Source organism: Neodiprion pinetum, chromosome 4 (assembly GCF_021155775.2).
Source record: "Neodiprion pinetum isolate iyNeoPine1 chromosome 4, iyNeoPine1.2, whole genome shotgun sequence".
Lineage (NCBI taxonomy): Eukaryota > Metazoa > Arthropoda > Insecta > Hymenoptera > Diprionidae > Neodiprion > Neodiprion pinetum.
In genome coordinates, this window is record NC_060235.2 from 4,838,543 (window position 1) to 5,406,687 (window position 568,145).

The 568,145-nt window shown below is 38.4% G+C and overlaps 42 protein-coding genes, 6 long non-coding RNA genes and 2 other non-coding genes across 117 annotated transcripts in view; 28 read left to right on the forward strand and 22 right to left on the reverse strand.

Annotated features, from left to right (window-relative positions):
- Positions 1-22,651: 22,651 nt before the first annotated feature.
- Ask1 (apoptotic signal-regulating kinase 1) lies at positions 22,652-36,937 on the reverse strand. 5 transcript variants are annotated; one of them, XM_046620823.1, is made up of 24 exons: positions 36,783-36,937; positions 36,158-36,274; positions 33,720-33,943; positions 33,397-33,591; positions 32,555-32,724; positions 31,732-31,900; positions 31,328-31,627; positions 30,923-31,176; positions 30,675-30,834; positions 30,205-30,558; positions 29,834-30,095; positions 29,619-29,756; positions 29,335-29,501; positions 28,865-28,960; positions 28,646-28,785; positions 28,313-28,468; positions 27,047-27,139; positions 26,210-26,322; positions 25,812-25,981; positions 25,458-25,722; positions 24,556-24,883; positions 24,278-24,431; positions 23,945-24,021; positions 22,652-23,883 (listed from the first exon to the last, which is right to left on the reverse strand). In XM_046620823.1, exons 2-24 carry the CDS (start codon positions 36,192-36,194, stop codon positions 23,820-23,822), a joined length of 4,086 nt encoding a protein of 1,361 aa, XP_046476779.1. In that variant the 5' UTR covers positions 36,195-36,274; positions 36,783-36,937; the 3' UTR covers positions 22,652-23,819. The 5 variants fall into 5 exon arrangements, with proteins under 5 accessions (XP_046476779.1, XP_046476780.1, XP_046476781.1 ...); XM_046620824.2 differs by having other exon boundaries at positions 36,634-36,915; XM_046620825.1 differs by lacking the exon at positions 36,783-36,937 and adding an exon at positions 36,601-36,619.
- A 4,325-nt stretch (positions 36,938-41,262) lies between these two features.
- Positions 41,263-73,008, reverse strand: LOC124216648 (muscle-specific protein 20). Of its 2 annotated transcripts, none has more exons than XM_046621431.2 (5): positions 72,847-73,008; positions 56,427-56,508; positions 44,729-44,858; positions 41,666-41,786; positions 41,263-41,583 (listed from the first exon to the last, which is right to left on the reverse strand). In XM_046621431.2, the coding sequence occupies exons 1-5, from the start codon at positions 72,868-72,870 to the stop codon at positions 41,392-41,394; spliced, it is 549 nt and encodes a 182-aa protein (XP_046477387.1). In that variant the 5' UTR covers positions 72,871-73,008; the 3' UTR covers positions 41,263-41,391. The 2 variants fall into 2 exon arrangements, with proteins under 2 accessions (XP_046477387.1, XP_046477386.1); XM_046621430.1 differs by lacking the exon at positions 72,847-73,008 and adding an exon at positions 71,881-72,012.
- On the forward strand, positions 48,790-51,086 carry LOC138190756 (uncharacterized). The gene is made up of 3 exons (XR_011176840.1): positions 48,790-49,032; positions 49,388-49,927; positions 50,162-51,086. It is a non-coding gene; the product is annotated as an uncharacterized lncRNA (long non-coding RNA).
- LOC138190757 (uncharacterized) lies at positions 51,100-52,115 on the forward strand. Its single transcript, XR_011176841.1, has 2 exons — positions 51,100-51,264; positions 51,490-52,115. It is a non-coding gene; the product is annotated as an uncharacterized lncRNA (long non-coding RNA).
- LOC124218334 (U4 spliceosomal RNA) lies at positions 56,959-57,099 on the reverse strand. The gene has a single exon (XR_006883035.1). It is a non-coding gene; the product is annotated as a U4 spliceosomal RNA (small nuclear RNA).
- On the forward strand, positions 60,461-67,413 carry LOC124216650 (myophilin). Its single transcript, XM_046621435.2, has 4 exons — positions 60,461-60,617; positions 64,541-64,740; positions 65,269-65,389; positions 66,557-67,413. The coding sequence occupies exons 1-4, from the start codon at positions 60,612-60,614 to the stop codon at positions 66,737-66,739; spliced, it is 510 nt and encodes a 169-aa protein (XP_046477391.1). The 5' UTR covers positions 60,461-60,611; the 3' UTR covers positions 66,740-67,413.
- LOC138190754 (uncharacterized) lies at positions 67,252-71,870 on the reverse strand. The gene is made up of 2 exons (XR_011176838.1): positions 67,443-71,870; positions 67,252-67,346 (listed from the first exon to the last, which is right to left on the reverse strand). It is a non-coding gene; the product is annotated as an uncharacterized lncRNA (long non-coding RNA).
- Positions 72,113-72,930, forward strand: LOC138190755 (uncharacterized). The gene is made up of 2 exons (XR_011176839.1): positions 72,113-72,229; positions 72,291-72,930. It is a non-coding gene; the product is annotated as an uncharacterized lncRNA (long non-coding RNA).
- A 904-nt stretch (positions 73,009-73,912) lies between the features above and the next one.
- Positions 73,913-73,994, forward strand: TRNAL-AAG (transfer RNA leucine (anticodon AAG)). Its single transcript has one exon. It is a non-coding gene; the product is annotated as a tRNA-Leu (tRNA).
- A 7-nt stretch (positions 73,995-74,001) lies between these two features.
- Positions 74,002-78,591, forward strand: SdhD (succinate dehydrogenase, subunit D). 2 transcript variants are annotated; one of them, XM_046621432.2, is made up of 4 exons: positions 74,002-74,235; positions 77,411-77,565; positions 77,880-78,070; positions 78,202-78,591. In XM_046621432.2, the coding sequence occupies exons 1-4, from the start codon at positions 74,151-74,153 to the stop codon at positions 78,398-78,400; spliced, it is 630 nt and encodes a 209-aa protein (XP_046477388.1). In that variant the 5' UTR covers positions 74,002-74,150; the 3' UTR covers positions 78,401-78,591. The 2 variants fall into 2 exon arrangements, with proteins under 2 accessions (XP_046477388.1, XP_046477389.1); XM_046621433.2 differs by lacking the exon at positions 74,002-74,235 and adding an exon at positions 76,854-77,018.
- On the reverse strand, positions 78,303-95,412 carry LOC124216645 (kinectin). Of its 6 annotated transcripts, none has more exons than XM_046621415.2 (17): positions 95,324-95,412; positions 92,529-92,698; positions 92,137-92,297; positions 90,967-91,155; positions 90,042-90,357; positions 89,147-89,958; positions 88,385-89,035; positions 88,063-88,232; positions 87,789-87,963; positions 87,183-87,269; positions 86,740-86,973; positions 86,510-86,653; positions 86,144-86,305; positions 85,797-85,961; positions 85,451-85,531; positions 83,311-83,350; positions 78,303-80,798 (listed from the first exon to the last, which is right to left on the reverse strand). In XM_046621415.2, exons 2-17 carry the CDS (start codon positions 92,674-92,676, stop codon positions 80,752-80,754), a joined length of 3,582 nt encoding a protein of 1,193 aa, XP_046477371.1. In that variant the 5' UTR covers positions 92,677-92,698; positions 95,324-95,412; the 3' UTR covers positions 78,303-80,751. The 6 variants fall into 6 exon arrangements, 5 of the variants coding, with proteins under 5 accessions (XP_046477371.1, XP_046477368.1, XP_068991113.1 ...); XM_046621412.2 differs by lacking the exon at positions 83,311-83,350 and adding an exon at positions 84,630-84,875; XM_069135012.1 differs by lacking the exon at positions 83,311-83,350 and adding an exon at positions 84,630-84,875 and having other exon boundaries at positions 95,236-95,339.
- Positions 94,455-101,301, forward strand: LOC124216651 (annexin B9-like). 3 transcript variants are annotated; one of them, XM_069135016.1, is made up of 10 exons: positions 94,455-95,189; positions 95,342-95,594; positions 95,849-96,302; positions 96,572-96,636; positions 98,651-98,781; positions 98,883-99,087; positions 99,279-99,618; positions 99,702-99,883; positions 100,024-100,114; positions 100,268-101,301. In XM_069135016.1, exons 4-6 carry the CDS (start codon positions 96,615-96,617, stop codon positions 99,078-99,080), a joined length of 351 nt encoding a protein of 116 aa, XP_068991117.1. In that variant the 5' UTR covers positions 94,455-95,189; positions 95,342-95,594; positions 95,849-96,302; positions 96,572-96,614; the 3' UTR covers positions 99,081-99,087; positions 99,279-99,618; positions 99,702-99,883; positions 100,024-100,114; positions 100,268-101,301. The 3 variants fall into 3 exon arrangements, with proteins under 3 accessions (XP_068991117.1, XP_068991116.1, XP_068991115.1); XM_069135015.1 differs by adding an exon at positions 98,275-98,434 and having other exon boundaries at positions 94,566-95,189; positions 95,849-96,636; positions 98,605-98,781; positions 98,941-99,087; positions 99,265-99,618; XM_069135014.1 differs by adding an exon at positions 98,275-98,434 and having other exon boundaries at positions 94,568-95,189; positions 95,849-96,636; positions 98,605-98,781; positions 98,941-99,087.
- Positions 101,302-101,790: 489 nt separating this feature from the next.
- Positions 101,791-107,107, forward strand: LOC124216646 (annexin B11). Of its 11 annotated transcripts, XR_006882656.2 has the most exons (10): positions 101,791-101,929; positions 102,886-102,928; positions 103,654-104,259; positions 104,540-104,716; positions 104,804-105,008; positions 105,134-105,286; positions 105,366-105,539; positions 105,661-105,842; positions 105,983-106,100; positions 106,913-107,107. XR_006882656.2 is itself a non-coding variant. In XM_046621419.2 (9 exons), the coding sequence occupies exons 2-9, from the start codon at positions 102,911-102,913 to the stop codon at positions 106,031-106,033; spliced, it is 1,566 nt and encodes a 521-aa protein (XP_046477375.1). In that variant the 5' UTR covers positions 101,792-101,929; positions 102,886-102,910; the 3' UTR covers positions 106,034-107,107. The 11 variants fall into 11 exon arrangements, 10 of the variants coding, with proteins under 10 accessions (XP_046477381.1, XP_046477375.1, XP_046477376.1 ...); XM_046621419.2 differs by having other exon boundaries at positions 101,792-101,929; positions 105,983-107,107; XM_046621420.2 differs by having other exon boundaries at positions 101,794-101,925; positions 105,983-107,107.
- A 2,237-nt stretch (positions 107,108-109,344) lies between these two features.
- LOC124217219 (rab GTPase-binding effector protein 1-like) lies at positions 109,345-119,279 on the forward strand. The gene is made up of 15 exons (XM_069135020.1): positions 109,345-109,547; positions 110,088-110,195; positions 110,290-110,732; positions 110,974-111,476; positions 111,721-112,002; positions 112,108-112,327; positions 112,432-112,542; positions 112,629-112,793; positions 116,989-117,191; positions 117,436-117,717; positions 117,823-118,042; positions 118,147-118,257; positions 118,344-118,569; positions 118,743-118,815; positions 118,913-119,279. The coding sequence occupies exons 1-13, from the start codon at positions 109,472-109,474 to the stop codon at positions 118,509-118,511; spliced, it is 2,892 nt and encodes a 963-aa protein (XP_068991121.1). The 5' UTR covers positions 109,345-109,471; the 3' UTR covers positions 118,512-118,569; positions 118,743-118,815; positions 118,913-119,279.
- LOC124216615 (uncharacterized) lies at positions 113,283-116,725 on the reverse strand. 4 transcript variants are annotated; one of them, XM_046621301.1, is made up of 7 exons: positions 116,571-116,725; positions 116,247-116,307; positions 116,077-116,112; positions 115,114-115,316; positions 114,879-115,008; positions 114,366-114,518; positions 113,283-114,263 (listed from the first exon to the last, which is right to left on the reverse strand). In XM_046621301.1, the coding sequence occupies exons 2-7, from the start codon at positions 116,278-116,280 to the stop codon at positions 113,983-113,985; spliced, it is 837 nt and encodes a 278-aa protein (XP_046477257.1). In that variant the 5' UTR covers positions 116,281-116,307; positions 116,571-116,725; the 3' UTR covers positions 113,283-113,982. The 4 variants fall into 4 exon arrangements, with proteins under 4 accessions (XP_046477257.1, XP_046477259.1, XP_046477258.1 ...); XM_046621303.2 differs by having other exon boundaries at positions 116,598-116,650; XM_046621302.2 differs by having other exon boundaries at positions 116,476-116,619.
- LOC124216623 (uncharacterized) lies at positions 118,998-122,797 on the reverse strand. Its single transcript, XM_046621329.2, has 7 exons — positions 122,775-122,797; positions 121,962-122,022; positions 121,792-121,827; positions 120,829-121,031; positions 120,594-120,723; positions 120,081-120,233; positions 118,998-119,978 (listed from the first exon to the last, which is right to left on the reverse strand). Exons 2-7 carry the CDS (start codon positions 121,993-121,995, stop codon positions 119,698-119,700), a joined length of 837 nt encoding a protein of 278 aa, XP_046477285.1. The 5' UTR covers positions 121,996-122,022; positions 122,775-122,797; the 3' UTR covers positions 118,998-119,697.
- LOC124216612 (rab GTPase-binding effector protein 1-like) lies at positions 122,497-124,994 on the forward strand. Of its 3 annotated transcripts, XM_069135706.1 has the most exons (7): positions 122,497-122,906; positions 123,151-123,432; positions 123,538-123,757; positions 123,862-123,972; positions 124,059-124,284; positions 124,458-124,530; positions 124,628-124,994. In XM_069135706.1, the coding sequence occupies exons 1-5, from the start codon at positions 122,716-122,718 to the stop codon at positions 124,224-124,226; spliced, it is 972 nt and encodes a 323-aa protein (XP_068991807.1). In that variant the 5' UTR covers positions 122,497-122,715; the 3' UTR covers positions 124,227-124,284; positions 124,458-124,530; positions 124,628-124,994. The 3 variants fall into 3 exon arrangements, with proteins under 3 accessions (XP_068991807.1, XP_046477242.1, XP_046477244.1); XM_046621286.2 differs by having other exon boundaries at positions 124,458-124,716; XM_046621288.2 differs by having other exon boundaries at positions 122,740-122,906; positions 123,126-123,432; positions 124,458-124,716.
- On the reverse strand, positions 124,713-128,512 carry LOC124216614 (uncharacterized). Its single transcript, XM_046621300.2, has 7 exons — positions 128,490-128,512; positions 127,677-127,737; positions 127,507-127,542; positions 126,544-126,746; positions 126,309-126,438; positions 125,796-125,948; positions 124,713-125,693 (listed from the first exon to the last, which is right to left on the reverse strand). Exons 2-7 carry the CDS (start codon positions 127,708-127,710, stop codon positions 125,413-125,415), a joined length of 837 nt encoding a protein of 278 aa, XP_046477256.1. The 5' UTR covers positions 127,711-127,737; positions 128,490-128,512; the 3' UTR covers positions 124,713-125,412.
- On the forward strand, positions 128,206-130,709 carry LOC124216611 (rab GTPase-binding effector protein 1-like). Of its 3 annotated transcripts, XM_046621282.2 has the most exons (7): positions 128,206-128,621; positions 128,866-129,147; positions 129,253-129,472; positions 129,577-129,687; positions 129,774-129,999; positions 130,173-130,245; positions 130,343-130,709. In XM_046621282.2, the coding sequence occupies exons 1-5, from the start codon at positions 128,431-128,433 to the stop codon at positions 129,939-129,941; spliced, it is 972 nt and encodes a 323-aa protein (XP_046477238.1). In that variant the 5' UTR covers positions 128,206-128,430; the 3' UTR covers positions 129,942-129,999; positions 130,173-130,245; positions 130,343-130,709. The 3 variants fall into 3 exon arrangements, with proteins under 3 accessions (XP_046477238.1, XP_046477237.1, XP_046477240.1); XM_046621281.2 differs by having other exon boundaries at positions 128,207-128,621; positions 130,173-130,431; XM_046621284.2 differs by having other exon boundaries at positions 128,455-128,621; positions 128,841-129,147; positions 130,173-130,431.
- LOC124216616 (uncharacterized) lies at positions 130,428-133,776 on the reverse strand. Of its 3 annotated transcripts, none has more exons than XM_046621306.2 (7): positions 133,709-133,776; positions 133,386-133,446; positions 133,216-133,251; positions 132,259-132,461; positions 132,024-132,153; positions 131,511-131,663; positions 130,428-131,408 (listed from the first exon to the last, which is right to left on the reverse strand). In XM_046621306.2, the coding sequence occupies exons 2-7, from the start codon at positions 133,417-133,419 to the stop codon at positions 131,128-131,130; spliced, it is 837 nt and encodes a 278-aa protein (XP_046477262.1). In that variant the 5' UTR covers positions 133,420-133,446; positions 133,709-133,776; the 3' UTR covers positions 130,428-131,127. The 3 variants fall into 3 exon arrangements, with proteins under 3 accessions (XP_046477262.1, XP_068991810.1, XP_046477263.1); XM_069135709.1 differs by having other exon boundaries at positions 133,614-133,742; XM_046621307.2 differs by lacking the exon at positions 133,216-133,251.
- A 2,046-nt stretch (positions 133,777-135,822) lies between these two features.
- Positions 135,823-136,893, reverse strand: LOC124217218 (uncharacterized). The gene is made up of 5 exons (XM_069135710.1): positions 136,687-136,893; positions 136,523-136,558; positions 136,210-136,412; positions 135,975-136,104; positions 135,823-135,863 (listed from the first exon to the last, which is right to left on the reverse strand). Exons 1-5 carry the CDS (start codon positions 136,718-136,720, stop codon positions 135,823-135,825), a joined length of 444 nt encoding a protein of 147 aa, XP_068991811.1. The 5' UTR covers positions 136,721-136,893.
- A 1,161-nt stretch (positions 136,894-138,054) lies between these two features.
- LOC138190917 (uncharacterized) lies at positions 138,055-140,180 on the forward strand. The gene is made up of 2 exons (XR_011177018.1): positions 138,055-139,508; positions 139,615-140,180. It is a non-coding gene; the product is annotated as an uncharacterized lncRNA (long non-coding RNA).
- Positions 139,895-148,058, reverse strand: LOC124216613 (uncharacterized). Of its 8 annotated transcripts, XM_046621291.2 has the most exons (9): positions 142,989-143,063; positions 142,642-142,697; positions 142,220-142,404; positions 141,811-141,871; positions 141,567-141,602; positions 141,264-141,463; positions 141,007-141,136; positions 140,487-140,639; positions 139,895-140,239 (listed from the first exon to the last, which is right to left on the reverse strand). In XM_046621291.2, exons 4-9 carry the CDS (start codon positions 141,842-141,844, stop codon positions 139,962-139,964), a joined length of 831 nt encoding a protein of 276 aa, XP_046477247.1. In that variant the 5' UTR covers positions 141,845-141,871; positions 142,220-142,404; positions 142,642-142,697; positions 142,989-143,063; the 3' UTR covers positions 139,895-139,961. The 8 variants fall into 8 exon arrangements, with proteins under 8 accessions (XP_046477247.1, XP_068991808.1, XP_068991809.1 ...); XM_069135707.1 differs by lacking the exons at positions 142,220-142,404; positions 142,642-142,697; positions 142,989-143,063 and adding exons at positions 147,193-147,377; positions 147,962-148,058; XM_069135708.1 differs by lacking the exons at positions 141,811-141,871; positions 142,220-142,404; positions 142,642-142,697; positions 142,989-143,063 and adding exons at positions 146,784-146,844; positions 147,193-147,377; positions 147,962-148,058.
- Positions 148,059-149,547: 1,489 nt separating this feature from the next.
- Positions 149,548-151,333, reverse strand: LOC124216617 (uncharacterized). The gene is made up of 6 exons (XM_046621308.2): positions 151,088-151,333; positions 150,924-150,959; positions 150,611-150,813; positions 150,376-150,505; positions 149,991-150,143; positions 149,548-149,886 (listed from the first exon to the last, which is right to left on the reverse strand). The coding sequence occupies exons 1-6, from the start codon at positions 151,119-151,121 to the stop codon at positions 149,609-149,611; spliced, it is 834 nt and encodes a 277-aa protein (XP_046477264.1). The 5' UTR covers positions 151,122-151,333; the 3' UTR covers positions 149,548-149,608.
- Positions 151,334-153,120: 1,787 nt separating this feature from the next.
- On the forward strand, positions 153,121-154,429 carry LOC138190936 (uncharacterized). Its single transcript, XR_011177061.1, has 2 exons — positions 153,121-153,909; positions 154,016-154,429. It is a non-coding gene; the product is annotated as an uncharacterized lncRNA (long non-coding RNA).
- Positions 154,296-156,307, reverse strand: LOC124216619 (uncharacterized). Its single transcript, XM_046621318.1, has 6 exons — positions 156,212-156,307; positions 155,968-156,003; positions 155,665-155,864; positions 155,408-155,537; positions 154,888-155,040; positions 154,296-154,640 (listed from the first exon to the last, which is right to left on the reverse strand). The coding sequence occupies exons 1-6, from the start codon at positions 156,243-156,245 to the stop codon at positions 154,363-154,365; spliced, it is 831 nt and encodes a 276-aa protein (XP_046477274.1). The 5' UTR covers positions 156,246-156,307; the 3' UTR covers positions 154,296-154,362.
- A 3,223-nt stretch (positions 156,308-159,530) lies between these two features.
- On the forward strand, positions 159,531-165,967 carry Pat1 (Protein interacting with APP tail-1). 2 transcript variants are annotated; one of them, XM_069135837.1, is made up of 9 exons: positions 159,531-159,980; positions 160,563-160,676; positions 160,761-161,011; positions 161,221-161,400; positions 161,511-161,766; positions 161,891-162,015; positions 162,081-162,402; positions 162,526-162,691; positions 162,873-165,967. In XM_069135837.1, the coding sequence occupies exons 1-9, from the start codon at positions 159,837-159,839 to the stop codon at positions 163,100-163,102; spliced, it is 1,788 nt and encodes a 595-aa protein (XP_068991938.1). In that variant the 5' UTR covers positions 159,531-159,836; the 3' UTR covers positions 163,103-165,967. The 2 variants fall into 2 exon arrangements, with proteins under 2 accessions (XP_068991938.1, XP_046477226.1); XM_046621270.2 differs by having other exon boundaries at positions 162,123-162,402.
- On the reverse strand, positions 165,055-169,921 carry LOC124216607 (uncharacterized). 2 transcript variants are annotated; one of them, XM_069135839.1, is made up of 5 exons: positions 169,781-169,921; positions 167,745-168,121; positions 167,455-167,613; positions 167,022-167,379; positions 165,055-166,908 (listed from the first exon to the last, which is right to left on the reverse strand). In XM_069135839.1, the coding sequence occupies exons 2-5, from the start codon at positions 168,090-168,092 to the stop codon at positions 166,745-166,747; spliced, it is 1,029 nt and encodes a 342-aa protein (XP_068991940.1). In that variant the 5' UTR covers positions 168,093-168,121; positions 169,781-169,921; the 3' UTR covers positions 165,055-166,744. The 2 variants fall into 2 exon arrangements, with proteins under 2 accessions (XP_068991940.1, XP_046477233.1); XM_046621277.2 differs by lacking the exon at positions 169,781-169,921 and adding an exon at positions 169,329-169,687.
- Positions 167,990-176,118, forward strand: LOC124216620 (phospholipase A2 phaiodactylipin). Of its 9 annotated transcripts, XR_011177060.1 has the most exons (8): positions 169,637-170,051; positions 171,521-171,758; positions 173,142-173,356; positions 173,565-173,637; positions 173,786-173,872; positions 173,965-174,189; positions 175,682-175,898; positions 175,988-176,118. XR_011177060.1 is itself a non-coding variant. In XM_046621323.2 (7 exons), the coding sequence occupies exons 2-6, from the start codon at positions 171,535-171,537 to the stop codon at positions 174,140-174,142; spliced, it is 777 nt and encodes a 258-aa protein (XP_046477279.1). In that variant the 5' UTR covers positions 169,637-170,051; positions 171,521-171,534; the 3' UTR covers positions 174,143-174,189; positions 175,072-175,210. The 9 variants fall into 9 exon arrangements, 8 of the variants coding, with proteins under 8 accessions (XP_046477278.1, XP_046477277.1, XP_046477279.1 ...); XM_046621323.2 differs by lacking the exons at positions 175,682-175,898; positions 175,988-176,118 and adding an exon at positions 175,072-175,210; XM_046621322.2 differs by lacking the exons at positions 169,637-170,051; positions 175,682-175,898; positions 175,988-176,118 and adding an exon at positions 167,990-168,123 and having other exon boundaries at positions 173,965-175,051.
- LOC124216608 (transmembrane and coiled-coil domain-containing protein 6) lies at positions 174,648-176,823 on the reverse strand. The gene is made up of 6 exons (XM_046621278.2): positions 176,314-176,823; positions 175,982-176,194; positions 175,703-175,884; positions 175,329-175,521; positions 175,038-175,209; positions 174,648-174,909 (listed from the first exon to the last, which is right to left on the reverse strand). Exons 1-6 carry the CDS (start codon positions 176,551-176,553, stop codon positions 174,800-174,802), a joined length of 1,110 nt encoding a protein of 369 aa, XP_046477234.1. The 5' UTR covers positions 176,554-176,823; the 3' UTR covers positions 174,648-174,799.
- On the forward strand, positions 176,791-179,748 carry LOC124216604 (ribosomal L1 domain-containing protein 1). The gene is made up of 8 exons (XM_046621269.2): positions 176,791-177,221; positions 177,317-178,172; positions 178,286-178,446; positions 178,739-178,774; positions 178,912-178,956; positions 179,150-179,194; positions 179,397-179,429; positions 179,500-179,748. Exons 1-8 carry the CDS (start codon positions 176,805-176,807, stop codon positions 179,686-179,688), a joined length of 1,782 nt encoding a protein of 593 aa, XP_046477225.1. The 5' UTR covers positions 176,791-176,804; the 3' UTR covers positions 179,689-179,748.
- A 250-nt stretch (positions 179,749-179,998) lies between these two features.
- Positions 179,999-181,894, forward strand: Pcd (pterin-4a-carbinolamine dehydratase). Its single transcript, XM_046621327.2, has 3 exons — positions 179,999-180,323; positions 181,250-181,369; positions 181,478-181,894. Exons 1-3 carry the CDS (start codon positions 180,204-180,206, stop codon positions 181,658-181,660), a joined length of 423 nt encoding a protein of 140 aa, XP_046477283.1. The 5' UTR covers positions 179,999-180,203; the 3' UTR covers positions 181,661-181,894.
- Positions 181,895-182,480: 586 nt separating this feature from the next.
- On the forward strand, positions 182,481-190,894 carry PKD (serine/threonine-protein kinase D3). 2 transcript variants are annotated; one of them, XM_046621266.2, is made up of 14 exons: positions 182,481-182,868; positions 182,987-183,373; positions 183,725-184,009; positions 184,097-184,228; positions 184,331-184,542; positions 185,076-185,355; positions 185,501-185,652; positions 185,722-185,783; positions 185,922-186,045; positions 186,137-186,269; positions 186,357-186,542; positions 186,643-187,392; positions 187,636-187,721; positions 187,809-190,894. In XM_046621266.2, exons 2-14 carry the CDS (start codon positions 183,319-183,321, stop codon positions 187,920-187,922), a joined length of 2,571 nt encoding a protein of 856 aa, XP_046477222.1. In that variant the 5' UTR covers positions 182,481-182,868; positions 182,987-183,318; the 3' UTR covers positions 187,923-190,894. The 2 variants fall into 2 exon arrangements, with proteins under 2 accessions (XP_046477222.1, XP_046477224.1); XM_046621268.2 differs by having other exon boundaries at positions 186,360-186,542.
- Position 190,895: 1 nt separating this feature from the next.
- On the forward strand, positions 190,896-193,842 carry LOC124216610 (uncharacterized). Its single transcript, XM_046621280.2, has 3 exons — positions 190,896-193,093; positions 193,229-193,386; positions 193,500-193,842. The coding sequence occupies exons 1-3, from the start codon at positions 192,379-192,381 to the stop codon at positions 193,635-193,637; spliced, it is 1,011 nt and encodes a 336-aa protein (XP_046477236.1). The 5' UTR covers positions 190,896-192,378; the 3' UTR covers positions 193,638-193,842.
- Positions 193,843-194,114: 272 nt separating this feature from the next.
- On the forward strand, positions 194,115-196,806 carry nst (phosphoglucomutase 3-like protein nst). The gene is made up of 8 exons (XM_046621279.2): positions 194,115-194,169; positions 194,264-194,367; positions 194,521-194,591; positions 194,677-195,254; positions 195,392-195,673; positions 195,841-195,998; positions 196,091-196,399; positions 196,489-196,806. Exons 2-8 carry the CDS (start codon positions 194,276-194,278, stop codon positions 196,628-196,630), a joined length of 1,632 nt encoding a protein of 543 aa, XP_046477235.1. The 5' UTR covers positions 194,115-194,169; positions 194,264-194,275; the 3' UTR covers positions 196,631-196,806.
- Positions 196,807-197,319: 513 nt separating this feature from the next.
- Cox10 (Cytochrome c oxidase assembly factor 10) lies at positions 197,320-200,109 on the forward strand. 5 transcript variants are annotated; one of them, XM_046621273.2, is made up of 7 exons: positions 197,320-197,406; positions 197,645-197,767; positions 197,890-198,196; positions 198,290-198,485; positions 198,772-198,947; positions 199,183-199,500; positions 199,745-200,109. In XM_046621273.2, exons 2-7 carry the CDS (start codon positions 197,690-197,692, stop codon positions 199,966-199,968), a joined length of 1,299 nt encoding a protein of 432 aa, XP_046477229.1. In that variant the 5' UTR covers positions 197,320-197,406; positions 197,645-197,689; the 3' UTR covers positions 199,969-200,109. The 5 variants fall into 5 exon arrangements, with proteins under 5 accessions (XP_046477229.1, XP_046477228.1, XP_046477231.1 ...); XM_046621272.2 differs by having other exon boundaries at positions 197,337-197,563; XM_046621275.2 differs by having other exon boundaries at positions 197,337-197,563; positions 197,716-197,767.
- Positions 200,110-242,552: 42,443 nt separating this feature from the next.
- On the forward strand, positions 242,553-245,127 carry BI-1 (Bax Inhibitor-1). The gene is made up of 4 exons (XM_046623713.2): positions 242,553-242,815; positions 243,528-243,829; positions 243,918-244,243; positions 244,424-245,127. Exons 1-4 carry the CDS (start codon positions 242,769-242,771, stop codon positions 244,451-244,453), a joined length of 705 nt encoding a protein of 234 aa, XP_046479669.1. The 5' UTR covers positions 242,553-242,768; the 3' UTR covers positions 244,454-245,127.
- LOC124217721 (alpha-amylase A-like) lies at positions 243,688-248,675 on the reverse strand. Of its 2 annotated transcripts, XR_006882893.2 has the most exons (6): positions 248,472-248,675; positions 247,975-248,408; positions 247,492-247,858; positions 246,875-247,366; positions 246,708-246,771; positions 243,688-246,554 (listed from the first exon to the last, which is right to left on the reverse strand). XR_006882893.2 is itself a non-coding variant. In XM_046623709.2 (5 exons), exons 1-5 carry the CDS (start codon positions 248,658-248,660, stop codon positions 246,760-246,762), a joined length of 1,494 nt encoding a protein of 497 aa, XP_046479665.1. In that variant the 5' UTR covers positions 248,661-248,675; the 3' UTR covers positions 243,688-246,759. The 2 variants fall into 2 exon arrangements, 1 of the variants encoding a protein (XP_046479665.1); XM_046623709.2 differs by having other exon boundaries at positions 243,688-246,771.
- Positions 248,676-250,827: 2,152 nt separating this feature from the next.
- On the reverse strand, positions 250,828-254,247 carry LOC124217720 (alpha-amylase 2-like). Its single transcript, XM_046623708.2, has 6 exons — positions 254,153-254,247; positions 252,633-252,822; positions 252,136-252,569; positions 251,671-252,034; positions 251,061-251,549; positions 250,828-250,959 (listed from the first exon to the last, which is right to left on the reverse strand). The coding sequence occupies exons 1-6, from the start codon at positions 254,230-254,232 to the stop codon at positions 250,948-250,950; spliced, it is 1,569 nt and encodes a 522-aa protein (XP_046479664.1). The 5' UTR covers positions 254,233-254,247; the 3' UTR covers positions 250,828-250,947.
- A 6-nt stretch (positions 254,248-254,253) lies between these two features.
- LOC124217217 (alpha-amylase 2-like) lies at positions 254,254-255,998 on the forward strand. Its single transcript, XM_046622613.1, has 5 exons — positions 254,254-254,340; positions 254,411-254,844; positions 254,966-255,329; positions 255,435-255,923; positions 255,987-255,998. The coding sequence occupies exons 1-5, from the start codon at positions 254,254-254,256 to the stop codon at positions 255,996-255,998; spliced, it is 1,386 nt and encodes a 461-aa protein (XP_046478569.1).
- Positions 255,999-258,489: 2,491 nt separating this feature from the next.
- On the reverse strand, positions 258,490-260,466 carry LOC124217723 (alpha-amylase-like). Its single transcript, XM_046623710.2, has 5 exons — positions 260,271-260,466; positions 259,762-260,195; positions 259,296-259,671; positions 258,733-259,221; positions 258,490-258,638 (listed from the first exon to the last, which is right to left on the reverse strand). The coding sequence occupies exons 1-5, from the start codon at positions 260,439-260,441 to the stop codon at positions 258,627-258,629; spliced, it is 1,482 nt and encodes a 493-aa protein (XP_046479666.1). The 5' UTR covers positions 260,442-260,466; the 3' UTR covers positions 258,490-258,626.
- A 734-nt stretch (positions 260,467-261,200) lies between these two features.
- Positions 261,201-264,426, reverse strand: LOC124217724 (alpha-amylase-like). Its single transcript, XM_046623711.2, has 6 exons — positions 264,215-264,426; positions 263,497-263,811; positions 263,001-263,434; positions 262,491-262,866; positions 261,895-262,383; positions 261,201-261,795 (listed from the first exon to the last, which is right to left on the reverse strand). The coding sequence occupies exons 2-5, from the start codon at positions 263,677-263,679 to the stop codon at positions 262,147-262,149; spliced, it is 1,230 nt and encodes a 409-aa protein (XP_046479667.1). The 5' UTR covers positions 263,680-263,811; positions 264,215-264,426; the 3' UTR covers positions 261,201-261,795; positions 261,895-262,146.
- A 3,991-nt stretch (positions 264,427-268,417) lies between these two features.
- Positions 268,418-275,792, reverse strand: LOC124216889 (serine-enriched protein). 4 transcript variants are annotated; one of them, XM_046621962.2, is made up of 10 exons: positions 275,487-275,792; positions 274,928-275,104; positions 274,608-274,855; positions 274,395-274,530; positions 273,623-273,661; positions 272,719-272,836; positions 272,487-272,644; positions 272,252-272,383; positions 272,005-272,187; positions 268,418-271,899 (listed from the first exon to the last, which is right to left on the reverse strand). In XM_046621962.2, the coding sequence occupies exons 3-10, from the start codon at positions 274,838-274,840 to the stop codon at positions 271,729-271,731; spliced, it is 1,170 nt and encodes a 389-aa protein (XP_046477918.1). In that variant the 5' UTR covers positions 274,841-274,855; positions 274,928-275,104; positions 275,487-275,792; the 3' UTR covers positions 268,418-271,728. The 4 variants fall into 4 exon arrangements, with proteins under 4 accessions (XP_046477918.1, XP_046477917.1, XP_046477919.1 ...); XM_046621961.2 differs by having other exon boundaries at positions 274,928-275,108; XM_046621964.1 differs by having other exon boundaries at positions 271,733-271,895; positions 274,928-275,108.
- Positions 275,793-280,087: 4,295 nt separating this feature from the next.
- On the reverse strand, positions 280,088-473,701 carry Pgant9 (polypeptide N-acetylgalactosaminyltransferase 9). Of its 3 annotated transcripts, none has more exons than XM_046620484.2 (14): positions 473,227-473,701; positions 457,792-457,825; positions 421,082-421,169; positions 382,292-382,369; positions 343,011-344,059; positions 339,300-339,498; positions 302,383-302,552; positions 295,265-295,578; positions 294,367-294,565; positions 293,759-293,928; positions 292,960-293,088; positions 287,893-287,997; positions 282,737-282,865; positions 280,088-282,606 (listed from the first exon to the last, which is right to left on the reverse strand). In XM_046620484.2, the coding sequence occupies exons 5-14, from the start codon at positions 343,246-343,248 to the stop codon at positions 282,466-282,468; spliced, it is 1,794 nt and encodes a 597-aa protein (XP_046476440.1). In that variant the 5' UTR covers positions 343,249-344,059; positions 382,292-382,369; positions 421,082-421,169; positions 457,792-457,825; positions 473,227-473,701; the 3' UTR covers positions 280,088-282,465. The 3 variants fall into 3 exon arrangements, with proteins under 3 accessions (XP_046476440.1, XP_046476437.1, XP_046476438.1); XM_046620481.2 differs by lacking the exon at positions 287,893-287,997 and adding an exon at positions 290,143-290,253; XM_046620482.2 differs by lacking the exons at positions 287,893-287,997; positions 421,082-421,169; positions 457,792-457,825; positions 473,227-473,701 and adding exons at positions 290,143-290,253; positions 405,282-405,658.
- A 10,131-nt stretch (positions 473,702-483,832) lies between these two features.
- LOC124216223 (uncharacterized) lies at positions 483,833-488,897 on the forward strand. The gene is made up of 3 exons (XM_046620487.2): positions 483,833-483,966; positions 486,725-486,942; positions 488,026-488,897. The coding sequence occupies exons 1-3, from the start codon at positions 483,929-483,931 to the stop codon at positions 488,364-488,366; spliced, it is 597 nt and encodes a 198-aa protein (XP_046476443.1). The 5' UTR covers positions 483,833-483,928; the 3' UTR covers positions 488,367-488,897.
- A 15,808-nt stretch (positions 488,898-504,705) lies between these two features.
- On the forward strand, positions 504,706-512,885 carry LOC124216222 (arrestin domain-containing protein 17). Its single transcript, XM_046620486.2, has 7 exons — positions 504,706-505,117; positions 506,431-506,550; positions 507,840-508,057; positions 508,665-508,838; positions 509,688-510,063; positions 510,825-511,108; positions 512,105-512,885. The coding sequence occupies exons 1-6, from the start codon at positions 504,982-504,984 to the stop codon at positions 510,998-511,000; spliced, it is 1,200 nt and encodes a 399-aa protein (XP_046476442.1). The 5' UTR covers positions 504,706-504,981; the 3' UTR covers positions 511,001-511,108; positions 512,105-512,885.
- A 13,657-nt stretch (positions 512,886-526,542) lies between these two features.
- On the forward strand, positions 526,543-531,091 carry tum (Rac GTPase activating protein tumbleweed). Of its 2 annotated transcripts, XM_046620368.2 has the most exons (12): positions 526,543-526,723; positions 526,850-526,983; positions 527,319-527,521; positions 527,629-527,783; positions 527,873-528,287; positions 528,407-528,576; positions 528,668-528,794; positions 528,876-529,108; positions 529,218-529,515; positions 529,588-529,763; positions 529,852-529,919; positions 530,019-531,091. In XM_046620368.2, the coding sequence occupies exons 2-11, from the start codon at positions 526,899-526,901 to the stop codon at positions 529,913-529,915; spliced, it is 1,926 nt and encodes a 641-aa protein (XP_046476324.1). In that variant the 5' UTR covers positions 526,543-526,723; positions 526,850-526,898; the 3' UTR covers positions 529,916-529,919; positions 530,019-531,091. The 2 variants fall into 2 exon arrangements, with proteins under 2 accessions (XP_046476324.1, XP_046476322.1); XM_046620366.2 differs by having other exon boundaries at positions 529,852-531,091.
- Iml1 (GATOR complex protein Iml1) lies at positions 530,459-545,082 on the reverse strand. Of its 6 annotated transcripts, none has more exons than XM_069135056.1 (25): positions 544,434-545,082; positions 544,208-544,333; positions 543,765-544,048; positions 543,509-543,696; positions 543,170-543,366; positions 542,790-543,073; positions 542,454-542,683; positions 542,178-542,393; positions 541,922-542,107; positions 541,673-541,822; positions 540,493-540,501; positions 537,557-537,774; positions 537,270-537,475; positions 536,972-537,146; positions 536,663-536,863; positions 535,334-535,444; positions 534,492-534,565; positions 532,873-532,986; positions 532,601-532,808; positions 532,421-532,529; positions 532,108-532,341; positions 531,822-531,988; positions 531,567-531,735; positions 531,164-531,480; positions 530,459-531,092 (listed from the first exon to the last, which is right to left on the reverse strand). In XM_069135056.1, exons 1-25 carry the CDS (start codon positions 544,782-544,784, stop codon positions 530,892-530,894), a joined length of 4,725 nt encoding a protein of 1,574 aa, XP_068991157.1. In that variant the 5' UTR covers positions 544,785-545,082; the 3' UTR covers positions 530,459-530,891. The 6 variants fall into 6 exon arrangements, with proteins under 6 accessions (XP_068991157.1, XP_068991159.1, XP_068991158.1 ...); XM_069135058.1 differs by having other exon boundaries at positions 535,334-535,429; positions 544,434-545,081; XM_069135057.1 differs by lacking the exon at positions 540,493-540,501 and having other exon boundaries at positions 544,434-545,081.
- A 30-nt stretch (positions 545,083-545,112) lies between these two features.
- LOC124216172 (rRNA methyltransferase 3, mitochondrial) lies at positions 545,113-547,233 on the forward strand. Its single transcript, XM_046620369.2, has 4 exons — positions 545,113-545,872; positions 545,970-546,211; positions 546,284-546,439; positions 546,535-547,233. The coding sequence occupies exons 1-4, from the start codon at positions 545,511-545,513 to the stop codon at positions 547,161-547,163; spliced, it is 1,389 nt and encodes a 462-aa protein (XP_046476325.1). The 5' UTR covers positions 545,113-545,510; the 3' UTR covers positions 547,164-547,233.
- Positions 547,234-561,809: 14,576 nt separating this feature from the next.
- The window catches only part of dtn (transmembrane protein 132C dtn), a 138,361-nt gene continuing 132,025 nt past the window's right edge, over positions 561,810-568,145 (forward strand). For both annotated transcript variants that reach the window (XM_046620628.2, XM_046620629.2), the window contains exon 1: positions 561,810-562,476. In XM_046620628.2, the coding sequence (XP_046476584.1) occupies positions 562,395-562,476 (82 nt within the window). In that variant the 5' untranslated portion in view covers positions 561,810-562,394. The remainder of the gene's footprint in view (positions 562,477-568,145) is intronic.

Below are 568,145 nucleotides of genomic sequence, written 5' to 3' on the forward strand. Positions count from 1 at the left end.
AACTTTCGATGCGTTGATCGCAGCGTATTGGGACTGCGCCCTATCGATTTCTCTCGCAAAATTACGTCGGAATAGTGCCACAATTAATTTATTCCAGCACTTTTGAAAATCGCCAAAATTTTCGCCAAAAATACAAAGGGGTTAACCTTCCTTTTTTTTTGACCAAAAAATTTTTCGTCTCAGAATTGATTCGTATGACTCTTCCCCGACCAATTGGACCCCAAGGAATTCAGAAAACGCAGCAAAAGGAGCGTGGGATCAATTGGAGAGAAGATACGAGGAAAAAAGCACCTGCTGAAAAATGTCGAAAATTCAGGTTTTCGTTTTTTGGCTGTAACTTTCGATGCGTTGATCGCAGCGTATTGGGACTGCGCCCAATCGATTTCTCTCGCAAAATTACGTCGGAATAGTGCCACAATTAATTTATTCCAGCACTTTTGAAAATCGCCAAAATTTTCGCCAAAAATTCAAAGGGGTTAACCTTCCTTTTTTTTTGACCAAAAAATGTTTCGTCTCAGAATTGATACGTATGACTCTTCCCCGACCAATTGGACCCCAAGGAATTCAGAAAACGCAGCAAAAGGAGCGTGGGATCAACGGGAGAGAAGATACGAGGAAAAAAGCACCTGCTGAAAAATGTCGAAAATTCAGGTTTTCGTTTTTTGGCTGTAACTTTCGATGCGTTGCTCGCAGCGCCTCGGGACTGCGCCCAATCGATTTCTCCCGCAAAATTACGTCGGTATAGTGCCCCAATTAATTTATTCCGGCACTTTTGGAAATCGCGAAAATTTTCGCCAAAAATACAAAGGGGTTAACCTTCCTTTGTTTTTACCAAAAAATTTTTCCTCTTAAAATTGATTCGTGTGACTCTTCCCCGACCAATTGGACCCCAAGGAACTCAGAAAACGCTGCAAAAGGAGCGTGGGATCAACGGGAGAGAAGATACGACGAAAAAAGCACCTGCTGAAAAATGTCGAAAATTCAGGTTTTCGTTTTTTGGCAGTAACTTTCGATGCGTTGATCGCAGCGTATTGGGACTGCGCCCAATCGATTTCTCTCGCAAAATTACGTCGGAATAGTGCCACAATTAATTTATTCCGGCACTTTTGGAAATCGCGAAAATTTTCGCCAAAAATACAAAGGGGTTAACCTTCCTTTTTTTTTTACCGAAAAGGTTTTCGTCTCAGAATTGATTCGTGTGACTCTTCCTTGACCAATTCGACCCCAAGGAACTCAGAAAACGCAGCAAAAGGAGCGTGAAATCAACGGGAAAGAAGATACGAGGAAAAAAACATCTGCTGAAAAATGTCGAAAATTCAGGTTTTCGTTTTTTGGCAGTAACTTTCGATGCGTTGATCGCAGCGTATTGGGACTGCGCCCAATCGATTTCTCTCGCAAAATTACGTCGGAATAGTGCCACAATTAATTTATTCCAGCACTTTTGAAAATCGCCAAAATTTTCGCCGAAAATACAAAGGGGTTAACCTTCCTTGTTTTTTGACCAAAAAATGTTTCGTCTCAGAATTGATACGTATGACTCTTCCCCGACCAATTGGACCCCAAGGAATTCAGAAAACGCAGCAAAAGGAGCGTGGGATCAACGGGAGAGAAGATACGAGGAAAAAAGCACCTGCTGAAAAATGTCGAAAATTCAGGTTTTCGTTTTTTGGCTGTAACTTTCGATGCGTTGCTCGCAGCGCCTCGGGACTGCGCCCAATCGATTTCTCCCGCGAAATTACGTCGGTATAGTGCCCCAATTAATTTATTCCAGAACTTTTGAAAATCGCGAAAATTTTCGCCAAAAATACAAAGGGGTTTTTTTTTTGACCAAAAAATTTTTCGTCTCAGAATTGATTCGTATGACTCTTTCCCGACCAATTGGACCCCAAGGAACTCAGAAAACGCAGCAAAAGGAGCGTGGGATCAACGGGAAAGAAGATACGAGGAAAAAAGCACCTGCTGAAAAATGTCGAAAATTCAGGTTTTCGTTTTTTGGCTGTAACTTTCGATGCGTTGATCGCAGCGTATTGGGACTGCGCCCAATCGATTTCTCTCGCAAAATTACGTCGGAATAGTGCCCCAATTAATTTATTCCAGCACTTTTGAAAATCGCGAAAATTTTCGCCAAAAATACAAAGGGGTTAGCCTTCCTTTTTTTTTGACCAAAAAATTCATCGTCTCAGAATTGATTCGTATGACTCTTTCCCGACCATTTGGACCCCAAGGAACTCAGAAAACGCAGCAAAAGGAGCGTGGGATCAACGGGAGAGAAGATACGAGGAAAAAAGCACCTGCTGAAAAATGTCGAAAATTCAGGTTTTCGTTTTTTGGCTGTAACTTTCGATGCGTTGATCGCAGCGTATTGGGACTGCGCCCAATCGATTTCTCTCGCAAAATTACGTCGGAATAGTGCCACAATTAATTTATTACAGCACTTTTGAAAATCGCCAAAATTTTCGCCAAAAATACAAAGCAATAAAATACAATACCTTCCTTTTTTTTTGACCAAACAATTTTTCGTCTCAGAATTGATTCGTATGACTCTTTCCCGACCATTTGGACCCCAAGGAACTCAGAAAACGCAGCAAAAGGAGCGTGGGATCAACGGGAGAGAAGATACGAGGAAAAAAGCACCTGCTGAAAAATGTCGAAAATTCAGGTTTTCGTTTTTTGGCTGTAACTTTCGATGCGTTGATTGCAGCGTATTGGGACTGCGCCCAATCGATTTCTCTCGCAAAATTACGTCGGAATAGTGCCACAATTAATTTATTCCAGCACTTTTGAAAATCGCCAAAATTTCCGCCAAAAATACAAAGGGGTTAACCTTCCTTTTTTTTTGACCAAAAAATTTTTCGTCTCAGAATTGATTCGTATGACTCTTCCCCGACCAATTGGACCCCAAGGAATACAGAAAACGCAGCAAAAGGAGCGTGGGATCAACGGGAGAGAAGATACGAGGAAAAAAGCACCTGCTGAAAAATGTCGAAAATTCAGGTTTTCGTTTTTTGGCTGTAACTTTCGATGCGTTGATCGCAGCGTATTGGGACTGCGCCCAATCGATTTCTCTCGCAGAATTACGTCGGAATAGTGCCACAATTAATTTATTCCAGCACTTTTGAAAATCGCCGAAATTTTCGCCAAAAATACAAAGGGGTTAACCTTCCTTTTTTTTTGACCAAAAAATTTTTCGTCTCAGAATTGATTCGTATGACTCTTTCCCGACCAATTGGACCCCAAGGAACTCAGAAAACGCAGCAAAAGGAGCGTGGGATCAACGGGAGAGAAGATACGAGGAAAAAAGCACCTGCCGAAAAATGTCGAACATTCAGGTTTTCGTTTTTTGGCTGTGACTTTCGATGCGCCGATCGCAGCGTATTGAGACTGCGCCCAATCGATTTCTCTCGCAAAATTACGTCGGAATAGTGCCACAATTAATTTATTCCAGCACTTTTGATAATCGCCAAAATTTTCGCCAAAAATACAAAGGGGTTAACCTTCCTTTTTTTTTGACCAAAAAATTTTTCGTTTCAGAATTGATTCGTATGACTCTTCCCCGACCAATTGGACCCCAAGGAATACAGAAAACGCAGCAAAAGGAGCGTGGGATCAATTGGAGAGAAGATACGAGGAAAAAAGCACCTGCTGAAAAGTGTCGAAAATTCAGGTTTTCGTTTTTTGGCTGTAACTTTCGATGCGTTGATCGCAGCGTTTTGGGACTGCGCCCAATCGATTTCTCTCGCAAAATTACGTCGGAATAGTGCCACAATTAATTTATTCCAGCACTTTTGAAAATCGCCAAAATTTTCGCCAAAAATACAAAGGGGTTAACCTTCCTTTTTTTTTGACCAAAAAATTTTTCGTCTCAGAATTGATTCGTATGACTCTTTCCCGACCAATTGGACCCCAAGGAACTCAGAAAACGCAGCAAAAGGAGCGTGGGATCAACGGGAGAGAAGATACGAGGAAAAAAGCACCTGCTGAAAAATGTCGAAAATTCAGGTTTTCGTTTTTTGGCTGTAACTTTCGATGCGTTGCTTGCAGCGCCTCGGGACTGCGCCCAATCGATTTCTCCCGCAAAATTACGTCGGCATAGTGCCCCAATTAATTTATTCCAGCACTTTTGAAAATCGCGAAAATTTTCGCCAAAAATACGAAGGGGTTAGCCTTCCTTTTTTTTTGACCAAAAAATTCATCGTCTCCGAATTGATTTGTATGACTCTTTCCCGACCATTTGGACCCCAAGGAACTCAGAAAACGCAGCAAAAGGAGCGTGGGATCAACGGGAGAGAAGATACGAGGAAAAAAGCACCTGCTGAAAAATGTCGAAGATTCAGGTTTTCGTTTTTTGGCTGTTACTTTCGATGCGTTGCTCGCAGCGCCTCGGGACTGCGCCCAATCGATTTCTCCCGCAAAATTACGTCGGAATAGTGCCCCAATTAATTTATTCCCGCACTTTTGAAAATCGCGGAAATTTTCGCTAAAAATACAAAGGAGTTAACCGAGCTTTTTTTTTGACCAAAAAATTTTTCGTCTCAGAATTGATTCGTATGACTCTTCCCCGACCAATTGGACCCCAAGGAATTCAGAAAACGCAGCAAACGGAGCGTGGGATCAACGGGAGAAAAGATACGAGGAAAAAAGCACCTGCTGAAAAATGTCGAAAATTCAGGTTTTCGTTTTTTGGCTGTAACTTTCGATGCGTTGCTCGCAGCGCCTCGGGACTGCGCCCAATCGATTTCTCCCGCAAAATTACGTCGGAATAGTGCCCCAGTTAATTTATTCCAGAACTTTTGAAAATCGCGAAAATTTTCGCCAAAAATACAAAGGGGTTAACCTTCCTTTTTTTTTGACCAAAAAATTTTTCGTCTCAGAATTGATTCGTATGACTCTTTCCCGACCAATTGGACCACAAGGAACTCAGAAAACGCAGCAAAAGGAGCGTGGGATCAACGGGAGAGAAGATACGAGGAAAAAAGCACCTGCTGAAAAATGTCGAAAATTCAGGTTTTCGTTTTTTGGCTGTAACTTTCGATGCGTTGATCGCAGCGTATTGGGACTGCGCCCAATCGATTTCTCTCGCAAAATTACGTCGGAATAGTGCCACAATTAATTTATTCCAGCACTTTTGAAAATCGCCAAAATTTTCGCCAAAAATACAAAGGGGTTAACCTTCCTTTTTTCTTGACCAAAAAATTTTTCGTCTCAGAATTGATTCGTATGACTCTTTTCCGACCAATTAGACCCCAAGGAACTCAGAAAACGCAGCAAAAGGAGCGTGGGATCAACGGGAGAGAAGATACGAGGAAAAAAGCACCTGCTGAAAAATGTCGAAAATTCAGGTTTTCGTTTTTTGGCTGTAACTTTCGATGCGTTGATCGCAGCGTATTGGGACTGCGCCCAATCGATTTCTCTCGCAAAATTACGTCGGAATAGTGCCCCAATTAATTTATTCCAGCACTTTTGAAAATCGCGAAAATTTTCGCCAAAAATACAAAGGGGTTAGCCTTCCTTTTTTTTTGACCAAAAAATTCATCGTCTCAGAATTGATTCGTATGACTCTTTCCCGACCATTTGGACCCCAAGGAACTCAGAAAACGCAGCAAAAGGAGCGTGGGATCAACGGGAGAGAAGATACGAGGAAAAAAGCACCTGCTGAAAAATGTCGAAAATTCAGGTTTTCGTTTTTTGGCTGTAACTTTCGATGCGTTGATCGCAGCGTATTGGGACTGCGCCCAATCGATTTCTCTCGCAAAATTACGTCGGAATAGTGCCACAATTAATTTATTACAGCACTTTTGAAAATCGCCAAAATTTTCGCCAAAAATACAAAGGGGTTAACCTTCCTTTTTTTTTGACCAAAAAATTTTTCGTCTCAGAATTGATTCGTATGACTCTTTCCCGACCATTTGGACCCCAAGGAACTCAGAAAACGCAGCAAAAGGAGCGTGGGATCAACGGGAGAGAAGATACGAGGAAAAAAGCACCTGCTGAAAAATGTCGAAAATTCAGGTTTTCGTTTTTTGGCTGTAACTTTCGATGCGTTGATCGCAGCGTATTGGGACTGCGCCCAATCGATTTCTCTCGCAAAATTACGTCGGAATAGTGCCACAATTAATTTATTACAGCACTTTTGAAAATCACCAAAATTTTCGCCAAAAATACAAAGGGGTTAACCTTCCTTTTTTTTTTACCGAAAAGGTTTTCGTCTCAGAATTGATTCGTGTGACTCTTCCTTGACCAATTCGACCCCAAGGAACTCAGAAAACGCAGCAAAAGGAGCGTGGAATCAACGGGAAAGAAGATACGAGGAAAAAAACATCTGCTGAAAAATGTCGAAAATTCAGGTTTTCGTTTTTTGGCAGTAACTTTCGATGCGTTGATCGCAGCGTATTGGGACTGCGCCCTATCGATTTCTCTCGCAAAATTACGTCGGAATAGTGCCACAATTAATTTATTCCAGCACTTTTGAAAATCGCCAAAATTTTCGCCGAAAATACAAAGGGGTTAACCTTCCTTGTTTTTTGACCAAAAAATGTTTCGTCTCAGAATTGATACGTATGACTCTTCCCCGACCAATTGGACCCCAAGGAATTCAGAAAACGCAGCAAAAGGAGCGTGGGATCAACGGGAGAGAAGATACGAGGAAAAAAGCACCTGCTGAAAAATGTCGAAAATTCAGGTTTTCGTTTTTTGGCTGTAACTTTCGATGCGTTGCTCGCAGCGCCTCGGGACTGCGCCCAATCGATTTCTCCCGCGAAATTACGTCGGTATAGTGCCCCAATTAATTTATTCCAGAACTTTTGAAAATCGCGAAAATTTTCGCCAAAAATACAAAGGGGTTTTTTTTTTGACCAAAAAATTTTTCGTCTCAGAATTGATTCGTATGACTCTTTCCCGACCAATTGGACCCCAAGGAACTCAGAAAACGCAGCGAAAGGAGCGTGGGATCAACGGGAAAGAAGATACGAGGAAAAAAGCACCTGCTGAAAAATGTCGAAAATTCAGGTTTTCGTTTTTTGGCTGTAACTTTCGATGCGTTGATCGCAGCGTATTGGGACTGCGCCCAATCGATTTCTCTCGCAAAATTACGTCGGAATAGTGCCACAATTCATTTATTCCAGCACTTTTGAAAATCGCCAAAATTTTCGCCAAAAATACGAAGGGGTTAACCTTCCTTTTTTTTTGACCAAAAAATTTTTCGTCTCAGAATTGATTCGTATGACTCTTCCCCGACCAATTGGACCCCAAGGAATTCAGAAAACGCAGCAAAAGGAGCGTGGGATCAACTGGAGAGAAGATACGAGGAAAAAAGCACCTGCTGAAAAATGTCGAAAATTCAGGTTTTCGTTTTTTGGCTGTAACTTTCGATGCGTTGATTGCAGCGTATTGGGACTGCGCCCAATCGATTTCTCTCGCAAAATTACGTCGGAATAGTGCCACAATTAATTTATTCCAGCACTTTTGAAAATCGCCAAAATTTCCGCCAAAAATACAAAGGGGTTAACCTTCCTTTTTTTTTGACCAAAAAATTTTTCGTCTCAGAATTGATTCGTATGACTCTTCCCCGACCAATTGGACCCCAAGGAATACAGAAAACGCAGCAAAAGGAGCGTGGGATCAACGGGAGAGAAGATACGAGGAAAAAAGCACCTGCTGAAAAATGTCGAAAATTCAGGTTTTCGTTTTTTGGCTGTAACTTTCGATGCGTTGATCGCAGCGTATTGGGACTGCGCCCAATCGATTTCTCTCGCAAAATTACGTCGGAATAGTGCCACAATTAATTTATTCCAGCACTTTTGAAAATCGCCGAAATTTTCGCCAGAAATACAAAGGGGTTGACCTTCCTTTTTTTTTGACCAAAAAATTTTTCGTCTCAGAATTGATTCGTATGACTCTTTCCCGACCAATTGGACCCCAAGGAACTCAGAAAACGCAGCAAAAGGAGCGTGGGATCAACGGGAGAGAAGATACGAGGAAAAAAGCACCTGCTGAAAAATGTCGAACATTCAGGTTTTCGTTTTTTGGCTGTGACTTTCGATGCGCCGATCGCAGCGTATTGAGACTGCGCCCAATCGATTTCTCTCGCAAAATTACGTCGGAATAGTGCCACAATTAATTTATTCCAGCACTTTTGATAATCGCCAAAATTTTCGCCAAAAATACAAAGGGGTTAACCTTCCTTTTTTTTTGACCAAAAAATTTTTCGTCTCAGAATTGATTCGTATGACTCTTCCCCGACCAATTGGACCCCAAGGAATACAGAAAACGCAGCAAAAGGAGCGTGGGATCAATTGGAGAGAAGATACGAGGAAAAAAGCACCTGCTGAAAAATGTCGAAAATTCAGGTTTTCGTTTTTTGGCTGTAACTTTCGATGCGTTGATCGCAGCGTTTTGGGACTGCGCCCAATCGATTTCTCTCGCAAAATTACGTCGGAATAGTGCCACAATTAATTTATTCCAGCACTTTTGAAAATCGCCAAAATTTTCGCCAAAAATACAAAGGGGTTAACCTTCCTTTTTTTTTGACCAAAAAATTTTTCGTCTCAGAATTGATTCGTATGACTCTTTCCCGACCAATTGGACCCCAAGGAACTCAGAAAACGCAGCAAAAGGAGCGTGGGATCAACGGGAGAGAAGATACGAGGAAAAAAGCACCTGCTGAAAAATGTCGAAAATTCAGGTTTTCGTTTTTTGGCTGTAACTTTCGATGCGTTGCTTGCAGCGCCTCGGGACTGCGCCCAATCGATTTCTCCCGCAAAATTACGTCGGCATAGTGCCCCAATTAATTTATTCCAGCACTTTTGAAAATCGCGAAAATTTTCGCCAAAAATACGAAGGGGTTAGCCTTCCTTTTTTTTTGACCAAAAAATTCATCGTCTCCGAATTGATTTGTATGACTCTTTCCCGACCATTTGGACCCCAAGGAACTCAGAAAACGCAGCAAAAGGAGCGTGGGATCAACGGGAGAGAAGATACGAGGAAAAAAGCACCTGCTGAAAAATGTCGAAAATTCAGGTTTTCGTTTTTTGGCTGTAACTTTCGATGCGTTGCTCGCAGCGCCTCGGGACTGCGCCCAATCGATTTCTCCCGCAAAATTACGTCGGAATAGTGCCCCAATTAATTTATTCCCGCACTTTTGAAAATCGCGGAAATTTTCGCTAAAAATACAAAGGAGTTAACCGAGCTTTTTTTTTGACCACAAAATTTTTCGTCTCAGAATTGATTCGTATGACTCTTCCCCGACCAATTGGACCCCAAGGAATTCAGAAAACGCAGCAAACGGAGCGTGGGATCAACGGGAGAAAAGATACGAGGAAAAAAGCACCTGCTGAAAAATGTCGAAAATTCAGGTTTTCGTTTTTTGGCTGTAACTTTCGATGCGTTGCTCGCAGCGCCTCGGGACTGCGCCCAATCGATTTCTCCCGCAAAATTACGTCGGAATAGTGCCCCAGTTAATTTATTCCAGAACTTTTGAAAATCGCGAAAATTTTCGCCAAAAATACAAAGGGGTTAACCTTCCTTTTTTTTTGACCAAAAAATTTTTCGTCTCAGAATTGATTCGTATGACTCTTTCCCGACCAATTGGACCACAAGGAACTCAGAAAACGCAGCAAAAGGAGCGTGGGATCAACGGGAGAGAAGATACGAGGAAAAAAGCACCTGCTGAAAAATGTCGAAAATTCAGGTTTTCGTTTTTTGGCTGTATCTTTCGATGCGTTGATCGCAGCGTATTGGGACTGCGCCCAATCGATTTCTCTCGCAAAATGACGTCGAAATAGTGCCACAATTAATTTATTCCAGCACTTTTGAAAATCGCCAAAATTTTCGCCAAAAATACAAAGGGGTTAACCTTCCTTTTTTCTTGACCAAAAAATTTTTCGTCTCAGAATTGATTCGTATGACTCTTTTCCGACCAATTAGACCCCAAGGAACTCAGAAAACGCAGCAAAAGGAGCGTGGGATCAACGGGAGAGAAGATACGAGGAAAAAAGCACCTGCTGAAAAATGTCGAAAATTCAGGTTTTCGTTTTTTGGCTGTAACTTTCGATGCGTTGATCGCAGCGTATTGGGACTGCGCCCAATCGATTTCTCTCGCAAAATTACGTCGGAATAGTGCCCCAATTAATTTATTCCAGCACTTTTGAAAATCGCGAAAATTTTCGCCAAAAATACAAAGGGGTTAGCCTTCCTTTTTTTTTGACCAAAAAATTCATCGTCTCAGAATTGATTCGTATGACTCTTTCCCGACCATTTGGACCCCAAGGAACTCAGAAAACGCAGCAAAAGGAGCGTGGGATCAACGGGAGAGAAGATACGAGGAAAAAAGCACCTGCTGAAAAATGTCGAAAATTCAGGTTTTCGTTTTTTGGCTGTAACTTTCGATGCGTTGATCGCAGCGTATTGGGACTGCGCCCAATCGATTTCTCTCGCAAAATTACGTCGGAATAGTGCCACAATTAATTTATTACAGCACTTTTGAAAATCGCCAAAATTTTCGCCAAAAATACAAAGGGGTTAACCTTCCTTTTTTTTTGACCAAAAAATTTTTCGTCTCAGAATTGATTCGTATGACTCTTCCCCGACCAATTGGACCCCAAGGAATTCAGAAAACGCAGCAAACGGAGCGTGGGATCAACGAGAGAGAAGATACGAGGAAAAAAGCACCTGCTGAAAAATGTCGAAAATTCAGGTTTTTGTTTTTTGGCTGTAACTTTCGATGCGTTGCTCGCAGCGCCTCGGGACTGCGCCCAATCGATTTCTCCCGCAAAATTACGTCGGAATAGTGCCCCAATTAATTGATTCCAGCACTTTTGAAAATCGCGAAAATTTTCGCCAAAAATACAAAGGGGTTAGCCTTCCTTTTTTTTTGACCAAAAAATTCATCGTCTCAGAATTGATTCGTATGACTCTTTCCCGACCATTTGTACCCCAAGGAACTCAGAAAACGCAGCAAAAGGAGCGTGGGATCAACGGGAGAGAAGATACGAGGAAAAAAGCACCTGCTGAAAAATGTCGAAAATTCAGGTTTTCGTTTTTTGGCTGTAACTTTCGATGCGTTGATCGCAGCGTATTGGGACTGCGCCCAATCAATTTCTCTCGCGAAATTACGTCGGAATAGTGCCACAATTAATTTATTCCAGCACTTTTGAAAATCGCCAAAATTTTCGCCAAAAATACAAAGGGGTTAACCTTCCTTTTTTCTTGACCAAAAAATTTTTCGTCTCAGAATTGATTCGTATGACTCTTTTCCGACCAATTAGACCCCAAGGAACTCAGAAAACGCAGCAAAAGGAGCGTGGGATCAACGGGAGAGAAGATACGAGGAAAAAAGCACCTGCTGAAAAATGTCGAAAATTCAGGTTTTCGTTTTTTGGCTGTTACTTTCGATGCGTTGATCGCAGCGTATTGGGACTGCGCCCAATCGATTTCTCTCGCAAAATCACGTCGGAATAGTGCCCCAATTAATTTATTCCAGCACTTTTGAAAATCGCGAAAATTTTCGCCAAAAATACAATGGGGTTAGCCTTCCTTTTTTTTTGACCAAAAAATTCATCGTCTCAGAATTGATTCGTATGACTCTTTCCCGACCATTTGGACCCCAAGGAACTCAGAAAACGCAGCAAAAGGAGCGTGGGATCAACGGGAGAGAAGATACGAGGAAAAAAGCACCTGCTGAAAAATGTCGAAAATTCAGGTTTTCGTTTTTTGGCTGTAACTTTCGATGCGTTGATCGCAGCGTATTGGGACTGCGCCCAATCGATTTCTCTCGCAAAATTACGTCGGAATAGTGCCACAATTAATTTATTACAGCACTTTTGAAAATCGCCAAAATTTTCGCCAAAAATACAAAGGGGTTAACCTTCCTTTTTTTTTGACCAAAAAATTTTTCGTCTCAGAATTGATTCGTATGACTCTTCCCCGACCAATTGGACCCCAAGGAATTCAGAAAACGCAGCAAAAGGAGCGTGGGATCAACGGGAGAGAAGATACGAGGAAAAAAGCACCCGCTGAAAAATGTCGAAAATTCAGGTTTTCGTTTTTTGGCTGCAACTTCCGATGCGTTGCTCGCAGCGCCTCGGGACTGCGCCCAATCGATTTCTCTCGCAAAATTACGTCGGAATAGTGCTAAAATTAATTTATTCCCGCACTTTTGAAAATCGCGGAAATTTTCGCTAAAAATACAAAGGGGTTAACCGAGCTTTTTTTTTGACCAAAAAATTTTTCGTCTCAGAATTGATTCGTATGACTCTTCCCCGACCAATTGGACCCCAAGGAATTCAGAAAACGCAGCAAACGGAGCGTGGGATCAACGAGAGAGAAGATACGAGGAAAAAAGCACCTGCTGAAAAATGTCGAAAATTCAGGTTTTCGTTTTTTGGCTGTAACTTTCGATGCGTTGCTCGCAGCGCCTCGGGACTGCGCCCAATCGATTTCTCCCGCGAAATTACGTCGGTATAGTGCCCCAATTAATTTATTCCAGAACTTTTTAAAATCGCGAAAATTTTCGCCAAAAATACAAAGGGGTTTTTTTTTTGACCAAAAAATTTTTCATCTCAGAATTGATTCGTATGACTCTTTCCCGACCAATTGGACCCCAAGGAACTCAGAAAACGCAGCAAAAGGAGCGTGGGATCAACGGGAAAGAAGATACGAGGAAAAAAGCACCTGCTGAAAAATGTCGAAAATTCAGGTTTTCGTTTTTTGGCTGTAACTTTCGATGCGTTGATCGCAGCGTATTGGGACTGCGCCCAATCGATTTCTCTCGCAAAATTACGTCGGAATAGTGCCACAATTTATTTATTCCAGCACTTTTGAAAATCGCCAAAATTTTCGCCAAAAATACGAAGGGGTTAACCTTCCTTTTTTTTTGACCAAAAAATTTTTCGTCTCAGAATTGATTCGTATGACTCTTCCCCGACCAATTGGACCCCAAGGAATTCAGAAAACGCAGCAAAAGGAGCGTGGGATCAACTGGAGAGAAGATACGAGGAAAAAAGCACCTGCTGAAAAATGTCGAAAATTCAGGTTTTCGTTTTTTGGCTGTAACTTTCGATGCGTTGATTGCAGCGTATTGGGACTGCGCCCAATCGATTTCTCTCGCAAAATTACGTCGGAATAGTGCCACAATTAATTTATTCCAGCACTTTTGAAAATCGCCAAAATTTCCGCCAAAAATACAAAGGGGTTAACCTTCCTTTTTTTTTGACCAAAAAATTTTTCGTCTCAGAATTGATTCGTATGACTCTTCCCCGACCAATTGGACCCCAAGGAATACAGAAAACGCAGCAAAAGGAGCGTGGGATCAACGGGAGAGAAGATACGAGGAAAAGAGCACCTGCTGAAAAATGTCGAAAATTCGGGTTTTCGTTTTTTGGCTGTAACTTTCGATGCGTTGATCGCAGCGTATTGGGACTGGGCCCAATCGATTTCTCTCGCAAAATTACGTCGGAATAGTGCCACAATTAATTTATTCCAGCACTTTTGAAAATCGCCGAAATTTTCGCCAAAAATACAAAGGGGTTAACCTTCCTTTTTTTTTGACCAAAAAATTTTTCGTCTCAGAATTGATTCGTATGACTCTTCCCCGACCAATTGGACCCCAAGGAATACAGAAAACGCAGCAAAAGGAGCGTGGGATCAATTGGAGAGAAGATACGAGGAAAAAAGCACCTGCTGAAAAATGTCGAAAATTCAGGTTTTCGTTTTTTGGCTGTAACTTTCGATGCGTTGATCGCAGCGTTTTGGGACTGCGCCCAATCGATTTCTCTCGCAAAATTACGTCGGAATAGTGCCACAATTAATTTATTCCAGCACTTTTGAAAATCGCCAAAATTTTCGCCAAAAATACAAAGGGGTTAACCTTCCTTTTTTTTTGACCAAAAAATTTTTCGTCTCAGAATTGATTCGTATGACTCTTTCCCGACCAATTGGACCCCAAGGAACTCAGAAAACGCAGCAAAAGGAGCGTGGGATCAACGGGAGAGAAGATACGAGGAAAAAAGCACCTGCTGAAAAATGTCGAAAATTCAGGTTTTCGTTTTTTGGCTGTAACTTTCGATGCGTTGCTTGCAGCGCCTCGGGACTGCGCCCAATCGATTTCTCCCGCAAAATTACGTCGGCATAGTGCCCCAATTAATTTATTCCAGCACTTTTGAAAATCGCCAAAATTTTCGCAAAAAATACAAAGGGGTTAACCTTTCTTTTTTTTTGACCAAAAAATTTTTCGTCTCAGAATTGATTCGTATGACTCTTTTCCGACCAATTGGACCCCAAGGAATTCAGAAAACGCAGCAAAAGGAGCGTGGGATCAATTGGAGAGAAGATACGAGGAAAAAAGCACCTGCTGAAAAATGTCGAAAATTCAGGTTTTCGTTTTTTGGCTGTAACTTTCGATGCGTTGCTCGCAGCGTATTGGGACTGCGCCCAATCGATTTCTCCCGCAAAATTACGTCGGAATAGTGCCCCAATTAATTGATTCCAGAACTTTCGAAAATCGCGAAAATTTTCGCCAAAAATACAAAGGGGTTAACCTTCCTTTTTTTTTGACCAAAAAATTTTTCGTCTAAGAATTGATTCGTATGACTCTTTCCCGACCAATTGGACCACAAGGAACTCAGAAAACGCAGCAAAAGGAGCGTGGGATCAACGGGAGAGAAGATACGAGGAAAAAAGCACCTGCTGAAAAATGTCGAAAATTCAGGTTTTCGTTTTTTGGCTGTAACTTTCGATGCGTTGATCGCAGCGTATTGGGACTGCGCCCAATCGATTTCTCTCGCAAAATTACGTCGGAATAGTGCCCCAATTAATTTATTCCAGCACTTTTGAAAATCGCGAAAATTTTCGCCAAAAATACAAAGGGGTTAGCCTTCCTTTTTTTTTGACCAAAAAATTCATCGTCTCAGAATTGATTCGTATGACTCTTCCCCGACCAATTGGACCCCAAGGAATTCAGAAAACGCAGCAAACGGAGCGTGGGATCAACGAGAGAGAAGATACGAGGAAAAAAGCACCTGCTGAAAAATGTCGAAAATTCAGGTTTTTGTTTTTTGGCTGTAACTTTCGATGCGTTGCTCGCAGCGCCTCGGGACTGCGCCCAATCGATTTCTCCCGCAAAATTACGTCGGAATAGTGCCCCAATTAATTGATTCCAGAACTTTCGAAAATCGCGAAAATTTTCGCCAAAAATACAAAGGGGTTAACCTTCCTTTTTTTTTGACCAAAAAATTTTTCGTCTAAGAATTGATTCGTATGACTCTTTCCCGACCAATTGGACCACAAGGAACTCAGAAAACGCAGCAAAAGGAGCGTGGGATCAACGGGAGAGAAGATACGAGGAAAAAAACATCTGCTGAAAAATGTCGAAAATTCAGGTTTTCGTTTTTTGGCAGTAACTTTCGATGCGTTGATCGCAGCGTATTGGGACTGCGCCCAATCGATTTCTCTCGCAAAATTACGTCGGAATAGTGCCACAATTAATTTATTCCAGCACTTTTGAAAATCGCCAAAATTTTCGCCGAAAATACAAAGGGGTTAACCTTCCTTGTTTTTTGACCAAAAAATGTTTCGTCTCAGAATTGATACGTATGACTCTTCCCCGACCAATTGGACCCCAAGGAATTCAGAAAACGCAGCAAAAGGAGCGTGGGATCAACGGGAGAGAAGATACGAGGAAAAAAGCACCTGCTGAAAAATGTCGAAAATTCAGGTTTTCGTTTTTTGGCTGTAACTTTCGATGCGTTGCTCGCAGCGCCTCGGGACTGCGCCCAATCGATTTCTCCCGCGAAATTACGTCGGTATAGTGCCCCAATTAATTTATTCCAGAACTTTTGAAAATCGCGAAAATTTTCGCCAAAAATACAAAGGGGTTTTTTTTTTGACCAAAAAATTTTTCGTCTCAGAATTGATTCGTATGACTCTTTCCCGACCAATTGGACCCCAAGGAACTCAGAAAACGCAGCGAAAGGAGCGTGGGATCAACGGGAGAGAAGATACGAGGAAAAAAGCACCTGCTGAAAAATGTCGAAAATTCAGGTTTTCGTTTTTTGGCTGTAACTTTCGATGCGTTGATCGCAGCGTATTGGGACTGCGCCCAATCGATTTCTCTCGCTAAATTACGTCGGAATAGTGCCACAATTAATTTATTCCAGCACTTTTGATAATCGCCAAAATTTTCGCAAAAAATACAAAGGGGTTAACCTTTCTTTTTTTTTGACCAAAAAATTTTTCGTCTCAGAATTGATTCGTATGACTCTTTTCCGACCAATTGGACCCCAAGGAATTCAGAAAACGCAGCAAAAGGAGCGTGGGATCAATTGGAGAGAAGATACGAGGAAAAAAGCACCTGCTGAAAAATGTCGAAAATTCAGGTTTTCGTTTTTTGGCTGTAACTTTCGATGCGTTGCTCGCAGCGTATTGGGACTGCGCCCAATCGATTTCTCTCGCTAAATTACGTCGGAATAGTGCCACAATTAATTTATTCCAGCACTTTTGATAATCGCCAAAATTTTCGCAAAAAATACAAAGGGGTTAACCTTTCTTTTTTTTTGACCAAAAAATTTTTCGTCTCAGAATTGATTCGTATGACTCTTTCCCGACCAATTGGACCCCAAGGAACTCAGAAAACGCAGCGAAAGGAGCGTGGGATCAACGGGAGAGAAGATACGAGGAAAAAAGCACCTGCTGAAAAATGTCGAAAATTCAGGTTTTCGTTTTTTGGCTGCAACTTCCGATGCGTTGCTCGCAGCGCCTCGGGACTGCGCCCAATCGATTTCTCTCGCAAAATTACGTCGGAATAGTGCTACAATCAATTTATTCCCGCACTTTTGGAAATCGCGGAAATTTTCGCTAAAAATACAAAGGGGTTAACCGAGCTTTTTTTTTGACCAAAAAATTTTTCGTCTCAGAATTGATTCGTATGACTCTTCCCCGACCAATTGGACCCCAAGGAATTCAGAAAACGCAGCAAACGGAGCGTGGGATCAACGAGAGAGAAGATACGAGGAAAAAAGCACCTGCTGAAAAATGTCGAAAATTCAGGTTTTCGTTTTTTGGCTGTAACTTTCGATGCGTTGCTCGCAGCGCCTCGGGACTGCGCCCAATCGATTTCTCCCGCAAAATTACGTCGGAATAGTGCCCCAATTAATTGATTCCAGAACTTTTGAAAATCGCGAAAATTTTCGCCAAAAATACAAAGGGGTTAACCTTCCTTTTTTTTTTGACCAAAAAATTTTTCGTCTCAGAATTGATTCGTATGACTCTTTCCCGACCAATTGGACCCCAAGGAACTCAGAAAACGCAGCAAAAGGAGCGTGGGATCAACGGGAGAGAAGATACGAGGAAAAAAGCACCTGCTGAAAAATGTCGAAAATTCAGGTTTTCGTTTTTTGGCTGTAACTTTCGATGCGTTGCTCGCAGCGCCTCGGGACTGCGCCCAATCGATTTCTCCCGCAAAATTACGTCGGAATAGTGCCCCAATTAATTGATTCCAGAACTTTTGAAAATCGCGAAAATTTTCGCCAAAAATACAAAGGGGTTAACCTTCCTTTTTTTTTGACCAAAAAATTTTTCGTCTCAGAATTGATTCGTATGACTCTTTCCCGACCAATTGGACCCCAAGGAACTCAGAAAACGCAGCAAAAGGAGCGTGGGATCAACGGGAGAGAAGATACGAGGAAAAAAGCACCTGCTGAAAAATGTCGAACATTCAGGTTTTCGTTTTTTGGCTGTGACTTTCGATGCGCCGATCGCAGCGTATTGAGACTGCGCCCAATCGATTTCTCTCGCAAAATTACGTCGGAATAGTGCCCCAATTAATTTATTCCAGAACTTTTGAAAATCGCGAAAATTTTCGCCAAAAATACAAAGGGGTTTTTTTTTTGACCAAAAAATTTTTCGTCTCAGAATTGATTCGTATGACTCTTTTCCGACCAATTGGACCCCAAGGAACTCAGAAAACGCAGCAAAAGGAGCGTGGGATCAACGGGAAAGAAGATACGAGGAAAAAAGCACCTGCTGAAAAATGTCGAAAATTCAGGTTTTCGTTTTTTGGCTGTAACTTTCGATGCGTTGATCGCAGCGTATTGGGACTGCGCCCAATCGATTTCTCTCGCAAAATTACGTCGGAATAGTGCCACAATTTATTTATTCCAGCACTTTTGAAAATCGCCAAAATTTTCGCCAAAAATACAAAGGGGTTAACCTTCCTTTTTTTTTGACCAAAAAATTTTTCGTCTCAGAATTGATTCGTATGACTCTTCCCCGATCAATTGGACCCCAAGGAATTCAGAAAACGCAGCAGAAGGAGCGTGGGATCAACTGGAGAGAAGATACGAGGAAAAAAGCACCTGCTGAAAAATGTCGAAAATTCAGGTTTTCGTTTTTTGGCTGTAACTTTCGATGCGTTGATCGCAGCGTATTGGGACTGCGCTTAATCGATTTCTCTCGCAAAATTACGTCGGAATAGTGCCACAATTAATTTATTCCAGCACTTTTGAAAATCGCCGAAATTTTCGCCAAAAATACAAAGGGGTCAACCTTCCTTTTTTTTTGACCAAAAAATTTTTCGTCTCAGAATTGATTCGTATGACTCTTCCCCGACCAATTGGACCCCAAGGAATACAGAAAACGCAGCAAAAGGAGCGTGGGATCAATTGGAGAGAAGATACGAGGAAAAAAGCACCTGCTGAAAAATGTCGAAAATTCAGGTTTTCGTTTTTTGGCTGTAACTTTCGATGCGTTGATCGCAGCGTATTGGGACTGCGCCCAATCGATTTCTCTCGCAAAATTACGTCGGAATAGTGCCACAATTAATTTATTCCAGCACTTTTGAAAATCGCCAAAATTTTCGCCAAAAATACAAAGGGGTTAACCTTCCTTTTTTTTTGACCAAAAAATTTTTCGTCTCAGAATTGATTCGTATGACTCTTTCCCGACCAATTGGACCCCAAGGAACTCAGAAAACGCAGCAAAAGGAGCGTGGGATCAACGGGAGAGAAGATACGAGGAAAAAAGCACCTGCTGAAAAATGTCGAAAATTCAGGTTTTCGTGTTTTGGCTGTAACTTTCGATGCGTTGCTCGCAGCGCCTCGGGACTGCGCCCAATCGATTTCTCCCGCAAAATTACGTCGGTATAGTGCCCCAATTAATTTATTACAGCACTTTTGAAAATCGCGAAAATTTTCGCCAAAAATACAAAGCCTTCCTTTTTTTTGACCAAAAAATTCATCGTCTCAGAATTGATTCGTATGACTCTTTCCCGACCATTTGGACCCCAAGGAACTCAGAAAACGCAGCAAAAGGAGCGTGGGATCAACGGGAGAGAAGATACGAGGAAAAAAGCACCTGCTGAAAAATGTCGAAAATTCAGGTTTTCGTTTTTTGGCTGCAACTTCCGATGCGTTGCTCGCAGCGCCTCGGGACTGCGCCCAATCGATTTCTCTCGCAAAATTACGTCGGAATAGTGCTACAATTAATTTATTCCCGCACTTTTGAAAATCGCGGAAATTTTCGCTAAAAATACAAAGGGGTTAACCGAGCTTTTTTTTTGACCAAAAAATTTTTCGTCTCAGAATTGATTCGTATGACTCTTCCCCGACCAATTGGACCCCAAGGAATTCAGAAAACGCAGCAAACGGAGCGTGGGATTAACGAGAGAGAAGATACGAGGAAAAAAGCACCTGCTGAAAAATGTCGAAAATTCAGGTTTTCGTTTTTTGGCTGTAACTTTCGATGCGTTGCTCGCAGCGCCTCGGGACTGCGCCCAATCGATTTCTCCCGCAAAATTACGTCGGAATAGTGCCCCAATTAATTGATTCCAGAACTTTTGAAAATCGCGAAAATTTTCGCCAAAAATACAAAGGGGTTAACCTTCCTTTTTTTTTGACCAAAAAATTTTTCGTCTCAGAATTGATTCGTATGACTCTTTCCCGACCAATTGGACCACAAGGAACTCAGAAAACGCAGCAAAAGGAGCGTGGGATCAACGGGAGAGAAGATACGAGGAAAAAAGCACCTGCTGAAAAATGTCGAAAATTCAGGTTTTCGTTTTTTGGCTGTAACTTTCGATGCGTTGATCGCAGCGTATTGGGACTGCGCCCAATCGACTTCTCTCGCAGAATTACGTCGGAATAGTGCCACAATTAATTCATTCCAGCACTTTTGAAAATCGCCAAAATTTTCGCTAAAAATACAAAGGGGTTAACCTTCCTTTTTTTTTGACCAAAAAATTTTTCGTCTCAGAATTGATTCGTATGACTCTTTCCCGACCAATTGGACCCCAAGGAACTCAGAAAACGCAGCAAAAGGAGCGTGGGATCGACGGGAGAGAAGATACGAGGAAAAAAGCACCTGCTGAAAAATGTCGAAAATTCAGGTTTTCGTTTGTCGGCTGTAACTTTCGATGCGTTGATCGCAGCGTATTGGGACTGCGCCCAATCGATTTCTCTCGCAAAATTACGTCGGAATAGTGCCACAATTAATTTATTCCAGCACTTTTGAAAATCGCCAAAATTTTCGCTAAAAATACAAAGGGGTTAACCTTCCTTTTTTTTTGACCAAAAAATTTTTCGTCTCAGAATTGATTCGTATGACTCTTTCCCGACCAATTGGACCCCAAGGAACTCAGAAAACGCAGCAAAAGGAGCGTGGGATCAACGGGAGAGAAGATACGAGGAAAAAAGCACCTGCTGAAAAATGTCGAAAATTCGGGTTTTCGTTTTTTGGCTGTAATTTTCGATGCGTTGATCGCAGCGTATTGGGACTGCGCCCAATCGATTTCTCTCGCAAAATTACGTCGGAATAGTGCCACAATTAATCTATTCCAGCACTTTTGAAAATCGCCAAAATTTTCGCCAATAATACAAAGGGGTTAACCTTCCTTTTTTTTTGACCAAAAAATTTTTCGTCTCAGAATTGATTCGTATGACTCTTCCCCGACCAATTGGACCCCAAGGAATTCAGAAAACGCAGCAAAAGGAGCGTGGGATCAACTGGAGAGAAGATACGAGGAAAAAAGCACCTGCTGAAAAATGTCGAAAATTCAGGTTTTCGGTTTTTGGCTGTAACTTTCGATGCGTTGATCGCAGCGTATTGGGACTGCGCCCAATCGATTTCTCTCGCAAAATTACGTCGGAATAGTGCCACAAATAATTTATTCCAGCACTTTTGAAAATCGCCAAAATTTTCGCCAAAAATACAAAGGGGTTAACCTTCCTTTTTTTTTGACCAAAAAATTTTTCGTCTCAGAATTGATTCGTATGACTCTTTCCCGACCAATTGGACCCCAAGGAACTCAGAAAACGCAGCAAAAGGAGCGTGGGATCAACGGGAGAGAAGATACGAGGAAAAAAGCACCTGCTGATAAATGTCGAAAATTCAGGTTCTCGTTTTTCGGCTGTAACTATTTATACGTTGCTCGCAGCGCCTCGGGACTGCGCCCAATCGATTTCTCTCGCAAAATTACGTCGGAATATTGCATGCAATAATTTCTTTCCGCACTATTCGAAATCGCGAAGTTGTTCTTCAAAAATACAAAGCCTTACATTTTCTTTGGGCGAAACAACTTTCGTCGCAGTATCAATTTGTATTACCCTATCCCTATTAATTGGACATCCAGGAATGTAGAAAACGCACCAAAAAGAGGCTACCAAAAGGGTGAGTCAGGCTGTTTCCACGAATCTTAGCGCTCAGATACTTTTTGTCTCAAAATTATTTTTAGCACTTTTTTACCACTAACACACACACTTGTGAATGCTAAAAGGATATCACAAAGAGCGTGGGACCAACGATAAAGAAACCGCGAAAAATCATGAGAAAATTGAGTTCTTCATTCACTTCAATCCAGGTTTTATAACATAGAAATAATACAGTATCTTTCATAATACATCGTATCCTGCAACGGTGTTTCGCACGTGTACGCGAGGCAGAACTTGAATTATGCCTACTAACTACAACAATAACTATTCGATATAATATTATTGTTATTCTGCTCAAGATAATGTATATTTTAACTCCGTGTTCTGTTAGAAAAATCAGAATTCTTAAGTCACGTTTAATCATACTTCTGCATATCTTTTTCCATGTCACTTCTATCCTACATATTTGGTACTTTGTTACATTACTACACACTGAAACCCAAGCACTTTTACTAGAATTAAGGCATATTGAATACACAGCTGAAACTTGGTAACTCCAAATTTGTGATTTTTCTTCTCCACCTTTTCGAAAACTCTGTGCAAACATCATGTATTTTGGCCGCTCCTTCAACTAATTGGTCCCTTACAAATGGGAAGAAGACATCTATAATAACTTTCGACCAACAGTCGGAAAAAGACACAGAAATTTTTGATTGCGCTGTCAGAAAGAAATCAAAAAGAGCGCAAAACCAACAGCAGGGGAATTACGTAGAAAATCTTTCGTTTTTCGGCTGTAATTCTTGATACGTAGCGTATTCGGAAAGCGCGCAATTAAATTCTCAGTCAACAATATATGTATATCCACTTCTAATATGTATCACTTCTAGCATTTTTTTATATCAAACGAAGCGTTTAGTTCCCTAAATTAATAGGAATATTCTTGAATTGGAAACGAAAAAATCCATGAGCCTACAGTGTTACTAAATTACGTTATCGATATTTTTATACGAATAAAGAGATCAATTTCATATTTTCATTTTATTCTTTACAAGCTTTCATTATTTCGGAAAACAAATATTTACAGAAGAAGTTTGTGCAGGCAGCAGAATATTAAAAATACGAGTATACAATACACTTTTATAGTAAACACCAACGTATTAATCCTGAACAATCTTAACTCCGTGTTTTGAATAACGATTATTTAGCTACCTATGGAAGACAAAGCCTATTTTAGTTGTTTGCTAGGCAGTTGGTATAAACTAGTTATTTATTGATTCTCAAAACACGAAATCAGGAACAGTTTCCAATAATCACATTTGCTCCAGGAACGAATGGAATAGGAATATACCATAGATTGATTTAAAAATGGCACGATGCCGATTCAACTTTTCGAACATACGAAAATACAGATACAATTAATTCAGAACTGATTTGTACAATATAAAGTGTGATTGTTTAATTTCAGTGACTGGATGAATAATGACTAATGGTAGACGTGAGATGGATTTAAAAGTCAAACACAGCTGGGCATGAAGCTTGTCAACAATAAATTAAAGTGAACAAGAACATATACTAAGTTAAGCTACTTCGAATACAGCGAAAACTTAAATGTTGTTGTAAAATCTTGAATATAATGATCGTACACAGTTCTTATAATCACTGTGATTCGGGCAAACAGAAGATATACACGCGCTTGTATATTTACGTATGTAACAACCACGACTTCTTACGAATGATATCTCAGTTAGTGGCAATGAGTTAATATTCACAAAAACTTTGTTAATTGATACATAGCCTATGATATTTATTGAATTTAATTCTTCACTAGATCATAATGTGCCTGCTCTATGTATCGCATGCATATAAAGGTTCCGTTTCGTTAGGATACTTTTTGCAATAGGTAAACGGACATTTGTAGATGCCTTAATTTGATGAAATATTATTTAAACATATAATATCACGTAGACTAATTAATAAATCAGTGCGTAACATTCCTGCTCAATTAACAATGTCCTATTGTAGATATCTCAACATTTTACAAATTAGTAATCTCTATATAACAACAGTCTGTTTAATTATATGTTAAGTTAGTTCGTACGGTTTAAAAGTAATAAACCATTATCCACAGTTGTGCAGCTCGTCCACAAAAATTTTTAGCATATATTTTATACTTTGATATGGTTGATTTCAAATTTCGTTGTCCTTTCGATGCTGCAATACGGCCTTCCATATCCTCAACTCGATACCTCCCCTGTTCGAACAGTAATATTAACAACACAGTCAAATAAAGATTACAGCGTTTTTTAACTTACCTCAAGTTCAGCCTGCGAAGATCTTCTCGACTAACGTGGAAAAGAATATCTTCCAACGTGTATTCTTCATATAGAAACTGTAAAACCATTCATTTTTACCAATGACATTAAGCGTAAAGAAAATTGGATTGACAACGCTTGAACAAATCAATTAACACATCAATCAATTGCCAATGAACAATGGAATCATCTTTCTCAACTACGTAACTAAATGAAATTATCAGTTTATTCTACATGTTTCACACGATGCTGAGAATAATAAAACTATTATCCAGTTATCTAACGTATATTCAACAAAACTTCATCCCAATTATGCAGTACTTTTGAACATACCCTGTCTATAGAAGACGCATCTACACCTAGACCTTGTAACCATTCCGTAAGCCTGGTATCAGCTGGAGTAGCATTATGGTCAGTGACACTGATTTGGGGTAAAAATCCTGAAATAGGAGACACAGGATCTCCACCAGAAATCGTCGAATTGTATCTGTGAAATGGATAATAATTTTTGTATTTGTTACCTATATAGATTATAGACTGCCAAAGTTTGCAAACAAATAAATTTTTATGTGCCTGTCGAAATCATGCCTCAAAAATCCAGTAACACTCACCCCGATTCTTGCCTTACAGTTCTCCTATTAATCGATTCGCACAGTTGTGATAGAGCTCCCATCTGAATTTTTTGATCTCCTATTACCTGCTGCAACATAGCTTGATAAACTTTCTGACTTTCCAAGAGTTCTTGAAGAAGTTTCATGTTTTCAGTCTTTAAAGCTCCCATTTGATCCTGATATTCTCGCCAATATTTATTGTCCACAGAATCACTAGATTTGTGTGATTTCACAGAGTTGACTGTTGACACACCAGACGTCGATCCTTCTTCCGGACCGTCAGTACCTGATTGGCCTCGATCATGGCCAAGCAGATTGGCGCCAAGCTCTAAAGGCGGTGGAATAAAACAAAGTTAAAAATTTTATCACGTGTTAAAAATAATTGTAACTATAATTAGAATAACTACCACGTATCGATTAATACCTGATTTACATTTTTCTTTCATAGCAATTTATTTTCTACGTCTGTATTTCATTAGATTATAGTATAAGACAAACTTAATACAGTATCGTAAGGCTGCTGCCTGAAGAGTGAGATTATGTGGAGATCAATCTGGTAATTACGATGAATTTCACAACCGATATTTTTAGAGTTGACATGTTAATATACCAGTACGCAGCACACGTTATACTTATGTATAGTCACATATAGGTATACTCTTGTAGATGCTTTCAGCTAATCTACGCTCAACTACACTTGCTAAATATTATGACGTTTACAAAAAATGTGATAAAAATAAAGCGGTGTGTGATCTCGACTGTATCAAAGTAATAAATTATAAATACTTCGAATCTTTTTATCAATCAACTATTGATCGTATTACATGATTCGAAGAATAGGGTTAAACCAACTTTTCTTGTCATGAGGTGTATACCTGAATTAAAGTACAAATGAAATTTACCTGGAGACAATACAGTAATAGCAGCTTGAACAGCATTCCTGACTAGATTATCCAAAGCAAACATCCAATGTGGCTTTATGCTGTGCAGCCTCAAAACCTCGTTTACAGCTGTTTGAAATAGGTATATTGCCGAATACAGTTGATTTATCGCAGTTGAATCAAAGTCTAATTCTTCCTTTAGTGTGCGAATTGTGGTCATGAGCACATCTTGGTTCGGTTCAGAGATATAATCTTTCAGACCACGCATCAGGAGTTCCAAATGATTCTGGAACAAAGTTGCCCGAATCATCTCAGCGTTCCGATTTTCTGTCTTTCGCCACTATAATTCATTTCAATTAAATAAATCTAACTTACCATGTGCAGAACAGCTTGGCCAACATCTTGATGTATACTCCTCAGCCATACTTGACATATTTTAGCTTCATCCTGACTCAATACTCTAGTGAGTGTCATTCGACGTTGACTATCTTTCTTCAATAAATAAAAGCCCTCCTGTTCCTCGCCAACTTTATTACCTGGCTGACCTGAAGAATGAACAAATTATACGAATTTAATAAACGTTCTAAATGGCAGACATTGTATTTGCCTAATAACATATATATATATATATATATATATATATATATATATATATATATATATATGGAATTGACATATGTATATTATTGTGTATATATATATATATATATATATATACAATAATATACATATGTCAATTCCAGATCACGATTCATTCAAATGCTTACACTTACCAGACAATTCTACTTCGGGTGACAATAAACCACCAGAAGAACTTCTCCTAGTCATTGTAGGTCCTGATGTGTCTGATTCGCTAGCCTCTATTGATGGTGTGCTTCCGATCGTACTGAGGTTTGAACATAAAAAAAGTCATTTTTAATTTCGCAACTATGTATATGGATATGTGGTCAGTTTATTTATTTTTATTTATGATAACAAATAACTGTAAACCTTTTTCCAAAACTTTGAGCAGACTTGACACATTTATGTTTAATATTGCATTATGAGTAATAAATGATAGGATGAAAGCAATATATTTATTGAATTAATAAAAGCACATATAGCTACATATAATGCAAAAGAATTATTATGTAGCTTATATAATTTTTTTCTTAATTGCAAAAACAAATTATTACATGTTAATTGTTATTTGTAATTGCAAATATCCTAATTACATCGTAATTGTGTTACACTTTAATTTCACAGTGTATATAAAAACCAGAAAATATAACTGATAAACATGAAAAGTTAGTAATTGATCTGTTTACATTCAGAAATTGATTTTTCTTTCGATACACCATATTAGGATTAATTTTCTTGTAGATGTTTCATTGACATCAATCGATATCGAAACATGTATATATTTCTGCAGTAAACTGGTTCGGAATAAATTGTTTGCTAATTTTAACATATCAACTAAAAATAAAAGTTCGATATAACAACGAAATTTCTATTGTCTTGAAAAAGAATTTAACGATTAGGATAATGGTTAATGATGCTGAAAGTTTTTTCTTTGCCTCGTGTTCTGTTTTTACATAAATTTATCAGTCATTTTGATCTGAATACCGTACCTGTTGAAACAAAGGGCAGTAGGCATGCTGATGGGAGAGAGAAGATGAGCCGGACTGCGTTCCCTCAATGGGCTTGATTTTGTCAGCCCTCCGCTACAGATCATACTTAAGATTGTTATAAATTCTAATACAAACGCAATAACTTTTTTTCAGTATGATAAACTCTGTTACTTGAAATAATATAATAACTAATAAAACAATAAAATTAAATTTGATAGAATAAAAGTAACTCGTCAAGATATCCTCTATGATATCAGTTTCTATAATAAAATTAACATTACGGTAGGTTTTAATTATTCAAGATACGGTATTTTATTCAGCAAAAATTTTTTTGTTAAGATCTTATAACAGACATGGTTGTGATGCAAATGTTATAAAATTCAAATAAAATAAGTACCATCTGTATCTAAACCTCCAATTTTCGTTATCCACGGTGGGATAAAATCTCATAATCATCTTCATTTTTATTTGATTCGTGTTCATTTCACAATAACACATATTTGGACTCAAATGCGTTAATTTGCAAGTGACACAGCAATAATACTAATAACGTACTATCCTCAAGTAAATGAAAAGATACCGAGAGACGTTATTTGCACGATTGTGATAGTTTCGACGCCTGGCAACGGACTACTACGGGTCCAGTATGTCAAGGAGTGCAGATCTAATCTACATGCTGACTCTCTTCCTGCCACACACATCCTGATATAGATTACAGATATGTATGTATATACTTATATATATATATACATATATGTATATATCAGTTAAAGATTTTTTTATCACTAACCGTAAAAGGAGACTGTTCATTTACAAAAGAATATATTCTTGGCTTCATAATATTTATCACACAAAGGCTGACCACCATGTAGTTACCACAATTTTACCTTATAGAGGTTTGAAGATTCTCGATTTGTAAATATTGTACGTGCATTTTCTTTAAATTTCTTTTATCTTCTTCAGATCAACGCTGCATCGAATTTCAATCACAAATTTTTTTTTTTTTCTTTTTATACGAATTAAATGAATTTATATTAGGAGGAAAAAAAATTGTTAGCTAGTATCGCATTGATTTTATGTCTATTAATGTGGTCAACGCACACAAAACTGGACATAAGTTTCTTGCAAGCCTTAAGCACCATTCGAAGACAAAACAACACAATTAAGACAAAACGATAAAAATATATTCATAAGATAATGAATAGCGATTAGCTGTTAGCAGCTGTGAACAGTCTAATAATTATAGAAAAATTCAAAAAAACTTACGTATCATCAGAATGAGAAGACTGGATTGGCGGTGTTGTAACGATGTGGTTATTGTTTGTCTTGTCAAATTTAGCCAGTCGCTCAAGCCTTTCCGCTGGCACTGATATACTTCTGCTGAAATCTGGTGGTGCAGGTAATCTCGTACTCTTCTTTTTTCTAAAATGAGAAGATGAGACCATGTTGAATTGGCTAAATAACACCTCTTTTACTGTAGAATCAATTTTTAGTTTCAGATTATGATTACACATGCTCCATTACAGTTCTCATCTTCACAGGTGGAGAGGTCTGCTAATTGGGATTGCCAAAACTCCTAGTTTACAATAACAAACTTACTCTGTAAGAAAAGGATCGTCTAATAGTTTAGCAGCTGTCGCCCTGGTGTCGGGATTTGGCTCGAAACACCGTAAAATGAAGCTCTTTGCTCTTTCCGATAATTCCGAGGGTATTTCAGGGTGTATTTTATAAAATCCCACCTTTGAAGAAAATTCCATACAAAAAAATATAATGTTATGCTGTTTACTGTTCAAGGATTAAAACAGAGTTCACATTTACCTTGAAAACAGCAGCCTGTGGTGAACCCAACTCTATAAAAGGAGGTTTTCCTGTAGCCATTTCAACAATTGTACAACCCAATGACCAAATATCAGCCTACAAATGAACACAATCATTATATAATTAATAACCAAAATTACTTTTTAACTAAGCATGTAGAAACGGAAGGACTAGTTCTGAATATGAAAATTACAATTTCTTGATGTAAAGCTATTAAGCGAATAAAATTATTCAGAATACAGTAAAAATGATGCGTTTCTTTAGCAACTCTTCCACAGCACTGTGTAAACTGTTCTCACAACTGGTTATCTACAGAATGCAATGCTTTGTAATAAGACCATTTTGAATGAGTCAGCTAGAAAATATTTGCAACGTGACAAGAATATTACAGTCTGTGAAGTAACGCGATACGCTATTAAGAACGATGCAAAATGCTATTTATTATAATAAAAACTTTAGAGAAAACTTACAGGAGCTCCGTAACCACGTTGCCCTTTATCTATGACTTCTGGTGCCATGTATTGTAATGTTCCAGTGAATGTTTCGGTACTTGGACAAAGACCAGCGAGTCGCTTCGATGTACCAAAGTCAGAAATTTTAACCACTCCACTATACGTGTTAACCAATACATTATCACCTGTATTATTAAATAGTGTGAGTGTCAAGATATTCGTTTTTTTCGACTTAACAGAATACCATAAAACATTGCAGTACGTAATTAATTTGTACATACATAGTGTCAATACTTAAATACCTTTAATATCACGATGAACAATTTTCTGATCGTGCAGGTATTTAAGTCCTTCTAAAATCTGTTTTGTATAAAAAGATATGGTTGATTCATTTTCCTTTAACGGGCCCCATTTTGATCGAAGCAGCGCCGATAAGCTACCTGGAATCCAAGAAATCTAAAATGAGGAAAAATAAATTTCGAAAAAACTAATGGAGCAATCATTTGTCAAAGCTTACCTCCAGGAACTTGCTCCATGAAAATTTTGAAGAAACCATCCTCACTCACAGATCCCAAGTACTGAACGATGTTTCGGTGTCTGAGTTGACTGTGCAATTTGATTTCTTCGTGCAAAGGTTGTACGTCGCCAAGGTTTCTTTCTGGTATCTCTTTCACCGCTATTCTCACTTGTGTGTTTAAATCACGAGCTGCGTACACAACACCATATGTACCTTTCCCAAGGATCGTACGTTTGTTTTGATCATCTAATTCGTATTCAAACTGAAAATTTGGTAAACCGAAATTGTGTTTTATTTCTTGAAAATACCAAATCAATCATAATTTAAGTGAAATTCCAAGTGTGGAATTATATAACATAAACAAAACAAACCTTCATCTGGTCATTAGTTAAGTATGCATCCAGATCTGTGACCATGCCTTCCTGGTCTCTCGTCATTTCCAAGATTAAATCGTAAAATCGTTGTCTACATTGGATGGATGGTAGATACATTTGAAAGTCATCAGAATTCTGATGTACATATAAGAATAGACAGCGTTCGTCTCGTTTATACAAACTGACACTGCGAATCATGTTTGCGGTGAATAGCCACTCATGTACTTGTTTACAGTTGTCTTTCAATTTATCTAAGCACAAGTTCCATATTTGTATCGATTTTTCTTCTGCGCCAAGATTTATATTCACGTAACTTGGCATTAGAATTTTTGTCGGTTCCAGCACCAGTAACTGTCCAAAAATATTTCATTAGATGCATGTTCATTCGTTTGTAATACAACGATTGGTTCCTAAAATATTACGGTAAGAAATGTATAAAATATATTCCGAACTGTTAGTGAACTCACCGGGAAACGTATACTGTCCCCAACTTCAGATTTTGTCGCTTCGTCGAAGTATTCAATCCAGAATCCAAAAACTTGCTCTTCAGGCGAAGCCTCAACTTCCAAGTTCTTTTTTCGAAACCTGTCTATAAGCGATATGTTGCCTATGGTTGACTTCAAGTACCTAATATCGAAAATAAGTATATTTATACAACGCCGAATTGGTGCTATATTATATGACTTGTAAACGGAAAATCACAATGCAAACATACCAATTGGGTGGTTTTAATTTGAACATACATTCAGCTGCTTGTATAGCCTTGGAATAATCCTCAGCAAGTACACTGATTTCGAAAAACGTTGCAACATCCCAGTAGTCTTTCAGGCTGGACAAGCTCCCCTTTTTACCAATCAAGTTATTCAACACCATTCCAATGTGCTGTAACTCTTCACTTTTGGAAAATTCATTTCCAGCTATTACCAAAAGAGTAGCCAGATTAATACCAGCGTATTCATTCGGTTGTACCTTGAACGTAATTCAAAATATTTCAAAATTAATATTATGCATGCTAGGAATATGTGTGTATCACTATTACTGTGCAATGAATTTTACAATCAATTACCACTATAATAATGAATTGTTTTTACAAAGAAATAATAAAATTATTGATCCTTACCTCGAACCCTTTTCTATACCAGCGGATTGCATTTTTCAGACTTTCTTCATCCATGTGTCTGCTTTCGACAAATTTGTCTTTGTAAATTCTTCCACAAAGGCACACCATGTCTGGTACATGATTCTCTTTTTTTTCTAATGCTTTTTCGATAACTTTCAATGCTTTTTCCCTATCCCCTTCCTTATTTCTTCTATTAAGAGCAAAGGCGTATAAAAAACGTATGGTTGGAGTATTTATAGAATTTTTATGGGTGGGTACTGTCCGCAAATCATCAACAAGCTGCACCATTGCGTCATAATCCTGAAACAATGAGTAATCGTAAAGTATGATAAATGTTGCTAAATTACTACGGTTTGGTGATATACAGATCAAAGAAATAATGAACAATTTTGAAAACGGCATACCTGTATTTCTCTGTAAGAAATTAAGACATTGAGCACGACTTCTCCCGATAAAACATTCGGATCATCCAGACGTTTTCTCATGTTATTTAAAACCCTGGAAAGCTCAGCTCCCGAATACGTTTCACGCGCATTGCGCAAATCTGCCAAAAACTTTTCCTTCATATGGGCTCTGGAAATATTGAATGGTTGATACAAGATAGTAGTTGAGAGTTTTGATACAATTATCATTGTCTATAGGTATAACATGCTATTGTTCAATCAATAAGTTGTTTTTTAACCGAATTAAGTTTATAAAACTCAATAGCTACTGTAATGCAAGTATCATCGAAATGAGGTGACAAAAAATGAAAAAACGAAACAGTAAGAAACCAACACTACAGATTCAAATTAAAACAGTGTATTGTGGAATTTCTTCATACTCAACTGTCTCCAATAAACGATGAACACCTACTGCAATAGATAGTTGCAGAAATTCATTGCATTGGTATAGATAAGATAAAGGAAAGTAGGATCATTTCGTTTGCTTTGCTACGATATCATGTTATAAACATTAAAACTAACAGGGTCAAGCAGACAATACAAAACTTTTCCTGGTTACTTGATACATAGAGAGAAAAAAAATGTACTTCTTAACATTACAACTAACAGTAAAATATCTACAATTTTACCTGTTAACTGCTCATTACAGTCGACCTGCGTCGCAGTGGAACGAACATCAGAAAAGAATTGTGAAATTTACAAGATTTGCAACTGATTGAAAGCTCTATTTATACGAAATGATTTGAAATTAAGTCAAGGGTTTTTCTTCTCAGCTCATACTCACTTTGATTGTACTTCAACATCCTGAAAGAGTCTCTTCAGTTTAAGCATTAAATGTTGTTTTGGGTCTATCACCTCTTCGCCGGTCACCCTGCTTGCTGCTGGGCTAGTAGCCACACAGGAACCACATTCCACTACCCGATAAGTTACAAAGGTATAGCTGCCACAGGACAACTGAAAATAGAAAATAGTGTCATGCATGAAAAATCATTATACAAAAGTGAGAATAATTCAGGTCTATAGGATTAATTAGTCGTTCAATTTTGTAGCTGTTGTTAATTTATCGCGTCTTATCATTAGGCTTATCAACAGTCATTACAATTATTGATCAAATTTAGTTACTTGTATCCTCTACGATTGTAAATAAGAATTGAATAATTGAAAAGGAAATCAAAGCTTGTGAATAGCTAGACACAGTAAGCCAGTTGCATCGCTGAGGTGACTGTTAATAACACCCTTTAATTGAGACCATTACTCGTGAGTCTATATCAGTCATAATGAGTAGCCAAGGTCTGTGTATACATTATTTCTAACACCACTTCCTACGCACGACATATAAAAAGAAAATAAGAACAACGTATTCCGTTTATTATCACAATTATTACTTTTATTCCACAAGAATTGTACAGTTAATGGCTGCATTTACTACATCATATAAAATTCCAGAAAATGGTAACAGCAAGAGATAAATACTACGAATTAATATGCCAAGATTATTATTGCCACAAAGCTTGGGTTTCTGGAATTTTTTGAACCGATTGAGAACTCACGTTTGAACATTGCGGAAAGTACCTAATCCTATGCGTTTCAAAAAGTACATTTAACGAATTAGTAGTAATTACCTACCTTTAACCTGATTGTGGCTTCGGTATCCATGTCGTTGTGCAACAGAATGTTTTCTTTCATCCCAAAACTTTCTCTCACACCTAAGTGATAAAATAACGCCGATTGTTGCAGCTGAATGCTTAGGTCCACAACAACCACATCTGCGTTGTAGAAGGTATCCAAAACATTGGCTTCGCCAAAATCAAGTTTTTCGAACTGTCAAAGAGGAAAATTGTAAACATTAATTAGCATCAGAAATTTTTCCTTTCGTTTGCCATACTTATTGGAAAAAAAACACCTATCATTTTAAAAATGAAAAGTTGAATCTATCCATACTCGATTACCTGTATGTGATGCATGTTGGCGTTGACTAAACTACACGCTTGTCTAACTTCTTCTAAGGCTTTTTTGCGGTGTGAGAGGTACTGCGGTTGTTGTAAATCTAAAACACAAGCTACGTCCATTCTGGGTCTTCCAGGTATTGTTGTGTGGCCAGATACGTCACTGTGTGTGCCGACACTGTCTGTGCTCAACATAGCATCAACAACGCCGTATTGCCCCACCATACCTACAAAGGTGAAAAAAAAAATGTCACAAAAATTAATGATCAGCAGCTCCCTTGCATAAGCGAATCCAAAACAAAAATGGGATAGAAAAAATATAATATTAATTATGCGAGTACAGCGATATTATCGATAAATAATAATTGTTTTCTTACTAAATTGCAAGCTCCCTGTAAATATAGAATAAGTTGTGTGAGTAACACGAATTGTATGTGCTGGGTTACTTAGAAGCGTACTAACACTGAAACTGATATAAATCACGAGGCTGGAGTTAGTAACGTTAATGTATCGAAACGTTGAAACAGAAAATTAATATTTTGCTGCATTAACAGTTTACTAAATATCAAATGATCCTAAAGCTGGAAAATAAGGACTTTTACCAAAGTTGCATCATTACAATAACGTTACAAACTGCAGCCTGATATAATTCATCCTGAGAATTATTCATCATTGATGTAATAAGTCTATTCATGCGGTTTATTACTTTCTTTCATGTAATCGTTTCCTTAGGTTGTTCGTGGTATGAGGCTTGTGGTATCGCACAATTTACAAGTTTAGATTCTTTTTTCTGCTACCCACACCCACAATACAACGTTCCTCATTATTATTATTACCAGCTTAAGCTTAATCATTAACATTTATCTCGACACGAAAACACTTTCCGTGTAGAATATAATTATGCTGGATGGGTGATACGAATATCTTAGTTAAAATTACGCTATGTGCCCCTCGCGACATTAGGATAATGTGAAAACAGAAAAGATAAGGTCTGGCGAACCCTATCTGCCTACGATGTTGAACTTAGAACACTACTGTGATGATTCACATTTCGGAAAAAAAGCATTATTTCGCAATTTTAGATATGACTGACACTGTATGCAATAAATTAGAATAAAGAAAAAGATATTTCTCGTTTTTTTTTCCCAAATTAAATAAAATCTCAATTTACCTAAGAATATACATAAACTGTTACTAAATTACATAATTTCGATAATGAATAATAGAAAAGCTGGAAAGACAATTAAGAATAAGTGAATATTCTTTTTATGAACACATGATTGTTAACTAGCAAATTCAGTATATCTTAGGAAAAAAATATGAAATAAAGTTCCAGTCTTTCTGAAGCTAATTTTATCAATTTATTCATCATAAGGAAGTGATGAAATTTTGTGAAAACGAGTAAAATACAATATTACAGCTAAATCGCTCGATTAGTTTTAGTTTTCAAGTTAATCGTCGGTTTGACAGCAATGATTAGTTATCTATATTGTACAATAGAGCCTATTTTTTACGTAGGACAAACAATTAACTTAAAACCTATTAATATCCATCCATTTTCGGGGAAATGATAATACGTCAATTTCTGTGTAAAACTATTATCGTTGGCTGATAAAAAGTGAAGTAAATTGAGCTTCAGAAGATCACAATCTATATTTAAATAACTGATATTATTTATTACTCCAAGAATGTCAGGTTTACCAAAGAAACTGGCTGTGGCGTGAACTGAATCTGTATTTTATGCAACTGACAGTAAATTCTCTTGACAGACAAAAGAAACAATTGCGTTGTACAGGGAAAAGAAATTAATGATCGCGTTGTAGATAATATAATATAATTTTGTGAGTGATATTGATCGTATTACTTAATTCTGACTTTTATGAGAAAAAATGTGTTTCTATAAAGCGTGGGCAAAGACGTTTTCCGATAGAATTGTTTTTTCAATAATTATACACCGCTATGTAACCCACTGTATAGTAGACGGTGACGGATGCATAATTGGTTAGTAACAAATGCATACGCGTTAATGTCAATTTAGTCTGCAACGAAACATAACTGTAGAATAATAGGTATGTGATAAAAAAAATTTGGAGAATTTTTCGCCTCCTTGTATCGCCGATACAATTTTTAGTCTGACGCTACTTAGGATGTATAGGTTCCTAAATACTGTATGTATACACACACGTGTCGATGAATGTAAAACAGAATATGAGAATCCTCGGTTTATGTTAAAAAATAAAATTGCACGGAAGTAAGTATATGATGCAAATGAGAGAAATTGATATCAATTCCACGTTATTGGTCAACGATTGCTACATGTGGAAATAATATAAGATATGTATATGTGTGTGTGTGTATATATATATATATATATATATATATAGGTATATGTATATAAAAATACAACGTAACAATGAGGGTATAAATATCGTCGGACTTACCAGGAATTTCAATAACGTCTCCACAGGTTGATAGCATTTTACACAGTGTCAGTTTTCCTCAATAAAGATTATTGGCACACTTCGCGTACTCGTGGTGTGACAATTCCGTTAACAAAACTGTAACACGGAACGACATGAAAGAATAATGAGATACGGTAGTACAGTGACCATTATGTAAAACTTTGATCAAACATATTATCGCCGTCCCTCTTCGAAACAGACTGTTTAAACAACTGCTGTACGAGGCGTCGATTAGGGTAGAATGAAGAATGTAACTAAATTGGTAGCAATTATAAAGTTGTTATCGTCTAACAGTTGACAGAGATAAATAATATCCCCGACGAGGAACACGTAGCAACTAATACTGGCAATAATTTTATCACGGTTCGTAGAATAACTGAAGGAGGGTTAAGATATTTTAGAAACACAATTTTTTGATCAACCAATTTTTTGTGCTGGGTATGTATGTTACATACAATATTTTCTTTCACTTCACTTCGTCTCATTCTAGCCTCGTACTACGCGTTTTAAACATCGGCCACACGCGCCTTTATACACAAAAGTTAGTCGCACCACGTTTAATAACGTAAAACGATACGATGATCAATTGAATTCAATTAAATACCATTTACGGTGCACGGGACAGAAATCACCGACCATTTCTCCCAGAAGCAGGCTCGACTGCTGTTGTGCTGCTGCTCGAGAGCGGCTCTCCGTGAGTCCGGATCACGCACTATCTTCGGGTTGTTGGTGTCGGTGCGGTCAACTACGTAGTGCGCTTCGATACTTATCGCTAGCGCTATGTTCAGACTTACCCAGCTCCGTCGGTAAGGCAGGTACCTCTCAAACTGAGCACGCGCAGGAAAACCCCAGGAGACGACATCTCGTCGCTAAAATAGATGCATTCGACTCGTTGGCTGGATCGTCTTCTCCAGACAACGTTCAACTCCGGTAGAATAGTTGTAATAGATTTTTATTACTTATTGAATTGTAACTTTTATCTATTCGAAACATACATGTATTTCTGTAGATTTCAATACATGCACTTATTGTCAGGTATATTATTATTATAGATTGTACTCTACGTTTGTATTTTCAGTGAAATCTTGATTTCAAAAGATATTAAATAAAAATCCAATTGGGAAAACATTGAATCACTCCTTACAGTAATTATTGGTGCAAGTACGATGTAAATTAGAAATTTGACAGCGAATGGGATAATATTTGCAATGAAAACGAAAAAGAGATTACATTGCGTGTTAGAAAAAAAATTATCATTCTACATAATATTATCATTAATTAATTGCTATGTAAATTTGTAAATAGTGTGTACAGTAATGTTCATTAATAAGTAAGTTCCGAGTGACTCACTATTTTTATGGAGTCAAAACTGAAACGATTTTTCCTTGTATAGAAATTTTATGAATCTCTATTATCAATGTACGAATCATTTGTTTCTCCCATGGAGATTACACAAAGAGATTACACAAAACTAGTGGAGGGCGTATAAGGTGGCAGTGAAAACTTTCTAAGAATCACATTTGAAGATCATTAATTAGTCGATCTTGATCATCCCTGCAACCAATGACGCATCAGTACAAGAAAATAAACCTAATGTGAACAATTACTGTGACAAGTTTTGTCAATACCCCGATTTGAGTTGGCGCTCCTTGTGTAGTCTCCATGGTTTCTCCTGTCACTTGCATATCGCTACTCGTTGGCAGATAAAATTTGATTAGAAATGAAACTCGTTCCAGATTTGATTCCAAAAAAATAGTATGCCACTGGGAACTTATTAATGAACATTACTGTAAATACCTACATGCAATATATCTCCTCTGCACAATTAGGAAAGGTACAGTGGGTAAGTTTGATGAGCTCGCGCATAGTAGAATAAAATTAGCAGAGAACATAGCGCAATGCAATTTTCTTATTATGTATAGTTTTTTTTATTTTTTCCATCCAACAAACGCATAGTTTTACCTAATGCAAATTGAAACATGTTCAAGTGAATTGCAGTAAGCTATTAGCTTATTATTCGCTCCTGGTACAATTTTCTCACCTTCCGAAGCGACAAACGTTGCACTCGACACGTAAGACGCGAGACGAGACGATTATGAAATTTTTTGAAAGTGCAGTAGTACAAGCTAAATGAAAAAAGAGACATTAACAGAATGACCCAACGAAAATCATTGGTAAAAATGAGTTAGGTGAAGATTTTTGTCGTGCATTTTATCAGGGAATTATAATCTACATGTATAGTCGTAATTAATTAAACAACGCATGAATTTTATTCATAATAGGATATACCCGATATTATTTATATTCCCCTGATATCTGATAAACTTTATCCATCCCAAAGAAAGTTTACATGCAATTATAAAACGAAAAAGAAAAGAAAACCACCTGAACCTTGCCCAACAAAGAGTAGCAATACTCCTAAAATCATAATCGGTTTCGATACATTATTTCATTAGTACGGAATAGGACTTCATGATTCGGAACGAGCTGGGTCCATACGCAAAACTGTTTAGTTTCTGATATCCTATTAATTCCTTCGCGTCTATTCGCCTGAAGAATGTTGAACTGGTCGATATTCGCCGGAACAGGAAGACTTTTGTCCAGTCAAAGACTAGGAATTTATGAAACGAGGTAAAAGACTCTCCAACGGTGTCGATTACGTCAGTGGGCTCCGAGATTCTTTCATTGTTGGATTTTAATATGCTCCTAGTGATGCTCATAGCGAGGTTCCTAGCGTTGCTATCATTAAGACATTCCTAACAGGTTCGCGCTCTCAATTTATCATTCTCAGGCCTAATCACATTCCTAATTGTACTAGACGTCAAACGCGTGTGCCCATCAACAACGGTAATTTCCCATTTATTATAATTTTTCCGCCTCGCCCACTTGCGAGTCATCTCAACTTATAGTTATGTATGTATGTACATTTGAAAGTCAGCTAAAATAGACGGTATGTTATACAGAATGTACATATTTCGCAGCTATTCCCGATCCGTTTCGTTCTAATATTTATTTAACTTACGTAATGATGAATCGTAGAAATTTAATGAAAAACTTTCCCAGGACAAGATACGAAAGCAAAACGTTATGGAATCGCGTTTTCGCTAAACTTGTACATTGTATGCAATTTATTGGGCGCAAGTTGTATTTTTGGGACAGAGAATACGAGACTGCAAGCACAGTTGAAACAAAATTATTCTGACGTAATGGTTTGTTTATAATATACCTAGGTATACATCATCGTCCGATCGTCGGATCTAGACAGTAATTTACGAATAAAGATTTACAAATAATTAAATTGTAACAGATGTTATGTATGATACATGATATGAAGGTAATGGATGTTAAAAAATTGGAAAGCACGTGAAACAGTATGCAGGCAAAGGCAGCTGTTCGTTCTTCATGATACCCTACTAGCATGCCCGGTTTAAAAGTGCGACAAAAGTGTTTTCACAACATTTGACAGCACTTACATTAGCCGGTGTTAATTAGTATTGAAACACCGCTGTCTAAATTACCGTAAACGTTACGCATAAGACGTTTGTCTCTTAACCGAATAGGAATTTATGAATAATAAAGAGAATCCAAAGCGTGTATGAGCCGATTTCACCCATCCCAGAATAAAAAAGACTTGCTCACAAATATTGCGTAATGTTTCTGTGTTCATATATGCTCCTGATTCAGTATCAGCACAGAAAGAGGTACTTTGATTGACAATGCCGACTTAACATCTTTCGGCTACTCCTGACACGGGTAAGTACTCGATATTTAAATAAGCCAGGAAACATTAATTCTGCGCCGAGTTTACGTAAGGATAACGGGGAAAGCGAAAGAGGGAAAGATGAGGAGTGTTTATTGAAACATTTATTCAAGTAGGGAGCGAGAGCCAGGATCAGGAGTCCATGACGCCAAACCACGTAACATAATTAAAATAAACAAGCCCTCATAAAATCCTACTATTTGTCAAGACGAAAATCTTCGACGGGCTTCTAAACATTTGTCACAAAACACTTTTGTCGATCAAGTAAGGTCCGCGATTCATCAGGCGAACAGGCCGTCGACGATGGTCGCTGATCCAATCCACGACCGAGTTTTACCCCGCCAAAGAGAAACTGGCACGGAGGAATGGATCCGCAAATTGTTCGGATCATTTCTGGGTCAACGAGATCAGGTTGAGCGAGTGCTGCAGCACGAAGCACCGTGGAAACGTACCAATGAACTCCCCGCTACCAGGAGACCATGAACATGAGAAAGATTCGGTACAAGTCTTCGACGGGTTTCGACAAACATGCGTGGAACAACAGATGACGCCAAAAAAGACTCCATCGCCTTACGCGCAGTTGCGTGAGAAATTACTCGGGATCGGAGTGTAGGTATAAATTTGCAGAGTACGGTAGCTTTGATTCTGGTTCTCACTTAATATTTTCTTTTCTTTCATCAACCACGTCTCGGTAGTGAATTGGACAAGTGCTACTAGCTCAGCAGAGGTTCAGAAATGTTTTTACCGGTGATGATGGTTCTGGAATTCTTGAGTAACATCAGTTGACATCCCCATCGTACGTACATGTGGCGAAGTTCGCCGTAAGAAATCTGCTCAGTAATTTCGTCTCAATTTATTTGGCAGAAACACGAGACGGTCCGATTGTAAGTTAGCGAGGATTCAAACGTCGTCTCGTTGATGATTATTGGCTTGCCGCGGACCCGCGGTTAAATTCGTATAACCGCGGCTCCTTGCGCCGCGAATAGAGTGGGGCGCGTTATGCGCGGCGCGGCCACTCCGCGGCGCTCCCCTGATACGAGGACAGCATAACGACATTGGAGTGTGGGATTGGAACAGACACGCAACTCTCGCGACTACACATCGCGGTCTGATATCAAGTCCCTGCTGTTATCCTAGTCGAGGGGGTCCCCGAGAACTGGCCTGCCCCACGGTTGGCTGACATCGCATCGCGTTCGTAAGTCGGCTGTTCCAATACCCGCTGGTTCGCAATCGCTGGAATCCTGAGCTTTCCAACATTCACCTTAGAATTGTACAATTATATTCTGAAATTGATTTATAGGTATGTTATATAACAGCGTGTATGTAACTACAATGGAAACATTTGTTTTTTTTTTAAATAATTGCAACGTTCAGTATAGAGATGAAAATATAACATGGTTATGGATTATGCACGATGATTATACATGCATTACACGTGAAAAGTATTCATTCGTTATTTTCCGAGCAAAATTTTTCTCGTCGCTCCGAACGACTGTCCTGCTTGAGTTGCTCCTCTGTTGCTACCGGCTTGAAGACCGATAACGCTTTCACCGGCCCTCAGCTGCTGTTCGCTGAAGACCCGCTTGTTCTCTTCGGATGGTTTCGGGCCCAGCCAAGGACCGCGCCATTCAGGGTGCTTGTACGTCTGTAAACAAATTTTAAATAGTTACGTATCGCAGGTTCAATCTGCAACACCGCAAACTTGTAAATATATGCGGAATTCTCACCGTACGACCAATGGCGAAAATCGTGTTTGTCACTTGGGCAATGTTTTTGCGCTCCATCAAATCGACGGCTTGGAACAAGTCGACGTCTGGTACACCGTACTTGACGCAGGCCTTCTGAAATCTGTATAAGAATATAAGGAAGTGGATTAGAATAAAGAAGAGACCAAAAAGTTATAATTCTAAAACGTGCCCGTTATTCAACGTTCCCGCACACAATTGTACGTCTATAGTTATGATCAACTTTCTACACTATTGTCAAAAAAAAAAAACAATCATTCTAGTTTTAGAAACTGTCGAACAAACGATGAGTCGAATACTTCGACAAAATAATTTCGTATTAGTTACAGGATATTAGAAATATATGCAAAAGACATGGGTAATTTATGTGAATAAAATATAGAATATCCGAATTCAGAACTATTCAGCTACACCTGGATAAACAACAAATTTCATTTCCTGTAAACAAATTCGAGTTAAAAGATAGGAAGTGAACATCGTACAGGGGGATTGTTAAGAACGGTAAAAGCTCGTCAAAGACAAAGGGAGGAAACAAAGCGTGGATATCGAGCAGTAAGCTCTTTCGAACAGATGTTCGCCGGTGCAGAAATTCGAGTTAGTGAAGCGCCTCTATTGTTTTGCCGTTAATTATCCGGCAAGAGATTTCGTTAATTAACGTACGCGACGAGTTAAGCGTCAAAATGTCGGTCGAGAAGGCGAGCTGGCGCGATCAGTGCGAACGTACCAGGGACGATTAGCTTTGGTTTGTCCGAGAAAACCAAGTTCTTCCAAATCTCTGAGGATCAGGCAATCAGGACATTCGCGACAAACGAGAAGCTCGCGCAAATACCCGCGTTTTTGTGTACGAACGCATCTACGCTACGGATGTGAGACGGTACCAGGAATGCGGATGGCTTCATCCGGAACATGTTTTCCTGGTTGCCGGCGCGTCTACCGCATATGAGCACGGAACAACATTGCAAACCGCAGAGGCCTGTGTTGTACTACATAGGTATGTAGGTATGTATGTACAGCCTGTCAGGATGTTCCTCATCAGCATAACCGCCCCCGACCCTGACCTCGGGTCATTTTATTTGATTAAACATTTTTCAGGAGCTACTGTTTACGCGCAATTCAAAACGATGGTATCAAATCCGTTCGATCATCAACAATCCGCTCCACAATATCTTGCATCGGGCATGTTTACGTGATCCATTTGCGATCCCATCTCGTGCGATATCGTGCCAATTTCAGGATCTGCCCGTCATAGGTCTAACTTTGAGCTCAGTTACTTACAACGTGAAATTAATTGTCACTTTCTTCTTGGTCAACTTTCTCCAATCGAAGACTACTAGAGTACCATGAACCGGAGGTGCATGAAACCGCGGTTTCCACGCAGCGGGAAATATCCCGCAGATATAATATAGGTATAAACAATCAGGCGGAGGATTCATGGCCGACGTTTGCGCAGTTTTATCACTTCGCGAAAACTTACTACTCCCGCGCTGCGGCCTGAGAATTTTCACAGAGGGGCTTCCTCGGTGGACATGTTTTTCGAGTAGAAAGGGAGTAATGTGGAGTGGCCGCGCCGCGCATCGCGGCTTCTCACTTTAACCGTAGAAAATAGACGGAGAAAACGCCGCGAATTTCGTAATCCGAAAAATACCGACATAACGTTGTTCGAAAGACGCGCGGCGATTGAAGTAAAAACGGCAGGCTTCCAACGACGAGTCGATCCGTTATTATAATCTTTGAATTGCTGCTTCGGGGAAATCTAAATGCCGAAATAATCGGGAATTATTGTCATTCGAACGGATCGGAGCAATCGACCTCCTCATACGCAATTGGCTAATCAGGATCGTATAATCGTTCGGGTAAAAGCGAGATGAACCTATCTCTGAGTGGATGAGAGACGGAGTTGCGAATGGACAAAACTGAGCATTCATCTCCCGATCACGTGTTCGCTATTATTATACGTACGTGACTTATTATAGGCCATCTGCAGGCACCAACACATCCGCATAGTTTACACGATTGCCGTTATCCCGTGGCTACTTATGATACCCTGTTCGCAAACCGGGAAAGAAAGCGGCATGCGGCATTCGAAATGTCCGAACAAAAAATAACCGACCAGCCCCGTGCCATGGGTAAAATTCCGTAGGGATAAACATGCTGTAATGTTTATGATCGTTACTGTTATTTATTTTTTTTGCACATTTTTTTTCGTCAAGCTCACTCGATCAATCAACTGTAACAGTCAAATCTTACCGCATGGGCGTGATTCGGTGATAAGATAAGGGCACGATTTTTCGTTTCGTGTACTTTGTTTCCGGGCATGAATTTAGTATAGCAAGTATTGCACGATCTGTATACCAAAGCTACTCGGCATGCCAATCAGCCGTGGTTCCGACCTAGGACTTTACTGGTGCTTGTTGATCAAGGCAGCATAGGAGCAAAGAGCTCGATTAGAGTTTAAACCAGCTCGGGATCTCTGTATCGAGTTGATATTAGACGTACAGTTTATCGCCTCTCGAAATCATTTTCGATGTAAATGATTCGTTGATCCCTTGATTCAAAACACCGTTATCAACTCCGAATTCACAAATGAGGGTCAATAATCGCAGGTGCGTTGTTGCCAAGTAGATATAGGTGCAGCGTATTATATTCATCTGTGGCGCAGGGTTCCTTCGACCAAGAGAACGATTGATTGCCTCTCGAACGAGTCTGTCGTGGCCGTTCTCGATATTTCTCTCCTGCAAGCGAGCGGCTCACGGTCGAGAAACGGCCGTGTCGCAAAACACTTTGTCGATTGCGTAAAGTCGAATTGATATCAGGGAGCCAGGAACCATTTGGAGCCGTGATTCACGCATGGACAATACAGCTTGCAGGTGAGTAGAGTAAGCTGGTATGTCGGTATGCAGGATTAGTGGAAACGTACCGAAATGCCCTCAACGAATAGGAAACCAGAAAGACTAGGTGTGAATAGGAAATTTCGGTCGACCGAGGCCAGCAACTAGCTAACTATGCACTTTAATATGTACTAATAGAAAAACAAGAACCGCTCACTGATTCAGATTGTCCATGAACTTGTAGTCACCGCCTGAAGCGTTGATCTTAGTTATCAATCCAGGCTGCAGCTTGTTCATCAGACGGCACAGAAGCACACCGTCCCTCAAAGCGTCCTCGTAACTGATCCCTGCAACCAAACGGACGAATGCATTGATTATTTGACAGTATAACTAGCGATTTTTATTCATTTACATATTATAATGACGCACAAATATCTAATGGAAATTCGGGAGCTTATTGAGAACAACTAGGAAAATCCTTAAAACGAGGTTTTGCTTTATCTTAACGATCTTTTGGAGCCTCAAGATTTGATCTGCAATTCGAAATCAATCGAGACAAAACAGAAGTTATCCTTCTTTACCCCTCACATCATATTGATGCGATAATTTCTGCGAGAACCATCACCAGCGAGTAACATTTAAAAGAAAAAAAGGAAAAAAACTTTCAGCAGCAAAGAATTACACCAGGAATACAGTTGAAAAACAGTATGACTCGAATATCGTTCGGGAACGAGTCAAACGTTCGAAGAATGCAAGAGAAGAATCCAGTAGCCAGGGTTTGAATTCAAATTTGTTAGAAACCACGGGCGATAAATGGAACCTGCGCAAGGACGTCGTGCGCAGCGCTAAATCGGCGGGAAGCGCTATCCGAGGTACGTAGATGGCCTCGGATATCGGATATTTACCCGCAGGATTACAGCACGGAAGAGCGACTAGCAGCCCGCAGCGGGTGGCGGGAAAGCAGACGACGGACGACCCGCTTCGAGTTCTGGAATCCGGGTGCGTCAAGAGGCTCGCCAAGGGGGCATCAAATTTTTTCCCATTCGTCTTACGAAACGGAAAGCAAACGATTCGCGTACACCGAGGCGGCGACTTTAATTTTTTAGGTTATAAAGCGGCGCCGGTTCGCCGGTTCGCCGGCGGGGCGACCGTGGCTCTTGTTTTCATTTTCATCCGCGCATCTTACGCTGGATAATTCTTTTCCCCAAGGATTGGCGACATTTTTTACGCTCTAGTTCTACCTAGACGACGAGCCTCGTCTCTGAAGGCCAGGAACTCAGCCTGATCCAAGAGCTCGACGCCGTTGTAGTGCCGGCTCGAGTTTACACCACCTTGTAGAACTACAGCAGAGCCGCGTTCAATTCCTGCTCGCCGTTCCATATCTCCGGGCGTGTACGTTCCAACCTGATGTGTATCAATATATCGATTCCCACCCCCTGCCAACCGACCAATAGATCAGCGCTGGTCGCGTTCGGTGGATATATGATTCTCGCACATCAGGCGCTCATGCCGGACTCCGAGTTCCGCCGCCACTTTCAAGGCGATTCCATCCCCCCTCCGCGCAACCGCCGCTCAAGATCTCGGTCTTGAACAGGTCTCAACCTGCGTGGAATGCGCGCAGTTTTCGCGCCGGTTTTAAAGTTCGAACGGTGAATTCATCACGCGTTGCGCCTCGTGCTAGACGACGACGCAGCTTTGAATACTTGGCCGGCTGATACTCAGCTGGGTACGCCTTGTAATCAGTTTGTAAATATATGCACCGTCTATGAATATGAAAATTGAGAGTCTACTAAGAGAGCATACGCGTGCCGGGTGTAAAGAGCAGCTCGGTTGTGGCCTGGTTCAACACCTATAACAATCTCCAGCTACGTATGTGCCTTTATCTTTGGTAGCAAACGGAATAAAATCGAGTTGTTCAAGCCAAGTTAAAAAAAAACCTTGATACGTGTTTTCTTTGCTTTGCTTTCACCGGCGCCTCAACATTTTGTTGCCAATATTTCGGGCTGTATGTGAATAATCTGAACTTTTTTTAATTCGTACCAGTTTTCAAACTCTTCGACCATCTAGATTTTAAGAATTAATCAATTTGCACGGTAGTAATCTGCGCCGGATTGTAGGTATTATATTAATTTTCTGATTTTCAATGTATATTTATGTTCTACTACAGAATAAACCGGTGTAAAGTCGGTTAAATGATCATATGATTGAATAGTCATCCACCGGTTTCCATATTTCACATATTATTATATATTATTAAAAAATTTAAGGAATCGCAAAATATGAAATCGATTAACACCCCTGAATTATCAAAGCTATCGAATTTGGTAAGAAAAATGTTCTCGGCTTACTTTCCATCTCTGTTCCCGCGCCCGTTACAGATTTGCGAATTAGATTCCCACCGTTCCATACGAGCCTAGTCCTGCAAGGACGTTGAATCACGTGGTTTTGAACCACAGTGGAATTCCGAGAGACTCGATCCGCACGGCACGAAACCTACCCGAAAAACCTGTTACCCTGATAGAGAACTGGTCGAAACCCTGCGTTCTGCTATGACACACCATCGACAGTCGATCGGAACCGAGAATTAAGAGGTGGCCCACTCGCCTCCGTCTCTTCGAGATATCGATTATGTTAATTATGATTTATACTGCGCAATTCTCCGTTGTCGCGACTCGAATTCAAGCGTCGAAAACGTTCAAGATAAAACTCGATCTAACGATGACACGACAATCTCCATTCGAATTTTTTTCTTTTTCACGCGTTTAAGTACGGATAAAACTGTTGACGGGCAATTTTATCTTTCTCTTCTCCTACTTCTCTCCTACGCTGACAGTGTGGTGTGTCAATTATTATCTGGGGAAGAGCGACTTGTTCGCCCGAGGTACCAGGAGAGCATTAAAGTAGTGGCCACGTGTCGAGTTCGATATTCACAATGCAATATACCCAAGATCGGTCCACTATCCCTCAAAGGGGACGTACCGTTGTCCCTGGGGACGTACCGTTGTCCCTGGGGACGCCCCCAGCCTTCGTAATTATCAGGAACGCATATCGGCGCTGAAGGGAAGCTGCGAAGACGATCAGTCTGGTGAAAATTCATTGAAATATCTGGGAAATTGTTTGGACCTATTACCAGGCGAATATAAAATGATCTTTTTTGCTTATCTTTGGCATGTATGGTAAATTTCCAGTCTATGTACGCGGGACATGAAATCAGATCGTGATGTTCTAGCAGCGTGCCTAACGTATACATTTGTGGTTCCGCCGGCGAAAATTGAGAACCATAATCCGTGTCCGATATCAATTTTTCAAAACGAATGGAAAAAGAGTCATTCGCCTAGATTGATCAGGTCCGATAACCTCGGCTACATTTCGAAACTCTCGAGACCCATACTTATTTCCCTCTCTCGACTTGTCCGCATTTAAATTAGTTGTTTGTCGTCCGATACCTCATTTTCAGAACGCTTTCCAGGAATAGAGAAACATACCCATACTTCCAAGTCCCTTTGAACTGTACAAGGCACCAAATTTAGAGTTGTGTAAGAACCGAGTCCGCAATGACACCCGGTTCCTTGGTCAGGCTACCAATCGTTCCTGATAGATTCCTGGTACGGCCAAAACAGGGTGAGATGTCGTAAAGACAAGGAGGTGACGGAAAATCGATGAGACGTGTTCACCTGACGGCTGGACCAGTTGGTGCAAGACGCATGATCGGTGACTAAAGATTGTTGGACTGGCTGGTGGCCTGTTACATCCGAGACGACGCCCTGACACGGAAAAGTTCACGACGTGCTCGAGGTCGACGCACCTTCCGGATTTCAGCCGTGCACACACCGTTGATATTCATACCATCCCTGGGAGGACGCATTGTTTCTGCAGCCGATGCTATCCTGCTACGTTGACATGTCATCCTCGTCACGTTTCGACAATTTGACACGAAATCAATACTCGTTACTCGCACTTTTGATGCGATTCGTTAGGTTTTTACTTTTTAGCAAGAATAAAAATAAGTACCAAGCAACGCGCGAGTCTCTGTTTCTGTAATTTCACGATTGACCATAAATGATTATACATACCCATTGTAGGAATTACCCAGAACCCGATGTCGTCTCTGTCAATGTGTAGAAAATTAATAACACCGCAGTAGTAATGACGTGCAATTGTGCTTTCAGACTCAAATTTTTTATATCCGCGTAAAGATTATTTGAAGTATAGAATTTCGATACGATAATAAAATTGTTATTATTTTTTTTTTTTTTTGCCCAGTTACTGCAAGATTGCATTTTTCTTGGGCGAAAGGCGTACCAGTAGCTCCGAAAGCGAGGTGGTATCACGGTGGAAAGGCAGGAGCTGGGCGGTATTGATTAAACGTCAGTGAGTCGTCATAAAGACGTCAAAGCCACGAATATCACCAGGACAACATCCTGTGACCGAATTTACGACTTCCGAGCAACAGGTGACTTCCCGTCTTATTCGGCGGCTGCGCAGGGCGACCGTGCCGCTCATTGTCAAAGTGGTTTTCAGGTGGGGGTTCAAAACTTGGAAGGATCAATATTTGGAATGGCAGATACATCGAAATTTCAAACATGCGAAATTAGAATGAGAAAAGATGAATTGTTCGAAATGTTGATTTTTGAAAGTTTCACTGATTAGTAGTCATTCTAGTCAGTGACACATTTGAGAATCAAGATTTCTAACAATTCATCTTTCGTGTTATATTTTATTTTCGCATACAGTTTGAAATTTTTATGTATCAACCATTCCAAATATTGATCCTACCATGGAAAGTTTTGGCGCACATGCATCAGAAATTTTCATAGCTCGCAATTATTTCCAGTATCGTCGAATCTATCCTTACCGGAATTATAAATTCTTTCAGAATTAACAAAGATACAGAAACACTAGACAGAAAGTTGAGTCTGAGCATTGACGAATGAAAAACTATCAGACCGAATATACAATAACTTATATTACATCCATCAGCGAATTTCTTTTTGGCCTCCATCGCAGTCTATACGCGGCATTCCCAGCACATGTACGTACAGCTGAATTCCACCTGTTGCTTCGAGGGTCGTAAATCTGCCTGGTAGATGCAACCCTGATAGGTTTGTCTCAGAATGACGTCAGTGACAAATTTCTGACGGACGTCTGACAACCCGAGACAGCGAGAGGTTGACGAATTCAACGTCGACTCGGAGAAGATCATGGGAAAGGTCAAAGAGGTCAGGAGAATTACACTGAATCGTATCAAAGTGTTATAAACACTGCAGAACAGGTACGCACTTGCGCTATCTGCACATCCTGCATTCATCCACCTCACCAGTATTGCTATCCTAGTATAAAACCGAGTCCCAGTGACGTCACGCACGGCTGAAGAGTCGTGCCGATCATTGATCTGCCTGCACGCGGTTGAACACTGGTGAGAGAAATTTTTAGTTCCAGTTACCGCTCAGTCCGTAACTATTTTCATTTTTTACCGCAATCCAAAAATATAGTTCTAGGTACAAAATGAAAATTAGTTTTCTAGCTGTTACCGAAAAGTCTTGTATCCGTTACTATTCTTTCTCACTACAATCACTGGTGCTATATTTTCTCGTAACTGTTTTTTTTACCCAATTTTTCTCGCAACTGTAACAAATAAAATTTTTCTCAGTGAATACACTGGATATGTCCCTTGCTGCCGGGAAAAAGGATGAATGCGCCTGATCAAGGAATAATGTTTAATTGAGAGTTTTTTGCTCACTGATGTGATTAACCAAGCGGAAGTTTTGACAGCCGGAAAGACAATATAGTACATGAGATCGATCATGAAACGTCCGTTACGCGATTGTAACTTTTATCACTTTGAAACTGCAAGTATACCTGATACATCGTCCAACTGTCAGCCGAAAATATTACACTGGTCAAGAAAATTTTGTAATAAGGAAGGTGCTTACTAATTTTGAAATACTTATCTACTCTTATTATAAAACAATATTCATTTTTATTCGATCAGATCTAATTTTTGCATTACAGGTACTATCAGTAAAGTTGAATGTTTAGCGTTTTGCCTAATCTTTCTTTGATCCAGGGTGTTTTGTTACTTACTATAAATACCAGTTAATCAGTTACAATAAATAACAAAACACCCTGACTAAACAAGGATAAGACAAAAAGATAAACATTCAATTTTACTCTTAGTAGCTGTAACACAAAAACTAGACCCGATCGAATCAAAATAAATATGGTTTCATAATAAGGGCAGATAGGTATTTCAAAATTAGTAAGCACCTTCCTCGTTACAAAATTTTCTTGACCAGTGTACTGTTACACTATACATAACCTAACTTTTGTTCATAAAAACTGCATTATCGTCAAAACTAAAAATATCATAATACAATAAAACTATTCGTATCTAAAATATTTTAATATCAATTCTGTTATAACTAAACCTTGTTCCTAACGTAATCAGTTAAAAGTTTTCATGTTACGCACAAAAATTGAATTTTTGTTGACCAGTGTTACTTCAGTGAATGTAATTTCTTCAAATGTGTGTATAATACATAAAGAAAGGAAGTTTCAATTCGTCAAATCTCAGTATAAACGCATGTTTGTTCTTCGTTGTACCTATTCAGTGAGCCAACGAGAACGGATATCCGGGGAATTATAAACGACAGTTTGCGCAATCAGTCTGATTGCTTGTAGCGGTCCTTCGCCCACGCTCCATGCTGTACCAGTACTCACTACACGTGACCATAATCTGCAATTGGACTGCACGTATACTCGAGCGTCCTTCCAGGTCCCAATTTTCCATTTGGCTTGCTTATCGCACGGTTAAAATATCGTATACAAGTATGTACGTAAAGTACGGTCATCTAAACTAATATCGGAACTTGGATATCCAATTACACGATAACGAGTGTAGCCAATTTGGCGGTAAGGGAAATAAATTCAAATCTCATCCCCCGAAAATTCACCAAAAACGACGAATAAAATTTTCAGAATCGCTGAAACTTTAGCGGAAAACCCTGAACCCCGGATAGTGAGGTTAGATTGGACTCCTTGTCCGAATGAAAGAAAACTGTGATCTAGAATTGTATGAGAGGGAAGTAGGCAGGCATGGAAAACGGATACGGCCGAGTCTCGAGACGCGGCAAGTCATAAATCCCTCAACTGTCTGCTGATGCCCTGGTGCGTCTGGGCGCCATGCGCTGCTGTGACGGACAGATGACTGACATTTCCCACCAGAGGTTTGGGTGGGCGGACATGAGGAGTCGGATTCTAGATCCAGATACGTTTTTCCAACCCTCGGAATTATTTTGACCGAAGGTTTCTCCTGCCGTTGAAAGGATCGCGTCTCACCCGTTGGGCACGACATTTGTCGTTGTGAAACCAGCGCGCACTATGCAAGCGCGGTAATCCTCCGCATAGGGTATAGTATGCATTCTCGGATACCCTTAGGCATGCGTTCCTGATAGGGTTGCGTCCCTGTGACGGTAAGTGACGAACTTCTGACGGTAAATCGATAGTCCCTTCGAACCTTGAACCGTCGAAAACCGGCGAATAACCTTGATTACGTCCATGGAATATTCATGGGTCTCGAATTTATGGTACCGAGGAACTTGGCAGTGATTTAAAAAAAATTTCAGACGAGGACAACAGAGCACTCGACTTGATTCCGATTGCTCGCGTTCTTCTTCCAAAGGTGAATGTTTATCGTACGTCAAAGATGTCAAATTTTCGATTAAAAAAAAATAAATAAAATAAGAAGATATCCTCAAATAGGTATAAAGATCTGTCATTCGTTTTGTCGATTTCTTACATAGCTACTCTGAAAAACAATAAGTATAATAACTGACAATAAAGATAACTACCGATCTGCTTTGACCGACAGAATCGAGAATAGAATTTTCCGTCGAATATCGCAACCAGTCCAGTCTTATAAATGGTTCGTTAAAGCTGTCCATCGCATTTCCGATACAACTAGGTGCAGACGACCAACTCAGCAGCGACGGCGATTCCGGGGTTGCCATTCTGGATCGTGCCCGGCATGCCGTACGAGCTTTCAGGATCAGGCACACATCGGCTCCAGGAATCCCTCCTCGTGAACACACGACGGTATATGACGAGTCCAGAGGGACTGGTGGAGTGGTTGAAAACCTCAGCTCAGTGGCGTGGCTGTTCGGATTGGAGGGAGGCTGGAATGCACCCTGGAAACTATTTCCCACCATGCAGCACCCAGCAGGCATGCGGCTGCCGAGGGTAATTCGATCAAAGTAGTGTGAAATTTTCTACGACCGAGTAACATCAAAAGGAGCCTCAACCCGGCGCCCATCTCCGCGCAGAGAGCGTCCCGGACTCAATCGCGCCTAGACCTAGAGCAACCCGCCACTAAAACGGATCTAGGCGGCGCGTTCAACTCCATCCTAGACAAGACGATCAGGCCAACAGGAACTGCTCGGAAGAACGCTTAGTTAGCGCTTATTCTATTCCTAGAAGGTGAAACGTAAACCTCGGATAGAATCTTACCTAGGACGTTGTTGTATGCAGATTTTCGAGTCTAGTTCTAGTCTCATTTTGACAACCGTTTCGAGTTGTTAGAGAAGAGAAGTGTTTTTTTTTTTTGTTTTTTGTTTTTTATCGATGTCCATAAAAGCCCTAGATTTTCAGAAATGAAAAAACTGTTCCGCAAACTAACCTTGTGTTTAAAAATTGTTCCGCATAACTCGACGAAAAAATTATCTAGAGTTTTGCTGCACTTGTTCTGGTGCAGGGTTTCTCAACTTATTTATTAATTTCCAGGGTACTTACTTTCTGAGAACATAATATTTCTCTAAAACTTTTGATATTGTTATTCGGAAATTCTCTTATAATAGATAATTTACGGTATTGTTGCTTTAGCCCAAGAATCAGTTTAAACGAGTCGGAATTGGTAAATGAGAATCACCCTGTAATACCTGATTACTATCAATAAAGTCGAGAATCCAGATCGAGGTCTTGCATTAACGGAATTATAACAAATTACCTCGAATGTTCTGATTAAGGGGAAACGTCGCGATGCTCGAAACAGGTGCGCCTTGGTCCATAGAGGACCAGGCTGTCACCGTTGAGAGAGAGCTTTTCCGGTGCTTCGAAGAGTTCGATGTGCCTGCAGCATTGCACGGGAGTAAGGTGGGGGGGTGTTAAAAGAGAACGAGTGGGGGTGGTTTGTACGTTTGGCCACCTCCATCCCGTCGACCAAAGCATCAGGACTTCAGTCAAACGGTAGAGGTTAGTCGCGTTTACGTGAGTTCCGCTGATAAGACGTCGATCAAAGGCTTCTATGTGCCTCCCACCGCATCTTCGACACATCCGTACAACGTGTCAACATCTTTCAGCTTGTAAAGTTTCACCCCGCGGTTTACCGTATTTGAATATCCATCCAAGACGGAAGAATCACGCATGCGTAACTCCGCACGTTATCCCAACTTCTTTGACGTTACGCATTTCGAGTAATAGGGGGAAGCTCTTAACGGCACCCCCACCCTGGTCAATTTCTATGTGACTTGATATATCTCTAAATTCAGATTTCGTAGAAAATTTATTGGAGTATTTTTGTTCAGAATTGCGTATAGAATGGGTTCAAACGACGACGTGAGTTTTTATGAAAATCCGTTCCGATCTTGAAACGAAGGTCTTGACGATACAGTTTGCACGAAACCAGAGAAATAAACATGGGTAGAAATTGTCTTAAACACTCCAATTACAACACAATTTTCATAACGTAATCGGGATTAAATACATCGGTTTACTGCATCAGTCACTGACATCTATCTGTACAGTGAATGAACAATAAGATCGAAAGCACGCACCTCAAAGGGTTTGATTTTACCTATGCATATTATTATACCTGTTAATAATGTTGTAAGATTCTTCCCATCGATGTCCATTCCATTATTTACCTCCATCGATTGCAATTTGAAATTTTTCGTATTTTCATCCCGAGAATTCAACAAATAATACCGTTAACAAATGAAGTAACTTTACCTATTACATTGTAATTACGGTAGGTTGAATCACGGCGGGAAATGTTCAATGTGTTGTAACAAGTGACAGTACCGAGGAGCTCCATCGCTGGTGTGTTTCCCTGTCCCTCAAAGTTTACCGCGACGTGGTAAAATTATCGTTTTGACATGAAGGGAATAATAATTGTGCGGCACCATTCGTTCGTAGAGTGGTGTTGTGTATAAATACTGTGTAAGTACCGACGCGTATACGGGGTGTAAAAAATATATACCTAGATAAACAAACGCACGCGCGTATTGTCATTCAATTCGTTGCATGTGGGTACGTACATGCCATGCATGTACAGTTTTACACAAATACGTCTCGCGCGTTACGTTACGTCAGTCGCACCGAAGGATCCGCCAGCGTTGCTTGCTACATCGACGGATGACGCGCCTCTGCGATCAGGATCTCATGCCGTGAAAGGAGCCGCTTGTCTCGCGTACCGCCGCTCGTTAAATTTTAACAGCCATGCGGCTGCGGGAAGCCGCTCGGTAACGACCGATGACGTAAGAAAGAGCGGGTAATACCAGGATCGCAGAAACGCGCGGGGGTGACATCACCCCTCTTAACGGGGCGGTGAAGATCAATGATGCCCTTGTATTACGATTTGTACGCGTCTGTGGTTTGCCTCTCTCACTCTCTCTCTTTGTCTCGCAGATACGTGTTATTATATTCAAACTCTTGAAATCCGGTGTGTACGTCACGCGTGAAATTTTGCCAAATAATTTGATTATTTTTTTTTTTTTTGAATTCTATAAAATCTTTTGTATTCATTTGAAGTCTCGCAAATATTTTAAATCACATGCGGTGTTTTTTTTTTCGTCCGATTTTAAACTGAATCGATTTAGATATAGCGTGTCTGTAAGTGATTTGGAAGAATCGTTTGAACTCTTTAAACTGCAATCTACTTTGCCGAGTTAATTTGATCTGCGTAACCTAAATGTTTCCCGCTGTTAACAAGCCTCTACAAATAAAAATCATATGCAGCGGAACGGATTACAGCTATGTTCAAACGTTTTTTAAAAACTTTTATAGATTGCGTTTAACTAAATATTTGGACAATGAATTATCCCACGAAAGAATGGTTGTCGTTTTCCTAACGCGTTACGTGGTCAACGTCACAACTCTTCCAGTAATCTCCCTCAGGTAGAAAACAAAAGATATTATCAATTCAAGTCTGATGCTATTTTTCGTGCGCGATAAATTTCCGAAATTTAAAAATTATTTACAACCGTAAGCCAATTTATATCGAGCTATTTTCGAAATGAATTGAACTGAAAACGTATAATATTCGTGAAACGAATGTTTGTATAATAATGTATTACATACACGAGAAATTTTATCGTCATTTAATTATTTCGAGAGATCGTAAATCATCCTTTCCGTGTAAACGATTTATAAAGATAATAACAAGAAGACTACACGAGGCTCAATTCTTATCACGATTCGATTCATCACCGAGTTAACGCCAATCTTGTAAGCGGGTAGCGCTTAAACTCTGTTAAAATATCCAATGATCGACTGTCGTTAATTAAAAACATGCTAAAAATAATATTCAAAGATTAAATTAATTATTTCAGGAATTTATTCGCTATGACTATCAGCCTCTGATTAATTAACACATTAAATATTCTACGCATTTTTAAATGTCCAAAGCAAAAACACGCCGGCGTGATGACGTGGATAAATTACAAGTTCCTTGCCAGTTCTGTTACCCTGTTCTTCTCCTGTCTATTACGGTCACTTCCGCTCGTTATTATACGGTATAATTAATTGCCGCGTAAGGTTACGTGACTGTAATGGAATGGTTCGATCGTTGAACTGTTGTATGAAAAAAAACGATGCATGGTTTGTACCAATTATTGAGAATATTCGTAACGTGCATAACGTACCAGCGGGAAATCTTTCACCGACAACTCTCTCAATCCATTGCTGAGCCTCGGCTTCTTGGTCAGCCTCTCGCTTTCCAGCTACCTGAAAGAAAATCGTCAATTAATATTACGTACGTTATTTATAACCAGTAATATATGTATATGTCGGAATTCTTAGATCAATACAAATATAGTTTTGATTAAAGTGCAGTGTGACATCGATCGCGCAACATGCTTCAGGTTTTCGCGGCATTAACTTCACATAGGTATGTGTACCTAACTCCTGTGTCTACAGTAAAGTTGGATAATTTGTTATTTTTAACTTTGTTTCCACGAAAAAAGCCGCTAACTTCGTCGCTTACATCACTGCCGCTACGCAACGGCGATACGCCTGTCCGCTTTTCTCAACATTCTTGCCCGAGCACCACCCGTCATCGACGTAATAAAACTCTAGCGTATATCTTCGAAGACCTTAAGTGACGTTGATCGTGGTTTCTCCGTTATCAGGGAATTCATTGCAAACGACTTATTATTTTTTGAGTGATATTATCAGTTTCCGCAGAAACTTTCAAAAATTGCCTTAGCCGATGGTATTTCACATCGTCATGGCGGGGTATTGGTAAAAGTTTTCAACTAGCAATAATCGCACCTCGGTAGAACCTCATTGGTTACGATATCGCCACTGCGCAAAGCTAGGGACAATTTCGATGAGGCGGGTAGCGTTGAAGTCGAAGAAGAACTTTCATCGCGGGAAACTCGCGAGCCGTATCGCCTCTAGCGGCGCTGCAGCGAATCACGCCAACAAATGCCGAGCGCCGATAAGTCTGCGTTTATGTATACCTATACACAGTATATGCCTATTTATGTGTGCAAGCTTTCCCGGCCTGAGAACGATCAATAGCTGCGCTCAGCTGGCTTGCGGCACTCTTCTTCATTCACCGCATGATCAATCGGTAACACGAGGTGCCGAATGATTGTCGCCATTTTACATTTTTATTAGCGTGAAAAAATAAATGGTACTTTTAATACTGCGAAACGGCTGATGTAGCAGATGAAAAGGGGCTTCTCCCGATTCATTTCTCCGCGCTCAATCTCGAATTATTGGATTGAAATCAATGCGTGCCGGAGTTAAAATGACTACCAGATCATTGTTGAACATTAGCGAAGTAATCGATAAAATCTTCGGTTCGATTTTGATCAATTTTCGGGAAATCATGGAGTACAATAACATTGAAATAACTTTTCAACAATAGCAGTTGCAATTTTCTATATACGCGCTTACTGCGCTCGTTTTGAAAAGCTTTGCAGAGCGCAATGAAAACAGTGGCTGGGATCGATTTCGTGTCAAAAATACAAGTGACGCTGACTTGCAAAATACGATTTGTTGAACTTCCAAATTTTTTTACGAAGCGTTACATAAAAATAATTCATCGCGTGCAATAACGCAATTTTCAGTTTGCCAATAAAGTCACACACATGCCGCGACCGTCCAACTCGCGAAAAGTCTAGCATCGATTATGTTATACGTGTGTGAATTATTTTGCGCTAGGTTTTGCGCTCGTATAACGTCAATCGTAGGCGGCCGAATTTTGGCAGCTCACAGTGGCAAGCCGATTCGGTTTTTCTACAAAACTACGAAATCAAGTGCCGTGTGCATAGAGCCGCATAAAATTTGCATCTTATGCAGATCACCGGTGCATTAAAAAATGATAATTCAACGTGAACAGGTGATATTTTATCGTTGCCAAACTCTTCCGCTCAATTTTCCGATCTGTAAAATCTGCACGATTGGTCCAACTTTGACTAAACGACGTCTGCGAATGATTTGAATGAATTTGCTTCAGCTGTTCGGTTAATAAAAAAAAAAAATTAACAAATCATCCTCAATGAACTGATATTGGCGGCTGTGCTATTTATCAAAATTGAACAGACTACACGCTCGATCTATAAAAGAGTTTTAAACAAAACCGTTCGTCAATTCAATCCCTTCATAAAAAACAAAAATATTCGACAATTTGGCTTTACATCAATTAAAACTTGTATAATTCGTAAATTTTTAATGCATCGATAATGTGTTGTTTAATGGAATTGAATCCGATTACACTTCATTCGCATCTTTTTGTTTTTACTTAACCACGCGACGTTGTAATTAATTACATGTTGGATCCCGAAGAAAAGCTCGTGGTGTGAAATTTTGCGAAGATGCGAAGGTGGTTAATTAGAGACCGCGTGAGATGCAATGGGATAGTTTCTGATTGACAAAATCTATAATAGTCGGTGGCCTCATCTTTCCGAATGGCCACCGTCCAGAACCAACCGACGTAAACTTATCGGTGCTTGCATCTGGCCTCTTGTCGTCCGACTCCTTGGCGTCTCAGAAGTCTCTCTCCCTTCCTCTCTCTCTCTCACTCTCTCTCGATATACGCACCCAAATTACAAGTTACACTTATAACGCTTTCCGACACGAAGCGAGCAGCCTTATTTCTCTCCTAAACTTAAATCCCGAGTCTGCAACTCTTTCAAAATACTCCCACTTGTTGTTTGCGGGCATCTCGTATATACAAGCCGAACTTCGAAAGCCGATACCGACTTCGCCGGCATTGACAGAAGCCATTAGTTATGTGCAGAGGTGTGCTGGAAATCCGTGAAAGCTCGAAAACGAATGAAACCAAAGCAGAGAAACGACTTCCGAGAGTTCGAAAAGGATTGCTATATTTATACCAGAAAAATATTGCAGCTTTGGTTTTTCCGGTAAAAATCTACTTCCAAGATTTTCGTTAAACACTGTATTTATGAAATTCATCATAACTTTTCCGCATAAATTTCATGAAAATCAAGAAAGTTCATGAAAATACGATAATTTTCAAATTCGTCAAACAAGAATGTCGTTGATTAATACAAGTGACTTACTCTCTCTTTGTATGCATCACACTTCCTTCTCAGTCTTTGCACGTAACGATGCGAACGTTGTTTCATAAAGTCTACCGTACGCTATTTTAAGCCCTCTTACAAACATCGCTCTGTAGCTAATTTTGCTATAGGTTTAAACTTTTAACAAAAGTCAGCGCAGACTGAATGGCTCTATTTTTGAACCGTCTATTTTAAACAAAAAATAATGAATTGTTGTATATCGTACACGTATACAACAATTATCTTCTACCTCTTCATTTTATCTCTCGTTTCTTTTTCTTACACAAAATTAATTACCGCAGTTCAATATTCAGATTCAATTCTCGCAATCGCGTATCTGGTTATAGTTATCGCCAAACGACCAGAACCCAACATCCATACCTTACAGATAATTGCATAACGTTACAAACACCGAACGAGAATAGAAACGTAGGTAATTGGACGACTGAAAACCGCTTGTATACCTAACACTGTCTACAGTTCATACAATGTGGGCAAAGACGAGAGCAATGTACTCCAAGTATTCGTGCAGACAGGTTATAGACACATTGCACGTGAATACCGAAAGACTTTATGGTTATAATTCTTTTTACGCGGGATCAATTTAAATTACACCTAGGATTAAAATTTGGCATTAAAAATAATTACAAAAAAAAAAGTAACAAATCATAATTCAATTTTTCTAGAGTAGAATTGTTCGTTTGCAACATTTCCATTCCGTTTTTACACTTTTCGTTAAGACCTATGTGAATGCCGAATACATTTTTCAACCGAACCGTGTACGGTTTAAAAAAATAGTTCAATCGATTTTCAAAACCGCTCGACAGAACTTTGACGAATTTATGTGACTAAAGTTTCGTTTTGCGAAATTCGGAAATTGATTCGAAAGTTTCGTGCTAAATCGCGACCTATTGTTTATAATAATAATTCGCGGTACGCAGCAATGTGGCAAGAAAAAAAAAGAAAAAAAAAAGAAACGGAGAACGGATCGTGGCGACAACATGGAAGTAAAAAATGAATCGCTGTTGAAATAATAAAAAAAGCTGGGATGTCAAGGTGGTAGGACGCCGTCCGTGGACCAGGTGGGAGTATGGGAATACCCAACGGGCGCTGGGCCAAAATCTGGCCGCTTTCCCATCGCCGAATATCTGTGAGAGATGGATCCAGCGGAGGGGATGACGGCATATAGCGTCGCGACGCCCGGCGTCAAATTTAGTCTCTACTCTACCCGGCAACACCGTTCAAAAACTCACTTCTTCAATACATTTCCAACACCAGACACAAGACATCAGCAACATGCCGGTACGTTGATACAATTTTTTTGAGTGCAATTTTTCACCCGATTTACAATCGATATTTAAATTAGAAATTCAAATTTTAGAGCCTTTCGGTGGAAAAAACAAGCTGCTTCGATAATTGCGAGTCTCAGTCGATAATTGAAATTTTTTCCATTAAGCATCAAGTGGTTTATATTTTATTTTGAATTCCAGATTGATGATTTATAATCATTAGCATCTCCTTTTCTCTCATTCAATTCAAGCTCCGCATTGAAGAAATCAAACTTTCAAGTTTTTCGGTGAAAAAACAATCTGCTTTGATATATGCGAGTTTCAATCGTTCACTAAAATTTTTTTCACGAAGCACGAAGTACTTTTTTTTATGACCTTGAAGGTACGAATATCGATCGTCCGATAAATTATCGAACAGTTACATATTCTACGATACCGTAATAACGTTTTTGACATTTTTTTTTTTTTTTTCAAAATCTCATTTAACGTGTTTGTTTTTTTGTTTTTCTTCTATTTTACGTTTTCTGAATAGCCATACCGCTTTTACGCAAACATTTGAGAGTCCGTTCAACGGCCCGATGTCATTCTAAACGCAAAGATCACACACTCGTATAACTTTGACTTAAACTTTGAATCGTAATATCTGGAGAAGGATAAAAACAAAATCGCATTTATTAAGGAGCAGATTATCGTCCGTCAGATACGTGTAATTTTTATTCATCCAGCGTGAAAAGTTCTTACCGCAATGATATAAAATATTCAAGGAGTGGTTTTTATTTTTTCAGCGCAAGTTTTTAAACTGACAGTATTTTCAGTAAATTTTTTATTTATACCATACGGCTGTAATCTCGGTATTTTGAGAGCGGTTGAAAGCGATAAATTTCCGATACACGAATACTTTCTAATACAAGATACGTATCATGTACGATTCATGCGAAAACGCAAGTCGTGTGCAAAATTACACCTCATTGACTTTGATGTAAGCTTAGAAATTGTATAATCGTCTTTTATACACATAATTGTATGTGAATGCATTAATGTAAAACACCGATAATTCCGAATCGCTGTAACGTAAAATTTTGGGGAAAATCAAGTAAAAGAGAAAAAAAATCATCGGGGCGGTAAATAAATTGACAAACCAATTGATAGATGTTACGTAAAAAATGATAAAGATCAAGAATAAGTTTATACGATCTGTTCTATTCATTTCGAAATTTTGCTCATCTCCCGCTGTTATTCTGGCACGGCTTATGGAAACGGATTATCCCTACGAAAATAGAACTTAGTATACGAGAGTGATAAGATCTTTCAGGCAAATTTATCTACCGGTCCTTAAGTCTCTGAACAGCTGGCGAAATTGATCTCGTAGAAATTTCTTGCGGTAACAAATTTATCAAGTAAATCTTTATCACTGTTTTTTATAATTTTCGATCATCGATATGTTGTCCGCGGCGCGCGCATCGATCGCAAAAAAAAAAAAAAAAAGCAAATTTTCTCGTTTACATAGAGCGAAGGAAAAAGAAAATGATCGACAAATGTTTATAAAGAGACACGCGTGAATAATGGAACGTAAATTTTTGAGGATCCTTCTTTTGAACTCTTACCGATTATCGTATTATGTTATACGATCTGCAGAAGCTTGGCAGCGCGGAAAACGAGGCGTGCAATAAAAATCTCTGTTACAACATCGTTGGAGTAGAACGCGAGTTGTTGCAGGTGTTGGACTTGACTCGGGGCCAAATTTTCCACTGGAACAACACAAGCTTGCACTGTTACCGCGGATCGTCGCGTCGTTGATAACGTTGATCCGAAGTTCTGCAAATTATTATACAGTATGCGGTAATTTCATGCTAGATGTAAATTCTCAATTACAGGTGATAACGATTTTTAAAAATGCGTACAACGAGTGTGGAGTTTCAAAATTCGGTGGAAATTTTTATTCATCAAGTACGCATTAACTTGACAGTTATTTACCGAAGTTAAAAATGAATTTTCTTCATCGCGAAAAATCGCAAATTACCTATTGTCAGTACAAAGAATTGAAAAACGGATTTGCTTAGATTTGTTATTTAATTCAATTGAAACCATACGGTCAATGAATTTGAATAATCAATTGTTTCTTCTTTGTAATCGAATGTTGGAAAGGATCGTTTTTCTCGCGCGAAAGTTACGCAAATTTATAACTAATATAACGTAATAACTACGCCAGAGTTCTCCTCAAGAGTTTTATTTTAATGCAGACCTGCAGCCGTAGACTTGCGTATAAAAGCCCAGCATCAGTATCCGTGGTGCATCTTTTTTTCTTTTTTTTCTTTCTTTTTTTTTTTTTTTTTTATTCACTCTCTTAATACCGGATCCAAAAATAATACCCGGAGATAAATGAACGGCATGCTTACAATGTTACAGCTGCAACGAATGGCGTCGCGACGTTTGTCAAACTAGATCTGTAATACTGCACTATTTATGTAGGATTTTACTCGAGCCGCTTGTATTTTTAACTGCACGCGTGTAAACCGGATGCGGGAGGATTCGAGAATGTCTTTCCTCGAATTAGAATAGCGGATAAAACTTGTTACGACTTCCTCGGTAATTTTTTTTTTTCTTCTCTTTTATAAACTTCTAGTCATTCCTCCCATCTTTTATCCACGAGATCTATTAATCAAAGAACGACCTGTATACCCGTGCACGTATACACGTTTTGAAAATGGCCGAAAGTCGTGACGTTGGTAAATCCTGCCTGTGATCCAGAGTTGTAAATAAGCTAAAAGAGATCGAAACCTCGCCTGTATTCGCTATAAGTTTAATGCAAATCTCCGATGTTCGAGGACTGACGTCTTTTATACACGTACATAGGCTAAGAAAAACATAGATGTATAAATGTACATATGTGCCGAATGTATGTAGAACGCGTGCGAGAAATCGAACGGATAAATTATAGATTTATACACCGTACCGCGGGCTATAAATAAGAATTTATCGCTGCGCGAAGCTCAAGGTGGCCTCGACGATTCGCGTGTGCAAAATAGGGTATGTAACGGTACTAGATTTTGCAATAGTCATAGAGAACATCAGACTTGGCTGACAATTCTGGCAGAATTTTCATACCGCGTAAACGCAGCGTGATTAACGATTTGGACACGGACGATATTTGATATCGTCTCCTTTTTCGTGCCGGTTGCAGTTGGCCAAAAATCGATACTTTTTATTTGTTTTACAATTACGAGGCACGGAAGTCGGATATGGAAAATAATGGAACTGCGAAGAAAGATCGCTTTGAAATTATTAAATATTTAATTACCGAAACGGGTTTTCTTTTCTTTCGGTACTCAATTAGACATTGCGATTTCTGCATCGTAATCAACAGCGTTGCGATGTTGTAAAATTCAATGTTTCAAGATTCCGAAATTTGGGAATTATTTCGTTAAATTTGTAGAAAATAGTCTTCAGAACGAACGAGCGAGTCATCGTAGAATAAAATCGAACCAATCTACCATATGTTTGATCATTTTTAAGCGATTTGAAATAAAGCAAACAAAGCACGTATTTAAACTTTCGTTTATAACTCGAGTAATTTCATTTTGTATTTATTTTTTACGAGACTATATTTTCTCATATAATTTGATAAATACTCCGATAACATTAACGTAAAGCATCGGTATTCGGCCAAGCAAGATCCTCGTAATACTGGAGTGCATGGTAACCCAACACCCTCGGCTGTGTGTATATTAAAAGCTGCGTGTTTCCTGCGATCTATTCCGGGGGCGGACACTTTTAAACCAGAAGTTGATGGTGTATTACAAACACGCTGCAGGCGGGGTGAAAATGCTTCGCCCGGGAAGATAGATTTACGATTATTTCAGTGCAAGCTGCAAGCTGCGGTAGAATATAATCATTCACACGGGAGTATTAATTATTCGATATTTGTTTTATCTTTAGCCCCGCAACAAGGAACAGGAAGCCGAGATTCTAGCGTGGATCGAAGCTGTGATCGGAGAAAAACTTCCGCCGGGAAATTACGAGGACATCCTTAAGGACGGCGTTATTCTTTGCAATTTAATAAACAAACTCGCTCCTGGTTCGGTGAAGAAAATTCAGACCAAGGGAACAAACTTCCAGCTTATGGAGAACGTCCAGAGGTTCGTATCAAGGAAATCGGGCAGCGACCGCTTTTCTCAGGCAGAAATTTAAACGAACAAGTTACGACCACGAGAAAAAAGAAAAAAACCTAATAAAATAAAATATTGCAAAACGGTAGTTAAAAACTGAATTCAATCAAGTTTAATTTCAACTCACGATGAATGAAAAAAACGATTGATTGATTAATCGCACAGCGCTAATTTCATCTCACGTTGATTGATCGTCAATTGAAATTCTATTCCAGAGATATCGCTCTGAGTAAATTAAACTTGATTGACTTCAGTTATGCACGAGTAAATTTAATTTTCAACTTCGTTTTCGCAATGTATTTTTGTTTTTTTTTGGACTTGGTACTTCTTCGTTTAAACTTGTGCACGAAAATGCGAAACGCAATTAATCGATTAACCGCACAGCACTAATTGCATCGCGTACATCGTTAAATGGTGATAGCATAATCTTTCATCACTCAAACTTAAAGTTTTCACGTAAATTATTATAGTTCGATGCAAATTTTTATCAACCGACAGGTTCCAAGCCGCAATCAAAGCCTACGGCGTACCGCAGGAGGAAATTTTCCAAACCGCCGATTTATTCGAGAGGCGTAACATCGCTCAGGTTACGTTGTGCCTTTACGCTCTCGGCAGAATCGTGAGTATCCGTTGTAAAATAATTACAGTAATGTGTTAAAAAAAGAGCTCAACGATAATGGGTGTAATTACATGACACAGACACTGAGAGAAATTTTTACAGTCGCGATTCACGCGATACATTCCTTAACTATTTTCATTTCTTAACATAATCGAAAACTGTTATATAGTTCTGGATAAATAATGTGTCTAGTAGCTGTAAATAGATAGTCTTACGGTATGTGTTACTATTATTTCCGATTACGCTCACTTTTACGGACATTTTCTTTCGGCTATTGCAATAATTTGATCGATTGTTGCAACAATAAATTAATTTTACCCTCCAAATTTCACTATTTTAGATTGAAAACCGAGCAAATCCGACGGGGATGAGATTTTATTCTAAAAGATCTGTAAAGAGCTTGCTTATTTTTTGTAATATTATATTTCTATATATTTTCTGTACACTGAGAAAAATTTCATTTGTCATAGTAACTAGAAAAATTCAGTAAAACAGATATCGTTAAAAAAAAACTGTTTGAATATTGTTAGAATAACTAAAAACGAGGTACACCTAACCATTTTGCGCTATCGTCGATCGTCTTTTGGTTATTGCAACGCAAAATCAGTTTGTTTGGTTTACTCTACTTTTTTAGTCAAACGTCAATTTATCGTTGTACGCGCATTAAATTTTCGCAACAGTTGTAAGAAAATATAGCAACAGCGATCGTAATGAGAAAGAATAGTAACGGATACTAGACTTTTTGGTAACAGCTGGAAAGCTGATTTTAATTTTCTATCTAGAACAATATTTTTCGATTGTGGTAAAAAATGAAAATATTTAAGGACTGAGCTGTAACCGGAACTAATAATTTCTGTCAGTGTACGGTATCCTAGTTTTTTACTTAAAAAAAATTCGAGAGTTCCCTAGGGCGCATATTCGTCTGAAGAAAATTTAGTTTACCGAAGAATCGGATTTAATATTGCCATGATCATAAAACGTCCTGTCGACAATCATAATCGTACTATAAATTACAGTCTGTAAACACCACGTTTCTTTGTAATTTCAAAAATCTCAATTTAACTCACAAAAATTTCTATCACTTATTGATAACTAAATGAATTTTTTTTTTTTTTTTCTTCTCATGTCAATGAAAAATTGATATAAACTTCGTGTTTACATCGTCAGACGCAAAAGCATCCCGAATACAATGGCCCAAGACTTGGACCAAAAATGGCAGAGAAGAACGAGAGAGAATTTACGGAAGCTCAGCTTCGCGCCAGCGAAGGACAAGTCAATTTACAGATGGGTTACAACAAGGGAGCGAGTCAGAGCGGACACGGCGGTTTCGGCAACACCAGGCACATGTAAATTAAACCTACACACACACACACACATACACGCAAACAGAAACACACACGCACACACACGCGCGTGCGCGCGCATGGATAAAATTTATAGATAAATATGTAATATGTAAATGTGTCTGCGCGTATAATGCGGATGTGATTGTAATATCGTTATGTACAGTCGTTGAAAAATTTCATCATCAAGATTGATTGTAACGGCATTATTTACGAATAGACAATAATAATGGGTATAACATTGGGGGATCGGTAACAGTTTGAAAATTCCGTTATACAGTAATTACAATTACTACATTGTATTGTTTTAAAAAATGATATTGAAACTATTGTTTGATATCACGTACATGTTGAATTTCTTGATATACATAATTGAATTCATAAATTGCTTTTGACTTTCAGTGAAAAAAAAAATATATATATATTTATACATGTATAATATAGTTTGTTGAAAAATTAGGAAAAAGATCGTTTTACTCTGTTGAAAAGATTAAATTAATAAATAAACCAAACGGACAAACAAATGTTATATATACGTACACACATGTATACGTTACATACATCACACTTCACACTTGAATGATATTCATACACCAAAGAGACTCACACATATCCTAGTCACACACACACACACACACACACACACACACACACACACACACACACACACACACACACACACACACACACACACACACACACACACACACACACACACACACACACACACACACACACACACACACACACACACGCACGCACGCACATTTATGCACAAGAAAAAATAAAGAAAAAGAAGAAGAAGAAGCAGCAAACAATCTGCAGGTTTTCCAATTTTCATCGTATCCCGTTTACCGAATATCATAGAATTTCACTCACGATCAGCGACGTTGTGAATTGCATTTCGCTAATTTGCAATTTTTCGGAATCATCCGTTCTACTGTGAATAATTTGCAAAACACCGTAATTCAAATGTTTCACAGTATAATTCGCATTATACCTTTACAAGTAATAATATATATATATATATATTATATATACATATACACATAAGCATATTAACACTTATATATTATGAAACACTTATTTTCCTCAACTGACGAAATTACGCTATACATGCATGCATACAGACACACATACATATATGCATACATACACACATACATACACACATAATCGTAGGTAAACTAAAACTCACGTTATACTGTTTTTATTTATTATACATGAAAAATTCACTTCATTATTACATATAGTATATATATATATTTATTTGTTCATTTGTGGAAAGATAATAATAATAATAATAATACTATTTAATTATATATTCTACAGTAAATTTCTCTACATCCACACCATACACTGTTTATATACTTTTCTTTTTTATTATTTCCTTGCGCAAAACTATATGCGAGATACATTTTAAACACTGAAAACACGCAAACACTCCGTATATACGTATAATAACCGAATAATATGAATAATAATTCGGAAACATTAAAATCGTGATTTTGAACGAAAAAAAAAATTTCACGCCAAGTGCGAAAAACTTGCACATTGTAAACACTCGACAATACATCAATTTACACAACAAACACGTACGCGTTGAACTTTATACGTATCATACGTACAACGTATCGGAACTACACTCGCTAAACACTTGACATCAATTTACTAGGTGAATATAATTGTAGTTTAAGCGAACAATTTATACCTAACAACGTGCAAGAAAAATTTAACAATTTTTTCTTTTACACGTAATTACTGCACTTACTCGTACATATTACACGTAACACAGAGTTACTTAACAACAAAAACACAGACACAAACGCACACAACACTTGTTCACTTTTACAGGTTTAGCCTGTTACGAAAAAAAAAAAAAAAAAAAAAAATGGTTTGAATCGCTTTCTATTATTCAACTGCAGTGCTTTATTTGCCTGACCATTTTTGAATTGGCGGAATTTTTTTTTTTGTTTTTAATTTACTTTAAAATATAATGCTGAATTACAAGAACAAATAACAAACTTGGCGGGCTAAAACCTTCTCAATTACGCACATGACACGTAAACACTTTTACACATTTCCACACACACATACACACAATACACGCATACACGAAAACACTAATTACACTGCAATATTGTAATTCAATGTAAAACGTAACGGACAACAAAGTTTGCAAAATCGAGCCAACGCATGAAAAATTCAGTACCTACTTGATTTGAATATGTAAAGTTAAAAAGTCGCGTTTTTTATGCGTGGCTAGAATTCGCGCGAGAAATATTTTTTTCAAACCCTGCAGATTCACGGAAAGTTTGGAAGTTACCATTGTAATATGAAATTGTGAAATAATAAACCGATGTTTGAAAATTACAAATACAAGCTAATGATTTCCAGCGCTTCGATGATGCATGAATTAAATTTGCATATAATTTCGCGTACATATTTAAAATTGTAACCACGATCCGAATCTCACACATATAACAGGTACAGCGATATCTGAATCGAAATTGCTTAATCATTTTTACGATATTTTAATAATCAAGAGAATTACGTGGACTATAATAATAAATTGTTATTTGCTTTGTATCGCAAATTTATTATACTCGTTAATAAAAAAAAATACAGCACTGCTATTTTCTACTATACATATCGTATACACGTATACCGTTTTTACTCATACCTTCAAAATATATTCGTCATACGATTAAGAAGATGGAAATATTAAAGGTAAGTGAAAATAGTTGAAAAAAATTATTTTCCTCTATACACCGAGGTGAGAAATTTTTAGTTCCGGTTACCGCTCAGTCCTTAACTATTTTCATTTCTTGAATGACTGAAAATTACGTGGATATAGAGCGAGAGAAAGAATTCGAGGAATTTCAAGGAAGATTGATTCAAATCGTATCTCTAATACCACGAAAACTTTCCACAACCACACGGAAATTATAGAGTTGTTGATAATTAATTCACTCAGTTTTGGTGGCGTTTGGCCAAAAATTTTGAAGAAGACGCATCTAGTCTTGGCAATTCGTGGAAGAGAATGTTGCAATGTGAAAGCATCTTGTGACTCAATTCTCACCCGGCTGTATTACAGGTATAAATTTAACAATAATTTGCAAAGAATAATACATTTTCACTCCTTTTCTTAAAAATCCAACGTCTAATAATTTTTTTACTCTGATTGCTTGTCGCTGTCGGGGGAATTTAAAAATGGAAAAATCACCGATTGTTTACATAGAATAAACGAATACTTTGTAATCGATTCGTTTTTTTTTTTTTTTTTCATTTCTTTTCCTCGATTTCCGGCAAATGTCCTGAACGGTTTGCGTCTATACAACGATTAATTTCTAATACCTATAATGTATCAAAGCTTCGTCGGTTTGAAATAAGCGCAGTAATAACTTTTCGCCTCGATTTTTTCTATTATATAATATAAGGGAATAAAAAGCGACAAATGGGAATAAAAATTCACTTTAGAAAATTTTCATTTTTCATCTCTTACATACCTACACTAAATGATGAAATTATAAAAAAATAAAACTCGCTGTTCTTTTCAAAGTGTTACGTATAATTAAACCAAGAGTAAAATGTGTACACACGGCTTATACCTGGATTCATATTGCTTGGAGGGATTTTCTGGCGCGTATTTTTACCTTTTAATTGGAATTTCATATTTATCTTGGCACAATACGTTACGTTGTACACGAATAGCGTTTCGTTATTTCTGGATGCGAATAACTCCTCATGACTCCTCATCGCGCATACTTTATTGACTTTTCGCAAATCTAAATGGAATTTGAAAGTAAATTAGTCCGAGTAAACGCGTTCATCCGACGGAAGCGAAAAAAGAACTGCTATTCAAATTTTTCAAAGAGAAGACATTTTTGTTACTTAATATGTACCTAATTTCACCCATATTACAGTTTTTCGTGTCAATTTCCCATATATATATATATATATATATCATTTCTTCATTTATATATGTATATATATGTATTACAACAGGGGAAAATGAGAAATTACTCACACGCGTTAGAATATGCCGTTCTAAAATTAGCAACTCGAGGAAAGAAAAGCCGCGAAAATAATTTAGACTCGTTTAACTGAGTCACTCCCTGAAATAGAACCACCCATTGCGTTCCGCCAGCTATATATTACCAATATATGTATACCTTTGCTAACGTATGTAAGAAAAGTAAACGTCAAAATAACCACAATACGTCACAAGGAATTCTTTTTACACTTATATTCCGTTAAAAATGAGATAGGCACGTATCGTCGCAACCGTTATGAAATTCTATTTTTTTTTTTCACCTATGTACCGAGTGTTTTTTGTTTTCCACAAATTTTTAAATAAACTCATTTTCGTTATCAGTAAATGTATGAAATTTTTTTTTTTTTTTTCATCATATAATTGGCAAAACGCGTGGATTCTGTTTACTCTACATTCGTATCTGTACAGGATCACTGCAGAATCTTAGATATACGTATGATATTTTGGTTAGCACGTATTGTGAAAACATCGAGACAGTTCTGGGTCAGATGCGGTATACTTAGAATCACGAACGTGACCTGAATCTGGGCTTCACGTTGTACAAAAAATGAAAGAATAAAATCACGAATTGCAGTCGAGGTTCCCAGAGGAAACAATAATTGAGTATATGTCAGGCTGTTCACTCTACACGCGTCAAAACCCAACGGAAGCTGAAAATCATCAGACACGAGTTGATCGATTAAATTCAACATCGAAGGAAAATTTAGCAGGTAAAGAGAGTACAAAACAACTCTGAACTTGCTTACTGACGGTTACAACCAACTTCAATGTGTATTTTATCCCACTTCAACGAATTTAGGATCATTTCGTAACCCGTCGAAATTCACATTGCTTCATTTTCCTGTTGCATAAGTGTTTGAACTAGACTGAATCAGTCAATCAGTTGGACAATTGAGTAAGTTTACGAGTTACTGATCCTGTTTTTTGGTCGTATATGTTTGATTCTTGGTTCTAAAATTACCAAAAAATAAATCTCTAGTGTATAACGATCTAGCAATTGGTTCTAGTCCTCGAGAAATTTGAAATTTTTTACGTAAATTAATAATTACGGATAATAAAATGGTCAGTAACTGTTAGACTTTGTACCTTACCAGAGAGAGTCGTGGACGTTTATAAATTACAACCCGAGTACGTATAGAACAGCGAGAAGCTGCCGCTGTTGAGTCGCCTTCTCTTGAATGGATCTTTGCACACGGTTTTGTTTTCATTTCTCTCGACGTGCGTATAGTATGGTACACACAAACATTGCACACTGCCCTAACAGAGTGTTATACGTACGTATATACATCAGGCGGTCGAACGAAATGGTTTAGTTTCAGGCACCGTTCGTGATCGAACTGTCAAGCGGCCAGCTGATCCCACGATTTTTACAACCCTCCTGAAGTTAGCTTAGAAGTACGATCTCTACGCGTATACGAAACTCAACGTCTCTCTCTGTCGGTAAATTCGCTTGTAAGTCCAGAACTACCGAACCGATCTTCACTCCGTTTTTTTTTTCTAGATCGCTGCGACGTTTGGCCAGATTTTAGAATATGTTTCGTTACAACCAGATCAATAGTTTCGGAGATATAACGATATTTGTAAGCCAAGTCGGAACGGGATACACACACTTCCCTAGTGAGAAATTTCTATTTCGTACAATATTGTAAATATGCATAGTATTTCGCAGAGAATTGTTAATTTTAGTTGAAAATCATAGTATCTTGTAGATTTTTTACTGAAAATCTACAAGTTTTAATGAATATACGAAATATCCCAATTTCCCTAAAAGTTACTAGAAAATCGTAGAAATGATTTTCACCAGATTTATACGTACGCCGAGAAAATTTTTACCGATGGAGGAAAGTTGCGTTGAAGAGTTTTCAAAGTCTCGACGAGTTGTACAAAAAAAGTTTAGCCTTCACAAGAATAGTAACGTTACTACGGTACGAGCGTAATGGCGAAGTGAATAAAGCGGTTATACGTCGACTCTTGAAACGTCGTATCGGCGTATAACGTGACCTGCAGATGGGGTTAAATTTTCCCGTGAGTGTAAAGAAGAGACAACGCTTGCTTACCTGCCACAACGGACGACCAGGCATTATCGGGGATGTCTTGATGCGGAACAGAGTCTCTTGGGAGGATAAAACGCGGCTGGGTCTGTGTGCTCAGACACCGGAGTAAAGCGGCACAAAAAGTGTCGGCCGGTCCCCCGGTCCAGCGTATATAACCGTGACAAGGGTGCGGTGGTGTTGGTTGAGGCTGGGGGCGCTTCTATATATGGACCACTTACTCATTTATACAGCGTATATCGCGTACTAGCTGCGAGCTGATCCGCGATTTTAAGCTAACTTGCTTAAAAACAACTAGAAACCGCCGCTGCTGACGCTGCGGGGAAAGATTTGACGGTAACTAGAGATGATAGCAGTTATACCGTTCGATTTCAGTGCTGCATTCTGGGAATTACATGTATTGCCCAAAATTCACACAGTTTTATATGGAGGCTATTTTCAACGCGGGTTGCCAGGCGCTTTCACGCCTAGCTCGCCGATCTTTGAGCATCATGGTACGCACGTACTCAAATCACGCACTCACGGATCGCTTTCGACCATGGTGTTGGAGCTTTGCCAAACTGATCTTTGACGCGTCACAAGGTCGCTGTACAGACGGAATTCACCGAGTGACGAAATGCTTTCACGACGTAACTTCGTTGTCAAGTGTCATTCAATACCGAAGACAAGTCCTGAGACAAGTTTGTCAAGAGATTATGAATGGAGTTAATGGTACATCGCTTCTGTCATTAAAATGATCGATAATTTCTACAGAGATGAACGATTGCCATGTGCAGCTGATTTTTTATATTTATTAAATTTAACTTCACAGGCAATTCAGCCGTGAATCAGTTACCAAATATTTTTATTCAGACCGCATAACGGCTGATTATAACATCCTTAGAACAAATCAGATCAGGTGAAAAGTATTATCAAAGACGCTATGTCGATTCGATTGGCACAATAACAACGCCGACGCGATCGTTTGTCTTATTTAAGCACGACTACAGTCCGCGATGCCAAAGTACAGAGATGATCTAATCTGGGCGTCATGGTCCGATTTTGTAAAAGCTTAGCCATGTCATAACTACAAGGTAGCGTGGCCGAGCGGTCTAAGGCGCTGGTTTAAGGCACCAGTCTCTTCGGAGGCGTGGGTTCGAATCCCACCGCTGCCACTTTCTTTTTACTTCTCGGTTTTTTTGCACCGTCTACCAACTTTTACCCTACCTGACCGTGAAACTGAGCTGGCATAAGTTCACCTTTTATTTTCCGCAAATAGTGGCGAACAGACTGCCTGCTCCAAGCCCACGATCCACTACTTGAAGGGCCCAATGGGTTACGTCGGATCGAGGCACTGTGGTTCACTTATATCAGGAGTACACGTTAGCGTTGAAGCTGGCACGATCGAAACTACGGGTGTGGATAGCTATTGTCGCACTATACGCCGAGAGGAATTTCTAGTCGTTGTTACTGTACACTCCTCAATTTTTATCGTTTCTACGATTACCGGATTATGTAGTTCGGGGTAAAAGATGAAACCAAATTTTGGAACTGTAAACAGAAAATCTAGTATAATTTTGATTATGGTCACTTTTACTGTACTAAAACGATTAGACTAGATTTTGTGCTTACAAGTATACTGCTAATTTTTATTCCGTAACCAGCACTGTATTGTGATTTCGGCTGTGGTAAAAAATTAAAATAGTTCACGATTGTGTGGTAACCGTGTCTAAAAATTTCTCTCGGCATTTACTATAAATATATGACTTATACGTGCCCGTGCAATTTGCCAGGAGCAACGAGGCGAATCCTTTAATGGCAAAGATCCCACCCGATGAGGAAAGGCAGCATGCATCATTCAAAATAATATAGAAAAGCGGGTTTCGGTTAAATTTCCTATTTTTGAAACCACTGATTTCCGTCTAAATACGAATGTTGAAATCCATGAGGCGATTGCGTAACGTTCTTATCGTCTTTGTGTCGGATTCTATATATAATCATGGTTTTTCTACGGACGGTAAATCAAGATTGATAATGTTAATCGGCATCAGAAATTCTAACGATAAATTGATTATACCTGATTTTTGTCTTCCGTCTCCGTAATCAGTTTTCAATCATAAATCAGCTTTCCGAATGTTATACGTGTATACATATGCATTCAATAAACTCGCGGTATTCTAATTAAGTGAAAATGAAATCCACCACGAAACAAAAGATCTACTCCTAATTCATAGCCTTTTTCTACGACAATGAAATAGCAACAATTACATCAGGCTGAATCGTAATCGCCATAACGAGGTTAAATCAAGTTACAGAAAATATTCCCGCAAAGCATCCCTGCAATAGAGGGTGCAGCTCTGTTTATCTTATAAACTCTTCCAAGTGGATGGTCGCCTGTTGAAGTTGTTGTTAGGAAAGACTAGCCGCGACTTCGGTTGCATAAAGTACAACATCCCGTAGCTGATAACGATACGCACACAGTGCAGAATTCGTTTGAACGTAAAAAAGGTACGCTGTCATCTGAAAGGAGAAAGCTGGATCCCGCATGTTATCTACGCATATAAAAGCTCGCACATACACGGCGTCGCTATAAGGCGGGAACTTTATACAATACATACATACTCAGGGCACCAACAGTATCCCGACGAGCTGGAAAGATTCTGGACTAAGTCGCATGCTGCTACCCTGGTAGCGGGTTCGCGAGGGAGATGCCACCCTGGACCACGCCCTTACTCCCTGGGTCGCCGACATGCCGGGTCATCTCCGGTGGATACAAACGCTTCCTTCCATTCCGGGCAGACATCTCTAAAACAGTTATAAACCTGTTTTAGATCCGGTGTGCCTATCCTAGGTGACATGGTATGCATAAGTGTACCCATAGTATACAGATTTGGCCTCCTGCAAGTCATGTAATTGAACAGTTACGTAATGACATTAATATATAGATATATATGTAGAATAATGAATAGAGATTATTTAACGCCAATCAGGACGAGTACAGAATTTAGTACTCTGTTCCGATTTCTCGCATTCATACTTTCCTGCAAGATATAAAATAATTAGATTGTACTTATTCAAGGTCGATCCAGTATCGAAGTAATTATAAATCGTTAATTTATTATACTGTCTATTTTGGGCTGATGAAGCTCTATCTACAATCTCTGGAATGTCAGTGGCACATTCTGTGATCTCTTTCATACAATGTTTAAATAATCTATAAATATATACATACACATACATATATGTGTCAACGACGAGTGGCCAATCGGTAATCAATCGGATCAATGTCAAGCCGATAAACGCCAGGTTCGATGTGATTAGTAATCCAGTAGGATAGCATGGTGCAAAAGAGCTGGGCTTAAAACGGTCGAGCTACTGCTTGAATGCACGGCCCTCGGAATGAGAAGAGCTACGATATTAACTAGGAGACCATAGCTGATTGCACTAGCTTATAAGCTAACCAAAAATATATTCGAGCTTAGGGTTTTTGCGAGAGGTTAATCACTCGTTAAATCTGGTGTACACTTTTCCATAAATCTTGTGAAATGTCTTGAAATCTTTTGAAATAATTTGAAACCCTCTGAAATCTTAAAATCATTGAAAGCTCTTGAAATCGCTTAAAATTTTTGAAAATACTGCGAAATCTTTTGAAATCCCTGAAATCTTTGTGATCTTGAAATCAAGTAAACAACGAATCGATGAGTGATTAACATCTCGGGTTTTTCTTTCTCAATTCAGGTACTTGCTACCAAAAGTAAAACAATCACTTGTGAGAACATTACGGAATTCTTCGATTGACGATTACTGTGATTTCGGCATATAAAAAGCGTACCTCGTAATTGCTTAACTTATCGCGTAGAATCCACCGTGAACAGTGATATGCGTGCATTGTTTCTTAGAACGATTCAATTTTAATGAGACAGAAATGAAACAAACGAAGTTAGGATACCGCGCTTATTTCAATTACTGGGGGAAAATATAAACAACCAACGCAACATCTAGAAACTTTAACGCCGTTTGGTTGCCGATAGTTGTCACCAGTTGTCACGGGGAATGAGGTATTCTCAACGAGAATTCAGGAGTTCCTTGGCTGAGTTGGTCGTTTAAGAAATAACTATTTATATTTAACAAATAACCGTGCCCAGCGTCTGAAACGATGGCCAGATGTCATCTCTCACGACAGCTCAGCCTACTGACTGGTAATTAAAATTACACGTATATCTTTTAAAGATATTCACGCGATTACTTAGGTTATGTCTAAGCCAAGTTACATAATTCATAGTTGCTTAATTCATCAATTTTCAAATATAAACGTTCTCTGTGACACTTATTATCTCAGCAATACAGAGCTCGTCAATTTTATATCGTTACTTCGTCCCTGCAGTTCTGGAAGAATAACGAGTCATTCTACTCTAACAGATTGTTTATTCGATTAGTTAACATAGCAATTCGTATCATCATGAATTTGAATCATCTCAGAGCTTATATTGACTGTCAAACTGCAACAATTGCATCAGAAATAAATCCTGGAGTCACTATTCTCGCACTTTGATATTTTACTATTCTCATAATGAACACTGGTACCTTTCAGGCAAGCTTGGTAACTATGGACAACTTCCACTGGTCAGAAACTGCGCCGTATCTCAGGGCATTATTCATCCACAATTTGCAAGCTTCATTGCCCAAAAATACACAACTGCACCAAAACTAACGGCCACAAGCCTCATGCTAACCTCTGTACCACAGGTCAGGATTTCTTATTATTTCTCAATTGAGATATCGAATAGGTTGGCAATGTAAAATTCCACACCTACTCAATCAAAGTTTCCGTTTTCCTTAAATGATGAACAATTTTTTTTGATCTGTACTCAATTGTAGCTTTGCAATGCAAACTATCTATGACATATTTGAATACGAGATATCTATACTTGTCAATAGTTAAAAATGTCAAAAAATATGGAAATCATTTCGAAAATACGATATTCTTAGCTGTTGTTATACAATTCTTATCAATAATATTACTCACTGAACAAACTCATGACTATTTTTTATGTGAGCAGCTGAACCTGGTGCGATCAATAGCCACGAGTCAACGTCATTGTGCTCCAATAACTGGTGATCACGTGCGTCTATGGCAAGCCGAGCGAGTAACTTCTGCTATCCTAATAGGACTTCTGCCTGCTTGCATTTTGCTTGAGAATCCATTTGTCGACGTAACGTTATCTGTCTTCATGGTCATGCACAGTCACTGGTAATTCAATCTTATTGTTACTGATATTTTTTGTTATTGAAATTTCACTTTTATCAGTCGATTTTTATCAATGAGCTCAGCAAGAGTAATTGCAATATGTCAATATAATACTACCTTTGAATTCATTGCAGGGGTTTGGAAGCAATAGTAATCGACTATGCTCGACCGATAGTTGTGGGTAATATCGTCCCAAAAATAGCTCATTTTGCACTGAATCTTTTTTCTGCCGCTACACTAGCTGGTCTGCTTTTGCTAATTTATAATGGTCCGGGTTTGGGGAAAACTGTGAAGAATCTGTGGACTGTTGGCAAAAGTGAAGCTGCAAAATAGAAAAGAGAAAAAATAACAATTACGCGTGTTCACGTTTTGTGTAAAAGAAGAAAACGACAATATACGACTATTGTTTTAAGTTATTAGAAATTATATAGTTGGTAAAAAAAAAAAAATTTACCATTGAATAAATTATTGTTTGCCATGATAAATGAATGTAGCTCATTATTTCGTACATGAAGAAAAGATTCGGCATATGTACTTGTAAGATATTGAAAACGTTGTTATAAGTTAAGTGAATAATTTGTTGTACAAATTTCGTTTCATGAAATATTGAAGAAAAACACTGATGTAATTAGCTTCAAATAGCGATAAAGTATTTCGGTAGTAATCATTGATTTAAACTCAAAATGATGAAAGCAATAAAACATTAAATCATTATGTATACACCTGTGTAACAATTCTTTCTTCTTTTTCCTAGTGGCTACAATTAGCTAATTTTTTTTGAAACAAAGTGACTATGCCACTAGGTCCGCTGAAATTTATTTATTTACCTATTTTTAAAACCCTGTGGTAATAACTCAATTTCACTGAGTATTATGGTGGCTATTTTTATTAAAACAATTCTAAAAAAGGATTCACAATGTATGTAATTCATCATAAAGTAGCACTACTTAAATCTAGATTTAGTACGATGCAAATACACTGCTCAAATCTGTACAGCGAACGAGGACAGGTGAATCTGAGCCCTTACTCAGATGAGACTTGAAAAAATGCTATATCAATCCATTCCGAGCTTTGTCTTGCAGAAATTCATCGTTCAATTTTTTTCAACATCAAATAATTCGTAAATGCTACTTTTTGCACTCAGCTATGCTGACAATATTTTGGCACTTTTTACATTATATATTTCTGGAATGTATACACGCTGATTAAATTGATATTTCCCCAAATGAATTTTCAAAATAATTCTAATGAAAAAAAAAAAAATTAATAAATAACTCGATTGAAATAATGTCAAAGAATTTCTACAAGCGGTAGCTGAAATTCTTGCGATTATAGTATTTATGGTTTTTACCCAATGCTAGACTGGCCTTCCTTCGTTATATAAATTGTAGTAGGTACTAGACGTTTTTCTTTTTTTAAATATTTTTTTGTTGCTTTCTTTACATACTCTTACAAATTCTTTGTATCCTTTCTTATTGCACAATATGATTACCTAGAAACATTTGATGGTTGCATACAACCGTCGTTGTCACTGTCGTCAACATCATCACCATCATCATCATTAACAACATCATCGTCGTCGTCTATCTTTATAGCGTTTTTATTACACAATAATCATCAAAAGTTACGAGCTCAGCAACTCTAATTAATGTACAATTATAGATAAATCGTTACCCACATGAAGCATGACAGCCACAAGATATTCAGTTCAGTAATACACAGATGATTATAATAAATATAACCAAAAGTTATTGCTAAATTCAAGTTTATTCTGCACTCATGATTTTTAGTGATTCGACAGTATTACTTTTCTCTTTCTTTTTTCACAGCCAGAAAAATTCTCAATCTCACTATTTGCCTTGATTTGATAACTAGTGATAGTAAATTTATGCAATTTCGTTTGTACAAATTCATCTTAAAACTGAAACTTAATAATGTACAAATAATCAAATCTCTAAAATTAGTCAAGATATTTGAGAACACCCACAATAAATATCTAACAGATGCCAGTGCCCCATGTGAGTGATTTTTATCTTTTACATTCCTATTGATTTCAGATATGGATCAACTCAAGCCAAGTTCGTAACAATTAGTTGAAATTCGAATATTATTCTGAGATACAACTCATGCACATCATTTGAAGTAACTTGGCATAAATGTGCCCATATGTGAGCACTGACCATTGCATTTTGATGTTTGTGTGATTATAGCTTTGCAACAGTGTAATAAAACTATTTGTGAGTAGTGCGGAGCTGTCTACTTTTTTTTTCGTTCTTTTTTTTTTTAAGAAGCATGTATTTCTACATGAAATTAAGTATCTTAAAATAATATTTGAAAGTCGAAAACACAAGATCTGTTTGTCAACACAAGATGTGAGAGGCATTATTGAAATTATATTTCTACAACTAGTTATATATGTATAATAGTCACACACACCGTTTTTCAATAATCTGTGTTATCTATCTACTTGTTAATTTGTTGCATACTTCTTTTACATATTAAAATATGATATTTCTTAAAATAAAGATTATCAGCAATATTTTTAATCGTCATTATCATTATATTAGTCTTCTTTATAGCAAAATTTCGACTGCTCGCATCAATGGCACATGTGCGCACAGTGTTCGTTCTATTTATCAAATCTTTATTATCGCCGCCTTTTTACCCCTGATGCTGTTTTTTCTTCAACGTAATTTATTCTTTGAGGTTGTTACTTTTTTCCTGAACCACCCTGTAAGTTGTAATAAAAAGTTCATCAATTACAATACATAAAAAACAGCGCGAAAGGCTGTTTGACAACCTATGAATGAAGAGTATTGTTGCAGAAAATAAGATTACATCGATATTGAAATAACACACAAATTTATGTAATTCCAACTACTTCTACTTTACTACTTCAGCTGCTACATCGTAGAAATTAATAAAATTGGATTAACTATATTATTGCTTTATCAATATAGATCTATTAGAGTCCACTGATGACTTTTAGTGAAACACATGCAGCTGAAGTTTAACATTTAGTCGAAATATTAATTTATATTTTATTCGTAAATACAGAAAACATTCACTATGACATGAAAAAAATTATAATCTAGAAACGATTTGTTGAAACAGACAAAAGTTGTAATCGCGAGACGAGTAATTAAATACTCAACAGATAAATCATACGTCTTGCCAACGGAAGGTTGAAAAAAAAATAAGCCATTGATATTGTTTGCTGCAGTATACATATCTGTTCATTCTACTGTCTAGAAGTAAAGAAAATTGATATTCTTATTCATAGATTATCCACTTCCGACAATACCACAATGATTATCAACCAAAAATAATAATGAAATTTGGTTGTGGGTCAAAAATAACCTTAGAGGACTCTCTACCCATCACCAATCGATAAATAAAAGTTGCTGGACATATTTTTTTACAATACCGAATATGCATAGTGCCGTGCAATCGATTGCAAGCAATACTTAAAATATATCACAGTAACCAAATATTGTTGCGATACTTTACACGCCATAATTGATTACAACAAAATTAAACGAGTGTAAAACGAATGCATGAAAGTACATGGAAATAGAATGGGTATTTTGACAGGCAAGAAACAGATACATGTATACCGTGAATATCTCTTGAAGCAGGCAACTCAAATTTATGTTTGCGACAAAGTTACAGTGGAGTCACTTGAAATTGGTCAACTGGCCTGTTTCCAAAAATATTTACAAATGGTACAAAAAACTACATCAAACCAGAGTTTAACAATGAGATCTGATTGCAATTGATCAGATCTATACCTGCGCTAAGTCATAGAGTATATAGTGCATCGAATTTATCTGAAATTGTTATCAATATACACCGAGCAATATTAAAATTGTTAACTCTGACACTTAAAGAACATACAAAGTTTTCAGTGTCAATTCGCAAAGGCAAACCCTGCAATATATTTTTTAAGTATTCATTAAGGATGTACAAACGGCAATACAAACATCAAGGCTCACTCAATGCCTGTAACTTTTAGCTCATGTACCGATTGACACGAATTATTACTAATTAAGGCACAATTGAGGCCTGCGTGGATTAAAATGAGACACAGCAAATGAATTTTAAACAGGCACCCCAATTCTATAGCGTTGAATGTTATGTGTATTGATCATGTGATGTCAATGATGTTCATGAAAACTGAAACATACTTTAAAGAATAAAGCATTCTTAACGACGGTGAATCAGAAATATTTAATATATATTTATATAGTGTGGAAATCTGAAATGAAAATGAATATTAATGTAAGGTATCAATGACAGCTGTGTTACGTAAGAGGAATAAATAATATCGTGAATAATAAATCTTGCAGCTAAAGTGTCGTATCCTTTACCTCAGTGTTTGTGCTGGCGTCACTTATTGTTACTACTAATATTATTTCGTTTCTTCTAATTTTTACATAAGTATTCTCTACAAACATGTCATGAATTATTTTTTATATAAATAAAATTCATGATTATGTGTCTGTATAATTACAGCAGTACGGGTTCAACATCATCATGCTCGAATATGAATTCAAACAATTAGCATAACTTTTCTCATTGGAATGTTTCAAGTATTGTTTCCATGTTTGCTGATTTTATGGAAACAGACATTTACAATCGTATTCGTAAATATCAATACAAATTATACAACACTACATTTGAATAAAAAATTTTTCTTTCTTCACGAAAATAACTGGTGCACTTGCAAAGTAAAATATGAGAATTAATCATTGTGTAATTCTTAGGTATGATTGATGATGGCGTGGGACAATCACGATGCAAAGAACATTCACTAGGGGAAGCATAAGTAATTATTAGGTAGGAATTGAAACCTGAGGTGAGAATTAATTTCAAATAAAAGAAATCACCTAAAAACCATATTTTGCCTCGATACAAATAAAGTTGAATAATTGACGCTAAGTATATGAGAGGGCGCAATGTGTCTAGAAAAAAAGAGGTATCATTACAAGCCATGTGAGAAATGTATGGTCGTGTGTGGTCGTTGGAAGAAAAAAAGAAATGCACCTGCAGTAATTAAGGATATTGCGTCACGTGGAAACAAAAGTGAAGACAATGTTTGAACAAATTAAAAATAAGCTGAAACAGCGAGTGGACGGTTAAGCCAGCGAACGGGAGGCTACCCTTTTTTAGACGCTCTTTCGAAAACCGAAAAAAAACAATCAATCATTTGAGAAGAATGTCACCTTCCAATTATTCCATACCTGCGAATCGGCGCCGCTTTGTCACGGGTTTCATAGTGGACTGTTAGAACAACCAAAATACAACATATTTGTTACTTTGATGTTGTTATTGATTAGGCTATTAACGATGATAGTACATGGTGGTCAACGAGCGATCTGCGTTGGGGAATTTCTATTACAGCTTAATCAGCATGTAACACATTACGTGTCGTTGTATGTACATTTAATAAAATGCAAGGGCATTGACCATCAGGACAAACACTGAGGAGAGAGGATTTAAAGACAGTAGCTCATAAAGCATTGGCCCCTATGACAACGTCGTGAAATATAGTTTTTTTGTTCACCTTGCTAAACTTTGGAGCTTTACAAGCAGTCAAAATTGAGATATTACTTCAAGTTTTTTTCTTTTTCTTTTTGCAGTAATTTTGCTGACGAATACATAGCTTAAAAGTACGTATAAAAATGTCGGTTATTGCGGACCCGTGTAACTGAGAATTATATTCGTTTTCCAACTTATGACTACAATTATCTGAGTAAAAATTCTTGTGCAGAGTATATTTATACTGTTGATTGTATCTGTTTCTTACAACATAAATTCAATAACTTTTCACAGATTTTCAATATAAACTAAATAGTATCTGTCACATTCTGCTACTAAGAACTACTAAAAAAAAAAAAAGAATATAAACTAACCATGCCACCTGAATGTGAGACCTACCACCAAGGATAAGTTTTTTTACTAATAAAGCTGTCTACTTAGACACTGTACCCTTTCTAGAAATTATTTATGAGAAAACCATCGACTGTTTTTAAAAATATAATCTAAAGACAAATTATATGCGTGTGTGTGTGTGTGTATATATATTACTCAAAGAGGAAAGAATATGTGGACAATTACAGAATGCAATATGTTACTTTTGCACAAATATGAAACTCAATAGTCGAATAGATTTTTGTGTTTCTCTGTTACAGATGTATTCAAACAAGACTGCTGATGAGACAAATGGGATAAAAAAAACATGTACCGGGAAGAGAATGAATTTATAAGTACAAATTACTTATCTATAGATCGACTTTAAAATCTTCCTCAAAGATAGTCTTTGGAAGAAAATTAATTCATTCCATGCTGATGTAATCTTTGATCATTATCTATACTTCGTTCATGTTTAAACAAAAGTAATCTCACATCCCAAATGACTCATCGCGCAAATACCTGTGATTGAGTACTATGATACAGTAAGACTGTCAACTCTCAATTATTGCCAATGTGTGTGCAGTACAAAAATACGTAAACGAGCCAGAAAGAAAAAGTGCTTCCCATAAACTATTATGGGTTTTACCTTCCTCTTTTTCTTGTGCTTTTTATGTTGCTGGCTGTTCAACGGATTCCAGCTAGCCTGTGTGTTGTGGTCTATCATGTGACACGTTTGTGGGGAGGAGGTTTTTGATATTAGAAAGCTGGTATCGGATTCTTGTCGACACTCAACCAAATCTGTAGCGGGCTCGGTTATGGAACATTTTGCAAGCTCTGTATTCTTCAGCGATTTTTCAAGCGCAGCTAACAATGAATGCGCCACCACTGTTGGCTGCATTTAATTGGGAGAGAAATGGTTAGGGATGATGTGTAAGTTAAAGCAAAGGCATAGTTGCTTCTCTTTTCAATTGAATAATCGCATAGGTTCAAAAACTTTTTCATATAGAATCAAATTCAAAATTGTTTTAACGTATAAAAAATGTAACTAATCTTTATATCAAATATAAATAGCCTAAATAAAGTTGATCACACTTCGATGACACTTAGTTTGAAAAACTTAGAAACATAATAGAAATAATTATATACCTATTATTCTCGCGTTGGATAATTTTCTGGAGTTAATTTTACCCATTTACCTCAGTACTAAACAGGTGAATTTCTAAACATGAGTTCCATATAGTTTGCCGATACAAACAGAATTGAAAAGCTTTTGCTGAAACTTTGGGTACTGAACGAATTTGTCTACGGACTATGATACAAGTTAAATTAAATGCAACTCTTCATGGAATACGTATGTCCATATGTACATTGATGGCTTGTCGTTTTTTTTATTATCACTAGCAAGTAAAATAATGTAGAACATTTCCTGTAATACCGTTAAGATAATAGTTTGCTTTTCACACTAACCTCAGACTTGGACGAATCTGATATTGGTGGCCCGTTTACGGTGGATTGATCTAAATTCCTGAAACCGGGGGATACTTCATTCTGAAATTAAGAAACATATTTTTTAGGCTGAAATTTAGAGAACAAAGTATGAAACTTTAGGGAAACTAACATTTTACAGCAGACATGATAAATATCCAGGATACCGTTTAACATCCAGGAAATTTTCGCTAATGTTGCTAAATACTGTGAATTTTAGGATATATGCTCATCAACTTGTCAGATATTAAAATAAATATCAATATTGTTGTAAAAGTTTACAAGGTAATTTTGGAAAACTGCTAGCAACTAACCAAAAGTTGCTAACCTTTAGTCGGCCAACTTCGTTCTGCAATTGTAAGACAAGATTTTTCTCCTCTGCCAGACCAGACTCGGATTTTTCTAGTAGGGAGCGAAGCCTTGCTACCTCTGCATCAACAGCAGCCTTGTTGCTAATTTCTTGTTGCAACGATTGCAGTAATCGAGATTTTTCCTGAAATTTGATCAATCCATTGAAATTTCAAGACTGATTTATTATTAACTCCAATCCTAAGTTAAGCTCCAGTTCAAAATTTGAATAAATATTATTCGTATGAATGTTTGTACTAGATTAAAAAAAACTTCCTTCAAAATGGATGAATTTGTGCTCAAATAATATACATACTGTATACTGACCTCTCCAAGTTTTTCTACTGCGTTGAGACTAAGATTTTTCTCTCCTTTCACTGGAGATGATTCGGATTGAATTTTAAAAGATGATAATTGGGTTTGGGCTTGGTGTCTGAAGGTTTCTGCTTCAGCTAATCTCGTTTCCAATTCAGATATTTTTTTATCGAGCTATGAAAGTAAAATAATTAGTTTATATTTCAATTTGATAGTTTTAGAACGGAAGTTTCAATGTCAACTTAAAAAGAGTTTAGTTCGAATATTACTTGAGTTTGAAAATTTTTAAAAATTTACTGAGCAGTATTAAATATTTTTGGTTGAAAAATGAAAAATAATATTACCCTCCACCGATCAGTATGTAATCTTTAATTTTACCTGTTCTGTGAGGCCAGATTTGCTTCGAAGACTGTCAAGTTCAGTTTTAAGACTAGTTAAAATTTCTTCTTTTTGTTTTATCTGTGCCTGCCACCTCGCTTCTTCCGATTCTAGGTGATTTTGAAGTTCATTAAGTGTTCCTTCCTGTAAAATCATCGAACAATACGTATGAAAAAACCTATCACGTTGTAAAAAACACGAAATATTCAATTAAATCAATTATAACATACTGTATCGTGAAATATTTCTTCATAATGCGACACCATCCCCCGTAGGCTCTGATTCTCCTTTTCCATGTCTTCTTGTTTACGTTTGGAGTCCTTGACAAGTGAAGAAACTTTGCCTTCAATGGCAGTCAACCACTTCTCATGAGAAGATTCAGCAATACTAACATCGGGGAATATTCTCTGCAGTAACATGTCAGTGGATTTCTGTTCATCTCTTCCAACTTTTTGCGATAACTCCTGAGAAAAAACACAAAGAAAGCATCCCCAATTACATTGAATAGTAAAAAAGAAACTGTAATAGTCATTGACTCCTTAAAAAGAATCAAGCCTATCATTTGTCTGAGAAACAATAATGCATGTATTGTGAGAAGCTGATAACACGGGATCACTGCTGAACTTTCAGCATGTGATATAATAATTTCTGAAAAAATAACAGAAAAACTTACATCAATTGCTCTTCTGGAATTAGAACTTGTGCGAGACTCTGCTGCTGAAAGAGCTTCCATCACTTTCCAGTTCTTAGTTCGTAATTCCTATAGTAGCCGAAGAAAAAAAATTTCCACCAAAACAAAAAAAAGAAAGAAGAAAAGAACCAATCAACAGTCAGTTTACCATTCTTTGAATCGAAACGTTAAAAAATTAATATAAACGCAGTTTGTCATTCAAGCAGAATGCTAGATAACCTGAAGCGATACGAAACTTTGTATGTAGTGGAAGCAATTGATGATAGTTTTTCACTATCTTTGTAAACAGTCAGGTAAAATGTGATTAGACATGGTTAAGAAAGACATAATATCAAGTGGCACATGGCAGTGCAACACTTCATATACCTTCTTAATGTAGGCTAATCAGAAAGAGGGATCAGCTTTGGTGCTGAAAGTTCAGGGAAAAAGTCTTATGCCAATCAGTTGCTGGAGATTGCATTGTTAAGTGCAAGAAGAGTTACTTAACAAGTTTTGGATAAGCTTAAATAAAAAACCTATTCACTGCAACGTTTTTTCAAAACTTTCAATAACTTCGAAATTAAAAGGATGAAGAGAAGCTTTGCTTACATTGTTCTTCTGTTTCTGGACCTCAAGTTCGTCCTGAAGATTTGTTCTTTGACAACGTTCGTTGTTCATATCGCTTTTCAGTGTCTCCAACTGGACAGTAAGCTTACTCAGCTCTGTGTCTTTCTGATTTACTTCCACTCTCAGCTTCTCCAGCAGAGTTTCCTTCTGTTCTAGTCTGCGGGAACAACGTTAACGAAAATAGTGTTAATGCTCCAAACAAGTGTGTTAAATATTAATACCTAGATATACATATAGCGATTAAAGATTGACTTACAAATTGTTGTGTTCAATATGTTGAATGTTCTTAACAGCCTTTGTTTCAACGCCATTTTCACGGCCTTCGGCATCTGGACGTTCCTTATTAGCTACTAACTGAGAGGCTAAGAACTCATTTTCCTCGCGAAGTTTTCTGATCTCCTTTTGCAGCTCAGCAAGAGTCCCAGACTAAAATCAAAGCTTTGGTTAAACAAATAAGTGGTTCACATTAGCGATAACGAGGGTGTACAAATATATATTCGACAATTCCACTTGTCTGTGAATCACTAATATTCTTTCAGATTTTCTAAAATTAAAATTATTGATATTTAAAGATTTACCTGTGACGAGAGTCTGTTATTTTCTTCTTGCAATCTTGCAACCTCAATTTGTGATTCAGAAGAATTTCTCGCACCCTGCTGTAGCCTTTCAACCTCAACAGACAACATTTTCAGTTCAGACACAGTTTTGTGGGCGTTTCTAAGTTCCTCCTGGGTCTTGGCTAATTCTGTTTGAACCTTATTCAAGTCGCTCTGTGCCTTAGAGAGTTCAGTTTTTGCATTTTTACTTTCACTTTGAGCCTTAACCAGTTCACCCGCTGATTTCCTAAGATCTGCTTGAATGATATCGAAATCTTTTTGAAGTTTGTTACAGTTGGATTGCGAGTTCTTTAGTTCAGTCTGGGCGACAATTAAGTTTGACTGCGATTGTTTCAGTTCGTTTTGCGTCGTGCTCAACTCAGTCCTGAGTGAAGTAATTTCGACTGCCTCAGTCTTTGCTTCGTTTTGAGAGACTGAAAGGTCAGACTTTAATTTGTTCAACTCGGCTTGTACCTTGTTAAGTTCAGCTTTAAGATTGTTGGCCTCGTTAGCTTCGCTTTTCACAGCGTTCAACTCTGATTTAACGGAGTTCAATTGTTTTTGAAGGTCTTGTTCGTGGCGAAGCGTATTCTGCAGTCTATGTTCTAAATCATCAATTGTACGATGAGATTCCTATTTGAAAACGGAAATAAAAAATTATTTTCCACCAAGTACACGTTGAATAGTTTTTTCAATGTAGGATATAAGAAAGCTTTCGTTGGGGGTGTGGAAAAGTTAACAAACCTCGAGCTGTCTAACCATCTCCTGAAGTCTTTCTCCTGCTTCCTTATAGTGCTGCAGCTGTCCCTGGGAATGCATTAACTGCTCTTGCGTCATCGCTAGCTGTTGCCTGTGCCGCTCAACCTCAGCAGCGCTATTTTCACATGTAGATCGCAGCATCTGGATCTCTTGGTTAACGGTCATATTAATATTCTGCAGTTCTTGAATTTCCACATGTTTTTGGGCAAGTTGCGCTTTCAAGGCGTTCTCGTTTTCCCTCATCTGCGAATATTGTACCTCCAGTTGCTTTCTCTGTGTGACAAGTTCTTGCTGAAGATGTCCTTGAGTTTGTCCCTGATCCTCTTGCATTTGATGAATAATAGTCATCTTTTCGTTAACCTGGCTTTGCAATTGTTCTATTTGTCTGGCAAATCCTTGTTTCTCTGCAGCATGACTCTCCAATATGTGTTGCACACGAGTATGCAGAGTCTGAGCCTCGGTAGCTTTGGCACTCAAAGTTTCTTCGAGCTGCCTCACGTTCGCAGAGAGCCTAGACTTTTCAGCATTCAATTCCGAGCGCAATTCTTTTAGCTTATTCTGAACAGCAACACTTGCCTCTTGTTCATCAGCCAATGCTTTTTCCTTCTCTGCCAACTGTTTTTTAAGTTTAATCACAGGATCTGTGCGACCTTCGGTCCACTCAGAATGCTCTAAAGGATTATCTAATTGTTTGTTCAACAACTGATCAGTAAGAATTTGAATTTCAGACCGGCTAAGTTCCGCCTTCTGAATAAGAGGCATAAGCAAAGATATGTTGACGCCATCCTTGTCGCCCCCTAAAAAAAGTAACATGAAAAATTGCCACTAAACATTACAGGTAATTAGTTTAATTCAGTTATTTTCGTCAATGATCATTTACCAATTTGTGCTAAAATGTCATTCCTCTTCTTCTTATTCTTAGATTCTTTAACCGATGACTGGACAGGAACTGAGATTTCTTTTACAATTTCTTTGGCTGTTTTAACAGGAGTTTCTTTTTGTTGCTCTTTAATTTCCTTGGGAGTTTCTTTGAGTGCTTGTTGCTGTGGAGCGTTTCCAACATCTTTTTTTTCCTCCTTTGCATCCCCACCTTTCTTAGGTTGTTCTTTTGCGTTCTTCTTAGTTTTCGTAGGAGTGTCTACGAGAGATTTGTTGACAATTGGTTCGGACTGTGTCATTTGATGTAAATTGTCCTTCTGCGAGGGAAGAAAAATAAAAAAAAATAAAAAAAAAAAAAAAATAAATAAATGAGTATATGAATAAATATAATATTGAATTGATAGTGTCGGAGAGAAAAATCTATTTCAATGAATTTCTGATTGCTTCTTTTTGGCGTGGGAGATGAATGGTTCGTAGATACTATTATCTATGCCTCATAGTGATATATACAGTTTACTATTCTTGTTATCTTCTCTCGCGATATGGGTTACCAACCAACATATATAATAAAAAGAAGTGACAAACTCCCCTGCATATTAGCATTAGTATCATGAAAAATACTGAGATGTCGATAAAAAAAATATTTGTGTTACGAATATAGAATTGCTCCAGCTGTTCAAACCCAGAATGACCGCAATATGTCCTACAGCTTTCCAAAATGCAGATTTGGCACTGCGTGACTTTTTTTTTTTATTCCATATTAAAAATTGCCAATGAAAAAACTTACAAACTCAAGTTTAACCCAATCGGATAAGCTCTATAGACATATTTATTTCAAGGGAGAATCACCCTATATTTTTACGTTTTGTAACTACTAAAGAGGTTGCAACACGAGCAATAAGTCTTTCTAACAAAAATATACTCACGCTGTGACTACGAATAAGTTCAAGATCATCTTTGGGTTGAGTCAAATCAAAATGATTAATGTCTTCTGACTGGGGTTGTGAAAGACTGGGTTCTGGTACCAAAACCACCGGCTCATCTTTGTTGAGAAGAATCGGTTTCACTTTGTCAATTTTTCCCTTCTTCTTGTTCCCCTTGATATTTTTTTCCTCCTATTTCAATAAACCGAGTTATTGATTTACTTTGTAGAAATTTATACATTTTGAAGTGTTGGTAACTTCCTTGGAAGTAATTTATAGTTGATGAATATACTCTTATTGGTCCTAGTTTATGTTTATTAGTGATATTTTGTTCGATTTGAGGAAAAAGCAAACACAAACAACGTTTACTACGACTTCATAATTATTTACCAGTGGAAATTTCGTCATAGGATCTCCATTATTCTGACTTCTCGATAAAAGCTTAAACCTAAAATGGTGGAAGTTTACTTTTACTCGCTCTCATCTTTGGTAAAAGACTTGACAAAGTTCCAAATATAGTCCTATGAAAAGGCGAAAGAAGATCGTTTCACTCTAGAGATTGCAATTGGGAGAAACAATACTGTTCAAACTTACCAAGGCATGTTTATTAAATATTAGTGCAACATGACGTGTGCCAAAATTTATTTATGGATTGAAATTGAATAGGATCAGAGTTCGACATAGAGAAACATAAAAAGTGAATAAACTATCTGTATTAATTTACTGTACAGCTGGACAAGATGTGGTAATTTTTTTGTTACTACAACTTCTGTCATTAGTCATTTTTTTAAACAAATGAATTTCATGCTGTGAATTAGGTAGCAATTAGATTATAAAATCTGGTAAATCGAATCGAAATGTTATTGTACCTAAAATTATGTTAAAAAATGTTGACACATCCACAAATGATTAGATATACAAATGATACATTCTTAGAACGCCATAGTTTTGAAAAGTTATCTTAAAAATAAAATCCACAACAATTCAGAAATCTGAAATTATACAAAAATAAAAAGTTTTGTCGCGTATAACAGTCTCTTGAGGAGAATTTCATTTACCGGTTCCTACATAAGATTTCTTTACTCTTGAGCGTTTTTAACAAGAATTCAGAATAATGTTGAATGAAAAAAAAATTAATAAGAAATGAAGAATGGATAACTAAGCGTTTTCTACCTGAATGGGTGCTTCGTCAATGAGTATTTGAGGATTTTCCTCGAATTGAACGTGCTCGGTTTTTTCATCTTCCCTGTCTTCCTTTTCTTCCTTCTTCTCTTTTACCTTTTTCCCCCCAGCTTTATTTTTATGCTTCTTCTCTTTACCTTTTTCTCTTTTACCTAATGAGAAACAGATGAATTCGTAAATCGCTAACATTCGGAGGTAAATACAGCTTTCCATATTAGCTGATCAATAAATAACCATGACTCATTCCTTATTTAAAATTATAATTTGAATGAATTCATTGCTTCTAAATATACGACAACAACGTATTCCACGTACACATTATTCTCTTTCAGGTCCAGACACAATATTTGTTAAATTTCAGCATAAAAAGTTATCGAACTTACCTATTAGCAAGTCATCAGGTAGCTTGCGTTGTTCAGCTATTGCTTCGTCGTAGGTTTTTTCTTTCATGCCAAACATTAACACAAAAAGAATAACAGCAGCCGATACGACTACCAAACTTACGCAAATCAGCCCTGTCTGGACATCCATTTTTTTTTTGGTGGATTTTCTTCTATAAATACACGAAAGTTTATTTAAAAAATTTTTCAGAATTCATAATTTATCAGGTATCACTTGTTTTACGTAATTGGCGTTACGTGACTCGGATGGCACACAAATTAAGGTGATTAGACTTTACGATAATACGTGGTTAGTGAAGAAAAAAGGAAACGGAGAAATTAAATACAGTGAGGAAGGAGAATTGAAAAGTGGGGCCCCCAAAGATAAGAAGTTCGGTAAATAAGGAAAAAGAATTCACAATTGAAAGAGGAACAAAGAATACGACTGATATGAGTCAAAAAAACATGATCAGACAGCTGAGAAAACTGATGGTTTGAATATCATCAGACATCGTGATGTTATCTGCCAAAATAGATGTAATACTGTCCTCGTGTTACTTTACGAATGCAAAATATGCTATAATGTATATACGCATTACAGCCAGACATATGAATCATAAGGCATACAGTTTCCAGTACTGTAGGGTTTCGAATTATTATTTTATCGTAGAGCTATTCCATACACAATATAATTTGGCAAGAAATCTGTTGAAGCGACTGAAGCCAACTCAACAAAGCGTTAGCTCATATATGTCTTCTTTTTCTAATTACAGTTATACATTCCACTTCTTTGCCATAGTTTGAATAACATCATCTAGGCAACAGTTATAAAGAGGGGGTTAATTATTCGTAGTTTCATAAATGAGTGTATTCTACGTCAATAGCCTGCGCCATATTCTCACTTTCATGTTTCTTTTCTTCTTCAAGTTGAACTTTTTTCTAAAAATCTCAAATACTTTGCTTTATTAAGCTCAAAGATTGAAAATGATATGAAATTGCACGAGTGGAATTTCCAAAAAATATATTGAAATCGAAATGTTTAACATTTGAAGAAAATCACTATTTCGCGATTTTAGCACTACTTTGAAAGAGTCGAGTTTGCAAAATAGAATATCTCATTCTATTCCAGTGCAGCAAATTCCATATAATGCCAGTGTTGGAAAATGACAACTTTTTCCTTAAAATGTGCATTGTTGCATTAAACTTTTCTAACGTCAGCATCATGAATGCTGTTCAAAGTTCATCTCCTGATCAAATATAGAGCAATGAGTTAAAGAATGGTGTTGTTATAATCTAAATGATTATGGGGAAAAAAAGAGGACAAAGTCTTTAACAACGGTTTGCCACAATGTAAATCACAACAGACGCATCTCCGAGAGATATAAACTGGAAACCGTTATCTGTTTGACCATTCCACAGCCATCCGACAGATTTGCGAATGCATAAGCGATCCGGGCAATATGTTATTTGTCGTAAGTGTCCAAACACAATTTGATGCAATGCTTTGCTTCAAAAACACGGATTTGGCTTTGGAAAATGAATAATTGACAAAAGACACAAATAGTATTTACCTTCAAGATGTAAAGTCTGATCAAAAATATGTTAAAGAAATCAGAAAGGTGAGAATGTAAAATTTTTTTCTGCACCAACAGCACTATTGCTCGATCAATAGCGATGAATGTTTTGCACAAAGAACAAGACGATTGTTTATAACCTATAATAATTTTAGCAAAAACATTTTTCGAATAAGTCTAGAGAAGAATAAAAACTAGCTCGATTTCTGCTGGCTCAACCTCGGTGACATTGTCAAAATCAATTGTTGTGACTTGACGCATTTTTGAACAGTTTTTGCGCCGAATTGAATGTAAACAGAGTGGAAGAGGAGCCACATTTTCGCCATTTGCGAGTGTTGATCTGTGCGCAATCGGAAAATGAGAATAGACTAGCGAAAGGGTGATTCGATTTTTCGGAGTATATGTATACAGGCAGCGGCGACTTGTGTGACGAAACAACTGTACCGTGACGGTGAATCGGAAGATTCGTATTTGAAACTCGTACTGACCGACAGGTATTTACAAATAGGTATGTTTTGCCTCGTGAATTTGGAATTCGGGAAACCGGGTCCCGTGAGATCAGAGTGAATCACGTAGCCAGAGTCGCCGAGAAGTACCAGGAAAATCGTGCGAGCTTCGGTGCACGCTATATTTGGATTTTGTAGACATGGGCCATCGGTGTGTTAATTGGAAAGTTAAATTGGTCGGCGTTAAAATGTAAATACGTAGGTACAACGTACGTGCAGAGATGAACCTAATTTACGAAAGTTCAAACAGTGTTGGACCTCACGTTGCGCCGCACGCTTCGACAATTAGAACGAAATTACTACTATACTACACAATCGCGAGATATCAGAGATAAGCAGACGCTCGATTATTGTCCGGGGCAAATACCGAACTGCGATTTAACGACTGGGCGGCGAATTAACATTAATAGACGGTGCGTGGCGAAAAAAATAAATGACATATGGATGGGATGACAGAAGCAGAATAAGCGGCGGGTGGTAGCGGTCAAACGGCACGTCATCAGTATACCAATGCCGCCGACTTGGTAGCATTCCGCACGTCCGAGGATCGAGTAGTATACGTACGGCTTCGACAATAAAAACCGGTTCGTACTTTTCATCAGAAGGACGGAATTATTGCAGAATATTTACCGTTTGGGGGCCCACTAAACTTAACCACGTCACGTAATAATTGTCAGGCGAATCTATTTCGCCCTATATCTCACTAAAATAAGCTTACTTTTCTCCTCGACTTCAGACAAGAACTCCACGCACACGACACAAGAACTCTTCTGAGCTGTTATGGCCGCTCCGAAAGATTTTAGCTGAAAACCACGCCCATCGGATATTCCGAAACTCTGGATTGGTCAGCTCGCCTTGCCACGTAAGCAGCGCAGCGTGTACTTTTCACTTTCATTTACCATCGCGGTATTTACCGACTGTGCACGAACTCTTCGCGCGACTTGACGGCATGTTTGAAAAAGTACGCCGTGAAGTGAGCAGTTTTTCATGTATGTATGTTTTATTGTGCGTTAAATTGCACGAATGGCTTATCTTTCGGTTAGCTTATTTCCGGTCCGAAACAACATGCGAGTTTAATTTATCCTACTCGAACTATTTGCCATTGACTAGCGATGTGGCTAACGTGAGAAAATGAGTTGTATTGTCACATAATCGAACTCGTATTTTGTTTCAGACCGAAAATAAGTTAGCCGTAACGTTGAGGCATTTATGCATTTTACTGTACAGTAAGGTTCATTAATAGGTTTCCAGTTTGGAGCATATACTACTGGAGGTAGCGGACGCATGCCGTTAACCTCGCGAAAACTATGGCCGTAGTAATGAGGGAGCGTGATATACATCCTGGGGTTACCCAGGATACTCCGTCTCTTTCACTCTACATTTTATTGTCCAAGAGGAAACGTATCAGCCAACCGGGATGTAGAGCGAGAGAGACAGATTGAGGATAGAAGAAGCCGGTGTTTCTGTTCTAGGGTAGCTGCAGGTAGCTGGAAGCATAGGAGCCATCGGATTCAGTTATCCAGTTATTAATAGTCACTTGTTGATTCTCTTGAATAGTTCGACTGAGTTTACATACGTACGTGGTTTTTATTTGACTGTTTACAGCAAGCAGTGGCTGTCGGTTTTTAGTTGAGTAACTGTTAAGTCTTGCATTGAAAAAGACGCTGCATTTCGGTAAGAGTTACGTTTGAAGTACAGTACGTATAAATACCAATACTTCGATTGTTCTGAATAACGAAAGATTAGCTATCCTAATGTGCGAGTATTTCTTGGAACAGTGAGAGAGCTGTTTTTGGCTCTACTACGGAACGTCAATTATGAATTTGAGAAACGACGCCATGAATGCGTCCTTTCATTGCACATTAGTGCAATTTCGAATGCGTTCAGTGTCGGGCTATCGAAACTAACTATACATACAGTTTCATACAATAGATTTATTCAATTGAAACAGATCTTTTTTTTTCAGGGTGGCTTTCCTGATTGTGAGTGATTCTGCATCCTAAGCAACAATGAAATACATAGGTATATCGAGTAAGTGTTATTGTTAACTTTCGATTCACATCCATGCGTGGATGATTCGTGAGTGTACTGCGTGACCAATATTCATAATTTTTCGGCATATGAATATATTTGAATACGAACATGTTAGAAGAGTACATGCTCTATTAAACTATACATCCCCATCCTTGCTGTAAGCTTCGAATTGCACTATTCGTAAGCCTTTGAAAATTCTTCAAGACGCCTAATAGCAATCAGTAATTTGTAGAGTCAAATCATATACCTGATAGACCTACTGAACTTGAGGAAAAATCCCAGTAATCTTTATTTACTAATATTACAAATTTTGAAATACGTGTTAGATTAAAATACTAAACAGATTTTCATTTTTATATTTGATCGAACATTCCGTACAAGTGGAATAACTTTAGCCTAAGTATTTATTGGAATAAATAGAAACCAATACTTTCATTGGTCATGTATCAATTACCTCAATATTTTCAATAGATTTTACTGAATAATTATATATTCTGTAATAAATTTTCATAAGCAATCCAACGTGAGAAGGAAAATAAAATTCAGACATTCATTTACAACTGGTTTCAAAAACTAACGAGGTTCATTTTGGACGGTCACAAAAAATCAAGTTCACCACCGCCTTATAACTAATACGCATGTACGTTGAACTTAGTTTTAATGTATCCCGTTTTTTTTTCTACCACTTTATGTCCAAATTACACAAAAGTCATCAATTGATATACACAACCACATCACTCAACAACTACTTTTTGCAATCCATACATGTGCATGTATAACTAATTTTGCAAACTTTCACTTCAAAAGTGTTTTGGAGATAGTCAAGCTCCAGCTGTTTTCATTATAGTTTATCCGCAGTTAGAGGAAGGAAATAATTTTCTGTTTTCAGAATTTCATATAAACCATTAGTTAGTGGATGTCGAAGGTAATACAGTGAAAAAAAAAAGTACAGAATACCTGTACATACCTTAGTTTTGAGGAAATAATTCCCCATCAGTTCAATTCGTGGTATATAAATTCGGAAGGTAAAATATCGGATTGATACTGTTTATTCTGCTTTAGCCTCTGCTTATTAGAGCTTGTGAAATTTTTAGACTGCATAAAAAATGCCTGACATTGTCTTGTATTTGTATAATATCAAGGGACTTCCAGTGATGCCCTTACCAGGCCAAAAGCCCCGAAATTCGTTCAGAGATTTGACAGGTACCCCAAGTGCCCCTGGGGCTTCACCCTACCCGACAAATAATCATATATCGTCGTTTGGAATGCTTACTCTCCTCATGCCCCTGCTCCAAATCCTTCCAGTTAACCTCCTTGCGGTGCTCAGCAGCAGACAAACTCCTGGCCTCAGTCATACAATCAAATGCCGCAAAATGCTTCTTCCGCCTCCTATTCTCAATTGACAAATTCTGGTGCCTATCCAAGTCTTCAGAATCAGAATGCTTATCCGGCTAGCAATCCTTTTTTCGGCTCCACTATTCCTTACCCATTACATCCAAACCGCTCTGCTCCGTCTTCACAAAATCTAAGTCCTTATCCGCGCCATTCCAGTCCTTATAATCGGACATCAGCCATTGCTTCATATCCTGGTAGTGCAGGTCCTTATCCTCAAAGCACGAATTCTTGGCCAAATAGCGCCAACCCATATCTTTGACATACAAGTTCGAGTCCCAGTGTGTGTAATCCTGGGGGACAAGGTACGGGGGCCGTCTATAATCAATACGCTAATGTAACTACTTCTTTGCCGCCGTGGCATGCAACCTTGGCTCCCCGCAGAGCACAGTGGAATGTCAAGGTGAGATAATCAGTTGGTAGATTTTGCAAAACTTACAGGGTAAAACAGGAGTTTAACTCACAACTAGGCTGATGAAAGTATATTTTACTTATCTGTGTCTTCTGTGATTTTGTTATTCTGTAACTGAAAGTTGTACAATGTTTGTTAGAAATTCTATCTCTTTTTTACAGCCCTCCCCAACAGTCGTTGCTTACTTTCTATTTATCGCAAACACAGATGCAAGGAAGTTGAGAGAGGCGATGACAAGATTGGGATCCAGCGAAATAATCGTGATGGATATATTAGCAAATCGTACTAATCTACAGCGACAAAAAATTGCTGAAGAGTATAAAACTCTCTATGGAATGGTAAGCGATGTATCAGGATATGGTCAAAAATTTTTAATCTGTATACCAAATCAACAAATTTATTGTATGCATAATACATGTGAAAACAATTTGGGTTTCAGGACCTTAGCATAGATTTGACCTTCAAGCTAATTAGTAACTTTAAGTACCTTATTACAGCTATGATGATGCCACTACCGCAATATTATGCTAAGGAACTGCATGATTCTATGCGTGGCTCCGCTATTGACGACCGTCTTATCATTGAGGTTCTCTGCACGCTGTCCAACGATGAAATTAAGATGATTAAACAGGCTTAAAACTCCAGTAAGCATCATTGCAACATATGCAGTGAATTTCTAAATACCGAGTCTAAATCCTCCCATCAAACGTGTATTTTTAGTCATATATTTTTATACTCAGAAAAATATTCATTGAAAATTAATACACTATTTCATTACATTTCACTTCATGTTTTAGATCGATTTATCAATTTTTTCAAAGTATCTTTCCCATAGAGTATTCAAGAAGCTTAGAATACGATATCAGCGGAGATACTACAGGTAGTTTTAAGGACCTGATATTCCCCCTGTTCATTGCTGATCGTGATGAATCGTTTGATCTGGATCCAGCGGAAGCTCAAGAAGATGCTCGCGCACTTATCGGGATTGGTGGGTGCCCATTTTAAATTAAGTTTTGGAAGTGAGAAATCTACGTTCCTTAAAATTTTGGACGAAAGAAGCTTTACCCAGCTGCAGCAAATATTCATAGATTACGAGAGTATGGCTGGACATGGAATTGAAAAGGCCATTGAAAATCAATACTCTGGAGATATCAAGGACGGCTTTCTTTCTGTCAGTGAGTTTTCATTTGCTGTTCCTATTTATTGTCCTGCCTCAATGTTGGTATATCGATTATTATTGTTCTTTCCATTACTACAGTAAAATGTCTGAGAAATTCACCTGTATTCTTTGCTGAGCAATTTTACAAGACTGTGCAGGGACCTGAAATTGATGATAAAGAACTTATTCGACTAATCGTAACTCGCTCTGAAATTGACATGCGCGAGATCAAGGAAGCGTTTGTTGCACTGTATAACGAATCTCTGGAAAATTATATATCGGTTAGTAAAAAAAAGTTCACTTGCAACACAATGACATATCTTAATTTTTGGCAGAAATTTCAATAATCCCACTACAATTGTAGTACAGATTTTTGTTTTTGGAATATAATTCGTCATTGTGTGTACATTTTTTTTTCCAGGAAGACTGTTATGGCTGCTACAAGGAATGTCTCATTACTCTTATTTCTTAAAACCTTGAATTGGCTTTCCCAAAAAATCTGTCCGTCACACGTAAGTACATTATTCTAGCATCTCATCTGCTCATTAATATCATGCATTTAGAGCGAAGAAGTGCAGCTTCTAGCTCTTAATAATATCGTAGCTGCGTAATATTTTTCTTTTAAATTGACTGCTTTGTGTTACAAATGTCTTAAATTTCACTAGGTACTCATGTAATTCACACATCGTGAGAGCTTACAGTGAATGCCGTCGCTTATGAGAATCTGAATCTGTCATAAACTACAAAATGGAACTTTAAAATATCTCAAGTTTACTATATATATTCATATGCTAAGAATATTAGTTTATAGTTGCATTTCCATGTTATTAATTTCTTTACTAACTTGATTTTAATTCATTCTTAGTTGAATTGAACAAAGTTGAAAGTATTTTTATGATTCGTATTCCTAAGGTGTAAGTGAGACATAACTGTGTCAGTCCATTTCTTTACTGAGTCTACAATCAATACATGTGGTATTGATCAACCATTTTCTTGCAATCATAGATCATCCTGTGTACTTTGTCAAATTCCATGGGTTGAACTAAGTGCCATTTCACAATAATTATCAAAGTAATGTTGAGGATTTTCATAATTTGAATTCATAAATCAGATTTTAATTCTGCATTGAAGTATTAGCTATATTAATTAGTACAGAAATATATCTTTTGTGTTAAACAACGTTATCCGAAAACTACGAACAAATTATATATTCCTTTGAACAATTTAAATTATAAAAACAATTATGTTGAATATTAGATTATGTACTTTGATATTAAGAATAGGTGTAAAATGGTTGGAAAAATATAGCAGTTCAATTTTACATTGACGGTTTTGTGGTATTACACAAAACACTACAGAATATTTTTAATCTGTTATAGACTTCGCTGTGCTCAGCTGTTTCCTCAAACATGAGACACTTGAATGAGTATGCTTTTGTACAGTGTAAATTATTTACGAATTATTATTATATTTTTATAAACTGGACTTTCCAGCTTGGTAAATAAATCCGAAACTCGGCAGTATAAAATTTATTTTAATACCCTTCGTCTTGTGTAGCAATTTTACATCACCCTACGAGTTGTATACTGTGTAGTGTCGCCCTAAATCATTTAATATGAAGACAATTTGACCAGAATAATCACGTTTTTTGCTCGTGTTATCTGGTACTATCCTTGTGAAAACGCTATGTATGTACCGTTACGTAGAATGTGGAAGTTTAACCAAACTTTTGGCTGCTTGGTAGCTCTGCAATTGCGTTGTCTGGTTTAGATGTGAAATTTGAATGGTGTATTGGATAAGGACTCATTTTGAAAGAAGATAAAAATAAATATAAAGCTTAGAAAATGAACGATCTAAGGGGAGAGTAAAAACGTGGTGGAAAATTTTCAGATCATGTTTCTTTATTTGCACTATAGGGTGATCTGAAACTCATATGGGTGCGAAAGAGATAGGGCTAATGACGCTTCACGGCGAAGCGAGGAACGGATGAAAAATTTGAGGTTATGTCAGCAACGATTGACAAGGTATACCGAAGAGTAGCACGACCCTACGGCGGCTAAACTTCCCCCAATTAGTTCAAAGGTCATTCATACCATGGTCGAATTTTCCACCACGATTCAGACCAATGGCAGCGACCTCTACCAGGAAAACGTTGATACCTACTAAATTTCGTTTGAAGCTCAGTGCATCCAAAACCAATATATTCAGATTCAGACTGAATCATTCAGTCCAGACGTGTTAGAACCCAAGCTAGAACCGTGTCAACGGAACCGCGAGCAAAGAGCCGCATTTTCCTTCGTACTTCTACCAGAGAGCTTCTACAGTAGGTAAATAGATGTGACAATAATCAGTATTTTACTTACATTTACGTATCAACTAAGTACTAGTTTCAACGTTAATATTCTTTCTATTATCGATTGCAACGGTCAGATCAGCTGGAAATGAATTTGAAACATTAGGTTTCCTACGCGAAAGATTTTTCAGTGCGTGTTTGAAAATCGTTGACTCGGTGGTTGAATTAGACTAATTATAAAAAGTAAACACGTCCGGTGGGATCGACCGCAAACATCCGGGAAAAACTTATATATTGTACGTTACAAGCCAGTATTATCAGCAGTTGACATCTTGAATTGTCGGACGTTCGTCGCTGTTACTATATACCGTTATATGCACGTATGTATGTAGTACATAAATACGGTATATGCATGCGTATAGTCGACTTTGCTTTAACCTTAGTCACAAAACTGGGAACGTCCGAAGCGTACTTTTCGGAGAAATAAATTCCCGGTTTCCCGATTTCGTTATCAAATTACGTAAATCGTCAACAGTTCTGTGGGCGGCGACAGCTTGCTTTCCAGAAGAAATACATTTGCCTCAGTTGCGCATTGCGTGTAATGAAACAAGACTTAATTAAGCTCGTAGAATTGAGTATATTTTGGTGCTGCGTCCGTACTGACACACAAACTTATCCCAGTATAGGTTCGCAAGATTCTTTTATTACCTGCATAAGCGATTAACACGTGACACTGTTTTGTATTTCGAAAAATGTCAAGCATAGCAAAGTAGCTTTTTCTTCTTTTGCCATTGTAGTCGAATATCAAATCTTGAACCGTTTCTTATTTTTGGAAAAAATTTAGTCGTTTGGTAACAGATGTTCTAAAGATATTCTGAGCTACCGAAATTATTTTTTAACAAAATTTAATCCAACAGTGATCCAAAAGCAATAAATTACAATAGCCTAGAATTGATAACAAATAAAAAATACAGTTGTTTGTATTTTCAGATCGATTTTTAATTCCTCCGAAACAATGAGCTACGGATATCAAGTACGTATTTTGAAATCTTCTTCATCGTTTCTAATGCATATCTTTCATTATGTCGATTATCAGAAGTTGAAGTTTCTATCTATCTTTTTATTCGGCATGAATATACTTTAATTTGTCTTGCAAGTAATTTGTACTTAACATAGCTGGCAGCAATATTTTCTAAAAATTCCCATTCACATTTTCTTCTTGATTTACTTTTTTTTATCATCCAACAGGCTAAAACTGATAAGGAAATTTGATTATTAATTCCACTCAATCATCCGATCACCTGACTCAAGTTACATCCAATCAAGTCCCCTGCATCTTTGTAAAAATTTATCCTGTCTTTCACATTTCCGTAATTACCTTCATCGATTGGTCAATCCTTCCTAATTACTTATTCTAAGAAACCCTAAGATATATCAATACCAAAAAATTCGTAGAATAATTGTAGCCTTCTAATGGCTTTAAGGAAAATTAGGAAAACTCGTAGAATTTTCAATACGTACTCAAGCCACAGTCAACTATCGTACGATGCCAATTTCACCAGACAGTAAATGCGTAGGATTTACTTTGTTTGAAAATTATTCGAGACATTTATTTCAAAAAACAAATATATTTCCCTTTCAAGTTCTATGAACATAAGTCAATTTCAAGGTCCGATAGTTCGGTGAAAGTTATCAGTGTTATCTCATGCCTTTGCACAACTTTTGCCTGAACTTATCTTATATTTATCTGTTATCAAGGGACCGCAGTACCCGGGCCAAATGCCCCCAAACGCCATGGGGGGTCCGCCAGGTGCCCCAGGGACCTCACCTTATCCCATGAATCCCGGTGCAGGCTATCCTCCTCCAACTGGGCAGCAGACTTACCCTGGAATGCCACAGCCATTTTCGGCCTATCCTTCTACTCCTTATCCACCTAATCAACAGCATTCCTCGATGCCTTATTCTCAGCACGCCGGACATGAGCAGCAAGTTCCGCAACCCCAGCATTACCAGATGCAGCAGAACGCTCCACCTGGCACTTATGCTCCACCCGCCAACAATCCTTACCCAGGAAATTCGGTTCCGTATCCCAGCCATCCGGCTCAGCCGGTAAATGCTGCCCAGTATCCTGGTCGCTTTGTTCCTTTTGATACAAACAATTCCACTCCTCCTTTTCCTCAGAATACTGCAACTACGTTCCCAAGTAATGCTAGCCCTCACGCACAAGGTTCGGGTCCCTATCCAGGTGCCTATAATCCTGGCGGCCAGGGAATTGCGCCTGCGTACGCACAGCATGCTAGTGCGACCTCATTTCCTCCTCAGCATGGAGCTCCAGTCCCACATCAGGGGCAGGCTCAGTCTAAAGTAAGATAAATATTTTTTGGTGCTTTAAAACATGTATTTTTCTGTCAGCAGTGTGCAGTTTAGATATACATGCAATTGAAAGCTTGAATTAGTCTAAAAAAGTGAATGTTTGCTGTGTATGTATAGATTTGATTGAATAGGATGCATCTTTATGGCTATATTTCATTCTCAACTATACCTTTGTCGCCTTCTAAATATAAAATTCCAACTCTTTATTATCCAACTATTCTAACCCCACGAATGAATCAATACAATTTTGATCCGTAATATTCTTTCTCAGCTATCCCCGACTGTAGTGACTTATCCCGGCTTCGATGCAAGTGCTGATGCAGGAGCGTTGAGAAAGGCAATGAAAGGATGGGGAACTGACGAGAAAACCATCATTAATATCCTTGCGAATCGGACAAACCGCCAGCGTCAAGAAATTGCCATACAGTTTAAAACACTCTACGGCAAGGTGAAAATTATGATATCTTCAACCCTAATATCATGTCAACCAAATTGTGTAATATTAGAGTATTCTGATAAGTAATTAATGTTTCAGGATCTGATTAAGGACTTGAAGTCTGAATTATCTGGCAATTTTGAAAATCTGGTTGTTGCTATGATGACGCCTATTGCAGAATTTTATGCTAAGGAGCTACATAATGCCATGTCCGGTATGGGTACAGATGAGTGTGTTTTGATCGAGGTTCTGTGCACTATGACCAATCAAGAATTACGTGTCATCAAGCAAACGTATCAATCCTGTAAGTTCGTTTTTTCCAAAGGACTGCCGCTTTGCTAACTATAAAATCAATTGAGTAAAGCCATTTATATTTGAAGAGAAATTCCTATACTAATAGTCAGTTTATGCAACCATTGTTTCATGCAGTATATGGGCAATCTTTGGAAGACCGTCTGAGGTCAGAAACTTCAGGATGTTTCAAACGCCTTATGACATCCCTTTGCTGTGCCAATCGAGATGAGTCAAATTTCGTAGACCCGGCTGGAGCACAACGCGACGCTCAAGCACTGTTTAATGCTGGTTTGTAACGATTTGCATTGAATTTTCCAGTAAACCTAAGTTCAAAATCTATTTAATAACTCTGATTACGTGTTCGCAGGAGTTGCACAATTCGGAACTGATGAATCAGTCTTCAACCAAATTCTGGTGTCAAGGAGTATCCCACAATTGCAGCAAATATTTGCGGAGTACGAACGTATAGCATCTCATGGAATTGAAAATGCCATAAAAAGCGAATTCTCTGGAGACATTGAAGATGGTCTCCTTACAATCGGTAATATGTTATTCTCTCTTTCTACTTTGACAGACTTGCTGTTTTTATTTTGCGGCGTTGCCTGGCTGTTACTAGTATATGCGTACGTCAGCATATAACAAGATTTTCTTCATCGTTACAGTCAGATGCGTTAAAAATCGCCCTGCTTTCTTTGCGAAACAATTGTACAAGAGCATGAGAGGAGCTGGAACTGAAGACGATCGACTGATTCGACTGGTCGTCACTCGCTCTGAAATTGATATGGGGGATATCAAGAGAGAATTCTCTCGGGAGTATAATCAAACTCTTGAACAATTTATATCGGTTAGTTGAAAAATCAGTTAAAAAATATCCTAATCTAAGCTGTTCCCAAACTTTCTGATCCGAACGTTTAATTGATAAACTACGTGATAACACTGTGTCAATTTAAATATCATTTAAATAATCGTTGTTACTTATTTTAGGATGACTGTTCAGGGGACTACAAGAAATGTCTTCTCGCTCTGATTTCTTAGAGCTTAGAGAGGGCCGACCAAATTTTTTTCCTTATAAAATCACGTGTCACCTTGCTTCACGTTTTAAGTGAGTACATGCAGTAATGCAGATATTTGTCTTCAAAAGGTAATACGATTGTCATTTTGTGAATTTCTTCATTCACATCCGAAATCTAAATTACTAATCTTTCGGTTACTAAACAACAAGCCGAATAAACTGTTTTTTCGTGATACTTTACATCAACATGAAATGAGAAGAGTCAGTCGGTCTGTGCGACAAATTTTCGTGATGATCTCGAAGACAGCCAAGTGAAAAATCTGAAACAAATAGGACTTGGCAACCAAATGAAAAAGTGTGAAAGAAAATTTTCCAAAAAACAAAATATTTAAAAATTAAAAAAAAAATAAATAAATATATAAACTGGAAAAAACATGTAATAAGAAGGAAACAGCATATGGTAGACGGTAAGTCATAAAATATTTTTCATGCCCATCATTTCGTCGTAAAATCCTGTAAGTTTCAAATTTTTTCATCCAGCCGTCGCCGAGATTATCGCGGAAGTTGGTCGGACTGACCGACAGACCGGCATCCAGACCGACATTTTTCGAAAAACTTGTTTTTCGGATTCTAGCGGTTCGAAAACGTAAAGATTCGTTGAAATTAGTATAAATGATTTCTTACCGAAACCAATACTTTCTTCACATCACCAAAGGTAATGAAAAGTAATATTGAATCTACTACAAGTACTGTACTGGAGTTCTTTTTATCTTACATTGTTCCTTTTCTCTAATAAAACTATTCTACGATGTATTTTTACTGAACATAAGCATAATTTTTCAGCTATTGGGAATGTATTGTATGTCGAATCTAATGTTGATATAACACTTTTGTTATTCTAGATCAGAACAAAATGCTTGTCATGTAATCTAAAAGTGTTGCTGTGCCAAAATTGAAAATAATATACAGTGTCGAATTGTGACAGACGATCGAAATACTTGCAAAAGAAAAAACAAATAATCAAAAAAAAAAAAAAAGACATAGATCTGATTATGCTTGTTATATTTATATAAACATTTACAAATATTTGTGTAAAACTATTTTACTCGTGTTCGACGTATTGCCTTGGAAATAGAAATTTTATTGATATATCCGTTCAAATGTTGCTATTATTGGGATGATGTTATACATTATAACATAAATATCTATATCTGTATAAATGTTAAAATATAACTGTGTAGTTAACTGTATACTACACTATGAATATCCAAGCAGGCATATATATTGCACAATATGTTTTAGAAAGATTGCTACCTGTTACACGATTCGTGAATACACCAATTTTTCTAATTTTACCACATCACTCTGCCGACGAATAATATATACGTTAATTGAGAGTTTGCGCTTCCAGTGCCTATAAAGCTATATATTTTTATAAAGCCGTTTTCCCTTTTTGCTAAATTCCTTGCTGTTGCCCAGAGAAACTGTTAGTTGTACCATGCGATTATACTCATCTTGTATCATGTATTGTTCTTCTATTGTTGATAATAAATTGAAATCGAAATGTAAAAATGTCTTGATTATCAGTGTACTTGACGTACGAAATAATGTGTCAAGTATTACTCGCTGTTTGTTTGATCATTGACCAATTCAAAAATCTCAAAATCAAGAGTAAACTGCAGTAATTTAAATGCCATGTACTTACTCATGCTGCAGCGTGACAATTAGCCCACCATCGACGTCTCGTGTAAATCTGAAGTAATGTTAACGCAACGAAGTGTCACAAAAAAAATTATTACTGTGCAATTTTTTAACGATTTTCAAGGAAATGACATTAAAAATATATGAGTATGTTTTGTTTATCATGGTTTACGAAATTTCAGATAATCTTCAATGTACGATGTAACGCGATTATTCGTATACATGTATCGTTACTGCAACGTTACTAACTTTATTTATTTATTTATCAATTTTACGGACACAAAGTCCCATTACACATGAATTCAAAAACAATAGAATTCTCGTGTTTTTTTTACAAATCTATTAAAAAAATTAAATGTTTAATTCATTTTGAATTACTGAGTAAATTTTATATTCTTGTGGAAATCGTAGAATAACATTATATTCCATTAAAAATTACTCGAGGAATCACCGACATTTAGATGTAATTTGTAATAAGTTCATTTGATCGCGAAGCAAGGTGTTTACAAAATTTGTGACGAACGTGCGTCAGCGCGTTTCTGGAAAATTTACCTAGAAATCTCGTATAGACGTCTCATGAAAGTCATGTACCGCGAATTTGTACGCCTAAATGAGTTCTTATGTCGAAATGACGTATTTTCTGACTTCGGACGTCTCGTAGACGTGAAAAGTCGCGTCATAAGACTTCTTCCCTCAAACGTCTGATAGTCAAACTTCAGTTTTGTGTTAGATGGGCTATTGTTTAACCGACTTGCACCTACCGAATTAATGATTAACGATTTACACTCACAATCACCTTGGTAGTGACGGAGAATGTTTCTTTATTCGGAATGACGGCATTATTTTGTGTAAATTTTTCGAACTGTCATTGCAAAAAATATTTACTACTCGTCGTTGCATTTAAAATTACAGGAACAGACAACTTCTGTACATTTTTCCTTCCTCTAACGAAATAAATTTAACCGATTCGAAGTTTCGAATTATACGTTTCGAATGTCGAATTTCTAAGCTGATGGAATTGGAACGAAGACGATGAACGCGGGACAAGGAACGGCGGACTTTTTGGGACTGCCAGTGCGCTGTGTATGCAGTATTACATATATGTGTGTATGTAAGCTGGATTATAGGTTTAGTATTAGCGTGTAATTGTGTGTAATCGTGTCTACAGCTGGACGATGCGGACTAATGTGTACAATTTGGGCGGTGTACAAGTAATCCGTGATTTATCCTTTACCAATAATAATTACGAGCTGCGTGAACGTGAGCCTGCAGTTTGATTAATCACAGCGATTGACAAATATCGGAAACATCGTGCGTCAATTAGTTGTCTGCGGAGTGATTTATGAAAAATGTTCGACACGATCACTTGACGACTGATGAATGAATGCCTGCTACTTTGTGCTATCTGCGTGCTTGTTGTACGCACTTGTCAAATTAGTTTGAAAAAAAGTTAAAGGCCCGGCAGGGTAGAAATATTTGAGCATTTTTAGTCGATATAATAAAGTGACAGCTGATATCGTTAATAATGGAAAACGAGACGAAGGACGGTTGTGCTGTAAAGGAGGATCGAGGTATGTTATTTCAGATTTTCCTCTGAATCTAGGTTATGCTACTGCAACCCTACTAATGACGAGAAATTCTTGGTAAAAAATGACAATGAGCTAGTAACTCCCTCCAACTTCAATGCGACCCCCTGGAATTGGAATGTATAACACGAAACTTAAAGAAAAAATATCTCTTTGATAAAGCAAAAGTAATTAATGAAATGTATGAATAAACTCACAGAGCTTGGTTATAATAACAACTTGAAAGACTTAACGTCGCTAAAAGCAGAAGGTTTGTAAAATTTTAATGAATCATAGCTCAGTTTTTTTTGTGAACGTATTCTCCAAATGTTGGCCAACGCAGAGTTTTCAACTAGCTTGTTGATTAACCCTAGTCACTAGCAGAACAGACTTTTAACGTATAATTTTAAAGTCAGCGTGCTTGAATCAGGAATGTTTGTGCAAGCAAAATGAAGAATGATTGAAAAAATTTTGGTTTTTCAGAGACTCCATGGATGTATTGCATATTGTTTTACTTTGCTGACATAACATATGAATATCAACAGAAATACGCACAAACTTTCTGCAATTGTGAATAGCTGAATTGTTTTGATTTGTGAATTATGGATTGTCGATCATGTTTATTTATTAAAGTGATGTCGTTTTACTTGAATTTAGTTTGGCCAACTCCATTTGCAACCTCTGTGCTGTTTTCAATCATGTTTTGGGTGCTCAATTTTTTTTGGCTATACTTTGACGGATATTATAATAAAAAATCAAATCTGGTTGGTAGATTGTAAATGTTAATAAGCGAGTGGCTTTGTTCGTTTAGATGATCTACTGATTAAATTAAAGAAGTTTGAGACTGAGAATGCAACGATACTAAAGGAGTTTGATAGTCAAAGAGCAAAAATGAAGGAACTTTTTCTCCAGAAAGAAGGTAATGTGCCAAAGGTTGTTCGGTGTTTTCACTTAATTTTTTTCTAACTGCAACAAAATAACTCACCATTCAATCATCTGCTACTCATTCACAGAAGAACTCAAAAGGCAGCTCGAAGAAAAGATCTCCTTGCAAGAAGAGATACATAGATTACAGACTGATCTTGATGAAGCTAAGAGTCAGCTGACGGTGGCTGACCTTAAGGTGGAAAATGACATTCTTGTTGAAAAGCGCAAGGCGCAAGAAGAAATAGCCACTTTGGAGCAACTGATTCAAGAGACAGTAGAAGAGTCCTCGTGTTCACGTAATCAACTTGGAGACGAGTTGCGAAAGTTGCAATCTGCGTTTCGTAAACTTGAAGCAGAAAATGCGCTGCTCCGATCGCAGACAACTCGCGAATCTGCGGACGGACCTCAAATATCTTTGTCAACTGTGACTAAAACTTTAGCTAGAAAAGTTGTCTCTCAATTAGGAGCTGATTCATTGTCTTTGGGCCCTGATAATATCGAAGAGAGCTTGAGGAAGGTAAACAAATATGTACGTAAGCTTTTAGACCCTATTAGTGTGATTGTGAGATTTTATAACAATATCTTGATGTGTATTAAGTAACCATTAATGATATTATTCTTTCATTTTCTTCGAACTCAATCGTCCCTTTATATTTTTGAATTCTTGTCCAAGGAGGTGTTCGTGATTTGAGATTTCTTATTTTATTACTTTAACAATGCACAATACGCAGTTTGATTGTAAAGAAAAAACTTGTCCTACGGTTCTACAGGCCCAAGAAGATGCAGAAGTTTTGCGTTCGCTGGTAGGATCTTTGGAAGAGGAGATTAAAGCATTGAAGGAAAAACTAAGATCGACAGATGACGAGCTGCAAAAACATATAGAAATTAATTCGCAAAAAAAATTTCAAACGGAATCAGGATCTGCTGCGGAAGCCAGTTGTGATATGTGCGCTAATTATGAGGCACAATTGGTGAAAATGCAGGCAGCAGAAAAAGAATTTGAAAAACGATTGGCAGATGCTGATCACTTGTTAGAAGTCCAAAAGGAAGATTTAGTCAAGGAGGTAGAATTTCGTAAAGAAATGGAGGAAAAGTGGAATGAAAAAAAAGAAGAACACAAAATTAAAGTTGCAGAACTCACCTCCGTTTCACAATCCTCCCAGCAAGCCTTGGCCGACTTGAAGCAAACGTTAGCACAGATGCATCAAGGCGTTACCGATGAACTAAGTAGATTGATTCATGGAAGAGAAGAACTACAAAGGCATCTCAATGCGTAAGTTGAACTGCACAAATTTCGCTTCATTCATCTAGATTCAGGTTTTGAGAAACTTGAAAAACTGTCACAATACGTGAAATATCGCATTTTTGGAAACAATGATTTTTAATAACGGTTGTAGAATAAATAAATTTATTTTCACGGACATTTCTCAACGTTCCACATTGTTCAAACTCTTACAAGTTCAAACAAATTGGTATTTTTTCCTGTACTTAGAAGAAAAAAAAAAAAAAATTTTCAGGCTGCAGAAAGAAAATGAAAATTTGGTTGGTAAGCATAGTAAGAATTCTATGCAGCTCCAAAGTGAGACAATTAATATGCCAAATAACGTTGAAGAGTTACACGTCACACTTTTAAAAATGCACGAAGACTTGATAGCAGCAAAAGTCGCGCAAGAAGTTGCGCAGGAAAAAGAGGAAACCTTACGTTACGAGGTGACCCTCCTTCAAGACCAATTAGATCACGATAATCGTGCGCGTCAACAATCGGAATCTACTTTGGTTGAGGAAATTAGGCAGCTTAAGTAAGTGTTTTATTGTCGTTTGAAAAAAATTGTTGGATTTCATAATTATCCGCTTCAGTGGCTTGAAATATCTTTCCAGTGCTAATTTATAAACTATTTTTACAGAGTCCAAGTAGAGAATTACAAACATGATCATCAAGCTTTGAATGAAAAAGAAGAGAAGTTGAATAGACTTCAACAGCAGTTGGAAAATACAACAACGGAAAAACAAAAGATAGAATTAGCTGTTGCTGAACTTCGTCAAAGGCTAACCAGTCTTCAACAGGAATTAGATACTAGCGAAGAAGTACAGAAAGACTTTGTTAGATTATCACAATCTTTACAGGTGCAAAATTGGATAAATCAAATCAAAAAAATATAATATCAATTTATCTTCGGACTCAATCATTTGATTATTTTACATTTGTGTGAAATTGTTCGAAATCACAGGTTCAACTGGAAAAGATCAGAGAGGCAGGAAGTGAAGTGAGATGGCAGCACGACGAGGATGTTGACGAGTGTCCTAATTGTCGAACGGGGTTCACAGTTACAAAAAGAAAGGTGAGTGCGAATTTGTTTCCGTTAGCATTACAACGTTAACAGTGTTTGTATTTCTCGTCTACATACAATTACTTTTCTTTGAATAGATGCATTGCCGTCATTGCGGTCATATATTTTGTTCAACTTGTCTGTCGCACGTTGTAAACAGTGGACCCAAGCAGCGACCTTCGAGAGTTTGCGATGTGTGCCATACATTACTAGTTAGAGATACGGCTCCCTACTTTAGCCAAGAAGCACCGCATTTACCAGAATGAATATGTCGGCAAATATATATCTGGGAAAACTTGGCGAGATGTGCAATATCTGATTTAGGTATGTGTATCGATACTAGACAAATTTCTTACATTCATTATGACCGTAAAACTGTGTCTACGAAAAATAGAATACAATTAATACATTTTCTTCAATAATTTTTTGGTCCTTATATCTGATTGAAAGCTGTTCGTGTATCTACAGCGATGCTTACTTACTCATTTATTTTTCAGAGATCATTAGAGCCATGGGACAAACGTTAGGTAAAAGTGAATTCTATGATTATCGACGAAGCGGATGAATTATGTAAATATCGATAGATTATTATTTTTAACTTATTCGAATTTTATCCTTCAATGCTGTCACGTAAATGTTGATAAAATAAATCATTTGTTTGATGCAGCATTCGTATACAGTTTTGGTTTTGAAAAGCTGAGATGATTTCGTACAAGTCTAATGGAAGGTAATTAAAAGTTGAGACACAAATATCTATTTCATCAAGAATTAAGTATTTTATTTACGAAGAATCCTTACACGTCATACGATGTTGCTATCACAGGCTACACGGTCGGTCTCGAATTTCCCTATTCTTTTTCGTTTCCTTATAAGCATTTTAAAACTGAATATCTCCCCTAAATGTACCCTAAAGCATTCAATTTCCCCGTAAAATCCCCCTAATTTTTGCCAGTCAGTTACTTTTCCTCACGAATGAGAATGGACAGAAAAAATCAACTTGATGTTTAAGAACAATGTTTATACTTCCAACTTAACATAGGAACGAAAAAAATTCATCGAATCCCAACATTCTCTTATATTTCGCAAGCCAACATTTTTACTGTTTAATTGAGTAGCCTTATTTACAGAATACTTGCACTCAGCCCAAATTATTTTGTTCCTACATTTAGCTGGAAATATAAACATTGTTCTTAAGCATTAGTCGACTTTTCCAGTCCAGTTTACTTGATGATAAAAAAAAAAAAAAAAATTTCCACAATATGAACAATATTTTCCATGTGTAATCGAAAAAATTCCAAAACGACCAAAATATCGGACACTCCTGTGTTTATCTAATCTTGCTCTATTTGGTCAGTACTATAAAAAAATGTCCTAATACCCACTTCCCTCTTATTTTCACAAAGCTTTCCTGTATTTCCCCTCAAATTTCTAGCTCCAGCACTGTGAAGCCTGCTATGGACAAACGTATGTCCATGGCGTAGAAGTCAACAATACATGCATACAAATAAAACCGTAATCTTCACCCCAATCGATGATGCACTGTGGAAGTGTTGGAGCTACGTCTCTGATGAAACGCGGTATAATTGTCTCGTACCAGTTACGATTTTTGTAAGTCGTCTTACCGAATCCCTGGAATCCGAAACCACTTAACTCGCCTCCTTGTTCCATTAAAAACCAAGGATGCAAGTTTGTACATTCCATGGATCTGTTCAAAGCGTACACATAGTGTATACCTGGGATATGCACGAAAATTTTAGTTAATTACTATTGTTTGACGAAAACTGTCAGTAGCCAGAAGGAACAAAATCACAATAGTGAGATCAATGGAAAATTACCCTGCTCAGATACACAGGCTTCTTTCGTCCATGCAGAATCCCATTCCGATACATTTCTGGGAATTTCTATAAATCCATCGGTTGTCCTGATCCAGATTCCTTCAGTCCCGGTAAGACCGTTCATCTCGCTGCGACCACCAGCTGCGATAGTCTCTGAAAAAGTAGTGATAATTGACATCTGAGGTTCCGTCGGCAACGCACAAAACTATTAGCTGAAGAAATTATCGTCCCGATCACCTGGTTCAGAAATTTTTTTTCATATTGAATCCAATCACTACCTGGTATTTAAAAATAGCAGAACATGATAAAAAAATTGCTCCTACGTTTGGGGTCACGAAGTAAAAACATCTTTGTATGTTTTCCAAATGTTCACACTAAATTTCTTTCCACATTGTTATCCAGAAAATGGAGAAACTGTTGTTTACGAAGCTTTTCGAAGGAAGAAATTTTTCACTGGCAATAATTCTACAAGAATATCGTAATTGTATGGTAAAAGATAATTTAGCTACCAACCAGGGGATATGAAATAGATTGTACTGGTCCAATATTCTTCGTCAAATATCGTTTTGATCTGAAACTGGTTTAAATTCGACCGGTTGTAAATACTTTGTACATTTTCGACGTCACTGCAGAGTACGGCAGCCTGAAAAATCAAATGGTGCCTTCCCTGTATATGTTCAATTTTATCAAGTACCAAATATCTGTACGACTTCGATGATACGACGCGATAAACGTAAACAATAATCACCTGTATACCAGCAATGTTCCCGTAAGAATCGTATTCAAGACATACGCGACCGTCGCCTTCTTCGTAGCAATACACAGTCAAATTCAAGGGAGTCAAACCTGTTACTTCGACCCAACTATCGCTAATAGCATCAGATTTTGTACGAGGCATCTGGAAGAAGCTATTTGCGTGTGAAGGGTCCTCCCCCGAGCGGCTCCATTTCACTGAAATTTAGTTGTGTAAGTATTGAAAAGTTGATTGCACGCAACATCAAGAAGTAGACAAGAAAAAAATAAGTGTCATTTGCATGCTGATTGTAGGTGATTTGTAATTGTGGGCTAAAAAATTTTTGCCACAAAATGTTAATTTAACTAGTTGTTGTATCTTCGACGTATTTTGGTGCGCTGAATTCGATGTCGCCAGTTTTTTCTATCGCAAAAATGGCAATTTCAATGGCACTTTCTGACCCGTATTATCTTCCAAGCCGCCCCATGATGCTAAGGTTGAAAATTTGGGTTCCTCTCGTCAAAATATACCACTTGAGCTGTGATTTGAGTCGGATGGAAATGCTCTTGACACATTGAAATTATTTTGAATAAAACTTTCAAGACAGGAAAGAATATGCACATCTTGACAAACGTGAAAAATGTAAAATTCACGGGTTAAAAATATATTTTTACGGCTGTACGCAAGCGTCATGAGATTTGTTCAAAAAATGGTTTATCATATTATCGGTCACAGCACGAATCATAAATTTTCCTCAACGTACTTGATGAATCGGTTTGAAAGATAGTACGAGTTCAAAAGTGCGATTTCCAATCAAAAGCCCATTTTTGGAAGGAATTATCTCAATATTCTGACGTCACGGAAAAAACAGGCAACGCCATTGGATTCAGTTCACCAATATACGAGTACGTCGGAAACACGCCAACTTATTCATTTAGCATTTTATCGCGAAAATTTTCAACTCCAGTGTAATTATACCGAGAAGATCGGCCCACTCGATAGCAGATGCCGTAGCTGAAACAAGCAATAAGAAACAAATTGTTAATTTTTTCTAGAAGATTTCATCTATCCGTAAGAATATGTCATGTCTGCAGGGATGTATTTGACGAACTGATGTACGGTATAATTATTTAGGGACGAGAACTTACCGGCGATAAGTAACAGTACCGCAACAACCTTCATGCTGACAAACTGAATAATCAAGCAACTCTGAAAAAGAATTAGCTTTATCAACGCGGTAAGAAAATTAGATTTGAATAACAATACTGCCAGAAAGTATTCGATAAATTGTTTAAATCAAATGTCGCTTAAGAAATTTTTGGGTATGTGTTTTTTTTTTGTAAAATGAAATGAATTCGCTGAATTTTTGGAACACACATGAATTTTACTAGAATTCTCTCATTATTTCGAAATTTCCGTTTTCAAAAATTTGTGCAGGCTGTATTTACGAAACTTTTCGTTCTGTCGCCTACCGATAATCTAGCAATTTGTTTACGTGCCAAAGTTGTTCCGTTTCACTGTCGCATCGTCATAAGTCTGAGAATTATATATTGCATGCTTCCACCTTTTGCTCGTTATCTTTTCAAGATACTGTTTTCACGCTTCGAAACACATTTACCACCTTCGAAGTTTTATTAATAATTCGTGCATCGCCGCGTCGTTTATTGGAAAATATATAATTTCCAGGGTAATATATTTGTCGCCTTTCAAGGTTTATGCGGAATTCGTTGATCATTTCGTCGTTTATGTAAACGCCGTGCGCCGTTGCAAATATTGTCGTCACGCTTCCACGTCGAAACATTCACAATTCCGACTAATAAATAACTACTTTCCAGGTGTTTTCCTCTAAACTTAGAATCAAAATTATGTTCATATGCATTCGTTCGCTAATTTCGTAAAGAAATGAAGGAAAAGTGGAATGAAAAAAAAGAAGAACACAAAATTAAAGTTGCAGAACTCACCTCCGTTTCACAATCCTCCCAGCAAGCCTTGGCCGACTTGAAGCAAACGTTAGCACAGATGCATCAAGGCGTTACCGATGAACTAAGTAGATTGATTCATGGAAGAGAAGAACTACAAAGGCATCTCAATGCGTAAGTTGAACTGCACAAATTTCGCTTCATTCATCTAGATTCAGGTTTTGAGAAACTTGAAAAACTGTCACAATACGTGAAATATCGCATTTTTGGAAACAATGATTTTTAATAACGGTTGTAGAATAAATAAATTTATTTTCACGGACATTTCTCAACGTTCCACATTGTTCAAACTCTTACAAGTTCAAACAAATTGGTATTTTTTCCTGTACTTAGAAGAAAAAAAAAAAAAAATTTTCAGGCTGCAGAAAGAAAATGAAAATTTGGTTGGTAAGCATAGTAAGAATTCTATGCAGCTCCAAAGTGAGACAATTAATATGCCAAATAACGTTGAAGAGTTACACGTCACACTTTTAAAAATGCACGAAGACTTGATAGCAGCAAAAGTCGCGCAAGAAGTTGCGCAGGAAAAAGAGGAAACCTTACGTTACGAGGTGACCCTCCTTCAAGACCAATTAGATCACGATAATCGTGCGCGTCAACAATCGGAATCTACTTTGGTTGAGGAAATTAGGCAGCTTAAGTAAGTGTTTTATTGTCGTTTGAAAAAAATTGTTGGATTTCATAATTATCCGCTTCAGTGGCTTGAAATATCTTTCCAGTGCTAATTTATAAACTATTTTTACAGAGTCCAAGTAGAGAATTACAAACATGATCATCAAGCTTTGAATGAAAAAGAAGAGAAGTTGAATAGACTTCAACAGCAGTTGGAAAATACAACAACGGAAAAACAAAAGATAGAATTAGCTGTTGCTGAACTTCGTCAAAGGCTAACCAGTCTTCAACAGGAATTAGATACTAGCGAAGAAGTACAGAAAGACTTTGTTAGATTATCACAATCTTTACAGGTGCAAAATTGGATAAATCAAATCAAAAAAATATAATATCAATTTATCTTCGGACTCAATCATTTGATTATTTTACATTTGTGTGAAATTGTTCGAAATCACAGGTTCAACTGGAAAAGATCAGAGAGGCAGGAAGTGAAGTGAGATGGCAGCACGACGAGGATGTTGACGAGTGTCCTAATTGTCGAACGGGGTTCACAGTTACAAAAAGAAAGGTGAGTGCGAATTTGTTTCCGTTAGCATTACAACGTTAACAGTGTTTGTATTTCTCGTCTACATACAATTACTTTTCTTTGAATAGATGCATTGCCGTCATTGCGGTCATATATTTTGTTCAACTTGTCTGTCGCACGTTGTAAACAGTGGACCCAAGCAGCGACCTTCGAGAGTTTGCGATGTGTGCCATACATTACTAGTTAGAGATACGGCTCCCTACTTTAGCCAAGAAGCACCGCATTTACCAGAATGAATATGTCGGCAAATATATATCTGGGAAAACTTGGCGAGATGTGCAATATCTGATTTAGGTATGTGTATCGATACTAGACAAATTTCTTACATTCATTATGACCGTAAAACTGTGTCTACGAAAAATAGAATACAATTAATACATTTTCTTCAATAATTTTTTGGTCCTTATATCTGATTGAAAGCTGTTCGTGTATCTACAGCGATGCTTACTTACTCATTTATTTTTCAGAGATCATTAGAGCCATGGGACAAACGTTAGGTAAAAGTGAATTCTATGATTATCGACGAAGCGGATGAATTATGTAAATATCGATAGATTATTATTTTTAACTTATTCGAATTTTATCCTTCAATGCTGTCACGTAAATGTTGATAAAATAAATCATTTGTTTGATGCAGCATTCGTATACAGTTTTGGTTTTGAAAAGCTGAGATGATTTCGTACAAGTCTAATGGAAGGTAATTAAAAGTTGAGACACAAATATCTATTTCATCAAGAATTAAGTATTTTATTTACGAAGAATCCTTACACGTCATACGATGTTGCTATCACAGGCTACACGGTCGGTCTCGAATTTCCCTATTCTTTTTCGTTTCCTTATAAGCATTTTAAAACTGAATATCTCCCCTAAATGTACCCTAAAGCATTCAATTTCCCCGTAAAATCCCCCTAATTTTTGCCAGTCAGTTACTTTTCCTCACGAATGAGAATGGACAGAAAAAATCAACTTGATGTTTAAGAACAATGTTTATACTTCCAACTTAACATAGGAACGAAAAAAATTCATCGAATCCCAACATTCTCTTATATTTCGCAAGCCAACATTTTTACTGTTTAATTGAGTAGCCTTATTTACAGAATACTTGCACTCAGCCCAAATTATTTTGTTCCTACATTTAGCTGGAAATATAAACATTGTTCTTAAGCATTAGTCGACTTTTCCAGTCCAGTTTACTTGATGATAAAAAAAAAAAAAAAAATTTCCACAATATGAACAATATTTTCCATGTGTAATCGAAAAAATTCCAAAACGACCAAAATATCGGACACTCCTGTGTTTATCTAATCTTGCTCTATTTGGTCAGTACTATAAAAAAATGTCCTAATACCCACTTCCCTCTTATTTTCACAAAGCTTTCCTGTATTTCCCCTCAAATTTCTAGCTCCAGCACTGTGAAGCCTGCTATGGACAAACGTATGTCCATGGCGTAGAAGTCAACAATACATGCATACAAATAAAACCGTAATCTTCACCCCAATCGATGATGCACTGTGGAAGTGTTGGAGCTACGTCTCTGATGAAACGCGGTATAATTGTCTCGTACCAGTTACGATTTTTGTAAGTCGTCTTACCGAATCCCTGGAATCCGAAACCACTTAACTCGCCTCCTTGTTCCATTAAAAACCAAGGATGCAAGTTTGTACATTCCATGGATCTGTTCAAAGCGTACACATAGTGTATACCTGGGATATGCACGAAAATTTTAGTTAATTACTATTGTTTGACGAAAACTGTCAGTAGCCAGAAGGAACAAAATCACAATAGTGAGATCAATGGAAAATTACCCTGCTCAGATACACAGGCTTCTTTCGTCCATGCAGAATCCCATTCCGATACATTTCTGGGAATTTCTATAAATCCATCGGTTGTCCTGATCCAGATTCCTTCAGTCCCGGTAAGACCGTTCATCTCGCTGCGACCACCAGCTGCGATAGTCTCTGAAAAAGTAGTGATAATTGACATCTGAGGTTCCGTCGGCAACGCACAAAACTATTAGCTGAAGAAATTATCGTCCCGATCACCTGGTTCAGAAATTTTTTTTCATATTGAATCCAATCACTACCTGGTATTTAAAAATAGCAGAACATGATAAAAAAATTGCTCCTACGTTTGGGGTCACGAAGTAAAAACATCTTTGTATGTTTTCCAAATGTTCACACTAAATTTCTTTCCACATTGTTATCCAGAAAATGGAGAAACTGTTGTTTACGAAGCTTTTCGAAGGAAGAAATTTTTCACTGGCAATAATTCTACAAGAATATCGTAATTGTATGGTAAAAGATAATTTAGCTACCAACCAGGGGATATGAAATAGATTGTACTGGTCCAATATTCTTCGTCAAATATCGTTTTGATCTGAAACTGGTTTAAATTCGACCGGTTGTAAATACTTTGTACATTTTCGACGTCACTGCAGAGTACGGCAGCCTGAAAAATCAAATGGTGCCTTCCCTGTATATGTTCAATTTTATCAAGTACCAAATATCTGTACGACTTCGATGATACGACGCGATAAACGTAAACAATAATCACCTGTATACCAGCAATGTTCCCGTAAGAATCGTATTCAAGACATACGCGACCGTCGCCTTCTTCGTAGCAATACACAGTCAAATTCAAGGGAGTCAAACCTGTTACTTCGACCCAACTATCGCTAATAGCATCAGATTTTGTACGAGGCATCTGGAAGAAGCTATTTGCGTGTGAAGGGTCCTCCCCCGAGCGGCTCCATTTCACTGAAATTTAGTTGTGTAAGTATTGAAAAGTTGATTGCACGCAACATCAAGAAGTAGACAAGAAAAAAATAAGTGTCATTTGCATGCTGATTGTAGGTGATTTGTAATTGTGGGCTAAAAAATTTTTGCCACAAAATGTTAATTTAACTAGTTGTTGTATCTTCGACGTATTTTGGTGCGCTGAATTCGATGTCGCCAGTTTTTTCTATCGCAAAAATGGCAATTTCAATGGCACTTTCTGACCCGTATTATCTTCCAAGCCGCCCCATGATGCTAAGGTTGAAAATTTGGGTTCCTCTCGTCAAAATATACCACTTGAGCTGTGATTTGAGTCGGATGGAAATGCTCTTGACACATTGAAATTATTTTGAATAAAACTTTCAAGACAGGAAAGAATATGCACATCTTGACAAACGTGAAAAATGTAAAATTCACGGGTTAAAAATATATTTTTACGGCTGTACGCAAGCGTCATGAGATTTGTTCAAAAAATGGTTTATCATATTATCGGTCACAGCACGAATCATAAATTTTCCTCAACGTACTTGATGAATCGGTTTGAAAGATAGTACGAGTTCAAAAGTGCGATTTCCAATCAAAAGCCCATTTTTGGAAGGAATTATCTCAATATTCTGACGTCACGGAAAAAACAGGCAACGCCATTGGATTCAGTTCACCAATATACGAGTACGTCGGAAACACGCCAACTTATTCATTTAGCATTTTATCGCGAAAATTTTCAACTCCAGTGTAATTATACCGAGAAGATCGGCCCACTCGATAGCAGATGCCGTAGCTGAAACAAGCAATAAGAAACAAATTGTTAATTTTTTCTAGAAGATTTCATCTATCCGTAAGAATATGTCATGTCTGCAGGGATGTATTTGACGAACTGATGTACGGTATAATTATTTAGGGACGAGAACTTACCGGCGATAAGTAACAGTACCGCAACAACCTTCATGCTGACAAACTGAATAATCAAGCAACTCTGAAAAAGAATTAGCTTTATCAACGCGGTAAGAAAATTAGATTTGAATAACAATACTGCCAGAAAGTATTCGATAAATTGTTTAAATCAAATGTCGCTTAAGAAATTTTTGGGTATGTGTTTTTTTTTTGTAAAATGAAATGAATTCGCTGAATTTTTGGAACACACATGAATTTTACTAGAATTCTCTCATTATTTCGAAATTTCCGTTTTCAAAAATTTGTGCAGGCTGTATTTACGAAACTTTTCGTTCTGTCGCCTACCGATAATCTAGCAATTTGTTTACGTGCCAAAGTTGTTCCGTTTCACTGTCGCATCGTCATAAGTCTGAGAATTATATATTGCATGCTTCCACCTTTTGCTCGTTATCTTTTCAAGATACTGTTTTCACGCTTCGAAACACATTTACCACCTTCGAAGTTTTATTAATAATTCGTGCATCGCCGCGTCGTTTATTGGAAAATATATAATTTCCAGGGTAATATATTTGTCGCCTTTCAAGGTTTATGCGGAATTCGTTGATCATTTCGTCGTTTATGTAAACGCCGTGCGCCGTTGCAAATATTGTCGTCACGCTTCCACGTCGAAACATTCACAATTCCGACTAATAAATAACTACTTTCCAGGTGTTTTCCTCTAAACTTAGAATCAAAATTATGTTCATATGCATTCGTTCGCTAATTTCGTAAAGAAATGAAGGAAAAGTGGAATGAAAAAAAAGAAGAACACAAAATTAAAGTTGCAGAACTCACCTCCGTTTCACAATCCTCCCAGCAAGCCTTGGCCGACTTGAAGCAAACGTTAGCACAGATGCATCAAGGCGTTACCGATGAACTAAGTAGATTGATTCATGGAAGAGAAGAACTACAAAGGCATCTCAATGCGTAAGTTGAACTGCACAAATTTCGCTTCATTCATCTAGATTCAGGTTTTGAGAAACTTGAAAAACTGTCACAATACGTGAAATATCGCATTTTTGGAAACAATGATTTTTAATAACGGTTGTAGAATAAATAAATTTATTTTCACGGACATTTCTCAACGTTCCACATTGTTCAAACTCTTACAAGTTCAAACAAATTGGTATTTTTTCCTGTACTTAGAAGAAAAAAAAAAAAAAACTTTCAGGCTGCAGAAAGAAAATGAAAATTTGGTTGGTAAGCATAGTAAGAATTCTATGCAGCTCCAAAGTGAGACAATTAATATGCCAAATAACGTTGAAGAGTTACACGTCACACTTTTAAAAATGCACGAAGACTTGATAGCAGCAAAAGTCGCGCAAGAAGTTGCGCAGGAGAAAGAGGAAACTTTACGTTACGAGGTGACCCTCCTTCAAGACCAATTAGATCACGATAATCGTGCGCGTCAACAATCGGAATCTATTTTGGTTGAGGAAATTAGGCAGCTTAAGTAAGTGTTTTATTGTCGTTTGAAAAAAATTGTTGGATTTCATAATTATCCGCTTCAGTGGCTTGAAATATCTTTCAAGTGCTAATTGATAAACTATTTTTACAGAGTCCAAGTAGAGAATTACAAACATGATCATCAAGCTTTGAATGAAAAAGAAGAGAAGTTGAATAGACTTCAACAGCAGTTGGAAAATACAACAACGGAAAAACAAAAGATAGAATTAGCTGTTGCTGAACTTCGTCAAAGGCTAACCAGTCTTCAACAGGAATTAGATACTAGCGAAGAAGTACAGAAAGACTTTGTTAGATTATCACAATCTTTACAGGTGCAAAATTGGATAAATCAAATCAAAAAAATATAATATCAATTTATCTTCGGACTCAATCATTTGATTATTTTACATTTGTGTGAAATTGTTCGAAATCACAGGTTCAACTGGAAAAGATCAGAGAGGCAGGAAGTGAAGTGAGATGGCAGCACGACGAGGATGTTGACGAGTGTCCTAATTGTCGAACGGGGTTCACAGTTACAAAAAGAAAGGTGAGTGCGAATTTGTTTCCGTTAGCATTACAACGTTAACAGTGTTTGTATTTCTCGTCTACATACAATTACTTTTCTTTGAATAGATGCATTGCCGTCATTGCGGTCATATATTTTGTTCAACTTGTCTGTCGCACGTTGTAAACAGTGGACCCAAGCAGCGACCTTCGAGAGTTTGCGATGTGTGCCATACATTACTAGTTAGAGATACGGCTCCCTACTTTAGCCAAGAAGCACCGCATTTACCAGAATGAATATGTCGGCAAATATATATCTGGGAAAACTTGGCGAGATGTGCAATATCTGATTTAGGTATGTGTATCGATACTAGACAAATTTCTTACATTCATTATGACCGTAAAACTGTGTCTACGAAAAATAGAATACAATTAATACATTTTCTTCAATAATTTTTTGGTCCTTATATCTGATTGAAAGCTGTTCGTGTATCTACAGCGATGCTTACTTACTCATTTATTTTTCAGAGATCATTAGAGCCATGGGACAAACGTTAGGTAAAAGTGAATTCTATGATTATCGACGAAGCGGATGAATTATGTAAATATCGATAGATTATTATTTTTAACTTATTCGAATTTTATCCTTCAATGCTGTCACGTAAATGTTGATAAAATAAATCATTTGTTTGATGCAGCATTCGTATACAGTTTTGGTTTTGAAAAGCTGAGATGATTTCGTACAAGTCTAATGGAAGGTAATTAAAAGTTGAGACACAAATATCTATTTCATCAAGAATTAAGTATTTTATTTACGAAGAATCCTTACACGTCATACGATGTTGCTATCACAGGCTACACGGTCGGTCTCGAATTTCCCTATTCTTTTTCGTTTCCTTATAAGCATTTTAAAACTGAATATCTCCCCTAAATGTACCCTAAAGCATTCAATTTCCCCGTAAAATCCCCCTAATTTTTGCCAGTCAGTTACTTTTCCTCACGAATGAGAATGGACAGAAAAAATCAACTTGATGTTTAAGAACAATGTTTATACTTCCAACTTAACATAGGAACGAAAAAAATTCATCGAATCCCAACATTCTCTTATATTTCGCAAGCCAACATTTTTACTGTTTAATTGAGTAGCCTTATTTACAGAATACTTGCACTCAGCCCAAATTATTTTGTTCCTACATTTAGCTGGAAATATAAACATTGTTCTTAAGCATTAGTCGACTTTTCCAGTCCAGTTTACTTGATGATAAAAAAAAAAAAAAAAATTTCCACAATATGAACAATATTTTCCATGTGTAATCGAAAAAATTCCAAAACGACCAAAATATCGGACACTCCTGTGTTTATCTAATCTTGCTCTATTTGGTCAGTACTATAAAAAAATGTCCTAATACCCACTTCCCTCTTATTTTCACAAAGCTTTCCTGTATTTCCCCTCAAATTTCTAGCTCCAGCACTGTGAAGCCTGCTATGGACAAACGTATGTCCATGGCGTAGAAGTCAACAATACATGCATACAAATAAAACCGTAATCTTCACCCCAATCGATGATGCACTGTGGAAGTGTTGGAGCTACGTCTCTGATGAAACGCGGTATAATTGTCTCGTACCAGTTACGATTTTTGTAAGTCGTCTTACCGAATCCCTGGAATCCGAAACCACTTAACTCGCCTCCTTGTTCCATTAAAAACCAAGGATGCAAGTTTGTACATTCCATGGATCTGTTCAAAGCGTACACATAGTGTATACCTGGGATATGCACGAAAATTTTAGTTAATTACTATTGTTTGACGAAAACTGTCAGTAGCCAGAAGGAACAAAATCACAATAGTGAGATCAATGGAAAATTACCCTGCTCAGATACACAGGCTTCTTTCGTCCATGCAGAATCCCATTCCGATACATTTCTGGGAATTTCTATAAATCCATCGGTTGTCCTGATCCAGATTCCTTCAGTCCCGGTAAGACCGTTCATCTCGCTGCGACCACCAGCTGCGATAGTCTCTGAAAAAGTAGTGATAATTGACATCTGAGGTTCCGTCGGCAACGCACAAAACTATTAGCTGAAGAAATTATCGTCCCGATCACCTGGTTCAGAAATTTTTTTTCATATTGAATCCAATCACTACCTGGTATTTAAAAATAGCAGAACATGATAAAAAAATTGCTCCTACGTTTGGGGTCACGAAGTAAAAACATCTTTGTATGTTTTCCAAATGTTCACACTAAATTTCTTTCCACATTGTTATCCAGAAAATGGAGAAACTGTTGTTTACGAAGCTTTTCGAAGGAAGAAATTTTTCACTGGCAATAATTCTACAAGAATATCGTAATTGTATGGTAAAAGATAATTTAGCTACCAACCAGGGGATATGAAATAGATTGTACTGGTCCAATATTCTTCGTCAAATATCGTTTTGATCTGAAACTGGTTTAAATTCGACCGGTTGTAAATACTTTGTACATTTTCGACGTCACTGCAGAGTACGGCAGCCTGAAAAATCAAATGGTGCCTTCCCTGTATATGTTCAATTTTATCAAGTACCAAATATCTGTACGACTTCGATGATACGACGCGATAAACGTAAACAATAATCACCTGTATACCAGCAATGTTCCCGTAAGAATCGTATTCAAGACATACGCGACCGTCGCCTTCTTCGTAGCAATACACAGTCAAATTCAAGGGAGTCAAACCTGTTACTTCGACCCAACTATCGCTAATAGCATCAGATTTTGTACGAGGCATCTGGAAGAAGCTATTTGCGTGTGAAGGGTCCTCCCCCGAGCGGCTCCATTTCACTGAAATTTAGTTGTGTAAGTATTGAAAAGTTGATTGCACGCAACATCAAGAAGTAGACAAGAAAAAAATAAGTGTCATTTGCATGCTGATTGTAGGTGATTTGTAATTGTGGGCTAAAAAATTTTTGCCACAAAATGTTAATTTAACTAGTTGTTGTATCTTCGACGTATTTTGGTGCGCTGAATTCGATGTCGCCAGTTTTTTCTATCGCAAAAATGGCAATTTCAATGGCACTTTCTGACCCGTATTATCTTCCAAGCCGCCCCATGATGCTAAGGTTGAAAATTTGGGTTCCTCTCGTCAAAATATACCACTTGAGCTGTGATTTGAGTCGGATGGAAATGCTCTTGACACATTGAAATTATTTTGAATAAAACTTTCAAGACAGGAAAGAATATGCACATCTTGACAAACGTGAAAAATGTAAAATTCACGGGTTAAAAATATATTTTTACGGCTGTACGCAAGCGTCATGAGATTTGTTCAAAAAATGGTTTATCATATTATCGGTCACAGCACGAATCATAAATTTTCCTCAACGTACTTGATGAATCGGTTTGAAAGATAGTACGAGTTCAAAAGTGCGATTTCCAATCAAAAGCCCATTTTTGGAAGGAATTATCTCAATATTCTGACGTCACGGAAAAAACAGGCAACGCCATTGGATTCAGTTCACCAATATACGAGTACGTCGGAAACACGCCAACTTATTCATTTAGCATTTTATCGCGAAAATTTTCAACTCCAGTGTAATTATACCGAGAAGATCGGCCCACTCGATAGCAGATGCCGTAGCTGAAACAAGCAATAAGAAACAAATTGTTAATTTTTTCTAGAAGATTTCATCTATCCGTAAGAATATGTCATGTCTGCAGGGATGTATTTGACGAACTGATGTACGGTATAATTATTTAGGGACGAGAACTTACCGGCGATAAGTAACAGTACCGCAACAACCTTCATGCTGACAAACTGAATAATCAAGCAACTCTGAAAAAGAATTAGCTTTATCAACGCGGTAAGAAAATTAGATTTGAATAACAATACTGCCAGAAAGTATTCGATAAATTGTTTAAATCAAATGTCGCTTAAGAAATTTTTGGGTATGTGTTTTTTTTTTGTAAAATGAAATGAATTCGCTGAATTTTTGGAACACACATGAATTTTACTAGAATTCTCTCATTATTTCGAAATTTCCGTTTTCAAAAATTTGTGCAGGCTGTATTTACGAAACTTTTCGTTCTGTCGCCTACCGATAATCTAGCAATTTGTTTACGTGCCAAAGTTGTTCCGTTTCACTGTCGCATCGTCATAAGTCTGAGAATTATATATTGCATGCTTCCACCTTTTGCTCGTTATCTTTTCAAGATACTGTTTTCACGCTTCGAAACACATTTACCACCTTCGAAGTTTTATTAATAATTCGTGCATCGCCGCGTCGTTTATTGGAAAATATATAATTTCCAGGGTAATATATTTGTCGCCTTTCAAGGTTTATGCGGAATTCGTTGATCATTTCGTCGTTTATGTAAACGCCGTGCGCCGTTGCAAATATTGTCGTCACGCTTCCACGTCGAAACATTCACAATTCCGACTAATAAATAACTACTTTCCAGGTGTTTTCCTCTAAACTTAGAATCAAAATTATGTTCATATGCATTCGTTCGCTAATTTCGTAAAGAAATGAAGGAAAAGTGGAATGAAAAAAAAGAAGAACACAAAATTAAAGTTGCAGAACTCACCTCCGTTTCACAATCCTCCCAGCAAGCCTTGGCCGACTTGAAGCAAACGTTAGCACAGATGCATCAAGGCGTTACCGATGAACTAAGTAGATTGATTCATGGAAGAGAAGAACTACAAAGGCATCTCAATGCGTAAGTTGAACTGCACAAATTTCGCTTCATTCATCTAGATTCAGGTTTTGAGAAACTTGAAAAACTGTCACAATACGTGAAATATCGCATTTTTGGAAACAATGATTTTTAATAACGGTTGTAGAATAAATAAATTTATTTTCACGGACATTTCTCAACGTTCCACATTGTTCAAACTCTTACAAGTTCAAACAAATTGGTATTTTTTCCTGTACTTAGAAGAAAAAAAAAAAAAAACTTTCAGGCTGCAGAAAGAAAATGAAAATTTGGTTGGTAAGCATAGTAAGAATTCTATGCAGCTCCAAAGTGAGACAATTAATATGCCAAATAACGTTGAAGAGTTACACGTCACACTTTTAAAAATGCACGAAGACTTGATAGCAGCAAAAGTCGCGCAAGAAGTTGCGCAGGAGAAAGAGGAAACTTTACGTTACGAGGTGACCCTCCTTCAAGACCAATTAGATCACGATAATCGTGCGCGTCAACAATCGGAATCTATTTTGGTTGAGGAAATTAGGCAGCTTAAGTAAGTGTTTTATTGTCGTTTGAAAAAAATTGTTGGATTTCATAATTATCCGCTTCAGTGGCTTGAAATATCTTTCAAGTGCTAATTGATAAACTATTTTTACAGAGTCCAAGTAGAGAATTACAAACATGATCATCAAGCTTTGAATGAAAAAGAAGAGAAGTTGAATAGACTTCAACAGCAGTTGGAAAATACAACAACGGAAAAACAAAAGATAGAATTAGCTGTTGCTGAACTTCGTCAAAGGCTAACCAGTCTTCAACAGGAATTAGATACTAGCGAAGAAGTACAGAAAGACTTTGTTAGATTATCACAATCTTTACAGGTGCAAAATTGGATAAATCAAATCAAAAAAATATAATATCAATTTATCTTCGGACTCAATCATTTGATTATTTTACATTTGTGTGAAATTGTTCGAAATCACAGGTTCAACTGGAAAAGATCAGAGAGGCAGGAAGTGAAGTGAGATGGCAGCACGACGAGGATGTTGACGAGTGTCCTAATTGTCGAACGGGGTTCACAGTTACAAAAAGAAAGGTGAGTGCGAATTTGTTTCCGTTAGCATTACAACGTTAACAGTGTTTGTATTTCTCGTCTACATACAATTACTTTTCTTTGAATAGATGCATTGCCGTCATTGCGGTCATATATTTTGTTCAACTTGTCTGTCGCACGTTGTAAACAGTGGACCCAAGCAGCGACCTTCGAGAGTTTGCGATGTGTGCCATACATTACTAGTTAGAGATACGGCTCCCTACTTTAGCCAAGAAGCACCGCATTTACCAGAATGAATATGTCGGCAAATATATATCTGGGAAAACTTGGCGAGATGTGCAATATCTGATTTAGGTATGTGTATCGATACTAGACAAATTTCTTACATTCATTATGACCGTAAAACTGTGTCTACGAAAAATAGAATACAATTAATACATTTTCTTCAATAATTTTTTGGTCCTTATATCTGATTGAAAGCTGTTCGTGTATCTACAGCGATGCTTACTTACTCATTTATTTTTCAGAGATCATTAGAGCCATGGGACAAACGTTAGGTAAAAGTGAATTCTATGATTATCGACGAAGCGGATGAATTATGTAAATATCGATAGATTATTATTTTTAACTTATTCGAATTTTATCCTTCAATGCTGTCACGTAAATGTTGATAAAATAAATCATTTGTTTGATGCAGCATTCGTATACAGTTTTGGTTTTGAAAAGCTGAGATGATTTCGTACAAGTCTAATGGAAGGTAATTAAAAGTTGAGACACAAATATCTATTTCATCAAGAATTAAGTATTTTATTTACGAAGAATCCTTACACGTCATACGATGTTGCTATCACAGGCTACACGGTCGGTCTCGAATTTCCCTATTCTTTTTCGTTTCCTTATAAGCATTTTAAAACTGAATATCTCCCCTAAATGTACCCTAAAGCATTCAATTTCCCCGTAAAATCCCCCTAATTTTTGCCAGTCAGTTACTTTTCCTCACGAATGAGAATGGACAGAAAAAATCAACTTGATGTTTAAGAACAATGTTTATACTTCCAACTTAACATAGGAACGAAAAAAATTCATCGAATCCCAACATTCTCTTATATTTCGCAAGCCAACATTTTTACGGTTTAATTGAGTAGCGTTATCTACAGAATACTTGCACTCATCCCAAATTATTTTGTTCCTACATTTAGCTGGAAATATAAACATTGTTCTTAAGCACAGGTCGACTTTTCCACACCAGTTTACTTGATGATAAAAAAAAAAAAAAAAAATTCTACAATATGAACAATATTTTCCATGTGTAATCGAAAAAATTCCAAAACGACCAAAATATCGGACACTCCTGTGTTTATCTAATCTTGCTCTATTTGGTCAGTACTACAAAAAAATGTCCTAATACCCCCCTCCCTCTTATTTTCACAAAGCTTTCCTGTATTTCCCCTCAAATTTCTAGCTTCAGCACCGTGAAGCCTGCTATGGACAAACGTATGTCCATGGCGTAGAAGTCAACAATACATGCGTACAAATAAAACCGTAATCTTCACCCCAATCGATGACGCACTGTGGAAGTGTTGGATTTGTGTCTCTGAGAAAACGCGGTATAATTGTCTCGTACCAGTTACGATTTTTGTAAGTCGTATTACCAAATCCCTCCAATCCAAAACCGCTTAACTCTCCTTCTTGTTCTAACAAAAACCAAGGCTGCAAGTTTGTACATTCCATGGATCTGTTCATAGCGTACTGATAGTGTGTACCTGAGGTATGCACGAAAATCTTAGTTAATTACTATTGTTTGAAGAAAACTGTCAGTAGCCAGAAGGAACAAAATCACAATAGTGAGGTCAATGGAAAATTACCCTGCTCAGACATACAGGCTTCTTTCGTCCATGCAGAATCCCATTCCGATACATTTCTGGGAATTTCTATAAATCCATCCGTTGTCCCGATCCAGATTCCTTCAGTCCCGGTAAGACCGTTCATCTCGCTGCGACCACCAGCTGCGATAGTCTCTGAAAAAGTGGTGATAATTAACATCTGAGGTTCCGTCGGCAACGTACAAAACTTTTAGCTGAAGAAATTATCGCCCCGATCACCTGGTTCAGAAATTTTTTTTCATATTGAATCCAATCACTACCTGGTATTTGAAAATAGCAGAACATGATAAAAAAATTGCTCCTACGTTTGGGGTCACGAAGTAAAAACATCTTTGTATATTTTCCAAATGTTCACACTAAATTTCTTTCCACATTGTTATCCAGAAAATGGAGAAACTGTTGTTTACGAAGCTTTTCGAAGGAAGAAATTTTTCACTGGCAATATTTCTACAAGAATATCGTAATTGTATGGTGAAAGATAATTTAACCACTAACCCGGGGATATGAAGTAGACTGTACTGGTCCAATACTGTTCATCAAATATCGTTTTGATCTGATACTGGTTTAAATTCGACCGGTTGTAAATACTTTGTACATTTTCGACGTCACTGCAGAGTACGGCAGCCTGAAAAATCAAATGGTGCCTTCCCTGTATATGTTCAATTTTATCAAGTACCAAATATCTGTACGACTTCGATGATACGTCGCGATAAACGTAAACACTAATCACCTGTATAGCAGCAATGTTCCCGTAAGAATCGTATTCAAGGCATACGCGACTGTCGCCTTCTTCGAAGCAATACACAGTCAAATTCAAGGAAGTCAGACCTGTTACTTCGACCCAACTCTCGTTAATAGCATCAGATTTTGTACGAGGCATCTGGAAGAAGCTATTTGCGTGTGAAGGGTCCTTCCCCGAGCGGCTCCATTTCACTGAAATTTAGTTGTGTAAGTATTGAGAAGTTGATTGCACGCAACATCAAGAAGTAGACAAGAAATAATAAGTGTCATTCGCATGCTGATTGTAGGTGATTTGTAATTGTGGGATAAAAAATTTTTGCCACAAAATGTTAATTTAACTAGTTGTTGTATCTTCGACGTATTTTGGTGCGCTGAATTCGATGTTGGTCCGTTTTTTCTATCGCAAAAATGGCAATTTCAATGGCACTTTCTGACCCGTATTATCTTCCAAGCCGCCCCATGATGCTAGGGTTGAAAATTTGGGTTCCTCTCGTCAAAATATACCACTTGAGCTGTGATTCGAGTCGGATGGAAATGCTCTTGACACATTGAAATCATTTTGAATAAAACTTTCAAGACAGGAAAGAATATGCACATCTTGACAAACGTGAAAAATGTAAAATTCACGGGTTAAAAATATATTTTTACGGCTGTACGCAAGCGTCATGAGATTTCTTCAAAAAATGGTTCATCATATTATCGGTCACAGCACGAATCATAAATTTTCCTCAACGTACTTGATGAATCGGTTTGAAAGATAGTACGAGTTAAAAAGTGCGATTTCCAATCAAAAGCCCATTTTTGGAAGGAAATATCTCAATATTCTGACGTCACGGAAAAAACAGGCAACGCCATTGGATTCAGTTCACCAATATACGTCGGAAACACGCCAACTTATTCATTTAGCATTTTATCGCGACAATTTTCAACTCCAGTGTAATTATACCGAGAAGATCGGCCCACTCGATAGCAGATCCCGTAGCTGAAACAAGCAATGAGAAACAAATTGTTAGTTTTTTCTTGAAGATTTCATCTATCCGTAAGAATATGTCATGTCTGCAGGTATGTATTTGACGAACTGATGTACAGTATAATTATTTAGGGACGAGAACTTACCGGCGATAAGTAACAGTACCGCAACAACCTTCATGCTGACAACCGGAAAATTAATGCAACTCTGAAAGAGAATTAGCTTTATCAACGCGGTAAGAAAATTAGATTTGAATAACAATACTGCCAGAAAGTATTCGATAAATTGTTTGAATCAACGTTGCTTAAGAAATTTTTAGGTATGTGTTTTTATTTTGTAAAATTAAATGAATTCGTTGAATTTTTTGAACACACATGAATTTTACTAGAATTCTCTCATTATTTCGAAATTTCCGTTTTCGAAAATTTTTGCAGGCTGTATTTACGAAACTTTTCGTTCTGTCACCTACCGATAATCTAGCAATTTGTTTACGTGCCAAAGTTGTTCCGTTTCAGTCTCGCATCGTCATAAGTCTGAGAATTATATATTGCGTGCTTCCACCTTTTGCTCGTTATCTTTTCAAGATACTGTTTTCACGCTTCGAAACACATTTATCACCTTCGAAGTTTTATTAATAATTCGTGCATCGCCGCGTCGTTTATTGGAAAATATATAATTTTCAGGGTAATATATTTGTCGCCTTTCAAGGTTTATGCGGAATTCGTCGATCATTTCGTCGTTTATGTAAACGCCGTGCGCCGTTGCAAATATTGTGGTCACGCTTCCAAGTCGAAACATTCATAATTCCGACTAATAAATAACTACTTTCCAGGTATTTTCCTCTAAACTTAGAATCAACATTATGTTCATATGCATTCGTTCGCTATCGGGGAATTCGATAGAATGTCTTATGAAAGATCCTTCATTGGAGGAAAATAATCGTGGAAGAACTAAAAACCCAAACACTCACAATCGCTGAGAATTTCTTTTATTTCAAAAAGCACAGTTTGTATGGATATTTTAACAAAAATCAAAATTATCGCGTGGCGCACAGCAATAATTTCTGGGGTAAACGGATAGAGTTGGGTTCATTATCGTTCACCAGATAAATTGTCTCTACCAATAATTTCGGAGAGCAACTCAGAAAATTGTCAACGCGACGTCGTTTCGACCACAACACACTGATTAACACTAAAATTCGATTATTCCCGTGTGCTTCGTGGAACGTGCAAGAATGCGAAGTATATCGATTCATCTCTAGAATATTACGGAGCGTATATCTTGCCTACATCTATTTTACCACTTCTAATTCTCATTCGAATTAGTTTCATTAATTTTCTGTGTTAATTTCCTTTGTTTCCTGTTCTCTGTTCCATTTTGGAACTGTATATTCTAATCGTTACAGATTAATCTTATCACGTAAAATATGCAAACGTAAGTGATGAATTATTTTCATTTCTAGGAATCAATAAAATAGTTTTTCGAGTGCAAGTTAAATGTGAAGAAACGGTGACCTTATGTCTGGTGAATGCACAAGTCAATTGCTAGATAATAATTGCCGATTTCATCGAAACTGTTCATTTGGCACCAAATTTTCCATAGTCGCGCTTACTCGTGTCAGGCGGATTCACGGATACCTTCGAATTCTATTCGAGTAGAAAGTGATGTAGGCATGCGTTTAATGCTGCGTACAACGCGAAGAGTATTGTATTTCTTTGATTCATTTTTTCTTTCTTACATTCGACTCAAGGCTGTTTGTGTATTTGTCAGAGACGTTTTCGAATTTCATCCTTCAACGCTGTCAGGCAAGTGCTGATAAAATAAATAACTTGTTCGATGCAGAATTTGTGTGTAGTTTTGGTTTCTGGTAGAAGGTATAATTGAGTTTAAACAAAAAATCTCATTTCATAAAGCTTGAGGTATTTTATTCACGGAAAATCACCGCACGTCGTTCACCGTTGCTGTTAGCAAACGTATGTCCATGGCTCTGAAGTCAAAAATACATGCATGCAGATGCAACCGTAATCGGTAGACCAATCGATGACGCACTGCGGAGTTGTCGGTATTGTGTCTCTGATGAAACGCGCTGCAAAATATTCGTACCATTCTCGACTCTTGTAAGTCGTTTCACCGAATCCCTGTAATCCAAAACCGCTCAACTCGCCACCTTGTTCCATTAAAAACCAAGGCTGGAAGTCCGTACTGTTCCGTACCGAAACTGTTCATAGCGTACTCATAGTGGATGCCTGCAGAGGTACATGGAAAATTGTAATTAAAAACCACTGTCGCATAAAAACTCTCAACAAACACAACGAACACGGTCACAATGTTGAGATCAATTGAAGATTACCCTCTGCAGAATAACAGGCTTCCTTCGTCCATGCAGAATCCCATTCCGATACATTTCTGGGAATTTCTATAAATCCATCGGTTGTCCCGATCCAGATTCCTTCAGTCCCGGTAAGACCGTTCATCTCGCTGCGACCACCAGCTGCGATAGTCTCTGAGCAGAGGATCATAATTAGATACCGAAGTTTAATTGGCAACATATGGAACGATAGATTAGACAAACTATTACCTCGATCAGCTCGACCGGAATATTTTTTTTAAGTCAAATCCAATCGCTACCGAATATTTAAAAATATCGAAGAACGACCAAAAAATTGCTGAGATATTTCGCAACAATTCTACAACAATATCGTACTTGTACGGTGAAAGATAATTTAGCCACTAACCCGGGGATATGAAATAGACTGTACTGGTCCAATACTGTTCATCAAATATCGTTTTGATCTGGTACTGGTTTAAATTCGACCGGTTGTAAATACTTTTTACATTTTCGACGTCACTGCAGAGTACGGCAGCCTAAAAAATCAAATGGTGCCTTTCCTGTATATGTGCAATTTTATCAAGTACCAAATATCTGTACGACTTCGATGATACGTCGCGATAAACGTAAACACTAATCACCTGTATAGCAGCAATGTTCCCGTAGAAATCGTATTCAAGACATACGCGACCGTCGCCTTCTTCGAAGCAATACACAGTCAAATTTAGGGAAGTCAAACCTGTTACTTCGACCCAACTCTCGTTAATAGCATCAGATTTTGTACGAGGCATCTGGAAGTAGCTCTTTTTGTGTAAAGGGTCCGACCCTAAGTATGTCGATGTCACTGAAATTTAGTTATGATATCGAAGAATTGGGTACATTCAAGATCAAAAAGTAGACTAGAAAAGAGTAATTGTCATTTGCATTCTGACTGTAGATGATTGATAATTATACCACGAAGATCGGCCCATTCGATAGCAGATGCTACAGCTGAAACAACCAATGAGAAAGAAATTAGTTTGTTCTTCAAATTTATATTCATTCGCACGAAAACGTTACATCTGCAGTGATGTATGAGCCGAATTGAAATACAGTATTATTTAGGGATGAGAAATTACCGGTGATCAGTAACAGAAGAGCGAAAGTCTTCATTCTGGCAAACTGCTTCAATGATTTTGAATGTGGAGTAAATTATTCTTTACGAGTGCTTATACATACCGAAGTTTTAATCTTAATCTTTTCCGAACTTCCTGCTCAAAATCGGTGGCAGGAGGTTGTATGGTGGTTGACTGAAGCTGCTCAAATGATTAATCGTGGGAATAGCTGCTGATTCTGCATAGTGATTAGGATATTTAGATATTCCAGTGGGAGACGATTGGTTAAAAACGTTATCCCCTATTCTGAAAATAAGGACTTGTATGTTTGTAATCTGTTCGTGTTTCCTGTTTGCACGTTTGCTGTATTTGTTCAACAGAATTATCTTTATTGCAGTTTGAATTTGAAATTTCTTGCAGGTGTATATTTCTTTCGGCCTCTGTACGTGACATCGTGAAATGAGGGTTTTATGTTAAGGCCAACGTTGAGATATATAATGTTTAAATGTGAAAATTGTATACAATACGCTGCTCTACATTTTTTAAATACGAGCTTGGCTTAGGAAATAATAGATAATAATATTTATAAGTGTTGTCAACTGTATTGTGATTCGACCCGTGGGACAAGATTATTCATTTTTTAAATCTTATCACCTTCGATCTAACATTGCCACAACCGTTCGGTCGAGTCACTTTGCAATCCGCCATCTGGTGGAAGAAAATCTAACTAGTGCAACCAGGTTAACAGCTAACTGTTGACCATGTTTTTTCACGTGTTAATGGTAAAATAGGTATATTATTGATTATGTCTCATTAATTTATGTGACATGAGTAATTTGAAATCCCAAGAATTACAATTTGCCTCCATTAAGCATAAAAAATTTAGGTTATCTGGCGATAAAATGGCGCCGACAACCAGGTTCTGATGTTATGAGGACATTTCCCAACTGCGACTGTTGTTGACACCACGGTACGAGAACGGTCCTGAAAACGAGTTAATTATCGATCGAAGTAACCTGGGAAATGGAAAGAATTCACTTCCGAGACGGCAGGGGTCGCGCCCCTGAGGGAGGTGAATGAATACTTGCTTGGTTCAAGTAAAAAAGCTCGGAGGCAAGGAGTGAACGCAAGGTGCAACAGGCGGATCTGAAAGACAGAACGCAAAGAAGCCCGTGTCACTCAAGTACTCGCATTCAAAGCGTGGGGTTACCTCGATGGATATGCCGGAAGAATAAACTTGCGTACGTACACTATCAAAATGTGGAAAATGCGCAATGAATGTGTTTCGCGTGCAGAGGGCGCCACCAGCAATCGAAGCGATCAAGATGAAAACTGAAGCGTGAGAGATCAGTTCACCCTTAGAGTGACGAGTCGCCGCACATGAGTGCAAATTTCTGACGAATATCCGTAAACCGTTACTTTTTGCGGAAATTAGATTAGCTCTGAATAGGAACAGAATCTTCCTTTGGTTTACCTTTTCACCTGCCATGGAAAATCTGATATTTCCAATCATTTGTCTCTATTTCAACTACAACACAAAAAGTCTTTTTCTTCTTATTTTATTTGCCATAATCAGAATAATCGACGACTAGCACCACCCGCAACAAAAAGAATTATCGATACAATGAGTATTAGTCGGAGAGGAGCCTGCGATAGTTCACGATCGCGTTTTTATTTCCCTGAAGTAATAGCGCCTTCTGACGCGAAATAAGTTTCTGGAACCAATTTTTGAGGTGCTTTACAATTGATATTACCGCAGTATAATGAAATAATTGACAAAATTTGTAAGCTCCAAATTACTCAAAACTTACAGCGATTCATTGTCTATCGTCTACTAATATGTACATCTCCATCTGCAATTCGAATCCAGCTAAATTTGGGCTTATGCTAAGTATTGAACAATCAAAACAGTATTGATTTATCGGTCACGTCTGATTACATATAGATTAATTATGGGCATCGGACGTGCATTTTGCGTGTCGATTCTATAAACCGTACATAAAAAGATAAAGCACCCTTCATCTGCTGATCATGTAGCTTTTCAGTTAATTTTTTTTTTTTTTACGAACTATCAAGTTTTTAAATCTGACCGCGTCTTTTGCACGGTGACTTGATACTTTTTGATCCTGAGAGCAAGCGCAGCGGTTCCGAGCTGGCGCTCAACGTTCTGGGATAAATATTCCAGAGTGCGTAAGTATTCGTGAAATATATCTGCAATCTACGTAGGTATAGTTTCTATTGATCGTATTATTTTCTGTTTCAAGACAACGGAGCAATTTTTTTTCCGTAGTAAATTATTCTGTACTACAATTCTCCTGTGAAATAATTCATGCAGAATTATTTCTGATGTGAATCTCGAATTCCTTCCTGTATGAAAACAATATTCCGTAAAAAAGATTTGTGTACAAACGAGTCGGTAGAACATATTCTGTAAAAAATTTGCAATGCAGAAGTGATTTCTGTAGAATCGAGCCGCATTCATTATCTCATATTCCTCACACTACGATTACCGTAATTCAACTGTTGGATAATAAACTGCAGGTTTCATCCATGATATTCGATTGGCACATAATTCTCGAAACGTATACGTTTTCTCAATGTTAGCTTTCAAAGTAGTTGAATAACCACCGAGGCGTCCAATCAGCACTTATACCCATCTCACAAATCAAACCTTGTGAATACCTCAACAGAAGCGAAACAAGTATGATTTTCAGGAAATTGGTACACAAAATTGGGTAACTAAAAATAATTAAACGAACTTCGCAAAATGGTCAGTTGAAATCATTATAGCGGTATAGCAACCACGGATAATGAACAACCTAAAAATCGGTGCTGATGTAGAATAGGTACAGTAATAGTTTGAAATTATGTAAATGACTGAGAGTATAGTCGAAATTAATAAGAGAAAAGTAAAATAATGGAAACGTTAGCGCGTCGTTTTCAATTTGTCAGCTTCTGTAACTCCAATTATACGGTGAACGAAGTAATGGATTAAAAAAATACGGTGAATAAATAAATATACGGAATGAAGTAAGTGCATGTTGCCATTATGATGACAATTAATGTATAAGTTGCAGGTTATACGTACTTCGATAGATATAAAATATGGTATTTTTTGATCAGCGTCGTGTACCATTTATCATACCCAAATACCGTCTGAAAAAGTGTCGACACATGGAGGAAGTCGAATTTTTGCAAGTTTAACGAAAGATATAAATTAAAAGATGAAATGTAATTGTTTCACAATAATCATAGAATTTTATTCAGCCATAAACATTTTTGCATCTGGATTTCTGCAATTAGCACCAGTATTCCCATGGTTTGGAAGTGAAGTAAATGTGCATTGAAATTAGACCGTATTCGGCAGCCCATTCTACGACACAATCTGAGGTCGTCGGGATTGTGGGCCTGATAGCGGCGGCTGGAACCTCCTCATACCAGTTTCGGCTTTTGTAAGTCGTTGATCCGAATGCCTGTAGTCCGACACCGCTCAGCTCGCCATCTTGTTCCAACAAGAACCAAGGCTGGAAGGCTGTACACTCGGTTGATGTATTCATCGCGTAGTAATAGTGAGTGCCTGAAATACGTATAAAATAACGTATCAATTGATGTTTACAGTCGCGAATACTCGTGTCAGATTGGAACAATATCCGTCCATGTCGCACAGATTCATTGGTGTCTTTGAATTCCATTTGAGTATGATTAATATAACCTTGTACTTGTTGGATCATTCATCACTAGGTACCAATAGTTATACATAAATTGTTATCGGTATTTGACACTCATTAATATTTAAAAATATTCGTGGACCAATTATGCATTACCCATTTCAGGAATGCAGTTTTCTTTCGTCCATGCAGAATCCCAATCTGATACATTCCTGGGAATTGTTATATATCCGTCCGTGGTTACGAACCATATTCCTTCAGTGCCGGTGAGATTATTCGTTTCGTCGCGACCACCAGCTGCAATATCGTCTGAAAAGATAATGACAATTAGATACGAATGGGCTTTATTGAATGCATCGAAAATGACCAATCAAAGAAACTATTTGCCGCATTGATCATCCAGTCTCGGTAAATTTTTCGCATCGAATTTCACTGCTGCGACAAATTTTTACGAATGAAACGAAAACTATGAAATATTGCAAATAATTAAACCGTCAATTGATAAAAAAAAAGTTGATTGATTTCATCAAGGTATTTCGTCCCCATTTTATAAACCAACATTCTCTTACAACAAGTAGAATCTGACTGGTACGATAAATTCGTAACGGAAAAAAATTTATAGTTCAATTGTATGTATATGTCTATACTTGCACTAAATAAAAATATAACCACTAACCAGGGGATATGAACAAAAGAGTACTAGTCCAGTACTCTTCTTCGAATATCGTTTTTATCTCATATTGGTTGAACACCGATATGTTGTATATACTTTGCATATCTGCAACATCGCTGACGAGCATACCGGCCTAAAAAAATAAATAGTACACATCTACATTTCTCCGATTGCATCAACCGTATGGTCCTACGTAATTTCTGTACAGCATTCAGCCATTCGGCTAATTTTAAATATGATAGCACGCAATTAATGATTACATGAATAGCGGCAATGTTCCCGTAGGAATCATAATAAAGACAAACGCGACCGTCACCATCCAGGCAATACCCAGTCACATCCAAGGAACTGAGACCAGACACTTCAACCCAGTCATTGGAAATGGCATCAGCTTTTGTGCGTGGCATCTGATAATAACTCGACCAGTGGAATGGGTCGAGCAACCAAAATTTCCATTTCACTGAAATTTTGTAATAACGAAGAGTCGGTTAAATCTTAAGAAGAAATAGGCAGAAAAAACAAAAACTATGTCATTCCCATCCTGATTGTAGATGATTAATTACCACGAAGATCGGTCCACTCGATAGCTGATGCCGTGGCTGAAACAATTATTGATGAGGAACAAATTAGTTTCTTCAACGATAAATACGTTGTCTACCCGCATGCATAGAGATATATTTGAGTAATTGTAATTTGGAATTCTTTTGTGAAATATCATAAATTGCGATGAAAAAGGCTTGCTCACTTATCCGTATTTCATACTCGATAATGTGCTATTAATAATAAACTTTAAGGCTGAGAACTTACCGGCGATAAGTAACAGTACCGCAACAACCTTCATGCTGACAAACGGAAAATTAATGCAACTCTGAAAAAGAACTAGCTTTATCAACGCGATAACAAAATTAGATTTGAATAACAACACTGCCAGAAAGTATTCGATAAATTGTTTAAACCAAACATTGCTTAAGAAATTTGTGAAATGAAATGAATTCGTTGAATTTTTTGAACACACATAAATGTTATTAGAATTCTCTCATTATCTTGAAATTTACGTCTTCGAAAATTTGTGCAGGCTGTATTTACGAAACTATTCGTTCTGTCGCCTCAAAAAGAAATGCCCTAACGATTTGTTCAACAATGTTTTGTTGAAACAATTTATTGATAACCTTTGAGTATTGGTATTATTTAGATTTAATTATCTTATCGTCTTTACTGTGGTTAATTTCTGCCGATTTTTATCGTATCATAAAGTATTCAATGTTGTTGACGAGATTCACTTTTGGTTGAGAATACACAGCTTGAACGAAAACAGCAATAAATGTATCATTCGTATTGTATTTGAATGAGACGATTCGTTAGCACGAAAATCGGTTCACTCGATAGCAGATGCAGTGGCCGCTGAAACAAACGATTCTTTGATTGAAAATGATATCGTCCTCAACTCTCGTGTGCAGAGATGTATTTCAATAATCGAAATCATGTATTGTCCTATGATTTGATCTCAACATTTTTTATTCAGCTTTACGAAAATCATGCCTTGGGCCGCACCAAAAAAAGTTTATTCACTTATGAATACATTCGAGATTAGTTCAAATACAATTGGTACTGCATGGTTCAGGAATGAGAATTATTTACCGGCGGCTAGTAGCAGAAAAGAGGAAGTTTTCGTACCGCAGGTGAGCCTCAAATTTCTGTAAATTTGTCATGACAAAAAATTTGAAACATTCTTAATAGAAATGAAAACATTTGAACCTACCTACGGATCTCTGATTTTTGAAAAAAATTATATCACTGTTTTCATAATCAGGACCAAAGCCAATGTCGAGAAGCGGGTTTTGTTCACATTCGCTTCTAAATTAAAAACATTTATCCTGTCCCTGGAATTTTCCTCTACGTGACGCAAGATTCGTGTTACAATTTCTTACACCCTCCAATAATTGATAATAGGTACAATCGGCGGTCGAAAGATGTTCTATACTTACGTAACCAATTGAATTACAGAAAATTCGGCACATGCAAAAATCGACTGTTCAGACAAAGTTGTTCCATTTCAGTCTCGCATCGTCATAAGTCTGAGAATTATATATTGCGTGCTTCCACCTTTTGCTCGTTATCTTTTCAAGATACTGTTTTCACGCTTCGAAACACATTTATCACCTTCGAAGTTTTATTAATAATTCGTGCATCGCCGCGTCGTTTATTGGAAAATATATAATTTCCAGGGTAATATATTTGTCGCCTTTCAAGGTTTATGCGGAATTCGTCGATCATTTCGTCGTTTATGTAAACGCCGTGCGCCGTTGCAAATATTGTGGTCACGCTTCCAAGTCGGAACATTCATAATTCCGACTAATAAATAACTACTTTCCAGGTATTTTCCTCTAAACTTAGAATCAACATTATGTTCATATGCATTCGTTCGCTATTGGGGAATTCGATAGAATGTCTTATGAAAGATCCTTCATTGGAGGAAAATAATCGTGGAAGAACTAAAAACCCAAACACTCACAATCGCTGAGAATTTCTTTTATTTCAAAAAGCACAGTTTGTATGGATATTTTAACAAAAATCAAAATTATCGCGTGGCGCACAGCAATAATTTCTGGGGTAAACGGATAGAGTTGGGTTCATTATCGTTCACCAGATAAATTGTCTCTACCAATAATTTCGGAGAGCAACTCAGAAAATTGTCAACGCGACGTCGTTTCGACCACAACACACTGATTAACACTAAAATTCGATTATTCCCGTGTGCTTCGTGGAACGTGCAAAAATGCGAAGTATATCGATTCATCTCTAGAATATTACGGAGCGTATATCTTGCCTACATCTATTTTACCACTTCTAATTCTCATTCGAATTAGTTTCATTAATTTTCTGTGTTAATTTCCTTTGTTTCCTGTTCTCTGTTCCATTTTGGAACTGTATATTCTAATCGTTACAGATTAATCTTATCACGTAAAATATGCAAACGTAAGTGATGAATTATTTTCATTTCTAGGAATCAATAAAATAGTTTTTCGAGTGCAAGTTAAATGTGAAGAAACGGTGACCTTATGTCTGGTGAATGCACACGTCAATTGCTAGATAATAATTGCCGATTTCATCGAAACTGTTCATTTGGCACCAAATTTTCCATAGTCGCGCTTACTCGTGTCAGGCGGATTCACGGATACCTTCGAATTCTATTCGAGTAGAAAGTGATGTAGGCATGCGTTTAATGCTGCGTACAACGCGAAGAGTATTGTATTTCTTTGATTCATTTTTTCTTTCTTACATTCGACTCAAGGCTGTTTGTGTATTTGTCAGAGACGTTTTCGAATTTCATCCTTCAACGCTGTCAGGCAAGTGCTGATAAAATAAATAACTTGTTCGATGCAGAATTTGTGTGTAGTTTTGGTTTCTGGTAGAAGGTATAATTGAGTTTAAACAAAAAATCTCATTTCATAAAGCTTGAGGTATTTTATTCACGGAGAATCACCGCACGTCGTTCACCGTTGCTGTTAGCAAACGTATGTCCATGGCTCTGAAGTCAAAAATACATGCATGCAGATGCAACCGTAATCGGTAGACCAATCGATGACGCACTGCGGAGTTGTCGGTATTGTGTCTCTGATGAAACGCGCTGCAAAATATTCGTACCATTCTCGACTCTTGTAAGTCGTTTCACCGAATCCCTGTAATCCAAAACCGCTCAACTCGCCACCTTGTTCCATTAAAAACCAAGGCTGGAAGTCCGTACATTCCATGGATCTGTTCATACCGTAGTAATAGTGAGTACCTGGAACACGCCCGAAAATCGTAATCAATTACTGTTGTTGCACGAAGACTCTCAATAGACACAATGAACAAGGTAACAATATGGCGGGATCAATCCAAGATTACCCATCTCAGAAAGACAGGCTTCTTTCGTCCATGCAGAATCCCATTCCGATACATTTCTGGGAATTTCTATAAATCCATCGGTTGTCCCGATCCAGATTCCTTCAGTCCCGGTAAGACCGTTCATCTCGCTGCGACCACCAGCTGCGATAGTCTTTGAAAAAGTAGCGATAATTGACTTTTGAGGTTGCATTGGCAACGTACAAAATAATAAGCTGAAGAAATTATCGCCTCGATCAGCTGGTTCAGAAATCTTTTTTCAAATCGAATCCAATCACTTCCTGGAATTTGAAAATAGCAGAACACGATAAAAAATTGCCAACACTTTTGGTTTCAGGAAGTAGAAAACATGTTGGTATATTTTCAAAGTGTTTCCGCTAAATTTCTTTCCGCATTATTATCCGGAAGATGGAGAAACTGTAGTTTACGAATCTTTTCGAAGGGAGAAATTTTTCACTGGCAATAATTCTACAAGAATACCGTAATTTTATGGTAAAAGATAATTTAGCTACCAACCAGGGGATACGAAATGGATTGTACTGGTCCAATATTCTTCGTCAAATATCGTTTTGATCTGATACTGGTTTAAACTCGACATGTTGTAAATACTTTGAATATTTTCAACGTCGCTGCAGAGCACGGCACCCTAAAAATTAAATGGTGCCCACGTTACAGTCATTCAAATATCCAATATCTCTGCGATTTCGGTGACATGACACGATAAACCTGAACAATAATCACCTGTATAGCAGCAATGTTTCCGTAGAAATCGTATTCAAGACATACGCGACCGTCGCCTTCTTCGAAGCAATACACAGTCAAATTCAAGGAAGTCAGACCTGTTACTTCGACCCAACTCTCGTTAATAGCATCAGATTTTGTACGAGGCATCTGGAAGAAGCTATTTGCGTGTGAAGGGTCCTTCCCCGAGCGGCTCCATTTCACTGAAATTTAGTTGTGTAAGTATTGAAAAGTTGATTGCACGCAACATCAAGAAGTAGACAAGAAATAATAAGTGTCATTCGCATGCTGATTGTAGGTGATTTGTAAAACTGGGATAAAAAATTTTTGCTAGAAAATGTTAAATTAACGAGTCTTTATATCTTCGTCTCATTTTGGTGCGCTGAATTCGATGTTGTTGCCCGTTTTTTCTATCGCGTCAGGATTTCGAGATATTTTGATCCAAACATGGCAATTGCAATTGCACTTTTTGACCCGTATTATCTGCCAAGCCGCTCAATGATGCCAGGGTTTGAAATTTTGGTTTCTTTTGTCAAAATATACCACTCGAGCTGTGATTCGAGTCGGATGGAAATGCTCTTGACACATTAAAATTATTTTGGATAAAACGTTCAAGACAGGAAGAATATCCATATCTTGACGAATGTGAAGAATGTAAAATTCACGGGTTAAAAATATGTTTTTACGGCTGTACAAAAGCGTCGTGAAATCTGTCCAAAAAATGTCACGTCATTTTATCTGCCACAATACAGATTATAAGTTTTCTTCAACGTACTTGATGAATCGGTTTGAAAGATAATACGAGTCGAAAAGTGTGATTTCAAATGAAAAGGCCATTTTTGAAAGAAAATATCTAAAAATTCTGAAGTCATGAAAAAAACAGGCAACGTCATTGGATTCAGTTCACCAATATACGTCGGAAACACGCCAACTTATTCATTTAGCATTTTATCGCGAAAATTTCTAACTTCAATGTAATTATACCACGGAGATCGGCCCACTCGATAGCAGATCCCGTAGCTGAAACAAGCAATGAGAAACAAATTGTTAGTTTTTTCTTGAAGATTTCATCTATCCGTAAGAATATGTCATGTCTGCAGGTATGTATTTGACGAACTGATGTACAGTATAATTATTTAGGGACGAGAACTTACCGGCGATAAGTAACAGTACCGCAACAACCTTCATGCTGACAACCGGAAATTTAATGCAACTCTGAAATAGAATTAGCTTTATCAACGCGGTAAGAAAATTAGATTTGAATAACAATACTGCCAGAAAGTATTCGATAAATTTTTTAAACCAAACGTTGCTTAAGAAATTTGTGAAATGAAATGAATTCGTTGAATTTTTTGAACACACATAAATTTTATTAGAATTCTCTCATTATTTTGAAATTCACGTCTTCGAAAATTTGTGCATGCTGTATTTACGAAACTATTCGTACTGTCGCCTAAAAAAGAAATGCCCTAAAGATTTGTTCAACAATGTTTTGTTGAAACAATTTATTGATAACCTTTGAGTATTGGTATTATTTAGATTTAATTATCTTATCGTCTTTACTGTGGTTAATTTCTGCCGATTTTTATCGTATCATAAAGTATTCAATGTTGTTGACGAGATTCACTTTTGGTTGAGAATACACAGCTTGAACGAAAACAGCAATAAATGTATCATTCGTATTGTATTTGAATGAGACGATTCGTTAGCACGAAAATCGGTTCACTCGATAGCAGATGCAGTGGCCGCTGAAACAAACGATTCTTTGATTGAAAATGATATCGTCCTCAACTCTCGTGTGCAGAGATGTATTTCAATAATCGAAATCATGTATTGTCCTATGATTTGATCTCAACATTTTTTATTCAGCTTTACGAAAATCATGCCTTGGGCCGCACCAAAAAAAGTTTATTCACTTATGAATACATTCGAGATTAGTTCAAATACAATTGGTACTGCCGGGTTCAGGAATGAGAATTATATACTGGCGACCAGTGGCAGAAAAGAGGAAGTTTTCGTACCGCAGGTGAGCCTCAAATTTCTGTAAATTTGTCATGACAAAAAATTTGAAACATTCTTAATAGAAATGAAAACATTTGAACCTACCTACGGATCTCTGATTTTTGAAAAAAATTATATCACTGTTTTTATAATCAGGACCAAAGTCAATGTCGAGAAGCGGGTTTAGTTCACACCCGCTTCTAAAACAAAAACATTTATCCTGTCCCTGGAATTTTCCTCTACGTGACGCAAGATTCGTGTTACAATTTCTTACACCCTCAAATAATTGATAATAGGTACAATCGGCGGTCGAAAGATGTTCTATACTTACGTAATTAATTGAATTACAGGAAATTCAGCACATGCAAAAATCGACTGTTCAGACAAAGTTGTTCCGTTTCAGTTTCGCATCATCCAAAGTTTGAGAATTATACATTGCGTGCTTCCACCTTTTGCTCGTTATCTTTTCAAGATACTGTTTTCACGCTTCGACACACATTTACCACCTTCGAAGTTTCATTATTAATTCGTGCATCGCCGCGTCGTTTATTGGAAAATATGTAATTTTCAGGGTAATATATTTGTCGCCTTTCAAGGTTTATGCGGAATTCGTCGATCATTTCGTCGTTTATGTAAACGCCGTGCGCCGTTGCAAATATTGTCGTCACGCTTCCACGTCGAAACCTTCATAATTCCGACTAATAAATAACTACTTTCCAGGTGTTTTCCTCTAAACTTAGAATCAAAATTATGTTCTTTTGCATTCGTTCGCTATCGGGGAATTCGATAGAATGTCTTATGAAAGATCCTTCATTGGAGGAAAATAATCGTCGAAAAACTAAAAACCCAAACACTCACAATCGCTGAGAATATTTTCACAAAATTCAAAATTATCGCGTGGCACGCCGCATACGGCGCGATACACAGCAATAATTTCTAGGGTGAAAGGATCGAATTGGGTTCATTATCGTTTATACACATAAGCTGTCTATTCCAATCATTTCACACAGCAATTTAGAAAATTGCCAACGCACCGTCGTTTCGATCACAACAGTCTGATGAACACTAAAATTCAATCATTCACGTGTGCTTCGTGGAATGTACAAAAACGCGAAGTATTGTGACGGAATGCCCTTCTTCTGTTACAATACCAATAAACAAATTAAAATAATAAATAATTTTGTACATTACATTCACCATATCTCCGTCTCGATGTTTAATAAAAGAACAAGAAAAATGAAAACAGAATGTATAACCAGCTGATAAAATCGTTTGAACTATTATTTCCTATCGTGTATATGGTAAAATCGTGATTATTTGTATAAAATGCATATATCATGTGTAAAAGTAAGATATATATATATAAATATATAATGTAAACTTATCGCTAGCGATCCGAGTATGATTTAGCCTCGTACGTGTTTGTTCAGTTTCGTTCGTTAATTTATATGATTGCCCTTATTGCCGTTTCAGAGTTTTCTTTATTATATGCACGTGTATATATGTATATATTTTTTTTTGTGTAATTTAGATTAATAAATCATAAAACATATATATATTTCAAAATGGAGTGAGCTCTTCGAAAAAACTACGTGCTTGTTGAATATTCAATGAATTATTGTACGTGTAATGAAACGGTGACTTTGTTTCTAATGAATATACAATTCAATTGCTGAATGATAATTGCATACTTCATCGAAACTATTCAATCGGCACAGAATTTTCTATAGATGTGAGATTTTGACGGATAAGTTATGTAAATATCGAAAGATTATTATCCTCAATTTATTCGAATTTTTTTCTTCAACGCTGTCGGGCAAGTGTTGATAACACGAATCATTTGTTCGATGCAGAATTTGTGTGTAGTTTTGGTTTCTGGTAGAGGGTACGATAAAAATTTTAAACACAAATATCCGATTCATAAAATTTGAGGTATTTTATTCACGGTATAATCAGCGCACGTCCTACACTCTAGCTGTTAGCAAACGTATGTCCATGATTTTAAAGTCAAGAATACATGCATACTGTTGAAACCATAATCGTTACCCCAATCGATGACGCACTGCGGAGTTGTCGGTATCACCTCTCTAAAATAATTTGGTGCAAAGTGTTCGTACCAGTCACGATTTTTGTAAGTCGTATTACCGAATCCCTGTAATCCGAAACCACTTAACTCGCCTCCTTGTTCCATTAAAAACCAAGGCTGCAAGTTTGTACATTCCATGGAACTGTTCGTAGCGTACTCATAGTGGATGCCTGCAGAGGTACATGGAAAATTGTAATTAAATACCATTGTTGCATAAAAACTCTCAACAAACACAACGAACACGGTCACAATGTTGAGATCAATTGAAGATTACCCTCTGCAGAATAACAGGCTTCCTTCGTCCATGCAGAATCCCATTCCGATACATTTCTGGGAATTTCTATAAATCCATCGGTTGTCCCGATCCAGATTCCTTCAGTCCCGGTAAGACCGTTCATTTCGCTGCGACCACCAGCTGCGATAGTCTCTGAGCAGAGAATCATAATTAGATACCGAAGTTTAATTGGCAACATATGGAACGATAGATTAGACAAACTATTACCTCGATCAGCTCGACCGGAATATTTTTTTAAAGTCGAATCCAATCGCTACCGAATATTGAAAAATATCGAAGAACGACCAAAAAATTGCTGAGATATTTCGCAACAATTCTACAACAATATCGTACTTGTACGGTGAAAGATAATTTAGCCACTAACCCGGGGATATGAAATAGACTGTACTGGTCCAATACTGTTCATCAAATATCGTTTTGATCTGGTACTGGTTTAAATTCGACCGGTTGTAAATACTTTTTACATTTTCAACGTCACTGCAGAGTACGGCAGCCTAAAAAATCAAATGGTGCCTTTCCTGTATATGTGCAATTTTATCAAGTACCAAATATCTGTACGACTTCGATGATACGTCGCGATAAACGTAAACACTAATCACCTGTATAGCAGCAATGTTCCCGTAGAAATCGTATTCAAGACATACGCGACCGTCGCCTTCTTCGAAGCAATACACAGTCAAATTCAGGGAAGTCAAACCTGTTACTTCGACCCAACTCTCGTTAATAGCATCAGATTTTGTACGAGGCATCTGGAAGTAGCTCTTTTTGTGTAAAGGGTCCGACCCTAAGTATGTCGATGTCACTGAAATTTAGTTATGATATCGAAGAATTGGGTACATTCAAGATCAAAAAGTAGACTAGAAAAGAGTAATTGTCATTTGCATTCTGACTGTAGATGATTGATAATTATACCACGAAGATCGGCCCATTCGATAGCAGATGCTACAGCTGAAACAACCAATGAGAAAGAAATTAGTTTGTTCTTCAAATTTATATTTATTCGCACGAAAACGTTACATCTGCAGTGATGTATGAGCCGAATTGAAATACAGTATTATTTAGGGATGAGAAATTACCGGTGATCAGTAACAGAAGAGCGAAAGTCTTCATTCTGGCAAACTGCTTCAATGATTTTGAATGTGGAGTAAATTATTCTTTACGAGTGCTTATACATACCGAAGTTTTAATCTTGATCTTTTCCGAACTTCCTGCTCAAAATCGGTGGCAGGAGGTTGTATGGTGGTTGACTGAAGCTGCTCAAATGATTAATCGTGGGAATAGCCGCTGATTCTGCATAGTGATTAGGATATTTAGATATTCCAGTGGGAGACGATTGGTTAAAAACGTTATCCCCTATTCTGAAAATAAGGACTTGTATGTTTGTAATCTGTTCGTGTTTCCTGTTTGCACGTTTGCTGTATTTGTTCAACAGAATTATCTTTATTGCAGTTTGAATTTGAAATTTCTTGCAGGTGTATATTTCTTTCGGCCTCTGTACGTGACATCGTGAAATGAGGGTTTTATGTTAAGGCCAACGTTGAGATATATAATGTTTAAATGTGAAAATTGTATACAATACGCTGCTCTACATTTTTTAAATACGAGCTTGGCTTAGGAAATAATAGATAATAATATTTATAAGTGTTGTCAACTGTATTGTGATTCGACCCGTGGGACAAGATTATTCATTTTTTAAATCTTATCACCTTCGATCTAACATTGCCACAACCGTTCGGTCGAGTCACTTTGCAATCCGCCATCTGGTGGAAGAAAATCTAACTAGTGCAACCAGGTTAACAGCTAACTGTTGACCATGTTTTTTCACGTGTTAATGGTAAAATAGGTATATTATTGATTATGTCTCATTAATTTATGTGACATGAGTAATTTGAAATCCCAAGAATTACAATTTGCCTCCATTAAGCATAAAAAATTTAGGTAATCTGGCGATAAAATGGCGCCGACAACCAGGCTCTGATGTTATGAGGACATTTTCCAACTGCGACTGTTGTTGACACCACGGTACGAGAACGGTCCTGAAAACGAGTTAATTATCGATCGAAGTAACCTGGGAAATGGAAAGAATTCACTTCCGAGACGGCAGGGGTCGCGCCCCTGAGGGAGGTGAATGAATACTTGCTTGGTTCAAGTAAAAAAGCTCGGAGGCAAGGAGTGAACGCAAGGTGCAACAGGCGGATCTGAAAGACAGAACGCAAAGAAGCCCGTGTCACTCAAGTACTCGCATTCAAAGCGTGGGGTTACCTCGATGGATATGCCGGAAGAATAAACTTGCGTACGTACACTATCAAAATGTGGAAAATGCGCAATGAATGTGTTTCGCGTGCAGGGGGCGCCACCAGCAATCGAAGCGATCAAGATGAAAACTGAAGCGTGAGAGATCAGTTCACCCTCAGAGTGACGAGTCGCCGCACATGAGTGCAAATTTCTGACGAATATCCGTAAACCGTTACTTTTTGCGGAAATTAGATTAGCTGTGAATAGGAGCAGAATCTTCCTTTGGTTTACCTTTTCACCTGCCATGGAAAATCCGATATTTCCAATCATTTGTCTCTATTTCAACTATGACACAAAAAGTCTTTTTCTTCTTATTTTATTTACCATAATCAGAATAATCGACGACTAGCACCACCCGCAACAAAAAGAATTATCGATACAATGAGTATTAGTCGGAGAGGAGCCTGCGATAGTTCACGATCGCGTTTTTATTTCCCTGAAGTAATAGCGCCTTCTGACGCGAAATAAGTTTCTGGAACCAATTTTTGAGGTGCTTTACAATTGATATTACCGCAGTATAATGAAATAATTGACAAAATTTGTAAGCTCCAAATTACTCAAAACTTACAGCGATTCATTGTCTATCGTCTACTAATATGTACATCTCCATCTGCAATTCGAATCCAGCTAAATTTGGGCTTATGCTAAGTATTGAACAATCAAAACAGTATTGATTTATCGGTCACGTCTGATTACATATAGATTAATTATGGGCATCGGACGTGCATTTTGCGTGTCGATTCTATAAACCGTACATAAAAAGATAAAGCACCCTTCATCTGCTGATCATGTAGCTTTTCAGTGAATTTTTTTTTTTTTTACGAACTATCAAGTTTTTAAATCTGACCGCGTCTTTTGCACGGTGACTTGATACTTTTTGATCCTGAGAGCAAGCGCAGCGGTTCCGAGCTGGCGCTCAACGTTCTGGGATAAATATTCCAGAGTGCGTAAGTATTCGTGAAATATATCTGCAATCTACGTAAGTATAGTTTCTATTGATCGTATTATTTTCTGTTTCAAGACAACGGAGCAATTTTTTTTCCGTAGTAAATTATTCTGTACTACAATTCTCCTGTGAAATAATTCATGCAGAATTATTTCTGATGTGAATCTCGAATTTCTTCCTGTATGAAAACAATATTCCGTAAAAAAGATTTGTGTACAAACGAGTCGGTAGAACATATTCTGTAAAAAATTTGCAATGTAGAAGTGATTTCTGTAGAATCGAGCCGCATTCATTATCTCATATTCCTCACACTACGATTACCGTAATTCAACTGTTGGATAATAAACTGCAGGTTTCATCCATGATATTCGATTGGCACATAATTCTCGAAACGTATACGTTTTCTCAATGTTAGCTTTCATAGTAGTTGAATAACCACCGAGGCGTCCAATCAGCACTTATACCCATCTCACAAATCAAACCTTGTGAATACCTCAACAGAAGCGAAACAAGTATGATTTTCAGGAAATTGGTACACAAAATTGGGTAACTAAAAATAATTAAACGAACTTCGCAAAATGGTCAGTTGAAATCATTATAGCGGTATAGCAACCACGGATAATGAACAACCTAAAAATCGGTGCTGATGTAGAATAGGTACAGTAATAGTTTGAAATTATGTAAATGACTGAGAGTATAGTCGAAATTAATAAGAGAAAAGTAAAATAATGGAAACGTTAGCGCGTCGTTTTCAATTTGTCAGCTTCTGTAACTCCAATTATACGGTGAACGAAGTAATGGATTAAAAAAATACGGTGAATAAATAAATATACGGAATGAAGTAAGTGCATGTTGCCATTATGATGACAATTAATGTATAAGTTGCAGGTTATACGTACTTCGATAGATATAAAATATGGTATTTTTTGATCAGCGTCGTGTACCATTTATCATACCCAAATACCGTCTGAAAAAGTGTCGACACATGGAGGAAGTCGAATTTTTGCAAGTTTAACGAAAGATATAAATTAAAAGATGAAATGTAATTGTTTCACAATAATCATAGAATTTTATTCAGCCATAAACATTTTTGCATCTGGATTTCTGCAATTAGCACCAGTATTCCCATGGTTTGGAAGTGAAGTAAATGTGCATTGAAATTACACCGTATTCGGCAGCCCATTCTACGACACAATCTGAGGTCGTCGGGATTGTGGGCCTGATAGCGGCGGCTGGAACCTCCTCATACCAGTTTCGGCTTTTGTAAGTCGTTGATCCGAATCCCTGTAGTCCGACACCGCTCAGCTCGCCATCTTGTTCCAACAAGAACCAAGGCTGGAAGGCTGTACACTCGGTTGATGTATTCATCGCGTAGTAATAGTGAGTGCCTGAAATACGTATAAAATAACGTATCAATTGATGTTTACAGTCGCGAATACTCGTGTCAGATTGGAACAATATCCGTCCATGTCGCACAGATTCATTGGTGTCTTTGAATTCCATTTGAGTATGATTAATATAACCTTGTACTTGTTGAATCATTCATCACAAGGTACCAATAGTTATACATAAATTGTTATCGGTATTTGACACTTATTAATATTTAAAAATATTCGTGGACCAATTATGCATTACCCATTTCAGGAATGCAGTTTTCTTTCGTCCATGCAGAATCCCAATCTGATACATTCCTGGGAATTGTTATATATCCGTCCGTGGTTACGAACCATATTCCTTCAGTGCCGGTGAGATCATTCGTTTCGTCGCGACCACCAGCTGCAATATCGTCTGAAAAGATAATGACAATTAGATACAAATGGGCTTTATCGAATGCATCGAAAATGACAAATCAAAGAAACTATTTGCCGCATTGATCATCCAGTCTCGGTGAATTTTTCGCATCGAATTTCATTGCTGCGACAAATTTTTACGAATGAAACGAAAACTACCAAATATTGCAAATAATTAAACCGTCAATTGATAAAAAGAAAGTTGATTGATTTCATCAAGGTATTTCGTCCCCATTTTATAAACCAACATTCTCTTACAAAAAGTAGAATCTGACTGATACGATAAATTCGTAACGGAAAAAAATTTATAATTCAATTGTGTGTATATATTTATACTTGCACTCAATGAAAATATAACCACTAACCAGGGGATATGAATAAAACAGTACTAGTCCAGTACTCTTCTTCGAATATCGTTTTTATCTCATATTGGTTGAACACCGACATGTTGTATATACTTTGCATATCTGCAACATCGCTCACGAGCATACCAGCCTAAAAAAATAAACAGTACACATCTACATTTCTCCGATTTCATCAACCGTATGGTCCTACGTAATTTCTGTACAGCATTCAGCCATTCGGCTAATTTTAAGTATGACAACACGCAATTAATGATTACATGAATAGCGGCAATGTTCCCGTAGGAATCATAATAAAGACAAACGCGACCGTCACCATCCAGGCAATACCCAGTCAAATCCAAGGAACTGAGACCAGACACTTCAACCCAGTCATTGGAAATGGCATCAGCTTTTGTGCGTGGCATCTGATAATAACTCGACCAGTGGAATGGGTCGAGCAACCAAAATTTCCATTTCACTGAAATTTTGTAATAACGAAGCGTCGGTTAAATCTTAAGAAGAAATAGGCAGAAAAAACGAAAACTATGTCATTCGCATCCTGATTGTAGATGATTAATTACCACGAAGATCGGTCCACTCGATAGCTGATGCCGTGGCTGAAACAATTAATGATAAGAAACAAATTAGTTCCTTCAACGACAAATACGTTGTCTACCCACATGCATAGAGATATATTTGAGTAATTGTTATTTTAAATTCTCTTATGAAATCTCATAAATTGCGATAAAAAAGGCTTGCTCACTTATCCGTATTTCATATTCGATAATGTGCTATTAATAATAAACTTTAAGGCTGAGAACTTACCGGCGATCAGTAACAGAGCCGCAATAGTCTTCATGCTGATAAAAGTGAATATTAGTACAACGTTGAATTAAATATTTTTACCAGCGCTTATATATATATCCGCTGAGCAGATTCATAAACACGGATATTTCGTTCCGTGTGCAAAAAAGTAAACACTTGGATTAAGTATCTGTTTGTTTAATTCGCTAGTGACCGAATAAAAATTGTCATTTCGAATACTGAATAAACGAGAGCCTCCACAAGTTGAGTCTAGTGGAATGGTAATCTGTGCAAGTTGAAAAATCTTATCGTTGAATTACAATATAGTTCAACCAGCAGTGCAGTTGCACGTAAACGTCAATGCAATTCACGTCTTGTGCATTATCTGCAATTGGGACAAAATTTTTCAAACGTCTTGTTTCCCTCGTTCCATTGCATTCGTCAAAACACTTGAATAAATACTTAAATTTAGGCAATAACGTGATTCTTCTATATTCTGTTTTTAATCCATCGCTAAGCTTTGCAATGAAGCAAGTCGTCACGTATGTCGCACTCACGGTTTGTTCAATTCGTTATTTTAACAGGTGATTTGAATTACCCTCTGAACATGAAAACAGCCACTGTTGCGTAAATTTTTCTTCGAAATTACATTCGCAATGTGTAATGAGTTTGATTCATTCTCGTCTCATAATTTTATCCACATGTAAAAAAATAAATGGATTTTCAGTCACATTTTTTCTGTACAACTTCTGTCATAATTAAAGAAATTTAAGATTTTTGATTATTCTTTTATCACCACCGTGCGGTAATGTTAAAAATATAGCGAAAGCGCTAGGAAATATGAAGACCGAAAATTGTAGTTGAGATTTCGAAAATTGAATCACATAATACGTATATTAATTGGTACAGACTACCTCAAAATTCTGTACATACAGGCATTAAGTTGGTACGGTGTTCCTGCGACTTTTTTATTGTTAAGCTTATGAAAATTCCTGCGTGTCAATCGTTGCGTAATTGACTCCGAAAATGATTGAATGTATTACTCATTTCAGGATTGCAAGCTTGTTTCGTTCAAACAGTATTTCCATGTTATACATTTCCGTGCATTTAAATTTATCCGTCCGTTGTTCCAATCCATATTCTATCAATACTGGTACGATTATTCATTTTGTTGCACTCACTGGCTGCAATCTCGTCTGAAACAGGATAATAACCGTAAAGTAGAGTCAATTAACCGCGGATTTAAAACCACAACCAAAATTACGTGACCAATCACCGAGTATCATAAAATATTAAATGCAATGAATTTCATTCCCACCGAATTTGTAATACTTGAAGATATATCACAAACAGATTGAATTTAATGTTTGCCTCGCGGGTGCTTTCGAACCGTCATTACAATAACACGGTCTTTTATCAGTTCACAGACATTTTTTAAATCTCTGTGTTGGAAAACTAATAGACCTATATTCATCCTTCATTATATTGTCATTCGAGAATAAAAGAATGTTATTTGAAACCATTTTGTAATCGTTGAAATTACACTGAAATCGGTAATATTAAAATAAAATTCTGCATCAGTAATCATCAAAGTAATCATTCGCAGTTATCAGAAATCATTTACAATTACAAGAATTATATGAAATCTTAGGAATCATGAGAAATCACGTGATCATAGTAAAATTTATTTCAAAACTAATCTCTCGTAATCACTTTATAAAATGTAACTGGTCACGAAATACGTAATCATGATGTCATTTTTTGCTCCGGCGAAAAACCTCTTGTTAGAATCTGTGCCGCCATGAAAAGATAAAATTGAACCACTAACCTGGGGATATGACATAGATTATACCGCACCAATACAGTTCGTTAAATATTGTTTTGATCTGGTATTGGTTTAAACACGACACGTTGTTTTTGTTCGCATTTATCTTTGAAAACCAAAAATAATGTGGTAAAGCGTTTTTCGATTAGATCTTCCATTTTTTAATTATATATTCTCGTAAATTTGCTTTTTCCACATGTGTGACAACTTTAAAATTCTTCTTCTCCGCGACACAAATGCACACACATTAAATTTCTATTTGGAATACATTATACCAAGAATATTATTTTTATTCATATAATTCTGCTTGTATCCGAAAAGTCTATTACATATATCATTTGGAGGGACAATAATTATAAGTAATAATTACTAGCGACTTAAGAGAGAGACGTAAGCGATAGCCTTCTCACATTTGCACACGTATTTCGTGTAGAAAAATTTAACAATTTCACACATTTTTACTTGCAGAATGGCGCATTCAGCCATCCAGGTTCTGTTCAAACATCAATGCAGCACGTGGAGTCTTCTGGAAACTATTAAATTGGAACAAAATCTTTAAAACCTATTTTTCTCGATCACAGAGTTCTAAGTGCTGCAGTTGTGATAAATGATCATCAAATTTTCTCGCACGTGTCGAGTGGGCAATAGGTATTTTTTGAACCAATACAATACGCTGCTGCCATATGGTAATATGTTACATCATCCTAAGATTTTTTAATTCGTTCCTCTCACTATCGTGATCACACTCGCTGTTAAAGCCCGAAAATTAATCCGGCTGCTGAAATTTTTCTGCTCATTACTTTGGCATGCTTGCATACACATGATTTCTTATCGTTAAAAATTAGAACGTAATTCATTATGAGTGTACAAAAACTTCTTATTTCCAGAATTAACATTATTTCAGAGCTATAAGTCGATATTGTCTTGTTCACCTGCGTGGTAATAATACTAATTTCCTATACTGTGAATTTCTGTTGTATACTGAGAAAGGCAACCGGAATTACTATCCGTCATATTTAGGTCGAGTACCGCGGTAGGTGCTTTGAATTTGACAATAAGTGACGTTTTGAATACGGTGCTCAGCCTGAATATAATGAATAGTAATGCCGGTTGCCTTTTTCGGCGCGCCAGGCGCACGAACTGTTCCACATACCTTAACAGAAACTCTCGGAATAATACACTGTACCTTGAAACCCATGTGACTCAGATAAATATTTCCCTCAAATAATTGGTGATAGGTTATACAGTGATATTCAATAATGCCTTCTTCCCTTTCCGGCTAACTTGTTTGCGATCCGAAACAAAATGCATTTGGAGGACGAAAAATCTAACAACAAAAATCTTGAATTTGTTGGCAATTTGAAAGTGTGAATGATGCATATTTGGTGACGAGCGTTATCTATACGCGATTAGACGAACCCTCGCATCACTCGACGTCAAGTTCTTACCGTCATACGATAATAAATAAGTGGAAAAAAAACACAATCAGCTATCTACTGTTATTAGATTGGTCATTGCTGCAATAGTGGTGTACGCATGTATTGTGTGTACTATGTGCTTTCCTCAGTTTCTCGTTGTGACGTCGTTGATCCAATCTTCAATATTTTAGCTCGGTCGATGTGATATAAGTTGACACTGAGCCTAGTGAACGGTGATATTCGTCAATTGGTCCGTGATGAGAAAAAAATTGGTGTACTTTATGATTGGAAAAAGATAGCCAGTGCGCAATCCGTACGACGAACATGGTTGGGAACGATATTTAATTAAGTGTACATACATATAACCATTGATAAACGTCAGTTACGAAGGCCGTGTGGTAAAATGGCTGAAGGACAAAATTCACGACTGCACAGTACCGACACTTTATACAAATTGAGTGTTTCTGTGGTAGCTGAAAAATTTACAATCTGCAAAGAATATGTCCCCTATCTTCCGGAGAACGTATTGTTTGACCTCTATTATCAGGTAAATGTCAAACGCAAGCAGACCATATTCTTTTTTTTCACCTCCATTTCATACGCTACCATTCAATTTATAGAATATAATAAAACAACAAAAAGAAAAATAGAATATATCGTTTTTATTCGGACTCATATGCCACCGATATGCTTTTAACATGTGAATTATTTATTTTCCCTTATCAAGCTGTCTGTTAACCAGAATCCAATATTCCATTATTAATCTTATTGTCAGCTGTTTGTCAGTGCAATTCTCTTAATGCACACAATACGTTCGATGTCTTTTCCACTATGAACCAGTATATTAACTCGTATCGCTAGAAAACCAGCGGTAATCTTAGCGTATTCTAAGTTTTTGTGGTATATCAAATTCGCGAAACCTTCCAAGCCGCAGTCTTATCTCATTTCTTAAAGTTCGCACTTCGAGATCGATCTACATTTCCATAACTTGATTCGATTGATTGTCAGTTATCATCGATGAAGCATTCAGGTGTCACAGACACTGATTTTGCCAATAATAAATTCTTATCCATATAAGCCTGATAAATACGCTCAATGTCACTTAATTTTATACGACTTATCATTACAGTTATGGAAAGAAAAACGGCTATGCTTACTTGGCACAGAACTCTGCCACCTAAAAACTTTTGCCAGAATACTCAAGGTCACAAATCGCCGAATTCATCTACTACAGATTTTTCAGGTTTGATTACATATGCATACATTCATATCAATAAATAATCATGATGGCTTGAAAATTTTAAACTGTTTATAAATTTTATTACAGACCCTCATGGATCATGATACAGGGATCAATAAGGAGCTGGTAATGAAGTACGAGTTATATTGCTTGTGTGGTAAAGACGATCCAACACTATGCAGCAAAATAATCAACTTAGGACTTACTTTGGGAGGTTTTCTAAGCGACGCTGGTTGGTATTTGGAAAGTCAAAAAGTTTTGTTGGCTTGTAAGAAGCTATGTATTAATTCTCGGCAAAATCCAAAAAATTGGTGCCTTACCTTGGATTGCTGTTACAAGTAAGTGACTACCTTAGAATACATTATCTAATTTTATGAATTCAATACGCAAAAAGATTTGCATTTGAATAACATATTTCTCAAAATAAATACAGGTGAACTGCAAAATCTTGTACATTTTTTTTTCAAGCACTTGAGTTTTTATTGAATTTTTAATAACAAAGTATGAATCAAAAGACGTTGGTCAATCGTTTTGTAAAAAAATGTAGATTGTTACATGCACAAGCAACCTACTGTGAATTTCGTGGGGCAGCGGAAACACGTGAATTAGCCGTTGAGGTAGTCGCCAAGTTGAAGGAAGCAGGGTACGATGGAGTAAATCATGCCGCCCTTTACGCAGAGTTTAGCGTCCTGTTTTTTAATCGAAGTGAATACGATCAGGCATACAGGTAAATAAAAAGTGTTAATGATCAGAGTACATATTCATGTTCAAATGAAATTATTTTGGACTTTATTGTTGAAAACGATATTTCTTCAGAAATTTAATAATTTATTATAGGTGGAGTATGGAGGCTTTGAAAGAATTAACCCCAACTCTTCCGGCACGTTTCACTATCGATGTTTTGAGGCAAGCTGCCAAATCCTGTGTTGTAAAACGCGAGTTTCAGAAAGCTGGTATTTTGATCAAACAAGCTGTATACCTTGCCAGAGAACTTTTCGATGTCGATCATCCAAAGTACAGCGATGTTCTAACAGATTACGGATTTTACTTATTGAATTATGATAACGTTATTAACAGCGTATCTGTCCAAAAGGTGAGAAATATATTCGTAGAATTTACGGGAGGACATAGAAAATCTTTGTCCAATTTTTAAAACGAAATTCAACTCGAATTCCTGTTGATGTTAAATTAGTTACAATATTATAGTTCTTTTTCAGACTGCTCTCGAGATTAAAAAACTTATATTTGGAAAAACAAATCTACTTGTCGCAATTGCATATGAAGATCTGGCTTACGCACTTTACGTTCATGAATACAGTTCAGGGAAATTTCAACAAGCATGGTGAGTAGAATAAAACTGATTGAATGAACTTATGTTTTCTAAAAAGTTATTGAATGCATTTTTAGCAGTCCATACAATATTGAGGAGAGGATTTTTTCTTGTTATAGTGATCACGCTGTTAATGCAATTAACATTATGGAAAAACTATTACCTACTGAACACTTGATGTTGGCAAGTGCGAAAAGAGTAAAAGCGTTAATTTTAGAAGAGATAGCACTAGATAACAGACCAAGCGTCATTTCTGATCAAGAACTTCTACTGCAATCAGAGTCTTTGCATTTGTCTGCCCTCCAATTGGCAAAAACTGCGTTTGGAGAGAGAAATGTACAAACAGCTAAACACTATGGCAACTTGGGAAGATTATATCAAAGTATGAGAAAATTTAAGGTGAGACTGGAATCAATATTTTGGCAAAAAATTACCGAGCACGATTCATCGTCAAAGAACCGTTTCTTTAAATAGTTGTTCAGAACACTGCATATACTTGACGGACAATATTTACTCGTTTAGGAAGCGGAAGCAATGCATCTCAAAGCAATTAGCATCAAAGAAGAGCTGTTGGGTTCCGATGACTATGAAGTTGGGCTGAGCATAGGACATTTAGCCTCACTGTATAACTTCCATATGAACCGATACGAGGATGCTGAGAAACTATATCAACGTAGCATAGCTATTAGTAAGTTGCCTCAAAGAATAATCCATGTAGTCCACTTGTTTGGCCAAGCTTCTTATTGGAAATGAGGAAGAACTGAGTCATACAAAATTACTCGCTACTATTTGATCAACTATACACTTACTGCCCTCTAGAAATAGTTTTGTTATTAAAAATAATTCGATGTGAACCAACTTATTCTCAGGTTTAAAACTGTTCGGGAAAAGCTATAGTGGACTTGAGTATGATTATCGCGGACTGCTGCACGTATATACGAAGTTGAATGAATACCAAAAGGAATTAGAATATGAACACATCTTTAATAATTGGAAGGATTTGAGGGATCATCACGCTCGGTGTGAAGACCCGCCTATTGACCTGCAAAAAAGACCTCAACCAATTAGGGAAGTAATCCAGGCAGTCTTCTCGCTGTGATCCCAATACTCTGTGTCCAGACTCAATAATTATTTGCCCGATTACCCATAGTCTGGAGCAGGGTATGATTCAGGCCAAAGCAGAATTTGTGAAATGTTGCACTACGAACAGGTTTTGAACAATTATTGTTGAAAAAAGCGCATTTCATTATACAAGAGTTAGACCACTTCTTTTCAAAAATTTAATATAATTATTTATTTATTCAATTCTCATTTTAACAGATTGTGTTTAGTGTAAAATTATTTTTTTCTGTTTTTTTTCATTGCAAGCGAACGTAAATGAAATTGATAGATGAAAAATTTTCGAAATAATACTGGAATGACTCTTGTATTTCTCACAAATATAGAATAATGAATATTTTATTTCTGAATTATGATTACAAATAGCTAATTAGCAAATTTTTATTATGCTGGATTATTAGAATGTTTTACATTTTAGCTTTGTTTTCAAGACGTTCGCAAGCAGCGTGCTCAATGTTTTATTTAAAATCATTTACCTGTATATAGCAAACAATAGATACATGTATTCACTAGCTCGAGCATCAAAACCGAATTGGTAGGTAAATTGAAATTACTTGACTTTAATGTTAAATATAGGTATGGTACATGAACAACTCACTTTTATGTTATGTTTGAATACATTCCGTTACAAGCATCATGGAACAGTTCTATGCAATTCACAAAATGTACAAGTTCCTACTTCACATTTTTTTTTTCGCTGAACATCTTATTTTTTACAATGAAAAACGAGTTTATTTTGGAATTCGTATTTAGTTCATAACGTTTTTTATTCATTCGGTGGAAACTTGTTTCACATTACTATGAAAAATATCTATTTACTCTTAATGTTTCAATGAATAGATGTTTATTTCACGAAGTTGAAGATGAAGAAAAGCTTTTTAATTTTATCATGTATAGTTTTTCAAACCTCCGACATGCGGTATAACATGTTTCGATCGTTATATTTATACTTTTAACAAGTTTATAACTATGTTTATCATTTGTTAAAATTTTATGCAGAACCTAACTATGTACTATGATCCTGTTGGTTTTGCTGTGCAACATTTAAATAATCGATGAATATGCTTCTCTGAAACCCATAAATCAATTAACAAATCGTAGGTTTCAAGACTCGATTAAAAAACACCTTAGTCAATTTTACATTTTATTTCCTTTTTTTTTTTCTTTTGCGCGAATGTAGGTGTTTTTAAAATGCCTTCAACAAAATAACTTTTATCATTGAAACATATTAAATTCATATCTTCTGTATAGTGCATTTTGATATGATTCTCTAATGTTGTTCCATCTTCTAGAATATTTTGAAAGGTATCGAATTAGTATAAGTATGGACTTTTGTTTATAGTTTATTCTCTATTTACTTACTCTTCCTCTTTCACAGATTTAATTCTGTATCTGCGCAGCTTTATACATATTATTTATGAAGAAAAACAAACGATTCACAAAGCATCTAATAATTATATCTCTAAATATACAAACTAAAGGAGCGGCTATAATTTTATAACAGAGACAAAATCGTAGCAGTTTGAATGTAACTTTACGTACATGCCTCTGGCCTCATACCAATAATGAAAGCACGATTTAATAGTAAGTAAAAGTGAAATAAATGTCGAAAGATAATTGTATTATTTAGTTTTGATTGCGGATGTTTAATCTATAAGTTCTATCTGCGTTTAAAAAGAAAAAAAAAAAAAAAACAAAGAAAGAAAATAGCATGCTGTGTGCCATCACAAATATGTATACATATATACAATATTTTATTTTTTTGTACATCTGTAGAGTATATCTATGATACTTACAGCGAAAAACTTCCTGTTTTATAATACGTACATATCTCGCACTAATTGTTTTCGTATTTTTTAACAATCCCAGCTTGCGAACGATCTTGAATTGGAAAATTTATTAATACTTGTATGAGCATTTTTTCCATATGTATGTAAATTTTCGACTGCCTTCTTTTGTGTGTATTATATGTATGTATATCAGCTATGTAACGTTGCACAAGTTGGGATTTGATGCAATACGTTTAATTTGTTCATAGTTTCTCTATTTGTAACGTCCACATGACAGATTAAAAAAGCAAGAGAGAAAAAAGGGAGAGATCGCAGCTAATTACTTCTAATTGTAAATGCCATTGCTCTGAGAAGTTAGATCATCTGATGATTTGGTTTCTTACCTACTCTTCTGTTGTAAATTATCGAGATCCTTTCGGACACTTAAATAGTCATTAATCACCAAGCGTAGAAATATATCTATATTTGTGATAACTTTGAATTAGTAGGACGCAAATTTTTTATTACTCTGATAACTTCAGTGACTTTTTTTTACTTATTGAACGACTTCATTTTTTTTTTCTTTATTTACGTGACTTCTCAAAAATGTTGTTTGAATTTTTTTTTTCTGGTTTCGATCTTGTGTTTAGAGAGAAAAAAATTCATCATTACATACCTTATGAATTCAAGATTCCTGTAGACAAATGATAGAAAATAAGTAAAGATAACACAAATTTCAAACTACTTCCAACCGTAAGTCATTCATACAAAGTTGTAAATGTTGGAAATATATTATGATAATAATTACCATTGTTGTCTTGCAGCACTCTTTGGAATTAATATAAGTGACTATTTGACTCAAATTTGAATTATAATATTAGATGTTATGATATTACAATTTAACAGGATGTTCTTTCATATATTCTCTTTTCTCTCTGTTATCAATGTTCAAAAGTTATGTTACACAATGACTTGTCTTAGTTACTCATAGCATTTCTATGCTTCTACTGTATTGGACGATCTGAGAAATCGTAAATTAATAACGAACGATATTAAAATTACAAATTATGTACATACGTGCGTATACGTTTTTTTGTATATGATAGCAAAAAGTTAAATTTACACAGGCAGAGAACTTCCGATAATGTATTACGAGGCAAGTTTAGTAATTGCTTATGCTTTTGTAAATCGCTTTTTCAGGCCCAGTTATTTTCAAATTGACAAATGCGCCCTGTGAGAATTTTGAGCATGTCAAATTACTCAATATAGAATTACCAACAGCAAGACGGATTGTTTGAATGTTGAAAATACGAACATCTTGGTTATATTCAATATATATATATTTGCATGTATTTGAACGACATCGCACATAAACATTTAAAAAAATATACAGTCCGTTTTATCTTGTTCGTTGAAAATTGATAAGGCTGCCTAAGTTTTTGATAAAATAGTGTTAGGCAACCTCTTTGTTACTGCTAATTTCTATATCTGTGGTTAACAAAGGCACAAGCAACCCTTGTGTAAAAACAAGCTATCATTGAATTTCAGACTTATAACAGCATAGAGAGTCATGCTAAACGTAAAAAGATCTCGAAACAATAGGTGGATTTGTATTATTAACTGTCATGTTAAGAATTCTCTGAGAATTTCTAATTTGTTATATCCTTCGTGGCATATCTATTTTTGGGCTAGTACTTATTGAGGAGGACATTGCTTTGTTAATGTTGATCATCTATTATTATTGGTTTACCATTACTATTATTATTTGAATATATTTATGTACCTAGATTACAATGATTTGATAGGATATGAGGTGTATAGGATAACTCAAATTTACCATTCGTTATCAGATTTTAAGGACTAGGCGCAACCTGGGACTGCGACTGCTGCTCTTGGGGAAGGCCAGCTTTGCTTACAGCTTGAAGACCGTATTGCCCTCCTGCCCGTGTTGTACTTAACGTGATACTGATCGGGGTCGCATTCAAAAGTTGCAGCCTGACTGGACACTGACGGAATCCTATAAGTTGGACATGAGTGGCAGACATGTAGGTAGATTGACTTCTATCTGTATTTGAAAAAAGATAAACAGAGGAAAGACACGCTCACGAAATATGTCAGATAGTCTCTGACCTGCGTGGTGAGGGCCTGCACAATGACAACAGACAGGATTGCTTCGTGGACGTGGGCAAAATTCAACACTGTGCGGTTCACCACAGCGTACGCATCTTGGCAAATGCCTGCAGTTGGCGGCTACATGCCAGAAACCCTGGCATCTGTAGCACTGCAATACTCCGTCACCCTGCTGCGCAGGTGGCAATTCGCCTCCGTTGCAACCAGCTGCGGTTCCTCCAATGACTGCCTGTGAGGGTCCCCCTCCAACGGAACCACCATTTCGCCACCACCGTTCTGGTACCGCGCTGAATCGAGCAGCTCCAAAAAAATCAAGACCTTGACGTAAGAGCAGCTCGTAATGACCTGCATTGAGAACCTATCCGAACGGTGAGATTTCACTAATATTTTTCTGTTGGAGAATTTTCAACAGCTATTCGACGTTCAATTTTACCTCAACTCTGATGTATTGACGAGATCGCTCAACGCTCCCTGCAGCAATGCCTTGCTTTGATAACGCAGAACTCAGATCTTGGAGTGGAATCGCCCATGGCACGTCTCGTAACAAAACTGCCTGATGATACCGAGAATCCCTTGCTGAAAAGCGAGCTACCTGCGGGTCAATGTTCAAGTCAGTATAAAACAAATATCTAGTGTAATAACTCATAGTGCGCAAGAAAGCATGTTTGATTATCAACCCTGTACAAATTGAAATTCTTATAGTAAATTAATTTTCTTGAAAACCTGAACAGGGCCTTCAAATATCCGTGCAAGATCTCCTCTCTGTAGCAGCTTGTCCGCATCGGTTTCTCGTGCAAAGGCAGCGATGAGACCGCACGAAGTCTCGGATACTTGCCATCCAGCGGATGGGTCAGCCATGCGTATTGCATCTTCCAGGACCACTTTTGCCAGCTCGCTACCACTCTGGGAATTTTGACTATTCGGGCTATTGCCAGCCCGTGAAATGTAAAGCGAGCATGTCAGCTCTTCGGCCTGCAAGGTGGTGGGAACTTCATCTTCTTGGTGCCCTTGGGATACTTCAGTATCGACGAGTGCTGCTTCTATTTGTTGCTGGGCCGATGCTCCCTCCATCCTACACACGACGAACGCCCTTCTGCCGCCTGTGAATGATACAAATTGATTAAACATACATATTTGCGCAGAGAATCATCGTACATTAAAATTGCTACAAGCTGAAAACCAGTTCAGATTTAGCTCATCCATGTATCTTCAGTTGATTCCTGAATTCTTGTCTTTCAGTGTATGTTTCATGCCTCATTTTCTATTAGATAATATCGAGGTAATCGTCATACTTGGAAGATACACTGCACAATAATTTTAGTTTGCTCAGTAATTAACGCCACTGTTACGCACACGGTTAACTAGTTTTGTTGAAATATAATTATCCTTTTTTTTTTCCTTTATCCACACAGATATAATCGTCATTTTTAAAATAATACTTGTGTATCTTGAAGCAGAAACGCTTGACCTACTCATGACTATAAACCATTCCAGTTTACAGTTTAAAGCTTCTTATATATCAGAAAGTACGATGTTCAGTGTCCAGTAACCAAGAATGGTTGAATTCTTCTAACTTTCTAAGATTATTATCAATAAACTGCTACTTGGAAAAAGAGATATTGATCAATTGTCAAAATGAATGCTGTTTAATTCGTTTCAATAGTTAATCTTCAAAAAACTGATGGTTAAAATCCATTATAGTAACATTTACTTACGAACGTGATATTTTTATTTAAATATTATACGAGACAAATTGAAACTTTGATGGCAGTATACCTTAAGTTGGATGAATGAAGAAGTGATTTGTAAGAAATGGATAGAGACGTATTTCCTACACCGTTCTTTCTAATCGAGATGATAAGTAAATGATGATGATGACGACGGTGTTTAACTAACTTGACGAGGCGCGTGTACATGTTATAGCTTCTGTGAATATATTGTTTTCTATTGTATTTTACTTGGCAATGTACATAGGTTTGAATGCAGAAGTCAATCAAATTGAACAAGATTTGTACGGCTACGGCGACGTTTGTTTCTCGTTTCCCTTTTTTTTTTTTACAGCAAATTTTTTTTTCTATACACATACTCGCCTTCCAACACGACGTATATTTTACCTTGGAATCTACCTCTACCTCTTTTTTACCCTTAAAAAATAAAACGTGGGCCGGAAAGGCATGGCTCGAAGCTGGCGCCATTCATTGCCCTTTGCTTTTGCAATCGCAACAATCTGTCTCACTTCTTCTATTTTATATACTGCTATTTTGAAAAACAATTAAACGTATGTATCTACGTATTATGTGATCACACCTGTATAAGGTATATTTCTTGTTGATAACATCGTTGCATTATTTTTTTTTTTTTTCTTTTGAAAATTTTGGAACGGACTCATCCGGTATTGCGCATTTGAAAATTTTCATATCGCGGGGTACAAGTTTACATACACATTATATATTTCGATAAACTACTTGGAAGAGTTTATAGATTTCGAAACATTTGAAGAACCGCCGTTGAAATTCAAATTTCGAATATCTTGCGTACGCAAGCATAAATACCGGAGATAATCGAATCCGCGCGAAGTGGAATTATGGGTAGTTTGAAAATTTTTGAATATTCGAAGCAGGTTATAACCGTAATCCCGTTTTACCGGGCGATTGTCAATGTTTGTAATTGACCGTAATCAGTGCCTTTCTTCGCTAAATAACTTGATAAAAATTGGACTTAGTGATTTGAAAGTACTGTGTGTATTTCATCAGAGTCACTTGGTCAAAGTGCTGATGCTCAGGCGCTCGGACACCGGCACGATAGGCATGTTACACGCCAGTGTCCCACTTTCTTTCGTTTCGTAAAAGTGGGTCTCTTTCAGACAATGTGGTACACTTCCAGTGCTGCATTATTTAGAAGTGCGAGACAGCTGAGAAGGAACTGAGACAGAGAGAAAGAGGGAAAAATCGAAGGGGGGGATGAGGAGGAGGAAGACTCACAATCCGGTATAGCGAGAATTCATTTATTCATCACGATTCGATTGACCAGGTAACGTCAGCCTGGCTCATACGAATGCTGCTCCATTCGATTCGGTAGACAAAATACACACGCAACACTCCGCAAAGCGAAACATATATTACTCCGTTGTTATATACTTTCACTTATACGATTATTCGCACGTATAAAGTGGGAGACAGTTTCACGTGGTCTTCGGCGTTGGTGGTTCAATCGGTTCGTTAGCCGTAAAAAAAGAAAAAACAAATTAACAATTATCGATGTTTCGGTTTCTTCGCGAATTCATTCTTCAGAGGATTAATTTTCACATTTTAGTAAACGAACTTTAACGGACGAAGTAAATAGATAAATTCAAGTATGAATCGTAGTGTGAATATTATAAGGCAAACTGGAATTAGAGAGATTTGATTCGTCGTGTTCTTTCTCTTTTAATGTTAACATAAATGTAAAATAATATGTGAAAGCGGCCCGATCGATATTAGAAATATTAAAACCTGTCCTCGAAATTACCGGTATGCGTGTGAAGCGAGACCTCTAGAAAGATACTTAAATAATTGCATAAAGCCACTGTGTATGCACGACGGTTGACAGCAGATACCTCAACCTTTAGATAAACGACATGAATACCAGTTAACGGAACGTGAATTAAATTTCAAATCGAAACTTAATAAATATCGAAGCTAAAAAATTAAACGATGCACGTATATAAAAGTTAAATTCTAACATAATAGACGGTGAGCAAATTACTTCTGCAAATTTGTGAATAATAAATATATGTGGTAATATACACTAGGTACTTCAATTCTTGTGCTACGAATTGAATGGAAAAGTTTTAAAAAAAACTTCACAATATATACTTGGCACGATGTAAAATATCGCGATCATAAGGCGCGCAAAAATTAAGGGAGCATGGAGTTTTCTGCCAGTATGCGGTTCAAGGATCGTTGTTTGTGTGTATCGTAAAGGTCACGGGTATTCGATCGATAATATACGGATACGTTTTACGGAGAAAATCGATCATTCATATCGTACGAAATATCTGTAATGCGTTCTTTTTCACTATCGGACAAATATTAATATCACGTTTAAAATTTCGCAAGATCGGTGATAGCGAGCGGATTACGAAGGCGCTGCGTGCGAGAGTGATTTTCGAACAACAAAGTGAAATTTTAAATTACAAAAGAAAAAGAAAAAAAAATTAAAAAAAAAAAAAAACGCAGGGATGTATGTGCAAAAAAGTTGAAACGAAGCATCGAGTGTGTTATGCCAACGTATGCTAATTACGTGAAACGCATTCAGGGATTAATTACACCAAACTCCATGCGCGTCGCGTTTATTATATTCTGTGGTAGATGTAATCGCAGCTTGCATAATTTTCCTGTCACGCAATTTGATGGAATATTATATAAACGAATCAATCATGCAGCGATAATCGCGAAATGTTTTTGTATTTGAAAATTTTTAATCGGTCGGAAATAACAATTCTCATGTGAATTTCGCAGAAGCTGTAAACAAGATGGGATTATCTGTGCAAGTAATTTTACTGCTGGGAAGTTGTTCCGTCACCATGCAACAGCCGACTTTATTCAGAAACACGTACAAAGGTCTTCGCGGAATTGTTCCGAAGGCTAGACTTCCCGACGACGAAATGCGGGCGGCTTATTTTCACGATCAAACCGTCGCCGTAATCGATCTCAGCAACACCAATCAGCTGGAAAATTGCAACATCGTCGAGGTCTAGTGAGTGCGATTTCGTATTTTGCAACTTACATCTTCTCTGAGTAATAAAAAAATTTCGCGGTTTCGATCCTGACCCTGCGTAGCGAAATTTTTCTCCGTATGATTGTGAAAGGAAACACCGCAGAGGGATTTATAGATATTCTCTATAATTTTATCCGTCAATTTTTCTCGTGGAAGACTTTTCAAATTTTTTTTTTTGGCAAAAGTCTTTTCATCAGCTAGTTTGAAATCTATTCAGAAAATTCTGGCCCAATATAAATGAATTATAATGCATAGTTGAATACTGTGACGAAAGTTTCCGCGAACGTTTAGAGAAATTCATGAAAAGTGTGACTTTTGGAAAAAAATTTAATATGTATTTATATCCGAGGGTAGCGTTGGAAAAATTAATAATTTTAAAAGAAAAATTCACAGTTCAAAAGGTTTTGCAGGAAGTTTATTTTCACGTGGAAATATTTGGAAACTTTCCTACAACTTGCATTCTTGTGTAGCCAATGTTAATCCTGTTAAATCACTGTACAAACGCTCGTGGATTATGTTGAGTTTTCCATACTTTCACTCGACGAATTTCTCTATGCCTGCAAATTTTCAGTTGATCAATTTTTATAATATCCCAATTTCTAATGTACACACTGGCAAACTATCTTATACTGAGTGCAATCGTTATTGGAAAGAAAGACGCAAGTGAATGTAACAAGTGATATTTTCACGTGATTTTCGTCCTTCTCTCTTTGTGTAGTTTCCTCTAACTTTCCATTAACCTTTGATCATTTTTTTTTTTTCGACACGGAATATGCCTCGATCCCTTGTTTCATCGTTTTGTCCATTCGTTCAGTAATACATTGTGCTCGCAAAAAATTGATTAACACAACATGTTACACGTTACGTCAGTTCAAATTACTGGGTATGCCCGCATATGGGGATTACCAATTGCGGTAAACAGGTTGTATAAATTCAAGCGTTATATTTAAGTACCGTGAATAGTTGTTCCTGTAAAAAAAAAAAAAAAAACTAATAAGCGTTACCTCGGATTTACAAATAAAAAAGCGACTGAATTGATTCTTTCTCTACATTTTGTCGAGCTGACCATAAAGCTTGGATAAAAACAACAAACATCACTTCTAAAGGAATACTACGTTGAAATGAAAATAATTTTATCCGATCATTGCGAGTTTTTTTTTTTTTTTTGATAGTTCCAAATTTCCTGTAAGAAATTGCACTGGACATTCAATGAATCTGTAACATCCAAGTTCGAATAGTTAGAATCGGTACAGGTTTTTCCATCGAACAATATTAAATTTTACTATTTTATTTTCTCGACATTTTTTTGCCTTAAAAAGCATTCAAATGTGAAAATAAAGACAAAGGTTAACGCTTTTGCAGTGAACCTTCCGAAGTTATGGAAGTTTTGAAGAATTTATCGACTGAAATTAAACCACAAGAAGTATCTTTCAATGAAATGACGACACTTATGCGTCAATGCGAACTTTTAGAAGAGATGCAAGAAGATGCAATATCCACATTACCGATTGACGCAACCAACAGATCGAATAAACCCAGCATTAATCCCCTCAGTTTGCTTTTTGGTATTCTACCTGGTATGTGAAACATCTTATATCACTGGATATCAGCTATGCGTATTAAAATAGGAGAGAAACTCAGTTTGCAATAATAAAGCAATCGTGAATTTCTAGATTTTTTCGCCTTTCAAGTTAGAGCTAAAGGCTTACATAATAGCACCAGAGTTTATTTCATGTATATCGTTAGTATTACTCAAATGAGAAATATGCAAAATACATATTTCAGGAACAAAATGGTGTGGCACAGGAGATATCGCTGATAACTATCATGATTTGGGACGTGAGGCTCAAATAGATAGGTGAATGAAATTATTTTTTATACGACTACATTACAATGGATTTCACATGTTCCTTAGGGTGTATTATATTCAATTAAGTAGAATTCTTTATGACAATTCAGAAAAGTGAAAGCACATTTGTAACACATATTTCTGTCCTCTGACGCAGGTGCTGCCGAAGCCATGACCTTTGCCCAGTAAAAGTCAGAGCGCAAAAAAGTAGATATAATCTGACCAATAATTCTATTTATACTAAGTAAGTCGTTCAATTGCAGTATTGAGTGTATGCAGCAGAACTTCTAATGTTTGAATTCTACTTACCTACGAATTGAACTTAATTTATCACAGGTCCCATTGCGTTTGCGACGAGATGCTGTATCGATGTTTAAAGAAATCTTATCATCCAACGGCCGATGTTATGGGACGTATTTATTTCAATTTTTTAAGAGTACCTTGCTTAGAAGATGTGCCAAGCAGCCCGCAAGGGTCTGAAAGAAGATTCAGAGATGTGAAAATGGATTACTGAGCTGAGGACCATATTATTAAAGCTTGATTGCCATCTGCAACTAAAAGGTAAGAAAAAAAACAATTATGCCAAGTGTGAAATGTTAGTGCGATCGTTGAAGGTGAAATAAAAAATCCCATCATGTGTTTAGAATTAACTAATGAATAATAGAATTTAAGAAATTCAGAAATTTATGGCTGTCGTAAAAAAAAAAAATACTACACATTTACCTACAAATACATGAACCGTTGAACTGCCTATATGTATATATATATATATATATATATGTATATATATAGAGAGAAAGATTGAGCACAAATATAATTTATAAGTGTTATTTAAGAGGTAATTTGTTGTTCAATGAGTCAAGTACCAGTTTTTTCAAATATGTTGTATTGAATTATAAAAAAGTAAATGATGCATTGTCAAGTTTTTCTTTAATAACGTCAAAGTTATTATTTATTACAAACCCGTATCGAAAGTTATTATTATAGCACTATACATTTATTACGACAGATCGAAGGGATATTTTAAAACGTAGAAATTTATTTATTAAACATAACAATTTATTTCTAATAAAAAATCTACGTTTTCTTTTACAAAAGTGTAAAAGGGTCGAAAAGAATTAAAAACTTCATGTTTTATTCAATCCTGTTGTTACTTGATAAGTTGGGTAAGTTATAACGATGCTCCTGTGGACAATGCAGCTTGCCGTAATGATGACAAGGTACATATTAAACTCCGCGCCTGTTCACGATGTCGCAGCGAAGGATGATTATAAAGATTTCCTTAATGAAACAAACAAAATCAAAAATGACAATAACTCATCGAAGTTGAGGCTGCCAAGTTGCTTATCGTATATTTATTACATGATCATAATTTGTATTAATTGTAGTATGAAAATTTTTGTTAGTACCTATAAGCCAAAGTGTTTCTTTTTGCAAATGCAGGTGCGGTTGCATCAACAATTTATTCAAAAGAAGCTGTGTTTCCGTCTCAGTATGCTTTGGGTTATTGAATAAAGCATCAACAGCTTCTCCCGTGGTCTCGCAAATAACATTTGCTAGAATTCTAACAACGGCTGTCACCTTAAAAAAAAATTCTGGATAAGAATTTAAGAATAAGAATAACGTTGAGAGAAGAAAAAATAGGAAGAAGCTACGTATCTTGTTTTCTATGATAAGAAATATCTTCCAAAAATACTCACTTGAACAACATCAGAAAACTCAGACTTGGTAGCATTGTGGAGATATTCAATAAGAGATGAAAGTAGTATTAAAATATGTTCGACGCATGTACTTTTTGATGACAATATTGCTAGTAACCAAAGTGTATTTGGATCATGATAATGACTTTGTCGACAAACAATTGCTTTTGTTACATGAACAATTTCAGAATCTCTGAAAATATCAAACATCATAATAATGAATTATCTCCGATGTTCTGTGGATGGTGTGTTTCGTATATCAGGATTTCTATAATATTTCATCAATAAATGACTAATTTAGCACATTCAGCAGGGCTGGTAATACGAAAATAAATGAATACAATTTTTTGCAGTTTTCTAAATCATCAACTTACTGAATGTGCTCATAGCCAGCATAAACACAATGCATTGTTGCGTAAATGACAGAGGGCAGCAAGGTGAGATCGCATTCTCGTAACAGCGAAATCAAAAGCCTCAAGCAGCCCTGAGCATAAACTATTTCGAAGGCCTTCTCGCTTCCAGCGGCTAAATTTCCAATTGTCCATATGCATATATCCTGAATGACGAAAGGTAACGCAAAATTAAATAGAAGTCGTCATGTCAATTTCGATTCAAAAGATCATAGAACATTGCCAATGTCCTAATTTGTGTACCATAAGATTGTAGTTTAGGCTGTCCAACGTTGCAAGCAAGTAAGGGCCAGCTGCCTTAGCCAACACATTGCAAGCTTTACTATTACCGAGAGCGAGATTGCAGCAACAATTTGCCGCAGCAAGCTGCAGGTCTGGATTGCACCCAGACAGTTCACGAACAAGCGCATGCAGGGCATTATCGACGCTGAGAAAGGCATTTATGTTTTCTTCGCTCTGCAATAAAAATATATCCAGTTCCCAGATTCTCATCATGACAAAGAGGCTTAATAGTGTGGTAGTAGTAAAGTGAGAAATCTGTTCGACAGCGAAGAAATATTCGCTGGGTGGGTCACCTGTAAAAATGCATTTTGAAGATGTTGGTATTCTTTTAGCCGCAATGGTTTTTTCTTAAGAATTTGGGCCTTGGATTTGACAAATTCTTCAGTGTAACATTCGTTCGGAATTGATTCGCCAAGAGCTGGCCGATTCTTATTCAGTTCCAAACTCCGGTGATATTTTCTCTCGATCCACGACGTCTCGCGCAATTCTTGCCGCAGCGCGTCGGTTCTTTGATTTGTTGTTGTTTCGGACATTTTCTACGTTGCAGTTGAATAGTTTGTTAGATTGATGTTCTTTGTCCGCAGGAGTCAAACCACTTGACAGTCAAATTTTCAATATTTTTTGATATGATAATCGAAGTCTGTTTTATCGATTCAGTTAGTCATTTGGCGATTTGGAGTTCTGATGTTGTCTATCCTGATTCCACTCTCTCAAGCTCTCACACAGAGAGAAACCTCTCAACATAGGGTTAGTCGATATTTACGGTGTTGATAAATAAATAAAGATGGGCAAGGTTCCCAAAGCAGCGAAGAGCTTGAAGGAAAATGAAAAAGAGTCAAAAGTAAAAAAGTTGTTGAATAAACCCGGGGCGTTGCCCGGAGTAAATAAAGGGACCGGTAAACTTAACCTCAAAGAAGCACGTGTTCCTCTAACGCAAATGCTGAAGAGTAACTTACACGCAGATAAAATTGTAAATTTTTTAAAAGATTCTAAAAGCGTGTCGAAAAAAAATAAAAAAACTCCTTCAAGCATGGTTAAAACTGATGATGATATCAAGCCGAAGGTCGATCTCAAAGCAGAACAAGTTTCCGTAATGAAAACCTTAAAGCGTAAATCTGCCACTCTAAACGTCGTTAAACCGCCTCAACCGAAGAAAAAAAACGTTTCTTCTGACGTTCCAATTAAAAAACAACTGGCAAAGGTAATTTAATCAACTACTATGTTCGATCCTTCATAAATTCGACGCATTCAAATTATAGAAATATTTCTTGACGAGAAGTACTTGCCAAATTTCAGAAGACAGAGAAAGTATTGAAGAATGACAAAAGGCAGAAAGTACCAGAACAAGGAGCCTCAGATGTTCACAAAGAGTTCTCAGTGAAGGTTCAAAAACAGCTACCAGAAGAGGCGAAGAAGGGTATAAACGTCGACAATAATCAAATATCCAAAGGTATCGATGCTATTTTGAAACTCACCAAGCTGCAGGCAGGGGATACGAAAAAGCTATTTGATGGAGAGCATCAGCCAATATTGCTTCAGGTGGCGTGCATCAAGGTACCAAAAATACCAAAAAGGCAACTCAGAATTTTACTGCCGCATACACTTGTAACAGATACCGACGACGTAGTATTGTTTGTTGGGGACATGAAGAAGGGCCGCAGGCAAAACCTGGAGCCAACAATAGATCACTATCAAGATCTGCTCAGGAAACATGGTTGCAAACAGATTAAGGATGTGATACCGTTGACTCAGGTTAAGACCGAATTTGACCAGTATGAACTGAAGAGAAAACTTTTGTCCAGCTACGACTACTTTTTAACAGATGGTAAGATAGCTGGACATCTGTCGCATCATTTAGGCAAGCTGTTTATGGCTAAACGAAAACTCCCAACATCTATCAGAATGAATGCCAAGAATTTAAATCGTGAAATTGATATTGCGCTTAAGAAAACCAGCATGCATCTACATTCTTATGGAGACACTCACGTAGTACAAGTCGCGCATACCGGAATGAAGAAACAGGAAATATTTGCAAATGTTCTAAGCGTTTGCAAAAGTCTAGCCGATAATTACCCAGGTGGATGGCTCAACATCAGAAGCCTCATTCTAAAGACATCCACTAGCTTACCAGTACCAATTTACATTACACTGAGTAAGTTTAGATGGTTGTTTCATCGATCTTTTCATTATAAAAATTAGTCTTACCACATGTCAACACTTTCGATGTATAGTTCGTTACTTGAGCTAGTTTTTGTTTTATTACAGAGAGCAAGAACAAGGTCAAGGTACCAGTCGTTGTACCAAAACGACCCAAGGCTTATCAAACTCTGGTTGGCGAGTTGAGCACATCAGCTCGCGATGCCAAGGTTGTAGTTTACCCTGATGGTACAGTGAAGGTAGAGACAGACGAGAATAGGATCACCAAAGTACGTGTTTATTCATACAATCGATCTTTTTGTCTCAAGTTTTTGCCTATTATTTCTCTTTGTTTTTGATGCAGCAATTGCTTTTGAAAATGATCAAATTCTGACCAGAAATATTGGTTTTTTTTTTATTGGGAATAACACAGTGGCTTTCATTCTTAATGATTAAATATTGGATCCAATTCATGATAGCCATGATTCAAGACTTTATATGAAATACTTTATCCTGTACACATTACTTCAAAATGATCTTGAAGCTGATATTAATAGCTGCATTGTTTTCTTCTCTTTACAGAAAGTTGACAAATTAGCTGCAAAAAAATCAAAGCTGGTATGTAACACGAGTATATAATATATATAATATAAAGTATTTCATACTTTAAATTATTTTCAGTAATGTAAGCATTCTTTTCTGTCATTTCCTTACTTGATAGATTTTATAGTAATTTATGTACCTATGTTTTACAGCCTGCCAATCAAGAAACAGCAAAAATATCCAAGCGGAACAAACAAGTGAGTAATATGCAATTTACAATAACTTCTGCAAACGACTTCTAACTGTTTCTTACCATGTGTCAATGATTATAAATTGGATCCAATTCATGAATGCTATGATTCCAAATCGAAACTGAGATTTGAATGGATCATCCTCGTTGCAGATCAATAATTGATTTGGACTTGTATAAAATACGGATTTTTTTTACAGGAAACTACTGTTACCGGAAAAGTGGAAAAGAAACTGGAAACAACGGTAAGTTTTTGGCAAACTACAAAATTTTCATTGCCACACAACCATTGGAGATAATTCAATTTTACACATACTGCTATGATTAAATAATGGATCCAATTCATGACTGCTATGATTCGAAACTACGTATGAGATCTTTGAATGAAATCTAGAGAACTATTTCTATATTATACTGTAATGTAAATAGATATTTCATTTTTTACAGGAAATTCATGAGCCATTCAATATAAAAGCAGAGGTAATATTATATCACTTTTAAGTGTTAAATAAAAACCATTACCATAACTTGATTGCATATTACATTTTAGGACTCTGATGATAATACAAAAACGGCTATTAATGCGAAGTCGTTCACCGATTCTGAGGACGAAATTGAAGATGCTGAACAAGCATATCTCAGTCAGTGGCAGCAGGAAACCATATCTACGACTACCGAAGACAAAGAACCTAAAAAGAGATCTAAAATTGTTAAAAAAAAGAAGAAAACGAAGGCGTGATTTTTTTATCCCGAAGATTAATCAAGTATCCATTATTAATAAATGATAATTATACATGTGGCTTATTGGGTTTCGCACGAAATATTCATTTCCTCTACCAAGCATTACACAACAGATTTTCTAAGTAATTGTTTTTTCTTTAAGTTGTCAAGTAATTTCATCGTAAGAAAATCGGATTTCACGGTCTCGCGTATTTAATATGCGTTAAGTAATTTGTGAATAAGTATTTTAAGGTATAGTGTTATTCTATGCAATGAACGTCATAAGTATGGTACCAAATTAGCATGTTCTTTTGATTCTGCGCCGGGAGTTACACGTCACGGATAATCTACATCAGAAAATTAGCTTTTTATGAATAACAGCAGAATTGTTTTTATTTTTAATCATGATCCTCTGGCAAGTGTTATGAACCTGAAAACAGTTTAATACGAATTCTCCATTGACGTTTCAGGTAATCGGTCGAAAATAAAAACAAATTCCTACGCAGAGTTTATGCAGGTATAGGTTAGGAAATTATGATGATGGCGGCCATATTGAAAACGAGTTTGACCGGTGGGAGAGTTTGTAGAAAGATACTTTACTCTGTCGTAGACCGACGTAGCGCAACATCTCAAGCTCGTAGCAAAACTAAAATGGTAAGAATATATTTATAATCCAAACTGTGCAATATTACTGGTCATGAAATCGCTGGATCGAGTTCTTTTGAAACGTATTTAAATCGGTAAAACATACAAGTCAATTCATTCATTGTTGTTTTTCAGTTTGAATACTACACTTTTCGATTTTACAACAATATGCTGCGATTATAATATAGAAGTAATTTCAATATTTGTTGCGTAAATATAAATTGAAGATAATACAATTACGCTCATTGTTGATTTTTCTTGAGTGTCGCGTCATTTTTCATGAATAGACTGTATTAAATTTGTGAAAGGCTTTACGGGTACGGATGTATTCCATCGCAACAAGTGGTGTGTACACACTATAGCGTAATCAATATTTCACAATTCGAAAAAGAAATCAATGAAAGGCAGTGATCTAGAAACCTTGAGATTCATGTAGTGGTTTGTAGGCTGCTTTTTATTGTGGTGTCATGAATTGAATGAGCATAAATAAAATGTGCAATAAGTGCGCATATAATTATATATTTACGACAGTCACAGGAGTGATTAGGGATTTCCGTTTCACTTTACTGCTTTAGCAATACTTATAGTGGTCGCGGATACTGCGGTCGTCTTTGAAAAGATTTATTTTCGTGTACAATTAAGTTTCCGTTATATGTATCGTTATCTTACTTTTTTCACACACTTTTAAACTCTTAATAAAATTGATAATACGATGAATTACAACTTTAAGCATTATATGGAATATAAAGTATAATACATGTGAGATAACCAAAGGGTAATTAATGTTTACACAAAAATTAATAAACAAAACAATATCAGTGCTTTGATAAAATTGTTTGTCAATTATCATTCAATTTTGCATGGTTACGCATGAAAAATTACGTGTTGCATTTATCAGACTCACAATATGTATTCGAATATTTATCGGATTTCAGGGCAAACTCACATCTCAGGAGCGAGAAAAAGACTTGAGCCCATTACTGAGCAATGGATGGACCGTACAAGATTCGCGAGATGCCATCTATAAAGAATTTCTGTTCAAAAATTTTAATCAGGTCTCAAAAATGAATAAGAATTAATATTGATAATTCGAGCTTCAAAGTTTTTCTTGTACAACCAAAGTAATTCGTTCTTATATTATTTCTATAATTTATTTATTACAGGCATTTGGCTTCATGTCAAGGGTAGCACTGCAAGCTGAGAAAATGGATCATCACCCCGAATGGTTTAACGTTTATAACAAAGTGCAGATAACTTTGTCTTCCCATGATGTAAACGGATTGTCTCAAAGGGATGTTAAGCTAGCTACGTTTATCGATACCGTTGCTAAAACATCCAACGAATGATCGTGAAAAGAGGAAAAAAAATTCGAATAAATCAATCATTCGATTATGAAACTTCAGGCACGGAAAAGCGACCTTGATTTATTCATTACAGCACCTTTATCAGTTAGTTGGTGGAGCTTATTCTTTCAAATATACGTAATATATTTCATGCATGTAATATAAGTTTGAGATACTTACCATCTAATCGAATATAAAAAATGATGAAATAAAACAATTTTCAATTTTTGTTCCTAACTTAAGTGTCAGTCTCTTACAGTAGTCATACCACAAGGAGCAATACGTTGCTTTCCAATGCCCGGTTCAATAATACGCGCTTTGCTGAAACGGGTCAATGTTGTAAAAAAAACTGAAGAATATAAGACTTGTTCCTTCCGCGGACGGGTCAGACACATTTTAGTCCCGTTCTGCGTAGACTATACTTGTCTGTGAACCATATGGAAGTTGTGTTAAAAATATACAATGCTGCAATGTTTGCGTTAAGTGTTAGCAAAATTGAAAGTCAACATTGCGGAATATATATTTTTGCACTCAACGGTCATATTTTGTTTAATTTTTAATAACAGTAAAATTAGTAATGAGGGTGAAAACTAATTAAAGAGATTTCCAAGCTTTGAACGGTGCGCTAAATAATATCGAACGCGATTGGTTGAAAATCCAAGATGGCCATGTACGGTCCGGATACGCGGACGCGCGATTGGTTCTTAGAGAGAGCTACGCACATTAGCTGCGCAGGAATATAATTAAGACGTTCTGGTCGATATGTGGTTCTTCCAATATTCGCTAGCGTCGCGAGCATCGAGCGTGGTTTCCCATCTGTTGGTCTAATCATTTAGCGGCATGGGAACCATGACCGATCGACGGCACGCTGTCAGTGGTGAACAGGGATAAATAGATTATATTCCGATTTCGACGGTTCCGCTCGCGCAAGTGTGTGTAAACGAATGCAGCCTGGGCACGGGCAACGAATCGACGAAGTTGAACCCGTTAGCCCTCCTCCCTATAAACAGTATACGCAACATTGACGACACGATGGGTCTGACGAGGTGCATCAACGGTACCAGTGTTAATTGTAATTTGAGAATCTTGTGAAACAGCGAGTGTCGAGTGTACGTGACAGTAGAGAGAACATGATCAAGCTGTGGACAACTAGTGCAGCATAGCCGTGCGTAACATAAAACTTTGACGAGTTTATGAGCAGAGACCAGAAGGTGGGTTGGACCGCCAAAGCTAACTGTACATTGCTTCGCAAATTTATGCTTGTGACCTGTCCGTGTGCATGCGTCAGTGTAATTTTACACCTTTTTAAATACCTTATTATTATTTCAGTTTGGGCTGTTTCTCGTACCGAGTAACATTCAATAACGATTTCAGACTATTCCTGTGTTTGCATTTTCAAACCGACCTCCTTTTCTTTCTCATTTGCGCTGGTTTTACGCTGTAGCTATACCGTTGCTCGTTAATATTACAAGACCCCTTTTTTCCTCTAACGTATATACAACACGACCGTCGTAAGCTGTCGTAAAAACATGCAAGAAACATATGCATTCGTATCCGCTTCGGTTTTCTTACATCACGTAGCTTTAAAACGTCGCGTATCCGTATAACCACCCTATACACTGCTCTACATTTCACTTCAAAGAATACACGCATTTGATTGAATGGACCGAAGATTTACCAAGACGTTATTTGATACTGCTGCAAAACCCCTAAAAAGTATGTATGACATTAAATCGTTCACTTCAGATTCCATGCGTACATCATGACTCATTCTAGTAGTTCTTAAATTTTACATCATTTTCGCTCAATTGGTTTATCGTACTTTTTATCATCACAAATTTTATTCAAACGGTTAATGTGTGGCAAATAGTTCAATTTTAGTATCGACCACTTTTTCCTTATTAATTACTTGGTATTATCTTTGGAATTATTCATTAATCACTTTCGTTGCATATTAGGCAAAACAGTTGCGCATATTTGTGTACACGTTTTGTGCTAAGGGAGGAATCAGCAGGCAGCACATTTTGATAGGATTTACCAACGGTAATTTAATTTATTATTTTACAGTGGATTGGACACAAGTTATAATGGAGGGACCTGAGGTGACGTTTTTATTCCAGTTCGGGTTGACTCGCAATACCGTAACTGTTGAGGCTGGCACTCTCACATTAAAAACTCTAAAAGACTTGGCCTGTGATTTTATCAATGATAAGTGTCCCGATCATGGTTTGAGCCGTCTAAATGAAAGGCTGCTCTTGTTTAAACACGATTATAATTCAACAAATATTCTTCAACTTATTACAAATGCTACCGAAGTTGTCGACGAAACATTGGTTGAAATAGTATTGACTGGTAAGTCAAGTTGCGATGAAGTTTAGTCTTTTGGTTTTCATCCTTGTCTCGCAACTGGTAAAACTTATTTAATATTTCACATTTCAGCACAAGTACCGAGTGAGGATGTACTTATACGACCACATACCCTGGTGGTTCATTCGTATAAGGTTCCAACCTTTTGTGATTTTTGTGGTGAAATGTTATTTGGTCTAGTTCGTCAAGGACTTAAATGCGAAGGTAGATTTCAGCCAGTCGCATTTTAATTGGAAACTCTCATTAATCGCTAATAATTTTTCAAAATGCAACGGTACCTACAATGTTGCTTTTGATTTCTTTTAGGATGTGGAATGAATTATCATAAACGATGCGTCGTCGTGATTCCCAACAATTGTTCCAACGACAGTAATCAGAGGAGACGCAGCTCTACGTTCTTGAATGTTCCCAGGTCTCCGAGCCAAGGTTCGACAAGCAGTTTGGCCAGTGGCAGCGATGATACTGCTAATCTCAGCACGAGCACTGCGTCCCACTCAAGCCAAAATAACAGCACGCTTGTAAGTATCCCCGGTTTTTATTATCATGAAGTTAAAATCCGTTTTGTTTTTTCCAGTTTTTTAGTTTGAAGTAATTTCATTTTCGTTCATTATGTTAAGAAAAGTATTCATTTTACTGTAACACGTAAACTATTGAGTAAGCGAACTCAAATGTTGAACCCTTCAACTGCAAGATAATATTTAGGATATCATGTTATGCTTTTGCGCTTCGAGAGGAAGCAGTCAATCCAGAACTCGCGATGATTATCTATAATTGGTTAGTTCCTGCACAGATAAACGTGGTATCGGCGTGTGGTTCCTTTTTAATATCGTATATGCTTCAAACATAGTTAAGGATAATATGTTTTGGATCAACTTTTAGGGTATAATAATAATGTTTTAACTATTATTTCAATAATACAACTACGCTATCGATTATTATTCGATTGATTGCAAAATAAACAAAAGTAGGTAGATTTTAACAATTAGTGTTTGCCTGTTCATAATTGAATATAGAAAATGACATTGATGTTTTGTTTTCTTCCATCTTGCAGACTATTCCCAACATATTAGTTCCCAAACCATCACGATCACCATTGCTGGGGGGGCGTCCACCCTGGATAGATCGTGAAATTGGAAATCGTATTAAAATTCCGCATACTTTTGTAGTGCACACTTATACTCGGCCTACAGTTTGCGGATTATGCAAAAAACTATTGGGTGGATTATTCAAACAAGGCTTACAGTGTAAAGATTGTCAGTACAATACCCACAAAAAATGCATCGACAAAATTCCTAAAGACTGTACTGGCGAGATTCCAAGAGATAGTACAGGTGATGATCATTTTTGTCCTATCAATTAATTGGTATATTACATACTATAAAATGATTTTAATATGAAAATTTTCAAAAATTCTCTACAAATTAAGCAAGAGTTTTTACTAAAGTATACAGTAAATAATATAGCCTCTTTATTCAGGTGCAGAATATCGAGATGGTGGCGAAACCGAAGGGCGATATGGTGGTCGTAACGAAGAAGGAGATGCTGACAATGCTACCGAATCTCCATTGCCCCCATCGCATCCTTCGTGTGTGGCTGATGACAGAAACCACAATGGGGGATTAAATTCTGTAAGTTATTAGAAAGATCGGCTTAAAAACCAAAATCATAACAATACTTTTATCAATATTTTTCCACAGGATCTCATTCCAAGTCACGATGAAGTCTCGTCTGACGAATTCCCGAAGACCAGACCCTCGAGGTAAGATTTTTAACAAAGCTAGAGTAATCTATTTCCCAAAGTCAAGTCTCTATGTAATATTCTCATCTAAAGATGGTTCTCTTTGATTTCTCTACCCCCACTTTCCTTTTCTTGTTTCTACATTATTAAAGTTTGCAGTTCATCGCCAAGCAACAACATTCCGCTGATGCGAATAGTTCAAAGTGTTAAACATACAAAACGACGTGGTTCTAAAGTTCTGAAAGAAGGCTGGATGGTGCATTTTACTAGTCGTGATCCGACGGTCAGTGAAAGAATATGATGCTATTTAACAATACTACATAGTTTGGTATGTAATTCCGAGATAAACGTTGATAATATATCCCTAATTTCAGAGGAAACGACATTATTGGAGACTGGATACGAAAGCTATTACACTCTTTCAAAGCGACAGCGGACACAAATATTACAAGGAGATACCATTGGCGGAAATTTTGTATATTGATACTGCCAGAACGCCACATTCCAGTAAGTTTCATCACAAAATATTAAACTGACATTTGCTATTCTATTAACTAAATACAGGTATTTATGGGAAATTTCTAAAACCTTTAGCAGATTCTATGCATTGTTTTGAATTGAGAACTGCGAACGTGGATTATTATGTCGGTGAAGATCCACTTCACAGCGGTGCCACTGGACAGATGCCTCCACAAGAAAGTGGCGTCGGAGCGCACTTAGCCAAATCATGGGAGACGAGTATTCGGCAAGCTTTAATGCCTGTCACATCTGCATCAACACGTAAATAAACAGTTTTTTATACTGCTCAGTTGATCCGAGTTGTAATAAATGCAACAGCAAACGTTTTTATATGTAAAATGTAATTTTTAATCATTTCTAGCGCAAGAGCAACAGTCCATGGAACCTGACGAGCGCGTAGTCGATATGTCGCAATTGTATCAAATTTGTCCAGACGAAGTATTGGGATCTGGTCAATTTGGGATAGTGTACGGTGGTACATACCGCAAAACGGGTCGCGCCGTAGCAATTAAAGTAATTGACAAACTTCGCTTTCCGACAAAGCAGGAGGCACAGCTCAAAAACGAAGTTGCAATTTTACAAAATCTTTCGCACAGCGGTGTCGTTAATTTGGAACGAATGTTTGAAACCCCAGAACGAATATTCGTCGTGATGGAGAAGTTGAAAGGAGACATGCTCGAGATGATTTTGAATTCGGAAAGGGGACGTCTCAGTGAAAGGATCACAAAGTTTCTTATAACACAAATATTAGTTGCGCTGAAACATTTACACAGTAAAAATATTGTCCACTGTGATCTGAAACCAGAAAACGTATTGCTCAGCAGTAACAGTGATTTTACTCAAGTAAAGCTTTGCGATTTTGGATTTGCAAGGATTATTGGAGAGAAGAGTTTCAGAAGAAGCGTTGTTGGTACTCCCGCTTACTTGGCTCCCGAAGTATTGAGAAATAAGGGATACAACAGATCACTGGATATGTGGAGTGTTGGCGTTATTATCTATGTTTCACTTAGTGGTACGTTCCCATTCAATGAAGAGGAAGATATCAACGAACAAATTAAAAATGCAGCTTTCATGTATCCACCAAAACCATGGAAAGAAATATCTTCTGATGGTAAGTTTTGGTAATAGTTGAAAACACAATACAATTTCATCGGAATAATGTAAACTGAATTTTGGGTTACGAAAATTCGAATACACATCAAGTTTGGCCAAACTAATTGAACAAACGACGTAAAAATTATTTCAACACAGATATATTTGCATGTTTCCGATTGATATAACATTTGCAGCAGCTGGTTTGTTACTACTTTATTATAACTAGTTATTTCTAATACCTCAATGTTATTGCTTACAGCTATAGATTTAATTAATAATCTACTGCAAGTCAAACATCAAAAGCGATATACCGTTGACAAGAGTTTACAACATGTATGGTTACAGGTGGGTAAATTTTATTGAAAGTAGAGCTCAGAAGTTCAATGAGTGACAACAATTTTCTTAATCGAACTACGTTGTTTGCGATTTTAGGATTATCAAACATGGTGTGATCTCAGAGAACTTGAGCAACAGGTTGGTTGTCGTTACTTAACTCACGAAAGTGACGACGCTCGTTGGATGTCCTACGCTAATCAACGGGCATGACAAAACTTCTCTCCGACCATAACCATTGAACCACCAACATCTATGCTACATAAGGGGTGGGCGCGAAGTGCCCGTGCTACCATCAGGCGTTTCATTCGCACCTGACAAATCAGAAACGTTTGAAACACATTTCATTTTACGTATTTCCGTCAAGTGATATTGAAAGCAATTTATTCCTGAAATAGTATTCAATGTTTTGCGAAACATTTTTAGCAAATCGTCGATATAATAAAACTGCAAGCCCGTGATTTTAGCCCTGGACTGTTAGTATTACCTATGTTACAATAATGCAAAATAACCGCGAATCTTGGTGTATTTTAGCATAATAACACAGTGAGCAAAGCACTCGCGTTTTGGGTGACATTTTTTCCCAAAAGTTTACTTCTAGATTTTGGACTGCAATAGCAAAGCAGAGACATTAATATTTATGCGAATTTATCACTGCATTGTGCCATCCTGGGCTTCTAGATATGTTCAATTTTTTAATTTACTGAAATTGCTGTATCGAATGAAAAACGATTTTTAAAAATCCCCGAGATATGCGTCCGTGAAAAGCTTGCAGCTCAATTTGCATGATAAATATTGACCAAACTCCTCATAATTACCGAACGTTTAACTTTGATACCATTGAATTTAGCATTGTCAGATACTAACTTTCCGAAATTAGATGAGATTTTTACCACTAGTTAGTTTTAAAAACAAATGGACGGATTAACGGAAATATAACGATAGTTCGATAGTTGAATCATGTTTAAGATGAATTGCTACAATTTATGATATAGAGAAAAGATTCGAACATTTATTGTAAATTGTTAAATGATGAATTTACCTCAGATTCTCAAGCTATTTTTACATTAAATTTTTTATTTTTCTTCATCTTTTGTTTACACGATAAGATTTGCGGTTGTAGATTCATTCGATTTTCCAAAATATTTTTTCACAAACTGAGCCTTACACATAATAAGTTTCAATTTTCAGGAACCGAATCTTTATAAACACCGAAACAAAGATTATTCAATTTGAGCTGAGAAGAAAAATTTGTTTAAAAAAAAAAAATAATGCATGTAAATTGATTCTCGTTTCACGATTATTTAAAATTTTATTAGCTAGGGAAAAAATGATACATTATTGTTATTATTATTATTATTATTATATATATATTTTTTTTTTATGAATTGAAAAGAGGTATTCTAAGAATAGATCATATGCTTTGAAGTGCAGTTTAAAAATAAGTGGTAACAATGACAAATGCTGGAATTTCGCATTGAACCATGTTTACCCTGAGCGAGAATCTTTGATTTCCGATACGATGATTATTATTATCATTAATTCTATGAATCTCTATGTTGTGACCTGGTTGTGGGATCTGGTTAATTTTAATTTTTATTATATTTTATTATACAAATTGGACGCAATATTATAACATTATACTAAGTACCGTTCTATTTTATATACATCATACTTAATTAAATGCTCAGTATACTGAGCTATTCAGGAGTCGGTGATGTATTCTATATATAGGATTAACTTCAGGGAGACCCTACCGTACTTGACTTTTGGATAGTTCCTTAATATCACTCGTTTTTTTTTACGGTGATAGATAACATTAGCATATTATTTTAACCCGAGAGCCATTATAGTTGAATAATACGTGAGCTTAGCTTGATCGTTTCAAATTTAGCTCAAAACGGTGAAAAAAAGTCGAAAGTACCCGTGGGATGTTTTGTTATTGCTCGAATAATGAGCATATCGAGAATGAAAATGTTGAGGAGTCTTATACCTATGGTTTATTGGTTGTAGAAATCGTAATATAACAAAACGCACAGTAAATCATTCCGAACAAATTTTTTTCAATCTTTTTAACTAATTACGTGCTTAGTATACCTGATTTTATATTTTTTTTTATATCAAATCGATTATATAACTTGAGAATTATTGTTCTTTCGTTAAAAAAAAAAAAATAAAACATTACCGGTATTCTAAATATTTATATTTGTCCTATTTTGCCTGGAAGTAAAAGATCTACAGTGAATAAATTGATTATAATAACGTATTGTAGCTTTCAGGTGTACAGTTTACGCGTTGATTAAGTTTTTAAAAATTTTACGTTTGTATTACATTTTTTATTACATTGATTGTAACATCTTGATATTATTTAAATGAATTTAATTCAGCATAAAAGTATATCTTATTATGATTATTATTACGTTTTTCGTTTAATTTAACCGCTGCATGCGTCTGTACAATATATCTAATTTATTTATGAAATTCTTTTGTCCCCTCGGAACATTTAAATGATGTAAAATATACTTGATTTTAAATCTTCCCACTATCACAATCATTCAAGTTGGCGGATGTCTTGAACAACAAATGTTACAGTTGTGCGAAATAAGAATAAGGCCTACTCAAGATGTAGAATATACATTTTACGGATTAATTAATTCGTATATAGAAAATGGGCACGTTAATCGAAATAAAAGTTCGAAGCAATTTCTTAATAAATTGCACAAAATTGTTATTAGTCTTACCGTCCACACACAAACGGATAAACAGTTGATAATTTTTAAAATCAAAATTGTTATCAGCAAAAGGCAACAATATTTATATAAAATTATAAATTTCTTGCTTAAGCTTGATTATAAATGAAAAAAGAATTTCACGTTACTTTGCCTAAATTATTAAGGTACGTAATGATACTTGCTTAAGGCCCAAGTTTAAAGCCGTTATATCTGGCGTCTATTCGAATTAGTGAATTTGTTCGAAAATACATTGATCAAATAAAATTGTAGAGTATTAATCAGACATTCAAATTTCTATGTTGAAAATTGCATCTCATTACTTGACATGTCTTCTTATTCAAATTAGTATTAGGTAAATTGTCTTCTGCGATCATGTTTGAAACTGCAAAGCCTTGCTGTAAATTATATATAATCTGTTGTTGCTCTGCAAATTAACACACACACACATATATATATATATATATATATAAATGATCTAAACATAGGTAATAAAATGTATTATTACATTATGATTATATGAATATTTCTAATACAGTTGAGAATAATATGATATCTTGTTGGTAAATTGTAACATTGTTAACTTTGCATTTTTAAAAGCAAGGTAGACTATACATTTTGTGTGATTTCTTATACCGGTTATCACTCATACCGCCGAACCGATACACCAATCTACGTCTATTGTCAATAAGTATTACTTGCTACCATACGTGGAGATAATTTTTATCACACGCCGAACTAGTATTGCTACCTGGTCTTAGAAGAACTTCCTGTCTGTTATGGCAATTAAATTGTATTGTTAGTCTTCCAAAGTCATCACTTACTACATATTTACGAATACATCACACTTTTGAAATCGATAACTTCTTATCAAGCAAAACTAATTACTAGATGCCAATATTTTGTGAAATATCATTTTTCCATAGAAGTTATACAGTCTAATTCACTACACTGACTTTATAATCTCGCTGTATTAAGCTTTCTACTTATGTCACGTTTATCTTCCCTAAGAAGTTGGTTCTGAATAAACGAATAATAAAATATAACTAAATTATTGTAGTTACTCAAGAATTAACTGTTAAAACTTGGGTGAAGCAAACAGAAGGGCCTAATAATAATTGATCACTGAAAGCAGATCATGTAATCATAAATTGTAGAGCTGATCTGTTTTCAGAGGTAATCACATTTGTATCGTTAATATATCTAACGTAATAGTAGCTTGCGAGGTAATAATCCATTATGCTAACAGATAATGCGCATTGCTTAATATTTACAGTATTACCGAAAGGTTGTTCAGATTTAAAATGAAAAACATTTATTAAAAAAACAAACAAAAGATATAATAATAAAAGCTAAAAATAAAGAAAACCTTAAAAATATACATGTATATTAATAAGCGAATAATAAATAAAAATAAAGAAATATGTAATCATTTATGCAATTATGTAAGGGCACAAAATATAAATAAAAAGTTTTTTACTCTCAACTTCTAATTGATTCATTGATTTGGCTTTCGGATATTGTCAAACATTCTTTGGAAATGTTTTAACTCCTTGATGTGCAGTCGAATATTTTAAACTTTGTTACACTATAACAATAACAATATGAAAATACTGTCATTGCTTTAGTTCTAACAGCAGGAAGTCAAAGATGCCCTGCTTGAAATAATTACTTTTGTTCCTCCGTTATGCATCCATGACTCTTCAGAGATTTAGTTCAACATCGAATTTGCAGCAAATATCATGTCATTTCTTTATCGTAGCTTGAATTCGAGTGGAGTACGAATTTATCAATATTAAATCGTTATTTAATTTGTGAAAAATTATCACCAGTGAACGCTTCTTTGGTAAAAATAAAAACACAATAATTTTGACTCGTTTCTGTAAAATATTATAATAACCAGAGTGAGAAACATTCTTAGATAAGTATAAACTTTCAGTATGACGATTAAGAATACAATGGTATTAAAATGTCACCTAGTTTTCTTGATTGTGAACAAATTATTTGCTACCGGAGAGTGGGTAGAGCTGCCGCAGTTCTCCGACGAAACCAAGGTTTACAAATTAGCGGGAAATCGGCATGATACATTGTATAATAAAGTATCTAGCAATGATTATAAAACTGTGTCAGACAACAATTTTGCAATTGCAAATGCATTAAATGATTTTGGAAATACGGATGGGAACATTGCTAAAGTAATTATTTCACATGACTCCAAAGATCCTGAACACCATTCAGAATTAATCGCAACAAATCCTTCAAACTTCTCCAACCAGTCTTCATTGCACATCTACAATAATGATGATCGCAATGACGACTCAGTGGATACATTCACACAAAACGTAGACATAATCTCTAGTGTTAAAGACGTTGTACACAGCAATGTGGTGACGTCTACTCCAATGGAACACTTGACTGTGGAATCACCAACCGAAATACTCGATGATCCAACAACAGCGATACCAATATTACAATTCCCAACTACTGGAAAGCCTTATTCTGATAAAATGTCATGCAACAATCAGACATTAGAAGATTATTTGCCAATGGAAATGCTGAGGAAGGTTCATCAAACTCTAAAATCTCAACCGTCAACTATGAAGGGAAAGATTCGATTCTTGAAACAGTTTGAGAAGGATTTGAGAGCGGAAATTGGTGAGTAAACGATCTTCTATTGCGTTTCTTTTTTTTTTATTGTAAAAAATCATTATCATTGCTCTGTTTATCCGTTTATCCGTTTATTATCATAAACTCCGTACTTAATTGAATTATTTTTCTCATGCTGCTCAGAGGCACGACTCGTCGCTGCTTTAGCTCCACCTAGGCGAACCAGAGGTGCTCATGACTATTGGGATAATGACGAAGAAATTGGTTTTCCCTCTGTGGAAGGAGCTTTAATAGCAATATCATTTTTAACTTTTGCTGTTTACCTAGTACAGCTAGTTATGGTATTTTATATAGCGTACTTTATTATTTTACTAAAATAGTATTAGCAGCATTTTGTCCAATTCCCTAATTTATGTCATTTCAATATCTCAATCAAGTTTTTAACTCTCCACAGCTGTTATTCCGCAATACCAACAATACGGCGAACGGTGCTACCATTTTCTTTGGAAGAAATCGACGATCGACAGTGGACTCGCTAACTAATAAAACAGATGAGATTCTATATTATTTAGACACATTTAATACAGAATAGTGATTACAGATAGTCATAATTCATTAGGTGTATAATTCAAGATTATTAAACTCGATGCAATTCTGGCAAGCTGTTAGCGAATATCGATATTTTATGAGTTCTTCGCAGATATAATATTGAAACATTTTTATACTAGTTTTTTAGCGTTGTGTAAGCATGTTGTCAAAACGGAATTTAAACATACCGCAATACAATGATTTTTAGACAATTATGTTCCGACTGGTTCTTTTATTTTTTCTATGATTAGTAAGATCTTACATTCCTTTCCTTACAAATAATTAACAAGGCTATATTTACATATCTATGTCTATCACGTTTTTGTACATAATTAATACAAAATTAAGTGCATTCTTCCTTTTGAGCGATGTTCTCAACAGTTTGAATTTTGTACCGATTGTTGGGCATTATTGTGAGCGTCGGCGATATCGAAACTCGATACCATTCAAAGTCCCGAAACGCGGCATAAACAAGCCGAGCGGAAAGTGCGGTGTTGGAGGTACTTGAAAGTTCATTTTTGGTGGGAGCCTTGAAGGTTGATATTTACGATATCTGAAAGTAGATAAGTAGAAATAAAGTGAAAGTTGCGGTGTCTTGAAGGAGCCCAAGTTCGATTCTCTGTTCAATAGGAATTACAAGAGATGGATGTCACATCGATTGAGACTGCAAAATCTTTGCATCCTAAAACGTACGATGGTCACATTCAGTATGGGACTGCTGGTTTTAGAACGAGGTAATTCAATTGTCAACGTTTATCACTACAATTTCATTTATATGCATAAAATTCGATAAATTCACCGGTACTGCAACATTCACGTGACAGTCTCAGGCATAACCTACAACTACCGAATTTCCGTCCCATATTTACTTCTCCTATTCTTCATAGATCAGAAATATTGGATCATGTCATGTTCAGAATGGGACTGTTGGCCGTATTGCGATCGAAAAGCAAACGAGGTAACGTCAGAATTCTGATATTGTTGAATAAAGCGAGCCGGGCATAAACCCTAATCTGATCAGGTCTTTGCCCTCTCAATTTCAGCCGCGATTGGTCTCATGATAACGGCCAGCCACAATGAGGAGCCTGACAACGGAGTGAAACTTGTAGATCCAGCAGGTGAAATGTTAGAGGCGTCATGGGAGAAACTAGCAACTGAGTTGGCTAACGTCGAAGATGCGAAACTTGTATCGACCTTGCAAAACATTGTCAGTACTCAAAACATTGATATCAATGCTCCTGCAAATGTCGTAGTTGGTAGAGACACTAGACAGAGTAGCCCTCGATTGGCGACTGCTGCGGTCGATGGAATAAAAGCACTGCAAGGCATGGTGAATGACTTTGCCGTTATAACTACTCCACAATTGCATTATCTTGTAGTTTGTCTCAATACCAACGAGAGCTATGGAATCGCAACGCTGCATGGCTACTATCAGAAACTTAGCAATGCTTTCAAAGAGATACGAGGAAGTTCGCCAAGTTATAAAAATTACACTCCAAACCTTGTTTTGGATGGCGCAAACGGTGTTGGCGCCATTGCAGTGAGGGAATTTCAGAAGTACTTAGGTGATTCTATTCAAATTGAACTTTACAACGATGGAAGTGAAAAGCTGAATTATATGGTGAGAAAAAAATTTTTATTTAGATGCTTACTCATCTTAATATCACTAGCTTTATCTCTGATAGATTTTCGATCTCTAAACTAGGTTTCAGGAGTTGGAGAGTTATTAAAATCATTGAATTGTTTATTTGCCAACAGTGCGGAGCTGATTTTGTTAAAGTACAACAAACCCAGCCAATGAATGTACCACAACAACAAAATGTGAGGTGTGCTAGTATCGATGGCGATGCAGATAGAGTTGTGTATTACTACACTGATGGGCAAAACAAATTCCATTTGTTGGATGGTGATAGAATAGCCACGCTAATAGCGAGTTATTTTAAAGAATTGCTTCAAGAATCTGGACTTGATTTACAACTTGGCTTAGTGCAGACTGCATATGCTAATGGAGGCTCAACGGATTATATATCCAAAGTTTTGGTTGGTCCAATTTGTTTAAAATACCAAAAATCCGAATAACCTTTCACGAAATTTATGACAAACATCTAGGGGAAGATGCATGGTGAATGGAATAGAGTATATATAGAGTATATATATATATGTATATATATATATACATCACCACCATATATATATATTGATTTCAGAAAATCCCTGTGGCTTGCGTCCCAACAGGTGTCAAGCATTTGCATCATAAAGCTCTTGATTTTGATATTGGAGTTTACTTCGAGGCGAATGGTCACGGAACTGTCACTTTTAAGGAGAGTGCGTTGGGAACGATTCGCAGTGCTATTGCAAATTTGAGGTAAAATCACAAATCCAAGGGTTCCAGGTTGTAAATCCGTCCATCATAATATTTGTTCTACAACTTATACTGAACCGTTTTTCGTATTAAAGATTGTCAGAAACTGCAAGAAGTGCTGCTTCCAAACTACTTAACGCTATTGAAGTGATAAATCAAACTGTGGGTGATGCGCTCAGTGATGTGCTTATTGTAGAAACTATTCTACATTCGAAGGGATGGAGTTTGGCAGACTGGGAAAAAAGCTACACAGATCTTCCAAACAAGCAGTTAAAAGTAAAAGTTCGCGATCGAAACGTTATCAGTACAGTAGACGCTGAACGAAAATGTGTAACTCCTGCTGGTCTACAGGAGAGAATTGATACATTAGTTGCAACATATCCCAGGGGTCGTTCTTTTGTAAGGTATGAAAGTTAAGATGCGCAATTTGAATCAAGTAATAGGCTATACTAGTAATTTAGAAGTTTGTTTAACAAAGTTTTTCCATTTCCAGGCCATCTGGCACAGAGGACCTTGTCAGAGTTTACGCAGAAGGTCAGAGTGTTTCTGAGGTACAAAAATTGGCTACTGAGGTTTCACTAGCTGTCTATGAATTAGCTGGAGGTATTGGTCCTATACCAATTGTTCCAAATTAAAAGAAATCTTGAAGTATTCTATCCTGATAACAAAGATACCTATGTGAGTTAATATATTTTTGTTACAAAGAATAAAGACTTGTTGAGCGATGTGTGAACAAATATTACCTATACCTAGTGATATGGTGATGGTATTGATTCAAAATAAAGTAACAATTACATATATTATTCAATAAATAATTCTTACAGTTGGTATATTACTTATTTAATACTTTCATGCAGATTTTGTTTAATCCAAAGTAGGTACATTTGACTAAATCTGAGGTTGAGGCTTGAACGTCAATTAGAATCGTAAGTATGCGGAAGAGTTTTTTTCGTATGTAAATTCGCAGATTTGCTCTGCTGTATCATTGAGCGTTGGCGACGACAAATCCGGATTCGTCCCAAACGTTATAGGCAGTTAGTCATTCACAGTCGCTATGCGGTGCTCGTTTCGTACGGTGGAAACTTGCTTGAGAGCCTGATTAGTGTTGCACAGTTCGATAATTCGTTACTTACGAATTTTTTTTCGAACTACAACCTCTGAAGACTTCAAATCTGATAGCTTCACGAGGTTTCGGTGGTCCTATAGGATTGCGTTATACAGCTTTCGTGGATAAGGGAATTACCGGCAAGCCTACTTACCCACCGAGTAATGGTCTCGCAAGCTTGCCGATAGGTATCGGATCTCTCTTAACTTTCTTTATGCTTCCGCTTCCGCGATGCGCGGTGGACCAGGACCAGGAGCCACCTAGGAGCAGTCTGCTCTTCAACCTTGTAGTCCGTCATAATTTTCGGTGATCATACAGTGTAGTTATTATGCAACATAATATTAAATTAGCAATGACACTGTTGAAGTATTAAACATGCATGTGATAGTTTGTCTGAATTACTGTGAGTATCGTCAGACGTATTGTGTATCTTGCTTAGTCAATCATGAATTACAATTCTAAGGTTAGTTGCGTAGGAAATCATCATTTATATAATTCGATCTTATGACATATTTTTTTTTTTGCAAACTGTTGGATGTTACAGAATCATGACACGATCCTGGTAATATACCGGCGTTAATAACTTATCATGTTATTTATTTTATACACCGCAAGACGATGTCGAAGTCTGAAATGTCTACCGTCTTCAAAGGTACTCGGTACAATGGTGAGTGATTTATTATCGATTCTTGGGTACAATTTCAATATTCGTTAGTCTTCAACAAATTAGACTTCCATATTTTAGACAGGTGAAATCTATTAGTTTATTCAAGTTTTTGTTATTGGCAGTATTCCGCCGGCGTTGCAAAGCCAACACCGTCCGCAGAACACACACCTGCAGAACGAGAAGGGCCATGTTTAACTGTGGGAAAACGTCATCGATGTCACACAATTCTCACGAGTATTTCTGTGGCTCCAAATGCATCTGCCCCCAATTCAATGGCTGATATGTTACCAAAATTTCAAGAAGTTGTTACCAGCAGTTCTGTAAAACCAAAGACAAAACCCGTGCAAGAACCAGAATGGAGGCATATGGAAGTGGACACTTCCAAATTCCCTACGCATTGTTTAATGCTTTCCAAAATTAGATTAACATGTGAGTAAACCATAGATGATTAGAGAGTGAACATATGTTTATTTATTATTCTATTGGATTTACTCACACTAATAAAAATATTTTCTTTTCCAGCTCTAGTAGTAATTACAACCATGGGTGGATACGCATTGGCTCCGGCCGCTTTTGACATTCAGACTTTTTTGTTATGTTCAATAGGAACTGGGCTTGTATCAGCAACGGCGAATTCTATAAATCAATTTTTAGAAATCCCATTCGATGCTCAGATGTCGCGAACAAAAAACAGGGTATTAGTTCGTGGCCATCTCACGTGAGTATATATATCAATAATGATTGACATGGCAAAAAATGCATGTTTTTTTTTCTCATTCATAATATATAGTCATCATTATGCGTATAATAAATATGATTGGGTGAAAGTCTAATCTTTAATCAGTTTTCCAGTAATAATGTCATGAAGATTTTTATTTTTATATTGAAGGCTGTACAATTTCGTTTAATTCTCACCATTGCATACTGAATTTCAATAATTACGATTAGTTACAAAAATTGAACACTGATTATTGTAAACTTAATTAGGGACTTAATGTCAATAGGCCAGCCTATGCAATTGCATTTGCGACGGTGTCAGGTGTTGCTGGACTTTCGATGCTGTACTTAGGCGTCAATGGATTGACAGCAGCCCTAGGTGCTACAAATCTTATACTCTACACTCTAATTTACACACCGATGAAACGTGTCAGTATTCTCAATACTTGGGTTGGATCCATTGGTAAATGTGAATTTTGTGTACTGACAGATTACTTTAGAAATGTGTGAAATTTTCATTTTCAGATGTAACTGATTGCACAGTTTTCTTAATTAGAATATTTAGTTATACCTATAAAAACCGGTCACCATATCTCAAGAGTCTTGAAGAATGTCGTCTGTTGGAAGCTTTGCTATGTTCTTGACAAGTGATCGTAATTTTCTCAGTCGAAACACTAGTAAAGGTGAATGTTTTATAGTTGGTGCAATCCCGCCACTGATGGGATGGGCTGGATGTGCTGGAAACATTACAGCTCCTGGTGCTTGGATTATGTCCGGCATGCTATATGCCTGGCAATTCCCACACTTTAATGCACTATCTTGGAACTTGCGGCCTGATTATTCTCGTGCTGGATATAGAATGATGGCTGTAACCAACCCTGGTTTGTGTCGCAGAGTTGCATTGAGATACACGGCCGCGATCATGGGTCTGTCATATTTAGCACCTGCTTTAGATGTCACGAGTTGGTGGTTTGCAGTGGAATCGACACCGTTGAATGCATATTTTCTATATTTAGGTAACCATAGGAAATATGGTCTTCATTTCGTTCGATTCTAAGCTTGAAGCATGCACAATAGATGACAATGAAGTATAGCCAGCCGAAATGAATGATTTATAAAACCGTTGTGCTTCTGACGAAACAATTTAAATTAACTTATCTTCCGTTTGGTTTATGATTGGAATATGAATCTTTGAATGCATTCTAAGGTATTACTGCGAAAATAGCTTGCATGTAACATTGTAATTTTTTTTCATTTCAGCTTGGCAATTCTATAAAGAGTCCGACAGTGCGAGTTCGCGTAAACTATTTCGATTTTCGTTGATACATCTGCCCGCTTTAATGTTACTCATGCTCTTCAACAAAAAGTCTTTGAGAAATACAACAGATACGACGAATTCTGTTTCAACTAATGGTGAAAAAGATCCTCAAAGTTATTTCGCTGTGCTGGGAAAACCAACTACGTTGAAAGCATCTACAGTATAGACGAACTGTCAGGTAGAGAATATTGTAATTTTGTAAAGCATAGTACAAACAATTACAATGTGCAATAAACGTATGACCACAATTTCGTTCACGATATTGTTATACAATGCGTCATGTAAATATATATCACAATTCATTACATTATTTGAACTTTTTTAACCCAATCACTTGTGGAATTGTTGAATTGATTTGAAGGATTCACAGAAGAGGTAGAACTGAAATATAAATTCCGAACTCAGATAGGGAGACAAATTTTCAATCTAATCTCCTCGTGCGTGTCGTTCACGTCCAGAACAACGAACAAAAGTTGATTAAGGGCATTAGGGTTTAAAAATAATTTTCTATTATAGAACAGAGGCTAGAACTCAAAAAACATTTTATTCATAGGCCAAAACAAAGTGACACGTTAAATGAATTCCGTATTTAAAAAGAAGTCGCAAATGAGGATTTCGGTTACGAAATATCTCAAGTTGTCACGATCTATCGTTCCAACGCTAGATTGGAAGCAAAAGTGAAGTAGGGTAGTGTTTAATACCGCTGGAACAACTCCGCTAAGAGCAGCAGGATGCACTTGCATGAAGAAATTTGTACATAGGAGGAACACAGTAAAAGAAATAGCAGCGCGGGAATCGGATGCAGAAAAGATAACGAGTTATCCTGGTAAACAATTGTTGAATATAAATAAGGTAATAAACGTAACGTCATAAAATAAGTTGCATAATTGAACTCAGAGTCTCACTTGGTTTTCAACTCAGTTCGTACTCGGTTGAAATGTTGAGGACATGTGTACTAAAACAACGCGAGACTACTAGAACCATAATAGACGCGATAAACGAAAATCGTATGTGCACGTTCTCTCATCAAGAAACTCGAGAAGTGATAAAATAATACATTCATGTGCTATTTCACTCGTTTTGATGTTATTTCTGAGTTCATGGGGGTCCGATTAGTCAGGAGAGGGTCACACGGATCAAATCTGAGACGAAAAATTTTCGGTTCCAAAAAAAATGAAAAAAAAGTAAGGCTAACCCTTTTGCATTTTTGGCGAAAATTTTCGCGATTTTGAAAAGTGCTAGAATAAATTGTTTCATGCACTATTCCGACGTGATTTTGAGAGAGAAATCGATTGGGCGCAGTCCCGATACGCTGCGAGCAACGTGCAAAGAGTTAAAGCCGAAAAACGAGAACCTGAGTTTTTGACATTTTTCAGCTGGTGCTTTTTCCATCGTAACTTCTCTGCTGTTGATCCCAGGCTACTTTCACTGCGTTTTCTGAGTTCCTGGGGTTCCAATTAGTCAGGAAAGGGTCATACTAATCGAATCTAAGACCAAAAATTTTTTGGTCGAAAAATGAAAAAAACAGCAAGGCTTACCCCTTTGTATTTTTGGCGAAAATTTTCAGGATTTTGAAAAGTGCTGGAATAAATTCTTTCACGCACTATTCCGACGTAATTTTGCGAGAGAAATCGATTATGCGCAGTCCCAATACGCTGCGATCAACGCATCAAAAGTACCAGCCAAAAAACGAAAACCTGTGATTTCGACATTTTTCAGCAGGTGCTTTTTCCTTCGTGATTTCTATCCTGTTGATCCCACGCTGTTTTAGCTGCGTTTTCTGAGTTGCTGGGTGTCCAATTGGTCAGAAAAGGGTCGTACAAATCGAATCGGGGACTAAAAGTTTTTTGCCCAAAAAACAGCAGGGCCTTTACCCCTTTGTATTTTCGGCGAAAATTTTCGCGATTTTGAAAAGTGCTGAAATAAATTTTTTCACGCACTATTCCGACGTAATATTTCAAGAGAAATCGATTGGGCACAGTCCCAATACGCTGCGATCAACGCATCAAGAGTTACAGCCAAAAAACGAAAACCTGTGATTTCGACACTTTTCAGCAGGTGCTTTTTCCATCGTGATTTCTATCCTGTTGATCCCACGCTGTTTTAGCTGCGTTTTCTGAGTTGCTGGGTGTCCAATTGGTCAGAAAAGGGTCGTACAAATCGAATCGGGGACTAAAAGTTTTTTGCCCAAAAAACAGCAAGGCCTTTACCCCTTTGTATTTTCGGCGAAAATTTTCGCGATTTTGAAAAGTGCTGAAATAAATTTTTTCACGCACTATTCCGACGTAATATTTCAAGAGAAATCGATTGGGCACAGTCCCAATACGCTGCGATCAACGCATCAAGAGTTACAGCCAAAAAACGAAAACCTGTGATTTCGACATTTTTCAGCAGGTGCTTTTTCCTTCGTGATTTCTATCCTGTTGATCCCACGCTGTTTCAGCTGCGTTTTCTAAGTTGCTGGGGGTCCACTTGGTCAGAAAAGGATCATACAAATCGAATCGGAGACTGAAAGTTTTTCGCCCAAAAAAAAAGGAAGGTTAACCCCTTTGTATTTTTAGTGAAAATTTTCGAGATTTTCAAAAGTGCTGGAATAAATTAATTGTGGCACTATTCACACGTAGTTTTGCGAGAGAAATTGATTGGGCGCAGCCCCAGTACGCTGCGATCAACGCATCAAAAGTTACAGCCAAAAAACGAAAACCTGAAGTTTCGACATTTTTCATCAGGTGCTTTTTTCCTCGTATCTTCTCTCCCGTTGATCCCACGCTCCTTTTGCTGCGTTTTCTGAGTTCCTAGTGGTCCAATCGGTCGGGAAAAAGTCATACGAATCAATTCTAAGACGAAAAATTTTTTGGTCAAAAAAAAAGGAAGGTTAACCCCTTTGTATTTTTGGTGAAAATTTTCGCGATTTTCAAAAGTGCTGGAATAAATTAATTGTGGCACTATTCACACGTAGTTTTGCTAGAGAAATCGATTGGGCGCAGTATCAATACGCTGCGATCAACGCATCAAAAGTTACAGCCAAAAAACGAAAACCTGAATTTTCGACATTTTTCAGCAGGTGCTTTTTCCTTCGTGATTTCTATCCTGTTGATCCCACGCTGTTTTAGCTGCGTTTTCTGAGTTGCTGGGTGTCCAATTGGTCAGAAAAGGGTCGTACAAATCGAATCGGGGACTAAAAGTTTTTTGCCCAAAAAACAGCAAGGCCTTTACCCCTTTGTATTTTCGGCGAAAATTTTCGCGATTTTGAAAAGTGCTGAAATAAATTTTTTCACGCACTATTCCGACGTAATATTTCAAGAGAAATCGATTGGGCACAGTCCCAATACGCTGCGATCAACGCATCAAGAGTTACAGCCAAAAAACGAAAACCTGTGATTTCGACACTTTTCAGCAGGTGCTTTTTCCTTCGTGATTTCTATCCTGTTGATCCCACGCTGTTTTAGCTGCGTTTTCTGAGTTGCTGGGTGTCCAATTGGTCAGAAAAGGGTCGTACAAATCGAATCGGGGACTAAAAGTTTTTTGCCCAAAAAACAGCAAGGCCTTTACCCCTTTGTATTTTCGGCGAAAATTTTCGCGATTTTGAAAAGTGCTGAAATAAATTTTTTCACGCACTATTCCGACGTAATATTTCAAGAGAAATCGATTGGGCACAGTCCCAATACGCTGCGATCAACGCATCAAGAGTTACAGCCAAAAAACGAAAACCTGTGATTTCGACATTTTTCAGCAGGTGCTTTTTCCTTCGTGATTTCTATCCTGTTGATCCCACGCTGTTTCAGCTGCGTTTTCTAAGTTGCTGGGGGTCCACTTGGTCAGAAAAGGATCATACAAATCGAATCGGAGACTGGAAGTTTTTCGCCCAAAAAAAAAGGAAGGTTAACCCCTTTGTATTTTTAGTGAAAATTTTCGAGATTTTCAAAAGTGCTGGAATAAATTAATTGTGGCACTATTCACACGTAGTTTTGCGAGAGAAATTGATTGGGCGCAGCCCCAGTACGCTGCGATCAACGCATCAAAAGTTACAGCCAAAAAACGAAAACCTGAAGTTTCGACATTTTTCATCAGGTGCTTTTTTCCTCGTATCTTCTCTCCCGTTGATCCCACGCTCCTTTTGCTGCGTTTTCTGAGTTCCTTGAGGTCCAATTGGTCGGGAAAGAGTCATACGAATAAATTCTGAGACCAAAAATTTTTTAGTCAAAAAAAAAGGAAGGTTAACCCCTTTGTATTTTTGGCGAAAATTTTCGCGATTTTCAAAAGTACTAGAATAAATTAATTGTGGCACTATTCCGACGTAATTTTGCGAGAGAAATCGATTGGGCGCAGTCCCAATACGCTGCGATCAACGCATCAGAAGTTACAGCCAAAAAACGAAAACCTGAATTTTCGACATTTTTCATCAGGTGCTTTTTTCCTCGTATCTTCTCTCCCGTTGATCCCACGCTCCTTTTGCTGCGTTTTCTGAGTTCCTTGGGGTCCAATTGGTCGGGAGAGAGTCATACGAATAAATTCTGAGACCAAAAATTTTTTAGTCAGAATAAAGGAAGGTTAACCCCTTTGTATTTTTGGTGAAAATTTTCGCGATTTTCAAAAGTGCTAGAATAAATTAATTGTGGCACTATTCCAACGTAATTTTGCGAGAGAAATCGATTGGGCGCAGTCCCAATACGCTGCGATCAACGCATCAAAAGTTACAGCCAAAAAACGAGAACCTGAATTTTCGATATTTTTCAGCAGGTGCTTTTTTCCTCGTATCTTCTCTCCCGTTGATTCCACGCTCCTTTTGCTGCGTTTTCTGAGTTCCTAGTGGTCCAATCGGTCGGGAAAAAGTCATACGAATCAATTCTAAGACGAAAAATTTTTTGGTCAAAAAAAAAGGAAGGTTAACCCCTTTGTATTTTTGGTGAAAATTTTCGCGATTTTCAAAAGTGCTGGAATAAATTAATTGTGGCACTATTCACACGTAGTTTTGCTAGAGAAATCGATTGGGCGCAGTATCAATACGCTGCGATCAACGCATCAAAAGTTACAGCCAAAAAACGAAAACCTGAATTTTCGACATTTTTCAGCAGGTGCTTTTTCCTTCGTGATTTCTATCCTGTTGATCCCACGCTGTTTTAGCTGCGTTTTCTGAGTTGCTGGGTGTCCAATTGGTCAGAAAAGGGTCGTACAAATCGAATCGGGGACTAAAAGTTTTTTGCCCAAAAAACAGCAAGGCCTTTACCCCTTTGTATTTTCGGCGAAAATTTTCGCGATTTTGGAAAGTGCTGAAATGAATTTTTTCACGCACTATTCCGACGTAATATTTCAAGAGAAATCGATTGGGCACAGTCCCAATACGCTGCGATCAACGCATCAAGAGTTACAGCCAAAAAACGAAAACCTGTGATTTCGACACTTTTCAGCAGGTGCTTTTTCCTTCGTGATTTCTATCCTGTTGATCCCACGCTGTTTTAGCTGCGTTTTCTGAGTTGCTGGGTGTCCAATTGGTCAGAAAAGGGTCGTACAAATCGAATCGGGGACTAAAAGTTTTTTGCCCAAAAAACAGCAAGGCCTTTACCCCTTTGTATTTTCGGCGAAAATTTTCGCGATTTTGAAAAGTGCTGAAATAAATTTTTTCACGCACTATTCCGACGTAATATTTCAAGAGAAATCGATTGGGCACAGTCCCAATACGCTGCGATCAACGCATCAAGAGTTACAGCCAAAAAACGAAAACCTGTGATTTCGACACTTTTCAGCAGGTGCTTTTTCCTTCGTGATTTCTATCCTGTTGATCCCACGCTGTTTTAGCTGCGTTTTCTGAGTTGCTGGGTGTCCAATTGGTCAGAAAAGGGTCGTACAAATCGAATCGGGGACTAAAAGTTTTTTGCCCAAAAAACAGCAAGGCCTTTACCCCTTTGTATTTTCGGCGAAAATTTTCGCGATTTTGAAAAGTGCTGAAATAAATTTTTTCACGCACTATTCCGACGTAATATTTCAAGAGAAATCGATTGGGCACAGTCCCAATACGCTGCGATCAACGCATCAAGAGTTACAGCCAAAAAACGAAAACCTGTGATTTCGACATTTTTCAGCAGGTGCTTTTTCCTTCGTGATTTCTATATGTTGATCCCACGCTGTTTCAGCTGCGTTTTCTAAGTTGCTGGGGGTCCACTTGGTCAGAAAAGGATCATACAAATCGAATCGGAGACTGAAAGTTTTTCGCCCAAAAAAAAAGGAAGGTTAACCCCTTTGTATTTTTAGTAAAAATTTTCGAGATTTTCAAAAGTGCTGGAATAAATTAATTGTGGCACTATTCACACGTAGTTTTGCGAGAGAAATTGATTGGGCGCAGCCCCAGTACGCTGCGATCAACGCATCAAAAGTTACAGCCAAAAAACGAAAACCTGAAGTTTCGACATTTTTCATCAGGTACTTTTTTCCTCGTATCTTCTCTCCCGTTGATCCCACGCTCCTTTTGCTGCGTTTTCTGAGTTCCTTGAGGTCCAATTGGTCGGGAAAGAGTCATACGAATAAATTCTTAGACCAAAAATTTTTTAGTCAAAAAAAAAGGAAGATTAACCCCTTTGTATTTTTGGCGAAAATTTTCGCGATTTTCAAAAGTACTAGAATAAATTAATTGTGGCACTATTCCGACGTAATTTTGCGAGAGAAATCGATTGGGCGCAGTCCCAATACGCTGCGATCAACGCATCAAAAGTTACAGCCAAAAAACGAGAACCTGAATTTTCGATATTTTTCAGCAGGTGCTTTTTTCCTCGTATCTTCTCTCCCGTTGATTCCACGCTCCTTTTGCTGCGTTTTCTGAGTTCCTAGTGGTCCAATCGGTCGGGAAAAAGTCATACGAATCAATTCTAAGACAAAAAATTTTTTGGTCAAAAAAAAAGGAAGGTTAACCCCTTTGTATTATTGGTGAAAATTTTCGCGATTTTCAAAAGTGCTGGAATAAATAAATTGTGGCACTATTCACACGTAGTTTTGCTAGAAAAATCGATTGGGCGCAGTATCAATACGCTGCGATCAACGCATCAAGAGTTACAGCCAAAAAACGAAAACCTGTGATTTCGACACTTTTCAGCAGGTGCTTTTTCCTTCGTGATTTCTATCCTGTTGATCCCACGCTGTTTTAGCTGCGTTTTCTGAGTTGCTGGGTGTCCAATTGGTCAGAAAAGGGTCGTACAAATCGAATCGGGGACTAAAAGTTTTTTGCCCAAAAAACAGCGAGGCCTTTACCCCTTTGTATTTTCGGCGAAAATTTTCGCGATTTTGAAAAGTGCTGAAATAAATTTTTTCACGCACTATTCCGACGTAATATTTCAAGAGAAATCGATTGGGCACAGTCCCAATACGCTGCGATCAACGCATCAAGAGTTACAGCCAAAAAACGAAAACCTGTGATTTCGACATTTTTCAGCAGGTGCTTTTTCCTTCGTGATTTCTATCCTGTTGATCCCACGCTGTTTCAGCTGCGTTTTCTAAGTTGCTGGGGGTCCACTTGGTCAGAAAAGGATCATACAAATCGAATCGGAGACTGAAAGTTTTTCGCCCAAAAAAAAAAGGAAGGTTAACCCCTTTGTATTTTTAGTGAAAATTTTCGAGATTTTCAAAAGTGCTGGAATAAATTAATTGTGGCACTATTTACACGTAGTTTTGCGAGAGAAATTGATTGGGCGCAGCCCCAGTACGCTGCGATCAACGCATCAAAAGTTACAGCCAAAAAACGAAAACCTGAAGTTTCGACATTTTTCATCAGGTGCTTTTTTCCTCGTATCTTCTCTCCCGTTGATCCCACGCTCCTTTTGCTGCGTTTTCTGAGTTCCTTGAGGTCCAATTGTTCGGGAAAGAGTCATACGAATAAATTCTGAGACCAAAAATTTTTTAGTCAAAAAAAAAGGAAGGTTAACCCCTTTGTATTTTTGGCGAAAATTTTCGCGATTTTCAAAAGTACTAGAATAAATTAATTGTGGCACTATTCCGACGTAATTTTGCGAGAGAAATCGATTGGGCGCAGTCCCAATACGCTGCGATCAACGCATCAAAAGTTACAGCCAAAAAACGAAAACCTGAATTTTCGACATTTTTCATCAGGTGCTTTTTTCCTCGTATCTTCTCTCCCGTTGATCCCACGCTCCTTTTGCTGCGTTTTCTGAGTTCCTTGGGGTCCAATTGGTCGGGAGAGAGTCATACGAATAAATTCTGAGACCAAAAATTTTTCAGTCAGAATAAAGGAAGGTTAACCCCTTTGTATTTTTGGTGAAAATTTTCGCGATTTTCAAAAGTGCTAGAATAAATTAATTGTGGCACTATTCCAACGTAATTTTGCGAGAGAAATCGATTGAGCGCAGTCCCAATACGCTGCGATCAACGCATCAAAAGTTACAGCCAAAAAACGAGAACCTGAATTTTCGATATTTTTCAGCAGGTGCTTTTTTCCTCGTATCTTCTCTCCCGTTGATTCCACGCTCCTTTTGCTGCGTTTTCTGAGTTCCTAGTGGTCCAATCGGTCGGGAAAAAGTCATACGAATCAATTCTAAGACGAAAAATTTTTTGGTCAAAAAAAAAGGAAGGTTAACCCCTTTGTATTTTTGGTGAAAATTTTCGCGATTTTCAAAAGTGCTGGAATAAATTAATTGTGGCACTATTCACACGTAGTTTTGCTAGAGAAATCGATTGGGCGCAGTATCAATACGCTGCGATCAACGCATCAAAAGTTACAGCCAAAAAACGAAAACCTGAATTTTCGACATTTTTCAGCAGGTGCTTTTTCCTTCGTGATTTCTATCCTGTTGATCCCACGCTGTTTTAGCTGCGTTTTCTGAGTTGCTGGGTGTCCAATTGGTCAGAAAAGGGTCGTACAAATCGAATCGGGGACTAAAAGTTTTTTGCCCAAAAAACAGCAAGGCCTTTACCCCTTTGTATTTTCGGCGAAAATTTTCGCGATTTTGAAAAGTGCTGAAATAAATTTTTTCGCGCACTATTCCGACGTAATATTTCAAGAGAAATCGATTGGGCACAGTCCCAATACGCTGCGATCAACGCATCAAGAGTTACAGCCAAAAAACGAAAACCTGTGATTTCGACACTTTTCAGCAGGTGCTTTTTCCTTCGTGATTTCTATCCTGTTGATCCCACGCTGTTTTAGCTGCGTTTTCTGAGTTGCTGGGTGTCCAATTGGTCAGAAAAGGGTCGTACAAATCGAATCGGGGACTAAAAGTTTTTTGCCCAAAAAACAGCAAGGCCTTTACCCCTTTGTATTTTCGGCGAAAATTTTCGCGATTTTGAAAAGTGCTGAAATAAATTTTTTCACGCACTATTCCGACGTAATATTTCAAGAGAAATCGATTGGGCACAGTCCCAATACGCTGCGATCAACGCATCAAGAGTTACAGCCAAAAAACGAAAACCTGTGATTTCGACATTTTTCAGCAGGTGCTTTTTCCTTCGTGATTTCTATCCTGTTGATCCCACGCTGTTTCAGCTGCGTTTTCTAAGTTGCTGGGGGTCCACTTGGTCAGAAAAGGATCATACAAATCGAATCGGAGACTGAAAGTTTTTCGCCCAAAAAAAAAGGAAGGTTAACCCCTTTGTATTTTTAGTGAAAATTTTCGAGATTTTCAAAAGTGCTGGAATAAATTAATTGTGGCACTATTCACACGTAGTTTTGCGAGAGAAATTGATTGGGCGCAGCCCCAGTACGCTGCGATCAACGCATCAAAAGTTACAGCCAAAAAACGAAAACCTGAAGTTTCGACATTTTTCATCAGGTGCTTTTTTCCTCGTATCTTCTCTACCGTTGATCCCACGCTCCTTTTGCTGCGTTTTCTGAGTTCCTTGGGGTCCAATTGGTCGGGAAAGAGTCATACGAATAAATTCTGAGACCAATAATTTTTTGGTCAAAAAAAAAGGAAGGTTAACCCCTTTGTATTTTTGGTGAAAATTTTCGCGATTTTCAAAAGTGCTAGAATCAATCAATTGTGGCACTATTCCAACGTAATTTTGCGAGAGAAATCGATTGAGCGCAGTCCCAATACGCTGCGATCAACGCATCAAAAGTTACAGCCAAAAAACGAGAACCTGAATTTTCGATATTTTTCAGCAGGTGCTTTTTTCCTCGTATCTTCTCTCCCGTTGATTCCACGCTCCTTTTGCTGCGTTTTCTGAGTTCCTAGTGGTCCAATCGGTCAGGAAAAAGTCATACGAATCAATTCTAAGACGAAAAATTTTTTGGTCAAAAAAAAAGGAAGGTTAACCCCTTTGTATTTTTAGTGAAAATTTTCGCGATTTTCAAAAGTGCTGGAATAAATTGATTGTGGCACTATTCACACGTAGTTTTGCTAGAGAAATCGATTGGGCGCAGTATCAATACGCTGCGATCAACGCATCAAAAGTTACAGCCAAAAAACGAAAACCTGAATTTTCGACATTTTTCATCAGGTGCTTCTTGCCTCGTATCTTCTCTCCCGTTGATCCCACGCTCCTTTTGCTGCGTTTTCTAAGTTCCTTGAGGTCCAATTGGTCGGGAAAGAGTCATACGAATAAATTCTGAGACCAAAAATTTTTTGGTCAAAAAAAAAGGAAGGTTAACCCCTTTGTATTTTTGGCGAAAATTTTCGCGATTTTCAAAAGTGCTAGAATAAATCGATTGTCGCACTATTCCGACGCAATTTTGCGAGAGAAATCGATTGGGCGCAGTCTCAATACGCTGCGATCAACGCATCAAAAGTTACAGCCAAAAAACGAGAACCTGAATTTTCGATATTTTTCAGCAGGTGCTTTTTTCCTCGTATCTTCTCTCCCGTTGATTCCACGCTCCTTTTGCTGCGTTTTCTAAGTTCCTTGAGGTCCAATCGGTCGGGAAAAAGTCATACGAATCAATTCTAAGACGAAAAATTTTTTGGTCAGAAAAACAGCAAGGCCTTTACCCCTTTGTATTTTCGGCGAAAATTTTCGCGATTTTGAAAAGTGCTGAAATAAATTTTTTCACGCACTATTCCGACGTAATATTTCAAGAGAAATCGATTGGGCACAGTCCCAATACGCTGCGATCAACGCATCAAGAGTTACAGCCAAAAAACGAAAACCTGTGATTTCGACATTTTTCAGCAGGTGCTTTTTCCTTCGTGATTTCTATCCTGTTGATCCCACGCTGTTTCAGCTGCGATTTCTAAGTTGCTGGGGGTCCACTTGGTCAGAAAAGGATCATACAAATCGAATCGGAGACTGAAAGTTTTTCGCCCAAAAAAAAAGGAAGGTTAACCCCTTTGTATTTTTAGTGAAAATTTTCGAGATTTTCAAAAGTGCTGGAATAAATTATTTGTGGCACTATTCACACGTAGTTTTGCGAGAGAAATTGATTGGGCGCAGCCCCAGTACGCTGCGATCAACGCATCAAAAGTTACAGCCAAAAAACGAAAACCTGAAGTTTCGACATTTTTCATCAGGTGCTTTTTTCCTCGTATCTTCTCTCCCGTTGATCCCACGCACCTTTTGCTGCGTTTTCTGAGTTCCTTGAGGTCCAATTGGTCGGGAAAGAGTCATACGAATAAATTCTGAGACCAAAAATTTTTTAGTCAAAAAAAAAGGAAGGTTAACCCCTTTGTATTTTTGGCGAAAATTTTCGCGATTTTCAAAAGTACTAGAATAAATTAATTGTGGCACTATTCCGACGTAATTTTGCGAGAGAAATCGATTGGGCGCAGTCCCAATACGCTGCGATCAACGCATCAAAAGTTACAGCCAAAAAACGAAAACCTGAATTTTCGACATTTTTCATCAGGTGCTTTTTTCCTCGTATCTTCTCTCCCGTTGATCCCACGCTCCTTTTGCTGCGTTTTCTGAGTTCCTTGGGGTCCAATTGGTCGGGAGAGAGCCATACGAATAAATTCTGAGACCAAAAATGTTTTAGTCAGAATAAAGGAAGGTTAACCCCTTTGTATTTTTGGTGAAAATTTTCGCGATTTTCAAAAGTGCTAGAATAAATTAATTGTGGCACTATTCCAACGTAATTTTGCGAGAGAAATCGATTGAGCGCAGTCCCAATACGCTGCGATCAACGCATCAAAAGTTACAGCCAAAAAACGAGAACCTGAATTTTCGATATTTTTCAGCAGGTGCTTTTTTCCTCGTATCTTCTCTCCCGTTGATTCCACGCTCCTTTTGCTGCGTTTTCTGAGTTCCTAGTGGTCCAATCGGTCGGGAAAAAGTCATACGAATCAATTCTAAGACGAAAAATTTTTTGGTCAAAAAAAAAGGAAGGTTAACCCCTTTGTATTTTTGGTGAAAATTTTCGCGATTTTCAAAAGTGCTGAAATAAATTAATTGTGGCACTATTCACACGTAGTTTTGCTAGAGAAATCGATTGGGCGCAGTATCAATACGCTGCGATCAACGCATCAAAAGTTACAGCCAAAAAACGAAAACCTGAATTTTCGACATTTTTCAGCAGGTGCTTTTTCCTTCGTGATTTCTATCCTGTTGATCCCACGCTGTTTTAGCTGCGTTTTCTGAGTTGCTGGGTGTCCAATTGGTCAAAAAAGGGTCGTACAAATCGAATCGGGGACTAAAAGTTTTTTGCCCAAAAAACAGCAAGGCCTTTACCCCTTTGTATTTTCGGCGAAAATTTTCGCGATTTTGAAAAGTGCTGAAATAAATTTTTTCACGCACTATTCCGACGTAATATTTCAAGAGAAATCGATTGGGCACAGTCCCAATACGCTGCGATCAACGCATCAAGAGTTACAGCCAAAAAACGAAAACCTGTGATTTCGACACTTTTCAGCAGGTGCTTTTTCCTTCGTGATTTCTATCCTGTTGATCCCACGCTGTTTTAGCTGCGTTTTCTGAGTTGCTGGGTGTCCAATTGGTCAGAAAAGGGTCGTACAAATCGAATCGGGGACTAAAAGTTTTTTGCCCAAAAAACAGCAAGGCCTTTACCCCTTTGTATTTTCGGCGAAAATTTTCGCGATTTTGAAAAGTGCTGAAATAAATTTTTTCACGCGCTATTCCGACGTAATATTTCAAGAGAAATCGATTGGGCACAGTCCCAATACGCTGCGATCAACGCATCAAGAGTTACAGCCAAAAAACGAAAACCTGTGATTTCGACATTTTTCAGCAGGTGCTTTTTCCTTCGTGATTTCTATCCTGTTGATCCCACGCTGTTTCAGCTGCGTTTTCTAAGTTGCTGGGGGTCCACTTGATCAGAAAAGGATCATACAAATCGAATCGGAGACTGAAAGTTTTTCGCCCAAAAAAAAAGGAAGGTTAACCCCTTTGTATTTTTAGTGAAAATTTTCGAGATTTTCAAAAGTGCTGGAATAAATTAATTGTGGCACTATTCACACGAAGTTTTGCGAGAGAAATTGATAGGGCGCAGCCCCAGTACGCTGCGATCAACGCATCAAAAGTTACAGCCAAAAAACGAAAACCTGAAGTTTCGACATTTTTCATCAGGTGCTTTTTTCCTCGTATCTTCTCTCCCGTTGATCCCACGCTCCTTTTGCTGCGTTTTCTGAGTTCCTTGGGGTCCAATTGGTCGGGAGAGAGTCATACGAATAAATTCTGAGACCAAAAATTTTTTAGTCAGAATAAAGGAAGGTTAACCCCTTTGTATTTTTGTTGAAGATTTTCGCGATTTTCAAAAGTGCTAGAATAAATTAATTGTGGCACTATTCCAACGTAATTTTGCGAGAGAAATCGATTGAGCGCAGTCACAATACGCTGCGATCAACGCATCAAAAGTTACAGCCAAAAAACGAGAACCTGAATTTTCGATATTTTTCAGCAGGTGCTTTTCTCCTCGTATCTTCTCTACCGTTGATCCCACGCTCCTTTTGCTGCGTTTTCTGAGTTCCTTGGGGTCCAATTGGTCGGGAAAAAGTCATACGAATCAATTCTAAGACGAAAAATTTTTTGGTCAAAAAAAAAGGAAGGTTAACCCCTTTGTATTTTTGGTGAAAATTTTCGCGATTTTCAAAAGTGCTGGAATAAATTAATTGTGGCACTATTCCAACGTAATTTTGCGAGAGAAATCGATTGAGCGCAGTCCTAATACGCTGCGATCAACGCATCAAAAGTTACAGCCAAAAAACGAGAACCTGAATTTTTGATATTTTTCAGCAGGTGCTTTTTTCCTCGTATCTTCTCTCCCGTTGATTCCACGCTCCTTTTGCTGCGTTTTCTGAGTTCCTAGTGGTCCAATCGGTCAGGAAAAAGTCATACGAATCAATTCTAAGACGAAAAATTTTTTGGTCAAAAAAAAAGGAAGGTTAACCCCTTTGTATTTTTAGTGAAAATTTTTGCGATTTTCAAAAGTGCTGGAATAAATTAATTGTGGCACTATTCACACGTAGTTTTGCTAGAGAAATCGATTGGGCGCAGTATCAATACGCTGCGATCAACGCATCAAAAGTTACAGCCAAAAAACGAAAACCTGAATTTTCGACATTTTTCATCAGGTGCTTCTTTTCTCGTATCTTCTCTCCCGTTGATCCCACGCTCCTTTTGCTGCGTTTTCTAAGTTCCTTGAGGTCCAATTGGTCGGGAAAGAGTCATACGAATAAATTCTGAGACCAAAAATTTTTTGGTCAAAAAAAAAGGAAGGTTAACCCCTTTGTATTTTTGGCGAAAATTTTCGCGATTTTCAAAAGTGCTGGAATAAATTAATTGTGGCACTATTCCGACGTAATTTTGCGAGAGAAATCGATTTGGCGCAGTCCCAATACGCTGCGATCAACGCAACAAAAGTAACAGCCAAAAAACGAGAACCTCAATTTTCGATATTTTTCAGCAGGTGCTTTTTTCCTCGTATCTTCTCTCCCGTTGATCCCACGCTACTTTTGCTGCGTTTTCTGAGTTCCTTGGGGTCCAATTGGTCGGGAAAGAGTCATACGAATAAATTCTGAGACCAATAATTTTTTGGTCAAAAAAAAAGGAAGGTTAACCCCTTTGTATTTTTGGTGAAAATTTTCGCGATTTTCAAAAGTGCTAGAATAAATCAATTGTGGCACTATTCCAACGTAATTTTGCGAGAGAAATCGATTGAGCGCAGTCCCAATACGCTGCGATCAACGCATCAAAAGTTACAGCCAAAAAACGAGAACCTGAATTTTCGATATTTTTCAGCAGGTGCTTTTTTCCTCGTATCTTCTCTCCCGTTGATTCCACGCTCCTTTTGCTGCGTTTTCTAAGTTCCTAGTGGTCCAATCGGTTGGGAAAAAGTCATACGAATCAATTCTAAGACGAAAAATTTTTTGGTCAAAAAAAAAGGAAGGTTAACCCCTTTGTATTTTTGGTGAAATATTTCGCGATTTTCAAAAGTGCTGGAATAAATTAATTGTGGCACTATTCACACGTAGTTTTGCTAGAGAAATCGATTGGGCGCAGTCTCAATACGCTGCGATCAACGCATCGAAAGTTACAGCCAAAAAACGAAAACCTGAATTTTCGACATTTTTCATCAGGTGCTTTTTTCCTCGAATCTTCTCTACCGTTGATCCCACGCTCCTTTTGCTGCGTTTTCTGAGTTCCTTGGGGTCCAATTGGTCGGGAAAGAGTCATACGAATAAATTCTGAGACCAAAAATTTTTTGGTCAAAAAAAAAGGAAGGTTAACCCCTTTGTATTTTTGGCGAAAATTTTCGCGATTTTCAAAAGTGCTGGAATAAATTAATTGTGGCACTATTCCGAAGTAATTTTGCGAGAGAAATCGATTGGGCGCAGTCCCAATACGCTGCGATCAACGCATCAAAAGTTACAGCCAAAAAACGAAAACCCGAATTTTCGACATTTTTCATCAGGTGCTTTTTTCCTCGTATCTTCTCTCCCGTTGATCCCACGCTCCTTTTGCTGCGTTTTCTGGGTTCCTTGGGGTCCAATTGGTCGGGAAAGAGTCATACGAATAAATTCTGAGACCAAAAATTTTTTGGTCAAAAAAAAAGGAAGGTTAACCCCTTTGTATTTTTGGCGCAAATTTTCGCGATTTTCAAAAGTGCTAGAATAAATTGATTGTCGCACTATTCACACGTAGTTTTGCGAGAGAAATTGATTGAGCGCAGTCCCAATACGCTGCGATCAACGCATTAAAAGTTACAGCCAAAAAACGAAAATCCGAATTTTCGACATTTTTCAGCATGTGCTTTTTTCCTCGTATCTTCTCTCCCGTTGATCCCACGCTCCTTTTGCTGCGTTTTCTGGGTTCCTTGGGGTCCAATTGGTCGGGAAAGAGTCATACGAATGAATTCTGAGACCAAAAATTTTTTGGTCAAAAAAAAAGGAAGGTTAACCCCTTTGTATTTTTGGCGAAAATTTCCGCGATTTTCAAAAGTGCTGGAGTAAATTAATTGTGGCACTAATCCGACGTAATTTTGCGAGAGAAATCGATTGGGCGCAGTCCCAATACGCTGCGATCAACGCATCAAAAGTTACAGCCGAAAAACGAAAAACTGAATTTTCGACATTTTTCATCAGGTGCTTTTTTCCTCGTATCTTCTCTCCCGTTGATCCCACGCTCCTTTCGCTGCGTTTTCTGGGTTCCTCGGGGTCCAATTGGTCGGGAAAGAGTCATACGAATAAATTCTAGGACGAAAAACTTTTTGGTCAGAAAAAAAGGAAGGTTAATCCCTTTGTATTTTTGGCGAAAATTTTCGCGATTTTCAAAAGTGCTGGAATAAATTAATTGTGGCACTATTCCGACGTAATTTTGCGAGAGAAATCGATTGGGCGCAGTCCCAATACGCTGCGATCAACGCAACAAAAGTAACAGCCAAAAAACGAGAACCTGAATTTTCGATAGTTTTCAGCAGGTGCTTTTTTCCTCGTATCTTCTTTCCCGTTGATTCCACGCTCCTTTTGCTGCGTTTTCTGAGTTCCTTGAGGTCCAATTGGTCGGGAAAGAGTCATACGAATAAATTCTGAGACCAAAATTTTTTTGGTCAAAAAAAAAGGAAGGTTAACCCCTTTGTATTTTTGGCGAAAATTTTCGCGATTTTTAAAAGTGCTAGAATAAATTGATTGTCGCACTATTCCGACGCAATTTTGCGAGAGAAATCGATTGGGCGCAGTCTCAATACGCTGCGATCAACGCACCAAAAGTTACAGCCAAAAAACGAGAACCTGAATTTTCGATATTTTTCAGCAGGTGCTTTTTTCCTCGTATCTTCTCACCCGTTGATTCCACGCTCCTTTTGCTGCGTTTTCTGAGTTCCTAGTGGTCCAATCGGTCGGAAAAAAGTCATACGAATCAATTCTAAGACGAAAAATTTTTTGGTCAAAAAAAAAGGAAGGTTAACCCCTTTGTATTTTTAGTGAAAATTTTCGCGATTTTCAAAAGTGCTGGAATAAATTAATTGTGGCACTATTCACACGTAGTTTTGCTAGAGAAATCGATTGGGCGCAGTATCAATACGCTGCGATCATCGCATCAAAAGTTACAGCCAAAAAACGAAAACCTGAATTTTCGACATTTTTCATCAGGTGCTTCTTTCCTCGTATCTTCTCTCCCGTTGATCCCACGCTCCTTTTGCTGCGTTTTCTAAGTTCCTTGAGGTCCAATTGGTCGGGAAAGAGTCATACGAATAAATTCTGAGACCAAAATTTTTTTGGTCAAAAAAAAAGGAAGGTTAACCCCTTTGTATTTTTGGCGAAAATTTTCGCGATTTTCAAAAGTGCTAGAATAAATTGATTGTCGCACTATTCCGACGCAATTTTGCGAGAGAAATCGATTGGGCGCAGTCTCAATACGCTGCGATCAACGCATCAAAAGTTACAGCCAAAAAACGAGAACCTGAATTTTCGATATTTTTCAGCAGGTGCTTTTTTCCTCGTATCTTCTCTCCCGTTGATTCCACGCTCCTTTTGCTGCGTTTTCTGAGTTCCTAGTGGTCCAATCGGTCGGGAAAAAGTCATACGAATCAATTCTAAGACGAAAAATTTTTTGGTCAAAAAAAAAGGAAGGTTAACCCCTTTGTAGTTTTGGTGAAAATTTTCGCGATTTTCAAAAATGCTGAAATAAATTAATTGTGGCACTATTCACACGTAGTTTTGCTAGAGAAATCGATTGGGCGCAGTATCAATACGCTGCGATCAACGCATCAAAAGTTACAGCCAAAAAACGAAAACCTGAATTTTCGACATTTTTCATCAGGTGCTTCTTTCCTCGTATCTTCTCTCCCGTTGATCCCACGCTCCTTTTGCTGCGTTTTCTGAGTTCCTAGTGGTCCAATCGGTCGGGAAAAAGTCATACAAATCAATTCTAAGACGAAAAATTTTTTGGTCAAAAAAAAAGGAAGGTTAACCCCTTTGTATTTTTGGTGAAAATTTTCGCGATTTTCAAAAGTGCTGGAATAAATTAATTGTGGCACTATTCCAACGTAACTTTGCGAGAGAAATCGATTGAGCGCAGTCCTAATACGCTGCGATCAACGCATCAAAAGTTACAGCCAAAAAACGAGAACCTGAATTTTCGATATTTTTCAGCAGGTGCTTTTTTCCTCGTATCTTCTCTCCCGTTGATTCCACGCTCCTTTTGCTGCGTTTTCTGAGTTCCTAGTGGTCCAATCGGTCAGGAAAAAGTCATACGAATCAATTCTAAGACGAAAAATTTTTTGGTCAAAAAAAAAGGAAGGTTAACCCCTTTGTATTTTTAGTGAAAATTTTCGCGATTTTCAAAAGTGCTGGAATAAATTAATTGTGGCACTATTCACACGTAGTTTTGCTAGAGAAATCGATTGGGCGCAGTATCAATACGCTGCGATCAACGCATCAAAAGTTACAGCCAAAAAACGAAAACCTGAATTTTCGACATTTTTCATCAGGTGCTTTTTTCCTCGTATCTTCTCTACCGTTGATCCCACGCTCCTTTTGCTGCGTTTTCTGAGTTCCTTGGGGTCCAATTGGTCGGGAAAGAGTCATACGAATAAATTCTGAGACCAAAAATTTTTTGGTCAAAAAAAAAGGAAGGTTAACCCCTTTGTATTTTTGGCGAAAATTTTCGCGATTTTCAAAAGTGCTGGAATAAATTAATTGTGGCACTATTCCGACGTAATTTTGCGAGAGAAATCGATTGGGCGCAGTCCCAATACGCTGCGATCAACGCATCAAAAGTTACAGCCAAAAAACGAAAACACGAATTTTCGACATTTTTCATCAGGTGCTTTTTTCCTCGTATCTTCTCTCCCGTTGATCCCACGCTCCTTTTGCTGCGTTTTCTGGGTTCCTTGGGGTCCAATTGGTCGGGAAAGAGTCATACGAATAAATTCTGGGACCAAAAATTTTTTGGTCAAAAACAAAGGAAGGTTAACCCCTTTGTATTTTTGGCGAAAATTTTCGCGATTTTCAAAAGTGCCAGAATAAATTGATTGTCGCACTATTCCGACGCAATTTTGCGAGAAAAATCGATTGGGCGCAGTCTCAATACGCTGCGATCAACGCATCAAAAGTTACAGCCAAAAAACGAGAACCTGAATTTTCGATATTTTTCAGCAGGTGCTTTTTTCCTCGTATCTTCTCTCCCGTTGATTCCACGCTCCTTTTGCTGCGTTTTCTGAGTTCCTAGTGGTCCAATCGGTCGGGAAAAAGTCATACGAATCAATTCTAAGACGAAAAATTTTTTGGTCAAAAAAAAAGGAAGGTTAACCCCTTTGTATTTTGAGCGAAAATTTTCGCAATTTTCAAAAGTGCTAGAATAAATTGATTGTCGCACTATTCCGACGCAATTTTGCGAGAGAAATCGATTGGGCGCAGTCTCAATACGCTGCGATCAACGCATCGAAAGTTACAGCCAAAAAACGAAAACCTGAATTTTCGATATTTTTCAGCAGGTGCTTTTTTCCTCGTATCTTTTCTCCCGTTGATTCCACGCTCCTTTTGCTGCGTTTTCTGAGTTCCTAGTGGTCCAATCGGTCGGGAAAAAGTCATACGAATCAATTCTAAGACGAAAAATTTTTTGGTCAAAAAAAAAGGAAGGTTAACCCCTTTGTATTTTTGGTGAAAATTTTCGCGATTTTCAAAAGTGCTGGAATAAATTAATTGTGGCACTATTCCGACGTAATTTTGCGAGAGAAATCGATTGGGCGCAGTCCCAATACGCTGCGATCAACGCATCAAAAGTTACAGCCAAAAAACGAAAACCCGAATTTTCGACATTTTTCATCAGGTGCTTTTTTCCTCGTATCTTCTCTCCCGTTGATCCCACGCTCCTTTTGCTGCGTTTTCTGGGTTCCTTGGGGTCCAATTGGTCGGAAAGAGTCATACGAATAAATTCTGAGACCAAAAATTTTTTGGTCAAAAAAAAAGGAAGGTTAACCCCTTTGTATTTTTGGCGAAAATTTTCGCGATTTTCAAAAGTGCTAGAATAAATTGATTGTCGCACTATTCAGACGTAATTTTGCGAGAGAAATCGATTGGGCGCAGTCTCAATACGCTGCGATCAACGCATCAAAAGTTACAGCCAAAAAACGAGAACCTGAATTTTCGATATTTTTCAGCGGGTGCTTTTTTCCTCGTATCTTCTCTCCCGTTGATTCCACGCTCCTTTTGCTGCGTTTTCTGAGTTCCTAGTGGTCCAATCGGTCGGGAAAAAGTCATACGAATCAATTCTAAGACGAAAAATTTTTTGGTCAAAAAAAAAGGAAGGTTAACCCCTTTGTATTTTTGGTGAAAATTTTCGCGATTTTCAAAAGTGCTGGAATAAGTTAATTGTGGCACTATTCACACGTAGTTTTGCTAGAGAAATCGATTGAGCGCAGTCCCAATACGCTGCGATCAACGCATCAAAAGTTACAGCCAAAAAACGAAAACCTGAATTTTCGACATTTTTCATCAGGTGCTCCTTTCCTCGTATCTTCTCTCCCGTTGATCCCACGCTCCTTTTGCTGCGTTTTCTAGGTTCCTTGGGGTCCAATTGGTCGGGAAAGAGTCATACGAATAAATTCTGAGACCAAAAATTTTTTGGTCAAAAAAAAAGGAAGGTTAACCCCTTTGTATTTTGAGCGAAAATTTTCGCGATTTTCAAAAGTGCTAGAATAAATTGATTGTCGCACTATTCCGACGCAATTTTGCGAGAGAAATCGATTGGGCGCAGTCTCAATACGCTGCGATCAACGCATCGAAAGTTACAGCCAAAAAACGAAAACCTGAATTTTCGACATTTTTCATCAGGTGCTTTTTTCCTCGTATCTTCTCTACCGTTGATCCCACGCTCCTTTTGCTGCGTTTTCTGAGTTCCTTGGGGTCCAATTGGTCGGGAAAGAGTCATACGAATAAATTCTGAGACCAATAATTTTTTGGTCAAAAAAAAAGGAAGGTTAACCCCTTTGTATTTTTGGTGAAAATTTTCGCGATTTTCAAAAGTGCTAGAATAAATCAATTGTGGCACTATTCCAACGTAATTTTGCGAGAGAAATCGATTGAGCGCAGTCCCAATACGCTGCGATCAACGCATCGAAAGTTACAGCCAAAAAACGAAAACCTGAATTTTCGACATTTTTCATCAGGTGCTTTTTTCCTCGTATCTTCTCTACCGTTGATCCCACGCTCCTTTTGCTGCGTTTTCTGAGTTCCTTGGGGTCCAATTGGTCGGGAAAGAGTCATACGGATAAATTCTGAGACCAAAAATTTTTTGGTCAAAAAAAAAGGAAGGTTAACCCCTTTGTATTTTTGGCGAAAATTTTCGCGATTTTCAAAAGTGCTGGAATAAATTAATTGTGGCACTATTCCGACGTAATTTTGCGAGAGAAATCGATTGGGCGCAGTCCCAATACGCTGCGATCAACGCAACAAAAGTAACAGCCAAAAAACGAGAACCTCAATTTTCGATATTTTTCAGCAGGTGCTTTTTTCCTCGTATCTTCTCTCCCGTTGATCCCACGCTCCTTTTGCTGCGTTTTCTGAGTTCCTTGGGGTCCAATTGGTCGGGAAAGAGTCATACGAATAAATTCTGAGACCTATAATTTTTTGGTCAAAAAAAAAGGAAGGTTAACCCCTTTGTATTTTTGGTGAAAATTTTTGCGATTTTCAAAAGTGCTAGAATAAATCAATTGTGGCACTATTCCAACGTAATTTTGCGAGAGAAATCGATTGAGCGCAGTCCCAATACGCTGCGATCAACGCATCAAAAGTTACAGCCAAAAAACGAGAACCTGAATTTTCGATATTTTTCAGCAGGTGCTTTTTTCCTCGTATCTTCTCTCCCGTTGATTCCACGCTCCTTTTGCTGCGTTTTCTGAGTTTCTAGTGGTCCAATCGGTTGGGAAAAAGTCATACGAATCAATTCTAAGACGAAAAATTTTTTGGTCAAAAAAAAAGGAAGGTTAACCCCTTTGTATTTTTGGTGAAAATTTTCGCGATTTTCAAAAGTGCTGGAATAAATTTATTGTGGCACTATTCCGACGTAATTTTGCGAGAGAAATCGATTGGGCGCAGTCCCAATACGCTGCGATCAACGCAACAAAAGTAACAGCCAAAAAACGAGAACCTGAATTTTCGATATTTTTCAGCAGGTGCTTTTTTCCTCGTATCTTCTCTCCCGTTGATTCCACGCTCCTTTTGCTGCGTTTTCTGAGTTCCTTGGGGTCCAATTGGTCGGGAAAGAGTCATACGAATAAATTCTGAGACCAAAAATTTTTTAGTCAAAAAAAAAGGAAGGTTAACCCCTTTGTATTTTTGGCGAAAATTTTCGCGATTTTCAAAAGTGCTGGAGTAAATTAATTGTGGCACTAATCTGACGTAATTTTGCGAGAGAAATCGATTGGGCGCAGTCCCAATACGCTGCGATCAACGCATCAAAAGTTACAGCCAAAAAACGAAAACCTGAATTTTCGACATTTTTCAACAGGTGCTTTTTTCCTCGTATCTTCTCTACCGTTGATCCCACGCTCCTTTTGCTGCGTTTTCTGAGTTCCTTGGGGTCCAATTGGTCGGGAAAGAGTCATACGAATAAATTCTGAGACCAAAAATTTTTTGGTCAAAAAAAAGGGAAGGTTAACCCCTTTGTATTTTTGGCGAAAATTCTCGCGATTTTCAAAAGTGTTGGAATAAATTAATTGTGGCACTATTCACACGTAGTTTTGCGAGAGAAATTGATTGGGCGCAGTCCCAGTACGCTGCGATCAACGCATCAAAAGTTACAGCCAAAAAACGAAAACCCGAATTTTCGACATTTTTCATCAGGTGCTTTTTTCCTCGTATCTTCTCTCCCGTTGATCCCACGCTCCTTTTGCTGCGTTTTCTGGGTTCCTTGGGGTCCAATTGGTCGGGAAAGAGTCATACGAATAAATTCTGGGACCAAAAATTTTTTGGTCAAAAACAAAGGAAGGTTAACCCCTTTGTATTTTTGGCGAAAATTTTCGCGATTTTCAAAAGTGCTAGAATAAATTGATTGTCGCACTATTCCGACGCAATTTTGCGAGAAAAATCGATTGGGCGCAGTCTCAATACGCTGCGATCAACGCATCAAAAGTTACAGCCAAAAAACGAGAACCTGAATTTTCGATATTTTTCAGCAGGTGCTTTTTTCCTCGTATCTTCTCTCCCGTTGATTCCACGCTCCTTTTGCTGCGTTTTCTGAGTTCCTAGTGGTCCAATCGGTCGGGAAAAAGTCATACGAATAAATTCTGAGACCAAAAATTTTTTGGTCAAAAAAAAGGGAAGGTTAACCCCTTTGTATTTTTGGCGAAAATTTTCGCGATTTTCAAAAGTGTCGGAATAAATTAATTGTGGCACTATTCACACGTAGTTTTGCGAGAGAAATTGATTGGGCGCAGTCCCAGTACGCTGCGATCAACGCATTAAAAGTTACAGCCAAAAAACGAAAATCCGAATTTTCGACATTTTTCAGCATGTGCTTTTTTCCTCGTATCTTCTCTCCCGTTGACCCCACGCTCCTTTTGCTGCGTTTTCTGGGTTTCTTGGGGTCCAATCGGTCGGGAAAGAGTCATACGAATAAATTCTGAGACCAAAAATTTTTTGGTCGAAAAAAAAGGAAGGTTAACCCCTTTGTATTTTTGGCGAAAATTTTCGCGATTTTCAAAAGTGCTGGAGTAAATTGATTGTGGCACTAATCCGACGTAATTTTGCGAGAGAAATCGATTGGGCGCAGTCCCAATACGCTGCGATCAACGCATCAAAAGTTACAGCCAAAAAACGAAAACCCGAATTTTCGACATTTTTCATCAGGTGCTTTTTTCCTCGTATCTTCTCTCCCGTTGATCCCACGCTCCTTTTGCTGCGTTTTCTGGGTTCCTTGTGGTCCAATTGGTCGGGAAAGAGTCATACGAATAAATTCTGAGACCAAAAATTTTCTGGTCAAACAAAAAGGAAGGTTAACCCCTTTGTATTTTTGGCGAAAATTTTCGCGATTTTCAAAAGTGCTAGAATAAATTGATTGTCGCACTATTCCGACGCAATTTTGCGAGAGAAATCGATTGGGCGCAGTCTCAATACGCTGCGATCAACGCATCAAAAGTTACAGCCAAAAAACGAGAACCTGAATTTTCGATATTTTTCAGCAGGTGCTTTTTTCCTCGTATCTTTTCTCCCGTTGATTCCACGCTCCTTTTGCTGCGTTTTCTGAGTTCCTAGTGGTCCAATCGGTCGGGAAAAAGTCATACGAATCAATTCTAAGACGAAAAATTTTTTGGTCAAAAAAAAAGGAAGGTTAACCCCTTTGTATTTTTGGTGAAAATTTTCGCGATTTTCAAAAGTGCTGGAATAAATTAATTGTGGCACTATTCCGACGTAATTTTGCGAGAGAAATCGATTGGGCGCAGTCCCAATACGCTGCGATCAACGCATCAAAAGTTACAGCCAAAAAACGAAAACCCGAATTTTCGACATTTTTCATCAGGTGCTTTTTTCCTCGTATCTTCTCTCCCGATGATCCCACGCTCCTTTTGCTGCGTTTTCTGGGTTCCTTGGGGTCCAATTGGTCGGGAAAGAGTCATACGAATAAATTCTGAGACCAAAAATTTTTTGGTCAAAAAAAAAGGAAGGTTAACCCCTTTGTATTTTTGGCGAAAATTTTCGCGATTTTCAAAAGTGCTAGAATAAATTGATTGTCGCACTATTCCGACGCAATTTTGCGAGAGAAATCGATTGGGCGCAGTCCCAATACGCTGCGATCAACGCATCAAAAGTTACAGCCAAAAAACGAAAACCTGAATTTTCGACATTTTTCAACAGGTGCTTTTTTCCTCGTATCTTCTCTACCGTTGATCCCACGCTCCTTTTGCTGCGTTTTCTGAGTTCCTTGGGGTCCAATTGGTCGGGAAAGAGTCATACGAATAAATTCTTAGACCAAAAATTTTTTGGTCAAAAAAAAGGGAAGGTTAACCCCTTTGTATTTTTGGCGAAAATTTTCGCGATTTTCAAAAGTGTCGGAATAAATTAATTGTGGCACTATTCACACGTAGTTTTGCGAGAGAAATTGATTGGGCGCAGTCCCAGTACGCTGCGATCAACGCATTAAAAGTTACAGCCAAAAAACGAAAATCCGAATTTTCGACATTTTTCAGCATGTGCTTTTTTCCTCGTATCTTCTCTCCCGTTGACCCCACGCTCCTTTTGCTGCGTTTTCTGGGTTTCTTGGGGTCCAATCGGTCGGGAAAGAGTCATACGAATAAATTCTGAGACCAAAAATTTTTTGGTCGAAAAAAAAGGAAGGTTAACCCCTTTGTATTTTTGGCGAAAATTTTCGCGATTTTCAAAAGTGCTGGAGTAAATTGATTGTGGCACTAATCCGACGTAATTTTGCGAGAGAAATCGATTGGGCGCAGTCCCAATACGCTGCGATCAACGCATCAAAAGTTACAGCCGAAAAACGAAAACCTGAATTTTCGACATTTTTCATCAGGTGCTTTTTTCCTCGTATCTTCTCTCCCGTTGACCCCACGCTCCTTTTGCTGCGTTTTCTGGGTTTCTTGGGGTCCAATCGGTCGGGAAAGAGTCATACGAATAAATTCTGAGACCAAAAATTTTTTGGTCAAAAAAAAAGGAAGGTTAACCCCTTTGTATTTTTGGCGAAAATTTTCGCGATTTTCAAGAGTGCTAGAATAAATTGATCGTCGCACTATTCCGACGCAATTTTGCGAGTGAAATCGATTGGGCGCAGTCTCAGTACGCTGCGATCAACGCATCGAAAGTTACAGCCAAAAAACGAAAACCTGAATTTTCGACATTTTTCAGCATGTGCTTTTTTCCTCGTATCTTCTCTCCCGTTGATCCCACGCTCCTTTTGCTGCGTTTTCTGGGTTCCTTGGGGTCCAATCGGTCGGGAAAGAGTCATACGAATCAATTCTAAGACAAAAAACTATTTGGTCAAAAAAAAAGGAAGGTTAACCCCTTTGTATTTTTGGTGAAAATTTTCGCGATTTTCAAAAGTGCTGGAATAAATTAATTGTGGCACTATTCACACGTAGTTCTGCGAGAGAAATTGATTGGGCGCAGTCCCAATACGCTGCGATCAACGCATTAAAAGTTACAGCCAAAAAACGAAAATCCGAATTTTCGACATTTTTCAGCATGTGCTTTTTTCCTCGTTCCTTCTCTCCCGTTGATCCCACGCTCCTTTTGCCGCGTTTTCTGGGTTCCTTGGGGTCCAATTGGTCGGGAAAGAGTCATACGAATGAATTCTGAGACCAAAAATTTTTTGGTCAAAAAAAAAGGAAGGTTAACCCCTTTGTATTTTTGGCGAAAATTTTCGCGATTTTCAAAAGTGCTGGAGTAAATTGATTGTGGCACTAATCCGACGTAATTTTGCGAGAGAAATCGATTGGGCGCAGTCCCAATACGCTGCGATCAACGCATCAAAAGTTACAGCCAAAAAACGAAAACCCGAATTTTCGACATTTTTCATCAGGTGCTTTTTTCCTTGTATCTTCTCTCCCGTTGATCCCACGCTTCTTTTGCTGCGTTTTCTGGGTTCCTTGGGGTCCAATTGGTCGGGAAAGAGTCATACGAATAAATTCTGAGACCAAAAATTTTTTGGTCAAAAAAAAAGGAAGGTTAACCCCTTTGTATTTTTGGCGAAAATTTTCGCGATTTTCAAAAGTGCTAGAATAAATTGATTGTCGCACTATTCACACGTAGTTTTGCGAGAGAAATTGATTGGGCGCAGTCCCAATACGCTGCGATCAGCGCATTAAAAGTTACAGCCAAAAAACGAAAATCCGAATTTTCGACATTTTTCAGCATGTGCTTTTTTCCTCGTATCTTCTTTCCCGTTGATCCCACGCTCCTTTTGCTGCGTTTTCTGGGTTCCTTGGGGTCCAATTGGTCGGGAAAGAGTCATACGAATGAATTCTGAGACCAAAAATTTTTTGGTCAAAAAAAAAGGAAGGTTAACCCCTTTGTATTTTTGGCGAAAATTTTCGCGATTTTCAAAAGTGCTGGAGTAAATTGATCGTGGCACTAATCCGACGTAATTTTGCGAGAGAAATCGATTGGGCGCAGTCCCAATACGCTGCGATCAACGCATCAGAAGTTACAGCCGAAAAACGAAAACCTGAATTTTCGACATTTTTCATCAGGTGCTTTTTTCCTCGTATCTTCTCTCCCGTTGATCCCACGCTCCTTTCGCAGCGTTTTCTGGGTTCCTTGGGGTCCAATTGGTCGGGAAAGAGTCATACGAATAAATTCTAGGACGAAAAACTTTCTGGTCAGAAAAAAAGGAAGGTTAACCCCTTTGTATTTTTGGCGAAAATTTTCGCGATTTTCAAAAGTGCTAGAATAAATTGATTGTCGCACTATTCACACGTAGTTTTGCGAGAGAAATTGATTGGGCGCAGTCCCAATACGCTGCGATCAGCGCATTAAAAGTTACAGCCAAAAAACGAAAATCCGAATTTTCGACATTTTTCAGCATGTGCTTTTTTCCTCGTATCTTCTTTCCCGTTGATCCCACGCTCCTTTTGCTGCGTTTTCTGGGTTCCTTGGGGTCCAATTGGTCGGGAAAGAGTCATACGAATGAATTCTGAGACCAAAAATTTTTTGGTCAAAAAAAAAGGAAGGTTAACCCCTTTGTATTTTTGGCGAAAATTTTCGCGATTTTCAAAAGTGCTGGAGTAAATTGATCGTGGCACTAATCCGACGTAATTTTGCGAGAGAAATCGATTGGGCGCAGTCCCAATACGCTGCGATCAACGCATCAGAAGTTACAGCCGAAAAACGAAAACCTGAATTTTCGACATTTTTCATCAGGTGCTTTTTTCCTCGTATCTTCTCTCCCGTTGATCCCACGCTCCTTTCGCAGCGTTTTCTGGGTTCCTTGGGGTCCAATTGGTCGGGAAAGAGTCATACGAATAAATTCTAGGACGAAAAACTTTCTGGTCAGAAAAAAAGGAAGGTTAACCCCTTTGTATTTTTGGCGAAAATTTTCGCGATTTTCAAAAGTGCTAGAATAAATTGATCGTCGCACTATTCCGACGCAATTTTGCGAGAGAAATCGATTGGGCGCAGTCTCAATACGCTGCGATCAACGCATCAAAAGATACAGCCAAAAAACGAGAACTCGAATTTCCTACATTTTTCAGCAGGTGCTTCTTTCCTCGTATCTTCTCTTCGGTTGATCCCACGCTCCTTTTGCTGCGTTTTCTGAGTTCCTTGGGGTCCAATGGGTCGGGAAAGAGTCATACGAATCAATTCTAAGACGAAAAATTTTTTGGTCAAAAAAAAAGGAAGGTTAACCCCTTTGTATTTTTGGTGAAAATTTTCGCGATTTTCAAAAGTGCTGGAATAAATTAATTGTGGCCCTATTCACACGTAGTTTTGCGAGAGAAATCGATTGGGCGCAGTATCAATACGCTGCGATTAACGCATCAAAAGTTACAGCCAAAAAACGAAAACCTGAATTTTCGACATTTTTCATCAGGTGCTTTTTTCCTCGTATCTTCTCTCCCGTTGATCCCACGCTCCTTTTGCTGCGTTTTCTGAGTTCCTTGGGGTCCAATTGGTCGGGAAAGAGTCATACGAATCAATTCTAAGACGAAAAATTTTTGGTCAAAAAAAAAGGAAGGTTAACCCCTTTGTATTTTTGGCGAAAATTTTCGCGATTTTCAAAAGTGCTGGAGCAAATTGATTGTGGCACTAATCCGACGTAATTTTGCGAGAGAAATCGATTGGGCGCAGTCCCAATACGCTGCGATCAACGCATCAAAAGTTACAGCCAAAAAACGAAAACCCGAATTTTCGACATTTTTCATCAGGTGCTTTTTTCCTCGTATCTTCTCTCCCGTTGATCCCACGCTCCTTTTGCTGCGTTTTCTGGGTTCCTTGTGGTCCAATTGGTCGGGAAAGAGTCATACGAATAAATTCTGAGACCAAAAATTTTCTGGTCAAAAAAAAAGGAAGGTTAACCCCTTTGTATTTTTGGCGAAAATTTTCGCGATTTTCAAAAGTGCTAGAATAAATTGATTGTCGCACTATTCCGACGCAATTTTGCGAGAGAAATCGATTGGGCGCAGTCTCAATACGCTGCGATCAACGCATCAAAAGTTACAGCCAAAAAACGAGAACCTGAATTTTCGATATTTTTCAGCAGGTGCTTTTTTCCTCGTATCTTTTCTCCCGTTGATTCCACGCTCCTTTTGCTGCGTTTTCTGAGTTCCTAGTGGTCCAATCGGTCGGGAAAAAGTCATACGAATCAATTCTAAGACGAAAAATTTTTTGGTCAAAAAAAAAGGAAGGTTAACCCCTTTGTATTTTTGGCGAAAATTTTCGCGATTTTCAAAAGTGCTAGAATAAATTGATTGTCGCACTATTCCGACGCAATTTTGCGAGAGAAATCGATTGGGCGCAGTCCCAATACGCTGCGATCAACGCATCAAAAGTTACAGCCAAAAAACGAAAACCTGAATTTTCGACATTTTTCAACAGGTGCTTTTTTCCTCGTATCTTCTCTACCGTTGATCCCACGCTCCTTTTGCTGCGTTTTCTGAGTTCCTTGGGGTCCAATTGGTCGGGAAAGAGTCATACGAATAAATTCTGAGACCAAAAATTTTTTGGTCAAAAAAAAGGGAAGGTTAACCCCTTTGTATTTTTGGCGAAAATTTTCGCGATTTTCAAAAGTGTCGGAATAAATTAATTGTGGCACTATTCACACGTAGTTTTGCGAGAGAAATTGATTGGGCGCAGTCCCAGTACGCTGCGATCAACGCATTAAAAGTTACAGCCAAAAAACGAAAATCCGAATTTTCGACATTTTTCAGCATGTGCTTTTTTCCTCGTATCTTCTCTCCCGTTGACCCCACGCTCCTTTTGCTGCGTTTTCTGGGTTTCTTGGGGTCCAATCGGTCGGGAAATAGTCATACGAATAAATTCTGAGACCAAAAATTTTTTGGTCGAAAAAAAAGGAAGGTTAACCCCTTTGTATTTTTGGCGAAAATTTTCGCGATTTTCAAAAGTGCTGGAGTAAATTGATTGTGGCACTAATCCGACGTAATTTTGCGAGAGAAATCGATTGGGCGCAGTCCCAATACGCTGCGATCAACGCATCAAAAGTTACAGCCGAAAAACGAAAACCTGAATTTTCGACATTTTTCATCAGGTGCTTTTTTCCTCGTATCTTCTCTCCCGTTGACCCCACGCTCCTTTTGCTGCGTTTTCTGGGTTTCTTGGGGTCCAATCGGTCGGGAAAGAGTCATACGAATAAATTCTGAGACCAAAAATTTTTTGGTCAAAAAAAAAGGAAGGTTAACCCCTTTGTATTTTTGGCGAAAATTTTCGCGATTTTCAAGAGTGCTAGAATAAATTGATCGTCGCACTATTCCGACGCAATTTTGCGAGTGAAATCGATTGGGCGCAGTCTCAGTACGCTGCGATCAACGCATCGAAAGTTACAGCCAAAAAACGAAAACCTGAATTTTCGACATTTTTCAGCATGTGCTTTTTTCCTCGTATCTTCTCTCCCGTTGATCCCACGCTCCTTTTGCTGCGTTTTCTGGGTTCCTTGGGGTCCAATCGGTCGGGAAAGAGTCATACGAATCAATTCTAAGACGAAAAACTATTTGGTCAAAAAAAGAGGAAGGTTAACCCCTTTGTATTTTTGGTGAAAATTTTCGCGATTTTCAAAAGTGCTGGAATAAATTAATTGTGGCACTATTCACACGTAGTTTTGCGAGAGAAATTGATTGGGCGCAGTCCCAATACGCTGCGATCAACGCATTAAAAGTTACAGCCAAAAAACGAAAATCCGAATTTTCGACATTTTTCAGCATGTGCTTTTTTCCTCGTTCCTTCTCTCCCGTTGATCCCACGCTCCTTTTGCCGCGTTTTCTGGGTTCCTTGGGGTCCAATTGGTCGGGAAAGAGTCATACGAATGAATTCTGAGACCAAAAATTTTTTGGTCAAAAAAAAAGGAAGGTTAACCCCTTTGTATTTTTGGCGAAAATTTTCGCGATTTTCAAAAGTGCTGGAGTAAATTGATTGTGGCACTAATCCGACGTAATTTTGCGAGAGAAATCGATTGGGCGCAGTCCCAATACGCTGCGATCAACGCATCAAAAGTTACAGCCAAAAAACGAAAACCCGAATTTTCGACATTTTTCATCAGGTGCTTTTTTCCTTGTATCTTCTCTCCCGTTGATCCCACGCTTCTTTTGCTGCGTTTTCTGGGTTCCTTGGGGTCCAATTGGTCGGGAAAGAGTCATACGAATAAATTCTGAGACCAAAAATTTTTTGGTCAAAAAAAAAGGAAGGTTAACCCCTTTGTATTTTTGGCGAAAATTTTCGCGATTTTCAAAAGTGCTAGAATAAATTGATTGTCGCACTATTCACACGTAGTTTTGCGAGAGAAATTGATTGGGCGCAGTCCCAATACGCTGCGATCAGCGCATTAAAAGTTACAGCCAAAAAACGAAAATCCGAATTTTCGACATTTTTCAGCATGTGCTTTTTTCCTCGTATCTTCTTTCCCGTTGATCCCACGCTCCTTTTGCTGCGTTTTCTGGGTTCCTTGGGGTCCAATTGGTCGGGAAAGAGTCATACGAATGAATTCTGAGACCAAAAATTTTTTGGTCAAAAAAAAAGGAAGGTTAACCCCTTTGTATTTTTGGCGAAAATTTTCGCGATTTTCAAAAGTGCTGGAGTAAATTGATCGTGGCACTAATCCGACGTAATTTTGCGAGAGAAATCGATTGGGCGCAGTCCCAATACGCTGCGATCAACGCATCAGAAGTTACAGCCGAAAAACGAAAACCTGAATTTTCGACATTTTTCATCAGGTGCTTTTTTCCTCGTATCTTCTCTCCCGTTGATCCCACGCTCCTTTCGCAGCGTTTTCTGGGTTCCTTGGGGTCCAATTGGTCGGGAAAGAGTCATACGAATAAATTCTAGGACGAAAAACTTTCTGGTCAGAAAAAAAGGAAGGTTAACCCCTTTGTATTTTTGGCGAAAATTTTCGCGATTTTCAAAAGTGCTAGAATAAATTGATCGTCGCACTATTCCGACGCAATTTTGCGAGAGAAATCGATTGGGCGCAGTCTCAATACGCTGCGATCAACGCATCAAAAGATACAGCCAAAAAACGAGAACTCGAATTTCCTACATTTTTCAGCAGGTGCTTCTTTCCTCGTATCTTCTCTTCGGTTGATCCCACGCTCCTTTTGCTGCGTTTTCTGAGTTCCTTGGGGTCCAATGGGTCGGGAAAGAGTCATACGAATCAATTCTAAGACGAAAAATTTTTTGGTCAAAAAAAAAGGAAGGTTAACCCCTTTGTATTTTTGGTGAAAATTTTCGCGATTTTCAAAAGTGCTGGAATAAATTAATTGTGGCCCTATTCACACGTAGTTTTGCGAGAGAAATCGATTGGGCGCAGTATCAATACGCTGCGATTAACGCATCAAAAGTTACAGCCAAAAAACGAAAACCTGAATTTTCGACATTTTTCATCAGGTGCTTTTTTCCTCGTATCTTCTCTCCCGTTGATCCCACGCTCCTTTTGCTGCGTTTTCTGAGTTCCTTGGGGTCCAATTGGTCGGGAAAGAGTCATACGAATCAATTCTAAGACGAAAAATTTTTTGGTCAAAAAAAAAGGAAGGTTAACCCCTTTGTATTTTTGGTGAAAATTTTCGCGATTTTCAAAAGTGCTGGAATAAATTAATTGTGGCACTATTCACACGTAGTTTTGCGAGAGAAATCGATTGGGCGCAGTCTTAATACGCTGCGATCAACGCATCAAAAGTTACAGCCAAAAAACGAGAACCTGAATTTTCGATATTTTTCAGCAGGTGCTTTTTCCCTCGTATCTTCTCTCCCGTTGATTTCACGCTCCTTTTGCGGCGTTTTCTGAGTTCCTTGGGGTCCAATTGGTCGGGAAAGAGTCATACGAATCAATTCTAAGACGAAAAATTTTTTGGTCAAAAAAAAAGGAAGGTTAACCCCTTTGTATTTTTGGTGAAAATTTTCGCGATTTTCAAAAGTGCTGGAATAAATTAATTGTGGCACTATTCACACGTAGTTCTGCGAGAGAAATTGATTGGGCGCAGTCCCAATACGCTGCGATCAACGCATTAAAAGTTACAGCCAAAAAACGAAAATCCGAATTTTCGACATTTTTCAGCATGTGCTTTTTTCCTCGTTCCTTCTCTCCCGTTGATCCCACGCTCCTTTTGCCGCGTTTTCTGGGTTCCTTGGGGTCCAATTGGTCGGGAAAGAGTCATACGAATGAATTCTGAGACCAAAAATTTTTTGGTCAAAAAAAAAGGAAGGTTAACCCCTTTGTATTTTTGGCGAAAATTTTCGCGATTTTCAAAAGTGCTGGAGTAAATTGATTGTGGCACTAATCCGACGTAATTTTGCGAGAGAAATCGATTGGGCGCAGTCCCAATACGCTGCGATCAACGCATCAAAAGTTACAGCCAAAAAACGAAAACCCGAATTTTCGACATTTTTCATCAGGTGCTTTTTTCCTTGTATCTTCTCTCCCGTTGATCCCACGCTTCTTTTGCTGCGTTTTCTGGGTTCCTTGGGGTCCAATTGGTCGGGAAAGAGTCATACGAATAAATTCTGAGACCAAAAATTTTTTGGTCAAAAAAAAAGGAAGGTTAACCCCTTTGTATTTTTGGCGAAAATTTTCGCGATTTTCAAAAGTGCTAGAATAAATTGATTGTCGCACTATTCACACGTAGTTTTGCGAGAGAAATTGATTGGGCGCAGTCCCAATACGCTGCGATCAGCGCATTAAAAGTTACAGCCAAAAAACGAAAATCCGAATTTTCGACATTTTTCAGCATGTGCTTTTTTCCTCGTATCTTCTTTCCCGTTGATCCCACGCTCCTTTTGCTGCGTTTTCTGGGTTCCTTGGGGTCCAATTGGTCGGGAAAGAGTCATACGAATGAATTCTGAGACCAAAAATTTTTTGGTCAAAAAAAAAGGAAGGTTAACCCCTTTGTATTTTTGGCGAAAATTTTCGCGATTTTCAAAAGTGCTGGAGTAAATTGATCGTGGCACTAATCCGACGTAATTTTGCGAGAGAAATCGATTGGGCGCAGTCCCAATACGCTGCGATCAACGCATCAGAAGTTACAGCCGAAAAACGAAAACCTGAATTTTCGACATTTTTCATCAGGTGCTTTTTTCCTCGTATCTTCTCTCCCGTTGATCCCACGCTCCTTTCGCAGCGTTTTCTGGGTTCCTTGGGGTCCAATTGGTCGGGAAAGAGTCATACGAATAAATTCTAGGACGAAAAACTTTCTGGTCAGAAAAAAAGGAAGGTTAACCCCTTTGTATTTTTGGCGAAAATTTTCGCGATTTTCAAAAGTGCTAGAATAAATTGATTGTCGCACTATTCACACGTAGTTTTGCGAGAGAAATTGATTGGGCGCAGTCCCAATACGCTGCGATCAGCGCATTAAAAGTTACAGCCAAAAAACGAAAATCCGAATTTTCGACATTTTTCAGCATGTGCTTTTTTCCTCGTATCTTCTTTCCCGTTGATCCCACGCTCCTTTTGCTGCGTTTTCTGGGTTCCTTGGGGTCCAATTGGTCGGGAAAGAGTCATACGAATGAATTCTGAGACCAAAAATTTTTTGGTCAAAAAAAAAGGAAGGTTAACCCCTTTGTATTTTTGGCGAAAATTTTCGCGATTTTCAAAAGTGCTGGAGTAAATTGATCGTGGCACTAATCCGACGTAATTTTGCGAGAGAAATCGATTGGGCGCAGTCCCAATACGCTGCGATCAACGCATCAGAAGTTACAGCCGAAAAACGAAAACCTGAATTTTCGACATTTTTCATCAGGTGCTTTTTTCCTCGTATCTTCTCTCCCGTTGATCCCACGCTCCTTTCGCAGCGTTTTCTGGGTTCCTTGGGGTCCAATTGGTCGGGAAAGAGTCATACGAATAAATTCTAGGACGAAAAACTTTCTGGTCAGAAAAAAAGGAAGGTTAACCCCTTTGTATTTTTGGCGAAAATTTTCGCGATTTTCAAAAGTGCTAGAATAAATTGATCGTCGCACTATTCCGACGCAATTTTGCGAGAGAAATCGATTGGGCGCAGTCTCAATACGCTGCGATCAACGCATCAAAAGATACAGCCAAAAAACGAGAACTCGAATTTCCTACATTTTTCAGCAGGTGCTTCTTTCCTCGTATCTTCTCTTCGGTTGATCCCACGCTCCTTTTGCTGCGTTTTCTGAGTTCCTTGGGGTCCAATGGGTCGGGAAAGAGTCATACGAATCAATTCTAAGACGAAAAATTTTTTGGTCAAAAAAAAAGGAAGGTTAACCCCTTTGTATTTTTGGTGAAAATTTTCGCGATTTTCAAAAGTGCTGGAATAAATTAATTGTGGCCCTATTCACACGTAGTTTTGCGAGAGAAATCGATTGGGCGCAGTATCAATACGCTGCGATTAACGCATCAAAAGTTACAGCCAAAAAACGAAAACCTGAATTTTCGACATTTTTCATCAGGTGCTTTTTTCCTCGTATCTTCTCTCCCGTTGATCCCACGCTCCTTTTGCTGCGTTTTCTGAGTTCCTTGGGGTCCAATTGGTCGGGAAAGAGTCATACGAATCAATTCTAAGACGAAAAATTTTTGGTCAAAAAACAAGGAAGGTTTAACCCCTTTGTATTTTTGGTGAAAATTTTTGCGATTTTCAAAAGTGCTGGAATAAATTAATTGTGGCACTATTCACACGTAGTTTTGCGAGAGAAATCGATTGGGCGCAGTCTCAATACGCTGCGATCAACGCATCAAAAGTTACAGCCAAAAAACGAGAACCTGAATTTTCGATATTTTTCAGCAGGTGCTTTTTTCCTCGTATCTTTTCTCCCGTTGATTCCACGCTCCTTTTGCTGCGTTTTCTGGGTTTCTTGGGGTCCAATCGGTCGGGAAAGAGTCATACGAATAAATTCTGAGACCAAAAATTTTTTGGTCGAAAAAAAAGGAAGGTTAACCCCTTTGTATTTTTGGCGAAAATTTTCGCGATTTTCAAAAGTGCTGGAGCAAATTGATTGTGGCACTAATCCGACGTAATTTTGCGAGAGAAATCGATTGGGCGCAGTCCCAATACGCTGCGATCAACGCATCAAAAGTTACAGCCAAAAAACGAAAACCCGAATTTTCGACATTTTTCATCAGGTGCTTTTTTCCTCGTATCTTCTCTCCCGTTGATCCCACGCTCCTTTTGCTGCGTTTTCTGGGTTCCTTGTGGTCCAATTGGTCGGGAAAGAGTCATACGAATAAATTCTGAGACCAAAAATTTTCTGGTCAAAAAAAAAGGAAGGTTAACCCCTTTGTATTTTTGGCGAAAATTTTCGCGATTTTCAAAAGTGCTAGAATAAATTGATTGTCGCACTATTCCGACGCAATTTTGCGAGAGAAATCGATTGGGCGCAGTCTCAATACGCTGCGATCAACGCATCAAAAGTTACAGCCAAAAAACGAGAACCTGAATTTTCGATATTTTTCAGCAGGTGCTTTTTTCCTCGTATCTTTTCTCCCGTTGATTCCACGCTCCTTTTGCTGCGTTTTCTGAGTTCCTAGTGGTCCAATCGGTCGGGAAAAAGTCATACGAATCAATTCTAAGACGAAAAATTTTTTGGTCAAAAAAAAAGGAAGGTTAACCCCTTTGTATTTTTGGCGAAAATTTTCGCGATTTTCAAAAGTGCTAGAATAAATTGATTGTCGCACTATTCCGACGCAATTTTGCGAGAGAAATCGATTGGGCGCAGTCCCAATACGCTGCGATCAACGCATCAAAAGTTACAGCCAAAAAACGAAAACCTGAATTTTCGACATTTTTCAACAGGTGCTTTTTTCCTCGTATCTTCTCTACCGTTGATCCCACGCTCCTTTTGCTGCGTTTTCTGAGTTCCTTGGGGTCCAATTGGTCGGGAAAGAGTCATACGAATAAATTCTGAGACCAAAAATTTTTTGGTCAAAAAAAAGGGAAGGTTAACCCCTTTGTATTTTTGGCGAAAATTTTCGCGATTTTCAAAAGTGTCGGAATAAATTAATTGTGGCACTATTCACACGTAGTTTTGCGAGAGAAATTGATTGGGCGCAGTCCCAGTACGCTGCGATCAACGCATTAAAAGTTACAGCCAAAAAACGAAAATCCGAATTTTCGACATTTTTCAGCATGTGCTTTTTTCCTCGTATCTTCTCTCCCGTTGACCCCACGCTCCTTTTGCTGCGTTTTCTGGGTTTCTTGGGGTCCAATCGGTCGGGAAATAGTCATACGAATAAATTCTGAGACCAAAAATTTTTTGGTCGAAAAAAAAGGAAGGTTAACCCCTTTGTATTTTTGGCGAAAATTTTCGCGATTTTCAAAAGTGCTGGAGTAAATTGATTGTGGCACTAATCCGACGTAATTTTGCGAGAGAAATCGATTGGGCGCAGTCCCAATACGCTGCGATCAACGCATCAAAAGTTACAGCCGAAAAACGAAAACCTGAATTTTCGACATTTTTCATCAGGTGCTTTTTTCCTCGTATCTTCTCTCCCGTTGACCCCACGCTCCTTTTGCTGCGTTTTCTGGGTTTCTTGGGGTCCAATCGGTCGGGAAAGAGTCATACGAATAAATTCTGAGACCAAAAATTTTTTGGTCAAAAAAAAAGGAAGGTTAACCCCTTTGTATTTTTGGCGAAAATTTTCGCGATTTTCAAGAGTGCTAGAATAAATTGATCGTCGCACTATTCCGACGCAATTTTGCGAGTGAAATCGATTGGGCGCAGTCTCAGTACGCTGCGATCAACGCATCGAAAGTTACAGCCAAAAAACGAAAACCTGAATTTTCGACATTTTTCAGCATGTGCTTTTTTCCTCGTATCTTCTCTCCCGTTGATCCCACGCTCCTTTTGCTGCGTTTTCTGGGTTCCTTGGGGTCCAATCGGTCGGGAAAGAGTCATACGAATCAATTCTAAGACGAAAAACTATTTGGTCAAAAAAAGAGGAAGGTTAACCCCTTTGTATTTTTGGTGAAAATTTTCGCGATTTTCAAAAGTGCTGGAATAAATTAATTGTGGCACTATTCACACGTAGTTTTGCGAGAGAAATTGATTGGGCGCAGTCCCAATACGCTGCGATCAACGCATTAAAAGTTACAGCCAAAAAACGAAAATCCGAATTTTCGACATTTTTCAGCATGTGCTTTTTTCCTCGTTCCTTCTCTCCCGTTGATCCCACGCTCCTTTTGCCGCGTTTTCTGGGTTCCTTGGGGTCCAATTGGTCGGGAAAGAGTCATACGAATGAATTCTGAGACCAAAAATTTTTTGGTCAAAAAAAAAGGAAGGTTAACCCCTTTGTATTTTTGGCGAAAATTTTCGCGATTTTCAAAAGTGCTGGAGTAAATTGATTGTGGCACTAATCCGACGTAATTTTGCGAGAGAAATCGATTGGGCGCAGTCCCAATACGCTGCGATCAACGCATCAAAAGTTACAGCCAAAAAACGAAAACCCGAATTTTCGACATTTTTCATCAGGTGCTTTTTTCCTTGTATCTTCTCTCCCGTTGATCCCACGCTTCTTTTGCTGCGTTTTCTGGGTTCCTTGGGGTCCAATTGGTCGGGAAAGAGTCATACGAATAAATTCTGAGACCAAAAATTTTTTGGTCAAAAAAAAAGGAAGGTTAACCCCTTTGTATTTTTGGCGAAAATTTTCGCGATTTTCAAAAGTGCTAGAATAAATTGATTGTCGCACTATTCACACGTAGTTTTGCGAGAGAAATTGATTGGGCGCAGTCCCAATACGCTGCGATCAGCGCATTAAAAGTTACAGCCAAAAAACGAAAATCCGAATTTTCGACATTTTTCAGCATGTGCTTTTTTCCTCGTATCTTCTTTCCCGTTGATCCCACGCTCCTTTTGCTGCGTTTTCTGGGTTCCTTGGGGTCCAATTGGTCGGGAAAGAGTCATACGAATGAATTCTGAGACCAAAAATTTTTTGGTCAAAAAAAAAGGAAGGTTAACCCCTTTGTATTTTTGGCGAAAATTTTCGCGATTTTCAAAAGTGCTGGAGTAAATTGATCGTGGCACTAATCCGACGTAATTTTGCGAGAGAAATCGATTGGGCGCAGTCCCAATACGCTGCGATCAACGCATCAGAAGTTACAGCCGAAAAACGAAAACCTGAATTTTCGACATTTTTCATCAGGTGCTTTTTTCCTCGTATCTTCTCTCCCGTTGATCCCACGCTCCTTTCGCAGCGTTTTCTGGGTTCCTTGGGGTCCAATTGGTCGGGAAAGAGTCATACGAATAAATTCTAGGACGAAAAACTTTCTGGTCAGAAAAAAAGGAAGGTTAACCCCTTTGTATTTTTGGCGAAAATTTTCGCGATTTTCAAAAGTGCTAGAATAAATTGATCGTCGCACTATTCCGACGCAATTTTGCGAGAGAAATCGATTGGGCGCAGTCTCAATACGCTGCGATCAACGCATCAAAAGATACAGCCAAAAAACGAGAACTCGAATTTCCTACATTTTTCAGCAGGTGCTTCTTTCCTCGTATCTTCTCTTCGGTTGATCCCACGCTCCTTTTGCTGCGTTTTCTGAGTTCCTTGGGGTCCAATGGGTCGGGAAAGAGTCATACGAATCAATTCTAAGACGAAAAATTTTTTGGTCAAAAAAAAAGGAAGGTTAACCCCTTTGTATTTTTGGTGAAAATTTTCGCGATTTTCAAAAGTGCTGGAATAAATTAATTGTGGCCCTATTCACACGTAGTTTTGCGAGAGAAATCGATTGGGCGCAGTATCAATACGCTGCGATTAACGCATCAAAAGTTACAGCCAAAAAACGAAAACCTGAATTTTCGACATTTTTCATCAGGTGCTTTTTTCCTCGTATCTTCTCTCCCGTTGATCCCACGCTCCTTTTGCTGCGTTTTCTGAGTTCCTTGGGGTCCAATTGGTCGGGAAAGAGTCATACGAATCAATTCTAAGACGAAAAATTTTTTGGTCAAAAAAAAAGGAAGGTTAACCCCTTTGTATTTTTGGTGAAAATTTTCGCGATTTTCAAAAGTGCTGGAATAAATTAATTGTGGCACTATTCACACGTAGTTTTGCGAGAGAAATCGATTGGGCGCAGTCTTAATACGCTGCGATCAACGCATCAAAAGTTACAGCCAAAAAACGAGAACCTGAATTTTCGATATTTTTCAGCAGGTGCTTTTTCCCTCGTATCTTCTCTCCCGTTGATTTCACGCTCCTTTTGCGGCGTTTTCTGAGTTCCTTGGGGTCCAATTGGTCGGGAAAGAGTCATACGAATCAATTCTAAGACGAAAAATTTTTTGGTCAAAAAAAAAGGAAGGTTAACCCCTTTGTATTTTTGGTGAAAATTTTCGCGATTTTCAAAAGTGCTGGAATAAATTAATTGTGGCACTATTCACACGTAGTTTTGCGAGAGAAATTGATTGGGCGCAGTATCAATACGCTGCGATCAACTCATCAAAAGTTACAGCCAAAAAACGAAAATCCGAATTTTCGACATTTTTCAGCATGTGCTTTTTTCCTCGTATCTTCTCTCCCGTTGATCCCACGCTGTTTTCGCTGCGTTTTCTGAGTTCCTGGGGGTCCAATTGGTCAGAAAAGGGTCGTACAAATCGAATCGGGGACTAAGAGTTTTCCGCCCAAAAAAACAGCAAGGCTTACCCCTTTGTATTTTTGGCGAAAATTTTCGCGATTTTGAAAAGTGCTGGAATAAATTGTTTCATGCACTATTCCGACGTGATTTTGCGAGAGAAATTGATTGGGCGCAGTCCTGATACGCTGCGTGCAACGTACGAAGAGTTAAAGCCGAAAAACGAGAACCTGAGTTTTTGACATTTTTCAGCCGGTGCTTCTTCCATCGTAACTTCTCTGCTGTTGATCCCAGGCTACTTCTGCTGCGTTTTCTGAGTTCCTGGGGTTCCAATTAGTCAGGAAAGGGTTATACCAATCGAATCTGAGACCAAAAATTTTTTGGTCGAAAAAGTAAAAAAAAGTAAAGTAAAAACCCCTTTGCATCTTTGGCGAAAATTTTTGCGATTTCGAAAAGTGCTGGAATAAATTGTTTCATGCACTATTCCGACGTGATTTTGCGAGAGAAATTGATTGGGCGCAGTCCTGATACGCTGCGTGCAACGTACGAAGAGTTAAAGCCGAAAAACGAGAACCTTAGTTTTTGACATTTTTCAGCTGGTTCTTTTTCCATCGTAACTTCTCTGCTGTTGATCCCAGGCTACTTTCGCTGCGTTTTCTGAGTTCCTGGGGTCTCAATTAGTCAGGAAAGGGTCATACTAATCGAATCTGAGACGAATATTTTTTTCGGTCAGAAAATAGGTAATACAGTAAAGCTCACCACTGCATTCACTGTGAAAACCTTGATGTTTTTGTCAAAATGCCGGTAGAATTTGTCACGAACTGAATTTACGCAGTCCGAACGCGGTGCAATCTAAGAATTCCAAGTTTCGGCTGAAATGCATGAAATTTGGGACGGGTTCTAGATAAGGCTGGGCAAAAAAATCAGAATTTTTTAGCATAAATCTGTATTTCATCGAATATGCCCTAATACAAGTACAAGTGTTTGGATGTCAGTGCGTAGAAATTTAACAACATAAATTACACTACAGAAAAAGAAGAACACAGAACCTGTTATCCCGCTTTAATAAGAAATGTACTCAGATTTTATGGAAATAGTCGCGTATTATATATTATATTCGTCATCAGCACAATATGATAAATACTCTATCAGATAGTTATTATCATTGTCTTAAAAATATACATCAAATACCATCTTCTTCTTACCTAAGCCTGAAATTATTAACATCTCATGCGCAATGAAACAGAAAACTAGTTGTTATTGCCTAGCTTTTATCCGTGTCGAAACGTCAATAAATTCTACACTAATTGCATTTACAATGGATCTTTATCACTAATTCTAATCATTTCATACATTCCATTAGTAAACAACGGCCTAGAAGAATCTTTCATATTCATAGGAGGTTTTCATCAGTTACTGAATACGGACGCTATAATAATGAAGCTAATTTTCTCTGAAGTTTGCAAAAGCAGTTTTTTTCCTTGCTGGGGTTCAGTATCTGATGTGGTCCTTCCTGTATGTTCGTAGAATTATCTTCAGTGGTAGAAGATCATTAAGCATCGTAATTACGAACTATTGTACTTTAAAATAATTCTTTTATTCAATTTTTTTTTTATTAAAGACCTACCCGTTCTAAGCTACTCGATCACGTGGTATAACCAGGCGCGTGCGCGTCACGATGAGCGAGACGTCGCAGTAACATTATGGCTGCACCCACGTCACAGTCGATGACTATCCGATATTTCAGTCACTCTAACGACGCCGCATCGGCCCTACCTTGTTGTTTTGGTAAACTTGTAACGGCCAATCAGAAGTTCGCAAGAAATTAACGTAAAGTCTGACGTGTCCCGAAAAGAACCTTCCACGATTCAAGATTATTCTGGATCTGTATAAAATTATAAGCAATACGAGTTAAGCCGAGCATAATACTGTGCTACCTGGAATAGCAAGGAAGTAAAATCATGGCGCCTACGTTACAGTCATTCGTGCATTCTTTCAATAACAAATTGTGAGTACATTCAAGCCCCCATTATTCGTTCCAATTACCTTACTACGAATATTAGTTTACAGCGGTTTTTGTACAGTACATTAACGATAGTTGCAACTTCGTATCTCAGCTCTGGGAAATTCACATTCCAATATTCTACTCATCGCTTTTCGTTAAAATATCACGCTAACCACAATGTTTCGTGACATAACAGTTTTCTTTCTTTGACATTTTTTTCATCATCGGGCTGTTGACTAGTGGCAATCGTTGTATGACTAGAAAGTGACCCAATCCAACAGGGCATGATAACCGCGCTACGTGATCGTCGTCATATCTTTTTAAATAACAATAATGGTCATCATTGCCTTATTCATACTCAGGGTTTTATCAGGTGTGACTTTTTAAAAATATATGAACCGAGTTTATCACGTAGCTGAGCTTACCCAGCTAATTCTGACCTTGCAGATACACGACACTGACGATACTTCATCCAATCTTTTGGTTTTTTAAAGACAGACCGTACAATGTATAAATAGTAATCCTACCAAACATTCAACCTTAATCTAATGAAATATTTCATCATGCGTAACGTAACGGTTTGTATTTCACACTTGTCAAGTTTTTCTCATGACCTTGTCACCGAAGCAAATTACTGCCAGTCATTGAATGACTTAATACGTTTAATTTACATATTACACAATTTAATTAGCAACAACTTTATTTTTTTTCTTAGGGAAGCACCGGTCAGACAACACTTGAAAAATGTCTATGGTTGCCTGTCACTTTCCACGGTGTCGGCGGCTGTTGGTGCGTACATTCACATGTACACCGGTATTCTGGAAGCCGGATTGTTGACGACACTTGGAGCTCTTGGACTCCTTTTTGCCCTGATATCAACACCAGATAATGATAAAAACCAGAAACTGCGTCTTGGCTATCTCCTTGGATTCGCATTCCTTTCTGGACTGGGAATGGGCCCGCTTTTGGAGGCGGTCATCGTTGTCGATCCCAGCATCATAGTCACTGCGTTAGTAGGTACGTCTCGATTGTGAATAACAGTCACTAGACATGGTCTTCTCATTTTATCTATTTGACTCCTAATATTTTTTTTTCGGTCTTACAGGCACTACGGTGATGTTTGTCTCATTCAGCATCTCAGCAATCCTAGCTGAACGAGGCCGCTGGTTATACTTTGGTGGAACTCTGATGACAATGTTGAATGCTATACTACTCATTTCATTGGCTAATCTCTTCTTACGCTCGCCTGTTGTTCACCAAATCCATTTATACTTGGGCCTATTTGTAATGTCAGGGTTTGTCCTGTACGACACACAACTTATCATTGAGAAGCGTCGCATGGGCAGCAAGGACTTTATCGCTCACTCTCTGGATCTCTTCATTGACTTTATTGGCGTTTTCCGTCGGCTTCTCATTATTCTTACCCAAAAGGTATGTGCCAACACAAGTAAACTGCGTGAATTTATTAATTATTCAAGTTTAGCTCGTTGATCAATAAATGAGCTGTAAGTGGCAACTTTTTGCGATTACGTGGCTTTTAGGCTTATAGAAGCAGAAGTGGCTGAATGTGACAAATTCATTTTTTTTTTCATTCATAAAATTATTTTTCAGGAGCAACAAAATCGCAAACGTAAAGACTAAAACCGACGATGACGGTCGGAAGGAGCATCAACGCATTCAGTAAATCCATAAAATAAAGGTCTTCATCTATCCTGTCCCATGCATATACAAGGTGCTCCAGTTTTTGGCTGTCTCGACATTTCAACAACTTTCACTGAAAATATTCTAAAACTTGTTGTGGTTACAAAATTTCCCATAGAGAGTCCATAACTTTATATGTAAAATAATGGATCTCATTCGGCTTCATGCTAAAGAGTATTGAAAAATTGTGAGTTCACAAACTGTGACACCTTGTGTGTATATAAATATAAATAAATACACTTATGTTATTTCATACAAGAGAACATACTATACATATATACTTATATTTACTATACATATATATAACTTGCTGTAACTATGGATAAAATTTTACACTCCTGACGTGGCTCGCCCGCAATTGAATACGTTTATAACTTCTTTTTATAATCGATCTTATCAAATACCTGTTGTTTGGGTAGTTGTTCGTTGATTGTTCGAGCGTTCTAAAACCTGCTTGCAGACTGGCGCTGTGCCTCGTGGTTTGTGACGAGCCATATCAGGAAGTGAAATTTGATTCTTACTAATTGATTGTATAGTACAATAAGGATAACGGTAATTTATAAAATTGGTGAAATTCAGGGGTAATACACACGGTGATTTCATGCTATCTTAAATTTGCTGTTATTTAATATTTCTTATTGTGTTATTCATAGTTTTTTTTTTTCTTCACATTACCTTTCTCGTGTTTATTTTTAGATAATTAATAAAATCGACGTATATGTTGTTTCGTGTTTCACTGTATTAAATTCCCATTCAATTAATCGAAGACAATTTTTCGTGGATGAATAAAGGGAAAAGTTTTATATTTGACCTGTAATTAAGTAGACAATAATATTATTCTCGAAGAAACTTTAGTATACGTAATTCCTATGTATTAGCATTGCGTATGCATATCTTATCTCAATTGACGACTTGAGCTGCGATGTTTCTAATAGTCTCTACACAAACGATCTCGTTATATGTGCCATTAATTGTTAATAATGCGACATAGTTGCGTGGCAGGGTACTAGGAATTGATCGGTGCTACTACGTCAGTTCGACATGACGTGTGCCACTACCTTATTCCTGACTCACCCCGATTTTGCATACTAAAACATCTCGGAACATTTCGCAACGGCGTGCAAATCAAATCTTGGCAAAAAATGCGATCTAATTAATATACTCGTGCCAAAGAGAATATAATTTGAACGTATTCGTTGCAAATCTTTTTCGCTATATATATACCTGGATTATTATTACATAATATCCACAATTTACATGTTATAGATTCAGTTCAGACTACTCAAGACTCTGATATTCAAAGGTATTTGTACTACGGTAATCCACCCCGGGGTTAAATGACTACAAACACATTTTTCTCGCAGTGAAAAATTGATTGGATTATTTGCAATGAAAATTTTTTCACATTACTTACGGCTGTAAAAGTCTGTAATAATACTTTAATGTCTTAATACTTGAACCTCTACTTCGTTTTGACAGGGGAACGCTACGCAGATTTAAGAGAAATAATTATTAACTCGAAATAAAAAAGAATTCTATCATTGTTCATTATGATCAATTAATTGTCAAAGACTTTGGAAACGATAAACAATAATTTGCGGCGTAATTCGAGATATACCTACAGCAATTTGAGAATAAATATCTCCAATTGAAGTATTTTGGTGTAATTCGTAAATTATAGACATATTATAGTGATAACTAGCTACAGTTATATTTTTTCGGTATAATATTTATATGTCATCATTTTTTGATATGCTAGACGTCTAACAAACGTTTCGATGTTGTTCGTAGATATCCTTATAGATATTGAGTAATATAGTTCCTCGATATAGCTACTAGTCTATATATATATATATATATATATATATATATATATATATGGTTTCTTATTATTTGTTTGGATTTTTTGTGACAGAAAAAAACGACAGGTAGGTCGTGAATGCTGATAATTATTTTGTAGAAAGATCCAGTGTATACATGTACAACTTTTGAACCTGATGCGAATTGGAAAGCGTCAATCACTCTGCTTGCTAAGTCTTCACTCAAATACAAAAAACAAATGAATGTACGTAGTGCACGGTGTACTTATATAGTACCTCATATGATGATTGCAAAAATACGTAAAACTATAACATAATCAACATATATTCAACAAGAAGTCTCTCCAATTTTAGAACAAAAATGTAATTTTTACATTTTAAACAGTTGTGCCATTATTGGAGATAATCAGAGTGAAATTAACGCCACTACAGCTTGGCCTAAAACAGATAAAAACAAAGTATTACGAATTTGAGGATTGCTAAATACTGGTGCAACATTTAAAATCGAATATTCTGGTATGGTCGAAGCAATTTTACTTACGTTAACATGAAGAGCAAGTACACCGTCTTCCTCAGTGGTCAATAGCTCGATATAAGCGGTACCGTCGCTGCCTACGGTTACGGACTTTCCTGTACAGCTACCGTCCACCAAGCTGCCGGATATGACGTCACAGTAGGTACCAGCGGAAAGGCAGGTCTGAAGGGTCTGTTGGAGGTCCCAGGTGTCCAGATTGAATGCGACGAATCCGGCGCTACCGCGGCAGAAGGAAATTTGATTGCTTTCATTATCCCACCACTCGTAGAGTTCGGTCCCCTTTACAGCATTACGGAATGCAACCATGTTGTAGATCTGTCGCCAACGATGCTCGCAGACCCATCCGTTTCCGCAGCTGTTGTCGGAATAGAATATGGGAGAGAGGATGCTGCCATCGGTGTCTGCGGGTGGACCAGCGTCACTGTCGGTGAACGAGAAGGAGCTCATTACTCGGGGCACAGTACCATAGGGATGAGCCAACATGAACGCGACCGCCATCTGTAATAACGTTGACAATTAACGTTCCAAACGTTCCGGAACCTTTTATCACAATGTACATTGAGAACAGCGTGAGATTTGACGTGACCCCGTAAAACTTATTAAAGTGATGTTTGGAAGCTCACCTTGTACGCCTTCGCATCCTTGTACGTGAGGATTGAGCTGTCACTGCGCTGGGTGTCATGGTTGTCGATGAACACTAGGGCATCGTCGGATGACGTAAGACCCCAGTCTTCACCCCAGTTGATCAACCACCTGAGGTCGTTGTTTCCCATGAAACAGTTACTCAGCTGCGAACCATGAGCGAATTCGGTGACTCTTCCAAGGTCTGTGTACTCCGATGCGGTAATTGCTTCGCCGCTGGATTCAATGACCTCCTGGTAGAGGAACGGGCTAAGACTTGAGGCAAAGCCCTGGTAGATATCAAGAGTCTCCAGGCGGTCGTAAATGTTCTCCAAGTCTTCGGGCCACATGTGCTTAGCTGCGTCGATACTGCGGGTGAAGAGAGACAAAAAGAAGTTCGCTGAATAACTCGTGGCATCAGTAATTGCTCGATAAACAGAGATATTTTACTAAATGACACCGGTAGTTATATTTTAAACACCCACCGGAATCCAGCTACGCCCATCTCGATGAGTCCGTTTAAGTATGCCGCGACCTTTTCGCGGACATCTTCAGTCGATTGGTCAAGATCCGCTAGACCATCCAGCCAGCAGTCTCGGACGTTAGTAGCATCTGTGTAGTCCGTGATGGAGCAGGACGAGTGAAAGTCGTCCGAAGTGTAGGGGACTCCGGGCCATGACCTTATCGAGTAGTAAGCCTGAGATCCAGCAGTACCATAAGAGCCATCGTCTGCCAATGCGGACATCTGGTTGAAGACTGCATCCACGTAAATTCTGACGCCAACAGTGTTGCAACGTTCTACCATATCCTTGAATTCATCCTCAGTGCCAGATCTAGTCGTCAGTATGTAAGAAACTGGCTGGTAGCGTTCGTACCATGGCCTGTCGGAAATTATCAGATTTTCATTCGGAGGTGAGACCTGTAAGAAGAAAAAAAGTTTACTGTTCGTTCACGGCCGATCGTTCTCCTCGCAATTGCTTACCTGGACACCTCCGTATCCTTGCGGGGCAAGGAAATTTTCACATTCATCTGCAATGTCGCTCCATTTCCACTCGAAGAGATGCACCATGACATCGTGGTTGTCCCAGTAATGGGGATCCTTGGTCCCGGAGTCTGCGGTCGCAATCGCGACGAGGGTCAGTAACGTCACACCCAGCAACATCTTGAGCATTCTGTACCCAGATTTCAGAATCTTTCTACTTATATTCTTCTACAATCTAATCGACTAATTAAATACAATATTATTTTCATATTGGGGTATTCTTCTTATCGTTGATCCAGATACTACGGAAATCAAATATATATCGGTGAATATGATCAGTCTATTTACGCAATACACGAAAATGTATTGATTCTATCGGTTATTGATTCGCGGTTCAAATCTCAAGTTGGTACATTTCCATTACAGTCACTGAGAGCCTACTGCACATGATGTTGGCATCTTGCACGTACATAAAGACCATAGGACGATAAGCATAGTGAATCGGCCTCAGAAGGATATCTGGATCATCATTTGAGGGTATGTTGGTACTAATAAGGTACGCTGATCTTACAAGTTTCAGATCTTAATCTACTTCGGTTTTAGGATAAATCGAAAACAACTGAAAATCAAAAATGTGGATAACACCACTATTTTATCTCCGGCCAAAAAACCATAAGACTTTTGGTTTCAAATTTTTTTACTAGTTGGTAGCAGGCAGTTAGATATTTAACCTAATAAATATTAACCGTTGACATTAAAAATAAGTTTTCTTCGTACTTTTGTCTTGATTTAATAATTAATATTATTTAACGATTTTTTCATGCGAATGAGCGTATATCTACGTCTAAAAGTAATAATTCGAAGTGTTGCATTTGTTCAAAATTCATAAAAAAAATACGGGGGCCTTCAAAACATATACAATCCGATGAAGATGCTAAGAAGTTTTCGACTATCTTTACCCGTGCAATTGTGACTCCAAAGTGCGCGACATTTTTTTAATGAATTTTGAACAAATGCAACACATCGAATTATTACATTTAGACATACTTTCCTTCACATGAAAAAATCGTTGAATAATATTAATTATTAAATCCAGACAAAAGTACTAACAAAACTTATTTTTAATGTCAACAGTTAATATTTATTAGGTTAACTATCTAACTGCTTGCTACCAACTAGTGAACAATTTGAAACTACAGTTCTGATGGTTTTTCGTCGGAGATATAATAGTGGTGTTACCAACATTAAATAATAGTGCCATCTTCTGGTTCCCGAACAAACTGATAATTATAATAAGAGGGAACGCTTATATCCTCTAAGGTGTAGTTTTATTATAAGTATACAAAAGCATAGTTTATAATTCATTTTTGAATATTAAAGTATTTTAATAAAAAAATTGTTTCCATATTATTGTTTTGAATATTTTGTGTTTAGAAATTTTGATTATTTTGTGTAGCAGAAATTAAGAGTTGATGAGTACAGCTTGATGAGACGTCTTGCATCTTATGTATCGAAACCTAATCATTAGAATTAGTGCGCCGCTAAAATAATTGATGTCTACGCAACGAAAACACTTGTTTTTCGTACATCAATCTGAGTTGATTTTGTCGAAATTACTTCCATACTTCAGCTTTTAGATGGAAAATTTGACCCGTAAATAGCAACATCAACTTCGCTGACTATGAGCATACTGACGAACAAAGCTAGCATTCTGAAATATTATTGTTATAATTAATTTTAAGTATTATATTTCGGAATATGAATCTGGTGTTGTTTGAGGAGTATTATCTGTGACCATATTTTCCCATTGCTAGTCATTCTGATTCACGCTACGTATGATTAATTGAGTGAAATAATTTATTCACTTCTTTTCTCTCTCTTTTGGGACTTTTCATTACCGAAGAAAATTTTTGAATACTACGTGAAACAAAGCTACTCGTTTCGAGAAAAAATCACCACGATTTCACACATACTGCATGGGGCAGAAGTGGAACATGGTGTAAATTAAAATCGTACGCCTGATTGGTTTGGGACAATATGAAGCTGTAATTATATTTGGCAAGTAATATTCATTTGGATATAGTAATAATAATAATAATAATAATACTTGCCGCCTACTACTGCCATACTCGACAAGGTATATCGCCAGAAGCCACTTTCTGGCTTTCGCCGGGCAAGGAAGGGGATGGATCAGTAACCATCATCATTACATTATTTTTCAATTTACCAGGTACGTTTACGGACATTTCGACTATTTTCATGGGCATCTCTGTGAATATTGTATAAACATACATTTTGATATAAGGAGTTTCGTCACGTGGCTACTAGTTCACTCGGTTCCATATATATATATATATTTCTTTTGTGATTCTTTATTGCAAAAAAGCCTCTGGATTATAAAAGAATAATAAAATGTAGTCTTCTGATTAGCGTTGCTCATTAATTGAAGATGATGTGGCCAAATTTAATGTCATCATTACAGCTTTGCCTGAAACAGATGAAAGAAAAGAATCAGAAATGCGAGAATCACAAAAATGATGCTGCATTTCGAACCAAACATTCTGGCATGCTCAGAGCAGTTTCACTCACGTTCTGATGAATAGCAAGTACACCATCCTCCTCGGTAGTCAATATCTCGATGTAAGCGGTACCGTCGCTGCCTACGGTTACGGACTTTCCTGTACAGCTACCGTCCACCAAGCTGCCGGATATAACGTCACAGTAGGTACCAGCGGAAAGGCAAGTCTGGAGGGTCTGTTGGAGGTCCCAGGAGTCCAAATTAAATGCAATGAATCCGGCGCCACCACGGCAGAAGGAAATTTGGTTGCTGCTGTTGTCCCACCAGTCATTGATGGTGGTTCCCTTTACGGCATTTCGGAACCCAACCATGTTGTAGATCTGGCGCCAGCGATGCTCACAGACCCATCCGTTTCCACAACTGTTGTCAGAATAGAATATGGGAGAGCTGATGCTGCCATCGGAGTCGGCGGGTGGTCCGGCATCATCGTCGGTGAACGAGAAGGAACTCATGACTCGGGGAGTACCGTAAGTGTGGGCCAACATAAAAGCGACCGCCATCTGAAGTACCAATGACAATTATCGTTCGATACGTTCTCGACTTTTTATTTCCATGAGCATGGTAAGCAGCAGATGATTTGACGTGACCCCGTGAACTTATAATTAATGTTTCAAAGCTCACCTTGTATGCCTTGGAGCTCTTGTAGGTGAGGACACTTCCGCCGCGCTGAGTGTCATGGTTGTCGACGAACACGAAAGCATCATCGGATGACATAAGGTCCCAGTCTTCACCCCAGTTCGTCAACCACCTGAGATCGTTGTTTCCCTGGAAGCAATTACTCAGCTCCGTACCATACTTGAATTCGGTAACTCTGCCAAGGTCCGTGTACTCCGATGCGGAAATCGCTTCGCCTCCGTGATCGATGACCTCTTGGAAAATGAACGGGCTAGTGTATGAATCGAAGCCTTGGTAGATATTAAGAGTCTCCAGGCTGTCGTAAATGACCTCCAAATCAGCGGGCCACATGTGCTTAGCTGCGTCGATACTGTCCATGAAGATAGAAGTAAACAAACTCATTAATAATGGATGTTCTTCTACTATGTTAAGAGACTGAAAAAGAATACCGGATGTTATAATATGTCTTACCGGAAGCCAGCTACGCCCATCTCAATCAGTTTGTTCATGTACTCCACGATCTCAGCGCGGACATAATCTTGCGACTGGTCAAGATCCGCAAGACCCTCCAAATAGCAGTTTCGCACCTGATAGGCATCCAGGTAGCTCGAGATGGAACATGAAGTATGGAAGTTGTCTGATGTGTAGGGAACTCCAGGCCATGATAGTGAGGAATAGTAAGCCTGAGATCCAGCAGTTCCGTAGGAGCCATCGTCTGCCACTGAGGACATATGGTTGAAGACGGCATCCACGTAAATTCTGACGCCAACAGTGTTGCAACGTTCTACCATATCCTTGAATTCGTCCTCAGTGCCAGATCTAGTCGTCAGTATGTAGGAAACTGGCTGGTAACGTTCCCACCAAGGCCGGTCGGAAATTATCAGATTTTCATTCGGAGGCGAGACCTGTGAGAAGAAAAAAAGTGTAATGTTCGTTCACGGCGGATCATTCTCCTCGCAATTGCTTACCTGGACACCTCCGTATCCTTGCGGGGCGAGGAAGTTTTCACATTCATCTGCAATGTCGCTCCATTTCCACTCGAAGAGGTGCACCATGACATCGTGGTTATCCCAGTAATGGGGATCCTTGACGCCGGTGTCAGCGGTCGCAATCGCGACGAGTGTCAGTAACGTCACACTCAGCAACATCTTGAGCATTCTGTACCCAGATTTCAGAATCTTTCTTATTTATATTCTAATGCAATCTAATCGTCCAATTCTATACAATATTATTTTCATATTATTGTGGTGGCTTATTCGTCTTATCGTTGATCCAGATATTACAGAAATCAAATATATATCGGTAAATATCATCAGTTTCTATAGGTAATTGATTCACGATTCAAATCTCAAGCATGTACATTTCAAATACAGGCACTGACGATCTACTACAAATGATGCTGGCATACTGCACACGCACAAATTTTGTTCACCGTACGCACATATATCAGTAACTTTAACTGATTGTATGTAACGAGAGATTCATATTATTTCTTGACATCATCATATTATCATCAGTCCTGACCATTGAGAACTCAAATGTGTGTAAAAATGATCATTATCTTCGAATAATATATGAATATTTGTTGATTTTATCGATAATTGTTTCACCATTGAAATCCAAAGCTACGTCACATAGTGGGTTAACGGTCGCGCGAAATGTACACACCGCTCGTCATTTCCACGGTCTGATTTTACTCCGCCTTACATGCCCATGAACGGTTCCTTTTAACCTTTGGAATTTGTAAGCTTATTGCGGTAAGTAGATTCCAGCTATGATCCCAGTGTCATGGTCCATGATAATTGTAGCAATTGTCATAATCTTCGGGCAGGGTTGGAAATACAAAATCATGATATTATTATCATGACTCTGTTATATCTGCCTATGAATCGAACTAACAGTCTCTAGTATTGATATGAAAACCTCATATAACTTCGATAAATGAAATTGAAATTATGTAATGAAACAATAAGAATTAAGTTCAGTAGCGTTGCAATCAGTCACGTACTTCCATGATCTTTTGCTGTGTGCATTGTGAAAAGATGTGAAAATTCTCATTACCAGTTGTTCAGTATTTCAACTACTGCATTACAGTTCAAAACACAGCGTACAATTTCTTGAATTCGATCGTACTTTGTCACGCAATTTCACTTTTTTTTTTTAGAATGACCTTGCATAGGTCACAATTATATCTCACTATTCGTATCTATGTTATTGAGGTAGGGACCAGAACAAACATTCATGAACGCAACAGAGTGCGGTTAAGGTTCGAACAGATATTTTACCGAGAGATTGGTCTATTTTCTTGAATCAGTAACCGATAGAATTGATAGCTTCCAATTGATTATTCGAAGGAATCGATCAGAGATAATGAATAGCTGTCAGGATTGATGACAAGATATACCATGAGAGAAAAGTGAAAATGACATTAGATTAGTGGTTCACCGATAAGATTATAGAGGAATATAAATTGAATCGTTTCAATCACCTTGTACAATATCCAAAATGCTGGTCGGTATTACGTTGCTGTCCCTGGCCACCGTTGTGGCTGCTACCACAGGGCCCCATTACTGGGATGATCACAATGGCATGGTGCACCTTTTTGAATGGAAATGGAGTGACATTGCTGATGAATGTGAAAGGTTTCTTGGGCCGAAGGGTTACGGAGGTGTCCAGGTTAGTAATTGATCTGACAAACAGCCGGTGCTGAATCAAGAGTCGACACTCAGTTCTATTTCTTTCACAGGTCTCACCCCCGAATGAAAATATCATAATTGATACCAGACCTTGGTGGGAGCGCTACCAGCCAGTTTCTTACAAATTGGTAACCAGATCTGGCGACGAGGATTCATTCAGGGACATGGTGACACGATGCAACAACGTGGGCGTCAGGATCTACGTCGACGCCATCATTAACCACATGTCATCAACGGCAGACGATGGGACATATGGCACTGCTGGCTCTCAGGCTTTTTATTCGGAGAGGTCATGGCCTGGGGTTCCCTACACTTCGGTCGACTTCAATTCGGCCTGTGAAATCACGAGCTATCAAGATGCCGCTAACGTCCGGAACTGTGAATTGGTTGGTCTTGCGGATCTCAATCAAGCAACGGAATGGGTCCGCGAAAAGATTGTGGAGTACATGAATAACCTGATAGAAATTGGTGTAGCTGGCTTCCGGTGAGGACGAAAAATATAACTGGCAGCATATTTCGACCTTTCTTAACATACTGGATGAGCTGAGTTGCTGAGCAACTGTGCATTCCACGATTTATTGATCGAAATTTCCTTTCATTGATAGTATTGATGCAGCTAAGCATATGTGGCCAGAGGATTTGGAAGTCATTTATAACAGCCTGGATGATCTGAATACAGATCAAGGCTTCGACGCAGATAGTCGACCATTTATCTTCCAGGAGGTTATCGATTACGGCGGTGAAGCAATTTCGGCATCGGAGTATGTGGACCTTGGCAAAGTTACCGAATTTAAGTACGGTTCAGAGTTGAGTAATTGCTTCAAAGGAAACAACGATCTCAGATGGTTAACCAATTGGGGTGAAGACTGGGGTCTCATATCCTCCGATGATGCTTTCGTGTTCATCGACAATCACGATACCCAGCGTTCTGACGATGTGCTCACATACAAGAGCTCAAAGGCGTATAAGGTCTGCTGGCAAAGTTCCAAGACCAAACTTTCGCTGCTTACAATGTGTATGGATGTAATAAATTTAGAACCTAATATGAAACCTTGATTGTTAATGTTATGTTAGATGGCGGTCGCCTTCATGCTGGCTCATCCTTTCGGCACCCCCCGAATTATGAGCTCCTTTTCATTTGACGACAGTGACGACGGTCCACCCGCCGACTCCGACGGCAACATCGTTTCACCCATCATTAATTCCGATGACACATGTGGAAACGGATGGGTCTGCGAGCATCGTTGGCGCCAGATCTACAACATGGTTGCATTCCGAAATGCCGTAAATGGAACCAGTGTCAATGACTGGTGGGACAACAGCAGCAACCAAATTTCCTTCTGCCGTGGTGGCGCCGGATTCATTGCATTTAATTTGGACTCCTGGGACCTCCAACAGACCCTCCAGACTTGCCTTTCCGCTGGTACCTACTGTGACGTCATATCCGGCAGCTTGGTGGACGGTAGCTGTACAGGAAAGTCCGTAACCGTAGGCAGCGACGGTACCGCTTACATCGAGATATTGACTACCGAGGAGGATGGTGTACTTGCTATTCATCAGAACGTGAGTGAAGACGCGCTATGTTTACAGTTTTCACGATTCTAACTTTCATTTCCATTTTTTCAGGCAAAGCTGTAAAGACGTTGATAACTCAGATCACTGCACAGTGTGTCGGTGAGAGATTCATATCGTCGGTGTATCATGAAAAATCATGACGTTTTAACGCATCATGTACTTCCAATTGTACGAAAAACTTGTTTACTGTTTATCCTGAACCACTTCCTCTGACGACAAGGAGCTTATGTCCATTGTTCACGTCTATATTGTAATAAGTCACCCCTCACAGCTGTCTTGCGCTGTCGTCATTTTCGATAAATATTAATTGTTAAAATTTTTATATGAAAATTAATTTGTATAATCTGTTGTAAATAGAATACCCATTTTATACGTACATAGTTTCTTTGTGAAATTTGAAGCTTTTCCAGGAATCCATGCGAGGAGCAAAGGTTGATTAATGAAAGATTATGTATCACCCTAAGTGGGTCTATATCAGCTTGCTTCGCTTCTTTATTGTTATCGACAGAGGAAACAAGTGGTCGAGAATGAGGTGACTGATTATTTGCGATCAGTTATGAATAAGCCCGTGGCACGCGTCTTTGCGTCAATTTCTTCTACCAGCGCCAAGCCATTCTTCAAAGCCACGCAATTTCGTGATATAAACAATAACTGTTAACGCGTAGATCGAAATCATTCCTTGCGGCGCTAATTGAAAGATTGGGGCTTATATCTATAATTAAGATAAGATAAGTACATACAGGCATAATTTAGCGATAGTAAGTAAGTTTTTGAACACAAACTTGAAAATTGTACTATCAGAAGGTGGAGTGCATCGATATTTATTTGAAACTATAATCAACTAGCAACATATGAGATACATCATTGATAAATGAATTTGTTTGCTGGCATAATTCAAGGCTGAATTTGAGGTGAATTCCTAAGTGAAAGTTACCGCAGATCAAAGATAAAAATTTTCGTCTTGAGGATATTAAATACGTTCAATTTATACACAAAACGAAAGTGGATCTTTATAATTAATAAACTTGGCGCTTACCTCACTAGTCGTTGTCAAACAATTCGGACTCAGTGTTGGCTCTGCGGATCCGGCTGATTGTGCAAGAATGGTCACAAACTGGAAATAATGAGAATAATGAATGAGAGATCCTCAGCCTGAAAGTGTCCATTATAAACTTTAAATCCAGTCACCGGTACTTCAAGCGTGCTGATTTATTGAAATAAATTTAGATAATTGTTTTTTCATCATTTTCGTGATTGATTCCCCTTGAAAATAAAGTATTCCATGAGAAAGTAAAAAGAAAAAATTATTGAATCAATTAGTGTTAATCAGAATGTCGATTAAACTATGGTATAACATCCCTAAAATGACATTAAGTTCAGATTTGAAAAATCTTGGTTTTTGTTCCTCTAAATCCAACAAAATTCTAGATTTACTCCTAGACGTCAGTGAAAACTAATTGATTTTTTAGAAACTCGAATTTATAGTTTCGACTGAAATGCGACTATCAGATTTTAGCTGTGTTAGATTGCTGCGATCGCTAGACGAAGTTTTTCCAAATCCGTGCAAGGGGGTATGGATGAAAAGTCGGCGGAAAAAGTGAGCGAATTTTGGGAATTTGTATCTCAATAACCATTTGTTTAATTCATTTGCTGTTTTTCTTTTTCAAAACAACGTATTCCAAGCTTCAATAATATTTTTTTTAACTTGAATCAATTAACAGAAAGCATTGCTATCGATAATAACGTCAAACAGTTTTCTCGGTAACGCGTTTGTTTGAATTTGAAATTCGATTTGTCGTTCGAAATTCAAAACTTTTTAATTTAGTGCTAGGAAAAGAGAAAAAAAAAGAAAAAATTTCTATACCATCCCCACACCCTCCCGTGCCTAAAACCGATGACGTAGCTTACGGACGCTTCTAGAGATCCGCATAGGATGCCCGTTCTCGCCGATTTGCGACCGGCAGCTTTGCAGATGTAGCTCCGCTTCTCCCACTTATACTCCCCCCCACCAATAACGTTACCCCCACTTCGAGCGATCGGAGTGGTGGGGCAACGGTAGGTCTCAGTGATAGCTCGAGTATTAGAGAACGCATAAAACTTTAATTAATTATTAACTCAAAATTTTATATAAAAAGTTAAATATAACATAGTCTATAGCGCTTCTGCAATAATAAGGAACAATTTAAAAAAGTTTCATCAAAATCCATCATATAGATCTTAAGTTAAATCCTTACAAGCATATATACAAAGAATTTTACATATATATATATATCTATTAGTACAGAGTATATTATTATATTTACTCTGATATTTCAGCGAATTAGCATCTTGGAGAATCTGGATGGAGGATAACACGGAATGTTTAATTTTCCACAGTCGTTTTTCATGACACTGAAGCCAAGGGAGTTTTAACACGCTCAAAAATATATAGGTACAGGTACATGTTTTACGTTTCGATCTATGCTATAGTCGAGATCAAAGTTTGAACTTGTATAGGATTTATTGTCAGGATAGATCTGATAACGTGATAATTAGGTAAAAAAAAAATTGAATATGAAACTGTGAAAAATTTACTGGGAAAAAATGCTCATTAAAAAAACAAGAATAATACAACCAGTTCAAAAAAAATTGAAACGACGATATCGTCAATTGTTATCTCTTCAATCGCGACGTCCATCATCTGCAGAGGAATTACAGCTTTGCCTGAAAAACGTATAAATAAAAAGTATAAGCTGTAAAAAAGGAGCCTAATCTTTGCAATGGAATAACGTGACAATTAGGGGCCGGTTCGACTTACGTTCTGATGAATAGCGAGAACACCGTCTTCCTCAGAGGTCAAGATCTCGATATACGCTGTACCGTCATTATTAACGGTTACGCTCTTTCCTGTGCAGCTACCGTTGATTAAGTTGCCGGATATGACGTCACAGTAGGTACCAGCGGAAAGGCAAGTCTGGAGGGTCTGCTGGAAGTTCCAGCTGTCCAGGTTGAAAGCGACGAATCCGGCTCCACCACGACAGAAAGCAATCTGGTTGCTGCTGTTGTCCCACCAGTCGTTGATTCCAGTTCCCTTAACGGCATTACGGAATCCAACCATGTTGTAGATCTGGCGCCAACGGTGCTCGCAGATCCACCCATTTCCACACGAATCGTCGGAATTAATGGTAGGGGAAAGGATGTTTCCATTCCAGTCGGCTGGCGGACCAGCTTCACTGTCCGTGAAATCGAAGGAGCTCATGATTTGAGCAATACCATAGGGGTGGGCCAACATGAAGGCAGTCGCCATCTGTAATCAAGTTAATTAAAAACTTCGATCTTTCTTAGGTGTCGGTAGATGTTTCCTACGACCCGTTAGCTCACCTTGTACGGCTTAGAATTCTTGTGGGTGAGGATACTTCCACCACCACCGTGACCACGCTGGTTGTCATGGTTGTCGATGAACACCAGAGCATCACTGGATGTCAGGAGACCCCAAGCTTCACCCCAGTTGGTCAGCCACCTAAGAGCGTTGTTTCCCTGGAAGGCGTTACCCAGCTCCAAACCATGCTTGAATTCGGTAACTGTTCCAAGGTGTACATATTCCGATGCTGTAATTGCTTCGCCTCCCTGATCAATGACCTCTGAATATATGAAGGGGCGACTGTTCGCTGGGAAGCCATGATTCGTGTTGAGATTGTTCAACCGGTTGAAGATGATCTCCAAATCCCCGGGCCACATGTGCTTAGCTGCGTCGATACTGTTGGTAAAGTGATAAGAAATTGAGCTTTTTCTCTCTTCCTTTGTAGAGAAACTGAAGCAACGAATGTAGAGGTTGGTTGTAGCTTACCGGAAGCCAGCAACACCGATGTCAATAAGGTTGTTCATGTACTCGACAATCTTGTCGCGAACCCAGTCTGTTCCCTGGTTGAGATCCGGGAGACCGCTCAGCTCGCAGTTTCGTACCTCAATGGCGTTTTGGTAGCTTGATATGGAGCAGACTGAATTGAAGTCGTTCCAACCGTAGGGGACCTCGGGCCACCATCTGTCACCGTGATAAGCCGATGATCCGCCAGTTCCGTATGCTGGAAGCGGTGCCGACGCGGACATGTGATTGATGATGGCGTCGGCGTAGATCCTTACACCGACGTTGTTGCAGCGCGTTACCATGTCCCTGAGAGCAGCTTCGTCGCCAGATCTGGTCACCAGCTTGTAAGAAACGGGCTGGTAGCGCTCCCACCATGGCCTGTTGCTGATTATCAGGTTTTCATTCGGGGGCGAAATCTGTAAAAATAAAAGGTCTCTTTGGAGCTCTTCGCAACGCAGTTATGGCCGACCGTTCGGTTCCGGAAATGTTACCTGAACACCGCCGTAGCCTTTCGGCCCAAGGAATCTTTCACATTCATCTGCAATATCGCTCCACTTCCACTCGAAAAGATGTACCATACCATCACGGTTGTCCCAGTAATGGGGATCCTTGGTGGCGGTCGCAACCGCGGCGAGAGCTAGCAGCGTCACACCGAGCAGCATGGTCAATACTTTGTGTTCTGGATTGAGGTGGTTGGTGAATTTATATTTTACCGAAATCTAATCGGTACGTCAATAATCCTGTGTTATTTTCATCCGTCATTTGTGACATATCTCAATTAAAATCTTGACCCCACGAAAATCAAATGCGAAGAGACACTGATTGATCGAAATTGATCGATTCTATTTTAGAATTCGCAGCGTTACGTGATTCTATCATCGACCATCGCACACTAACAATAAAAGATGATTCTGGAAAGAAATTCATATTTTTCATGTCATCCTGCAAGATGTCCCTAAATTGTTATGCTGGAAACTAATGTCAACACACTCTGTTCACTTAACGTGATTCTGCTGGTCAATCTTTATAGCAGTTTTGCTCTCTTATCAGCTCAGGTAATCTTCAGTCAGTAGTGTATTGAAAATTTAACGTCAGTCACAAGTTGTGCGGAAGTCGCTTTCTTGGAAGCTTGATTTTATCAACTTGACCCGGTAAAGCTAACCGAAAAAGTACTGAGAAAAGAAAATCTTCGTCCAACAAAACATTTATTTTCAGAGTAGAGTTTGTTGTTCGAATATTTTCTTAATAAGGTAACAAAAAATCGCACAAAATCAACTATACAGTACAGATATTTTTAGAGTAACGAAAGACTCGTTGAGATAAATTCAGTTCAAGTAATAAAATGCATTCGCCACTTGCAAAAAAATATTTGTTGGGTTCAAAAGACCCAAGTTTCTTTCAAGGTAGGAATTATAATCATATAATATAATCATGGTATTTTAATAGTGGTTACATCAAAACTAGGAGTGTTTCTCTCAAGAGATAATAAAATTCATTAACGTACTGCAACTGGTCACATATTTATACAGCCGTGGCTAGATCAGTCACATTTTTATCGGATATTGTCTAGGACTCGGAAAACAACTAACGTATCTGATGGAATTGCAATGATAATAATGATCAAGGTCTTTCTTGTTTGTTCATTGTTGAGAAAAATTTGCTCTGCAAAACCGTGCACGATAGTACGATAAAATTACAGCACTAACTGTGTTCTTCCTTTCGACATAAAAATTTCGTATAGTTCACAACATGTTTGTGGCGAAACTTTAACCGAGTTTTTACTCGCAAAAAAAAAAAAAAAAATGTTTTGCAATCGTCGTGAATCGGGTGAATGAATGAACAATTAATTTATAAGTCACGAAACTGAGGAATTGATACAGAAAATATAGGTCCTTAGTTTTCGATACCGGATGGAAACTTTATATGATATCATTATTTCGGTCTGTTCGAATTGAACTTTTCTGCCGGATATTGACAATCGTGATTGGCATCCAATTGAGTTTGCTACAGTTTCGCCTAAAACAAACAAAAGGAGAAGTTATGAGTTTGAAGACTGCAAAAGTTGTTACCTGAGAACGGAGAATTTTTTAACCATCACACGTCGATTTTACTCACATTTACATGGATAGCGAGTACACCGTCTTCCTCGGAGTTTAATATCTCGATGTAAGCGGTACCGTCGCTGTTCACGGTTATAATTTTTCCTGTACATCTACCGTCCTTCAAGCTACCGGATATTACGTCACAATAGGTACCAGCCGGAAGGCCAGTCTGGAGGGTCTGCTTCAAGTCCTGCCTGTCCAAATTGAATGCAACGAAACCGGCACTTCCGCGAGAAAATGCAATTTGATTGTTGTTATTGTCCCATCAGTTCCTTACTCCAGTACCCTTGACCGCATTACGGAATCCAACCATGTTGTAGATCTGTCGCCAACGGTGCTCACAGACCCATCCGTTTCCGCAGGTATCATCAGAATTGATCATCGGTGAGGTTATGTTGCCATTGGAGTCGGCGGGTGGACCGGCGTCACTGTTGTCGAACGCAAACGAGCTCATGATTCTGGTGATTCCGTAAGGGTAGGCTAACATAAAGGCAGTTGCCATCTGTAATCAAATTAACGAACGTAACTGGTAGATCAGAGTCTTTGAATGCATTTCAGGACTACAAATTCCTGTCTGTCCCGTCAGCTCCGTGATATTTGAAAGCTCACCTTGTACGGTTTGGAGGTTTTGTGCGTGAGAATACTTCCACCACCACCGTGACCACGCTGGTTGTCATGATTGTCGATGAACACTAGAGCATCATTGGATGTGAGGAGACCCCAAGCTTCACCCCAGCTGGTCAGCCACTTAAGAGCGTTGTTTCCCCTGAAGCAGCGATCCAGTTCCAAACCATACTTGAATTCAGTAATTCTACCAATGCCTGTGTACTCCGACACATTGGTCGCTTCATGTCCCAGATAAATGACCTCCTGATAGACGAAGGGGCGACTATTCGGCGCGAAGCCCTGGTCTGTATTGAGATTCTTAAGGCGGTTGACGATGATTTTCAAATCTCTGGGCCACATGTGCTTTGCCGCGTCGATACTGTTAGTAAAAAAATAAAGTAATGACCTTGATAGATGACTCGTGGTAGGCATCGTGGGTCGATAATGAAATCTGTAGTTCTTGTGTGTTAAGAAACTGCATGCCAGAATATCTGCAAGAGTTCAGAAGCTTACCGGAAACCAGCTACGCCAATATCTATGAGGTGGTTCATGTACTCCACGATCTTTTCGCGGACCCATTCTGTTGCGTGGTTGAGATCCGCAAGGCCAACTAATTTGCAGTTCCGGACGTTAGCAGCATCATTGTAGTTCGTGACGACGCAGTCCGCATGGAAGTCGGCCGAATTGTAGGGAACCGCGGGCCACGATTGATTAGAGTAGAAGACCTGGGATCCAGCAGTGCCATATGACCCATCCTCTGCAATCGAGGACATGTGGTTGATGACGGCGTCAACATAGATCCTGACACCCGCGTTGTTGCAGCGTGTCACCATGTTCCTAAAAGCTGCTTCGTCACCGGATCTGGTAACCAGCTTATAAGAAACCGGCTGGTAGCGTTCCCACCAAGGCCTGTTTTTTATTACCAAGTTTTCGTTCGGGGGCGAGACCTGTGAAACGAAAAGTTTCTTTGGTGTTGTTCGCAACGCATTTATGGCGAACCGTTCGGTACCAGAAATCCAACCTGGACACCTCCGTATCCTTTCAGTGCGAGGAATCTTTCGCATTCATCCGCAATATCGCTCCACTTCCACTCGAAGAGATGCACGATGACATCGCGACCGTTTGAGAAATGAGGATTTTTAGTTGCAACCGCAAATGCGGCCAGAGACAGTAACGTCAGGCTCAACTGCATTGCGATAACTGAATTACAGAACGAAGAAACTTGGTACTCATATTTTACTTGACGTTATTTCCAACTCGTTGACAATTCTAGGTTTTTAATTCAGTCGTAACTACGGCGTGATATCTTCTCAATTATCTGACCCTGAAATAATCAAAAGTAGGGGTCAGTGCCAATGATAAATCGTAAGTAATCGTGTTCTTCATGTATAATCAGAGGGCAGTAGCGTACCATAAATTTTCACTACTAGCTAGTGTGTGCCTCTGTGAGTATTCCAATGCATAGCAGCCGAAGTGAAATACAATAAGGTATTCTTGAAAAAGTATTATAGCATCACTAAAATTGAACAGACTGAACGTTTCTGTAATCTAAAACGTGCTTTTCGCATTCTAAGAATATCGGAAAATGTTTTTTCCGCAAAATGGCAACCATCCTTCTCAGGATTCTCGCGAGTGTACAAAAGAAAACACACTCGTTCGATCGTATTCCGAAGATTTGTATCAACATTAATTCTCCAATCGATCTGTGAAGTGTTTTTTCATCTTACCTGCTGACGTTATCTCTAGTTAGTATAATTATCATGTTATGTCAAGTCGACGTCGGCCGTCAAAACAAGTTTCGCCGAAGGCGATTTTCACTCGACTTTCCAACGATATAAGTTAACGCGTAGACACGAAGATTAGATTTTAGCTCTTTGAAGTGAACTATTCTTATTTCGTGTGAGTTGTAAGTAAGGCTGCGAATACAGGCTATACAATCTGTGCCGACCGTATCATCAGTTGCTCCATCTATAGACAATTAACAAAAATTAACCATAGCGCGGGAAGCGTTAAATAGTATAGTACATATGATGAAACCATATTGAATTTCATTTACTCTGCAATTACCATAACTCTCTGACGAATGAAATTAAACAAGAAAAATTGTGTCGCATGTAACGTCATGCAAAACTTAGACAAAGATACTTTTCGAAAGATGGGAAATGTACTGTCCATATATATGTGTGTGAACATATACATATATATATATATATATATATATATGTGTGTATGTTCACACACCGATATATATATTTCTTGTTTAATTGGAAGGATGGAATAAATTTTCCCAAATGTGATATGTACGAGAAGTATGATTGTATGATATTAGATATATATTCGTAACTTTATTTCGACTGATTTGGCTACAGTATATCACAACATTATAGAGATCGAACTTCAGATAGAGATATTCCATTTGGCAAATTCCAAATAGCAGCAATATACACGAGTATATTTTCACTCGACCACAGTGATTATACACAACAATTTTGACGTTAAATATAAATTATCTTCGCAGTTGGAGGAAACATTTAAACAATCGTGCCGTCGAGACGTTCACACTGCGGTAAATTTTATCTATAAGTATATCGTAATTATAATGCACACAAAAGCCAAGAAAATCAAGCAATTGTGAGAACTAGTGCCAATTTCTTGTCACCTCGTTAACTTTCACTTTTCTGCCCAGCGTGTTACTACCTAACTGCACGTCACACCGAATACGAATTTTCCCTGCAGTATTCGTACGTAAACAATGCGTGTATGTATATATATACGTATATTTCTTCGTTATGATATGCACAGAAAAATTTCATCCCAATACTTGTGTAACTATAAAACAATCCAACGATATGGCTTTCGCCGGCCGATAACAATGGAATAGTTAATAAGCGTCAGGTAGTAATGAGTATTGCTGGCATAAAAACTCTATAGATGTGCATATGATTAACAATATGATATACTCTTGTTCTTTTTTTTTCAATCTTACATAGCAAGTACAATACATTGGAAATTAAAACAAAGGGTCAGATCGTATGACGCGTTTGCGGTAATTGTTTACAGCATAATTGTATCAATGTCTTATTGATACAATTATGTTTAATAATTAAATTATAATTACTTATGTCTTTGCAATACGGCCGTTGAGTAGGTACAATAGTAAGGTGAGTTGATACGATTACTCATTTTCCCCAAACTCATTCCAACAATACTTGCAAAATTAAAATCTGCGCCCAATTCGGTCACAGAAGAGCGAATAGTCGGAAAAAGAAATGACTTGTTGCTCTGAGAAAGATTTACCCAAAATTATGACAATGTAATTCAATTTTTTTTCTATGGCCGCGACAAAGGTTCGAAAATTCGTAAGATTATTTATGCGGAATTGAATTGTTGAACGATATTTTTTTGTCTTGCCGAAAAGACATAATACGATGAAATTATTGGCACTCATAAATTAAAAGCAAAATTATACATCGCTGCACGCAAGGCTATACAATAGTACGACAATACAGTTATTCACATTTACAAACATATCATTGACACTTATGCGCATTTTTATGTAACATATTGAAAACATGTTACACACATTGATAAAAATTTGATTATGAAACATTCGTGGCCATATAATTTTTCATCCAGTCGTCCCGTCATATCGACAAAATAACAAAAAAATCTGTAAAAGTAATTTTTTTTCTGTATTTTTAACTTAATTACTAATCAGTAAAAACTGATAACAACAATAATAATTCGCGGTCGTCGACCATGCAAGAGTTTTTCAATTTTTCACATCAAAATCCAATGTTCCAGGTACGTGAACATACAGGCAATCAACAAGCAACGCGACAGTCACAAGGTATTAGTCGTATTTTAAACGAAATTTATATATATATATATGTATATGAGTAAAAAAGCGGTTCTAGTTACCGCCTGATCCGTCCTTGTTCTTTGACTGTATAGTTTGCGTACGCTGTTAGAAATGTCACAGAAGCTGAGCCGGCACTTTTGATACGTTAGGCGTACACACATATCTATATGTGTATACCTGGACGTGTTTTGAGGGTATTTCATTTTTCGGTACATACGATCAGATAAATTCGCGGTGAATTTTCAATCGCAGTGCCGGCATATTACAAGCTGTCTGGACTGATGATTAATTGAAAGGGGTAAAAAAAAAAAAAAGTTTCACCGTCTAGAGTGAGAATTTTGAGGTAATTCGTTTTGAAAAATATGTATCTATTAGGCATTATGTATAATATAATGCTTACATGAAGTATATAAGTGATATCAGTTCGCGACCTTTATTCTTCCCCCCCCCCTCCCCCCCCCCCCCTCTTCATTCGTATTAACGCGGGTGAAAAAATGAAATAAAAAATATATCAATTACTACGATAAAGCGCAGTAATCATTATTAAAACATTATATTTTTAAATATAATGTCCGTATAACACTCGTATTTTAAATCCACGGAAAAACGGGACAATAATTTTTTTTTTGTTTTTATCTTCTTTCTTTGTTTAATATTAAATACATAACAATGATAGTATTTGCTTATATTTACGTAACTTCTTTTAGATATATAAATAACCCCTATATAATGTGGATAAGATATTTGCAGGGTAGCAACTAACCTGACGACGCATAATGGATGTTTCGATCGGTCGATTTGTTTATACCAGAGTATTATGGAAACTCGAAACTATTTTTATTTCTGGTTGTAAGAATGCCTGGCAACTTCGATTCTCTATCGTATCCGATATGCAATCTTAGCGATTTTATCGATGTTTACTGATCGAAATGACTTCGTCATAGGGGGCAAAAGTCAGCACCGATCTCGCAAGCACCTTTTATCAGTTGAGTCTCCCACCGATCACTCGATTGAGGGAAAATCTCGCAAGATCAACTAATGCCAAATTTATCGTAATCGAAACGTCCATCAGCGCTGTAACACAACTTGCAGTATTTTTCGAATAACAACTTGACAACAGGTGATATAACAGCCAACCACCAGCCATGGCAGAATTTAAAGATGCATGAGACGTACGGATTATCGTCAAAAATATTAATCTGAGATTTAAAAAAAGTTTTAAGTATGATTGATTGAGTTCAATTGTATCGAAACAACTTCTTTCCCTTAAAATATACATGGAATCAAATTAAACACCGAATATGTAGTTATGGATCAATTCACAAGAATTATAAAATTCCAGCATCTTGTTCTATACTTGCAGGATACAAAGTACATTTCGTTTTCTGAATAGATTTTTTTATAAATTGCCAGTAAGTCATTGTTCGAAAACTTGAAAACAAAACTGACATTATTTTTAATTGTAATTCGTCGGTTCAAAATTGACATCCATGTTTATCAACGGGGTATAATTGTTTTGGCAATTAAATCGTTATCGTTTACAACATTTCTGTTTGTACCGGGCGTCTAATGCTTCATTATAAGTCGCGTGTTGACGGAACGATGACAAATAGTTTTGGGGATAATCGACAGGACTCGGGGTGGAAAACTTGTGCATGCATCGGAGGAAGGCGGGGCTCCTGCCGGTTTTGTATAAATCATGAAAAACACGCAGTATGACGTATCTTTGCTGTTACACAACTTGGTGTATTACAAGTTAATGAATATAGTTTTTAATATTAATTATCAATTGAACTTTATGGCGAAGTTCAGTCTGTATGGGGAGGGGGGTTACCACACCCCCTGAGGCTAAGATGAGAAGAAAAAAAAAAAAGAAATCTTCAGGATCACAGTTAGTGCGCTTCGGGCGAGGGTTGATTAACTCGCGAAAATTCACACGACAAGGATGCATGGAAATGTTTGATCGATAGATCTCGATTTCACAACGCTGATTAATATTACTGATCGCATGATCATTAAGTCAATACGGCTTTCTGGGATATACATATATACACGAGTCATTTTCGCAATCGAAGGAGAACACGTAATGTGGTTTCGTTCAATTTTTTATATTCGCCGGCTTCTCGTTACTTTTTTTTTTTTTTCCTTTTTTTTGTAAGGTAAATGATTGATGCACGCTTTTAATATTCTCTAACTGATTACGCATCGATTCGTCGATACTTGTTACACATATTCATGAGGATTCTAAACACGCGAAATGATTCAATCGCGATATTTCTAATTTCTTTCTCATCACGTAAATGATGGGAGAACAACAGCTACTGTGACTTTGTAGTAGTATCAAATATATAATTTAAAACGTCACTACCATTACGAGGTATTATTTATCGCTCGATTGATGGATATGTTATAATTGTATTATTTATAATTTTGTATATCAATATACTCTATGTATATTGACTACGTGTGTATGTATAATATGTATTCAAACCTGCCAATGTCCCCGTGAATAAATCAAATTGAGCATTTATTTATGACAGAATATTAATTGATTTTTTTATTACGCTATTTTATCGCTATTCGAGAAACCCATAAATATTCAGCGGACAGGGACAAACAGGACAATTGTTCAATGGAAGATTTTTTTCTGGAGATTGTATCGAAATTAAAAACTGTACTAGTTATCTGAAACTTCGACGCGAAGCGTGACAAAAAATTCTTATATTTTGAGCTACGCTTTTATCTGCCGTTTCTCACATTTCCTGGTGAAATTTTTCTAACTCAGCCTGAAGAGTGCACGAAATTTGCAGTAAAAAAACCCCGATAAATTCAAATATCGCAGAGCACAAGGTATTTTGCCGTGAATATAATCATGATGATTCTGAGCGTAAAACGAATCTGTTTTCTTTGAATTGCATATGCTCATTGTATACCGGCTAAAATTACTCGACCAGGAAATTGAGGCTCTACGGATAATCGAATATTGAAAAAACTCGACCCCCTAAAATGGAAAGAAGTAGAAATGAACCGGAAGTTTCCGGGAGTAAAAAAAACTAAAATAAAAATACTCAACTCTGACATTGGACTAGCTGCAGAGTTATTGTGCTGTTAAGAAGGTTTGTGAGCCAAAAGTCGATATCTTTTATTAGATCCATTAAGAGATTTTTGTACGTTGAGTATTTATCAAAGTATTATATTTGAAAGCTGAGAAAGTCTGTTTAAAGACACAAGAGTAAAAGATAATCGAAGGATAAACAATAGCTTAGAATTCAATGTTTTCTACAAAATCCCGTTAAAACAGTCAATAATCAGGCGCATTTATTGGATTTCAATTTACGATCACTTATTTTATTCGAATGACTACTTTTCAAGTCAATGAAACAGATTTTTGTTTCTTTCCAATAGTCAATTGAATATTCCAATCGGTTCATCATAATCAATATCGATGAATCTGCAAAAAACAGTAGTTTGAATAGTATAAACCATTGTTGAGTGTAATCAAACGGATCTGCTAGATTTTTAAAGCACTTTGAAGAGATTTGAACGAAGCATCGATATCTAAGTTTCTGTTTATAATCCCATTACAGCTTCTTGATAAATAATAACTTGATAAATACTCAATGTATACTATCTCAAAATATAGAAGACCAGAAAATAAAAAGGTCACAATATTGAATTTTCTGAGATTTGAAAATCTATTTGACAGAGTTTCAAAATGTAGAGTATCGAAAGTGAAGATGCAGGAAGGTTGAAGTATAGAAAGGCGAAGCATAAAAAGGTAAGACTGAACAGGAATTGGTGTAGCAAGTTAGAAATAAGAAACGTCAGGATTCTGAAGTTTCATATTTTGGTTTACTATGCTTAGATTTTCTACATTTTGAAGCTACACGAAATAGATTTTCGCGTCTGTCAAAATTCGATACTGCAACAATTTCATCTTCTGATCTCTCCACATTGCCACTCTCGCGTTAATTGGCAAAAAGTATCAATTTTCATGCAACTGAAGTTCCGAGCGTTCATCTGAACCAACAAAGATACAGGCTTACGTACCAAGCATGTTTCTATGCATAAAATTCCCCACCACCTGGAACTTGAAGCACGAAAAATTACAATTAGTCCCTTCAATCGGGTTGCAATTGTTTGAGAATTTTTCTCAACAATGGAACAGGGTTGACGTCTCAAATCTTCGTTTAAACGAATTTTCGAAACTGCAGACACATCAATTTCCATCCAACCAAACCTCCTCAATTTAGATACCGCGAAATTCCTGTCCTGCACGTGAAGACGAGGATCGACTAACAAGGAAGGTATTCCAAGTCGATCTTTCCGATTTGATTTTAATTGCAATTTGTTATAGTAGACTAAAAAATAAGGTACACGTATTTTGTTTCATCTGCCACATTTGACACTTTAAGGGGGTAAAACCACCCTGCAAAGTAAGGCATGTCAAGCGGCGATTTGGCAGTTTCACCCGGAAGAGGATAATATCCTTCAATCAATCCAACTGCACTGAGAAAAATTTCATTTTTTATAGCAACTAGAAAAATTCAGTAAAACAGGTATCGTTAAAAAAACTGTTTGAATATTGTTGGAATTAGGAAAAACGAGGTACTCGTAACCCTTTTGCGCCATTGTCGATCCTTTTTTGGTAACTGCAACGCAAAATCAGCTTGTTCGGTTTACTCTACGTTTTTAGTTAAATAAGGCTTTAACGTGAATTTATTGTTGCACGAGCATTAAATTTTCGCAATAGTTACAAGAAAATATAGCAACAGTGATCGTAATGAGAGAGAATAGTAACGGATACCAGACTTCCCGGTAACAGCTAGAAAACTAATTTTCATTTTCTACCTAGAACTATATTTTTCGATTGCGGTAAAAAATGAAAATAGTTAAGGACCGAACGGTAACCGGAACTAAAAATTTCTCTCAGTGTGGGAAAGTTTTCTCATGACGAGAAAGGTAGAATGTAATTTTCTCTCTCAAAAAAAAAAAAATGCTGAATCGCCTCTTGACGTGCCTTACTTTGGAGAAGGTTATCTCACCCCCTTAAAGCGTCGAATGGCGGACGAAAAAGGATACGTGTCGCTTAGTGTTCAGTCCACCGTAACGTTTGAGAAAAGAAATGAAATCGGAGATATCGACCTGGGATATCTTCCTTGTAATTGTAGGTGATTAAAACTTGTGCGTCTTGTAGAGCCAAACAAGGTCTGCCCGGCCCTCCTGCCTAAGGACAAAGCGGATGTAGAGGCCGCCCAAGTCAGCGGCCGCGGGGTCGCCGCCGACATCCTCTCGCGGAACAATTAAGGGGGATTCGCGTTCTGGAAAAGGCATCGGGACGTTCGGAGCGGCCGCAGCTGGGGCGGCCGCGGCTGTAGGTTAGTTGCTACCCGAGTTTTGTTTCTGGTCCGAACCGACGTCACTTCCGCTTGAGCTCAGGGTCGTGTTGCTGCCGTAAGGGTCGAGCGAGGACTGCACCGACATACTCCTACCCTGACGCCTCACTCTGTGTGGGGAGAGTTTCCCGGGGTCGACACTGGTTGGGTCTGCCTGCAACAACCCTTTAGTCAAGTGCCGTACCCTCCCGCTTCCTCGCTTCGGGGAGGCGCGACCCGTTTCCAAACGATCGACACCTCGCAGAGTCAAGACACGCACCTGATAGGCCAATGCGTTCATGATTATGTTGTCGGGCACAAGACCCAGCGGGTGAACCTCCCGCATCAGTACGTTCGCCGGTATTTTTTGGAACTGTATGTAGACCAGGAAGTTACCGATCACGTCCTTCAGCGGAGTGTTCTGGTTGCTGTCGAAGTACTTCTTGCTCCACATCAGCGCGGCCTGCGGTTTAAAATGGACTCGTTTAATTTCAACGATACGCGAGAGAGGGACGTTGACCGTTTACCTGAAACTTGGTGAACTCTTCGGCGACGAGTTCTTCCCTGGCCAGTATCAACCGGACCACGTGCTGAGGCAGGAGGGTGAACGAGCCCAGATTTAACACCTCGTTCCCGTGCTTGTCGACGAACTCCAGGACCTTTTACACAGGCCAATGAGAAGTGCCGTTAGCGCTGAACCATTTGACATTGCAGAGATGATTTTATCACCAGAGAAAGGGTTAGCTCTACGGTTCAACCGACCTTTTGCACCAGCGATTTCGTACATTTGTACTGAATGTACCGCTCCGCCGAAGCCAAAAGAGCGCAGACCGTGTCGACCGTTATGCAGCACTGAACGAAACCGGCGCAAGCTCTCCTGAGCTCGTCAAGTCCGTAGTAATCGGCAGCGTTCATCACGCCTGGGAGAAAAGAATGGGGAAAAATTAGTGATTACAGAGGTTCGTCGTTGACCTATTGATTGGGAAAAACTGACCCAGCAGAGTTCTCGGTTGAAGAGTGACGCATCCGGTGTGGATGTACTCGATGAGCTGGCGAAACACGTCGGGTTCGAACTCCTCTATGATCAGAGTGTGATGCTGGTTCGACTGTGGCTGCGATGAAGAAATACTGTCATTAGCGGGTTCGAGCGTTGTCCGATTCAAGGTATGAAATTCGGTACGATCAGTAGCATAAATAATATGCTGATGCAAGTACGTTAGCTATAAGTGTAACAGAATCGAAAGAGAGAGTCCATGCTGAGCGACTGTAGAAGAGAAGATATTGCTGGTGATGTTTTTGTGCGGAACAAGCGATAGTGGTTAATTATGGAGTACCTGATCGTCAAACATTGAACGAACGTGTAGCCGTGCTTTACGCCCCGCAGTCTTTTCTCAAATAACTTTCACAATAACGACAGTCACGAACAGTGTAGCGAGTTGCGGTACGACTGCGGTGAAATAATTTAACAAACAACCAAAGCTCACTATAATCAATCCTGGTGCAAGCACACTATCCATACATTAAAAGTAAGAGCACATTGCAACAGGCACGAACCAAGTCGGGGTGAGAATTCGACAATTGGTGTTGGTAGAGAAAATTATTTAGTGATCAGTTCAAGCCAGCGTAAATTTTGCCTATGTAGGTATATCAGTTCCGATTATTTGTTCCTTTGTTCGTTGGCCGTTAATTGATGTGAAATTAAAACAAATTTTACACTGACTTTGCCCGGTACTGAAGATACTTGGGACCGATGCTACCTAACTCGGTTATGCTTGACTCTATCATCTACCATACATGTATACATGTAAGTACGTGTGTGAAAATATAAAGGCATACTTCAGCTCCTACTAGATGACTAATTGATAGGAGTTTTATGATTAAATAGGTGATTAAAGTACCTCTTGAATGGGGGCCAGCTGCTGCGCGAAGCCTGATCGCTACACGACACATAACAAATACACACTTACTATTGCTATTTTGAATTTGTAACACCGAAGCCCGTGTTGCGGCTAACAATTTACGCCAACCGCGGTTTACGCAACACCGTCGTCAACAACGGGTAGGGTCGTATTTCATGAGCTATTAGTTTCATTTCACGTTCAAAAAATCAACCCTCAACTCGGCTGTGATTTCTTTTTTCTTTTACCTTGTGGTTTTCATTTTATCTTTTTTTCTCTCCAGTGGTCAAATTTGAATATTTTCAAGGTGTCGAGTAGTTTCGTTTTACACATATACACAGAATGCGGTGTTGATAAAATATATCGATAATCAGGTGAATCAGGGATGAAAAAAAAAAAAAAAACGGGGCTGATCCGTTCTTCCGTATCATACGCAAACGAACCGTTGTTAATGTTTACTGTTTTTGTATAAAATTTACTGCACAATAATGTATTACACGAGTACGTGTAGAGGTAAGTGGTGTCACTCAAAGCGAAAAAATCGATCATTCGAAGCCTTGCAGCATTCTTGTATTGAGCCTAAGCACAATTGTATGTTACAGTGTTATGCGTGTCTGCCTAATCATTCGTCAAATATCAAAATATAGATCTTTATCAATCCGTTTCACCGTATAATCTGCGCTCCCGAGTTTATACTCTCGGCCTTTGCACACTTGGGCCACAATATCGGCGAATTCTTACGAAGCGGAGATGTTAGTATTTTTGGTTATACCTGTTGAGTGGCGTTCTGGAGATTGAGCAGTGGCTCCGAGCTTCGTTTCAGGAAGAGACGTATCTTGTTCTCCTTGGGTGGTGGGTCCTTTTTGCGCTGTGGGCTGGGCGCCTGGTAAAGCATCTTGTGAAAGACCCTGAAACAGATAATGCCAATGGCGTTGGAATACGCATCGGAGTCCATTTCCGGGGCGGGTTCGACGCGGTTTTTCACCTGCTACGAGCCGCCAGGACTGCCTTGACCGCGCAGACCGGCTCCCGGGTGTCACCGACGAGGAAGGTCACGTCGCAAAGCTCGGGCATGCTTGCCAGGAACTTCATGTCCTCGGCAAGTCCGCTCTTGTTCTCAAAGGTCGAGTAGTCCGGTTCGTCCAGCAGCGAGTCCATCGCGCCTATCATTCCAAGGCCACGGCCGAGGCCGAGGCCCGATCCCGACGCCTCAGGCATGGACCCAGAGCTCTCCTGGGACCGTAATTTTTACACCTCATAGATAAGGACCCTGGCCATTTGACACCGGAGCTTCTCGTTAATTACCTGTTGCTGGAGTCCCGGTGCCCGCTCGCCCACCGGGCTGTTTTTCCCTCGAAAAAACACTTTACCTCACTTCACTAATTGCGGCAAATTCTCGTTACGCATATTATACGCTTTGTGGACCTCGGTGCCTTTTTATTCACACCCCAGACTCCGAGGGAAGAAGACCGCGGCACGAACCTGCCTGTGCAACAGTTTGTCATGTATGATATATAAGTTCAAGTTGGAATGATTGTAGCGTCGGGAAATCTGAACGCCTGTATAAAGGTTCTTCGTTATTGCAGAAACATGCGGTATTGTAATATGCTTATCAACCCGTCGGTTCGAAAGTTGTTCTAATCCAACAGCTATGCATCAGGAATTCTGAGTTCAACCGAAAGTTGTGATAATATCACGGTGTTGCAGTTTTTATTTTCAATAATTTCAATTCAGTACACAAACAGCGTGGCGTACTTGCCTGTGTCTTGACAAGAAAAAAAAAAAAGAAAATCAAAACCCGAAGGAAGTTATGCAGATTAAGGAGAGGTGGCGAAAAGCTGTATTACGCAACATGTCACGTTACCTGTCGTCTTCAAGTTTGCGCGTCACTGATTACCCTGCGAAGGGGCATAATATTAATTGCACACCCGTAAAACGCGTGTAACGAATGATTTTCAACGGATTGAATAACCTGGATGCAAGGTTGAAAACTCGTGATCGACAATTCTGTGCGCGAAACTAGCTGGGCATGAACCTGCTTGTGATAAAATGAAGTTTGTTTATCCTGATGTGCGCTAGTGCCGATGAGTTATCTAGGCAGAGGGTCTACCTATGAATGAATACCGTATCTGAACTACGGAACGGCGTTTCTATCGGTGCACTTCTTACCCTATAGACTCGCCTCTCCACACTCTGCGGCCAACCTTCATCACCGGCGCCTGCGCCGCGACGCCGTCGAGCCTGCGCCCATCCGACTCTCGGTTGTTTATTGAAGAACTTTTAATTCGAGATAAAAATTATCCCCTCGGGAACAAAGGTAAAGAAGAGAAAAAAAAAGAAAGAAGGAAAAAACAGTGAAAAAAAAAATAAAAAATTACACCAGGCGTCAGCACGGCCTGGAAATTTTTCATCGCAGCTATTTAATCACGGTGTAATCATCCCTCGCGTATATTGATTAAACCGCGGATCATAAGGACAAGGTATAAAATGACCGTTCGTTAGAAACGATCGTCACTTTCAATTATTTACTCGACGAAATAATTTCAGCCGCACAAATTCTCAATCGCTGAAGCTTAAACCTTAGGAAATTGGTTTCTGCTATGCGGAATTCCAGCCGGACGATAATGAATAATTATCGACGAAACCGCCGGGCTCAGTTCCGCGACTCGGTGGTAAATTCGCCGAAGGTCTTGTGAAATCGAGTTTGTTCGGGGGTTGAGACCCTGGCCGGTAGCGTAAGATACAACGTCCTCGAGGTTCAGGCGTAAGTATGTGTGCCGTCTACACGCAAGGTGGAACCAAGTTCCAGGAGCTCTGACTTGCTGGGGGCGTTATTGAATGGGGAACGGAAGAGGGTGGGATGACCGCCACACACTTACAGGTCTACGTGCAAAGGGTGACCCAGAATCCGGTGACATTGACGCGCCCTAAACTGGGTCACCCAGGGAGCGTCGTTGACGTCACGACCGTGCGGTTTCTCCCTGGGCGAGATGAGCCCTCGACGACGAGGTGTTCCCATTATATACGACAATATTCATCCTTTATCTTACTCTTCTCTCGAAATTTTCAATCACGTTATTGCGCTCTTATCGGTATACCTGGCTATTCTCGTTTTATTAAGACTTGAAAGATTCTCATCGGATTTCTAATAACATTATCAGATTATAAGACTCGTGTATTTTCAGCGGTATAATAATCCGATTATCATCTGGATTGATTGAAATCACGTTTCACTTTGTTTCATCTGGCACGCGCAGGCGCGTGTAATAGATTACGACCCGTTTTACGCTCCTCCCCCACCCCTGAGAGATTTCGCATTCGATACTTGTTTGATACATTTGGGTACGTCTGAACTCGAATGCCAGAAATCCGATCCACCGCAGTCATTCATATTTCCACGCAAACTTTTTATCTCCCTCAAGCTCGCTGTCTGCCTCTTTCTAGAGAGATCAATACTTGCTGCCTGCAACAAGTAGCTGCATATTTTCATCTACATGTTATACATTATACGAAGGTGCGTGTAACACCTGTCCGCAAACGTTGCAGGCTGTTGGTAATTTTTTACACCGTATCTGCCTCGCGTCGTTAGAGAATAACCAGTGAACCGATAAATGCCGATCAATGGAATTAGAGCGGAAAACATGGAAAAGTAAAAATGATCGAGCAAGTGACTGTAGGAATAAAGGAGTCATCATTCACGATTCGCCATAATGTATAAATATATATATGTATACAAATCAGATAATACACGAACCGTATTTAGTAATAAATGTAGTTTTTCATCCGGTGTCAATTTGATGTGACAAAGGAATTTTCCTTGCCTTGATGATGTCCAATCAATTTTCCCGAAACGATCGGCTAACGACCTCCGTTTGGTTGCCATTTTGCTCCGCCTCCCCAATTTGTCAAATCTGATGTTTTCAACGACAGATAACGGGTCATTACGACGTAAAAAATTCATATCAGTTGATAGTGTCGGGGATTTCGGGGAGTGGAGCCGCCTTCCTGAAGGGTAATTTGAACGCCGAGAGCGCCGGCGTGAGAATAACGAGCGGCGCAGCCGCTTAGCGCTCGTTTTCGTACATAGCACAAAGCTCTGACGAATCGGTAGAGGCTGCAAGTTTAATAGATATAATCTTTGATTAAACGGTGCGTGCTGTACTTTTGCTCGCGAATTTTACGGCGGAATATTGAATGTAGTCACCACGGACGAGAAGACGACGAGCTGCGTCCAGAGCATTATTACTCCGAGTTGCGAATTGATCACTTGCGCCGAACACACCCCTCGGAGGATGGAGGTGCGGTAAGGGCGATCCCTACCTTGCCGAGGGAGCTCAAATATGTTACCTCGATAAGACATTGAATTCAAAAAGAATCGAATACGGTTCACTATATTCATAAGAAATCCGGTGAATAACGATGAATATTCGAACGAATTCCGGCTGATGCGCAATCTGCAGTTGTATAATTAATCCTGAAAATCGATGGTAAAAACGCGCGCTACTGTTACCAGAGTCATTGGAAGTATTTTAATATACACATCATCGTTTCCCGGCAGATGATAAGGTGAAACGTCAATGGTGTCGGAGAAGGAGAAATTTTCATTGCGGTTTCCCGGAGCCGTGTAAAACTTTTGAAAATTGCGACGACGAGCTTGTTTCAATTCTGCCAAGGCTGTGCGACTAGCCAAGCCATTGATCTTCCCGAATTCAACCGTCGGTAGGTAGAAAATGCAGTCTAAAGTCGTGAGGCGACAGGAAAACTCACGCAACATGGCGGCGGCCATGGATTATGCTGCGTTTATCGGTTTTAGCTACTAATTTCTCGAAACCGGAATGATTCTGCGGCATTGAAGATTCGAAACGGAGGTTGGGAATTCAGTGAATATATACGGTGAAGAGGTTATGTCGCGTAAACGACGGGATAACGAGATAGGGTTATAGTAACATAAAACAACATCCATTTATTAAACACAAATGCTTGCATAATATTATCGTCATTGAAATATTATATAATATTTATGTAATTTATGTACACGAAATAAGGCACGGTTGATATTACGTTATGATTATAGCGCGATCCACGTCGGCTTTTCACGCGAAGAGGGTTGCAATTTTTTTTTCAATCATATGCTGATCTTATTTGTACGTTACGCGGTGTTAACAGCACACTCGATATACACCTGATGATGATGATGATGATGATGATGATGATACAAGTATCACGCGTCGGCATATGTCACGCCAATAATTTTCGTAATAGTATAATTATAATTATTCCTATGTAATAATATTATTACTATTATTATTACGATATGTTACATCTTCATTAAAGAGTAGAAAATGTTGTAGTATAAATTTACTCGTTCGTTCTTCTTCGCGCACTTTCTACACCGTCCGCCAACTATAGTAATTGTCTATATGTATGTAATATTTAAACGACGCACGCCGATTTTTATTAATTATATAAGTATTAGGTCTACTCCTAATTCATTGGTTATTATTCTCGTTAGTATTTTTACGTTAAAAACAGATGACACATATGTATGTATTTATATGCACTGGTTGTATGGATATAATACATTTCATCGCGACGAAGCACTCATATATATATATATATATATATATATATATATATATATAGTCATACAAACGTATGTCTAATAACGATGTTTAATTATCATGAAAATTCCTGTTCAACTTGAATACACGTTATTACTGTAGTATGTATCATTAAGTAATCACCGCTCGCACTGGTACGACAATACTTCCATGAAGCGCTTACGTAATTAATCATTATCACTATTATCATACACCGCATATGTATATTTATATAATTTACCTTTGCATATTGTTATAATGCAATATTTTACATAGTAATGCATTCGTTTATTCATTTATAAATCGATTCGGATGTTCCGCGAGATCAATGCATCGCGTATACACCAGATACTCAATTTTTTTTCGTCAATTTCAATCACCTATCGCGTTACACGCCAAACGAGAATAACTCTCTATTATACCTATATGTCGTATCTCGTCGGTACCGTGAATTATAGCTAGAAATTTGCAGTGGCACTATTTTAAAAATATTATTTATTCAACTGTTGTTTTTATATAGAGATTTTTTTCTCTCTCTCAATTACAAATGCTAAACTGCAGACAAGAGACGCTGTACATCGATATTGATCAAATTTCCAGATCATCTTCTCTTATTTTATGCTCTCTTTTTATCCCGTTGAACCGGAACCGTTTCAACGTCAGCAGATACAAAGCAATCGATCGTTACTCGTTAATCGCTTCGGGTTCCACTCATCGAATTATAATCGTATAATCTCTATTACCCTTGCATCTGCCTATATATAATATAACAATATTATTAGAATTTTATCGTAATTTGTCTATGATTTAAATGGTAGAATTAATTAGGCATATGCGTATATATATATATCTTACAATTACAATGTACAAAAAACTTATAAACCTGGAATGTATATTTTATCACTTTTTTCTTGTGGTTTTTTTTTTTTTTGCGACAGTTTTTCTGATTTACGCCAAGAAAAAGATGAATCCACTCGAGCGTGGATAAATTACGCAAAATTTCACTTTTCACATTTTCATTATAATCTGAATTGAACTGTCCAATGGAATCTTCTTTTACACACCAGTTTATATTCTTTTGTTTCATGTCGTCATCAATTTCTTATATTTCCAGTTATGTATAAATGCAATATTACAATATTCATAATTTCTTGTCTTCTCTCCCTGGAATGCAAAAGTTTCTCAACTCGAAAAAACAAAAAAATGAAAAATGCCATAATAACGAAAACTTGAACGGAGATTAACGGAGAAGAAGGAGAAGAAGGAGAAGAAGAAGAAGAACTGAAATTGAATACAGTGCGATACGAGATAATTTCGAAGCCTACATATACGAATATACATTCTGATATGGTACATTGAACTTTTTGCACAACGACACGTTACAGCCATATTTGTCTCTACGATCGAGATACTTAGCCTTATTATACAGAATGATTGGTAAAGATTTGGACAACGATATAACAGCAGCGAGTGGTGACGATCACTTCGTCATGATATGAAACCTAGATACGTAAACCGCATTTTCAACAGAGTAATTGTATTTTTTATTTGTATAAATTTTTATCTTTTATCTCATTTCATCGCTTCGCCTTATATAGCTCTCCGTTATCAATGAGAGGCAAATTTCTTTTTGAGAATATGACAATACGATTTGCTCATTCTGGCATTCATTACAGATATGTATTTAAATTCATATGCGCGTCGGTTACGGTACAAAGAATTTTTCGTCTTTCTTTATCAGAGGCTGTTTTTCGTTTCGTATGTTTAACCGTTCTTTCAAACAAGGATCCCCAGCAAAAACTACACAGACGAAGGAATGAGCTCGTAAGCACAGACGGGACACGCGTTTTGATACCTTAGAGATTCGCTGATATGCATATATGTGCATAATAAAAACGATCGATATTATATACGGACGATTTAATTAACGCGTGGCGGCATGGCCTCACAACAGTCTGCGTGTATATACTGAATATATATATATGTCTGTATACATGTAAATATAGCAATAGTTGAGCTCGCGGAATGCAGTAATATTGGAAGACGCAGACAGGGTGTTTCAACACGCGGGAATTCGATTTTATACTTTATACACGTATTGTGAATTAGCTTGAAAATTATACCGTTCGAAGCTGCGAAAGGATCGATAACGAATATATTGCATTTATTACGCAGGTACGCGGTGCGCTGGTGAAAATCGTTTTTCAGCCAATTTCGATATTACACTTAACGAATAGCTGACGATGGAAATAGTTGATCACAAATCGTATCAATAAGCTTAGTTTTCGACTCTGCGTAAGAGCTTCGTTTCATGTTCGTTGCCGGAAAATTATTTTTTTTTCCTAATTGCGTACCGTTTTGATTATCATTATAATTATTGCTTTCGGAAGATAATAAAACAAATAAAAAAATAATATAAAAAGAAGGAAAAGAAATCGTCTCAATTTCCCCCGAGGAATCGTTGCCGTGCAATTAATTTTCTCACTCCTCGTTTTTCTTTCGCTTCGCGTATCAAGGCCTGATATTTCTCCATTCTTGTATGTATAATTCGTGTTATCGTAACGTAAATCAACAATTTATACGCAAAAAAAAAAGGAAAAAAAAAAAGTTTCTTCTCTCCTCTCAGATCGGCTTCGAATCGAAATATCGACAGAGCAAGGACGCATTGGTACATTACATATAATGTGTCTCGTTAAAAAAGGACGAGATCCAGACTTTCGATGGTATAACGATACGGTAAAACTATACATGTATGTATACCATATCCGCTTTGAAAGATTGAAAAATCTTCAAACAGCTTTACCCGTACACTGATCTTCATTCGAGCTTTGATCTCGCCGGGTAATATTTTATACCGTATTACATCCTATATTTACATACACACATGCAGATACGTTCGAGAGATAGAAAGGGAGAGAGAAAGAAAAAGAGAGGGAGAGAGCGAAAGATGAAGCGCGAGTATGATCGGAAAATCGGATCCGTCATAGCGGTTGATCAATCCTCGACTCCGTCCTCATTCTTCGACGTGGTAAAATCATCGTTTCACCGGGGTTTTTCACCATTGCGAACGAACGAATCGTCCTTGTGGAAGAGGCAGGCAGTGAAGGGTAGCTCGGTCGTCGCCTATCATCCGAATCGCGTCCTCGCAACGGAATATCGCTGCCCACCGATCCAAAAGCCCTCGGAACGATGCCGAAGCTGCGGCTGAAGGCGGCTCAGCTGGTATTCGGAAACGGGCCGGTATCACAGCTTCGAAGGGTCGTAATTTTCGAAGGACCATCTCTGCCTCGGTGCCGACATCGAGCATTCCTCCATAAGAAGCCGCTGCTTGCTTTCGGTGATCGCTAGGCATTTGTCGCTGCTTCCGTGCCTGATCTGCTTCGTCTGGAATTTGTTTTTTTTTTTTTTTTTTTTTAATTTAGAAACGTTGCAATGTAACGCTATCGCGGATATCCCGTTTCTCTTTGAACCTTTCGTCTTGGAGAGGAGGGACAATGTTCCGTCTTTATCGTACCTGAGCGTCGTATATCCACTGCTGATTTCCCTTGCTGCCGTGACACGGGTAGAGAATCACGTCCGTCCCGCTGTAATCGAGGCATGATTCGTCCCTCCGAATTTCGCCGGTTTTGCTCAGCATCCAGTACTAAGGATTAGAAAGTTTTTTTTTTTTTCGCGTTAGAACGACTTCAGATTTCTATCGTTGTACGTACGGCTCATGGATCCATTAATTTAGCTGTAAACGAGGCGGGGTTGACGTTCCGAATTTCAAAGGTTCGGAAAGAGCCTGTTTATGAATTATTTGCTGGCGAAAATTGAAGTAAGGAAATCAGTCTTTGACGATACAACAATGTTTCGAATTGTCGGAAACCCGACGGCTCGAAGTTCCGAAATCCAAGATTACGATAGTTCAAGTTACCGTGGAGTGAAGTTCCAAAAATTTAAATATACTCACAAGGCGTAGTTTAATCAACGAGTGGGTGTAAAAAATCATAAGTAGCGAAAATGTAAATTACCAGGATGCCGAACGTGAAAATATCGAAACATCAAAACACAGAAAGATTAAAGTGGTGAAATTTTACTAAATCAAAAATTCACAGAACTGAAAATCATTCGAAATTTCAGTGTTTCAAGTCTTTTAATTTTCACATTTTCGCACTTTCGGAACTTGGACTTTTTGGAGTTGCGTCCTCACGGCACTTTGTCTTTTCGGAACTTTGAGCGTTGGGCTTTGGACCACTCGAAACTTTGATGTTTCGTCAAAGTTCGACTTCTTTACTTTTAAGCTTTGCCACCAAAAAATTCGGAATTGGCCGCTTTCGGAACTTTTCAAATTCGGAACTTCAACCCCGCCCCTTGCAAACGATCCGGGACGGAAATTTCGAATGTTCTACAATTTTGATATCTTGTAATCCTCCACGTTTTATACTTCTAGCATTTGTTTCTTGGATTTACAAAAAATATATGGATCAATTTGTCAGACTTAAATAGATTGATTTTCACACTCAAACTTTAATCGTACCGTTATGGCGAAAAAAAAAAAAAAAATAAAAAATACGGTCCAAGGTGTTTTTGATGTATGAAAATGAGATCTTTATCAGTATCCGTTTTAGGCTAGATTATATCATGAATTTTTTACTGTCGAAATTTTTTTTATTCTTCCGACGTTTCTAAACTTTCATCTCAAATTTGACATTTTTATCCGAAGCGGAATATCGTTCTATATAGAAATGTAGATAAGATAATCGATATTTTGCCGGAAGTGTAAATGAAATAAAAATATATCGCTCATGAACTAAAGAAATTGTAAGCTTTTTGAAATCAATTCTGGCTCTCACAATGAACCTATTCCTGAAAATTTTCAGAAAAATGAGTTTAAATAAAAGTTGAGAAACGTACGAGAAAAAAAAAAAACAGTTTATTGCGAGAAAAACGTGTTTTCGGTTAAACGGATTCCATGGTTGGAAATATAAAACTATCCGATACAGAAAACCGCTTGGGTTATTTATTCACCGCTATAACAGGATAGGATAAAAATTCAAATACGAAAATCAATTTATTCAAAGTTGAAAACATTGATCACAGTGTTTTTCTCAAACCTTAAGAGCCGGAGGTGAGAATCTCGCGAGATTTATTCGTCTCAGAACTCGCTGATTGTGAGATATAAAAATTGTCAAGAAAAAAAGAGAGGCAAAAAAGATAAAAAAAAAAAAACCGAAATCTCGGCCCTGGCACCGTTAACGACAGATAATTAACGATCCTGCCGATATGTTATACACATTCCTAAAACGACGACGACGGTGATTTCAACGTTTAAAGTAGTAATTATTCGCCCTGACGTAAGAAGGATAATTTTTGTCAAAAACAAAAATCGTTCTCAACGGCGATTCGGTGACTCTAAACACGCGCGGTCGTATAATTTACGAAATGATTATGGTCGGCGACCATTGTCCATGTGTGACACTCGTCCGTAAAACCGCAGGCGTCGAAGCCAAACGGTTAATGAGCAGCGGGCATCAATAATTGAGTGCAGTGGTCCTCGAAATTGCGTTGATCCTGACAATTGCGACCCGTATACATACATTCACGTATGATGACAATTGTGTGCACGTGTACTTCAAACGAGCCACGTCCACGTCCACGTCCCACCCCGGGGAAATGATCAGCACTCACTCTACGATTACCGCAACGTGTAGTGCTTGCACCGTGACGTTATTTCGTCGTTAAAACGGTTTTAGGAAAATCGGAAAAAATCGCTATCCCAAATTACACGTGAATTTGCATCAACGAAATTTCCTGGTCAAATATTCTGTGCGCAATCTCGCATGAATTATAACAAAAGAGAGAAAAAAAAAAAAACTAAAAAAGACAACTCTGAAATGATATCCATTTTTCAGATCGATAATTAAATAAGTGGTTCAATTAGCAGACAAAATTTGAGTATCTTAAGGCAAAGATATATTCTCCATAATAAGTGTATTTATTTTTACTTGCAGCAGGATTTGAATTCGATACCGTTGAAAAACAAAAATCAAAAAAATCAGCAATTGTAGTGAAATAATTGAACCGTAGGTAATTATTAACCTTGAAATCACCGCAGTCGCGTCTTTGGTTGTCTCACCTTCTCCTTTCATGAGGACGAAAAACAACTATTAAGTAGTTATTATATACAGTGTAGTATAAAATATTAAAAATTTACAAAAAAGCAGCATGCAGGCTTTCTACACATGGCAACAAACATGCTTTAGGGTTTTTACAAAATTCACGGTGTTTATATAGTCGCATGCGGATCGTTGTTACTTTCAATACGTGCGTGGGATGAAAATAATCAGGATTTGAACAAATATTTTTTGTCAATAATTTTCCTAATATTCGATTGAGCCGAATGAAACCGAGCATTGATTTTCGTTTGTCGAACTTACAAATACGGCTCAATCGTTCGACAAAGTATAAACGACAATTTCCCGAGGCGAAAGATTTCCGTCAATTGAACAAGAATAACTTCGCGTTTCAAAAATTGATGAAAAATAGTAGAAAAGCAAACAAAAAAAAAAAAAAAACTCTTCCAACTGCAACGTGTATACCTATGTATCTATATATATATATATTAAACTCGTCTAATTATATATATATAATTAGACGAGTTTAATTCGACGCTGCATAGACACGTTTCTACGCGAATTAAGCTACACGTTTGTCGTAAAATCGATAGAAAGGACGGCGCGTTGGATCAGTGTAAAAAATTTAACTCATGTCAGTGAATATTGCATTTCATTGGTCACTGTCGGAAGGTGGAGGTCAGGGGAAGTTCAGTCAGCGATATAGTACAAGTAGAATGATATTTTGATCCGGAATTTAAGCGAATGAATGCGGAGAGATCGCGAAGCTACGTTTGAATTATTTATACGTATGCATATATAATATATATTTTATACTCGGGTATAGAATTTCGATTGAAAATGTAAATCAAGCGTGACACGTGTTATTATAGTTGCGCGTAATATGCATGAGAAGTGGGAGCTACGTGTTCGATGGGCAATTAAATTAATCAATAATTACCGTCAACCCTCAGCTGGGTTTTCTAATTACACGAACACGCGGCGTTTTCGGAGAGAAATTTTCCCAACGGAAGGGAAAGAAAATTAATTCTGTAGTCACAGGGGTGAAATTCTTCAACCGCAAACGGTACTAATTGATTTTCCTTACTCAATTATCGTTTCGTTTTCCTTATTACAAGAAATTACAAATTTACACGCAGTTTTCCATAATTATGAGTACACTGAGAGAAATTTTTAGTTCCGGTTACCGCTCAGTCCTTAACTATTTTCATTCTTTACCACAATCGAAAAATATAGTTCTAGGTAGAAAATGAAAATTAGTTTTCTTGCTGTTACCGGAAAGTCTATTATCCGTTACTATTCTTTCTCACTACGATCACTGTTGCTAGATTTTCTTGCAACTGTTGCGAAAATTTAATGCTCGTGCAACGATAAATTGACGTTAAAGCCTTGTTTGATTAAAAAAGTAGAGTAAACCTCAGAAGCTGATTTTGCGTTTCAATAACCAAAAAAGGATCGACGATAGCGCAAAATGGTTACGCGTAGCTCGTTTTTCGTAATTCCAACAATATTCAAACAGTTTTTTAAACGACACCTGTTTTACTGAATTTTTCTAGTTACTGTAACAAATGAAATTTTTCTCAGTGTATAAGAATGAAATTAAAACAATCGTAAAAAAACGGAAATAACACCACCGGAACCATTACACCATACATATCTATATATACATATACACACGCGTACATAATCAAACACCTAAAACCTACAGTTGTTAAATATTTTTTTAAACCTGTAACCAATTTTGCACGTTTATAAGTAGGTATATTTGAAATCGATGAGTACCTGCACCAGTAGACTTTTAGAAGAAGTTTAATGGGTTGTTATAATAGAACCATTCGCCCCGATCGATATTATTCTATAAATAATGATTGTATCCAGTGTGTTTGAGCACGATGAAAAAGTAAAATATGAACGTAAGTACATAAATTAGTTTTACATTCAAAGATTAGCACCTGACACCAATTACTTTGCTCGCCCGTTGCGGGTCCGGTTTCAACAAAATACGCATTACCGAGAAAAATTTCGTCTTGTGTTCGCTTCAAAAAAAAAAATAAAAAATTGTCGATCATTTTCACTTTTCGCCAAATGAAACGGTCACGAATCTACGATCAAAATTTCATAATTTCTACATCCAAGATGGCGGAAATAAAATCTAAATAAACTATCAAAATTCGACAATTCTGACCGAAAATTAACATTTTTCCATATTCAAATAGTCGTACGAACTAACGAAGATCATTCGAAGCTGTAAATAAACCGTGATAAAGCTTAGGACATGGAAATCTTTGATTTGAGACACTTGAGCATCCGACTATGACTGAAAAAGTTAAGTTGCAAACTGAAAAAAAAAGATTTACTACCGCGATTTGAAGAGATTGAAATTTCATTGTAAACAGTTACCAGGACCACATTTTTTAGTAATTTCAAGAACGTCTCAATCGTTATCGAAACGATGATATTAATTTTCACGAAATTTTTCTCAGTGGCACGATATTGTGGTTTTTTTTTTTTTTCAATATTTCTTCTTCGAAATCGGCTTTATCCTGGATTTTACCTGATTGCCACCCTGTCCGTGACACGGCCAGAGGCCGACAGGCTGGTGCAGGTCCTCGGGTTTCCCTGGCGAGTCTATACACACCGCGTTAGAGCGCTGTCTTATCTGAATTCAAACGAAGAAGAGTATCGAATGAAAATCTTTCCCTTTCTATGCTTGACGAATTCGTCTTTCGCTGGGTCGTATTCGCATTAACAGGGGAGGTTTAATAAAGAGAAGAAAAAAAAATAAAAATTTCCGGATCCAAAGATTTCTCCTTCGCCTCGTATCGCGCTTGTACAGCGGCAGCCGACCTTTAGATTCAAGATAATCAAAAAAAAAAATAAAATAAACCTGTCACAAAAAAAAACAAGCAATAAAAATCAAAAACAATGAACTTATTTTATTAATAACAAATTAAAGCGCGCGCAAACTCATACAGACTTGAATTCTTCACATCCATTCAAAACTCTGTCGCAGCTTCTGCTTTCGTTTCCAAGCATACCTAGAAATATGTTCAAATCGTTGTACCGATTACGCGAGATTATATTTTAATCTCTGTTCGGCGTACCTTCGGAATAAATTCAATATGACACGCTAATAGATTATTCAGCATGAGAATACGTCTCTTGTCGAAATATTGATAGATTTTGCTTTTCTCGAGTTTTATTATTACTGTTATTATTATTATTATTATTATTGTTGTTGTTGTTTTCATTACTAAAATTATTAATTTCACCGCTTTTAAGAAAAGAGGCTTTTATCTCAAATTTAACGATCCTGTATATACAGAGTTTAAAAATACAACAAATTATGTAACATACGTTAGAAAGCAGCCAAAATAAAAAAAAAATAAAAAATAAAAAACCGCAACGCAACAACATGTAAAATTTACCAACGAAAATAAAAAAAATAACTAACACAAACAAAAGTACGCATACATACATAATACACGACGAAAATGATGTCCGATGGGCAGCAATGTGTAAGCTTGCAAGCTTCGGTGTTAAGAATTGGTTGCAAGAAACTTATTTGTAATAATAAATGAAAGAAAGAGATTAAAAAAAAAACACTCGACGTAATCGTAAGGGATTTGGGTTGGGTGGAAAAATATGCCGTGTTTAGAAAAAATTTACCGACGAGTTTGAGAGGAAAATTTAAAAAGAGGATATACATATGCTATACCTGTACTTACTACAGAATTTGTTTTTCATCGAAGATAATATTATATATTCGTTGAACGAACGGCCGGCGTAGTTTGAGGTAAAAAGAGAAAAAAAAAAAAAATAAAAGAGAGAAAAAAATTTTCCCCATCTCGCCGTTCACTCTCTATTTCCACCGGGAGAAAACAAATCGAATTTAGTCTCGTGACGGAGATAGGCAAACAAAGGGTAACACGTTGAATCGAAACAATATGGAGGAGTACGAGGAACGTGAGCTTTATCGAAATCTGCAGTCCGTGCATCGGTGGTAACGAGGAAATTAAACCGGATTTCGTGCGGCTGTGATATAACTTCTACGGCATGGTAAATAAAAGAAACGGAATGGAAATTCGTGTTTTGTTATCCCGCAGGCTGATGGAACAATAACCATCGCTTCCGGCTCACCCCGCTCAGTATTAAACGAGTTTTACTACGGTAGGAATCAATAGCTAGAGGAGATTATCCTCAGGGGAGTGAGGGTTGCATACCGTGTTATATATAACAACGGTAGCCGAATAGCTCGTGCATCCAATTACATTAACTACGAAGATAGATATAAATCTCAATCCCCGTTTGTTATTGCCGGTAAAATATCGTCGACGATAACGTTCGATTATTCGGATATAAATCGCCACGGGGTAAATTTGAAACGAGACTTTCCGGAAAAAACGTAAGAAAACTACCGAACGGACGATGGTTAAAAATCAAAAAAAAAAAAAAAAAATATTGGAGCAGAAAAGTATTAAAAAAAAAAAAATTAAGCTGTAGTTGAAAGATTTTTACGACTGTTGTGAGAGGGAAAAATTATTGTTATAACTTTTGTAACTTCGACAAGAATTACCGCGTTACAAAGGGTGTGAAATTTTTCTCTGCTCACGAGGGAAATGAATTCGAATTAAGGGGATAAATTTTTTTTGTTATTCGATTAATCAAAGTAACGAAGTGAACGAAATACGAGTAGCGCGTGAGGAAAAAATTGGCCAAGCAAAAAAAAAAAAATTTCCATGCTGAACGAGTACGAATTTGCAACCTTCAGGCGATTTTCTACGTGTTTCAACGGGAATTCTACCTGATTTCCGCCCTGCCGATGACAAGGGTAGAGTCCAGCCGGTTTGTGAAGGTCCCCTTTTCGGGCCGGTGAATCTAAGCAGGTCGAAGCACCCTCTCCGAGATTTCGAACCTAGGTTGTTAGTTGTTGTAGATTTTATTTCGTAAAATTTTGTTAATTTTAACAAGTATATATATATATATGCGTGTATGTAGAATCGATGTGGCATCTGCTGCTTTGAGAAAAACTAGTATACACGTATATAATCAGGTAAAATACAATCCCTGAAAGAAATTATTCATTAAAATTGCATCGAGGAAAAAAGTAATACAAGCTTGTAATTCCGATCTTTGATTCAGCTCTCGCCTTCCGTCGTCATCTGTTCTGAAAAGACTGAGATTCAAAGAATCAAGTACAAGAACGAAAGATTTTCAACGAGCTTGAATTCTGGAGTAAATTCAGCTTATAGGTATGTCACTGAAATATTATCAAACTGTTTAAAATTACGTGGCAAATGACTGTGAGTTGTTACGAATTTTATATCGAATGGGTTAAAATTCTTGCGATCTGTTTAACGCAAAAATTTACGAACTGATTAACCTTTGGAGAGGAAAAAATGAGAAAAAAAAAAAAAAAAAAACGAAACAATCACCGAGGCTTTGATGAGAATACAAAAATAACGATTCGGCGTACAGAAAATTGATGTTTCGTTAAACGTTTGCATGAATTGGAAGGGTCGGACGGAAAAAGAGGAGCGAAGGGTGTAGAAAAGGAAAAAGAGAGAAGTATCTTATGAAAAAAAAAAAACAACATTCCGCAGAATAATTTTCCTCCTTTTTTTCGCGTTTCTCCGGAAACCGTGAAGTAAAAACATTTATGCGGCACGAGGGTGAGAATTTGTTCGAAATGAACCTTGCGCGGGTGTATTCGTGTGTTTGTGTGCGCGTTTGCGTGTGTGTCGGGGGGGGGGGGGGGGGGGGGGGGGTGGGAGGGAAGGAAAATTGTTGCACGTATAGCCGAGGCAGAGATAGAAATTACTTCCGGTGCAATTCGTCCTGGAATTATTCACGGCACTTGGAGCTTTCCACCTGCACATCTGCCGGTGTTACAGTTTCCGCAACCGGTTCTGGACCAGAAGTGCGGCGCAGACTTCCCGAAACTAGCTGGCCGAGTGCGTCCGTACAGGACTACAAGAGGTACGTACGTATCCCGCGGCTATAAATTCCCTCGAGAATTCTCCACCCCCTCCCCCGTCACCGATTTTTGTAATATATCGTATATACGAGTAAGTTTTGTACGGATACTCTTGTATTTTATGCCCGTTTCTCCAGGTTGCAAAAATATTCGAGACGACGAAAAAGAAGAGGAAAAAGCAAAAAAAACGGTAACAAAGACAAAAAGAAGAAAAGGATAGCAAGAGGAAATGCTGGAAATATAAAAGGCAAAAGGAACGGGGTGGAACTTGAGGTACGGAAAAGTGTACAAAAGGAAATGAGGGATGGAAACGGGTGGAATGTGAAAAAGAGAAAGGAAAAAAAAATAGAGAGAGAGAGAGAGAAAAAAAAAGTGACAAAGTAGGTATAACGGGAAATAAAAGACGCGACGTCATACCGCCGCGGTTAGAGCTTTCGTCTCCTGCTGCTGTTGCCGCTAGGCGAGTTGCGGGAATTGCGAAATTGTTATTTCGCATACACCCCCACGTGGCAATGCCTTGTGTACATATACAGCTATATATGTATAACGTTATAAAACCCGGCAAACGCCGAATCCCACACGACGGCTCATCCCCCGTTCATCCAACGTTCATTGTTTGTTCCGAGTCGAAACTTTACCCCAGATTTTAAAATCACAGCTTTTATCTGTGACAGGAACGGTATTTGAGAAGGGTTGTTTAAGTGCGGGCGGTGGCGGATTTTGATTGTTCCGAGAAAGAGAGAAAAAAAACAAAAAAAAAAAAACAAGAAGAAAATGACGAAAATAAAATAAAAATGAAAAGACGAGAGTGGAGATCGAGGTTCAAAAATTATGAACGCTGTGAAATGTTGAATCTTCAAAAAACAGGAAAATCTATCTCGTATCATTTTCGAATGTAAATATAACAAAAATATAGAATTCCGACTATCCTTATACGCTTTGACTTCGTATATACAACTATTTTTTGTTTTTTCTTCGTTTTTTTTTTTTTTTTTTTTTTTTTTATTTTTGTTTCAGGTACTTTTCACTTTCCTTTCGACAAACGTCATTACAACCGCATCGTAAATCGAATCACTCGGATAGGCGGGACAGGATACGCAGAGAGGATGCATGATCGGTTAATCCATAAGCCGGAGGAATGACGGGAATTGATGCTCGTCAATGGATCCGGAAGTTATGCAGAGCGCGCTACTCGACGTGGATGGTTTGCATTCCCCTTCGCTCTCTCTGCACAATCATCCTATGTATGATACCCGACATTGTGATGCAATCAGAGGTATTGTTTCGATCCCGAGATAGAAACGCTCTGGCACTAATGGGCCGTGGTGATGCCGCAACCCCATTCCGCGGCTTCGAGTGCAAGAGTTCTCTCGTCTCCTTCGAAACAGAGCGTCCGAATTCCGCGTTCGTTGTAGGTTTCGAATAAAAGCCTCGGTGTTTTCCTTCTTCCTGTTTTTCTGTTATTTTTACTTTTTTTTTTTTCTTTTTTTCTCTCGGGAAAAGGATAAGGAGAATGTAACGCCAACAAACTGACGGTAGCATTAAAAACGTGGATTTAGAGCTGCGGCCTCTCTGGATCGGACGGCAATGGTGATCCTGAAGGGAAATGTTCGAATATCCTTGATCATCTGGAGCAACACTCACCTCGCCAGAAGCGACAGCTTCACCCGGAATGAACAATTCCGGATATATATTGTCGAGGTACCACTTGAACGGTTTGCAGTTCAATTTCTTCCGCAACGCTTTGCGGTCCGATACGTCCCCGTAGTTTCCCTGCGAATGAAAATAATGGTCGTATGAAATTTTTGTCAAAGGTTCGACAAACGCGTGGCTGAAAGAAAAGTGTATCGCCGGCACGTGTTTTATCGACTCAGAATTAAAGAGGGGGAGGGATAAACAAAAACCTACAATCCGAAACAACAATCGTTCAATTTCAGTATCTCGACGCACATTTGCTACGGCAATTTTAACAATGTTATACAAATGTTTGTTTGACTCCCGTACATTAATCCTGAAACAAAGGGAGAATAAAAAAAAAAAAAGAAACAATTTCCTCTCTCTAGACCCGAGCAAGTGGTTTCGATTTGAAATTGTAAAACGTAGTAAACGCGAAGTTTATAGTTTTAGTAGATATATATATAGATAAAACTTCTTCACCGCATTATATATTCAACTTCTAATCTCGAGGAATTTGGCGTACGAAACAGTTCGCCAAGGTTTTCGTTAAATACTTTACAAAGAACGAGAACGAAGATTCGGTCTAGAAATCCAGCAGCAATTTTTTAACTGTTTCTATTATTGTTACCAAGTTTCATTTTTGTGGAAACTTTATTTTTCGCGAGGCAACGGGAGCTTTACGTACATGGACGTCGGATGCAGAGGATGAATAAGAAACGAATTTTACTGCGTTACTTAAACTTATGGGTTTTAAAATCGTCCTTACTTTGTCCTGTCCAATCCTCTGGTAGTAATACTTTGCGTACTCGTCGAGCCAGACTTCGCTAAGGCGGATGCTGTTGCGTTTCAGAACGTTTACTCCGCTTCTCCATTTGTAAGGGGATCGTTTTCTGAATATGTGCCCGACGTGGGAACACGGCACGATCTCAAGGGTACCTTAAAACCGATACGGAAAATGCGGTTGAAACGAAGTTACCAAGCGAAATGTATCGACCTGCGGTGTATTTGGTAAAATTGTCACAAGTCAGGATATTCGTCTCAGGTATTACACTTTCATCCCTCGTCCTTTGCGTATTCCTTAAAATCCGCGTGGCGAACGATTATCAACGATCGCAGGTTGCAGAATGAGGCAAAAAAGGAATTTAACCTTCTTCTCATTTCAACACTTTTCATTTCCAAGATCTTTCATTTCTTTTCAAACAGGCTGTATTCAAGTACGAGAGAGAAAAAAACTCTCAAAGAAAGGTAGAAAAAAAAAAGAAAAGAAAATAAAATATGTGCACCGTTTCCAGACACAAGCTGTAGAAATTTATTTTTACCGCGCAGTGTTATATTTGCTACCGCGTTTGTAATGGCAACGAATAAAATTCTCACCTCCGCACATCCAAGTCTTGAAAGACAGCTCGAGGTTCTCACCACCCCATATATCGAAGCCGCTGTCGTAAGTTCCGAGTTTTTCAAAAAAGGCACGGTCGATCGAAAAGAGCCCCCCTGCCATCGTCGGTGACCAGACCGGCTCTGCTGAGTTCTGGTGTTTCTTCTTTTCTCGTTCAGGCACGGCGTGCCAATTGAACTGTAAAAGTAACGTCAGCCAGATCAGCACCGTTACTTTTCAAGTTTGAAATGTTCGCAGTGGTGTCCGGATTTAGCAGATTTTGCTGTAGGATATACCGGTACGAGATGATGAATACGAAAAGGAAGAAGAAGGAGATGGAAAGGAAGGCGAATAGAAGGATGAACACGCAGATTAAGGTGGAGATGAAGATGAAGAGGACGAAGAAAATAAAGAATAAGATTAAGAAGGTGAAGAAAATTAAAGAAAAAGATGAGGAATATGAAGAAGATAAAGAAGCGAAGAAGAAGTAGAAGATGACGAAGAAAAGGGAGATGAAGGTGGAGATGAGGAAGGTGACGAAGAAAAATAAGCGAAGAAGCAGATGTCGAAGAAGGCGAAGACAAAGACGAAGAAGATGATGAAGAAACGGGAGATGACGATGAATACAAAGATGAAGGTGGAGATGAAGATGAAGATGAAGGAGAAAGTAAAGAAGAAGATGAGGAAGATGAGGAATATGAAGAAGAAAAAGAAGCGAAGAAGAACAAGATTATGAAGATGAAGATAAAGATGAACGTGCAGATGAAGGTGGAGATGAGGAAGATAACGAGAACGAAGCTGAACATGAAAAGGAAGATGAAGAGGAAAATGAAGAAGGAGATGAAGAAGAAGAAGAAGAAGAACAAGTGGAAGTGGAAGGAGAAGGAGATGACGTACCTGGAGGTTCCAGTCAAAACCACCGACGTTGACGCCCCCCGAATCTCGCCAGTGGTACTCGAGCGTCGAGTCATCGATGACGTCGATGACGGGACAAACGACCGTCGTCGAGTCCCTCGCGATTCGGTCGAGGAGAGGCTCCAGCCACCCTTCGGTGCACTCGCAATGACTGTCGAGGTATGTGAGGACCGGAGCTTTCGCAGCCGCGGCGCCGAGGAGACGCGCCCTGATCAGTCCCTCCCTCTTAGGAGCCCTGATGATCCTCACCTTCGGGTAATTCATCATGTAGTCCTCGAGCTGCCGCTTCAGGTGAGCTAAAACCGGGGATCGGAATAGAGTTGAGAACTGAACAAGGTCCTTGTTGTCGGTAGAGAAGAATCAGTTGCACCGATTAAATCGCGGCCAAATGACAATTTCACTTACTGCGCCTGCAGCTTGTAAACGTTGGTCGTTAATTTAATCATTGACACCGATGTTTGAAGGAAATTTCACTTTCGTTCATTGAATAAAATAAATTTCTCGCGTGACTGCGATTTGGTTGGTGTTGGCAATTTTTTTGACTCATCGTAATCGTCCACCCATTGTTTTAAACTTCCTCCTTCTTTTTGTTTAAGGTAAACATGTAACAACGGAGGTCGTTGTATGATAGATAATAACTTCGGAAATGAAATGTTTTACTAAGCTTCGACATTTTCGAGTGATCTAGACTGTAGAGAATCACTTTAGATTATTTTCAGACAGGTGTCTTGGTGTTCTGATCAAGTTTTTGTACAACGGTATCTGAAGAACGAATCGACCGATTTTTATAAGAACTTATTAAGTTTTCGGCTGAATCGTTTCGGCAGTTTTTGAGTCATTTGAATGAAACATTTCACCAAAATATTATTCCTCAATGTTTATGAAGCTCTAACCCGCTTGTCATTTTGCACAACCATTCAAGTTGATCCCACCTTACGAGTTTGGAAGAATTGAAAATTATCACCATGCTGTAATTTCATGATTATACAATTCTCTGAAACGCAGAGAACCGTGCAATCGAATGAAAACGTTACCAACTCCAACCTTGTCATATTTTCGCGTATTTAATTGTACGGAAGGTACCAACCAAGTAGAAATTATACGACCGGATACACTTAATTTCAATATTTGCTCAGAGTCTGCTTCGCGGCATTCTGCAGTGCAGCGGAGTTTCGTTTAAACCGAACAATAGCAGCTGCTCCGCTTTTCCTATCCCTGCTGACTCTCGAGTGCACGTCTCAAGTTTCGTCCTTTAATTCCATGAAAATGTAAGTATCGGTTTTTCAACCGCTGGCTGCAAAAATAGCGAGGCACCGCCGGCGAACGGCGGCACGAATATGAGCAAGAATTTCGCCTTGTCGATTTTTTTCCGCTCCTTTTCATTGCAGTATTCCGTATTTGACGATCGATTTAATGAGAAGTGTCTTTTTTTTCCACAAATTAGAACTACAATTATTGCTTTTTTTTTCAAATTCCTTGACATGTAAATTTACTTTGGTTGCATTGTGAATGACGAAAAAACAAAATTAAAAGAAAAAAAAAAATAAAATAAACAATCGTGTGTTACTGCAGTTTTGTTGAAGTTTTTCTTTTTTCTTTCAAATCTTCAAATTGTTACGTGATTGCCTTACACGGTTATTGTTAACATCGAGTTTCACTTCGCAATGCAGTTTTATTCTTATTAATTGACGGAGCGTGGAGAGTGATCCTTAAGAGGATACTACAATCCGTCTTTACCAACAGAGCAAGTATTCACTCTTCTTTACCAACATCAAAGCCTACGCAGTACTCGTGTAAAAATGTCGCAATCAACGCAATTCTGCCTGAGAATGATATTCGAAATTTTTTTTGCATCACGCGAGAATAATTCGAGGAAATATATTTCTACAATCAATTGGTGATTCAATTATAGGAATACATTTTCTGGCCTTCGTTACGCGTAGAACAATAAAGTATCTTCGATAATCTTGTTCGGCATCGAATACTGCGATATTTTTCTATCAGCGGATACGCAGGCTTTGGTGATAATGAAATAAAAAATAAAAAAATTTAAAAAAAGTGACATTTTACTCTGTCGGTAAGGACTGACTGCAACATACTCTTAAATATACTGAAACTTGGGAGAGTCAAGTATCGGAAAAGGGGTAAGGTAATTTAAATCGGTGAATTAGAGTCCCTTTCAACTGGTCACAGTCGGTTAAGCCCGAGGCTGAGCCGCGGGCTTAGCGAAGGCTCTGACGGTCACGGGCAGAAAATTTTCCTTCGAGAGAATGGATCGGCGCTCAGACTCGCTGCTAATTGCCACGTGGTGTCCCTGATTCGGTACGATTATTACGCTGGAAGCTCGTAAATTCGAATAACGCTGCCGGTAAAGCGGGATTACTTCTTCGCAGGGTTCGGTCGACTTCTATGAGCCGAAGAGTCGATGAGGGTCGCGGCCTTGTCTATGCAGATCTCGGATTGAACAATCATGGCACGGTTCGTCGAAGATCGCGAGAACGGAGCGCGATGAAGACAATTCGGCGGAATGTTCGAAAAATAGAAAGAAACGAAACCAATGACACATAAAATATACTGCGAAGGGAAAAACAGCTCTTCCAACTTGCTTTGACAAGATGAAATCTTTTTCGTTCAAAGGTTTTTGCGCGGTTTGAGTCACGGTTTTTAGATATTCGATTTTCAAAGTGCACAAACTGAGGGTATTCACTGTATCAGTAGGTATAGAACCCGAATTGATTTTAAAATTGAGCTAATTCTTGCATTCTTTGATATAAATTTCATGCTGTGCAGTGAAATCAGAATCAATGATTACCCTAATCGTACTTTTCGGGTACACTGGATTGTCTTATCCTCGTAGAAGTTTTACGCTGAATAAAAAATGTTTAAAGTTATCAAAAAAGAGAAGAAAAATATAGTTTAAACCTGACTTTCCCGTGGCTGAAAATGGATGTCACGGTCTTTGTTTTAACCGGCTTCGCGACACTCTTTGTTGTCGACATGGACAATCGAAGTGGTGGTAACTTGATAAGAAACGACGGCGCGGGTCCGTTCAGTAGGGAAATCTTTTTCCTTGTTAGACCGCAGACTCGGCGGCAGTCATTCTGAGAAATCCATAATAAATACGGCGACCAAGCCGCAGATAAATCGCATCCGTTTCGCAAAGTCTGGGATGGAGGATTGCGCGAGTGGTTGCACGGGGATTAAACGTTTGCATGTTCATTACGGCTAATTTCCTCGGCGTGCAACACATCAAGAAAATAGGAAGGATCGAGCTGCCTCACCTCCGTTTTACACCACATCCCGCAATCCTCCGAGGGTTTAAACTTGTTTCCCGCCGCACCGCCTCCGAAGAAATTAAGTTTAGAAAAAATTTTTGTACACACCTCGGTATCAGGATTTTCGAAGCTACCTGAGCTGCGATTATACGCGAAAAGTACACTGACCGCATTTTAAATACCGTTGTAAAATTCGTTACCAAGAAAATGTTGCTCAATTTTTTTTTTTTTTTTTCTCTTAACTAAACACCATAAATTTTTCATACGATACGAACGATAAATGTTTTGAGTATTTGTTAAAAAAAAAAAAATATCTTCGAGAGTGAAAACTTAGAAAAAAGTAAACAAACGTCAAATTTCTCGCGTCGATGAATAAATGATAATCTAATCGGAGAATAATCGGTTCTGTAACACATTGCGAAAAGAGAATTGTAGCAATTGGGAGATTTGTGGTTGAAAGGAACGTGGATTAAAGAAAATCCTCTTCATACTTTAGGCTATACATGTATACTTATAAAACCTTAATACACACTTTCCTTTCTCTACACTGAGAAAAATTTCATTTGTTACAGTAACTAGAAAAATTGATTAAAACAGGTATCGTTAAAAAAACTGTTTGAATATTGTTCGAATTACCGAAAACGATTTACGCGTAACCATTTTGCGCTATCGTCGATCCTTTTTTGGTAATTGCAACGGAAAATCAATTTGTTCGGTTTACTCTACTTTTTTAGTTAAACAAGGCTTTAACGTCAATTTATTCTTGCACGAGCATTAAATTTTCGCAACAATTACAAGAAAATATAGCAACAGTGATCGTAATGAGAAAGAATAGTAACGGATACCAGACTTTCCGGTAACAGCAAGAAAACTAATTTTCATTCTCTACCTAGAACTGTATTTTTCGATTGCGGGTAAAAAATGAAAATAGTTAACGACCGAGCGCTAACCGGAACTAAAAATTTCTCTCAGTGTATATAAACATAAAAATTTATTTTCGCGGCGTTGATTTCTCTCAGTTTCGCAACTTTACTCACGTGTGCATTATACTACGTATATACGTATCTACCAATTTTGATAAACGCCCGAGCTCGAGTACGAAATATATATAAATATATACACACGTGTAGCGCACATGCTCAACCGATGGAAAATTATCCGCTTGAGAGGGTGATGAAATAATCAGCTTCGGCACGCGTTGTGCCGTTGCTTATGCATACATGTATGCACGCATATGTTATACACGTACATTATAGGTCAGAGTTTTTATTCGTTAGTATGGGAAGCTTGCAGGTCAGTATGTTTATACGTGATTCACTTCAGCAGAGTCGTTTGGCTTATCTCAAGCTTTTAAGGAAATATATGGCCCCATCTACTTTACTCATTATTTTTCAAACACAACCCGCAAAGCTCAACGCTTAACGCGAGCTTTTCGAGTTCTTTACTATTTGCCTTATCTCGTTTTTTTCTTCTCTTCAACGTCACGTTCGCCTTTTCTCACTTGTATTCTACATACGTACCTAAGAGTTGCGATGTGTTTTTTCATTTTCTTTTCTTTTCTTTTCTTTTTTTTCAACTTTACATACCGATCAAAAAAGCCTGTACTACATCGCTCAAAAATTAAGAAGAAAAAAAACGCACACGCGTACGCACGCGCGTACTGTGGGCATTAAAACAATCCCGACAAATGTTCGCGTCAAGTGTTGTAATAAATTGTGTTAACAGCACTGATTCGTTCGAAATGATTCCGCCGATTGGAGATCGACTGCAAAAAGTGTAGAGATAAAAAAAAAAAAAGGAAAATGGAAATCGGGAGAAAATAAAACAACAGAAGGAGCCAAAGGAAGAAAAAAAAAAGGGACAGCGAAATGTAGATAGTCGTTTATAATTACTACCACGAGTGGGATTTTTACAGTCGTTCCTTTTTTACCTTCTGGTGTTGTTGTTGTTGTTATTATTATTATTATTGTATATTTCTTTTTTTTGTCCCCAATGCAAGCCCGATTCACCGAACGTTTCCGCTCGATATCGTGCGGAACAGCCGCTTGTAACCGCATTTTACGTATTATTTGGTGAGGGTTGGACGAGTGCTATGTATGGTAATTCAAATGTTGGAAAGGGGGCTGAATCTGGTCGTTTTTCGTTTACCCGTGAAAACCCGAACTGCGGTTCATCTTCTCGGTGAAACACGCAAACATGCGCAAAAAAAAAAGAGAGAAAAAAAAAAAAAAACCAACCCACACCGTGCACTCTGCACGTCGAGCTCGACGTGTGCAAGCAATTATATCGTAACGTGCAATTCACCGTTATACGCAATAGATTTCACGCCCATTATCAGTCGTACTTTTTTTCAACCGGTCGGACTGGGAGAAATTTTTATTTATTTTTTTTTGTTTGGATTAGTTTAACACAGAATTTTTGACTGTATACATATTTTGATGTGATCGAAATATGTATAAAATGTGAAAATTCGTTTTTCAGGCGTAAACGGAAAGTCTAATTTTTATAATAATCACTCCTACTATACTGTATCGTATTGTATTACAACTGTAGCGATAATAAATTGACGGTAAAACCTTATTTAATGAACTAAACAAACAGATTTAATGTTACAAATACGATAACCATACTGAATTGTTACTTGTAAGAAATTTCGTCGTAAATTCAACAATTTTTATGAAGACGTTATTGGAAAAACAACAATTTCACCATGATTTTCTAGCAGCTATACGAGAACGGAATTTTTTTTTTCTCACCGGTACGAATATAAACAGTGCAATTGGGACAGTAAATTTCACGGAAAAGAATGACGATTATGGACGGAATAGGAAAAATCACGAATCAGGTGGAAAATATACGGCGATAAGACGTAAATATCAGCGATTTAATTTTCCCCCTGTATACCATTTGCAGTTCGATGATTTCCGGCTTTAAATTTAGATTGAAAATCTCTGAACGTACAGCGATTAGGCGATTTGTAAATATTTATCGAACGTGACTTGTTATTATAGGGTAAAAAGAAGCTGAGTTTACCGACGATCATAAAAGTATGTATCAAAAAAAAAAAGAAGTGAGCAAACCAAAAAAGAGTCGCGGCAGGATCTGTAACCCGTCAAATTGAAAAAAAACTTGACATCCATATTTATTGCAGCCACATATATCGCTTCTTTTCCAGTTATACTCTCTAAATATGAATCGGTTATAGGTAGGGTGGAGTTGCGAATTTGCAATCTTTGTTTATTGATGTAAATTCAAGGATTTCAATCGTTTCTGCTACCAAAAATCTATGGTAGCAATGAATATCAGTGCAGCTCTCAACCGCCAAATTATCCGAAAATAAAATGTCACATCGCTCAGGGCCGAAAAACTGTGCTGTGTTATTTGCGGTAATTTTTATTACCCGCCATGGATCCGACCAGACACGGTACCAAGGCGACCAAAACCGATGAGTCTACCTTAAACGCTGGAAGTCAGTTAACAATCCCTAGAAAGTCGTTGAATTGTTATCGTGCGTGCGTAATTATAACTACGAATCGATGAGTTTCACCGATTCAAGTCCATAGAGTACCAATTCGAAGCGATCGTCCGACTAACGTGTGGCATCGATCACTGTCGAGAAGGTCTGTGACCACGGGTAAACGGAACACCAGGTGACAGGTAACGGGTTTCGAATTAGCGTCTGCCAATATCATCTGGCAACGTCGAGTTTGGTCCATGTTGAATAATGCCGTGAATAATACAAGGCGCAAGGCGGCGAGTCCGCAAAGAGACGGATGGAAAGACATTCCGAATGGCATAACGATCATTCTGCACTTCATTACTTACGCATGTCCGAGTAGTCGTCGACGAGGATAATTTCCTGGAGTAACGGAGGCGGTGAACGATCAAGGACGGAATGGACGGTCCTCAAAAGTACGGACCAAGCCTCGTTATGGAAGCAAATCACCACTGCCGTTGGCGGAAGATCGGTTCTGTATCTTCCCGGTTCTTTGCACCTGGAAAAAGGAGAGACATTGAACATTGGTATTGGCACGGCTGGATGTTGAAATCGTGGAAAAGGTTTTCAATATTGGATTTCAAAAATTTCCAGACGTAATTAACACGCCGTGTTTTCAACCTTTGTACGGTTGCCAAAATATTGTACATTTTTGGGTTATACGGACGGATAATGAATATTGAAATCGTTAACGGTAAATTTCAAAAAGATCGTACCGCAGTTATTTTTTCTTTTTTCTGTTTATCTAGAGAAAATATAATCATGGATGAAATGACAACGTTTTAGTAAACTATGGTAAGAAAAATGGCGCTGCAACATCCTAATTCGCGTTAAGGGGATGCTTCAGTCAGTCCTTACCGACTGCTTTAATTAAATGTATTCCATTTTGGCTAATATCAGATGGCTGTGCATCGCAACGTAGAAAATGACATATCAGCCGGATTCTGCATCTAATTATGATGAAAAACGCAAAATTACATTTTGTTTTTATGCGGAAATAATGACAATGTACGAAAAAAAAAAAAAAATATACGAAACCGTGGTCGTAATTTCTTATTTTTCGTGCCAATTCTTTGCTTTTGCACAAAACGAAAATGAATTTGGTAGGTGTTGTTCGCAATTGCATGTGAAATCCGGATATGATGTGACTTTTTTCCGTCGCGATGCACAGCCACTGATATTATCGGAAATAAAAAACATTTAACGCAGTTGGTACGAATCGATTAAAGCATTCTATTTTCAGCACATCAGCAGTTGACTGCCGTATACTCGTATCATTACATCGTCGGGTGTAACCTTGTATTTTGTTTTTCCGTTTTTTTTTTGTTTTATCGTTCATTTTCGTCGTACCTTTAACGTACCGAGTAGTACGTATAACGGCTCTGTAACCCAATAAAACGTTATCTTCACGCAACACCGTGGTTCTGTTTGAGTGCACTTAACCCAAGTTCATTTGTTATCTGGCAAAACTGACTCAACCGGAATCAGATTCACAAAAAAAAAAAAAAACATAAAAAAGTGATAGCTGCTTTAGATACCTTTTTTAGATTTTTTTTTAAACACGTGTTATTATATATGTCGGGGTGAAGCCTCGGAAAGGCGGAGAGGATGTAGGATTTCCAATTTGTGGATTGTTCATTATAGAAAGCGCGATGATCTCAACACGTCCGGTCAATTCGCTTGCTTTTCCGTGACTGTCGATTTCATCCAAGCGTTGTTATAAACAATTCATTTGTTTGTTCTATATTCAAAGCATGTTGAATAACGCTTGACGCTTGATACGGCGGACTCATTCAAAGTTCAAGTTTCCAATTCACTTGATGATGCATCCTCTTTATTCTTCTCCGACATATATATTATCAAGGAAAACCTTCCATCAATTTTTATGGGATGGGAACGGATAAAAAGAATGGAAACAATTTTTCAAATTTCCTCGCAACCTTGATCCTGGGTATCAAATGTGCTTCATTCAATTTCTTTTTACATACAATCGATTTCTCGTTATCGGTATGCTTGTATTAAAACTGAAAAAAAAAAAACAATTATACTTATGTCGCGTACGAATTGGAAGCGACAGAATATGTAAATGTTAAAACCTCAGCAGTTATTTCCAATATAAAATCACGATCCCTTCAGACTTTTGAAATAAGTTTAAAACCGTATCGTTTCACCCTGCCGAGGTTTAGTTTCCTCTGAAAAAGCAATGTCACTGAAAGAAGCGATTCGACTCGTGTACCGATCTCGTTAACAATAAGTCGATAAAATAGGATACTGCAGGGATTAGGTGGCGGGGGTGCTCTTCATCCGTCAAATAAGAAAACCTTATCTTCCGAATACCGGCTACGCAGCTGGGGGTTTCAGCTAACGAGGGTCGAGGAGACGGCGAAGAATTGAGCGAAAACCGAGGCGCGTACGCAAGAATCTATCCGAGGACGTGCGAATAAGGTCGGAAAAATCTTTGGTGAATTTTTAATAACCAACCGTTTCGGTTGAAAGTCCGCAGCTATTGTTGCGGGAATGAGAAATTTATATGGATTGAAGTCGCGAGGCGTCAATCGACCGGAAATGATTGAAGCGTTCTCTTCGCGGCCCTCGAGTACCTCGCCCAAGTCCCTCTTTCCTTTTTATATTTAATGCCGTTTTCACCGATGGTATTCTCCCGGCAAATTGACAGCCCCTCCTCCTCCTCTCTCCTCCATTCTCAATCCTCGCATCGGTGGGCGCAAGAGGCAATAAACGCGGAAGAAAACGACGCCGAATATGTCGGAGCGAGGGGGTGAAAAAAGGGGAGGACAAGGGCCCGGATGACGAAACGTCGTTCAAATATTAAATTTTTTTTTCTGATCGTCTGATAAAATTCCAGAACAGTGAAAATCTCCATCCGATTATTAAACGGTTTTACATGGATCAGAGATTTTTGCAGATAACGAATACCGTATGAGACGGAAAAGATTTCTCTTTACTTTTGCAACAGGAAACGTCGAAACAATAAAATCGAAATTGTTTCGAGATTGCAAAAATGACTGTCAAAAAGATCGTTCAAATGAAAAATAACACGCGGTTATTTTTTCACGCTCTGTGGAAAAAGTGCTGAAACTGCACTGAGAGAAATTTTTATTTCCGGTTACCGCTCAGTCCTTAACTATTTTCATTTTTTACCACAATCGGAAAATATAGTTCTAGGTAAAAAATGGAAATTAGTTTTCTATCTGTTACCGGAAAGTCTATTATCCGTTACTATTCTATCTCATTATGATCACTCTTGCTATATTTTCTTGCAATTGTTGCAAAAATTTAATGCTCGTGCAACGATAAATTAACGTTAAAGCCTTGTTTAGCTGAAAAAGTAGAGTAAACCTCAATAACTGATTTTGCGTTGCAATAACCAGAAAAGGATCGACGATAGCGCAAAATGGTTAGGCGTACCTCGTTTTTCGTAATTCCAAAAATATTCAAACAGTTTTTTTTAACGATACCTGTTTTACCGAATTTTTCCAATTACTGTAACAAATGAAATTTTTCTCAGTGTGTGTAGCGAAAATCGGAGGGTAGTAATACAAAGAGTTAGAAAACGCGCGATGATCTCGTCACTATAGCACACCACCTACCTCGTGCGAATTAATTTGCGGCCGCGGAAAGTTTCAGCAGAGTTGAAGCAGCAGCATCCGGGGTAGATAAGCCGACCGAAATATTTCTTCCCCGTTTGCTAGGCACGTATATACGTATATATATACATAGAGAGAGAGAGAGAGAGAGAGAGAGAGAGATTCGTTCTTTTCAAGGGTGGTGGCCGGAAGCTTCTGCCTTCTGCTCAAAAATAATCCCATAAATTCAATTAACCGGTGATATATATCGCGGGGCTCCTGAGGGGCTCATAAAGGATTGAGATAGTGGACGGCGTCGTGGCGGACGGTTTTCGGGGGCGGCGTGAAACCAGCAACACACACACATCCCCGTGACGGAGTGGTTCTCACTTCGGTGTTCCCGGCCCCATGGAAGCTCCAGAAACTCCCGATCCTTTCGCCCCGGTCAAGAGAGGGAGGGGGGGAGAGAGAGAGAGAGAGAGAGAGAGAGAGAGAGAGAGAGAGAGAGAGAGAGAGAAAGAGAGGGGGGGGGGGGGGGAGAGTTATGCCGGTTTTTATGTCCGTGCGTGCCGCGATAACCCGCCAAGCCGAATCCCAACTCCCTACGGGAGATGCGCCGGATGATATCTCCCTTCGTCCGCTAGGTATGAAACCTCGAGCCGTCATTTCGAGGGGATGAAGAGGTGTTGGCAGTATCGAAATTTCCATTTCACGAACGCATCGACGAAAACGTATTTTATAGACGTTAATTATGACATTTCTGGGTGTACGTATTTCGTAAGTTTCAGCAATGACCGAGTAATTGATCAGCCTAGTCACGGTTTTATTACTTCACACCGTGAGATATAGATATCTCGTTGGGACTAGATTTCGCATTGCAAAGTGACGAGCCCAATACCCAATTAGCGTTTGATTTTTTTTTTTTTTTTTTTTTTTATCAAAGCAGATCGAGCAGAGCTTCAGGCTTACACGTTACGGAAATCGGATTACTTAAGTTTGCGGTGACGTACGAATCTCTGTATGTATATTCAATCACCAAATTCATCGTAAAAGCATACCGTAGACAGGATGTTGAATGAAATTTTGTAAGACATAGCAAATTGCCTGAAAATCAAATTTCATGATGATCAAAGGACGCTAAAACATGCTCGTACATTAACGTAGAAATTGACACTGCGGGCGTTCATTTACATCGGCACATCCTTCTACTCTCGTAACGATTCAAGTGGGTACAACAAGGCGGAAAAATATCTCTCTCACAAGCGTGTGTGCAGTTATTACATTTATGCCGTAAGAAGTTGAATCCATGGATCCTGTTAATGAAAATACTCGACCACGCGAATAATGACGAGGGTTTCTTGCCCGGCTCCAACTTCTTCTTCTTCATCTTCTTTCAGAGAGCAGTGGTTCACGGGCGATTGCAGCGAGAGATTGAAAAAACAAAAAGGAACCTCCTCTCCTTCGGTCCCGTTATTCTTGCTTGGGAAATGAGTCGTGGAACGAGACGAAATCCCTGAAGCTTCTCCGGTTTCGAGTCGCGGGGCACTGCGGAGGGCTTGTTAGCCGAATGGAGGTTGTGAGCCGTTGTCATAACCCAGGCCGTTCGGCTGTTTGGCTGTTTAGTTGTTTGGATGTTTACCTGGCGCTGTTTCTGCAGACTAAACACGATCCATCATCCGCCTTACCACTTTGTTAGTGCCAAGAGTGAGCGCACCCGCCTCTCGCCTCTTCCAACAGCCTTAATTCCATTTCTCTAATCACCCTTCTTGTGCCGGCTAATAGCCTCCTGCCAGCCTGGCAGAAGCCTTGATAAGAATTCCCGCTCCATTTTGTCTCTCTCTTTCTCTCTCTCTCCTCGTTACCGCTCTCGCGGCAATAAAATCTCCGGCAACGCGAAAGGGTCGAAATTCCGTGTCATCGGAGCACCGAGTCTTTTAACCGTTGCGTCGAAGCTCGTCAGCAAGTGTAAGTCAGAACTCCAATTCACCGAAAGGTATCCAAATACCGAGAAAACATCAGACACGTTTTACAATCGCCATAATATATTTCAAAAACGATTTGTCCGATTTATACGAAAATTTGAGACAGGATTCTTAGACAGCTTACTCGCTGTCCCATGATCCCATTTTTCTGTTTTTTTTTTTTTTGCTGACAAAGTATCTTCAACCAGATACATTGTTCAACGATTGGTAAGAACTCCGGAGTATAGTAAAAGCTTGCGAAACTGGTCAGATCGAACCTCCAAACTAATTTCGTGAAGTAAGGCAATTATCGGTGGTTCGAGGATGCATTCGCAGCACAACGAATCCCGTATATTGCAGATGGTGTACGGGTTTCTCCATCAGGGTGGAAAGTGCAGACGCCGAGTCTGAGCTGCCGCTGCTGGTGGAGGGTAAGAGATTCGAGTCAGTATTACTTCCTGTTTGGACTACGTCCAAGTTTCCGCTCCGCTGTTCAGGGATTACTTCTCTCTCGAATGGACCGAACGAGTTTCTTAAATTCACATCTCGTCCTGGGATCCATCCGTCCTCCAAGTATTAAAATCCTCGAATAATCGGTGAAAGGATTGAGTCCTTCTCTCCCTCCCTTTTCTGGAGGTGGGATAAAGCCACGTGTCACGAGGTCAAAATCCCGAAGCGTCGGACTAATTGGAAGGGTGCGATTAGGGCAATTTCGAGGGTCTACTCTTCGTGGTTTCGGAGCTTCCGAAGGATCGGTCAGGAGTGTCTGGCGACGATTCTCCCTACCCGAACGTTTCCCTCGTACCTTTGCCTCGTACGGTGAAGGTCCTTGAGATCCCGAAGGTGTCCTCGTTGTTGTTTAGAGGGTGTTGTCGTCGACGCGAGAGACTCTCGACTGTGTACAAGGAGACCACAAAGAGAATTTTCCTCTCGTCCTCTGAAGACCGAAAAAAGTGCTCTCCCGCTTTTTCGTATTTTTTTTTTTTTTCGTTCTGTCCCCGCAGCGCGAAACGGCAAACGTAAACGAGCCGAAGGGGAGAAAGACGGAGTCTGTTGACCAAACCGCAGTGCAAAAATTCTCTCATTTCAACGATCTCACCGACGAAGACATCTCGAGAGCAAACTCAAGGTGTGCAAAAGAGCGAGTGGTGTAAAGTCAACCGCACCGAGCCACCATTCATTCATCCTCGAAAGCCTTTTTTCACAAAAGTGCTTGTACGTAATAGAAATTTTTTTCACCCACTTCTTTCGCATCGGAATTGTTACGTACGTACAAGGAGTGTTCAAAGGTGTTCCGTTCCGTAAACCATTTCCCTAACAGTCGTACGTAATGGGTTGATTGATCGACCGTTCGAATTGTATTCCGTTTTCGATCCGAACTTGCCGATTCCTTCGCAACGTTGACTCGGGGACCCTTTTCGGTGCCCGCGAGGGATTTCACCCCACGTTGTAATATTCATACCGCACAACATTGTCATGCATGTGTACCGCGGGGTTATGGCTTCGTGGAAATGATGACATATCTGATCGCACAAGGCTCGAGCGCGTGTAGAAAACGCAACAACACACTGGTCGGGACACTCGATAAGAGCGGAGATGGATGGATCGCATAAATCTAACATGCACGCGGCGTTGTAGCAGAGGTGGTTGGTATAAGGTAGTCGACAGGTGTAGTCGCATGTCCCGAGTTGTAAATAAGAGTGTCATTTGTCTTTGCGGTACCCGTTAAAATTACAGGCTCGCATACCGTTGTAAACAGGCGTAGTTAATGCGGAAATCAATTCCGTCACCTAGGTGCGAGGCATACAAACAGCTGGTACGCACACCCGCTTCGACAAACTGCAACGACGTTTCATCGCCAACGAAAGCTCGAATTCTATCGTTAGGGTATGAATTTCTAACCGCAGTGCTGTACTGCGCCCAGTTCTGAATTTTATATTTAAATTATTAATTATGGCCGAAAAATCTTTCTTCTACATGTAAAAGATGAAAATTAGTTTTGCAAAAGTCGTGAACGAACGATATACGAACGAAGTACGTAGTATTACCATTATTTTTTACTATCGTCACTCGTACTGTATTTTCAATTGTTGCGGTCATAGAAATTCATGCTAGAGATGAACTTGATTGAAAAAATGTAGTCAGATGTATTGCTGCGATAACAAGAAAATCCACCATTGACAAATGTAATAGGACTAATTAGTTACTAGTACCACATTTTCTCCCAATTCCAACAGTGTTTATATCTTGTTTTGTGAGGATATATTCGTTTAATAACTATGACAAATAAAATGGCTTTCCATGAATTTACTCGACGAATAATTCCAAGCTCTTGCAAATGTGTTAATAACTAAAAGAACTTTTTGGAAGCGCTAGATTAAAGAAGCTTATACTCATAATTATACGACATTATTTGTGTGGAGAAAAAGACTGAGAATCGAAAAAGGCCTTGGCTGGGAAATAAATAAATAATTGAGCACCAATGATGCGTATGCGTTATTAATAACGATGCGATCGTATAATATACTTAATTGGAGAAACTGGTATATAAGGTGTCCGTAAATCAGGCGATGCAATGTATAGCTATGCATGTATATATATATATATATATATGTATATTATAGTAATATTTTCCCAACGACTAACTGCCGAGCGGCGTTTGTTGGCTTGCCGGGAGTTTTCCCGGGGGAAATTCATCCCGAGGGATGGAAGGCGGTCCGTAAAAGTTTTAATACAGCGAGGGGCGCGCTTTGTCACCTTGGGAGAAATGTTCTCGTCTCTCGAAATCGCGTATATGTATATATACATATATATATATATACCTGTAAACCAACCTCAAAAGGTTCCTTGCTGCACGCACACACCGAGAGACCCGAAAAGTGATTCAAGTCTCTCGTTTTCATTAAAACTCTCCGCAAAGAGCCCGCTGCACGTGTAGATGAGCGCTACCGAAAAATGTGTAATAACAAAGTGGAGGAGGAAGAGTGTGAAAAAAAAAAAACAAGAACCAGGATAGTCGTAACTTCTTTTCTTCGTCGCTGATGGGAAAAACACTCGGAGAGAAACAAATTCAGAGACAAACAATCGCACATTTATTTATTTACGATGCAAATATATCTCGTCGAGTATAAAACCGAATTGATCCGATTTCTGAGTTTTCTCAAAATTGCTTCAACGAGCCCTCTTCCTGCACATTCGTACATCTGCTTGCATATAAAATTTATTGTCCATACTTGAAAATTTATTTCGGTCATTTCCCATGAGGAATCAACTTCTTTACGTGCGGTAATATACATTTTACGACTACGAAATCACAGCGAAAAACAAAAAAAAAAAAAAAATATGAAATCCCGTTGAATGAAATATATATTTTTTTTTACTCTTTACCTTAGACGAAGTTGAATTCAGAATATGAAAATAAACAGCAAAAAGTATCTCGATTAATTACGATAAGAAGAATTTATCGCAACATTTTAATTCTCGGCTTTATGACGCCGGTTGTAATTGGTATTATATTTTAATTATTTTCTGCTCCTCTTTCTACAGAGAAACATGGATAACAATTTTCGAATAACTTGGTCGCTCAATTTCTGATTCACGAGTAAAATTTGATTTTTCTGTTTAAAAATGTTCACTCTGAATCGATTAAAGTAAATGTTAGCGATGTATCTTCACGTGTCGTTCATAGTTTGAAGTTGCCTTTGCTTTAAGCTTATACGATATGAAATTTAATTTCGAAACTTGACACACCGTTCACCAGTATTGTACACTCGTATCGATTCTTCTACAGCAGCGCCCAAGGGAGACACGAGCAGTATCGTAATTTATTTTTCATCGCAGACCCAAAGATTTCGTACCTATACAGATATTCGTTCAAAGTTGGGAAAAGGGAAAATCTCGGAAGATTAATTAAACGAGCAATTTATTTTTCACTTCGAGCGATATAAATTCAACATCAACACTGCGCCGCGTAGAGATCCTGCGGAGAATTTTTCGATAAGTATTCAGGATGCGAGAACCGAAGAATAAACATTTTCACCCGCCTCTGTATCACGATACGGGACTTATTAAATTCTCCGAAAACAAATGGCTTTAATTATCGTAATCTTTTATTAGGCTTGTTAATTTTTGCTTATTTATTACCAGTTCATTCTTTCTTGTTGTCTCTATCATTTTCCCCGCTCACACCATCCATCGATTGTGAAATTTCGAGAAATGACATCTTTAAAGAGGGTTGAGTGGACAAAAATCGAGACCATCTATCAATTTTATAACGAGATGCTCGCACATTGAGTATTTATCAAATTATTATAATCGAAAGCTGTGATGACGTCTTTGAAACTTATATATTAATATTAAGAGGACGGGAATTCGAAACTAATGCTTAGATATCGATGCTCGGTGTCAAATCGCTTGAAAATTGTTGAAAATCTAGTCGATTCGTTGGATTTTACTTTACGGTGACTCAACACATATATTTTCACAATATTTTCATTGGTATTAAGAGAACTTGCAGCTAAATTTTGGTAAAAAAACGAATGGAGATTGAAAGAATAAATAAAAATAATTACAAATCTGACGACCGTTTGAAGACGATATGAATTTTTTTTCCCTATTTTTTCCGACGTTTATCAATTTTTTTTAAACAGTTTTAATAATAATTCCGCAATGCCCGTGATCGGGACTACAGAGTGATGAATACTGAAGACTCATACCTATCTTAAAATCAATCGGTTGGACAGAACTCGAGATATTATACGTCAACCAGGTTGAAAACTGTAGTTTTGACATAAACGCATTTAACGCTAATACGTTTAAAGTCTTGACCTCGGTTTTGAAACTTATTTCTGTATTACCTGAAATGAGAATTTTTCTTAGCGTTGATCGGCGATTAGGAAGCCTTTTGTCACACTCGCAGCTATCTTACAGACCGATATTTCTAGCCTTGAAGTAAATAAATCTATCGAGCCTCACACCGTCTGGTAGTACATTGTTTCACTCAAGTGCTCGTAATTTTTTCAATTTTTGTAAATTTGACATCGGCTTTGAGCCAAAATATTTGGAAAAGATGTAGCTGTAATAATGTGTAAAAAAAAAAAAAAAAAAAAACATACAAAACAAATTAACCGATCAATTTTTAAAACTTCTATCAAAGATATTAGAGGCAGCCTTACGCCCGGATAAAAGTGGAAAAAAAACAAACGGGACCGTTGACGCAAGCACGATTCCCATGCCGTTTGTTAATCTCATAGCTCCTCTCGACTCGCCCCCTTGTGGAGCATCCCTCTGACGAGCGGCATCCACCCTCGTCTCTACAGAGCGCTCGCATTCAACCCCCGAGGGACCGGTTGTGTGTGGTCGGACACAAGATACGTTCCTACATGTCACGGGTCGCGATACCTCGTTAATAACTTGTCAGCTTACTCGCTTGCAACGCTCGTCGCCGGCTTGCTGCTGGATCAACGGAAGGGGGATACAAATGAGAAAAATTTCCCGAGCGTCACGTTTAATTTTCCCGGATGAAACTTGGATTTTTCCCGATCAGTAAGATCGGCGAGAGCGACACGTTTCTACGAATTCTACGTTTCTCTTAATGACCTGGACTGATTTTTTTACTGGTCTTTGATTTCCTACGTTCCGGGTATTCGATAAACTCTTCCGAATTTGTTACAATCAGGATATCGCTGGCGATGTAATTGCACTACTTGCAAAATAAATTGTTCTTGTTCTTTATTTTTCGTTAAAGTTCGATTATAATTTTGTATTAACGCTGTACTGCATATTTCCGCTTTTCTTCGACTTTCACGGCCTGTAAGTATACGAATTTTTGAGTATAAAAAAATCACATCCGGGCTCTTTTTTTTTTGCAATTTCACGCCCTATAAGAATATGCCTGGAAAAAAATTTCATCTCAATCGTTTCAAAAGTTACAGCATTTGTAACGAAGAAAAATTTTATTTGCGTGTTATTTAAATGGGAAATTTCAAATGGCCACCGAATCCTTCTAAAATTGAGCTAAAAATTTTTCCCAACGGGAGAATTTTTTTCTTAGTAAACGGGTCCTTTCAAGACTGTAAATTCGGTAGGTTAGTTTCTCTGACTCACACGAAACACCAATAATTGAATTACAGATACTTTACAGATTATTGTATCTATGAATCAGTGAAAACGTATTGTTAACATTAAATTTACGCTGATTTATATTTAAAGGAAAATAGCTCGATCAATTTGAAAATCCTTATCTCTACATTCGTCGCACGTAACTCTAACTTCTGTCTTAAATTACTTACAACGATTGATAAACCGTATAAAATTAATTTGACGAGAGTAGAATCGCAAACCAAAATAGACCGTTCACGCTAATTATTTTCTATTCTATATCAAACCATCTAAATTGAATAAGAATAGGAAATCTCACTTCTTCGACCATGATATACTTCTTGATCCAATTTAACAATTATCAATTACCATTCTTCTATTTATAAACGAGGTTATTAACAAGGTTAGTGAAAACGGAAACGTACCGAGTTATTTTCGTACAGATGTACATGTAATTCGGATTCGGAATAACGTCTATTCGTGCATCCCATTCGTCCCTCCATAAACCGAAAGGATATAATCTTCACCTCTCGAAGTGAGACCGCAAAAATGGGTGGAATAGATATCGAAATATTTCCCCAGCTTCTTGAAATGGTTATAATAAGTTCTAAGGTTTCAAAAATCGGGACAGCAGGATCTGTTCAAGGTTTCACCGAGAGAAATTTCAAGTTGTAACTATTTTAATTTGTCGCTATAACCGAAAAATAAAAATGTGTTTTGTAACCGTAGCCAGAGAATTTGGTAAGTCTTTTTTATTACGGTCAGCAGTATTGCATTTTTTTCCAACTAAAATTACGTTGCATCGATAATAATATTACGTTAATTGTTCTTTGTATTGTTGCAAGAACAAGAAAATATAATATTGGCAGCTAGAATTCTACTGAAAAGTTAATTGTACCAATTTTTTTTGTACACAATTTCAACAATACTGATTAAACCGTTGTTGTAACGATACCAATTTCATTATAATTTTTTATAAATGTGAAAAATAAAATTGAAATTTTTATAAATTTTCTCAAACATGCTGCAGGGAAATCGTGCAGAGAAATTGTCCGACGAGACCGAAGCTAGCCGCAGGTATCGATTTGCATGCAAGAGTAAGAGACCTCGTTCACCTCGGCCACACATCACTTGTCGAAATCCAACCTCCTTCAGACGTCAAGTCGCGACGTCGATTTCCATTGCATTTCGAAACTTCACGATCGTAATGACAATCGAAGATTCGACGTGGATATAAAAGTTCTCGTCACCGTTTCAACGACGATTTGAAAATGCAACTCTTTTTCCAACCGGATGCATCGAGATATCGAAAAGCTCGCTGGATCGACTGAAAAGATATCAGTTTCTGTGTCGAGAAAATTTTCAACTCCGCGTTAACCGGATATGAGTATCGTTTGTTGTTTGTTTGTTGTTGTTTTTCGTTTTTCAAGTTTATAACAATGATACTGTATTTTTTTACGGATGCACGGAAGGTACAAGCAGGTTAAGAAAGCGTTTAAATTAAAATGTGATCAATCGCAGCTTTGAAAAGTGTCTATGAAGCTGATTTAGTCAGTCGTATAACTAAAAAAAAAAGTCTCAGTGACGCAGAAAAGTATTTCAAATTATCTAACTTTGACTCTAAGCATACCATTTTAGAATTGCTCTGCAATTTAGTTTCACCAAAATATAATCGATATTTACTATCCGATTGTGTTAAGAATCGAGTGATATTTTCATCTGTCATTAAATTATCTTGCCTTGAATGATGGATTATCATTATCGGTAAAATAAAACGATTCTAAATAACAGAATTTTTCACCAACCAAATACCTCCAAGAAAATAATTACTACCGACGATTTGAACTGGGGGATTCATTTGTAAATAAAACGCGAGCCACTTTTTATTACACAATCTGACGAAGTGTAAAAGGATTTTTCGTTGGTAAAAATAGTAGAACAATTTGATTTTCTTAGACTTTGTCGATGACCAGGTGTTCGTAATTAAAATTAAGCGACGTAAACTTTCTCTCGAAATCACAAATAAAAATACACTTTGTGTGATTATAGCTTCAAAATAATTTCGGAAACGTTATTTTTGACAAATTTTCGATCCGTTACGAAGTAAATAGTTAAAATTACAATTTCTCGCAATAAACAAAACAAAGAAAAACAAAAGTCTGGAATCAATTTGTCGGCCTGATTACTCGCATCAAGCAATCACTTTGCACGCTTTCGCGATGCAGATCGAAGCTTTTATTTCCTGCACCGTAAGCGGTTGCACATATTCGTTGTCGTCTGGAAGATTCGCTGACTCGGCAAATTTCTAGCTGATAAAACATTCGCCGTCGTCCATAGTGGTGGAAAATTTTTCTTGAATAAGTAAGGATGCGGACAGGGTGAGAGCCGCCGGAAGGCGAATTCAGGGGCGGATGTTGAGGGTTGCTGGAGCCACGGTGGTCACTTTGTGTTACCGGCGAGAATCCGACGTCGAGATGCGCGCGTGTGTTTCGAGGGGAAAATCCACTTCCGGTACACCGTTTGTTTAATTTCCGGAGACAAACTGATTTTTGCATACCGCGGTCAGCCCCGGACATTCCCGGCTCGCCGGTGACGCGGTTCGTTCTCTCTCTCTCTCTCTGTCTCCGTCTCTATTTGCTACACTCGACGAATCGAAACTCGACAATTATACCATTTATCTATAGGTGAACGTATGTGAAAACACTTGGGTATCTTCGTTTGAAGTGTTAAAAGTACATTATGTAACAAGGGAATAAAGTCGATTTTTATCCCAGTGTTACATAAAGAACTTTGTTTCCGACTCAACTTTCGCCGCGATATTTATTTGAAATTTGGGACTTTTAAATTGGCCTCATATTTGCCGCAAGTGCGTTTTAGGGAAAACTATGCCACTTTTGTCCTGCTTTTGAGGTAAAAAAAGTTAACTTTGTGGTTGAGCCGGGTATGAAAGTTTTCAACTTCACCTTTCTCTATTTTTTGAAGAAAAAAGGAGTTATTTTAATAACTCCGTAAGTGAAAAGTTGAATTTTCACTAGAACGCCACGATTTGAAGTTTAGAGAATCACCTCCAATAATTTTCATATAGACGTATCTCTGGGTGTGTTTCTACGTATTCCACACATTTTTTTCTTCCCAATAACTGCCCGTTCTTTTACTCCTTTTGCGAGAAAGAATTTTTGACGCGTTCCTGAAAGTATTTTCTCCGCTTCAATCAAATAGCATTTTGTAGTTCTACGATTAAGGGTTGAATCTACCAGACGGTATTGAATATTTTGATAATACCGTGAAAAAATTACTATCACGTTAAAGTGACTAAATTAAAATTGAAATTTCGCATTTATAAGTACATTTTAGTCAGTTAAATTTTTATAAGATTTTGAAACAATCATTTCTCTAATTTTGATATTTCAAACAAAATATTACGTTCCCGCGATGAAATTTTCTACAAGAAATGTTTTTTTTTTTTTTTTCAAAGCAAAAAAGTTTTCACTGAGTTTGTACTGTTCGACTAATATAAAGGTCACTAAATGTACGGTGTGATCGATACGTGTTATTTTATCGTTAAATTTCTATAATAGGAAAATATGATACATGGAATAAAAAATCTACGATCGTACCGCAATGGATGAAGAACGAGAATCGTTCAATTTATTTGATCACGATTATCGAAAAGCGGTCTTATATTTCCGGCATGTCTAAAAAATTCACCGACTCTCACCCATCCATCCTGCATGCATTCAAAATACGCAACACAAATTGCAGAATTTCGAGCAACGTAACAACACACAAAAAATCTTCGAATAAAAAAATGGCGTCGCGTGGTTGTTAATCCGAGGTCACGAGTAAAGGTGTGCCGGTGTTTGAAGGTTTCGAAATTGTTAAACTTTGCTTTCTTATCTTGTAAACAAAAAGTTTCCCTCCGTCGCTCTTCCGCGCAAGATAATTGTCACTTCAACGGCATGCGGAGGAGGAGGAGTATGGACGCAGGGAGAAACCGGGAGAAGATGAGACGCGAGGTGAAATGGTTCAGGGAACCCGGAAGAATGATCTTTATTCCGACAAACGGCTGCCCGGTTTGTTACCGGCTCTGAAGTAGGAACGTCGCCCATTTCACGCTTTACATTCCATATATTTCCTCCATGTTTCATCTTTCATTCTTCAAACAGATATGTTAGGTATACACACGTGTAATATATACGTAACATACATTTATTCATATTTATGCTTGCACAATGCACACAAACACACACACAACAAGTTTAGATCTTGTGATTTATTATCCACCCCTCGCGCTACGAGCGGCTTTTAAAAGCAAGAAAAAAAAAACCCCTTCTTTTTTCACTCCTTTCTGCCTTTTGCCAAATAACGTCAGACTAATGATAAGGACGTTGAAATGTTACTCTTCAATTATTGTGCACCAGCTGAAAATTTTTCCTGCTCAAACTTACAAATCATGGGATTAAATCCTCTTCTGCGGAATTCTCCCCTGTCGACGATTACCTCCGCGTTTCAGCTATATGGAAAAGATTTGAATTCATCGGGGTATGAAAAAATATTGCAACAATTTTTTTCATTACCCTCATACATTGTTATTGTTATTGTTATTATACCGATGAGGCGCGATGTCGGGGTTAAAAAAAATCCGTGGGTAGAAATTCGTTCTTCGAAATCAAACTTGTGAGATGTGTGAAAAGTATTTTAACAAAAAAAAAAAAAAAAATACTCGCTAGTTTTCTTTCCGCAAACGAACCGGGGCGGGGAGGGGGTGAGAATGAAAGGGAGGAAGAAGATCGGAGGAGGTTCGTTACAGGGATTGAATTCTTAACGTTGGAGTTTAGAGGAGGCGTCGCGTCGCTTGGCGTGTCTGTCTCTGCAGAATACATTATACCTATATATCCGTATAATATACGTATATAAGGTTGGAGAAGATGTATAAAGGTGCGAGGTGGCGATGAGGAGCGTCGGAAGCTGCGAGGCAAAGTTCGATAATGAGCGGCAGTAAAGAGAGGAATTCTTCAAATTGAATTTCAGATCGAAACGTATTCAATTTGCGCGTAGCTATAGGATAATTTTGCTACTTTGAAGCCGATTTTTCAACGAAAAGCTCCTATAAAAGCACGTCGTTATTTTCGTCACCCTGATGCACTCTGCGATAATTATCAACAACGATATCGATGTCAATATTTCGATTTTCAAAAGTTTCGAAAGCATCATATTCGAAAGTTAGAGTAAAGAAATCAAACTTCGACGAAGCATCAAAGTTTCGAATTGTCCGAAATTCGACGCTAGAAGTTCGGAGAGTTCCGGGAAGACGTAATTCCGACAAGTCAAAGTTCCGAAAGTGCGAAAATGAGAATATTTAAACACTTTGGCTTAGTGAAATTTCACCCACTTTGATCTTTATAATTTATTTTGAATTATCGATATTTTTACGTTCGGAATCCTGGTCATTCTGATTAACGGTTTTTCTAATTTTTTACATCCATTCGTTGAGTAAACTACGCCGTATGAGTATATTTCACCTACACAATTTTACTCCATCGAAACTTAATTTTTAGGAATTTTTCTCCATCGTAGCTCGACTTTTCGGAACTTTGCTCTATCGTAACTTGAATTTTCGGAATCTTGCATTTCAGAACTTTTGAGCCATCGTGTTTTCGACTATTAGAAACTTTGTAGTTTCGTCAAAGTTTGATTTCTTCACTTCAACTTCCGCCAGAAAATAATTCGGAATCAGGCGGTCTTGGAACTTTTCAATTTCGGAACTTCAACCCTACCTCGTACGTATCACTTAACTTATCGATTTTCGCGAACGCGCGTGAAACGTTGAAATAAATTTTTTCAACAATATCGCAAACCTGCAGGAAAAAGTCCCCACCGGATATTTTATCCCATATATATCCCACAGGGTCTCTGACGTGCCAAATTAAACTTCCCGAGGTTGCTGCTGCTGCTGCAGGGATGGGTTTATTATTCGACAGATACCGGAAATTGTTCGATTTGCTCAACGAGGGATCGTCGAGGACTTCGCAAAGCGTAGTTTCACCAGTTACGGAAGGGTGAGGATTTCCACCCCCGGCAAACCCCTGTAATTAAATTAGTCGAGAAGCCGATTCTTGGGACCCACGGTTGGTGGAAATAAAAATTACACCCGAAACCACTCCCGGTAACGAGTAGGATCTTCGCAGAGTGCGAGATCATGATCCAGATCCCCGCCGAATTCTTAACAGGGCGTGGAATTTCGCATATTAAAATACGCCGAAGCTTGCGATGCGAACAAAGCTTTTTTCGGGCTCAACAGGTTACGCAGCCGAAAAGCTCGCGAGGCGTGATTCGACCGAGCCTAAATTCCGCCGCATCGATAATATGTTTCCGCCGTAAAAGAAAGAGGGAAAAAATACACGAAAATTTTCTCCACCGTCAGCGGGTGAAAACTATTTCGTTCCTCCACTGTGCATAAGAGAAACTGTATAAACTGCATGCGCAGCGTCGTTTCCGTTATCTGATTCGACCATGCGAGTGAGATAAACCGGAGACGCGGAAAAAAATCACCGCACGTTTCATGCCCAGGTCGCTACGTTTCTTTGTCCGTTATTTTTACTGTTTTACTATTTTTTTCCTCCGCTCCCTTTAACCAACACGACGTTGCAGGTCGTCTAGCTGCAGATGTTCTGATTGGACGTGAACTTCTACTTCCGCGTTTCTCTCGCGTCCACTCAACGGTCCGGGATTCGTTTCTCCAGTCCACAGAGCTTTTTTTACGGGCCGATCGTAAACTTCGAATTGGCTCCAATTTAAAGACTGTATACGTAAACATGCGCCGCGCACTCGAGTCGGCTAATTTCCAGTGGGAAATCGATAGCGTGAACCTTTCTACATCGTACGTACACATAAAACATGTTTAACTATGTATGATTGATAAATATAGGGGGTAAGGGAAGATGGTAAGAAAAAAGAAAAACAAAAAAAAAAAAGAAACCAACCGATTAGTCGATCTTTAGCTATAACGCTTTGGGGGTCAAGAGAAAATGATTTTTGCGTGATTCAATGCTTTGTAAAATTATACACCACAGTAAAAAATACACTGACAAGATTGAAGATGAATTTCGAAATATCGAAAATTTTTTTTCCATTTTCCTTGAAACAAAAGGATTTCATTCGAATATGAGCCTGTTCAATAACTTATACTTGGTTTAAGCGAAAAAATTTTATTCTGTTTGATTTAAAAATTCATTCCAGCCTGATATTGTTGTTTATTGTTTCAAACATGACAATTTTTGTATAAGAAGTTCGGATCCACGTAACAGGAATAAGTTGATAATTAAAATAACGTAATAGAATGATGAAGTCAAAGTTTAATAAGACTGGCATTTCAGATATTGTATTGAATTTTTTTGAAAAAATTTCTCTTTTTGTAACAGAAACAAGAAATTAATGACAAAGTTGACAATCCCAATAAAAAGAACCGAGTAGTTGATGAAATTAGTAAGACGACACGGTACGAGTTTCATTTTTCCTACGAATAGATTCTCTATAGATAATTTGAAATAAAAATCAATAATAACAGTAATAGGTACGTGTTATATTCAAGCTAACAATTTGACAAAAAAAAAAAAAAAAGAAACGAATAAAAAATTTGTGCGATTAACAGGAAAACCAAGGAGAAGAAATTTATCTTAGGGGTTTTGTAGCAAATTCATTTTACAAGCTTAATGAACAGTAATGATTAAAATTGAAGGGACTACTGTACGATTCGAGCTTTATAAAAATAACACACTAATCAGTTGTGGCCCCTCTGAAATGATTGGAATCTGGATTACTTCGATTCAAAATCCTGGATTTTACAAAGTGTTATCCACTTAAGCAAGATGTTCTCCGAATGAGTTCAAAATTGATTGACATTTTTGTTTGTTTTGTAATTCTACAGCTGAGAGCGTATAATTATTCTGGTTCGAACGCTTGCGCGAACCCGAAATCCTCAATATTCCATGTTTCGGGATTAGAAAGTCGATTGAATAAATTCCCCATGATTTTGGCTGACATGACGGCACGTAATGTTGGCGCGGTTTCGTGCAGAATAGATCCTTGGAACTAAGAGGGGCTGGTGCACTGCCTCATTGACCCGGTGTCTAATGAGCGCGCACACCTGAGTGCCTCCAGACAAGTGGATCTTCACTTACGTCCGCGTCGCGAGTCTTGCAGTGTGGCTCAACCCGTAGGGTAGGCACCTACCTACCTACCTATCCAACAAACCAGCCAGCTACCCTCTCCGCTTTCTCTACGTAAAGTGAGAAGCGTACACTCGACGACAAGATTGACGTCTGGGCCCAAATTGCATTGCGCGATGCAAGATGTTCCCGAAAAGGCAAAAGCAAGCTGCAAATTCACTGAATAAAGTCTCTGGCAGTAGGTATGCCAGGTCAGTTCTGCATACAGATTCCCATACCGACATTTACCGACACTTATCGACGCTTATCGACGCTTAGCCAAGAGACAAACCTTTTTCGCGAATGTTTTACGAGGGGGAGGGGATCTTGTTTCAGAATCGGCCTGGTATAGCTATTCCTGTAATATGAATTGTTTTCGCGATGAAACTATAACTACTCGAATCAGAAGCTAAAAGTGTCGAAAGAGTTCAAGACATGGTTTCTCCATAAACATTACCCTGTGCGAGAATTTGTCGTGAAACCGGAAACGACGAAGACTCAAGAAATGTATCGATAACGCTGATAGCGATAATGTTCGGAATAACTGAAGCCGGCAATTTTAATATAGATGGCAATTTTGAAATGCTTCGATTAATTTTCGAACAACTTAATTAAAACTATGATAAACTTAAGGAAGGTGATTGCACCCTTTTGCGAGTTAAGTCAGATTTGAATATTTACCACTTATGAGAGAAGGTTCGTAAATAGCCAACGATTACAATGCTGAAAACTGATATGTAGCAATCGTATCTTTATTTTAAACTTTGAAATTTAACAAGATGTCCGTAAAATTGCTTGGCTGGAATAAGTTTTATTCGAGACAACGCTTTTCAACATTTTTAACAAAATGGTTTTAAAACTTTGTGTACGATTTGAATGAAATGTAGCAAAAATTTGCATTTTTTTTTTTTTGGTCGGAGTTACTGGAATGATTGTAAACCAGAAACGTGTCAAAATTTGATGAAATTCCGAAAATGTGGTGATAAAACAACGTGAAAAGTACAGGCCGGTCAAAAATTCTGTTAACTGTTCTACAGGTACAGTCATAACTTGAAAACATATATAATTTAAAAGCTTGAATTAAAGAGACAAAATTGCTAGTACCTTTCATCCACATGATCGATGATTATTCGCTAACCATACCGTATCCGTATCTGCTATTCAATAAGTCAATTCAGAAGTCAAGCGCGAACTCGAAGGTGACCACCCCTCCTAATTGAAACCTGACGAAACTTAACGCAAGCTTAAGCTCAAGCTGAAAAAGAGACAATTAAAGATGTGCATACGGAGAGAAATTTCTAGTTGCGGGTTACTGTACAGTTTTTAATCGTTTTCCTAGCCCAAAATAATTTCAAAATAACGACTACCGTAAAAACTGAGATTCTTTTGAGCGCAGGCGAGAGACGTGGTGTTATTTTGTCGAAGGTGTGAAATTACCAAGGCGGGTGTACATCGTTCCCTTGCAACCCGGCGGGTCGCGAGACTTGAAGAAGGCGAAGCTGAAGCCTTTGGGGGATGAAGTGGTACCCCGACGTCGGAGCAGCCTACCGCTATTCGTCGGCAAATCCCGCATGCATATACGTCCACCCTAATACCTAATACCTATACATCCAACGTCGCGAACTGCACCCTTTTGACTTTCCTCCAGCTCTCTCCTCCTTTATACTCGAGATTCCGCAGCGACTATCCGTAGATACAAGCGGTGGAGGCGATGCCGCGTAATTAGAGGCTTCTCCGTCCTCCAGGATCCCCTGCTGTAATACAGCGTATATGCGGAGGCAGCAACGCCTAGAGACGTGATCTTATGCACGCTCAGTTTCTGAGAGGACTGGGCTACAAGAGAGCTGCACCATCTTCAATCGAATCAGTTTACTAATTCTCGGGACCAAAGAGCTTTTCAATTAACGCATCGTCGACAATTTGCATTCACGCTCTGACACGATTTCTGAACGTTTCCTGTACGCCTGGGATGGATATGATTCCGTACCGGTTTGTGTCGCAGTTCCATTCGTGCTCACCTTTCCAATATGTAGTAGATATTTTCTAAATTTTCGTAACGAAATCACTGCAATCAGGCGTCGATCTAATAAAACAACGAAAGATTTTCAGACTCGCAGTAAAGTTTCAAAAACAAAGAAAGAAAATTGAATTATTCAACCTCATGCTTGGCATGACAATGTGGAAGTTAGAAATGGAATAGCGAGTGACGTGAGAATGATCGGCGAGTATTTAGCATCCGCGTGTAAGCGATTTATTACTTGTACGATAATATATTTTGTGTATCAGAACGGGAAACAAAAGCGTATGGTGAATTTCACACATTCTAATAGGTGTATTAATCAATGTCAACAGCGGACAGTTGTAGCCTGGATGTAGAAGCCGTGTGAAAGAATGACACTTTATACTTGAGGCTTGTATCGTTACAGGCATAACAAGTGTTAGACACGCATGAGTTCTTCCAGAGTTGAATAAAAAACACGCCGAAGGTAAAAGTAAATTGATTTATTTCACATACGTGTCTCGCTGTCTGGCTACGTTTTTAGTGCCGCTTTAACGACTGTGAGATGTTCGAAAGACGATTTGATACCGAAGAACAACAAAAGCGAAACAACCAAATTCTTTTTTCCTATTTCAATTGCATTACTGACAAGTTTTTTCCCCAGAATATAAGGTACAATAAAATGCAATCGATCATTCAACTTCAGTTTCACTTTTGAAGCGATCAAAGTTTCTTCGCTACAATCCACGAACCCCTCTGATGCCAGCTACATCTTTAAGCAGCGATTACTTGCAGCCGGCGTTCTTGCGGAATTGATCCAGCATATTTGTATTATCCTAAAACAGGTTCACATGATACACACACGTAACGCAGGGCAGAAATATGAAGGAGGTGATGCAGGTTCGCAAATCTTTTATAGTAACGACGTTCATTTAACCCTTTCAGTTGCACATTTTTCAACTCAATATTTCGGCCTGAATTTCATCACTCGTGCGGTTTTTGGGATCGCTGATCACGAATCTGAAGTCAGAATTTGATCATTTCTAAATCTAAGATGGCAGGTCCAATACGGCGGATGTAAAATCGAAAAAACTATCAAAACTCGACGATTCTGGCTGAAACTTGCTACTCGGGGGATTTTGGGGTCATACGAAGTAACAAAAATTATTCGAAGTTGTAAATAAACTGTGATAAGGCTGGGACACGGACATTTTTGAGGTGGAACGCTGAGCATCTCGCTTTGACCGAATCGGTTAACCCTGCGGATGTACCAGCAGCATCGTAAGCTTTGGAAAAGTGGTTTCCTCCTTATCCTCATCTTTATCCTTATCCGCGGAGACTGAGGAATAAGATAATATAAACCAGACCCTTCAGAGGACATTATGCGCATGATATTGACACCAAGGATATCAAGTTCCGCAAAAAAGATGCGCTAAATTTTGCCGTTTCGATATTCTCTCGGTTTTTCCCAAGCCTGACAGCCGATGTTTGCATCAGCTAAACGTCACCTCGATTAAATTGTACTTTCTAGTCCTTGTTACGCTGCGGACTCAACGTGTAGTAATTTCGCACGAAACAGATAACCAAAATAGAAAAAAAATGGTAAGACTTATACCGCAGGAAACGAGGCTGAGTAAGTAACGTTAACGTCACGAAACATTAGGAAGAAATTCATTGTCTTACAATTTTAGAACGACTTTCAAGGTGTTATCTTTTGAAAAACATTGCTATCTTTGGTTCAGTACGACCAACTTAATGTCATAAAATTCCAATGGCGCGAGGTAAAGATTTTTCCCGAACATGCATCTTGACATTAATGTTACCAACTTGAATCACACCGCAGGTAAACTTCTGACATGAAAACAGCGATATATCGATCGATAAAATTGGAGAAATGGATTTCTGCCCGGCTAATACCGTAGGGTGTATACATCTTGCCGATGATTAATAAACCCTGTTAGTACGGCGATACGGAAACGCAGAAGGCGGTTCGTATTAATCAACGACTGCAGGGGGCTTTGCCTTGCCATTTATAGAGGCCGCAATATTCCCGTTTCTAAAACGATCTAATCGTCCAGCGTATCACTGGCGTCGTGTCATTAATTACAAATAATATATTTCGACGAAAGGATCATTTGCAGGGGAAAATCTCACTGCACCATGTAGACCGAAAATATTTCCAACCACGTTAGGCTTACAGCGTACAATGCTTAGGTACTCTAAAAGATTACATCGTCACGAAGGGTTTGACGGAATTCAAAAGCTCCTCAAAAAAGTAAGGGGAGTTAAAGTTTTCCCAGACAGTTGTTAGTGCAGGGAAATAAGAAAGTGCCTTTACCACTGTCTCCTTTTTTTCTATCATTTCTCTTCTACTTCTTCTTCTTCCTTTTCTTCTTCCTCTTCTTCTTCGACTCTCTGAGTGCCCGACAATTTGTTACAGTGCTGCTGGTGTAGGACGATAATTTTTAGCCCGCAAGACGTGTACCTAGCCACCTGCACGCAGCGGCTCGGATGAGATGCGATATATTTTTGCAGGGAGTTGAGGCAACTCCCGGCTTTTTCGTTAGAAATTTAAAAAAAAAAAAACAATAAAAAAAAAGTGTGCGCGTTGCAGAGAATAAAGACACGATATTTAAGGGTTGCTTAAGGTGGGGCAACTCAACGGAAGGTCGCGAATTGATGGGGTGAAAATAGTGACCCTCCACCTAATAGCTGAGGCGTTATTTTCAACCTCCTGCCCTCGGATACCTGCCCCTACCAACACGGAAGAACAAAAAAAACAATAAATTCACACGAAGGCGAAAAGGGAGTGTAGGTACATATATAGTTTCTCTGTTGGTAATCCACTCCTGACCCGTCGTTATAACTCCCCTTGATAGATTTTTCGCACGGATTTATATTATAGGCGGAGGTCGATCATATTATCGATTTTGGTGAATAAGGTTTGCAATTTTTTTTTTTTTTGATATTCAAACAAAAAGTCAATATTGGAGAAAAAAAAACTCCATCACTTACAACAATTCTCCGATCAAAATTACACTTGTGTTCTCCTTTCTCAAATATTTCCACCTGATTTTATATTTTATTTCAACATTTGTACGGTACGATTATAAAAGCTGCTCAATAATGGACGCAATTGCGTTTGAGTTTCTTTTTATTCGATAGATTCTTCATTGACATATTTATAACTAGAAAGTTAATTCAGCGATACTACAAATAAAAATTTCCCCCTCCGAAATGTTTTTCCTTTTTCACAAACAGCGAGTAGGTAATATATTTCAGATATTCTTTAATTAACAACGACCTACTTTACGACAATATAATAAAATCTTACGGTATTAAAGAATACCCGATCTTTGCCAACAAGTGGAACACGTCGCGTAGAAAGGAATTGATATTGACTTTGAGCATCGCGCGGATTATTTTGAGCTGTATATAACGGATGTACCGGATATGACAGAGACGTCAAAAGCTCCGAGCATCGCCCGTATAAAAATATATGTATTCGACCCTTCGATTTCCAGGTAACACCCATGTGTGTGCGGATGTTGGTGGTGGCAGTCGTGTGTCGGTACGCCAGAAAGAATCTCGAATAGGGAGAACGAGGAAGACCGTGTAATTGGATACGACACGATCTGCTGGCTACTAGCGACCGCGTCTCCAGGGAGAACGTGAGGTAGATATGTCCAGGATTTGGAAACACTTCGGTTGACAGCCATCCGGCTATCCGGATCATCGCGATAAAAAAAAAAACGAAAAAGCAAAACGGGAGTAAAGCAGGGGTGGAACGAACGTGGACGTGACGATTAAAAACGGCATTACAGCCGAAACAATTGTTTGGCGAAAAAAAAGAAACGAGACGTAGGTAAACGGAAAAAAAAAAACAAAGAAAAAAACCACAAACCAGTTGCGTGCATCAAAAATTTCTATTATCGCTCATTCAACCTCAAACCGGACACTAAATTATAGTCAACGGTTTAAATTTTCTTAATTTTGCTGACGCAATCTACACATGAAATAATGAAACAGGTGTTGCGCGATTTTTTTTTTAAGATGATACGCACGGATGAAAGTTTAAAGAAATCGAAAAAAAAATTAAAATAAATAAAAATGTTGCGCGTACGAATATTCAGAAAAGTGAGAAAATTTAAACATTCGAAATATCGGAATTCTCATCGATCGAAGATTGTCAGTTCTGTGAATTTCTGGCTTGGTGAAATTTCACCACTTTGATCTTTCTTCGTTTTCGATTTTCGATATTTTTACGCTGGGAATCCTGGTCATTCTAATTTTTTCACACCCGCTCGTTGAGTAAACTAAGCTGTGCGAGTATATTGTAATTTTCGAAACTTTGCTCTATCGTAACTTGAATTTTCGGAATCTTGCAATTCGAAACTTTGTCGTTTCGTAAAAGTTTTATTTCTTTACTTCAAGTTTCGCTATCAAATAATTCGGAATTAGGCGCTTTCGAAACTTTTCAAATTCGGAACTTCGATCTCGCCCTTTCGAATAGTCATGAAAATTGCGTGCGATTCGACTTTACGTAAGCAAAAGTACAGCGAGGAGTGAAATTTTCCACTCTTAACCTAGCTGAGAATAAAATAATAATTCAACGACAATTATCGGAGTCTGATAACTTTTGAATTTTTCCCTTATTCACTTCAATCACAGTTTCTTTTCATAAGATTTTAATATTCAGTTGAATCAACGAGTGATTAGTACAATCTTGTGCAGAACGATCGCTGGGTTGAACTCCGTTACACGTTAACGCGATTAGAATAAGCATTGAAAAAAAGCACACAATTTTTCAGCTTTATATCGACGTTACAAGAGGTGAATTTACAAGTTTATACGAGTATAAGTTTATTTCTACCGCGGTTTAAAAATTTTCAGACAATCGTAAAATCGCGAAAGACAATTTTTTCTCAAATCGCATCGTTACGTCGACATCGCGAAGAACTGAATTCGACTTTGAGCGGTAATATAAATTCGGTTCGGGGTGCGGCGCGCAGGCTTCTTGGGGCGAGATAAATACTCGATAACGAGCTTTGGGCCATCATAAGAGTTAATGAGAATATAATAGGTCGTTATCGCGATTTATATCCCGTCCGCCGAGAGAGTAAGTGGGGTCTGCCTAATTTAGCCCTGCGCGGTTCAACTTGTTACGAAAGTTAAGAGCGCTGTCTTTCAGCTCCAAAAGACATGTAAATGGTCCGTCTTGAGTGAAACTTAAAATTATACATATACTTTTGTTAACCTGCACGTTATATTGCCGTTCATTAACAAAGATTGTTCTCCAATCCCGTCACAGAATAACCATTCGGTAAGTTTTTTTTTTTTTATCACGAGGCATTATATTATATTACACGAGGCATTCCAAACCGATTTGACCTCTCGGATTCGCTTCACAATATTTCATCTTGTTGTTTCAATGTAAAAGTCACTCGGATATTTTTTCAGATCTTGTAAATCGAATTTAATTTACCGGTAATTTTTCAAAACGAAAATACAGTTGGCCTAAATTCCGAAAACTAAGAGAAAAAAAAAAAAAAACTTCCAAATTACTAAGTGGATCAGCGTTTATTCAATAATTTTTTCGATTAGAAACAGCGTGGAATGCCTTATATATTATAACAGGTGAACAACACGAACAAAATAACACCGTATCAATTTTACTTCGGAAACAGAGGTCGAATATTGCTAGTCAAATAAAAGTTTGATACTCGATCCAAAGTTAAAATTCTTTAATTCAAACGATCGAACTACTGTTTGCGTTAAGGAAAAAAGAAGAAGGAAGGTGAAAAAAATTGAAAAAAAAAAAAAAAAAAACGTTGGTGATATAAAAATAAATATTGGGAAAATGGCCCGCCGAAAGGTTGACTTGGAAAAACTTTTGCAAGGTTGTGTTTACTCGTAGAACCGTATGACGATAATAATATGGCGATGAAATTTTGTATAAAGGTTCGAGACTTTGTCGTCGACGTCTGCTTGGGGCGAAGAAACTTTCGGTAAGCCAAACTGCACTCTGGAGAATAATAGAGGCTGTAAGGGTGCAAGTGTCTTGAGAATTTTCCACCGCGTGGCGGTGAATACTTCGGGGTAAAGCTTAGCGGCCAGATTATAGGTACACGTAGTACAAGCGTTGATGGTTTATTAATCCGTGAAACTTTGCCGAATAGTTGAACTATCGGAGCCTCCGAAGCTTCCGCGTATCAGCTGCTTAATTTCTGTGAGCAACAGTGTCGCGTCGTGGTTTCGAAAGATTCCTGGATTTTTTTTCATTTTTTTTTTTTTTAATCACTCCTGCACGTGTGCGAGAAAAATAATAATGATAACGACGATGATGACGATAATGATCGAAGAAGAAAATTCATCGTTCTTTTGCAGTGTTTTTTGTTTGAAATAAAAAAAAAAAATTGAAGGTTTTCAAAGAAAAAAATTATTATCACCCGGAAAATGGAAAGTTGAGGTTTCGCTATTCAGTTGAAAAAAAAAAAAAAAACTAAAAGCGTTTGGATTTTGATGAAAATTGGTACTCGTCGGTTTGTTGGGTTCTAATATGGTGGAAAAAAATCTAAAAATATTCCGACTTTTATAAAAATTGATGGACGGAGGTTTATTGAGTCACTGACAACGAATCCAAGGTCTGACTTCTAAACTTTGTGACGGTGAATCGACAACAGTGGTACATACAAAATTTAAAAAAAAATCGTCTCATTTTCATATAACGTGGTATTCGAGGGCGTTAAAGTCGTTAATCACGAATCTGAATTCATCGTCCGAAAATCGAATTGGATATTATTGTTTTGGAACCTGCCAGTTGGCAATGGCCAGTCCAAAGCCGGTTGTATTTACAGGTGAATCTCAGAGAATTACCGATTATAATGCGAAGATCACGGCGTGAAAAATGTGCGCGTAAAAAACGGAATATCCGATACGAGCAAAGTGCAGGTGATATTTAATTTTACCGATCGATCATTTTATGGGAGGTTGGTTGTTCGAAAATTGGTATTTGTTATTAATTTTATTACAAGGTACACGTGCGTTGAGTATTCGTAGAATTATCGTAATCGTAAGCTGCGAAGATCTCTTTAAAAATAGGAATATAAATAATGCTGGAAGTTTAAATAAAACATTTGCAAAAAAAAAAAAAAAAAAACTCACTATGCCTATATTCGTTCGATCCGACTTCACTGTGTCTTGTTTCATTTGGAATATTATTTTCTATCGAAAAGTTACCAAAGTATTTTCGTATTTCATCATAATGGTATCGTCAAACATTCAACTTTTTACAACATTGCATCGATATTGATTATGATCGATAAATGAAAGTATCAAATAGACTACTGAAAAAAGGGATCTGTTTTACTGACTTGGGGAAAAAATATTTTATATCAATAATTTTAATGCTAAATAAAATCATACATCGTACGGTGAAACAGAACAAATCGATTGTATTTTATTATCTATTTTTTTTTTTTGGTTGTGATAACATTGAAACAATTTCAAAGGACATTTAAGTTCACGTTTATAATTCACGATGCACGCCTGTGTCGAATTTTGGAAAATTGAACGTGAGGTTCCAAATATCCGTCGTCATAAATCGTGGTATTTTTTTTTTTTTTTACTTCTATGAAAAAATTTATATTTGTATAAATTTAGCGATCAAACATAAATGGGATCGTCATAGAGGGCAGACCTTAGGCAGGAAATACGCGTGACTTTGATCGGCGGCGATATTACGAACGATAAAAAAACGTTCGTGTAAATATTTGCCAAAAAATTTTTGCTCCCCCCTTTCAAGGCTGTACAAAATTAGATCAAAGTCCGTGCAAAATGCATGCAAAATATAACGAGTAAGAAAATAAATAAATAAATAAATAAATAAATAAATAAATAAAATGAATAAATAAATACAAAAAAAAAAAAAATAGAAATTCCGTTTTTTTTTCCTTCTTCTTCATTTCTGTAAATTTTGTACCGCTCGATTTTCTTTTGTTTTTTTTCTTTTTGTCCGCGTTTTGGGGATGTACAAAAAAGCTGCGAGGCACCGGGCCGTTCAAAGCGGGTCAGTTTTATATGCGGCAAGCTGCAACCTTGCGTGACTTTAACCAATTTCATACTCCAAGACTGAGGTTTATTCTATACATATATGTGTATATATATATGTGTATATACATATGTACCTACTCGAGGTGTAGAAGAAGACTAACTTGCGCTTTACTCAACGCCGCGTTACAGTTTTACGACACTTTATTGTTCGATCGTTACGCTCACGATCGGAGGATTAGAGAGGGGGGTTGAATTCAATTCCGGGTTCTTTAATGCCGTACCTATGCTACGTAATATAACCCATATAACATCGCCTTTTCCGCAGTTATGCGGTCCCCCGTATAATATAAAACTAAAACCCGGGAAACGAAATCCCTGTGTAAGCCGCTGTTATCAAGAAAATTAATCAACCACCTTTTTTACCCCTGTAATTTTGAATTAAAGCAAAAAGAATGTCGATTTCATTCTTAAGAACGGTGAGGGGTGAAAAAACAAAGGGAAGTAAAAAAAAAAAAAAAAACAAAAATTCGGACGACATTTTACATTTATTTCCCGTACACGGTGCTGCGTTATTTTTAATTCAGACCCATGAAAGAGTGATGATATTTTTCAAAATATCAACCGACGATGTACCGGAAATAAGATCGTAGAATAAAAAGAGAACACGCCATCGAATGGAAGTATAAGGTTGAAAAGTTTTTTTCTCGATTTGACTTTTTTACTATCTCTCTCTCTCTCTCTCTCTCTCTCTCTCTCTCTGATTTTCAATTCCCTTTCACGAATCTCCAATGTTGTTGAATATCATGCAAATTGCGAAATAATTAATATTCATGCTTACATTTTAGTTATAATTCTGACGTATAACAATGATGGCCGGTGGGTATATTATTACAAGAAAAAAAGTGAGAAAAATGGGGGGGGGGGGGAGAGAGAGAGCGCTTTCGGCGTTGAGGCTTTGCCACGAAGAGGGTGGAAGGGGTGCGAGTGGAGGTGGTGCCGAAAAGTTGTGCGAATTTATTGCCAGCTGGAAAGCATATTTTTCCTTGAGAAAACGACCATCCCCTTCTCTCCTCCCCTTCCTCCCTCCCTCCCTCCCTCCCACCTTCCCTCCCACCTTTCGCGCTGTTTCTCCCATACATCCAAGTTACCAGGGCTGGGCGGTTTCACGCGTGAACTCCGGTTGGATGGTAAGAAGGAACGGTCTGTACGTACAGGCGCAACTTCGTGCCTGTATAATTTTGGCGAAGAAAAAAAGAAGGAGCCAGAGAAGAAATGTGAAACAGAAAGAGAAAAAAAAAAAAAAACAAAAAAAATAAAAAACTCTACAAAGCTGCAGAAGAGAAAAAAAAAAAACCCGTACATTCTCCCGGTATGGAGTACCTTATACACAGACTCCCGTGTTGTATACGATACCTATACCATCTGCACGTAAGAATTTCAGTTTATAAGATTTGCTCGTAAATTACGAGTCGCCCTACGTGTTATACATACATGTAAGTATATATACGTACGCCCCTGGCGGACTGCCTTATACACGCAAACAATGTGTATATACCAACGTACATTGTAATTGGATATGAGTCTGATATAAAGATATTTTTTACACTCTCCCCCCTACCAGCTCCAACCCCCTCATGTCACCCTTATTTTTTTCCTCCGCTTTTCTAATCTACCTCAGACTGTGTCTGTATATATATATATATATATATATATATATACGTATGTATATACAGATTTGAAACGTGAATAAAATTCGTAAAACTTTATCTTGCTTGAAACTAGAAGAATGAATCATTCGCGTAGCGTTTGAAAAATTTGATAAATCTTATTCGTTGCTGAGATACACGCTCTTGAAAAACAGGTTTTAAAAAACCTTCGTTGGGAGACTGAAAAAAATTAACATTCAAGAATGTTTAGCATAATTTTTCTTCTGAAATTGTGATTCGAAGATTCATTCTGGCATCTAACGGAAATTTTGCAATTATTCAGAAATTTTCAAACACGAAATCAAAGATTCGCGTTTCTACTCTCGAAAAAAAGAAAAACATGATTTCGTTAATCGATCAAAAAGTTTGGATTTTACCCCACGTTTCAATTTTTGATACCTGCTGCCTATTTCTTGAGAGATTCTATTGTTGTAATTTTGCTACAGTTTGTGAGCCTTTTCTACAGCTTGTACTCAAGTAAAGCTCTTTCGAGCGTCCTCGGATTGCCGCGGTTTCTTGGCATAATTGAAAGAGAATTTGCTGTTTTTTGAAGGAGACTGTTTGGTCATGTCACGTCTGAAAGGTTATACTTCCACCCCTCATTTTACAATTTATTTGTACGTTAACCTACGACTAGATTTCCCCTGCGTGTGTATCGTGTCAATCCCTGTCCGATCTCTGCTCTGCGCGTGTCGTGTCAAAATGTTTTTATTCGATATTACGAGAGGGTCGTTTCATCAGGATAACAAAATATTTTATGACCTCTGCAGGGAAAAACAATGCACAGCTAATTATGTTACAGCTCTGATAATTTCTACTTGTAACGAATCCACACTGTGAGAAATTTTTAGTTCCGGTTACCCCTTACCTTAGGTTAGTCCTTAACTATTTTCATTTTTTACCACAATCGAAAAATATTGTTCTAGGTAGAAAATGAAAATTAGTTTTCTAGCCGTTACCGGAAAGTCTGGTATCCGTTGATATTATTTTTCATTACGATCACTGTTGCTATATTTTCTTGCAACTGTTGCAAAAATTTAATGCTTGTGCAACGATAAATTGACGTTAAAGCCTTGTTTAACTAAAAAAGTAGAGTAAACTTCACAAACTGATTTTGCCTTGCAATTACTAAAAAAGGATCGAAAATAGTGCAAAATGGTGACGCGTACCTCGTTTTTCGTAATTCCAACGATATTCAAACAGTTTTGTTAACGATACCTGTTTTACTGAATTTTTCTAGTTACTGTAACAAATGAAATTTTTCTCAGTATAAGGATTAACGTATTATCAGTAGCAGTAGGCAAACTTGATAATAAATTTTTGATGCTGTGACGGAGAAGTTTTTTTTACAGTCGCTGAATCTATACGATCATTGTAAATGGAAAAAAAAAATATCGCGTTCAGGAACAGGTTTGGAGACTATTTGAAAAGTGTGCAAGCACGTCATAAAAAATAAACAAGTCGGTATTTACAACTGAAGAAAACAATTTTCACGATAAAAAATGACAGAAAATCAGGAGAGCTTTATTATACATATAAAAGTGTAACTTATAATTCATTTTTTATACGGCAACAATTTTCGGTTGAAAAACCGTAACGACGGGCGTTCAAGCGTCTATTATCTGTACGCGTTACGCGTTGTTACGCGTTTATACGCGTAGAATAAAGAAGGCGAGGGTGGGTAGAATTAAGTATGATGAGAAATTTGATTGCACGTTAAAAAAGGGGTCAAAGGACGGGGGCTGAGCTGCGTTTCGACACCTGTGCAACGGCGGCCCTGCAATTGTGTAATGATAATTTATTTTTTTTTCACCCCGTAGCTTGCGAGAGGATTGCAAACGCCATAACCGTACCTAATTATCATCACCGCGTCCCACAAGCTCGACAACCCGTGACGACCTTTTTTTATAACCCATATAAATTAACCCCCAAACCCCTGCATAACATAACCATTCTCCATGCGTACGGCGATGACTTTTCTTCGTCCCACCTTTTCAACGGTTCAAAAGCGAGTGAAACGAAAGGAAAAACGAAGAATTGAAACACAAGTCTGTACTGTACATTACACTGTAGTGTTGGAGTTGAAAAGTTCGTGGTTATCGTAGGATATCCATGACGTGGACAACTTTTTTACTTGACGGGAGTTTAACGGGTGTATGTTCATAAGCATTTATTATAAATGTAAAGCATAATTAGTCGTTTACTTTGAAATGAAAATATAGACACAGAATGCCTTTATTTTAGTGAAGAAAAACTTTCTTTCAAGATTTTGAGATGCTTTCGACATGTTTCACAGAAGTTGATTCATTTATTTATTTTTTTACTATAAGTATAATTCTACAAAATAAATAGCAGGAATCGCTTTGTCGCAAAATTTTACCTCAATTTCGTGTGCTCGACAATTATTTAACATGCAGTATAATACCGAGAAAATCGTGTAAAACGAAAATCAAAATTGTACACTTTAGCGTAAGATAAAGGGTATGGGTTAATTTTACACATCGATCGGAACTCACGCGGTGAGAGTATTGCAACAATAACAATGATGATAATAATAAACGGAAAAGTATCACAGTCATAATCTGCCCAAATTGTTTATATCTATCCATGTACGTATATGTACGCGGTGAGAAACAAACGCTGTAAAGGAATAGAGAGAGCCGATGGGTTTTATTAAGGGTAATGTACAATTGTACACCAGGTTACGTTTACCTCCAATATGTATACATACATATATATATAATGACATACATACATATATATATATATGTATGTCTTACACACCCACACGTGTAATATTCGAGCAGAGCCATTCGCAGTAAAAGAAAATGGCACTTACATTTGTGCGAGGGCGCGGTTCCATTTCTGGGTGAAATTTCGATGCCGTATAACGTACACGTATACGTATTATACACACGTATATACGTACGTGTTTTATAGACATATTTGTCGTTTTTTCAAACCCCTAAAACTCTGGCACGGTTGCGCGGTGAAATTTGGCGCTTCGTAAAATGGGGAAATATTTGTAAAGCGGGTAAAGGCGATTTTGTGTACGGGGGTGAGTGTACGGTTCGAGCTGGGCGATTTCACGTCCGTTTGTTTGATCCTAAATAAATTTGCAATATACATAAACGGCCGAAGCCCGAAACCCAATTACGCGAACTGAGCTCAGGAAAATCCCATCCCCCCCCCCGCCCGTTTATATTTTGCTCCTTTTACTTCGGTGTATTGACGTGTTCCTTTTTGGGTATTCTTTGCGTCTGCATTTTTATTTTATTTTTTTCATCTTCTTATCTTTCTTGTCCTTCCTTTTCTCTTTAGGCTTCGCTGGAATGGAGTGCGGGATTAAATATACCGAGGAGGAAAGACCGCGAGTGGTAAAGGGGTGCTTTTCCTAAGCGTCGACGTCGTTATCTTGCCCGGGATGTGAGAATAAAATAAAATAAAATAAACAAAAAAAAAAAAAAGAAAAACAAGGTGCAAAAACCAAAGGTGAAAGGAGGGAGAAAGAAAGTGGCTAAGAAAGCGGACAAAAAGACACACCAAACTCGATCGCTTCGTTCAGTTTTTTTTTTTTTTTTTTACAAAGTTTCGTTGCAACGGTATGCAGCAGAATTATGCTACGTACATAAAATAGCGAATTATTACAGCCTGTTGCAGGCACGTTATGCTTAAATAAGTAGGTGAAATAATTATTGCTAGAAATAATCATCCAAATTCAGTAAATTCTCGAGGACGAAAATTATACCCAAACAGAGGTTGATAAAATAGATTTTAGCGTGTTTGAAAATTCAATACCGTGACCCTCCATTTCCATTCCATTTTTTCATCTCTTGACATTTTTACCCCCGAACCCAAGGGGATGAAAAACGCGATGAGTTTGGTTGAGCGAAATTATGATAATCCTTTGAGATGAGGCGATTTAAGTCAAGTGGGCAGATATAGGCGAGTTTGCGGAGGAACTTTGGGCCCGGGAGATAGAGCAGTGCTCTGGTATACCCATCCGGGCGGGCAACATCGGCCGCGCAAACAGACCGTGATATAATTCTTGCAGGGGAGGCAGAGGGGCGGATATTCCGCCTTGACCCAACCCCCGCTTACACAAGTCGTTTCCTGAGATCGACGACGTCGCATAATTCTTGTTTACTTTCGTGTAATCATACGATGATAATTTCGGAGACGAATTCACGCTCAGCTTGAGCGTTTCGAGATCAAGGGTCGGGGAGCTGAGTTGTTTCGAAAATTTGGCACGATTTTATGTCCGACGATTTGTATTCGCTGGGTAAAACAGGATTAATCGCTAGGTAAATCAGGGTCAATCATTGGGTAAAACAGAGATAATCGTTCGATTAAAATAAATAAGACAGCTTAAGGCGTAACAATATTTTTTCAACGTGAATTATATATGTTTCGCAGTACTGAAGAGATACCTCATTCATGAGTGTAAATCACTGATCTTCCAGGATTCGTGCATCGCGATTGCATCCGCGGCGCAAACTTAAAACGAGTAGTCGCTTGTCAAAGTCAAACATAAGTTTAAATTACCATCAAAGTTGTGTGGAAGTGTAGCTTATGCATCGATGATCAGTGCATCCGAAGTCCAACTTGAAACAGTGCACAGTAAAGAATCCTGCAGATGCGCAGGGGGAATTCAGAGAAGTTGTCTGGTTGTCTAGTTAACGAAGAAAGAGAAGAGGGGCAAGGACGAGGAGAAAAAAGTAGAAGCGGGATGAGAACAACAGAAACGAAAGATTAAAGAGAAGTTTCACGGGCCAGTTAAGAACGAACGGAGAACACAGTCTGAATCAAAAGTTTGAGACACGGCACAAACGGTTCAAAAACTTTACATCAATGTTATTTATGCCAATGATAGTAAAGTGGAACGAAACAACATCTCTTCTATGCAACAGAAATAAAAATCTGATGAATTTCGATTAACACAAGCCAAGATATCAACAATTTGATAAAAGGTCTTATAATAAGAACGTTTAAATGATTAAACACTGTTGTTTTTGAAGCAATTGTAATGCTTTGAGCTTCTAATATTCACCATAGGATTCTTTAAAGATCGCCTGAAAGGAATTCTACAAATCTATACGGGTCTCTAGAGTGAATGTACATAGGTTTGTGTAAGTCCGGTACCTGCAACAGATGTTCGTCAACAAAGACATTTCTTTGTCATAAATATACACCGTCATGTAAGATTTCATATAGTACATGTTTTACAGACGAATCGTGAGTATCTAGTCAGCGACAAAAATGAGTCAAACATATTAGAATCGGATTAAATACAGCAAAGTTCAATTATTTCGAACGTTCCAGTTACGAACCCATTTCTCAAATCGTTGATGTCTTAGCGTGTGTTGTTCGATTTATCTCGGATCAATTTCTATCACGTAGTGTAAAAATGTTGCTCACTATAATTACGACAAACAACATTGCTCGAGGTTTTTTGAACATTTTGTTCCTCTTCTTCTCCTAATTTTTCATCAGAACCAACAACCCATTTATGAATCCATTTCTCAAGTCGTTGATGTCTTAAAGTGTGTTATCCGAATTGTCTCGGGTTCAATTAGCTTTTCATCAGGACCAATTCGTCCCTGAGTCGACATGAAATTAGGCAAAAATTGTCACTCACCACTGGTCCCTGGGATCGGGGAGGGTTCGATGCACGGATATCAGGTCACTCGCGTACTGGTTGAAGGCGTTGTTGAGCCAGCCGTCATCGACGAGTTTCTTCGTCTCGACAGTGAGATTCGTTGGCAGAACAACAGCCCGGCCCATCTCGCCTGGTGCCGATGCGTCGGGTTCTCTGGGAGCGGCAAGGACACCCCCACCTGAAACAGAGGTATATTTTTCACAATCTTCAACCCCTTAAAAATTCGGAGAGGATCAAATGACCGAGGAGCAGCTCAAGAAGTAAGACGAAAAGACGAGGATCCCGCAAAACGGGACGCGCTTCTTCGTCGTCAGCTCCTTTCGAAGGTCTCCGCTTATTTCCCTGCAGCCTGTCAGTCAGCAGTCAATTTCATCCTCTCAAAGTCGGCGCACGACGCGACGTCTCATCTCGTCTCGTCTCCCATACGAATGACGGTTTCGTCTGTATACTGGAAAGACTTTCAGACACATTGAAAACGTGTTCCAAACTACCGTTGCCTGTCGCACTTACTTTTATTTTCTCCGAAATTCACTGGCATTAAATTGCTGTGGTAGACAGTAAGCGTGAAAGAAAACATAGCAATAGCAGCCTCACAAGATTCGACGGTCAGTAAAAATTGTTGTCTTGTGCGATTTCGTTAAGTCAGAAAGAGTCTGGCACAATTGTTATCAACGAAGAAACGCTGGTCGCACTGACAGAAACGGTACATCGATCAAGATCGGGAAAGATCGTAATCGATTCTTAAACAGAATAAGAATCGTCAAGATTAATGATGAATATGTTTGAAAAGCGGGCGACACTGACTTCAGCGCTATAAAAGCGACCCGAGTGTATTTTCCTTTTGCAATGGAATTATAGATCGTGGATTGCAGGTGACAAATTCGACTTTTTCATCCTCTGGTTGACGGGTGATCAAGCTGCTGCAGGGACTCCGTCACAGGCGCCAGGATCACCTCTTCGAAGGCTCAAGGATCTTGACGGTAGCGGAGATGAAGGAAAAAATTCGAATTCGAGGAAAAAAGTACCAGAGTCACGTTTTATATCGTTGATGTCAGTGTCAGAACACGCTTGAACTAGTTTTAAACTTTTTTTTTTTTTTTTCGCCGCTGAATCCGGCTGTGAGAGATCAGCTGTTCCACTCCGTACATCCTCTTCGTTTCATCTCGAGACAAGGATGACGTTGATGGCTACGCGCACTTACCGCAATTCCCGAGTTTCGTAAATCGGATCCCCGCTTCGGCTGATTCATCTGTTATGTCGCATCGATCCTTTTGGTCTTTTATGTATCGGTTCGTTGTACCGATAAAATCGTTTTCAATCATCTGGTGCTTCGATCGGTTCAAAAAGATAACATCCTATCACGATGTTGTTACATTCAATCGCAGATAATTGTTATAAATATTATGTTACAATTAACAGTAATTTTGTGCGATTCTGTTTTGAATATCGCGCTCAGAACTATGGTTGCAAAGATAAACATGTGTTTTTTTTTTTTTTTGTTTTTTGGCTAAATAATTGAAAAATCCGTCACAGTTTTTTTCGATACAAATCAAATGCACAGTGCCAAAAAAAAAAACGTATTGAATCCAAAAATTGAAAAAAAAAAAAACAACAACAACAAATAATAAAGACTCAAGGTGAAATCAAAATGACGAAATTGGGTCTGAATTTGAATTGCATTCTTGTCAAGTTTAACTTAATAAAGAAAAATTTATCTTCACGTTCAGAGAAATGAAAAACCCTGGACGATTTCCAAATACAAAAGTTCTATTATCAATAACTTTTGAACAATTACCACCGCTATTTTAACGCTAAAAATGAATCATTCGTAAAATTTCACCAAAGTGCAGCTCATGTTTTCTTCGTACAGAAATTGTGTCCGCAAATTTCGAAAGACGTTGCAGAATGAAGATTGTTGTATTTTACGGAGAAAATTACTAAGGTTATCAAAAATCAATGACATGTGATTTCTAGGGTATCCATTCACAATAAAATCTAGCCCAAGTTCGTGAAATGTGGAAAAACTGATATGATTTTGATATTCGAAAAATGGGATGGTAATCTGATGTTTGTAAAGTCATCAACAATTGAAAACTCTACATCCTAATTTACGCTTTTCAATATTTTTCGGGGTTTAAGAGAAATTAAACAAAAAAAAAATAAATAAATAAATAAAATTCAACTGAATCAACTTCAATATTATTATCGAACCTTGATTATACCATGTTTTTAGTACGAAATCCAAAAATTCGGTCATACCTGCAGCGTCGAAACTGATCCTTTGAGTTTCAACAACATCTCAATCAAAATCTGGCACATGCGTTGAACTCAGTTGCGAAGATCGATAATATTGACACGGTACAAACACAGACGTACTGAAGAGTCGAACAACAAACACACTGTATTGATTGCAAAGATCATCGAGAAGTTCGGAGAAGAGTTGAACAAATTATCACTGCCGGAAACACGTCGCAACTCAGCGAGCAACACTCTCATTGTGTTTTCAAGCGACTCACTTGACCGAAATATGGACAACGAACACGAGCTCGATTCGTAAGCTGAAAAGCGATTGTCGACCAAACCGGTTCACGGTTTGACAGTGACTGAGAAAATTTGAGCTGCTGATCGTTGGTACCAGATTTGAATTATAGAGGGCGAAAAGGCTGCTGTTGTTGCTCTAATCGGCCGTTTATCGATTCGGATTCTTCCGAATCTGAGAGCTATTTCACACGCGTTAATTTGAAAATTGCCTTCGCCACCTGAATGTCTTATATTTGATGTTACGGGTTGCGATGAAATTCAATTTAGGTATACATGTCCGTGTAATTTATCGGTATAATTCATGTTTAACCCTCGATTAAAAATTTATCGTCGGAAGTCAGTATTAGCGACAACTTGACCTTCTGATTAATATGATCGATATAGAAATTTCCTGCTTCCTCGGATACCATTTTTTTTTTTATTTTGAATCACTGTAATAAATCCGTCATTACAAATTTTGGATATCAGACCTTGGATTCGTTATCGGTGACTCGAAAAACCTCCACCTACAAATTTCTATCAAAATCGGAATATTTTTCCTTTTTTTTTTTGCCATATCGAATCGTCATTTTGGATTTGAAAATCTGTCCTCAGATTTGTGATCAATGACCCCCCAAAAAAAAAAAAAGACACGCCACGGTACTAATTTTCATTCAAATCTATTCATCCGTTCTCAAGATATCATCATTTTTATTTAATTTTTTGGAATTTTATTATTTAAATAACTGAATAAGTACCGAACCAATCAAACCCAAAATTCAATCAGTTGAAAGTTTGGAAAAGACGCGTCAATCGAGACCAAAATAATTGTAACCCGTAACTCATTCTCCAGATATCGTCGGTCAAAAAATTTTGATTGTGATTCTCCAAGTTTCAAAACGTGGAGATTCAGTGAAAACTCAACTTTTCATATCTGGAACGATGACGATAACTTTCTTTTTTATTTGAAAACAAAACAAACAGGTGAAGTTAAAAAGTGGACATCACGGTTAAATCGTGAATAAAAAAACGTACGACGCTTGTTCCAAACACCAAAATCAGCCTCAAGATATAAATTGATAACCGTACATCAAAAGAGTATCCGACGATGAATTTGGAAAAAGGTGTCGTTCACTTCAAAGCTTTTACTCGAGCATCGGTTCTGCTTACCTTGTTCGGGGCCGGCTTGTAGGTTGAATTTTGTCTTGCTGTGTCCATTGGCGGGGGTGTCTCGCCGAAGCGGGACCGCCGGGGGTGCAAAACCGTTTGCGGATTGGGGTGCGGCGAGGCCGGAAGGTTGCGGATGCCTCTGATCGGCAGCAGTAGCGCGATCCTCGGTGTAGAGTAAAAAGCAAACCGTCAACCAGACCGCGCAGGCTAAAACCGCGATTTTCAGTTTCAGCTTCATCGCGAAACGAGCGTTTCACTTTAACTCGCTCTTTACTTCCGTTCGATTTCGTTTGTCGTTTTCGTTCTTCCGGTACCGCAGAGAGAGAAATGATCTCGGGTTACCTGAACAACATTTTTCGACTTTCGAATTGGCGACGTTCACTCGATACCAGGGGAATCGTGCCTCGTTAATCGGAGCCCTTCGAGGGTTTATTGAAATTCCACCACGAAGTCCCGAGGAAAAAGGATATTCAAATAATACTCGAGCAGGTATCTCGAGGGTTTCTCGTTACGGGCTGGAAGTAAAAATGGTCCCGATCGTGAGTCTCGAAATTTTTTCCGAGAGATTTAGTAGCGAACTTTCATCACTTTCGGACCGTCACTTGTTAAGCTTGACTTTTATCAAATTCAATGATTTTTGCGAGGTTATTCCGATTCGATATGTTGATTATCACAATTTTTATTGATATTCTTAATCGCCGATAGCCTTCGTATTATTAATTACACCTTATTTACATGGCACAATATTATCAAATTCGCTGCACAAACTGCAACAGCTGTTTCGTAATACGACAGCAATGGAATTGACGCGGAGGATTTTTCTCTACTTCGCCGATAATTTAACCGGGGAATTATCAATCGATATTTACCATTTATCACGCACTAACGATTCGATCAAAATCGCGTACTGTTATAACAAGCATCCAGCTGTATTCGCAAGGCCGCGTTTATTCTCACTTTTGATATGTTACGAAGATCGATTTTGTGGCTCATTCAGGTGCGGCCGCCTCGTTAAACTCATCGTTGAATATGTCACCTCATCTCGTCGCCTGAAACAAGCCAAAGAAAGAGACGTCATGTTAATAAAACAGAGAGTCCAATAAAGCGGTAAGAATTTGTTTCGATCATTATCGAAGTGCCAATTTCACGCGGCAAGTAAAAGAAGAAGAAGAAGAAGAAGAAAAGAAAATAATGGAAATAAATATTTATGCAGCGTAATTCAAGATAGCTGGAAATAAACGAATTGTGAATTTTAAAATGCTCGGTCATCGATGTTTTCTTCTATCCGGTCAGTTAACCGCGGTTGTTTTCACAGGTAGAGTGTCTACCTGGCGAAGTAAAATAAGGCGTGGAAAAGCGTCGTCGCCGACAAGTCTATCTGTAGGAATAACATTGTCTTTCACTTTATGGAGCGTCGTAACTGGCGAGAATTGAATTGAAAAATGTACCTAAAGTGAGAGGAATATAAAGAGACGACGTTGTCGGATGAATAAAAAAAAAGGGCCTCGGGATTACTTCTTTAAGGTTGAGAAAATTTTTTTTTTTTCCGGTTTTCCCATTGTCAGCCAATTTCCCGCCTATCTGACTTGTATTATCTAAGTCCCTTTCCTTTCTGTAATCGTTTATCTCGACCTGTTCTCGGGTCGATTCCTCGGTTAATTTTCGGTTTGTATTATCCCAGAAATCTTTTCACCGGCAGCAACATCAAGGGTCGTATTTGTCCGTGAAAGGTTCCACTTGTACTTGGGGCTAGTTTGCTTGAAACGTTTGATTCTCTCTTCCACGCCGCTTTTCATTCCCCGGCTCTTGCGAACCGTGCAAAATACCTACCCGGAAGAAATTTCTACCGTCGTTCATTCAACGGTCGAGATGATGCTTCGGAGCAATTAGTACCTCCATTCAATGAACCATCGCAGAGGAATCTCTGGTAAGAATGAATTCGCATCGAACAAAGTCGAGGAGTTTGTAAAGCTTCGAATTACCGCTGCTGCTGCTGCTGCTGCTGATGCTTTTCGTTTCTCCTTTTTTATTCAGCTGCAATCTTATGTACGTCGTCACGAGAATACCGCAGAATTCTACCGTGCACTTGCAATTCTATCAATGCTTTTCCGCAGAGTGAAACCTTTCACAGCAGAAAGACGCGAATATTCGCTAGTACGGTGTATCAAACAATACGTATACTTTTTTCTATTCACCTTGTTTACGAATAAAAAGCTTCCTCGGGCTTTATCGGACGCACAATTTCGAATAAAAATTGTTACAACAAAAAAGAAATTCAATCAACTTTAACAACTGTATAAAAAATATTGGTAAGCCGAGAAATTCCAACCGAATTAACTTGACTATCGATAATTTTCGCGAAATTCGGTGTAAAAAAAAAAATACACGTAACATTTACGATTGAACTATTTTCTTGACGAATCATCATCTTCGCAGAATGATTTCGCAAAAACGTTTTATTCAAATTTATTATCGGTCTAAGTAGATGAACCGACGTTTTACCAATAAACGATAAAAATTCCGTACAAGCTATTTATACAAAAGAATTATATCAATTTCTAGCTTTACACGCGCCGTGGTACCAAAATCGTGCATATTTATCGAATTCGTCTGGATATTAGCGAGTGAGAGATAAAAAAATCGGCACGGAACGTGTTCCCTGAATTTCAACTCAACGCGATCCCTGCGTTTACAAAGTCCTTATACATTTCCGGAGCATCACGTTTGCGACGGAGTAAATTGATAGCGAAAAGAACACCTCTGAACCCCGGAAAAGAGAAAAGGAACCGCCGACGCCGAGCCAAGAAAGAAACGAACTCAAGGCGAGCCAAGGTTTGGCAGAAGAATTTCTGGAATAAACCAATAAGCGGTAATGGTTACCTCCGTCTCTTCCTCTTCGCCTCTTCCTCGTCTTATTTTACCGAGCTAGAAAAGGAGGAGGAGCTCTCGGATAACGCGAAACCGAATCCGAATGTATCTATCCGTCTATCGCGTCCTCGCCTCGCTATTCAGGCATGAAAACTCCCTCCTGGGTTGGCTCGTTGAGACACGCCGTGAATTCAAAGCGACCATCGACTGCCGGTTCGACTTTCATCCAACAGCCTCGCGAGAATCTCGTCTAACCGTTGATTACGATCATAATCTTGTTAGGTGGGTAGGAAACGAAACTTCAAATTGAACATTCGATTTTGCCGTCCGGAAAATATTGTATAGGCTTGCAAGTGTCGTATGATGTTTGAACAAACTTGTTTGGTATCATTGGATAGAATGATATTTTCTAATTCCGGATCGAATGTGGTGAAGAAATGTGGAAAAAAAAAACGAAAGTAAAATTTTCCTACACCTACTTTCCAAAAGCTTTCTTTCTTCTTTTTCTTTATTTCTTTTTTCTTCTTCCACCCCGAGTTTTTTGAAACCAGCGATCAATTAAAAGTTTCAAATATCAAAGTGTGGTTGCATTAAAAAACGTTTCGACTTTTCTTTCGACAACGGTCTCGAATCGGCCGGTATGAGCATATATCGCGTTGTCAATCGGTAATGTTCGAAATCCGTTACCCAAAAAAAAAAAAATAAAAAAATAAATAAATAAATAAATAAAAAAAAATAAAAAAATAAACAAAATCTTGTGAAAAGGGTCTCGAAGATCTGCCCGGGTCTGAAAAAGGGTATAGAAGTTGAAGAAATATTCGAAACGATGCGTATAATACGTGTAACAGAAAAAAGCGGTACGTAAAAAAGATTTACAAGAAACAAAAAAAAAAAACACACAAAAAAAAACGAATAAAACCTTTCAAAAGAAGATTCCTTTCAGATACAGTGATAACGGCGTAGGATGAGGGAAATTTATTAGACGCGCGAAAAGAGTAAGGGAGAATCCGTGAAAACAGAAAAAAAATAAAAATAAAAAAAAAAAAAAAAAGAAAAAACGAAAGAAAATAGATTCTCACACTGAATTGAAAAGCAATTGAAAGCGTTCACATTTCGCAGTTCCTCCAATGAGACTCGATCGTTTCGATTATCGTCACTGAATAATAAGGGTACGAGGGTGGTGGTGGTGGGCAGGGTTATACGAGGTATAACCTACTCACCATTTAAGCACGCTTCATTCGGGAATCGCCTACGCGCGTGTGTGTGTGTACACGTATAATGTCTACCTATATACGACTCTCTGTATGCGGAGGAATAAAAGGTGGCGAACGAGGGGCAAGGGGATGAAGAAGGTAGACCGGCTTCGGCTGGCTTGGCGCTTGAATTCCGGATGCGTTGGACGCCCCGAGGTTCCCGTTTCTGAAAAGAGCACTCGAGGGACGTTCAGACGTGACCGAGGGAACCGGGACGATGAAAAACCCCCTCGAAACCTATCGTTTCTTTCTTTCTCCCTTTTCGTTTTATATTTCTTTCTTTTTTCATTCATTTTTTTTTCATTTTTTTTTTTTTTATTTTATTTGATTTTATTTATTTTTTTTTCATTTTACTATAGCCCCCCCCCCCCCAACCCCCAACCCCCAACCCCGACGGGTTTTCGCTTCTTTTTCTTCCATTTAGTTTATTTCCACTCGGTGAGAGCCTGCCGGGGAATCATCCCCCGTTCCTACTAACGCTCCGGAATGAAGCGAAATGAAACGGCATCCAGTCGATTGAGCCTACACCCCTTTATCCACCCCCCCGCTATAACCACCTCCACCACCACCGCCATCGACTCGACTCGACTCGTAGTCACGGCGAGCCGAAACTTTGCGGTGAAATTCAATAACTTTGTGAAACTGAATTTCCTACTTTGAACTCGTGATCTACGCGCGATCGTGACTGACGCGGATCGTTGTTTTATGTAAATCTTCGCGGAATTTTAACAGTTTTTCAATTTGTTAGGTTTGTGGTTCGTCGAAATAGGATGCTTTTTTTTGTTTTCACTCGATCTTTGTTCTTACGACGCAGGTGATCGTACTACATTGAAAAATCAACTCCTTGTGATACTCGTGGTTTGGGATGATTTTTTTTTTTTCGGTAATTTCTTACGAAAATAGGAAATAGCAGGATTGTAAGAGAAAATTTGTTTCAAATCGCTTGAAAATCTAGTAGATTATACGTCAATTTCAATCTACAACGGCTAATTTTGTTCAGAAGATTATATTTTTGCCAAGTCACTGAAATGAATTTTCGCCTTTTTAGTATTTCATTGAGCGTTTTCATTTGTTCATTACTTAAGGTTATAGTCAACATCGGCGGCACGGTGTCAAATTGAATATTCAACGATGCCAACGTGACAAAAGAAAAAAAAAAAGAAGTGTTTCAGTGAATTTGTGAAAAAAGTCTTCCGAATAAGACGAACCGCGTTGTAGATCGAAATTGAATGATTCTATTTAACTCCTTACCATTTTGAAGCGATTTTCAGTAAAACATCGATATCTAATCGTAAGCTTTCGTTTATAATTCCGGTATTATCGGTTTTTAGACAATTTTAAAATAATTTGACAAATATTTAATTTGCGACGTTTAGTATGATAAAATTACTGGGAAGTAACGAGTTTTGGCGAGTTAACCTCCTAAACGAATGTGTGACCAGTATAAAATTTAAATTTGAAACTCACAAAGGTAAAAAAAAAAAAAAAAAAATTAAAAAAAAAATAAGAAAATGAATGAAAAAAGAAAAAAAAATTTGTTTCAAAATAACGAACGTGAGGCGTATCGAAGATTGCCAAATATTCGCGCGTTATTACGTAAAATTGCAACCGCGGTGCACATTTATTTGGAATAAATAACGAGGGTGATGTTTCGGGTGAAGAATTGCGAGGCGATACAACTCCGACGTGGCAAATGTAGAGAGTTGGAGAGATCAAGGTATCCATAAATCTCGCATAGCCTGCGTATCCGCATCTGTCACTCGGCATTGAGTTATGGCTTGACAAGCAGATTCGATGTCGTCCTCGCGATACATTGCAAATGATATTTGTTATAGGTGGGAACGTTTGGTGGCGGGCGATTTTTGCGACAAGCGTGAAAAACGAGAATAAAAGAAGGGGCAAGAAGATACCGAAAATGAAAATCCGTTCGACGAAGGAGAAAGATTTTTTTTTTTCATTGTCGAAAAATATTTATTATAGATACGGGAAATGAAACTTATACGCGTATCAAGAATTAATGCTCGTGATATTTATTGAAACGAGGCTTTACAACACGATGTTTTTCATCAAATCGACAATCCAACTTCCGCACGTATGTATTTCCTTTTTATTTTATTTTTCGATTATAAGCGATCATTCCCAAGAGCATATCTCTGCTCTCGAACGCTGTAAGTGTTCGAATATCCGACCGACTCTTTTGACGTCGATTTATATCCAGTACCTGCTTCAATATTACGCGAAAAAACGAAAAAAAAAAAAAATGAAAATAAAAATAAAAAATCTGCACGTTTCACCCTCGCTGCGCTGATTCTAATTCATATTCGAGAAAATTGGCGAGTGAATGAACGTTCAGTCAACGGCTGGCATATTAAATATATAGTCAGCGATGAAAGCTGCCGATAGGACGCATTGCGGATGCATTTCTCTCACCTCTTTCCATCATCTATCTGCCAGCCGTTATTCGTTGTCTCTATTCCTTCGGTGGTGAAAAAAAATTTGGCAATTTCAATCGTATATATATAAATATATATATGGGGAATTCCATGCGAACCCGACCAACGTCTAACCTTCACCATTTCGTTTCGAAAAATTTTCTGCAATTGTTTGAATTTTTTCAGATTTCTTATTCAACTGGTTAATTATTTGTACGTATTGTAAGGATTTTTCAAAATTACTTTCAATATTTGTAAATAACTGAGCAGTTGAATAAAAAATGTAAAAAAGTTCAGGGTACTGTTTCAGAGTTGGAACAATAGCAGAAAATTTTTTGAACAAGGTCGAAAATGACGAGGGTCAGACGTTGGTTGAGTTAGCATGGAATTCCCCATACATAAATATATCATTGCATATATATTGTAACTACAAAAGGAACAAAGAAATGCTTTTAAGTTTAACGAGAGCTGCGGCAATTTTTTTTTATCGGAAATAACATGCATGGATGAAATCGGAGGAAAACGGGAAGTACAGGTGATGAAAAAAGTCGTATTTCGCTTATAAAGCTGGGAGTTTTGAACGGTTTACGAACGTTAGTTAAAACACAGCTCTAGTATCAACGCACAAGATTCGGAAAAACATGTTCAATTTGTTCAAACGGTGAACGTAAGATGTTTCTCGCAGTTCTCGGTCCCCGTTTCGACAAGCCATAAGCTTGTTCGTAAATTTTGTGAAAACGACGCCGTGAATCGAAAATGCACCGCACTGCGGACTTGACACCGTACGTAGCGTTAATGGACCATCGGAGTCTGAGGATCGTCACTGCATGCGGTCGAGAAATCTGGCCTGAGGCCAAATCAGAGCTGAAAATTTCCTCGTTTCGTGCCGCAGAGCGTTTAGCTTGAGGGAAAGTCCGCGTCGGTTGAATCCTACGTGACTTGTTGGGTTCACAAAGCGAGGAACGAGAGAGAAAGAGAAGTACGAGAGAATGCGTCGAAATTGGAATCCACGAAAGATGAGAGAAAAGAAACGAGACCAAAATCGCGTCGTGAAATACGTTGCGCGAAGGTAAAATTCTACCCTTGTATATGTATATGTACACGTATATTGTAACGCGAAATATATTTGCGTGCGCAAAAGAAAGAAAAAAAAACACAAACGTGATATAATCGTTTGCACGAGACGTGCGTAGATTCAACAAGGTAATGTAATACAGACACATTTATACAGAGTTGCGCGTGCAGCGTGCAGCAGGATGAATGCATGCATGCACACGAGCATAAAAATCGTTAAAAAATTACCGAGCGCACGGTCCGGCAATGAAGGTAGGTGTATAATATAATACGAATAAGCGAAGATTTTTATCTTAATGGCAGGAACGATTTGTTCGGCCGTTTGCGAGGCCTCGTATAAAAAGAGAAAATAAAGGCGGTGACGGTGATTGGCGTGGTTTATACTATTAAGAGAATTTCTTCAACCCCCGAACCGCAAAGCTTCTTATAGCCCACGTGCCTGAGCTACCGCTGCTCCAACCTTACCGCCCTATCAGATTCCCTAACAAATGTCGAGTTATCACGAGCCGGGCAGCCTAGCGTTTCACGTTCTTCCACAAGTCGAGTAAAAATCAACCCGACGCGACGGCCAAGGATTCACCCTCGTCGATTGATTCTGCCGAAAAAATGTTGTTCCATTTACAAATTTAGTTTTTTCTCCACTTTTACTGTGTTCAATTTTTACCTCGGTCTTTGATTCGCCGCGAATTTCGTCTGCGTTTTTCTAACGTTGCAGTGGACACGGTAATATATTACATACACAGATACGCGTCTGGTTTTCGAATCAACACCGCGGTATGTCGTATTGCCCACCACAGAGGGGCAGAAATATCGTCAAGACAGATGTACAGAGTTACCTACCGAGTAACCTACCGATAACTCGGTAGATCTGCCTTAACGATATTTGTGTCCCTTAGCGTTAGGCAGCCCAACATACCGCGGCGTTCACTCCGAAACACCGTGTGTGTGTAAAGATATGAGAACTGAGAATGATCAGTCTCGATGTAAAGACAATGTTTCACGAAAAACTCGTCAATAGGAGCGCTTCGCGTACGATCAGGGGTGATTTTTCTCACGTCAAGGTGCAATTTGCCTGGACGGATAACTCTAAAAGGGGTTGGAACCGCCCCCCGACGAGAGTCCCGACTCTACTCGCCCTGTACCTTGGGCGTAATTGGTGTCTCCAAAGTAGGGAGGTTAACGTGTAGGTACGGCTGGCGACCCCAACGCTGCGGTAAGTTTCGCCTTCGCAACGAAAATTGGTCCTCCGGGGTTTGCTCGTTGAGTTTCAAGGTGCGGAGGCCGATGTAACCGCAGAATTTAGCCCACCGCCTCCCTTCCCTTGCCGAAACGGCACCGCGGGTTAATTAATTCTGTATAGAGAGGTATAGGTGCAGCGGTAGGTATGGTTCATTCTCAAAGACCTGCCATAGAGAGAGAGAGAGAGAGAGAGAGAGAGAGAGAGAGAGAGAGAGAGAGAGAGAGAGAGAGAGAGAGAGAGAGAGAGAGAGAGAGAGAGAGAGAGAGAGAGAGAGAGAGAGAGAGAGAGAGAGAGAGAGAGAGAGAGAGAGAGAGAGAGAGAGAGAGAGAGAGAGAGAGAGAGAGAGAAGGAGCGGCCGGGGGGGGGGGGGGGGGGTTGTCACCCTTCAGGGCGTACGATTTTATGCCAATTACTCGCAGCGCAGTTACCGGTCCCCCCCTCGTAATGCGGCGGGAATTTTTTATTCTTTCGAATTACCGAAATCAAAAAACTTTGGAAAATCGTTACGGATGTGGTAGAACTTTTGAAACATCAATATTTGTGTTAATTTCACCAGTTTTGCTCAAAATTCTCATTCAACGGATGGTCACTGATCGTTTTAAGGTTACAGGTCACTTGATTTTTATTCCAACTTTGAATGGTTGTTACGGATGCGAAAAGGTTCGCGAATAATCTGCCTTTGTACTTGTTTAAAAAAAAAAAATGGCCTGTAATTCTTCAACTTACTGCGGTTGTTTTACACGATAACTTTGAAACCGTTCATTCGATTGCGATGAAGTTTGGCAATTAGTATATTTCAATACGTAGGTTCAGCAAGAATTATTCGAATGATTTAGTTTTTCACTGGACCCTGTGAGAAAGTTAGAAATCAAGGTCACGCGTTAAGATTTGATGAAATCGCAAAAAAAAAAGTACTAAAAGAAAAAGAACTGTGACGACATCGGAGTTTTCAGTTCCGACTATAACTACAAGAGAGTGTTGAACCTGAAAACTCTTGTTTTGTTGGTTTCAAATAACGTCCAACACTATAACATATTAACGTAAAAAGTTCAGTCTCGTCGATTGTTCTGCACTGTCTACCGAAGGTCCGATGATTCAAACAATTGTAGATCATTTTTAAAATTTCGAAGCTTGAAATAACGGTGAAATTAGTATCTTTCAACGGTGTAATCGTTGCTTCTTCGTACAAAGTTGACTCAGAAAACAATCGCAAAATGGTTAACCAGCCTCTTAAGACTATTACAATAAATTTCAGCTTGCGGTTTTACCGAGTTTCTAATGTTTGGATAACCCGATATACAGGTCGATGAAATCAGTAAATTCGACCAAGCACCCCGTTAAGGTGAAATTACGAATTGTTCCTCGGGAAGCCAGCTCCGTCATTGGAGAGCCGGAAGTTCGAAACTCTGGTTCCCGGAACAAAGCCATCCAGATGGGTATAGAGGAGAGAGCAGAGCGAGCGTGTTCGATATGTGGTGAAATCAATTACGAGATTCGTGTCTCCGCGCCACTGAGCCGGGGATAAATGAGCTACGAAATTATCCATCGGGGATACCCGAAGCACGCGATATGTTACATATCTCCTGGAGAGTCACATGAGGACCACGGAGCATCTGCGGGGTCAATATTGCTCGTGAAGTGCGAGGTTGAAGTAAACGTAACGGAAAAAAAAACATTAACAAAATGAAAAAAAATCTCATCAATTTTCATATTCGGAACAACTTTGAAGGGTACTGATCAAAGTAAGTTCCGAATGGTCCGAGTTCCAATCGTTCGATAATCGTTTCGCTGCACATGCGAAGATTGGTAATGTTCGGAGTTTTGATCATTCGAAATTTCAACGATTCGGTTCGAACTTTGATCATTCGGAACTTTAACTTGCACCCGATTATAAAGTTTTGGCTTCATTAGACCCTTTGCCGAAATCAATACAGTCCTAAGCTTCCAAGCGAAGTGATTTTCGCAAAATATGTAGTAAGCATCGATGATTACCCATAAACGTAATGAATTTAAACCTCGTCGCGAAGTGTCAAATTTGCACTTCTTCGTACTCTGAATTCTGTTTCCCATTTTATCCGTAATTCCGAATGATTTCTTCCGAGGCAAAAGCCCGGGTAGAAATTATACCGATTAAGGTAGTTCGTGGCGTCCGAAATACACCATCGATTAACCGTCAAGTTCAACGTCATTAAGAATAAAGTTGTACGTTATACTTCCGTCGGCTCCTAAAATTCATCCTCCCCAACAATCGTCAGCAGCTGTTTATTGTCCTTGGAACGACAATGCGATAAGGGAACGTAATTGCTGATCATTCCACGTCGGGCCTCGAGGCCTTATCGTTGGACGAGTGAAAGGGTAAGAAGACTCGCCTTCGTCCTATCGGCAAACGGCTCTGACTAATGGTGGAAATAACGGGGCGTTCGGTTAATACCTAATTCCGATTAATTTATCGATCGTACGGTTTTACCGAAAATTGAATTCAGATCATCGTATATTTCATCGTAATCCTCCTCCCCCCCTCCCTTCCCTCACCTTCAAAAGAAGAGAGAAGAAAAAAATAAAAAATAAAAAATAAAAAATAAAAATCACCCAACATTCGTCACGTTCGATATTCGTTGAACAAACTGGATCGCCGATTTATAGTTGGACATTTCGACGCCGTCTTTTTTGTTCGTCATTCCGACGTAATCGAATTTTGTTTTTTTTTTTCTTCTTCTTACGCTTTCAGAAAATGATTACCGGTATTCCGGCGTATTATAATATCTTTTGTACGGAGGATACGAGAGACTGGGACTCGATAAGATACGGAAACGAGGCACATGCTGAGCGTATACGAGAGTCTACCTAAATCCAGTTTCTCATCTAGTCAAATTCATACTCGACCGAGTACATTGTCCGGATCTTTTTGCCGCCTACGTTGAAAACTGGGTCGCGGAAGTTTCGTCCTCCCTTCCGTACTTCCGCCGTGGGATTTAAGGGGGACGGATCTAGTGTTCTCGCTTTAGATGAGAGACGAGAAGCAGACCGAGGTCGAATCTCCGATTCGCAGTCTCTTTACTCCTTCGTCGCTTCGCTCCTTTTTTCCCCATTTTCGCATTGTTTTCCTCCCATCGGTACGAAGATCCCGAAGTCTGGCTAAAATCCGCGTCCTCTTTTTTCCTATTGTTTCAGCTTTTTGCGATACTTTTCATTCCGCTTTTGAGGTGAAAGAAAAAAAAAAAAAAAAAAAAATTAAAATTAAAATTTCCTCAAAAATTCGAACGGTGATCAACGATCGCTGTCGAATACAGGGAATTTCGATCAGTCTGTATCGGGACGATGATGAGACGCTTGGAAACCGCGATGCGGGGTGTATAAAAAGAATGGAACAAAAATGAGAGGGTCGGAGGGGGCGAGAAAAGTTCGTATAATACAGATAGTCTGCGAGAAGCATAAGACCGTTTCCTGTTTATTCGAAAAGTTTTGCGTTCTCGATGCAAATCCTTACGCTCACCGGCTTCTGCAACTCCCCGCGCTTCATCGTCGAGGATTCCGCGTTGGATTCGCAGGAATAGCCTTCGGAATTGCCATTGTTTAACAGGGGCGTGCAAAGCCGGGACGATAGAAAACTTAATCAGTTTACTTTTATCGGATTCGGTGTAACCGTCGAGGGGTAAAAGCGAGGAGAGTTGGGACTCCTTTGATATACGTGGTAATGTTTGATCCCGCTTCGAAACGACCCCAAGATTTCGTGAATCGAGTCTTATCGCAGCGATAAAGAGCTGGTATTACCTCATAGGCGTAACAAGAATCGAACGATATACGAACCAAAATATCTTCCTTCTCTCTCTCTCTCTCTCTCTCTCTTCTTCTCTTTTCTATTTTTCTCACTCGACCTATTCTGAGTTATTTTCTGTCAGCTTACTTGCTTTTCCTATTTCTGTTTCTGCTGTATCTTGTGTTAATTTTCTGTCATACGTAATGAACATCCGCCGTTCTGTTTATCTATTTATCTATCTGTTCGGGTGTTCAGTAAATAATTATAAATTTGCTCATTCTCCCGCTATGGAACAATCAACTGCGTATTAGACACACAATGTTTACATAAATCGAAATTATGATAATCTCCGATAATTATTCGGGTACATAAACGCAGATTTGAAACGTTACAGAAGTGAAACAGTTTGTATATTTCATAGGTTGTATAGCTATAATCGTTTTAATCTCACCGCAATTCGCTGTGCAGCAATCAATGTTTGTCGCATGGCTGTATATAGGGCACGATAATTAAGTTTACATCAAATCTAGGGTAATGTCGAATCGCGTAAATCATTTGCAGAAAATATGTTCGATTTACGCAACGCAAAAATTAATGTTTGTAAAACATTTCTTCATTTTTTACAAAATAGGTACAGATCAAGTGAATAGTTTCCGTTGCATTTCAGCCGCTTGAAACGCAAAGTAATTTAATGCAGGTACGTATAGAGTCGAATAGTTAAAAGCTCTTACAAGATTAAAAGCTAGGATTCATAGTACATGCACGTCGATACCCAACAGCTTAAATCTGTCTCAAAAATGAATGCCAAATTTTCACCGTACGGTATAATGTTACAGGTACACGTATTATAAGTATATACCGCGTGTTCGATCGTAAAAAATACTTTGATCAATCGTGTAAAGAACAGAGTGTAGGCACCTTTTTTTTACAATGTACATTGCAATATTCATTCGATCACAAACGGCGATCGAAACTTCCTCAGGATCAAGGTGCTTGAAATAATGCAGTACTTCATTACACAGTTTCCAAAGGATTCACGGAATATCACCGAGAGAAAACTAACAAGACAAAGTTCGAACGATAGAGAATTTAACGAGGACTGAGCCACAACTGATATAATTATACCGGAGCAACAACAGTGACTTAATACCTCGTAGTCCTTATTTCAATTTCCTCTTTGACAATGTTACAACGTACCTTCCAATTTAATCAATGAATTCTATGCAAATTATCTTCTGAAATAAGTCAAAAGTAACTAAATTTATGGAGTTTGCAACAACGAACAGTGAAAAGTCATCCACGAAAACGAAAGTGTAACGAAGACCGTGGAAGCGATTTGGACAACGATAAATAGAAATGAAGGTTAAATAAAAGATAGAAAATTGAGAGTAACGAATAAACTGTTATTTTATCAAGAAAAGAAGACTGGTTAAAAGCATTTTACAATTAGCATTATATGCATAAAAGACGTATTTTAATCTTCGGAATGAATGGACGGACGAATCAATGATTTAAAATAATTAACATATACAATTTTATTTATATAATTATACCCCACGAATTGATTTGTTAATCGATCCAAGAGAAAGTGTCTTGTATGTCGGTGACATGTCTCGTCTGTTCAATGCAAAATTATATCTTACAGTAAATTTGTTGCATTTATTCTTGATGTTAGTAAACTTAACGATTCATTAAATATCGAAAACTTGTTAAAATAAATCGTAACAGTACTGATACGATTTGGCAAACATGGTTATCGATTACGAACGCAAACTTTCTGTTTATCTTCTTATCGTGCACGTGCGATAAAACCGATGAATTATAACCTGTCCATCCACCTTAAAAAATTCCTATTTGTAATTATTATACCTACATGATACACGATTTTGTCGTTACTCCCGAAAGTGTGTATCGATTCTCAATTTAAACGTGTTTCACCGTTCGAATGAAACGATACGAGAATATAAAAAAAAAATCTTCGAAGACAGAATCGTCTTCATCGGTTTCAAGACAATTCCAACGTGCGGTTCCAAGAGCTAATTGAAAACAAGCAAGTACCTGATTTAAAAAAAACACGGTCGAGTACGATCGAGCTTTCTCTCGCAAGCTTGCGCGGTGAAGTAAACGTAACGAGACTCTTAATCCGATACCATCCTTTCCCCTATCCATTGGACGAGGATCCGTCGATCGGAACACCCCGTAGAAATTGACTAATGGCTTGTCTAACGCGAAGGCTACAGCTCGATTAGATGTGGCCGGGTTGGATCAGACGAGGTTAGATCGGATCAAGCACACGTCATCGAGCCGGAGTGATTGACTAAATCTTCCACCATCCCCTGTTCCCCTTGCCCTCCTTGTATCCGTGCCAAACTGGTGATAATTAGGGCTTTGTGTCTGCTCGATTTATCCCCATTTCACGGTAGAACACGAGGAAACATAAGTTCCGATTTTTCACCAACGTCTTCTCGTTATTTTCATTCGCGTCTTATTGCCGAAGGACAAACGAGTGATAAAATAACACAGGAGAAGATGGAAAACGAAAAAAAAACAAAACCATACCGTACTCTTACTTTGGAATAATTTTACCAAGATATAACGTGTATCGCGAGCAAAGAGAGAGAGATAGAGAGAGAGAGAGAGAGAGAGAGATAGAGATGGAGAGAAAAGAGAGGTGGGGAAGTTTTGCGGGTAACAGCTTTACAAAGGATATGAAATATTCAGCATGCTGGCCACGATTTCTGCGGACCGTTGCGTGGATGAGTGGAAAGCCCATGTTCGAGGGGATACGGAATGGCGGATACGTATTTACATGAATGTGTGCGCATGTCACTCTACATGTGTATATATGAGCGATGCCCACCCTCTGATTTTTAACAAATGCCAACGAAATTTTATACGAAAGTTCAACGAGTTTGCCGGTCGGTGTATGGACATAAAATCACGATTTTTACGTAAGACTGGTAAGAAGTCTGAAATTTTCGTGGTTGCTTTCACAAAAATAAATCGATCCCTCTTTTATTTCGCGTGGCGTTTTTTCCTCCCTCCTTCTATTCTTCAATCCCATTTCGGTGTCCGTTTCCGCTTTCCTGACTCACTTTGTGACGGACAACTTCAAGCGGTTTGGCATGGTCAACTTGAACCGTACACTTATGATTGACGATGATTCAAGATTGGAGGAAGAGAAAACGAGCATCGAAACATTTGAGACGAATGTCGCAAGGACCATTTCCATCGTTGCAACAGACCATTTGAAATGATTTCGCAAGACTTCGGGATATTTCCTTATGTTTCGAAAATAATTCCCGAAAAGCTTCTCTCTGCTCTTTGACGGGATTTACGGAATCTTTGACACGCTAGACTGTAACGGTAGTTGTACTATAGGATAAGAAAAAGAAAACGAAGAAAAAGAAGAAAAAGAAGAAGAAGAAGAAGAAGAAGAACTAGTAGAAGTAGTATGAGAAAAAAATGGACTATAGAGCGCGAAGACAAGCTCGTAATATATTTCCTGATATCCTGAACACTGCACCTGCAGGCAGAAGAAAGAAGAATAAGGTGGTCGTTGAATTAAACCGTCACCCATAGTGAAAAACTTTTATATAAATGGGTTTCATTACGGCATGCGTGAAAAACCGTAGGACTTGTTGTTCGACGTTGTTCGTTTTTCAAAGCACACCGAGAGAAATTTTTAGTTCCGGTTACCGCTCAGTCCTTGACTATTTTCATTTTTTACCACAATCGGAAAATATAGTTCTAGGTAGAAAATGAAAATTAGTTTTCTTGCTGTTACCGGAAAGTCTGGTATCCGTTGCTATTCCTTCTCATTACGATCACTGTTGCTAGATTTTCTTGCAACTGTTGCGAAAATTTAATGCTCGTGCAACGATAAATTGACGTTGAAGCCTTGTTTAACTAAAAAAGTAGAGTAAGCCGAACAAACTGATTTTGCGTTACAATAGCCAAAAGAGGATCGACGATAGCGCAAAATGGTTAGGCGTACCTCGTTTTTCCTAATGCCAACAATATTCGCACAGTTTTTTTACTCAATTTTTCTAGTTACCGTAACAAATGAAATTTTTTTCAATGCGTCAAATCGTACATCGATGAAAGATAACTTTGGCAACAGTTGTCCAGAGTCATTCGGGTTCACGGAGAATCATAAAATTTCCAAATTAATCACGGAACAATCGTCCGAGTCGGCGATACAACGAGCGTACATCAGCCGATGGACGTTTGCGGGCTGAGAAATTCATGAAAATGGACGTCGGCGGAGAGTTACGAGTAATTCAGGTAGCCGGAGGCTGATTAGTGAGGTGAGGCGGGGTTAAGTGAGGTGGGTTACATAATGAACGGAAGGAAGGAGAGAAACGAACGGCGAAGAAGAAGAAGCAGAAGAAGAGTGGCCGAGGCTCGGGGGTAATTAAAAGGGAGTGCGATCATTCGGTTGTTTAATTAAGTCCGTTACCCTCGGCCGTGGATAATGGCCGCTCGACGAAGAGCAAGATTCTCCAGGATGCCTAAATCGCCAACCCCCGAACTTCCGTTTCCCGGCCATTCGGCACCGATATATATGTATATACATATATACACACACAGATTATACCGGCGACGAGGCGCAGAACGGGAATTTTGAATACTACTCTGGAGTGAGAGGAAGTGGCGTAAAGACTTCTTCGGGATCCGGGTAAAATATGCTAATGGCAATTCGTCTCGAGAGTCGTGATCATGATCAGAATTGCAACGCTTTAAAATCTGGGGAATTTTCATCGTCGCGCCATTTTTATGGCGGGTTATACAATACAGATTGGCAAAAAAAGAAAATGAATTTTATTTTTCTTGCCCTGATTTTATTCCCATGACTTTTGGTGTTTTGAGAACGGCGAATTTTCGCATAAAATCATGATTGTATCAGATTGGTTCTAGTTTTTTTTTTTTTTTAATGTTATTGTAGTATTGTAAGAAGAGGGATGGTTTCTAATATAATCATGATTTTATTCGTAAATTCTTCGTTCTTAAACACCAAAATTGTCGAAAATAAAATCAGGGCAACAAATTTTTCATCTAAATATTGCTTTTTTGAGACAAATATGATAATGTCGATAATAAAATAGATAAGCGGCGGGGCCCAAGCGTTTCAAGTTTCAACGTCTGGGTGGCAAATGCAGCGAGCGACTTGACAAAGAGCAGAGAATCGACCATATATTGCTCGCGTTATATCATCCATGATAACAATAAAGTCAATCACATTTTGGCGAAAACATTTTTCTTGTTCTTCCAGATGGGCAACCGTATTAGCTATCGGCAAAAAACTTCAAGACCTATTTATCAACGTAAGAAAGACAAAAACAAACTTTGCAAGCAATAAATCAAGGTTTTAATTATTATTCGATAAATAAAATCTAAATTTATTTATCTCAATAGAAACTCGGGGAAAAAAAATTATTCTTTTCATTGTCGACCTCTATTATCCACTGCAAATACATCGCGAATTATGTACTTTATACATTTTCTATGAAATTTCCTGTCGGATCCGAATACTCGTTAAACGTCGAAACATTTACAAGCCATTGCGTTTAAGTAAATAGTAAAAAAAAATAGAAAAAAAAAGAAAAAACAGAGCCAGCAAGCCGTAACATAAGCTACAGGTTTAAAATTGAATCTGATTCGTCGATGATAAATTTTCGAATTTCTAATCGGAATGCCGGTTCGTAACTTTATTTTCATTTTATTTCGTCGATACTGTTGCTTCGGGACCGCGAATAGCCGATTAATGGTCAACCTTGTCCCTCCAAACTCTAAGAAGCATTATACACAAGATAAACGTTGCAAACATGTTATTCGCGCAAATTTCCCGTTTGCCAAAACCGGTTTCGCATCGAATCTCAATTATACGCGCGTTGAGTTTTAATCAGTTTGATATCTTGGCGGATAATTTTGCACGAACGTTGCCATCCGCGCGTCTGTCTGATCATCGATGATCAGCTGTAAGGAAGGTAGAGAAAGCACGTAACCCGAAGATGACGTTGTTCTAACGGGTCTCCGCTGCAGAATCTAACGACTAATACGGTGCATCCTTATTTTTCAAAGATGGCCGGTAATGGGTTAACGGAACCGCGGATGAAAAACGAATAGAAATTATGTAAAGACTTGACCTGCAGTTACTTTGACGCTACTTCGAGCTGCTGGATGAAACGTCAATATGGAGAAGAGCATTCGCAGCCCTCGAGAGGTCGCCTTCCATAAATTATATTTAAAATAAGAACCAGAAAAAAAAAAAAAAAAAAAACAAGAGGAAAGAAAAGAAAAGAAAACAATTATTTCCGGTACGTTGAACGTCGGAAGTTTAGTGCTTACAGGGGGGTGAAATCAAGTCTCCTCGCTTTTCGCCCGCTTTCGGATCCTCTGGAATATCGTTGGGAGTATTTGACAAATTTCTAAAAACGGTCGTGTAAATACGACCGGCTGTGAAGTGCAGGCACCGTTATAGGCGTACAAACGAAGCGAATCTCCACGCGGCTAGGTCAGAAGCTGTTATGTTCGTAAACTATTCTTGCGCATTGGTATATTAGCAATTATTCAATCCCTCGAGATATGAATTATTCAAACCAATTACCGGTGTCATGAATTGCTCAACGAGTATACGAGAATGAAAAAAAAAAAAAAGAAAGAAAAAAAAGAAACGAAAAGAAAGAAAGAAATCTTCTCGCTCTTATATTCTTCTTCTTTTTCTCTTTTACAAATATAATTATCGTACCTGCAACAAACAACGATTTTCGGTGAAACGATTCGGTTTAAAATACGACGGAGTTAGAAAAGCAGAGAATTGTTATTTATAATCCTGTAACGTTTCTCTGTTTTCGTGTTTTATTTTTTCTCGTAGCCTGCTAACGCAGAGTTTTTTTTTTTTTTTTTTTATCTTTTTTAATGTACAAGTGATAACGATTTATCTCTAATCACACACACCTACTTCGAACTCCCTCCCGAACGGAACGATTTCAACAACGTTGAATCGCTGACACTGATAGATATGAACAGAGTGACAGTTTCATAGCTTTTGTTTCGCCAATTATTTTTTTTCAAGCCAATTCGATTTATGTGGTCTCAGATTTTTAGGATAAAAATCAAACGAATCGAAAACATTTCTTTCCACAAACAGAAATTGTTTTGATAATTCTTTCACGCCGCAAATCAGTGCACGATTTTTATCACAACTATATCATCGACGGTTAATCTATAAATAAACGTGAGATCAAAAATCGCTTGTCAGATTTCACATTAGGTACTGATTGAAATATTCAAAATTTCGAATAGACAGTTTTGTTTTGTTTTTTGGGAATCGCAACGATTTAGAATAGACCAATTATCTATCATGTCGAAGTTAGCAACGTTGTCGTAACGAATTACGACGAGGAAAAATCGTTAATTCGCGTCTTTGGCATTGTTTGAAATCGAGTAAACAGCGGTAGAACGAGACATAGGTACTCATACGTATTTCGAAATCTAACTTAATCTGAGTTTCTTCAGTCATCGCAAAGCTGAGAGAATAGCGATTTTTCTCCCAATGTTTCGTTACGATAACGTTTATACAATGAGAAAAATTTCATTTGTTACAGTAACTAGAAAAATTGAGTAAAACAGGTATCGTTGGAAAAACTGTTTGAATATTGTTGGAATTACGAAAAACGAAGTACGCCTAAACATTTTGCGCTATCGTTGATTCTTTTTTGGTAATTGCAACGCAAAGTCAGTTTTTGACGTTTACTCTACTTTTTTAGTTAATCAAGGCTTCAACGTCAATCTATCGTTGCACAAGCATTAAATTTTCGCAACAGTTGCAAGAAAATATAGCAACAGTGATCGCAACGAGAAAGAATAGTAACGGATACCAGACTTTCCGGTAACAATTAGACAACTAATTTTCATTTTCTACCTGGAACTATATTTTTCGATTGTGGTAGAAAATGAAAATAGTCAAACCGGAACTAAAAATTTCTCACCTCGGTGCCGAACAGTGAAAAACTTTTCATCTTTTGAAATGGCCGAGAGACGAGTATCGGTTACGTGTGAGAGGTAAACACAACCTTCAAAATGTGCAATTTACCACAGAGGTTAGCAGGTCTCTGTGTATTATAAGAGTTCATTTGTTCGCGTCAAGATGGACAAAGGTAGGGAATAAATCGATGGGTGTACAAAGGTGCGGATAATGGACCGGAGCGGTGGTCACTCCGCGCCTTTTGAACCACCTTCTTATCGCCTCCTCGCAACGATACGTCAACGTCGCGTCGGCGACGGACCGACGAAACGAACTGACCTAGAGGACAGGGCCAAGAAGAAGAAGAAGAAGAAGAAGAAGAAGAAGAAGAAGAAGAAGAAGAAGAAGAAGGAATGGGAAGGAACGGACGTCGCTCTCTCCTCTCCTCTCCTCTCCTCTCTTTTACGCCGGGCAAAGCACCGTTGTTTCACCAGCACCTCTGCAGACATCCTGCAGGTATGCAGTCCTCCTCTCCTCTCCTTTCTTTCTGCCGGACGGGGCATAAAGTGTCGCTGAATAATGCATGATCGTCTCTTTCAGCCGGGACTTGGCCGGTTGCTTGTCGCCTCTGCGAACGTTGCGTTTCTGCGCCGAATTGCGTGCGACGTGTAAAGCTCTGCATCACGACGCATGCCTGTATCGGTGTCGCTTCTGCTAACAATTCGCAGTCGTTCAATTACGATCCTTTAACAGCTTTGGTCAACCCGTTTCTACGTCACAATTATATACTGCAACTTTTTACACATCGTAAAATTTTAATACGAAACATATTTTCCCGTCTTTACAGATATTGCGAGCTCCGTTTTCCTATACTCTTAAATTTTCACCCCCAAATTTTTTCAAAATCATTCAAACCGAGACGGTTACATACTTCGACTTTTTGGACAACGCAGAAATTCGATAGGTACGAAACGGATTTTCCCCTCTTCGGATATATTTCGATACGGGGAGTCCGTCTCTCTATTTCTATCCTATCGTCCTAAATTTTCATCCCCACCACCGAAAACTCGTGGGCGTCGATGACGACGTGCACCTGAGCGATCAACACGCCCCCGCGAAAATCGAGGGGATGGTTGCCGGTAGTAGCTGCTGTGGCACCGGGTGTGACAAACGGGTTGAGATAAATAGACGTCATTAGCGATTTGGCGCGGGGCGAAAGAGGGGGGGAGGTTGGTCGATGCCAGCCGGCAGCTGAGACGTTAACGTCACCCCCGAGGCTTCTTCGCGGTTTAGGGAAGAGAGATTCTACGACGACGACGACGACGACGACGACGACGAAGCCGCGGAGACGACGTCGAGCCATTGTTCGGGATTTGCGGAACATTTCAACGCTGCGATGAGCCTCCCTCCCCCCCCTTCCCCCGATAACGGAACGCGCAACTTTACTTATGAAAGACACCCTTCGCGTCCTTTCTCTACCAGCAGCTTTCACAAGGGTTGCAAAAACAACCCCTACACGGGAGAGTTGATGCCGAAATTTCCTATCAGATTTATTGTCAGCAAAGTTCGTTGTACGTTATATCGCCGCACACACACACACACATACACACACACACACACACAGGGATGTAAACGCATATACGTCGGAGAATGGCCAATTATGACTCGCGAACTTTGCAGTGTTTTGCGTGTAGGACGCGTGTTATTGAACCCTTTTATTTAACAAGGAAAATTCCGTACTTTGATTGACAAACTTTTAAGGAGATACGACATTCAATTTAAAAAAGACACGTCTGTTTCATCTACAAGATTCTGCTTCTAGACTGCTTCTCGTTTCCTTAGCAACTTTTCGGAACAATGGAAGAGAGCAACAACTTCATCGCCTTCCTTTAATATACATATTAGACCTGTCCTTGAGAAGAGTGGAATCGAATATCGATGATAGCAAGCCTCAAGTTAGTTCCAGATAACGTTTAAAAACTTTTTCATATTTTCTTGTCCTCTACACATTTTTACCCACCCCTAGAAAAAACGTTACTTTTTCTCATAAGAATTTTCAAGGTTTTTAATCAAAAGTTCGTACCAGGTCCGAGAAGAGAAAAAAAAAAAAAAAATTACGGTGTATTTGTCCCGTTGAAAACGCTGCTCGGAAAATTTGGCTATCTCTATTTTCGACTCCGCTGTCTAACTTTTAACTTGGTAAGATGTTTCAACTAGTGAATAAAAACTTTTGAACGGTCGGAAAATTTCGATCACCTTCACTTTCCTTCTTATAAGAATAAGAATCCCCCCCCCCCCCCCACCCGTAATTAATGTCTTTATCTATGCTATGATGTTTTATACCGTAAAGTTCTTCAACAGAATTCCCGATTTTTCGTTTATCGAGAAAACGTGATAAGTAACAGAAAAAAGAAAAAAAAAAATCAAAAATTTACAACAATTACCAGGTAAGAATCGTCAATTCGAGTTCAAGTTGCGTTTGTTTTTTTTTTCTTTCATCCTTATTTTATTTATTTTTTTTTCCAGAAATTTGAACATTTTGTAAATAATAAAGACATTAATCGACGTCAGCACCGAGTGTTGCTGCTGCTGCGTTAGATTGAAATATCATCGGTGGATTTTAATTATTATCGATATTATATATTATACCTGTAAGGTATGCGGAAGCATTTCCTGCAGATTTGCTAAATGGAAAAGGAGGAGGTCACACGAATTTTATATTGGCGTTACGTTATCGGCACAATTTATTTTCCAACAGCGATATTAAAATATATTATTTCTAATGCTCGTATATTAAGTATTCCACGCCAACGCGACAAATGATTGTTCTCCCTCGCTATTTTTGATTTCGTTTATAATTTATCATACGATTTTCCTAACTCTGACTCCTGAGTTGTTTCAAAAGTTTCTTTCGCGAAGAGTGATTTTTTTTAAATAAAAGTCTCAATGATCAAAACAGAAGAACAGTTTTGAAGTATTCGAATAAGTAAAAATTTCTAAATTTGCTTAATTTGATTGTTTTATCGGTAATCGTTAATATTTGTGCACGTATAATCATCCGCTTGGCGCTAAATGATCAAAAATAATTTTCAATTTTTTTTTTTTTTTTCTCATATTGAAATTAGTCAAATATAATTATTAAACAGACAGCTTTCACCTCCATATTAGATCTAAAACAATCGTCACTGATCAAAGAATTTTAGCTGATATTTTAGAAATTTTCAAACATGTCGTTTTGTCTGTATTGACTTTTGAAAATTTATAAAAAAAAAACAAAAAAATGAACAGTTTCAGAGACAATTGTAGAAAATATTATGAACGAAGTCAAAAATGGCGTAGGAACGTCATTTGTCGAGTTGGCGTGGAACGCCTTGCGCATAGAGAAAAGTATAATTTCACCTGGTCAATTCAACGCATTCGTTCATCCGTTATTTGCCGATTGCGCGAGAAGCAGAATAGCATCGAGAGAGAGAGAGAGAGAGAAGAACGTCACGATGGCAAATTACTCTTTCCTCTGAAATAAAAATTTCACGCGAGAGATCGCGGAGTTAAGGGGTGAGGGGGTGGAGGGAATGAGAAATCTCGGGGATATTGGCAGAAGCCGTGTGATTTCCAGCTCGAGCTTATTCAATACTGCAAAATGTGTCAAACGTGCCTCTGCAGAATTGCGAGATCTGTAAGCCCCGTATATTCGCGTATATCTATGCATTTTAATGTGTATATGCGTATGTATATCGTATGTTATATAACCATGTATATTTATATCGTTTCGCGATGTTCGCACGTGAATCCAGAGGCGAACGGTTTATGACAAATTTTCGGTCATCCGCTAGTATTAATATTAATACGGGTGTAACGTGTGTCAGACTGTAGGTTACCATCCACCATTCGTACAGAAATTATTGCAGGAATTAAATTCTATATTCTCATGACAAAATGAAACCTCTCGTGTACGGGGAATTCCATGCAAACCCGACCAACGTCTGACCCTCGTCATTTCTGATGTTGTTTAAATTTTTTTCCGCAATTGTTCCAACTCTGAAAGAGTGAGCTGAAATTTTTCCAATTTTTTTTTACTCGACAACTCGATTTTTTACGAACATTGATAAGTGATTTTGAAAAGGACCTTCTTTAAGGTTGTCAAAAAATTCTCTGAAACAGCGGTTTCTATTTGAAAAAAAAAAAAAAAAAAAAAAAAACCAAGATCTAAAAAGAAAAGTTGAGAAGAAAATCGGCCCATCATCGGCCCAGTCTTGAAATGTTCTGTAAAGAAAATACAGTTTTTTACAATTTCATAAGAATTTTCAAAAAGGTCCTGTTCAAAATCACTCTCAATGTTCATAAACAATTAACCATTTGAATAAGATATCTGAAAAAGGCCAAGGTACTGTGTTAAGAGTTGGGACGATTGCAGAAAAATTTTTGAACACGATTAAAAATAGTGAAGATCAGTCGTTGGTCGGATTAGCATGGAATTCCCCATATTTACAACTATTCTTTTCCCCATGAGAGTGGAAACCTTGAATCCTCTACAGTTGAAAATGACGGAACGCGATGCTGCAGTTTATTACTTTTTACTTTCCTATTTTCTCTTTTTCACATTCCAAACAGCACGAATTAACGATTATCGATAATTGCGATATTGTTATATACTTGCGCTAGTTTTATTTTTGACGTGCTCTCAAACGTGAAAAACGAATAACAATGCTACTCCCCAATGGAATACGTATGATATACGTACGAGATGCACTTTTCATCATACGATAATGGGAAAATGGATGGTTGAAAATTTTTTTGAAAAAGCTCACAATACATTGTAAGATGTAAAATTTTTGAGGAGTGAATTTTCCGCAAGCTCTCGCATATCTTCATTTTCTCAGCCGCTTGCAGCTGTATATTATACACATATAAACTTTACCAGAGGCCAGCAGCGAGTTACGAAGAAAATTGAAGTGACTATACCTATAAGCGGCTTATGCTCCCTCTACCTTTCCTTCCTCCTTTATTTTTCCCCCATTCGCCGGGGTGCGAAGGAAAATAAAACGCATTAAATTCTTCGAGGAGTAGAGAGAATGGGAGGGGAAAGGGAGGGCAGCCTGCGATTTATATTGGCAAAAGCATAATTCACATCGTTGTACTGCCCGTTTTCACATGCGTGCCTGTGTGTCTGTGTGTGTGCGAGTGTGTGGCTGCACTGCACGTCGGGGTCCGCAAAGTAAGCCCCCGCAAGCTCACGGATGTACGTACAAAGCGTGAATACATACGAACGCACATTTATACATATGTACACACATGCACGCGGGAATAAATTCAGACTTTGTTGTTTATACCGTAAAGAAAGGAGATTATTTATCGGTCCAGGCAATATAACCTAGCGTGCATGATCTACAGCGTGACGGTATCGGTGTGAAAGATGAGGCAAAGAAAAAAGTTAAATGGAGAAACGAAATGGATTTGTACACTGAGAAAAATTTCATTTGCTACAGTGAGTAGAAGAATTGAGTAAAGCAGGTATCGTTGAAAACACTGTTTGAATATTGTTGGAATTGCGAAAAACGAGGTACACAAAACCATTTTGCGCTATCGTCGATCGATTTTTCGGTTACTGCGACGCAAAATCAGTTTCTGAGGTTTACACTACTTTTTTAGTTAAACGAGGCTTTAACGTCAATTTATCGTTGCACGAGCATTAATTTTTCACAACAGTTGCAAGAAAATATAGCAACAGTGATCGTAATGAGAAAAAATAGTAACGGATACCGGACTTTCCGGTAACAGGTAGAAAACTAATTTTCATTTTCTACCTAGAACTATATTTTTCGAATGTGATAAAAAATGAAAATAATTAAGGACTGAGCGGTAACCGGAAATGAAAATTTCTGTCAGAGTAAAATATACGATACCTATAATGCAAAAAAGGTATGTAGAAATGAAAATTTTCAGAAGTGAAAATAATTTCATCCATCCTGATAAAACGAAACCCTGAATAACGATGAAACACGCGAGTGATAAAATAAATGCATCTTTGGGTAATTGAGAAGCTGAAAATACTGTGAAAATATTTCAACGGTGGGTAAAAAATGAGGGCGGGGTTAAAATTCCGAATTTGAAAAGTTTCTAAAGCGCCAAGTTCCGAATTTTTTGCTAGCGATAGCTGAAGTACAGAAATCAAACCTCGACGAAACGTCAAAGCTTCGAATGATCCGAAACCCGAAGCTCAAAGTTCCGAAAGGACAAAATGCCGAAAGGGCATTGTCACTCGGACAAGCCAAAGTACCAAAAGTGCGAAGCTGAGGAAATTTTAAAATGTGAAAGATCGAAATTCCGAATGATCCAAGATTTTCGGTTCTGTGAATTTTGTCTTGGTGAAATTTCACCACTTTGATCTTTCATTGTTTCGAATTTTCGATATTTTTACGTTCGGAAACCTGTTAATTCCGATTTTCGGTTTTTCCGATTTTTTAAATCCACTCGTTGAGTAAGCTACGCCGTGTGAGTATATTTTAACTTCGGAAATTCTACTCTATCGAACCTTTATTTTTCAAAATTCCGCTTTGCCGGAACATTACTTTCCGGAACTTTGCTCTGTCGTAATTTGTATTTTCGGAACTTTGAGCCGTGGGGTTTCCGCCCATTCGAAACTTCGTTGTTTCTCCGAAGTTTGATTTCCTCACTTCAAGCTTCTCCACCAAATGATTAGGAATAACGCGCTTTCGCAACTTTTCAAATTCGGAACTTCAACCCCACCCTAAAAAATGTACAACAGATATAATATAAGAAGAAAGTTGAAGAAGTATTCGCAAGAAACCAAAGAACGAACGATGGGGTAAAAAAAAGAGAAGAAAAAGAAAAAAGAAAGAAAAAAAAAAGAAACGAACGAACCTTCTTCCGCGCGGGGAGAAAAAGCTCATTGATTTATGGGGTCGTGAACTATTTCGCGTATAGAATTTTAACGAGGATCGCCTCAGCCTCTTTTCATCGTCAGACGCTCACCGATAGCTGACCATAATGGTGTAACGGGGTTTCCCCATCTTGCGTAATCCACATATGTATCAAATCGGGGCGATTCCGGCAACGTGGAGGGATGGAAACCACTTTTCGAATTTGATACCGAGTATATGAACGGCTGCGCACCGAGGGGTTGTAAAGTTTCGTTTTTCGCGGGGTGGATTTTAAAAATTCAGAGTTCAACGGTGAGTGTTTGGGATAAGATGGAGGGATAGAGTTTACTTATATAATACGTATCACCGCAACGATATTGAGAACGTGCTCGACGCGTGAAATATTCCAGGCTCGTCGATCACGCCTAGATAAAAAACGAACAACTAAACTTTCGGCTAAGGTCTGATCCCCCCACTTCGGAGTCGACACGGATCTCCTATTTCCCGCAAGTACCGAGAAGAAGAAAAAAAAAAAAGAAAAGAAATAAGAAAAACGTAGAAATGGTAAAAGGAGAAATCGAACGGCAACGTTTTACTCGAGAGGTTTTTGTCGGATAGAAATTGATACTATTTTTATTTTGATTTTATTACCAGATTCAACCGTACGTCGAGAATCTATCAAGTTATTATATTCGCCGTTGACGAAGATTTGTTTAAAAATATGAAAATAGAAAGTAACGAAATTACAGTCAAAAGTTTACGAATCGATGCTAATTCGATTCGAATCGCTTTTGAACGGTTAAATATCTCATTGATTCGTTCCTTTTCAATCTGCAATGGGCTCATTTTAATCCAAGAGATTATTTTCTACAAATGCGCAACAATATTGCAACGATAATGAAAATGATGGAGAAACAGAAAGAGAATAGGAATATCGAATTGACTTTTGAAAAAATGAAAATCTCTTTCGATAGTTTTCCACAAAAATATAAGTAAAAATTTCTCTCAGTGCACGTAAACTATTATAAAAATAATTTCTGTAAATACATCTTCAAACATCCGATTCTTCTATTTTCAATTTCCATCCCCTTTTCGCCCGGCGCTACAGGTAAACGTTTTTGTAGCCAGTGTTGATAATTGCAGGGTGTGCGTATTTCAACCCCGTATTTCCTTAAAATCGATCGTCCACAAGAGAGACGAAGGGTGAGGGAAACAGAGAGAAAGAGAGAAAGAGAGAAAAAGGTTCATTGTCAGTTGTCACGCTTTTTTTTAAATCGCCACAACCCGAGCCGACTGCTTCCGCGGTGAAGAGTAAATCACTGTGTTCAACCGGGCGCCGGGTGGTGATTAACGAAAAATAATTAAGTCCCAGAACTGGCAATTTTTTTTTTTTTTTCTTCTTTTCTTTTTTTTTTTCATTTTGCCAGAAACGCGAGGGGAAAATCGGAATTCTTATTGTTTGGCTCGTAAAAGCCGTGAAGCAACGATCTAAATCTGTCATTGTAAGTAATGAGAGAAAAAAGTGTGCTCAAGAATTATTATCAGGGTTTCGAAAGAGAAGAGTAACGTCATCGAATCGCGATGAAAAAAAAAAATAAATAAAAAAAGAAAAATTGAAACGATCAAATAAAAGTATCAAAATTTTAACCTTTGAAATTTCACAAATCCGTATACGTATAATAATGTCCAATTATAATTAATTGTTAATAATTTCGTACAGATAATCATGCATAGATTGCTATTCCGCAAACCTATCGAAAACAGATATTTGATTCGGTATTTCAATTAATTACCGAACATGAAAATTTACAGTTCATAAATTTCAGTATTATTCTCTAATTTATTTGAAAAAAATTATTCGTATTAATTTACGAACAAATTGAGTTAGCGATGGATTATTGAAAATTAGCGAAACGGTAATTTATCCCTTTGACAAGGTTTCCTCCCTGCATAATCTTATTAATCATGGTTGTTTCCCATCGAAATGAATTTCGCGGTTTTTCCAACATTTTTCCCTCCGTCGAAGAAACGCGGCTTGGTTGAATTCGCCTCCATCAGCTCCGGTTGATACAATATTTCGATACGGAAGCAATTTGCGGCCAATACATTCCTAATTGGGCAACCTTAACACAGAGTGTAAAACGGGGTTAATTAGCAATGAACGTTATTGCATGATGCACGACGGTGGAAAATGGGTATTCAATTGTTGTAGGGCGATTCGAAATCGCGGACCATTCTATTCGCCTATCTAATTGCACGGAATTCGTGTGGTGGGTGATTTTCCGTTAAATGCACACCGAGAAAATCTACCAATCGAAAATAATTCTACTTCAAAGTCCTTGTTAACTACTCAGGTTTCTTACCGCAAACAAAAAAATATGCGGATATACATCCGGGGACAAAATGTAAAAATGTAAGAATAAGTTTTATGCATACAGATGTGACCAAAAACAATTTTTTTACTTTTTATCAGCTTTGGCGATACAGGGAAATTATCAGTTTTCGTCAAAAATTACTTTTTCCAACCTGTGGAATCCGAAAAACAGTTTAAAAAGAAAAAAAATGTCGGACTGTCCGAAAAACTCTCGCGATGATACACCTCAACTATCACGAGTGTGATTCTCATTTTCCCAACAACGAACAACGCGATTCGTTCCATTTGTCTTCTTCCATTTTTTACCGTTTTCTTTTTTGTTTATCTTGTTCAGGGTATAACAAACGAACTCGACGTTCCGCATTCACTCTCTCCAGTGAACCACGACAAGTCACGGCGTCGCATATTATCGCTGGTAACACAATAACAAAGCGTTGAAAAATAAATTAGACTTGAGCACGAGAATATAAAGCGTCGCTTCGATATATCTACACATAATTACACCTTATACATTTCACCAAATAAAATTTTTATACAAAAACAAATTGACTGCAAGCTTTTAATAATCTTTAAACCAAACGATTTTAATTTACAATTTCCGGTTCTATTTTCAGAGATTGAGACAGACATGAAATTCCAACTATCTCCGAGACTACGAAACTTCCTAGTACACTGAGAGAAATTTTTACTTCCGGTTACCGCTCAGTCCTTGACTATTTTCATTTTTTACCACAATCGAAAAATATAGTTCTAGGTAGAAAATGAAAATTAGTTATCTAGCCGTTACCGGAAAGTCTTGTATCCGTTACTATTCTTTCTCATTACGATCACTGTTGCTATATTTTCTTGCAACTGTTGCGAAAATTTAATGCTCGTGCAACGATAAATCGACGTTAAAGCCTTGTTTGATTAAAAAAGTAGAGTAAACCGAACAAATTGATTTGCGTTGCAATTGCCAAAAAAAGATCGACAATAGCCCAAAATGGTTAGGCGTACCTCGTTTTTCCTAATTCCAACGATATTCAAACAGTTTTTTTAACGGCACCTGTTTTACCGAATATATCCACTTACTGTAAAAAATGAAATTTTTCTCACTGTATGCAATTTTAACGCGTTTGCAGACTACTGGCAGTGCGAGAGGCTTCCTTTACAGTCTGGACGAGCTGACCGTTGCAGTAATCAATACATCGATCGATTATCCACTGTGACCACTAATTACCTCCGCACTGCCGCGTGCATTTTCCAGAAGCCCGGAGGGCCGAAGATCAAAGATCAATTTTCCCTAGGGCTCAAACTGTATAATAACGCGGTCAAAGGGTAAGCTGCTTTTCCGAATAGCCGAGGGTTATCCGTATGCCGTATCAGCGAACGGTAAAACGATACGCGCAGTGTCGAACGAAGGCAAGATTCAAGTTCCGAATTCGAAAAGTTCCGAGAGCGTCTAACTTCGAATTATTTGCTGGCGAAACTTGAAATTAAGAGATCAAACTTAGAAGAAACAATAAGGTTTCGAATAGTCGGAAACCCGACGGCTCAAAGTTCCGAAATGCAAGATTCTGAAAATTAAAGTTCCGATGGAGTAAAATTCCAAAAATTGAAATATTTCGCCAAAGTTTGTTCTTTTTCCGCCCCGTACAACGAAAATATTGGTATTATTGTAATGCGAGGAATGAAAACTGAGCCTGAAATTCAACTACTAATTTATCCTGACGTTTGACACTTTACATTACTGAAAAAAAAAAAAAAAATACATATTTTTCATTCTCTTCCCAATATCCCAGGATCGTAAATTATTTTCTCTGAAGTTTACGGTAAATTTTTTTTCTCGCTTCGAATATGCAGATTTCTGACATCCATATTTTACGTCTCTCGAACCAAAGTTCCTGTAAATTTTGCATTTTTCGGGGCCACTGCAATCAAAAGGAATTAACAATCCGACGTGTGTTTGAGATTTACAAACTTGAAGATAAGTTTTCCAAGATTTTTTTTTTTTTTGATTTTTTTTTTCAACCGTCCACAAGTTCAAATTGAATATCTTTTACAAGTCTTTACTCAAACACTGATATCATGGCGAATGAATGAAAATTACGTATTAAAAAATTGTTTTCACAGTCAGAGGTGAAATCAGCGTTTCAAGAGTGGTAAAAGAAACAAAAAAAAAAATAAATAAATAAAAATAAGAAACAGAAGAATAGGCGGAAGGTGAACTTCGGCAAAGCGGGAAAAAACTTTTTCCCCCGTTTCCACACTGCGACGTCTCATCGTCGGCTGATCCGGTTGTCGAGTCAAGACGTAGGATTATCAGTGTGCTTTCCTGGATCCTGAGCTTTCGTGTAAATACGAACTCCATGGTACGTACAAAACTGCAACCACTTGGACAAGTTTCGACTGTAAGGATGTACTGCTGCAGGTATCCGAAAATTACGGAACTTTGTGAAAAATCCACGTTGACAACGCGAGTGAAATACAGACCGACAGAGATCGTTTCACCGTGACAGAAACTCGAACAACGCCTTGAAGACTTTCGAAGTTTGAGTACAAGGTTCGTTTTGGCCAAGGATCGACATTGTTTAGTAGATTTGCAGCAAGATACGCTCGGAAAAAAAAAAAAAATTATCGTGTAGAGGAAAGGGATAAATTTTTTTTCTTTCCAATCTCTTCGTTAAATCTGAAGTAAAAATTTGTTCATAGTAAAATAAAGCTTCTTTGTTTTTCTTTTGTTTGATAACGCGAAATGCAAAAATACTCAGCTATATTCGTTTTATGCGAGTGTATCTTTTTTGAAGGAATTTCTTTGATTTGAAAAGATTATCTTATGAAATCAATACACTTGCTGGGTTATATATTATAGTTAATAAGAATGAAAATATCCGTTTGATTCTATAATTCTAATTACGTTTCAATTGATTAAACCTTACTCCAAAAATACTATAATTTTGAAAAATCATCGATCTTTGGTCAATTAGCCTCCTTATATGTAAAGCTTGCATTCGACAATTCGCCTCTGATTAAACTCGTTTTGATCCATTACTTTCTTTTTCACACACCATTCTTTCAAATTTACGATACACATTCGCGATTTTATTTCGTTTTATTTATTTATTTTTTTTTGTTCAATTCATAGCCTTCTTCAATTTTTGAGTTTTATAAAACACATAACTGAAAACGATTAAATTTTTTTTTTTTTTGTGCAGAGAATGAGTTTAACTGATTAGGTAAACGTTACGTGACTCACATATAGACAGGTTGAAAGTATATTTGGATCGATTTAATTACACACATCACACGGACAGTTATAATACCTGTAATATATGCGTAATACGTAGGTACTACGGGTAATTAGCGGTTGCATAATCCGGTTCGCCGGGCGGTTGCTTGCAAAATTTGCGCGTAGTGAGAGAGCGAAGAAGGATGAGAAAGAAAGAAGACCTACCGAAATGAAAAAATGATATAGCGATGGAGAAAAGAGAAAAAAAAAGGAAGATTGAACAGACAGAGATTGGGACGGTATATGACTTGAGTAGTTAAAAAAGTTTCGGCTTAATCTCACGCTTGGCTCGTAGCGAGTTACCCGTCCAGACGGGGTCAACGAACCCGAGAAAACCTCGGCCACGTTGAATTCTGATCACCGGAATCTCGAGCACCTGCATTATAACCAGGTTAGTCCCGCAAAAAACGAGCCATGCGGACGGCCGCCGGCTGCCAAGAGTAAATTTAATCGAGTAGCGAAAAGAGAAAGAAAAATGATAAACGGAAAGCAAAGTCCGTGTGCCATGCCGGGACGATTCCCCGAGGCAAAGAATACGTGGGGAAAAAAAAAAAAAGATTTCCAACATACATATAATATCGACAAATTGATGAAAATAAAAAAAAGCAACGAAAAAAAAATAAAAAAAAAATTTTTAAAAAAAACTCGTACAGGCATGCGGAATGATTTCTGGCGTTATTGACATTGAAGGCTATGTGAAGAAAACAGTTATATTTTCGCGAAATGAATGTGTGCTTTAGATTTTTATTTTTTTTTTGTCGTTTTTACTTTACATCGACATCCCACGCTGCAAATCCTCGCAGCATATTCCGACAGTATGCGAAAATAGTGCGTACCTAGATACATAGCGTGTCCCATTTTTTGAAATTTGTTCAAATACATCGAAAGTGAAACATTGAATTTAACAATATTGCGGGCCAAATTTGTTGTATATGATAAAGAGCATCGGACGAGCATTCCAGTTTTTAGGTCCGACGTTTTTGCTGGGTCCATTGATGCCCAGTTTTTGTTGTTCAAATAGAACCTCCTAGTTTTTATTGCATGTTTCCGCTTTTCTTCGACTTTCACGGCCCGTAATTATACGAATTTGGAGTCTAAAAAATCAACCCCATTGTCTTTTTTTAGAGAATTTAATGCCCTGCAAGAATATGATTGGAAATTTTTTTTAATTCAAACGGTACAATAGTTACAGCATTTTTAATGAAGAAAAAAATTTTTTTTTTCGCGTTACTTAAAAATGAAATTTCGAATGGTCAGCGAAACCTTTTGAAATTGAGCCAAAGCCTTTTTCCAAACGGGAGAATTGTTTTTTTCTCAGTAAATAAATCGCTTCAAGACCATAGATTCGATAGGTCAGTTTTTTTCGTTATATACGCTTTGGGTGGATGGATGTTGCACAGATTCTAGTGCGATATTGCGAAATGAATCACGGAACAACGAGTACATTCAGTAACCAGATGGCGGAAGCTCTCTAATAAGCCTCGGTGAATTCAGAGAGTTTTCACCCCTTCGAAGTGGAAAAGCCTCCGTCCCTTTTCCTTTTCCTTACCCTTTCCATTACCATTTCCATTTCCATTTCCATTTCCAGGTTTATTTTGGAGTCGGTGCAGGTTCAACTCGCGAACGTTCCCAACTTCTATTAGTAAATTTGTACCGCTATCCACGCAGCCATTCAAAACTTCGCGGACTAATTAGCTGTGAGAATGGGAGAATCGTTTCGCTGCTGCATGAAAAACTCGCGCTGCTGCTGCTGCTGCTGCACCATCGTAGCAATTACTCGTATGAGTATAATGCTCGATGTTGGCGTATTCGGTAGACTCGAATTAAGAGGGGGGGGGGGGACATAAAAAAAAAAATGTAAAGAAAAAATAAATAACCTTAAAACACCGCAACGACTAAAGTTTTCCCTACACTTGTTGTAGAGAACGCGAATTGCGACTGCATACTCGCAAATTTTTTGAATGTTCGTCGATGAAAGATGAATAAGAGAGAGAGAGAGAGAGGGAGAAATGAAAAAATATACTAGACTGTGATTTTTAAACAGCGCGATAAGATAGTTGAAGAAAAAAAAAAGAGGAATTTCAAAGCAAAACATTTTCACCAATAATCGGTGAAAAATATTGGAAATTGAAACATTTCGAACGAATTTCGAGGTGACATTGAGAAAATTTATCGTCTCGTAAATGTTTTTCTATGTTTCATTCTTTTTTAAATTTATACAATACACGTTATCCTGATGCCTATATATACACGCGTTCTTGATAAATTGCCTTGTAGGAAAAAAAAAAAAAAAAATGAAAAAATTCGCGCAATGTTTGAGAATGAATAAATTCGGTGAGATTTCGCCCAATGCTTTGCGATCTGTAGCATAAATGTTTTATCTCTCGTCACCGAGCTGCCATACATGTGAAATGGCATAGAAGAAATATTGCGCCGTTTTGTACACGTTGTGATTCTGCAGTCATCCGCAAATTGAGAGAAAGAGAAAGAGAGAGAGAGAGAAAGAGTCGCAAACGTACTCGAAGAAAGCAATAAAAAGAAAAAAAAAAAACGGAAGAGAAGTGAGTGAAAAAACAAAAAAAAGGTAAACGAATCGAAATTGTCATTGTATAAACAACACATTAGATAATTCTTTTTACTTTTTCGATACCGTTCGATAAAATTGTCAAAAATATTGTCCATCCACAGCCGCAAACATTTGACAATAAATCGTTATATCTGGGTTTCATATCGTAGAAGAGAATACAAATCCTGTGAATCGTGTGATTTGTGCAGTTTAAAATTGTCGAATGAACCCTCATGTATACATACGTACGTACACGTGAATGTATACCGAACAGTTTTACGTAGTCTGCTGTTGTGTAAATAAATAGTGAACGCGTTTCACGGGTTTTGAATAACCCAGTTGATAATCACGCTTTTAATTTCATTCTTCTCTTTTTCATTACTTCTCCGCCTACAAGATTAGAGAAAATTATTTCATAACGCAAGGACCGAGAAATCGAATTAATTCATTTGCCATTTGACTTATTTGACTGATATCTATACGCGGTTCAAAATTCTGTCGTTTCGTTTTTTTCCTTTTTATTCCGTTATACGCAACGAACCAATTGTTGATGTATTGGTTTTTCAGGAAAAATTTTTATTGTAATAATGAATTGAATTTTCGTAACAAGAAAAGAGTTCTCAATCTGAGTAAAAAATTTGAAAACGTACCTATACATGATAATAATTGATCGTTACGATACGCTGGCTAAATACAGCTGCTTATGTAAAACCAATCTAACGTAATTACAGATTTCAAAAATAATGAAGAAATTCGCACGAAACTTCGCTTAGTTATATATTGTAATTAAAACTTGCGAACTGTTTTCCTCCCGTTATTTTTAAAGTGTCTTCGAAAGCTCGAACAATGCTACACTGAGAAAAATTTCATTTGCTACGGTAACTAGAAGAATTCAGTAAAGCAGGTATCGTTACAAAAAACTGTTTGAAAATTTCTGGGATTACGGAAAACGTGGTACGCCTAACCATTTTGCGCTATCGTCGATCCTTTTTTGGTTATTGCAACGCATAATCAGTTTTTTCGGTTTACTTCACTTTTTTAGCTAAACAAGGCTTTAACGTCAATTTATCGTTGCGCGAGCATTAAATTTTCGCACCAGTTGCAAGAAAATATAGCAACGGCGATCGTAATGAGAAAGAATAGTAACGGATACCAGACTTTCCGATAACAGCTAGAAAACTAATTTTCATTTTCTACCTGGAACTATATTTTTCGATTGTGGTAAAAGATGAAAATAGTTAAGGACTGAGCGGTAACCGGAAATAAAAATTTCTCTCAGTGTATGAATAAATATTGGATGTAAGTGAATAATTGAATCCGTGTATAAAATTCGTACAACGATAAACGTAACGTGAATTTAACACGCGTGTGGTAGGTATAATAATACGAAGATTGCAGGCAAAGATACGCAGAGCTGTGCATGCCTGTGCGGCATGATGCAAGAATATATCATCTATAGTCGTGCGTTGCAAACACACGGATGCATCCATCTGGTCCTCTGCACTCGTCGCCCCATGAAAACCAGATGCTGTTGTAAAATATAGTACAATGCTACACATTCCTGCATTTCAACGGTAAAACTCGAACTGCAACCTGGGTACAGCACAATGCACACATTGTGCGATACGTATACCTAGGTATACATGTAAATTTACATACATTTTTTGTATAAAATAAAGTACTTATTTTTCGCACGGATATATACATACATATATATGTACATAACGTAGAACGCTCGTCTTTCGACAAAAACTTTCTTTCAATCTGATCAAAGATTTAGGGATTTTTTTTTTAGGGATTGCCATGGCGGTGAATCGCAAATTATTTTTTTCTGAAAGACCCTAGTGTATGTGTACATATGAAGTGTCATGAAAATAGAATTCTCGTTGTTACCGCATTGCACGGAAGCCATGTGTTTGTAGCGACGCGACATCGCTACGATAATATCTAAACGAGATTTACTGCACCCGGTATCACCCGACAGATATCAATATTGAGAGGAAATCCGAAATCCGGCATTCGGCAATACTGACCTGCATAGACAAAATATAATATACGCGCATATGCAGACTGGCCGTTTATACATACCTGTATAAACACTGTACGTGAATATTTATGTATGAATTTTCTTTTTTTTTTTTTTGCAAGCCGTCCACTCTGTTTTCAACGAATATCGTGTAGTTATAATCAATCAACGATGATCGCAACGCTTCGACGCTTGGGTGATGAAAAAAAAGACTAAAAAAACAAAGAATCGCATGCGGGTTTGGTTGTTCACTTTCTCCCTTTCAAACGTTAATGTGCTCTTGATTTTGAAAATTTTACCGTCATTACTAGATACACACAGCTGGCACTGGACACAGATTCCCTTACCGACATCGTTACCGACACTTAGCCAAGTGGGGATATCCCCACCGTCAGGGTATTCTAGAAAGTGGTTTGCGTCTTGGCTAAGTGCCGGTAACAATATCGGTAAGGGAATCTGTGCGCGTCTACTTCGTGTGTGTCGGTTTATGCGACACTCACAACAGTACTACCACACGCTGCCATGCGCCGTTAAAGCATCTGGCTTGCAGAGCTGTACCTATCACGCCGGATTACTACTAAGAGATTCTGTATCAGGATTTAGGGATTTTTCAGCGTGCGGAGAGAGAGAGAAAGAGGGAAAAAGAGTGGCCGAGAGTATAGGATATAAATAAGGTACCTGAGTGTATATATATAATAATAATATATATATATATACAAAAGGTGTGGGAGATAGTAGGAGCAGCCACGATAGCTGGGAGCCTTGGCTCCGTACCACCTTCATATTACCCATAATTCTTCTCTTTTTCTCTCCGAGAGTCAATTCGCTCGTTGAAATTGGCTCGAGGCTATCTTTCGGCAAAGACGACGACGCCGAACTTCAGCAGCTTTGCCCCCTTCGCCTATAGATTCTCTTTTTCTTTTTCTTATACTTTTGCGACCTTTGACCCGGTAAGGGCCGATATCACCTTCGCTTCTTCGCGACGGTCACTCGATATAAATACCGGATAAAAATAACTAAACTACAACGACGATAGTTTGTAAAATTCGCAGGAAAAATTGTCTTCGCGTTTTTAATTTGAAAATAAAAAAATTGCGAGTGAAGATTTGGAACCTGGCGTACATTTGTGACAGGCAATGGGTTGGAAACGTCGTCTCAGTTGTGTTAAATGAGAAGCATTGAAATGGTGGGATTTACATTTCGAGTACACATCAGAAAAACCACAAAGCGGCATGAAAAAATTCGAAAGCTGACAAACGAAAGTCAGAATAGCAGGTATTTCGAATTCTTCAATTCCATAAATACTCGTAACTTTACTTCATTTTTCTACGAGACTAAAATTGGTAACGTTATCGTAATGATTGACGTTTTTGAAAAATCCTATTTCACAATTTTTTAAATTTCCGTAATCCAGTAAGCGACAACAAAGCAAAACATACCGACATTTTTAAAAACTTGATCACTTCAAAGTCAATATAAAATTGTGAACTAAGAATTTTATGCTCTGAACGTTACTAACAACCGGTTAAATTGCTAACTTCAATCCAACATTTTTCTTTCATTTTCCGCTTACCTGTAATATCAGCGATTTCTCTTATTTCCGTATGCAGAGCAAAGTTCGCTCGCCGCACCGAATCAAATCAACGTCAATCTGTAACAGAGAAATGAAAAGGGTACCGATTAAAGAACAGGAAACTGCACCGCTTAAAGTCAAAGAGTGAGTAGGAGCAGAACTGATGATGCAGCTTGAGAATGTAAACGGAAAAACATACGTTGGAATAACTGCAGCGACAAAGTTTTCCCAGACATTTTCTTCTTTTTTTATTTCCGCCCCCACCCACCTTCAACTTTTGCTCTACAATTTTTACGACTGGATTCTACGTCCAGATTGATCTTTCTGTAGAGGGTAATCCTACTTTCGAACTTGATATATACATATACATATATACATGTATGTATGTATGCATGTATGGATGGATATATGTATACATATGTACAGATATAAGCGGGAAAAATTTTTCTTCCACACTTTTTTCCCGTCTCTTTTCTTCTTCAACTGTTCTTCTTCTTCTTCTTCTATCCAGATCTTTTCTTTTTTCCTGCTGCTTTTCAATTTCGTTGCAGATTAAGCGTAGAATATGAATAACTGCTGAAGTATGCTGCAGTTGCAGATGGGAACGAGAGAGGAATTTACATTCCCATCGGGAAAACCGGTTGCCTTGGCATTTTCAAGGGTATAAATTATATCCCATCGGTCGAAAGCGGATGTAGAAATGAAAAGAAAAATAAAAAGTAAACTATTTTGCAAGTCAAATTCGCGTATAATAGACATAGTCTAGAAGTGAATCAAGCATCTAAGGATTATCAAGAAATTGATTGTACACAGTCGAGAATAAGTTGATGTGGAATAATAGAAGGATAAAAAATTGTCAAGAATTTATTGAACAATTAAATAATGATGCAAAGTGTGCTACTGAAGTGAATTTATTTGTCATATAGTTACCGAAAAAATTCGAATCAAATAGATATTGTTTATGCAACAACGGTTTAAATATTACTGAAGTTACAAGAAACTCTGGCACGGATAAATATTTAATATTATTACAATTGTTAATACTACATTTTTTCTACTTATTTGCGCATCAAATCTGCTTCTTTACTATACTGTATTTTTTCAATTACTCGACTTCCTTGTAACATGAATTTATTCTTACACCAGCATCAAATTACACCCCACAGTGATAAGAAGACATAGTACAAGTGACCACAAACAAAAATCATGACAACAGTATTATTGTAGATTTTTGTTTATAACAAATTTTTCTCTTATGACGTACGTGGATGTATATATAGAAAAAAAAAAAAAAAACAAATCGGTAAAACAATTTTCTCGCGATACTTTTCATCACCCTGAGAAGGAAAGTGTTTGTCGGTCATTAAAATTTTTTTTTTTTTTTTTGTCCTTGATTTTCGATAAACTAGTCAAAGGTCACGATGATCGTCGCAAAGCACTACTTGTGGAACTTTTTCAACAAATATAGCGCTAACTCATTCTACAATAAATTTCAATATTATTGTCGGTTAAAGTGAAAACATTGTACGACAACTTTGCATTATTCATTTGATAAAATGCATTATAAGCTACAGAGAGCAAAAAAAAAAAAAGAAATTGTTTAAAATAGCAATTTTTTCACGCCGCCAACTACCACCGATCCCTTTTAATCGCCGCAACCGGAAATACCTCTCGCTGCGATAATGAGCATAAACAACAAAACGCGAAACGTAACGTTGCAACGTCAACCGGGCTTTGAAACACCCCCCTGAAAAGGATATAGTTAGTAGTTAGTAGTTACACGTTCATCCCCGCGTTGTTCTCTCTGCTCTCTCTCTCTCTCTCTCTCTCTCTCTCTCTCGAGGAGTTTCTACTACACCTCAGGCACAAGAACTCCTCGTCTCCTCGTGTCAGGTGACAATTTATTGTGTTTCGTTCAACTATAACCGAGACGACGACGACGACGACGACGACGACGAAGCAGACGACGAGGACGAAGACGACTTATATACGCGAATATCGCGCAGGTCGAGAAGATATGAGAAACTTAGTTGCGGAAAGTTAAGGAAGCGGCGTGAGAAGCGAGCTTTTCATCCCTCGCCCTTACAGACGTCGAGCAAAAGCTGCGCCAACTCGAAACTCTTCCTCCCACCCTTCCTCACCCTTGAACATAGGCTGACATGGATTTCTATAGCGTATTTAACGTTTCGTATAGTTAGAAAAGCGATTCGCACGTGCCTCGGCAATCGCCTCCCCTTCTCTCTCACAATTTTCCACACTGTGTAAGCCAAGCTGCGGCCCCGCGTAAGCTCGACTAGACGCAAAAAGCTCACGATCAGCTTCACACCCGCATCTCTTTCTCACCGCAATTCAATCAGGCCGAAATGTCTTCGTTGCTCTTTTAACATCTCGACTAATTTTGTTGCTCGAGAATTCTTTCTTTGCTTTTCTATACATCGCGAAGATTAGGAATATTAGAGAGACGAAATTCAATGTTTCTTTGTTTTTTTGTTTTTCAACAATTTTATCGTACATGTGCAAAGAAATTATCGTCGCACGTTCAGGATTTAACAAATTATTTACACAATTGTGATCTGCGAAGTTTTGTGTGATAATATGAAAACAAATATTTTTTTTTTTTTCCTCGATTCCACACACCGGCATTGCGAAATGTGTAATTTGACAACGTTGCAGCGATATTAATTATCATCGGAATAAAACGAGCAACCGTAGAATGAAATTGAATCAATTTACGGGAATTTTTCACCTTTCGTTTATAATTATTGCAGCTTGCGTGTATATTAATTTCTTTAATATTCAATGTGAAACTATCTGGTAACAATCAAATTAACAAAAAGTATCGATTTCGAATCACCGGCCTCTCTAATCGTCGATGTGAAGATAAAGAGAAAAAAAAAAAAAAAAATGGTAATCCTTAATCCGCGAAAACAACTTTCATTACTCTCATATATCATACAATTTTTAGGAAATTTTCACGCATTCCAAACAAAATCTCTTATAAATTATACACATTTCTTTCGTCCATCGACAAAATTTACTTCTCTTTCCGTTTCGAAAGCGTGTATTAGGCGCATCTTTTACGGACGTTTTATTTGTTTATTTGTTTATTTATTTTTCTTGTCTGGTGAGATTAGCAAGTTTGTTCAACAGTTCCATTACGATGGCAAACTTGCTGCTCGACGACTCTCGCTAAACTTTGTCTCAAAGTGAAAATAATACAAGAAAAAAAAAAAAAAAAAATAAGAAGATAACAAAAAATAGAAAAATATTAAATATAACGTAGTTCGGGAATTCACCGTGCGTAATCTCATCTCTATCCTCGTAATCCCCCCCCTCGTCCCTTCTTCGTCATCAACTTCTTTTTTTAATTTCTTTTTTTTTTTCCGCATCTCACCGTCGCGTGAAAGTCTCAGATTCTTATGCTTAGTGGGTAAGACGATGGTACGCGTGTAAACATGAACCGCAGGTATAACAATATGTAATGTGGGCGTCGCGTGTCCCACGAGTGAAAATCCCGACACCGGTCGGAGTCATTTTAAGCTGACGTACGTACACTACCGACACTAAAGAGGTCCAGAGCAGCGTTTAAATTACACGTACATTAGAAGATTCTCATGATTGAAAACAATCGCATCGCGAGGATGAATAATGAAACTATATTTTGGTCAATAGTCACGAAAAGAGAGAGAGAGAGAGAGTGAGAAATTTATTCAATTACCTATCGCGTAGGCGCCTTTGTAGCAGCATGTAATTCATTTTGTCAAACTGGAGGAAACTTTTGCTACGGCAGATATTGTAACAATGACGATTGTATTTCAATCGACCTCGAAATCAATTTTCTAAAGGCGTATGCAATTTCGAGTCGTATGCAAAACAGAAATTGAATAAATAAATAATTTATCGTTGTGCATAATTGTTGAGAGAATGGATGTTCTTATGAAGCACAGCTCGTACTTCTATAATTACTTTTTCTTTTCTTCAACTTTTTTTTTCTACTGAATGGAACGGAAATATACATGTATAAAATCAAGTATCAAACAATAGCCTTTAAGACAGTGTGATGCAAATTTGTCATTTCGACCAGTTCTATTATAGTCGTATAAGACGATTCTTATCTCTGTTCGGTAGAAAAATAAATAAATAAATAAAAGAAAAGAAAAAGTAATTATACAAAAATATCTATTATACATATATCATGTAAATTTTTCACTTCATGTACGACAGCGGTGAGGAGAAACAAAATATATATATATATATATATATATGTACTTACATAGTGTAAAGGAATATATATATATATATATATATGTGTGTGTGTGTGTGTGTGTACACAAGACGTATGTATAAATCGCAATACAAATAGTGATTTCTCTGACCGAGATATTGAATCGCGTCACCAACTCTCGACGGGTTTGCTTCTCCGGAATGAACATGCCAAGGCAAATATTTGCGATCTTGAGAAAACTCGGTATGAATAAGAGAGAAGGAAAATGAGAGAAATAGAGAATGATGGAAATTGAAAGCTGGAGAAAAATATCGTAGCACAACAACGTTGCGTTGGATTTATGTGTATAATGTCTAGCGCATACACTTTGCACGATGTTCAGTAAAATATACGTATTACATACGTATTTTGAACGTGTTTGCGATTAAACGAAAATCTGATCGTAATGTGAGGAATTTGGTCGTGGCAACGAAATTTCAAGGTCAACAGACAACGTCCGACGCCAAACTTATTTTCACACAACGAAAAAGTTTGATTGATTTGATAGAGCGGGGAAAAGAAAAGTTTTTTAGTAATGTCTGGGAAAATTGGTCTGTCTAGGAAATCAGATCTACACGGTGATACAATTTTGTGGCGATTGAAAAATGATTGGTCAACTGTCGCAACTGCAAAAATTATCGTTAGATTGTAATTTATGATGTGTATTTATGTATATTTTTTTCGATAAAGTTTTAATATGTAATAAAATGCGTCTAAAAATAGATTTTTTCAAAAAAAAAATTAAAAATTTCTCGAAACACGTATTTTCTCAGCAGAATAACGTGTCACAACAAGTTTACAACGGTGGGGCTACACGTCAGGAAAGACGAGGAGGAGCCGAGAGACAGAGACGATTATCAAACCGGGCTGTTTCTTAACGCTATTACAGATCCTTAAACGGCAATTTAACGCACACACAAAATTGCAGGAGTCGCATACTTCGAGGTACAAAACACTCTCCGAGTTTCTTCGGAGGGTAGTTCTTGGGGGGGCGAAAAATTAATTGAAAACGATTCAACCGGTCCAACAGAATTAATCGAGATGCAAAATCGTCGTCGAGTCGATTTTCACCTCCGAGTTTTCTACGTCAAAGCAGTATATACATAAATGCAAGGAAATGGAATATTTATTCTTGGACGAGAAATTGGTTTTAGATTTCAATGGCCATTAGCGACGGTAGGTACTGTACATAGCGATGAATTCTCGTAATTTCGGCAATAGTTATAAGAAAAGAAAGAAAATGAAACGCTTTTCTCCAATTGCACGATCTGAGAAATTTATATTAAAGATTGACTTCGTGTTTTGTTTTTAAAACGTTTGTTTCATTCTTTATTTTATGCCTTGTTTTATAAACCGAGCAAAGAAATCGTCTAGCTCAGGATTTAAGCATCGACGAGTTAGAATCCGAACGATTTTGATAAATCTGGTGAGAAAATAATGGAAAAAAATCTCACCGTGACGAATGTTTTTCCTCCTTTCTCAGAGTTACAATTACCTAATTCAAGTGTGTTAAACGGGTAAGTTAATCGAAACGAAATGAAATTTCACTCAGTCACCGCATTGGCAAAGTTGCAAAAATTTATACGATAATACCAGCGTTTGTACATCTACAGCAGCTAATCCATCGCTGTATTATATTTACACGTAAACTTTTGGTAATTTTGGATTTATGGTAAGCTGCAAAGACGTCAATAGTTCTGAAACGTAAAATTTACCGGCATCTCTAAATTCCGTGATTTATGGAATGCATGTTACCGGCATCGGTATCCCCTGCAGCGACCTTCTTTATCGAAAATACCTATAGACGTATAATATACGTGTATATCACAGCCGAAGTAAGAGCGCAGCGTCGCGGTCAAACGGCGCTCTGCGTGTTTGGGTATTGGAAATCCGTTATATGCATTGGAAAATTATTAGCCCGTGAAATATATTCCAAGAGTTTTCCCAGCTCGTGCGAGTCGTATAAAATAGCAGGGTATTTTTGCAGCGTTTTGAGAAACGTTGCGAAAACCGGTGGCTGTAACTACTGTAAAGAATAAGAGCCTCGGGAACCGGAAGAAAACTTGTAAAGACGTGAAAAAAAGCGACAAAATGTGAACAAAAATTTGTGGTAAATTAAGCTTTGGTATCGGTAAATCTATTAGCCAATTGATTTATCGATTTGATTGAAAAACATTGGTGTTCAAAAATTCATTTCAGGCTAAGTTTTGTAAGGAATTAACATTTGCGAAAGAAGTTAGCCGTTGTATGTTGAACTTGAGCTAGCAATACGATTTCATCAACGTAAACCAGAAGACAGAAAGAATCATATTTTGAGTTTACTTTACTCAAATTAGCGCTTTTTAATTATTTCTTCCTTTTCTTTTTCGTTTTTTCCATTCACCCTGAAGAGAATTTTACAGTATGAAATCCGACTCAATCACCTGACATTTCACATTCTTCAAATATTCGGTTTGTCATTTTTCAACCGTATTAATTACGTAATTAACGGATCCACAAGGTGTGAGAACAAGATCAAAATATGAAACAAAATTTCGCATTCAATCTAAAATTCTCCGATACTTCATTTTGCAACTTTTCAGCAATCTACGAAGCTACGAGGTTTCGTTAGCAGTACATTTCGAACGTCACTAGTTCCCCGAGAGTGGCGGCCCTTGATTCAGCCATCATCCATCTATTCATTCGTTCATTCATTCGTTCCTTCATTCATTCAGTGGCCCGAATGACACGTACGAAGATATTTACCCGTCGACCAAAGTAATTGATCCCATTCTTCTTTACCTCTTCTTAATTTTCTTTTTCAAACTTTACAATATTCAGATTTGATAGCCAAAGTTAAATTCAGAATCAACCAATCGATCCGAGCTAAGGATGTTAATTCCAACTGTACCGTCCGTCCAGTGTAAAGAAAAATTAGCACAGCAGAGGTTTGAAAAGTTCAACTCGCGTTAACTCCGATGAATTTTAATTAGAGAATCTCTTCTCAATTATATTATGCGTAATCATAAATAATTGCGAGTAGGTCTCGCTCTCCGAAGGTTCCGTACAAAATTGATTTTTTTTTTTTTTTTTTACGTGACACAACTACAAATCAACTATTTTCGAATTTTTTTTTGCTTCTGCTGCGAGACCTTGATTCTCTAAAAATTTCATCATTCCAGGTCAACGGGAAGTATACCTAACCCATAGGTTTTGATGTGTGAGTTTGCGAGTATAAAAATATGTGACATAAATGGCCGTATCTTTTTATTGCGATGACTTAGAAGCTTGAATTTTTTACACCTCCGAGGGACCGTGGACCTAAGTATTCGATATTGATTACCACTTTACAGCTCTACCCGTTCCCGAGAAAAATTCTATTTAACAAACGAACACACGAACAACGAATTGATCCAATAAAAGTTCCCTTTTTCCAACAAAAAATAAAAATTTATCCAAAATTAAATTTTTCACACTCTTATTGTTAGTTGAGAAGAGATTCTTTCAAATGTCTTCTTGAGCTTTACGTTCAACCCATCTTTTTGTACCAGATTATTAGTTAGGTATACACGAATCGTTAACATCCTTAAGTCAATGAAAAGAAAATCACCGTTGCAGTCGGTTCATCCATAGCTGGCGTTCGGAACTTTCACGCATTTTCGCTTAGTTGGTCTTTAGAGAGTTGTCGAAAAAAAAAAAAAAAAAAAAACTCTCGTCGATTAGTTGGAGAGGAAAAAGCTGGTACAAAAATTTCATGAATTTCAAGAACTTTGTCAGCGAGTAATAATCCGATTCAAAATTCATCGTGCCCCAAATTTGAGAGAAATTGGAAAAAATACGCGCAGTGTATTTTTGGAAGTTTTATAACTTGAAAACACAGGTTTGGCTGCATTTTTCTATCGAAATTAACGCAATGATTTTACGACACTCGTTAGCCTCGCTTACATGATATAACCGATAATTTCATCCCCATTTTTTACCAAATAATTTATTTCCACTGTCTCATCGGTCGAATCGATAGTTTCTACGTAAAAATAAAAAAAAAAAAAAACAAAAAAAAATAAATGTCGGCTCCTCGATTAAATACGTTTACCGTCGTGCTTGGATTGGATTTTTCTTTCCAAGAGCAGAGGTATAATAATAATTTCACGGGTGATGAACTCATCCTTATTAAGGATGTATTAGCTGTACATTATCAACCAAAAGTCAATCCCGTCGAGAATATTGAATACTTCATGATACGGTAAAATCCGGAAAATATCAACCGTAATAAATACGATAGCAAAATCAAACTTGAATAATAATAATACCCAAAAGTTATCGATTAAATTGTTTGAACAAAACATTGTTTAACAAAATTTCAAGGAATTTTACTTTTGCCATGTGAAATGAATTCGAGTTGAAGAATTGATTTTTCTGAATACACATAAACCTTTAAAGAATTTTATCATTATTTTGAAATTTTCATTTTTGACAAAAATTTTGAAAGTTTGTAAAATAGAGGAAAAATCGTAACATTTGGATACGTTTTTGTGAAAATGATATACTACAACGAAGAAGCTTTCGTGGCAGCGAACGAATAGTTTAGTAAATACAGCCTTTACAAAACTTTCGAAAACAAAAGAAAATAATGACAAAATGTTTTTCTAAATTCGCGTATATTCAGAAAAATCAAGGAATTTATTTCACATGATAAGAAAAGTAAACATTCCCTGAAAATATGATGGACAATTTTTTACTTAAACAATTTATCGATAACTTTTGTTCATTATTATTATTATTATTATTATTATTATTATTATTATTATTATTATTATTATTATTATTATTATTATTCAGATTTAATTTACTCATCGTCTTTATCGTAGTTGATTTCTTCTTCCCGATCTTCATCCTATCACAAAGTATTCAGTATCGTCGAGGATACTAAATGTTGGTCGAGAATGTAGAACCGATACATCCTTAAGTAGCCTGCTCTTGGATATCAGGGTATAAACTTTTCGCTAGGCGCGTAAATGCGATAAGGAAGTGATCGGTGTGGCAAAGAGGTCGCGTCGGCCAACTTTCGAAGTCCCAAGTCATCCAAAGTGGCAGGATTTTGATGGATGGACGGTGTTACTCACGAAATGTTTGCGGAGGATCGGGGGAGGAATCATCGTTGCCGGTGATAACGTGTTCACGCTGTTTCGGACAACATCCGGTTGAGTGGAGGCTCATGAAAATAAGGGCGGAGGGTTCGTTAGCCGAATATCGATGAGGGTAAACGGAATCGTGCGATTTCCTCCTCCCTCATTCGGTGGCGAGGAAACGCGTATTCGAATGATATTTACGAGTAAGAATCACCTCTTGAGTTCAACCCCTTCCTACCCCCCCCCCCCCCGTCTCCCGAAAGAAAAAAAAAAAAAATGAGGGTCGTAACCTGTTATTAATAAATAGTGTCGAACATAGATTATATCAAAAAACGTTACGTCAATAACGAGAAATCGTGAATGAAAAAATCTATTTTTGGAAATAAGCTTTAGCGGCAGTTTCCACCCCTCAAACGAAATACTAGCGGATTGAAATAATACTTGTCTGTGATGTTGTTCATGTAAAAAAAAAAAAAATTGTCGCACGGCATGGAAAAAGGTGTTCAATTTTTTTTTTTTTATTCTTAATTCTTTTCCTTTTAAACAACTCGAAGGTTCGTCAAGGCATGAGTTTCTTGCCCGGACTGTACCCGGGTTAGTTAGCTCGGGAATCTCTTTCGCTAGCCGAGAGAAAAGTGCGACTTGCAATTTGAGCGCGCGGTGTGTCGATTTTATGACTCGAGGTACGCGTGTTTGTACCATAAATAAATATATATATATATACATATACTTTTGAGCCGATAACTTGTCGTGTTAAGTTGACGCTGTTATAGATACATAATGCCGACGACATTTAACGAGTAAAAATTAGACGGCAAATATTTACACGGAGAGAAAAAGTATTCGGTAAAATCCAGAGTGAAAACATTTTTATCCTCATAGTATGTCGGAAATGTTACGATTTCTTTTTACTTAACATCACCTTTTGCGATACAAGAAAAAGTATCGGTCTTGATCGAAAATCATTTTTACTAATTTAAACGAATCTTAACGTTTTTCGAACTTCTAGAATCCGAAGAACAGCTTTTTAGAAACAAAAAAAAAAACGTCAGTCAGTCTGTCCGAAAAACTCCCAGGATGATATTGGGAAACGGCTGAGTGAAAAAATCTAAAACTTACAGAATTTTACAACGAAATGACGGGCGTAAAAAATTGCCATGTCCCGTTTAATTTCAATTTCCGGTTCTGCTGGAAATAATTCGATTTTCAATGTTTTACCGACAAACATTACTTTGTCTAAAAAAATGATTAAATTTTTCTCAGTTTACATATTTACTTGAAAAAATTAGTTCGTAGTTTTTTTTTTTTTTTCGAAATATTTTTATCCGACTGCCACACTCTATCGGTTACAAATTTTTCACCCTTTCGTTTTGTTTTCTAGGTGCGGAATTTTTCCGGCCAGATTGACAGACTTTTCCGTCATCATGGCGATGAAGAATATCGCGAAAAAACTATTTTCTTCGGCTAGTTCTCTTTTCTTCCATAGAAAATTTGTAAAATTTCACTTAAGTAGATTCATTCAATATCTCACTAGGTTAATTATTTTACTATATATTATCGAATTCGCTATTCAATTCGTGAATGAAAACCAGTTTTGTCCGTGTCGTAACTAAACCAAATAAAAATACAAAAGAAAAAAAGATAAAATTGTAAAAATAACATCAAATTTCATCGACCAGAGAACCGATTGCGATTACAAAAAACATACAACGCGTTTCATACGTTACGAATACCGTAATACCAAGCTGATTTGTGCGAGTTGAACAGAGACGAGATATTTATGGGAAGGGGGGGGAGGGGATGAAGAAGATAAAAAAAAGGAATGCCAGGTAAAATCTTTAAAGACCATCCGAATCACACCGATCAGGTCGGAAATGAGGTTTTTACGAAGGTGGATATGAAAGGTCGCGGCAAGGTCAACTTGTATTAGCGAAATGAAATTACCGATTCGCGTCTCTCGTCGCGCAGCTCGGAATTCGACCTACATATTATTTTATACCCCACGAAATTTTTCAGCCCCAAATAAATTGACGTTAAGGTCTTGTTTAATTAAAAAAGTAGAGTAAAAAACCTCACAAACTGATTTTGCATTGCAATAACCAAAAAAGGATCGACAATGGCGCAAAATGTTTCCGCCCACCTCGTTTTTCCTAATTCCAACGATATTGAAACATTTTTTTTTTTTTTTTTTAACGATACGTGTTTTACTCAATTTTTCTAGTTACTGTAACAAATGAAATTCTTCTCAGTTGACTGATTTGGCTTCGAAATTACCGTAAAATCTAATATCAACATTTATAATCGCTCAAAATAGTTACCAGTGCTGCGTATACACGCGATTCCGCAACAACATTCCCGACGTTGATTTAACCATACCGATTTTACAATAAATTTTCCAGTTACCGCAACAAATGAAGTTATTTCACAGTACGATAAATCACTGGACGTAGTTTACGGCGCGATACGAAGTACATTATACGCATAACGGTGGCACAATTATCACTATTGGTATAATATCCCGGCGTTTCGCTGACCGCAGACGGAGGTAAAAATCCTATCTTTCCGCAGCGCGGCGAGGACGTTAAATGCCCCTGAAAACGTAACTTCAGCGAATAATAATTCTCGACTGCATATTACCGCTGCACCGTGGACAAAAGTTACGAATTGCATACACGGAGAGGAAAAAAATGAGTAACAAGGTGAAAAACATCGGGATTCTTTTATAAAAAAATAACAATTTAAACTTGTATATTTTTTATTACAAATGTAGAAAATCTTAATCCGCGCACAATGGTTTTCACTGTTTCTAGAATAAACAAGTACCTACTGAATTTTACGATGTAGGTATATTTCAATACCGTGAACGTATAATTTTTGGGAAAATTTCTCATGGTCAAAAGCTCAGCAAGGTTCCGGTTTTTTTTTTTTCTTTTGGAATTAAGAAGGGTGCTAGATGAGGGTGAAAGCGAGCGGCGAATTTGGCTAATTACGTTTTAAGGACCGGCGGTTACCGCAAAACTCTTCCTCGCGGATAAAGTTTGAATCGTAACACTGATCCTTTCCTGGGAAGCGAGGAGCTTTTCAACTGGCAATTTATGCCGTGTCGGTTCGCGGCTTTTGTACGAAGCGGAAGCTTTGCCGAGTTTCATCGTGTTAACCGAACACTCGGTGATGCTTGACGGACAAATTCGCTGGCCTACGAATTCCGAGCACTTCGGTTTAAGCCTCGGATTACAATCCTTGAAAAAGCTTCAAGGACGAGCGATTCGATACTGTGAAAATCGAGACCAGACCGGCGAGCATTCGCGTATGAAACGCAAGCTGAATTTTGGCTATCGAATTGCCGGATCGCGGAAAGGTTGGATGGAAACGAGATCGAATTATTTACGCATTCGTAACGTGAGATTTTGTTCGACCGTAATTGCGAAAATCAGGTTAACAAGGCTGCTTCGGTATTTGTTAAATAATTACAACTATATTGCTGAACTAGGGAGAGACATGTTTTCGAAAATATGAAAATTTATAGGAAATCCTGGAATAATCGATGATATAATTATTGAAAATTTAGTAAATTAATTTCGTTTCGCTTTACGGTTACTAGGTTTATTGAGAAAACTGTTTTCTGTACATTCGCTGTGACAAGCATTTTTAAAAAACAACATTTTTTTATCACGTTGGCTTCGTGGAATGTTCAATTCTCGCAACATTTTACCGATATTAATTATGACCAACTATTCAGAAAAAAAAAGAAATTCCGTTTCAGCTACTTTGTAGAAACGCAGTTTTCTCAGAGTGAAATCGAACACATCAACCGCATTTCAACTTTCAAGCCTTCGTTTCTAATTACATCATTCACCATTTTTGTATTTTTCAAATAAATCTCCACAAGTCGCGAGTATGATAATTTGATAAATACTTAATGTGCAATTATCTCGTAGTGCACTGAGAAAAATTTCATTTGCTACAGTAAGTAGAAAAATTGAGTGAAGCAGGTATCGTTAAAAAAAACTGTTTGAACATTGTTGGAATTACGGAAAACGACGTACACAAAACCATTTTGCGCTATCGTCGATCCTTTTTCGGTTACTGCGACGCAAAATCAGTTTGTGAGGTTTACTCTACTTTTTTTTAGTTAAACAAGCCTTTAACGTCAATTTATCGTTGCACGAGCATTAAATTTTTGCAACAGTTGCAAGAAAATACAGCAACAGCGATCGTGATGAGAAAGAATAGTAACGGATACTAGACTTTCCGGTAACGGCTAGGAAACTAATTTTCATTTTCTACCTAGACCTATATTCTTCGATTGTGGTAAAAAATGAAAATATAGTTAAGGACTGAGCGGTAAACGGAACTAAAAATTTCTCTCAGTGTGAGATTAATAAGAACGTTCGATTTTTGGCCGAACAACGTCCAGCTTATTGTTAATCGACACGGTATTCGTTATCTGCTAACCGTAAAATGCTAAGAGTGTCATGTCAGTGCGCAAATGAATATATAAATGAAAATGGAAATGTCCACTCGCAGTTGCGACAAGTTTGAAAAGCTGAAATTCCTGTCAATTAGATTAAAACTTAATGAAAACAGTTCCACGCGAGTTTGAAAATGTCGATGCGAAAACTGTGGCAGGTATCAATCCTCGAGACAATTCCACGGAGAAGAGTAGTGAAAACCAATCAGCGATTGTCTCCGATATCGGACAAAAATTCCGACCGAGTGACAATACGATTAGAATCGAAGAAGAATCGGGAAAGTTCAAGTCAAATTAAAGTTCGCACCCAACGTTAGATGCCTAGAGAAAAGCAACCCTACAATGTCCGAATAATAGAGCTAGACTTTCGGTTCCGGACCTAAAGCTGCGGAGAATGTTTGAAGAATTTTAATATCTCAAATGATCGGGTGAAGTTTCTGTCGAAATTCAAACCCGTCCGAAGTCCTAAACAGCAATTTCGACATCTTTAGTTTCGGTCCGTCTTCGGAAAGTTCGAGCGTCGCTCGGTAGAAGTGAGGGACCTTAATACGCCGTGTGAAAGTAACCCAAGCAAAAGTAACCCAAAGTAAAATAATCCAAGACAAAGATGAATGAAAACAAAAATAACCCCCCGAAAACAAAAAGAAAACACCGGACAAAAATAATCCGAACCAGAATAATCTGTGACAAAAATAATCCAACGTAACAATAAGCAAAATAAAAATGACCCTAGACAAAAATGACTCAAGATGAAAATGACTCAAAAAAAAAAGAACAAAAAAAAAAATTACCCAAACTAAAATAACTCAAGACAACAATAACCAAAACAAAAATAACCCGTGACAAAAGTTGGTCAAACATTAAATTACCGTAAATTGAATTGTATGAAATTAAATATCCAACATGATACTTTTATTTTAGGTTATGCTCGTGTGGGTTATTATTGTTTATACATATATATTATATATTTTTGTTTGGGTTACTATATTTTGGGAATTTAGTCCTAGTGCCTTGATTCAGCCTCGCGAATTTTCCGTTAATCAATCCAACGTTGCAGATCTCTGTCTTTTCCTTATCACGATCACTGGGCGAATCGCATGTGATGGAAAACTAAGAAGATGTCAAAAATTTCGGTAAGAGGGGGGGGGGGGGGGGGGGGGGGGGAGCGGGCACCGATATAAGTGGCAGAAAAATCAGTTGCCAGCGATTGGGGAAAACAGCATCTGTGCTTTAGTGTTCCAGCCCCTTTTGGCACATGGCGCTTCGTCGCTTCGTAGCTTTCGCTCTTTTGGCGCTTCGTCGGGCGCGAAGGAAAACGGTACGGTATCCGGGGTGTGAATGAAACAGAGATATTGTCCGAGAGGAATAAGAAGAAAAACTGGCAGGAATGGCGAAGGGTCTGAATTCCCGGCCTTCGTTTCACCCAGCGCCGAAATTCTTATTTTATATGAATTTTTCCGACTTCGGTAGCTGATCGATCCAGTTTTTTTTTCCCGTCCAACTTCTTCGCACTTTCAACCCCTTTTTCTCCTCATTGCATGTTTTACCCTCCGATTTTTCTTCCTCTCTCACTTTCCCGAGCATATTATTACCCGTAACAGACTTTCCCAGTCAAGAAATTATCGCTCCACGTTATGGGGTCGTGGTCTGCAGTGAAACGGGGGCTTAATGAATTCGAATCTGAGCTTTCTACACACGCGTTTGAGAAAGAGATTTTCACAGCTACCGCATTTCCGGATTTCTACCGAATAGACGACGTGCGAAGTAGATTAAAAAATATTATCCTCAAGATTAACCATTCGTCTGTAAAAATTTGAGCGGGTTCGATCCTCTCATTTTCACACCGGGATCGTTTTGCAAGAAGAGAATATCTAGTTTCTCTTTAACCATGAATTAAAATTGTGCTTTTCATTCGTCAGAGAAGTTGGGTGAGAAGAATGAAAAGAATAAAAAGAAAGAAAATCAAAAAGTAAACAGGAGTAAAAGAAGAATAAAATGATCGATGTGGAATGCGGGTCTTCGTTCCGTCCCGGCATAGCCTTACTTAACTTCTTTGTACCGGTAACTCGATTCGACTTCTGACTCTACTCAATTTCAAAGTAAATTGGATTTAACGTGTTTTTCTTTTCTCGGTGTCAAGCTGATTACGCGCCGCTCCCGCTTTTGCCGTCCCAATGGAGCCACCCTTCTTCACCTTCAATCTCATCCCTCTACCATCTTCTGTGATAATCTCCCTCCCTAACGCAACTAACATCCCAACGCAGAAAGCTAACGGTTGTAAAAATTATCCCGTGTTTCTTTTTTCAATTTTTCACGTATTCCGATTATATTTCATTCGTTGTACGCTGTTTTTTTCCTTCTTTTCAAGTCGAATTTCTTTCTTACAAACAACAGAACCATACATATTAGGGTGGATAATTTTTTAACTCTGTTTTTTTTTTTTCTCCTTTTTCAAGGTGTTGGTCGAAAAATCTGTGTGTAGACATAAAATTAAATAAAAAAACATCACAATAATTGGTAGCGAACTCTGAATAATTTCCTACCTCCTCCAGGTTTTACGAATGTTATTATAATTTTTTTTTTTTTTTTTTTTTTTTTGTTTTTTGGTTCATTTGTTTTGTTTTTCTTCTCTACATTATTCCGTTACCTCATTCGTTACCAAATTTTTATCGTTCAAACAGATCGTCGCGTCATCTGTTAAATGAACGGATTATCCACAAATCGTTCCCAATTAATTATTAACGACACCAATTTTGTAAGGTATGAGTTCATATAAACGATGACCTGCAGCTATGTATAATAATAATAACGAACTAATTGTAACAGGTAAAAAATAAAACCTAAATTAATAAAAATCGAAAAATATAAACTTCACGCAATGTACACTATACAAGAGAATCTATTCATTGATTAAAGCGCCCTGTTAACACAAGGATGCGTGAAAATTTAGTCGTGGCATTAAAAACAAAAGCGAATAAAAATAAAATAAAAATAATCAAGTGGTAGCTAGATCGATTTGAAAGTATGTAAAATCAATAACTAATGTCCTTGATTATAATCGTTGATGTATTTTTGTACTTTGTAAAAAAAAAAAAATTCACGCTCTACTTCAAAGCGATAGTGGGATAATTATAAATTCAATTTGATTGACTTCTGTGCAGTCGGAAGCCTCCTGAACCTTTTTTTTTTTTAACGTTTTTTGTAATAATCTTTCATTTCACCGTTCCGACAGGTATATTTACATATATATATATATATATATAGACTCAACAGCCAGCCGACAGAGCTTTAAACAAACGGTAGGTACATCGGATGATATTCTCAGTAGAGAATTTCGACGACGACGACAACGACGGTGAAAACATTGCGCAAATTACGACGCTCCCTGGAGTTTCCTGGTTTGCAAAATCCGAACCGTATCTACGTCAATGACGGGTTACCGTTGGCTTTTCATTTGTCGCGTGACTGTGACTGCAGCCGCAAAATATATATATATATATATATATATATATGTATATATATATGTATATGCATAGACGTAAAGTCTCTTCTCTTCCGAAATCCAGAAGCTAATTGGCCGGTAAGTGTGCAGACTGTATTTACGCTTTGCTCGTCCTAATTCGCTGCTGCAGTTTCTGGAAATTGCGAACGCCGAGCGTTTCGCCATCAGCGGGCACTTACGCAGCAGGCACTTAGCTCTCTCAAGCCTGCAGCGATGATTCTCGTGCAATTACATCTCATCTTATACCCACTTACGTGCACAGAGCGATACGCGATTTTCGTCATTCTTAACTCGCTGCAAAAAAGCTAAACCAATTAACTAGCGTTATAATATTCTCGCCGCGAGATGTGAAAAAGAAAGTAGCTGCAAAAAAAAAAAAAAAAAAAATGGTTTTCTAACTCTGCACGATGTGCAGTGCAAAACACTTTGCTTGCTTAGCTATAGTTCAGCAACTCTGTCCGCACATTAGGGATCTTTTTCTTTCTTCTTCCCGGTTAGGAGAAGATGCCCGATGATGACCTTTGAACGACACACTTTCCCATTCACGGTGAGCTGACCTTATACTCGAACTCGCGTATCCACATCGTCGAGATTCGATATTTGTTACGTCGGATGATGATGATTGTTATTATTTATTGCGGAGAAGAATCTTTCGCGTAAATTGGGTGCAACCGATTTTGCGCAGTATGATAACTAGCGAATTTGTTACAAAAATATATTTGGTGAGACACGTCGAATCATTTGGAAGATAAACAAAAAATAAAATAAAAATAAAATAATGATAAAAGAGGAAATCTTAAAGCGAAGAACTGACATTTCGTCGCAGCATGAACGAGGATTTACACAGTAAAATTCTACTTCGTTTGCAATTTTGAACGCAGAAATTTTAATACGGAATGAAAAATTTCGCTTAGACTTTCGGAGAGGATAAATATTTTCTCAAATAACTCTTCCAAGCTCTTCAGGGTACCGAAATTTTTCGCTATAATTGAATAATAACAGCTTAAATACTTAAAACGAGCTTCGAATAATAAGAAACAAAAATATCCAATCGCAGCAGATCAAAGTATGCTGGAAAAAGTGATTCTTCAGGTAGAAATATAGATAACGCGTAAGAAACCAAGTGATTAGATAGCGTAATTGATGATTAAATACCAACGTTGAAAAAAGATGCGCGCGTAGCCTGATAAAAAATTGAAAAGGCGGTTATTTACGAAATAAGAATACGTAAATACCTACCAGAGTTCGATACACGTAGGTTAAAATTACATACGCGACTTGGCAAGAAGATTTCCTTAGTCTGAGGTCTTGTAAAAATTTCAGATAAATATCGCAGCGTTGAGACGAATGAATATAGGCTGCAAGCACGAGAAGGTAAATTAATAATTCTGTCACTGGCAGCCGTTGGCGCGAAAAAATATCTTTATCTCTGAGTAAGTAACGGCGGCGTTGCAAAAGTTGCTACCGATACGCGTGTGGAGATTAAATAATGCCAGTCTGCAGAGCTTAATTAACCCCGCAACTGCGCGAAAGAAAGCTCCTCGTGAAATAATAATTACGTACGCACATTCGCTTTCACCTTGTTACAGTAAACGGAAAGCTTCGATCGATCAAGCGAGATCAAAAAGAGTTCCGATGAAATATTTATTGCATAATATTGTCACCTTATCACAGCTTGAAATAAAATTTATCAAAGGTTCGTTCGCTCTTCAAAAATTCATCAACTTGTATATTTGGATAAGGTGCAATAAACGTTTTGATATAGATATTAAATTTTAGTCGAGCCGAACAATGATCGATAGAAATTTATTTGATGTGTAATTGAACAAATCATATTTTACTGGACAAAATGCCACGATAATAACAAAACATTTAGTGCAATAAATAGACTTCTTTTTTCAGTGCATACCCGTTTCGTCAAGTCGAAGAATCGTTAATTTCAAACGAAAAGCTCAATCGCGATTTTCCACGATATTGAAGTTGGCAAAGTTATCGAAACGAAATATTGGAAAAAAAATTTCCTTTTTTTTCAATTTACACAATAAATATTGTATAGGTACTAACGGTTTACTAAACTTGATACAATTCTAAAGTCGTGAAATAATGTTTTGTTCCTCAACAAGAATCGTTCCAATAACGTCAAGCTACTAACTTCAACGTGATGATTTTCCAAGGATTTTTGATACTTGGACTTTTCGATCTTCGATGTGTCCGGTGAAACTTGAATCGTATTTTCACCGTCTCGAACACTTCTCGTATAATCGTTATAAACTCGATAAAAGGATTATAGGTAACCCAGAAGGCTGTCGCATGTAAATAAATAAACGATAAGATATAAATATATCTGTGGAAGATCGTAATCAAACTTTCACAAGTGGAAACTCCGACGTCGCGTCGGTTTCGCAAAACCGGTTTGGTTTACAAAAATAGTGTCATCATATTTTGATATGAGGAACCTCGACGTTCTCGATGCTGCAAAGTTGAACGCCCATTTTGTCACAGGCATTCAATTTGCCCGTATAAATAATTCAAACACTTGACGGCGGTGTAATTGGGTTAAAAACAAATTAAGAAATATGCTTTACAAGTTATATTTATTCATCGATTTTGTCTGCCGCTTCGAGTGTAGGCAACATCTTTTCGACAGTCCGAGTTACTCCCATGAACCGGAATATTTATGGCCACGATCCAAGTCACGGCTGTGAATTTCCAACTGATTAGAATTTCGAAATATCGGTATTAGCCCTGCGTTTGATGAATATTCAGAAATCGGCCTTAAAACGGACGCCTTCAGCTGCGCCCAAACATCGGTCAAAAGTCTCTCTGGGAGATTCGCCGGAGGATGTATAATACTGAGCGTATATATCAGGATGTACCAAAGAAAGAAATTATTAAATTTTTGTTTTTTTTTTATTCAACGCGCGTCAAAATTTTTCAAGAGCATCTCAAATAGAATATCTCAGCCAAATATCAGCTCCTGATATTGATATTCGGAGATGCCTATTTTATTTTTCACATTTTACATTTAAATAAGACGTATAAAAACTCGAAAAATTTATGAATTTATTTTATTCTGCATATTATATATATGTATAGTTAGAAGGTATATCGAATGTCCGAAAGTCAATCAAGTTGAATTTTATTAAAAACGGTCGTCTGAAACCCTCAAATTTCAACTGAGATAATATTGTATCTTTCATCATTTCACGGTAGATAACGAAAATTGACCACGAATGCAAAATTATTCCAACTATAGTTGCGCACATCTCGCAAAAATTATACCTTATCAAATAAACATATTGTACATTATTCTTCGTATGAAAAATTAATTTCCTGCGCGTGTGCGAACAAACTTACTCGTTAGTGACAACAACTTGGCATTAAAACGCGAGAGAATGACGCGACGTTTCAGCTACGACGCCTTCGAGAATATATGTATATAACTGTACTTGCTTGATTTGAATTTGCGGTGTTTTTACATCGTTTTACCGTAACATCGAGAAAGATACTTTGAATAAAATTCAACTCAGTCAAACTCAGTTTAATTCGTTGAATCCAAGTATAATTATTTCTTGCTCTTGTCAAACGTCCCTTTCCTTTTCTGTTTCTTTTTCTATTTCTTTTTATCCAGACCGGTACGGCTCGCACATACGCGCAACGGTACTCGCGTGAGCTGATCGAATCAAGAGCCAACGGTGTATAATAAACCGCGTTTCCACCCACCTGCCGTTTATGGGCCACATTATACAGGTATAAACCACTCGACGATTAATCGTATCATCGTTACACCCCGCATCAGGATCGCTGCTTTGAAATGCGGCAGGACTAACAATAAGACGACGATTCGGTTGATCAAACGTCGGGTATAATCCAAGCGGTACCGAGCGTATAGTGGTGGTATCACTAGTCGCAGCTCGAGCAGCGTGCAGTTATACGCCTAGGAGTCCGTTTAGCCCTGCAGAAATTGTTTATCGCCGAGTTTCAGGCTCCCCACCTCGGCCCATCTCACAGCGTGATTTCATCCTCCCAGCATCCGCGCGTCCTCGAGAGATAACGGAAACAATGAGCCGACCGGCCAAAGCACACAACGGAAGCACCGACGATACAGCCGAACACTCGGTGCGGACTGTGTAGTCTATTTATCGAGGCACCTGTAGCACCAAGAAAAGCACCTCGTGCGGGCACTTTGTGTTTGATCCTTCGTTCGAAAACTACCGAGAAATTAATTTTCAGCGTCTAACCGTCCAGCAATTGGTTCTAGTCATCGGGAAATTCACGGATTGTACACCGAGAGAAATTTTTAGTTACTGTTACCGCCCAGTCCTTAATTATTTTTTTCATTTTTTTACCACAATCGAAGAATATAGTTCTAGGTAAAAAATGAAAATTAGTTTTCTAGCCGTTACCGGAAAGTCTGGTATCCGTTGCTATTCCTTCTCATTACGATCGCTGTTGCTAGATTTTCTTGCAACTGTTGCGAAAATTTAATGCTCGTGCAGCGATAAATTGACGTTAAAGTCTTGTTTGACTAAAAAAGTAGAGTAAGCTTCACAAACTGATTTTGCGACGCAATTACCAAAAAAGGATCGACGATTACCTCGTTTTTCGTAATTCCAACGATATTCAAACAGTTTTTTTAACGATACCTGTTTTACTCAATTTTTCTGGTTACTGTAACAAATCAAATTTTTCTCAATGCACAGTCAGTTTTTTAACTTTGTAAAATAAAGGTTCGATAACTGGTACAATTGCCTCAGATCGTCGTCGACCACGTGCCGTATAATACAGTCAGGATCGTAGTCTCGGTCTCGTTTTGTTGGTGGTGGTGATTTGGTCACCAGTCGCGACATGTGATACCGGTAATCTCTTACAAGCGAAAGGAAGTGCGATGCGTCCATTTCCGTTGGTCAAACTGCTCGCTACATGGCTACCAATTGTAAGATTCTCGAATGCTTGACGGAAGCCGCAATCACCATTACTGATAATAATCCGAGAATGATAGAACGGAACTAACTTAATCATCCTGTAACTATGCTTGATCGTCAGCTCCGAAAGAATAATTTCATTCTAATGTTGGATTCGGAGTATTCGTGTCAGAAATCGTAACCTCGTCTACGAAGTCGAGTGCAACAAGTTTGAAATGGCGGGTGAAAAACGCTGGAATTCACTGTCCCACCTCAATTCCAGCAGACCGTCAACCGATCACCGACCGTGTCAAGGTGGCCAAGTCATTCACTGATCCGATCGAAGACCCAACGGAAAGATGAAAGTGGATAAAAGGTGAAACTACGCTGCAGCGAACGAAGAGTCACCGGTAAATGACCTAACTACGAATATGACGGTGATTTTAAGACGGCTGTTCAGTCGCTGGTGACATTTATCCAACCGCATATCAAAAGCTTGGAATCCATCGGAATGAAATGGATTCCGAAGTCTAAACTGTCTCCTTACGTTGCTTCGGTAAAAATTTGAAAGAGTTTAGCCAACAGTTTCAATGACAAAGGACACGACGGTTCTGGTATCCAATGACACAGCTGCACACTAACCGATCAAGTCACATCGCGAAGCGTGGTAACCGGAAGCCTGGTAAACGGTTTGGAGATGGCATTTGAAGAGCGTCTGGATATCATTCAATATCGACTCACCTTTCGCTAGGATGCCTTAAGGCTCGTCGATTCATCCGGACATTCCATTCCACTCGGTAAGCCGATGACGGTCGTACGATTCTACAGCAACAAAGACGTTCTCGATTCGCATACACGGAAGAACCGACCCACAAACTATCAACAGTGAGGAACGAAAACAACACTAAACCGCTCACTGGTCGATAATTTCTACGTTTTCAATTATCTTTCACTATATGTCTTTCACACAGATGATTCCAACGAATCGTAGTAACGACGCAACGACCGCTTATCGCGAGTTATGTTTACTCACAGAGTTGGTGGCCTTATGAGCCATGTGATAGTACGCCAAGTGACCGAACTAATCAAGGAACGAGCAGACGGGCTCGCTCGACAACGATCGCGGACCGACTGAGGCTCCTCCGATTGAGTACAAACAAACCGCCTCACTCCTCTCCTCTCCTAGCCACGCCAGTCCTCCTCTCCGCCCGCGCAGCTCCCTCATACCTCGTCATCCTCGTCCATCTCTCTCTCTCTCTCTCTCTCTCTCTGTCCTCTTGTAGCAATTACTGGAGATGCACTACGGAGTACCAAGGTAGGGTGAAAGGATCGCCTTTGGTACGAAGGGCCGATTTGCATCGCCTCGAATGGATCTTCGGCAATAAAGTCGGTAAAGATTCGCTGTCGATGAACGATCATCGACCCCGAAAAGATAGAGTGAGTAAGTGATAAGGAGAGGTGAAAATTGTTTCTCTCGAAATCCTTAACAAGCCCGACAATGCCTTCATCATCCGAACTCCAAGTCCACGCTCACCGCGAGTTTCGAGCATGCGGGCAGCTTACGTTGGAAACTTCGAAATTCTAAGGGGGAAACGCGGGACGGATTCCGCGTACGGAATTCGTAATGATTGTGGATTGAAAATTTTCCTTCCATTCCTCGACGGAGAAACGCGTGTTTCTTCGTCTTGTTCTCGGTGTTGTACGATAATACGTACACGGTTTTTCGAGGATAAAAAGATCCCCGAAACGCATATCCGGATGTCCAATACGAACTGCCAAGGAGAGGAAGAAGAAGAAGAAGAAGAAGCGGAAGGAGGATGGAAAAATATTGTCCAACGTCTTCACCTAATACCCACTTTATTTCTGTCCCCCACGCGACCCCGTGATGAATTGCGTCGCGCGTTTGTCGTTCGTTTAAATTTCAACGGCACCGACCTGCGCAGCGATGATGACGGGCACGCTTTGAGGCTCCGGGCGATAATTTGTCACTCAATATCAACGAGAACGGGAACGAGAACGATCACGCTCAGGTTGTTGGGGTTTAGGTGAAACGGATCGTTCAAGATGAACGAACAACAAGGAAAATGCACATTTTTCACACCAATTTCCCCGACGAATCGCCCTTGCCATTCCAGCGTATTATCTATAACATGGTCGAGACTGTTGTTTATTAAAATACTTTCTACAATTTCAATCTAAAGGTTCTGAAATAATTTAACAAATAGTAACGCACTCTAAAGAAAGTATTCACTGAATAATTTCATTTGTACAATGAGAGAAATTTTTAGTGCCGGTTACCGCTCAGTCATTGACTGTTTTCATTTTTTACCACGATCAAAAAATATAGTTCTAGGTAGAAAATGAAAATCAGTTTTCTAGCCGTTAACGGAAAGTCTGATATCCGTTACTATTTTTTCTCATTACGATCACTGTTGCTATAATTTCTTGTAACCGTTGCGAAAATGTAATGCTTGTGCAACGATAAATTGACGTTAAAGCATTGTTTGACTAAAAAAGTAGAGTAAACAATAGCGCAAAATGGTTAGGCGTACCTCGTTTTTCGTAATTCCAACAATATATTCAAACAGTTTTTTAACGATACTTGTTTTACTCAATTTTTCTAATCACTGTTACAAATGAAATTTTTCTCAGTGTAAAACTTTTTATTCAGGAACGAAAATTGAAAAGCGCAATATTTCAAACATTTTCTTTGAGAAAAATGATTCTTCTCAATGGGAAATATGCTCGACCGTTAAAGGGTTAAATGTCAACTCCGATGCCCTGCTGACCTCCCACCTCATCCGCAGCCGGAACTCACTATTTATAGTTTTTAGGGTCGACCGTCAGTTGAACTGGGTCAATCAATGACGACAACAGTCACCTGGATGATATCTCGTTAATTAGCTCGTTTGTGTATCGAGCTCCGATTGATCATCGGACGATTATGTTTCATGCGCGTTATAAATGAAGCACGTATCGATATTAATATATATATATATATATATATGTGTGTGTGTGTGTGTGTGTGTGTATATACGCGCTGATGTCTGATTAGCCCAAGGTTTTGTCAGGTCCGGTCTCATCAATCTCCGATGAAATTCAAATTATGTGAAATTCACCATCGATCGCGGAGTCGTTTAGTTTTTGAAGAAAATTTTGAGAAAAAATTGAAAAAAAAAAAACACGTGCTCAGTTGAAGAGCAACTGTTAATGGAAACAACATTTTATCGCTTCATTAATTTTTTTCCCTTCATCAACTCAACGACACTGTGATTCTATACAACCGCTGAGCGTAAACCGAGCGTGTATCTAGGAAAGTTTTATCGCTTGTCGAGTAAACTTCATACTCATATATAGTTATCATCCGCCGAGCTGGGATATCATTTCACGCAGACGGATCCGTCGCGCATATACAGGTGGTGGTAGTATCGAATTTCCGAATCGTTATCTCTGACGCGGTGCAGCGGTTTGAGCTTAATTTACAATTACGATACAATGTGTGTGTGTGTGTGTGCATTAGAGTGTTTCAGGAAAGAAATAATCCATGATATTTCACACCCTCTAAAAAGTTCGTTCAGATCGAAAGCAAGATTACGTGAAAGAATGAGCGTTTTAGGTTACGTGGAAGATGGCGCTCATTTGATTTTTTAACTTGTTTTCACGTTTTTTTCAATTTATGAATAAACACGTTGCGGCACTTTAATTATTATTTCTTTCCTGACATTTACATTCAACTCAAATATCACGATCCGTAAGACGACGATATATCGACCGGCAATCTTGATCTCCCAAATTGAAAGTTTAAATTAAATTATAACAATTTTACGAGATTGAATTAATAATGAAAAAGTCGTCGGATAGACTTCTCAAACATCAACTCGAGCCACGATATTAAAAGTCTGGGTCTTCTTTGTGACGTAAATTGACATTGCGATTGATGTAAGGAATGGAAAAAAAAATTTCATTCAGGATGCTTCGCAAATTTATAAAAGTGGAAAATCAACTGAACGCCATCTTCCACGTAACGTAGAACGATCATCTCTTTACAGAAACTTTCTTTCAACCTGAAGAAACTTTTCTGGGATTGCCACGGCGGAAAATCGCAAACTATTTTTATCTGAAACATCCTAAAATACCTACAAACATACATTTTCGAGACTGATTATTATTATAGTAACCGAAACATGAAAGAAACATAGAGGATAAAAATTTCTTTTCTCATCTCATCTCGAATTCCTCTCCATTCCCTTTTTCTAACTATAATCGTTGTATGTACGTTACAGGGTGAATTTCGACCGTATCAATTTGTCGTTGAGCGTGCGTGCCAATCGCATTCCACGGTCTTGTCGTGAGAAACGTTATCCTGGCGCAATAAGAAGCACATAGAGATAAAGAAAAGAGTATAAATAATAACATGATCGGGGGAAAGAAAAAAAAAATCAAGTAAGTAAAGGAGAGAAATGAAAGTACAGACAGCGATTTTTCCATTACATTTCGGTATTCTGTACCAACCTATACGAAGCACAAATACGTCAAACTTTTATTGACGAGTTTATACGAGTATAAAATAATTCGAACAGTCGGTAAGTTCAACATCGCAGCAGTTCGTGATAACATATTAAGCTATAAATAATTATTTCAACAGCTGTGAATAAATTTTACAACGCCAATTATTATTATTAATCGATATGATAATAACTCTCTTGTGTGTAAATAGTATTACAAGCTCACCGTAATTGCGTTACGTATAAAACGAATTGTGTCAACTGACGACGAAATGGAAACAAAAAAAAAAAAAAAACCAACACGTGCTTCGACCACGAACATGTTATACGTGTCGTTATACTATCCAGCTGATTATACTGATTTTGTTCATGACTGTACCAATATTAACACAAGCTGCGAATACACGGAATCCAGTCAGTGTCATGCCGCGAAGTACAATATTCGCAGTTCAAGTTTTTCTCGATCTATCAGCATAAGTATACGGAAGAATTACAGAGGCGGAAAAAGATCGACGAAGTGAAAATTACGAGTTTATTTTATTTTTAAATTCCTTAATTTTCAAATCTAATCGAGTTGAATTTCAGCGGTAAAAGTATTTGCTCAGTAAATTATTAATATACTGGAGGCATTCCATGACGTCACGATCAAGATTCGACGTCGATGTCTCGGATTCGTTTTACAATTTCTTGCGTGAAATAACATGACGAAGAATCGCAATTTTCTTTAGAATTTTTCGACCCAGCTTAACATATCTGAAGTACGATTGAAAAACTTGAGAAAAAAAAAAAAAAACACCCATTCTCATGCATATGAAAAAATTCAGATGAATCTTATAAAATGTAACGAAATTTTTGACACATTTTTGAAGATGGAAATTTCATAACTTCGAAAAATAAATAGAAAAAATGGAAAAAAATACAAAGTATTATTATTGGATTGCGTTTTTGACATAAGAATGAACATAAAATATTCAGAGATATATTATAATGAACTCTTATGTTCGTTTTTACAAATGTCAAAAATGAAATCCAAAAACAATCGTTTTTTTTTTTTTTTCGAATCATTTTTCTTACTTATCCTTTGACGTTATAAAATCTCCATCTTCCGATAGATGTCATAACATTTTCTCATACTTTATAAGATTTTTCTGAATTTTTTCCAGATTTTATAAAATGTGTGTGTGTTTTTTTTTTCAAGTTTTTCAATCGTACTTCATACACTACGCTGGGTCGAAAAATTGTGAAAAAAATTGCGATTTTTCATCACGTACTTTCACGCAAAAAATTATAAAACCAATCTGCGACATCGACGCAGAAACTCGATCCTGATGTCACGGATTGCACCATAAAATAAAATTCGACCGTTCACCAGTTTTACAGTAAATACAACAACGGATTGTTTATGGAGGAGGAGTAATTAATTACAGATTTATTCAAGCAAATATGAAACAGTAGTAAATATTCAATGCGACCAGCAGCAGTGAGATTTGAAATTCGCGAACAATGCGTCCTCCTCCCCCCACCGTCACTGTACGCTTTAAGGCGGTACATACAAAACCACCGCGCCCAGATCTAATCAAAATTCACGGCAATGCTGTGAGATTTTTATACACCAGCGTAAAATGCGAAAAAATAATACGACGAAAAACTTACTCCGTCGGACAGACGGAAAAAAAAAAAAAAAAAAAGCAGCAACAAAAAAAGGAAAAAAAGAAGCGTCCGTAGATTGCAATCGGTGTAATCGTCGGATTATAAATCTTTGGCATTACGTGCTGCATTCGTTGATAAAAAATTTCATATTTCATGGTTGGTAAAAAATTCTTGTAAGATGGATATCGTTGCGATGTAACAGTTTGAAGATTTTTCAAACCTACCAGATAATCTGGTGTTATACAAGTAATTAAATATATTCCTTGATTGATTCGCTATACGTTTTCACTTAAGTAAAGGTTAAATGGATCTTGAAGGACAAAGAACGACATGTTTCAGCTAATTTCTCTTTTCAACATGGTAGTAGATGTTTGTTTTTATTAATTGTAGCACATGATTGAACGAAGGATTTTTTGAACATTGAAATTTGAATTTTTGATCGAGTTGTATGCACAACGGTACGATTTTCGGTAAAATCTAGACCGCACGTTGTCTTGTAAGATAATTTGTGATCAAAGCGGAGAAAAAAAAAAAAAAAAAAACAGGCAACATTTCACGACGACAGAAAATATTTAATTTTTTGATTTCCCGAAGACACTTGTCTTTCCGAAAACCAGTTCTCAACGGCTCGATTTTCAAAAGTTTTGTACGAATGTTTCATAAAATATTGTTCAAATACGATTCTTTCATATGCTTGAAGTTTGAATAAAACCATTCTTTTGTTACGTTGAAAAACCATGTAACCCCCCTTGAACAGGTATTTTTTTTTTTTTTTTGACATTAATTTACTCTCGCACAAACGTAAAATAATCTCATAAAACGGCTGAATTTTCTATCCAGAACTATATTCTTCCAGTTGGATTGAGAAATGAAAACAGTTAATAACCGTGTGCTGAAAATTGAACCGAATAAAAAAAAAAAAAAAACAAATAAAAACCATATATTTTCATCTCATTTCGAATCACTCGTCCGTACAATTTTTCATCGAATATACAGAAAAATCGTTGTCACGTATATCTGCGATACTACACCTTTGATATCCGAGTCGAAGTTTCCGAAGTGACGACGACGATGGGGGAGGAAGAGGCCGCGGGACGCGGTTTATGGGGAGGAAGGAATTCGGTCTGATTGGGTGGAGTGGGTGAGAAGAGGTGAAAAAAGGTGGATTTTTTCGGCCCACTCGTCGGCGGCGAGGGCCGTATAAGTATTACAGATCGAATAAACTTCTGATCGGATAAGGATAATACGTTACGGTTGAGCCTTGGAGGAGGGGGAGGAGAGAGAGAGAGAGAGAGAGAGAGAGAGAGAGAGAGAGAGAGAGAGAAACGGAGCCGAGCGTAACTCGCGGAAAAGCCTCGCCGGTATTTCGGCTTCACCATTATTTCCACTCCCCGGCGTTGCCGGGTTGCTAGTAAGTATAGGCGGGGTACAATTCACGATTTATAGGCGTCCATTTTCCCCGGGACGCCGTTGGAATGATTGTACAAACTATCCGGGCCGCCTATACTTTTTCTTATTTTTATTCTCATTCTTATTCGTATTCTTCTGCGTTCTTCGTTTCTTATTCCCGCCCTCTCCCTTTTTCATCTACTTACAAACACCGACGTCAATTTATTATTTAGACGCAATTCGACGTCCGGAATATATAAAGATGGTAAAGACGGAGAAGAAAAGAGGAACGCGTATTTTCTCCGCATCGCGCGTCCCTGTTCTTATACACATTTTTGCTGGACTTTTTTTTTTTTTTCATCACCCTACGTCGCTTTGCGCGAATAAAGGAAGAGAAAAATTTTTTAATAAATAAACAATTTGTAAGAAAGATTAGTGATTCTTCACCCGAACTTTCGTCTTTCACCCGATTTTTCAGGATGAAGACAAAATGTGCATATGACGAATCGATCGTGATTCTGAGTCGATGTTGTGAGATTAGTTTCATCATTTTTTGTACGATAGTACATTAGGGTGAAATTCAATCCCTATTTTTTTGCAGACTTTTTCGACCCAGCGTACCTGAAGTATAATTTAACAAACTTGAAACGAAACTCCTACTTTCTGAAATCTGTAAAAATTCAGAAAAATCTTACAGAGTATGACACCTATCGAAAGTCAAAAAAAAAAAAAATATGAAAATTATTTTGTATATAGTTATATGCATAGTAAAAAAAAAAAAAAAACAATTATTGGATATCTTATGCAAATGTGATCACATATTATTGATGTTTAGAGGTGCTTATTTTATACTTCCATTTTCTAATTGAACAAAACGTACACGATCGTGAAAAATTAAAAAATTTTTTTTTTTTCTTCTCGTAAACGGTTTAATTAATAAACGATCGATACACAGATTCTTGTAGGAAATTTCACGCTCTACAAAAAAGTACCAAACTAGAATTTTCCTGACTACAACTGATTGCGAGATAGTCACCTATAAACATTGTTTATGTAAGAGTGCTCAAACTTCAGAAACAAAAAAAAAAAAACACTTTAAAAACGCTGCTGAATTTTCAGGAGAAGGATAAGAGTTTGAATAAATTGGTCCCGAAAAATGTGTATAGAAGAATAAAAAGCGATACTTACAACGCACCTGAAATAAATTGAAAACGGTGAAAAATATCGCAGTGAAAAACAAAAAAAAAAAACTGTCATCCAATATGAATTTTAATGCCGGAATAACTATTCCTACGAGAGGATCAGAAAAAAAAAAAAACGTCAAGAAATACATTCTCATGGATCCGGAATCGAATATACACCGTATAGGGACGACACGTTTCTGAATGTATTCAATATATCGCATGCATATAACGCTGGAGTGATTCGCGTACCGCAGCGATGAAATATACGTATAGTACAAAACAGCTGATACGTGCAGACAACATTGTTTCCGTTGAAAAGCGGAGCGCCGAAGGGGTAATTATCGACGTTTGTTGGTCGCGAATTGCTTCCGGACGTTTGGCACGACTATTTGCAGAAATCAGTATAGGATATTCCTCCGCAAATTTGAAATTAAATTTGGCGTGCAATAATTGCGTACATACGTACGTATCAAATATACGAGAAAATTATACAGGCATTACCGTCTGGGTATAAAACGTGCGCGTAATTGTCAACTAGATTAATGATCATTGCTATGTGACGAAATTGGCGGTATATATAGTCGAGTAATTTATATTATACATATATATATATATGTATAATTATACGACGAAGAGGCTCTTAAAATTATATTACTCAGGGAAAACGATGCCGGATGAAATACACACACACACACCCTCTCTCTCTCCCTCTCTCTCTCTCTGGATCCCTCTTTCAACGTACGCAGAGTCGACCGTCGGTTTATTGTCCCGGGTATTAGCTGAAAGGTAATTAGCCAAAGCTGTAAATTAGCATTCATAACCAATTCTCTTGGCGTGCATGGGTGCCTTGTACCAAAACTCTCTACCTCTGTGTATTTATGCGGCACGCTATTGCACGACCCAAAACCAACCGCTATTGGTTATACGCTTCGTACGCGACCGGTTGCACAATGACCTGTATCCTCCATCGCTCAAATTTGTCATCGATTAGTCAATTAGTCGATGAATAAATTAAAGGCTAGTCGCTGCTTTTAGCTCCTCCTCACCCCCCCCCCCCCCCCCCTCGCTCTCTCCCTCTCTCTCTCGCTTCCTCTTTCCTGTAATAAAGATAAGGAATCATCTTTCACGGGTTATGGAAGTGTTTTTGCTGTAATGTATGATCCTTGTTTTTTTGTAACAACTTCATACAAACATCCTCGTGATTATACCAACGAATAATTTCATTGATACGGGAGAAAATTATTACACACGGGATATGAAAATGTGTGCATAGGTTTTCACAGATTTTTTGTAACGGTGGGAAAAAGTCGGTGAAATCTTGCGAGGAATGGAATTCTTGTTTAGTTTTTTTACCGAACAACTTATTCGCAGTCGATCGGAGTGCAAAATACAAAATTAACCAGTGTCCGATCAATCGAGTAGCGTGAAAACGGTTTGAAAGCTTACCGAAAAATAATACACCTTTTTATATACCTATAGGTGATCAGAAATTGGGGCGACTCGCTTTTAGTCAGGCTTTGAAATCGTCGGGTTATACTAACGTAGGCAAGGCCTGGATTCTGCAGTGCTCGGAACTTTTGGGACGAAAAGAGGAGCTTTTGATGCTGGAAAAGTGATCCAGTAGGAGGAATTTAACTCATCCGAGAGACGACCGGAGAGAACGGTAGTAAAAGTTTCCCACTTTTCCGGGGCTTCCTCGACATTCCGTTTAAAATCCGGTTGAGGAGACCGAGTACGGAAAAAGAAAAATGAAAATAAAGAAAAAAAAAAAAAAAACTGAGATAGACGTGACGCTTGTTCACATCCGATCAACGAGTCAAACCGATGCATCAAGCTAGAGAGAGTAGCTTTAATCGGTGGTTCGACGTTCCAAAAAGTCCTTTTATTTCACGTATTTCACATGACGGGTAAGTTTTATGAGACGAAGGATCGGAGCTGGAATCTTCAGGGCTTTTGGAAGCATAAAACTCGATGACTCCGTGGTGTCAGAGAGATGAAAAACAAATACGCGTGAATATCGCAATGAATTCCCGAACTCGGAAAAACCACGAAGAGTTGATAACTACTTTTTAAGTTTATTCTTGAAGACTCGGAACGACCGTCGATGAATCATGATCATCTTCGTGATTCGCGGTGATTATAACGAGCTTGATCGCGGTGCGGTGTATGTAATAATATCTCAGTGCTGAATGGAGAAGAAAAACTCTGAATAAGCGTTAATCATACTTTTTTAAGGAATAAGATGGTCGAGATGAAATATTGTAACTTCAGGTATAAAGCGATACGGTATTCACTTGTTGCAATTGCAAACCAGTTTGGAAAGCAATCGCTTGAAATCACGTTAAATCGTTTGAAATCCCGTGAGATCTTCCAAGATCGCATAAAATCGCACGTACATATGAGTTAATTTTCTCGCACAACGTTGTACCTCTTTCATTTTTTTATTCTTTTTCATCAATTTATTCTCCAATATTGGTATGAAACTAACAATAAACTAACCAACCTAACCTAACTATTCACTTGTTCAAATAGCAAACCACTTTGGAAAGCAGTCAGTTTAAAGTAGCTTGAAATCATTTAAAATCACACAAAATCACATTTAATATCTTGAAATCTCATAAAATCGGACGTGTATTTTACTCGTCGAAATGGCAAAGCGGTTTGGAAAGAATTCACTTCAAAGTCGCTTGAAATATTTTGAAATCGCTCAAGATCAATCGAAATCATTGGAATCGCTCGTAACTCGATCCGTGCTTGAATTACATCCCATGGGTATAAAATAAACAAATTTCCAAGTATAAGGTGATGCTTTCAGGTACAGTTTTGAATAATGATAAATAATACGGTCGATCGGTCACGTCGTCGTGAGGTGTTACAGGTATAAGACGGTGAAGAAACGGACAGGGGAACGCCCCACGGAATTGGGAAGGATACGTAAGGAAGACGTATCGCCGTAAAGATCGAGGCAAAACATGTCGCCGCCATCTTCCTCGTTTTCCTCCGATTTCTCCGAAAGGGGAATAAAAAAAAAAAAAAAAGGGGGGCAAGGAGGCTGAGAGGTCATCGTTGTACCATTTACCATAAATTTTTCAAAAATTATTCACGACCGTCGCGAGACGGGTTTTGGTTAAACTTTTATTTTATTTATTTATTAATTTTTTTTTTTTTTTTCGTTTTTGTTTCTGTTTCTTTTTACAATACCCACCGAGACGAATAAGGGATCGGGCAAAGCGGGCGCAACGAATCCCTCGAGATTCACGGTGTGAATTAAGCTCGGCAATATCACGCGATTAACTTGGTAATCCTAGTTTGTTGTCTGGGGTAGAGAGCTCGGCGGCTCATCCCGGCGCCGGTTTCTGTCTAAGACCGCAATCCTCCTGGGTGAAGAACAGCTGGGAGCATCGCCGAGTGCAGGGCCATGAAAGCGAGACTTCGCGGTGCGGGACCGGGGGTCGAAAATAAGACGGAGGTCGGGAGGTGGAACGATTATAACGACAGAAAAAGTGGGTAGATTTTTTAATATTTGTAAATTTTATTTTATCTTGGTGTGTTTTTTTTTTTTTTTTTTTTCTTTAATTATCATCCGACAAAATGGTGACAGTTTCAAATTGAATTTTGATTTTACGACTTCTTCATTCAACTAACGAAACGGATGGGATAATTAAAAAATGGGATCGCACCGATAAGGGTTGATTTATATCGAATAATACTGTATCCGAATTTGAAGAAAATCAGTCGAGCCGTTTATGGGATATCTTGTTGAATAATTCTGATGAAAAAAAAAAAATATGTCAGTGAAACTCTCGATCCACATATTAGAATGACAAAAACTCCGGATTAAACAATTTGTTATCGAGGTAAAAATTCTCCAAAATTGAGCAATTTTTCAGTCGTCTACCTCGAATGTAATATTCATATACTTATAAGCCTCTTTAAAAAATGGCCAAAATCCGTTGAAAATTGATTATTACGAGGTTAGCGAAACGATTTGTTGATTGCGATTCTTCGAGTGTGATTCCTCCCCGTAAATTTGAATATTATTTTAACCATCGGTTGATATATTAAATTTGATACTTCGTTCGACGGTGATGCGGGATTTAATTTATCAGCGACGAGGCTGTTCGCGAGAATCGCAATTTATCACGTCGAGCGATCATTTTTATTGTCTGCAAGTTTCGGCTCGGCTATATTAGCGGGGCTGATCAATGCCGCGTGCGTTATACCTGCCGAGGAGTAAATCAGAGGGCAATTTTGGATGTTTTCATTTAGCGATCCCTGCAGGAGCCGGGAGAGAGATTCTCTCCCATGGCCTCGAGGCCGAGGGCACGAAGCGCCGGGTCGTTTCTTCCCGCGAAAGCCAGCCTAGGCCTCCATTTGTTTTCGGAACAAGAATATACGCGGCGGCCGCCATGACAAACGACTCAAGTTATCTCCGCATCCTTCCGCCTATTTTCCACCGTCTCGAGAAGTCTACCGTCTCAGTGCTGCCTCCGATCGTCTCCTAAGCTTCTCAAGTCTTTAGAGGAATTTTCCTTTCCCTAACCGAGAGTAAAACGATGTCTGAATAATCTCACGGAATCCCCTGACGATGATAGAAAGATTTTAGATCGCGTTCGGGCTCGAAAATCAAATTTTATCGATGCTGTTGTCTTATAGCGATGTAAAACGGTTCGATTTATAGATCGTTGCCATAACACGTATCAAATTTTCTCGGCAAATGCAATTATCGATTTCTTGCTAGTAAAAATTGTCGAGCATCTTCAATCGTAGTTTCAAGTTTATAAAAATTCATGCTCATCTCAAATGTTAGGAACTTGAAACTCGCGCCAGGAAAATCTGACGCTGTGAATAATATTGATTCGATATAGTCGGTATATGAGAATTTGAAATTTCGAATAAGATATGAATTGATCTGCAGGATTCAATATGAATAACCGTCTTATCAGAGAAGATTTTGAACGCTCGTTTAAAAATTTTTCTGGCAACGTTTGGCTTTTAAGCGGGATAAAGTAATTTTCGTTCTCCTCCGAGTGAACGAAAGCAGTTTGAGAATGTAGCAAATCCTGCTTGGCGTTGGAGTTTATCGCGTGATTTGAACTTAGGCTGCAACTCCACCCTCGATATCATACCCAAAATCCTTGATAAGCCTTTTTCAACAGATCGGCGACGCGAGGCTTGCGAGAGGGATTGATATCGTGGCTAATTTATATTCACTTTAGTTTGCGATAAATTTGCATATGTTAATACGTCGCGGATATAAAGTATACCAGAGAAGGTATCGAAACGCCCCGGGAGCGTTTCCAAAATCTGCTAGAAAGGGAGAAAGAGAGAGAAAAAAAAGAGAGAAAGAGATCCTGAAAAGTGCTTCGAAACTGCGAGCTTTTCGACAGTAGCCGCTAAAAGCCCGAAAACAAAGCCTCGTTATTACATACCACGCAATTCACACGCGAATCGATCGGCAACTGAGCCACGAGTTCAGCCAATTTATCGTCGAACTATACATGTGTGGGTAAATAATGAAAATCGTACGTATATCTGAGCATACGAACGGGCGGGGGATTGAAATTCCGAATTTGAAAAGTTCCGAAAGGGCCGAATTATGAATTTATTGGTGGGGAAATTTGAAGTAAAGAAATCAAACTTCGACCGAACATCAAAATCGAAATTCCAAAATTGCAAAAATTAGAAAATTCAAATGTTTGAAAAATCAAAACTCCGAATGATGCGGGACTTTCAGTTCTGTGAATTTCTGAATTTGTGAAATTTCACCACTTTGATCATTCTCTGCTCTGCATATTCGAGATTTTGACGTTCGGAATCCTGGTCATTCTGATTTACGGATTTTTACGCCGTGTAAGTATATTTTAACTGTCGGAATTTCACTCTATCGTAACGTTACTTTTTGGAACTTTGCTCTATCGTAACTCGAATTTTTGGAATCTTGCATTTTGGAACTGAAAAAAAAAGAACGAAACAAACGAATTGTCGGGAATCAATTCTGATTATGACAACCAACCGATGTTCAAGTTTGACCAATTTTGGGTAATTCGTTTGCGAAAGCGTTTCATTACCACGTTTTGGCAATCAAGTTTATTCTCTAAACCCATTCGTTAAAATGATTTTCTCAACTGCGGACTGAAGGATGTCGACTCTTTGATTGAAGCATGTATAATATTCTGCGGTGTGCCACGATACGTTTTTTTCTGTTAAAGTTCTAATTATACGAACAAATCATTACAGAAAACCGTCAAGGGATGTTACTTTTTTCGATTTCAACGAAAGTCAGAATATATATATTTTGTTTTTCCTTCACTTCCTCAGCTTGCAGACAGCACTGAGCAATTTTAGTTCACAAATGTACAAGGTAAGTGTGTACCAGTTATTGACACGTTCATCAATTATTGACCCTTTCATTATACAAAATTATAAATTTACGGCACAAACTATGAATTTTTCGATGACTGAAACCAGTTGCCAGAGGGCTAGACGCTACGAATGTATTATTTGGTAATTTTCGAACCTAGGATCAAACAGATACAACCAAAAACGGTAAATATTTGGTACAGGGTCAATGGTACTGGTACACTTACCCTACACTTACACTCAGCTCAGCGAATTTCGGGAAGAACGTAGTTTGAACATAGAGAAAGAGAGGAGTTCATCTCTTTAAATGCTACACGGATCAGAGCCTTGTTTTAATATTCGAAAGCTCTCAATCTTCGGCTCCGACGCTTTCCCATCCTCCCGAAGGACGAGGGAGCTTCTTGCCTGCTCGCAGCCCGCTTGACGATCAACTCCGCGCCCCTGAAACCCCGGCCGAATGATCGAGACACCAATAATTCTCCCCCCACCGCCCCCGGCGTGATCCAAACTCCGAGTGTCTCCTCTAACCCGCTTTTTTTCCCCTTTTTTTCAAGAGCCGCCGGAACGAGCATCGCGTCTGATCGCGAGGGAGTCTGCACAATTATACATATATTGGGGTGATCCTTAACAAGGTTATTTTTGAATTTCGTCCGGCTCACCCAAATTGGTTCCAAATAATTGTAAAATAATTCAACTCTATCCCGTGACGCAAAGAGGGTGGATTTTTATATCTAGTCTACCGAACGGATTTCGATGAAACTTGGTACAAGGGGTTGGTTTTATTGGGTCGCTGATTACGAATCTGAAATCAAAATTTGATGATTCGAAATAGTGGTTCCGATATGGTGAACCAAAATCGAAAAAGTTACACGAACTTGGTGATGCTCGTAGCTGAGGCGTTTTTGAGGTTGCTGATTACGAATTTGCACTTGAAATTATCAATTTTGAAATGGCAGACCAAATTCCCAAAAGTCACTCGGTGTTGCCATATTGGATCCAATATTTTAAATTTTGTAATTTTCAGTCCAGACTTGTAATCAGCAGCCTTGAAAACCACCGAGCACCGAGTTTTGTCAAAGTCGAATGATTTCTCAGATTTAGGTCCGCCATATCGGATCCGAAATTTTGAATTTTCAACTTTCCAGTTCTGATTCGTAATCAGCGACCCAAGAAACCCCCTCGTGAAAAATTTCATCGAAATCCGTTGAGTAGATCAAATGTGCCCCTAAAATGGTTAAACGGGGAAATCCACCCTCCTACGGGTAAGGGTTGGAGATAAATAGACAGATAGAGTTGAGATAAATATTTGAAAAAAAATTTGGAACCGATTTTGATGGGTGGGCCGGTTTAAATTCAAAAATGACCTTATTAAGGACCACCCTGATATATAAAATTTTTACCAGACATTCAAATCTCCCGCCTTTTAATTCGCAAAGAAAGCGACACTCACCGCTTCGACACTGGATCGACACTCCGGTTCATCGATGTACCACAACGCCAGAAACGTTATCAGATCCGTGAAGTCTGGCTTGTTGAAACTGAAACAAGAAAGGAGGGAATGACATTTAAAAAATATATGAAAGTTCTGTTCAGCAGAGGGATGAATGATTTTTCAAAATTTAACCCCTCGCACAATTTTTGATGGAAAATTAAGGTAGATTCGAATCAAAAAAATATATTCGTGAACTTCACCCCAAACGTGATATTTTGCTCGAAAAATAAGTTATAAAAATCTTTAAAAAAGATATATAGGTATTTTTTACGGATTGCAGAAAAAGGTCTCTCAGTTTTCTTAGCCAAAATTGTTTGTTCAAATAATGCAAAAAATCGGAAAAGTGAAGTAAAGTGTGAAAAACGTCGATAAAAGGCCTTTGTTTTGCTCGAAGAATGGCGTCAAGAGGTTCGTTTCTACGACTTGGATACTCTACGAAGGATTTGAAAAATATAAGGGATGAAATTCACCCAGAGTGACAAGTTAGTAGTATAGCAACGACGTTAGAACGATCGATAGATGACGTAAAGAGAGGATGAAAAAAAAAAGGATATACGCATCTCAAAATTTTCGCAATAGAAAAATATTTTCAACCCCTACCGATATGTCAATAGAAAAAAAAAAAAAAAAAAAAATAAAATAAAACGAGACACGTATTGAGACACGTAAGAGCCCTGACTAAATCTTATAATACATACAAGAAGGCTGGAAAAGAATTTGAAATGGAATAACGAGGGTCCCTCGCGTTAAAGTTAAAGCCCTTATTTTTCAGGCAAGGGCGAAGACTCGCCGGTGGGGGGGGTTTGTTATCGGAATTAAATCTGGCGACCAGGTCTCAAGACGCTAATGGATTCAGCGGGAGGAGCGTCACTTTTTGAAATTGTGATAAGCCGTGTGCGTGCTCGAAATTCCGGAGTGTGAGTGAGCGAGTAAGGGCGGGGGGGGGGGGGGGGGGGGGGAAGGGGTGGTTGTATAAGTTGAAGTTTAAAAGGTGTATGGTAAGTCGGCTGGGAAGTTGGCCGAGGGTGAGGTGGGGGTGGGAGTGGGGGGTGAATTTACCCGCCTGCATATACTATATATAGCGGCGTGGGTAGGTATAATATAGCGCGTTACCTCGAGTTTAATCGTCGATTTGAATAGCCAAGGATTTAAACGGACTTTTACGACCCCCGCCTTTTTATAACTGGCAACAGCAAACCCACCCGCCTAGTTTTACGAGCCCGAGAGTCTACTAAGTAATATATAACAAAGGCGGTCATGCATTTTTTATCAACCGCTCTATGTGCGCACCTTGTAAATTATTTACATTTCAAACTCGCGCCCCTCAGACTCCCGTTGCAACGACGGGGTATTAAGTGTAACACGATGAACATGACAGCATCCGAGAGGCAGCGGCGGCAATTAAGGGATGATAATTTATCGCTGTCCGGAAACTGTTGGGTTATTATATGATAATCGACGCCCGTTAAGGGCGAAGGTACGGTGGTACCAGTTTTGAGGGTGGATCTTTAAAGTTGCAGCCACGATTAAGAAGAAGACAAAGTTCAGGAGAAGAACTGTATAACGAATTATCGTCGACGCTGGAAATTCCGCGGCATTGTGTTGAGGGGCAAGAGGCAAGATGGGGGTGGGGGACAGACATCTCGAATAAATGCTTTTCTGCAAGTGCTCGGGGGAGACACCCCCGCCGGGTTTCCCAACCCCTCCGCACTTGATGAACGCAGCAACGATTGCTATCCACTCGAGGAGTTATTTAATTCAAGGAGCGTTCAAATAAAAAGACCATTCAAGAAACGAAGAACGCGCTTTGTGCCCCGTTCCTTCTATTCAACTCGCCTTCTCCCCGCGGCCGTTTCTCAATTCGATTTCGACGAATAACCCCGTTCCCTTGATTCAACATCCCTGCATCAGGTAGAAACGTCTGCGGACGAAGAGTTCTGCCTCTGACATATTTTAACTCCTTGTTCGGAGGGGTAGAAGGAGAGACACCGAGTGCTTCTCAAGTAAGGACGTCTTGTATTCGGTAATTGATCGGTTGCCCGATTTGGGTCACTTGATTAAAACACGTTAATCGATGAAATTACCGATCGACGAACGATTCGGACGTATTTCAAAACGCGATGAAAGACGAACGATCGACGGCGGGATAAGGCCGGACAATTTGTCTTTCACTCATATTTTCGAACGCGGTTCGAAGACCCTCTTGATCTCGCAGTGAAGAGGACGATACCTTTCCAACTTCTATTCACGCGTACCTTCCTGCCTTGGATGTATACCGGAAAAAAGCAGACAGTCAATTATCCTCGGGGTTTCAACTGCACCAGGAGCACCTCATTACGGAACAGAACCAGTATTTCAATAAAACCACTCGCAATTTTTATCATCCGACATTCATAACAACAACGTTCTCCGTGAAAAGACGCTCTTCCAGTTGGAGCAGTGCAAAAGAGCAGCAAAAGTCGTCGCGCGAAGCGTCGCTCCGGAGTTCATCCAGGGTGCCAGATTTTAACGAGTCACAAAAACCCGCGTTTCCACGACCATTTGGACTCGAGGGAACCGAACTCGAACCCCCCGAGTCGAGAATCAAAGATTCTTCTAACGAGGAAGGTACCCCATGTCGATCTCTCCGATTTCATTTCTTTTGTAAAATGTTGTAGTAGACTAAAAACCAAGCGACACGTACTTTGTTTCATCCGCTATCAAACACTTTAAGGGGGTGAAACCACCCTCCAAAGTAAGGCATGCCAAGGGGTAATTTGGCAGTTTCTTGTTTCAATTGAGGAAATTACATTTTTCATTTCTCCTTATGAGAAAATTTTTGCAGTTGGATTTGTTGAAAAACGTTACGTTCCTGTGGGTGAAACCGTCAAATCACACCTTGACATGCCTTGCGTTGGAGAGTGTTTTCACTCATTTCACGTGTCAAATGGCAAATGAGAAAAAATACGCGTCACTCAGTTTTTAGTCTACTGTAACACGTTACAGGGGAAATCAAATCGGAGAGATCGACTTGGGAAACCTCGATTGCAAGACCGAGCTAAACCAAATGGTGCTTAGATCGTAAGACAACCGGGTGTAACTTCTCTGCGTGATTATCCCAACTGCTTGTGGTGGCGGTAACGAACGTCTCCCGAAGGAGGCAGCCCTCGACCACAGTCAGCCACGAAACGAGCCGGCGCATCGTTGAAGGTTGGGCGTATAGTGCCATAGAGAAGAGTTATCTGATATAGTGTGCCTATTCCCGGCTGCATGCGGCTCGGCTCACTTGGCACGTAGACGGTGTAAGAAGAAACAGAGCCCAAGAGCGGGTTGGCGTGATCCCAAAGGCGCACTCGTTGCATCTTCCCGTTTTATGCTCGCCTCCTGGAGTCCCGCGAGTATACAGAGGAGTTATGTGAACCCGTGTTGGGTAATAATCTCCGACAAGATAGCGAGAGTCAGTTTTTGATTTTTACGGGACACATCGAGCTCCGATCTTCGGCACGTCCTGCCGGCCACCTTCCAACATCTTTCGAGAGGCAAGTAAATCGCGTCGTTTTCCATACCCTCTTTTATTCGCGACGCTTCTAAAATGCTTTCAATCGCTTCGGATGGCCCGATGAAGCTTTTACCTTCAGTTTGGAAACGGTTTCGGAATCCGTTCAAGTAGAGAAAAAGTTCCACGAAACCTCCAACTCGAATTGAACAACACCGTTCACGAATCCCTGAAATGTTTTCGGAGAAAAATGGAACGGCTATCAACGACTTCAACGTTCTACCCATATTCGGATCTAACAGCGAACCACCGCGTCCGTAGCCGTGTTTCTGCAATGTGAAAACCAGCTCACGAGATCGGGTCAAACTGTACCTTTCTTCGAACGTGTTCTTGTTGTTTGTCTTCGCAGCCCGACAACTTTGAATTCCATGTGTAACTTCGGCGCGTCGTCCGAGCAGCGGGATATTCTAACGCGTGTTATAATACACGTTTGCAATCCACTCACGCTAAGACAAATTTCACATGTTACGGTTGCAAAACTGTTTTAACATTGTTGGAATTACGAAAAACGAAGTACGCCTAACCATTTTGCGCTATCGTCGATCCTTTTTTGGTAATTGCAACGCAAAATCAGTTCGTTCGGTTCACTCTACTTTTTTAGCTAAGTAAGGCTTTAACGTCAATTTATTCTTGCACAAGCATTAAATTTTCGCAACAGTTGCAAGAAAATATAGCAACAGTGATCGTAATGAGAAAGAACAGTAACGGATACTAGACTTTCCGGTAACAGGTAGAAAACTAATTTTCATTTTCTTTCTAGAACTGTATTTTTTGATCGTGGTAAAAAATGAAAACAGTCAAGGACTGAGCGGTAACCGGAACTAAAAATTTCTCTCAGTGCAGGCACTCAACAAAATGCCTTCATAACAACGGATGGATGGGCAGACGACAGAGACGCGACGATCGTGTTTGGGGTAGTTTTGACTACAATTGTATCTGCTCTCCGGCAACTAATTCTATATATAAGGACCTGTGGCTAATTACCGAGTTGAAATTCAGTAGGAGCGGTCAGCGTTGGTAATCGTCAAAGACGAGGTGGCGGTGTAACTGGGCCGGATTATAGAACTCTCCGGAGCTTCTCGAGAAGTCCGTGAGGTACCTGTGAGAATTAGGTTCTCAAACCTTGGGACTTGACCACATCAGAAGATGACCTTCGTCCGCCTTGAACGAGGTTATACCGTAGCACAAAGCCGAGAGACGGCGTACCAGATTTCTGAAATATCGCTTCGATAGAACGGCGATAACCGCAAGCAGCGCTGCCGTGCGCGAAGGGTGGCTGAGAGGATAATTGAATTTTGAAGCAATTTCCTAGGGGCTTTTCCCCCCGTAATGAGAAGAAGCGGTGGGGTTTCGGAGTCGTAACCATTTCAAGTGACGGGTGGGGTACAAAAATGGGAAAGACCAAAAAGTCGACGGGACGAAATCCCGAAAGTCGAACTTTGGCCAGTTCAAAAGGTAGAAGGACCGTAAATACGAAGAGAGGACTTGTGGGAAAATAAAAATTCAGAACGCTAACGATAAAATGTATTAATAATTTTATACCGACATTTGTTTTTTTTTTTTTTTTTGAAAGATTACGAAGGGCAAAATACTGAATTACGAAAATACCTGAGAGACAAAAAGTCGACTCTTTGGTCTTTCGGGATATTGACCCCCCAAACACCAAGTGCTCCAGGTTTCTGGACACGCAAAAAAAAAAAAAAGAAAAAAGGCGAGGCATGATCGTCACAGCGACGAAGGGGTGAAAATTTGAAAATTTGGGATCCCCTTGTAGAATGCATGACTTGGCATAAATTGATTTGATCTCTGTAGCGACGCGAGGCGGCTCTACGTGATCTCGTCAAGCCTCGAAAAGTTGGCGAGTCCTCGCCAGCGCGGGATAAGGAGGGAGATGGATCCCATATCGAAGGTAAAAGAGGGAACCACGTGCCGAGTAATGGCATCTTTGAAAGGCGGGGCTGCCAGACGGGATCCTAATAGAGGCGGCAAGGCCACCGGAGATTTATCGCTTACGTTGCTGACTGGCTCGTTCACGTTCGGTTGGATGCATGCCTGGATCTGTAGCAGGGTATCTGATTTCGCGACCGGAACTAAAAGGAAACGCGTATTCCATATGAAATCGGGTAGCGGGAATATCAAACGTCGAGTGGAAAACGGCCGGATAGTCGAGCCGGATCGAGCATCGCCGATAATCCGCTTCTGGACGTTTAAATTCGCTTTAATATCCCACCCTCGAACCCCGCGCGACATCAGGCAGGTTAAAGTTTCGCCATCGAATGTCGAAAATCTCCCCGAAAATCGAGCCCCGCTACTTTGTTCTAAACGGGTTATTAAACCGATGAGCAAAAACCAGTTTACGTTGATTATCACCGAGCATGCGTAAACACGTCCCCTGTGATCTATGAGAATCCAATCGTTACTCCTAAACGGATCATCCGTAGACTGACTAAATCTCGCGCAACGATTTCCACTTAAACGTTACCTACTTCCTAATTTTGGGTGCAAGCTGCAGCGACGTCACGAGACGAGATTCGCGTGATTAGCAGCGAGCAGCGAGTGATCGATCAACAGTGATTAACGAATCGTGAGGAGCTTGTAACGGCTATTGTTGATTTGAAAAAATTCTTTGCCAGAACGAAATAAAATAGAGATAATATAAGAAAAAAAAAGCGCAAGGTGTAAACGATTCCTCAAAGCTGTATTTCTAGGCGCAAAATCAATCAATGTCGTTTTAAGATAAAGATCTTGAGTGAATTGACTTACTTGTATGAAAACGGTATGTAGGTATTTTTTTTTTTTTCTTAGCAAATAAATAAATCAGGGGTGTATAAATTGTATAAATAAAATTATAAATATTAATTATTTTAGATCATTCATTCGTCCATCCACTCATTAGCAGAATTAAAATACGCCTTTCATACAGACAATGTTCGTCGTCAAATAATTTTTTATTAATAACTCCTCTGTGGCTAGTCTTTGTCCTCAAACAATAACAGTTTCTTTGTTGTCCTTTTTGTTTTACTCAACTTTTATTTTTTTTTTATATCGTTGTCAAAGTGGATTCCGCAGTTTTCGTTACACGGATTTCGTTCTCGTCGATGGCTTTTCACTCTTCGTTGTCATCGAACTTTTTGAAACGATGTTAACTTTTGACATATGGTTTAAAAACAAAATTCGACTGGACTGTATTGAGTAACGAAGAAACATGTGTTGTAAAACTGAATAGATTGATAGGTGAAAAATTAAATTTAAATTAGGACTACGAGGTATTAGTTCGATATTAATTCTTGAATGGGGTTTGATTCTACGGAAATCAGTTCCACAGAGCAGCTATTCTACCGAATATGTTCCACAGGCTCGTCTCCACAGAAAAAAGTTCAAGATTCACATCAGAAATAAACCTGCATGAATTATTCTACAGAAGAATTGTTCTACAGAATATTTTCCCACAGACTGTGTCTGACCTAACGCAAATTTGTAGTAATCGTCGAATTGTTTCAAAATCATACATTCAACCGTCAGTCTCGTAAAATTTGATTTAACTAATTTTAAATTACTCGCTTTGCACCGTACGGATATCGCGTTGGGTGTGTAAAACTATAAAACTGTAAAACCGTAGAAAAATATTTCTGTAGAACATTTGCGCTGTAGAAGTTATATTCTGTAGAATCGATCCTCCTCCAAATTCTTCGGCGTCTTTTCGTATAGCATCAAACCGACTTCGTTGACGAACCGACGTTTCCGCTCATCCACGAATGCAGCGGGAAAGCCGCGTTTGTTTAGCTCGCAAAATTGGGGTCCGGATTCGGTTTGGTTGGCTAGTTATCCAGTGCCAGGGTCCAGTGTCTGAGCTATGACAACGAGCCGCGTTTCCATCGCGACGGCGCATATCAAACAGTCAGAGTCTTAGCTCGTAAGATTAATGTAAGACGATCGCGACGCCGGTGGTTACATCGCTTAAGACGATTACCATCTTGTTAAAACCCGGCGGTAGCGGGTATTCGCAAGTTCGCCAGGGCGAATCGGGGCGGTCTCTCCGAGTGTACCGTTCCCTGGAACACTCTAATTACTGCCTCGTGTCAGGTGTAGCTCGACAGGATTCGAAATCCCCCGGCGTTTGGCGTTGGCTATATTGCCGAGACCGTCGATGTTGCTCGATTACTTCTCTGCGGCGGAAGGGGGCCGAAAATTAATCAAAGCTAACAGCGGGTCCGAATTAACCTTAGGGCCAAAAAGGCTATAGCATTGGGCCCTCGAAATCGAATTTTTCAAATTAGTAACTACGCTGAGAGAAATTTTTAGTTACAGTTACCGCTCAGTTCTCAACCATTTTCATTTTTTATCACAATCGAATAACATAGTTCTAGGTAGAAAATGAAATGCAAAGATAAATTGACGTTAAAGCCTTGTTTAACTAAAAAAGTAGAGTAAGCCGAACATACTGATTTTGCGTTGCAATAGCCAAAAAAGGATCGACGATAGCGCAAAATGGTTAGACTTACCTCGTTTTTCGTAATACTAACAATATTGAAACAGTTTTTTTTTTAACGATACCTGTTTTACTGAATTTTTCTAGTTACTGTAACAAATGAAATTTTTCTCAGTGTAGATTTTCAAAGATTCGAGTATTTTAACTCTTAATCCTTACCGATAAAGGATCGCATCAATGTCAATGTCCGAAGAATTTTCTGCATAAAGTTCGAGAACTTTGTACACACGTGAATATTTTTTCCCCTATAGTATCGCAGGAAAATCTAAACGATTTGTCTCCGTTAAGCATATAGGGTGAAATCGATCGGTCGTGATTTAGATTTTTAAAATATAAGAGTCAATTTTGCCAACGTTCGGGCGCAAAAAAAAAAAAAAAAAAAAAAAATGAAATATATCTCCTCGATATCGTAAAATACGAAATTTCTGTTAGGTACCTATAAAATATTATTTTATACAAATCTTAATTACAGCTAATTCGGGCCTGGCCAAGAGTTGTCACGGTGCACCCGGCAGTGCAGCATCATCCGGGCGGACCGCGAGGGAAAATTAAACGCTGTTAGCTGCTGGGCTGAGCGAGAGGAATCCTCGAGGCTCACACTCCGACCGCTCGGCCACTCCCGGAATCTGCATAACCAATTTACATGCATCAAAGCCGAGGGCTCCTCTACTAACCTGGGTCGACTTGCCCCGGGACCTCCTCGACCCAAGCAATATGTATAAGATACGAATTGATACTCGTTCCGTTGGCTGACCCCGCCCGAAGGGCGTCTGGCTCCCAGATGCTCGAGGGCTGATACATCTCGCCTCGATGGCTCGCCAGTTTCGAGATACAAAATTATTCAAACTCCGAAAATTAGGGATTGCCGGAAACCGGCAGCTGCGAGTCGCGGGATTGTGCGATCGTTGCAATGAAGATTAATGGAAACTGGTACCGTGCTTAACCCGGTCTGTTACAGAATCCGCTACAGAGGCACCCTTTTTTTCTTCTTTGGCATTTTTTAAAAATATTTCATGCAAAATGAGGTTAAAATCGAAAAATACTTCAACTTTGGATGACGGGTTTTTTTTTTTTGCGAATCTATAATTGTTGGAAATTGTTATAAATAAACACACGCGTAAAAAAAAAAGAAAACAACCTGTCTTCGTGAATGTAATTCGTTAGCGGAGAAATTTGATGATAAACGTATGCTAAAAACGCTTGGAATTCATTGGCTGACAAAACAGAGATCTCAGAATGGCCGTTTGATTTACAAAATTCAATGCATGGGGGTTGATTTCACCCTTCTTAGGGGTGCATGTAGATATTAATGGGGGGGTTGCATCTATTCTCAGCCTAACGTCGTACTGTCTCAAAATAAATATTCATAAAAATTTCATTCAAGAACATTGTCTAAAGACGATGTTAATAATTCACCCCATTTTCATTTCATTCTAGTTGTTCTTTTAGTTTTATTAAATTTTTGACATCAGTTTCGCATTCAGCGTCGCAAAATAGGAATATGGGAAACGTATAATTGCACTTCCGTGTCAATAAAAACTAAATTGCATGGCTGAAAGGGTTAACGATCACGTAAACTAATTATTATTCGTGAATGGTTTGTCTTGTGTACGAAATAAACTTTCTACGGACGGTGATTCTTGAGCAGGATAAGTTACACCTTCGATTTCTCAGTTGTGAACAACGGTTGAGACTTTCGAAAATATCAAGCGTCATTCCGTAGGTATTTACGAAAACATACGGACAACGTAACGGAGTGACGCAACTCGAAGTATCGAAGTCGATGGGCAATTAATAGGACGGAGACACGATTGTTTCATTAACGAAACACACGCGACGTGTCAGCGTTCGTAACAATTTTTACAACGATGTAAAAGTAAATGCTCAGCTGTATAATATATATTGTTCGTAGAAAGTAACAGTCGGTGTATAATAATGCGTGTAAACAACGTTTGAACGGAAAATGAAATTAAACTATTAAAATTAACAAAAGTGGCTAAATTAGCGGTACTTTAACGGTAGAATCTTCAATTTTCATAGCGATATTTCACGCGAATAGCAGTCTTCGTCGTGCATATTTCAAGCATTAAGTGAAGGTATAATTGAGGAGAATGAAAGTAAAGGGTACGAGTGACGGTGAAATTCTATGAATTTTAGTCGACTGTTAATCCTACCGTAGAAATCGAAGGAGCAAAGTTGTCGTGTTTTCTTTTCTGTCTATGCAGGTATTGTCAGACCATTGAACGAATTTCGATTTCCTCTACGTAACCGATAAATGAAAAAAAAGTTTTATCAGATATAGTTTGTTTTTGTAAAAGCCAGAACGATATTTCGGATTTCAATAAAAATTACCTATTTTCTCATACGTTTATTCTAAATAATAACTAAACGAAATTAAGTTTTCCATTTAACTTCACTTTCATTCAAAAATAACAAACTGCAAATGTAAAAAAATCGATAAACAAAGTTTAAAAATGAATATTTTTCGTACGGACTTTCTTGCATCAAACCCCAAACGAATCTCCCATCATACTCTCATAACACCGCCCCCTGACAACGTTAATAACGATGAAGTCCATCACATATTGGTGAAAAAGTTTTCCTTTTTCTTCCGAACACTTGACGTAAAAAAGACGAAAACAAACTTTGTAAGCAATAAATAAAGGTTTCGGTAATTACTCTATGTACAGAATGAAAATTTATTCATTTCTTCAAGAAACTCAAAGAAACAAGGATTTTTATTTCTTCGACCTGCGATAAACTTTGACACAGTGCAGGTAGATCTCGACAAGCGTTGGCTCTTTCACGGATATCGAAGTGAAGAATCGGCAATTCCTCTCGAGAGATTCCGCTTTGGCGTGAACGGCATTGGGTGTGAAAAATTTCAGCGATTTGGTCCTCGCGGTTTTCTCCAGCTATCAGAGAGTGGAAAAGGGTGGTAAATAAGTTCCGAAAAGATTATACCGGACGAGATGATAGGTGTGGCTTAACCGACATTTCAATTTGGCCAGGCTTAAGCTCGGCGGGAACATATTCCAGGCAGGCGGGCGGGAAAATATCTAAACCCTTGTAACGAGCGGTCCAAACGACACTTGACTCGTGGCTACCCAACTTAACACTCAGCTCTTAGCGCCGGCCGCTCCCCGTCCGCAGAGTCATAATATTTTTTAGCCAGGCTGACCCCGGTAATGGGGCAATGGGCGAAGAGGGCGAGGGTTGGTTTTCCTTGCCACCCCCTTTCCGCCTTTTCTCCCTCCTCCACCTCAGCTTGGGCGTATGGATTGCAGGGTGACTCGCCTCGAAGGGCACCTTGCGACTAGCTTCCCGCTGAGTGAGCGAAACCTGGCGAGGCGAGGGCCTTAAATTTACGTTTTAGAAAGTTAATTGAATGGGCGTAGGAAACTGCCGGCGTTCCCGCTCATGCGGGATCCCGGAGTAGCTTATAACGCCGACTAGACCAGAAACCCGAAATGCTTATCGCGACCCTTTCCTACCACCTCGCAAATACTTGTCAGGGCTTGTGAATAACTGCTTGTAGAACGCGGACCACCCCGTGCCCGTCTTTCCCGTATAACTGTGCTGGCACTTCAAAGGACGCCAACATCTCCAATGGAGTCCACACAATCAGCGAGAGCGGTTAATTACCGCTATAATTTTCCACCTCCAGGGATTTCAATTTTCCCCGATATCTTGTCTCGAGGAGATTTTAGGCTGCATTCAAAATAAATTTTTACCCAGCTTCGTAAACCGCTGGCTTACAGGTTTTCCAACGTTCGTTGTAGATAACAGGTGTTGGGATCAACTTCAGCTCTCGTAGAGAAACATTTGAAATCCAACGATCGATCAACCCCAATGACAAAGCCTCACGAAATTCGGTAAAGTCTGAAAGACTCGATCCGGAACTCTGGCGTAGGAAAAGTTTCTAAACATAATCGACCCTTTGCCGAGGATCGAAAAGTCTTCGCTGGATATATAAGTGGCACTGGACCGCAGGGACGTACGTAAGTAACATATCCTTGAAAATGAGTTCAGGGTCGGGTATCTGGATAGGGAAATTCCGACCCAGAGATAATAAATTTCCCGAAACTTCGCCCCGAAGATCCTATAAACACATAAACCATGCTCTTAAGACCCTTTCGAAGATCCAAAGGAGCCTCGCAACTTTAAAGCAAGCCCGAAACACACACACGGTGCGCGTGTGAAACCTGCAGGACGATTCGTCCGTGTGAAGGGTTGTAAAAGGAGTTTCGAGTTCCTGGACGAAACTCGTCGGTCCCCTCGATATTTCACGCTCTCCTTCTCCGAGCCAGCGTAAGCCCGTCGTGACGGTGACAACAAGTGGTTTTTGCTTCTGACTGTGTGGAATGACACGCGTGCAGAGCCTCCACCCCAAACTCTTAGCGACTGCATTCCTCGAGGTGCACCTCGCGGGTAGTTCCGATAACTTTTTACCCGTCCCATTTACCTCTCGCCCTCATTTCCGGCATGGTCTCGCAAAAGTCGCGCAGCCGCGACGTATTATCGCAACGATGAGGGCTCCGTCACGTGCCTGGCGCCAAACCAAACAGAAATTTAATTTCGAAATCCAGTTTAATATTACTGCACCAAGGATGCGGAGTTATTGCTGGTTCCCTTTCCATCTTTCTCTTCATCTCTTTTCTCTCTTCTTTGGCAGTGACGCACGCGAGCGTGACTTCCTCTGATCCAGGAGATGAAAGATATCCTGCAAGTATGAAACTGGTGTATAAGTACAACTTCCAGCTCCTTTAAACGAATACATCCTGTCTGCAATATCCGACATGAGGTGATTTTGCCCGGATCTACGGATTGCTCAGCGTATATATGTACGTGATCACTCTTCTTCTTTCCCTTTGATTTTCTTTTCAATAAAAGGCTATTCAGCTACGGATTTTATTTCGCGTCCGTCTATATCCTAGTTGCAAGTAAGAAATGCGAAACGCGGTGCACGCGCCTGTGTAAGGCACCGTTTTCAGAGTTGTCGGTTTTTTTCTCAGCCTTCCCGATAACGCGAGGGGTGGACTGCCACCCCTTCAAACGCGTGATGGTTCCTGCTCGATTACCCGTGACAAAGGTAGAATGAGAAATAGAGAGTCCGTCGTTTTACAGCGCAGCCAAGGATAAATAGAAATTCGAAGGAAAAAATATGGAGATGAACGTGGTACCGTTGGATGTGGATCAATACTTGGAAGGTTCAATATTCGGAATAGTTGATATACAGAAATTTCAAACATGTGAAAATAAAATAACGAAAGTTAAAAATTTAGATTTTCAAAAGTGTCACTGATTGAAATTAGAATGCCTACTAATCAGTGACACTTTCAAAAATCAAGATTTCGAACAATTTGACTTTCGTTATTTTAAAAATTCTTTCCAAATTTTGGCCACCACCCATATGACGCAGTACGGTATCAGTACTTTGAAAACACGCAATTATTCTCTTGGACATTCGCACCGGTTGATATATTTTTCTCAAATCATGGAAGCATCTCTTCCTCGCAACGAAATCTCAGCTGCTTCGTTCGATGCATGTAACGTGATACCGCGAAGCAGACTATTTATGTAATACATAACAGTCCGAAGAATCGGGATAAAAATACGGGGCGGAATAAATGCCGATTCTTGAGATTTTCACGAGCCACGTAACCACTACCAACGCCTCTGTAGCCTCGACGAGCCGCCTCGGATGCGGTGGAGAAGCTGACGTGCTTTGGATGTAAAAATTTGCTAGGAATGCTGCGGCAACCGCAGAGAATACCGTACCTATATCCTCCCCCGTTCTCGAACCCGAATAAAACTCCCTCAGGGTGTAATAATATAATTCTCGGGCTTTGCCATGGCAGAGCGCTCTTTGAAATTTTCGTCAAATATCTCACAGTCTGCTCCGAGAATTACGCGCGAGAATTGTACATTATAAGTCAGTGCTGATGATCCCGTGAAACATTTTGAGAAGCTGCGTCCCGTAACTTGGATAACGTCTGGGAAACAAAAAGAGATTTACGACTTGTATTACATACACGCGCACCCTGTGCCGCCATATGTAACACTCGAGCCGGGAGAATCGGGAATGATAAAACGCAGGGGGTGCCGGTCGATACATAAGGTAGAAAAACTTATGACGCGATCATTTGTCCGGCTGTTGGTCCAAAATTGAGCAGTTTGTTTCACGTGAGAGGGTTTGGATCGAGCCCTGGACGTTGGACGCCGGTGGTGCTGCTAATGCTGGTTCATCGTTTCGTCGCCGAACGCCAACTCGGGTGCTCGTGAAAGCTACGAATAGAGCAGCAAGGAGAGTTCTGGATACAGATTTCTGCAATGACACTTTACCGACACTGCCGGAACGTTTGAGAGTGAGAGAATATCCCCACTCTGGCCCAATTCTAGAACGTTTTAGCAGTGTCGGTAGGATGTCGGTGCAGGAATCTGTACCCAGAACTCTCGTAGGTACTCTACTGCTACGCGTTCCTTCGCCCACTCGTGAAATGTATTTTCATGAAGAAAGGTTGGGTAGCAACCCACCGAAGAAGTCGTGACTGGTACGAGCCAGACGATATGAAATTCGAAATCACCTGCATCCCTGCACACGAGAGCTGAAACTTAGTGTAGTATTCCTTCTGAGCAAGATTGCTACTTGTATGAAAGGTAGGTAGGTAGGATATAAGGTGTACGTCTGGATTCTGCGAACTGAAATCGTTTCGATATTATGCGATTATTTTCTCGACATGAACAAGAAGGTAATGTGAAGAATCGAAGGGTCCTGAATGACATTCGAAGACAAAGGACTGTTTCTTCTGTTGTTCAATTATACCGTAGCTCCAGGCTCGAATGGTCGTACGGTATAACGTCGTTGGATAGTTAACGACGGGCTTTTGTGTCCCTCTGTTTTGTATTCCCAGTTAAAGCTTTCAGTGATAATGTATTCCGCGAATCCTTCTCACCTTTTACCTTCGTACGTGTGTCCATGCAGTATGTAGGTACGTGTGCGGTGCGTGGGTGGCGGGAGAATTACGCACGCGGGTGAGTGACGACTCTACTCGCTTCTCGTATGCCACCTGCGGAATAAGGGGAATCCGTATCACTGGGACGTGTACATGCCCCACGTCTAGAGCCGGAGGAAACCCCAAAATTTTGTCATAAACTCGCACCTGTAATAAGTTCACCCACAACCCCCTGAACGAACGTGAATCCAGACATGAATATCAAAGAAAAGTTGTGCGCTGTTGGACGGCTGGCTAAACGCATAATTGTTAGGTTCCCGAATTTGTGAAAAGAACGGAGATGATGGCTTAAAGTCCTCGTTATTAACGACACTAAAATCCTTTGGCATCATCTCGGAATTACTATCCGAAGTTGGAGTGACAGTTGACGATGTTTACCACATACTCGAAACGACTCGATTCCAACTGGTTGCAGTGCACTGATAAATGGTTGGTGAAACCTTCAGTTAATAACTTTCCAAATTTGAGAAAAGAACAGAGATGAAGGCTTCAAGTCCTCGTCAGTAATTACACCAAAGTCCTTTAGCGTCATCTCGAAATAGCTCTTAGCAAGTTAGAATGACTTTCAGCGACGTTTAACGTAAAGTTGGAATGACTCAATTCCAACTAGTTGCACCGACTCCTATCGAACAGAACAACTTGGGTTGATGAGAACTGTTTATCTATACAGTAAAACAAAGTGTAGACTTTCATTGGACGTGAATAGTAATCTGAGAGTTCAAATTTCACTCACGTTATCTCCTTCGATACCCGGTATAATCACTGAGAGAGTAAAAACTTGCTACGATCGAATGACCTCGAATTTGCAGCTTTATCTCTACCTTTGCCACAGGATAATGAAAAAGTAGCGATGTTCCGACGACTGAGTCGGTTGCCCGATGATGAAACAAACTCCACGTGTTTGCGACACGCTTTGGGGGGAAGAATGATTTGCGGGTTCGTGTAGCGGGCAAGGAAGAGAGCCGCAGGGCCGCAGGGCTCAAGAATCTCCGCCCCAACGAGCGCCAGGCTCGTTCGACGTGGGTTTAACCACCGTCAAAGGAATGCCGTGCCCTTGACTGCTCCAGCAAGCCTGCGGCCTGCTTGCCTCCAGAAATCGATAGCGTAACGCTGCGATGCCCCGGTACGAGTGTCAGGGTGGGTGGGATGGCTGAGTTCCCTCAATACGCACCCCCATCTCTCTCTCTCTCTCTCTCTCTCTCTCTCTCTCTCTCTCACCCGTTTTCTATCTGTATAATCTCCTTGGTACTTCTCATCCCTCTCGTTATACTACCGGCACTTCTCTGCAGGGTGTAGGTCCCTACCGTGGTTATATGTATGTATAGGAATGCGCGCCCTATCACCCTCGTCGTGTAAAGAACATGGTATCTCGTCCCGCTCGTTTTCCGATACACGGAGTCTCGGGACCGTTGGGGGAAAATGCGGGGGGAGGGGGGGGGGGGGGCACGAACGTCACGATATCATTCCTCGAGTTCTGACCTAGGAACCTTGTTGTACTCGTTTACTCGCATTTCTGGACCATCCATCCGTTCACCCGGAGTCCTATGGAAATAAAACAATTCAACGCCCTCGACAAGGATACCGTTTGAGCACCGCGGTGCACCATACTAGGAAACTTATCGTCGGATATATGGTTGGATTGACATCGGATGTGGTGGTCAAATGAGAGATAAGAATATCGTCAACATGTATACAAGGCCACGCCAAGGTTTCTTTTCTTACACTGCATAAAGAGGTGAGAAGAAAATGTTCCAGGTATGGGAAGCATTCTGCAATGGTGAGTTTATGACGTCACCATTGGATTGGATTGGATATAGCGTTGGATCGACATTGAATGCCATGTTTTAATGATAGATAAAACTACAGTCTACATATATACAATGCCGATTCAACGCTATATCCAATCCAATCGAATGGTGATTTCATAAACTCACCATTAAAGAATGCTTCCCATACCTCCAATATTTTTTTCCCATCTCTTTGTGTACCGTAAAGAAACCTTGGCGTGGACTTGTATACATATAGACTAGAGTTTTGTCTGTCGTTGAAAATGTTCAAGATATGGGAAGCATTTTTCGATGGTGAGTTTATGATATCACCATGTAGTACATACACCTGGGAATAGTCTTGCACACTCGACTGCAGAGTTGGTTACTCGTCCACCTCTTGATGCTTGGTGGGTAGAGGAACTGTTTTACCAGTGTATGTAGAGGCGCGTGTTACACACAATGGTAAGAAAAGAAAAGCGGAGCTGCGCAGAAACGAGCATACAAAGGCAGTCCATGAGCAAAAAACGAATACGTAAAAAGAAAAAAAAAAACATTTCACTAAGCCGAGGCGGGCGCCAAACCGCCAACGTCGTATTCCGGAGGAGGTGAGGCGGGTAACGACTTGAAGAGCAAAACGGGCAAAGGGTTCGGCGAGACGGGTTTTCCTTTTCTGACTTCTTTTCATTAACCGCTAAGACATGGCCGTCCACCTCGTTCTCAGTGTTGACTCGCCGGTCAGGAATAGACGTAAGAAATTTTCGTACCCCGACGTTTTGACTTAAGCCGAGACTCCAAGGCTCCGAGCTTTCTAGACGCACGCCTTTGAGCATCCCTAACGGACATCATCGCATCTCCGTCTACCTTATACTCGCCTCTAGTAAACCCAAGTTTAATTAAAATCCCAATGAAATCCCGGCGCATACTGTAACAGTTACCGCAAAAGCACCGGCGTTACTTCCTGCACAAGTTGTGATGCTCACTCGAGGATGCCCTTAATTCTTTGAGAGCTTTCGCGCCGATAATACATATTTCACGGGAAAATTTTGGCTGCAAAACGTTAACTTTTCACTTGCGCATCCGAGTCGAGAAACTGTTGATCCGCAAGCTCGACACGCGCGAACCATTTTCATATTTTATTACATTTGTTTCATTTTTTTATTTTTTTTTGTTTGTTTTATATCATACAGCCTAAAACGAAACCCGATTTTCGGAAGAGAGAAGAATTTTTTACTTCATATTTTTACCTTCCTAATGGGAAACGTGGAAAAGAACCTGTTGGCGAAAATGGAAAAATTGATTCGGAACATCGGTAAAAGTTATACGAGCGTGAGTATCTGATGTGTGAAAACAAACTTCTCTCGCCCGTATTAAAAAGAAAAAAGCGTATAAATCGTTCGTTAATAAAATCGGTGGATAAGTTGGGACAGTAATGAAAAATGGGCGTACAACAAGTCATCGTCATTGGGTTTTTACGTATGGAATTGACAACCATTCCCGAAACTCCGATTTCCATTAAATGGGACAGGCTGCTTTTCACAAACTGCACAAGTCACCCCGGGAAACATTTTCATACGCACCATGCGAAAATTTTACCAAGATTTACCGTTTCGATTCCTATTATCCCTCACAGCATCACTACCGGTTGATATTGATAGTGTCAATTTTTTTATTATCCTTCTCGAATAATGAGATTCAACATGTTCATTATTGAAATAATATTCTCTAGAATTTACTGAGGAAAATATCATTTCTACCTGGTGTCACTTTACCAAATAAATAATCACGACATTTAATATTCACCATACCAAGTTTCCGTATCATGCTGATAAATTCTAGCGTGGTAATATAAAACTTCGATATAACCATACGAACAATAACGATTTTGACCTCGTTTTCCCTGCTTCCGAACTAAAACGTGCCAAGCTTTAATACATTTATATCGTTTATTAACACAAACGGATTAGCAGTGTGCTTATAATTGCTTCTATGTTGGCAACTCAACGTTTCGTTACGTGTTCGTTGCGATAAGCGAATTACGAATCGAATTTCGCCGAGCGGTAAGAAATCAATTAACAATATCGAAGAATTGAGCGTTATACACAGAACGATCGTAATTCGTATATTCATACGATAAGGCTAAGGTGGTTGCGCAGCTGCGCTTTACGTCACGAGGAATTAATTAGAAATTTCGTCTCGACTATTCTCCTGCAGACGGTGAACCGGCTGCTCCGAATTGCTGGACTTTAAATTGATCTAGTCGGCTTGACGACTTAGCAGGAAGCTGGGCTTCGCCGTCTGCAGCAGTGCGGAACCTTTTATTACGAACGATCCAACGAACTTGGTGAATGCATAATCATACACGTGCCAACGTTGAGTTGACGTCCGAACGACTCAAAGCTTATCGGGTCGTTCGTAGCAAACTCTCTCTTTTTCTCTCTTTCTCTCTCCGGCGTTTGCTGTATCTGCAAATAACAGCCGTGTCCGGTTCCGGGCTTCAGGAAGTGCCTGCTGCGACAAGGGAACGAAGAGGAGGAGTTTTCTGATACAAGATCAGCCGCCTCCCACGAAAGCTTCGCGCTTGTAATTCGCTGCCGATTTTCACGTACCGCGAAAAAATTATTCCAACCACCGACAACGATAGCCGGACGAACGGATATGCCGACAACGCATGCATGCTCAACGTCATCAACGAACTCGAACCCCTCTGACCAAAAAGACTCTTTACGCGAGGCGAAGTATCGATTTTGCACTAATATTCGCGTGCTGCCTGACCGATAAAACCATGGTAACAAAGTCACGGAGCTTTTATAGCCGTTCATTTTTATTCTCCGTAACAAGAATAGTGATTAAAATTTTCACCAAAACATTTTTTACTACCTGTATATAATATGGTTTCGAGGAATGCTTTGTGCTATTTCGAACGAACCGTCAAAATCTACGAGGTTTCTACTCTGTGCTGGCAAATAGAAACGTAACTAGGCTGAGAGAATCGGGAAAATATACCAAGACAGGGGTTAAAAAATAAAATGGTAATATTTCATTCCGACAATCGTAACGCAACGAATTCGGTTCACGTTGTTTCTATAAATTTATGAAATTAAAGGAGTTGTATAAAATAACTATTAGATTTTTGTTTCTTTCTTTATGTTTGAGTTATTTGTTAAATTTCTGTTAGTAAATATGACACAAATTATTGTAATTTTAACATTTAAATTGTCATATCAACATCTATCATTTTTTACCTTGTACTTTTCTTTCACTTAGAAATACATTAACAAATTGTTAAATCGACCCAAAAATTTTAGTAAATCTGCTGGGACATTTTGTTTTTTCTAACCGTTCCATGAACTTATTAGGTATAAGATTGTGCTTCTGATATTTTTCATTTCTAATGCTTGTTTGAATTCAATATTTCAACTGTATTCATAGTTACATCGACTGCATAGTCCCAGAATGTAAAATATCATATTTTGATGAATGGTAATCTTATTTCACACTGACTAGAATGCGTCAATCGAAGACCTCACTATTATATTGGAAAAAAAATTTACGAAACACGGGAGGATTTATGAAAGGCTTCGGGAAAATATGTTTGATTTATTTATATTTTAACCCAGGTGACCCAACTTGCCTCCTTAAAAAATTAAATTTCCTAAATGCATTTAAATGCCTAATTACGCGCCTGATGGCAAGGTTGAAAAATTCGTAACAGCATCTTCGACATATTTAAATACAACTTTCACACTATGCGTGAATACGAAGGCCGTTACGACGGGATAGGATCCCAAGCTCAAGGAGACCGAGGATCATCCCAACCGCATCGTCCTTTCACCGATCAAATCGTACAAAGGTCGCAGCATCGGCCGGCTAGCCAGAATGCCGATCGGATGAGAAATATCGTTGTGGGAACGTCGAGCAAACGAACGGTAGGTAATAAGAGCGACGGCGAATGAGGGAAAAAGAGAGAGGTCGGAAGGTGGAGCGAGGGGGACGATGTCGAATACGGTGTTAGGAAATATTCGATACTCTGATAATGTGCCGCTCATAGAACGCGGATCGCGACAAGGTCGTCGATTGGAGGATGCGAACCCGATGCCGTGTCTGGCTCACGAAATCGAAGGTCCAATGGATTCAAACCTGTTTCCTAATTGCATCGCGACGAAGCGAAACATCGGTTCTATTCTTTCGTTCTTACTTGTATTTACTTTATTTAATATTTATTCATCGCCTCAACTTTATCCCTGTGTTATTCGGGACACAAGAATTACCGATCAGATGAATATCGAGTCTTAATAAATCTCCTCTGCGGAGATTATTATTAATCCGTGATACCTACGTGTGTTGGAACCGCCAGATTTTGACACGGGACGCAAATCACGAGCGAGGAAAGAATGAGGACAAGAATATTAGGAACTCGGAATCTTCTTTATGGATTTATCGGCGACGCACGGACTGAAGGTATAAATATTAGCAAAAGCCTTGACTCAAACTATATGATTATTGATACAAGTTTATTATAAAACAATCGCATTACGGGTAATTTTTTTTTTTTTTTTTTTTCAATAACAAAAATGTACTCTTTTAGTGCAGTTTTAATTGATAGCAGCAAATTTTTTTTCATTTTTCTCACTTTTTGTTCCACCATTTTGTCCATAAATTCTGTATAGCGATTAATTTTTTTCACAGCTTCTAAGGTGATGAAAAAATAAAAAATAGAAATAAAAAATAGAGGCCAAAAATTGTTCTACGCAAAATTATTACTGACAAGTTGAAATGAGCACATAACTATATTTAATATCAACTGAGTTGTTAGGAATTCATTTAGTTAACAGTTTGTCTTTTTTTTTTTGTTTTTTATAGAACACGTTCACAAACGAAAAAACGATATTTCTGAATTGATTAATTATCATCAAGAACTGAAAATTCGTCATTTGAATTTGCGATTTTTGATTGTTTTCATTTTCACACTAGGGGAAAATGATGTCGATGATATTTAAAATCTCAAGTTTTGCTTTTTGCGATTCAGACTTGACATCAATTCGTTGCTTCATTAATTCGTGCACTGATTTTCGTCGAACTAACGATTATTCTGATACACGGAAGGATTAATCACATATAGAAGCGTACCAGGTGTAAAAATAAGCGAAAACAAGCGTGTTTCGCAAGCCTTACCCCAACGTTGGGATTTGGATTATCGGTTTTGTGCGAGCGACGCTTTGCAAAACCGTCAGTCTCACTTTTACGATTGAATCCCGATACCCTCCAACCAGCTCTCGGCTCGGCCTGTGCAAAGACGAGGTTCCATCCAAGTCACCGAATTTATTCACCTCACGATTTTAACACCGGGCATGTTCCGTCAGACTGCTGTAGAAGAAGCCTGACTGAATCGTCGAGACTGCAGAATCACTCTATTATAGGAGGGAGAAGAAAATCCGCAACTCACCATCGCGTTAACGCGAAGAACCTCTCTGAAGATAGATATAAGCTCGTATCCTCGCAGTTTCTATAAAAATTTATGAAAGAAGAATCAACGGTAGGAAACAAGAGAAAAAAGAAACTGGATTGAATTTGGCGAAATGAGATGAAATAAAAAAAAAAAACCAACTACCTACAATTTATGTTACCATCCGTGACGTGCGGATTTTTTCCAATTTTTTTCGCTATTATTATAGCCGAAGTTATGGAAGACACAATTCTCAGCGAATTAAATAATACCGACGTTGCGATAGAAAGGTCGCGATGATTTCGAGCGGCACGAGATGCGGGGTCAGCTTTTCGGACGTATACCGACAAAAGAAATGACAGAAAAGTAACAAAAAAAAAAAAAAACAGAGAAAAGATGAATATCCTTGGAAAATGGTGAAATGGTTTTAAAACCTCGGGGACATAATACGCGGTTCAAATTATAACGACTCGAAGACTCTTGCGCATCCGATGAGACCAGACTATGAACGAAAAAAAAAATGAAAAAACAAAGACGATCGGAACGACGAGGACTCGACACGCCTCAAGAGTTTGTAAGGATTTTCCACCGCCGATACCGGACTTGGCTTCAAAGCTGAGCAGAAAAGGAAGAAAAATTGGCAAAAAAACTTCAAGAAGAAGAAAAAAAAAATTCACATCTATTTTTAAGCTTGCGCACACAGGCCAGATGAAGTCAGCGAATTCGAATATTCAGAAAGAGATAAAAGATTCAGATGTAACGTGAAGAATGGGAAGAAACACAACGGGGTCTGACATAAGGATTAACGAACCTCTTTACAAATTTTTTATTCATTTCGTTCTCCGGTTGAAGTCTTGAAGAACGTAAGAAAGAAAGAAGACATTGTATTTAGACTGCAATAAAAATTGAAGTACCTTGGGGAAACAGAGTGCTTATTCATCGGGATTTCTTTCAATCAGGGTTGAAACCGAGGCTTTTCATTCTGACGAGTTGAATCGGAGCATTGTTACCAATTTACTAATTCACACGAACAATGGCCGATGATTGTAGAATTTGGATAAATCATGTAAGTACTGTAAGGATTATGCGGTATGGATTTTTGAGGACTGTAATTCGGTGTTGATCTAACGTTATACCGTCCGATGTCAGCCCAACATTACATTACAATATTACAATTCCGAATCGGCGACAAAAATTGTTTGACAATATTTTATACTATGCAGCACTAAAATAAATTCACCGATATTTCGAATAGTTATTCGCGTTACGTATACCCAGTAAACAAAAGAAAGCAAATTTATACTTAGGTATCACGTCTCAAATCCACGATTACAAGGTAAATGTTAGAAAGGGTGAAATCATTCGTTTTGCCCCCTTTTTTTGATCTACTAATCGTCATAGATAAAAAACATAAGAGCTTTCACGTGTCACGAAATTACTAAGGTTGCTGCGTCGACCGGCATTGTTGTAAAAAAAAGTCTTATTTTTGACTTACATCAAGGAACATCACGTATCGGTAATAAAGAAGTTTTCCCATCTTTTAATTTCTGCGTGTTTTTGTCGCTTCTCTTTCTCGCTCGACGAACCCGATTTCGTTACAGCGATATCATAAGTGAGATACCGCGATAAGAATAATTACAAGAGTAGATCGAATAGTTTGAAAAATAAAAAGTTTTTTCGTGAAAATTAAATTTCTGTATCGCTTATTTAAATAATGATTAAAATAAAAAAAATCAATAGATGCTTTTCACTGTAAAACCTGACGTGACGTGACAACTTTATTTATAAACCTCATTTTACCTTTAAAATGAGAAATCATAATTACTTACTGTGATTCCAGTGAAAAAAAAATTGTAGTTAATTTGTTGCATAGCGTTGCGGCCTACAGCGGTGAATTCTTATCAGTTTTAAAACCACCAGTTTTCACAACGTTCGTTAAAAGTATGTATAAAATGAACTGACAATAGGTTCTGCTCTCGAGTAATAAGGTTTCATCGACGAAGCCTGCGAAGCCTGATTGTGCGTTTGTCGAATCGAGGCGTCTGCGTTTTGCAGAAGAACAGGTATAGCGAAAGAATATATAATGTTTTCACTCTGAGTGAATCCATAAAACGTTTCACCATTTTTTCACGTATATCAGACACCGGCGTGTCCCTTGATCAAGATCAAAAAATTCTGCCTAAAGGCGAAAGAGAGAGAGAGAGAGAGATAACGGGTTCATTAGAAGTTCTGAGACACTAACAATACGATCAATTAAGAATTACGAAACAATATACAAAAGTAGTAAAAAAAGAAGATTAAATGCATTAAAAATAAACAGATAAATATATAAAGGCAACAAGAAAAAAAAAAAAAAAACCAAGAATAGTTGTCAAATAAATGAAATATGAAGTAAACTAACAAAGAAGTTTTAACCCAGGTCGATCTCTCCGATTTGATTTCTTTTGCAACATGTTGCAGTAGCGTGTGACTTTGAAAAGAAATAAATAGTCGATTTTTTTTACTTTACTTTCTACTTTACTATACTTTCACGGCCCGTAAGTATGCGAATTTTCGAGTCTAAAAAATCAACACCAGGGTCTTTTTTCAGAGAATACAATGCCCTACGAGAATATACCTGGAAAAAAATTTCATCTCGAACGGTTCAAGAGTTATAGCATTTTTAATGAAAAAAAAAAAAAAACATTTTTTCCGCGTGTTGTTTAAATGCAAAATTTCAAACGTCCACCGACACCTTTTAAAAATTAGCTAAAAATTTTTCCCGACGGTAGAATTTTTTCCCTAGTTAATAGGTCCTTTTAAGACCACAAATACGATATTTTAGTTTTCTTGGTTCACCCTGATGTATATATTACATACTTGTAACCAGTCGTGTAATATACGCGCAAAGAGAGCGTAATACGTGAGACAGGTTTCGAAGAAGAAACACTTCGCCGGCAAATCCCGTTGCAAATGGTGGGAAAGAGCAGAGATGGTTTTACGGACTGGGTGCCCCCGACCTTTTCGGCCTTCTTACGGGAGTCGCTCATCCCGTCGGCTAACTTCAGTCCGTACATCGTGTACGGATACCCGGGACATTGTGAGGAAGCTTTGAACGCGTTTCCGCCAGCGTTTGCATCCGTCTCGAGATTTACGCCAACGAATATCTCTTTGCCTCTTGATACCCTCTCCCTCTTTATCCTCTGTAGCTGGGACTCGAAACATTGATAAGGGGTAAAACGCGGAGAGTGACCGTACGAGAGAGAGAGAGAGAGAGAGAGATTGAAGAATGCGGGAGAAAAAACTAAGACCACGAAGGAAAATTGTCCGCGGGAAAAATACGTTAGACATTATCGATTATTTTTCGATTTGAATTGTGCGGTTCTTTCACTGCCATCAGAGTTTCAACCTGCGGCCGAAAAATAAGCTCTCCGTTACTTAACTTTTCATTTTTAATACGGTCGGACCTACGCAAAAAGTTGCTGAACCCGAAGCGAGCTTTCAAAGAGGCGATGTGATGCTTAGAAAAGGTAGAAGGCAAGACTGAATTATGGGTTCTGTTTATCTTGAATGAAATTTTGCTTGAATTTTACTTCGTTTCTTTTTCTTCTTTTTTTTTCTATCTTCTTCTTTCTTCCTTAATGCTTTTTTCGCTTTTTCATTCTTTCACCGGGTAATTAGCGCGTTACCTCGTTACCTCGTCACTCCTCGTAATTAATAGGACGTCTATTGCCCACATTATGCGGGAGTTTAAAATGAAATATGAAATATTGTCGGCGTAGGAAAAAAAAAAAAAAAAAAAAAAATCAGGAAACCTTTACGTTTCACATGATCGTGGCAGCTTTTTATTCCTATAAACGGTCTTTGCATGCTCTCGATTATGCGTCCGAAGTACAGTCCGAACGAAAGATTTTAAAACCAATAAAAAAAAATATAACAAATAACACTTTTGTGATGCGCTATTTGTTTTGACATCGAAAGTTCGAAATAATTTTTGAATAAACAATCAATGTGAAAATAATCGGTTTCGAAAGCAGTTTTCATTGCAATTGAATACATTTTCAAGATTAAGTCCTGCCAAGAAATCGGAACGAAAAAAGGAACTCGAGTCAAGATATTTCCTCGTCAAGATATCGCACGTCTACTTTGCAATAACAAGAAAGTGTGAAAATGGTCATTCAAAAGAGTGCTCCGAAGGAACCCTCCGGGGTGTATAGAAATTTTCATTTCTCTCTTAAGGACCCTCAATTTCATTGAAGAGAGCAGGGCGGCATCCGATGTTGGGCGCAGAGCGCGAAGGGAATTTCAGGAAAAAGCGTAAAGCATCCGTTTTCAACACCGGCAATTAATCCCGCTTCTCTCGTCTAAGCCTTCTTAAGAAGGCAGAACTGAGCCGTACAAACACCTGCGGCCAAAGAATGGCGGGAATTAATCCTTGGCACCCTACAGCCCCTTTTTCGCTCTCATTTCGAGACCCGCAATCATGTCGGAGCGTGTGGATAATTCCAGAAACGTTTATCGCAGCTGCTCGAGTGCAAAGTGATCATCGCCTGTACTCGCACCCACACGCTGCGACACCGGACGCGAGGTGAGGACGGGAGGAGAGGTTGAAGGAAATGGTCGGAGGGGCGAGGGGTGGGAGAGAGGGATGGAGGGGAGGGGAGATGTGAGATTGAGACGCCGGAAGCGGAAACCGTTAATGGCAGAACGAGGAATGCTGTCGTGCGGATGCACAATGCCGCTGTGAATTTGCAACCGCGTCACTCCTCTCTTCCTCTCTCCCTCCCTGATTCTCCCTCTCTCTCTCGCGCTCTATTTAGTCTAGTATAGTCTAGTCTTAGTTATAAGTTGCTTGTAATTTTTTTTTTTTTTATAAGATTTTTACTTATCTCTATACAATCAATGTGTCAATGTGCTGTTATCGTTTAACCCCCAGAGTCATATAAATATCATCATTATCATCTCTCTCTCTCTCTTCTCGCTTTGTATTTATGCCTATATGCAAATCTGGCTCAACTGTCTCTTCATGAAATGTATGTTATTAATTGTATCTAGTGCCAGTATGACCTTTACTTCTATTTTTACTGTTCACCGACCACTTTATGTTATATTATATCTACATATATACGTACTTCTTTTTTCTTTTTTTTTTTGGTTTTTTTCACACAACTATGACAGCCAGGGCGTATCTATCTATTCATCTATCTCTATGTCTTTGTCTCTCGCTCTCTCGCTCTCTATCTCGCCCGCGAATTTTACCTTCTTTTAATTTCTTACTTTCATGCTATTTTTTTTTTTTTGCTTCTACTTTCCAATTTATATTTTTCTCTCCTCGGTATTTTTTTTTCTTCCGCTTCTTCTTCTTTGTTTTTCTTTTTCTAAAGATCTCCTCCCCCGCCGCCGCCCCCTCCCCCCCCCCCCCCCCCCCCCGCTCTGCAGCCGCACCATTAAGGAGGAGAGTAATTGCCGAGGATGAAAAACTCCGCTGTCATTTATACGCTGTCTGCTCTTCATTGTGCGATTTCCGCTCTTCTTTTTAACTTTTTCCTCTTCGCTTTTTGCAATTACATCACGCAACGTTACGGAGACGAAATACTTGTACACATTCTTTTCTATCAGGCATGTACCTTGTACATGAGGCATTCCACCGTAAATAGATCTGCGTCTGACTCTCATCATCGATAATTTTATTCATTTTCAATATGATGTGAAGTCTTGGTTTTTTTTTGTACCACAGGTTTGATTTCTAGTGCTCAAAAAACACACACAAAACTAATTTTCGAATGAATAAACCTAATATATATATATATATATATATATATATATATATATATCAAATCATACTATATCAACCATCCGGTCGGTTGAAGCAGAAAAATATTAAATTTCTCGCAATCCAACGATATATAAGAACTCGATTCAACGACGCACACTTGTTGTAATTTTTTTATTTTTCTCTCCTATTTCTTTCTCTTCTATTCTCACCTGTGTAAGCAAATTAACGTCACCTTGAGATGCATCGATGTGTAATAAAACTGGCAATAAAATAGACACGTGGTAATTTTTCCGTGATGACAATTGTGCCGCAATAACTTTTTTCTCTACCTGTCATTAAATACAACAATTCACCCTTATTTTCTATACAAATACATATATGGCGCATTCCACGCCAACTCGGTAAACGGTTGATTGTAACATTTTTTAATTTCACCAAGGATTTTTCCAACGTAAGTACGACCCTGAGAAGCTTCTAAAAAAATTACCAATTTTTGTAATCATGTCTTTACCCGATGATTTTTTTAAAACCATCTCAAAAATACCCAAATTAACATTTGTGAAACAAGAAGAATATCATTTGGTCCCCGAAATGAAACATGTTCCACCAATTACGCTAATCGGTTCTTTCACTTTTCTTTTTTTATTCGTAGATGAAGAAAAAAAAAAAAAAAACCTGATCGTGTCCTGCTATTTTCGTTCTGATTATATAATTTGACATTTGCTAACCCGAGATAGAAGTCAACGTGGTTCGTATTATATTAAACTTAGTAAACAATATTCATCCCAGTTGAATATGCAAATAGATTCGACAAAATATATTCAATGTTGCAATAACCAGAAAATTTAGTACTCACGATTGTAATTATCACGAACAACTACTTTTATGACATTTTTTTTTTTTTTTTTACAATTCCAACAATATATAAACCGTTATTGTAACGATCATATACATTTTACTAGAATTTTCCAATAATCCTATAAATGAAATTTTTCTCACTGTGCTCTCGGATATTGGAATGAAAGTGAGAGAAAGAGGTAAAAGAGAATGTTGAGAAAAAAAAAAACAGAAACATTTACGCAACAATTCGATCAAAGAATCATCAAATACATTATTGCATCTATTTGAAGTTTTTTATATATATCAAATACCTCTGTAATGTTATTGTTACTAACGCTGTTGTAACGTCGTTTCTTTTCTCTTTTTACATGTCTCGACAAAAGTTCCCTATGGAATTTGTCGTACGATTAAGAATAAACTTTCTTTTTCTCCCGGCGTCTTATTTTTCTTCAGTTCCTTCATTTTCTTCTATTCGGCACGTACTATTCCGCCTCTGTCTCTTGTTCTCAAGAAATTGTAAGCTCCCCCGCACATTGTACGACTTACTCCGAGAGTATATCTTGGCCTGGCGTCCCTGACGTTGGCCTTCATTATTAAACGAAGCCTTGGAGCCTTCGGCTCGAGCCTCGAGCTTCAAGCTTCGAGGTTTGAGCTCCGCGCCTTCGTCCAAGACTCGCAAGAGAAGCCCCCGCGTTTTCTGCTAACGCGATAAGGCACATTTTCGGAACGACGTCGCCGTCTCGTTATTATTGAAATAACGAAATACATTCACCATGCAGACACAAAGGTCTATAAGTACGTAGTATGTACGTATAAGCGTGTACGCGCACACCAGCCAGCCTCTCCGAGTTCTTCTCATCGTACATAATACAACTTCTCAAGAGCGAAGCGTACATTTAAACTCGCACGCTAGCTTCGCACGTGTGTATTATAACACCGTTGGGGCTGAATAAAAATTCTAACGTCTAGATACACAATATTCCTACAGGGGTATAATAGTAACGTACGTCTTGAGACGTTGTATTTCTAATGATTATTCAAAGTGGCTGAAAGCCCGAGAGAAAGAAGTACTGAAAAATAGATGTACGATGTATAATTACTACGCTCTAATGCTACGATTAGACACGTAAAATCTTCACAGTTTCAATAATTAACGAAAAGTGAAACACCTAAAGGAACAGATTTTAAAATCCTACACGTATACTTTTCTGAAATATGCATACAGATAATGAATTTGAAAATCTAAAAATAGTGGAGAATACTTTTCGGTTCGCGGGATAAAAGCTAGGATGTTCTCTATACGTGGACTCGAAGCGTACATCTCAGTCGAAATTCTCTATAATTACAATACGGGTTCGCCAGTTCCCAATCAATAATCCGCATCCTCTCTTCACGTCTAACTCACATCTCCCACTCTGCAAAGATCTCGCGTTATTGTTTAAAAATCACAATATCACGCGTAAATTTGAAGCATAAAAAGAGTAAGTATATAAAACCAGTTCTGTTGGTACAGATTCCTACACCGACATCGCTACCGACAGTGACATTGTTACCGACACTTAACCAAGTGCGGATCTCCCCACGGTCAAAACATAAAAGAAAAAGGTTTGTGTCTTGGCTAAGTGCCGGTAAAAATATCATTGTCGGTAACAATGTCGGTATAGGAAACTGTGACCAGAACCGTCTGACAATGAGCGTACGTAATAAAAATCTCTGTAGAGGAGAAGAACCCTTTTCCATTCGAAAATTCAAGAAGAAAAATTTTAAGGGCCAATCGCCAGGCAATCGATTGGGAAATGAGATGCACATTGCACGGTTAGAAAAATGCGTGCCGAATAATCGGTATTCCGGTTCGACGGATCTCGTTGCTCTCGGTAGAAATTAGTTCGGTTCAATCGAGTGCAGTGCAGGCGAAGTTGCTCATGCACTCGGGGCTCGAGGCTGAAAGCTAGAAATTCCTCGAGCAATGTTCATCAATCATAGAGAATGGCCGGTGGACAATGCAACCGAATTATTTACCCAAAGATGCAGCGCTGCTCCGAGCGAAATGCACAATGCCGCATTGTGTCCCGTTCCGTTCCGCCTCTGCGCCGCTGCAGTATAGCTCTCTCTCTCTTTCTCTCTCTCTCTCTCTCTCCCTCTCTTACTCTCTCTCGTTACACGCGTGAAATGCACAAACGTACATTATACACTAATAACCAAGATTAGATGGATAAATGTTGAAGATGCGTGCGCGCTGTTGCAGGTGTTCGTCTCAACGGTGATCAAGCGAATGTCACGAAATGAGATTTCTCCGTTCGCGAGTTAAGGTAGTTGGGCAGTAATTTCAGGGATGTTTAATTCACATGAGTGTTAATCATGTAATTTTTTGATTAATTTTAAACAATCCTGTGAAGTTTCAAAGTGATTTACCGTTTAGTTACTGAGTTTTTTTTCCCTCACATTTGAGCTATTTTATACTGTGTATACAGGGACTGGGATAAAAAGTGATAGTTTCAGGTTGATTGTTTTAGAATAAGATGTTTAGGACGGGGAAAAACTATTGAATAAGGTAAAATGGATACTTAGGAATGATATATCAAATTTTTGTGAGTATTGTCCGACATTTAATAATTGAAAACGTAGTCTAAAAAAAAAAATCCGATTCCAATTTTGGTTAGGTTGTACATTTGACAACGTCGCAAGTATGCACATTACGCGAGTTGTTCAAATTATTTATTTTCTGCTGTTGGGTACGGTGTTGCTAGAACACTTTGTATTATTATTTTTTTTTTTTTTTTTTTTTTTGCGAACCTCCGGAAAGTTCGTTCTTTTCGAGCATTTTATCTGGAATAACATTTTCACGTCTGGATTTTTGAAGGTAATAAGTATAACCTGATGGTATTCGATCGTTTCCATCAAGAATAGGTGCAATAAATTTCCGCTCGGCGTGCGAAACAAGGCAATAAGTCATTTTTATACTAGGACATTAATCGATCCAATAACGAGAGCATAAAAAAAGTATTTCTAAGTAGATTGTTTCTTAATTTTACGCTATATTTAAAACCAATTGAATTTTCTAACCGCGCAAGAACGACACGCTATCGGCGTCACGAAACGAGTTTAAATGAACTTTTCAGCGTATCGAAATTGATGAAATTTCATACGATCGTCGTCGATTCATTTTGCTCCTTTACTTTCAACCTGGTTTTATTATTTCTCCCTCGTTTTTCCGGAACTCCCTTACCCGAAGTCTCACCCATTACGAATGATAATATACTACGGAGGCTGCCGCGAAACGGAAACGTCGAAACAATGGATTTTCTCCCCCTCCCACAGCATCGCCTCACAGGGTTGTGGGTAGTGAGTGACGTGCCCGACACCTGACGAGAGAGAGAAACACCCGCCAACATCAGGAGAGCCTCGCTCTCCCCGTCAGTCAAGTTAATGGTAAAATCGATCGCGGTTAATCGGTTGGCTCGGAAACGGCTGTACGAGTGGAAGGAGGGAGAAAGAAGAAGAGAAAAAACACTGTTTCTTCGCGCACACACACTACCTAGACTACACACAAGTACAGGATGGCTATTCCGGCTATTAAAGCTCCGCCCACGCGCCGACGTTGCGTCGTTAATTCAGATACCGTCCACCGACCTGCCATACGAGAACGTGCGCCAAAGAATTGGCGAAAAATCAACAACGCGTACGAATGAATGGGAATAAATCTTAGTGCAGCAAGAAGATCCGAGAAAAACGACTCGTCGAAGAGGCCTAAAAATCGCGTTCGCTCAAACGGACCACGTATCGCGCTATGGGTGCAGATGAGTTTGATTTCCAAGAGAATGTGCAGCGATGGTTGGAAACTTTCTCTGAAGTCTTCCCGACACCGTGACAATGTTCCAAAATGTAGGGATCATGGATAGAGAGCTTGTCGAGTAATTGAAAAGAAAAATTGACGTGAATTCGATCGACTCTGAGATGCATGAATTGAGGAAACCTCACGCTTTGATAGCGTTGGAGAAAAGTTCTACTTCAGGAAGAATTGCTGTGAATACTACAAATCCTCGAGTCGATGAGGTACGAATGAATTGCAGAGCATCCAAGGTTCACGGATCAAAACGACGAGGGGGAGAAACCGCAAACATCAAAGACCCCGCTGATTAGTTTGCTAGGTGTACTGGAGCAGACGTTCTTGGCTAACATATTTAGGAGTTCAATTAATAGACGAGGTATTCGAAGGGGCGTGGTTCGAAATTTTATTCGCAAACTGGACAAGCAGTCCTTGAATTAGATACATCAAAGAGACTGTGAATACGCCAGATGAATATTGTACCGTGTATCCACCGTAATTTCACATTCAGCAAACCTCAAATCGATTCCTTGAACTCCGTTGGTAATTTAAGTTCTTCGGTACATGATTGATAAGTGTACGAAAGTTCAGCTGTCGACCAGAGATTGAAAAATACAGTGAAGCAAAGTCGAAGGTGCTTCGAAGTCGACCAAAAGTGAAAGATTGAATGCTTTCACGGAATGAAATAAGAATTGGTGCAGTAGTCTGCACACTATTCATCTCTTCTCGGTTTGAAAAAAGACTGAAAAAAAGTTCGGTCAGCCGGGACGATTGATGACCGACGATTTTAGGCAGGGGTTGTATTTTTTATCCAGTGACTAAGCCACCCCAAAAGGTGGACGGTTGGAATTTCTTGGATTTTAGATGGCAAGTTTCCCTCGATTCGGGAGAATCTTCTCTTATCCGGAGAAGAACTACAGCCGAAAACCGATTGAGCGAAGAGCCCACTGATCACGCCAATCCTACCCAAGCTTACCGGAAAGCAGGATTTGAGTGACAGGCGGCTCGATCAAGCCTCTCTACCTGATCGCCCGAGGCTATAGATGCCAGGAGATACCCACACCCTTGGACGAGTTGCTTCAGACTGCTTCGGTAGGATTCACTGAACATTTCGAATAAGCCGATTTTTGTCACCGGTGGAACAATACAAGTTGCTAAATTTTCTGTAGAATCAACGGTCTCGGTTCTCGAATCGAAAATATAGGAAGTTCCAAAACTTTTCATTGATTCTTCTCACATTTCTCAGCCTTGGAATCGACGAATTGATTGAATAACTGTCGGATTCTTCAGTGTTTGCGATTCAAAAACAAATTATGTTCCTGTACATACGTGCGCGAGAAAACTAAGCCGTTCGAGGATATAACAGTTTTTAGACAAGTGGACCAATCATATCAGAACGTACAGTTGGAAAAATTGAAAAGCACTTATATTTTTGACATGGTTAATTTTTTTCGACCTTCGTTATTCATCAGTGCGTTCATATTTGTATGCTAATCTAGGGTAAAGAAAATCACATCTAGATTCATGAAACTTTGTAGAAGTTATAAGCCTCCTCGACACTTCAGTGATTGTCGAATGAATTTCCCTCTCCTGAGAAATTATTATCTACACACAATGCATTGAGTTCGCTAATCGAATGTCTGCATACATCATAGCACGATACAGGTATTAGGAACGAGAGTTGTGTGTTGAATTATATAACAAGAAAACATGTTTCATTACTGTCTCATTGGAATGAACTTCAAACTGTCAAGTACGAATCATACCCTACAAATTTCTGATCTGCCTGGCCAAACAATTCACATCCGATAAGAAGCCCAAAAAGCGAATCCCATATGCCGACTGAAACCGTAGAAAGCGCGACTGCGGCAGGTGAAAAACGTCCCGACGTGTAATATGTGGTCATATACCGTAATGTCTGCTTGTTACATGCACAATGAAGATCCGTGCTTCTTGTGGGATGCAGCAGATGAGGAGGATGAGCAGGCCGGGCCTTAAGTGTCTTGCATATAATATATACATAAGTGGCTTGTGTATAATAGTGGGTTACAGATAGGCGACTAGGGTGGGCTGACAACGTCGATAGAAGTCGCGGCCTTCGGAGGCTTCCGGAGGCCAACGACCAGACGAGACCAACGCCGCGTGGTATCTTCATTCCTATCGGGACGCCAGTTGAGAGCTTCTCTACATCGACATGTCCTACGAATACGTATTTCATGAACGTCGCACGTCGAGTTTGCATTCCAACTATCCGTGTATCAACGTGCAAAGCGATGTTCTGAAGATTGGAAGACGTGTAATGACGGACCTTTGAGCAGTCTGCGACTTACGAGGAATGTATCCCAAGTCGATCACTCCGATTTGATTTCTTTTGCAATATGTTACAGTAGATTAAAAACTAAGCGACACGTGTTTTTTTTCATCTGCCACTAAATACTTTCAGGGGGTAAAACCACCCTCCAAAGTAAGGCATGTCAAGGGTTGATTCGGCAGTTTCACCCACAAGAACGTAATATTTTTTAACCAATCCAACTGGAAAAATTTTCTCATAACGAGAAATGAAAAATGTAATTTCCTCAATTGAGAAAAGAAACTACCAAATCACCTCTTGACATGCCTTAATTTGGAGGATGGTTTCACTCCCTTAAAAGTGTTTAATGGCAGATGAAACAAAATACGTGTCGTTTAGTTTTTACTCTACTATAACTTATTGCAAAAGAAATTAAATCGAAGAGATCGACCTGGGATACTTTCCTTGTGAGAGGTCGAATGGGATGGATGCATGATGATCTGTCGACAGAGTAGCAAGGAAAAACTAGAGTATGGTCTCATCTCTTCCATCCTCCTCCTCCTCCTCCTTCTTCTTTTTCTTCTTCTTCTTCGTTGGGAAATTTGTTTTTGGCGAGGGCTCATCGCACGTGAACCGGATCTACAAGGTGGATATCGACACCGGCAAAGGAACACAGCAATTTGCGAAGGAGAGTAATTAAAATTTGGTTGGTAAGGCGGGCAGGAGAACGCGAATTCGGGCAATCGATCAGCGCCGAGAAGCGAGCTGCTGGCTAGATGGCTCGATTGATCACTGTCCGCTACGCTGGAACGGGAAAGTAGCGATCAATCATAATTTGTAAGATTCCCATTTCGCGTGTATCGATTCAGCAAACGCGATGATCCGGAAACTATGTAAGAAACGAAAATAATGCTGCCAGAAACTTTTCCTTTCTCTGTAAACATTGCAAAAGAAAGGCTTTCGATCCAAGTTTCGATGGCTGCAGCAGCCAATGATGCGATACTGAAAATTTTTCGACCGCGAATATCGCAAAACGTACGTCATCACTTTTGCAAACATTACATAACGCCGATGTATGTAACGTGTTCATCAATGATCGTTGCGCAGCTGTGTATACCTTGAGAGTATAGTGTGCCTGTTTAAATTTACTTTGTAATTTTTTTTTTTTTCTTTTTTTTCCTAGTCTCCTCTTTCTTACGCAATCACACATGTACCCTCGTCTGCGTGACAGGCGTATACGCGGCTGCGTTTACAACATGAGATGAAGTCAATTGGCTGGACGAAAATATTACACGTCGATACACGCAGCCGCGAATCGAAGCCAAGAACTGTTGAGAATTATTGGAACTATCTCAAGTTTGAGCGGAAAATAAATGTCATGTGTATGTTACAAAACCCGCCAATGACAATGTAAACATATCCTCAAGGTGAAACTTTTGAAAAATAAGAGGGTATTTGAGAACAGATGTTTCAGAGTGCTTGTCGTATACTATACTTTTAGCCTAAACGAAATCTGTCGCCAGGTCAAGAAATATAATATATCAAAAAGCAATTCGTTTAGTGAAATTCAACACGAAAGATATGTCAAATATAATAAAGAGAAGAGTGAAAATAATTTTAGGAAACAAATTAGGCGCGAAACGATAACCTAGCAAGTTGAGTAGAGGAAAGAGTGGAAAGAAAATATATGTGGCTAAAAACTCACCTTCAGCAGAGACGAGACTACAGCACCGGCTGACCTGTAAAAGAAGAGAAAACCTGAGCGTTAGTCAAATAGCATAGCAAAAAACACAATTAGCAACTATAAAATATTTGAGAATTTATGAATTCTGTTTCAGTGAAACGGATTTGCGGTGAAGTCGCATCAATCTACACGTAACACGTAAAACGTGGTTGAAATCGGTTTCGGAATCCGATTAATTGAGTGATCGAAGAAACGAAATGAGCTTCGACTACCATAATAACCACTGAGGGGAGTGTCAATTCCGACGGTGACAGTGGTGATGGAAATGGCGTATATTCGCCGAAACGTCTTTCCGATTTTGCAAGCGAATCCCCGAAAGTTTGGAGAGGACGACAAGCCGGAGCAATCTCGAAATTAGAGAGTTGTTCGACCGTGAACTCAGCCACACCTGCAATGGCACGGTTGATCGAGACGAACCAAGAGGGAATCGAACGCTGCCCTTCCCCGTCACCTCCTTGGCTACAAAACGTATAAGGCATGTCAATTATACGACCATATTTCGAGGAACACGTGTCAGACACTTGGCCTTTCGGAACAGCTATAAGCGATCAGCCTTTCTTACGCTCGATTTCGTTCGGATAAGCTGTTTCGTGACTCTAATATGGATGAATGAGTCCCGCGTTACTTGAGAGACAGAAATATACTCGAAAGATCAGCAAGACCAAGAGAAGGCTGAAGAAGAAACGTCGGGTCGCTAGGGTACCAGTTACATGATCAAATCCAAAGAAGGATGAAGAAGAAACGTCGGGTCTGCAGGGTACCCAGTTTCATGATCAAATCCATAAAGATAAGGGGAAAAGAAGACCCTGCGGGGTGCGATGCATGCCGTCCTTCGAGAAGCGCTGAAAAGGCGGTACACCAGGACTGTATCGAAAACGGTCATCGAGTCGGACGGTTAACGACTGCTGAGGCCTGCCCTCGGCAGAAGCCCGTGAGTTTCAATCGCGGTCCCGAAGGAGCTGAGTGAGCCGAAGACTTTTATCACCTTGGAATACACTTTGCCGTTCAATTTGTGTGTTTTCCCCAGTGTGTCCTCCCTTTCGTCCTTCTCTCCGTTTGGCTCCCAGGCCAAAAAGGTGTTTCCCCTCTCTCACCGCTCGAAAACTGTCACCCAGATCAGGATGGCAGGGCGCTTTACGCCGGGATAATCACCATCGGAAGGATGTCTAGGCCAAGTTAGATTAATCGAAACGAAACTTGGCCGGGTAGCCGGTTATAGGATGAGACGGGTATGGCTAAACATCGTCAGACAGCACCGAGTACCTCCGCCACGTTATAGTAGACACACACACACACACAAAGCAGAGGATGGATATATGGTAGGCGTCACGTGTCAAGGAATGATTAATGCGGTGGCGAACGCGTTTACGGCCTTGCGTATAGGTGGTGTATTACTTCCACAAACATTGTAACTGGGAAACTAGCAGCGTTCTAAAGCTAGAGCTCAGCGTGCAACGGAGGATGATTCAGCTGACTTTAACGTCCATGCGCCTCGCTTCCAAGCCGACATACCTCTACCACTTTTGCCAATAGAGCTTGTTTCTTCAACGCGCCTATTATCTTCTTCAGGTCGATGTTGGAGTAGGTACGGTCGGACAAAGAGAAAAACACACGCGGAACGATCAGCGTTTGACCGATGATCCATTGAGGGGTCACGTTGCGAGACCAAGACCATCAGACCCGGTGCTCCATAACCGTCCGTCTTATGGCCGGGGGAAAATCCAGTTGACCCAATTAATTAGCATTGACTTATAGCGTCGGAATCTGACCCCTTACCGAGAATAGGAGCGGTGCAGCATCAGTCGCACTGCAGCTGTTGTAAGGCCTTGTTTGGACGAGCAGCCGGTGCCGCAGTGGCGTCCTAGTTGAGAACGTGCAACTATGGCTTGAACGAAACGGGACTTTAAACGATCAGCCGATCCATCATCCTCTGTGCTCGAAAATTTGTCCATCGATTGGCGATGTTTCACCGGATCCCCGACTAATTGACCCGACTCCTGCAGTCGATCATGATCATGTGTTCGCCCGTTCGGCGCTGCGGGACTGATCGAAAGCTCATAATCGAATTATAACAAGCTGGACGTTCGGACGACGATGAAGCCCAGCCTCTGTCACTTGACGCCTCGTTCTACCCCCAGCCCCTAACCTTGGGTCACGGGCTGCACGGAAATCGTCCGATTTCTCGATAGCGAGCCGCTTCGCCAGCCCCGTACTGATCACCGACACCCACTTCAATGCCGAGGGGTTGATTCCTACTTCGATCACGTTTAACAAGCGCCGCTCCGCCACCGCCATCCGCGTCGTGGCAAGGGTGTTCGTAACGAGGATCATCCACCGTCTGAGACATTTTCAAGTACCCACCCAATTTCTACTCCTTATGTCTATATGCCAGCGTAAATTTCGCTATTTCTCGTCCGTCGCACAATTTATGCAGAGCATTAGCGCAGAGTTTCTGCATAATGGAGGAGTTACAGAAATTGTATCGGCGCGTTTTTGTCGGACGATTCAAGTTCAAATGACACGAGTATTCCAAAACAAAGAACGCATTACTGCTTTAAGGTCAAATAATCCATACCTCCGAAACATTCAACGATTCTATATATTGAAGGAGATCTTCCGCGTACAAAAAGCTTTTACGGATAGGACATAAGTATCCGAAATGCTATTGCTCGGTACATATGGACACCTGATGATCGTTATCAGCACTTAACGTTAACATTACACGATATATCGGTAACAATAATTACGGAGTTTCACCGAAGTATAAAAGTTGGTTGAATAAGTAGAGGAGTAGCATGTAATTCGGCTGGACAAAAATAAAAACGAGAGTCCATTCTCACCGGAAATAGCGATTCTATACAATTTTGTATTTGACACAAAAATCGATGGTGAAAATGTGCCGTTATAAAACGCAGAGGCGATCGAAGCGCTCGATTTGATGCGCGAAACGTGCCGCGTGCCCATCTTTTTCATTACGAATATTACTGTTTGCTTGAAACGCGTTACCCGCTATTTGGGCATTACCAAGCTGTGCCTTGTATAAACCGAGGATGAATCAATATCGCGTAACTATTTAATCAGCTGGGTGGAATTAATTGTAGACTGTGTAAAGTGTTCGCTTAGCGTCGATAATCCCTCGCGTAAGGTTGCGGGTTAATAAGATTCGGTCGTTTGTAGGTAGAAACTGAATGAGAGTCGCGTAACGATCGACTGCAAGTGAATAATCTGCAGCTCTTCGGGATGGCTGGATGCCCGGGAAAGTTATTTCTGGAACAGTTAGCCGAGAAAGGAAGTTTATACACCGCGGAGTCCGCGAGGTAGGTTGGTAGGTAGGTAGGTATTAGGAATTTGTGGAAGCCGGTGTCGCAGCGCGGGTCGGCTGGTTGGTATATAAATTGCAGGGTCGTAAAAACTTAAAATGAAACGAAAAGTTTCATTCAAAGTTTGACGGGAAAGTTTGGCACGCGCTTCTTACGATGATAACCAAAGGAAATGACCCTGTTGCGGGAGGAGTAAAAAAAAATATGCTCAACGTAAATGGTGGAAACCAAAACTCAAAGAGGACCTCTTCAAGTCAGTTTCATCGATTACGTAGCTTCCGAATGACTAATCTTTATCCTTGGAAACATTGTACAAGATCAAATTGGTGCTGTAAAAATAATGTCGACTGTAGATCAAGTATGTAACGATTCAAGTATTCCCGCTGAGAGTCATAACAATGAATGATAATGTTGTGAAGATAATTTGACTAATAGGGTCAATCACGTGACGTACTCGTTCGCCAATTACATCTGTCTTCTCGAAAGCAGCTATCTCGCTTGCTCGGTCCCTCTATTCGAAGCACGACGTGTAAAATATACTTGATGAACGTATTTCAAAGATTTTCTGAAACTCGTGTAAAGTTCGACGTGTTCATTAAAAGTATCTTGAAGAAGTAAGGAGCTCTCTACGAAAGTACTATAATTAGTATACTGGCATGAACAATGTTTAACACACTGTCGGAACAAGTGAGAAATTATATATGTATGAATGAATGAGAGATGGATGGATGAATGAAAGTTAGACTGCAAAGATTTATCGTGAATCCTATATAACGATTTACAAATCAAATAAATTGACCGTCATGAATTATTGCTCGAACCTTTTATATGTATATTGTAATTATTGAATGAACCTGTTTAGAATACGAAGAGACGACCCTTGGTAATAATATTTCATTTGACTGAAATAATAATTACAAGTTCACTATTGGTATATCCCGTCTTTCCTAGACTCCAGCTCATGATTGCAGTCGGTGATTAATCACGACTATAATCGGGAGAGGTTTGCAGTTACGTTAGTACTAAAGGACAAGAAAGTAATAATGATTAGCAAGTGAAGGAAATACGAAGTCCACAAGGAAGGAAAAGGAGGCGGAGGAGTGAGAGCGGGCGGACTTAGAGTTGGGAAAAGGTAAAACCGGGAGCAACTCATCCGGCAGGTATATGGATGTAGCGGTGGTGAAACAACGGTAGTGTGTACCTTCAGCTTTGCCCAGGGGAGTTGAAGGAAATTTGAGAGACACGAGCATCTTATTCGTATTGGCATATTTCTTGGAACACAGAAAGAATGGAACAAAGAAAGGAATAAAAGGAGAAAAATACTCTCAAAGTGTTTCTATCCCCGGTAGCCAGCGAACAACCGTATGAGGTACATCATACCACGTACTACGTTAGCGTCAGACTTCCTTCGATGTACTGCGTTGGGTACCTACATATGCCGATACACTAGATCCATAAACAGTAAAGCTGAAGCGTCGAATTCCACTGCATTTTTCTCTAATCATTTTTTATTTTACTTCCATTCAAACAATAGCGTTGCAAAAGGTGTTTTATCACCGTAACTCGACGGACGATGATTCATGCTACGCACGAGATGAGAAATCCAATCTGCTCGCGTAATATTTCTCTGGATTACATATCAGAATGGGATCAAACATACGGCGTCATCATCCCGTCTTGCGTAACGATGAATGAATGAAGGAAAGAAGGAAGGAAGAGGATCCATATCTAAGCGCAGCGAACCATCGTGCAGATGGTGCTTTGTCAAGGTCTTTCCTCGTTTCTCCTCCAGACCGTCTAAAGCTGGTGTGTTCCCAAGTACAGGAAATCTGTGCATCGCTCCAGCTGGTGCATAATTCATGCATCAATTCACTTGCGGTTGTGCAAATGAGAACAGTGTGTAAAGCACGCGGCGGCCGGGAGTCTCGGTCTCATTGCTTGCGGCCACGTATTTGATACTCACTTTATTGCCGTCACCCGAACAGGATATTTCCCGACTAAGCCATCGCGAATGAAACGGAAGAGGAAACGAGATCATCATCCACGAAGCCGCGGTGCTCTGCATACCGCCAGAGAGATGTGATCAAAGGCTCAAACGCTTTATCAGGACAAGAAACACACGCCATGGACAATTTGTCCCAGGAATTTCTCTTCGGCAGTTTGAACTTGGCGTTAGTCTAAAAATTAGAGCATATAAGGGTCCGCAATGGACTCGGAATGACAAAGAAAAATACTCGTAGAGAGAGAAAGAGAGGGATTGTAGAGTGTTCAGGGTGGTTGGTACCTCGGTTGTAGTTGCTTTGGTCGTCTAACCTTTCGTGTCAAAGATCCGTGCCCAGGACACCCCATCATGGTGTGGGTGCACAAGTGGGTGTAAAGCGTGTGCGTTCATTCCGGGTCACAAGCACATAGTCAGAGAGCTGTAAAGGGTTCTGGCTGCACGCCAGAACAGTTTGCTTCATATTCGACTGTGGAACGACATTCAGGAAAACAAGCTTAACCATCGACTATCGGTTTCCTCTCCCTTTTAAATAATTGTCTATGGTTCGTTTCCGCACGAGGTGCACTCCGAGGAAACTTTTTGCTTGTTTAAGGGGGGAAACCAGTTTAGACCGATCGAAAAATCGTCTTTTTTTTTATTGCATGAATCGTTAGTATAACTATTCAAGAATATGTGGTCAAAATTTCAAAGCAAAATTCCCATTAGTTCGAATGCAATGAGCACTTAAGTGACCGCCCGTCGGTTCTGTGAAGAAGCGCACGGTAATTATAACGGAGCGGTCGCCCAGGCCCTTCTTTTCCAGCTACCTGCCTCAATACCGTTGTGCTATTGAATAATAGAATGACGCATATGAGCAAGAAGAGGGATTGCTATATGGTGCTGGAATAGCTGATTAACCGGGGAGCATGTTTTATAATTAATTACTGCCTTGAATTTCTCGTTTTCGCTACATTTTATTTCGAACGCGTTTTTCTCGAAACGACTTTTTTTCGATTAGCGTACATTCTAGGTCAAAAAGTTATTGATCAATCGTTCTGAAATTTGGTGTAGATATTCTTTATTCAATTCCACGTAACATGAACCAAATTCGGGGATTATATTGTTATTAAAAATATATGTTTTTATGCAAGAAAGATGAAAAAATATAGTATAAAAAAATGACATTATGTTCAAACACCTCAAAAACATGCAATTTTCAATTTGTTTGATTAGGTTCATATTCTTAGAAAATATGTTTTTAATGGAAAAAAAAAATCCTGATGATTACAGACAAAAATTGCGACGTCCGGGATGTACGCCAGCCAAATGCTCGGATGGCAATCGCCCATGGACTGCACGCGGTAACTCCACTATTTCCGGCGGAAATCGTTGGAAAAAATTTTAAAGTGCACTTGAAAACATAAATAAAATATCCTCCAAGTTTAAACAATTTGTGATTATTCCTTCTTGGTTAAAAAAAATCATGAAAAACAGCAAAATTTCGACCTCATAAACCGGTTTCCCCCCTTAAAAAAATCACTTTGTAAATGAATTTTATTGCAGTGTTAGCAGTCCGCATAGTACATATAATGTTGTAGCTAACGTGCTACATTATAATTTATTTGAGGAAAATATGCGAAGTATTGTACGATAATTGTACTCATAGTAGAAATTACAGTATAGTACGGTAAGCGTGTGGTTAACCTCAAATAAATTGTTAACGCACGTAGCACTCGGAACTATTTAATTAAAAAGCCATCGATTATCAGGGTGGCCACTAAATCTCCACTACGGAATTCCCAGACTTTTTCAGGTTTTCCAGGCAAAAATCTTATAATTTTCCCTGATCAATTCGGATATATTAGTTATAGGAAATTGAAAAAAAATATAAGTATTTTCTACATCATTTATTTTTATTTTTTCTTCTTTCTCATGAAATTACGAACTGTCACTTCTGTCACACTCTCCCATCCAACCGATATGCACAATCGCGTGTATGGTAATATTTAGGAATATTCAAAGTTTGAAGAGAACCTTCCGACGATGGTAATAAAAATCTATATTCTATCTAATTTTTCTAAACCTTAAAGAAATTGCGGGATATATTTGTATGAAAAAAATATAGTACGCGATATTTCCTGACTTTCCGCAAAAACTCCTGACGTTTCACTAACCATTGTAGACTTTTTGAATTCCATGACATTTTCAGGTATTCTAGAATTCCCTGATACGTGGGCCACCCTGGTTTATCTTTTCCTTTACATCGTATCAAATTACATATTCTTTTCCTATAATAAATTGCAGCCCAAGGATGGCTGGCAGCTACGTTTATGCTATCAATCACATAAAAATGTCCTTCTTTGACCTTCCCCGACGAAACACTGCCGGTCTCGTACACTTATCGGGTTACGAAATGTCAACATATCGACCAAATTTTGGTCATTACGAACAAATTATTTTCCAAGCGCGAAGCGGAGAGCGACTTGGCGTACATCATCATGGACACGCTCGGCGGACTGCACGTTCAACATCATTAACTTCACGTACACGTGTCATACGAGATTTTACAGCTGTGTAACATACGTCGAACAAATCCCTCCGGTGACCTGCCACTCTGTAACAATTGGTAATGACACAAATTGCTACACCGGATCTCCTTCTCTCTCTCTCTCTCTCTCTCTCTCTACTCGTCCATGTATCTATTTCGCTGGCAATAGAACCTACTCCAGATCTACGGCGCGTGACAGCCACACTACCCTGAATACGGATCGGTGAAATTTTTTCTAACGACAATATCAGTCACGAGTCAATTGGTGTTGTCGTCATTCCAAGGCTATAAAATTTAATTTATATTTTATGATTTCTTGATAATGTTTTCAACCTTTTGTCGCTGGTTTTTCCTTTCCCCCCACTTTTTTACACACTCCTTCTTATAGCTGCACCGTTCTCGCGGGACTTACGGTGTGTTTAACTTTGCGCCGCGGGTTTGTGAGTGACGGAAGGAGGTCGATGACCCCTTGTACAAACAGCGATGAGTTATTATAAGTAACAGCCGTTCTTTGTGTCACCGTCGATCGGCACACACGCTCCGTTTTTCCATGCCGTAGGAAAATCTCTTGTACAATAAAGATTCACGCCGTTTCACCAACACGCGGTACTTAGATCGCAGTGCGTAGCGATAACTCTAATCTCGTATGTGTTCAAACCTCCGGCATTGATATTAAGCGTCAGATTTATTATGGCAGGCTTGACCGACTCACAGAATAAATGATTGATCGATCGATTGATGGTTCGATTGACCGATTGATTGATCAATCGATTGATCGATTTGACCAAGAATCCGTCCATCGAATTTCCGATAAATTAATGAGAAAGTGTGAGTAACTCATAGCGGCATTTATTCTTTCCTTTGTTTTTCTTTTTTCTTTCTTCAATCAGTAAAAAGCTGACGGTATTATGCTTGGTAATTTTTCTTCTCACGACCTAACGAGCCCATAATGCGGGACTTTTTCTTCCGGAACACCTTTGAAAACCTCTTCTCCGCCCCGCATTATCGCAAATGAACCCTAAATCTGAGAGGTGTTTTATGGCCGATCGGACGTATTTTCAAATCGATTATAATCAGAGAACGCCTTCGGAAGCATCAAGCAATAAACTCGAACGCTCTATTATTTTACACCTCATTTTTATACCTCTGATTATTCTCCGTTCCACCGTTTTTTTTTTTAGATTTTAACCTCTCGATTTCTCGAACCCCGCCGCTCCGAGATGCGAAGACGATGTGTACCTTAACAAGCGTAACTCGTGCATTTTTGATGCTTCGGAAAATAACGAAGCAACGGGGCTTGCGGGCTGAATCCACCTTTCCGATATATATATACGTATGTATGTATATGTATGTATATATAAACTTATATATACACGCCGTTTCCTCCACACCGTACTTCCATTTTCCGTCTTTCACGTATCGCTGAGAAGAATTGTGAGTATACTTACACCTACACGTTAAGTAAGATGTACATGAATAGGTAGACACAGACCCGGTTTTACATACACCTTCAAAGATTGAAATTTTCTAGGAGAGGTCGGTAATATTTTCCAAAGAACCCGATGTGGTGGAATTTTTACCTGCTTCATACCCTCGTGGAAATTCACTTGGCGTGGTAACGCTCAATATTTCATTATAATAATTTCATGTAACATTATAATCATTGTGAAGAAAAAAAAAAAAATATATATATATATATATAATAATTCATAACACAGCCGCTTACCGACTGAAACAGTAATAAGGTACTTTACAGCTGTTATAACTATACTGTAGAAAAAGAACTGGGACAGATTAAATTCGCGTGCCAAAGTTTTAGATTCAGGTTTTTTTTTTTTTATAGAAACGAAACTTCACAAGGTACGTAGAGTCGCTCGACGTCGCGTAAAATCATTCGAATTAATTTTATCGAGTTAGATCGTTGACAATTTGTGAAAGTTATTGAAACGGTGCGGCGTGTGGCTTTTATTTTTCCCATAAAACGCTTCACGACACTTGATTGCAAATCTGTGGAAAACGAAGAACGAACCGAAGCTCGGAACAATTTGGTGGACATTGATTTTTCATTCGCTAATTTCCTCAACGTAGGCTTTTCGCACAATCTCCGTTTGGGCTGGAGAAATAGAGGGAGAGAGAGGGAGAGATAGAGAGAAAGAGAAAGAGAGAGGCGTTTGATCGATATACGAATAGGTGTGAGCGCAGGTAGCCGGTTCATTATTACCCGCGGGTTCTAATCCCCCTTTCCTCCGGCGAAACACGGCCGGCACAAGGGAAAGTTATTTCTTTTCGGAAGTCCATTACACACCGGACTTATTATTAACACCCGAAAAAAGTATGCCCGTTTATTTTTCTTACAGTGTGTATAACAGACGCACGCCGCTTTCTTAACCCGAAGAAACCCGCGGACCGATCTTGCCCTAGGAGCTTTACAGTGTTGGGCTCTACAGTGTTATAAACCACCACCACCACCACCACCACCAACAGCTCCAAAGAAAACACGACAAGCCCTCTTCTTCTTGCAAAGGCGCAATCGCTCAATAAACACCTCGTCTCGGGAATATACACGCGAGGTTGATGCTTCTTTCAGGTATCCGAAAAGAGCTTTCGTCGATTCGGTTCTGCATGAACGAATACGTATAGTACAGGTACTGGAGCGGTTCGCCGAGAAAAAAAAAATGAATTTCCTTTGTTTCAGCGGAGATTCCTAGTAAAACTGTTGTTTATGTTGAGAAAAAAGTACCCCGCAAATTTGAACTCGATCGGATAAGACTTACGAGGTCTGGCTTTCGAGTTTTCGTTTTTATATCAAAATAAGGCGTAATAAAAATTGTCGCTTTCGGGTGAAAATATAAACAAAAATAAGATATATTTTCAAGAGACCGTTTTTTTGGTAGGCAACGATATTTCGTTGAAACGAAAAAGACGATAACTTTTATTTTCTTTCAATTCAGGTACTACGTTTATTATTTGTTTTTTCAATTTTTTTTCAAAAAATATAGATTCCAGAAAAGAACGATGCAATGAGACGTAGTTCCAAAGACTATCTCTCTCTCTCTCTCTCTTTCTCTCTCCTAGACTTTTACTCCAATTGACTTGAAACTTTGGACAAATATTCTATTATTGAATAAAAATTAATGTAATAAGAAAAAAATTTGTTTTCTAAAATTTCCAAACCCATGTGACCCCTTAATGAGGCTCGATCTTGGACAGAGGCGGCGGAAAGTTTGCGCCTTATTCGGATTCCGCGGCGAAGAGCTGCGCCCGCGGAATGCGGCCAGGTTGGTGGCTGCGTGCTCAAACACACGCGCCTTCTAACCGAACACGCGAGCAAGATAAATTCCAAAATGATTTAGAAGCCCGTCACGATTAGCCTTCGATACGGTTACTCGTTCCCTCCGGTTTCTCTGGGATGGATCGTTGCCGGGTGAAAAAAAACCACCCTTATCAAGTAATTTCTATTCAACGATCAATTTTAAGCCTGGTTTCAATATATTTTTACACAAGTCGGATCACTCCCGAATAAACTGCCGATATTTATGGACATGGCAAGAAAAGAAAAAAAAAAAACAGTTTCATTATATCATTACAAGGTAGAAGTTGTTCCAAGTTACAGTCGTGCCGAATTTTATTCGCCAAGGATATCTCCTCTTTATTTATTTCTGGTTACGACCAATTATTTATTAACATCGCAGAAACAATAAGTAGTACATCATCTACGGAAATGCAAAACCGCATCTTGTTCCTCAACTTTATGATGAAATGATGAATTTTTTGGTGTACTTTGCCACTATTCATTCAATCATTATTCTCATTACATTTCACGTGATCGTATTATGCTATACTTTTGTTGTACTCTAAGCCTTGCTGTGATTTAGTGTTGATAATTTCTTGTCACTTGTTTAATTTAGTGTCCTGATAACCAGCGAGCTTACTTTTGATAATTAAATAACCGTTATCAAGAGGCGTATTTTGAATATGTCACGAGTGTGTGTGTGCGCAGTATTTTTTTTTTTTGCTTTAAATTTCGCGAGAACCACCTGTTTACAAAAAATTACTTTTACCTTTCTGATGTTCTTGCAATAAACATATAAAAATAACATCTGTATTAGAACACTTGTCGTACAATTCGTGGTCCTTATTTATTTAATCATTTCACGTCCCTAAATTCATTCAAATTGTATAAATTAGGTTAAAAATTTCCGATCCGATTCGCGAGTCGGCCGCGTCCTTTCCGGAACGCCGATCTGCGTCGAGTCCCGGTCGACCCTGATGACCCGGTGACCCGGAGGGCCTTAAGGACCCCGATGAACCAGGCTGACCGGCAGAACCCGGGACAACCGGTTTGACCGCATGTTTCATCGGACTGAGGATCGAGCCTGGAGTCTGGAGGCTGGAAAAGCCTGCCAACATTTGCTGCGGATTTCAGCCCCGCAATCACAACGACGACCCCAAAATACACGATTCTTTTTTAATCCCATTTGTCGGTCGAGTTTTTACCGGTTGAGTTCAAATTCGCCAAAATTTTAACCCCGTTTTACTTTATTTCGAAATAAAGGTTTGATTGGAGAGCAGGTGATCATGGGACTATTATACAGTTGAAGATGTCCAAATAATCGACATTCCACTCTCAAAGCGACTCGATAGAATTTCAGACAAGAATCTTGTCGAAGTTGTTGCGACAAAACAAACACAATTGTACCTGCTTTCCAACTGCACTGAAGTGAAAGGCAAATTTACATATTTGTGTTTTATGTTTCGAGAATACTCTCAGGATCCAATTTCGAACACTAAAGAATTCTGTTACTGAAAAATTTCACATCTACGAGCAATAAATGCAAAGGCGTTCAGACATTGGACGTTCGGTTTGTTCTGGCGGAGGATTTTGGGAGGAGAATAATTTTCACAACGTGTTTGAATACGTTGGAATTGTTATTATATACCTATATACAAAGTTTTCCTGCATTGAAGAATAGTTGAACTTCTTTTCTCGTACAGGTACAAAAAGCTTACCGAAAATCTTTAACAATATGTGTCATAAAAACGAAAACTAGACTATATTTGGTGACAATCCATGCTACTCTTTTCAAGAAAAACAAAAATTCAAAAGCGTATAAATAAAGCAAAATATAGTCATAGTTTCGACTCTCAACTGCTTCAAAGTCACTCTAAGTTAGCAAGATGTAAATTTCTTCGCCCCAAATGTTTTTTTACGTTCCAAAATTACTGAATTTAACGAAGCATTTTTTCATTTTTACTTTTTTGTACACTTACATGCCTCCTCTGAGTATGGAAATTTAATAAACCGTTCAAGCTTTGAATGAATTTTTCTTAATTTTTGATTCTTCCAACCTCGGTGCAAAGTTTCTCCGAAATTTTCTAACCGATCCACCTGAAATTCTTACACGTTGTTTAATGTAATTATTTTTCACGCACCTGGTAATGATATACCCTACATTATGTGTTGAAAAACGGTTAATTTTTTGTCATGATTCTTAAAAATTATGTATTTTCTTTTAAAATGAAGCAATTAAAAAAATCCTGCGACAATTTGTGGGCAATTTCAAGTAGCTTATGCCAGAAAAATCCGTATTCTGTGCTAAAAATATTAAATGAAAGACCTTGCGTGTAATGAATTTTCACTTTTATTAAAATTGCACTCTATGCATCACCTTGATACATTAAAACGAGGATCTTCTAATGATGCGAATTTAGTGTAAAAGATGTAAGAAATGCATACCTAAAACCTTTAAAATTTTAAAAATATTTTCGTTCGTTTCGAAGGCCAAACTCGCCAAGTACCATAAATTCTATGCCATTGCAGTTCTTCTTCACGATTACCGGAAGTAGGTCATAGCCTTGGTGAAATCATTGCGAGTATTTCGAATCGTTGTAGTGAAAATGCACCCAGTGTTGAATATTTTCTGCACTCCTACATATATCGCCAAAAGTCACGTTCTTATCGCCAAAATGTTTGAATTTGTTACCCTACAAAGCGACGTACAATGCAAAAAATAAATAAATAAATGAATAATCGGCTTTGGTCTACTTCTAGCTTCACTCACGCAGTTCAATGCCATCCGATTTATATTTCTTTGGGTTGTAAGGGAACCGAGTTAACCTCGCGACTCGTAGACGTATCTGACGTTAATTATAGCACACATCGCCAGGCATACGTAGATAACTATCATCGGAGACGAAACAATGTGGTATTAATCAGAGTATCTGGTTTGTTGATTTTCGAGTAGATTACGTCTAGTCAAACGAGCCTTTAGTCTAATTGGTACGAATTGAATCGAATTTCACGAATCTGCTTTCGAATAATGATGCAAACTTGTGAACAAGTCATTTCTACGTTACTCATCGAATATTTATTACATTTTTTCACCAATCATGTTCGTAACTCGTATCGCCAAGTACTTATCTTCTCTTGAATTTGCGATATATCGTATCAACTTCTCTCGGATATCCGAGCAGTATAATTAGAACTACAGCTGTCTTTTTATCCGCATTTTAGAATAATCACGACGATGAGTAAGCGCGTTAATTCGAATACGCGAGTGCAAATTCTCACAATCGGCATTTCTCATCACAATTCTCTTTAAACTGCCTCCAAACAACGAGGCAAGGAAATAATAAGAACGAAGGTGAGCGAGAATATTGATTCACACCTGCTGCGAAGGTCGAGATGAAAAATTTCCTACAAGTGAAAAATTCAATTCTGGTTGTACGAATCTGTCCGACTATATTGGCAATAACGTTGATCCGTGTAACGGAAGAACAACTTGAAGAAATGGAAGTGAATCGTGGCGACCGAATCGTTCCTAAACTTCAACGTGTAATTGGAAACTGCAAATTCGGAATTATTATGTCACATTTGGGAAGCTTCGAATTCGCGGTTAATGACAGGTAGGTAAGCGGCCTCGGTTGTTGATCAGAGAACCGCATATCTCATTTAATGTCCAATAACCGCGATTAGAGGAGCATCCACATAACCGGCTGAAGAACCTGTTCCAAAGATCAAAGAGTTTCAAAATCGGAACGTCCTACGGGACTGAAGTTAGTAACGTTAACAAAACGAAACATGATGGATGAATCATCCTTGTTTTACAATTTTAGAACAAATTTTTTGAGGAGTTCGCTTCTCGAAATATAAACATGTTTTATTACTTATAATTTACTAGCTGAATTTAAGACAATACTAGGAATCGAAGTAACAATTATTTTCCTAAACATCCATCGTTAAATCCAACGTTACTAGCTTCAACCTCGTAACATCTTCGCACGTCACGTCCAGCCAATTTTGACATTTCGATCAGCTGCTCCGAACAAGTAATCAATCCCACCCTTTTCCATTACCCTCTGAAAATTCCACCCCCCCCCCCCCCCCCCCCCCTTCTCGTTTCTCCGCATGAACGAACTAAACGACAAAGTACACTCTGATTGCTGGTAAGTATATCGTTTTCGAGAATATCGATGAAAGAGTCTGAAGAATACTTCAAACTGGCAACTGTTCTCCAATGGTCTTCGTTAAAGTGGCACCTACTGACCTTGAATCTCCCGAAGAATCCTAAAACGATTCGAACCGTTGCAACAGTCAGAAGTTTCAGCAACCATAACGAGCACCACTAATCATCGTCGTGGATAACGATAAACTGTAACTGATCACTGAAATGTAACACTGGAAATCCATCCCCAAAGCACTTTTCTCGAACGGTACGCAGAACGCGGTTCAGCTTTGAGCTTTTAAACTCGGAATTGAACTCGCGCACTATCGACACTATCGCTCGCAATCAGTCAACGATTTCAACCGCCTTCACGGACTTCTTTTTTTTTCATCACAAGGTATCGGTCAACCGCCGACAAAGTCCAAAGTACCCTATTCCTCCTTCTTGGAAGACTCTTCTCCAAGTTTCCCGGCGAAGCCCGAGTCTTTGTTTTTGTTATTTTCTCAAAACCTTCGCAGACGTCTAGACTGGCTGATTCAGGAACTCCGGCATGAATTCACCCACCCACACGCCTCGGACGTCGACTGACTACTGTTTGCCAAACGGCGCGGCCTGCGCTGTCAACGACTTGGCTCCATGCCGCACGCAACTCGCGCGCATGCGCACACGCGGATTTCCCCCTGTTCCGCACACCCCGGCCGATTACGTTCTTCTTTCTTTTTTTTTTTTGTTTTCCTCTCCGCGTTTCTTCGAGCGTCTTGGTTCTCATTCAATCGCTCGCTTCGCTCGCGCGAGCGCAGCGTCTCTTACCATTGCGCGTGCCCTGCCTTAGCTCTACCTCTTTCTCTCTATTTCGTTCCTTCGGGACGCTCCGATACAGCAGGGTGACTGACACTCAATGCTTTGGGACAGGAGCCTTTATTCGACAACCGCATTGCAAAGCATTACAACCTGAATCGAGGTTGGTGATGAAGTGACTCAAAGGTTACTACAACTTTTGAGTTTTCACCCCACGTTTTTTGGTGACACAATTTTATCGCGGTGCATTATCGAGATGGAAACGCAAATAAATTTCCATTGTTTGTTATCGTGGTAATCAACGCTAGTCAACTTCCTTGGCGATAATCATTTTTTCTTGCTGTGGTAATGGAATGTCATCCAGGTTGTTAAATTAGGAAGTTAAAGGGGAAACTTTTGTCGCCCCGCTGCTACGATATCGCGGAAATTATCGCCCTTCTCGCGATGTTATGTATATGGCATTCCATGTCAATTCGACTATGGTATGACCCACGTCATATATAGGATTTGGTCCGTGATTTTTCATATTGTTTTTATAACTCTGAAAATCATTCTATTTTGTTCAGAATTTTCTCACCTCCTCGGCGCTTCCAGAGCTCTTTAAATGATGATATTTTGACAGTGATTGCGACATTTTGGAAAATCATGAAAGATATTACAAAAATTCTGTGGCTAAAACCAATAATATTACATCCTAAATTGGAGTGGGCAGGCACAAACGGTAATTTTTTTATAATTTTTTAATTAATTGAGCATTCTTTTTTGCCACTTCAATTTTTTTTTTTTTAGTTTTTCTAGAAGATACAGGTTTCAATACGTCTTTCCTAGTACAACAACAATTTGTAGATTTCAATTGAAATTCAAAAAAAAAAAAAAAAAAAACAGAAAAAGAAAAATCAAAGTAATTTTGTTTGTCATTTTCATGACGTGATCCCTTTCATATAAAATTTCAATTATTCATACGTAATGAAAACGATGCACAATAATTTGGAACAGTTCATCCTGCAGGTTTAATTGCCACTAGCTGTGGTCACTGAGCTAAAAATAATCGATGCATGGATTCGTCGAATCCAAAAAAAAATAATCGAACACGACTCGATTGAAATAATTATGATCATTTGATTGTTTAGTTTTGATTTAATCTTCACCGATTCGATGAATTTTATTGATCAATCGAGCTGAATAAGACAATCGAACACGACTCGATTGAATCGTTAAAACTGAATCGATTAATCGATTATTTTGTATTTTTTTTTAAACGGTGCGTGTGAAATCAATATTTCATAAATTTTATTACGTAGTCTTAACAGTGGAAGAGTTCTTCCTAATAATTTATATTTTCATTAAAAATATGCATTTTTCAATTTCAGGTGGAAATATTCATTTATCTATCACTTATTACATCAAACAAGTACTTAGTGAGTAAGCTAATGATAATAATTGATACTCTATTCACATAAATTGATATTTTACCAGGTCGTACATGGTGATAAAAAACGAAAAGCTATTTCGAGGAAACAAAAATCGAGTCCGTTGATAAATCGAGTTTGAAAACTAATTGATTATACTCGATTAAGAGGGAAAAAATCGTAAATCGATTACTTTTGGTCGTTCCTAATTGCCACGCGAGCTGTCGTCGTAACGATGCTTAAAATAACGTTATTTTATCCATGATTGACGGGATAACAAGAACCTTGGTACAAGTACGGTATATAAATAATCCGGATAAAGTGAACGGCGACGATGACGCGACGCCACTCCGGCATTCAGCCCTGAAATAATTCCGGGATGATCCTCTCTAGACGTTTACAACGGACAATCCACACCGGTATTAACAGGGTGAAATTACACAATCGGATAAAATCATTTCAACCTCTAGGAGTGATGTTTCACTGTTTATTGTGATAAGGTTTCGTGTTGCATTGTTTCAATTTCGAACGTCAGTTACGAAGGAGCTTGGTTGGCTGAAAGTCGATACTTCTTATTCGTTTTACTCAGAGACGGTTACACTGTTCTGGATATTTATCAAATTCGTATAACCTTAAGCTGTGAAGGTTTTTTTGTTTTTTTTCTTCAATACGCAAACACAAAGTAGTATACTTAAATTATAAAGGAGAGTATAAACATCATTTCAATTATTCACTCCGCGATGACTCATTTCATCATGAAGACAATTTTCTACAATAAGTCACCGGAACAGATTTTCCATCGTTTTTCACCTGTCGATTTAATCTTACCGTTCCTTAATCACAATCAAAATCGATGCAACGTTGTATAATTGAATATCTCACGATGCCAAGTGTGATGAGAGAAAAAAAAAAAACACAAAAAAGGAAAAAGAAAAGTGTTGCGATAAATTTGTACGTTACACCTTAATTTTAACAATTTCAAAGCGATTATAAATAAAGCATCGACGTCCTAGATGCGTTTTATAACTCCAGTATTTTCCACTTCGGTATTCTTAAAGGGATCTTCGTAGATGATTATTTCAATAACGATTTAAATAAAATTCCAAAAACGTATATAATTTTTGAGCAAGCAAAGCCTCCTCGATTTCTTGCGACGTCGGTCACCGACAATTACATCGATGATATACGAACGGTGTTTCAAGATTCTAAATTCGAATTATCCCAAGGTATAAGTATCGAAATCAGAGTCGAGTATAATAATGCAAATAATATATACGCGAATAGATATATTATACGAAGTGACGCGAAGTTATACGTATACGCGTCGTATTATATTCGCAATCACGAGGAAAGAAATTGAGCCATTACGCTCGATGGCCTCGGAGATTTGAATTCCCGTTTAGAGTAGGGTGCAGGAAGGTGAAGGAAGCGGGTTCACCGGGAGGAACTAATGTCCTTGCGGTAACCGGATCAGGCCCTCCTGGTAAAACCGTAAACCCCGGAGGAATTTGTAAATTCGACGTGCTGCAGGGAACTTTTAATCGCCAATCTAGAGACTTGGAAAATGAGAAGTAAGAAGGAAGTGAACGGAAAAAAAAAAAAAAAAGAAAAAAGAAAAAAACGGAACAAAACAAAGAAGGAAGGGAAAAAAATAGGGCTGAAAAACAAGGAGACGGGGGAAAAAGTAAAATAAAAGAAAACGTCACGGGCCAAGTTTTCCCGTCATAATAATTCGCCCTACCTCCACGTTAGACATTATATATCTATCGCAAGAAGGACGAGGGCGAGGATCAGGATCAGGACGAGGCGAATAAGGCGAGGTGGGAAAAAGTCTGCAACTTTTAATGAGCGGATTCACACCGAATCCTCGGAAAATGAAACTTGCGTCAAGATTGCGTGTATACATACACACATATATATATATAAATAAATTTAATATATATGTATGCATTTATACGGTAGATAAAAAATAGATATCAATCTACCGTAACGATTTTCAACCGTGCTGATGGGAGTTTTTTTCTCGGTAAAATTTACGTTTATACATTTATTCTGTATACACTTTCTACGTCGTGTTTTTTTTTTTCTTTTTTTTTTTCTTTTTTTTTTTTTTGTACCAGACTGATTCAAAGTCTTGCAAACGACGTCTCGTGGAAATTGGGAAATGAGTGGGGAAATCGGTTAAAGGGTTTCGAAAAATAACACCTGTAAAAGATTTCTTCTTTGATGTCGATATCTTTAAACTGCGATAAAGTTACGGAGCGTGGATTGTCGAAAGTTGACGAAATTTGAGCAAGTATTACGCAGTGAAAGGGTGGATTGTTACAAGATTCATTGAGGTTTTATCAACCGAGCTTGTAACTAAAATCAGTATTGCAAGTTTTATCAGAACAATTTCTTCCGAGATAATTATCTGGGATGAAACCAACTCGATTCGTATCGTGTAGCTATAAAATATGAGCCAGGTTCATCTTTCATATTCATCTCGATAAATCTGCTGTTCATCTTCAAGTATTTTTTTTTTTTTTTTTTCTCGGCACACCCATGAGATATAATAAAATGCTTGGCAAAACGTTCGTGCGATGAAAATTTGGCGAGGGTAAAAAATTTAATGATTTAACGTTTCTCCGAAAAAGAAACTTTTGAACCGGGCAGATATTTTTTTGCAACAAATTGATCAAATTTTCTCTTGCGATCATCTCATCGAAATAAGAAAAATATATATATATATATATATATATACACGTATATGGTAACTAGTTGATACCACAAAATCTTTGGTTACCTGAAGAACAAATGATAAAAACGAAAAAAAAGAAAAAAAAAAAAGAAATACCGAAACTGATCGCAAGAAAATATTTTTTTTTTACTCGGCGTACCCGCGAAGAAATATTTTATAAAGTTGGAAAATTGTTTTTGTTTGTTTTTTTTTTTTTTCTACCATTAGTTATATTTAAGAATATTCAATTATAATTCTTATGTTTTTCACTCATCTACGTAGAAAGAAAATGAAAACAATCTCTCGTATTTAACGCGGTGATAAAATACCGTGAGAAACTGTGTAAGAATTTGTTTCATCTTGTCCAAGTGATGAAAAAAAGAGTTATACTATCTTGTATAAAACTGACTAAAATCCCATATCACATAGGTATAACATACTGCACTCGATAAAATTAGCAACAATAATTATAACAGCAGGGTCCTGGTTTTATATAACAAGATTAATCTCTAGCCATACGGCGACGATGAAGCTGGTACTTGAAATGCATAACATTAGCTCCTAGCCGGCAAAAGGAAGGGATTCGCTGGAGAGAATGCGGAGAGCGAAATAGAGAGAGAGAGAGAGAGAGAGAGAGAGTGGGGGGGGGGGGGGGGGAGTGATGTACTCGTGCCTATATTTCGCAATCCCATGTACAGGTATACCCGCAGCTTACTTCGTGCACCATGTGCATGTATTTGTGCGCATTTACGTCTCCGACCCTACAAACACATCATGGCGTTGATCTACGCGCGGAGATAGTTGCACCGATATATCTCCCTCCCTCCCTCCCTCCCTCCCTTTTACCCATTCTAGGGCAGTGGCAAAATGTGTGCATACATAGGTATGATACATTGTGAATCAGGGTGTGAGCCGAAAGAACTAACCTATCGAATTTGTGGTCTTAAAAGGAGCTATTTATTGAGAAAAACATTCTCCCGTTTGGAAAAATTTTTAGCTCAATTTTAAAAGTTGTCACTGGCCGTTTGAAATTTCCCATTTGAACAAGACGGGAGAATTTTTTTTTACATTAAAAATGCTGTAACTGTTGAACCGTGTTGATAAAAAAAAAAAAAAATTCCAAGCATATTCTTGCAGGGCATTGAATTTTCTGAAGAAAGACCCTTTAGTTGATTTTTTAAACTCCAAATTCGTATAATTACGAGCCGTGAAAGTCGAAGAAAAGCGGAAATGTGCAGTATAACGTTGATACAAAATTATAATCGAACTTTGAGGGAAAATGAAGAAGAAAAACAATTTATTTTGCAAATAGTGCTATTACATCGCCAGCGATATCCTAATTGTGACAAACAAAGTTTTATCAACAATTAAAAAGAATATTAATGTTTAAAAGGGGGATAAAAAATAAATAAATGAGTTAAAACTCTACTCCTTTGACGAATCTGGTTTATATTGTAAACAACATCTATCGCACACCTTGTTTCATTTTAGTTCAAGTTTTTTCATTTAGTATGGACATTTTCAATCGTGGAGCCAAAAAACTGCATATTTCTCCTTTTCTTCGACTTTCACGGCTCGTAGGTATGCGAATTTTCGACTCTAGAAAATCAACCCGGAGTTTTTTTTATTTTAAATATAGTGTTACAAAGGGTGAAATCACCCGTTTTGTCCCCTTTTTAATGATCTAGTAGTCATCATAGATGAAAGACGTTTATAAACCTCTTATGTCTTCCAAAAGAATAAGGTTGCTGCGTCAACCTTCATTATTGTAAAAAACAGTCTATCTCGAGACTTTAAAAGGAGAGCTTCGTCACAAAATAAATCCTTTTCCTCTCTTAATTTTCCGCTTCGTAACATTACAACAATAGTAACAGTCATCGTAATGTGAAAGAATAGCAACGGATACCAGACTTTCCGGTAACAGCTTGAAAACTAATTTTCATTTTTTACCTAGAACTATATTTTTCGATTGTGGTAAAAAATGAAAATATTTAAGGACTGAGCGGTAACCGGAACTGAAAATTTCTCTCAGTGCATGTATCAACACTGAGAGTTGAGTAAAAATGTATATAAATTTAAATGTCAAACTTCGGAGACCTTGCGAGAGGCTTTAAGGTTCAAATAAAGACCTAAGCATATCGTTTGAGGAGATTTTTATTCATTCCATCTATTATATCTAATCTATTCCATCCATTCTATTCTGTACTAAAAATCCCGGTAAAATTTTGGGAAAAATTCCAAAATAAGGAAAACTTCAACGTACCTACTTTAGTCGTACTTACTGCACCCGAAGGTTAACAAACGAATACAAAAAATTACAAGTGCACCCACTTTTAGCGTCATATCTATAAATTATCTAGGAGGTAATGAAAAATTGAAAGGATGGAATCGTCTCTAGCAGCTGGTTGTAACTGTTCTTTGTCTCCGCACGTCTCGGCCGCTAATTTCAAGGTTTTAAAACATGTGTGCGAGGGTGAGACTCGCAAGGTAACCGCAATGGCAAAAAAAAAAAAAATTCCAAACTTTTTTTCTTGACCACAGTCAAAGAGAATTTTTAATTAAAACGTTCGTGTGCAACCGGAGCTCGTAAAATTATGTGAAACAAAAAAATGATAATCCCCTTTCCTCGTCACAAGGTATGCGTATAATATCTACGTATGTATGCGCAGGGTAAATGCGAGCACGTGTAACACGTACGTGAACGTGTAATATGGAGGACGTAGGACGTCGGCTGCCCAGATTAAAACCACCTTTTTACTTTATCAACTTATCGAGATCGAAATATTTTACGCGAGATAATTAAAACTCTGCTATACTGTTGCTAAAATGATAAATGAAATAACTAACTGCGGATAATAAAATTCAGTTGCAATTAGTACAACTCGTGCTGTACATTTTTTTATTTCACGTTTACTTTATTTTATTCCGTTTTCTCGTACTACCGATTATAAATTTCGCCTTGAAATTTCGAAAAAGACTGTGACGACTTAATTGTTTGATTTTTCAAACATTTTACCTGATTCCAGGATATTATCAAATCACCGTTGCAAATCCAAAATTCACTCGCATTTTCTTTTCATTTGATTTTTCAAATTGTTGGTCGTTTGTTACTTGTTTGAGATTCAAAGAAAAAAAGAGAAAGAAATAAACAAATGCAAACCACGTGTTGAAAATTTTAAACATAGATTTTAACATATTTCGTTAACGTCGTATAATATCGATAATTTCCAAGCCATTCGTTTTCCTCCAATTCATGTCACAGAATTTTTGTAATTCCGTTCGATGAATTTATTATAATCATTGCAACAAAGAGTTAAATTATTTTCGTTATACTTGATCATCGATAATTCGTTTTGAAAATTCGTCGATGTCTCAAAACTCGTGGAATTTCTGTAACGGACATGAAATGATACGTTACCCCCGTACAAGAAATTTTCCGAAAGTGATTTAAATGAATGTCCGTTAAATGAGTCTAAAGACTGACGGTATTTTTCAATGTCGAAAAAATGACACGCGAATCTTGTAGCGGTCGGAGCAAAAAAAAAAAAAAAAAAAAAGAAAGAAAAAAATTATCATCAAGGCTAAAATAAATATCGTGTTTATAAGATAAAACGTAATCGGTGTGAAAAGAAATTAGGGGAAAAGATAATCGGGGGGCTAGGAGTTTATATAGTCGAGTGAGCACGAAGCGTAAAGTAAGTATAACAATAATTCACCGCTAATTCACGTTTGCTGAATATAAAATAAGGGGTTGAAGAAGAATGAAAGAAAGAAAAAAAAACAACAAAAATAATAATAATAATAATAACAATTCATACGGGGTGAGTTCGGGGTCCGACCTTATTAGAGATAAAAAAAAAAAAATCTTGAAGGGTTGCGAAACACGGACGAGTTCGAAACGAACGTAGAAACGCGTCCCGCAAATTACCCTCCGACTTGTACGAGGGTTGAAACTTTTTGTCACCTCGGTCCTCCGGCCTTTTCATTAAATGGCCGGTTATGCACATCGCACGCGGCGCATGAAAATTTACGCCTAGACAAAACGTAGGTACGTACGAAAAGTTTTACAAGTTACGTCAAGTGCCGAAATGTGTCGTCTACGAACGTACATGTATATATATGCATATGGGTACATACCACGTGCATAATAACGATTCAGGAATAACACCATGTGATGAAAATGTTATTCACCCATGGAAATGAATATTAGCCGTAGTAAAATAATATGTGTGGGTTGATATACACTGATCGTGAGTGGAATTTTTAGTTCCGGTTACCGCTCAGTCATTAACTGTTTTCATTTTTTACCACAATCGAATAATACAGTTCTAGGTAGAAAATGAAAATTAGTTTTCTAGCTGTTACCGGAAAGTCTGGTATCCGTTGCTATTCTTTCTCACTACGATCGCTGTTGCTATATTTTCTTGCAACTGTTCTCAAATTTAACATTATATATATTATATATATACATATGGTAATGTATAATTTTGCTCAATTTTAGCGTTAAACACGTTTAATAACGTTTGTTTAGTATTTTACTTCTTAGCAATGATTCGTGTGATTATTTATTGTCTTTCGTCTCTTTCCGTATTTTTCTTTCTCATTTTTCTTTTCAGCTTGTTAATAATAAATGCAATTATTCTCACAGTTGAAACTTTTTAAATTACAATATTATTTATATCATATCTATACACTCAAATCCGCTATTACACTGATCATTTTTTTCCTTTCATTAATTTGATTTCATACATATTTATGACATTTCATACACCGTACAGAGTGAATTGTTAACGACCGAACGGTTTAACGCGCATGCGCTAAAATTCTAGAGCAAGATCAGTTGTCTTGTCAGGGCGACCAACATTAATAAATTCAGATGACGGGTCGCCGCGATTTATGTATAACCTAAAAAAATTTTGGTCACCCTAACAAAACAAATGCTCGTGCGCTCGAATTTTAGCGCACGCGCGTAATAAAACCATTCATTGGTTAGCAATTCATTCTGTGTATAGACCTCTACGAATGAGACCTAGAGAATAGTAAACAAATGGATTGATAACTATTTACATTTAAAAATTTTTTTATTATCTTACATTTCTTTCATCAATCTATCACACGGTCAAGAATAACCTGTTTTTAATCAATATAAAGAAGAGAGAGAGAGAGAGGAGATATTGATTAATTAATCAATTTATAAAGGTTGTTTATTGCCTATAGCTGAACAAATGCGTAGCAAAATGGCTACAATGTTGAATGATTTGCGTAGAATACTCGAATGATCGAAAAATAAACGGAAAATATTGACGATTCGAATAGCAAATAAAGACAGAAAAAGTCAGTGAAAGAGAGAGATGCAACGGAAAACAAACGATGAACTAATTACTTCCGCGTTGATTAAAAAACATCGTTTTTTTTCTTTTTCGTTCTTTACAAAATTAAGTAACGGTGTTTCAAAACGTAGTACATATCTATATGTTATATCAAACAAGGTGGCGTGGAAAAGCGAAAGTTGATTATGAATTACGATAAAAAATAAATAGAAGGATGAAAAAAAAACAAGCATAGAAAATGAAGAAAAACAAAAAAAAAAAAAAAACGCGTCCTGAGATATTGAAAAATATATATCGAATGTCGTAAACAGAGGGACGAAGTGCGTCTTAATTCTTTCGCCCAACGTCGCGTCGTCGGCTAGTCGCACTCCGTCTCTCTCTCTCTCTCTCTCTCTTTCTCTACGCGTATCTCCGGCTTATTTTCAGTGCGGCTCTTGTTGTCGGCAGAATCGGATCGTTTGAGGCGAGGTGTCGGTTGATTTTTAAACCTGCGTATCCGGCGCTCGGTCAGACTCGAGAAAAGAAATTCGATATTGGCAAGCCTCAGGATGAGCCGTACTCCGTGCGATAAGGAGGGAGGCGAGAGGTAAGTAAGGATGAAAAATTATTACGCAATTATTTAATTGCACGTGCCCAGAAACTAACCGATTCTGAGGTCAGACTCTGTTCGATTCCGGAAAAAAACGACGAGCTGGATGCATGCTTTGATTTCCCGACAATATTTTTCTCTTTGATTTTTACCGCCGCGCCGATCTCGCTAAACGCGACTCCGCAACAATTTTAACCGATGCTCAACAAGTCTTTTATTACTTTTCTAATCTGCCGCCGAGCGAATTTCGTGCCTTGTTTCGTTTACCGATTTTACCATTTTTATACATTTTTACAGTTTTTGTACCCTGGCGTATTTCGTACCACTGAAATTGAACCGAAGTTACACTTTGATTTCACTTCGATTACACTCAGATCTCACGGTGTAGTTGAGAATTTTTTTTCACACCGTATTCACACCGTAGTTGCATTAAAAGCACAGCGAAGTCCCACCGAAAAATTACCGAGATAAAAATTTTCTACTCAACCATTAGAATGAGACTGAAATCGAAAAGATTTCTTACTCCACCGAAATTACACTGGATTCTAAATTAATACTTGAAACTTAAATCGCACTTGAAACCTACCGAAATCAAACACTGCGGAAATATATTATTTTTGAAAAAAACTTATCAGTGATATTTTGATGATACCAGAGTGAATTTTCCGAGTCTAATTCTGCTTAAACCGCAGTAGAAAAATTTCACAACTACAGCGTAAAATTGAGTGAAATTTGTGCGATTACCTGAAACGTCGCTCTAATATCACTGATTTTAGGACCCACTGGGTGAAATAAAAAAAAAAAAAACACTCTGAAAACACGGTGGAACTGAATCCGCCAGTAATTTCTTATCACTTTTCTCACAATAATTTCATGCACACTCACATGTGTACAAGTATATATGAAGTTTCGATTAATCTTAATATCTGCACAAGTTTTTATTTACTCTTCGGAGTTGTGGTAAAAAATATTCAACAGATAAGCTAATTTACCGGCATTAATATTTACTCCAAAGTTTATATTAGCTGCATCCTCAGTTTTCTATCGGTAAAAATTTCAATTTGGTTTTTCGCTTTAGAATTCTATTATATCTCTCTCTTTATTGCCATGCTTCGAAGCTCGATCAAATTCAACGACTGAATAATTCGAGTTTCTGATTTTTCCGTCGCGTCGATTTATAGTCTTAGCGGTGGAAATTTTATTTTGTGAAAATCGTTTCAGCATCAATTGAAAAAACAGTTCGACATAATTTTCAAAAATTTTTACTCACGTTCGCCAAGTTTAATAATTTAATTCAGACACTATAATAATCTCTCTATGCGTCTGCATGCGTATAGAAAATATTTAGGAACTTGCAAATTTGGAGTTAGGAGAGCCAGGTGATCATTATAAAATTTTTTTACAAATTAAAGGTGATTTCGTAAATATATGAATCATTCTCTAAAAATGTTATATCGCAATACGTCATACTGATAAAATAATTAGTATTATAATTTTGACGCTCGAATTTTTACATCCATCATTATTACACACGTTACAGCAACTCGAATGTATCGACACATTCCACTGTATATTTACTTTCCGTACTTTTTTCTTTTTTTGAAAAAAAAAAAAAATAAACAGGGAATAAATAAAATAAAACTTCCACTGTAACAAAGTAGTTCAGACTTTAGAAGGCGGACCACATTTCCCAGGAGAAAGTTTCAGGGATGAGCATGCGGTTGTATTATTTATGTTTATAAGTGGAAAGACGAACACATTTCTTCCGCGAATATTATGCCCACGCGTATTGAAGAGGAGGTTAATAATTTTGAACAATTTTCAAATTGTTCCTTTGATATTCGTATACGTCGAATTTACGCCTTACGATGAGCAAATATAATGATCCTTGGTAATCATAACGGGTTGGAAAATTATGCCAAGAATATCGTGTATATAACCCATCAACGTTTTTGATTTTGTTCAAAAAATTTTCTGCAATTGTCCCAACTCTGAAACAGTAACCTAAATTCTTATTCAACTGATTAATTATTTATAAATATCGAGAGTAATTTTGCAGAAGGTCATGTTTTTTAACTTTCAAGAACTGTATTTTCACTTCCAAACATTTTGATTTTGCTTTCCAATTTTTTTTTTTTTATCACCTTCAATTTTTTTCGTCAACTAAAACAATGTTTAGATGGTCCGAATTATACCGAATAATTTTCAAAGCTTCTATTTTTCGCTTAAAACATCTCTAGACCGGTTTTACCGTGAAGTTGATAAAAAAAAAAGTTGAACGTGCCAAAAGAAAAAAAAAAATATCGCTCGATAATGGAATAGGTCTCGAAATGTTCTAAGTGAGAAATAAAAGTTTGGAAAAATTTTCGGCGATTTTCAGATCGTTTTAGTTGGTAGAAAAAAAAAAAAATAAATAATAAAAAAATAAAAAGTGCCGAATAAAAATGGAAAAAATCGGCCGATTGTGAGCCCGGTCCTGAAATGTTTGGAATAGAAAATACAGTTTCTGAGAACTTTTTGAGAATTCTGAAACAGATCTTTTTTCAAAATCACTCTTAACGATTAAAAATAGTTTAGCAGTTGAATATAAAATCTGAAAAAATTCATCACACTGTTTCAGATTTGGAAGAATTGCAGAAATTTTTATTAACAAAATTAGAAACAGTGAGGGTCAGACGATGATTGGGTTCGCATGGAATTCTCCGTATATGTTACAAGACTATTTCGCTAAACGTTGTTATTTATCACTTTCTAGCGGCAGCAATAACGGCAGCAGGAAAATAAGAACGCGAAGAAGCAGCAGAAGAAGAAGAAAAAACACGGTTAAAGATCGTGCGAAACTGTTGACGGTGGAAGGAAAGGCGGAAATCACATGCTGCTCGAATTGCGGCTTCGAGAGCAAACGAGCCTTCAACGTCGTCAGGCATTATCAACGAATCCACGATCCTGCTAAGAGAAAAATTGAGTGCTGCGGTGAGAGAGAAAAAAAAGTGCATAGCCAAATAAAAAATACTGAAACGGCCCTCAGCAAATTTTTAAACAATACTCGGTCTGTTTTATATTCACAACGAGAGAAACGATTTCGTGAAAATTTCAGATCTTTGAAACAGTTACCGTTCCGAGCGATCGAAAAAATGTGATTTTCAGTTTTTATTTGCTATTTTTTCACTTGGTTATCCGCGATGGACTCTCGTTAATTTTTATTCAAATACTTGTCGATAAAAAACGTGAAACAAGTAGCTCTTCAAAGATTTCAGAGCAAAATTTAATATTTAAACCCTGAAAGGCTATGAGGATAAAATCCTCATCCAATAAAAAAATCTTTTACTCTTGGAACAGACTGTAAAGATTGAACCCATTCAACGTTCATTTTTATTTGCTTGTTTCAACTTAATTACGTTCATAATACAACCATTTTATGCGAAATTGTTTGAACTTTAATTTATATAAACAAAAAAAAAAAAATCTGGCTAGCTTTATTAGAAGCTAGGATATTTTAAATTAATACCCACTGGGTACTTTTTGCACTCATTGCCACGAGAGGTATACGATTTTGATGTTTGCCTGCCAAGGGTAAACAGAGAAAAGAAAATTGAAAATCGTCATTTAAATGTCTCTCTCTCTCTATCTCTCTCGAGGCACAGTTAATTATAAAGCTTTCACAAAATTATGGCTTTTTATATACCTTTACCCTCGATTTTATGCATTTGGTGCAACATTGTGAAAAGAAATGAGAATTGTTTTTTCGTTATTTTTTTTTTTTATAATTTGCAATAACAGAATATTTATATTCATGAGAGAAAAAAATTGTAATTATTGAAATAAAATGAGAAAATCACCGAAAAGGGATAATATTCTCGACAAGTATAACGTAACGATAATGATTTATTAATAATAATTAACGACATCGGTGAATCAACAATTATTACGACACTTCGTTATTTACCTTGGTTGAAATCAGATTATTTCAATGTATTTCGACACGGAATCTACGGCGAAGATGCCCTGGGTTTATTTTGACCCCGGTGTTCAGCCTCGTATCTCGTTGATTTTCAGGTCGCACAATTCTGACGAAGGGCGACTACTATCAACACTGCGCTGACAATCATCCGGAATCGCGAAAATCTTCGATTGTGTCGAGGAAAAAATACAAGATAACGAAAAGAGATCGTCGACACGAGGAAGGACAGCCGGCCCTGGGGGGCAGGAAGAAAGGAGAGAGGGGAAAGAGAGGAGTAAAAAAGAGGGAGGAAATTGATTCGGAAAATTTTCTCAAACCTAAGGAGGAAAATTGTGTAACGATATTCATCGAGGGTGATCCTTCGTCTCCTGTACACGCAAAAAACCTTGCAGAATTTCTCGACAACATCGATTTCGAAAGTTTCAAGCTGCCCTGATTGTTGTTCAATTTTAATAACAATTTTTTATACCCTCTGCACGATTCAGGCAAAATGAGTATCGAATTAAACTATTTTCAGCATCTAATGGTACAAACTGTAAACCGTATGTGATAGAAAAAACATTTCACTACCGACCAAGGTACAAACTTTTATGTAATGTAACTGTAAAAGATGTAAGTGCCGATTTAAGTCATTAATAAGTTAATTAATTTGCCTAATTAAGAATAATAATACCTCAGCCAAGAAATACTTGCCAACAGATGTACGTCAAGTGATTTAGATTTTAAAAGAAGAGAAGAAAAAATAAGTCTGTGACGTGAAATATTTACACATATATACATTGCATATCGTTACTTTTGTTGTGTTATTATATCAAATATCGTTAAGATTTTTATAGAGTTATGTAACAATAGACGGTAAGTCGACCAGTGCTATGATATATCGATTAAGACTTTTTTACGCGTATATTTAATCGTTGAATACTTATATTAATTACTGTCTAATGAATAACGTTGGAAGAAAAGAGAAAAACAAATAGCTCATTATCGACATATTTTCATATCAAACTTTATAATTATCGTAAATATAAGCAAGTTTTACTTCGCTGTTTACTATGTAGCTAAATATCTGTTACGATGAGAAAAAAAATTCTTGCGATATCGAAACTAGATTCAAAAAAATGCAACAGAATCCGATCATTGCACCCTTGAGAATCCCATTTCCTATGTCAATTCCTACGTGTTACAACGGAAGCTTGAGTTAAAAGTGTAGAGAATCGATTACCCGAGTCTTGGATTCGGGAAGTCGAGCTTTTACGGGTTTGGCGAATCTCGCAAGTCGTAGAATCTCGAAACCCGGGGGTTTGCCGGAAGGGTGACCCGAACCATTAAATCCCATGACTATGGTATCCTGTCGTGCGAAGGCGGCGTGCGTCTTTCTTCTTTCGCGACAGCAGCTCGCCCGAAATTCTCATCAAAAATTTCTCCGCGAGCCGTTTAATTTCTAACAAGATTTCCCCTTTTTTCCGCCTGCACAAGTATTATTATTTTTTTTTCCAACGGCAAAAAGCTTCGAGGTTAAATTGACGACTTGTCGTTTTTCGTTCACTCGGTTCTTGGACTTTTACGTACAATTATAAATCTTCGAAGAAAGAAAAAATGTTAAACAATAAAAAGAGGAAGAAACACGTTCTCAAATTTCATAGGAAACCGAAATTTTTTACACGTTCGTTGCCACGAAAGTTGAAAATATGACTTGACCTGCATTGATATTGCCTAAATCGTTCATCGACTATTGAGAATAAGTAGGTGTATAAATTGACCTGGAATCGGTTTTCAAGATTTGCGTTTATCGCTTAGGAAAAAGTAAGAAAAAAAAATAGTCATCGTAACTTACGATAAAAAAAATTCCATAAAAACAGAGACTGAATTATACTTATTTTAGTTCCCTGGATTATTTTCAAATTGATTTTCTCACGCTTCAGAAATGTGTGTTTTGTTTTTTTTTTCTTTTACCATCACGAAGGTTCGTTAATTATTCGCGAAACCGCGCGTTCCCCGAGAGTATAATAAAAACAGCTACGAAACACAGTAGGTTTTTTTCCGAGTTCGAAGAACAGCATAATTCCCTTCGGTTATCACGCGCCCTTAAAACGGTGGTTGTTAGGTCGGTGCGTATAAAGTACGGTACGAGCGAGAGGCGGACAATAAAAATTGTTTAACGAGGTGTTTCTAGCTCAGTTTCGTCGAGGTTTGACGATGAGTCCGCGGCATGAACCGAGTTAGTTTATATATACAGAATGGAGAAGCGCTACCTGGGTCAGAGGGTGCAGTAAGCACGGAGCTGAAACAAGGATATTCGCAAAGTTTAACAGAGATATTACTCAGTTCGTTAGAGGTTATCGTCGGGGAAGGTGTGAGTGGCGTGAGAGAGAGAGAGAGAGAAAGGGAGAGAGGGAGAGAGAGAGAGAGAGAGAGAGAGAGAGAGAGAGTGAGAGAGAGAGAGAGAGAGAGGGAGAGAGAGAGAGATTGGCTCGTTGGCACTTGGGGAAATTTTCCTAGACAAGTTTGAAGCCATCTGTTTATTGCTGCACGGAGTTTGCACAGCGTTGCGATTTGCTAAGTAAGAGAGAGAGAGAGAGGGAGAGAGAGAGAGAGAGAGAGAGAGAAGCGCCAGCTTTCGCGCCAAACGACGTGCCCGCATATGACCACATTTGTAGATATATTATGTGCTCGGTTGAAACTTTCCGTTGTTACTGCACGATACTATGTGCAACGCGCCCAACTGACAATGAGAGAAGTTTCAGTTCCGGTCGTAGTCGTTTAGTAATTATGGCAAAACGCAAGAAGCATCTCTGCCGGGTTCGGTCCCACCGTGTTTTCAGAGTGTTTTTTTTTTTTTTTTTCACCCAGTGGGTCCTAAAATCAGTGATATTAGAGCGACGTTTCAGGTAATCGCACAAATTTCACTCAATTTTACGCTGTAGTTGTGAAATTTTTCTACTGCGGTTTAAGCAGAATTAGACTCGGAAAATTCACTCTGGTATCATCAAAATATCACTGATAAGTTTTTTTCAAAAATAATATATTTCCGCAGTGTTTGATTTCGGTAGGTTTCAAGTGCGATTTAAGTTTCAAGTATTAATTTAGAATCCAGTGTAATTTCGGTGGAGTAAGAAATCTTTTCGATTTCAGTCTCATTCTAATGGTTGAGTAGAAAATTTTTATCTCGGTGATTTTTCGGTGGGACTTCGCTGTGCTTTTAATGCAACTACAGTGTAAACACGTTGTGAAAAATTCTCTCAACTACACCGTGAAATCTATGTGCGATCGAAGTGAAATCTAATCGTAAGTGTAACTTCGGTTCAATTTCAGTGGGACGAAATCCGGCAGAGATCGTTATACAGCAGATTTCAAGTGTATCGCTGTAAGTACACCTGAAACCAAAATCCTTGAAACGCTTTGTTTTTAGGTGGGTGATGGTGAAAATATAAAAAGATGGAAAAATAGAAGGGCCTAGGTTCGAAAAATGTCGAATATCCGAGTATGGAAAAGCGAAGAAATAGAAAGGTCAGAAAGTAGAATGAGAAAACGTAGAATCGTCGTAATTTATCGCGATGATATTGTAGAATTGTATACGGATTCTACATTTTACCGTTCTATCTACGAATTTGACATTTTCGTCCTACGTCAATCATTTTGAATTTTTTAAATCCGATATCAGATACGTAATCAGCGAGCGCAAAAACTTACAATTTATGTAAAACATGCATGTAACGTGTAGAGGGGTAACTTTCTCAGAAATGAATTATTCCTTCGATTTTCACGATTTTTGTTCAATCAATGTATTTCCAACAATGATAATTTACGTTATATCGCAACAATCACTCTCCCGTATTGAAAACCTATCGGTACACTATCATAAGGAGGGGAAAAAAAAAATATGTTTTCAAAGACCTCTAAATATGCGAAAAATGGATGTAAAATATAAGTATTATTATAAATAAAAGGATTGAACTGGAATACTCAACGCGAGTTCGCAACTAATGCGGTAAATTTCTCCCGATTATTATTGTCGAATGTTGAAAACAATGAGCGAGGTTTCTTGCTGGAATAGAGAGAACGCAGAGAGGTAGAGAAAGGGTGATAAATTGAAGGGAGTAGGAAGAGGGTATAAACAAGAGAAGAAAGAAGAGGAGGGGTGTAGTAGGTGGTGGTTGGCCTATAAGGCATGAAATAGATATGAATTACTTCCCGCGAGTATTGTGCCGCGAGTGCAAAATGAACAAAACTCTCATACCTACCTAAATATTCATTACCCGGGTAATGTTGGTTGTTAGTTCAAAGCATTTCGGTAAAGTTAATTTTAATGAACAACGTTCTCCAATTTGGTTACGGCTGCGGGGCGAATGTCGCGCGAATATCTCGCGCATCACGCCCAAACTTCTCTCCGCGCCTCTTCACCCTCGGGTAATTCTACACGCCTCCATTTTGCGTTACTTACAATTAGAAGAAGAAGGAGAGAATGATAAATGGAAAATAAAAAATTTATGGTCAAATCAAGAAAACATCGGAGCTAATTTCACCGAAACAACAATGAGAAAAATACAATATAATTCCATTACTGTAGCTTAATATTCGCGTCAATTAATTTTCATGAGAGAAGGAAAGACTGTTTTTGATAATTTTTGATGGAGAGCAAAAAAGGAAAAACAAGCGAATTTTTTTTTTTGGGAATTTAAACGATAAATTGACGTTAAAGCCTCGTTTAACTAAAAAAGTAGAGTAAACTTCACAAACTGATTTTGCGTTGCAATTACCAAAAAAGGATCGACGATTGCCTCGTTTTTCGTGATTCCAACGATATTCAAACAGTTTTTTTAACGATACCTGTTTTAACCAATTTTTCTAGTTACTGTAACAAATGAAATTTTTCTCAGTGCACCCGAAATATATATATATATATATATTATATGTGCCTAGCAATTTAAAAAAATTGCGCTCGTGATTATCATTATCATTGTTATTGTCGTTGTTATTGTTGTTGTTGTTGTGGTTGTTGTTGCGTAAAAAAATGGAAGATAATGCCAGGGGCAAGAAAAACAACTTACCGTACGTACGTGAGTTTCTTGGCGAAGACTTTTCCGCGCAGCAAGGCTTAAAGTCCGGAAAATACTACTTATTACAATGCGAACTGGGATATTCCGGTAACTCAGGATCCGGTGCTTGACTCTTTTACGGTCTTTGAGTCCCGCTGCATGGCACTAAGACGGTTATTGTAACTGCGCCGCAACTCCTCCGAGAAAATCAAGAGACTTTATGCAAGGGTTTATTGAATTTCTTTACGCAAACATCGCCCGGGCGTTATCTTGCACAAACAACCGCATACAGGTACGTATATATGTATACATAACGGATCAAAGCGAATCTCGCTTAGCTTAACTTGACTGTGTAAGTATGATACGTATGTACGTATAAGCGACCGCTTTACAGGATATTCCAATCACGTTTTTAACCTTTCTCACAAACCCTGGAGTCGCGGGCGTCGATTATAAAGCAAAAGACGAATGAGAAGGAAGATTAATCGCAATCAACGAGAGAAAGAAAAAAGCAATGAAAAGCAAAAAATATCACCAATTCCTTTCTCACTAGTGACGTTGCAAATAAAATAGATTCGTTAGAATAAACGTTACATCTTGAATCAATTTTTTATCGTCAAATACAAGTAAATGATCGTGCCAAAGCAAAATGCACGTATGCTTTTGATTTCTTATTTTTTTTTTTTATGTTTTATTCATTTCATACTGTAAGGTAACGATTCGAATATACCTGCTTAAAATCGAAACAATGACTAAATATAATTCGAATCGTAGGGTAAATCACGTGGTACACACCTCAGCATAAATCCACCCGTCTTATCGGAGAATTTCGAGATCTCGAAAACACGATTTACGGAACACGATGCGTTAATTCTGTTTATTCAATAATGTATTTCTAATAATCTTGAAAATAATTAACGATCGTATTAAAAATTGAAAACAACGAATGGTGACGAAGGTTCTAAGGGTAGATAGTAAGTGTAAACGAATAACATCAAATTACGAGGAAAATCGTTTGGAATATCTTCAAGATCAAAAGGGAGAATGGATTCTTGCTTCGTGAGGAATAACTCGCCGTTATTGCCACACATCTGCTGAAGAGATCGTCGCAACACAATTATCAAAGTTGAGTCGATCGTCAGAAAGCTTTGTATAAAAATAAAAGAAACATCGAGAGACGATTTTGAAATAAGAAACCCAAGGGAAGACAATTTCCACTTAATAATTTCAATGTTATACGCCGTCTTAAACAATTAATCAATCCTGAGTATGAACGATCGAACGAACGAATGAATACCTCAGATTATACACGCGTACAATTTTATGCGACGTTTTTCCGCCTTTACCGTAAAAGAAAAAGAAACTAGGAAACGGAAAATAAAATATTGTTTAAAAAATTTCTACTCAGACATGACAAAACTACTATTTTAAAGTTATTTCTAAATGAACTTATACTTTACTAGTCTACCTTTTTCAGGAAATGTTTGGTTAGTTTGAAACTCCTCCCTTCTTTTATTTATAACTTTATTTACAATGCATAGTTTTGGTCGATATCGCTCATGATTTTCTGCACCATATTCTAGAGTTAAATCAGCAATTTGTTTAGAAGAATGAGAAGAAGCGAAAATTTGTGATTCTGAGTGAAAGCGTTGAGATTGGGAAATGAAAATTATAAAATACAACACCGTTTCTATTTCGTTCGTTCATTCTTGTTAGGTATACCGATTTCGGGATGCGGTTTGAATCGGAAACGAGTATAACTCGGCCTGTTGGGAATGGTGAAAGAGTTAATTATAAGCCCGCCTTCACTTGTTGGGCGTCACGCCATGCGGTCGTTCGAGATAATTAGCTCATTAACAAAATGAGTTAGGTCCGGTTTCAGCCCGCAAATTTTCACCCCCGCCCGTCCTTTTTTCCCTTTCATCTCGCCCTGCGAAAGGGAATCGCGAGTGGAAATCTTTGACGGCCGCGAGTTGAAAGATGAAAGGAAAAGCAGATTATATTTCAAAGCTGGAAAACCGAGATGAAGAAAGGAGCGGGTAATATGAATGAAGGGTTGAGAAAAAAAGCGGGGAAAAACGGAAAATGTAAGCGTATCTCATTGTTTTTATTCATCACCAATCGAAGTGGAGAATTATAAGAAAGGCTCTGTAAATAATTTCCATTATTTTGTTAAACAAAATGTTTTTTTTGTTTTTTTCTTTTCTTTCCTCCTCTTCAATTACTTAACGACTTTTCAATTTTTCATATCCATGTATATATTATACCAGGACAATCTTTTGAAACTTGAAACTAAACTGCGCATGCGCGAGTTTTATCGGCTGTTCGCACAGGCTGGCCATCCTGAGTTTTCAGCTGTCAAACTGCTTCTGGCGGCGATGTAATTAATACGAATCTTCGAAGTTAGAATCTCAAATAATTGAGGCAGCGACTCGGAAAGGTTTGGGAAGCATTTGTTGTCGGGTCGGAAAGTCGATTCTTCAAAGAACGGTCGGAATTTAACGCTTACGCTTTTTGAAACTTCAAACGTACACATTTTGCGTAGGTTGGCTCACCTGCGTCGCGGACAAGAATATCGCCGCGGGAAGATTTCGCCGACCAATGAGATTGAATTATTTGGCGCATGCGCGGTTGATTTTCAAGTCTCAAGAGAGTGTCCCGGTATTTAAACCTTCGACGATGATGGGACCTGGGATAGATTAATAACGCGTTGATAAATGCTCCTCGCTAATTTGAACGTGTAGGTATTATACCTACGTGTATCTTGTGAAGTCGTGGACCGCTAAACAAAGAGACGATTTATTACTAGACGGGTTAGGTTATGCCTGTATCTGTAGACATTACAAATCGAGTAGGGTTCCTTATCGAAGCTAAGAGACCCGCTCTGCAGGACTTTCGGGCACTGCGGAACTCTGACGGAGCCACTTTCGCAATTACTTGGTTCTTCGCTTGATTAACGATTCTTATTCCGTCGTTTTGCACCTGCTGAAATTGATGTCGGACAATTAATAGCTTTCAAATTTCATACGTAATACTCTTTCAGGGGGATGCTTTTTTCTATTTCTTTTTACCGTTTGTATACCAGCGACTACAAACCGTTTTCGAAATGGCTTATTAGGATTGTAAAGAGGACATTTTTCAGGACTAATAAAGTATAAGTTCATTTAGAAATAACTTTAAAATAGTAGTTTTGTCATGTCTGAGTAGAAATTTTTTAAACAATATTTTATTTTCCGTTTCCTAGTTTCTTTTTCTTTTACGGTAAAGGCGGAAAAACGTCGCATAAAATTGTACGCGTGTATAATCTGAGGTATTCATTCGTTCGTTCGATCGTTCATACTCAGGATTGATTAATTGTTTAAGACGGCGTATAACATTGAAATTATTAAGTGGAAATTGTCTTCCCTTGGGTTTCTTATTTCAAAATCGTCTCTCGATGTTTCTTTTATTTTTATACAAAGCTTTCTGACGATCGACTCAACTTTGATAATTGTGTTGCGACGATCTCTTCAGCAGATGTGTGGCAATAACGGCGAGTTATTCCTCACGAAGCAAGAATCCATTCTCCCTTTTGATCTTGAAGATATTCCAAACGATTTTCCTCGTAATTTGATGTTATTCGTTTACACTTACTATCTACCCTTAGAACCTTCGTCACCATTCGTTGTTTTCAATTTTTAATACGATCGTTAATTATTTTCAAGATTATTAGAAATACATTATTGAATAAACAGAATTAACGCATCGTGTTCCGTAAATCGTGTTTTCGAGATCTCGAAATTCTCCGATAAGACGGGTGGATTTATGCTGAGGTGTGTACCACGTGATTTACCCTACGATTCGAATTATATTTAGTCATTGTTTCGATTTTAAGCAGGTATATTCGAATCGTTACAATTATACAATTAAATAATATGAGTTAATTTATATTACAGAAAATTGTATTTAACTATTAAAATCTTTCATTTCAATCGGTGATAAGTAATTGAAGACGCCAATAAAAAAAGCCTGCAATTTTCATTTCTCTTTTTTTGTTTTTTGTTCTCCAAGAAGAGAAAACCATTAACCTTGACAAAGACGTAACTTCCGTAGAGAAAGGCTTGGAAAATAAATAAAAGAAAAACAGCAGTTACAGTCTTCGTTAATTCTCCTCTTCGATTCCTCGTATCAGTCTGCTTTTCACTCATCGGACGTTACGTGTACCAACAATTACAATTCGAGATAGAACCAATTTGCCTCGATCGCACCTCCTCGTAGGGCATGTGATCACCCATGAGATTAGCCGCGAAGTACATAGATACCCGTGTTATCGCTGGGCGCAAGATGTATCATCAATTACGCTGAGCCTGCACGGATCCAGTGCAACTATCATTAGGCAGAGACAATACGTAAACCGATAATCGGGTTTCGAGTTAGTACAGGGAATACCTGCGCGTTATGGTATCGATTATTTACACTGTAAACGGCTGACATCCTCGTTAATTACATCTCGCGACGTATGTTTCAGCACGATGAATTTCACCACGGTCAGAATAAAAGAGCAGATTTTACCCTAAACTCTTTTTCAAAAAGGGACGCGTCAGGTTTTCCCGTAAGATATACTTCGCGAAATGCAGAATTTTTAAAAAAACTGGCCCTACATTATAATTCAACATACATAAATACCTAACAAAAAAGTATCGTTACTTGAGGAGGAAACTAAAAGTTATATTTCGGAGGCCTGTGTAATTAGCCGATCATTGGAGCTCTAAGGATGATGGAAATATTGAAGCAGCTGAACGCTGATACGATCTCGTCAAGTCTGCGTTCGATTGATTATTTTAACGGGTAAATTCGCCGCGTGCGAGTCTCGTATAAATTATGTCCGGCAATTTGATTAAATTAATCAAAATTTCATCGGGCGCGTTGTATTTCCGTTATATATATATACACACGGATATACATGTGGGAGATAATTCGGCATATTACACAAAATGCGATGCACGTACAATCTTGGCGCAATTTCTGCACGCATCGAAATATATCGATAATAAAGCCTGGATGGCGTCACTGATATTAAAATGCCAATAAGCCCGGCTTCGTTGCACGTCATGCAGACACTGCCCTGAATTCAATTCCTTCCCGTCTTCGCGTTGTTTGCATATTTTCCGATTTTTCTGTCCACGATTGATTATTCACTTGGAATTTCCATAACTGTTACCGATACGGAAAAAAAGATTTTTTTTTCTTTCAGTTTATATTTGAATGAATAAATTTTGATTCTGTACATCGGTTGATGGACAAAATCTTCATGTATTACTTGTAAAGTCTGATTTTGTCTTTTTTAGATCGATAAACAATCACCGGTCAGCACGGATTTTCAGTCTGGGTTCTAGATGTTAAACTTTGATTTTTTTCACGTAAATAATGAGAGTAAAAATGAACTTATTACATAACGATTGTTTTTGTAGAAACTAAAGGGATTTTCGGATTTTAAGAAAAATTATTTTAAGAAATTTTAAATATTCGATGAATTTGTACAATGCGTAGAAGGAAGATTTTGTGAAAAGGTGAGCGTTCCACGTTACTTGGAAGATCGCGATCGTTTGATTTTTCACCTTCTTTTAAAATTTTTTCAAAAAATCATGAAGAAACATGCTGTAGGAGTTCGATTATTATTTCTTTCCTGACATTTACATTCAACTCAAATATCACGATCCGTAACAAAACGATATATCATCCGGGAATCTTACTCTCCCAAATTGAAAATTCACGTTAAATTATAACTATTTTATGAGATTGAATTAATAATGAAAAAGTCGTCGGATAGACTTCTCAAACATCAACTCGAGCCACGATATTAAAAGTCTGGGTCTTCTTTGTGACGTAAATTGACATTGCGATTGATGTAAGGAATAGAAATAAAATCTCATTCGCGATGCTTCATAAATTTATAAAAGTGGAAAATCAACTGAACGCGATCTTCCACGTAACGTAGAACGATCATGTTTTTACAGAATCTTTCTTTAAGCCTGAACAAACTTTTTAGGGTTTTCCGTGGCGGGAAATCACAAACAATTTTCTTCTGAAACACCCTAATATACATATGGGTATATATGCACGTAACAACAAGAAACTATTACTCCTGTTTTTTCCACCGTCGCATCGCGTTTTGCACGAACCGCCATAGCTGAAAATCCTGTAAATCAAGGGTACGAAAATTCACACAGTGAAATTTGAAAAGTCAAACGGTAAGTTCAGAGCTTACGTGATTTTATGCGGAACAAGCATGCAAAACGCGATTATCTGTGTCAGCGAAACGATCCCATCATCGATCTTCTTCTTTTTATTTACGAGGAGGATTGATTCCAGGTCAAAAACCGATACAATTTATTTATTTTATTACGAGATAGTCGTACGAATACCTATTTGAATATACAGAAGTGAAAAAATACTAGAATCGTGGACCAAAGCTGGAAGATCGATACTGCATTTAAAATCGCTTAGAAAATTGACGAATATCTGGTTACAGATTTATTCGATTTCACTCGATGGTGGCTCATTTTATTCAGAATTTTATTCTCTGCATTACTGCACCGAAACACTCTACTTTATTATACCTATGTTGGCATCCTGAGATATTCGGTTTTGATAACGTTACAGCGACGCTGATTACGATCGACAAATATCAATGTCGAATTGACCATTGAAAAAGTAAAAAAACACCGTTTCAGTTACTTTGGCGTAAAATTGTTTTCTCAATAAAACTTACCATCGTTGATTGAAATCAAACGTATCTTCTACATTCTAAGCGATTTGAAATAAAGCATCGATATATATATATATAGGTTCAAGCTTTCATTCATAATTTCAATATCTATTATTTTTCTACAAAAAATTAATAAAACGTATGGATTCTCGACGAATCAATCTCGTCGAGATTTCGAGCCTCGAAATCTCCTGCTTGTAATATCTTAACGGAATTTCGGAGAGGGAAGAAAGTTTTAATTCGTTATCAGAGACGCGAAGGATTCCAGATTACACGTTTGTACACATTTTGAGCAAGGATGAAAGTTATTCGAGAGGATTAGCGCACGGCTTTACCAGAGTAATCACGTCATGCCGTGTGGATGTATAATGCATACCGTGTATCCTTCTCCCCTCCTCAACATCCTCCCCTCGAATACAGGAAATACACGCGCCACACACAAGAGGAAACGTACAACAATGGAACGCGTATCAAAGGGGTTGATCTCTCTATGCGACGCCGCGACGGCCTGTCGCTGCCAATTTGACCAGAGCTTTCAGTAGGTACGATTCGTGTACGAGGATCGCGCGTTCACTCACTCGCTAACATCAGGCTAATGGAATCGGATGTTCTTTTCATATTACGTTTTCCCTGCCTTCTCAGTCACTTTCAAACACACACACACACACACACTTGTGAAGAAAGACGAGCAAAGGCGGGAAAGAAAATAAAAAGTGGAATTTCGATGAACCGATTTGCATTTTGTAGAACATTTTCTTGTGGGAACACAATATTTTGTTGTAAGTACCAAGAAATGAAACATGAAAAATTTATTAAACAAAATATACTTGGAAATAGGAGATCTGGATGTCAATTTAATGAAATGATACTTTTTTCATGGTGATATCAAAATATTTAATACACTCTGGTAGATTCGACCAAATCGCTTTATACAGTTCACTAAATCTATTCGGTGGATAAAGATTAGTCAAATTTACGGAATCTTTAGAATTGCTGATTGATTAACGCTGTCAAATAATATGTTACATCGTAAATCTACAAAATTTTTTGTCGTAGTGGAAAAATTCTCTCGGTGACTCGTGAAAAATCCTTTCTCGCAAGCGAAGTAGATTGCGCAGTTATCAGGAGAGGCTTCAGAAATCGGTCTAGCATAATCAACAGAATTACATCATTCGTGGTCCGAGATCATTGAATCAGCCTGTCAATTCATTATGGCATATTTTTTTGTCGTTGCATCGATGTGGCACTTATTTCAAGCGTCATAAATTATAATCAAACGATACTTGTTGCACTTACAATATTTAAACAATCATTTTTCGATCTTTACGACATGATTTCACTGTGTATAGCTGATTTCGGAATCGCAAAAAAACCTATGGGACTGTGGTTTGCGAAATCCTTTTTTAAACATTACTAAACCATTTTGTTTTCAGCGCACTATAAAATCAACGAAATTCCTCGGCTGTGTGAAAATAATGTTTCGTCGGAAGTATATTCGCCCTAAAATTTCGTATCCGTAACCAAATATCGGTCAGGACGTCCAAATTTTTTCCGAGCGACAAGATTACTAAAATTATCCTCACGCGATCACGAATATGAGTTTCAAAATTTCACATCATATTTCATTTTCATTCGTTCAATTTGTTCTGATGAAAAAATGCCCAAGTACGTTTCAGCGGCTGGAACATCACGTAGAGCAAACGTGAAAATGTTTGTTCTCCACTTTGGGGATAAAACCAAGTATAAAATGAATAAAATTTCTGAAAAACTAACTGTTTGAATATCGCGCCATCATATTTGACCTGATTTGAACCTGCGATATGTGATAAACTTATCGAATACAACAAACCCAATTTTGAGCAGGAAGCGAAGGATAAAAAATTGGCAATTATGATTTGAACGGTATGAGTTTCGGAGCTGGGCGACATGGACTCGTTAGCAAATTCGGTTCTTTCGCAGAAATTATTCGACTAACCGGTAACTAGTCACTGCGTACCTAGAAATATATCGCACGTACCTACAGGAATGTTTGCCGAACGATGAGAAGCGGCGCTTTTCGTTTTCCTTCAGCTTTTGCTTCAGCTTTTGCTTCTGCTCCCGCGTTTATGGCAATGGTGCCTCGTTAATCCGGGAAACGGTAGCAACGGAGTTAAAGGACGGGGTGCGCAAGTTATAATTAATTTGCCTAACATCATTCAGTTAGGCGAAGCTGCTGATTTGCTATTCCGGCCACCGAGGAACTTGAGCCCGCGCCCAAAGGCGACTAATCAAATCGTTTTCTGTTTACACGACCCGAATTATAATTCAACATTAATTAATTCCCAAGACGCCTGGCACACGGACGTATATATGAGACGTTCTTGCCCGATTCTTGCCATTTTCAGTTAAAATCGAAGCTCGTTCGGGTCACAGCAGCGCCTCCAAAACCTAAGATTCTTGTATCAATTTTTTTTTTTTTTTTTGTTTTGTCTTTCAATTTACAATCTAGTCAATGAGCTGTAAAGACGGAAATTTGAATATTCCATAAATATCAGCCACAGTACCTTAATTATTGATAACTTTGACAAGGTCCCATTACCGAATCATTTCTAGAATGAAAAAATTGCATCGTTTGGTAGATTTTGAATCTACATTGAGTAACGAGTTTTCAGAACAATGGGACATGTGGGAATATTTGAACAACTGAAAACCCGTTGCACTATGAAACAAAATTTAAAAGAATAAAAAAATTCAGAGGCACTACCGTCGCTTGAAAAAGTTTCGATAAAATTAAAAATCGTGACGTGGAAACTCGCTTGTTGAGTCTGCATGAAAAGCAGACAGAATTGCTGCATCGAATCTACACCGAAAACTTCAAACAGAGCCAAAAATCAATTATCCTCTTTCGATGAGGGCGTAAAATGTTTGCTTCGTTTCATTTCGACGCGATTCTTCCTCTGTTTCCATACTCTTTCTGGGCAAATAATTAATAATATCGAGCTGTTCGAAAAGCCCGTCACTCCTAAAATGCGTCGCGACCCCCGCATACAAGCATTTTTCGTTAAAACGTCAGGCTCTCGGTGTAAGCCAAAAAAGCGAGGAGGGCAAGAACCGGCTTGATCAATTAAAATCCCGAACGTCGTGTATGATTTATAGCACTTTACGCGGGATGTGTGATACGTACACGCTGGTACGTGCGGTTTTCTTCAAAGAGGGTGTCTTTTGATGGAAAACTGTCGGGGATTCGGTGATCAAACCAAAGGCGAAAAAAACAACGAGAAATAGACACGCGGTTTAACTTTAAATGCCTTAAAAATTGGCCGAGGATAACGAAATGAAAATTTATATTACAACGAGAATGCTGATGATGCAAATATGATTCGAGAATTGCCGCTAAAGTCAATGAAATCGATTTTTATTCAAATATTGTACAGTATTGAAATCCTTACGAAAATTAATATGTGGAATTTAGCAATTGACACTGAAAAGGAAAAGTTATTCCTAATTTTATTAGAGATGGAAAATGATCCTTGTAGGAAATCGATAAAGATTGAATCATCAATGAAAATGAAAAAAATATGAGACGAGTCTTTCTGTTTTTTGAATCTGCTGTTTTCGATCTATGTTCCGTTAACCGAAAAAAACCTGATATATATTCTTCGAACAAGTCCGAGATTTCCAAAGTTCGATTTCGTGGTTTAAGGTTTTGACAAATGAATTTCTCCAACCGATCTTCATGCCTGAAAAAAAAACAGTTGTAAAAAGGAGTAAGAAAATCGACGGGTGGGGGCCAAAGTTTCGAAAGATCAAAAAGTTAACCGGTCGAAAATGGGAAATTTTCGAGATACGAATTTTGAAATATCGAATGATCAATCTATCGAAATTGGGATTTTCGATAAATCACTCGTTAAAATAACTATTTTTTCGAAAGTTCGTTTAATCGAACCCTCTTTTATCCGAAAAAGTATTTTCAGAACAGTTTACATTCCGAATGAACGAAAGCACCGGATGTGAAGTGTGATCAAAAAAATAAAGGACTGCAAAGGAATAAGCAACATATTTTTAATAACAATTAAACAGTAAATATGATTTCCCGCGCATTCAATTTATCCAAGACATTATCACATTGAATCGTGTTCGACATTCACGTTCGCGCTCTCGTGTTCCTTCACAAGCGCAACGCCATCTATTAGCTGCAACTGGTGACATTGGAAAGAATAAGTGTATTTCTGAAGTCTTGCAACCCTTCGGTATTTTGTCGTGCGGGTTCTGTCTCAGCGGATTTCGGCATATCGACCGTTCGAGTCTTCGGTCAGTCGTCATTGATAAATTTGTATTCGTGAATTTTCGAAAAAGGCACGATTCTGAGATTTGAAAAGTCGACTTTTTGTCCGATCAGTATTTATGCAGTACAATGTTTTGCTCTTTGTAATCTTGCCCATTCTATAAAAAAACCAATAAAAAAAAAAAAAAACACGTCTGTATAAATTTATTTATACGTTTTTGCGTTCTTTCAATTTTTATTTTCCTACAAGACAACTTTTTGTATTTGCGATCTTTCTACGTTTTCGACTGTCGGCAATTTGACTTTCGAGATTTCATCCCGTGGACTTTTTGGTCCATAACATTTTTATACTCCATCCAAATCGACCGTCGATTTCGCGCGTGCAAATATAGAAGACAATCAGTGTCCCCGCTGTCACGGATACCAATATCGTAGTTTCGAAGAAAGTCACCAGATAGAGCCTGAGATTTTTTCCTTCGGGTTATGGATCTGGCTAATGCAGAGTAATAAAAGTTGTTTGAATTGCTGGCGAGGGAGACAACGAGGCGTAGCGTCGCGGCGCCGAAATGGGCGTCCGGATGGACCGGCGGCGTCGTCGAGGCGGCCCCGATATTGGCGAGCGTGGTTGAACGGCGGCGCATGCGCGTTAGATGCGGCGCCAGAGAGCTTCTACCCGAGTGTGCATGAGCGTGTGAATTTTGGAATGTTGACAAGAGAAAAGTCCCGGGTGGTCGGTTGTCAGCGGCACCAGGATCACCGCCAGCGGCGGTCGTATTATATCCAACGAGGGAAAGCTCTATTTCTCAATTATAAAAAATTAACCGATCCTCACGGCGGACGCGTTTTAAATATTCAAATTTCGCATTCTGCGGTGCGGAACTCCGCCTACTTCTTCCCCTGGGAAATCGCCCCCGGCCACGGCCTCCAGCCACGTGGTCCGACGACGAAACGAAGAGTTTTTGCCCAAGGTCGTCTACGTCCTACAGGACCTCGAACATCCGGCATGGAACTCGACGACGACTGGACAGGGAGCGTGGAGTTGAAAATCGCGTTGGATCATCCGCAGGGTGTATTTTACCCGGGAAATCAAGTGGCCGGGAAAGTTCTCGTCAGCTGGAACGAGCCGAAGATATTCTTAGGTGAGATATGAGAATCCGAAATCACGATCTACGGATAATTGCTGGGTGTTAAAAGCCGTGGAAAGTACGTCGAGGGGTTAAAGGGTCGGTGAATATTTAATGCGGACGATTTGAAGCGTGGATTAAATAATTTACTCTCCGATACGTTCGGGTACAATGTAGAAACATGGTGTTCAGTGGTCGTAGAAATTTCCTTGAGTTTTGCTTGTCCTTCAAGAAGGATTTGTTACGGATTTTTTACTGGACGCCATGGGAAAGGAACAAAATAGTTCTACTGTTGCCCTAGCCCTTGGATTGCGACGTGGTTTGACTTGCCGAAAGTAGTCAGGACAACATGTTTGATGGCTTATCTTGTGCTCAAGAATGAATGGGACCCACAGTCTGAATCATTCGAAAGATCTTCATCGGTGTTATTTGTGCCAATGATAGTGAACGTCGATGAAACAAAATTTCCTATGTGCGACAGAAATGGATCTGAGTAAATTCGAGTAATACAATCTGAGACGTCTACAAATTGAGTAATCAGCCATAATTGGAACGTTCAAATGATATTTGAACTCGAGTGTTCCTAATCCTCTTCCAAGGTTTTTGAGCCCCATTTGCTTGTTGACCAGATCGGTTGGAAAATATCAGAGTTTTTCATTTCGAAGGTTCCAATCATAATGGCACCTTACTGTTTGTGTGACTCAAATTTGCTCAGTTTCATTACTGATACACAGCACAGACGATGCTTAATTCTCGTTCACCATCATTGGCGCAAGCAACGTTCCAGAAGATTTCTTCAACATTTTTTCATCTCTTCACCCAACTTTTGGTTCAGACCGTGAGTCGCACTAATCCTTAATGAAGGTCGAGTCCAGTGTTGACCACATTTTTCTTCCACTGTAGAACCAAACCATCCGCACCAAAGAGTGTGAGCTGATGATATATTTATGGAGTCGAAAAATTTGCAATACATAGCATGCTGCTTAGCCTATCCGTTATATATTATAATGTATGAGCTGTTTTCCCAGTATCGCGCAAGCTAATAAATATATTCTGCAATTAGAAGCGTAATTAGTATTGACTTTACGTTATCGCCGGTGAGCTTCCATCTGTCGAGCTTTTCATCGATCCCTGAAACCCATTCCCGGCAGCGGCTCTATGGCCGAGTAGTCCATGCTGCTCGTCGCCTACATCAGCCTTGTTATACATGCCGTATTGGATCCGTGTCTGCGGTTAACGAGAACGACATTGCCGTGTATGAGGAGCTTTTGCAATCAACTGACGCGACGTCACGAAACGAATTCGTTCAACATTTCCTCTCGTTTCAGGACTACGAGTGAAGTGCGAAGGAACGGGTTTGGTCTTCTTCACCGACAGGTCGGCTGGCTTTCGACGAAAATTTTCCAACGATGAGTCCTACCTTGCCCGGGAAGTCTACCTCATTGGTGGTCGGTATCGAACACGTGGTTCTTCCATTCTTCAAGGACATGGGTACCTTTTTTGAAATTTGCCTTGCACCTGCTTATTACTCCGAATGAATATCGCAAGTACGATAACACAGTTTTCGACAACCCAAGTAGGTACACGTCATTATCATTACTCATATTCCTGAAGTGGGCAGTCCCATACTGTGCTACCTCATAATATACTTTTTCCCCTCTCTGATTACTACACTCAGAAAAAAGTCTAGTGGTTATGATCAATATTCGGTCCTGGCTACGAAATTTCTGGGTTGATATACATTCGACCAAACATTATTTTCACACAGCCGAAAAGATTAATTGATTTTATAGTGCGTTGAAAACAAAATGGTTTAGTAATAGCGAAAAAATATTTCGCACCACAATCCCATAGATTTTGTTGCGATTCCGAAATCAGTTGTAAACAGTCAAGTCATGTTGTAAATATTGAAAAATGATTGATTAAATGTTGTAAGTGCAATAAGTATCGTTCGATTGTAATTTATGCCGCATGAAATAAGTGCGGCATCGATACAACGACAAAGAAACATGCCATTGTGTACTGACAGGCTGATTCAATGGTCTTGGACCACGAATGATTTAATTCTGCTGATTATGCTAGACCAATGCCTGGAACCTCTCCTGATAACTGCTCAACCTACTTCGCTTGCGAGAACGGATTTTTCACGATTCACCGAGAGAATTTTTCCACTTTGACAAAAAATTTTGTAGATTTACGATCTAATATATTATTTGATAGCGGTAATCAATCAGTAACTCTTATGATTTCGTAAATTTGACTAATCTTCATCCACCGTTAGATCTAGTGAACTGTATAAAGCGATTTTGTTGAATCTACCCGAGAGTATTCAATACTTTGATAATACCGTTAAAAAAGTATTATTTCATCGGATTGTCTAAATTAAAATCGAAATATTGTATTTATAAGTATATTTTATTCAACGTACAATTTTCTTGCGATTTGGAAACAATTGTTTCGTCAAATTTGGTATTTACAAAAAAATATCGCGTTCCCACAAGAAAATGTTCTACGAAATGCATCTACAAAATGATTGTTTCAAAAAAGCGAAAGTTTCCTCTGATCATACTACCTGCTGATCACTCCGAATGAATGTCACAACGTCAATAGCACAGTTTTCGCAAAGCCAAGTACAAGTTATTCCCACTACCCATGTTCCTGAAGTGGGCAGCCGCATCTTGTACCATTGAATAACATTCCCCTAAAATACTCTTTACCTTCCACGAAATATCCGCAGACGGAGAGTCGCCGGTGAGCACTGAGGGTGGTCAAAACGAATTTCCGTTCTCCATTGACCTGCCCGAAGAGATACCGGGGAGTTTTGAGGGCCGGTATGGCCGAGTCAGATACAGCGTCTCGGCCTTTTTGGACCTTACTAACGTCGTGCGGATAACCAGCAGCCTGCCGTTCACCGTTGTGCCTGTTCTGGACCTGAATCAAGACTCCCTCGCAACGGTAAATGATGCCTCGGAATTTGCTTGTACAACGGGTCACGTAACACTGACAAGGAACCCTAGGTGGGTCGACCCTTCCGATTTTGATCTGGTCCATGTATGTTGTAGTGCATCGAAAACTGAGAGACACTTGTATCTTTTTATCTGATAATAAATGGTTTAGAGGGGTGAAAACGAGCCCCAAAGGAAGAACCACCCAACGGGGTGATTTCTTGACGCGCTTGATGAATTTGAATGAAACCAACGCTGGGATGTTTCATTAACGGATAGAAACATTTCTGCGTTGGTTTTATTCAAATCCATCAAGCGCATCAGGAAATCACACCGTTGGGTGCCCATTTTTAGGGGTCGTTTTCACCCCTCAAAACCGTTTATTAGCGGATAAAAAAATATAACTATCGCTTAGTTTTGAATGCACTACGACATACATGAACTAGATCAATATTGGAGGGGTAGACCCCTACCTAGGATACCTTGTGAGAAATTTTGCACCGTGTGTGGTTGGATTGGATGGACGGATGTGTACTCCACGTGCCTTAAAGTACCCAATTGAAAATAACGGTAAAGCGACCACGCTGAAGAACTTTATGAAACGCCTTTGATCGCAGCTTCCAATCAGCGAGGACAACTCAAAGGTCGTAGTGGGTCAGACGGAGCCATTGAACATGCTGGTCACGTTGCCGGTTCGCGGATTCGTACCTGGCCAGACTATCCCGGTCAAGATCGTCCTGAACAACGTTTCCAACGTCGAGATCAGGAAGCTTCGAGTGGTTTTCAAGAAGGTTGGTTTATTAAAGCTCCAATTCAATTTCGAACTATTCAATTTTTCACACCGGCAATAATCCCCTCAACGCGGCTAGTGGGTAGAAGCACCGGGTTTTTCAAATCGACACTAGAAAGTTCACGGTTTAGCGGAAGCGAGATTATGGTTATGTGTTGGAGTAGTGGACTGGACTTTTTTGTTTTGTCATTTCGATGGAGCAATGATAGTAGAGTCTTGCATTTGGTTGTTACGATTGGCATTACGAAAGTAAAACGAAGAATACAATTTCGTTGAACCATATCTTTAAGCTACTTGTCTGCCAGTTTGAAAACTTTCCGTTCACGAATTTCAATAAAAAAAAAGTCAGGTTATTATCAATTTCCTAGTAACATACGTCATTACACAAGTTTCTCAATGCTGGAATGAACGTTAGTTGGTCTATAAACTTGATAAATTAATATTTATTTCCTTGTAAAATGAATTCTTAAAGCAAATATCGTTTTGTACAAGTTTCTTTCACATGGCTATGGAACACATTGTTGGAACGTTGTGTGTAAAATCGTTGTTAATCACATTTGCTCGAGTATCTAATCGATTCGTGAATGAAATAACCCACCAAGCACAGAAATCGAACAATCAAAACCATTTCAGCATCAATAAAATGCGGTACAATAATTCTATCTCCGTTAAGTTAAATTATAACAATGTCACTGCATTATCTTCACTCGAATTGTCCGTTTCCTAATTTTCTTCTCGTCAAAAGGAAATTTGTTGGAAAAAATTGACCCCACGATGGTTAACTCTACTTCGATTTTCTGAAAACCAACGTCCAATCAATTTCTCGACTAAATTAGTGCAATCACGACAGGTGATCACGTACCACACGCATCGTAAATCGCGTCGTCACAAGGAGATCATAGTCGAGATTGAATTGCCGGTAACCAAGAGTTGCCAGGTTTACGAGACGGGGGTCGATGTTCCCGCGGTGCCGCCGACGGGGTTGAAATTCTGCAGCATAATCGACGTCTGGTACACGCTGAAGGTCGAGGCTTGCGTCGAGGTGAACGAGTGGTACCTCAGGATGCTGCAGAAGAACCTTAAGACGAGGATGCGGATCGTGGTGGGAACGATTCCCCTGCGACACTACGAAACTCCCGAGGAAGAATTGCCCGGTGAAGGTACAGGGAGGCAAACGGAAGTCGGGAACATCGGTGAAAAGCCGAAAACCGACGATTTCGCTGAGAGTAATCTTACTTTGTATTACTACTTTCAAAGGACCCCGCAGAATCTTTATACAAATTCGCTCCCGGTTGAATTGGCTGGATTTTCGATATGTTATAGTAAATATCTTAGCGATCAAAAGTTCTCATGGATTCAAGTCCCAAAAATCAGTAATTTCCGAGATACAAGCTTCGGAAGGGGGGTGTATGGATTTTTTATATTTATGGATCACGCGATTTTTACGAATTACGAAGCTTCGATGGCGACTTGAAATTAAATATATCGCTCAAAAACTGCACAGCCGATTCGCAGAGACTCCGCACACGCCTGAAAACAGAACAAGTCGATTATTGTAAGAGTCGAAGGGTCTCGTTCTTCACGCGAAATCTGACGTTGCACCTTCTTCCGGAAAACCAGCGAGTCCATGGGTGGAATCAATTCACTGATGGATCGAATCACAGCTGCCTGCCTATCTTTGAAAATCACCCGTGCAGTTTTTTGAATGATTCATTTGATTTCAAGTCTCCTTGAAGGTTTATAATTTATGAAAATCGCGAGACCCATAGCTATCAAAAAATTCTGGACACCTATCTTCCGAAGCCTGCATCTCGTAAACTACCGATTTTGGGACTTGTATCCATGAGAACTTTTGATCGGGAAGATATGTACCACCGACAGGGATGCCAATTTCCATAAGGATTCTGCAGGGTCCTTTAGGCGTCTTCGCCTGATTTTACTGACCGCAGTTCTGGCTGAACCCAATTTATTATAACTATGTATACAGATCCGAGCCTCTACGAGCAGAGTAAAATCTATCCGTCGTCAAAACCTAACCGAGACGATCCCCCTGGAGATGAGGAGGCGGAAAACGGATCTGGAAACACTTACGCGCCGCTGTATCGCGTTTATACATTCAACAAGTCGAAAAGGAACAATCACTCTTCAAAATCTAACCATTAACGATTCGCTGATGATGTTTAACGTTTTACCTGCAGCAAACATCTGCCAATTCAAATTTCTTCCGCGTATATATTAATATGTTGTCACGTAATATATATATATACTAGGGTGCTTTTTTTTTTTGGACTATTTTTTTTTTTTCGGTCCCATCGTGAAATTTTGTTGGAAATACAACAAAAAAAATTCCCTGAAAGATTGAGCCCTTAATATTAATATTAAGTGCTCGCCCAAGGCATGTAAAGATTTCCCGCTTAAAATACACGTAAACTTTAATTTTTTTCTTTAAAACATCTACAGTTCAGAGGCATTCTATGGTGTAGTCTAGGACGTCGGTAGGTTTTCTTCGGAATGAAATGTTCTACAAAAGTGCTCATTGCGGTGAAGTCGTAACTCACACCGGCGAAGTCGTACGGGCCACCCAAACCCAATTTTTTCATGAAATTCTTGTCTTTTTACCCGTATCTCGTAAATAACAAGAGCTACAAAAAAAAAATATTCGACAAATTTGTAGGAAATTTAATTTTCTACAAAAAACTTTCAGAAAACCGAATTGCTAACATCAGTATTTATTGAGATATTGGGCTTTTAAGGTGAGGAAGTATGGAATTTTCATGAATTATTGAGTTAAATTGTCGAATTATTGATTGTCGAATATTTTTTTGTTTTGTAGCTCTTGTAATTGTAATGATGTACAAATAATGTAATGTACAAATTTATTGAACATTTCTTTTTTTGTAGCTCTTGTCATTTACGAGATAGGGGCAAAAAAACAAGAATTTCATGAAAAAATTGGGTTTGGGTGGCCCGTACGACTTCACCGCAATGAGCACTTTTGTAGAGCATTTCATTCCGAAGAAAACCTACCGACGTCCTAGACTACACCATAGAATGCCTCTGAACTGTAGATGTTTTAAAGAAAAAAATTAAAGTTGACGTGTATTTTAAGCGGGAAATCTTTACATGCCTTGGGCGAGCACTTAATATTAATATTAAGGGCTTAATCTTTCAGGGAATTTTTTTTGTTGTATTTCCAACAAAATTTCACGATGGGACCGAAAAAAAAAAAAAATAGTCCAAAAAAAAAGCACCCTAATATATACAGAGTGATATGCTAACGACCGAATGGCTTAACGCGCATGCGCTAAAATTCGAAAGAAAGAGCAGTTGTTTTTTTCAGGGTGACCAACATTTGTAAATTCAGACTTTCAAAAATTTCAAGAGACGTCGGTCATCTGAATCTACGAATGTTGATCACCCTTGCAAGTCAACTGATGTTGCTCTCGAATTTCAGTGCAGGCGCATTAAATCATTCAGTCATTATGAATTCACTCTGCATGTACACTGGACCGTTTGAAAATAATTTGTTTTTTTTATCTTCATGGGACTTACACCTAAAAAACTTTGTTTCAGTCCTAAAAAGTATCCTCGTAGAAGCGGAACTCTGTAGCTTATCAGAAAGACATTGCGCGCTAGACTTTTCCAATTTTCTTTTTCTCTCTACAATTGATATTTTGCGCAACATTTACTTAGTTCAGCTTTTGAGACTCTTTCTCTAGTTTTTCTCTATTCCCTAGCGAAAGGATTTCATTGTTACGAAGAACAAGGATCAAAGTAGTCAAAAGTCACCGTAGTCAATATCCGGACGGTAAAAAGAAAAATCTACCGTTAAAGGACAGTAATAAGAATTAATAAAGGTATTATTACATTTTTTTCAAGTTTCAGGATCATCCTCCATGTGTTTTCCGTACTGTTACGTCCTAAAAAGTCTCAAAAGCTGGACTCAGTAGCTTGTGTAAAAGTTGCGTAAAAATAAATTGCGGTGGAAGAAAAAAAAAAAAAAATGAGAAATCTAGCGCGCAATGCTATCCTGACAAGCTACGGAGCTCCGATTGTGCGAGGACACTTTTCAGGACCAAAAAAAAGTTTTCGAAGGGTAAGACCTACTAAAAATCAACGAAAAAAAAAAGAAGAAATTATTTTCAAACGATCCAATATATACACCTATATAATATATTTTATTCAACGAACGCTAATTCGTGACGCCTATAAGCATTTATATTGTTTGTATTTTCGGATTGTTGGGTTATAATTACGATGAATACACGAAAAATGACTACAATTTGATTATTAATCATCATAGGCTGCAAATCTCGACCATTATGGTCGTGCGTTATCACTTAATACACGCTAGTGCCATATATACCCATATATAATATTATACACAATAGGTAAATAAAATGTATAAACGAAGATTTTATGCAGGAAAGTATTAATCGACGTATAATTGTATCCTTCTGAAGTACTCAGAAACCAATGCAAGTGCCTAAGATTACCTCACAATCAACTCTGGATTATAGCACCTAATACAATTTGTGTTTTTTTTTTTTTGTTTTTTTTTTTCATTTCACTCTCTCTTGCGGTGCGATATTGGCTTACATGTATTTTTTTCATTTCTGGATCTTGCCGTGATTTCAAGGTATATAGTTCACCATGTATAAATGTTATGTTATAAAATTAACCCGTTAGGAAGCAATGGATTACTGCTTATTGATGGATCAAATATTTTTAATTTCTCTTAAAAATTTGTAAATTGTATCTTATGTTTGACGTATAATAAAAGAATTAAAAAAAAAAAGAACAAAGAATCTTCATACCAGGTCAGAAAGTAAATAAATTTTCAAGTTCGATGAAACCTGTTTACATTGGCCAGATTCTTATCATCAGAATGAATCACAAAACAATTTAAGCTAATTCAGTTTTTTCCAGAATCCCATTCTTCTGGATCCCGATACAGGAATTGAAATATTCAGAAATTTTGGAATTATAAAAAATACCGGCTGACCTAATACAGAGCTAGCAATAATTCTGTATAGTGTAGAAAACGTATTTCAAAAAATCAACAAGTCTTGTTGACGTAAGAATAGAAAAAAAATGAGTTTTTTCGAGATACTTTTTAGTACCATAAAAGGGGAAGAGTCTGTCAGTCTGTTCGACAAATTTCCACGATGATCTCAAAAACGGTTGATTGAAAAATCTAAAACTGATAGGACTTGGCAGCCAAATGAAGGAGTTTAGAAAAAAAAAATTAGAAAAAAGGAACTTCTCCGATTCGTTGAAATTAAAAAAAGTGATTCTCGACCGAAACCAATACTTTTCTTACATCACCAAAGGTTGTATGATACGTAATAAAAATCCAACAGCGAATTGAACGATCAGACGAGCAGCTAATAATGTCAGCAATGATAATTCCGGCCAGTGAACAATCCCGAATTTGCACTATACAGACCGCAATATCTGCATCCTGCACACTTCCTGTCAAGGGATGGCAGAACACAGCCTGCGGTATCGGTGCGCATACAACAAACAAACCAGGCCGATCATGATCCGGGTGTTGGATCGTCTAACCGAGGGGGTTTATTGGGTTAAGTCACGTCAGAGGATTCCTGTTGCGTGTTTCCGGGACGTCGGCCGGAAATCATCACCTGCCTAATGAAAATGTTCGTGTCTTAAATCATAAAATCTTTTTAAAGTGTTCAGCGTATAATTTATTACGTGGTTTATCTTGTAAATTTGATAAAACATGTAAGAAATCACGTCATAAATTAAAAAAACGCACGAACCGTCAGATACACTAAATCAAAAATCATACAGTCAACTATATATACGATTTTTGATATAATATGTCTGATTGTTTGTGCTTTCGTCATTTACTATGTGATATCTGACATATATTTTATCGAATTTACAAGATAATTCATGTAATAGATTAAGTAGATCTATAAAGCTAGTTCTACTTGTAGATTCCGATACTAACATTTTACCAACATTCTTAGCTCAGACACAAACCCCTTTTTTCGTGTAGAGGTTATCCCCATACTGATCAACTTTATCGATGATATCGATGGACTTTATCGATGATCGATAACGTTTACCCAAAAAACAAAAAAAGGGTTTGTGTCTCAGCTGTGCCGCAGCTAAAAATGTCGGAAAGATGTCGGTATCGAGATCCACACGCAGAATCGAGCTCATAGATCCACTAAATTGCGTGCTAAATTCATTCAAGACATTTTACGCCTCAAAACATGAAGATTTTCAGTAGGGCTGCGAATTTGCAGCGCAGGCTTTCTCGATGCATGGAATTGCAGAATTCGTCGGTTCGTTTCCATGACCTTCGGATCGAATTAAACGCTGACACGATATTGCAATTCGCGTTTTAAACCTGCCTAGTAATCGCGGTGATAATTTATTTCTCCTAATGGATCAGCTGCAGAGGCGACGGTTCTCGTGGTTCGGAATGAGGGCGAAGAGGAGATTCGAATTTCGGGAGAATTAATAGCTGCAAAACATTTCACCTGCACACAGACCGACTAACGGGCTTCACGTGTCCTTCGACGTCCCTCATAATCGAGGTAATTAACGAGGGATGGTGAAAAAAGAAGATAAAGAATAATCGTCGTCCCTATATTCCGCAGGACTTTCTCAAGGAGCGCAATAAAAAAAAAAAAACAATAAAAATAAAAAAATAAAATTAACCTCTTTTACTCAGGTTCTGGAATATCGAACTGTTCGTTTTTTCTTTTATTCGATAAACGTCTGGATGTACCAGGGTATAAATTTGAAAAGTTTTACATTTTTCATCTTCATATGTATTGTGAAAAATATACTTTCGTCACCGCGAACTTCAGATTAAACTATGAAACAACGATGAGAATCAGGGACACAATAAACGTATGTACTCGACTTCGATGGTGTATGTAATACATGATAAACAACGTTCGTTGCCAGCGTGCAATTTATACCGCTATATACTATAACAACACTAATTAATTCGCCAACAATGCATTGACGTATCGTTATTACACGCGCAACAATGGTATTAATTTTCCTAAAGTGGATCTAATCAATAATCAACGTGTGCTATTATGCATGGACGTATAGAGAGGCGATAAGTGCAATGTTCGTAATTTAGACACTCGAATTTCTACCTTCTCTCTGTAAATAATTAATTATAATTATGGATACTGTTCGATTACAGCAGGCATTCGGATAGCGTAAAATTTGGCAAAAACTAGAGTGCGCTGTTTTATGCCATGAAAATGAAAGGCAAAATAACAGCAGTTGAAGGTACTACTGGCTTAATGGTCCAATTTGTTAACTTTTGACTGCGCAAAATGTTACCGGAAGTTGCGCGGACGTGAATGATGCGGCGATTGTGTCATCAATCCGGCGTTTTAGGGTGGCAATTTTGCCTGCTATTAAATCAGCTATTAGCGAAGGCGGCTAGTTTTGTACCTATATCGTATATGTGGGTATAAGCCAAAGGCGGAACGGATTGCGAATGTGAAATTTATGATACATAACCCAACGCGTGCGTTCGTTCGCCTATTAATTCCATCTTTGTAGGTAGGAACTAACAAACGCTAAACCTGCAGGTTTGATTCCTGATTCGCTGACTGCCTTGGCTGCGGAGCCTAATTGCACGATTTCAAACGATTGAATTAACCAACCTCATTTACGTGTCTCGGGTTTACTGTCGAGATCTGATGAGGTTCGGAACCAATGGCGCGAATGGGAAAAAGAAATCGGAGAGATGCCCTTCCACGTTCCAAAAACGGTCGTTAAAGTTTCCTGAAGTGAACTTGGACTCGAGTAAAGAAACAAAAAATCTGCTACCGCAAGAAAATAGTATAAACAAGGCATTTTGAGCAGGCCGCTTTTTAAATCGAAAGTTCCAAGTTCACGGAAAAAAATATATTAATATCCAATTCGAATTTCGAATTAGAAATTCAGATTCATGATTAACGATTTAAAAGCCATCGGGCACATGAATGTATGACCATTTTTTTTATTTTGAACTACTGTAACGGCTCCACCATTATAAATTTTGGAATTCTGACTATGGATTCGTTATCTGTGACCCAAAAAACCTTCGCCTACCAATTTTTACCGAAATCGGAATATATTAAACAATTTTACCACCATATTGGATGGCGATTTTAGATTTCGCAATCTTTCGCAAATATTTTCAGTCTTTTTTCAGCACGAATACGCGAAATTTAAATTGAATTAATTAAATTAACCGTAGATTCATGATTAGAGATCCAAATAACCTCACGGTACCAATTTTCATTCGAATCCATTCATCCATTCTCAAGTTATCATTTTAATTTTATTTTTTGGAAATTTTATTGTTTAAATAGTTCAAAAAGTACTGAACCAATCAAAGGCAGAATCTATCGCCGTCGATTGAGAATAAAATCGCTGAAATCCAGTGACTCGTTATCGAAGATATTGTCGGATAAAAAACTTGATCACGCACATCTATACATACACAAACACAAACTCCAGTCGAAAATGGTCAGAGGTGATTTTCTAAACTCCAAAACGTGGAGATCTAGTGATACCGAACTAAACTTTTTATTTTCGGGTTGATTACAATAAATTTCTTCTTTCTCGGAGAACAGAGAAACGGGAAGTTGAAGACGTATAAATTTTCGACGTCAACGTGGTTACAAGTAGTAGTTACAGCTTTATTAATGATAAATACGGAAACGGGAATCATTGTTTGATATGCGGTCAAGTATCTGGCGGGAAAAATTACATGCCACGGTGTTTGAAATTTTTGAAAACGAACGTCGACGTGAAAGTATAATTTTAATTCATTTTACTTCTTCTACCACACACCTTATATTTCTATTCCTCGTGGGAACCGAGCGCAATAGTTTTAGTGGCCGTATCTCTGTTGCTTATTGTTAGCCATTTATCATTCACGCAGCCTGCAATGTCTGCAATGTCTGTCGGTTAGAAACGTCAGAAGAACTGATATGTGTGGTATTAAAATTTCAATCGAGAGTAGAATTTTTCCGAGCATAGTCCGTCTTTTCTACCGCAGTTTTCACAGCGCCACGTTCAATTTCAAAGAAAAGTACAGCCGTACGCTATTTCTTGTTCTTGCTTCAGCATGAAGATAATTCACTATCATCCATAATGGCCATAAAATATGAAATTTGAACTTGGAATTATTATTCCAGATTTTTCTAAGTTCTATTACTGTTTTTGAAACTTTGTTTCACAATACAAGAAATATTGGAAATGAAGTGTAAACTTGTTTGCAAACATCACACGTTTCGAGATTCTAAAGAACATTTTTTTAATACGTATTATTAATTATTTTCACGTCATTCGCAAATCGGGCTAAAATTGTCGACAATCGTAATCCCCAAAATTTCGATTCACAGATAACTAAAAACGATCGCCAATTTCTATCAGAGAAAAGTCTTCGTTTTGCTGATACTTAAAAAGTATAAAACTCTCTGTGAACAATATTTCCACAGAAGAAATGTCTACATTTCGATAAATTGCAGAACCAACGTGGAAAAACTGGAATAGTGAGTTTTAAAATTGGTTTTTCGAATCTTATATGACGGATCATTGCACTAGGATTGAAATCTTGCGACGTCGAATTTAGTAACCTAAGACAATGTTCCTCGAGTAAGAACGAGCAATTGCTTTTAACAAACGTTTCTCAAGCCTTCGTGGCAACCTCAAAGGCTGACCGAGAAATCCGGTGACTGCGAAGCGACAAAGGTTCAGGAGCTGGAGATTATAGCAAGGCGGAAATTGTCCCAGAGACAAAGGCAGGAGAATGTTGCAAAGGCAATAAATTCCCCCTGAACTTAAGCATTCGAAAATTGCGTTACCAATTCGTGTATATACTTTGAAGTTGTCTCCGTTAATTCTCGCTTTTGTTCATTCGTTTTCGAAACATTTTTCTTTCACTTATCTAACCAAGATTTATTTGAAGCTAAGAATTGAATCGCTAACTTTCAGTTTCAAAAGAGGACGTGACAAATTATCAGAAACTAAAATTAAAAATCTGCGACTGATGTGAATCGAGTCGAACTCCGTACAACGAGCATTTTTATTTAACGTAGAAAAAACAGTTTCCATCACGGCGACGAGAAAAGGAAATGCAAATAATGACAGCGAGAAAAAAACGCGGACGGAATTAACTGGAGACGATAAAACGCTGACTGAAAACCAGGAAAAGCTTGCATGAACGCCCGCTTTGAAGGTTGAAAAACAAATCGATTTTACGGAAGTTTTGCGAGCCCGCGTGATTTTAGATAAAACGAGTTTGTATAAGAATATCGGTAAGCAGCGATTTGGATTCAGCGTTTCATCCTTAAAGCGATACTCTTGAAAATACCCGATCAGCAACTTTTGATTTAATTTTTTGTTCTTGGTCCTCCACGTAACTTGGTTATGGAATGAATTTCTCCTCGTACATACACTTAAATTCTAGCCGGTGTAGAAAAACGAAAATTTTTCGACACACAGTGCACGACAAGTTTTGCATGTATTACATTTATTACCTAAATACTCGTAACTTTCCTCGTTGAAGACTCTAGACAGAGAAGAATGAAAGTGTGTGTGTATGTCTATATATATATGCATTCTCACTTGACGAAGGTCGAATTCGCGCGTGAACTAGGGAGGATAATGAAGGTGAGGTGGAAAATTTATACTTTATTTTTTCCCTTTTTACTCGGTCCGCAGCTCCGTAAAAACAGGCTGCCGGTTAATGTCGGTCGACAAAGGAGCCAGCTTAGAGAAAATTACGGTTGCAATTACAACCGAGTAATTATTATCATTCTCATTCAACGTTCTTACAGTTGCAGAATTTCCTACAGCTCCAAATACCGGCTCGTCAGCTCTAATGCCGTGACTTTTTCTCACATTCTGTATGGACCCGCCAATTTCGTCTGTAATTACCTCGCGGTTCTATAACCGGAAATAATATTTGATGGTCGGTCAATTAGCGGTCGCTGAATCGCAGAAAACTTCTGCATTATTACTGCATGAACAAAAGATCTGTTTTGAATCTGCAAGCCGAATCGAATGAGCATAATCGAAAAGAACGGTAACACATTTTATTATAATTTCTGGTCACGGTTACATAAAAATTCATGTTCACTGTGGACCCAGAACTGTATTTTCATAACTGAGTACGCAAAATTTGATTTCACATACCCAAATGAGTGGAAAAAATAGCACATTTCCGCACTAGTGCGGGAATTGAATCAAAATATCTAGTTACTAAGCAGGAAACATATTTCGATTAGATTCCCATACTAGTGCGGAAGTGTACCACTTTGTATACTCATCCGTCTACGCAAAATCGAATTTTGGGCACTGAGTTAGGATATAGTACTTTACGTCACAGTAGATCGAAAACGGGATTTTACGCCCGCGCCCGGATCTTAAAATCTCGTCTTACTCCTACGTAGGATGAAAACTATTGAAAACACTTTACACCCTTGATACGAAAATAGCTAATTCAACGCATGTGAGATGAAAAATAGTATACGTAATACGTGTGCGGAAATCGACTACTCTGCGCACTAGTCGTGCAATCTACTAGTTTAGATGGTGGTAAGAAATGAAAAGAGCTACGGATTGCATGGTGAGTAAAACTGGGAATATATCTCGGTGTAAAATTCCCGAATTTTTCGTCCATAACGTCGATATTCGTCGAAGAGTCGTTGCGTGCAGAGATTTCTCGGGGGCGCATATAATTAGACCGTATAATATCGCAGGGTGAAATCGTAGGGTCCGGTTGAATAGGGAATAGGAATTTCGAACTATTAGTAACCCTCGTCCGGAGGACTAATAACATTACCTCGACTATTCCACCGGAGAATTAGGAGAGACCGAAAGACCAGACGGAATGATAAAGTTTCCTCCACCCATACGCCGTATGGCCATAGGACAAGTTTCGGAGAGGAGCGAAACGTGCGGGCTCTGCAGGGTTTCATTCAATTAAACTTGGCGTGAATAAAGATTTAACGCCAGCGAAACTTCCGTCGGATCATTTGTCCTCGTCACTTTTAACGATCAAACCTCCCCATCCCCCCTCCGCCCCCGCAAAACCCTGCCATGTTGCTAGCAGCTTCCACGGTTATCGGATAACCGCACGTCTTTCTTTTTGACCTCTCCGATATACAATACCAACCTCGTCAGCATCAAACGAGACTCCGATACTGCAAAGGTGTGCATCTTGCGACGTCAAATTAAAATCACCAGCCTCGCTCCACCGCCTCTTCATTATTAATTCGAGGTACGCGTACAATTTGTGAAAATTTTGCACCTTCGAGTCGTGTGAAGTACTCTCGATTCATCGTAGAGAGCCACTCGAAGTGTCAAAGAGAGTCGCTTAAGGCCATGTGGAATCGCTTTAGCCACCTCAAATGGTTCCGGATCCATGATAAAGTCATTATAGTCCCACCGTCGCGTGAATTATTGATGAAGACACTTTGAGTCTTGGGGTTTCGATTACACCAAATGAAATGTTTGATCCATCGATTATACGGAACCACAATTTGAAGCGATCGATTTCCGGTTCCGAAATTATCCATACGGATTCTGTATATCGTCCAGGCACTTGACCCAGTGACCAATTTATTTATAGCCCAATAGAAGTTAGGAAAAAACCAGCGAGCGATAGCAATACGTGTGAGCCCGTGTGTGTCTGATGAACGTGTTACGGAAATAAAGTACCGTCAGATAACGGAATTACTTCTGAGGGAAATTTAAGCTCGGCATGTTGGTATAGGCACGTAGATACGTAGAACAGGCCGCATAATCTAGCAGGGCTATAATTTGGCCGGACATTGAATACCCAATTACGCCAAAATCCCGTTTCACCGATGCAAGCGCGACTGTTCAGTCCGACAGAGCTTTCGGTCTCGAATCGACTCCTCTTCAACCTTCCACGGGAAAACGATGTTCAGTCCAAAACGAATTGACAGATTGATGACTGGCTGTATTGGACCCAGTTCTAGGTCACGAGGAATCCTCAAGGGAATACGTCATTCATTTTATACGACAATTCGAAAGATGGATCAATGATAGCAGTGATGAATTGATCGTATTCGATATATTATGATCTGACTCTGTAGTCCTGATCATAAAACGTCTAACGGGATGTCTACTTCACTTTACTTTACTTTAATGTCTACTTTATCCGACGACCAAGAAATCACGACATTTAAAGTTCGTTTTTTCACGAACAAAATAAGGATTTTTTTAACTACATTACAGAATTTTTAAACGTACCTTTCTAAATATTTAGAGTATAGCATGCAACTTGAAATTAACATCTCGATTTTTTCGGTTATTCATCATCATAAATATTACTACCACAACGCTGAAGAGAGAAACGTATGAAATGCTTATATATTTTTTTTTTTCTAATTATAAAAAAAAGGGTAACAAAGAATAAAGTTTTTTAGTATATACAGGAGCGGTCACCGGACTTTGACATCACCATAGTAATACGCGCAATAAATATAACAATGTGTTCCGTATGTACATAGGTAGCAAAACAATCACATTTTCTTTAAATCGGTCTATCATTACAAGAGACTAATTTTAAAAAAATGTCAATGAGTATCTATATTTCGTATATTCCCGAAATCTGAGTTACTAATTAACCTAAAAATAAAACTCCCAGGTTCATTAATGAACTTTCATGACGTTTCATGACTTTTTAAGGGTCGCATTGAATTTCACGACACTTGAGAATTTTCAGTTTGCTTCAGGTTTAGATTAGATACTCTGAACGAAAACATCCGTGCACTGATTGGGATTAATTGATGCTAATGAAGGATGAGTTAAGGTTATTATATATACCGCAAATTTTATTCTTAGTGCGTGAATACGATGATTTTAGAATTCATATCATTCTCCACACTCTATCCGACAGAAATTGCTACCCCAGTTATGGTTTCCGAAAGAACTTTTCAACATTGTAACCAACGATCCAGAAACATACCTATTAAACATCGTCGATTAGAACTTGGCGAAGACTGCGGACTTCCTCCGTCATCACAATTATTACCAGTCGAAATTCGACATGTTTTGTAAAGAAAATTTGTGCCATTAGTTTTAGCAACGAGTCGGTTTACAATCAGCGATAAAATGCCTCATACTTCCGGAAGAATATAATACAATTCACGTCGACAACAGAATGAGACATTACGCTGCAGGCCGTTTGTAGAGCGATGTAGGAGAACCCTTGGGTCTCTCTGAGCTGTGAGCGCTAATTCAGTTATCGGTCTCGAACGCACATTCGCAGGCTTACCGTGGATTATCTCTTTGGGCTGGATTACGGTGTACAGTTGTATACATATACCTTATAGGAGGCTCAAGTGCTTCATCAAACGATTTCTGTTTCACTTTGAGAATGGCCTGCGATTCGTGCGCGCAAGGGGCGGATGAAGTGGGCCGTGGAAAAATGTTTCCTGTATCCACGAGGAAAAACCTATGTATAACTCCACAAGGCCCTGCATCGGGATGATGATTCAATTTTATCCCCAGGTTCGGATACTCCGGTACCAGCCTACCGAATATGATCGATTATCCTGCATCCACCGTCTGTAAACTCGATCAATAAACCCCCCGGTTATCCGCGGGTCTCGCAGCTTTACTTCGTGCATCCAACAGCCGTCGGATCATTGGGGTCTCATGACACTCCCACGATGCAGCCGTTCTCGTCCCCGACTCCGAGGGCTCGACACGATCGAATTCGGACTCCCCTCTATGTCAGTAATACAGACGTACCCTGGTGCACGGCCTGCACGGTACTTTGACTCAACCACGCGTGTACCACTCGGCGTTATCGCGCCCTGCCGGATCCAGATAACGCCATGTCAGAGCTAATTATCTGGGACGATCAAGTTACAGGTTAACCCTGCACTGACTCTACACCCTGGTACCAACGTGCTGCAGCGGAATACCCTTCCCCGTATAATTGTGTCTCGATGCCAGTGTTGGGCCTCATTCTGCTAATAGAAATCCGGATTGTAATTTCATTTTCCATTATGCATTTCGAGCTGGACGCCGGCCAACGCTCTGAACACTGTCAGAAAATTCACTGTGTTGATAAAGGTACACGCCGATTAGTGCGAAATTAAATATCATCGGTGTGAATCGTTCGATTCTTTACACCAAGTGCTCTTAAAATGGTGTGGACTTCTATAGAATATCTTCGGTGTTACATTTAACACTGCATTTATAGTAGCGAATGGTCGGAACCCCGGATGTTTCTGGACTCAACTGACGTAATCTGCTTTACAGCGAATTTTCAGTGACCGCGGCGTCGAATCGTCCCGAATTTTGTTCCTTCGATTATTTGATAATTCTTAGTCCGGATTTTGACTTTTAGCCGTCAAAAGCTGGCTCACCCAAAAGGGGACAAATTTTTCAACTATTAAGTTATTTTTCATCATTCGTAACTCTCGCAAGCTTTTTCGTGATGTAGATAATCTCTAAAATTCTGCTGGCGTCGTATAGAAATTTCGATTGAAAAGCAAACAGGTTTAGGTATTTGTATTATCGCTCGTCAAAATGCCCTTTACCATATTTATCGCTTGATTCGCTTCAAGCAGTTAAATTCATTTTAACCTTAATTAAGATTGTAACTTTCCACTTATCAGTTAAAATTTAAAAAAATTTCTTAAAAAATACGCTCTTCTATAAAGTTATTCATGAGAAATCAAGCGAGAATCATAAAACACTGCACCAACATTTCAACAAAGGTGAGGGATTTTTTCACGCGAAATTAAAATTTATTTTTGACACAATTACTCTGCAGGAATGGTAAAGTGAGTCTAAAAAATGAGAACGTATCGAATTTTTTTTTCATTCAAATCTGGGATAATTGATGATTGTACCCTTAATCGCTTTTGGCAGTAGCAATACTTACAACTCTTTATAGGGAATTGTTCATAAATTTGCGAATCAAGAGTGAATGAAATTTTTGAATTTTCAGACAAATTTTTACTCACGGTAACAGGACTTAATCTACTAGCAAATTCCAATCAAGATGTTTGGAAATCAATTTCGCCTGTACACAGGCAACCGTCGCTACTATTATTTAAGTCAAAGTTTTATCCAGAATTTCCTCAATATATACCCGTTAATTATGCAGATACATTGATCCGTGTGTCAAAGATTTAATGCGTCCAGAGGCAGGATGTAAAAAAAGAGATGCCACTGCATAGGTATAGGATATTCTGGTAAATACGTGAAAAGCCAAACTCACCGAAGCTGGATCCTTGGATACGGTAAAACGTACATGCAGCAAAGTGGAACGGCTCAAGGTAGATTCAACCTCAGCCTCCAGGCTCCAGATTTTCCCGTACAGAAACAACCGGGAAGCACGAAGATGGAAATTTCTGGAAATACGTATACACTTAGGGGGAGATGTGGGCAAAATGGGTATTAGCGAGAAAAATGGGTCCTTGTACAATCAAATGGGATTTAAAAAATATCGACAACGTTTAAAATATTATTTTAGGCCGAAGACAAGAAAATTGCGTTGTCGAAATTGGTCTAACGTTATTCCTTTCTTAAGGGGCCTATTTGTCGAGCCTCTTCCCTATATATTACTAATTGGACCATGTTTTACAACTCAATATATAGCCTATATTACTCGGGCAGACCTAAGAAACAATTTGGTTCAAGCCCCATGTAAACCGGTTCACTGATTCTTGACTGTATCGGTAACAAAGTGATAAATAGACAAAGGATTTTCTACATTTTAGTATAGATACACCGCATGACCGCCGGATATATGGGTATTTCAGGTACATATAGCAGTGATTTTGTATAAACAAGCGACGGGGTAAGAATGTGAAATTGATGCGAACATAACAAATAGAGCTCGAGTTCAATCATACCTGAATAACGCACTGCCACCCACTAAGCAGGCACTTCCTATTCTCCCACAGATTTGATCCACCGTCCTCGAGCCAGCGGGTAAAACTATTTCGAATAATTGATGCTGCAAGATGCTCGATTACGTGACGATTCGCTTTAATTCTTCTCCCTGAAACGCGGACAGCATCGTTCGATGATAATAATATACGCAGTTCAGTCGAGTGTTATTACTGCGCGTTCGAATGTTTGTTTTTGTTTTCAGCTCACTTCGCTCAATTCTTATGGGCTGGCAAAAACTCATATGCCTCTTAATTAGATAAACAGCTACTCATATATATGTCTTTTAGAGAAGTTTTATACACACTTACTCAGATATTCCATTTATGCGAGCACGTTGAGTCTCCCGTGTTATTTTGTTGCTTGGATTGCTTTTTCGCAGCCGAATTGAAAAGATGAAAGCCTCTCTGACGATCCCTGATACCCGAAAGACCGAAAATTCTAGCATCAAACAATTGAGCATCGGAATCATTATACCACGATTGATCGAGAGATTAACGAGCTTCTTCCGCGACGAATAAACCAGACTGTTATTGACACTTGAATAGAAACACCCTCGTGCACGGTAGTAATTAATCAAAAACATCTCACGACCTGACGAGATATACATTCATATTCGACGGCGCCGTTTCCTTGCGGCAAATGTAGTTCGAGTAATCGTAAATAATTCGAGATGACACCGTTTGTTGGCTTCAACTGTGGCGCTACCGTGCGGCGGAAATTGAAACTTTTAAACGAAGGAGTGTGAACCGAGCCAACGACGCTTGTTTCTGATTAGTTGAATTTCAAACGGTCAAACTCAAAACTAGGCGGTTGTATCTTGTATAGTGTAAGAGTTCGGAGATCGTCAACAACGCGTGCGAGCTATGTCAATCGGTATTTACAACGATATATTAAAACTGGTGCGTTTTACAGCGGTTAAGTAAATTTGGCGGACGCAGGGTGAGTTTTTACCATTATTTTCTCGTCTTGTGTCTCGGACCAACGATGCCTAAAACTACAGACTCACAGCCGGCAGCGAGTCCGATTCAGTCAGTTTTTAACATCCTTCGTTTTCTCCTTTTTTAGATCAAATTGGTACTTGGCCACTGCAATTTGGTAGCCTCACGCTGTCGAAATGACAACTTCACTGTCGATATTGGCCTCTCACGATGAGCTGGTACGTTGTACCAATGTACTCGTCAACGGATCGTGCGAAGAAGGTTAGCTCACTTGATCGACGCCTCGTTTACCCAAAGAAATTACCCCCCACGATCATACATTCGGAATAAATTTTTACGTCACTTTATTCTGAGACGAACATTCTTTTCTCACTAACAGAGAGCCACGAATAATTCATCAGCGGAGTCTGTGCTCTAGTTACTCTTGCAGCAACATCTGATATCTTCAGAGATAGCTGCTTCCCGTATACCCTTATCTCTCATCCAGCCCTTCATTCTTTTAACCCAGTCGAAGTTTAGAAAGTTTCAACTGTGCTCAGCATCTAAGAGAAAGTCTATGCTTGTATGAGAAAGGTATCGATCTTTCAATGTTTCAGAATTTCTGCGCTTTGCTATCAACCAGGAAGAGATGCGACAAAAATGGTTGGCATCTGTACAGGAATGCCAGCGACTTCATTCTGCTTTGGAAAAATCTCATTTAGAGTCGGCAGATCTAGAAAGAAAATTAAGTCATGCTCGTCGACTTCTTGACGAGGAAAAACGACGACGACGTATCGTTGAAGATCAACGTAACTCGTTGGTAATAATAAATTCAACAACTAGTTGTGAACAAAATACCTGAACATGTATAAGTATCTATTAAATGATGAAAACTCGATATAATTGCCAAATATTCTATTTACACAGGAACGACAAATATCCATGGTTCGTGACTTGTTCCTACACGATGGAGGTAGAAACCTGAATGATGAAACACGTGAAAAGTTGCAATTCCTCAATAATACAACATTGAATAATCGCAGCAGCAACGTTCATCTAAAAGACTTGCATCACGCTGATAAGTAAGAGTCTAAATTGCATCCTTAGGAAAGTTAGAAGACTTTCAAAAGTCTCTGCCTTAATTTTAACCCATCGTTACTTTTTTTTCTAGGCTTAATACAATAGCAGAATTGGATTCTACCGGGTCTCTGCTTAGCGATCTGAGTTGTTTTTCAAAATCGGAGGACGACTTGGACGCGAGTGTCATGCTCCAGCAAAATCAAAAGAAACGGGAATGGAAAGAGCACAGACCAAGCGGGGAATATTCAACCAAGAAAAGGCGCAGCAGCATTCAGAAAGCTGTAGACTTGAATACATCAGATCGGATAGTAGCGACAACTACTGTTGTTCTGCCCAAGGATGGACCCATCACGGCGTCTTCTGTAATTGAAGCAAAGCCTGGGAATGAAAATGAAGATCCAAATACTCAAATAAAACAGAGCCCCCACAAATATCGCACGAGTGCTGACCGCTCCAGACAAAAAAGTTCACACATGGATGCAAAAAATCCATTGATGGACGTGGAGGTGGGTCCTTTTTTCTTAATTTTAGGAGTTGAATGAAATAGGATGGTGAAAGTAGAAAGTGGATTCAGCAAACACTTCTAGTCATTGAATAAAATCCGTGTATATATGTTTGCATACAGCCTTCAGCTCCAAAAGCCGACATCATGACTTCCGGTTCAGATTCCGAAGGTGTATTTAAGCCCAGCCCTAATATCGGTGGATATACTTTGAACATTAAATCGTCCAGGGGTCACACTTTCACGGCAAAGACTGTTATCAAGCCAGAAGTATGCACTCCTTGTGGCAAACGGTGAGGGAACGATGTTTTGTGGTACAATTTTTGATTATCTATCACGAAGTGTGGTCGGCAATTTGATTCAACTACAACTTTATCATTGCAGTATTCGATTCGGACGCGTAGCTTTGAAATGCAGAGAGTGCAGAGCTACTTCTCACGCCGAATGTAAAGACCTAGTACCATTGCCGTGCGTACCTGCAGGAAATACTCCGACTTTGCGTGGTATTTCTGTAAGTTGTGAACAACATTTAGTTTTTCAATTCAAAAAAAATATGAAATCCATTCAAGGTGAGCAATTTTTGCTTTCGTAGGGTACAATTGCAGATTATACCCCCATGATACCACCCATGGTGCCGTCGCTGGTGGTACACTGCATAAATGAGGTCGAACTGAGGGGAATGGGCGAACAAGGTTTATACAGGGTGAATGGTGGTTCGAGCGACGTTAAATGCTTGAAGGACAAATTTTTGAAAGGAAAGGGTGCACCCAACCTTTCCGACATTGATATACCGACTATTTGTTCAACTTTGAAAGATTTCTTGAGGTACATTTGTCGGATTATGAAAAAGATTAAAACCACAACAAATAACTTTATCAATTCCTTGAGCAATACAGGGTATTTTACTCACAATTTTTCTTTCATCTTAATTCAGAACTCTTCGCGAACCTTTGATCACAGTCGGACTATGGGCAGATTTTGCAAGAGCGACGGCCATTTCTGATAAACAGGATGCTGATGCTGCTCTTTACCAAGCGATATCGGAATTACCGCAACCGAATCGCGATACATTAGCATTCTTGATTCTCCATTTGCAGCGAGTGTCGAGCAGTCCAGAATGCAAAATGCCGATCACTAATCTTGCCAAAGTATTCGGACCAACTCTTGTCGGCTATAGCTGCCAGGAACCATCTCCAAACTCAATGCTAAGTGAAACAAAAAGCCAAGTTGCAGTAAGTATCTTTCATTGGATTCAAAATATCCTCAGAATATTTTAGAGTAATAATACTTGCGTTCTTTTACAGATAGTGGAAAGTCTGTTGAAGATTCCGTCAGATTATTGGGCAAATTTTGTCAACTCCGAAGGTCTAAACGGAGTGGGAACACCGAAAACTGGGGAACTTAGACACACTCCGTCTACAGAGTCACTTTTAAAACGAACAGCATCTAGGGGATTTTTCAATACTCCTATCAGTTCAAGGTATTCTACAATCAATGTATAAAAAATATTCAACTACTGATCGTTACATTCACAGATTAAATACTATAAATCCATAATTTATTTCCAGCCGAACGTTCATGAGAAAAAACAAAAAATACTTTGCGACACCACCATCAAAAAGCGGGTACTAAAACGGTGAATGGCTTTACAATTCTTTTTTTCATCCTCTTTTTATAAATTACGGGTGTAATAGTTAGCCTAGAATAACCGTATATTTAAATTTTTTTCCAGCAGAATTTTACCCACATAACAGGTACTTTTTAATTTGATAATATTTTTCAATTCTGCGTCCATTCATCTGAAGCTTCTTTGAACTTTTGCTTTGTAGCTAGTAAATCTTACGAATACTTAGAATTAAAATATCAAATAATGACATATTTTGTCAAAACTATAAGCTAAATGAAATGCCTTCTTTGAGCCGCATGCGGCTCGTTTTTGGCATAATTAAAATTGGATAATTACTTCTGATAATATGAGCTTACATATCGGCGCTAGTTTCTCATGAGGACTAAAATCCGTTTTATAGTGTTGGAATGATAATTATTTTTCAATTACAAATTTAATCAGTGTACAATTTAGCTCTATTTTTTTTCTGTTCAACTTTACGCATAAGTATTATAACACAAGTGATCAGATCACTATTGATGACAGCGTGTAAATTAAAAATCTACTAATCACAATGTAATTTTTTTGTCTCCATACAAATTATCTGGGCCTGTCGAAAAGAAACACTTATTTATTTTTCAATACAAAATGTCTAATAAAATGGATAACTTTGTAGTTAATATTAATATTAATTAATGTATTACTTTAGACGTTGCAAATAAAAGATTTAAACCTAACTTTCTTATATTGTTAATATTATTCTTAATATTCTGTAAATTTCACTTTTGTACAGTAATGGCAAGAATAGGAATTTCAGGCTGTATAGGCCCACTTAAAACTACCACGATTAATCCAACTTTTTTTCATATGTATTTCTTAGTTGCTCACTGAATCATTTTAAACTGAGCAAACCAGCACTCGTATAGTATTTTGAAATGTACAATAAATTCCCGAAAACAGATAGCGAGGCCATTGAATTTCAGAACACTGGGATGTACTTAATTACTCGGTTCGGGAACACGTTTTCTCTTTGAGTTCCCAGCATGACTCCCAGTACTGTCTTAATCTGTTGTCCGCATTCGAACAAAAGTTTCTAAAATCTTGAATAATTTTTTTTTGAAACAACTCATCCCCGGTCGCTGATGTTGATAACGATTTCCACTTGCGACTGACCATATGATTCCATGACCACAAAAAGCCAACCTGAATAAAAAAATACGAACAGTTGATATCAATTCATATAGAAAATATTTACATTAAGTATATATACCGACCCTCCTGTCCATACTGTAGTCATCTTTATTCTTCCCACTGACATGCCTTGTAATATATGCTTCGTGCGGACTAGATTGATCAGGATGGACTGGATATCGTTTCTGGCCCGTTATCCGTCTGATTATATTCGTATCCGTTCGTGGTCTGGCTCGAATACAAGATGTCGACGGTACGAGAATAAATGCATTGCCAGTAACGTGGACGTATTGATGATCATTTTCAGTGCCCTCCACCAGACACGGTACAAAACCGAACCTTTGCACTATGGCTTCTTGGAAGAGGAACAACCGTTGAGTGTAGGTGTCTTCCCGAAACTCTGTTGCAAACACATTGAAAGTGAAACATCAGATAGCTATTGTTATACAACAAAATTTGATACCACGTGTTCAAATTTCAACAAACCATCGAATAGATACGGTTTGTTGGTCATCAAACATTCCGTGTGTAGAGGTATGAAGATTGGGCCCCGAAGAGGATCACTTTTCAGAGTGAAAGGTAGCGCAAGCAAATCACTGGGTATCGGAACCATTTGTATTCCACACAATTGCGCCTTTCGTTGCCACCCGAATATCTGAATGATTCAAAACCGAAAAGATGACCATTGATTAATCGCACCGACGTCTCTTTTACTTTCAATAATTAAATTGGATAACTTACAAGGTCAGCAACTATACTCCCCGAGGATGCGACCCACTGGACAACCAATTCGTAAGAATAGTCCGTCTTGAATAATGACTGATATCTGAGGTGTCCCCATTCTATTCTATCGCTTTTATTGTTTATGTCTATATCAAGATGAGTGTGCTTGTAAGGAGAAACTGGCGCTAAGCAAAAACATGAAGAAAAAAATTCTAAATTATTTAGTTTTCAAATCGACGAATTCTTTCTGTAAGATATATAGGGATACGTCCATAACGTAAACTATTGTAGCGTCAACGCTCACCAGGCCGTTCACGATCCTCCGTCAAGAATACAAGATCCGAGTCGTCACGCAGAAAAACAGGAACACTCGATTCGTCTATGATATCGCAACTGGGTATAGATATAGGTGATGATATGTTTGAAATTTGCGTTGGAGCAGTGGGTTCGCACCACCCTTTTGGCACTTTCATCTCAACTTCAACCCATTCATTCTCAAAACTCCGAAGATCACCTAAGGGTGGAAAGTATTCCCTGTCTGAAATAAATTGAGAAAGAATTGAGGATACGCTTCGCTAATAAAATGGAATGTTAGGCGGAATCTGAAGACAGCGTACCTTTCTGACCATCCTTGTCTTGCACTATATGATAGAGGTAAAATCCTAGAATGAATGGTTTCTTGAAACTTCCAGATGCATGGCATATCAGCCTCTCTCGAATCATTCCCTGGAATGTTTTTCATTAGCATGTATATGTATATTTAAACAGTTTAAGGTACACATGAGAGAATAAATCACCTCCATTATAATAATTGCTTTTTCAACTGTGACGCCACCCTCGATGTGATTGTTCAACCATTGGACAGCTTCTGCGCTGACAAATGTCAGGCTTGGCAATGACGGATGTTGAGTTAAAAATCCTATTCCAGTATGCGGTTGCTTCATTGCCTCAAGTATCTCTGCGTTAGAGGCGCTGCTTTTAATCTTGCTCACTTCGGCATTTATGCTGAAAGAATAGTATTCGTTTCACGAAATGATCGATCTTGGGTGCATTTTATTGAGATCTGTACCTGTCTTCACTACATTCTGAGTGATCTTGTTGTTGTTGTAGCTCCGGAGAGTGTGGTAGGACGGCCTCGCTCGCAGGCGACACTCTGCCTCTGTCCATTACTTTTGAGCCCGATCTGATCAATTGATTTAAGAACGGATGAAGGTATGAAAGATTCGACACACTTGACGTAGAATTGAGAAAATACAAATAGACTTCACAGTGCTAAAACTCAAGCGGTGCACATGTGCTGTCTCAAGCCAAACTATATGCGCTAATTAGTATTGCCGATTAATTTGAAATAATGAACGATTACTGACCAATGGTAATCCATCGTCAACTATTCTAGCTTTGCTGTCAGTTACCAACATCTTAGCTATTAACTGAGTCAGAACACAGAAGCAATAAAGAACATTCGTCATAACCGATAATTTTGTTACTAGAATTAAAGGGATATTATAACGATCAGATAGAAAGTACGATTAGGAGAATAAAATTGTAAGGTACTCGTTTAACTGAAACTGAAGAAGATTGATGGAGAAATTAAAATTTTTTTTTTCAATTTACTATTTTCTAAACACAACCGAGGTGGAAAAAAAATGAATTAAAACTGACCTGTGTGGGTTGTGGCGAGGAATGTCAAGGCATGTGCGGGCAGATGCAGCTGTATTCATTACATGCTTCTCCTGTACAAAGAACCCTGTGACTCACTCACACACCACCCATACCATATGCTAATGGGTAATAATACCATAAATTAGAATACAAAATCAGTAAAACGAATGAAAAGTCAATACAATAAGCATACATATATAATAATAATATAAAAATGGATTCAAAATAAATTTCAGCGATAATACGGATTCAATATCCTCGTGACAGAACAGAGAAGTGTATCAATGCATGAACGACTCAAGGATAAAATTAAAAGTTTCCATTTATACAGCAATTTGCTACACGATATGGACTCGATACCCTATATTCAATTAGGAGACTGACGAACTTGACTAATTCTGCAAGAAACTGCCGGTATCGACAATTGATATCGGACTTTGTGCTGAATTATAGTGCGAGAAATGGATATAGCACTTATGCCAATAACGTATCAGATGGCGGACGAAACTTTACAGTTTCAGGGTCATAATATTCAAGGGTCATAATTTCACCTACTCAAAACTGTGACCATTTTCTGACTTTATTACCAATATATCGATACCTAAGTTGCCAAAGGTATAAATTTCTTACGAAAGAGGCAATAAGGGAACGAATAAAATTGTGGGATACAAGTAAGATCGCTGGATACAAATGGAACGATCCACAACACACAGAAGCTTGACGCGTATTAAAGATGTATTGAAATTTGTGTTAGATTCATGTGAGTTTTGAACTATAAAATAATAGGTAAAAATTTACAGGTGTGAGAATATGAAGTATTTGCGAGAGGACATTGTTATAATATTATTGGATTTTAAAGCCCACTTTCTCTACCTGCAGTCCAACGATGATAGTAAGACAATATAACATGAATCGGTGAGAAAGCTGTGAGCGATAGATGAAGGGGCAAAAGCTGAAATGCAAACACGGCCAGACTACTGAGAATCCATCACAAAGCATCAATACATCATTGCAAGCAGATCAAACCTGGGTCTCGGTTTTTCAGGCAGGCGGTTGCTCCCAAGTCTCTCTCTGAACGGAGAGCTGCCAACAAGACTTGTCTGGAAAGTAGGAGGAAAAATTTCAATAACTGCGAGAGCTTGATAAGCTGCCAATTCGTGAATTGTTATACTTCGAGTATGGAAAATGAATTAAATAGAATATTAATTATCAAATATGCATTCAACTACGTTTGAATATAATTGTATATATATATATATATATATATAAGTATATATACATATTTCCTTCACACGATATATAAGCTTGCAAACTTATAATGATGAACATTCAAGCAAAAAAATCAGGCAGACAAGATCATTAAATTCTCATACAAGCTACTAATCAATGACCGTTTTGAAGAAGATCACAGTTAAATTATTTGTAAAGCTACAAAAGAATATTCTTTTTTTATACAAACTAAACATTTCGTGGTGTATTGCTGTCAATCAATTGTGAGTACAAGGAACAAAATTCAACCAGTATTGGATATTTAAAGGCGAAAAAACAAAGCCAGCATTCTCCATTTCAAACGTGTAAAAAGAAAATTAAATTAGCGTCGATCAATTGTATGCAATTCGCAGATAAATTGATGAAAAGTTTCTAATCAGCATGGCGTATGTGATATAAAACTCAAAGAGAAAATGGAAAGAAAAAAATGTGGTAAAAATATGCGACACATTTGAAAAAAATCAAACAAATATACACATTATATATATAGGTATATGATATAGACTCAATATGTCCCGATAAATATCTGTAATCGGCTGAAAATATAAACGTTTCCACATCTGTCGACGAAGTGATGCTAGGGGGAGGATAGGAAGTACCTGGTTAGTGAGGAATATCAGGCTCGTGCTGTGCCTGCGCCTTGTCAAGTGGGAGGCAGGATCTCTCGGGGGAACTCCAACTAGAGCTGCCGGGCTCTGAAACATATCATGCTAAACGGTCTTCCGCTATAGAAGAGGATTTGGGCTGCATCCGCATTTTCGCCTAAATAAAATGCCAAATTCTTTCTATAAATTCAATTTCTGCAAGACTCGTACTAGATTTGCCTGGATTTTAGTCTCGGCACTTGTTCATAAAATTTTAAAGTCAAGCCTTTGTATCATGTGATTACAAATTTATTATATTACAAATTTCAAATAGAAAAGAATGTTCAAAATATGTGACAAGAAAAATTTCTAATAAGTCAGATTCAAAGAATTTCAAGATCAAACCTTTTTCGCACAGTGGAAAGTGGGAATTTAATTGACCTCCACGTAATCCAATTTGTAGTACGTTCAAAATTCGTTTGCAGAATCGATAGTAGAAAGAAACTTGTACATCGATAGTGAACACGAGGAAACATATTATATAGCCTGTAAATGAGTTACGGTTATTTGTAAAGTTACATAACGACGATGTTAAACCAAAGTCAAGGCGTGAAGGGAAACTTAATATCGCACTTGCAATGTTAGATGCAAATCAAGCTGTGAAACCAAATCTATGTAATTGTTACACAACGCAACTGCAACTAAATAATAACATGCAGTTTGGCAAAATAGACAAAAATCAAATCAAAAACAAAATTTATGAGACACAATCTGAAGGAAAAATAATATTAAAAAAAAAACAAAAAAAAAAAAAATACAATTCAAATATCGATCGACATGTAAACATTACTCAATAGATAGTACGTAATTAGACGACAAGGAAAAACGATGTTAAAATTATATAATACTGGACCACTTTTTATAAAGGATATATCATTCTACGGGGAATCAACAAGTCTTTTCAGATTACCTCCAAATAATACAATTTATGGTCAATACCTTGACAACTACGAAAACCATATTCTAATACATATTTCGATACACAGCCTGATACGACTTTCACCTATGATTTTCGAAGAGGTATTCATAGACTCACAAAGCATTATTAATCATACTTTGTGAAACGCATAAAAAATAGTAACTTTTTAAACTGTGTCCGTGTATCGCATTAGCAATTGACCCATACTGATACTAGAAAACACGCTAAGACCGATATTGTACTTCTCTGTCGTGATGTAAAAGAAAGAATTCACGTGTATTTGGATACGTATACATGTTGACACGTGTGAGTACACCAAGGAAATTACACAACGATATAACTAGTAGGCAGATGTTAAACGTTACCCAATTTTTATTCGCGTTGGGACGGCGAATTCTGTTCAACCACGTCTCGATAAATCGTAAGAATCCTTCCATAAAGTTGGCTTGCTCTGCGGAAGTAGCTGGTGAGTATATGTCACAATGTACCGAACCATCCAAGATTCGACGAGTGGCAGGAGTATTCAGAGGGAGCAAAAATACTCTAAAACGCCAATATTTGAGTGCCTAGAGAAAAGAAAATGCAATTGATCAGAAGAAGACTTTTTATTGAATAATAATCAGACCACAACTAAATGCAAAACTATTCACAAATTGACGTTTAACGAAGCTCACCTCGACTAATGAAAAATCTGTATCACCTCTAGTACAAATATAATGGTCCAAATAATTCCAGTTGTAATTTTCCAGCTTTTCAGTTGTGAAGGAAACCCACGATACTTCGTAAGTGTCGTGATGAGGAGCGTGAAAACGATATCGATAGTGTATGTTAAATGGAGGATAGGGATGTCTGTGAAATATAAATATTCTACTTATAGGCAGATTAATTATGATCCGTACGATGAATTTTAGTGGGAATAAAATGAGATGTGTCATTTTATTCGTACTCAGGAATAATTTTTTTCGTACAAACCTCGGTCTGTAACGTGTGACCGTTATAGAATTTCCGCAAAGTGATATTTTGTGAAAAATTCTGCCAATACTAAGTAAGTATTCTTCTTTCGGCTCTGACTCGACCTGCATCCCACGCATCAACGAGCTTAGCGGAACTGGAGGTTTACTGCCAGGTGTTGTTGCTTGCGTTTTATTGGCTGGTGGTAAAATTATCAATTGAAATCCCTGAAAAATAATTTTCACAAAATGAAATACCGTCAGAGATTTGTAGTAGTCAAAGAAGAATGCAATAAAATGAGACTCTACCTGAGCTAAACGCTGAGAAACAAGTTCTTTGAAAACCTCAGCTGTGTTAAGTGGTTTTTTGTATATTGCTCTAAGTTGTGCAAAGTCTGCATTTACGTCATCGGGTAACAAGTTGTAGTCTGAGACGACGTAATCGTTCTGTAAACTTCTTTTATCTGGAAAGTAATCCGTTGTAATAGGGAGGCAAGCTGGGATAGTTAATGATCTCCAATCGACACCTAAGAAAGAGAAATCTTTCAATGTAAATCAATTTTTATCATTTGCATTATATGTATGTATCTATATATATAAATATATAAATAAAGAAGAAGCAGATGTTTCAAGACAAGTCTTTAGGCATGAGATATTCCATTCAGAGATAACATATTTGTTGAAATAAACCAAAGGACACAAGTACAAACACATAGATTTCAACAACTTATCGATGCTAATGAAGAGTCTCTTTGTGGTCTTCAAACTATAATGATCTAAGCAAATAATTGTGTGCTAGAAAAACAAAGTTGTCGGCATCATTGACATGGAATTCGATACATGGATTGAGTTCATCCAAGTCTTAGGTTTAAAACCTACAACGTTTTAATGAATACCTGTTTGATTTTACATTTCATTATAACTGTGAAATATTTTAGACAGAAGGTTTGCAAATATCGCTGTTTCCTTATACAATAATTATGAACAACAATAACCGTGTTCGCCAGGTACATGATAATCAAACTGATAATCGATCGATGAGATTTTAATTACATTGGTGAAACACAACTAGTGCATACATATATTTTATAGGTATCTATTTCTTCTTTATTTACAGTCCTTCGTACCAAAGAGAGTCTTCTACTATATCATGTGAACTGAAAACAATAGTGCGATAGTATGAGTGCAGGGCAACTGCTACTACTTACACATATTGACTGCGGATAAGTGAACAAGCTGAGAAAATGTGAACCATGAAGAGTTACTCTCAGATACGAGTAGATTAGAGAATGAATTGAAGTGAGCATGCGATCAATTCGGCTGTAATAATATGTACAGTATTTTCGAGCGATCATCAGAAAATTATTATTCTCGAGCTTCAATCAAACGTAACAAGATTCTTTGAACGATAATACGTCTGATTACAATTTCATTTGTTAAAACTCCCAAGTGTTATACGTATACAGACAAAATAACACAATAAAATATATGTGCATATTTATACTACACCGGAGATTGTACAATCATATTTGATATCAAAAAAATAATTCCTCCGATACCACAAGCCATGCATTAGGGAAAAATATATGAAATGAGTATGTGATTAGTAAGGAAAAGAGGAACAGTAAACAGTCAAGGTTTAATGAATATCAATGAATACCTATCAAGGTATGAACTACAATAAAATGCGTAATTGAAAAATGGAAAATTTAGTAAACACCAATTGGATTGCAACTTTTCAATTCTACGTTTGTAAGAAAAAAAAAAAAAACACTTCCATGACTATGATACCACATGGCGCGATGCTTGTAATATCACTGGGTTTCGGAAAAATTACGAACTAATATGTTTAAATTATGTAAATGATATGAATTTTCAATATTCAAAAAACATTCTTTCTTCAACAACCAACAGCATCCTGTCGTTCAATCTTATCTATAAATCTTACATTCTGCCGTTATTAATATTAACTATAACTATTTACTCAATCCAAGCTTCAATTTGCATTTCTATGGAAAAAATTAGACGCATTGCGAAGCTGCTACTTATTGAGAAACAAGTAGTCGAAATTGTTAATTAATTGAACCATCTGAAACCTATTGCAAAAATAAATATATTCCGATTGAATAATAGCAATAATAATAATCTGAGGTGACAATGATAATAATAATAATTACAACAACAATAATAACAATAATAATAATGGGACTTGATACAGTACAGTGCAATCGATTACAATAAAACTTGCATACTCCGCATGCAGACACACGTACTCGATATTGCATAGTGAATAAGTTGGATTCTTTTCCTCAAATATACGTGTACGTATGTAACTTGTCGATAGTTGGCGAAACAAGGAGAGAAACCTGCATTTCCAATCCTATGAACTTAGAGGAATATCGTACAAAGAATTAATATGAAATACTACAGTCATATAGGGACAAATAGTTCAGCTAAAATTGAAGTTAAGCTGTAGGTAGATTATAAAAAAACTTGGAATATGATGAATAAAATCTACTTTCACTACCAAGAAAATAATTATTATATTTGCGTACGTGTTAAGCTTTCGGCAAAACTACTCGTTTACAATCGATCGATAAAAAACCGAAAGAATAGGAGGAAAAAAAAAAAACAAGAAAACAAATAAAAATCGATACCAATCCATGGTACGAAAAACAATTTATAACAAATGATGTCGATCAAAAAAGAACTTTGTGCAATCTAGCGTATGCACGAAATATCAATCCTCTTATCTGGTACAGCATCTATAATATCTATAATAAACTTTTTGGCTCGGATTTGTGATGACGTCCAGCTACTTTGATAATAATCATTTTTCACTGTTACCGGAAGAAATACATATCGGAATTTTAAGATGGGTTTTCAAGAGGTAGAGTTAGTTAGAAATTTAGGAAAATTCTGTTGCCTGTAGTGGGCAGCTAACACTGATAGTTGAAAATATGAGGTAAGTTGCTTGTTTCATAAGTTTACGTAAGGATTGGTAAGAATCAGCATTTTTTTCCATTGCTTTTGTGTTCATTCAATAAAATAGAAAAGGAAATTGACTACACAATTATATAAGCATGCATTAATTATAAAACAACGACATAAGAGATTAGATTTGAAATAAAGTCAAATGTACAATATATCTTAAAAAGTAGTGACAAATCTACTGGAGTGTACACCTTGAAATGTAAGTATATACCGTAACCGAGTCAGCCCTGAGTAATATATGGGACGCTAACCTATGTTCGCTGTATAAAGTGACATCGCATAGTCGCACATCACACACGCATCAAATTGTCCAGCGTCGCATCCCAACAAGACGTACCACAGCATGGAAATAAGTTGAACAATAAATTATTTATATTCAAGGTAGATAATGTCGGAAACTTGTGTTCTTTGTTGAGTAAATGATTGAGGGAGAAATTGTTTGGTGGTGTGGATATATATGTTTTTTTTTTTTTGTTTTGCATTAACAACAATGTGAAATAAAAAAAAGATTCATAATAATTATTATATAGTTTTATAATCCCTTAACTCAAATGTAAAGAGTTAATTACCAGGTACTCAGCGCAAGCGAAAATCAATATAATCTTGTTATTTGAAGAGACATTAAATTTCAAGACTATTTCCTTTGGTTTAAAGTATTGGAATATCCCCAAAAGCGAAAACTTGAAACTAATGATCTTTTCGTGAATTCATACTTTATTTCAATGCATTGACGAAAACAATGAAAGAATTAGACGATGCGTACAATGAAAGATGGAACAGCACTGAATTGTAATTGAAATTTAAAAAAGAAAATAATTTTGAATATCTAAAGCCAAAACTTGTTAAGTTATCAGGTCCGAAACCAGAATGTTGTTACTATTGTTATGTCCAAATTATGTCCAGATTGTAGAGTTACAGCTGAAAATGAAATGTATTAGCAAAAAGACACACAAGAAGCATTATGTACTATTAATAAAATAACAACTGTTACCATCTTCGATATCTCTAGTAATCTAAGAGCTGATGAAGTTGTAAAAAACAAGGCATCGAATTCGATTTTATGCTTAGGAAAATATAACAAAGATGATGAAATGTTTGATCAGTTGCTCAAGACGTTCAACTGATTGAAAACCGGGATTCTATGACTTATGTCAACCAACGTATGTCGAGTAACTTCCTTTAATAGCTCAAACTTAATACGAAAATAATTTTTTTCTCCTGTAATAAAATTAAATTGAAATGATAAAGAGTGTTTTGAAATATGGATTGCGGATATAATGGTAAAAAATATCGCTGTGAGATCATGCTACAAACTGTTAAATAATTACCGTCATGAATGTTTCTAAAATTGGTATTAAGTATTTATAGCTTCTGTATAATTAAGTACAATTACTGGGAAAAAAGATATCGTTAAAGATAAACCGGCCATACCTGTTGTTAGAGCTGGAGTCCATTCTTGTTCACCAGTCGCACCCCATAATAGCGTCAAACTTTTGTTATTAGTGGTTGGGGGTCCAATATGCCCAGTTTTATCGACCGAATTTAACGGGAAATTGAGCCGCATAGCCTTTCCTTTCATGTCTAAAATCAGTAAGAAATTATGTGCGAAATACATAGTTGCCGTTAAGTCGTATTTTATAGGACAATGTGTCTTGCTTAGTATTCAAATAAGAAACGTACGATCTTGAAATCCAATTTGTGACGCAGACCTCGGAATTTGACAAGTACTCTGAGCGTTAATGGACGCGATGCTGTGCTCGTTAGGAGAACTGCTGAGTATGGACATTGTGTCGCTAAGTTGTTCGGGACTAGACTGCGTAGGCACAGCTTGGTAGTGGTGTTGTTGTATAAGCACACCCGTAGGTCCTGAGAAATATGACACGCGAAATTATTGCAAGAAAATACTTACGGAGTAAATGCAGTCGCGATACTCCACCTTTCGGAAAAATGTGAGTCCATCTTCGCCTGTTACTTGTCAACTTTATCGTTACGTGAGACGGGTCAAATGGATTGATCAGAGCTCTTCCTGGCCTAATGTTGTTGGGTTGAGTAACGGAATTGGTAGGACTTCCAGCACTACCGACGACTGGTCTAAACGGAGGTGATATCTCCACATCTCCATGGTCATCAATTAAAGATATTCTTGGTTTTGCTATGGAAAATTGTATCGATTTAGCTCTGTACTTGACATGTAACAACTATACCATCTTACAATTAACTTCTCCGTTAGAATTGACACTTATCAAATCGTCCGCTCGATGAGGAATCGAAATTGCTGCACTGCGGGAGGCAACCGTTGGGGAAGAATGAGTATCGGGAGGTGGATGATGTATATCAGGATCCGACATCTTTCTTTTCAACAATTTAAGAGCCTGGGAATTGCTGTGCGTTTCCATGCAGGCTACACTAGTTTTCTTTGTTCTAGTCGATACTCTCTGCAAGCTAGATTACAAATTTATAAAAAATAACAAATCGAGTTTGATACAAAATACAAGTCTTCAAATTAATTTAAATTATTATAAACTAATTGTTAAAAAAATAGCTTCACCTAGCAGTATGAACAGGTGGTAACTGGAAAACCTGAGCATCATAGGCATCATAGTCGAACAGTGTATTACGCAGACATTCGCTGCCATCTTCCTGCAGAAGCTTTGTCTTGTTTGGCAATTTTCCACACTCTGACGGTGGTTTTGATATTTTAGGTGGTAACTTGATGCGAGGTATGAAGGTTGAGTAAGGTATTTTTTTGTTTGTCGAATAGAAACTGAGATTTATCCAATGCGGCATGCTGTAGTCGTCTGCAGCATTTATCGACGTATCTTTGTTATGGAACTACAAGAATTTTGTCTTATAATAAAATATTCTTATGTGATAATAGAATTAACACAAGAACTCTGGTTTCAAGATTTCAACATAATGGAACAGTACCTTTAACAAAGGAACTGCGTGCAGCGGCTGTTCTCCCACGCAAACCAAGTCACTACCCACACCATTATCAATGATTCTTTGTTTAGTAACGTTGGTCAATTCTCTATCAACTTCGAATACTCCAACCCCCGGAGTGATAACCACAGAAAGCTGCCCGGTTCGATCAAAACTGCGATCCAGGTAGTGTTTTTCGAAAACTAAAAAAGAAAGCATATCACAATATCGTACATCACATTGCATAATAATTTCGTAATATAAACTTTTTGCGAAAGAAATAAATTGCTATTCAATTTCCACACATCTACAGGTTATTAGTCAATAGTATCAACTATCGCTCACCGTTCAAGGACATATTCAGAACTTCTAAGAAATTCCCTTGAGCAGCTGTTGAGTTTATGGCTTTTGGCATAACAATTCCAGGCCGTTGGTGATATTCGAGGACAATTTTTTGATAATCGGTAAACAGTTTTCGCAATTGAACTAATATATTGCTCCAGTCTTCGTATCTCTCATTTTGTACAGCAACTCTATAACACACGTTGGAGATGTTTAAGATTGAGCATTTTGTGGTGGATGCCATTGATATTTGCATTACCTATAAAAATCTTCGTAGAATCTACCCCGATAATCGTGCTGCAAGCACTCTCTCATGTGATTGGGAAATTCTTCAAGGCTTGTCGCGTTATAAAATGTTCGTGAGAATAAAACTATCGTCACTTCATGGTTGCTACCGTTTTTCTTCCACTTTTGAAAAAGATCAGCTAAAAACCCATTTACTGCTTTCTCAAAATACAAGTCTCCATGAATATCAAAGTCCCACATTTCGGAACTCATTTGGATAAACAGGTATACCATGCTTGTCGACGAACGGAAGACCACCTATTGCGAAGACAATGATTTAGAACATTGTTATCAATGTTAAAGCCATGTCGATTGATTCGTCGAGTTCAAGTTTAATAGCTCGATTATTGCTATAAAATTAAGAGCTTTTTGATTGTATCCTTGGCCAGATTTAGCAAATTGTTACAGATATTTCACCTTTGTATCGTCAGTTATCACGCCACAGGCAACTCGATCCCCCTGGGACCACATTTCGTGTACTTGGCACCTAATGCTTCCACCGCAGAATTCGATCTTCTTATTTAAATACACGCACGTGTTGACCTAGAGAAATTAAGATTTTAAATTAAAGTTCGATGAGATGGAAGTTTGTTTAATGGGAAACTTTATCGATACACAATAAAAGAGTCAGACTTTTAATTACCAGACAATTTTTCAATCTCCACATCTCACTACGCCCCATATATTGGTCCTTGAAGGTAAGCTCGACGGAATCCAAGGCGACGTCGTTGGGATTGACAATATTCATGTAAACATCAGCGAATGTTCTAAGTTGAAAAGTGGTCGCAATGTTATTTTCAACACTGACGGTTTCTCTGCCTTGTAGATCCTCCTTGAAGGCGGTGATCTGCAGAAGCAAACGACTGAATTCATCTTCCGGATGAAATATCTCAACGATATCGCCTTTCTTTATTCCCGGATAATCTTTGGGATTTATAATCAAATCCTCCCCACTAAAGTTCTTCTGATGAACGATCAACTTGAACAGCTTCATTTTAAGCTGCTGATCATCAACAACGACGGTTTAATTTATCACTGGGTTAAGAGGTCACCTGACCTCCGCAGGCACACCGACAGCTATGTTCGAGGGGGATATATTTTCAGCCTGCATTATTTATCCATTGATCCATTGTCTTCCAAGATGAGTGTCGAAACCGGCGATTAGCAATCACAGAGTCCAGAACTGAAAAACAATATTAAACTAAACGAACTACTGTTGACTAAGCGTTGTCTCGCGGCTCACTTCGCGACCTCCACGTTCATCTTGGACGACACACAGCGCATTTTACGTGTCAAAACAATCGACACACGCTCCCGACTGAACGATTGACGACGACGCTTGCGTAAATATCTCTGTTGCTCTCTACGATTCACGAATCCGGTCACGTGTCGCAATTCGCAATCTGCATATTAACCACGATACTAACCTGCTTTCAAACCAAAACACATACGCTCCTTTAATTTTTATGGTGTTGGTGTGTGGCGGCACGCATGTTGCTACAAGAGCTCCAGCTTAACCTCAAAACCGGCGTTTTGCATATCACGGGCAAAAACAATTGAGTTACGATTGCGTCATTCAAAAAACAAGTGCCGGATATATTAAGGACTGAAGTTGCTCTTTCAAATAATTTCAATGCTGATTGTAACACCGGTCAGCTAATTATTAGAATCAACGCTGAAAGTGTAGCGGTAGAAAAGAAGAAAGACACACACACATGTTATGAGAATGGCATTTACGTTTACAACAATGCAAAGCACCATGAGGTGTCTTCAAAGTACAATAACTCAGCGGCAGATTAGCGCTCAAGTGTTTTTACGAGTCAAAGGCTACAGTCGGTGGACTCATCGCAAGCCATCAAAAATTGTTAAAGAGAAAGATCTGTACAACGATCAGGAGCACACCGTTCCTCAAAATATTCTGCAGACCGCCCAGTTTGCATTTGCCCGACGACAACGGCTCAAGCTGGCCGAAGACAAGAAAGAAAACGCAAAGATTCAAGAAGAGCAGAGGGAAGGTGCCACGTTGAACAATGACGGGACTCCGATTTTCACTAAACTCGACAGGGACGATCCCATAATAAGGTAAGCATTGCGGATCAACTGGACTTGATCTCGTTTTAGACATAACTTTTTATCTTCTAGCCTTTGTTTGTGATTCACAATTTACTCGCCGTTACAGCTCTTTAATGCAAGTCGTAAGATCGCGTAAAAAAGATAAGGATGACAACAGAATTCTGCTGGAGGGATTTAGATTGATCGAGGATGCCATAAAAGCCGGATGTATGCCTGAGATAATTATCTTCAGCAGAAAATCTGACATTGCCAAAATATCTCTACCCAAAGATGGTGTCAAGCTTTACAAACTTCCATATCAAACGATACAGCTATGGTCAGATTTGACTGTTTCCCCAGGCATTATGGGTAAGTTGCCAATACTTCCATTTTGTTTTCATCTGGCTAACGCTCGACTAACAATCTGGGATTCTCGTTTAGGTATATTCGTAGCTCCCGATGTAAGTAACAAGGAACCTTCTCCCGATGCGTTACCAATAACTGTGATATGCGACAATGTAAGAGAGCCCGGAAATTTGGGAGCTATTCTTCGGGTTGCGGCTGGAGTCGGATGCGAGAGAGTAATTTTAACCAAAGGTCCGTACCCGAAGAAATGAATTTGATTGTTTCGTTCCAATCTACAATCGAAGCTGTGCTCAAATTCACTTTATGTTTAAACCTGTTAATTTTAGGCTGCGTGGATCTTTGGAATCCGAAAGTGCTGAGATCAGCTGCAGGTGCGCACTTTCGCGTGCCGATATACAAATCACAAACGTGGTCAGAAGTGCAGTATTTAATAAGCGAAAATGCGAATATTTTCGTTGCTGACAACAATTCGGAATCACCGGTAGAGTCCAATGTGGATCTCGGTACTTCAAGCTCTGATTCTAGCTCAAGTTCGGACTCCGACAGTAGCGACTCCGAGGCTGAGACTGACGCAGGATCCAAAGAAGGTTTGAAGAATACCAATAAAGATTCTACCGAGAAGTCACCCCGCGATGCCAAGCTTTCAAAGTCAGATGAAAATGCTGATTCAAATGAAGCGAAGGTTCGAAAACAAGCCTCTCACAACATCGCAGAAAAGTTACCGGTCATCCCGTATTTCGGTACCGAATATACAAGTAACGAAACTATCATCATAGTCGGTGGTGAAACGGAAGGCCTGAGTCCAGAATCTGTTTCTTTGGCTACGCGCAGAGACGGTATGCGAGTTAATGTTCCGCTAACGAACGGCGTTGACAGTCTGAATACCGGAACGGCGTTAGGGATTCTTCTCTTCGAAATAAAGAGACAGTTTTTATCTAGAATCAACGCGATATGACTAATCTTTCCGTAGGTATGTGTATTATATGTTATACGACCATTAAATTTGCAACGTTTACGAACTGTAATTAATTTAAATTCTTCATACGATCAATATATCACGCGTTAAAATATTCAGATAATAATATCGTAGGTACGAATTCTGAGTTACCAATATTTTTTTTTATATACCATACGTGTTACTAGCGCGCTAGAATTCGTATGTAGTTATACAATTTGGAAATTTTTAATTTCATACCCCAGTTTAGTAAGATTGCAATCGCCTGACCTACGGCAACCTATATTGCACATATGTACTACATGGTTTTAGCTACGGCTTTCTGTACCGTGGGGTTATTTATAAATAACAGAGATCATGCAGGTTTTGCAATATTGGTGTGTCACTTTTTGACAATACCGGCAGTAAATTTTCACCTTTCATTATCCTCAAATCCTGGAAAACCATACGAGATGGTACCGAATACCAATCGGCGATACTTTTTTATACCGACAGTCACTAACCAGCTTGCAGCAAGTTATCGATCGAGTGTTTACCCACTTCATTTGTTAATGTGGCAAGAAGTGCGTCAAAGATGGCAAGTAACAAGACACCTAATTGTAAAAATTTATTTAACAAAAAAGGAAGATCGAAACAAAGAAACAAAAGGCGACAGTTACAATATTAGAATTCCGTTCCCCACATTGAAGTACGTGCTTATTCCTGACTTCATTATGGCACATACATTTCGAAGATAAATAATTGGAAAGCCGTGTAACAGGCGACGAGATAAAATGTTGGGAAAATTTCGAAATCCGATCCATCTCTCGTTATCAAGCATTAAAATTCATACCCATCCGTTTTCCGAGGTAATAACGAACACGATTTCTTCCCCATTAGCCCCAGTGATGTAAATTCGGGCCCCGCGGAGTATGATCAATCAAAATTAGCCCCAGCGACCAGAGACAACCCCTAAACCATACCGGAAAGCGAGATGGCTTGGAATCAGAGTAACGGTGAGTTTCAGATATTATGATAGCGTTTTTTGCGAGTTATCGTCACAGTAGTGGACAAAAAATTAAGATATCGCGATAGTATTAACTCGCCCACCAGCCGGTGCTCTTAATAGTGTACATATTGGGTAACGAGGAGGCAAACTCCTTTTTTCGGGCCGATCATAACTTTGCAATATGACATCGTAGGTGAAGCCGAAGATGAATATTACAAATACGCGAAGAAAAAAGACCATCGCCTCCTGATTGCACACGATTTTTTTTGATTATAACGCGAGGATGTTACGCATTTTTTCACGAAGCACGAAATTGAGGTTATGGTCGCGTAATGTCAAATTTGTTCACGACGGCGCACGCGCGTCGTGCGGAAAGGCCACTTTCAACACTTCTAGGACGTAAAAGTGGTTTTTTTCGGTACTTGGCGTATGCGTATTCGCAAACTCATTCGGCCGTCATAGGAACGGGTACTTTGTGCACGGAAAATACGCATGGAAAAACGCGTAAAACATGCTCGCGTTATACAAAAATATTTCGGCTTGATCCGTATGCGAGACACGTTCATGGCAGTCGTCCTAATGCGCGGGGTAAAAAGGTTTTGGTACTTAGTTTTTGAACGCCGGTTGTAGAAGAAAATCGTATAACGTAACTTCGTAAAAATTTTCATCACGTAAAAGCAGGATTATATGGTTTAGTTGGTAAATAAATAGAGGGTTAAGTAAACGTGGCGCCGCCGCGCCGCGTAGTTCGGTTGGACGCCGGTTATATTCATTGAATAGCGCGGTCAGAAAACACGACCGCGTCTTATTTGTCCAACGAATTTCGGGGATAGGTATGGAGTTTCCTGGTAAATTAGAACCAGCTCAGCGTGCAGGGCTTTGTGTATATATTCCATCCCGTTTGGTGGTGCGGAAGATGGCGTCACCACGGAGTCGGGGATCAGGGCGCTTTTCAAATAAGACTTTTCACCGCTCGAAGGGTTGACTCGTTTCGGAGGAAAGGGTTCGCCCCGAAACGCAATCACACTCGTTTAAAGGGAGCCAACGAAACGTGCAAATTTTCTTCATCATCGCCTCTTCTCTTCGCTCCGCGAGAATTTCGAAATTATGCTAATGCGGAAAAGCTATACGCGCGGTAAGTAAATCCACCAATAACCGCTTGCCGTTTATACATCGCTCGGACTTTTCTCGCCGCGTTAAAGCTGAGATTCAATTATAATTGCTTCAGCGATGCCCGCGGGATAAATCTACCGCTCAATCCCGCGTATAAATCCATAAATTCGTTTAATCTCATCTCGGATTAATGACGTCGAAATTATTGTACCGGGGATATGCAACGCGAAGACTTACATATACCCTGAATTATCTCCGGGCAGCTTATTGCTGGACGTAAATATTAAAACTAGGAGGGCAAGCTGATTAATTGACCAGCATCAAGCCCCATCTGGTCCGCTGCATGGGGGATGCTGGGTGTTTATGAACTCGCGGGTCATCTCTGGGAATTGAAATTTTCAGTAGAGACTCGCGAGCTGGCTCGTTGCTTTTCTATCTATTATGCGTTATAATTGAATGAAGTTTTCTTTTTACACTCTATTCCAATTCTTGTCACCCAACGAAACACTCGATGATCAAGGGTGATTCAACTTAATGTTCTTGTCGTTTGTCACACTTTGTACGCGCGCAGTCCTTGTCAGTGTTAAACCCGTACCATTCCGAGAACTTCTAGTCCCCCGGAATTGGCTTTCGTCAAGTTTTCCCAGCAACACCTAAGCTGAAAAAACAAAAAACCACGTTAGATAGATATCGAGTAAAGATAAAGTCACCTTGTATCTGTAGTTCGATAAAAACGGACAGAAATCAAGAAACTAAAAAAAAAAAGTACGACTGTTTTCGATTGAAACTCCGTTCCCGTTATTATAATGTTTGCCAGCGATTGTCATAAATTTTATTTATTATACGTTGTAAGACGGTAAAATAACGTCAAAAAAAAAATATTTCTTTATTGCAAAACCGCAATGTACAACATTTTATTTACTGTCCTTGGTAGGACTTACTTTCCACATACAAGGTGTCAGATTTATATTTTCCCAAGCAGTTTCCGAATTTTCTCATTTTTGAGCTAGGTATAATAATGTAATACGAAAGGAGGCAAGGTATATCCCGCACCTCTGAAACGGGTTCCGCAGCATCGATATAACCGTATGGTAAGTACCGAGTGCCATAAGTACCCCGAGGCTTAATTCGAGTGGCGATATTAGAGTTTCAAGTGGGCGCGTACGGTTGCCTTTCGACTCGCTTAGTTTGGTTGAAATATCCCAGCAGGTGGTTAGCTCAAAAAAGCGAAAAAAAACCCTCCGACAACGGCGATAATTTTTCAGAAAATGATGTTCATTTTCCGAGTACGTATATGTGCGTACAATGTGCTTGCGAGAGAAGAGAAAAACGGAATGTGTCGCCCGACGGGAAAACCGATCGCACTTCCGGCGTGTATAACGAACCCGAGTTTTGAAGGGTGGAATAATTAATACCAGGGAACACAGGTGGAACATTTATCATTTTCTCTCTTCAAGTCCATAATATCCTGCTGGGGCATTGATTAGCCGATGAGCCGCTTCAAACAACGTTACTTTCTCTACGGTACTTTCCTGTAATTTGCGAAATCCTTCCATCGCAAAAGGCGAAAACTATAACCTGTCTACCACTAACGTATACCGTGTATACCGCAATCGATTGTTGCACCAAATTAGACTGCGCAATTGTGGGAATTACAGTGTCGTATGGGTAACAATTAACCGGTGAACGCAGGTGGTTGTATGCACAAATTATTACACAACACCTGTTTTCTCGCCTCCGGCAGGATTCCATTGTTATATTATATCTATAGAGTACCGTGAAGTGTGAACGCTCTTCAGTCGAGGATTCAGCATGCGATAGGTGTAAGCATTATACCCTCGATTAGTCAGGCTTGACTAACGATTGCATCGTTCAAATTCTAATCTGGGTAATTAAGGCCTTTCATAGCCTCGCCGGCGTCACTTGACTGCACGATATTAGAATTGGACCCATTTGTTTTCGCCCTCGAAACACGACCCGTTGCACTCGTCTACCAATGCCAAGAGCCGTACTTCTTTCATCTCGTGTATTGTACCTATTACGCAGACTTACCCGCTTTGTTTGCTTCGACAAGAGTCATGATCGTGTGGCAGAGAAATTGTTCATCATTTGTACAGGTTACACAACAAGCTAATTTCGCTGCACAGCTTTCGCCCCGAATTTTTCACCATCCCGTCGTTTAATCAACCTCTTTCAAAACAAGGGGGTTGCTTTCATGATTAATCGAGAATTCGAACCTATTCGAGCGCTTGAGAAATACTCTCTCGCGGTTCTTCTTATCGACTCCTTCACACTCGAGCCGACATCGGGTGGAGAACTGGTTTGCCTAGCGGAAGCTGTGTAGTGTAGGTATAAGAGGATGATGAGGAAAAAAGAATAGGGGTCGTCGGTGCGCCGAGCGTAGGGCACTTATTCACTCTCCCTCGCCGTGAGAAAATTTTGACGAAAAAGAAAAAGCCTACCGCGGTAACCTCCTGTATTATATGCGAAGAGAGCTTGCAGGAGAAAATGGTGAGAGGGGTGGATGTTCGCCCCCGCTCAAGTGAAACGAACTTTGTCACTGCGAGCTTGCGGCCTTTGATAAATAGCGCCTCGGAGTTTACGCAATTCAAGCATGCCGACTCTCGCTCTTCGCTGCACGACGACGGTCGCACTTGTAAGTATAATCGCATCTGTGTTATATTTCCACACGCAAACCATCAGCTGATGGCACTCGAGTCATTTAGATAAAACAAAACTGGTCAAAGACGTTGAAATCGGAACAAAAACACCAGGGATCAATAATTTTTAACGTGCTAACCGTGAAATCTCTTCTCAGATTGCTTCAGACACCTCATTGGGGTTACTTGGATTTCCTCAAATGCATTTCTGCAATCGTGCAGTAAGATGATTTTCCATTTGTGATCACTACTATCGGGATAATTACATTGCTCTAGATCGAGGGGGTATTCACTCGTAGATCGGGTGACAAGCGATTGCAATGATTTCGGTAAATTCAAGCGATTTCAACTGATTTCAAAGTTACTGCCTTTCAAAGTAATTCGCGAGTTCAAAAAGTGAATACACATTTCATGTGATTTCAAAATATGTAATACGATTTCAACTGATTTCAAGACATTCCAAGCGATTTTAAAGTGACTACTTTCCAAAGCGATTTGCGAATTGGACAAAAGTAAACCCACGTCCGAATTCACGCGATATCAAGTGATTATACGTGATTTCGAGTGATTTCAACTGATTTCGAGCGATTTCATAGTGCCTGCTTTCCAAAGTGGCTTGCGATTTCAACAAGTGAATATCCCTCGCTCTAGATATTCTGAAATGTTTTTGTTTTTTTTTTCTCTTTCCAAACCTCGGATTCAGGCTGTGCTACTCGTTCATTAATAATTATCAACCGAACCCGGTAACGAATCCTTTTTCGATATTACAGAACCTCCGGGATTTGAACAATGGGCGTTGGCTACATTGTTCCTGCAGAACCAAACTCTCTGGGAGTCTCGAGCGTTTCCACGTATCTGGGTATAATAATGTACGAAGCTTTGTGGGGATAAGTTAACACCTGGGTAATTCCACCGCGAGTTCGAGATCGTTTTAACATTCTGCAGTCGGAAGCGGCACCCGAGGTAACGCCGAGCGATTTCATGCGGCTATCACGGCAGGTGCAAGTAGTTGCATGGCCATCGTGTTCACCGGCAGCTGAGACACGTGCTTCAGCGAAATCCGAGCTCACTTAGAAAAATCCATTCGCCTACCATGTCCATCCAATAAGCTTAATATTTGAATAAGGAATATGACCCATTTTTCACATCTGCAGATTGTATTTCACGGCAATTTCGCGAAGAACAATATGGCTCCCTGAATATGTCCACATACGTATTCACGATTCGATGCACGCGGCCCCATCAAGAGTTCTTTTTTTTTTTTCTTTCTTATCGAGGGTCGTGCCGCAGGACAGAAAATTCCCCCTTATCCCGGGGTCCAATATCCTCGTCATCTTGAATTTCGGTGGGCTGCCCGCATCCCGGTCAGATGTTTATTTTGGTAAAACAGAGACACTCGCAAAGAGAAGTATGAAATAGCAGAGGCATAGGCCGGAGGGCATCTGGATCGCGAAAATCCCCCCCCCCCCCCACACACACACACCTTAAATCGACCTACTGCGCATGCGCAAGGGCGGGAAATTTGAAACATGCGCGGGTAGAATGCGTAGAAGTAATCAACGGGTTATCGCAAATTCAAGTGCGAACGGATGAATCATCCTTTCAGAACTGTAGTGTAAAGTATATATTGCTAATTTTTGACAATCCAATGGATCGTAAATCGAACGAAACAGGTCTAGATGGATCGAACTACATATTGGAAGGTTCGTATTTTGGCGCAGACGTTTCAGCAGAATCTGTGGTCCGGAGGTACTTGATCTTCGATGGCTCCTGTTTGTTAAAAAAAAAAATCCTGTTCGTTGAAAAAAACCGAGTATCTATCTACTCTGCGTCTTTTATGGTGTTCTTTCTTGGAGTCTCATCGTCGTAGCGTTACTTATCGTCTCAGTAATTCAAGCAACGATTCTGCGATCAAGGAAACTTCATGCAGCGCAGCTTACGTAGGCGGTACGCTGCAGGGACGTAGAATAACAAACAGAGCCTTGCCCCCTGGAATTTATTCCCAACCCTCTCGTAGCCGTTGGTATACCTGCCGGCAGAAGCCGACCCTCGCAGCCCTCAGGCGAGGCCTAATTGCGCCGCTCTTCATTTGTTTTCATTACGGTTGAGACTAATACCCGCAGAGCGACTTCCTACAGGCGTCGCGTAGTCGGTCCTTCTCTGGATCCTTGAGGATCTTGCGGAGCCTGATGGAGGAGGATCGAAAGCCACACTCGCAGGCCTGGCTTGTCGGGGACGAATGGAATCTACAGTCTGAATTAAAATTTATATAACGCGGTAAGCAAAATGAAGCGGAAAACGTTGAAATCGGATAAAAAATATCAGAGTTCGATCATTTCGAAGTTTCAAATTGTCGATATTTTAGGATATCTTAATCGCGTTTGCTCGGACTTATTTTCAAAGTCGTTATCATAGGTGCAAGTATACATCTATTGGGATTGTCATTTTGCAACGCGTCATCTGGTGGAAAAAACTCAAACCAATCCAGCCATCAGGCTAACAGCTGACCGTTGATAGTGTTTTTTCGCGTGTGGATAGTGGAACAGATATATTCGTTGATTACGTTTCATCAATTCGCGTGACGTGAGTAGTTTCAAAGCCCAAGAATTACGATTTGCCTCCTTTAAAATTGAAAACTTAGGTTATGTGTTTGGCAACCATGCTCTGACGTCATGAGAACATTTTCCAACAACATTGCTGGAGATATTTGAAACGGTCATGTTCTCTTTCTCTAGCCTTCGATGCAAACTGTGGGTCCCGTTAGTCCTCAATAGGATCAAACAAGCAGCTGGTGCAGGACGCTTTGAGGGTTTAGAAGCCGATGAATGTATAAATTAACGATCATAGAGTCAATGCGCGTCGATTTGTTCGCCGGGTTTCATGGATCACCGAGTTTAAACCGTATGTAACCGCATATACGAAGTAGCCCATAAGGGCTTCCCATTATAAACACCGCCGCGTGATATCCCTGCACCTCCCGCGTTGTATTTATAAGAGTAGGAAGACAGTGACACTGCAGGGTTGGGTGGTGGTACATGAGCCGCGTTAACGAGGCACGAATATCTGCTTCCGACAGACCGAGAATTATCCTTGTCCCAAAGAAACTCGAGGAGACGATGTTGCCGGTTTGGCCAGGTATTTAACGATCGGTCTCTCTCATCCTTCTTGGTACACGTTTCGTTCTCCCTCGTCAAATTTTCCCTCCCTCTTCTCGAAAACCATCCCAGCTCGCCATGCATTAACGGCGCGAGACAAATTTGACAAAGTTGAACGCCTTAACCGGCTAATGAACAACTCGGCTTTCTAAATTCTTTCGAACCGACGAAAAGTGGAGGAATAAATTGGAATCGAGAAACGCAACAGCACTCTCTTCGCTTCGGGTGGATGCGTGACTTTCGGATGGGGGTCAAAATTGAGACAGGCTGTAAAACGGAATGATCAATTATATTCGAATTCAAGATCACGAGTCAGAGGTCTCAAAGTCAAACAGCCGATGTAATGTTTTTCTTACTCCATCAAGGTTTTAAAAAACACGCAAAATCGTGAAAGTCGAAGTATAGAGTCATCATGGTTCTTGAACAGTTCAATTAATTGAATCTTAGTACAGTCAAGTTTTAGAATTTTATTTCATCGGGTATATATATACATATATACATATATATATATATAGGTATATATACAATATAATTAAATATGGGACTTGTGATAGTAAATTGAAAGTTCCCAATGAACTAGACGATCTTGATATTGGAAATGTCACAGTACAGAATCATCGATAATACGAACGATATTTTATCTCCTCTATACATTAGTAGCCTGAATTGGTTTCAGCTGCCAGGCAGTGTTTGAGAGAAAAAAAAAAAAAAAAAAACGGGGAGAATGGACTGTTCGAGAGTGTTTCGACGAGAGTGAAATGAAAGAAAAGCAAATAACTGAATAAATAAATGAACAAATAAAAGCAAGGTAATTCAACGGAGATGAAAGAATAAGATGGAAATGGAAATGGAAATAACGCGATTAAAGAAGGGCGAGGAGCACATTTCGCGGAAGTTGTTTCGCCGATAAAGCGATTGGAGGGCGAGGGGGGGGGGGGGATATGGAGGATATGTATGTATATATATATATATATAGATACGCAGCGTTTGGGGGATGAGCGGGAATATTGAAACGGCGGGAACAATGCGCCGCGTGGATATCCGATATCTCCCTGACAGCGGGGGTTGTTTTTGCGTTTCGTGACACGGATTCCCTGCTGATGCAGGTGAAGTTATCAACGGGCTGCGGGGACCTCCATCACGGCTCGTTTCAACGCGGGATGATCCGAAAGTTCTGGCACTTGTAGTTTTTTTTGTGCAAAGTGTTCCCTCAGGTTTGAATATTAAGAAAATGTATATTATATACTGAGAAAAATTTCATTTGTTACAGTAACTAGAAAAATTGAGTAAAACAGGTATCGTTGAAAAAACTGTTTGAATATTGTTGGAATTAGGAAAAACGAGGTAGGCGTAAACATTTTGCGCTATCGTCGATCCTTTTTTGGTTATTGCAACGCAAAATCGGTTTCTGAGGTCTACTCTACTTTTTTAGTTAAATAAAGCTTCAACGTCAATTTATTCTTGCACGAGCATTAAATTTTCGCAACAGTTGCAAGAAAATATAACAACAGTGATCGTAATGAGAAAGAATAGTAACGGATACTGGACTTTCCGGTGACAGCTTGAAAACTAATTTTCATTTTCTACCTAGAACTAAATTTTTTCGATTGCGGTAAAAAATGAAAATAGTTAAGGACTGAGCGGTAACTGCAACTAAAAATTTCTCTCAGTGGGCAGTGAAAAACATCAGAAAACTGGAATCGGTAGAGAATAGAAAAAAAAAATTCGCCCTATTATTACATGCGCGTCTTTTTTTTCGGTTTTCTACCGATCGATGCCGGTTTTCCGAATGCTTTTCACTGCGGTATAAGAATGAAATTGAATGATGATTTTCCTTCCAATGATCGGGACATCTGTCCATCGATCAGACCGTTATTCGTTTTTTGTTGGTTACAAAAGCTGAGCGAAATTTCATATGGACGACGTTTATTTTTTTTTTTTAAATGGTGTACTGCTAGTTGACTACAAGCTTAAGAATAATTCGGTTGTATCGTCTGAATGAAAAGTTGGGAAAATACTTTTTGAAAAACCTCCATCAATGTTATTTGCAGCATCGACAATACATGCAACGGAAACGAATCTGAGGAAATTTACGAATAACACTCGAGCTTAGATGTCAACAATCGGGGAAATATTTTTGGAAAAAAAAAAATTCCACGACATTTCCAGGTTTTCCATGAGCCGAAACCTAGTTTTCCGTGACATTTTCCCAGTTCTAGTAGTTCTAAATCGTTCGGTTTATTAACTCTATATTTGGTTCAAATTCAATTGGAATAGAAGAAAAGTGTAATGTACAAAAAATGTTAGCTTGAGCCAACTTGTTTTCTCGACGAAAAAAAAGTAAGCTCGTTATCTGAAAAAATCATTTCTAATTCCCACGATAGAAAATTGTTATTTTCAGTTTTTTCCATGACCAAATCAAAAGTCCCCTAACAATTTTACGTTTTCCATTGCCTCTTTTAAATACCCTGAGATTTCCCAGGTTTTCCAGGTATGTGCCCACCCTGCAATTCTATCGCAAAAGTGCAGGGATGTTGATTCATTCGTGTTAAGTAGGTACCAATGTCGCAAATAATACCGTCGAAGATTTTTCAATAATGTAATTTTTGTTTTTCAATTTTCTTCCCGCAACATTCTCTCCCGATTCACATCCTCGATGAACGCATTAATGCACGTCATCTCCGTAAGCGGCGAGTTCCCCTCTAAGCTTCACTGCTAACCACAGTAATTATATTCGTCACACCTCCATCTGCATACATTTGAATAGAGAATTATAAGGGAAAACGAAGGTACAGGTATGAGGCATTTAGCGACATGCTATATAACGCTCTTTCCGAGCTTCTGAATAAACAAATGAGTATGCTAATCTCGGTCCTGGTTATCGCACCTCTATAATTTCTATATAAAGGGAGATTGGTAGGCTTCGACTACACCAACCTCGGTGGCTCTGTGTACATACACACGTACATCCGGTGTTAAACGGAACACCTCGTTCGATACGAATCGCCTTATTCCTTTCGCGCTTATCAATTCCCTATCGCTGAAGCTCAAATATATCGGCGGTATATCGATTTTCAGCTCTACAGTCCGTAGGTAAATAAGGAATGTTCATTCAATCGGTATCGAAAATTTTCACGCATATTTATATGTATTCTACGTGATATGCGGAAGTGAGGGAAAAATAGGTAAAACTTTAACCGGTATTTACATTTTTTAATACCTGCATAGGGTCGCACTGATTTTTCAATCAATTCCGACAAATTCGTTAGCAATGTATGTATAATGTATAACTGTATAAACAGACGGTGTACAACGCTTAATCAATTCGTTTGATCGAAACAATTTTAAACGATGTCGTTTTGTCTGAAATGATATAATTTCCATCGACTAGACTAAATTGAAAACATTTTCTACACACTGAATTAAAGAGAGAGAGAGAGAGAGAGAGAGAGAGAGAGAGAGAGAGAGAGAAGGGAAAAAAAGAAAAAAAAATGCTAGGCATTTACAGTTAACGGAAAGAAAGAAAAAAAAATCGTTTCGAACACGCCATATATATCTGATAGTTCGATATCCGGTAAAGATATATACATATATATATATATACACCTATTATATTACAAGCAGTATCCTTTTTATAAAAATAAATACGATAATAACAATAAGAACAACAAGTTATATCGGAGGTCGATTGTAATCGCGTGGCGTGTCCCAGAACATCCAGGGTTGTCCTAATTCGAGGAAGGGTGTGAAATTTCACACGGTGCTGATATCGATACACCGGCTCACCGAAACTCGCTGGTCCCTGATAATTCGGGAGGCAGAAAGTTTGTCGTAACTGTCGAGGAGGCCTGGCGATCTAGCAAAGTGGTTTTTGGTCGCCGCTGGTTCCCTTATGACTCATGGGGCGAAAGGTAATCAGTAAGCAACGAGTTTCGGTTTCACCCACGACCAATTATCAAATTTGACAAAACTAATTAGCAATACCAGCTGCGGCGGCGAAACCGAAACATGACAAATGAAACTGACAATGAGAGACGAAGGAGAGAGAGCTCGATCTCTCTCTCTCTCTCTCTCTCTCTCTCTCTCTATCTCTCTTGCATTCTCCTTTTCTCCCTATCCGGCGACACCCGGAAAGCAGGCGTGTATCCACGTCTACTTACATTATACACACATATACCCGCGTGTAGCATCGCATGCGTCGTAAATCTTCCAGCTCGTAAACTCTCTTGAGTATACATACCGTTACACCCGTACGTATATATGCACGTACACGTATGCCCGCGTACAATTTTACGAAACGAATTGCGAAACATGTTGCAAATACCCCCCCCCCCCCTCCTCCTCCTTGTTGTTTTTTTTTTTTTTTTTTTTTTTTCTTTCAATCTCCCAAAAACCCTTTCGCGTTGGTAAACCGATGCTCATCCTCCCCCCTCCGGCCCTCCCGCAAAACGGCTCTTTCCTCTAATTTCCTTCCATTTGTAACGGATAATGACGCAACGAAAATGGGTGCGGCTCGATATTTTGAACAGTCAAAAGTCACGTTGACCATTGAGTCGAATATCTTACCGGTTCGAATGGTAAATACTTCGAACGAATGGTTCGAATTGCGATTGGCAAAACAATTTTCAACGATTCGAATTTCGATTAAGGAGAATTTAACAGAGAATCTTTCGAAAATTGGATGCACGTTGAATGTTGACTGTATTTGAAACTGTACGTATAACGAGGGGTTCGTTCAATGGGAATCAGACGCACAGATTTCGGGCGACTTTCATTGACTTTCTGTCTTACAGTTTGAGTTTCATTGATTGCCAATGTTATCTTCGATTTCCAACAATTTCCGAGTCTTCTATAGCCGATTTTCAGTGAACTTCCTGGACGGATAGAATCTCAGGTGCAATCACAGCAAATGACTGGAAATCACGTAGAACGACGGGATCCGTTTGGAAATTAATCGAAATCACTTGGTAAACTGGAGATCAACGAATTACGAAAGTGGGTAAACGATAAGATATAAATCGATAGAATGCTGATGAATTGAAACCGTTTCAAGTGATCCGGAATGGTTTCGGTTGTCACGATTCATTCCTCGTTGTGTTGAATGGGACTTTAGACATTTGTAAGCTCCTTTGATTTACGGTTTGATTTCCGAATGTTAAATTTGCGACAATTCCTTGAATCTGCCGAAAGGTATATTTTCAGCCATCACGGTTAGTTATAAGCAGTCCTCAGCTATGCCATTTTTTATCACGATCAAAAAATATACTTCTGGGTGGACAATGAAGACGAGTTTTGCACTTTTAATCAGACAATCCGGTATGTCTTACTGCATTCTTTTTCATTACGGTCACTCCTACCGTATTTTCGTATGACTATTGCGATAACTTGATGTTTAAGAATTCGATCAACTGATATATACATATATATGTAAATTTTTAGCCAAAAACATCTAAAATCTCAGGATTTATCATTTTTTGAGAGAAATAACTTATTGTTTTTTCAATTTTTTGATTCGCTATTTTTGTTTCACCTATTGATAATGGAACTTTCTTTGGAAGAAAAACTTCTCACCCATGAGGTGAGAAACTTGAGGTTTAATATTACGATAGCCAAAAAATTGAGTGTTCAAACTGATGCGGAGACTAAACAGTCACTAGCACCTAGAATTTTGCGTGTACAATCGTTGAAAGCGGAATTTTTTCTTTTATTGCGAATGCAGTTCTTTCGTTTCCAATTAAGCTTTATTTTGCCTGTCGTGAAATTGGAATGATTTGAAATAACGCTCGTCGTTCGAAGATGAAGTCGACGCCTCTTACGAAAAGTACACGTCTAACACGATTCAGATTACTTACAAAAACGAGCATTTTCGAAACGAAACGATACACGAAAAACGATCATACTAAATTTTAAATATGCACAGTTTCTGACAAGAACTTGTAGATTTTCCTGAAAATTTGTATTCCGTCGGTAAAAAATCTATACAAGATACTACAATTTTTCAGCGAAAATGAACAAATCTTTCCGAAAAACTATGCATATGTTACAATTTTGTACGAAATAACACGAAATCTTCCGATTTCCCTAAATATTCGTTGCAGTAAAAATTTTCACCAGGGTTGCTTACACTTTTCGTGGTGAAAGCGGAAACATTGATAGTTTTCGTAAAAAGCCGAAACCTGCCAGTTTTCGTGAGAAATCTGACTAACCTGAGACATGCTACACTGAGAGAAATTTTTATTTCCGGTTAGAGTAAAAGTAGAGTAAAGTAGAGTAAACCTCACAAACTGATTTTGCGTTGCAATAAACAAAAAAGGATCGACAATAGCGCAGAATGTTCAGGCGTACCTCGTTTTTCGTAATCCCAACAATATTCAAACAGTTTTTTTTAACGAGACCTGTTTTACTCAGTTTTTCTAGTTACCGTGACAAATGCAATTTTTCTCAGTGTACTTTTCGTCAGGGGGCGGGGGTGGTGGTCGGAACCAAGTACTAGTCAACGGCGCTCCGTCGTCTTGCATAAAATTTGTGAAAAAGAAAAAAAAAAACCGTCGGCCCTACCAACGGGGGGCAGGAAGGCCGGGTTTTCGTCAAGGAGTAGGAGGAGGTCGTCAAACGTGGCAACGCCGCGTTACCCCCACCAGAGGGTGTCGCGCAGGGTGCGCGCGCATCTCGGCCGGCGTTTCGTCCCACCGTCGCGGTCAATACTCCAGGCGTCGCGACGGGGAAAGCACGTCAGGATCGAGCAGCGAGCGTCGCGATCGGCACAGCGGACGGACCGAGACGACCGACACAGGGCGAGCAGCATTCAGCAGTTCGTTTCTAGCGTGCGGCCGGAGCGGATTTCGGAAGAACCGCCGTCCGCCGACATAATCGACGTTTAGACGTTGAAACAATTCTCTGTAGCGATCGGTGAGAATCGTGCGATGTAAATCCGGTTTCCGGTGTTGCGGAAAAAAAAAAGAAATATCGTTAAAGAGGAATTTCCGACCGGGAGAGACAGAGGGATGGATTGAATACGGCGCGTGAACGAGGGATAGAAATAAACAGTGTCGAAACGGCTTGTTGTGCGTGCCGATTATACGCGGTGTGTTTGTTGGTTATATTGTTATCGGTTTGTTGTTTGTTTGTTTGTTTTGTGGTGCGCGCGTGAAGGGATAAAAGTGGTCTTGTTGACAAGTGGAGTGCGCGAGCGGTAATTGATACGAGTGTGATTGGAGAAACCGTCGCCTATTTACTCTTTTCGACTCTCGCCGCTTCTCGCGAGGGATAGAAAGAACAAGAAGAAGGCTTAAGCTATGTCTAGGTTCGACTGAGCATGCCGGCATCCTCCTCTCCTAACAGCTATCGCGACGCGGCCGGCCTCATGGATGTATGGATACTCTTCCTCGCAATTGCCGGTGAGTTTCATTCCCTACTTTACCGCATTACAAATTACAACGGCGTGTTTCCATTTGTTTTTCCCGCAATTGCCGGTGAGTTTGCTTCCCTCCTTACCACGCTGCAGCGCACTGTCTTCTTTTGTTTTTCTCGCAATTGCCGGTAAGTTTACTTACCCCTTTACCGGTATCTTATCTTTCTTATCGTCTTGCCTTATCATCCCTCGTGTTCCTACCGCTTGTTGTTGAAAACAATCGCACGACGCGCGCACGTGGGAATTTGCATATATCGAGAAACGCGTAACGCACGCTCTTCTTCTATTTTCTTCCTCTTCCTCTTCCTCTTCCTCTTTCATCTTCGTTCTCAGTGATCGAAACTCTCGCCGCGGAAGAAGAGCGTGTGCCGCCTTTATCTCTCGGAATGCGGTTATGCATCTGCCGCCACTCTTCGAGGTCGGCGAGGTCGCTCTGCTTCCGCGGTATATATATATATACTCAGGGAGATCCTCGTCGTTGTCGTTTCGTGTCTTTTCCTCTTCTTATTTCGTCCGTTTTCCACTTAGCGCTGCTCTGAGTGTTTTTTTTTCTTTTTTTTTTAAATTTAATTCTTTTTTACTCCTCTCTTTTCCCTCCCCTGGGAGAATTTTCTCTGAAATTTGTTTATAATCGAAGAAAAGAGGTTGTCTCTATTATTCGAAAATATTTTCAATCAACTCGGATATCGTTATTTTACGCTTGAGAAATGATACGGAGAGTCGAAGCGAATTGCAAATCCCACGTGGATCTCCTCCGTGGTGCATTCCACGTGTGCACGGTTAAATGCAGTTCGTACGATACTGGAAATATCGTGCGAATCCGAAGTTTTGATCGGTCAGGCTTGATTGAAATTCGAGTTTTTAGGAATTCGGATTTCTGAGATTCTGATAACGGAAGAAAATGAATCATTGATATGGGTACTGAGTCTCAAATTCTCCATTTCATGACTAGATTGCTTACCTAGTTTCGTTTAATCACATTTTGATCGATCTTGATCGATCAAAATTGATTTTTTTAGTGCTACGCATAAAACGTCCTGAAATTCTAATTGTGTTGTGAAAACAATTGTTATGATAGTTAAGAATATTTCTGTACGATAATTTTTCCCATTTTTATTTAAAATCCATACGCTGTTGACTATTCTTTGATTTGATATTCTCAATTCCGTATATCTTCAAAAGATACTCGATAATTATTTCCGACAAACTAATTAGCTCTTCTCTGCTTCCTTAGCGATATTATAAAAATCTATTGAACCTTAAAAATTGTCTGCTGTAAAAATGAATTGTTATTATTTGTCTTTTTTTCGTTCGAAATTAATATTATCTTCAAAATTTAGGCTATTCTATAAATGTACACGTAAAAAAAAAAGTAAAATCGACTCGCTTAGAGTTTAGACGGTAATTGTCACATCTTTATTGAATTTAAACACTCTCGATTAAATATAAATTGTAAGCTGATTACGTTTAATTTCACATTGTAACGTTGACGACGCAATAATGCATTTGTCGGCAGAATTATTATTTCGCTACTTTAGTATTGTATAAAAATTCATCAAACCGTAACAATAGAACAAAAAATACTGACATCGCGTGTCACAATTAGTTGTCGTTATTTTTTTTTCCCCTTAAATTTGATTCCAACGGTTCCTATCCAGTTTCTAACTCTAGAAAGGTACCGAAAAATTCCTGGCATGAGAAATCGTTACTTTGCACTTTCAGGATCTACCGTTTGAAATTTGATAAACCATGATAATAAACAAAACTTGGCACGTGTCATCGAAATGAAAATTTTTGTCAAAAACCAAAATGGCCGTGCGAACTTGAACATTCTTGTTTCTTTTTCTTTTTAAAACGAACTCATTGAAAGTCATTCTGATATTGCACATAGCGCAACGATTTTTTCCCCTTTCACGTTTCGTTACGTTAACTTTACTAACTTGAGCCTCGTCAGTTCGTCCCGTTCTTCATTGTGCTTCGTTTTTTCGAAGCTCAACTGACGATGAGCCGGGAAAACATTTTTTCGCCACGTCTTCTTTGGCTCTTGGCCCCGCTTAAGCCGGGCGTTTAACATCCCTCGATCCCCATTCATTCGAAACTTTGCCGAGCGTTATCTCGATTGAAGGGCTGCAAGTTGTAAGACGGATACTTTGTGCCTCCTCCTTCTATTTCGAGTGATACGTGTATTTCTGGACTCTGTACAAAACGTTCAATTAATTGCAACGTTTAGTTTCTTCTTCTTTTCTTATTTTATTTACTTCATTTGCTCGAAGCTGATGCTGCTTTCTCTCTCTTTCTCTGTCTCTCCCTTTCTCTTTCTATCTGGCAGCAGCGTTTCTAAGCCCACTCTCGGGAAAGGAAGCAAATGCAAGCGAAGTGGCGCCAGTCCTGCTGAAGAAGTCCTGAAGTTACACGCGCTGGACACACGATGAGATAGCGAGTCACAACGACGGCTGATGGCCGGATTTTTTTTCCTTCGTTTTGTTCTTAACCAGAGTGTCTAGCTGTCAGGGAAATCTGGAAAACTGAGAATTGTCAGGGAATTTGCATGCGTCGGGAAAAACCGCGGGGATGTCAGGGAATTCGGGCATGTGTGTCACGGAGTTTTTTTTATTTTCTTCCTCACTAGCGTACGATTCTTTGAAATGTAGGAAATTACTCTCCGCGAGAGAATTGGGGGGGCTTTTGGGAATGGAGGGTGTAAGGGACGAAAGATGTGGGTTTTGGAGAAATTTTAAGAATTGATAAATTGATGTTGGACACTGTGTAAAATTTGTCGAAGACGTAAACGATTACTAAAAACAGTGAATACTCTCAGGTCGATGTTTCTACCTTCACGTTTCGAGAGAATGGATAATTCTAATCTTCGGTTAGTTGCTTAAAATCGGATCGTTTATTGATACATTTGGTAATTTAGTTCAATCAAAATTGTACCGAAAGAAAAATTTGACTATTTCAACCTACGACGTAGACATCTGACGTTTAATTTTTAACTAATATGCATGAAAAAAGTGCTCAAATTATTAAAGTTAGGTTGAAACGAGTCCTGAAAGAACGTCTGTTTTCGTCTGGAAAACCGGAAAACGTCGGGGAATTTTATAACGTCATTGACGCTAGACGCCTTGCTAACTTTCGCGTTACTCTTATTTACACGTTTAACCGTTGGCAACGAAATTTACAATCTTAATTTTTTTTTTTTGAGAACGAAAAAGTGAAGGTGGATGGTGGAAGGAAGACGGAAGATTGAAGAAATTTCTCGAAAAAAAAAGAAGCGTAAAAATTACCTCAATTTCCCTTTTTTATTTCTGTTTTTTCATTAGCTCGTTGAAGTTTGCAACAGTTTGTCGTAACTAGGATGAAGTTAGTAACGTCGCAGTAACGATGCATGTTTAGAGGAAAAATCGTTACTTCGCACATTTAGGATACTCTGAAATTCAACAAATCATAATAAACAAAGCGACAAACTCCGTGAAAGTCATTCTAAAATTGTAAAATAATGAATTTGTTCCCCTGACGTTTCGTTCGTTTTAATGACGCATTTAAATAGAAGAAGAACTCGTTACTTTCCAACCCTTAGAATTACAGCCAATAAAATATAAAAAAATGACAGGAATTTTTGTTTTAGTCTTTCATTTCGTTAACCTCGATAACTTTAACTTAATTCATTTATTTATTTTCGACTTTTTTTTTTTTTTTTTTTACTTTCGTCGACTATTTTTCTCTTCGTCATTCATCGTCGTCTTATTCGATATTAAATTCTTTCCAGCCTTTTCCTTCCGTGGCTGAATGTTGTTACAGGTATTATAATAATACGACGAGAATTGCAATTTATATATGTATATATACATATATATAATATTATATTAATATATATATATATATATACTACTGTACTACTCTGGAAATTACGAAAGACGACCTGCAGCCTTAGTTAGTTATTTTTCGTCGTGGATGGGGTCACGTTTTCCACCATCGATCCAACCGGGGAACCGGAGAGAGAGAAAGAGAGAGAGAGAGACGACTCTTTCTCTTTTCCTCCCTCTCTCTCCCTCTCTCTTCTCTAACCTTTTCCCTCTCCTCTGTCAGTTTTCACGACTCACGAGCTTAGAGTCGTTTTGGGGTGTATAAGTTTCAAGGGTGGGCGAAGGCTTTGCATGTATACACGGCACGGTTGTTCTTTCGTTTCTCTCTAGGACGGGGAGAAAAAAGAGAGAGAAAGAGAGCAAGAGAAAAATGCGAAGAATCAATAGCTCCGAAAGGATATCAACCCCCCCTTTTTTCTATACTATTGTACGGTGTCTACTGCTACTTGAATATCCTTGAATCCTGGAATCATCCTGGAAAACAAAAATTGCTACTTAAGTACTGGAAAAGTCCTGGAATATTTTTATTTATCCTGGTAAAGTTGATATTATATATTTCTTATTAAAAACTCCGACGTTTCATTTGTAACACGCGGCCTTGATTGCGTTAAATTTTAGCAGACGACGGACAGTGTAGTCTGTAAATTAACTGCTGTATAATTATTATTTTTATTTAAAACCTAATCAGCTTATCCTGTCATTAAAGATTCATAAGAAACCGAAATTAAGGTCCTTGAATTTTTCAGTTTCATTATTTTTTTCGTTCGGAAACTTTTGGCATAATCCTGGAATCTAAATTTTAGAACGCAGTAGACACCCTGCCTATATTATCTACTTTTTTTTTCATCTAATTCTTTGAACAATCCGTCCTCACATGTTATACCAAATATATGGAACTGATCCGTTACCGTTATAGATATTATTGCGATTGCGAAATCAGGTTTATACGGTGAAATCGGTTCGTAAAGATTAAAATATGATTGTTTTATCGTCGTAACTGCAAAAATTATCGTTCGTTTGTGCTTTGTGCTGCACGAATTGGGTGCCACATCGACAAAACGGCAAAGACAAATGCCATTATGAATTGACCGGCTGATCGAATGGTATCGGACCACGAATGATTTAGTTCTGCCGATTATTTTAGACCAACGCCCGGGGCTTCTCCTGATAACTGCTCAACCTACTTTTCTTGCGAGAAAGGATTTTTGACGGGTCACAGAGAGAATTTTACCACTTCGACAAAAATTTTTGCAGATTTACAATGTAATGTGTATTATTTGATAGCGGTAATCAATCGGTAACTCTCACGGTTTCGTAAATTTTACCGATCTTTATCCGCCGAACAGATTTGGTGAACTGTACAAAGCGATTTGGTTGAATCTACCAGAGTGTGCATTCAATATTCTGCTAATACTATGAAAAAAGTATTATTTCAATAAATTGACTAAATTAAAATCGAAATTTCATATTTATAAGTATATTTTATTTAGTCTGAATTTTGTTAGCGACTTTGAGACAATAAATGTAATTGAAAATATTGTGTTCCCACGATAAACCGCGGTCTGCATATTGATTTTTTCCGAAAAAGCAAAGTTTCCTCCGAGTGCGGATCGACTGGTGTAAAAAAAATTTTAAACGATTATTATAACGAGTATAGAATAATAAAAAAAATAATAATAAATATATATATATATATACCTATATACATACGTATGTGTCTGTATACACATACATTATATATACCTGTAACGTATGAACACAAACAAGTTGCGTAATTAATCGCGAGTGTTAA

Excerpts from the sequence above, each read along its gene's own strand:
- tum (XM_046620366.2), top strand. The coding sequence starts at position 526,899 with ATGACAACTTCACTGTCGATATTGGCCTCTCACGATGAGCTGGTACGT. Across the intron at positions 527,784-527,872 it reads GACTTGCATCACGCTGATAA|GCTTAATACAATAGCAGAAT; the intron begins GTAAGAGTCTAA and ends TTTTTTTTCTAG. Across the intron at positions 529,764-529,851 it reads AATACTCCTATCAGTTCAAG|CCGAACGTTCATGAGAAAAA; the intron begins GTATTCTACAAT and ends ATTTATTTCCAG.
- LOC124217218 (XM_069135710.1), bottom strand. The coding sequence starts at position 136,720 with ATGAAGACTTTCGCTCTTCTGTTACTGATCACCG. Across the intron at positions 136,413-136,522 it reads CGAATGGGCCGATCTTCGTG|TGACATCGACATACTTAGGG; the intron begins GTATAATTATCA and ends ACTAAATTTCAG. Across the intron at positions 136,105-136,209 it reads GGAACATTGCTGCTATACAG|GCTGCCGTACTCTGCAGTGA; the intron begins GTGATTAGTGTT and ends TTGATTTTTTAG.
- BI-1 (XM_046623713.2), top strand. The coding sequence starts at position 242,769 with ATGGCGCCTACGTTACAGTCATTCGTGCATTCTTTCAATAACAAATT. Across the intron at positions 242,816-243,527 it reads CATTCTTTCAATAACAAATT|GGAAGCACCGGTCAGACAAC; the intron begins GTGAGTACATTC and ends TTTTTTTCTTAG. Across the intron at positions 243,830-243,917 it reads CATAGTCACTGCGTTAGTAG|GCACTACGGTGATGTTTGTC; the intron begins GTACGTCTCGAT and ends TCGGTCTTACAG.
- Pcd (XM_046621327.2), top strand. The coding sequence starts at position 180,204 with ATGATGATGGCGGCCATATTGAAAACGAGTTTGACCGGTGGGAGAGTT. Across the intron at positions 180,324-181,249 it reads CTCGTAGCAAAACTAAAATG|GGCAAACTCACATCTCAGGA; the intron begins GTAAGAATATAT and ends ATCGGATTTCAG. Across the intron at positions 181,370-181,477 it reads TGTTCAAAAATTTTAATCAG|GCATTTGGCTTCATGTCAAG; the intron begins GTCTCAAAAATG and ends TATTTATTACAG.
- LOC124216611 (XM_046621282.2), top strand. The coding sequence starts at position 128,431 with ATGAAGGAAAAGTGGAATGAAAAAAAAGAAGAACACAAAATTAAAGTT. Across the intron at positions 129,148-129,252 it reads GAGGAAATTAGGCAGCTTAA|AGTCCAAGTAGAGAATTACA; the intron begins GTAAGTGTTTTA and ends CTATTTTTACAG. Across the intron at positions 129,473-129,576 it reads GATTATCACAATCTTTACAG|GTTCAACTGGAAAAGATCAG; the intron begins GTGCAAAATTGG and ends TCGAAATCACAG.
- Cox10 (XM_046621273.2), top strand. The coding sequence starts at position 197,690 with ATGTTATTTATTTTATACACCGCAAGACGATGTCGAAGTCTGAAATGT. Across the intron at positions 198,948-199,182 it reads TACTTGGGTTGGATCCATTG|TTGGTGCAATCCCGCCACTG; the intron begins GTAAATGTGAAT and ends AATGTTTTATAG. Across the intron at positions 199,501-199,744 it reads TGCATATTTTCTATATTTAG|CTTGGCAATTCTATAAAGAG; the intron begins GTAACCATAGGA and ends TTTTCATTTCAG.
- LOC124216648 (XM_046621430.1), bottom strand. The coding sequence starts at position 71,997 with ATGAAAACAAAACCGTGTGCAAAGATCCATTCAAGAGAAGGCGACTCA. Across the intron at positions 44,859-56,426 it reads CGGTGAAAGATTTCCCGCTG|GGATCAGTTACGAGGACGCT; the intron begins GTACGTTATGCA and ends GTTTGGTTGCAG. Across the intron at positions 41,584-41,665 it reads TTTTCGCCATTGGTCGTACG|ACGTACAAGCACCCTGAATG; the intron begins GTGAGAATTCCG and ends ATTTGTTTACAG.
- LOC124216889 (XM_046621962.2), bottom strand. The coding sequence starts at position 274,840 with ATGCCTGAGGCGTCGGGATCGGGCCTCGGCCTCGGCCGTGGCCTTGGA. Across the intron at positions 272,837-273,622 it reads AGCTGGCCCCCATTCAAGAG|CCACAGTCGAACCAGCATCA; the intron begins GTACTTTAATCA and ends TCTTCATCGCAG. Across the intron at positions 272,384-272,486 it reads CGAAATCGCTGGTGCAAAAG|GTCCTGGAGTTCGTCGACAA; the intron begins GTCGGTTGAACC and ends CCTGTGTAAAAG.
- LOC124216612 (XM_069135706.1), top strand. The coding sequence starts at position 122,716 with ATGAAGGAAAAGTGGAATGAAAAAAAAGAAGAACACAAAATTAAAGTT. Across the intron at positions 123,433-123,537 it reads GAGGAAATTAGGCAGCTTAA|AGTCCAAGTAGAGAATTACA; the intron begins GTAAGTGTTTTA and ends CTATTTTTACAG. Across the intron at positions 123,758-123,861 it reads GATTATCACAATCTTTACAG|GTTCAACTGGAAAAGATCAG; the intron begins GTGCAAAATTGG and ends TCGAAATCACAG.
- LOC124216222 (XM_046620486.2), top strand. The coding sequence starts at position 504,982 with ATGGAACTCGACGACGACTGGACAGGGAGCGTGGAGTTGAAAATCGCG. Across the intron at positions 506,551-507,839 it reads GGAAGTCTACCTCATTGGTG|ACGGAGAGTCGCCGGTGAGC; the intron begins GTCGGTATCGAA and ends AAATATCCGCAG. Across the intron at positions 510,064-510,824 it reads AACCGACGATTTCGCTGAGA|ATCCGAGCCTCTACGAGCAG; the intron begins GTAATCTTACTT and ends CTATGTATACAG.
- Iml1 (XM_069135056.1), bottom strand. The coding sequence starts at position 544,784 with ATGAAGCTGTTCAAGTTGATCGTTCATCAGAAGAACTTTAGTGGGGAG. Across the intron at positions 532,342-532,420 it reads AGACAAGGATGGTCAGAAAG|ACAGGGAATACTTTCCACCC; the intron begins GTACGCTGTCTT and ends AATTTATTTCAG. Across the intron at positions 531,093-531,163 it reads ACTACAGTATGGACAGGAGG|GTTGGCTTTTTGTGGTCATG; the intron begins GTCGGTATATAT and ends TTTTTTATTCAG.
- LOC124216620 (XM_046621322.2), top strand. The coding sequence starts at position 171,535 with ATGGGATTATCTGTGCAAGTAATTTTACTGCTGGGAAGTTGTTCCGTC. Across the intron at positions 173,638-173,785 it reads CGTGAGGCTCAAATAGATAG|GTGCTGCCGAAGCCATGACC; the intron begins GTGAATGAAATT and ends CCTCTGACGCAG. Across the intron at positions 173,873-173,964 it reads AATAATTCTATTTATACTAA|GTCCCATTGCGTTTGCGACG; the intron begins GTAAGTCGTTCA and ends AATTTATCACAG.
- LOC124216223 (XM_046620487.2), top strand. The coding sequence starts at position 483,929 with ATGAGCCGTACTCCGTGCGATAAGGAGGGAGGCGAGAG. Across the intron at positions 483,967-486,724 it reads GATAAGGAGGGAGGCGAGAG|CGGCAGCAATAACGGCAGCA; the intron begins GTAAGTAAGGAT and ends ATCACTTTCTAG. Across the intron at positions 486,943-488,025 it reads GAGAAAAATTGAGTGCTGCG|GTCGCACAATTCTGACGAAG; the intron begins GTGAGAGAGAAA and ends GTTGATTTTCAG.
- LOC124216616 (XM_046621306.2), bottom strand. The coding sequence starts at position 133,419 with ATGAAGGTTGTTGCGGTACTGTTACTTATCGCCG. Across the intron at positions 132,462-133,215 it reads CGAGTGGGCCGATCTTCTCG|TGAAATGGAGCCGCTCGGGG; the intron begins GTATAATTACAC and ends ACTAAATTTCAG. Across the intron at positions 131,409-131,510 it reads AGCCTGTATGTCTGAGCAGG|GTACACACTATCAGTACGCT; the intron begins GTAATTTTCCAT and ends TGCATACCTCAG.
- LOC124217724 (XM_046623711.2), bottom strand. The coding sequence starts at position 263,679 with ATGCAGTTGAGCCTGACGTTACTGTCTCTGGCCGCATTTGCGGTTGCA. Across the intron at positions 263,435-263,496 it reads GTGTCCAGGTTGGATTTCTG|GTCTCGCCCCCGAACGAAAA; the intron begins GTACCGAACGGT and ends TTCGTTTCACAG. Across the intron at positions 262,867-263,000 it reads ATTGGCGTAGCTGGTTTCCG|TATCGACGCGGCAAAGCACA; the intron begins GTAAGCTTCTGA and ends TTTTACTAACAG.
- LOC124216610 (XM_046621280.2), top strand. The coding sequence starts at position 192,379 with ATGACGATTAAGAATACAATGGTATTAAAATGTCACCTAGTTTTCTTG. Across the intron at positions 193,094-193,228 it reads GGATTTGAGAGCGGAAATTG|AGGCACGACTCGTCGCTGCT; the intron begins GTGAGTAAACGA and ends CATGCTGCTCAG. Across the intron at positions 193,387-193,499 it reads ACCTAGTACAGCTAGTTATG|CTGTTATTCCGCAATACCAA; the intron begins GTATTTTATATA and ends AACTCTCCACAG.
- Pgant9 (XM_046620481.2), bottom strand. The coding sequence starts at position 343,248 with ATGAAGCTGAAACTGAAAATCGCGGTTTTAGCCTGCGCGGTCTGGTTG. Across the intron at positions 290,254-292,959 it reads AAGCTGTCGCTTCTGGCGAG|GTTCGAAATCTCGGAGAGGG; the intron begins GTGAGTGTTGCT and ends CTAACAACCTAG. Across the intron at positions 282,866-290,142 it reads ATCGGCAGGGCGGAAATCAG|TACTGGATGCTGAGCAAAAC; the intron begins GTAGAATTCCCG and ends TCTAATCCTTAG.
- LOC124216650 (XM_046621435.2), top strand. Across the intron at positions 64,741-65,268 it reads CTTATGGAGAACGTCCAGAG|GTTCCAAGCCGCAATCAAAG; the intron begins GTTCGTATCAAG and ends ATCAACCGACAG. Across the intron at positions 65,390-66,556 it reads TTTACGCTCTCGGCAGAATC|ACGCAAAAGCATCCCGAATA; the intron begins GTGAGTATCCGT and ends TTACATCGTCAG.
- LOC124216604 (XM_046621269.2), top strand. The coding sequence starts at position 176,805 with ATGGGCAAGGTTCCCAAAGCAGCGAAGAGCTTGAAGGAAAATGAAAAA. Across the intron at positions 178,447-178,738 it reads ACGAGAATAGGATCACCAAA|AAAGTTGACAAATTAGCTGC; the intron begins GTACGTGTTTAT and ends TTCTCTTTACAG. Across the intron at positions 179,430-179,499 it reads CATTCAATATAAAAGCAGAG|GACTCTGATGATAATACAAA; the intron begins GTAATATTATAT and ends ATTACATTTTAG.
- LOC124216607 (XM_046621277.2), bottom strand. The coding sequence starts at position 169,410 with ATGAGTCCGTTCCAAAATTTTCAAAAGAAAAAAAAAAAAAATAATGCA. Across the intron at positions 167,614-167,744 it reads TATTTGAAGGCCCTGTTCAG|GTAGCTCGCTTTTCAGCAAG; the intron begins GTTTTCAAGAAA and ends ATTGACCCGCAG. Across the intron at positions 167,380-167,454 it reads GTCAATACATCAGAGTTGAG|GTTCTCAATGCAGGTCATTA; the intron begins GTAAAATTGAAC and ends CCGTTCGGATAG.
- LOC124217721 (XM_046623709.2), bottom strand. The coding sequence starts at position 248,660 with ATGCTCAAGATGTTGCTGGGTGTGACGTTACTGACCCTCGTCGCGATT. Across the intron at positions 247,859-247,974 it reads ATGGGCGTAGCTGGATTCCG|TATCGACGCAGCTAAGCACA; the intron begins GTGGGTGTTTAA and ends CTTCACCCGCAG. Across the intron at positions 247,367-247,491 it reads AGGATGCGAAGGCGTACAAG|ATGGCGGTCGCGTTCATGTT; the intron begins GTGAGCTTCCAA and ends ACGTTATTACAG.
- LOC124217723 (XM_046623710.2), bottom strand. The coding sequence starts at position 260,441 with ATGCTGCTCGGTGTGACGCTGCTAGCTCTCGCCGCGGTTGCGACCGCC. Across the intron at positions 260,196-260,270 it reads AAGGCTACGGCGGTGTTCAG|ATTTCGCCCCCGAATGAAAA; the intron begins GTAACATTTCCG and ends TTATTTTTACAG. Across the intron at positions 259,222-259,295 it reads AGAATTCTAAGCCGTACAAG|ATGGCGACTGCCTTCATGTT; the intron begins GTGAGCTAACGG and ends ACTTGATTACAG.
- Ask1 (XM_046620823.1), bottom strand. The coding sequence starts at position 36,194 with ATGCTATCAACCTGTGGAGACGTTATTGAAATTCCTG. Across the intron at positions 33,592-33,719 it reads CCAACATGCATCACATACAG|TTCGAAAAACTTGATTTTGG; the intron begins GTAATCGAGTAT and ends CCTCTTTGACAG. Across the intron at positions 31,177-31,327 it reads GGTATAGAAAAGGGTTCGAG|GTACAACCGAATGAATACGC; the intron begins GTAAGGATCAAT and ends ATTACGTTCAAG.
- LOC124217219 (XM_069135020.1), top strand. The coding sequence starts at position 109,472 with ATGAAATGTATGAATAAACTCACAGAGCTTGGTTATAATAACAACTTG. Across the intron at positions 109,548-110,087 it reads AACGTCGCTAAAAGCAGAAG|ATGATCTACTGATTAAATTA; the intron begins GTTTGTAAAATT and ends TTGTTCGTTTAG. Across the intron at positions 117,718-117,822 it reads GAGGAAATTAGGCAGCTTAA|AGTCCAAGTAGAGAATTACA; the intron begins GTAAGTGTTTTA and ends CTATTTTTACAG.
- LOC124216613 (XM_046621289.2), bottom strand. The coding sequence starts at position 143,021 with ATGTGCCGAATTTTCTGTAATTCAATTGGTTAC. Across the intron at positions 141,872-142,988 it reads TCTGTAATTCAATTGGTTAC|AGTTGCATTAATTTTCCGTT; the intron begins GTAAGTATAGAA and ends GTTCTTTTTCAG. Across the intron at positions 141,137-141,263 it reads GGAACATTGCCGCTATTCAT|GCCGGTATGCTCGTCAGCGA; the intron begins GTAATCATTAAT and ends TTATTTTTTTAG.
- nst (XM_046621279.2), top strand. The coding sequence starts at position 194,276 with ATGGATGTCACATCGATTGAGACTGCAAAATCTTTGCATCCTAAAACG. Across the intron at positions 194,368-194,520 it reads ACTGCTGGTTTTAGAACGAG|ATCAGAAATATTGGATCATG; the intron begins GTAATTCAATTG and ends TATTCTTCATAG. Across the intron at positions 194,592-194,676 it reads GCGATCGAAAAGCAAACGAG|CCGCGATTGGTCTCATGATA; the intron begins GTAACGTCAGAA and ends TCTCAATTTCAG.
- LOC124216608 (XM_046621278.2), bottom strand. The coding sequence starts at position 176,553 with ATGTCCGAAACAACAACAAATCAAAGAACCGACGCGCTGCGGCAAGAA. Across the intron at positions 176,195-176,313 it reads TTCAAAATGCATTTTTACAG|AGCGAAGAAAACATAAATGC; the intron begins GTGACCCACCCA and ends TTTTTATTGCAG. Across the intron at positions 175,885-175,981 it reads GCCTAAACTACAATCTTATG|GATATATGCATATGGACAAT; the intron begins GTACACAAATTA and ends TTCGTCATTCAG.
- LOC124216645 (XM_046621412.2), bottom strand. The coding sequence starts at position 92,676 with ATGGATGTCCAGACAGGGCTGATTTGCGTAAGTTTGGTAGTCGTATCG. Across the intron at positions 86,306-86,509 it reads AATCTGGCCTCACAGAACAG|CTCGATAAAAAAATATCTGA; the intron begins GTAAAATTAAAG and ends TTACTTTCATAG. Across the intron at positions 84,876-85,450 it reads CAGATTCGTCCAAGTCTGAG|CCAACAGTGGTGGCGCATTC; the intron begins GTTAGTGTGAAA and ends AATTAAATGCAG.
- LOC124216646 (XM_046621419.2), top strand. Across the intron at positions 105,287-105,365 it reads TCAAGCACTGTTTAATGCTG|GAGTTGCACAATTCGGAACT; the intron begins GTTTGTAACGAT and ends ACGTGTTCGCAG. Across the intron at positions 105,843-105,982 it reads CTCTTGAACAATTTATATCG|GATGACTGTTCAGGGGACTA; the intron begins GTTAGTTGAAAA and ends TACTTATTTTAG.
- SdhD (XM_046621432.2), top strand. The coding sequence starts at position 74,151 with ATGGGTTACGTCGGATCGAGGCACTGTGGTTCACTTATATCAGGAGTA. Across the intron at positions 74,236-77,410 it reads TGGCACGATCGAAACTACGG|GCAAGCTTGGTAACTATGGA; the intron begins GTGTGGATAGCT and ends GGTACCTTTCAG. Across the intron at positions 77,566-77,879 it reads TGCTAACCTCTGTACCACAG|CTGAACCTGGTGCGATCAAT; the intron begins GTCAGGATTTCT and ends TTATGTGAGCAG.
- LOC124216615 (XM_046621301.1), bottom strand. The coding sequence starts at position 116,280 with ATGAAGGTTGTTGCGGTACTGTTACTTATCGCCG. Across the intron at positions 115,009-115,113 it reads GGAACATTGCTGGTATACAG|GCTGCCGTACTCTGCAGTGA; the intron begins GTGATTATTGTT and ends TTGATTTTTCAG. Across the intron at positions 114,519-114,878 it reads AATCTATTTCATATCCCCTG|AGACTATCGCAGCTGGTGGT; the intron begins GTTGGTAGCTAA and ends CTACTTTTTCAG.
- LOC124216619 (XM_046621318.1), bottom strand. The coding sequence starts at position 156,245 with ATGAAGACTATTGCGGCTCTGTTACTGATCGCCG. Across the intron at positions 156,004-156,211 it reads GGCTCTGTTACTGATCGCCG|CCACGGCATCAGCTATCGAG; the intron begins GTAAGTTCTCAG and ends TAATTGTTTCAG. Across the intron at positions 155,538-155,664 it reads GGAACATTGCCGCTATTCAT|GCTGGTATGCTCGTGAGCGA; the intron begins GTAATCATTAAT and ends TTATTTTTTTAG.
- LOC124216614 (XM_046621300.2), bottom strand. The coding sequence starts at position 127,710 with ATGAAGGTTGTTGCGGTACTGTTACTTATCGCCG. Across the intron at positions 127,543-127,676 it reads GGTACTGTTACTTATCGCCG|CTACGGCATCTGCTATCGAG; the intron begins GTAAGTTCTCGT and ends TGCTTGTTTCAG. Across the intron at positions 126,747-127,506 it reads CGAGTGGGCCGATCTTCTCG|TGAAATGGAGCCGCTCGGGG; the intron begins GTATAATTACAC and ends ACTAAATTTCAG.
- PKD (XM_046621266.2), top strand. The coding sequence starts at position 183,319 with ATGGACCGAAGATTTACCAAGACGTTATTTGATACTGCTGCAAAACCC. Across the intron at positions 184,543-185,075 it reads GCCAAAATAACAGCACGCTT|ACTATTCCCAACATATTAGT; the intron begins GTAAGTATCCCC and ends TCCATCTTGCAG. Across the intron at positions 186,270-186,356 it reads TGCCAGAACGCCACATTCCA|CAGATTCTATGCATTGTTTT; the intron begins GTAAGTTTCATC and ends TAAAACCTTTAG.
- LOC124216172 (XM_046620369.2), top strand. The coding sequence starts at position 545,511 with ATGAGAATGGCATTTACGTTTACAACAATGCAAAGCACCATGAGGTGT. Across the intron at positions 545,873-545,969 it reads AGGGACGATCCCATAATAAG|CTCTTTAATGCAAGTCGTAA; the intron begins GTAAGCATTGCG and ends TCGCCGTTACAG. Across the intron at positions 546,212-546,283 it reads TGTTTCCCCAGGCATTATGG|GTATATTCGTAGCTCCCGAT; the intron begins GTAAGTTGCCAA and ends ATTCTCGTTTAG.
- LOC124216651 (XM_069135015.1), top strand. The coding sequence starts at position 99,369 with ATGAATCGTTTGATCTGGATCCAGCGGAAGCTCAAGAAGATGCTCGCG. Across the intron at positions 99,619-99,701 it reads GGACGGCTTTCTTTCTGTCA|TAAAATGTCTGAGAAATTCA; the intron begins GTGAGTTTTCAT and ends CCATTACTACAG. Across the intron at positions 99,884-100,023 it reads CTCTGGAAAATTATATATCG|GAAGACTGTTATGGCTGCTA; the intron begins GTTAGTAAAAAA and ends TTTTTTTTCCAG.
- LOC124217217 (XM_046622613.1), top strand. The coding sequence starts at position 254,254 with ATGGTGCACCTTTTTGAATGGAAATGGAGTGACATTGCTGATGAATGT. Across the intron at positions 254,341-254,410 it reads AGGGTTACGGAGGTGTCCAG|GTCTCACCCCCGAATGAAAA; the intron begins GTTAGTAATTGA and ends TTTCTTTCACAG. Across the intron at positions 255,330-255,434 it reads AGAGCTCAAAGGCGTATAAG|ATGGCGGTCGCCTTCATGCT; the intron begins GTCTGCTGGCAA and ends ATGTTATGTTAG.
- LOC124216617 (XM_046621308.2), bottom strand. The coding sequence starts at position 151,121 with ATGAAGACTTTCGCTCTTCTGTTACTGATCACCG. Across the intron at positions 150,814-150,923 it reads CGAATGGGCCGATCTTCGTG|TGACATCGACATACTTAGGG; the intron begins GTATAATTATCA and ends ACTAAATTTCAG. Across the intron at positions 150,144-150,375 it reads AGTCTATTTCATATCCCCGG|AGACTATCGCAGCTGGTGGT; the intron begins GTTAGTGGCTAA and ends TTCTCTGCTCAG.
- Pat1 (XM_069135837.1), top strand. The coding sequence starts at position 159,837 with ATGGCTGAAGGACAAAATTCACGACTGCACAGTACCGACACTTTATAC. Across the intron at positions 161,012-161,220 it reads ACCTTGGATTGCTGTTACAA|ATTGTTACATGCACAAGCAA; the intron begins GTAAGTGACTAC and ends AAAAAAATGTAG. Across the intron at positions 162,692-162,872 it reads TCAACGTAGCATAGCTATTA|GTTTAAAACTGTTCGGGAAA; the intron begins GTAAGTTGCCTC and ends ACTTATTCTCAG.
- LOC124217720 (XM_046623708.2), bottom strand. The coding sequence starts at position 254,232 with ATGGGGCCCTGTGGTAGCAGCCACAACGGTGGCCAGGGACAGCAACGT. Across the intron at positions 252,823-254,152 it reads CATTTTGGATATTGTACAAG|AATGCTCAAGATGTTGCTGA; the intron begins GTGATTGAAACG and ends ATCTGGGTACAG. Across the intron at positions 251,550-251,670 it reads AGAGCTCCAAGGCATACAAG|ATGGCGGTCGCTTTTATGTT; the intron begins GTGAGCTTTGAA and ends TTGGTACTTCAG.
- LOC124216623 (XM_046621329.2), bottom strand. The coding sequence starts at position 121,995 with ATGAAGGTTGTTGCGGTACTGTTACTTATCGCCG. Across the intron at positions 120,724-120,828 it reads GGAACATTGCTGGTATACAG|GCTGCCGTACTCTGCAGTGA; the intron begins GTGATTATTGTT and ends TTGATTTTTCAG. Across the intron at positions 120,234-120,593 it reads AATCTATTTCATATCCCCTG|AGACTATCGCAGCTGGTGGT; the intron begins GTTGGTAGCTAA and ends CTACTTTTTCAG.